Consider the following 576,716-nt stretch of genomic DNA (forward strand, 5'->3'; position numbering starts at 1 on the left):
AAAGGAACAATGAGGTGTAGAAAATATGGAGGAAATCACTCATGTGAGAACTGTGTAGAAGGAACAGAACCTGAATGCAGCAATTTCAGGGGAAAGCACAATGCAGCATATAAAGGATGTGCCATAGCAGAAAGAGCTACGGAAATACAACAGGTTAAAATCATTCAAAAAGTATCATGTGGAGGCTAGCAAAAAGGTACCCACTGCAGAAAATAGAAAAAGAAAAAGTCTGAAGTAAGGAAAAAGATGTATAGGGCAGCAGAACTCATCTCTGCTATGGTCAGGGCTGAGGATTTACTGCATCTTGAAGATGGAGAAAAAAACCCTGAAAGGATTAAAATCATAGCAAAAGCAGCAGGGAAATATCTAAAGATAGACACTCTCTTGATAGACTGCATTCATGTGATTTTAAAGGAAGGCAATAATACAGCTTAAATAACATGGTCTTAATGATCTTTAGCTGGAATGTGCATAGTGTGATAGTCATGGACAGGAATTTAAGAAAGCCAGCACTGAAAGGGCGGGGGGAGGGAGAAGCCTGATGCAATGTGTGTGCAAGAAATATGGCTAATAAATAAACTTGTGTTCAGTCTTCCGGGATATGATAGCCTCTTGATCCATCCAGAGTATGTCAGAAGAGGGTAGGTGGTCTGTATATTTATAGAAGAGGGACTCAGTTATGTCAAAATAGATGTGCAGAAACTCAATTTTGAATATAATGCTATTGATATTCCCATGCTGAACAAAATCACATATATGGCTTTATAATATTATAATTCATGTACAAAATTAGTTATTTTAGAATTGGAAAAACTAGGTAATTTAAAAAAGCATTAATAATTTGCACAGATTTTAATAGTCACAATGAGCTATGGAGAAGTAAGAAAACTGACCTATATGGTAAATGCTTAGAACAATTTATTGATATGCATAACCTAGAAATATTGAATACAGGGACACCTTCTGGATTTAATTCAGAGGATGGATCCTTTTCTCTTTTGCATATGGGAATTGCAACAAATAATATAGTTAGCAAATGCAGCTGGGAAATTCATAAAGATGACAAAATGTGAATGAACACTTCCCCACAAATATTGAGTACCAAGGCAAAGGAAATGTCAAAAACACAGAAAGAGTTCCTAGCTGGAATTTTCAAAAAGCTGATTGGGGCTTTTTCAAGATTAAATGTGACGAATATCTATGCACAAGTGAAAACCTAGGAGAATTTGATGACAACGTAATAAAAAGAATTACAGTAGCAGCTGATCTGGACATCTACAAAACATCAAATTGCCCCCAATTTATAAATCTGGTTCCCTGGTAGAATGAGGATTGCAAATTACCAATCAAGGAAAGAAATAAGGCATACAAGCAAGCAAAACACACAATGAATAGTAAAGACTTAGGGTACGTCTACACTACAAGACTATTTCGATTCATCTTAATTTGAATTTCTGGAATCGACCTAATGTAGTCGAAGTTGTGTATCCACAATAAAATACAGTAATTCGACTGTGTGAGTCCACAGTAACGGGCGAAGCGTCGACTTTTGAAGCGGTGCACTGTGGGAAGCTATCCCACAGTTCCCGCACTCCCCGCCGCCCATCGGAATGCTGGGATTTCCCACCAATGCATGCTGGGGGGGGGGGAAACTGTGTCGAGGGTGGTTTTGGGTAACTGTCATCATTCAACCGTCACTCCCGCCGGCGGGAAATCAGTTCGCGCACTTTTCCTGTTATAAGTGACAGCGCGGACGCCACAGCACTCCACTGCGACCATGGAGCCCGCTGCGATCATCGCTGCACTTATGGCCGTTGTCAACTCCTCGCACCTTATCGAACACCTCTTCCACAGTGAGATGTTGAGAACTCGGTCGAGAAGGCAACGGCAGCGTGGTGAGGACATGAAGTCTCAGAGTGGCACAGACCTCTCAGAAAGCACGGTACGCCGTGCCGTGGAGATCATGGTGGCAATGGGTCATGTTCATGCTATGGGACGTCGATTCTGGGCCCGGGAAACAAGCACGGACTGGTGGGACCGCATAGTGCTGCAGGTCTGGGATGAATCACAGTGGCTGCGAAACTTCAGGATGCGTAAGGGCACTTTCCTTGAACTGTGTGACTTGCTGTCCCCTGCTCTGACGCGCAAGGACACCCGGATGCGAGCAGCCCTGACTGTGCAGAAGCGAGTGGCCATAGCCCTCTGGAAACTTGCAACGCCAGACAGCTACTGCTCAGTAGCGAACCACTTTGGTGTGGGCAAATCTACCGTGGGGCTTGCTGTGATGCAAGTAGCCAACACAATCGTTGATCTCCTGCTCTCGAAGGTGGTGACCCTGGGAAACGTACAGGTTGTCATAGATGGCTTCGCCGCAATGGGATTCCCAAACTGCGGTGAGGCTATAGATGGGACTCACATTCCTATCCTGGGACCGGCCCACCAGGCCAGCCAGTATATAAACCGCAAGGGCTACTTTTCCATGGTGCTGCAAGCACTCGTGGACCATAGGGGACGGTTTACCAACATCAACGTCGGGTGGCCGGGCAAGGTTCATGACGCGCGTGTGTTCAAGAACTCTGGTCTGTTTAGACGCCTGCAGGAAGGTAGTTTCTTCCCAGACTACAAAATAAATGTTGGGGATGTGCAGATGCCTACAGTGATCCTCGGGGACCCAGCCTACCCGCTAATGCCCTGGCTCATGAAGCCCTGTACAGGCGCCTTGGACACTGACAAGGAACTCTTCAACTACCGGCTGAGCAAGTGCAGAATGGTGGTGGAGTGTGCTTTCGGACGTCTGAAGGGGAGATGGAGGAGCTTACTGACTCACTCGGATCTCAGCTAAAACAATATCCCCATTGTCATTGCAGCTTGCTGTGTGCTCCACAATCTGTGTGAGAGCAAGGGGGAGACGTTTATGGCGGGATGGGAGCTTGAGGCACATCGTCTGGCTGCTGATTACGCTCAGCCAGACACCCGTGCGATTAGAAGAGCACAGCGGGAAGCGCTGTGCATCCGGGAGGCTTTGAAAGCCAGGTTCCTCAGCGAGCAGGGTAACCTGTGACTATTGACTTTGTGTATAGAGAAGCGGAACCTGCCCCTGTTTCTTTACCCAGTTTGTGTTGACTCTCCTCTACAGTTTCATATCCCGTTCACCCCGTTTGCCCCCTTCCAACACACGTGTACAAATAAAGTTAATAGAGCATTGTTCAGCAACAACCTTCTCTGGACTACTGACTTCGCGTGAAAGGGTTGACACAGGGACGGTGACTGTGCTGGGTTGGGTGTGCAGTGATGTAGAGACCGCTTCTAGACTATAGGACTGATAGGCTCCTGCTCGTACAGCGGTCTCTGTGGTGAGGACTGATACAGGTGCGTGTGCAGGAATGGGTGAGGGGTGCAGGCTTTGCGACAGAGTTTGGGTGCAGGCTCTGGGCTGGGGGTTGGGGGCGTAGGAAGGTGTGAGTGGTGTGTGATAATGGGGAGGAGGTGTAGGGGGTTGCGGGCTGGGGGCTGATGGTTTGATGCATTGTAGAGGCTCAGGGCTACGATAGAAGGGCAGGGTGAGGGCAACCTGCCTTGCCACTTGTGGATGGCATGCTCAATGACCCTGGGGCAGCAGACAGCATTTCTGCAGGTAGCCTCTCTACTGTGAGACAGGGACGCGGCGCGGCGGGGGGGGGGTGAGACGACACACCGGGGGAGGGGTGGCAGGTGGGGGCTGGTACCTGCTCCAGGCAGGGAATTGACGGGGCTGGGGAGACCCGCGTGGGACAGGGCACGATCCAGGCATGGCCGGTGGAGAGACCCACCTGCAAATATACCTGGCGCAGGGCACCTTCCGCCTATGAGCAGAACATGAAAATCACCCCACAGACTGACCAGGGTGACTAGAGGCTGCACTCTGTGAGTGACCAGCTGTTGATCTTGCCCCCATATCTGTACCACTATTAACGGTGAAAGTCCTATGCAATTCCCAAACCATTCTCCTCCCTTCACGGAAAGTATTCTGCAAAGAAACCTGACGGGAAAAGAAATTACCAAAAAATAAAAACTTTTTATAATGAACAGCACATTAAGGGAAGGACTTCTCAAAAGTAAGGTACTGAGAGCGTTTTGTAAGTTTAGCACTCTGCTGTGGTGCATTAACATTTTTCACGGCCCCTGGTGCCCCTTCCTCTAGTCATTTTGGGTGATGGTGGGATTGGACTTTGCGGCGGGGGGTGGCGGTCGCAGATGCAGTGAAGGGGAGCTCCGTCCTCCTTCCTGCGGTGCTGCAGAACATCGACAAGGCGCCTGGATCAGGTAGGGATACAGTTGCACCTGTGTGACGGGAAACAGTGAGTGAATTCCATAGAGAGATATTTTTGGTCAAAAAAGAAACAAAGTCTACTCAGTGTGTGTGAACAAGAGCAAGCACAGCACCTCTCTCATGAGCACTCACTCGGGGAAAGTTCGATTTCTCTGGGTTCGCTTTCATTGCCTGTGCTATTGCACTGCAGACCAGAGAAGTGGGGCAGGAAAGAAGAATCCATGGAGCGGCCAGGCATGGTAAGCCTAGTTTTTTTTGCAGCTTTAAGTTGCATCTACAGCACTGTCCTCCTGCTGCAGGCAAACATGAAAGCAGAATCGGTGCCCCTGTTGCAGCCCCTCGCGGCCGTTCCCTGTTAGAGATCCCTGTATTCTCCCACTCTGCAGCCTCCTACACGTGGCTGTACAGTGACGCTTCTTGTTATGCAAAGGAACAGTTAAGCACAACCATTACTAATAGTACACAAATTACTCTAATTACATGCAGGAGTCTGCGCGCGACATCACACTGAGGAGAGTGTCACGGAGAGAGAGAGCGCGCATGCTGGAGGAAAGCCAACACAACCCTGGGGCCTATGCTGCCATGCTCGTGAAGGCGCTGGTCCCCGAGTTCCAGCTGAGCGTTGCGTGGAAAAGTATGCTTCCTCGGGGCACCCAATAAGCAAGCCCTGCCCAGGAACCTCATGCAGAGGCTTGGCGATTACCTCCTGGAGAGCTTCCTGGAGATGTCAGAGGAAGATGACAGTTCCATCCACCTGTACATAGACCTTGTGTTCGCCTAGTTGTTTTCCCAGTTTATTTAAAAAATAAATGTTAACATGTTTGAAGCAGTTACCGATTGATCCTTCTCCTGAATCAGGGTCCGTGGTAACGGGTGGGGAGTGTTGGTAGGGGATCTCATTGACGGTGACGAAGAGATCCTGGGTGTCGGGGAAATCTGTGTTGTAAGCGCTGTCGACTGCCTCGTCCTCTTAAACTTTTCCGTACGCGAACATCTCCGAGGAACAGTCCGTTGACAGTATCCCATCCTCTCAGTCCACGGTCACTGGTGGGGCAGTGGTGGCAGACCCACCGAGAATGGCATGCAGTGCCTCGTAGAAGCAGCATGTCTGGGGCTGGGCTCCGGAGCGTCCGTTTGCCGCTCTGAGTTTCTGGTAGCCTTCTCTCAGCTCCTTGACTTTCACGCGGCACTGCGTTGTATCCCGGCTGTATCCTCTGTCTGTCATGGCTTTGGAGACCTTCTCCAAGGTCTTTGCATTCCGTTTGCTGGAGCGCAGCTCCGAAAGCACAGACTCATCGCCCCACACAGCAATCAGATCCGAGACTTCCCGGTCAGTCCATGCTGGGGACCTCTTTGTAGTGTGAGATTGCCTGGACTCCTCTGGTGGAGAACTCTGCATCGTTGCCGGTGCTGCTGAGCTCGCCCCGATGAGCAACCAGGACATGGGATTCAAACTGTCCAGACAGGAAAAGGAATTCAAATTTTCCAGGGGCATTGACTGTGTGGCTGGTCAGAGCATCCAAGCTCGGACTGGCGTCTAGAGCGTCAGCAGAGTGTTGCACTCTGGGATAGCTCCCGGAGTTACTAAGATCGATTCGCATCCACACCTAGCCTAATTCGACATAGCCATGTCGAATTTAGTGCTACTCCCCTTGTCGAGGTGGAGTACCGAAGTCGAACTAAAGAGCCCTCTATGTCGAATTAAATGGCTTCCTGGTGTGGACGGGTGCACGCTTAATTCGATTTAACGCTGCTAAATTCGATTTAAAGTGCTAGTGTGGACCAGCCCTTAGTGAATTATAAAAGATGTAAGGCAGTGGCACAAAGATTATCATTAAGACGAAAAAAGAAAGTTGGAGAAATGTCTGTGGAAAATTGAGCAAAGATTCAAAGCTTTCAGAAATGTATAAGCAAAGAATGAATGGAATTTGAAGTAAAAGTAAGTGTATACCTGATCTTATTGTAAACAATGAAATGGAGGTCTCCAACTTAGGAAATACATCCATTTTAGCAAAAGAATTCCAAAAGTTCAGTAGTGACATGTATCAAAACAATCAGTGTCATGAGCAAAAAAGGAGATTAATTGAGGAAAAGTGTGAACTATTAAATGGCCGGGAAAAAATACTGATGATTTGTTTAACAAAAATTGTCGTATTCTGGAGCTTATTGCAGCCATTAGAAAAAGGAATGACCCATCTCCAGGTAAAGATAATATAAGTAATGAAATGCTTTAACACTTGTCAGAAGGGCATCTTAAGATTCTGCTGTGGTTATATAATGCTGTATGGGAAAAAGGACTGCTGCCAATAGAAAGGAAACAAGTATTGGTGATACCAATTAGGAAATCAGGTAAGGTACAAATGAGACCTGCTGCTTATAGTCCTACTGCCCTCACATTATGTAATAGAAAAATGAAAAGTTTAAGACTAGTGGAATACTTGGAGAAAAATTATGTTATAACTGAGGTACAAAGTGGTTTCAGAAAAGGAAGATGCACAGTTGACGATAAGGCAAGACTAGAAACAGAGGTACAAAAAACCAGAAAGACTAAGAATCTTATGATAACAGTCTTCCTGAACGCTGAAAAAGCACACGACATGCTACGGGGGGAAGGGTTCCTATATAAACTAGCCAAAATTGGAATAAAAGGGAGAATTTTTTGGTGGATAAGGGACTTTTTTAATGTGGCAGAACTATACAAGTCAAAGTGGGAACAGCTTTATCAAAAACCTACATGTTTACAAATGGAATTCCACAATGGAGTATTATCAGCCCTACTTTGTTTTCCATTATGATAAATGAACTCCCAGAGAGTGTGCAGACTGGAATAGGTATTTTCTTTTTTGCAGACAACTGTGCTATATGGACTAAGCATAAAAAGCAAAGTAGCCATGCAAAAGCTAAATGAGGCACTCTAGAGAATTTCCAAGTGGGGAAATGACTGGGGATTTAAATTCTTACTTGCAAAAACTAAGGTAATGTTTTTTATCAGGAAGAAGATCAGGAAAGACTGGGACTTATTTCTTTATGGTGAAAAAATTCAAGTAGATCAAAAGTTTATGTTCTGAGGAGTAGTGTTTGATTATAAATTAACTTGGAAAGGTCACAAATAGTGTAAAAATAGGGTGAATAACTTATAAGTGTACTTGGAAACAAATGGGGTGCAGATAAGAAGGTATTGATGATGTTTATAGAGCATTGATAGACCAGTTTTAGCCTATGGATGCCAAGCTTTTGGTTCAGCCTCAAAGACAACTCTTGGAACTGCTCCAGGCTCAAACTCTGAGATTGGCATGTAGTACAATGATAACAACACCAGTGCTGTGTTTGCTGCCACTGGAGAAGCACCTATAAATGTCAGGATGAAACTATTAGACCTAACCTTTCGGGCAAAGGTAAAAGGGAATAATGAAAATAGAAGTTTACAATAGTTTTATGAGCATTGGTGGTTGCTTAGTGGACAAAATTATATGGATTGCCACAAACTTCCTCATACTATCAAGGTAAAAAAATGGGTAAAGGACATATGTAAAAAAGAAAAATGGAGAAAACTAAAACTTTTAAGTAATGGGAAATTAAATTACAGTTGGGCAACTATTCCCTCAGTTGTGGATTTTGAGTTGTATGAAAAAAAACAAGGGGAAAAAACCACACACACACATTATGACTAAGCCTACATTTTAGTTACAGATATTTTTAATAAAAGTCATGGACAGGTAACGGGCAGTAAACAAAAAGTCATGGCCCATGACCTGTCCATGACTTGTACTATATACCCCTAACTAAAACTTGGGCTGGGGGCTGCGGGTGCTTAGGGAGGTGGGCGCTCTGGGGTTACCCTGGGTGCTGGGGGGCATGGCCTAGGCAGGGGCGGCTCTAGGCATTTTGCTGCCCCAAGCACGGCAGGCAGGCTGCCTTCAGCGGCTTTCCTGCGGAAGGTCTGCTGGTCCCGTGGCTTCGGCGGACCTCCCGCAGGCGTGCTGGGGCCTGGAGCCGCCCCTGGGCCTACGACCCCTGCTGGTGATGGGGGACGGGCTGGTGGTGGTGCATGGCCCAGGACTCCCACTGCTCGGGGGGGGGGGGCAGTGGCTCATAGACCAGGATCTCCACTGGTGCTGGGTGTGATACTACACAAGATAAAAGAGACAGTGGATACAATGCTTAGGGAAGAATGGGCTGACTTCCAGCTCAAGAGATCCTGTGCAGTTCAGATAGTCACACTAGCGCCATCATAGAAGAATGTATAGAATGGCAGGCTCCCCATAGTATCAGTTTCATTGATTTTCAAAATTCATTTGACGGTCTGCATAAGCATACATTGTGGAATATTCCTTAGTGTTACGGAATTCTAGTTAAAGTCATCAACATCATCAAGGCTATATACTGTGATGCAAGGAGTGCTATAAGGGAGAACAACCTGAGAAGTGAGTGGTTCACTATGGACACTGGCATGAAACAGGGCTGCATTCTATCTCCACTGTTTGGCATTGCCATAGACTGAATAATTAGCATCACAAACACTGATCTAGCATAGGGAGATTGCAAAATAAGACCTAGACTTTGCTGATGATATCACACTATTGAGTGACACCCCCAAAAAGCTTACAAACAAAGACAGCTTGGCAAAGACAGCAGGCCAAGCAGGGCTCAAAATCACTTATACCAATACAAACACCTTAGAAAACCAGACGTCAAGCAGTAATATATTAGAAGACAAAAACATCATAGAATCTCAGGGTTGGAAGGGACCTCAGGAGGTCATCTAGTCCAACCCCCTGCTCAAGAAAGTAGAACAGTTCATTTACTTGGGCAGCACCATACTAGCCAACGGAGACCTCTAGAAAGAAGTGACATCCAGGATAGGAAAGGTATCCGCAGCATGCACTAAACTAAATGTATGGAAATCGAAGATACACAGCACCAGAACAAAATTGAGAATTTTCAACTCAGATGTAATCTCAGTGCCAACCTACAGCTGTGAGAGCTGGAGATCTACTAAAATGTTAGATAGAAAACTAGATGCCTTGGAAAATAAGTGCCTATGAAAGACTCTGGACATTGGATGGAGAGATATTATCACTAACAAAGAGATCTGAGCAAAATCACCAACTAGCAGACTCCCATATGAATCTGTCAAGAGGAAACCAACTGGTGTGAAGAAATGAGGGTGCCTAAGAGAAGCCTTAAGAAGAACCCTTAGCAAGGGATGGCAGAACAGTTGATCAGAAATATGCTTTTAATATAAAATCTGTTTTATCCTAAACGAGGTGAAATCTCCAATAATAGGTCAATGCTTTTGTAAAGGCCTTCAGGGAATTTCCAACGAAAAGTTTCTGCCAATTCATAATAGCTATACTCCTAGCTGTAATCATTCACTAGCGTTAATGAAGAGCTAAATACAAAGTTAACAAGGGCCAGATTCTGATACCCTTATTCATATTGAATAGTATTTCATTCCACAAGTATGTACATTGATTTCAAGGGGACTACCTGACTAAGTCCCACTCAACGACTACTTGAGTTCTACTTAGGGTGACCAATTGTCCCGATTTTATAGGGACAGTCCCGATATTTGGGACTTTTTTTAATATGTGGTCCTATTACATCCCACCCCCTGTCCCAATTTTTCACACTTGCTATCTGGTCACCCTAGTTCTACTCAGTGTGAATATGGGTGGCATAAATTGCTCCCACCTGCTTAGTTCTAGTCTCAGAAGCATTAAACTCTCTTCCTTTCACAGCATTCCTTCCATTTCTTTCCATACTGATACTTGGGTGACCAGGTGTCTGGTTTTCAACTGGAACACCCGGTCGAAAAGCAACCCTGGTGGCTCTGGTCAGAACCGCCAACCAGGCTGTAAAAAGTCCGGTTGGCGGTGCTAAGGCAGGCTAGTCCCTACCCGTCCTGGCTCCGCGCTGCACCCCAAAATCATAGAATATCAGGGTTGGAAGGGACCTCGGGAGGTCATCTAGTCCAACCCCCTGCTCAAAGCAGGGCCAATCCCCAGACAGATTTTTGCCCCAGATCCCTAAATGGCCCCCTCAAGGATTGAACTCACAACCCTGGATTTAGCAGGTCAATGCTCAAACCACTGAGAAGCGGCCAGCAGGTCCGGCTTCTAGGTGGGGGGTGGGGCACTGGCTCCACACTCCCATTGGCCAGGAACCGCAGCCAATGGGAGCTGCGGGGGCGGTGCCTGCGGGTGAGAGCGGCATGCAAGGCCGCCTGCCTCACTTCCGCCTAGGAGCTGGACCTACTGGCTGCTTCCTGGGCCCATCGCGGAGTCAGGACAGGAGGAAGTCTGCCTTAGCCCCCCCTGCTGCCCTGCTGATGGGGAGCCGCCAGAGGTAAGACCATGCCCCAACCCCGAGCCCCAAAAACCTACCTCAGCACTGAGCCCCCCAAACCTGGAGCCCCCTTCTGCACCCCAAACACCTCACCCCTGGCCCCACTCCATAGCCCGCACCCCTAGCCTAGAGCCTGTACACCCACCCATGCCCTAACCCTATGCCCCAGCCCGGAGCCTCTTGCCATTCCTTGAACGGCCCCACCCCAGAGCCCACACCCCAGCCAGCGGCCTCCCCCCCGCCCACTTCCCAACCTCCTGCCCCACCTCAGAGCCCCCTTCCACACCCTCATAGAATCATAGACTTTAAGGTCAGAAAGGACCATTATGATTGTCTAGTCTGACCTCCTGCACAACACAGGTCACAGAATCTCACCCACCCACTCCTGTATCAAATCCCTAACCTATGTCTGAGGTATTGAAGTCCTCACATCATGGTTTAAAGATTTTAAGGTGCAGAGAATCTTCCAGCAAGTGACCCATGCCCCACCTGCAGAGGAAGGTGAAAACCCCCCAAGGCCTCTGCCAATCTGCCCTGGAGGAAAATTCCTTCCCGACCCCAATGATCAGCTAAACCGTGAGCATGTGGGAAAGACTCACCAGCCAGATACTCAGGAAAGGATTCTCTGTAGTAACTCAGATCCCACCCCATCTAACATCCCATCACAGACCATTGGGCCTATTTACTACTAATAGTCAAAGATCAATTAATTGCCAAAATTAGGCTATCCCATTATACCATCCCCTCCATAAACCTCCTGTACCCAAACGCCTCATCCCTGGCCCCACTCCAGAGCCCTCACCCCAGCCGGAACCCTCACCCCCTCCTGCACCCCAAATTCCTGTTCCAGCCCAGAGCCCCCTCCCACACCCTGAAACCCTCTGCTGTACCCCCTAGCCTGGATCCCTCCTGTACCCCAAACCCCTCATCCCTGGCCCCACCCCAGAGCCCACACCCCCAGCCAGAGCTCTCACCCCCTCCTGCACCCCAAGCCCCTGCCCAAGCCCAGAGCCCCCTCCCATACCTTGAACCCCTCTGCTCCACCCCCCCACCTGAAGCCCCCTTCTGCACCCCAAACCCCTCATCCCTGACCTCACCCCAGAGTCTGAAATGAAAGTGGCCAGAGCCCAGTGAAAGTGAGTGAGGTTGGGGAGAGTAAGCCACCGAGGGAGGGGGAATATAGTGAGCGGGGGGCGGGCAGGGCCTCAGGGAAGAGACGGGGCTAGGGTATTTGGCTTTGTGCAATTAGAAAGTTGGCAACCCTAATTGATGCTTGAAACTTCAGTAAGTTAGACTGTGAAGTTTTGTTCTTTTGAACTTACTAAACCTTGAATTTTTCTGCTGTATTGACTGTTGTTGTAGCTGACCATTTGTCACAGCAGAACTGTGTTTAAAATTCTCTAAGGTGGGGCTCTGCTCAAACTTTATTGACTATATTTTACTGTAGAGGGGCAGCTTATCTAGGCCTCATTCAGTTTATATGGGTATAGTCTCCTGTGCTTCCACACCCCCAGGACCTTTGGAGAAGGGGGAGTATGTCAGGGGCAGGCCCCCAGTCTCCTGGCCAAGCCTTACTCACAGTCCCGGTCTTCTCCTTGCAAATTGCTCTGCTTCAGCAGCCAGGCACCAGCAAACCAAGCAGGTTTGGGGCGGCACAATTCTAGGGGCTGCACAATTCTAGGGGCGGCACTTGCGGTCTCAGTTTGGGGGGTTTGGGGTTTTTTTTTGTTTTTTTTGCCTCTGCAGTTGTGCTCTCTGATTTTTTTTTTATTTTTTATTTTTTTGCTTGGGGCGGCAAAAAACCTAGAACTGGCCCTGTCAGCAGCTACTGCCTATCTGCCTTCTTGCAGCCAATCTATCCTTTTCTCTTTCTCCCTGCCTGACTGCCAGAGCTCCCTTTTAAACAGATCCTCCATAGGGAGCATTCCCGGCACCTGCTAAGGGCTGGGGCTTTCTTGGCCCAACACTCTTCCATCACTCCTTTAACCTTAGTGTGAGGTCTCTAAACCCTATCACAGCTATCTGCAGGATGGCTAGAGTAGTGGTTCCCAATCAGTAGTCCATGGGCATTTGCTGTGATGCACAAAGAGCTGTCTGGTCACATAATGCTGGATGTTCTTGTTTCCTGCTGCTAAAATTACACAAAAAGAAGCTCAAGTCACAATTCAGAGCTTGAGGATGATATAACTTATTAGACCTATAGACACAGAAGAATGAAATGAACCTGGACCAGATTGGCAACATTTGGGCCTAATTAAAGAAAGACTGAATTTCAAACACACTGAGCATAGAGACTCTTTATGTGGTTGTGGAATCAGAGGAAAGCAGGCAACTGGACAAAGGAAGGAGTCTCTGTCATTGGAGCATGCTTGTCCTCTGACAGTGGTCAAACTTGTCCCTACTATTACTCCAATGACGTCAGTGAAGTTACACCATGAATTTGGCCCACGATGTCTGGCTATCTAGCTATCTGTATCTATGGCACTTCCTGTATTAGGAGCCTTTGTCAAACCAGGCTGGAAGCAAACAGACTCTCTTCACTATATTTAAGTCCGACGATTATGGGCTAAATGCTACCCCCCGGTTAAGGTGGCCATTGTAGTAGGATAAGAAGGGAAGCTGACACAAAATATGTATCTTGATGAGGGGAATGCAGTGGGGGGTGGGTTGTGCTTTGGAGTAGATTTAAAAATGAATAGCTAATGTTTAAGAATAGGATGCCGCCATTGTGACTGGAGAGGCCAAAATGCTCATGGAGCATCTGTTGATAGGCAGCCTGCAAAGCTTATTTCCTGTTGGACTTTGTTCTCATTTACTCAATTTCTTGCTAGTTATCTCAAACCAGACCTTCCCTTTTTTTGCCTATCAGCACTATGCAAATACTTCTCTCAATGGATTCTTTAGATAGTCATGGTTCTCTCATTACGAGCTGCTCTTCTGCTCACCGCCCACATAGGACAATCACACAAAACAAGAGCTGCGGCCAAATTAAAGTCATAGGATGTAGTATCTTATGGGAGTGAATCCAAGCATACACACAGGTGCAGGGCTAGTGTTTTTTACTTGCAGCGCTCCAACACTCTACTCAACTTTTTCAAGTACATGCAGCAGACTAAGATATAGCAGTGCCGTGGTTTTCAGGATGGCAGACACTTCATTGCACAGGTCACCTGAAATTAATTATGTTTTATGATTCACTCTTACTACACTGAAAATCATTTCCTCTGTTATTTATGGACTCCTAAAGCCTAGGTTTCAACAGTTTTAGAGTGGAAATGGTGAAATCCACCCCAATGGCGAGGGCCTCCATGGGTATTCTACAAAACTATGCACCTGCAGTTGGCCCGTGCCAGTCGACTCAGGCTCATGGGGCTATTTCATTGCTGGGTAGACTTTCAGACTCAGGATGGAGCCTGAGCTCTGAGACTTTCCCACCTCACAAGGTCCTAGAGCCCAGGGTCCAGCCCAATCCCAGAAGGCTACACAGCAAAGAAACAGCCCTGCAACCCCAGCCGGAGTCAGCTGGCATGGGCCAGTTGCAGGTTTTTCTTTGTTGTGTAAACATACCCCATTATTCCCTCCACACACTAATTGAGTCACATGGCATGTCAGGGTTTTGATATCTGAGCAGCTGCATGAGATGGCCTCTTTGCCTCATGTGTGCTGAGGTTAGACATCTCTGTATTGGCAGTCCACAAACTGGTACAGAGGATGGCAATGGAAAAATAATGGCACTAGCTAAGGGAAAAGGGCCACAAAACCAATCTTTATAGACTTTAAGGTCAGAAGGGACCATTATGATCATCTAGTCTGACCTTCACAATGCAGGCCTCAGAATCTCACCCATCCACTTCTATAACAAACCCCTGGCCTATGTCTGAGTTATTGAAGTCCTCAAATTGTGGTTTGAAGACCTCAAGCTGCAGAGAATCCTCCAGCAAGTGACCCGTGCCCCATGCTGCAGAGGAAGGCGAAAAAGCTCCAGGGCCTCTGCCAATCTGCCCTGGAGGAAAATTCCTTCCTGAACCCAAATATGGCGATCAGTTAAACCCTGAGCATGTGTGTATGAAGTGCCATCAGTCCAAGCACTCCTTTCAATTGCCATGGAGGGGATATGGTTGCCATCCCAGCCCATAAACAGGAGCCTAGGCCTCAGATTGGGGGATGGATTTTTGTTTCCCCAATTCCTACACATTTCGCCCACCTGATCATTTAGATGCACATTCACCTGAGGCATGTAAAAGCACACACTTTCATGCATTTATGCACCTCCAATTTTTAAAAAACCCTAGTTCCTTATTTTTGTATGAAGGAGACAAATTTATCCTGCTTCTCTTAGGTAACTGTCTAGCAAAGTGTGGTACATAATCCTCAAAGGGATGGTGGGGTTGGGTGGTGATGGGGAACATGGCTAGACCTCTTAATTGTTCTCCAAAGTCTCTGTTTTATTTATTTATTTTTAAAGTGACTCTCTAGCTGTTATAGTTGTGAAGTATACATTCACAATGTGAAACGACTTAAATGCTGCACTTCCTAAGTTTGCAGAGTGCCTGAAACAATAGCTCTGAGGTACAAACTATCTCATTCATTTTAGTGGGTGCTAATGGGGATACCAGTTATGATACCTTAAAATCAGAATTGTTAAGTAAGGAGAAGTAATATCATATTGTGAAGGTGTACACCAGGGCTTCCCAAAGTGCATGTTTGTGGGGGGAAATGTGATGGGGTATGCACCCCACACAGGCCCTGAAGCGGTTAATGTGGACCCAAGAGTCTAATTAACATACCTGACAGCACCTGTAAGAGAAGGAAAGCCAGGCTTAATTGATAATAGAGCCCAGCTGAGGAAGGGATGGATGGTGATTATAAAGCCAGGAAGTTTATAGCAGAAAGGGGCTGATGACACTGAGAATTTCAATGCTAATGTTACAAAGGGACTGATAGCTTCAGCAGCTACTGTAGTCATACCTAGGATTTTCAAGTACCCCAAAACTATGGTGGAATGAGGAGTGCAAAGTGACAGTTAAATAAAGGAACAAAGCCTATAAAAAAGCAAATATATATATATAAACTGTAAAAATAGTAAGGCAATAGCACAAAGAATTATTTAAAAAATCAAAGAAAGAAAGTTGTAGGAAGTGCTGTGGCAGATAAACAAAGATACCAAAACATCAGAAATATACAGGCAAATTAGAAGAATGAATGGAATTCAGATTAAGAGCCACATCCCAGGTCTTATAGGGACTGACAACATTCTTAGAAGTTCTGATAATGAGAAAGCAGAAGTTTTAGCAGAAACTTTTCAAGGGCTGAGTAATGAAGAAACCAAAGTGAAGTTTTCCACTGATTAAAAGACAATTCATTGAAGAAAATCGTAATCAATGATGTAGTTAGGAGTAAAGATGAAGATACTATACTGAATGAATGGTTTTGTATGTAAGAACTTGAGAAAGCTATTGATATCATCAAGAATACATCCCCAGATTTAATACAAGGCCAGGCACTATGAATTGTGTGTGGTACATTTATTACAACACCTATTTGCACACTACAGGTAGCTTCTAGTGAAATGCCAGTTACACTACGAATGAAACTACTGGACTTAATTTTCTGAGCCAAAGTTAATAACAACTGCAATGACGAAAGTACCAAACTTATGAGGATTTGGTGGAATTTGATAGGCCAACTATAGCACACTATATTGGAACTGCACATGCCGTTTGACTTAAAGTGTGGATGTAGAAGTTGAACTACAAGGAAAAGCTGAATGAAGTCAAAACTTTCAGTCATGGGGAAATTAGTTATGGATGGAAAGTTGCATGTCCACATGTGAAATTAGATTTATTTTATAAATTTAAGGGGGGAAAAGAGACCGTAGGTATTAAAAAATGAAGTATACCAGTATATATATGAAAAGTGGAGTCAGTCTTGTCAAATATATACAGATGGGTCCAAAAAGAAAAACAGGCAGAATAGGGATGGCATATTGTATACCAAAATTAGGAATTAATATATCTAAAAGACATCTGCTTTTGTAGTGGTAATAATGACAGCCGAACTTGTAGCACTAATGCTGACATTAAATTGGATCTGGGATATACAGCCAGCAGCAGCGGTCATTTTTCAGATTCAGTCTCAGGCCTTAAGGTGACATAATAACAGTTAGTACAGATTGGGATACAAGGAGCAGTAGCTTGGATCCCAGCATATATCAGGATAATGGAATGAAATGGCAGACAAAGCAGCTAAAAACACTGTAAGAAATGGAAGGATTGACATAGAAATATTGTTGAGTGAACAGGAATTCAAATGCCTAATATAGAAAAACTTGAAAAGAGGAATAATAAAAAATTTGGATTAATGAAAAATATTTTTTTCTTTTTTGAAGTTGTGCCCTAGAGCTGAGGATAATGACACACTTCAGGGCCTGGAGAGGACTAAGGAAGTGGTTTTGTTTAGGCTACTTGGTGGCCATGGTGGCATAAACAAAAATCTTTATTGAATAAAAAAAGACACAAAGATGGACTATGTGCACTCTGTAAGGTGGAAGAAACACTTGATCCCTTTTTATGGGTATGCAAAGGCTTTGCTAAAGTAAAGGGAAAGTTTTCTGAGGAATTCAAATGTCTTGAATTATGTTATTTAGTAAAACTATCAGGAAGATGGGGTAGCATTACAAAGTCAGTGTTACATTACTTGAAGGACACAGTGGAGTGAAAGAGTATAAACCGTTAAATATTTAGGAATGATAATTGATGGTAGCTATAGATGTTCACTCAAGTCTGCTTCACTATTAAAAATAACAAAAGAAAAGACAGAAAGAAAGGGGCTGCAGGGAGAGAGTCTGCAGTCACTCTCTTGGGGATAGAAGAGGTAGGAAGTGGTCCAGGGAGGCTGCAAGGCATCTGAGGGAGTAAACCTTGGCTGTCAGCTGCAGTGGGCTGGAACCCCGAGGAAAGGGAAGGCCTGGGTTCCCCTACCAGCCACCAAGGAGGATAGAGTGAAGCCCCGTGAAGTAAGGGGTGTCAGGACAATCAAACCCAGAGACAGATGGAAGACCTGATGTAAGGTCATTGGACTATAGTTTGGTTGAACTCTGTGTTATCCTAGAAAGGGCGGACTAAAGTGCGATGTGGCAGAAGGCCAATTTGTGGGAAGAGACACCACCGCAGCGACTTAGCGACTGTTGGCGCTGGGCACCATACAGGAGGCTGCTGCTGCTATGCTATGCCTAGTCATGAGGAAGAGCTCCAACGGTGAGTGAACCACTTCATGGGGGCTGGTGGTTAAGGGCTAGCTGGGGTATGTGGAAGATGTATACATTTAGATGGGTAGGCCTTTAACATCACAGGGCAGGCTTACAGGGAGGAGTGCAGTTGGTTTAGTTTTTCTGAAGGGAGACTCAGCTTTTATAAGTTTGGGAAATGCTATCTCAGGTAATGAGCCCAAGATGAGGGAGAGAGAGAGAGAGAAAGAGAGAGAGAGCGAGAGCATGAATCAACTGAAGAAAACACCAGCTTTAATATTTATAAGTTAATAATGGTCTTTATGGAGCAGCCTTGAGTGCTGGCAAAGATGCTATGAATAATGTATAAAAAGATCAAGCAAGGAAGGTGCTCCCTTCACATTTTCTTTTTACACTAGTCCCTGACATTGTGGGTCCCTTCAGTAGATATTTTAATTATGGTTTGCTTTGCACACACACATAAACCATGCTGAACTCATTAATAGTCAAGGGCATTCGCCTCACATCTATATGTTTTGGAAGCATCTTTATTCTCCTTTGGGACCTGGAAAGCCAATATTTCAGCTTAACGATGACAGTGGACTGAACAGAAGGCTTGCCTTTCCAGGTCCCAAAAGAAAATGAGTGATTTCTGGAATATATGTATGAAGAGACTGTGCTTCCACACACAATGGCAGATTAGCGACTGGGCCAACAGGGCTGGTGCCCAGAGCCCCCCAAAAAGTGTAATCCACCTCTTGGAGCACAGTTTCTCCACTTCAATAAACAGCTGTAAATACATAAAACAAAACTGGGATTTTTAGTGTCATGCAATGTCCCAGTTATACTTTATAAAGTTATTCTAATGTCCTATTTATACTAATTTGCTTTTTACCATGCAATGTATGCAGTGTCTTGCTTCTCTGCTTGCGACGGTATCTCTCTCTGGTCCCACAATAGTATATGCCTAGTTATGACACTGCTAAGGTGCAGAAAGAAGAGATGCATTTCATGTTTATGGGACTGATCCAGCATCATGAAATCTAATGGGAGTTTTCAGTGAGAATAGGATCAAGCCATTGGTGCTGGAACTAGGGTGCTGGGGATGCTGCCTCACCCCCTGGCTTGACGTGGTTTCCATTATATACAGCAGTGGTCCCCAACCTTTTTGTTTAGTGGGTGCCAGACGAAGGACCGTGGCAGTGGTGGAGCACCCGCCGAAATGCCGCCCAATTTCGGCGGCATTTCGGCAGCGACGCCTCTTGATGATGTCACTTGTCGGCGACAAGCAGCGTCATCGAGAGGCATCGCTGCCAAAGTGCCGCAGAAATTCGTGAGCAACGCCTCTCGATGACGCCGCTTGTCAGCAGCAAGCGGTGTCATCAAGAGGCGTTGCTGCCGAAATGCCACAGAAATTTGGCGGCATTTCGGCGGGTGCTTCACCGCCGGCCAGGATGTGGGCGCATTTAGATGCCCCCACGGGCACCATGGCGCCCACGGGCACCGCATTGGGAACCCCTGATATACAGGGTTTACAGTTTGGTTCAATGGCTCTCAGCACCCCCACTAAAAATTGTTCCACCACCCGGGATCAAGCCAGGCAACAATACCTCACTTTTACTGGCACACCACATGTTATAGGCAAAAACACCTCTCTGTTTACTTACTGTTTTCCCTTTCCTGCCTTTTTTCCCTTAGGCTCTTAACTCTTAAACCCTTATCTTCATAAACACAACAGCCCAAATTAGTCTCTGATGTAACATCACTGAGCCTGATTCTCTGGCCCCTCCTCTGCACGTCTAGACTGGTTCATGGAGCTCAGAAACTGGCTAGATCTTGTCAGCTGAGAATTTCCCTGGGATTATGAGGGGCCCAGAATTCTGGTAGATCTGTGTCCCAGCTTGACTTAACCACTCCTATGTAAAGGCATCTTTGCATGTGTCCTGGCACCTATCCATATACCGGTGAGTTACTTCATTTTCTTTTTGAATCAGATGTGCCATATGTGTCCTGCCTCCAGCTGGAAGAATTCAGTGGAGAAATCATTTACTCCATTTATAAGTAATTGTTTGATTGAATTAAATCCTTGTATAAGTATAACTGGGTTTATAGAAGAATTAGAGAAGTTCATGGAGCATTGGTCCATCAATGGCCATTAGCCAGGATGGGCAGGGACACAATCCTTTGCTCTGGGGTCTCTAAACCAAGAACTGCTAGAAGCAGGGACCGGATGACAGGGGATGGTTCACTGGATAAATTGCGCTGTTCTGTTCACTCCCTCTGAAACAGACCACTGTTTGAAATCAGGATACTTGGCTAGATGGACCATTGGTCTGGCCACATATGGCCATTCTTGTGTCCTTGGGGGTAGTGGGAGAGAGACTGTGAGGAAGTTTTGGGGCTGGTTTCCCATTCATCGCCCTGACAGCACACACTGCCTGGGCGCCTCTGCGCACACAGCCTCAGGGAGGGCAGAAGCAAGGGCCAGAGAGCAGAGTGACTGCATACAGCGCTGCTCCTCTGCTGCAGGGAACTCTGGGATACATCTGGAGGACTTCTGGGACACAAGTCAAGCCATGGCTGCTTGCACACAGGAAAGTAATAGGGCTCAGAACTTAGGTCACAGCTCAACATGGACTCGGACCCTTTAGTCCTGCAGGGTTCTGGGACCCTGGTTCTGAGCCCTAGGTTAGCACAATTGGTGTGTGAATGCAAGGGAGGTTTGGCTTGAGCCTTACATTGCTGTGTAGACATACCCTAAGCCTCCTGAATCTCAGCCCAGGTACTGTCCTTGGCTGGGATATCTTGGTACACCCTTGGGGTGCAGATCCTATGTCTAGTACTCCCTTCTTAAAGCTGAGATCCCCACGTTCCAAGTGTCTAGCCCCCATGATTAGTGCTGACCTCTCAGACTTAAGCTTAGGCACATCCTCCCTCAGAACTCCATCCACATCCGCATGCTGTGGATTTAGCGTTTAACTTTTCAGGAGCACATGACAGTGAAAGCAAACAGACACACAGACTTTGCACAAGAGTCTTAACACAATTAAGAGAGAGATAGATCTAGACAAAATAATACACCACAGCAAGTTTCCCTGCCTCAGTTTCCTCTTCACTCTGGATAGCACTTTGGTCTTGGTCAGAGCCCTAGGTGGTATCCAGGATTCGTCTCCTACTGCTCATGGCTTCTCTTCAAATGCATGGAGCCTTGCTTCTCTCTCTAGGTCAGCTAGCTTTCTCTGACCTTGGCTGGTCCCACAGTTAAACAGGATATCCTGATACAAAGCATGCCCCTTTCTCTTTCCCAAAGCTTCTTGTGTGCCCCATGAGTTCCTAAGTTTACATGCCTTACTACCAACACCTTATTTCTTTGTTCTGCTGTTGGTGATTTTTCATTCTCCATCCCTGTCATAACTGTAAGGCTAGAGGGGGTTCCTAGGTGCTCTGTGAATCTGATTACCCTGTAAAGTTATTTTCCATCCTGATTTTACAGAGATGATTTTTACCTTTCTTTGATTAAAAGTCTTCTTTTTAAGAACCTGATTGATTTTTCCTTGTTTTAAGATCCAAGGGGGTTGGATCTGCACTCACCAGGAATTGGTGGGGGTGGGGGAAAGGAGGGTGAATGGTTAATTTCTCCTTGTTTTAAGATCCAGGGGTTTGGATCTGTGTTCACCAGGAACTTTGTGGAGAAGTCTCTTAAGGCTACTGGGAGGGAGATAGTCTGGGGGGTAAGGTAGACAGAGTTTCCCAAATAACTCTTAAAGGATTTGGGTGGTGGCAGTAAAACCAGATCTAAGCTGGTAATTAAGCGTAGAGGTTCTCATGCAGGTCCCTACATCTGTACCCTAGAATTCAGAGTGAGGAAGGAACCTTGACAATCCCTGCCAAGACATTGTAGGAATTAGCTTCTCCCCTCTTCAGTTACCCATTGTCCCAAGATATTTCCATCAGAATAGGTGACCATTAAGGATAACAATTGGCTCTTGTCCTTGGCAGGGCAGAGATGTTCTACAGCTTCTTTTAGCAAATGGTGGATTTTATACCCACGTAGTAGCATTCCATGATACAATAACTTCATAAGAACAATGTCATAACATCAACCAGCATTCACAATTGTATATGGACAGATTCCCCAAATTGTCACAACCTCTAATGTAGAGATAATGGCCAGCCAGAAATGTGGTTCCAGTTCAAACCTCTCACATTCCAGAGTTCTGAGAGCTGGACTTTGGTACAAGACCCACCTACTGTGACAGCCTATACTCTTATGGTCACCACTTTTACAAGACTAGGATAAATTTTGGACAAAGTATGCCCTGTGAAGTATCATTTGAAAACTCATAATCTGCTGAACATTGTTGTTCTGGTAAAATATTTGTAGTAACATTATATGAGACAGGAAAGTAATAAGTGTCTACTGTATAACATTGCTGTAACATGTTCCAGAGTTAGAAAGGCAGGCCCAAACTAGCTCTTCAGAGACAAAGACACACTAGCACCCCCAACCAGGTATCAGCATAATCAATTGGACAATCACCTAGTTAAATGGCTATTCCTTAGCAGGAAGGAAGATGTGAATAAGAAATTTACATTGCATCACAGGAATGTTTCATACCTCATGTGCACAAGAGACTACACCCTAGCTGGGGGTAATCCTTGAAGAAGAGAGAGGGATATAAAAATGATAGACAGTGACCTCCAACTCATCTCTCATCCTCCTGTCTCTCTGCTCATGACATCAACCCCCACCCTCAGAGAACTGAACTAAGGGGGAAGTGGTCCCAGGCTGAAAGGAGATGCAGCCTGTGAAATTTACTGCAGCGTACGGTGGGTAAAACCGTTGCTTTTAAGTTCACTTAGCTTGTTAAATTAGGTATTTGTTTGAGCATTACTCTTTTATTTTCTTTTTTAACCAATCCTGATTTTTATACATCATCATTGATCATCTCTTAAAATCTATCTTTCTGTAGTAAATAAACTTATCTTATTGTTTTATCCTAACCAATGTGTTTGGATTAGAGTGTGGGGAAACTCCATTTGGGATAACAAAGCTGGTGCATTACCATTTTCCTTTGATGAAGTGGTGGACTTTTTATGGGATTGCATTGTTCAGTAGTGTGCTGGACAGTACAAGATGCACATTTCTGGGGAGGGCTAGGGGGACTAGGAATTTGCAGGTGTCTCCCTATATGCAATTCATGAATGGCCAGAGTGCTCATGTAACTTAGCTGGGAGAGACTTTACAAGCTGAAGGCTGTATGAGCAGGTTAGGAGTGGATATTCTGACAGCAAAGCAGTTTAAGAGAGACCCCAGGCTAGAGAATTAAGAGGACACAGCTGTTCAACAGTCCAGATTGTACCCAGGGAATATCACACCTACCCATTGCTTTAGCAGCATCACCATATTTCCAAGAGCCTCAGATGGAAAAAATGAAGAAAATTCAGATGTGATCCTGTTCTTTCTATCTTTACGTATACATAATTCCACTAAGCACAATGGCAGCTTTGTGTGCACAGGGACAGTAGGATCAAGCATACAATGAAGCATGGGATCAATACTACAGACTCCAGCGTGGCATACTGAGATATTCTATAAAATTCTTCATACAGCTTTTCCGGTGTACCAATCATGATTATCCAGTCCTGAGCCTAAGTGTATCAATTATATTGAATTGTGAGGTCATTTTATCATGTAGAAAGACTTACTCTATGAGGTACAGAGAAACCAAGAAAATCACTTTGTTTGTGACTAAGCTAGATTTGAATATACTGTAGATGTCTGCCTGTGAAAGTTGTCAGTACATTGACACATAAGAATTACATAGACTTTCTTTTGAAATTTCCTTTTCCTCCAAATAATTTCTGCAGTTTGTCTTTTGCTGCTGCTGTTCTGACAGAAAAGATGCTTGTCTATTTTGAAGTGGATATAATCAAACTAGGTATCTGGTTTTCCGTGTTCATTTTTGTGCTGTATAGGATATTCACAAAATGCTTAAAGTGCGAACGTTGATGCGGAGAAGTTGTTAGGCAGTGTTATGCTCTTAATGTACGACTCATGAGGAATTTGGGCATAAAAAAATTAAAAATTCTGCACGCAATATTTTGCTCAGCGGGGTGGGGCTCAGTGGAGAGTGGTCTAGGTGAAGGGGGGAGGAGCTTGGTGGGGATCTGAATGCAGAAGGTGTTGGGCTTGGTCCGGGGGCGGGGGCAGGTGTGATCCGGGTGCAGGGGTTCCAGATGCAGGGGGTGAGGGTTGGTTGGGTAGGGATTCTAGATGGTGGGGGGGTGAGGCTCGGTGGGGGAGTGTGGGTATGGGAAGGTCCAGATACATGGGAGTTGGGCAGATGAGGGAGCAGTTCCTCATGCAGTGACCCCTCCCCCTGTGGCTGAGGAGCAATGGGGGAAGGGGATGCGGAGCTCCCTGCAGCTGGGGATTTATAGAGGTGGGTCTGACCCAGCCTGGGATGTTCCTTGCAGAGGAAGAGAAGCTGAGTCCAGCTCAGGATAGGAGCCACTGGCTGGGACATCCCTGCAGTGATTTACCTCTCAGCTGGCTGCTCCGGATGCCTGAATCAATGTGCCGGCACTGCTTGGGAGGGGTGCATGACCGCTCTTGAGGATTCCTTTGCTTCCCCTTCAGAAAGTCTTTTTTTTCCCTGTGGGGAAGCAAAAATATCTGTGGGGGACATGAATTCTGCATGCGCACAGTAGCACACAATTCCCCCAGGAGTAATGTATGACCAGTCAGTGAGAATTCATTTTGGTAATATGATGCTTGTCATTTAGGGCCAGAACTTGCACCACTTAAACAAAGAAAAAGAAAAAGAAAAAGAAAGAAAAAGTCAGATTCTCATTTGCATTCAGGCTCTCAGACTTCCAGAACGATGCAAAGTAGACTCAAACTGGGAGTACATTATATTTACACTACATTTAAGACCACTTTACATTACTAATATAATGTAAATTGGCCTTAGTTTAAGTGAGACTCCACCTGAATGGAGTCTTTTAGTTTTTCCATTTACTTCAATAGCAGGAGGGCTGGTCTTTTACCCTTTCTGAAAGTTTGGTTGGGATTAAGATTTTGTAGAACGGCTCTTAAAATGTTTCTAGTTTAACAGCCATTCCAGCTCTTCTGTTCATGCAGATTAATAAACTATCATTTTAATTTCTCCAACTTGCCTCCACACTTACTATTGCACAAGACACAGAAGTTTTAGGGAAGATCCAGCAGTCTTTGCTCCGTCAAAACTTGCTGAATTTAGAGGAAGCTTTGGCTGACTAGGGAACTGCAGGATTTGGCTGCTAGATATTAAGTTGGAGATGAAAGTATGGATCAGTGTCTGAGTTACACTCGTTTGGTTTTATAACTTTATGGCTTTAAAATATTGCCAACCAAATATGTGACAATTTCATACTACTGTGAATAGGGTAGTGGCAATGTGCACCATTACCCTCCGCTAGATGGAATCAGAACCTGTGGGTCATGGAGCCCAAACTGTCAACAGATAATGAAGATTCTCCTTTAGCTTAACTAGAAGGTGTCTGTTTTTGGAGTAGATGTTTCTGCATTATAACCATGCTGTCACCATGTGAGTTCGGAGTAGCCATGGTATGTATAGTAGTGACCATGGGCAGTGGGTGAAGCTTCCTCTTGGGGAGGCTAGCGCCCTGCCCCATCTCTTCCGTCTGAGGCCCTGCCTCTTCTAGCCGAAACCACACCCATACTCACTGCTTTCAGCCTCCCCGTGGCCCTGGCCAGGGCCGGCTCCAGAGCCCAGCGGGGCAAGCACCCGCCTGGGGCGGCCCTTTCCCGGGGGGGCGGCAGGCTGGGCCGGCGGACCTGCTGCAGTCATGCCTGCGGGAGGTCCACCGGAGCCTCGGGAGCAGCGGACCTGCCGCAGGCATGACTGTGGAGGGGGCGCTCGTCCCGCGGCTCCAGTGGACCTCCCGCAGGCATGACTGCGGCAGCTCAACCGGAGCCGCCGGACCAGCGAACCGCCCGCAGCTGCGGGAGGTCCAGCCGAGCCGTGCGACCAGCGGACCCTCCGCAGTCATGCCCGCGGGAGGTCCGCTGCTCCCGCGGCTCCGGGGCGCCTCCTGCGCATGACTGCTTGGGGCGGCCGAATTTGTAGAGCCGCCCCTGGCCCTGGCCAGGGCATGGTGAGAGCTTGGGGCTGAGAGCTTGGCTGGAGTTAAGAGACCCTTCCCCATTATGCCCCTTCGCCCATGACCCCACCCCATTTTGCCCCTTCCCCTGTGGCCCTGCTCCCATGCTACTCCCATGCCACCTCTTCCCTCCCTGAGACCCTGCCCACTGGAGAGCTCCTCCAGCCCCAGGGCCATGGCAGGGGGAGATTTTTCTGTGGGCCCCAAATCAGCCACTGCCCCACCCAGCGGCGTGAGGTTTGGGGTGGCTTACCCTCCCCCAGCCTCCATTACGTGCTGCCCATGATAGTAACAACCATGAAGTTGCTATGCCTTGTCATTCAACAAAGGACTGGTAATTGTTTTCCTTAACATGGTGTCAAACATGCAAGTTTATCCTGTATTTTTTGCATACACAACACTCCCACTAAAGTTAATCAGAATTTTTGAATGTAGATGAAGGATATCAATTTCATGAAAAATTAAGGCATCCATTCTGGGAAAAAAATCCACAATTATTCATACCATTAAAAATCCATTTCACTTCAGGTGTGTTTGTAGTGCTTCTGTGTTTACATTTTACCTATGTTCTAACAAACAGTGTTAGCAGCAGGAATGTAGGTTGACACAGGGAATTTTAAGCAAATATTCAGGGAAAGCTAATTCTGAATTCATAAACGTGAGTATTTGCATAAGAACATGAATCAATAATCATATAATGAAGGAACATAATTGTACTACGTAATCTATGTATGCAAGTCAAACCAAACAATACCACTCAAATTCTGAAGCTGGCACATCAAATCCTTGCAAAAATAAAAAACTGCTCATGAGAAATCCATAGCCCACAATTTTTTCACTGCTGGATCAGCCCACAGCATATATACTGTTTCATATACACCTCTACCCCAATATAACACTGTCCTCAGGAGCCAAAAAATCTTACCGCATTATAGGTGAAACCACGTTATATCGAACTTGCTTTGATCTGCTGGAGTGCACAGCTCCACCCCCCAGAGCACTGCTTTACCACGTTATATCCGAATTTGTGTTATATCGAGTGGCGTTATATCGGGGTAGAGGTGTATGTTAAAACTTCCCGTGTTCACAGTTTAAATGGGATAAGAATAATAGCTTTAGACTTGTTTTTACCTCCCTGATTCTATGAGTTAGCATTTCTGATTTTAACAAGAGAGGTGGATCTCAGGAGTTGGGTGTGGATTTAGACTACTTCCTCCTCTTCCGAAAAAGTCTGGGAGTGCTTGGGTTTGGACCCAGAGCTCAAGTGAATTTGCAATAATTAAAGATGATGTGTGGGATGGGGTTAATTTGGGGCTAAAATGAGAGTTAAAATCTAATGCTCCTACCTTGGGGCCTCTATCCTCATTCATTTTACACCATCTTCAGTGCTCTGAAGGGCTTAGTCCTCCCTCATCACATACTGTGGAAGCAGAAATATTTGAGTGAACTGTTGCCAATGGCTCAGAGCAGGGAAGGGGTATGTTTCAGATTACACTGCAATGGTATTGTTCTGATCTGATCTCCTTTCAAGGGAGAGGCTGAGAGAGGCAGCTTCAGGGGATTTAGCACTAGCAGCAGCACATGATCCATCAGTCGCGTGATCCTCACCACTGAAGGCTAATGGGAAGGATCAAGTAAAAGCTAAATCTCCCTTTTAGAAGCAACAGCAATTTTTTCTGCTCCTTCTCTTCTACCAGCAACCAGACCTCCCATGGCTTCTCCCAGGCTAGAGACCTACTGCTGTCCCAACCGGGATGCAGCCACGCAACTGGTGCTGACTTTCCAGCCTGAGGTTTTCTGTGGAGTTTGCATTGGCAGTGCCTCAGTCAGTCTGCTGCTCTGCATCCTGCAGCTCCTTCCCAAGCAGGGACAGAGTCCCCGGAAGATGCCAAAAGCTTCCTCCTCCACCACCATTCTTCTCCTCATCTCCGTTTGTGACATCCTTGGTGGCCTAGGTAAGGACCAGCTTGCTGTGCCATGCCCTAGAATGGATTCCCTCTGCCTGGAGGCAGTGTGGCTAAATGGATCCATTTAGCAGCCTAAAGAGCTCTGGGATGGAAGTGTGTTGTTTCTGTTTTGCTGGTGGATTTGGGTTAAGGGATGCTAGGAAATAATGGGTCTTAATGGAAGAGAGATTTTTTTTGAATGTTAGGCTTAACAGTTCAAATTTAAAATGAAGCAGTCTTCAAAATCTGCACCTAAAACTAACAAAATCCAATCACACAGATGTTGGAAGTTTTTTCAATGGCTGACAGATCCAAAACTTAACTGTTCCTAAAGACTAACTTTAAAAAACATTCTTCTGACCCATAAACACTCCAAACAAAGGCTGTAGCATTATGAAAATGCCAGCTACTCCACTGGGCAAATTGCATGAGCAACAAACCCAAGAGTGCTGGTTTAGATTGTGCTATAGATAGGGTATTGAAATCTATAAGAACCTTCCTCATCCAATACCCTGCCTGGTCACAAGGAGAGAGCAGGCTGAGGAAGTGGAAGAATGAGGCAACATGCATGGACACTCGTGTCAAAACTAAAGTGGTGTCTAATTCTAACCTGCCAGACTATGAAACGTGCTGCCAAAGTATAAATGAACACTAATTGCACCATGTCCGGAGCTAAATGCAGAACTTCCTCTTCATCCAGGCTTTGCTGTAATAATATCTGTACTCTCACGTTTTATAGAAAATGATGAAATAAATAAATAAATACAATAATAATAAAACATAATAAATAATAATAATAATATAATCTGAAGTCCTGTGGCTGGTATGAAGGGAGAGACACCTATAGGTATTGTTCTCTACCTTTGAGATTTGTTCTGATGATACAGTAAAGAGCACCTATATAAGAATCTGGATAGACATCCTGAAAAGTGTCCCTTTAATTTGATGAGGCCAAAAATGTGAGAGGTTTTTCTGTTTTAATTATATTGACAAATCAGAACCAATTGTCTTGTATCATCTTTGTCTGAGACCCTTTGTAATCTTTCCTAGGCAGGGGTCAATTCTCGTTAAATGGTATATAAAGCATCACGGGTAGTGCTATCACACTGTGATAAGAATAGACATCTTCACTGATTGGAAGCTGTGATGTCTTTTAAAGCAGTACTGAGAAGTGTTTCATTCATTTGAAAAACAGGAAAAGAGTTGTTTTAAAAAATGAGAATCTATTAAGGGTATAAAATACCTTTAATACTAAAATGTAAAGAGTTAAAGAAAAATGAATGTAAGAACATTGATATATGCAAATATAACAGTGAAAAGAAGTAAAAAGAAAATGCTTTAATTATGAGATTACTTTCATTTGATGACAGCCCATGAGATGCTATCTAGTTCATTTTAGAGAAATGTGTCAGTGTTAATGAAATGAAGGTTTTTTAAAAAATAGAATAGAACATTTTAGACCACAGCAACTTTAAACTTTGGTGCAGCATTCACTGATAGATTATAGTGAAACTTAAATAATCGAGCTGCCTTGTGCTCAATTCAAGCAGTCCTTGCTTTGTTCATATGTAAAAACCAGGCTACCATTTGAAAATCTAACTGTGCAAGTATGTGACTCAAAACATATTAACACATTCAGAACACTAATGAATGTTCCCATTAGGTATCATCTTCAGATCAACAGTATGGATAGGCTTCCCAGACTTCGTAGCAAACATCTCTGTGGTGAATGGAACTGACGTGTGGCCTTCTGCCTTCTGTGTGGGAAGTGCAGTAAGTACAAAACTCTTTTTCTTGCTAGGGACACTAATTTGATAAATATCATGTTAGTCTGGATCTGTAAAAGCAGCAAAGAGTCCTGTGGCACCTTATAGACTAACAGACGTATTGGAGCATGAGTTTTCGTGGGTGAATACCCACTTCGTCAGATGATAAAGGAAGCCTGAAGGACAAACTCTTCCTGCTCTAAAGAAAATTGAACTATCATTCAGATCTATAAGTATAATGGGTTTCTGTCTCTTTCAAAGCCCTACAAGTCTTGCAGGGTACAAGCGAAAAAACAAGCGAGAAATGTATTAATTGCTCACGAGGTACAAGTATTGGCACGCCCTGCTATGCAGCACCAGCTTAGAGTGGGAGGAGTGCAAGCTATTTCCTGAAAGCTGAGGCCAAAATTTTCACATGTGGGTGCTTAAAGCTAGGTACTTCAATCATATCTGGGCATCTAAATGGATGGCTTGATTTTCAGAGGTGCTAACCACGCACAAGCCCCAGTGAAGTCAATAAAGTGATTCAGATGCACAATGACTTAGGACAAAATCAAGCTCTCGGTTTGTATGGGACAAAGGTAACTGGGTCTCTGAGTGAGGTACTTTGTAATTACATACTGTATGCTGAAAATCAGACAGGAAATCTTGGGTGGGGAGTTTACCCCTTCTGCTAAATGAAAAATATGGTTGGCCTAAATAATTCTGCAGTGCTTGCAAATCTCAGGAATTTCAAAGTGACAAAACTGTTTGCAGGGGTTTATTAACCGGCCTTCATACTTTAACTGAATGGGGTTCAAATATGGGGTGATGTATAAACTTAAATGGCATATAAATGCTATATCTGACCAATACTCATTTCAATTCACAGTTTTTACAGTAAGATGGAGTCTGACAAACAGGACAGAACAAAGACTTATGAAAAGCCAGTGGGAAAATTGGGTACCCAAGGAATTTCTGATCAAGCATGTACAATACTATAATTACAATCTAAATGTTGCTAAAGGATCTTTTTCTACACTAAAACAAAAATCTGATTAGGTTTCAAAAGGCATAATATCACGGTGTTGTACAGAAACCTGTAACCAACTGCTACAAATCTGAATGACAATTTCCACATTAAACTATACGTGCCATACAGCCAAAAATCAATCATACTACAACCTTTTCTAATCCCTCTCTATTTCTCATCATGCACTTCTGAGGTCTTGCCAGGTACAAGTAGAAAAAACACGGGGAAAACATTATTCCTCGTTCACTGTGTACAAACTTGTATCATAGTCTAAGCTGGATTTTTTTCAAAAAAGAAAAAAAATGAAAACTTGCCAAGATAAAAATTTTGCAGCAGTAAAGTGCAATTCTGAAAACATCATCATTTCACTATGTTAACATTGACTGAATATTTTAAACGAAGTTTTTACCATTGATGCTGTTTATTTTTGTCTTGATCCCAGCATGGATGATGAAATATGACTGGCCAGCATCAGGGTTGGTTCAAAGATTCACTTTCTGGCTCTTTTGCACTAGCAAAATACTGCAATATTTGGGTCTGCAACAGTGCAAGGGAATGTTTACATTTCAGAAAACAAAATGACAAATAACCCTCTTCCTACTCCCCTCTCCCACCTTGTTCTTATTAGAATTCAGGAAACCACTTATAGTCATGTAAAATGTATTTTCTTGTTTTTGTTTAAAAAACAAAATGCCATGCATTCTGGCCTTAAACCAAATAGGCCTTGATTCATCGCTTTGGGAGACCCCCCTATACAAGCAGGGGAAACTGACTCCCAAGTAGATACACCCCCAAGAAAGAACAGATTGTGTTTACAATGCCACACTCCCAGAGGTTTCCACCAGGACTGGTGGTTCTACTTGGCAGCCAGCAGAGACTACTTAGGGGATGAGTGGAATGAGGATGTATCCACTTCCTGCTGACTTGTTTCCCCATAGATTTCAGGGCCAGAAGGGACCACCGTAGGGCAAATCTTTTAGAAGAACCACCACCAATCTTGATTTTAAAATTGCCAAGCATTGAGAATTTAACACAACCCTTAGTAACTTTTGCCAATGGTTAATTACTCTCATTGTTAAAGATTTATGCCTAATCTCCAATCTGAATTTGTCTATCTTCAGATTCCAGCCAGGGGCAGCAGAGCCTTTCCAAAGGTGTGGGGACCAGGGGCCCTCACCCTGCCTATTCTGTCCGAGTCCCCACCCCTGGCCAAGCCAGAAGCCAGAACAGGCTGCGAGCCTTGGACCCTTGGCCTCAGGGGGAAGAGGGGAGGCAGGGGTGGGGCCCATGGCAAAAAGTGGACAGGTGGAAAGTAGGAGGACCATGGATTCCTGCCCCCACCTTCCGGCACCCCTGAATCCAGCCATTAGATTGTGGTTTACCTTTCTCTGCTAGATTGAAGAGCCCATTTCAAATATATATTTCCCATGTATATACCTTTAATCTTCTCTTTTGTTAAGCTTAATAGATTGAACTCCTTGAGTCTGTCACTATAAAACAGGGCACTAAAGGCACTAATCCTTTAATTGTTCTCATTCTAAACCCTCTCCAATTTATCAACGTTCTTCTTAAATTGTGGACACTGTAACTGGACAGATTCCAGCAGTGGTCACACCAGTGCCAAATACAGATTCTCCTGTTTATGCATCCAAGGATCATGTTAACCCTTTTAGCCACGGCACCACACTGGGAGTTCATGTTCAGCTAGTTATCCACCCTCCCTCGACCAAATCTTTTTCAGAGTCACTGCTTTCCAGGATAGAGTCCACCATCCTGTAAGTATGGCCTACTTTTTTGTTCCTAGATGAATACATTTATAATTAGCTGTATTAAAACACATATAGTTTGCTTGTGCCCAGTTTTCCAAACAATCCAGATCTCTCTGAATCAGTGACCTGTCATTGTCATCATTTACCACTCCCCCAATTTTTGTGACATCTGGAAACTTTATCAGTGATGATATATCTTTCTTCCAGGTCATTGATAAAAATATTAAATAGAATAAGGTCAAGAACAGATCACAGTGGTCGATGCTTCCCCATTTTCAAATACATTGTGAGACCTATCAGTTAGCTAGTTTTTAATCCATTTAATGCATGCCATGTTGATGTTGTAGTTCTTTAATCAAAATGTTGTGTGGTACCAAGACAAATGCCTTACAGGAGTCTAAGTTTATTACGTCAACACTATTACCATTATCAACTAAACTTGTAATCTCATCAAAAAAGAAGATGAAATTAGTTTGACAGGATCTATTTTCCATAAATTGACATAGATTTGCATTAATTATATTACCCTCCTTTGATTCTTTACCAATTGAGTTCAGTATCAGCTGCCCCATTATCTTGCTCAGGATTGCTGTCAGACTGACCGACCTATAAGTACCCAGGTCATCTCATCTAAAAATTGGCACATTGGCTTTCTTCTAGTCTATGGAAACTTCCCCATGCTTTCAAGACCTATTTAAAATAAACATTACAGTCCACTTAGCTACTCAGGCAACTCTTTTAAAACTCTTAGACGCTAGTTATCTGGGCCTGCTGATTTAAAAATATCTAATTGTACTAGCGCTGTTCAACATCCTCCTGAGATACAAGTGGAATGGAAAGAGTATTATAAGATGATGACTACATCTGCTTTGTTCCTTAAATACAGAAAAAATATGTATTAAACACTTCTGCATTCTCTGTATTATTATTGATATTTCTACCATTGACATCTAGAAATGGACCAATACCATTGTTAGGATTTTTTGTGTTCCTAATATATTTTTTAAAATTCTTCTTTTTGTGCTCAACTCTGCTGGCCATAGATTTCTTCTTGAGTCCCTTTGATTCCATCATCAGTTTTCCACAATTCCTAACTTCTTATTTGTATTCATTCCTATCAACTTCCCTTTTCTTCTCTTTGTTTTACTATATAAAATGGCTGCCTTCACTTCCTTTCTAAACCAGGTCGGTTTCTCAACCAATATGGCCTTCTTCCTTAGTTGTGGGATTGTGGTTTTTTGGCCATCTAGTAAGGCATTCTTAAACAATTACAAATTATTATTAATCTTTTCCTGATTAAATTCTTCCTCCCAGCTTATTTGGATCATAATAGTTTTCTGCTTTGTGAAATTGATCCTTTTAAAGCACCTATTATAAATATAATTGGTCTAGACTTTATTCTGCTTGAACATAAAAATTAATGGTAACTTAGGTACAAGCCACGACGACTTGATCATCTTTATTAATTCTGTGATCAGTTCTTCTGTATCTGTCAAAATGAGGTCTAAAATAGAATTCTTCTATGTTGGATGCCACACTTTTTGCCATCTGTAGTATTTAGAAATCCTGAGGATGTTTTAGTTCTGGTAGCATGGACCTCCAGCATATGTCACTCTGATTGAATTCCCTCAGGATCACACAGCTTTTTCCCCCTACACATTATAGATAGGTGCATAAGAAGCCAGTCAGTCTCTTCCCAAGTGTGATTTGGTGGTCAGTAGCAAACCCTACTAATACCCCATCTTGGACAGATGAAGCACAAATCTGTTTGAGGCAGCATTGACTAGCTCCATCTTCCCTAATGAAGCAGAAAAAGCCAGTGCAGATCTTGAGTGAATCAAGCCCACAGATTCTTTTACATGGGATTTGTTAAATATTATTTTTCAAATGGACATCTTACAAAGAAAAAAATGTAAAACTAAGCTCAAGTTATACACTGAATGCTATCAATAAAGTGCATTCCAGTGATGAATGTATTGGAGCCTGAAGGTATATTGATGGCTTTAGTGATTGGGCCAAGGATCAACATCTCTGGGGAAAGGGAGTATTTTCAGATTGTGGAGGAGGGAATACCAGGGATTTGTTTTCAGACTTGTAGCCATCACTGATGTTTGGCTTAATAGCAAGCATGATGGGCTCTGCCTGGTAAAGAGATGCTACTATGGAACATGGCAAAGGATATTCTGATGAAAATGGAGCCAAAATGAAAGAGGGGCTCAGAGGAACATTAAATTGAATAGTAAAAATGTTTCAAACTAATGAAAAAGGGGGAGAAAGTATGCTGTAAAAGAACCAGCTCATCGGGGAAAGAATTTTGGAATTTGTAAACACAGAGGAAAAGGTCAGATATCTTTATGTATACCCGTGAGAAAAAAATGAGAATTCTCAACTGTCAAATACAGTGGAATGTAGCTTGACTTAAACCTATGCACAGCACTTTGGATCATTACTGAAAAAAAACATCAGAATTAAAGTGTGAACATTTCACTATCACCCATCTCTTTTTTTTGTTTTTCTTGGGAACAGAGATTGTTGACTACACATAATAATTTCCTTTTACATTCACTTCCCAGAATATGAAGGTACAATATAGCTAAATGATTAAGAGATACAAGTCCTTCTCATATGTCTCAGGGCTGGTCTACACTAAAGCTGTCAGTCAACCTAAGTTACACTACTTCAGTTACATGACTTATGTAACTGAAGTCAACGTAACTTAGGTCAACTTACAGTGGTGACTACATTGCGCTGTGTTGACAGGAGACATTCTCCCGCCGACGTACCTTCCACCTCTCAGGGGGGTGGAGTACAGACGTTGACAGGAGAGCACTCTGCTATCAACTTAGCTTGTCTGCACCAGACCAGCTAAATTGACACCACTGCATCAACAGCAGCAGTGCTAATTTAACTGTAAGTATAGACAAGCCCTCAGCTACAGGAGAGGCACTAATGTGAAAATACAGTAATTTCAAACATTTTCACTATAAATCTCTTTATGAACGTAGCCAAAAATGTTTTACTTTTGGATGCACATGTAAAATTCAGAGTTAAGCTTAGGCAGGGTTAATATCTCTTCTGGGCAGCAGTAAAGCAAGCTTATCAAAAGGGGGCAAATGCTGCTCAACCTATTCATGTGAATAGACCAGTTGGCTTCAGTGGGACTACTCCTGTGATTCTGAGCAAGATTGGGCCCCTCGTGGAGCTCTGTTACAAAACCACACACATTCCATGAAACATGCTTGACTGAAGTCTCATCAGGGCTAGAAGTAACAGGGAGTTTTATTTTGTCCTGGTCACTTAGGCCTGGTCTACACTGGGGGATCGATCTAAGTTACACAACTTCAGCTACGTGAATAACGTAGCTGAAGTCGACATACTTAGACCTACTCACTGCGGTGAGTCGACTGCTGCCGCTCCTCCATCGACTCCGCCTGCGCCTCTCACGGCGGTGGAGTACAGCAGTCGACAGGAGAGCGCTCGGGGATCGATTTATCGCTGGCCGCCAATCTGGCGGGTAGTGTAGACATACCCTTAGAGACTTTGTCAGTGGCTGTGACACAATGGAATCTTTTCCTTCTGCAGATGTGGATCCAGCTCTTGTACAGTGCTGGCTTCTGGTGGCTGTTTTGCTATGCTGTAGATTCCTACTTGGTGGTTAGAAGATCAGCAGGGCTAAGGTACCAAAGTGAAATTAACTAATTTTTAATTTTAACTAATTAAAGACCTACAGCTTTACTTTCTACATTAGGTGTGCATGTTTGTATGCATGTATTCAGGCACATAAATGAAGCATGCACAAACATCTGATGTGCATATGCAAACCACGTTTTAGTATGCTAGGTGCTTAAAGGGCCATGAATATGCTCCATTATTGATTACAAACTTGCATGCAGTTGCAACTTTGAAAATCTGGGGTGAAATCTTACCTCCATTGATTCCAGTGGAGCCAAGATTTCACCCCAGTCCCTAATCTACACCATGAATTGAACCTTGTAGCAATAAAATGTTATTCTGAAAAAAAAGTGTTGAAATACACCTACAATTTTTTCTTCAGGATTTGAGGTTTTATATTCTTTTCAATGCTGTTGTTAGTGTCCTGTTGATGTTTTCATTTTATAGAACATTTTTTTCAAGAAAAGAAAAAAATAACCTTATGTATTATATGTCTTCTATAGCACCCATCACTGGAGTATCTAAACTCTCTGGCACTAATAGAATCATAGAAATGTAGGGCTGAAAGTGACCTCAAGAAGTCATCGAGTCCAGCCCCTTGTGCTCTGGCAGTACCAAGTAAACCTAGACTATCCCTGACAGGTGTTTGTCCAACTTGTTTTCAAACGCTTCCAATTATGACCTCCTTTGGAAGCCTCTTCCAGAGCTTAACAACCCTTATAGTTAGAAAGTTTTTCCTAATACCAAACCTAAATCTCCCTTGTTGCAGATTAAGCCCATTGCTTCTGCCTTCAGTGGACATGGAGAACAGTTGGTCACCATCCTCTTTATAACAGCCCTAAACATATTGGAAAACATATCAGGTCACCCCCTCAGTCGTCTTTTCTCAAGAGTAAGCATGCCCGATTTTTTCAACGTTTCCTCATTGGTCAGGTTTTCTAAAAAATTTATCATTTTTGTTGTTCTCCTTTGGACTCTTTCCAATTTGTCCACATCCTTTCTAAATTATGGTACCTAGAATTGGACACAATACTCCAGCTGGTGCCTCAGCAGTGCTGAATACAGCAGAACAATTATCTCCTGTGTTATACGTACAACACTCCTTTTAATACACCCCAGCATATTGGTCTCTTTTTGTAGCTGCATCACCTTCACAACTCGTATTGAATTTGTGGTCCACTACAATCCCCAGATCCTTTTCAGAAGAAACACAACCTAGCCAGTTATTCCCCATATTGTAGTGGTGCCTTTGATTTTTTTCCTTCCTAAGTGAAATACTTTGCACTTGTCTTTATTGAATTTCATTTAGTTGAATTCAGATCAATTCTCCAATTTGTCAAGGTCATTTTGAATTTTAAACCAGGCCTCCAAAGTGCTTGCAACCCCTCCCAACTTTGTATCATCTGCAAATTTTTTAAGCATACTCTCTATTCCATTATTTAACTCATTAATGAAAACATTGAACAATACTGAGCCCAGGAGGAACCCTAGTAGATACACCCTCCCAGTTTAACAGCCAACCATTGATAACTACTCTTTGAGTACAATGCCCATGCTGTTATACTAGAGACAAAATATAAAGATTTTTCTAAATTGGCTGCCAGTTTTTGGAGTTAGAAGAACAAAAAGACCTTCAATTTGCCACCACTGAGCACAGAATTATGTGATATTATACCCAGACAATATTGAGCAATCAGATATTGGAGACACAGTGCAATTGGCAGATGTTATTATGTGCATCTCCAGAACAAGTACAAAAGTCCCTGATTTAAACTAGTATTAACCCTAGCCTGTATAGGACAAACTTGAATTTTACATGTATAGTGAAGCTTTGATGCCCAGGAATTATGGAACTGTTAAGCAGTAACAAGCTAGACTATGTGATTTCTAGTGTATATTATGAAAATTCTTCACATTTTTACCCTAATTATTTCCATCAAGGTTATCTAAATTCCCTGTGCCAGACAAGGCTATGCGCTGTAATGACATTCATATTATTTCCTATGGGCAGTGATTCAAGTGTTCAGAGACATGTATACGTAAGTCACACCATTCTAGCCTGAGGCAATATGGGCTTGATTCTGCTCCCACCAAAATCAGTCGCAAAACTTTCAGGTCCTGACTCGCAGCCTACTGAAGTCAATAGAAAAACTCCCATTGACTTCAGCGGGGTCTGGATCAGGCCCTTGTTGATGTAGATGAAGCAAAATGTGATCATAACTGTTAAAATTTGTGATTTCCAAATCCCCGAAAGGGCTGAAGTTTATGTGACTGTTCGCGCTGTTTGGGGAGCCCTTCTTCCTTCTCCTTATACCTTTTCCCACCCCAAGCTCCACCTAAAAGGTAATAATTGGAGATATACCAATCTCCTAGAACTGGAAGGGACCTTGAAAGGTCATCAAGTCCAGCCCCGTGCCTTCACTAGCAGGACCAATTTTTGTCCCAGATCCCTAAGTGGCCCCCTCAAGGATTGAACTCATAACCCTGGATTTAGCAGGCTAATACTCAAACCACTGAGCTAGCCCTCCTGTGGGTCACAGGAAGGGAGGGAGCCTGGGGGGGACTACCAGAGGCTTGTGTGTGGGCAAGAGTCACTTACAGCTCTGTTGACAGGAAGGGACAGAGGCAGGGCCACTTATCTCAACCTGAACAATTGCATTGACTTAGTCCAGCTCTTATTTTCCCCAAACTGCTTTACCTTTTCCTAGTTCCTGTACTGCCAGTGGGATGTTGTTCTACCTGCATACATGTACAATTCTTTTGAATGGTTACAATGTGAAATTCTAAAGCAATTCCAAATGCACACGATGAGTGACATTAACAGCTTCTTTTCCATTTCATGTGCTCCCAGTACAATTGTGTTGTACCACATGATGACATGGGGCCTGGCAATCCTGCTGTGTGTGGAGGGAATTGCCATGCTTTACTACCCTTCTGTTGCTAGGTAAGCAAGACATTAAAAAAAAATCTAGCTCTGTGATTACTTGAATGACTTTGTCCATTTTGGAGCTGGAGGGTCAAGTTTTTACCCCAATTACAAGAGTGTAAATGCTGAATATTGGAGTCAATGAAGATACTCCAGCTTTACAGTAAGGAACGTTAGAGCAAATTTGGCCCTGAGTGAATTAAGCTATGTCTACGCTGGAGACCTTACAGTGGCACAGCTGTACCGATGCAGCTGCACTGCTGTAAGATCTCTTGTGTAGCTGCTCTATGCCGACGGGAGAGAGCTCTCCCATCAACATAGTTACACCACCCCCAACTAATGGCTGTAGCTATGTTGGTGGGAGAAACTCTCCTGCCAACATAGCACTGTGCTCAATACCATTTATGCCAGGGAAACTTGTCACTGGGGGTGTGTGTGCATTTTTTCACACCCCCGAGCAATATAAGTTTTGCCGTCATAAGTGGTAGAGTAGGCATGGCCTTAAAAATATCATATCCTATTTCTCTCATGCCCTGTGCTCTGTCCATCCAACTCTTCTCCTACTCATGACTCTCCACTTTAGTATCAGGCTAACCCCTATGTTGAAACAGCCTCCCTTTGCTTGTGTGATCCCTTCTTCTTTTAAATTCCTCCTCAAAACTCACTTTTCCTTCAATCACTGATTATGCACCAGGACCATCTACTCCTACTCTGGGTCCCAACCACTGAAAAAAAACCAACAACTGGTGAAGTCCCATAGATGTTCTTATACTTGTGTATGGTTTGATCACTGAATATAAAATGATGGGGTCTAAATTTAGCTGTTGCCACTCAAGAAAGAGATCTTGGAGTCATTGTGGATAGTTCTCTGAAAACATCCACTCAATGTGCAGTAGCGGTCAAAAAAGTGAACAGAATGCTGGGAATAATTGAGAAAGAGATAGATCAGGGGTTGGCAACTTCTGGCACATGGCTTACCAGGGTAAGCACCCTGGCGGGCCGGGCCAGCTTGTTTACCTGCTGCGTAGGCAGGGTCGGCCGATCGTGGCTCCCACTGGCCACGGTTCTCTGTCCCAGCCCAATGGGGGCTGCAGAAAGTGGCGCGGGCTGAGGGATGTGCTGGCTGCGGCTTCCTGATGCCGCCATTGGCCTGGAGCGGCCTCTGTTTGCCAGAAGCTGAGAATGGGCAACAGGGGATGGATCACTTGATGATTACCTGCTCTGTTCATTCCCTCTGAGGCACCTGGCAGTGGCCGCTGTTGGAAGACAGGTTACTGGGCTGGATGGACCTTTGGTCTGACCCAGTATGGCCATTCGTATGTTCTTATATTATGTTCTTATGAATAACTTAACTTTGGTAAGTACCAAATAAAACAATTTATACACATAACACAGAGTCAATGGGAGGCATGATTCTCAGCATAGGTAGACAGACATGAGCTAGCATGCTAAAAATAGCGGTATAGACTGCAGTAGGGGCACACACCCTCATTGCTATTTTTAGCATGCTATCTCAAGCAGGGCTAGCACAAGTCTGTTCACAGTGCTGAAAAAAATCACATCTCCCAGCTGCACAGTGTAGACATAACCAATATGTCCCTTCAGTCATCTGCTTGGGTTTCTGCCAGTACCAGAGAGAAACATGCCACATAAAATGGGTGCTTACTTGCCCCATAGACCATCCCTGACATGACCATGGAAAGTGGGGGCATTAAAGCTTCTACAGGCTTCTAGAGAGGGAGATGATCATGTCAAAGGAGTTCTGTATCCTATTATCCCTTCTTCTTCCACCCTGTCTTAGCTTCATTTTTTTACCTTCCACCCAAATTGCTGCAAGGAAGCATTGAAACTTGACTGTATTTCAGTAGTCTACTTTGTGACTCACTTGAGCGGCCAGAATCAATGTGTCACAACATTTTTGGATCTGTTTATTTCATTCCATATTTTTAGCTAAATGTGATGTAAGTAGAATAGCTAAGACTACAAGGTGTGAAAAAGAATTAATCTTTTAATGGTCTCTTCTCAGTTGTGAAAATGGCCTGCAGCATGCAATTCCTCATTACATCACTACCTATGCCCCACTTCTACTAGTTTTGGTGGCCAATCCAATCCTCTTTAGAAGGACGGTAACAGGAGGTAAGTTCCTAAATGCCAACATTAATTAGTATATGTGATGTAAAAAAGTAATAGTAATCTAAAAGCCATGTCTGTATATCCTGTTTTGTGGGGGAGTCCCTTATGAACAAAACCATGTAAGGATGCAACTAGTCAACTATGGGCACTGGTGGCCAACAACACCATCAATGTAGCTGTGCTGGTACAAAACACTATTGTAGATGGAGAAAACTGCACTGCATCTTCTTGAAATTTAGCAAAGCTGTGCTGGTACTTATAGCAGTCTGAACTGTCTATGCTAGGGGCTTGAACTGGTGCAGCTATAGTTGGCCACTGAGAGTTGAAGTCAGGATTATTCTCTAGTATAGACAAGGTCTAAGACACTGAGATATTGTATTGAAATGCAGGCTACATTGGCTTCCCTGCAGCTCTCTCATTAATTGCACATGGAGTCAGATATTAGTTTTACATGTGGTCAAATATGATTGGAATTTGGTTACTCATGGCTTTGATGTTAGGAACAAAGGCCTGAAATTGAGCTTGTACACAACTCCATCAGGGGCCTGATGACCACATCTAACTTATTTTTCCATGTATTTGAGAGAGGAGCCTGAAATAAAACTTCAGAGCCAAACAATCCCAGACTTTGTATTTAATATTACACCCACCCAATGCTCAGTGTATTACATAATATAAATCCACAAGTTTGCATTAAAATATACACATACTAAAATATATAAAAAACCTCCTGAACCACCCCAATCCCATTACAAATGCAATCTCTGTCCCATCGTCCCTTCCTTCCCTCATTCCTTATTCCCCACTTCCAAGAAAAAGGCTGAGAAAACAGACAGATTTTTAATAACAATAAAATAAATAATAATTTGTATCGTTTATATCCTAGAGGCTCCAGCCAGAACAAAGACCTCATTGTGCCAGGCACTATACACACAGAACAAAAAGACTGTTCTGCCATATCCATCATACCAGGGTTCTAGTGAACCACAGTAGGAAGTTTATTGGAGGAGTACTTGTAGCACCTTAGAGACTAACAAATTTATTTGGGCATAAGCTTTCATGGGCTAAAACTCACTTCATCAGATGCATGGAGTGGAAAATACAGTAGGAAGATATATATACATATACAGTAGGAAGTTTGTGTCAGAGCCAAGAGCCCTCATCAAAAACACAATCAATTTAGACGAGGAGGGGATCTCAGCTCATTAGTAGATCATAGCTGCCATGGTACCATATGAAAAGAAAAGGAGTCTCTCTCTCTCTCTCTCTCCCCAACAGCCAAAACCTTTATAAGGTCAAAAACTCTTTAAACTTTACCCAGAAATCTGCTGGTAGTCAGAGCAGAGCACAGATGTAAACTGTTCTCTAATAATAAGCAAATAGAAAGAGACACAGCCTTTCCAAGCACTGACTTGGCAACTGCAGCTACCTGGGCATCCAGGAGCAGCTACATATTGATCAAGGTGATGAAGCACATTATCAAGGGCCAATAAGGAAGGCTCTTCTGATGTTGCCTTGGTACCTGCAGTCCTATAGGTATATAAATGCTACACTTCTTTATCTTCTCGTCAGTGAATAAGGGTTACTTCAGGCTGCACCCTAGCTTCCATGCTGTAAAGTGAACCAATATTGATGACTAGAGCAGCCATATCCTTTCAGTCTCCCTATTTTACATTATCAAAAGCAACAAACAAGACAAAAGTCTTCACAAGAGAGCGCAAAGTGTGCCTGCGTCCCCTATGAATGTCTGTATTGCACACAACCTAGCTGCCCATTTCTGCAGAGGGAGTCCTAAGTGACTTATAGGTGAAGAACTCAGAAAACAAAGGCATAACAATTGCATAGTTAAACACACTATCAAAACACTTGTTTCATTTTACGTTTTTAAGAGGTAAAACAGTTATGACCCCTCCTGTTACTTTCCGTTTTAGATTGGGTTGATAGAAAGCCAGTGGCAAGTTCTGATGTCACCACCCACTTTTGGATTGCACTGTTTTCTTTCATTGTTAAATGGATAAAGGCGACTATTTAATGAAGTTCCCTCCATCTTCTAAACTATACCACCTAGAATCATAGAAATGTAGGTCAGGAAGATCCCTGGAAGTCATCAAGTCCAGCCCCCTGCGCTGAGGCAGGACCAAGTAAAGCTAGAACATCCCTGGCAGGTGTTTGCCCAACTTATTTTTTTAAACTCCTCCATTGATGGGGATTCCACAACCCCCTTGTAAGCCTATATTAGAGCTTAACTAGCCTTTTAGTTAGAAAAATTTCCCCTGATATCTAACCTAAATCTTCCTTGCTGCAGATTAAGCCCATTGCCTTGTTCACCTACCTTCATTGGACATGGAGAACAATTATTCATCATCCTCTTTAAAACAGCGCTTAACAGACTTGAAAGTTGTTATAAAGACCTCCCCCACCCCCGACTTTCAAGACTAAACATACCCAGGTTTTTTTAACCTTTCCTCACAGGTTAGGATTTTTAAACCTTTTATCATTTTTATTGGTCTCCTCTGGAGTTTCTCCAATTTGTCCATATCGTTTCTAAAGGGCGGTGCCCAGAATTGGACACAATACTAATAGCTGGGGCCTCACTAGTGCCAAGTAGAGTGGAACAAGTACCTCCCGTGTCTTACATACAACACTCCTGTTAATACACCCCAGAATATTAGCCTTTTTTGCAACTGCATCCCATTGTTGATTCCATCAATTTGTGATCCACTATAACCCCCAGATCCTGTTACCATCTAGCCAGTTATTCCCCATTTTGTAGCTGTTCATTTGATTATTTTCTTCCTAAGTGAAGTACTTTGCACTGTCTTTATTGAATTTCATCTTGTTGAATTCAGACCAATTCTCCCATTTCTAAAGGTCATTTTTAATTCTAAGCCCGTCCTCCAAGTGCTCACAACCCCTCCCAGCTTGGTGTCATCTGCACATTTTATAAGCATATTCTCCACTTCATTATTCAAGTCATTAATGAAAATATTGAGTAGAACTGGAACAAGGTCCGACCCCAGAAAGACCCACCTAGATACACCCTAATGGTTTGACAGTCTAACAGCAAACCACTGATAGCTACTGTTTGAGTCTAGTCTTTCAACTAGTTTGCTTATGAGAATGTCCTGTGGGACTGCATCAAAAGCCTTACTAAAATCAAGATCTATCATGTCTGGTGCTTCCCTCCTTATCCACTTGGCCAGTAAATCCAGCAAAAAAGGAAATTAGGTTGGTTTGGCATGAATTGTTCTTTACAAATCCTGCTGCCTATTCCTTATAACCCCATTTTCCTCTAGGTGCTTACAAATTGATTGTTTAATTATTTGTTTCAGTATTTTTCCCGCTATAAAAGTTAAGCTGACTGGTCTATAGTTTCCCGGATCCTCTTTGTTCCCTCTTTTAAAGATAAGTGCTTTGCCTTTTTCCGGTCTTCTGGGACCTTACCTATGTCCTCCAAGAGTTGGCTAAGATAATTGCTAACATTTCCGAGATTGCTTCAGCTCGTTCCTTAAGTACCTAGGATGATTTTGATCAGGCCCTGCCAACCTGAATACATGTAATTTATCTAAATATTCTTTAACTTGTTCTTTCTCTATTTTGGCTTCTGTTCCTTCCCCCTTGTTGCTTTGTTTCGACTATCTGGTCACCATTAATCCTTTTAGTGAAGACTAAAGCAGAACAGGCATTAAACACCTCAGCCTTCTTCATGTAGTCAATTATTAGCACTCCTTTCCCACTAAGTAGAGGACCTATAGTTTCCTTCATCTTTCTCTTACTCCTAATGTATTTAAATAATTTGTTCTTACTGCCTTTTTGTGCCTTAGCCTCTCTGATTTTGTCCCTACATGCTCGTGCTATTCTTTTGTACTCCTCCTCAGCAATTTGTACATGTTTTCACTTTTGGTAGGATTCCTTTTTTGATATTCAGCTTATTAAAGAGTTCCTGACTGAGCCATATTGGTTTGTACCTATTCTTTCTCTCTCTCCTTTGCATCAGGATAGTTTGCAGTTGTGCCTTTAATATTGTCTCTTTGAGAAACTGCCAGCTCTCCTGAACTCCTTTTCCCTTAGATTTTCTTCCCATGGAACCTCACCTACCATTTCTCTGAGTTTGTTAAAGTCTGCCTTTTAAAAAGTCCATTGTCCTTATTCTGCTACTCTCACTCCTCCCTTTCCTTAGAATCATGAAATCTATCATTTCATGATCACTTTCACCCAAATTGCCTTCCACCTTCTGTTTGCTATCAGTTCTTCCCTGTTGGTTAAAATCAAGTCCCATCACAGCAGGAACCTGAGCTACAGTTTCTCCTCTTCCCTTTCCCACTCTCTGGATCCCTGTAAATAAAAAAATCCCATAGCCATGTACTCATTATACAGTTCTGTACTTTCCAGTTGCCTCATTGCTCAAAGGAAGACAAGGAATCTACACAGAGAATGAAAGACGCCTGGGGATGGAGATTCAGATCCGCTTTTTCAAAATTATGCTGGTGTTCATTATATGGTAGGAGGTGTATTTTTTAAAAAACTCTGAATACTTCCGAATTGTGGAAGAAGGGGGGGGTGTGAACGGCATTGGCGGGTTTGCTCTATTTGTTTGTCAACCTGACAGTTTCAAGGGGAGGAATGAATGGTCTAGAAAGGAAAATGTTCTAAATTATTTTACTTAGTAGCTGAAGCATTAAGCTGCCTCTTGCAGTTGTGACACAAGTTCCAGAATATACAGCTGGGGGTGGGGGAGTTTGAGCAACATGAAAACAAAAGACTCAAAGAAAAATGGGAAAAAAGATAAGTAGGCATTGACTGGGTAGGTAGCCGCCTAGAGCAATAGTCTGAAAAATACAAAGATTGCTATGGTCACTCTCCACAAGAGTAGCCTCAATATGGTCTGGCTGTGGAATTTCAGACCACTTTTTCCCGTCTCCAATATGGTATCCTTTGGCAGTTTTCTTTGGGACACAATTTTGCCTTTCTGCAGTGGCAGCTTCCTTTTAAAGAATGCTGCAGCTAGTACAAAAGATTCTGGAGTACACTGGGAGTGACAGGTGTTGACTGCTCAGCACAAACTGCTGAACAAACAGAGGATCCTTTCAGAGGAAGAAATTATTATTTGCTATTTATATTACACGAGCACATTTGAGATGAGATTGGGGGTCCATCATGCAAGGCACCATACAAACACATAGCAACAGATGGTCCCTGTCATGAAGAACTTGCTGTCTAAACAGACAAGCTGGAAATAAGGTAGGAAAGGAAAAAGTGTCAAAGAGGGGATGTGGCTTGCCTTAGGTCATGTGTGGGAGCAGCCTGTTAAAGTGGACAGGTTGGGGGGAATGGAGCAGGGAAGAAGTGTGAGGGGAGCAAGGTGGAGGGAGAAAAACATGAGGTTTTCACATAGAATGGGAATGACCCATTTGACTATGCAGGAGAAATACAGAGAAACTGCACTAAAGTCTGTTCACTAGGGCTAAAACCTGGGCTTTCTGACACACCCTCTCTTTGGCGCTGAAGATTATTGATTCATTTAACTTGATGTTTGCTATCTGACCATGAGCTGCCCTTATTGGTAAGAACTATTGATATGTTATGGCAATTTCAGAGTCATCTGCAATCCTCTTTTGATGTGATTTTTAAAGTCCATTTTAATGTAACTCTGAAGTTTGTGGTTGTTTAGGGAATGATGTGCAGCGATGTAGCAATGCTATATATATTTAGTGTATTGTGATAAAGTTCCTCCTCTACCTTGATGGGTCCTGCACTTATTGGCGAATTTTGCTTGCCTCAGAGATCTTCCTGTGTCTGATCAGGAGTTGGAAGGTTTGGGGGGAACCCGGGCCCGCCCTCTACCCTGGGTTCCAGCCCAGGGCCCTGTGGACTGCAGCTGGCTAAAGTGTCGTCTGGAACAGCTACACGACAGCTACAATTCCCTGGGCTACTTCCCCATGGCCTCCTCCCAACACCTTCTTTGTCCTCACCACAGGACCTTCCTCCTGATGTCTGTTAACTCTTGTACTCCTCAGTCCTCCAGCTGCACACCCTCTCACTCGCAGCTCCTTACGCACACATCACTAACTGGAGTGAGAGCCTTTTTATACCAGGTGTCCTGATTAGCCTTAATTAATTCTGGTAACTTCCCAATTGGCTACAGGTGTCCTAATTAGCCTGCCTGCCTTAATTAGTTCTAGAAAGTTCCTGAGTGTTCTGGAATAGTCCCTGTTATCTTACCCAGGGAAAAGAGACCTGCTTAACCTGGAGCTAATGTATCTACCTTGATCTACCTCTCTTGTAGCCATCTGGCCTGACCCTGTCACAGTATGTAGGAACATTGCAACTCTATTTATATGCCATATTATAATGTGCCCTCGATACCAGAGTGCCCCCTTGTGTCAGGACATAGTGTTGCAGAGACTCTTCCTCTCTAGCACCCCTTGTTGTCCCAGGTCTGCAATGGTCAGCTGCCTCCATGGCCCAGTGGCCAGCTCCTCTGGCCAGGTCAGGTTTCAGTCCAGTCTCCTTCCAGGGTTAACAGAACATAAATTAAATCTTAACTCAAAATAGCCACCTGGGCTTTAAAGCCCACAGTATAAACACTAACCCTTCATAGAGACCCAACATTGTCAAGGTTGGGGCTCTGACTGGGCCAGGTTACTTGGTTAGGGCAGGAAAAGCCTTCTTTCCCTTTCCTGGCTTCACCTAGAATTGGCCTGTAGTAGGTACAGCCACTGCTTTTTATCTGGCCCGCTAGGCCTTGATTGGCCTCTACCTGCTCCCGGTCCTGGTAGGTGCTGGATAACCAACTCTCTCTGGTTTTGCCTGCAGCTGATCATGGGAGACCTCTCTAGGCAATCCATAAATGTCTGAAATCAATGTCCTTCCCTTCTGGCAAGGCACCTTCTTCTGCAGGGTTTGCCAAGGCAGTGAGGCCTCTGGCAAGAAGCAGCAAATGCCTGGTACACCACATTACAGGCTGCAAATATAAGAAGGTGCTGATGATGGCATTCCCCATAGTGGACTGTAGTACATTCTAGTCTTGTATTTTCTAATCAACTTGATTTAATTCTGCATTTTATCAGCCTGCAGCAGGCTGGAATGCTAGGATTTCATTCCGTTTGGTTATGTCTATTTCTTTGTCTCAGGCTGGGTTAGGAAAAGGATTTTGTTTTCTCCCAGACCTGCTGCTCCTTCATATTGTTGGCTACAAGTTTTAGCATTTTTAAAAAAAAATAGACTTCTCCCTCTCCCTGCCAACAATCACCACAATTATGCTTTGGTAACGAAACCACTGTATATACAAACAAATCTGTCTTTTCCTTTTCCTCCTCTTTATCCCTGCAACAGCTGGTTTCCAAACATCATCAATGAGAGCCTGTTGTTCTACCTTGAAATGCAGCCAGATATCAATGGAAGCCCCTTGAAAAATGTTAGAAATGCTGCAATGATCACATGGATTATAATGGTAGGTCAACCATGATTTTTATTAGTCTTGGAAGTAGCTTCTGTATGACAGGCAGCAGCACCAATGTAATGAGTGTTAATTTTTTTCAAAATATAATCTCCCCTCGATACAAAAAAAAAGGGAGAACATTTTCAAAGTTACAGGAACTATTCTTCATATGAAACTCTGCAGGAAGAACTAAGGGATAAATTTTGCCCTGACTGACCCTGTGTGCATCCCTACTGAAGTCAAGGTGATTCATTCATTTTAAAGACCAGAAAGGACTGTTATGATCATCTACTGTGTCTTCCTGAATAACAGACTACAGGGTTTCCACCAGTGATTCCTGAATACAGGCTAACAACTTGGGTGCTTACTAACAATTTCAGCCTGTATTTGTAACTAAGATTATTTTCTTTGCTCTTTAAAGCTGCTATGTAGAAAACATCTGTAAATACAGAGAATAATTACTGGAGAGAAAAATATATTGGTCTTTCAGAGCAATGATCCAAAATACTGTAGGAACACTACTAAAGTATTTTGGACCATTACTGGACTGTAATTTCCCTATCGCCCCATAAGCGTAATGTTCCTGGAATAGTCAAAAGAGGATATTCTGGAGCTGATGATGCAGGTAGCTTCTTTGGGGAGATCTTAAACATCTGCAAAGCCTCTTAGTAAAAACACACTCTTTGTTTTTCTTTTTGAAATGACAGAAAAATTTTCTAGAGGAAGGCCAAGGGTATGTTTGGATGAGAGTTTTAATTAAGTGAACATTAAACACATGAAAGGCACTAAAACTCTTTTAGTTGGAGTTATGGCATAGCTCTAGCTGTGAATAATTCCCCCCCTTCCCACTTTCTGGGAATCGTATAGAGATTTATAGAATTTGAGGCCAGAAGGGCCCATTCAATCCTCTAGTCTGACCTCCTATATATCACAGACCATTACATTTCACCCAGTTATCCATGTACTGGGCCCAATAATTTGTTTGGCCAAAGCATATCTTCCAGAAAGGCATCCAGTCTTGATGTCAAGAGCTGGAGAATCCACTGCTTCTCTTGCAAGTTTAACCCATGTTACCACCAATTTTTCTTCTCTTAAAACTGTCTCCTTTTTGTATGTGCACCTTGGCTACAGCTCTCTGCCCACAGAGGACTAGCCAGGCCTCCTTTACAAGCATTGTTTCTAAATCTGCCAGTCAGTAGAGCATCAGTATTAACATTTCAATTTTTGCAGATGAGCCTGGCTAATCTGGACTGCAGTATTATGGATGAATGTACACCTCCTGTGCATGACACATTCCCCCACTCCCAGAACACGCACAATACCCTGACACCTCCAGCTCTGTGTACCTAATTCTCTCCTTCCAGATTTTATCCTACAGTAGTGTTACAAGGGATAAATTATTCCTCTTCCCAACCCCCCAGCACACCCTGCTACCCTCTGACAAGCAATCAGGCACCCCCAAGTCCCTACCTCTCCATTCCCAGGTTTCATCCTGTATAAAAGGGTTCAGGGATGCCACTCAAAATGGTGCCCCCTTCTCTCCCAAGGGCTGAACACACTCACATGACACAGCTCTCAGCTCTTGCTGGCCTGGAGGGCAAGAGGCCAAGTCTAGGAATTGAACTGTTTGTAGGCTGGCTTTGAAAATAAAGTGCTGATTTCCCACGAGAAAAATAGAAACATCCGAAGCATTTACTGGACAAATATCCAAGGAACTGGGGACAGAGGTGATTTTTGAGAGACTGTCTCAGCTGCCCAGTTTTTTAATCCAACAAAGATGGACTTGTTCATGAGTCAGCAGCAGTTATAAGCTGATTGATCACTGTTTAAGAACTTGGTTATCTGTGAGTAGCTGCTCTCAGTATGTTTGGCTCTGCTTTCACTGAAGTCTGATAATTGCTCATGCAAAATAAAATTCATAAGACACAGTGGAGACTGTTAAAGCACAGTGAGGGCCATATTTATCCCTGATACAACTCCATGGAGTAGCTGAAGTCAAACCAGACAAGCATTTGACCCCTTCTGTTCTAAGAGTTATTGTGTACCAGAACAAGGGCTCTGGTTTCTTCCCTGGATTTGCTTGTGGCTAGAAGACACATAACATATACTTTCATCTGGATGCAGATGGGTGAGTTTTACATCATCTCTCAAGGCAGTAATTGTTCACTGTGAAGAAAGTCTGTATGTCTACACTGTAATAAAAGACCCATGGCCAGCTGACTTGGGCTTGTGGGGTTTGGGCTACGGGGCTATACAATTGCAGGGTAGACATTTGGGCTCAGAACCCAGGCTCCGGCCTGGTCCCTAATGTCTATACTGCAGTTGTATGGCCCGCAGCCCTGCAAGCCCAAATCAGTTGACCCAGGCTTTGAGACTTGGTGTCATGAATTTTTTATTGCAGCGCAGATGTAGCCTTAATGCACAGGAATGGTTTCACTGTACTTGAAATTCACCACTCTGTTGATTTTAATTCCCATCGCAATTCTCCTTTCTTGTCTCTTCCAGGGAGTGCTGAATCCAATGCAAGGCTTTCTCTTCACACTCACTTTTTATGGCTGGACTGGGTGGAAAGTGAACCTGAAGTGGCAAAAGAGAGAAATACCGTGGGAATCAATGTCCACATCAGCTGTTGCTGACAATGGCTACCCTTCTGCCATTGGATCCTCTGTGAACTACCAAAGCAACATCCACGACTCGAAGAAGACAACAGCAGCCAGCAGCCAACAGACTGACGAGGCCTTAAGCATGCTGTCTGAAGGTAACACTACCAGTGATGACAGGTTATCCAGAAACTCTCCTATCTACCAGGGCTGGTAGTTTGCATCTGCATAAAGCTTAATGACAGGTTTCAGAGTAGCAGCTGGGTTAGTCTGTATCCGCAAAAAGTACAGGAGTACTTGTGGCACCTTAGAGACTAACACATTTATTTCAGCATAAGCTTTCGTGGGCTACAGCTCACTTCTTTGGATGCATAGAATGGAACACACAGACAGAAGATCTCTGTATGTATAAATATCTCCTGTCTGTGTGTTCCAGTCTATGCATCCGAAGAAGTGAGCTGTAGCCCATGAAAGCTTATGCTGAAATAAATTTGTTAGTCTCTAAGGTGCCACAAGTACTCCTGTTCATAAAGCTTAATGTTACCTCTCCCATTGCCATGACTCTTGATTAACCACTGCATCACTATTTGCTCCAGGGCTTGGTTGGGGCCTTGTCATCTGTCACATCCTATATATTTCCTGGAGGCATAAATGATAACTTATGTCTTTAGTCCTTTTGTAGGGAGTGTGGGAGGAGATGATACTGTTTGATGAATGCCTGATTGCTTTCCATTATGTTGGCAGCAGCTCTTTGAAGCTCAGTATTTCTTAATTAACCTCATTGATTTCTTTTTGTACATTTTTGTTTTAACCTCTCTTGTAACCTGTACTTCAGCAGACTATTCTTTTGTTTAATAAACAAATTACTATTGTGTTGGGTTTTTCTAACTCTGGCCCCTTGCCTGACTTTCCTGAGGTGCCGCTCTATATCTGGAATTCTATCGCTAGGATGCAAAATTGTCATCCTTAAAACAATGATCAAATGTTGGAAAGACAAAACTTTGACACAGATATGGATTTGCATTGTTTGCATATAGAACCCTGCTTAATAACTCTTCTTTTACCCTGCCCATTTGAATTTTAGTGGGATATTTAAGTGTGCTTTTATCTAAATGCAGTTGCAATTAATAGGAATATAGTCTTATAGTACAGTGCAGTCTGGTATTTATACCATTAAGGGATGCAGGGTATAATTTTCAGTCATCTAAATGACTTTGGTGCCTAAATCCCATCAAAAGACAGTGAAATGTAACCTGCACTCCTTTCTCTGAGGAGTGTTCTATTTTATATCCTGGTTTACTGAACTCAAGGGAATTCAAACAACAATATTTATTTCCTTCCCCAACTACTGTGCTCAGCACTGTGGCGTCTAAGCACCTGTGCCCAAATACTTGTTAAAACAGGTTGATGGTTAACTAGCAATCAGGGCTCAGTCTACAGTGCTTATGCATGGTTTAAACAAGGGTAACCTAGGTTACCGTGTGGTTTGACAAGCCTATACTGTCCAGCCCAAACTGATCACCAGTTTTAAAAAAAACATGCTAGTCCTGGCATAGGTTAGAACAAATCTTTAAGTCAATTCAAACAATTTTGTACTGGCTGTCCAAATGTGTTATAATTGGTTCTGGTACAACCGTGTTTAAGCATAAATAGATTGTCAAACCCCATGGAAACCCTGTGTAACTTTTTTTAAATTAAAGAGTAGAATGGTAACAGCCATACTGCTCAGAGTTCCAGGAAGGTCAGAGAACCAGGCGCAGCTGGAGCTAAGAAAACTACTTACTATAATCAATAAAAAGGTGATACAGTAAATTGATAAATGCTGGGACTGATCTTTAAAGGGCTGCAGTTGCTTGGTAGAAAACCTTTAAAATCACACTCTTTAAAAACAATCATGTCTAGCTTTTTTTCTCCCCACCCCCACACCTTTTTTTTTTTTTGGTTACTAGGGCCATTTGCATGTAACAGGATATTTTATTTTGTAAGAATTAATTTCTTCTGCTTCAGAAGCCCTTATCCTTGGTTTGCAAAACTGGTCATTTCCACTGACGCTAAGAGTGATGTCACAGGCAGAGGATGAAGATTTCTGGAGCAGATTTAAATGGATCCTTACAAAATAAAGATCCTGTTTTCATTTAGGTGCAAGTAATTTTTAGGAGCAGAAAGAAAACAAGACTATTACAGGTAGAGAGAATTGTTATTAATCTTCTCTCAGATGCTGCTGTCGTGGGCAGCAGCACAAACCCCTAAAATAAACAAACAGATCGTGCCTTGAAAGGCACAGCCATGTGCTGAAGATGGATTTGCAAGGTGGCAGTTTGTAGTGAGAAGCTCTAGAAGTCTAGTTAACTAACCCAGCATTCCTTCCTCTGCTCCAGCGCCTCAAAGTTGCCGAGCACATCTGAAAGGGGAAAACGACCACTTCACAGTCCCTTCCCCTTGTACTCCGCAGCCTGGCTGTACCCTATTTGGGGAGACTAGTGCCACTGCTGACCTTGAGCAAAGAACAATGGCTCTGCTCCCCACTTACAATGCGGTTTACACCTGTGCAAGATCCTGTTACTCTCTTGCCCTCCCGCTTCCTTCATCCACAGAAAGCTTGCCACAATCTGCCCCCAAAAGTTTTTCAAAATCAGGCTTGAAAACTGAGTGGTGCTTTAACACATTACCACTCTGTGGGGGATATTATCAGAAGACAACCAAACCCAAACCTTTCATGAAAGCCTCTTGCTGCTCTGACAACATTGGCTTCCATGACTAGGTTAATTTTGGTGCATTGTGACGTACATATACTGTATGCTAGGGGTAAAGCAACAGTGATTTTTAATTTTAAAAGAAACTTAATGGTGAGGAAAGTGTTACCACTCCCTCAGTTCCTGTGGCATGTATACTTGAGCTATTCCTCCTTTGTTCTAAAATGGAAGGGTAAATGTGTGTCCTGCACATTTGTACCCAGTCAGCATTCAATTCGGCATGTGTAATGCCGACAGACCCCGGTCATCGGCATTGAACTGGAGACCTCTGGAGCTTAGTGCATGAGCCTCTACTGCATGAGCTAAAAGCCAACTAGCTGTTAGCTAAGGCTATAGAGCAAACTCATTTAACTCTCTATAAGTGGTCTCGGTGCCACTGGACGGGACAGAGCACCACACCCAGAAGGTGTGTGGATTACATATGCAGACCATAAAAAAATAGCTCTCCTTCCCTTGCCATGCACCAGATCAGTTAGTTACAAGCAAAGTATTGCATTAACTTACCTTAGCCTTCTGCAGGTATTTGATTTATGTATTTAGAAGAGGAAAATCTTCAGTAAGATACACTTACGTTTGGAAAGGCATAACTATTCATGTAAAACAATAGATTGTTGTAGCTATTAAAATATGTAGTTAGAAGGAAATTCAAAGGTAACATTAACAACAAATGTTTGAGAGTCAGGAAGCTAGAATGTGGGACTGGTAGTGTAAAACACCTACCTCACAGCAAGTCAGGAAATACAGCTATGTTTCAACACCGACCTGAACTCTGCTTATCTACTCTCAGTGGGTAGGAGACCTCCTACTAGTTATCACACGATAAACAATTGTCTTCCCCATTTTGTAGATGAATTACAGTTGTATGATCTTGGCTTTTATTACGGTAAATCATACAGCCAGCCTGTATCGGGTAAGAGATTGTCTCAAGCTCCATTTGGGAGCATACTGGGAGTCTTTTCAGGTTGCATGTGGAAATATTTATTGCTAGCCTATGTCTAGAGTGGTCAGTCTCAAATTAGTATTGGGAAGGTGGCTCAGGGAGAGTGGAGACAGAATCCAATCCACAGTAGGACAGTAGACTGAGTCAGGGTCTTGTGGAGCACACATGAGATGTGGCTTCTGCCTTAGACCATGTCGGGGCAAGACAGTCTGGGCTCTAATTAATAGTCATATCTACAGTTTACTGGCCAGTCCACACTTTTCTCTGGGACAGTGAGGTGTCCGTGACTCACAGCTGAAAGGTAGATGTGAGATGGTGATCGGGTCATGGGCAGAATGACTGAGCCCTTATACATTTAAAACAATTGTCCAGCAAGTTACATTCAGCTCAGATAACATGGGTTAGGGACATACCCATGATTAATTGTACATGATCATATTTTGCACACACCAGCACATAACAAAGCCCAGCTAAATGAACACTTGAAGAAATAACACTGTAAAATATATAAATAATATAACAAAGCTAGAACATAATTTGGAATAAAACCATTAATGCAATGGAATCCTCAGGATATGAGAATTTGTGCATAGTGGTAGGTGAAGCTATATGACAATAAGAAGCTGGATTGTTAAACACAAACACACAATATATATTCTCTGCACAAACTCGACATTTGGTTTTAGGTTGTGTCAATTATAACAGTAAAATGAAAACTGTCAGGAACACAGTGTATCTTATCCCCAGCTACCATGGGATGCATTTTCCCAGACCAGCCTGAATTTATCCATCGGAGTAGAGTGGGGCTACATTTTGCCCAGCCAGTTTCATACATTTAATTAGTATTCAGTCTTGGCAGATGTTCATGCTAATTGCATGGCTGAAATGCGAACAGGTAAAGTTCTTGAACACCAAACACACATTTGAGGTTTCCCTAGCTGTCAAATGTTTAAGTGTTCTGTACATCTCTAACTAAATCCTTCCTCTGATCTCCCTGATTATATATACTGAAGAGGCATTAGAATCTAAAATGCTTAGCGCGGCTTTGGTCTAGGATACCTACTTCTTCTGCTATACTACAAGTACTCCTGAGGCAGTATAATATGTATGTGAGGAGAGGGGCGTCATCTTCCAAGATTCAGTTGACCTTGACAGAGAAGGGTTTATCAAGATCAGATATAAAGCAGTTACACATGGGAATGTCTAGGGCAAAGGGTGGATAAGGTAACCCCATGTTGGGAAAGTCCGGATGAATCCGGACGGTGGTTTGGTCACTCACCTGTTAAAGAGCATGTCTGTATACACATATATGTACAGGATGATTGTTGGGGAAGCTGTTGGGTATTGTCAAACCCCTGGATGCATTTGATTACTTTGTCTCCCAATTACTGCTCCGCTAGAATGTTGCCAGTTGTATAAACATATAACTCCCAAACTCTGTAGGTGTGGATCACACACATTTCTGTTTATACAGAAAGAAAGCTGCACTCATTCGAGTGTCTGTGGGTCACATTTTCAAAAGACTCCTCCAGCAGGAGCTCTGAGACATGAGAAAATTCACTGGTTGGCTGAGTTTACATTAAAAAACAAACAAACAATCTCCACTGTGAAACTAACTGATCCCCGGCCCTAGCCCCACCTGCCTGCATGCTGGTACTGTAGAGATTGGAAGGACTCCTAGAAAGATCAGACTCTTAACTACAAAGAAAAACACTGTAACATCATCAAGACCCACAGCAGTCACCTGGTAGAATGTTTTCCTAGCCTAAATCCTATCCATGCCCCCTGCCAGGCATGTTTAAACCTGTCATTGCGAGGAGACTTGCTGTTTGGTAAATTGACACAGAAGATCAACTACAAGTAGGGAGCAACAAGTGTTAAGACTTTTATCCTTTGTTGTTCAAATGAAGCCCCTTAGAGGACATTACACATCTGATAGCATCATTAGTGTTCAAAGGCAGATGGAATGCATGAGATCACCAAAACACAGATAGAGAGAGCCCTGTGGAAATTTGGTCAAACAAAATGCAATAGAAACTGCAGCCAGAACAAAAGTGTGGTAATTCAAGTGAAGAAAACCATGTGTTTCTAATTAATACTGCAGAAAATTAACATGAACACATTTAGAATTTGGAGGTAGAGATGGACCCAAGCTACAAAGCTCAGATCTGGATCCTGATCTGAACTTCTTCAGTGTTTGGAGTCCTAGAAGTTGGTCCAGGTCTCTGTACTCTGAGAAGATAGAAAATTTATTCTGTACTTCTCCATCATGAATGTGTCAATTGGTAATGAAACAAAACTGATTCGATTTGCATGTCACTGTGTGTCTTCAAGTTACTATGTGCTAAGCAACAGCTAAGACATTAAGGCCCAGTCTACACAGGCAAGTTTGTGTGCAGTAAAGCAGCTTTGAGTGCTGTAACTCCCAAGGTGTACACACTGCCAAGCCACTTAGTGCACAGAAATTGCGCAGATGCAGCGCTCTAAAAAACCCACCCCGACGAGAGGCGTAGAGCTTTCTGGGCTGGTGTAGACACCATGGTGATTATAGCGCTGTGATTGGCCTCCAGGAGGGGTCCCACAATGCCTGTTCTCACCTCTCTGGTTGGTTTGAACTCTACCACCCTGCCCTCAGGTGACCAACTGTCAGCCCCACACCATATATTCCTTTGAAAATTTGAAAGTCCCCTTCCTGTTTGCTCGGTGATGCGTGCAGTGGTCTCAGCGCATCTTTCCAGGTGACCAAGCCTGCTCCATGCACCAGGTGATTCCCCGCTTGGAGCAATGCTGAGCTGCTGGACCTCATCAGCATTTGGGGAGAGGAGGCTGTGCAGTCCCAGCTGCGCTCCAGCCGTCGGATTTATGATACCTACGGACAGATTTCTAGATGCATGACAGAAAGGGGCCATGACCGGGATACATTGCAGTGCAGGGTCAAAGTGAAGGAGCTGCGGAATGCCTACCACAAGACGCGGGAGGCAAACTGCTGCTCCGGAGCTGTGCCCATGAGCTGCCGGTTCCACAAAGAGCTGGACGTGATACTCGGTGGCGACCCCACCTCCACTGCTAAGGACCCTGTGGATATTTCATTGGCTTGCGTACCAGTCGAGAGTGGACTGAGTCAGGAGGAGGCAATCTTGGATGAAGAGGGGGAGGGGGACCCAGAGATAGAGGATGACTCAGAGGCCAGAGATGCCTGCAGTCAGGAACTCTTTTCTACCCAATGGTGCCTACGCAGTCACAGCAGTTGGAGCTTGGCGAAGCACAAACAGGAGAGGAGGTCCCTGGTAAGTGGATCTAATTTTGGGAATTGCTGAAGTGAGTTGTTCTTGCTTAAGCAAGTTGTTGGGAACAGGAAGGTTGCAGAAAGCAGGCTTGTCTCCCACCTCCTGCCTAGTTTGAGCGGTGGAACAGGCTGTTGATACACTCCCTCACTTCATGGGAATCTGCCTCAGAGATCTCCAGGAAACTCTCATGGAGACACTGGGCAATCCGCTGCCACAGGTTCTTCAGCAGAGCTGCTTTGTTTCTTGCCCCATTAATGGTAACTTTCCCACCCCACTTTGCCTTGACGGGTTGGGAGACCATTGCTTCACACAGGATAGCTGCATAAGCATCAGGGTGGAAGTTGCAGGCTTGGAGAAGACCCTCCCTTGATTCCCTGCTCACCCTCAGCAGCGAGATATCTTCCATAATGATCAACTCCTGTGGAAAGTGTGGGGACAGGAATGATTATTAGGACTCCCTACAGTGCTGCTCTCCCCAAGAGCCATGTGCCCAGTGTACAGCAGGGTCCGGGAAGAGTGATTCACCCTGCCCCTGTGGCTATTCACCATTTTGGGGGTCTTGTGTCTCATGTGTGCTTGCCTGGGGTCAGTCAGTTAGTGACAGGTGTGTGAGTACTGGCTGTGTTTTAAAGCATTGAAACAGTGTTGTCTTTGTTGCAAACAATACTGCTTCTGTAAAATGTTGCATTTAAACTTCACAGAGGTGACCTTGGGAGCAGAGCTCCCTCTTTGTTATCAGTGGCAGAACAGCTGTGCAGAATTAGAAAGCATCCAAGAACAACTAAGGAGGACTTTATGTGTGAGGTTATGATGCACTCTGCTGCTCAGAAAAAAGAATTGATGGAGTGGTGGGACAGCGAGAAGAGGGACTGAAAGGAGAATGCGGCACACCAGAAAGAAGCCATAGAGCGGCTCTTAACAGTTATGGAGCACCAAGCAGACATGCTCCAGATGATACTAGCTCTTCAAACCAAGCAGCTCCACACCTGCCCTCCCCTGCAGCCTCTGTCGCAAAACTCTTTCCCATGCACCCGCCCCCACACCGCCAACACACTGTTATCAACTTTCTGGCTCCACTCTTTACCCACAACATTCCACTCCTCCCTCCTCACAGTCCAGCAGTGTGGAGTCCCAGTACCCACTGCACTCAACACCCGTCCATCTGCAGTTTGGCTCTGCTGAAGTCCAGCACCCACCCAAAGGAGAAAGTTGGGTATGATCCCTGGACATATACAAGTCTGTAGCCATTCTGGGACCCCTCCTCCTCTTAAGACCTTCCCTTCCCCCATCCCCCTCCCTGCTGATGATCTTTTTCATTTGACTCTCTCCTCTGGTTGTTGTCCTTCAATAAAAGAATTGTGTTTGTTTGAAGCAATCTTTTTTCTATTAAGTGAAAACAAAAAGAGCACTGCAAAGCAACATACAATTATGTTAAGGTCCCTTCTTGCATTATGTGCATCAATCACCTCCTAGGCTTACAAGCACTGCAATCCTGAGCATAGCAACAAATATTAGTGGCTTTCAGCTTCAAATTGCTGCCTCAACGCATCCCTGATCTTTATGGCCCTGTGCTGTGCCCCTCTAATAGCCCTGGTCTCTGGCTGTTCAAACTCAGCCTCCAGGCGCTGAGCCTCTGTGGTCCATCCCTGAGTGAAGCTTTCACTCTTCCCTTCACAAATATTAAGGAGCGTACAGCATGTGGCTATAAGCATAGGAATATTGTCATTGGCCATGTCAAGCTTCCCATAAAGGCATCGCCAGCGGGCTTTTAAATGGCCAATGCGCACTCCACAGTCATTCTGCACTTGCTTAGCCTGTTGTTGAATCGCTCCTTGCTGCTGTCAAGTTGCCCTATGTATGGCTTCATGAGCCACAGCATTAAGAAGTAGGTGCAGTCTCCCAGGATCACAATGAACATTTTGACTTCCCCTACGGTGATCTTCTGGTCAGGGAAGAAAGTCTCTGCTTGCAGCTTCTTGAAGAGGCCTGTGTTCTGAAAGATGGGTGCGTCATGCACCTTTCCGGACCAGCCTGCATTAAAATCTGTGAAATGCCCACAGTGATCCACAAGTGCTTGGAGAACCATTAAGAAATACCCCTTGCAATTAATATACTTGGTGGCTTGATGGTCTGGTGCCAGAATTGGAATGTGTGTGCCATCGATCACCCCTCTGCAGTTAGGGAAGCCCATTTGTGCAAAGCCATCCACAATGTCACTCATATTGCCCAGAGTCATGGTCTTTCGGAGCAGGATGTGATTAATGGCCCTGCACACTTCCATCAACACGACTCCAACGGTCGACTTTCCCATTCCGAACTGCTTAGCGACCGATTGGTAGCAGTCTGGAGTAGCCAGCTTCCACAGTGCAATCGCCACGTGCTTCTCCAACAGCAGGGCAGCTCTCATTCTCGTGTCCTTGCACTGCAGGGCTGGGGCGAGCTCATCACACAGTCCCATGAATGTGGCTTTCCTCATGTGAAAGTTCTGCAGCCACTGCTCATCATCCCAGACATGCATCACGATGTGATCCTGCCACTCAGTGCTTGTTTCCCAAGCCCAAAAACGGCATTCCACTGTTGTCAGCACCTCCGTGAATGCCAAAAAGCAACCTCGTGTCATAACCACTACACGTGGCGAGATCAACGTTACACTCCTCTTAACTTTGTAGTTTAAGGAATAACTCCACTGTCACTCGTGACATGTTGGTCAGTGCAAGCAGCATACTGGTCAACAGCTCGGGATCCATTCCAGCAGCCCGAAAGAGGCAGGGCATTGAAAGATGGTGCCAAATGCATGCACAGGGATTTCTGGGATGCAAAGCAATGCATCATGGGGCATTGGGACAGGACTCAGGATGCCCCGCAACCCCTTCTGCCTTCCCACAAGTTGTAGCGACAAGAGAGAAAGAGGTGCTCTGTGGGATAGCTGCCCAGAGTGCACCGCTCTGAATAGTGCTGCAAGTGCCACAAGTGTGAATATGCTATTGCGTAGGCAGCTGTCAGTGTGAACACAGAACAGTGGTTTTTCTTCGGCACTCTCTGAGCGGCGCTGTAATTACCAGTGCTGTAACTTTGCAAGTGTAGATGTGCCCTAAAACTCAGTGAGTTGAGTCAGCTGATCACAGTGTGATCATAACACTCTGTTGGATGTATTTTCTTTTTCATCTGTGTGTAGCCAGTTTGTGATTTGGCTCAATTTTGGCTTGACTCTGCCTTCAGGAAGACCAAGTCTAACTCCCTGTTTAAGAGGCATAAGAAGACTAGAGTTAGAATAAGAGATGAAGATGCAGATGTATTGTGTTCAAGAGCTACTGGAAAAAGATGCCTGTCACTCTTCTATGCCACAATAGGTGCCTTCTCTACCCCTATGAAATAGTATGATTACTTTTAGGAGAAGGTACTGGAAATAGGACCAAAATTTAAGTGTGGAAAGTGACCTGCTTGTGAAAGTACTCTGGGTTGAGAGGAAGGAGAAAGGGCTACATAAAGGTCTCAAAGCTGAAGAATGAAATGAATGTGACAAATGTTTGAAAAACAAGAATGCTAACCATGAAAAGATATATATATGCATTCCCTTTTGGGGAAGATATGTGTTTAGAGTCAGGAAACAAATATTTTAGCATGAGGACTTTCCCTAAAGGTTTGTCTACATAACTAGTTAGTGCATGGCAAGCCAGGGTGTGAATGTAGAGCACATTAGCTTGCTGGCACTAACTGGCTGTGTGGGCCCTCCTAGTGTGCACTCAAGTGAATTTTAATGTCCTCCCTTCCTGATACAGTGGCTTCCACTAGGGTGAAATGACATTCCTGGTATCTAGGTGCAGATAGCAATAGAGTTAAGCAGACCACTACTGGAGTGTTGTGTTCAGTTCTGGTGTCAACAAATCAAGAAGGATGTTAAGAAATTGGAGAGGGTTCAGAGAAGAGCCACAAGAATGATTAAAGAATCAGAAAACATGCTTTATAGTGAGACTCAAGGAGTTTCATCTATTTAGTTCAACAAAGAGAAGGTTATAAGGTCATAGTTTATAAGTACCTACATGGGGAACAAAAATTTGATAGTGGGTTCTTCAGTCCAGCAGACAAAGGTGGAACAAGATCCACTGGCTGGAAGTTGAAGCTAGAGAAATTCAGACTGGAAATAAGGCACAAATGTATTTATTTTAAAGTAATTAACCATTGGAGCAATTTATCAAGGGTTGTGATAGATCTCCATCATGAGCAATTTTTAAATCAAGACCGATGTTTTGCTAAAATATGTAGTCTAATTCAAACAGAAATGAACTCAGGGAAGTTCTATGGCCTGTGTTGTAGAGGTCAGACCAGATGATCACAGTAGTCAAGCCTATCTTTATAATCTATTCATCTAAAATAACAATAAAAATAAACATGATTGTGTCTGTGAGGTTGTTGAGTCAGAATATTGAGTGGGTTATAGTACAACTGTGTGATCACATTGAATCATAAAGCACTGTAAAATGGAATGCTTAGTTGTAGATTGGTTGACATTACCTGATCTTTTGCAGTTCCTTAGCAAAAGTAGATTAAGTATCCAACCGTACATCAATGGCTTCTCTCCTGCAACCAGAGGCGATGTGTGTGTGGGGCGGGAAGGGGGCACATTCCCCCCGCCAATTTCTGCCAGGGTTTGCCAGGCAGGTGCCCCACTCTGTGAGGCAGCTCCTGGAGTTGTGCCCAGGGGAGAGGGATCAGCAAACAGCTGGGAGGTGCAGGGAAGGGCTGCGACTCAAGCTGTTTTGGGAAGAGACAAACCTTTAAATTGTGCCTCCCCCAATGTCAGGAGGTATCAGTTGTCTCTGCACAGATTCCAGCTTGCCATTAGGCTAGGAAGGAGCTCATCCTAACACTGCTCTTAAGGAAAAGTTTGAGAAAAGAATGCAGCTTTGCCAAGAGGCACTGCACAGGAGCATTCAGAATACATGTATCCAGTTGGTTTGGGTAAACAGGAAGAAGACTTTGCAGATAGGACAGAGGAGTGGAGGAATGGGTTCGTTCAAGAGAATGAATTATTGAGATCTTCAGCCCCTAAAAGGGTGGTATGAATCCAAATCCAGGTCAGTAGTAATCTAAGGCAATTGTCCTCCAATGGCATTTTGGTGACCTCTGTGAAATTAGTCTGTGGCCTTAGCCTGGTTCCCAGATCACAGGTATCAACTTCACAAAAATGACCACTGCAGAGGTAATCCATTTTCATCTTTACTGAAAGTTTCAGCAGAGGTCAAGAATTGAAAAGACATGGAGTGTGATCCATGCTCTAACCCTTGTGCAGTTAACCTTTTGGGTCAGGGATTAGGCCCACTAGAGGGGAAAAATTGGCTATACCTGCGCTGCAGATAATTAGAACAGTCTCCAAGATGTTAATTTGGGAACTTCATGAGCACTGAATTCATTTAAAGAAATAGGACATAAGGTTGCTTTGCTCTGGGTCACATGGGAGAAGCTGACTGACATAATCATTAGAATTAAGGGGAATTCCTAGTGGTTCCAACTGGAAGTATTTAATTGTTATGAAGTCTTGGAGGTTTGGATTCTGTTAACAAAGCTAATGTTCCTAACATCCATTTGTGTCTCTCTCTCATCTGAATGGAAATCACTCTCTTACTTACATTCCCAAGTTAAAGTATGGTATTCCGTTAGCGTGAGGAAAACCTCAAACCACAACAGACTTAGATACATAGGATGGATTACGCCAGGATGAATTTGGCCCAGAGAGAAAGGAAATGATTTAGCCTTTCATGGCTAATGGTAAAAACAATGATAAAAACAAAACTTGGTTTGATTTAGAAATTATGTCAATTAGCAGGTAACTGTCAAATAAAAATAAACCCAAGAGCTTGTTTTTCTATGGTATTCAGGCAACAAACAATACTGTTAAGTGCCACAGAAAGGTTTATTTCAAGTTTTGTGTATGAAAGGAGCCTCCATCTTCCATTTATAAATGTGAAGATCTAGTTAAACATGAACTAGAGAGTTAGTTTGCAAGATGCTGCTGCCCTCCTTTTTGGTAGCCAAAGAGAAAATGTTATCATGCTCTACACCCCACAAAACACGTTTGTTGCTAGGACTTTAGCAGTAGGAATATTGTTGCAACTCCAATGCCACAGTTAAGTTATCTAGTAGTAGGAAATGCAACAAAACAGAGCACTTTTACAGGGGGAATCTTCCAGTGGCTGGATTAATTGACTTCAGAACTACTTTGCACCACTCAGGTGGCATGTGCTGAATAATGGGGCTGATGGTATTTTCAGAGTGCAGGAGAACCTTTAATACTTACCTAAAGAGAGCATTTCCTTTAGGTAAAATTTACCTCACCTCAAAGCATGGATTAATGGGCTTTGAACAGGAGAAGTGTGAACATAAGAACAGCCATGCTGGGTCAGACCAATGGTCCATCTAGCTCAGTATCCTGTCTTCCAGATGTGGCCAATGACAGATATGTCAGAGGAAATGAGCAGAACATGGCAATTATCTAGTGATACCCTACTGTTCACTTCCAGTTTCTGCCAGTTAGAGGCTTAGGACACCCAGAGCATGGGGTTGAATCCTTATCATCTTAGGTAATAGCCATTGATGGACTTATCCTCCATGAACTTATCTAACTCTTTTCTGAACCAGTTATAGCGAGTGGGTTTGGAAAGGTAATGCCTCATCTCAGTTGGGGGCGGGGGGAAACTGTGGAGCTCTGGATCCATTATTCTAAATCCCAGGCTCCAGGCAGTAGAAACCATAACATCTATCCATCCCCTAAAGTTGGACATGTAGCCATTGGTTCCACAAACACAGTCAATCTCCAATCCCCCATCTCCAGACCAACCTCCTATTCTAGCTTCTCACTCCCTTTCTTGTCTTCCCTGGCCTATTTGAAGCTGGTGCAGAATCTTGCACTGATATGTACAGGGTGTGGACAAAGGCCCCTGTACACCTGTTCTGCAGCATCCTGAGAAACCATGGAAATGTGTAAAGAATCTCTTTCTCTCTCTCTAATAATAAGGTAGCATTTTAAAACCATTTAGATCTGAGAAGTTTTGTTCAAGAAGCATAAAGAATAAATTCCATCATACCTGCACTAGATGAAGTGTTCTTGTCCTACCTCTCACGCTCCCAAGTAGTACCAGAGCTAATAACAATATCTGAACTGAGGTGGACGTTAATTTCAGCTAGGGGAAGGTACAAACAACTGGCTGCAATGCTCAGCGGCCTACTACAGCAGATCTTGGGTGAACTCTCTTTTTAAAAGCCAACTATCTCCCTTCAGGCTACAGTGTTCAACAAAATACCACAATTTCTGTGGAAATATCATGAACTTTATTCCCCCATCCCCCCCAATCATGTGCTCCCATGTGACAGGGAGATCCGCATTTTTGTTGCTTTAACAAATATCTTTGCTCAAGGCACCAGAAATTATTGGCCAAAGCTCACAGACTCTCCCACAATCACATTAAGTACTCTGAGTTTAATAACTTAGCTCCCCAATAGCTCACTGGGTAACGCAATCAACCATTTCCCTAGGAATGCAATTACACGGACAGCAACAAGGCACAGGGTAGATAAAGATAACTTTTGTTGCCCTCACATACTGTCTGTCTGAATACATAAACCTTCTGGCCAAAGAGCTCAATGGTCTGAAAGCTTATGTACCGAGACTCCTACTGTATATGGTCAAACAGAACTAGCGCTTTGCCATCTTATTTTTTAAAATGACCCAATCAGTAATTATTTCCACCTATTTCTGAAAGTAACAGAGTCCTTTCTCTTTTGTTTTGCTAGGTTCTGATGCTAGCACAATTGAAATCCAGATCCCAAGTGAGCTACATGACTTAAAGGATAATGATGCTGATGCTGAATAACTGGAAAACTGTGAAAGGCATAAGATGGGTATCTGGAGACACAAAGATGTTCTCAAGGATTTGCCTGATTGTTTTCCTTCTTTTATAATGCACGTATCTTCCTCCCCTGCCCCCCAGCAACACCCTCAGTACAGGTCTGATTGCTGAGCTCACTTGCTCTTAACAATTTTCTAGCATTCAGATTGAAAGAGCACTTTTTTTTAAACATTTAAATGGCCTGAGCTGTGGACTAGACACAGAGGGCCAGATTCAGAGATAATGTTTAAGGTGGTGTGAGTTAGGCTCCTTTTACATTCACTCTTCCTTACACATTGCCAGGAAGTCTAGAAAATGTAAATTAAAGTATAGAAGAAGCACCTGCTTATGAGGTGCTTTCTCTGTTCAGCTCTCTCTTCTCACCCTTTAGAATGTAAATGTAAGAGAGTTGCCACTTACCACTGGTGTGCTTCCTTGCGTCTAGGTCTGGGAATGTAGCTCTCACTGCATCTGGTGCCTCCTTGCTGTGCATTGGTCTGCAAGTTGCTTCTGTAACTTGGCCCTCTGGGCAGGTCACCATTTCATAGACTCATAAAATATCAGGGTTAGAGGGGACCTCAGGGGGTCATCTAGTTCAACCCCCTGCTCAAAGCAGGACCAATCCCCAGACAGATTTTTATCCCAGTTCCCTAAATGGCCCCCTCAAGGACTGAACTCACAACCCTGGGTTTAGTAGGCCAATGCTCAAACCACTGAGCTATCCCTGCCACCCCACCACTTCCAAGGTTACAAAATCCAACAGGATAAACAATCCAAATGCCATCTCCAGAGGGTGTTCACCCCCAGCTTGGGGCTCTATGCCACTATACCAGTGGCTAGCAGGGGAACTCGGGCCTGCCCATTACACGGGGTTCCAGTCCAAGGATTCTTCAACCAGCAGTGATCTGCTCAGGCCGAGTCCCCGTTGCTGTTTCCCTGGACTCCTTCCTACCCAGCCTCTCTATCGTCTTGCCTGTTTCTGGGTTTACCACTGGAGCTTAGTCTATTTCCTGTGGCTACTACACCACTCCTACCCTCTTGCCAGACTTTTTACTCCAGAGTAGATCTCCAGGCTTACTCTCTGTCTGGACTTCTTCCTTGTCCCCGATGGTCTCCCTCCTCCAGGGAGTGACTGCAGACTCCCTTCTGCTTTCAGCCTCCTGGCTTTATAGTGCTGTCCCAATCCTTCCGCAGCAGGACTTCACTCTTAACTAACCTTGGCCCTGCATCTTGCCAGGTAACTAACTGGCCTCTCTGCCCCTTGATAACTCTATAAGGGCTGGTGTGGGCTGCACATCCCAGTACAGTGAATTATACAAATTAGACTCCCTTTGACTCAAATTCTAAGGTGATGTGCAAAGAGACCTGTAAATTACATGATAAGGTGGTGAAAGTCCAAGCAAGTAAATCAAGGGAGTCTAGATGGAATCTAACTTGGCGTAACATACACATTGAAGGGCTGGATGTAAATTATACTCACTTATACTCCCTCTTCATTTACTTAAACTCACCTCTGAATTTGGTCCACATGGTCCAAAGAGATGATTCATTTAACAAAAAAAAACAAAAAAAAAAGACATGTGGAGACTGATGGATGTAATTATGATTATGTACTCAAGGAAATTTAATGCAAATTCCTGTCAAGTCTAGATTAGCATGACCTAGGTTGTCTTAGGGTGACTGATTAATTCAGCATACTGGTTGATTGTAAAAAAAAAAATTGTTTCTGGCACAAGCTAGGTGTATTTTTAGCGGGAAAAGTCTGATCATTTTGAATTTGTACTGTATGTATGGTACCTCTCCTGCTGGCGGAAAATGCCATGCTTTTATTGATATAGCTTTGCTTCTTTTTGTTTTGTTAAAACGCCATGGGCCAGATCTTCATCTTGAAATCAGTTAAGCTATTCCAATTTACACCAACTGAAGATCTGGCTATGTGAGACATTCCTTCTGGTTAAGGTCCTTTTAACTGGTTGTTATAAAATGAACTGCAGCTTTTATGTATGTATCATCCTTTAATGTTCACACTAAGACTTTGAACCTTATAAAGATGAAGGAGCTGTAGGTCAAATTGTGTTGTCAGCTATACCAGTGTAACTCAGTAGAGTTGATGGAGTTGGTGGAGTTACTCTGGTGTAACAGAGACAGAATTTGGCCCTATGTATTGAGTGTGGACTCCTCTTTGAAGATAGTTTTATTTTCAGATGATGACAGGAACCATTCTTTTGGCTGAGTAGAAGGGACTTTTTTTTTTCCTTTCTGGACTCAGGAAGAAGTGAAAAAGCCAATAGGTGCTTTTTCATTTACCTCAAATGCAGTATATCCCTAACCAACCAAATGAGTATTTGAAATAACTGTAGGTGTTACTTTGTGATGCTAGAAAGAACTCTTTGGGGAAACATTTCTTGGTGTAGAGGCAGAGGAGATAATATACCTTTTCCCAAGATCTGGGTAGTGTATTCATTTTAGGAGTGTTCGCAGTGGGTTGGAAGAGGAGGTTAATCCCTAGCAATCTGTAATCTGCTCTGGAAATCACCACACTGATTTTAGCTCAGCGGTGCTTTATACAGATAAATATTGAACAGAACTGGAATAGTGACATTCTGCTCCTGGAATCTTACCAGAGGTTGATGTAGAGTGTCCTCAGATTCACAGTGCCTCAACAACAGTATTTCATCCACAAAAAATCCATCCACTACTGTTGATAAGATCAGAGAAAAAGTAATTCACTTCCACAGATTGAAAAACAATATACAGCTTCTCTTCAACAAATTGTACTTAAAATAGGCACCTAGCCACCACACAAGACAGCTTAAGGTCATCTACCAATGACATTGGTTGGAGAAAGCAAGTTAAAAAACTAATCTGAGGCATGCTGTAACACACTCCTGTCAGAATGGCTGACATTTGAAGCTTTCCAGGGCATGGACTGGGTATTGATCTGTGTTTGTACTGGGCTCCCATCCTGGTTTGGAACCTTTGGTGACTACCATAATACAAATGATTAATAGTGAGTTGTTTCACATTATCCATGTGTCTCTTTCTTTACTGAAAAGTAGTTTTTGAAATGGTCAAGAGGGAGAAAGCTGTATGACTGTGTGTTGCAGTAAACTTTGCAGCAAATGTGCAGAAACTTCTCACATATAACAAATTCCTATCACTTGATGATCTCTCAGTCACATGACAAGTTTGCCAAATGGAGATCAGCCTGCCACAGACCCTCAAAATGGAGTAAATACTAATTAATATCAAGATGTAAAGTATCTACAACAAAAACATTTTGAAATTGAAAATATTGACTGATGTTCTAAAGTATTCTTTCAAACTGTACAAGGTTTTAGCCTATGCGCAGCTGATATGCATTAAAGTACCAAATGTGAGTACCTAAATGGAAGGATGCTGATTTCCAGAAACACCTATAGCTCTCACTGAAGCCATGCTTCAAAACAAATGTATTTGCCAAAGTGTTCCTGCTACATAATCAAATTCAGGAAAGGACAAAAATAAACCCCCCACACACACAATGTCATAAAACCTGGATGTGATAAGATCTAAATTCTCTGCAAAAGCCATTGGGTCATCATACTGTAGATACATTTACCTGCACTTAGACACTATAGCAGAAAGAAAGATGATTTTCTAGGTAGGGCACTGGACTAATTAGGAGGCTTAATTCCAATTTGGGTGTCCTGGTTAACATGCCTCTTCAGTGTTACATGGAAGGTGGGTGCAGTACCTCTGGACTGGCAAACTGGGGTGGTGGTCCCAATCTTTAAGAAAGGAGACCAGAGGGTGTGTTCCAACTCTAGGGGGATCACACTCCTCAGCCTCCCCGGCAAAGCCTTTGCCAGGGTGCTGCAGAGGAGGTTATGCCCATTAGTTGAACCGCACATTCAGGAGGAACAGTGTGGATTCCGTCCCGGCTGTGGAACAGCGGACCAGCTCTTTGCTCTCTCACAGAAACTTGAAGGGTTGTGGGAGTTTGCTTATCTGGTCTACCTTTGTTTTGTACGCCTGGAGAAGGCATATGACTGCATTCGCAGATGCGTCTTGTGAGAAGTGCTGTGGGAGTATGAGGTGCCGGTGCTGCTTTTGAGTGCTATCCAGTCCCCCTATTCTCGGAGTGAGAGTTGCATTCCTATTCTCAGCATTCTTGAGTTTGTTCAAGGTGGGTGTTGGACTCCGCCAATGATATGTCTTGTCCCCACTCCTGTTTGTTATGTTCATGGACAGGATATCAGGGCACAGCCAAGCTGTGGGTGGAGACTTGGAGGTGGGATCTCTACTGTTTGCAGATGGTGTTGTCCTTGCTTCTTCAGACTGCGATCTCTGATGTGCACTCAAACGTTTCACTGCTGAGTGTGAAGCGGCTGGGATGAGAATCAGCACCTCCAAATCAGAGGCCATGGTCCTCTCCTGGAAGAAAATAGACTGCTCTCTCCAGGTGAGGGGGGAGCAGCGGTCCTTAGTAGATGAGTTTAAGTATCTAAGGGTCTTGTTCACAAGTGATGGCAAGTGGGAGCGGGAGCTAACCCCGCAGATGGGTGTGGCGGCGGTAGTGAGGTGGGCGCTGTACTGATCCATGGTGGTGAAGTGAGAACTCAGTTCTTGGATGAATCTCTGTGTTTACAGGTCACTCTATGTCCCCATCCTCACCTATGGTCATGAACTTTGGGTAATGACCGAAAGGTGGTGGAAATGACATTTCTCCTCAGGGTGGCTGGGCTTACTCTCTGATACAAGGTGAGGAGCTCGGCTATTCAGGAGAGCCTCAGAGTAGAGCTGCTATTCCTCTGGATTGAGAGGAGCTAGTTGAGGTGGTTCGGGCACCTGATAAGGCACATCCCATTGGGTGGAGGCCCCGAGGCTGACCCAGGACACGCTGGAGGGATTATATCTCCCAGATGGCCTGGGAATGCTGGGGAACCCCCCAGGAGGAGCTGGAACCTGTTGTGGAGGAAAAGGAGGTCTCATCCTCCCTACTCTACATGTTGCTGCCATGACCCTCACCAGGAAAGGTGACATAAAAGAAAAAGAAAGAAGAAGAATAATTTCCAATTTGATCCTAAATCTCTTTAGAATCAGTTGACAAGGGGGTGGGGTTAACTCAGGGACAATAGGGGTTTAAAAAGCCAGCTCCTAAGTGACGAAAGGAGCTAGCGAACAAGGGAGTTTTGTGAGGGAGTTCTCCAGGGAAAGGAGAAGCAAATATGTGACCGTTGGAATGAGTTTATTGTCTGTTTGTTTGTTGTTGTGTGCTTGTTTGCTTGCCCGCGTGTGCCTATTTGAAGTTTATAACATGCTCTGTTTGTGGGGGCTGTGTGCTGAGCAGCCTCCCTAGGCAAGGCTGAGAGCTTCTTAATGAGGCTCTAGCCTGCCATCCTTTGATCCCTAGTCCCTTTAGCATCCCTTGACAAGGGGGTGGGGCTAACTCAGGAAGAAAAGGGGTTTAAAAAGCCAGCTCCTAAGCGACTAGAAGAGCTAGTGAACAGGGCAGTTTTGTGAGGCAGTTTAGAGAGGAAATGTGAGCACGAAATACACCTAATAAACATTCTCTAAATGTGGATAAATAACACCCTTCCCGCCCCCACAAAAAACCCTCCTCACATACAAACACAACCTCTGCAAGAGTAAAAATAGTGCAGGCAGCAGCACAGTGGGGGCTATCCAGTTTATTGAACTGAATACAGCATATATGAATATCTTCCCTATGGGTGCGCACCCGGTGCAAGGAGCTCCTGGCCCTCAAAGACCCAATCCAGGCTCTTGAGACCAGAGAGGCTGAACTGGAGGAGCTCAGGGAGACAGAGGTACATAGACGAGACTTTCAGCTACTCAGCTACCCCCAGTCTGACAGCCTCTGTGCTGTTGAGGAGGATGAAAGTCTCAGGGAAGGAGAACATCCAACTGGAGCAGAAGGAAACAATACCATAGTTGGGACTCTCTCTCAAGATGATGTCACGGAAACCTCTCTCACTGAGAATACCTCTCTGGGGAAGAGGATCGCTGTTATTAAGCAAAGAGAGGTAATAGTAATGGGGGATTCAATTACACCTCTACCTTGATATAACGCTGTCCTTGGGAGCCAAAAAATCTTACCGCGTTATAGATGAAACCGTGTTATATTGAACTTGCTTTGATCCACCGGAGTGCGCAGCCCCCCCCCGGGCTATAACTGCTTTACCGCGTTATATCCAAATTCGTGTTATATTGGGTGGTGTTATATTGAGGTAGCGGTGTATTAGAAATATATATATTGGATTTGTGATGACTGGGAGAACTGCATGGTGAATTGCCTGTTGGATGCAAAGGTCATGGACCTCTCAAGACTTATGTGCAGTGCTAGGAGGGCCAACGGTCATGGTATATGTAGGTGCCAGTGATATAGGGAAAGGTAGGAGTGAGGTTCTGGAGGACAAATTTAGACGGTTACGTAAGAGATTAAAGCACAGGGTCAGTTAGACAGGCAGAACTGCAGGGTCTCAATGCCTGGATGAGATGATGATGGTCAGAGAAGGGATTTAGCTTCATTAGGAACAGGGGAACCTTTTGGGAAAGGCAGAGCCTTCACAGGAAGTATGGGCTCCATGTAAACCAAACCAGAACCAGATCACTGGCATGTAAAACTAAAAAGGCTGTAGAGAAGTTTTTAAATTAAGGACTGGGGTGGGGGGGGGGAGCCAACAGGTGTGGAGGAGCAGATGATTCTGACAGACATATCCCTTAGGGGAGCAGTTATTAAAGGGGATACTCCCAATAAGGAGGAGATGATAGAAGTTGATATAGTAAAGGTAGAAACTGAAGAGAAACAGTCAAATGAACAAGAGTCCAATTCAGTTGCATCACGTGATGGCAGACAACTAAATATTGACAAATTTTATAAGTATACAAATTGAAGAAGTCTATATTCTAAGGTGGGTGAACTTGAGTACCTGGAATTAAATGAAGATATTGATATAACAACAGTCATCACAGAAACTTGATGGAAGGATGATAATTGATGGGACATAGTAATACCAGGTACAAAATATATAGGAATGACAGAGTAGGTTGTGTTGGTGGGGTAGAAGCACTATATGTGAAAGAAAGCACAGAGTCAAATATAATAAAAATCTTAAATGAATCAAACAGTACCATAGAATCTCTATGAATAGAAATTCCTTGCTTGAATAATAAGAGTACGGCAGTAGGAATATACTACTCACCACCTGACCAGGATGGTGACAGTGATTGTGAAATGCTCAGGGAGATTAGCATGGCTACAAAACCAGAAAACCCAATAATAATGGGGGATCTCAAAGGGAACATGTCACCTTAGGATGGGATGCAGAGATAAAATTTCTAGACACCATTAATGAATGCTTCTTGAAGCAGCTAGTCCTGGTACCCACAAGGGAAGAAGCAATTCTTGATTTAGTTCTAAGTGGTGCACAGAATCGGTCCAAGAAGTAAATATAGCTGAACAGTTTGGTCATAGTGACCATAGTGTAATTAAATGTAACATCTTCATAGGGGGAAAATACCAAACAAACTCACCACAGTAGCATTTAATTTTAAAAAGGGGAACTACACAAAAATAAGGCCAGCTAAACAGAAATTAAAAGGAACACTCACAAACCTGAAATGTCTGCAAACTGCATGAAAACTTTTTAAAAAGACCACAATAAAGGATCAAATTAAATGTATTACCCCCACCTGAGCCATTCTTTGTAGCTGTCAAATCTGAGGAGCTGACCCAGATTGCGGTGTCGTTAGAGGAGGTTTTGAAACAAATTGATAAATTAAACAGCAACGAGTCACCAGGAACAGATGGGAGTCATCCAAGAATTCTGAAGGAACTCCAAATATGAAAATGCAGAACTACTAACTGTGGTGTAAACTATTGCTCAAATCAGTGTCTGTACCAAATGACTTCAGAGCGTTAATGTGATGCCAATTTCTTAAAAAGGGCTTCAGAGGCGATCCTGGAAATTACAGGCCAATAAGTCCAACTTCAGTACCAGGCAAACTGGGTCTTTTTCTTATATAGGCTCCTATTACGCCCCACCCCCATCCTGATTTTTCACATTTGCAGTCTGGTCACCCTAAGGTGTGCACTTGTGGGTCCCAGATGCTCCCTGCCCCCCTCATTGAAGCAGGTGTGCAGGGTTACTGCCCTGGGAACTGCAGGGGCACCAGTGGATGTGGGGCTAGCTGTAGACAAGGGCATTGGGCAGGGCTAGCTGGAGGCAGGGGGTGTGGGGCGGGCTGGCATTGGGCAGGGGGGTGCGGCAGGGGTTGGCAGGGCTGGAGATAGAGGAGTGTGGGACTGGCTGGCTGCGGGAAGGGGGTGCAGCAGGGGCTGTAGCTGTATTATCCATCTAAACAGTGCCATATATAAATTATTTTAAGGTCTTTAAAACAAACAAACAAAAAAAACCTTGCATTGGAGTTGCTTGCATAGTCACCACTGTGCTGTTTAATAATTGAATAAATATTTATACAAAGGGAGAGTATTTCCTCATTTGGGCCTTTGTTTCATGGAGTAGGGAGAAAACTTCTAGCTGATCTTGCACTGGATTTTTATAGCATTTACAACATTTTTATAAGCCAACAAAATAAATCAGTCCAGTAGTCATGGGCAGATGGTAAACCGGCTATTGGGGGAGACTAGTCCCCAGCCCCTCCCCTTCTGTCCAAAGCCTTGCCCCTCCCCCTCCCACTTCTCCCCTTCAGGAGCCCAGAGCACCCCCACTATGGCCCCCGGCCTCAGTGCACTGGGCAGCCGGGTGGTGCAGCCCAAGAACCAGCTGCCATGGGGGGGGGAGTGGGACTTCAGCAGCTCCTCTCCACCACAGCAAGGGGGGACCCCGGCAGCTCCCTTCCACCACAGGATGGAACAAGAGGACTCAGGCAGCTTCCCACTACAGTATCAGTAGGGGGATTCCCACAGCTCCCCACTGCTGGAGAGGGGGAAGGGGGACCCTGCTGCTCCCCTCCACCACTGGGGGCAGGGGGATCCTGGAGGTCTGAGTCTTCACGGGTGGTGGGGGTCCCAAAGCTCCTAGCCACTCTGCAGCTGCCCAGTCCCTTCCCATTTCATCATGGATATTTTTAGTAAAAGTCAGGTCACAGGCAATAAAGAAAAAGTCACAGAAGCCTGTGACCTGTCCCTGCCTTTTACTAAAAATATACATGACAAAACCTTAGCCTTACCAATGATTTCCTTTGTGCAACTGAGCTGTCTCCCACCAGAGGATATTTGGACTACGCCTCTTTTTGTGCAAAAACCAAGACACTTCAGACTTGTCCATGGTGCTGAAGAACCTGGGCTTCCCCCTTCTTCTCCCTTGCCAGATGAGTACTGCCAAACTTGAATGAACACACTACAATTTATTTTTGATTAACTTTACATTTCTTCACCATATCAACCTTACTCAACTGAGTTAGCAAGGGATGGTTAAAGTTTCCAAATTTCAAAGTTGATTTCATTTCAAAGTTGTTGTTGTTTTTTAAAATGTTTTGTGATTTTTTTCACAGATTAAATTTTTTAATAAAAAATATTGAGAATATTATAAAAATGTAATATTACCCAAAGCCTAATTTTTGATAAACAAAATACTGTAATAGCCTTTTTGATAATGTTAATCAAAATATTGAGAAAAAAGATTGAAATAATGGCACATTTTTATGCCATTTTCATTTTTGTGCCATTTCAATTTTGTACTCACCATTTTTATTGACAATTTGGTATCAAAATATCAAAATAGTTGCTCAAAGGAGAAGTAACAACTTATGCATCTTGTCCAATTATTTCTTTTAACAACCAATTTTTCAACAACAATTTTTTCCCCACATACCTCTCAATAAAACACAGGCCTTTCTCTTTGGTTTTGCTAGCTACTGATGCTAGCACCATTGAAATCCACAGCTCGAGTGAGCTACACGACTTACTGATGCTGAATCATGAAAATTCTCATTTTCCAAAGGCCATTGTTCAACAAAAAACACTTTCTACCAGCACTGTGATAATCTTATACATGCCCCCTGAAGAGGCTGTTGTAAAGATACCCAAAGAACTTGTATCAGGAGGAGTGGACTGAGAGAGATGTCAGCCCCAGAAAATAAATCAGATAAACTGTTCATTCTCGATCAGAACCTCTCCCCTAGCCCATGACAAATGAGGCATAGCAAGGAGGAAGAAAATATTAGTTGTGTGGGAGAGCTAAGTAGGACAGAAGGCAAAATGTTCATCCCTGTGTCAAATTAGTGGTAATCTATTTTGGGGGCACTGCTTTGAATACATCCCTGTTGAAGGATATTTCTGCATAAGAATAGGTTTCAGAGTAGCAGCCGTGTTAGTCTGTATCTGCAAAAAGAACAGGAGTACTTGTGGCACCTTAGAGACTAACAAATTTACAAGTACTCCTGTTCTTTCTGCATAAGAATGAATGTCAAGTATGTTTTGCTTTAGAAAATGTTGCTGGATGGCAGCTTTAAAGATTTCCTCTGTGGTGGCAGATGCCCTTTCTGCCAGGGATACTTCTGTGGGCTCTGGTTTCTTCTGGAATCAGCTACCAGTGGCTGGTATTCTTCATTTATAGAACAGCAGGCAGACAATCCTCTGAAGTGGATCAGGGGGTCTCTTCTTTTAAGTTTACCACATCCCCATGTGCCTGAAATGTGGAGAAATTCCTATGGGCAATTTCCTACGAAATCTCAGGGGACCATGCTCTGTGTAAGAATGGATACACAGGAGTCCCCTGGTTTTCTCAGCTGGGCTGTGGTCATCATCAGTACTATTGTGAACATCATAGGGCGCAAACCAGGCTAAAGGGTAAACTTTTGTACTGATAGTGACAATTTCCAAAGGTGAACCAAAGAAATTGCTGGTGACAGGGCTTGAATGGAATATGCAGCTAATCTTTTGTCAGCTCCATCAATGTGAGGTCTCATGAAGAGATTGTAGTGATAGCAGAAGATAGTTTCCCATCCTGAATTTTATTTTCTTCGTTCTCTGGCTCACCCTTTATTGGACTGAGATACCCTGGATCCTTCTTGGTCTTCTTCTGACTCTGAAGATGGACTCAAGCCCTATGTATTGTTTGTCTTGAGGGACAAGCTCTATTACCCCTCCCTTTAGCAGGTGTGAGATTTCCTTCACGAAAATCTGGTATTTCTCATCTGAGAAATGGGATATCTCACTTTCTTGATACAGGCCTACACTTGGATGGAAGCAGGCCTGGTTGCAGTTTAGAAAGCGGTGATTGGACCCATACCTAAGCTCTGTAACTCTTCTGTGTTGCCCTCTGGTGTAGCAGGTCCAGGTCATAACTGTGGAAAAAGAGGAGACCCTTCTCTGCTGCCTTTGTTGTGGGTAGGAACAAAAGCATCTTTTGTGTATGTAGGATTCGTAGTCCTTGGACTTTTGCTGGAATGGAGGTTGGATGATTTGGCCTGTCTGTGTTATTGAGCACCACTTTCTCGAATTTCTCCCCAAACAGGATCTAACTGAGAACTGAGGCATTGTTCAATTATCCACAGTCCAGAATTTCAAACAGAGCTGACACCTGGCCACTAAATTTTCTATCAGGGCTCTCACTGCCAGCCTCACGGAGTTCATGAATCAGTCCATGTCAAATGCAGTAGTTCAGAGTCTCTTTTTTCAAAGTGGTGACTTGAATTAGTCAGGCTTATTAGGTCTTTGTACCAGGACATTATGGCTTTAGAGGCTGCCCTTGAAGCCTCCAAGTCCCTTCTCTGGTTGAATTCTATCTTTCTGTCCCTGGGATCTTTGAGGGGGGAAATTGCCCTAGTCTACACTTTCAGGATGGAGAGAGAATCTTTGGTTTCCCAGATGCTAGGATTTCAGGGCTCATCAACTAAGCCTTCTCCCCTTTGTTGTGCATTTATACACTCGTCTCTAAAGACCTCTTTGAAGGAGTGGAATAGAGGGAGGGTGAATTCTGTCTCAGTTCTTGATAGGAGATTTTTGCCGTGGGCTTTAGCCACTTGTTCTCTCTGGCTAGATAGCAGTAGCACCCACCACTTTCTTCCCCATGGTTTCAAACACAGCTGTGTGTGTTTGTAAAAACCACTTCCTGTTCTTCTATCTCAGTGTTCTGCTTTCTGGAGAAAGGTGTTAGAGCTGATGGCAGGAAAACAGGACCTAGATGGATTGTTATTGTTTTCCTGTGGTTTTTAGATTTTGTTCTTTGCATTTTCATGAACATTTTTGTCATCTTTTGGAGAGATTTTAGTTGTTCACATGAAAGGCTGGTCTCTTTTCTTGTCTGGTGTTCCCTTTTTGGTAACAACCTATATAAAAAGAAATATCCCTGTTGGGAACAAGGGGTGGCAGTAAAGATGACAAATTCCTTGCCAAGTGACTCATTTACACATGTAAGAATCTGGGATGGAGCCTTAAAACTTTTAAAGATGCTTTTGGAGAGCTTAGGTCTTTATCCATGAAATTGCATGAGACCTTAATGGGTGAAGATGTTCTTGTCCTTTCATTGCTAGTGTTTACTGAACTATGAAAATGGATGTATATACAGGGCTGGGAAGAAAGCATGGGTGGCTCTGGAAAGGCCACTACATGGAATGAGACAGCTGCACTATTACATATTCATAGCCATAGGTATCATAAATTACACCTTTTATTCTTTCGCTTTAAAGATATGAGCATCTGCCAGAAGTACCTTTATGCAGGCTCGCTGTTGTAGGTGCTATTTGTAAATGGTATTTTTCTTGCTAAGTAAAAAAAAGCAGAAACAAATTACATTTTAGCTTAATATGTAATTAATTTCTTAAAATTTCTCTGAAATTGTTGCTCAAAAAAGTACTAATATAATACAGAGATGACTAAAGAACCAACTATAGTGCGAACAGGTATTGGTCAAACTTTCCATACCGCTGCAAATTACAGATTCAGACCAAACTTTCCACCCTGCCCAGATGTTACATTCCCAGTCCTCTCTTGAATCAAGAATGACAGCTAGGCCTAATTTTTGGAGGAGTGTTTGTTATGTAGACTACTGGCTGCTAACGAGACCTCTGTGAGACCCACTGAACTCATTTTCACTAGTAGTCCAATTTAATACATTTCTAGATTTAACTCACAGCATACTTCTTAGTGTGAGTTGAAACAAACTGCACGAAAAACAATATAACAAAAATGTTTGAGGACATTGCTTGCCTTTTCTTGAGTGTCTACTGATGGGATGAAGGGTAAATGGACACCAAAGAAAAGTGATTAATAGGTCATGCTTACTTCTTGGCATCTAGAGGGTCACTAAAAAAAAATTACAAAAAAAATCCGACTGTAAGAGTAGTTAAGCTCTGAAATAGGCTTCCAAGGGAGTTTGTGGAATCTCTGTTATTGGAAGTTTTAAAGAACAGGTTGGACAAACACCTGGTCAGGGATGTTCTAGGTTTATTTGGTCCTGCCTCAGTGCAGATGGCAGGACTTGATGAGTTCTCGAGGTCCCTTCCAGCCCTACATTTATGATTCTATGAAAATACACCATATCAAAACCAGAACCCAGGAAGAATGTAACTTGTGAAAGGAGATCATTGGGCATGATAGTTAGGGTAAGATGGAAGTCATGATGGACTATGACCAAGATGCATACCATGCCCACTAAGTGTAGCCTCCTCCAGTGACTAGACAATGTGTTGATAGAAAATATTAGGTAACCCAGGACAGGCCAGATGATAGAGCATGCTGCTAGAGATGGTTGAGAGTTGTTGGTGCTGGAGTTAATGAGTTAGGCAAGCTTCTGACAATCTCCTACTTTTTGCTTGAGTGAACAGACAGTGCAGTGAGGCTGTCACACAAATCTCTTATTATGTTCTCATATGTCATACAGGGGCATCTTATGTGCACTGCAGATACCAGCTTGCATGGTATAAAGCTTTTTACTATCCCAGAACTCTAGCTATGATATGTACATTTTAAGGCACTCCACATATTCGGAAAACCCAGATGGGTTAACATACAGGACCCCTCATAGGTTAGCCGCTAGGGGAACCATTAGAAGGAACTGATAGGAGGATCAGAACTATACTCTGCTTGAGCACCAAGTTCATAGGAGCACCAAGATCGCTTTTAACGTAGTGGGGTTAGGTAGATTAACAAATAGCTCTGCTAGCCACCTCTAGATATAGCTAACAGAAAAGAATTTACATGCTTACTGCATGACCTTAAGTACTGTGGTTAAATTTTTTTAAATCTAGGGGATTTATGCCCGTCGTCTCTTAAAATTAATGAGACACACAAGGTGAGTGAGATAATATATTCTAGTGGACCAACTTCTGTTGGTGAAAGAGACAAGCTTTCGAGAGCCACTGAGCTCTTCTTCAGGTCCATGGAGATCAAAAGCTGGTCTCTTTCACCTTGTCTCTCTTATATCCTGGGACCAACACGGCTACAACAACACTGTGGACATTAAAACTAATGTAAGATGTCTGTCTAAACGTTCTAGAGAACTGTGAAAACCTCAATTGGCACCTGCAGTCAAGGGCATATCCCATCTGCATTTATGACATCTATACTGGTTGTGGTGCCTTGTTTATGTGAGAAAATTACACAATTTAACCACATTGATTTAGACTCTTATTTAGTTAGCCCCTTTTTATGGACACTTATTTTGGTATAAAAGTGCTTTAGAAGTATTTCACTTACTTTGATTCTTTACCATCTGGACTGCTCAATATTTAGTTATGCCCCTTTTGAAACAGAGTGTTTTTTAAATAGAAGGGCCATTTGGGAAAAGCAAAATTCTACAATAAATATGCTGCATTCTGACACATTCTTCCCAGGTCCTGAATGTGGGAAGCAAAAAGTTAATGGCCAAGAAAGAAAAAGGAACAACATGCGCAGAGTTCTCTAATATCAAAATATAGCAATTTATTCAAGACACTGAATATGATCTGTTGATTCTCTCCTTGAAACAAATGAGCTACAATACACAAGGTGATTTCCGAGAGAGTGCAGGTGGAGGGGAAACAAAATAGGGCTTGATGTTGTTTCAACAGAATCTGGGAAATGCTGAAATGAGAACCAAGTCTGGCTGCAAGTCTGACACAGACAATAAAAACTGCAGAAGCCAGAATTCAAAATTTCAGTGAGTGGCTGAAAGAACATTTCTGCAATTGACAAAGAACCACAATTAAAAAAAAAAAGTTAAAAAAAAAAGAAAAGAAAAAGTAAACCCCAAAACCAAAGCAGACCCTTACATTTGACAAAGTGCACTTCACTTGGCTCTAAAATTACCTAGGTTTGTTTTTTCTTTCTTTTTAAAAACAAATCAAAAGGAAATTCCTAAGATGTAGCATGGGGTTAGTGCGTGTTTAACCCTGTAACTGTCAGGCCCTGTAATGCCCCACAAGGGACCCAGTGTTTTCTACATTAAAGATGCAGTAACCTACATTAAAGACGCAGAGCTTGGGCACGTATTCAAAGGTTGCCATTTTATGTCAAGGCCAGTTCCATGCAGCCAGTAAAGGTACAATTCCTGTAAGCCTCCGGGAAGGTTAATGGGCCAGTCTGCAGAAGGCTAACAACATGTATATGTATACAGAATTCTTCTTTGGGACAACAGTGTCTTTCACATGTGAAAGCAGCAAAGAGTCCTGTGGCACCTTATAGTCTAACAGACGTATTGGAGCATGAGCTTTCGTGGGTGAATACCACTTCGTCGGATGCATGTGAGAATTTGATACTTGCCAAATTCTGAAACTGTGCTTTACTTGCCTTCTTTCTTTTATGTAACTCAGCAGAGAGAAGATGGTGCTAATTCATATCATTTCAAAAACGAAACATGCTTTTTTGACACCCACAAAGTATCTCCCAGTTAAAATTCCTGGAACAGGCTCCATCAGATTTAGATACGTCTGTGTAGCAAGAAAGCCAGGCAACAAAAGCAACTGGACTAAAATCACCTATCTTGACATCACCACATCTGGATGTTTGGCCGGTTCAAGAGTCACGCAAACTGCAGACCCAAAAGAAGCACACTTCTGAGCATGTCTTCTGCAGCCCCCCAAAACAGATGCTGCTTTCCTGTTAGCCTTGAAAATTCAACCCAAGGCTCCCGGGCATCATAGGCACAGGCTTAAAATGCTAACCATAAACACTCACAATGACACTAGTGAGCAATTAAATCAGCAGTCCTTTATAAAACCCCACTGAACTTCTGTAATAAAGCTCAGTTCTTTCTTCTAACAAGTACTCTTTTCCCTATCTTGAGCTTAAACAGGTCAGCCTAGGCAGCTATTATAAAACAGTTCAAAAATGTCATCTGGACATCCTAAAGTCTAATTCTCTATGGATTTATTACTGCAAGGAAAAGAACTCTTGCCTTCTTCCCACCTTCCATTCTTTAGGGGGTAAAAAAGAGCAATTAATAACCAATATTCCTCATAAATGTTTCTACTTCAGGACTGAAAAATCTTAATACTTTAATTGTTTTAATTACTTTCTGATCTCCAATTATACATCACAGGGCTTGCGATGTGTGAGCAGTGGTTAGTTCCTGTGAAAAGGCCAAGACATTGTCAGCGTGTCATAGTAAAGAGAGAAAAACATCAGATGAAATAAAATATTAATTCCATATACTAAGTATCTTGGGCATTTTCACACCACTTTAAGCGTTATGGGTCAGGGTCTTACAAATTACTCCTGTTGGGCAGTCCCACTGAAAGAAACAGGTAAGATTCTGTGCAGCAACTCTGAGAGGCACAGCACTCAACTCGCTATGGAGGCTTTAAGCCACTTTTGCACTATTCTGATCTAGGGCTGCTCCATGCGATGGAGAGGGCCCTGGCACAGTTTAGCTCTTAGGGTCTATCTAAGTTATGACCAACTCCTTGAGCTGCTCCATGGTCTACAGCACTGCTGGGAATCTCCACAGCACTGGATGCTGCAACCCTGCCCACGGCACATCTTTTCTGCCCCCTAGCCCTGTGCCCTCTGTCATCATGATTTGCAAAGCATCCCAGAAGGCAATCTGATAGCTGTCTTCTGCAATGCCTAGGGAGAATCCAAAGGGGAAGGAGTGATCCTATTAAATATCTGGTAAAAGTCCCATTGACTTGATGGGAAGAGGATCAGCCCAATGTGATGACTAGTGGAGTGAGGTACTAGTCAGCATGGTCTAGATAATACTTAGTCCTCCCATGAGTGCAGGGGACTGGACTAGATGACCTCTCAAGGTCCCTTCCAGTCCTATGAACATGACTCAGAGTGACAGAATGCAGCCTTAACATGAATTTGGGACCATTTTGCCACGAAAGAGCATATACAATTGCTTTCCTTTAACTACTATTATTTAACTATTTGGGTATATGGACCCAAAGATATGATTTCTGTATATATAACCTCAAACTTCTGCATTCTTTTGATAAGTGTACATAATCATACAGCCACAAAAATAAAAATTAGCTCATGTAAACTTCTGGCTGCAGGAAGAGGTTATTGTTGTTTAAATCCTGATAGTTGTTGTATGAAATGACATTTTCTTACAGCACTTTATGAGACAAAGGAGAGGAAAACGATACTGCATCTTTAATGTACCTTGGATTCCACTTGAGTCATTCTTTTGCTTGAATTACACAAAGCAGTCTACGTTTGGTGGCTATTTTAGGCTTTTAAAATTATGTTTAACATAAAAAATATTTTTTTCCAAAAATACACTGGGTTCTTTCTCTTAAAAGTCATCTTTCGCCTGTAAAAATCTTCCCCAGCACTGCATTCTTATATAAAGCACTTATTACACAATTTGCTGAAAGTGCCCTTGAGATGCTAAGATCTGAAGCATGGAGGATTTAAAAAAAATAGGTGGGGCGGGAGGGAGGGCGGAGAAAGAGGAGAAGCAGACTGTCGAAAGTTTTTGTTGTCATGTCCAACTGCATCTGCATCTACTGTGGGCACACAGGAGGGGGAAGGAGGGAGAGAGAGAGAGAGAGAAACAAGAAGGAGAAGGGAAGGAAAAAGAAAAAGAAAAAAAAATCAGTTCCAACCTAAGCCCGGGATACTCCAGGACATAATAGTCCAGCTGATAGAAAAACCACTGAACAAAAAAGTAGTCTAGAAAATAGAAAGTGTTGTGATTACAAAGTTGCGCATTTCATCAGTACAAACTGGTCTTTGAATGTCCTTTGGGAGAGCAACTGTAGTGTCCAAATTGGAAGGAAAAAAATACAACACCACATGGAGGAGGATTTTTTTTTCCCTTTTGGTTTATCACAGCATTTTGCTTAGTTTGTTTCTTTATTATTATTTTTGGCACAGCTTTTTTTTTTTTCAGCCATCAAAGCAAGTTCTCAGATGCAAACCAAACAGTGCAGTCTCTAGTTGGTGGCTTCATGCTTCCAAGGCTGAATATTCCAGGTGAAAACCATCCTCTCCCCCTTTGAAGTGACTGTGTTTTTACTCCTTGATGAGGGTTACGGGCAAAATACTAGACTTCTGTGGCCAGGGAGAGTTGGTTTCATTGTACACACTAACTTTTTTCAAGTTTGTACAGTTCTGGAGCTGTTAAGAATAGTTTTGAAGAGTGCTTCTCCCCACACATTCACTGCTGGTCCATTTGAAATTTCTTCTAAAACACTTCACCTTTACTTCCGCAGATCTAGAACACAAACCTAGAGATGTAGAAAGAGAAGACCCAAGAGTTATAAACATTTCTGAAGGCGATTCTGGATTCTTAATGTGTGTGCGCTCAAGTTCTAATTTTGTAATAAAGCAATTTACCAATAACAGAGACAATGCATCATTGAATACTGACTGGGGGACAATTCTGCATTCACCGGCTAATGAGCTGGAAGATGTAAAAGTTGTTTCTCATCTCTGCTTGTTATGGTTCTACATGATAATCTGAAGGATTTACACTTCAAGTGTCATGGAGGAGAAAGAAACAGTAGTGTTTGTGTTTCTTTAATCATAAACATGTTTCAAATAAAGGGTGGCAATCAAGGAAATGTGCATTGAGGGGCCTGAAACAAAGCCCCTTCAAGTAAATGGAAAGACACCGTCTACTTTATGGAGCACTGAACTGGGCCCTAAATAAGGGAACACCCCCCCCCCCACCTCTGAGCTTTGTCCAGAGAAGGCAACAGTGCACAGAACTTGTGTTGGCCTCGGCACAGGATTTCCCCCAAAATATTTACAATGAATGAATACAAATGTTTACCGATCCGTCTGATGCACTTGCTCCCACTTTGTCTCCTCTCGCATTCCAACAGACTTCAAAGATTCCTCCAGTGCCTCTGTAGCTATGTACTAGAGTTCCACTCTAGAAAGAAAAACAGTTTGCAAGATTTGACTTTTAAGATATTTTATTTTTATGTGGGCACTTATGGTTGTGGGTTTGCTATGAGGTGCATTGGTTCCTACACTGTGAGGCACAAATACCAGGGGTGAAATCCTGGAACTCTTCAGGTCAAGGAGAGTTTTGCCATTGACTTCAATAGGACCAGGATTTCAACCAGTTGTCCTCTGAAGAGCTGGGATCCATAGTGTGCACATACTTGTCTGTAGCCCCATCCCAAATCCACCATCCCCACTGACTGGTGGGAACCACACCAGTTTCACTGCCAGGAGGGTCCCTGCGGTTTCTAATACAGGAAGAAATATTGAAAATTCATATCCTGAACATTTTTACTTCTTAGGGGAAAAAAGAATGCTGTGTACAAACAAGCATAGCTCAAATCATTCAGCTTGTTCCTGGAGAAAGCACTGCTAGGAAGTCACTATGAGCCCAAAAAGCTTTCTGGGCATTAGTCTGAAAAGAAGTAACTCCAAATATCCCAGGTTTTTGCAGAGCCCTGTTATCCTGTTCAACATCAGGTCCATGTAACTTTGTGATGATAATCTCTTCACAAATATGCAGTACTCTAAAAAATTAGTCCTGTGTATATCTGAATCTCAAATGAACCCAGCTTGCTGCTTAATAGGAGCAACAGTTATTTCTAAAGGCTGCTGCACTGGCAGCTTGACATGCCTCATGTGCCCAGTGCAGTTTCATCTACACACGAACATAAAATTGAGACAATTGATTTTCTTGGCACAGTTCCATGTTCAATGAACCTTTGGCAAAAAATGTGAAAGGACAGGCACCTCATCATCTCACACCATCAGCTCAAATGGTTTTCATGCCACTGTCAGGTTCACAAATTCAGTGCATACAGATACATACATTTTCCATTTATCATTTCTGTTAGTAACGTTTCAGCTAAACCACTTTTCATTAGTGTGTGTGAATCAAACGAGTACCTGAGTATTCCATATATGGACACATTTGTCAAAGGACCCACTGGCCAAGTATTTCCCATCAGGACTAAAAGCTACACTGTAGACAGGTTCTTGATGTTTGGTTAATGTATGAATGCAGACTCCTCGTTCAACGTCCCACAGCCGAACAGTAGAATCGAATGAAGCACTACAGGAAAGAGTCAAACACAAGTGGGTGCCGACCAGGGTACTAGTTTATCTGCAGTTTGCAAAGATACTGTAACTCGTGAGGACACATCTCACATACAAACAAATGTGCACCAATACTTCAAACAGGAGAGGTATAGAAGGGCTGAGATGTATCAAACCCTCTTAAGTGAAAGAAATTGATTATGGTGGATGTGCGTATTTGGAACCTTTGGCTTCATTGGGGGGTTTTGTGGGTAGCAGTAGGAATATAGGAATTGCCTTACTGGATCAGACCAGCTGTTCATCTAGTCCAGTATCTTGTCTCTGACAGTGGCCATTATCTGCTACTTTGGAGGAAGGTTGCGGTAACTCTGTAGTGGACAGGTATAGGATAACCTGCCCCAGGGAAAGTTTCTTCCTCAGAGGATTTGGTCTCTTATCTAACAAATGAATTTTGCTTCATATTCTCTAGCATAGTGGTCCTGTACCTTCTTTCACCCTCCACCCAGAATTTACTCATTGTTTCTTACAACAATCCACCTAAATCCAATGTTGTGGACGAAGAGAAGACAGGAGAAATCCCCTGCATTGTATTAAAAAAACCCAAACCCAACAACCTTCCTTCCAAACAAAACAAAACTACTTGACCAACAAAATAAATAAATAAATTTAAGAGGCAACGCCACTAGAATATCATACAGAAGATACAGTCATTACGTGCCAATTAGCTAATCAATCCAGTGGTCCAGGCATCTACTGACATTACGAAGAGTAAACAGATGTCTAAAACTGGATGAAGTTAAATCTTGAATGGATTTCTTGAGGTGAAAGTTTAACAGCCACCTGAGTTGTTCTACACCACTTAACAGAACTATACAAAATATCAATATCTATATAGTTTTGCTTGATGGCCCTCATTAGAGTACATCCAAGTGGTTTAATGGACTGCAAGATCCATACATTATAGGGCTTCAATTAAACACATTCATTTATATAACCAGATACCTGAGTGTTGGGTGCAGTGGCAACTGTAACATTTTTTTTACAAAAGTAGTTTAAAAATTAAGCACTATATGGCTTCATTTTCCATGTTTGTTAATATGGTTCCTCCCTGTTTGGTCAATCCCCTCTCATCTGCTAACAGAAATGATTTTCAGTTTTATTTGCCGATAGCCTAGTAAAAACCATCAGTAGGAGAGGAGGAGGTTTTGTTTTTACCTTGCTAACATGATGTTGGAGTTTGGGTTGCTGGTGCCTGGTCCTGTAGGACTCCATTTGATAGTATAAATCTCTTTGCTGTGAGCCTGAAGGTCATGTACACATGTATCTTGCTTCATACTCCAAATCTATGTCAGGTGAATCAGGAAAAAAAATCAGCCAGGTATCTAAACTTTGCAATCTTTTCTCAACTCCTGGTTTTCAATCCTTCCTATTCTGTTTGTATATGACAATTGTGTGTATATTGCAAAGGCCTTGCAAATTTAACCGTGTTTATTCGCTAGATCAAGAGAAGCTGACAATTGTTGCCTTGGTCATGGAATCTAACCTGAATTTATATCACATGTTTCAATCATAGTGTGAATTTATCAAAACCATTTTAAGTATGGCTTAAATAAATCTTGATTATTCCAAGCATCCTGCTGGTATTCTGATTTGTTTTATTGATGTCTTTAATAACATGTTTGATGGAATCAAATCAATAATTGATGCACCATTATGCAATGCAATATTTCAATATCAGAATAAGTTGAATGGAAATTACATGTTTTATAATGAAACTGCTCTGCAGCTGCACGACAAACCAAAAACCCTCAATTAATCTTTAGGGGGGCGGGAAATAATCCAAAATTACAGATATTCAGTGGTAGAGAGATACTGGAAAAGCAATAATGCTCAAACTCACTGGATACAAATTAGCAGCAGGAGAACAAGCCAATGTGTTTGTGAGCCACATATTCAGCAGTATCAGATGGGTAGCCGTGATAGTCTGGATCTGTAAAAAGCGGCACCTTATAGACGAACAGATGTATTGGAGCATAAGCTTTCGTGGGTGAATTCCCACTTCGTCAGATGCGGTACATCTGTTAGTCTATAAGGTGCCACAGGATTCCTTGTCGCTATATACAGCAGTGTAGAATCACTAATAAGGAATGTGAGAGCACAATCTGGAAATATCACATGCTTTGGGGCATCTAAGTAACAGAAAGCTGTGGAGAAATGGGGTGAAATTCAGAGAAGAGCAACAGAAGTGATTAAGGAACTGGAGGGATTGATTTCAGAAAAAATCATTAAGAGAAATGACTAAATATGGATAAGTAATTTATTAAAATTTATAGGGGTATGGGTGAACAGAAGAACCATCTAACAAATATCTGAGGTGTATAAAGCACCAAGGAGTTTGAGGGTGAAACTGAGCAAACTATTATTTAGGCTGAACATGATGATCATGATGGTCCCTTCTGGTCTTAAAGTTTCTCAGTCTATAATTTATAATTCTGAGATCCTTTTAGAGTTTGTTTGCACTTAAAAGTTTTGCCCCTTTAAATATACTGATGCTTATACTGGTACAGTTTATTCTGGTTTCGGAACCAAAATAAGCTACACTGGGTAAGGCATCTTTACTCTGGTATAACTTCACTTGCACTAGGGATTTTACCAGTATAACTACGTCAGCAAAAAAAAAAAATCAATCACACTCCTTACTGACAATTATATTTTTTAACTATTGAGTGTGGATGAGGCTTTAGACTGGAACACTCTTCCAGGTGAAATGGTGAAAACCTTGTTAGTGTATTCACTGTAAATTACGGTGGTTAAACACTTGTTAATGTACAGTGAGGATCAGTCTTGTGTTGGCAAGGAGACAGCATGACCTAAAATATGGTCTTCAGTTCAGACTGCTATAATTCCATGACAGTGACATATCAGACAGTAGATCCTAATTGAAATAGCATGCTTCAGTTTTCTGTCTGCTTCTCTTTGTTCATTCTTATTTCACTCAAAAATGGTAAGATGAAACCACCATTCATGCAGAGAGTTTTAATAGTATGGTAGCATCAGGCTGGGGAAAAAAATGTAAACATAGACAAAAATATTTTTTTTTTTTAACAACATGAATGGAAACCTTATAAAGTAAATTTCTACTGGGGAAAAATACTAAGCAGTCTGGAGGCAAGCCATCAAATTACATTACCTTTAATGTCATATCATCAGAGCAGGATGCTAGTAGCATACCAGAAGGGTCCCATTTAATTGCATTGACTTCATTCTGAAATAAAGATTCATTTTCTATGTGAACATTCCAAGTTGCCTGCATTGTGCCTGGCACCCAGCAGAGGGCACTCAAGTGTTATTACTCCAACAAGTGAAACTGTTGAAAATTACATTACATTCTTAATTACCTTACACGTGAACACATCCCTTTTCACATCCCACTATCCAAATACATATGAGGAAGGGAAACCAATTTTTTGTGTCAATGAATGATCCACACAATTGGCTACCATGCTCCTGACACAACTGGCAATCATCAGATTCTTCCCACATGACAAAATATTCAACAAACCCTAGTCCCAGACCATTTAATGGTGCAACAATTACAGTACAGATCCATTTACGCATGGATGTTGGGAGTCAAGCCGTCACAACCACGTGTTAATGGACCACGGGTTAAGAGGATCATGCTGAAAAAAGTGTCTATGATTCACTTAGAAAAAAACGCCGTTATTTTCTGCTCTTTTATGCTTGCATTTTTTTTCTTTCTTATGAAGTCTGTCATTCGCTGCAGATGAATGAGTTTAATATTTTCTGCATTTTGCTCCTCCATAAATCTTACAACAGTTTCTAAGGGCTTCTGTGGGTGAAATTTTGACCTTTTCAACGACATCCTCGTCGTCGTCGTCGTCACTGTCATTTAGGCCTGCATTATTAGAATTATCGCCATCACTTTCGTGGGCCGATGTAGCCTCGCAGCCTGTTAATATTTCTTCCTCGGACAGAAATTCTGAAGTCGGGTAATTTTCATCTATCTCCAGCCACTCGGTAATGACTTCCGGTGACATATCCAAACTAAAATCTTTTATCATTTGAAAGAGAAGTTTACCTTTATCCTCTTTTGTCTGTGTGCGTGTTTGTAGGACGTCTTCTTCCAAAAATCCTTCAAAGTCTGGCTCTGAATCAGTGCCGCTGCTGGAGTTTTCTGAGTCTGAGCCGTCTTTGACAGAAAAGGCATCACTGAGAGCCTTCATCCAGCTGTTTTCAATGGACTTTTGTTTTACTCCATCCCAATCTTTTTTAACTAAAGAAAAAATTTCCTTCATGTTTAACTGTTTCAGGAATTCGGAAATGTCTGAAGACGTGCATGACACGATCGCCAAAATCAGCTCCCATCAATAATTGTTTTTAAAATTCTGAATAATGCCCTGGTCTAAAGGTTGAATTTTTGATGTGTTGAACGGTAGGTATAGCACTCGAATTTTTCCCTCTCTCGATACCAGGAGAATGGGCTAGACAATTGACAAGTAGCAAAAGTGCTTTGGCTTTGAGTTTCTTCAACTGCAGATGCTTACGAACAGCTGGAACAAAGCTGTTGTGGAACCAGTTGTTGAAAATGTGTCTCGTCATCCAAACATTTTTGCTGTTAGCGTATATTACTGGCAGTTTGGCTCTATTGAGGTTATTAAAGCAGCGAGGGTTATGAAAGCGGCAAATGAGAAGAGGGGTAAGCTTATGGCTGCCTGTCTTATTACTACAAAAGAGAAGAGTCACACGATCTTTTACCTTTTAAATCCAGCTGTTTTCTGTGTCTCATAATTAAAAGCTAAAGTCTTATCAGGTAGCAGTTTTGCAAATAAAGCTTTTCATCACAACTATAAATTGTTCTTCGTGGTAGTCTTCATTATGTAAAACAGATTTTAACTCGGCGGGAAACGCATTCTTGGCCCATTCATCGGCTGATCGACTTTCTCCAGAAATCGATACCTGTGCTGTGCCATGACGCTTTTTAAAACAACTTATAAACCCCTTGCTGGCTTGGAATGATTCATCCCCCGTTAAATTTCCAAATTTTGTCGCTTGGGCTTGAAGAACTGGCCCACTTAGTGGCATTCCTTTCAGCCTTTCCTGAGCAAACCGCGTGCACATGGCTTTGTCTGTTGTGGGTTTTGCTGAATAGTGCACACGTTTTTGCTTAAGCCCCGCGGCAGAATCGATATTTTGTACAAAGCCATTCAGTTAAGATTCGTTTTTTAGCCATCCTCGGAGAGTTGATTCGGCAATCCCAATATCTTTTTAAACTTTGGATGGATTTCTCCGCTATTTACTCGATCTATTGCAGCTAGCTTTTCTTCTACATGTAGGAACGCTGACGCTTGCCCTCTGCCATTATATTAGGCCTACGGTTAACATTTTCTAACGTAGTACAGTATATATATATTACTATATAACTACAGTACTACTGTATATATTATATATCTCTCTAGCATGACAATGACTAAGCGTGCATGATACGTCTTTACCAATATCGGTAAAGACGTACAGTACAGCACGTTTCCGCTCCGCAGTTCCTGTCGATTTCTGTCAGTGAGTTAGTGAGCAAATCTGTAGCGCTACATTGCAAGTTCCTGTACTGCGTGTTAACAAATCTCACATGTTAAATAGTTAGCACTGGGAGGCATGGCTCTACCATGCGTTAAGCGGATTCGTGTGTAAACAGGTCACGTGTAAACGGGTCTATACTGTAGATAATTTAAAACAATTTCTGAGGTTGACATTCCATTCATCTAACAATTACTTTTTCTTAAGAATATATATGTATATACATATGCACACACACACACAAAGTTCTACGGACTATTCTCAAATAGTGCAACTCTCCAGAGGTGCTTTGTCTATACCAGTGTGTGCACTAATATACTAAAACAAAATGCAACTTGGAGCATTAGCTGGTTTGTGGTCTTTAAAACTGGATCAACTTCAAAACCACCTTTCAGTCTGAAAACTTTGTTATCCACTATTTGTACAAATAACACCTGCAGTGACGATAACTATATGAAATTATAGGACATTTTTTTTCTTTGTTTTTCTCCAGCTTACTTTGTGTATTTGACAACACTTTGTGTGTAGTCAGACCCACTGTTTCCCGTATCTAGTCAGCCAGTTCCTCTGTTTCCTATGGGCCTTGCACATAGTAACAGGAGAAAAAAGTACTTGTAAAAGAGAAAAATGTGTTGTAAGAACAGTAATTGGGTGGAGTACTCGGTGGCAGGGATAGTACCTGAAACTATTTTTAACTAATTTCTGCCTCAGATACAGACACACAATTTCAGCTGTAGTTAACAGGAGTTTCACACACATATCTGAGGGCAGGATTTGGCCCATGTGCACAATGGAGCAGTCAGTCCACTCAATAGAAAACATCAGCCTATGGATGAAGACCTATTGTGGAGGCAGCAGCGTCTTTTCAGAAAACACCAGCCATCGTGATTAGCAACAGGTCTCCATATTGACCAATTCTCCCTCAGGGGGAGGTGGCCAGTTGAGGGGAGTTACTAAGTGATTTTATACGGTAGAGTAGCTCAGCAGTGTTCTTGTGAAAGAAAGTCTGCAACATTAGCCTGTGGCTACCATTAAATAGTCACAAAGAGAGATAGTCAAGAACAGAAAAAAATGAGGAGTCTATTTCAGTATATAGGCAGGTGGGGAATGGGGAGAAGGATAAGGGAAGTATCTCTTAACGAATCTGATCCTACTCGACCCGATTAATTCTACAACTGAACGATGGTTAAAGTAAATTGTTCCCTTCGCCTTTGTAATTCACATCATGTTGTTAAAGAGATTACAAAAGCGGAAGATGAAATTTTACTGATGTATCTCTGAGTCGTTAGAGTCAGTTACATGTAAATACTCTCACTGTGTAAGCTGAGGGTTTTGCCTGCATGTTGTGATTTAGAACAGTGAGTCTCTTTGCAAAGAGAGTCATTTTTACAGAGTATGTCTTTGAGGAAGGAAAGGGATATAAACACAGAAGCTGTTTAACATCACCAGCTACCACATGCTAGTAATGACTCCTAAAATTTCAAACTCTTTAAACTTACTGTGTGTCCTTGAAAGGTTTTGACTGGGCGATCACAGCCAAGTCTGCATACGTGAATGCACATGTCAGTACTGCAGGAGGCAAAAGTAGTGTTGTTCTGCCAGTCTACATCCAGAGCAGGGGCTATGAAGCACAAACAAAGGAGAGAATGTTAGGGAATATGGCAAAGAAACAGCTACCCAAGTCATTCTCCCCATGCCACCAACCTGACCAAGGGCACCAATTAGTGATAGGCCTATGTTAGATCTGGAACAGTTCATTGCTATGTGGATGTCAGATATGAAAAAAATATACAGTAATTGTTCTAGGGACTCCGTTTATTAGCTACCTAGCAATGGGTACCATGTAAGCTTCATATGTTACCTTCCTGTGAGACTCCTTAGGGGATGACCAGATTTAAGACTATAGTTGTGTGCACTTTTGTTAATCTGGTTTTAACTTGTTTTATATATAGATGTAGTTTAATTTGGTAAGGAACCAACTTAAGATAAATTGTTTAAGTCAAATTAAAAATGTCCACAAAGGTTTTTGCAGTGCTTTAACTAAATTGTTTTTTAAACCAATTTAAAGTTAAACCAGTACAAACTTTGACTATAGACAAGGCCTACCACAGTTGCTTTCTTTTGTTGCCAAAGACAGATTTTAGCTGCCCTCTAAAGCAGTGTTTCCCAAACTTGGGATGCCGCTTGTGTAGGGAAAGCCCCTGGCGGGCCGGGCCAGTTTGTTTACCTGCCCCGTCTGCAGGTCCGGCTGATCGCGGCTCCCATTGGCCGCGGTTCGCTGCTCCAGGCCAATGGGAGCTGCAGGAAGGCAGCCAGTATGTCCCTCGGCCCACGCCGCTTCCAGCAGCTCCCATTGGCCTGGAGCAGCAAACCACAGTCAGTGGGAGCCGCGATCAGCCGAACCTGCAGACTTGGCAGGTAAACAAACCGGCCCGGCCCGCCAGCGGCTTTCCCTACACACGTGGCATCCCAAGTTTGGAAAACATTGCTCTAAAGGATGGAATGAGATCTGTTAACAGAGGTATTAGTTTTCATTCTCAAGACACTTATTACGTATGTGTCAGTAATAATGACAATCTAACAGGATTTAGAAAGGGGTTAAAGTTGAATTTATTTGGGGTGAGGATATAATGTAGGTTTATTGTTAAAATGGTGGCAAGACCTTTGAAATTTTTTATCCAAAGTTGTTCTGAGCAATGTTTTTTAAGTATAAAGATGGAAGTATGTCTCCTTTGGAAACCAAAAAATCTATTATGCTTAATATATTAGAGTAAATGTGTGTAATATCTAAAAACTGACAGGAGAGAACATGCCTCGTGAACCATCATGGGGCTTTCTTTAACCCTCTAAATTTAAAGAAATACTGCTAAACTGGCAAGGCAGAAATGCTTCACAGAAAAACATCATGTATAGAATTAATGATGAAACTGAGGAATTCTGTGAGAGAGGGGAGGAATTCTGTCTCAGAGAAAGGTGAGGAAAGCATGCATGTTTAAGAGAGATCACTGTAGAGATGTGGGCTCAGTATGGTTAGAGAGGGGATCACAAAGCAGCCCAGGATTCTGTTTTCACAGTTTCACTATTATTTTTCTGCTGCACAATTTTGCTTCATTGTTTTAAAGTCAATATAGATGTATCCTAATCAACATCAGTACCCTTTTTCTGGGGCTAATAGAAGGAATGAGAAATTGCGGCCCAAAAGTAATTTTCAGAAAGCTGCGTGCACTTAAAATTTTGGAATGACAAAGGAAGTGTCATTTGAATCATAAACGGGTTGCTGGAGTGACACCATAATATTGGTAAAATTTCATATTCACTGGTGTGGTTTACTTTATTGAATCATATATTTACTCAGAAAATAAGTAAATAAAATGTATTGGAAATAATAACCAAGTACGCTGTATGAAAATGAGTAACTTGACTATCAAAACAGATGTCTGTAATAACCACAGTGATTATTAGCCAACTGCTTAAAAAAAAAAAAGGTTACAACAGCATTTAATAAAAGCAACAACTACACATTTCAAGAATTGCAGTTAGAAAGCAACAACTTCCTCATAGTTCAAGGCATTTGGCTTCTGCCCTCATGCCTCATTGCACATGTAAGCCATATGGGTATTCAGAATAATCACACACCTAGCTATGCATTACTATTTACACAATGCTATCAAGGCATTTGGGGTTTTTTGCATGACACTGAAAATGACAAGACCAAAGCTTTTCCTTGTACTCCTAGCTACTCCTATAATACTGCGATATATATGTTGTGTTATGAATGATCTTTCTTAAATATGGTGCAGGCATTCACTGAAAATTTTCCATAAAATAAAAGTACATTTGCTATTATAAGGCTACCAGTGATATACTGTAAAAAAACAATTAGCTAAACTCTTCTCATTAGTGACCCAGTACTAATTTATGCTTGGATGGTGCTTTGTATGTGCGTCCAAACATCAATCCATCTGAAAACAGGATTCTCTCACTGAATTTTAATGAAATGAACATTGGGAACGTGTTCTAGTTGAAGTCTGCTCTGGTGTCTGGGAAGAATAGTAGTAAATATTTATAAAAGGGCTAATCAAATCCTGGATGCATGCAAGATACCTACGAGCCCATTGTGAAAGTTATGGGAGTTTTAGGTTTGGACCTACAAGACTTGACCAATCTGTCAGGGAACTTCAGAGCATGGAGGCCTCCAGGCCCAGGTAGAATAGGATTCTGACTCATCTAGATTAGGATAAAAATGTTGTTAGGATGTGTTGGCTAACATGCTCGCTCACATGTTCTAAAAGTCTAGTGCAGGCAAGGCAGGACAGATTTTAACACATGCTAAGCAGTCAAGTTAAAGTCTCGGCTCCCCCCAAGGTTTAAAATGGCGCTGATTAGCATATGTAAAATGCCTTGTCCACACTAGTCTTGTAAAATGTGTGTATTAGTAACATCACACCTTGAAATCCTAGTCTACACAAGGCCTGAGGTGATCTATGACCTTCCCTAGACAGGGCACAAGTTCCTGCCACAGAACAGTTTGCTTTGGGGAACGTGGGCTGCAAGGCCAGACCCAGGCCTCTCACAAGGATCTGATCCAAAGCCCACTGATGTCAATGGAAATACTCTCAGTGACTAAAATGGGCCTTGGATTAGACCTATGGGTTATTGGCCAGGCAATAGTGGAGATCCCAGGAACATCCAGTATTCATAATTGTTCTATTCCATTTTGAAAATTAACATAATCAATCTGAAATGAACAATAATATTAGTGTCCACACAACCATAATTCATTCACACTTCATGAGCCCACTGAAAAACATAGCACAGACGGTGGAAGATATGTCCTGAACTCTTTGTAATGCAGATGGAGATTATTACATTACATTGGAAGACCTAATCAAGTTACCAGCTAGTATTAAAGGAAACCACGAGGTGTGTGTATGATGCACATCATTTCTGAAGGATGACTTTGTTTCAAATGTACTCCTATCCAGTAAGGACACTATTCTAGGGAGCTAAGTGGGTGTAGGTTTTTCATCAGTACATCACTTTACAGTACAGAGGGTGAGTCTACAGAATACTCCTAACAAAAAATAAAATTCCACAATGAATAGCATGAGTACATTTGCAAACAGAGACTGCTTTCTCCATGCAGGCAGCTTAGTGCACAGTTTCATAAGAGTGGCAAAAAGCAGTGAAAATCTGATAGGAACATGGACCATCAGAATACTTTGTTTTTTTCTGATGAATAATAATTTCTACCTGCATTGGAGGTCAATAATGGTCATAGGTTTGTCCTCAATGGGAAAATGAGTGATGTTTTAAATATGTTAGCTGACTAAAAGTTAGTTATTTAGCAAACTAAACATGCTAAATAATATGTGTTTAAACATAAACTTAGCACCTAATTTAGATGAAGACAGTGATGTTTAAAAATGCATTAACTAGTTGTGGTTAAACCCCAGGGGAACTATAACACTTCTAAAACCAGAATTTGGATTTTGTTACTAATTATAATGCCAGCTTGATAACAAGATATATCACTTTATGACTATGCCTAATAAAATATTTAATTTTAAACATTTTTCCAATGTTAGGTTTTGAACTCAACTGTATCACCCTGTAGAACTGGTCACCTGCGGATCCAAGATTAGGTCATAGCTTGCTTGTTGCCCAAGACTGCTTGGTAGCATGTTCAATTGCTGTGGAAGAGGGAGCACCTTTTGCCACTATCTAGTAGAGACAGGGCCAAAACCCCAGACCTGAACACCATCACATTTTTTGGGGTGGCAGATTTCAGAATCTCAACCCAGACCTGGCTTTAGCAACTGACCTCTAAACATGGGCCAAACCAAAATCCCAGATCAGACTTCAGAGTGATCAAATTTCTCCCCTGGATCTGAGTTTTGTAGTTTGAGAATCCCCTTTGGCCAGTGCTTGGAAACTCTGGAGAGATCTATATTTAGTGGTTCGCAGCATGGGACTTTAGAAGCAGCAGGAGAAGAAATGCTGGAGGTCCCCACAAAAACAAAAAAAAAAGAACAAATGGCAATTCATAAAAGGCAGGGTCCCCATGTTAACCCTAATCCAGCTCAAGCATGTAGAAGCTAGATGAATAATTCCCATTAGGTAGCTATGGCTGGGAAATATTCCTCTACTAGAATTTCAGTGAGGCAAATTCACTCTAGACTATAGGATTGGTTCTCACAGAACCCCTTCTTCTCCCGATCAGAGGACAAGACCAGGGCATTGAAGCTCATGAAAAGTAAGGCACAAAGTATGGGTTAGATCAGGGGTCGGCAACCTTTCAGAAGTGGTGTGCCAAGTCTTCATTTATTCACTCTGATTTAAGGTTTTGTGTGCCAGTAATACATTTTAATGTTTTTAGAAGTCTCTTTCTATAAGTCTATAATATATAACTAAACTATTGTTGTATGTAAAGTTTTTTAAATGTTTAAGAAGTTTCATTTAAAATTAAATTAAAATGCAGAGCCCCCCAGACCGGTGGCCAGGACCCCGGGTAGTGTGAGTGCCACTGAAAATCAGCTCGCATGCCGCCTTCGGCACGCGTTCCAAGGTTGCCTACCCCTGGGTTAGAATTTATTAGACTTTGATGCATATCTTGTTGCAGTGGAGATATTTTCAGACTGCCAAAATTAAGGAAAAAAATATTTTGAAACAAAATATAAACGGTAATTACCTGAGTGGAAAGGAAACTGCTGCTTAGCTTCCCCTGTGTGAGCATCCCAAATTATTGTTGTCTGTGTTCAGAGGAAGAAATAAAGATTAGTTACCATTCCTCTTGGAAAGTAATAGGAAAAAAGAAAGCTCACCGCAGAGCAATTCTAGAAGACAACCTGATAGCATTATTGACTGCTGAGAGCCTTAGCTATTGCAAAGCTGTATACATATATATCTGTTCCAATACACCTGTTATGAGAAAATAATACAACTGTAGATATTGAACTGTCACTACTACAGAGGCAGCAAAGAACCCAATGAGCGTGGGTTCCCTCTTAAATGTATTAGCCAGAAGATGGCTGTGAGCAACTTTATGAGACTGATCTTTCTGAGTGTTTTGCTACAGTTATTTCAATTAGCATCTCTTTTAGATGAGACTCCCCCCTCCCCCTTCTGCATGATGCAATCTGAGTTGTATTATGAAAACCCAACAGCTACTGTACATATCATTACTAAGTCACCATGTGAGAAATTAATCTAACAGAAAAATATAAATGGGTGTATTGTCATCATGGTGGGCCGGATGAATATAGAACTTGCTTCCTATGGATCCATTGCATAGCAAATTTAAGCAAAATCCCCATAGAACTAAGCACTACCTTTTGAATGAATTGTAAATATATTAGAAAAATATACTTCCAGAACATAAACATGGGCTGCCTCATTTCACTGACAATGTGACCATCTAAAGAACTATTGCTCTTACAGAGAAAGTATGTCCACTGGAAGAATAGTACTGCTGTTGGGAGATAAAAGTTACTATATCACTAGAAGGAGTAAAACTCTAAGTTTCCATTTACAGGGATCTGTGGGAGGTTAATTTCCAGTTACAGTTCAAATGGGTTTCTGCTCCCCCCTCAGTAGTAATTTGAGTTCCCAATCTCTAACTCAAACGGGACACTCAGCTGAAGCTGTCACATTGTGCCTGATTTTGAAATGAAATCACCAGATTTTGCTTGATTTGCAAACAAAACCATAAATTCTTTACTCAGATTTCTTTGTCTGATTGTTGAAATAAACTAGAGGGCACAAGAGAACTTAAAACAGATTCCGTCTCCTGAGGTATTTATAAGTGCTAGACTAAATGTATATACATAAATTGGGGGATGAGATTTTCACTTCCTTTGTCTGAGCAATGCTTGGGATTCAATGTGACAGACAGCAAAGTGAGGATTGGTTAAAAACGTATGTCACATGGTACAAATTTATCCAGCCACAGGAGAGTTGTCAGTCACTTACTCTGATGAAATCAAGGCCCAACAAAACAAATTAGGCAAACTTTGCTGAATTCCCAAAGCAGGAGAAGGAGATGTTGAAATTCAAACAATATAAGCTGACAGCATCTGCATGTTCACACATCAAAATTACATATTTTTAATACTAACTTTATCAACACCAGCACTTAAAATGTAATTCCCCTTTTTGTTCCACTTCAAAGCAAATATGGGACCTTTATGTTGACCTAAGGTGCTTGCAAGGTTACCTGAAATGTAAAAACAAAAAATGTTAATGTTATGATTTGTCTGGGAGATGGAATACAGTACTATTAATCATTTGTAATCACTGGAAAATAATAACTGTTGAATGGCTCACCATCTTCTGTCCATATTCTTGCAAAACCATCATATGATCCTGTAGCCAATAGCGTTCCATCACTCTGTTGGATGTGGAAAAGCCAATATAAATGAAAGGTTACTACAGATTATACTGAATCAGCCCTGATTCACTCATCTATTCCTCAAGTCAGTGTTTTCTGAAGTAAGGGAAATTTGACAACCCACAAAGAGAGAAAGCAAGTATCATTACTCAGTTACATCCTAAATTAGAGGTTAGTACTGCTGACAACAACGAGAGAATGAAAACTTCAAATGAACCATTAAATATTGAGTTGCTCCGTCAGATAGACTAACATAGCCAAAAGGACCGAGACAAAACTGAGATATAATGATTTTTATGGGAATCTTTTAGTTGAGAAACAAGGATTTTAGAGCATTTAGCAAATAATTTCTAATTTGCATGTTTCTTTATAATGTTTCTAACCCATATGAAAACAGAATGCAATAACTACTGGCTTTTAGACATTAACCAGTGTGAAATTTTAACACTGGACAATGATGAATATTGTGGATTTAATTAAATAATGATGGCAGATCGCCATAATGTTTCTAACCCATATGAAAACAGAATGCAATAACTACTGGCTTTTAGACATTAACCAGTGTGAAACTTTAACACTGGACAATGATGAATATTGTGGATTTAATTAAATAATGATGGCAGATCGCTTTATTAACATCAGGGGCGGCTCTAGGTATTTTACCGCCCCAAGCACGGCAGGCAGGCTGCCTTCGGCGGCTTGCCTGCGGGAGGTCCCCGGTCCCGCGGATTCGGCGGCAAGCCTGCCGGAGGTCTGCAGAAGCTTCGGGACCAGCGGACCCTCCGCAGGCATGCCGCCGAAGGCAACCTGCCTGCCGCCCTCGTGGCGACTGGCAGAGTGCCCCCCCGTGGCTTGCTGCCCCAGGCACGCGCTTGGCGTGCTGGTGCCTGGAGCCACCCCTGATTAGCATCCAGAAAAAAAAGTTAAGAAAAGTATAAAAAAAATCATAAACAGATTTGTCCATTCCTATCCTCCAAAAAGAGTGAGAAAAAATAGCTGTGCACTTGAGTGAGAAAAAATAGCTGTGCACTTAACTCAAATATAGAAAGATGCAGAAAAAAAAATCAAAACCTAGGTTAGATTTATTGGGGTATACATTCAAGTTGCACGCTAGCTAATGCATAAGTGACAATTACAAAAGAGAACATGAGTGAGGGGAAAGAAAGGTCAGGTGGAAGATGCACAAATACTGTCCAAATTTGCATCTCATAAGATACCAGTTTCCTTTGTTTTGACTTGCCTTGGAAAACTATAACTATCTGGGATCACATCGAGTGTTTCATTAGAAAGGCTTGCTTACAGAAATACTAGAATAAACTTCAGGATAAATATTGGTATCACAATATTTCCAGAAATTAAATAAGATGATCGCCCATTGAAGGATGCCCCTTCCTATCCATTTCTCTTACTTCTCTCATAATTGTCTCTGTGCCTGTTTTCATGCTTCCCCCTATGCATTGATTTCTCTATTTCCTTATGCTGGTCTATCAAGTCACCAGCATCTCCTTATTTAAATTCTTCCTGAAAATTCCCCTTCACCACAGAGCCCACAGCAAATGAATCAAGAACACTCCCTATCTTTCATCTTCGTCTTCTTTCTTAATCCTGACCATCCTCTACTATGCATCATCTTCATTCATTATGTCAAGTCTCCAATTTAGATGGCAAGCTGTTTGGGGAAGGGCCTTACCCTTTTCTTCTGCAGAGCGCCTAGCTCACACTGGGGCACAGTAATAATAGTCATGATTAGCCAATGGATCCAGCTGGGATCTTTTGCTGATATGGACTCCCACTGACATTTCCTTTTTTATTCCCTCGTCCTTAAAAACAGTTGAGTCATTTTTACTCACAATCCCCAAAATAAATATATAAACACACTAATTATTAAGCCTAAGGAAAATCAACAACCTTAGAAAATGTCAGCCCAACTGATGAAAGTTTAGTTTATTATGAGTTTCTGAAAACAAGAAGGAAGTTAGTAGGGTAAAGAAGAAGTTCTGACCACCTTAACTATAAAGGCATGGTAACTATGATTGCATCTGAATTAAGTTCATTCAGTTAAAAACTGTGAATGGCCCTTGAAGTTAACTCACATTCCAGTCCAATGAAGTCACATCCTTATTGCTGGGGACATCGTGTCCTCCTTCTCTTATACAGTGCCTCAAAACTAGCTGAGTGGAACCACCGTTGCTATTTTCATTGAGATTCCATATTCTGGCAGTTGAGTCTCCAGATCTACAAAAACAAACACACTGAGATGAACACTTCATAATGAGATGATCTTACATAGCAGGTGGAAATCTTTGGTTACACTCAGAGAACATCGTAGGCTTAAAAAAAAAAAAAAGAAAAGAAAAGAGCAACAAATGGTGAGTTTCTCTGCTCTTCAACTCTCCCACCCTGCACCCAATTCACATATTTGTGATCTTTCATGTTTTTAATGAGAATAATCCCCAGTCAAGTTCTTAAACTAAAAGTAAAGAAAGATTTTTTTGAATCGGCTTCTCAGTTCACCAATATTTTTTCCAAAGCATTTTGCAAGCAAGACACTCTCTCGCCCTCAATATTTTGCAGCCCACATGCAGCTCACCTTTGTATCACCTTACATGTCACACAATCTTGCAAAAGTTATAAACAAACAAGTAACCATGTGTGAAACCCTGACTAAAAATTCTGTGACCTGCATTGTGCAGGAGGTCAGACTAGATGATCATAATGGTTCCTTTTGACCTTAAAGTCTATGAGTCGGTCAGCTCCTCAGTCCAGGCTAAGTCCAGGCTAAGCACCAAGTGGCAGAAAGAGGATTTAAAGCAGACTTAAAGCAGCATCTGGAAATTCCCTTGTCATACAGGGGAAATCTGGTGACATTAGAACCAGCACAGCTGACTCTATGCCACTCATTCCCCCCCCCCCCGCCCCCATAAGGGCATTCCAAGGTGTAGAATGGGGCAGGAGCCTGCTGTGTTCCAGTAATGCCTCGCTGGCATTTGCTCTAAATTAAGCCATGGACCAAGCAAGCCCCAAATCACTCCCAGAATTAGGGGAGCAAAAAGGTGGTTTAGCTCCACTTTTCCCTCTCCGCTGCCTGCAAGGTGCTGCGCTGAGTGCAACTTGGCCAGACCTGGTGCTCTGTTCCATAAATTGCAGCAGTAAAATAGCTATTGACACAATAATGTATTGTTCCTTGGTGAGAGATGGACGGCAAGCTAGGGACACTCATATTAGTATTTGCTAGAGATGAAAGTAAGGTGTAAAAGATCCATTGGATGCATTGAGTCTTATCTAATTTGGTCATTTTCCTGCAGTCTGAAGTCTTGACCCTCTATCTTGAGAAAAGCATGGAGAGGAAGTCAGACTCTATACTAATCCTCATATTTGCACGGATTTACATGAGACTATCTTCCAGTGGGAGAAAGTCTCTGAGGTTGGAAATCAATTTACAACAAGATGGTAGAGATTCCTCTTTCCAGTTTATTGGGACTTGTCCTTTTTGCAAACAGTTTGCACAAAGAATTGCTCGTATTTATCCACTGGGTTACTTTCTTTTATATGCAGAAAGTTGAATTTGATACAGAATTAGAATATTTCTTATACTTTCAGGAATTCAGACATGTAAAATAATTTTTATTGCATATATTTCCAGTCTGTACCTCATTTTTGAGGGCATCTTTTTAATAATGAAGTTTAGGAGATATATTGCTACAGGGAAAGAAAAGTGCGTCTCTTTTATGATCGAATTCTTGAGATAAAATTCTTCTCTCCAAAACCCATGCTTTTAAGTACATTGAAAAGAAAATCCCACCCAACTAACTGAATGCTTTCTTGGAGTTGATAACTAACATGTTTTCTATATCCTTTTTAAAAAAAAAAATGAAGTACCAAATTAAGTTCAAATGATGTTTCAAGTGACCAGTGTTGATCTAGCTAGTTTGAAATCTGAATGATGAAGGTCAATTGCTATATTAATCATTATTTCTTTTCATTATTCTTTGTCCCTGATTTCTAGATCAGAGTTTACAAATGCAATTACTCTATAGATTCACATTTTGTTTAAAATTTGATTTACATAGAAAGGTTATCTATGTTTCACTCCTTTTAATTCATCACATGCCCATGTTAGGGCCAGTTTAGGGACAGCTACCATTGGGGCCTATAAGACTGGAGCACTGATAGACCGAACAGAACATTTCCAGCTGTCATTCCTACATTTTTTGTTTCTATTAATGACTAGTAAAATTTTTGGGTCAGGAGTTTTGCCCCCAGGAAGAACTGAGATTGCTGTGGCAAGAACTTTTAATGTAACTTCTCAAGTCCGAGACACTGAAAATAGAGAATCGAGTTTAGGAAGACTGGCTAGATTACTTAATGAAGTTTAAAAGCTAAAAATCATTTTTAGCTCTGGTGCTTTTTAACTGCTTATAGGACATAAATCTTTTATTAAAAAGAGTGGGATAATGGCTTAACATGCAAACTAATTGGGGACTTACCTCAATGGTCCTGTTGGCTTCTCCATTATGTAAGATTCAGAGCTAATATTGTCCTAATTTTAATAACCCAGTTTGTACCAATGTTTGAAATCAATTTTTTAGCAATGTTCCTATCAAACTCAGTTTCCTATTTGCTAACTCTAGAAGAGCTTATTTTCACTTTCAGTGGTTTTATTTATTCAGTATTCAGGCTCAGCTTGGGCAATTATATTTTCCGGTATTTTAATTTTGTTTTTCTTTTCTGTTCCCCCACTATATAAGCTATTATATGTCCCTGCAGGGTAGCTCAATAGGCCTATTAGTGTGTGGCAGGGGTATCTGTGTTTCTTCCCTTTTGTTGTTGGGAAAAGTATTCTCTGCTCAAGAAAAGTATCCTGATTTCTGCTGAATGATTCAGTGAACCTTGGATTATTAGAGGACCATGGTTCAAGCATGATTTGGGAAGCTATTTAATCTTCTTACTCCTCTGAAGCATTCTATCTGCATGACAAAGAAATTGATTCCAGCATGCAAGTCCTGAACACTTGAGTAATAGGAGTACTGTACTGTTTTTCTCTTGGGTGGAGTATTGCCAGACTTTAGGGAAGCTTAGTTCTGAAAGATTGTCTTGTCTTATTCTTTTTTTTTGTAATTGCATGTTCTCCATCCCCAATTATAAATCAAGGAAGAGGATCTCTCCAGAATTGTACTTATAGGGCAAATAAAATCCCCATTCTATGGCTGTCAGGACTGTATTAAAATAGGCCTAGATGTATGAAGAAATTGGCTGGTTAATTGTCTTGCCCAGATTTTGTTATAGCTAATCTTCAGATATGAGTTTCGGGATCATTTTTGTTATATTGTAGCTGGGTTATCTGATTTAATCTGACTTGTGGTAATTGACAGGCTAGTCTATAACCACGCGCTACTCTCACTATTCTCCTTGTCCCCACTGTCATTTCCTCTCCAGTTGCCTGTTATAGACTTTGTTGTAGCTGATTATGCAATATCTGTCCTTGGGCCAACTCCTGCATCCACACGACTACAATATTGGGGCTTGGCCCTTTGACTGTAATTAGTATTAGGGCTGTCAAACGATTGAAAGAATGAATCACGATTAGTCATGTGATTAATCGCACTGTTAAACAATAATAGAATACCATTATTTAAATATTTTTGGATGTTTTCTACATTTTCAAATGTATTGATTTCAGTTACAACACAGAATACGAAATGTACAGTGCTCACTTTATAGTTATTTTTTATTATAAGTATTTGCACTGCAAAAAAACCAAAAAAATTGTATTTTTCAATTCACCTAATACAAAAACTATAGTGCAATCTCTTTATCATGAAAGTTGAACTTACAAATGTAGAATGATGTACAAAAACCTCTGCATTCATAAATAAAACTGTACAATTTTAGAGCCCTCAAGTCCACTCAGTCCTACTTCTTGTTCAGCCAATCGCTCAGACAAACTCATTTGTTTACATTTGCAGGAGATAATGCTGCCTGCTTCTTGTTTACAGTGTCACCTGAAAGTGAGAACAGGCATTCTCATGGCACTGTTGTGGCCGGCGTCCCATGATATTTAAGTTCCAGATGCGCTAAAGATTCATATGTTCCTTCATGCTTCAACCATTTCAGGGGAAATGTGTCTATGCTGATGACAGGTTCTACTCGGGAACCATCCAAAGCAAGTGCGGACTGCCACATGTTCATTTTCATTATCTGAGTCAGATGCCACCAGCATAAGGTTGGTTTTCTTTTTTGGTGGTTCGGGTTCTGTAGTTTCTGCATCAGTGTTGCTCTTTTAAGACTCCTGAAAGCATGCTCCACACCTTGTCTCTCTCAGATTCTTAAACCTTGGGTCGAGCACTTTATCTATCCTTAGAAATCTCACATTGGTACCTTCTTTGCATTTTGTGAAATTTGCTGTGAAAGTGTTCTTAAAACGAACATGTGCTGGGTCTAGGGTGACCAGATAGCAAGTGTAAAAAAATCAGGTAATAGGTAACTATATAAGAAAAAGGACTGTATAATAGGTAACTATATAATCAGGACTGTCCCTATAAAATCGGGACATCTGGTCACCCTAGCTGGGTCATCATCTGAGACTGCTATAATATGAAATACATGGCAGAATGTGGGTAAAACAGAGCAGGAGACATACTATTCTCAGTCAAAATTTAATTAATGCTTTTTTTTTTTCTTAAATGAGTGTCATCAGCATAGAAGCATGTCCTCTGGAATAGTGGTGGAAGCATGAAGGGGCATATGAATGTTTAGCATATCAAGCACATAAATACCTTGCAATGCTGGCTACAAAAGTGCCATGAGAATGCCTGTTCTCACTTTCAGGTGACACTGTAAACAAGAAGCAGGCAGCATTATCTCCCGCAAATGTAAACAAGTGAGTTTGTCTGAGCAATTGGCTGAACAAGAAGTAGGACTGAATGGATCTGCAGGCTCTAAAATTGTACATTGTTTTATTTTTGAATGCAGGTTTTTTTTGTACACGATTCTACATTTGTACATTCAACTTTCATGATAAAGAGATTGCACTACAGTATTTGTATTAGGTGTATTGAAAAATACTATTTCTTTAGTTTTTTTACAGTGCAAATACTTGTAATCAAAAATGAATATAAAGTGAGCAGCGTACACTTTGTATTCTGTGTTGTAATTGAAATCAATGTATTTGAAAATGTAGAAAACATCCAAAATATTTTTAAAAATGGTATTCTGTTATTGTTTAACAGTGCGATTAATCACAATTTTTTTAATCGCTTGACAGCCCTATTTTTTTTAGTACTGTCTTCTGCAAAATGCCCCCACCCTCTGTAAAAAGTTTAGTAGTAGTAGTATTGCTATAGTGTTTAGGAGCCCCAGGCATGGTCCAGGAGGTGCTGTACAACACAGAACAAGAGACGGTCCCTGGCCAAGTTTACCTCAGGAGTGCTTTACTAGTATAGGACTACTTGTATACTATGCTGGCAAAGCACTCCTAGTGTGGATGCAGCTATGCTGGCAAATTTCAACTACGTAGTGATAGAAAAATTACCCCTCATTAACAAAACAAGCTATACCAGAAAAAATGGGTTATTTTAGACCCCAACAGTTCACTATTGGCACATTGAATTACTTGAATGATCTTCTTTGGAAAGATGAACTTGTGAAAGTGAAAGTGCACTACCATTATACAGTAGTCTGGGGAAATGTCTTGCCTCATATTTAGTAGTACCCTATAGCATAGCTCTTATCCATTCATGACAAACTGCATCATTGTGGTGAGGACAGTGTATCCTAATTGCTGATCCATTCTTTTTGTGCAATAGCACATTGTCAGACTCAAACCATTGGGATATCTAGTTTTACAGCCTGGTATTATTATTTCCATGTGGTATATACCAGTTATCTCACCTAGATTTTTAATATTGCACTCATTGCTATAGTACCTGAATGCTGGCTGAACAGAGATGTACTATTTCTTGTGTGTAGGCTAAAATTGTATTTTTAAATTATGAATCTAAATTACTTGTATGCCCTTTATTATTGCTATTAGTAAGCAAGTCTCAGTATTATTTGATCGTATTTGCAAGTTATGTATGAATATGATTATGTGCTTCAAAAATCGATGACAACATTTATTTAAAAAAGGAATTGGTTTTATTAGTCTGAGGGGCAGATTGAGTAAAACACTATTTTTTCATTTCATCCCAATTGTATTACTAGCATGTATCTTCTAACTGAATTCCTTGTGATTTCAAATGGATGAAATGGGAATCTTTTATTTAAAAGGATGTCGTGTCTTCTGAGTTTAAGCCTCAAACATCTGTCCATCCACATTTTCCTTAATTTGCAAGTCCTGGAACTCAAAAGATGCTTTTCCTGTAGTATGCAACATTCTATATTATTTCAAAACTAGAAGTTTAGGAAAGTTTAGATCTTTTTATTGGGTGTCTAAAATCCTGACTATACCAAATTATATATTTAAAGCAGCCAGCCCTATGTATGAAGTTTAACTTTGATATCTTAAGTCCAGGAAACTATTCTCATGTTTCCCCATTTGAAGATACTTAATACCAACTGTAGGTTTCTATGTTACAACTATACTTAACACATATAGAACGTCTATACTTGGAATTAATCCATACTATCCTTACCCTGGACTGATTTCCTAAATGAATCAGTACAACTCTATTAACATCCAAAGATTGCCACAGAAATCAAATATATGACACTCTGGGTAAATTTACCAGTAAATAGAAAGAGAGCATTTCTTATGTTTGATAGATAGCCATCTACCAAAACAATAATTTACTAAGGTTAATTTAAATTCTAATAGTTGCACTTTAATCCTTGGTGTTTCCTCTTTCCAAACATGCACTGTTAGATCATGGTTTAACTTAATGTTAGTCATGGTTACCCACAGCATTTAGGCAAATATTGTGGTACTATCGCAATATTTCTGAAGAATTTTAGTTCAGGTTCATTTAATGTTGTGAGGTTGATAGCTTTAGGTAAGTAACATTCTATGTACTTCATTGCTTCATTGGCCTTAGTAAAACCAAACCAAATCAAAACAAAAAAGAAACTCTTGTTTCTAGAAAATATCCATTCCGCTTTGTCTGGGAATATTGTGGTTCCTTAATACCAATCAAATATTTTTGACATTGAGTAAGTACCTATGTTGATAACTGAAGTTTTGGAAGGTGAGTGTGTGGAGGAGGCAGGCTAGGGAGGGTGCTGCGAACACCTTATATGGGCACCCTCCCGTATTGCTATTACTATTACTATAGTGCATTATTTGTATTGTGGTAGTGCCTGTTATAAGTGCTGTACAAAAACATAACAAAAAGACAACCCTGGCCCCAAGGAGTTTACAATCTAAGTACCAAGAACTTTGTAGAATCTAAATATGAGGGGCTGGTCTACACACAGTGCTTGTACTTCTATAACTATATCAATTTAGAAACCAACATAGTTAAAGCACAATGGACACAGCTATACCAGCATACCAGTGCTTAGAGCAGTATAGCTTATTCCTATAAACTGTAAGTAGATAAGCTGTTAAGTATTGTTAAGATTGAGATCTTTAACTTTATGAAAGAAGGATTTTCAGCTGGTTTCTGTGAATTCCTCAAACTTCATACCTTCTGAACCTTGAAGAAGTCTCATAATAAAAATGTTTTTCTACCTGGATCTAGTCTCCCGTTCACCTGACTTTTCACAAAATAAATTTTTTTTTTTTTGTTTTTAAACACTCAGTTTGCTGTTAGCAACTTCTTATGGCTGGTTTCTATCTCCATGGCCATATGTTTTTTGTTCAGTTTCACCCAGCCTCATATTTAGTTTTCTGAAATCAAGTTAATGCAGGTATTTATTTCTTTCCCTTCTAGTTCCTTGTTCTCATGTTTTATGATTGCAAGGACTTAAAAGGGGAAAGTTCTGATCCTCCTGAAATTCTGCTTCCCGCAGATTACAGATTTCCTCTGTCTGAGTACAGAGGGGAAGAAGGCATCAATTCTGTTTTCTAATATTCTGGGATAGGAGTCTTTCATGAGGATTGGCCTCCAATGTCTTCTCTATGCCAATTTTCCAAAAGTGCGCAGGTTTCTTCAGTTTGGCATATATTATTGAGTACTGAGTGCGGATAAATAAGGATTTTGGCAACAGCTGCCAGGGTCTTATCAGCATATGGGTCTTACACAGAGTCTTACTTCAGAGGGTCTTGGTTCTTTTTTCCCACCTTAAAGCTTGGATGAACAAAGAGCTTTTCTGAGTAGTGAGAGTGCTCATGCTTGTGTAATAAAAGTGAACATGAGCCCACTGAGAATTTTCCAAAGACATCTTTAAAATGTACTACTATAAAGCAAGCCACATGCTATACATTAATGTAGAGTGGCCTCAAACCCAGCACATACCAACTCTGCAAGTGTTTGAAGTACTGGATCACCTCACAACTCTTTGAAACAATGTAGTGATACTGTTCTAGCGTGAGAAACTGTAGAAGTGGTCCAACAAACTCCAGTGGTCTCTCGTGTTTTTGCATCTCTAAATAAATCCTGATTGTAACAGATGGTATTTTATACATCTGGAAAGTGGTTTCGGTCATTGTCTTACCCAGACGCTAGTAGGTCACTGACAGGGTTCCAGGCACAGATGAACACCTCTGATTCATGGCCCCGAAGGACTGTTGCTTTGTTAGGAGGTATTTCAACATCCCCGTCGATTTCCATTGGCTTTGAATGATTATCTGTAGAAAAAAGAAATATCAGAACATAAGCGCTCTGTGAGTTTTTGTTAAAGACCACATAAAATATGGCTTGATAATGTAGGCTGCCCTGTAGCTTGAAGCTCTCAACATTTTACAAATCAAACATTCTATTGTGTGTCATTGACCACAGTGTTCTGTCTTTTTATTTGTGATTGAAACTTATATAGCTTTTCCTCCATAGATAACATTGCCACACTTAATGAAATCCTGATGCTTTTCATCAAATATTTTGATATTTTATTCAATCTGTTGTTTAAAGTTGGCGTTCTAAAAATAATTTTGCTGATTTATTTAAAAAAACAGTATATTACCACATTTATAGTAAAAAGCTGTATGCTGTTCCCTTAAGAGTAATATGTTGTACACTCCCTCTCTGGGATGGTGTACAGTATATAAGGCCTGAGGCCACAAACTGAAAAATGAGAATACAAAGAAATATTGACTAGCTGCCTCACTCTCTGAGCACTGTCCATGTTGTACATTGAGGCAGGGATCCAGTGGACAAAACAGTTTCAGATCATATAATTGAAGGGTGTACCATAATGCACATGGGGGCTGAATTAAGGTTGGAAGGGTGACGTTAAATCTGGCTTTCTAACTTTTGAGTGCTTGGCTTTGCATCTGAAAGAGCTTTCTTCTGTTTTTAAAAAACAAGCCACGCCCCAAAACCCAAATTATATTATGTGTAACTGTAACAGACATCATGTGTCATCAGCAGGATTTTAACCCCACATTTTCAGCATTGCAGCACAACCATCTACCACTTGAGCTAATAGACTAACTACTTTCGCTGGTAACAGGAGAAGCTGTTACTCCCTGTGCACCAGCCACTAACACTGAAATAATAGGTTAAAGATGTTGCATATGGAAGAGTAGCCCCTGTTTATAGAAAACAGAGCCAAGAGCAAATATTTGTCAGACTCTCTCTGAGAGACAGCATGGCTAACTGGCTGAGATCTGGTCTGTCATATTAGAGATTTGGGTTTTCTACGCTGTGTGTGGAACCCATAAGGTTCTAACTACTAAGGTCTGTGAAAGGCAAAGCACTACTAAAATCAATTAGTAGAAGAAATTAGCCTAGAAACCATTTTTTCCTGGCTGCCAATACAGCACATATTCATCTAGGCCAAAGGGTATTTTGCTGGTGGAAAGCAGCAGCGGTATGATGATGGTTCATTTTGTCAGTGTCCCATTCAGGGTTCAAACTGGGGTAAAAATAAGCAAAAAGCAGTGCTATTTTCCTGAACTCCGCCCACTTGGGAGGATAAAATGGAATGCCATTCTTAGGAAACTGTGCAGCTGTTCAAAGTGTGAACATATTCCACCCTGCTCCTGAGGCTTGCCTGCTTTTCAGTGTGGTTCAGGTACACCCATGAACAGAATGACATTAAGGCATAGACAAAATAACTATGTGCTTAGGGCCACAGCTTTGAGAGTCATATGCTGACACCAGAATCCCAGCTTTCATTTAAAAATATGATGTTTCTAGTGCTCATGATTGTGCAGAAAATCTTGAAAAAATGATTTAAGTATTATTAGTGAAGCAGTGTCTGCCTCATTCTAAACACAGACTGCAGCAGAGTTAAGAGCAGCAACTGCTGGGGAGGAAAGCAAGTGGCCTCACATTTACTGCCAAAGCAGAACATAGTCCTCCACCTGCCTTATATCCTGAGTGTCCCAATGGGATGAGGGGCCTGGCCATACTGAGGGCAAGGGCCCTGGCTGGGTGTACAGTTTGGCCTACCTAAGCAACAAAAATTGCGACCCTCTCATTATTTCACTTACAGAATTTGTTTTTTTGGTTACCGTTATCACTACAGAGACAAATACAGCGGTAGGAGCACTATTTAGCCTCTAATACAAAATTGCCAGCTAGAATCTCATTATAAAATCTTTATTTCTAGTGGTGGCCTGTAATTACAGTAACTTGGACACAGGAGTCCTGAGTTTTATTTCTGTTTTTGTAGTTTGAACAGGTCATGGATGACTGACAGGGACCAGTTCAACTAAACAGGGATCCTAAAGTTTTGCGTGCCTCTCCCCCATGTATTCTTACACCTTCAGATCTGAAGATGGCATATTGTGAATGACTTGGAAAGAGCAAGTTTGCAGCATCCCAAAGTGGTGCAAGCACTTGTTTCACAGAGCCAGCTGTCCCCAGGTTGCTCTGCAGCGTCTCCCCATAGCCTACGTCTTCTTAACTTTCAGGCCTCAGCTCTTCTCCCAGAATGAGCAGCTGGGAAATCTCCCCAGGGACCTTCTCCCCTTCCAAATCCCAAACTGCTGCTGTTCTTTTTACTGTCTGCCTAGCCGGCTGCTTATCCAAAGCTAAGCCCCCAAATTTACTGCATGCTAACCCATGCCCTGTTGGTTGATACAGCCCTAACTTGGCCTCCTCACTCCCTCTGTGAAATTTTATTGGTGAGCACAGTACCAAGTATTTCCACTCCCCCAAATAGAGAAAGCCAAAACAGCCATGTGACATGCTGTATGACTGCTTCCTGGGTGCCCCAAGAAAAGGCTACAAATGTTAGTGAAACTCCCTCAGTTTAAAATCACTGCAATGGTTATGCTGCGAGAAAGCTGAGAATGGACAAACTGTGGCTCAGAGACCAAACGCAGACTGCAGAGAAATATGATGCGACTTTTGTGGCTTGCCTCATTTCTAATACAATAATGTGCTCTCTTCTCAGACCAAGAGGGAGGTGGCATGAGAGGATCTGTAGTCTCTTCAGGCCACACCTCCATACTAAAGTTGGGGCTTGAGAGACTTACACCCGACTAAGGGATTTAGCCAATGGAAGCTGCTAAATCCCCTATATAGCTTTGGAAATCTAACCAGGGAAGCCACACTCTGTTTCATTGATCTTAACTGGGTGCAGCCTCAAGGCACCTGGCTAGCTGGTAATGTGGGCAAAGCTTTGGCACTCTGCTCAAAGCAGAAGGCGCACACCGCTTCATTTTCTGATGCCTTGCTGAGTTTGCAGTTCGGTAAAGCTTGTTTAGTCTTGTACAGGGAGACAACAAAACACTGACTATGCCAGCACTGTAGCACATACCTCTGATATGTAAGGTTTACATAGTAACCATTCTGACTATGCCCATGCTTTAATAGTTTTCTGGAACGACGCTGTCACAGTTGTGTCCTATTACAACTGTCGGGTGAACATCATGCTGCTGCAAGAGCATTATTCTAACCAAAGTCTACCTGAACACCAGACAACGGGCGCCGTGTTTCTGCTTACTTATTGCATGTGCCCCATTCTCCTCTCCGTTCACAGTGGCTTCTCCATTCTTTGGTGTGTTGTGCTGGGAAACAACTGTCGTGGTTGCTGCCGTCGTCGCTGTTGCGGCTGCTGCTGCTGCCGTTGCTGCCGCTGCCGCACTGGCTTGTTGCTGAGCTAGTTTCTCTCTGAACGCCTGTTGCCTGGTCTGTACCACATCAGGCATCACAGCGTCGATCAGAGACAGTGACTCTATGGGCCTGCCATCAAATACTGTACCATCCTGGGGAACAAAACAAACAGGGGGGAAATTTCAGGCTTAGTATCTCCCCAGTGGAGAAAGGTCTGTAGAGAGGGGAACATCAAAGAGAAACCAGACATACGGAACAGGTACAGAGAAGGGCTACTAGGATGATCCGAGGAAAGGAAAACCTGTCTTATGAAAGGAGACTCAAAGAGCTCGGCTTGTTTAGCCTAACCAAAAGAAGGCTGAGGGGAGATATGATTGCTCTCTATAAATATATTAGAGGGATAAATATCAGGGAGGGAGAGGAATTATTGAAGCTTAGTACCAATGTGGACACAAGAACAAATGGATATAAACTGGACACTAGGAAGTTTAGACTTGAAATTAGACGAAGGTTTCTAACCATTAGAGGAGTGAAGTTCTGGAACAGCCTTCCAAGGGGAGTAGTGGGGGCAAAAGACATATCTGGCTTCAAGACTAAGCTTGATAAGTTTATGGAGGGGATGGTATGATGGGATTGCCTAATTTTGGCAATTAATTGATCTTTGATTATTAGCAGACCATATGCCCAATGGTCTGTGATGGGATGTTAGATAGGATAGGATCTGAGTTACTACAGAGAATTCTTTCCTGGGTGCTGGCTGGTGAGTCTTGCCCACATGTTCAGGGTTTAACTGATCAACATATTTGGGGTCGGGAAGGAATTTTCCTCCAGGGAAGATGGGCAGAGGCCCTGGAGATTTTTCGCCTTTCTCTGCAGTGTGGGGCGTGGGTCACTTGCTGGAGGATTCTCTGTACCTGGACATCTTTAAACCATGATTTGAGGACTTCAATAACTCAAACATAGGTTAGGGGTTTGTTACAGGAGTGGGTGGGTGAGATTCTGTGGCCTGCATTGTGCAGGAGGTCAGACTACCAGGGGTCAGCAACCTTTCAGAAGTGCTGTGCCGAGTCTTTATTTATTCACTTTGATTTCAGGTTCTGCGTGCCAGTAATACATTTTAATGTTTTTAGAAGGTATCTTTCTATAAGTCTATAATATATAACTAAACTATTGTTGTATGTAAAGTAAATAAGGTTTTTAAAATGCTTAAGAAGCTTAATTTAAAATTAAATTAAAATGCAGAGCCCCCCGGCTGGTGGCCAGGACCTGGGCAGTGTGAGTGCCACTGAAAATCAGCTTGTGTGCCGCTTTCGGCACCCGTGCCATAGGTTGCCTATCCTCGGACTAGACAATCATAATGGTCCCTTCTGACCTTAAGTCTATGAGTCTTTGAGTACTGTGAGGTTACAGGACTTGGATATGACCAAAAAGTCAGAACACCGGAGCTCTCTCTCTTACGTAGAAATACCGAATGTGAATGGATAATTGGTTGAGAGGGTATGTAAATTCAGGCACATAAGTATTTGAATTTATAAAAGAAAACAGAGTTATGCAAAGCTTAATTATCTAAATCTTGCTAGAATTTTTTCCCTTGATTTTATATTCCAAAATAAAAGGATCAAGGGCTATGTAGAGACACAGACAAGGGTCAAATTGAGAGGGTGTGTAAATTCTCTGTGCATTTTGATAAATAGTGAAATAGTTAATGTTGGCAATTATATTTTCATAATTAGACTTCAGGGATAATGCACCACTGAGATTAATGGAAAAGTTCACACTTCTCTGAGCTATTGTTTTGGGCTCCCTGCAGACTCAGGGATAAACATCATTACATCAGTAAACATTTGGCTCCCATTTTGAAGGTTTATCTTCATGACCACAAGTGGTAGATTTAATTTTTTTAAATATGAAAGCAAGGGTGCAAGCTATCCCAGTTTGACTCTTGGAAATAGATGTGACCCAGCAGCAGCAGATTTCTAAAATGGCAATATACATGGTTAGAGATTGGGTGGGGAGGTGGTAAAATGAAGTAGCTGGGAAACAATTCTCACTTTATAATACCCCTTCTCCCACCTCCCAGTACCACAACAAATTAAAAATTGAAATCTAAAGATAAGCATTTGGCTGGCTAGTATGAACTTGTTGGAACTATCATTTTCAGCCTTTGTCATCCCCCTCGCTCTGCAAGACATGCATACTAGTTCAAACCAGATTTTCCAGAGACCAACAGACAAAGAAGAGACTTTTGGATAAATAACCTGAGTTTAAACTGACTCGGGGCCTTTTTCCTGATCCAGCAAAAGAACAAGATTTCTGGTCCACTGAAGGCCCCAATCCTTAGGGAAGGTTGGAAGGACTTGGCGTACTGAGGCCCAATAAGACAGGGTGCTTTTCCTGAGCTGAAGCTGTTATGAATTTGTAACCCCAAGGTAATGCCTAGGGTGGGAGGATTGAAGGACTTATCCTGCCAGAATCCATATGAAGGCGTAGGTTCCTGGTAAGCTCATTAGCATGCATGCAGGTTCTTTTACTGGTTTTAAAATGTTTTCTCTGAAGTGCTTTTTACCTTCAGAATAAAATAGGCTTGCTTAGCTATATCTTTTGTAGTACTTATATCTGCTCACAATCACTATCAGACTCTGAAGAGAAAAAGGTGGGTGTCCTTGGGTAACCTGTCCATGCTGGGACCGTGAAGGCAGGGAACTGTGCAGCCTGGAAATTCCTGTCAGAAGGGAGTGAGATTTGGGTCTCCAGCCACGAGAGGCAATAGCTGGGGAGCCGGAAGCCTGAGAATGGGTGCCCTTGCTGGACCACTGAGGGGAAATACAGGTGCAGCTTCTTTGAATTGTGACACGTGGCATATGAAACTTTTAACTGAAGGCACATAGGGTTTGATTCTATATTTATTGAAGGCAATGGCAAAGCTCCCATTGACGTTCATTGTGGAGGATCTGTGTTAAGTAGGGTTGCCAATTTTGTAGTTGCACAAAACCAAATACCCTAGCCCCACACTTTCCCTGAGGCCCCGCCCCCCCCCCACTCACTACATTCCTCCTCCCTCAGTGGCTCGCTTCCCCCCACCCTCACTCACTTTCACTGGGCTGGGGCAGAGGGTTGGGGTGTGGGAGCAGGAGAGAGCTCTAACTGGGTTGCAGGCTATGGGATGGCGTTAGAAATTAGGGGTTCAGGGTGCAGGAGGGGGCTCTGGGCTGGGAGTAGGGGTGCAGGAGAGGGTGAGGGCTCCGGGGGTGGGGCTGGGGATGAGGGATTCAAGGTGTGGGAGGGGGGCTCTGGGCTGGAGGTGCAGGCTCTGAGGTGGGGCTGGGGATGAGGGGTTTGTGGTGCAGGAGGGTGCTCTGGGTTTGGGGAGGGGGGCTCAGGGCTGACGCAGGGGGTTGGGGCATGGGCTTGCCTTGGGCAGCTCCCAGTCAGTGGTGCAGCGGGGGGCTAAGGCAGGCTGCCTTCCTGTCCTGGCACCGTGCTGCACGTGCCCTGGAAACAGCCAGCAGGTCCGGGTCCTAGGTGAGGGGGGCCAGGAGGCTCCACAAGCAGCTCTCAGCCCAAGCACCCTCCCCCCTCTCTCCCTGCTCCAATTGGCTAGGACCCCACAGTGCTAAGAGCACCACAGTCTTAACAAGGCCTCTGTTTCTGCACGCAGAATATTGTGGGCACAATAATGGTCATTACTGTAGATGTCTAAGAACGTACTAAATACTTGCTGATGTAGTTGGATACTTAGAAATATATGTCTAGCATAATTGCAGGCATAAAAAATGAAGTTGGAATATAAAACTCGGGCCAGTTACTGTACACAGAATTTTAGAATCAGATCCTTGTCCCTAATTTTGTGCCAGAATGGAGACAAGGGACTTGAAAGCTGTAACAGGCAAGGAGCTGAGGATTCACCATAGTGCACGGGTATCCTTGGCAGGCACAAAACGGTAGAGGAGGCATGCTGGCTTGGGAAGGAGACATTTCTTCCCACCACACATTAGAGAAGGTGCATATTGTTTGCTTTCTTATTACTTTTTGCTTGTGTTGCCTTTTTAGATTGTAAGCTCCCTCTCTGTAAAACAACCACCAGCAAAAATAGGTGATCATTGCTGGCTTGAAAGTAAATGCTGAGGCCTTTTAGGTCTAGCTCCAACCTTCTTTGAACAGCATAATTGGCAAAGAAATGCTTCCAATTCCCTCCAAGTTTTGTCTACTATTGATCATTTCAGAATTCGGTGTCTTTGTGTGAGTGTTTAAGTATGAAGTGCAAGAACAATTCATTAAAATAAAGGTGGAAAAATTATATTTGCAATTATAAAGCACAATTGTATTAAGGGACATGAAATTGGAGATAAAATTATTAAATAAATTAAATAGCACAATTGGACAAGTAAATTCATAATCAGCGTTTTCAGTCTGAGTAAGTTAAAACACAGTGAAGCATACAAAAATGTGATTATCAGTGTTTTAAAAAAAGTATAAAAGCGCCATAAATCTTGTGACAGTGTACATATTTTTAGAGCATTTTCCCTATTTGGGCTGTGATCCGGGATAAGATCCACTTGGAATGACTCTTGCATTAGCACAGAGGCCAAACTGTCAATGGTGATGCCCATAGGCGCCAGGGTCCACCTACCTAGATCCAACTGCAACATGTTTTGCAGCTGTTATTGCAAACAATTGCAAAATGTTAAGTGGCAGAAAACCAAAACAAATCCCTACGGGGGTTTCATTATTACAAATGCATCAATGTGTAATTTGGCATTAATCTCAAATACCATTGCCTTTTATATTAAAAAAAACCCAAAAAAGATAACTGCTAAATATTGCTGGTTCTGTTGAGAGAGTAAAATAAACATAACATTTGACCTCTAAAAATGAGTGAGCTACAACCATTATATTATAGAATCAGGGCCGGCTGCAGCTTTTTTGCCGCCCCAGGGGGGAAAAAAAAAAAAAAAAAAAAAAGGCGGCCGGACTGCCGGAGCAGCCGCCGAGAGCTCGTGGAGGGCGGTCAAGGCGGCTCGCAGGGGGGTGAAGGGCAGCCAGGCGCTGCAGCCCACTCGCAGCCGGGCGAAAGGGGCTCCCCGCTCCGGCCTTGGGGTCTCTCTCCCAGCCGGGCAGGCTCCGAGGGGGCCGACACAGGCAGCGCTGGCTGGGGTCTGCGACCTCCGCGCGGGGCTGGCATTGTAGCGGGGCTCGTCACGGTGCAAACGGCGCCAGGATCAGTGGGGCCCCCCCTCCGCTGCCCGCCGGGCCGCCGCAGAACCCTCCCTCCCTCTGCTGCCCGCCGGGCCGCCGCAGAACCCTCCCCCTCCTTCCGGTGCCCAGGGGCAGCAGGAGGTGGTAGCTCAGCCGCTCTTTTAAAGGTGGCTCGGCCAGGCCAGGCTCAGAGCAGCGCGGGAGGCGGAGGCCGGTGCAGGCGGCGGGGAGTGGTGCGTCCCGGGGAGCCCGGCGGCACAATGAGCGGCGGGAATCGCTAGTTACTGCTCCCTCCCGGGCCAGGGTCTGTGTCCCTGCAGGGCTGGGCTGGCCGCCCCAAGATTGGCCGGAATGCCGCCCCTTACAATGTGCCGCCCCAGGCACGTGCTTTCTCGTCTGGTGCCTGGAGCCGGCACTGTATAGAATACAAGCTCTTCCTCACCCTCTTTCCCCCTGTCCTTTTGTTCTCACCCCTGCTGCTCAGGCACAAATATTTTACAGTCAAAAGAAATGATAGCTTTCAAATGAATTAATATATATTATATATATGTTAAAGATTCCCACCACCCACGTATTACCTGACAGAGGTAAAAATGTTCCCATCCCTGTTTTTAAAATATATTTATTAGCTTGGATATTATAATGTATTTTTCCATGACTACTCAAGGTGCATGGGGTGGGAGAGTGAATGTGCACATGGGAAATCATTATTTATCTAGAATCAAGATCTTGTTTACTTAAAAGTATACGTGTGTATCGTGTAATATAGTAAGACCTGGCTTGTCTCATTTCCTTTTGCTGTGGCACCATGTTCTTAAGTTAGGCAGGGCAGAACTACTGGACTTTCCTGTGTAGTCCCTTTGCTTCTCTGAACAGTCCACCTTGTTGGGAGCTTGCAGCTTGATGGATTCAACAGCAGAGTCAGGATTAGAACTCAGGAATGTTTTGATTCTTTTGCCTTGCTCAGTCACACCATTTGGCCACATGTGTCTTTTCTAGGGCTTGATCCAAAAGCCCATTGAAATCAATGGGAATCTTTCCATTGACTTCAATGGGTTTTGGATCAGGCCCCTAGCACTTGCTGGTAGTCCTCTCTACTAACAGAGTATACAATCGAAGTTTTAAGATACAGTGCAGACTTTCCCCACTGAATGCTTGTGGTTTTGAAAACAGAAACATTTTTTTTAAAGGACATATATTTTCTTATGCACCATAAGGCTCCCTGTGTATTTAACTTCCTTACGTAGGCACCAGTACCATCAAAAAAATCCATCCGCCAAGCTATAATTGCAAATGGGAAGTATCTGAGAGCCTTTTCAGGTGCTTCTGTGGGGGGAAATGAAATGAAGCTAATCTCCAGACACCTCAGAAGCTGTCTCATGTTCATCTGACCTGTTAAGTTCAACCAAAAATGTGTGATTTCATATGCCACCTTCTAGCACGTTTGTAAATTGCAAAAGTGCACTTCCTGCTTGCGGCAATGAGTGTACTTACTTCATTGATGCTGATCTCAGCCTCCACATACTGCAGGCCTTTCTGAAGAATAGAGATGAGGGCAGCAGGTGGCACTAGTGTTCCATTGATGTTGGACTGACTAATGTGGCTTTCGATACCAAATGTAAAGGCCGAATGGGAAAAACCTGAAAGCAAGAAAGGAAGCCATGATATGAAATCTGAACTCATCAACATGACAGGCACCCTTTTCAATCTAAAAACATACTGTTTTAAACTGTGAAAGGCACTGAAACACAAATGGAAAAATACAGTTTGATTGCATTGGGTCAGTTAGGTTAACAGAGCCATCTTACTGTTTCTTCTTCCCCTCCTCTCCAACATTTAATTTGTAAACAAAATTTATACAGAAATGAAAAGTCTTCATGATCAGTGTTCAAGTAAAAAATATACCTATTAAAACAACTCATGCTGGTGGCAAGTGCAGCTACTAAAAACTTGACTCGAATTGTCTGTTGCCTCTCTAATTTAGTATCAAGCTTTTCCAAAGCCAAATACTTAAATCTTTATCATTGCACAGGTTGCATTTGGCCAAGGCATACTTGCAGCTCACACAGGGGAGCCCTTCTCTTGCAGAAGATAAGAAATACCCAATTCTCTGCCCACAGCTCTGATTACTGACTATAATCTGACACGCAGAGCTTAGTCACTATACTATGAAACAACAACAAAAAGACGGAGGCCACTCTCATGGATCTATTTTCTGGAAGTGAACAGTAATAGCAAAAATAATGAATTGGAATGTATCACATCACAGATGACAAGCCAATTCACTGGCACCACTCCTTGTTTAACCATAAGCCTTTCTTGTCCCCATTTCATTTTTGTCATCTTCCTAGGAAACCGCTGATAATAAAGCACTCTGCATCTCAAATTAAAGGATTTAGTGGATAAACTTTGAAAGAAGGAGCTGCAGTTTAATCACTAGGGGAAACTAGTCAGAACTGTTGCTTTGTGCAAGAACAAGCATTACAACTTGGAAAAGTATCTGGACTGTGCATGTGAGTGGACACGCGGGAGGGGGAAGGGAGAACAGGATGTAGATATAACTGTAGGAACCCATTTATCACTGCATTGTCTCCAGAGCATTAATCTAACATTAAAAGCCTTGAGGAAACCACGATTGCCATGTCTCAAACAGGAAAACCCTCACACTCTCTGCCGACTAGACGAGTGGGAGAAGAGAACAGCAGCTCTCAAATGAAAATACTTCCGTTATATATATCTACACCTCTTCCCCCTGTCAACAGTGGTTTAATTTACAGTTTTGTCCGTTAAGGGATTTCCCCCCATATCAATGTTCTGTCTAACTATGTGTGGGGAGCGGGAGGGGACTATGGAGTTATTCCAGAATTTCAGGAGGGATGCTCTTTCTCTCTCTCTTTGAAAGATTATTTTGGCAACCAATCCAAACAACTATGATCCCAGTTAGTTGGATCAGTAGCAAAAAGAAACTCAGAAATACAATCTCCCCAGCTCCCTCAGACACCCCCGCACTGAAATTGAAATATTTTCTTTTTAAAGTTCCTCGCCTTCCCCCCCACCCCCATTCTGTTACTTGTCTTCCCTTCCCCTTCATCTTGACATCTGCCACTGTCTCCACATGTTGCCCCATGCTCCCTGTCCCTTTTGGGTGTCAACGTGTATGCTGAAGAGGTTCAGCTCTGGCTACAAGCTTAGTTCTGAAAAAGAATAATGGGTGAAGTAAAGCACAGAACTGAGTGATCTTATTTATATCACCCTGGTCCTTTGCTACTCTGTCCTGCCTTCTTTTGTTTATTTGCTGCCTGACCACCTATCAGATTAGATTGTAAGCTCTGCAGGGCAAGGACTTTTTCTTATTTGTTCTGTCAACTGTGTAAAGCACATTTCTGGCTGGTGCAAAAATAAGTAAATAAATAATAATAAAGTGAACACAGTTAACCTGTGCTGGAGTGTGTCAGTTCAGAGCCCTGGTCTCAGAACAGAGTCACTTAACACTGAAATCTCCATATCTATGGTGTGTGACTATCCAATATTACCCAAATAGGTCCTACTTTATTTTAAATTTGTGCACATTATAACATTATTTTTTAATGTCTGCTCTTTTTAGAATGGTGTCATTGATTTCATGGCCAATCTACTCATGCACTCATAAATGGAGAGTAATCGGGTGACTAAACTGTGGGACAGAAAGCATTAAAGTTCACACCGAAGTTACTCTGTGATCCTGACAGGTAAGGATTTTGTAAGTGGTCTCCGGCTAAATCAAAGGACTGGTAGCATTAAAACTCCAAACCACCAACCACTGCAGCAACAGATGTAAAGCTACTAGTGTAGACGTACACTAGGTTTCATTTTAACTACACTTTTACACCTGTTATTGCATCCCCTTCTCCGTTGCCTGTTGGCAGGCTGAAGGGTATATCTTGGGCCAGCAGACTGTAGGCTATAATTTGGGCCTGCAGCTAATCACCTTGCTCAATACTGAGGGACATGACACATCACTGAAGGCTGCTAACTCATCATCACCTGCTCAAACATGAAAATGCACTTATTCAGCATGCAGAAGTCACATTAATACACACAGCTTCAAGGTTTTCATTTTACATCCTGAAAATATTAGGCAGGGGAAGGGACTTGAAACATGGATTTAAAAACAGATGTTTGGCTTCTAGCTTATATAAATGTATAGCATCTCTGCAGATGTTTAAATAACATATCATTACAAAAGCAACCGCCAGACAACAAAACAAAACAGTCATAGCTAGGGCATCATTGAAAAAGCAATATTCAATCTTTTGAGCATCAGCCATATTAAAGAATCAAGACAGCTTTCCTAACCTTTTAACAAATAAGACTGTAGTGTGAAAATCAAGGAGTTTATCAAACAAAGGTTGGCTGAATGGACAATATCTTATGTCATAATCCCTTTTAGAACAGTCTTGAAATTAAACCGTATGTTTTAAAAAAGAAGAAAAAAATTCTCTCCTAGTTTCCTGTACTTCTCCAGAAACATTTTATAAAATCAACAGGGAAATGGACATTTTATACAGTGTATGCTTTTGAAGTATAACTCTCACAACAGGAAAACTGAATGAAGCTGCACACACGTCAGGGTTCCAATGACACCGTAAATCACTTGAGCTTTGCTTTTATGGTTACCAGATGTCATCAGATCTCTTTGATGTCTGTGTACAGTATTACATAGTAGTCTTGTCTCTCTCTATATTTCAGACATACACAGAGAAGATCTCCATTAAACAAAGGCAAGTTTCAAAGGTTAGCTATTTAAATGGTCATGTTACGTCGAGTCAATTTGGCCCCTCTTCTAAGGTTCAGAAACCCACATTAAGGAGCTAAATGCCAAGAAACTGGAACACCACCCCCTCTGATGACTGTATGCAGACTGTTGAGGCAGTTGGGGAGGGGGAGAGCAGAGACAGAATGTGCTCTGCAAATGGTAGATATGATATGATGGGGACAATGTGAATTTGTAATCAACTGAAACCAGACACACTGTCACAGTACTGAATAAACTGGGAGAGAAAAGTTGTTGAATCTGCGTGCTTAGCTACATAGTGATACTCTGGAAAATCAATCCAAATTAACTAAAGGTGTGAATTTAAAGTGGATTAGTTAAACTGCATTAAACCCCTGTGGACATACTCATAAGTAGCCTTAATTTGGTTTAGCTTAATTGAAATAAAACTAAACCAAATTAAGGCCACTTAAATTCTGAATGAGGCCATGTCTACATTACAAAATTAAGCCGACCTAACTTGCATCAGCATACAGCTGCCACAGTAACTACATCGCATGTGCATGACTATAGTTTGCTCCTTGTATCAGTGGTGCACGTCCTCACTGCTCATGGAGGTGGAGTTCAGAAGTCGGCACAGCAGGACATTTATATCGTAAGGAGCAAAATTTAAGTGTAGACACTTCTATAGTTAGGTCGACATAAAGCTGCCTTGCACCAACCTAACTCTGTAGTGTAAACCAGACCTGAGAGTGTCCACACAGGGTTTAATGCACTTTAACTAAACCACTTAAAATTCACACTTTTCATTCATTTGATTAGTTTTCCTGAGTGTCCCTGTGTAGACAAGTGCTGGATTTAATTTTCATCATTGCAGTAATTCCACATTATTCCATAAATTATTATTAATTTGTTATCTTGTACCAACAAGGAATTGGGACCAAGTTGTGTTAATTACTACACAGACACATAGCAAGAGATTGTGGACCCTCTGAGGTAGTGACTATTCATAAAGAGGTAAGAATAATCAAATGGAGGGAGAGGGGGAATATAATGCCACACACTAGTTCCTTTCTGCCTCCTTCTCCCAGTTGAACTCGCTTGTCATCTGTGAGTGACACATTCCAATTAATTATTTTGCTATTATTGTTTGCTTCCAGAAAATGGACCCATGGGAGTGTTGTCCAACTCTTTTAATTTGTTTTTGCCATATTGTGGAAAGAGGAGAAAAGGTAAACAATCAAAATATGTGTAATTATACATACATTATATACCTTTTAAAAAACACAGCAGGTCTACATGGCAGCTCCTTAATATAGCCATTATTAGTTAGGTGATGTCTTGTAGGAATCATGGAAGAACTGGGCCTTGAAAAAGGATTTGATGGAGGACAAGATAATGGGCTTAGAATGAATGCAATGGAAACAGAATTTAAAAAAAACTCTAAAAATGTTAATTTAAGGGCTACTTTGAAACAATGCATATTGCCTAATTCACACCAAAAATATATCTGACAACTGCACAAAATTCATGTTTTAGGCATTTTGCTTCATTCGCAGAAAGTGAGATAAACACGAATTTTCCTCTCAATTGGTTATACATTTTCCCATTGAATATGGTACTTCTTAAAACAGTTTTTGTATGTGATATTAAAGGGATCGGGTATGTCAATTAGCTATTGCCTTTTTAATAAACACAATTCTGTTCTTCGTCTGTAATCTGTCCACGTTGCAAGCTTTTGGGGGAAAAGATCTTGTCATCTTAAATTGCCTGTAATACACCTCGCAAACTTTCCAAAACACAGACACAATTGTGGGAGAGAGTTATGCTGCCATGGCAATCTAAGTGAGAATTCCCTCTCTTCTGTGGATTTAGGTCTCAGCTGAAATGTGAGGTAAGATTTTTACTTATAAACATACAAATGAGGTGTTTTTGAGTATTATCTGTCCTAGCTGGTCTAGCAATCATAAATTCAAGTAGCTGACATATATTAAGAGCGCCTTTCTTTTTCTGACTCCTTTAACTCTGTAAATAGCGGTCTTGTGTGACTTACTATCTTACACTACAATAGCTATTATCAAGTATCAGAGGGGTAGCCGTGTTAATCTGGATCTGTAAAAGCAGCAAAGAGTCCCGTGGCACCTTATAGACTAACAGACGTATTGGAGCATGAGCTTTCGTGGGTTAATACCCACTTCGTCGAACTCTTTGCTGCTTTTACAACAGCTATTGTACATTCTGCTGCACTTGGATGGGTGTACAGGATGACAACTTCTCTTTGGAAGCAGTAGCTTCTGAAGCATCACAGGCCATTGTGGGGATCCTGGTTAGAACTGGCTGAATTATTTGCTTAGTTTAGTTCTTGTTTCTGTTTGTGAGCTCCTCCAGAGCAGGCTAAATTTATTTACCACAATTTTCAAATAGCTTATAAAAACAAGTTTTAGCCTCTAGGTTTTTTGCAAACTGTTCATTTTAATTATTCACGTGTGATTTGTCACCTCAGCACTGTTACTGCTCTCTGACTGAATGACATGGGGAACAAGGAATTATGACCACAAAACTGTGCATCATTTCTACTGAATATTTTTGTGACAGACCAAATCCCAGGTGTTTGGAGAATGACCGCTCTTCATACAAACATTTGGGAATAAAAACCCATTCTCACAAATGTTTATATAACTCATACTAACAAGGTGGTTCTTCATATGGAGATTTGTGTGGCTGTTCCTGCTTTTGCACAGTGATCCTAGTCCTTTAGCTGAAACAGTAAAGGCTGATGCTTTTAGATTCAGAAGTCCTGGGTTCATCCTATACAGACCACCTGGATTTGTTACATTTGTTAATAATGGGGATGGGAAAGGGGAAGAACGAACTCTGTCAAACTGAGCAGCCACTTGGAATATAAATGAATATTTGCCATGGTCTTTTAGTTGGGTTTAACCAGCTCTAATCATAGTAAAGATAACCAAGATTTAAAAAAATATTTATTTATTGAGACCATACTTTTTCACTGAACCCTCATCCCATTTCTTCATTCCTTTTCTCCCAGATAGCATATTTATTCCCTTAAAAGCTATTTGACAGGTAGGGGATACAAAAAAGAGCAAGGTTACAAAATGGTTTTAAAATAACTCTGGTTTTAAAATGACTCTGGTTTGCATGTTCCTGGCAATTTGGGGATTCTGAGTGCATGAATATTTTTTTAAAGCAGCATAAGCACTGGCACCAAGACTGTGAATTTAACTGTTGTAAAAAATTGTGCAAGAGTGGAATGTGTATTAGGAAGTTGGCTAGTACCACAGGCTGCAGAAAAAAAATATCTGGGTATGAGGGGGTAAAAGAGCCGTCTTTATGTCCATAAATAGGCCTATGTGCAAATCTCACGAAGGATTTAGATGTATCAAGTAGAGGCATTCTGTAGAATTACAAGTGAATCGAAAGAAAGTGGCATTCAGAAGGACAAGACATCCCACACAGTCCCATCTGCAGCTTAACCATGTCCCCAAACCCTGAGTAACTCCAAAGCTGCCAGCACAACCGCTTGCGGAGCCTGCCAAGGGCCCAGATGCAACTTCTGGAAAAATATCTTCCACAGTTTGACATCTGGGTCTTGGGAGTTACATCTCAGAGGAAGGAAGGGAAGGAAGAATGGTGTGATGTGGGATGCTTAGAAATAAATAAGAGTCTTGCTACCACAAATGGGGTCAGGGGGAGGCACTGAAAGAATAACTAATTAGAAGCATACACAAATGAGGATGAAAATAAGTATTTTGAAGGGTTACTGGGGCAGGGAGGTGAAAAGCAGGTATATCAACTACTTATTTGCAAAGTACAAGCCAGGGTTTGTAATCAGAGCTGGCCAAATAAGTGATTTTTCGGTTTGTTGGCAGTTCCGATTTTTATTTTTAAAAAGTCAGTTTAGTTTGAACTGGAAATTCCAAAAATGCCAGTGAATTGAAAAAGTCAATTTGGGGGTTAAACAAAACCTGTCCTTTGACCCAAGACATTTTGCTTCCAGGTATTTTTAAAGCACTAGATTCACAAAACAGCTGGAGAAGGCATGCCCAGTGGTTAGGACACTCACTTGGGATGGGAGAGACTAGGGTTGGAATTCCTGCTCTGGAGAAGGGACTTGAGGCCAGGTCTTCCCTCTCCCAAGGCAGTGCCCTCCCAGGCTATTGTGGGGCGAATCTCTCTTCATCTGCCCTGGTGAAGCTGTTCCACTGGAGCAGGTCTTTGAAGTCGGATGTTCCCCAGAAGAGTGACCGAACTGCCAGCCGATAGTTATTCGCTCTTTTTCCCTGACCCAGTCATATGTTGTATTATCAATGACATTTACAAGCAGAACTGTAGTTTTGATTTTGATTAAATCTCTATTTATCACAGTGCAATTATGGAGTCATTGAATATACTTTCCTTCAGAGCTGAGTATGAGTAAATTGGTGGCATCACAAGTGGAACCCTGGTATCTCTAAGAGATTATTTACATACGGTTAATATCATTCTGCTGCCTCGAGCCACTGCAGCCACTGTTTTAATGCAGACAGTTTAAAGGTGGGCACATATCCTAAACCGCATCTTGTTTATTATTCACAGCAGACTCCGATTTTTCTCCAAGTTGAGCTTTTTTCATTCTGGGTAATATGTCCTAGAGTGCCTCTCTCTTTTTCAGCAGCGCCTGCTTATTTTTGAAGACTTACCTTAGTGATTACATAAAGGACTTAACAAGGACACCCATTAGCAATTTAAAATAAGAACTGCAGTCAAAATATATTTTTAGAAAATCAGCTGAACAATAGGGCCTGCACATTTGTATTAAGATTAGGGTTACTGAACCATTAAAATGATTTCCAGAACCCTGGGAAATGGGTCCTGTATTACAAGTTCTTTCATAGTCCCTGGGAAATATAAAGAAAGGATCCTACGCTGTAGTTTATGTCAGCTGCCAAAATTACAGTGTGCATGGTTGCCTACTAAGTTTTGTAGAAGCAATTATTCACAAATATTAAAAGTTACACCCTTTTCCTTGGATATCTGACCTGCTCAGCATCTGCCAAGAATTCAGAGTGAAACTCTGCAACCCCAAATTATTTTATGATGTGCCAAAGAATGCTTTGGGCAGGGATTGTCTTTGTGAAGCAGGAAAATATGTTGGAAAAGATTAATAAAACTTGGAAATGATCTTTTGATGAGCAGTCTTTGGCTTTTACCATTTAAATCTATTTGAGAAATATGATACAGGGAGGAGGCAGGACAAGGAAAATGGAAAGAGATTTTTTTGTTTTGTTTTAAAAATAAAGCTTGAAATAATTCTATCTTTTAATCACGCTATATAAATTAGCCTGACAATCTGTAATTAAATGTCAACACTGATCTGGCATTTTAATGTAACTATTTATGCAAATCAGCAAGATTTCCAATCTTCTCCGACGGCCACTCCAAAGAAATCAACCACATTAATAATATCATCATCTTCCAGACCTGTCCTCTGAACCAAAGGTCAAAGGAGAGGATGTGTATCATTTCAAGACTCATTTTTAGGCAAGGGAGATCATATTTAGCAGGTTTTGCTCTAAGCTGTGTTCTTCCGTCAGTTACAATAACCACCTGCAAGCAGCAGTGAAAAGGACATTGCTGTTGACACTCACTAATGAGCAAGCAAGGCTTTCAATACTGAGATGGTTTCTACAGATGGTCACCATGGACTTTTCAGTTCCCAAGATAGCAAGGTCAGATCTACACTACAAACATTTGCTGGCATAGCAGAGGTGTGGTGAGGTGTGACTTGTGACCAACACAGTTGTGCCAGCAAAAGCCCCTACTATAGATGTAGTTATACTGGCAAAACTGTGCATTATTAAGATATACTGGAATAAGATATACTGGAATAAGATATACTGGCAAATGTGCATTATTGCAAGTGTGAGCTGCATCCACCTTGCTGGTATAATATACCTATGCTGGCAAAACCTTTCAAGCATAGGCCTGATCTAAAACTTTTTCCCAAAATTGATACTGCAATTCCCCCCACGCCTATGATATTCAGTAAACCCTTTTAGGCTGTGGCTACACTTAGCACTTCAAAGCGCTGCCGCGGTAGTGCTTTGAAGCGCTAAGTGTAGTCAAAGCACCAGCTCTGGGAGAGAGCTCTCCCAGCGCTGTCCGTACTCTACCTCCCTGTGGGGAATAACGGACAGCGCTGGGAGCCGCGCTCCCAGCGCTGGGGCTTTGACCACACTGGCGCTTTGCAGCGCCGCAATTTGCAGCGCTGGAGAGGGTGTGTTTTCACACCCTGCTGCAGCGCTGCAAATTTGTAAGTGTAGCCAAGCCCTCATTTATTCAGCAAGTCTTTCTAAAATGTCTCACGTCAATAATTTATTCAATACAGCACAATAGATACATCTTTATTACAGACTAATAATTTACAAAGTCTAATTTAAAAACGTCTATAAACTTGCTTGGAATTATGGGTCAAAAAGCACATCTGAAAAAAGAGTACAATCGTTTGTGTTCTTCTGTCTTAAAAATGACCACACATGCTCAGATCTGACACTGTATGCCAAGACACAGGCCAAAGAGAATTTAAAACAGCCAAGTTTGTAAATCTGTGAAATGATTCAGAAGGAAATACTGACTAAGTAGGGCTTTGCGAATGGCAGAAGAACAGGATACTCAGTGTATTTCTTTTCCTTTACCAGAACTTGCTAAATTCTGAATTGCTTTCCTTACACTACATTTTAATATGCCTTCCTGATGCAAAATGGATAAGAGTGAAAGACATGCAGTGGGACAAGTTTTCAAAATTTGCAAAACATGTATTTACTCATATGGGCATTTGTGCATAAGAAATAAATATTTGGGAACATATTTGGGGGGAGGGATAGCTCAGTGGTTTGAGCACTGGCCTGCTAAACCCAGGGTTGTGAGTTCAATCCTTGAGGAGGCCACTTAGGGATCTGGGGCAAAAATTGGTCCTGCTAGTGAAGGCAGGGGGCTGGACTCGATGACCTTTCAAGGTCCCTTCCAGTTCTAGGAGATTGGTATGTCTCCAATTATTACCATTACCATTTTAAGTAACACAGTTTACATACATAATGTTGATTATTTTTCACCCTAATGCATACAAAATACCATGGGCATACAGTTGATTAGTTTCCTTTGAAAACTTAACCAGAACAAGGAATGACCAAACTTCTGTATCTATAGACAAAAAAAATTGTCCTTTGTTTTGTTAAATGTGGGGTTTGGATTTCATAACAGGACTATTGATATACTGCCTCCCTATGTTGTCAGCCTATGAAAAAAGTGCACACTGTGATCATGATTCTCACATTATTTCATGTGACATAAAGGTGCTGTCAGCATAAAAGCCAAATTCCTTTTTATCTACAAGAGGTTGGCAAAATGCATTAGAGAAAAATTGCATGTTTAGACCAAACCCTTTCACATCTGGATCCAAACCTGACTTTAATCTGGATCCAAACCTGATTTTGATTTTGATCATAAGTGAAATGAGCTTGCACTTCTGGATCTTTTAAATGTATTTCATATTTTCAGAGTGAATAAAGACGGTGGCAAGCAGAGTGAGGAATTATGGATAGTAATGAAGTTCTAAACTGAGAAATAATGTTTATTTCCCATTAGTTAAATAAATAAGCTATAAGTTGGAATGAAAATACATCTGTAAGGGCTATGTGATGTGCTATGAGACACTAGAACATCAAAATTTATCAGGCAGTGTAATGATGAAGAACTCTTCATTTAAAAGGGCCATCAACTGAAAAAATCAAATTTCTGTCTGAAAAATTTGCACTGCTACTATTACAAGTAATGCCCAAGATTACTATATTTGAAGGGAAAAAAAAAGTTGAAAGTCTTTCATTTTTAACTATGTATTTTTGACAATACTTTGAATACAGCCAGTTTCACGGTCCCCAATGTACTATACAGCCAGTTTCCCTTAGTTATAAAAAAGATAATAGAAGCAAAGGAGCGGGAGAGGGGAAGGCTTCTCAATGTTTTCAGATGAGTTAAAAAAAGACTATATAAAGCATAATCTAACAGAAAATATTTCTTTTTAATTAGCCAATTTATAAAAATCCACTTGACAGTTTCTCTTTAAATAATCAGGTCAGTTATTGAGAGACGTACCTATTTGAACTAATGCTGATTTTGTTCAATTTCTCAAGCATTGTTTTCCAATATTACAGATATAACATCTGTACTAAGAACACTAAGGGCTCTGTGCATCTGAAATAACCCCTGGAAGTTCACAAATCTTGGCTCTACATCGAGCCGCCTATTCATCAGAAATTTGGCTCATCTGCAGAAGCAATTCTCTTTTCACTGAGTGGGTTGGGCCACTGGAAAATGAGACATCATGTAAATAAGCCTGTTCGCCCACAGACGAGCTCGCTGCTAAATCACAACTAAAAATTGACTTCACATTGCCATGAAGGCTAGTTTTAACACTTGAAAAGTTGGATTCACCATCTCATTCTTGTTGTCCAGATACTCAGAATTAGCAACTAACTCCTTGCCCACTCTCCACCTTTATCTAGTTCTGCACCCTTATCTCATGCTTTGATCAAATAAAATAGAAGCTATTCAACATTTTTGCAGTGCCTTCAACCAGAGGACTTCAGCGTGCTTTATAAATATTAATGAACGAAACCTCAACACCCCATGCGAGGCAGGGCAAGTATTATTACCCTCAGTTTACAGGTGGGGAAACTGAGGCACAGAGCAGTTTAGTTCTGGTCTAAACACAGTTTTTGTACTGATATAGCAGTCAGTTAGAGGTGTATTGTTTTACCAAAATAATAAACACAGCATAACCCCTAGTATGGGCACAGATATACTGGTTTATTTATTAATTATTATATAATTATCTATTTGCATTACTGCAGTGCCAAGGAGACCTAGTCAATGGACCATAAATAGGTTACGCATTGTACAACACAGAACAAAAAGATGGAATAAGCTATATAAGCACATTTATAATGATATAACTGAGCCCATGCTAGGGAGGTTGTACTGCTGTAACTATACTGGCATAGTTAAAATGGTATGACTTTTGTGTGTAGACAAGGCCTAAGTGACTGAAAACAATATGTTCTTTTCTACTGAGCTCTCTTGTCCTTTTCATTGTAACTTGGAGGCTTCAAAAGACGTGACTAGTACATGTTGAAATGTAGCAGCTGATGTGAGCTTTGTACATGCACCAGGTAAATTCAGCAGCACTTGAGTGACATTGTTTAAAAGCATATTTATAGAGAGGCTCTTTAAAAGGTCTTTGAAGATAATCATGATCATCAGACTTCATAAGTATGAGAACAGTGCACTATTTTTGTTGTCACAGTGGTCCAGTACCTTGACTGACTTATGCTTCTTATATAACAAATTATTCTTCAAGGTGTGGACTTTAATAATTTTGTCAAAACCCATACACTCAATATTTCCTGTTCAACTTGCAGCACAGTCTTCCTGATTTGCAAAGGATGAGGCAGGTAACCATGAAACAAATGTAGCTGACCTACATACACCAATATTTTTTATTATTATTCTATGCTATGCTTCATCTGAAGTATTTTGAGTAAATATGCACTTTTCATAAAAAATACAAACTCTGTGGTATACACAGCAGCTCACAGCACTCTAAATGCTATAAATATGTACCTAAGCATACAGAAAAAATGTATGTTCTTTTATTTGAGAAACTGTATGTGGTCATGTAATGTAAGATTGTGTCATATGATATAAACTCAAAGGGGACAGAGTATTAATCTACCTTTAAGTATTTCCTAACTTTCAAGGTCTTAGCTGTTCAACCATAACATTTAATTTTTGCATATAATGTCAAAGTTTAAAAAACAATTAAAAGAACATTTAAAAAAAAAAAAAGGTACTTCCCTCTCCAAGACTTTGAAGTTCTGCTGGCTTTCAAGAAATTGTAAGGAGCACAGAGATATACTATAATCTTGAACTATTTAAATTGACAACATTAGAACTCCCTGTTCCATTAACTTTATGAGATCTGTAAAGAAAATATTCTCATGCACCGTAGGAACTCCATAGGGGGAAGTGTGCCCCTCTAGTTCACCTTAGAAGGTTTACAGGAAGGAGCCTTTCTCCCACATATACAAGTTTAAACTAATAACAGGGCCTTGCAGTTTCTATGATTCTGCAAAATCCCCTTTTATTGCATAACTTTTGCCTCAGTCTAAGCTTTAAATAACAGAGAAATTCCTAGCCCTTAAAAAAAAAACCTCTCTCTAACATGAGCCAAACACACAACAGCACATTGCTGTTTTCTTGAGTTTCCGAACAGAAAATTTATAACAGCTATAAAACACAAGCTGCCCCATCCACCTTTGTTGAGGAGGAGCGAATAACTATTCTGAAGTTGAATGGTAAATATTCAAACATCAGCACCTAACAATTTCACTGCTGATCATTTTAGCAAAATCATTCAGTGAATGTTTCTATCCCGTCATCAAGTTGGATGCCGTGGTAGATACTGATTGCACTCTGAAGAGTCTGGTATCAACCTTTGGGCAGACAAAGCATGGAAAACTTCAAGGTGAAAGGGAAAAGTTTCAGAAAGCTATGAGTGTAAGAATGGAAACTGTTATGCAACCTTAACTATGACAGTCGCTGCCAGGCAGCTGCTATGATTTTTGTTTGTTTTTTAAGCAGTATAAGCCAGAGATAGATAGGGAGGTAATGTTAGGGCAGCAAAATCATATTCTGGAACAAACTGAAGTGAAGGAACATCAGAAAAGAGCATTAGAAGCCAGAAGAGGAACACAAATCAATAAATAAAAATTATTAATTTTGAAACAGTTTTAAGAAATTGTAAGTGACAAGTGACTGGGCTGTAGGGACAAAAAAAGTCTTATTTTGCTGCATTTGTGCCAAGTATGGATTTGTCGCTCATATCTGAAGGCTTGTTTCAGTTTAGAGTATTTAGATTAAACATGAGAGACAGAATTAAGGCAAGTCTCAGATATACCAATGCACCTGGATTTTCAATTTCTACTTCTCCTCACCATTCAGTTTGTCACTGGAATTCTTTTAATCACAACCCATGTCTCTCATTGCATTGTTCTGATGTCCTTTCTGAATGTAAATAATCATCTGTTCTGTTTTGGGCAGTCATGGCAGCATGTGGGAACTCTATATTCTGGATTCTAAGTGGTTGTGTGGTATTGTAACTCTTTCATTCTGGAAGAAACTAATAGCAAGTCTCTGTAACTTCAGTAAGCAAGGTCACCATTTTCACACACGGGCACATAAAGTGAAGCCCTTAAATTAGTATTTAGGAACCTAAACATAAAGTGACCAAATTTTCTGAGGTCCTGAGTACTCACAAATCCCAGTGAACTCAACCAGGTCTAGTGATGCCCAGACCCTTTGAAAATCAGGTGCCTAAGTATGGATTTAGAAGCTTGGAGTTCTGAAAATTTTGGCCTGAGCTTTTTATTCTCATGTGCAGTTCTCAGAAGTATTGTCTACTGGTTAGGGGGAGTATAATACACACACAGTGCTACACTTGGGGAAAAAAGTAATGGAGGAGTGTGGAAGCACTAGAAATCTACTGGGTACCTGGAGGGGAGCAGAGCTGTAGCTCAATATTTTTGGAATCTGTGTGACACAGAGCTTAAGCAGACACTGTCCATTCTGGGAAACAGGGGGTACCTATTAAACATTACAAAAAAACAGGGATTCCATGAAAAGCTTAAGACAAATATTTGAGGGTCCTATTAATAAATTTGTTTTCTGGTAAAGATAAGTAACATATAACAACACTATTATGCCACTGATGAACCATCTCACAGATTCAACATTGATAGGACAGCCCCTAGAGAAGCACTTTATATGTTTAGAACCCCTCCTTTCAAATAAGAAATGAAATGTCAAAATGTGATTTCCTGGGAAATTTTACAAGTCACAGAAGTTTATTTTTTAATTTTTGGTAAACCTACTATCAAATGCCTGTTAGATATTTAAGGCATCTATCTAGTGCAATGGTTCCCAAACTTGTTCTGCTGGTTTGTTTACCTGCTGCGTCCGCAGGTTCGGCCGATCGCGGCTCCTAGTGGCCGCGGTTCTCTGCTCCAGGCCAATGGGAGCTTCTGGAAGCAGCGCGGGCCGAGGGATGTACTGGCCACTACTTCCAGCACCTCCCATTGGCCTGAAGCAGCAAACCACGGCCACTGGGAGCCGCGATTGGCTGAACCTGCAGACGTGGCAGGTAAACATACTGGCCTGGCCCACCAGGGGCTTTCCCTGCACAAGTGGCGGAACAAGTTTGGGAACCACTGATCTAGTGAATTGGAGGGTTGACACTGTAATTGTAGGGTAAATAAGACCTATATGTTTTTCAGATTTATAAGAGAAGAAATAAATGGCATAGCATCTCTAAGATACAGCCTTTCATATCCATTCACACAGCCAAAGTTATTGTCCAGATTCTCATAATCTCATATCTCAATTACTAAAACGACCTTTTTTCTGGCCTTGCCCCACTCATATCTGTTCAGAATGCAGTTGCAAAGATCATTCTCCTAGAACATTGCTTTGACCATGGCTACCCCTTCTCTATAGAATCGAACAAAAGCTATTTGTCTTCACTGCCAAGACCCTACATGGCCTATCCCCACCTTATCTACTGTGATAGACCCAGGCCAGTTGGGTACAGCAGAATAGCAGAAGGCAGATATACTGGCCACTGGAATAACAGTTTTCTGTTCCCTGACTGACCAGAGCAGGGGCTGCTCCAGGCTAATGAGAACACCTGACTCTAATTAACCTGTAAAGAGTCAGGTGAGGCCATTCAGTTAATGTGACCAACTGACTCTAATTAAGGCCCTGCTGATACTATAAAAAGGGCTCACTCCAGTCAGGCAGGGGAGCCAGGGAGCCAGAGGAGAGGAAGTGCGGCTGAAGGGCTGGTTACTGAAGACACCCTCAAACATTGTTAAAGAAGCCCTAAGGTAAGGGTGAAGAAGGGAGAAGCAAGAGATCTGAGGGGAAGTGGCCCAGGGAAATGTAGCAACTCTGGCAGTGAAAGGTTGGCTGCCAACAACTGCTACCATTAGAGTCCCTGGGCCGGAACCCGGAGTAGAGGGCGGGCCCGGGTTCCCCCCAATCCACCACTACAGGAACATCTCCTGGGAGGGGAAGTCAGGCCCGTCAGGACAGGAGGCCAAACAGAGACTGTGGGAGTTCTCTCACCAACCTCCTTGCTGGCCTATGATGAAAAGGCCTCAGTAGACTGTAACCCTGGCCCTAGAGAGAGAAGGGCTACGTGGAGGGTCACAGTGAGCCACTGAGGCTAGCATAAACTGCCTAGAAGCGCAGGACCCACGGGAGCAAAGTCAGAGCTCCGCTACACTACCATCTCTCATTCACTATCACAACGTCGACTCCCACCTCTGATTGGCCAACAATGCCAGCCTACATCACCGACTTGTTAATATTCAAGCAAGCACCCCTTTGTGTTTTCTCTCATGCTGCCCCTCATGCTTGGAAGGTGCTCCCCATAAATATCTGCATAACTAACTCATTACCGTACTTCAAAATTCTCCTTTGCCATGATGCCTACAAAATCCTGATAATGGTTAGACCACTGGTGTGCTCATATTACTGCCAATCATGCTGACCAATATTGTCTCCTTTTATTCCCCCATCTGTCTAGGTCCATCTGTTGTCTCTTCTTTTTATACTAAGATAAGCTCTTTGGGGCAAGGACGGTCTTCCGTTCTGTGTTTGTACTGCACTTAACACAATGATATTATGGTCCTCGGGCTCCTCAGCAGTTTGATAATACAAAGTATAAATTATAAACAATAATAATCTACAAAATGGACTCATTTTGCATATATTTGCTAATCCACCAGGCCAAAGGATTGACTGTTGCAACTATTCTTCTTCTTCTTCTTCACTCCCTGTGGAGCATAAGGCGCCAACCACTCTCCTCCATTCATTTTGTTCTTGAGCGAGACAGCAGATTTCATCCCACTTCATTCCCATACCTTTCATTTCCTCTTCAATGGTCCTTCGCCACGTCCCCAATGGTCTACCTCTCCTCCTTCTTCCTTGTGGTGTCCATCGTAGGGCAATACGAGGGTGTCTGTCAGCATCCATTCTCAACACATGCCCCAGCCACCTCCATCTTCGTTGTTTGGCTTCATCCACTATATTGTTGATGCCCGTTAATCGGCTCACTTCAACACTGGTGATACGCTGCGGCCAATGTATGTTAAGAATTCGCCTAAGACACCTTCCTTCAAAGCCCCGAAGCCGACTTTCTATCTTCTTGTTGGTCCTCCATGTTTCTGCCGCATAGAGCAACACAGAGCGGATGTTCAACCTGTAGATCTCTACCTTGGTTTTCATTTGCAAGATGGTTGACCTCCAAATATTCTGAAGTCTATAAAATGCATTTGCTGCAAGACCGATTCTGGTAGATATCTCCTTCTGAATATTGCCATCAGCCGATGTGTAACTACCAAGATATTTGAAGTCGTTCACCTCCTCCAATTCTACGTCACATAACACTGTCTTCGTCGAGCTGGCTGTTTTTACTTTCATTGTTTTGCTCTTACCGGCATGGATATTAAGTCCTACGCACCTTGCTACTCTACCTACACTATCAGTCTTCTCTTGGAGGTCCGTCTGAGAGCTTGAAATCAGGGCGATGTCATCCGCAAAGTCACAGTCTTCAATATGACGAGAGGGTCCCCATGCGATCCCTCTTGGCCTATCTTCAGTGGCTTTCCGCATCACCCAATCTATGACCACAAGAAATAGAATGGGCGAAATAACGCACCCTTGTCTAACTCCCATTCTCACATGGAACCACTTGCTCTGCTGTCCTTCATGGCGAACACAACATTTATTGCCGGCATACATATCTTTGAAGATGTTAATCACTTTAGAAGGGAATCCATATATTTTTAAGATATTCCAGAGAGATGGATGGTGGACACTATCAAATGCCTTCTCGAAATCGAGATAATTAATGAACAGTGGCGAGTTCCATTCAAGAGATTGTTCCATTATCGTACGTAGTACAAATATCTGATCAACGCATCCTCTCCCACTCCTAAATCCTGTTTGTTCTTCCCTCAGGATCTCTTCTACTACTTGTCTTATTCTCTGCAACAGAACTCTGCAGAAAACCTTCCCGAGCACTGATAGTAAGTTTATACCTCTCCAATTACCACACAAAGACAAATCACCCTTCTTTGGTAATTTCACGATGATACCTTTCTTCCATGCTTCAGGTACCTTCTCTTCTTCCCACACCTTGTTGAATAGCTCCTTTAGAATCCTGGCACTCATATTCAGGTCGGCTTTTAGCATTTCTGCGGTTATTCTATCTTCACCTGGTGCCCTGTTTGCTTTTGTCTGTCTAATAGCCTCTTCTATCTCTCGCTCTGTGATAGGCCCACTATGCAACTATGGTTACTACAAATGGGAGGGTTATGGGAAAAAGAAGGAGTTTCAGGATTAATCACCCTACCTGGAATTCCATGGGGTGAGGTAGAGAAATAGATTCATAGATCTTATGGTCAGACGGGATCCATTATGATCATGTAGTCTAACCTGCTGCATAACACATGCCATAACCCTCACCCAATGATATTTGTACCAAGACCATAACTTCTGTTTGAGCTATTGCATATCTTTTAGAAAGATATCCAGTCTTGATTTAAAGATTTCAAGTGATACAGAATATACCACATCCCCAGGTAAATTGTTCCAATGGTTAATTATCCTCACTATTAAAAAATTGTACCTTATTTCTAGTCTGAATTTCTCTAGCTTCATTATGCCTGTTTCTGCTAGATCAGTGGTTCTCAAACTTTTGTACTGGTGACCCCTTTCACATAGCAAGCCTCTGAGTGTGACCCCCCCATATAAAAACATGTTTTTCATACATTTAACACAATTATAAATTCTGGAGGCAAAGTGGGGTTTGGGGTGGAGGCTGACAGCTCGCGACCCCCCATAATAACCTCCCGACCCCCTGAGGGGTCTCGATCCCCAGTTTGAGAACCCCTGTGCTAGATCAAAATGCTGTCTATTATCAGAAATCTCTTCCCCATGTAAATATTTGTAGGCAGTGACCACCCTTCTCTTGGATCAAGACTGAGCTTGGATCTTAAACTTCTCGCTATTAGGAATGTTTTCCAGATCTCATATTATTTTTGTAGCTCTTTTAAACCCTTTGTAATTTTTAATTTTTTTTTTGGAAGTCTGGACATCAGAACGGAACATAATATTCTAGTAATGCCACTATATGCCATATACAGTGGTAATATCCCCCCCTCACTCTTATTTGATCTTCCCCTGCTTATACATCCAATAATTGTGTTCTCTTTCTTAGCTACAGCATCACACTGGGAGCTCACATTCCATTAGTGATCTCCCTTGCCCCCGAAATTCTTTTCAGTGTCACTGTATTCCAGAATACAGTCCCCATCTTTGAAGCATGAACACCGACATTCTTTGTTTCAGACGTATAACCTTGAATTTGTCTGTATTAAAACTAAAACACCTTTTGTTTAAATGAGCCCACCTCACCAAGTGATCTAGATCAGTGTGTAAAACTGACCTGACCACATCCTTATTTATCACTTCACCAATTTTCAGGTCATCTGCAAATTTTATCTTTTCTTCCAGATCATTGATAAAGATCTTGAACAACATTGATCTAAGAACAGATCCCTATGGAACTTAAGCAGAAAAATCCCGATTGCATGAATATTCTATATTTACAACTACTTTTTGAACTTTAATTAGTTAATTAGTTTTTAAAATATCTAGCATGGGCTACACTGATTTTCTATAGTGCTAATTTTTTATCAGAATCTCATGTGGGAGTAAGTCAAATGCCTTACAGAAGTCAAAATATATTATGTCAACGTAGTTACTGTTGTCAACCAGATTTGTAATCATATCAAAAATTATATCAATTTTTTTTTTACAAGACCTGTTGTCCATAAAACCATGTTGACTGGCATTAGTTATGATTCCATGTCCCTTATCAGCCTTTCCATGAGTTTACCAGTATCAATTTGAGACTAAATAATCTATAGTTATCTGGATCATCCCATTTACCCTTTTAAAATACTGGAACAAGATTCACTTTTTTCCATTCCTTTGGAACCTTCCCAGTAATCTAAATTTGTTAAAAATTAACAATAATGGTTAAGAGAGATCTTCAATCAATTCTTTTAATTCTCTTGGGTACAAGCTTTCCGGTCTAGTAAGGTATTACGCGAGAGAAAGTAACCTTTGAGTTTATTGATGAATTTTTCAACTTTAAAAGGCTTGAACTTCCTCCATAATCATGTCATTAGAGTATTTTCATGAGGAAGTGCACAGTACCCACAGGTACCTTTGCCATGACAATGTTTGAATTAACCTCAAGCGACCTGCTGCCTCACAGCTGTGAAATATTTGTAACGATCTAGGAATATTCCTGCTTTGTATGGCTTTGCCTACTTGTCTTGTGCGTGTTTCCTTTTTGTCATCTCTCCCTACTCACGCAAATTTCAAGGGCAAAAGCTTAGAATTCTCACAAGAGAACATTAAAGGAGAAAAAAGGAACATTGAGCACCTGTTTTCTTTTTAAATGACTCTGATGTTGCTATTTGATCTATATTCTTGATGTTTTGTGAGCTCACATTCCAACATACAATATCATTGATGGAAATCTAGAAAATCCCTGGTTTTGCAGACTCCGTCAACTGTAGATGACAACTCAAACTATATTACAAAAACCCACAGGATATCAAATTTACAATCATTAGAAACTCTTGTTTAGACATTTTTAATTTACTATCTTGTCTTTCTATATGGTTTGTGTTAGAAGGTGGCACAGCATCTTACAAGCTGAGATGTCTTTATTTGTGTTACAAAAAATACAAATTTAAAACTCCATAAAGGAAAAGAGCATAAGCATGGCTCAGAAACAGGGCCGGCTCTAGGCACCAGCGTCCCAAGCATGTTCTTGGGGTGGCACTTTTCAAGAGGCGGCACTCCTGGGTTTTTTTTTGTTTTTTTTTTTTGCTTGAGGCGGCAAAAAACCTGGAGCCGGCACTGCTCAGAAAGTCAATACCAATTGTATAGTACATGCTTCTTAAAAAACCAGATCTTCTGGCACAGGATTACTTATAGTTCCCTTTTACCGTACAACATTGTACCTGTATACAACTGGATCAGATACTACTACTAGGACCACGCATAGTATCCAGGCTCAAATGTGTTTGGTTTGAGTTAGTTTTTCCTTTAAATTATTGGTGCCAACTTCTGTTCTCAATTTATATATGGAGTAAATCCAGTGATGTCAGTGGAGTTACTCTGTATTTACTCTCATGCATAATAAAGTTAAGGAAATATAGCTTTCTGTGTCAAATAAAAGCTGCATGTGAAGTAGAAACATGTTTTTCCCCTGCAAACGGCTAAAAAATACTGGAAAATAGTTGAGGAAAAACATCCAGAAGAGCCTTATTCCACCATCATTTCGATCTTGCCATTCATCGGGAGGTCCATAAAGTTTCCTTTTGAATCATTCCACAGCATCAGTGTGAGTGTTGATGGCGGGCAGGAATGCAAAGACTGCCATCTTTGTTTTTTGCTGTCCCGTAGGGGAAAACTATTGCACAACACTGTGATGTGGAATCATTTACATTAAAAAAAATATAACAATGCAAATATACAACAGAAAGTAATGTCAAGGATTCTAAGGTATGGCTGGTTTCAGAGTAGCAGCCGGGTTAGTCTGTATCCGCAAAAAGAACAGGAGTACTTGTGGCACCTTGGAGACTAACAAATGTATTTGACTGCATGCATTCAATGAAGTGGGCTGTAGCCCACGAAAGCTTATGGTCAAATAAATTTGTTAGTCTCTAAGGTGCCACAAGTACTCTTGTTCTTTTTAAGGTATGGCTGTATCCTCCATGCATCCTTTTTAGATGTTCAAAAGCTTAGTGAAACTCCAATCAGCTTGTTTTTCAAAATTAAGTTTTAGATCAAATTTTATTTTTCTCAGCCCTTGCTTTCCATCACCAGATCACAGACAGCAGCCATGCCCTGTTCTAATGAGCCAGATGATTAGAGGGGAAACAGACAGTGAGTGCTGTGCAGATGGGAGAAAGAAGGCTGGTGCTGGCCTCTCAGAGGGCCTATTATGTATAGAACTTCCAATAAGCTTCAATGGAATACACGCTGGGACAACTAGCAGGAGCACCCTGATCTCTCTGAAAAGTGATCCAGATTTGAGTTTCCATTCCAAATAGCTGCTGAGATTTTGATCTCATCTGCCTATTCTAATGGGGCCAGAAAGTTATTCCCTAGCGCTGGTTTAAAAAACAGGGACTTTTGCTAAAATTTATGTTCTTTTTAATTTTGAAATTCAAAAATTTTCAACTAGCTGTAGTTATCTCTAACCCGGTGCAGAGAGCAATTCTAGGCCCTGTTGGGACAGTGGGTGTCAGTTCCTGGACAAGGCACTTGCCCTACACATCAGCAAAGCAGCATTCCTATCAGCTGCTGTTAGCTAGGAAGTGGACGCAGGCTGGGAAAAAGAAAATGGATCCTCTAAAATTAAACATCAATTTGAAAGTATTTTTTAAAAGCACAGATTACAGTTTTACTCTAAAAGACCCTCCTATGTTTGGAAAGAGAGCGGTCAGAAGAGCAGAGGGAAGGGAAGACAAAGAGAATTCCACTTGCACCACAGTGACATTGATTACACACAAAAATCAGGTATTTACACATACAAATAATCATTTAGAAATGTACTTATCTGCAGCCCAATGAAAAGCTTATTTGCAGAAAATCTCACTTCATTTGACAAGTATCTGACTGATATATTCTTAAGTGGCTAAAAAACCCCAAGGGATTAAGTAATTGTGCTTTGTGCATATGCTGCCAAAAATAACTTTGGCTAGTATGACATAATTCTACTAGACATTTGTTAACATAATGCTATTTATTTTCTTGTTTTGCCTAATTACAATATTTATTTTTGCACCTTTGTATGTCTGCCCTATTATCATGGGGAATGGTTTCAAAGACATGTGGTTTTGTGCAGGGAGTATTTAGCCTGGGTTTTCCATTCTCTAACGCTCAATGCAATTTTGTTGACACAACACAATGCAATAAATTGGTTTTCTTCTCTCTCTCTCTCCATCTGTGACCCGTGTTCCGATGAAAGACAAGTAATTTACCTGACTCCTGGAGATAGCGATACACCAAGAAATTCACTTCGTCACTGGTTATGCTCATCTTAGCCCCACCTCAATTTGATGAGGTTTACAAGAAGTGTGATCCACGCTCTGTTCGAAGGGGGGAAGAAAACAAGAGAGTTTTTGTTCTATTTTGATTTACTATATTATTTGCTACCAGAACTGAGGCACATTATTTAACGGGACACAGTTAATATTGTAACGGCAAAAGTATTTACATTTATTACAGTTGTGATTCAACCTGTATGCGAGAGATGCAAAGAGAGTGTTGTAAATATTGAAAGCACTTTAGCTTCCCTACAGTTCTCTTGGATACCTCCTTCAGTGTACGAGTACACTCTGATCAGCACTACTGGCAATTACAGTCAATGCATGGTATGCCAGACCACACCTAATCTTTTCCAGCCCAAACTTTATAATCTGGTCTTCTGCCTAGTGGTTTATCCACATGAGAAACAGACAGTAACCTCAAAAAAACAGCACAATGTTCCTCAGAGAACTTAAATAAAATAGCAGTAAAATTACAAGCAACTCAAAAAAAAATAGCAAATGTATATTTATAGGGAATAATGCAGAACACTTTGTGCAGAACGATGTATATGCACACATCTCTGCATAATAAAAAGTTGTACTGTCTCAAGTATTCGGTGGTTCATAAAGCACAAGAGTCAAGCTTGGATGATTTACTAAAATAACCATAACCTTTAAAAAGAAAGACAGTTTTGCATGACTAGTTTGGGTATACTTTGTGATAAAAAAAATAAGTCAAATGCTATATAATAAGATGTTATTTTGTATTTGATGTTATCTCTCTAAATCTCGATGACAATTTTTTTTCTTCTGGTTTAGTTGGTTCAGAAAATTCACCATAACAGCTTTAAGTACTTTAAGTGAGCCATACAGCTCTGACATCCACACCGAACACATAACCACTATGTAAAGGTTTGGAAGTAAGAGCATGCTTACACATTATAAATGAAGAATTTTGTAGGAGTCTGCTGTTTGTTTTAATTTCTCAAATGTCTCTTCTTGGCAGGCAGGATGGTCTTTGTTCACTGAAAACCTCTTCAGTAATTCCTGTTGCCTAGAGTAGCACCTGCTACTGTAGGCAGTGCTGATCAACGACAAGTTTCCCCCACTGATGATCTAAACCAGCAGGTCGTTCATGGTTGTAACAGATGTCTTTGCATATTTATGTAAATAGAATTCTTCAGAACTTCATTATGCCTTTTATTCCCCTTCCCTGTTCTATTTCAGCAATGGCTCAGATGCTGTATTTCCACCACAACCAATACCTTGGATAATTTAGCAGAAGTTCGTCTCAAGAATTGGGTTCTATATTACAGGCGTTTGCATCTCATGCAAAAGAGAAAATACATAGCACGTTCTCCTCCACCTATGATTTTGTGATTAAAGCACTGGACTAGGATTCGGGACATCTAGGTTCAATTTCCGTTATGCTACAGTCTCTCTGTGTGTCCCTGGGAAAGTCACTTGGTGTCCTTGTACCTCAAGTTCTTCATCTATGAAGTAGGGGTAAAACTTCCCTATCCACAGCAATGTTGAGAGAATAAATTCATCACTATATGCGAGGTCAGATACTAAGGTGATGGAAATCAAAGCAGACAGATAAATCTACTTTTGTGAACTACAGCACTTTGCATTAAATGGCAAAAATGCACATTAAGAGAGCACTTTTTATAAATCCCTATAAAGAGCCTATTTAAAAAAGGAAACAGTTAAATACAACTTTACTGCTGTCTACTAGAGTAAATAGTATTTGAATAATTCTGAATAATTCACCAAGCATCCCTTTGTATAATACTCTCAAAACAATCAAAGCCCCCAAAGACATTAGTGATGCCTGTTAAAGCCATTTTTATCTCCATCTATTTGATTACATTTAAACATATATTCCTATCGCAGCTGTTCATTCCTACAGCAGTGATAACAATAGTGTAAGAAACTGTGACAGCGCTGGTTTTAAAAAAAAAATCAACCACCAACCCTTTTTTTTAGTATCTTAAAAATAGCACTTTCATTTCCTTGGTGGTAGGAAAGATGGTAATGTTAAAACCTCTTACAAAAATTCAGTTTCAGTGATGACGTACATTGTGCTGCTGTGAGCATTATTAATAATATCTCAAGAAATTACAAGTGCTGCTCCTGGGATGCATCTTATTAGGTTGAGTTATTAGTATCATAATCTTTCCTCATACAGAGGTTCTTTTTTTTTTTCCAGACAACACCTTTGTTAAATGAATTAAAAGCCAGAGGAAATCAGTCTGACTGCAAAATAAATAGTTTGGCAACTACAGAGAAAGCCTCCATAGCAGCTACCTTTCTCCCTTTTGTATTAGAATTCCAAACACACTAAGGAGCTGGATTTATAATGCATTTTCCCTGAAGTCAGTGAACAGGAATTACTTTGACATATGTGTCAGATCATATCTTTATACACATTGTTACCATCCCATAAATAACCAGATGATCCCCGCTCATGCATTTAAGTCCCCCCCTCCCCCCTGCAGATGCCAATGCAGCAATAAGATACACAAGCACAGGGCTCCATCCATCTGAAATGATCCAGAGATCTTGGCTCTGCCCCAGAGTAATCTACTCATTAGAAATTCAGCTGAGCCATGAAAGACTATACTAAATTTCATTAACCCTGCCTTTTGACTTTCCCCATCCCCACACAAAAATACTCCAAACCTGATATCAGACTATGGAAAAGACAGTCGGGAGGAGAGGAACATAATTGTCTCTTGTGTAGCTCTAAGTCTGATTCAGGAACAAAGAAACAAAACAAAACAAAAATCCCTCACGCACAATAAAACTCAGTCCATCTCTAAAATCCTGAGAAAATCTCCACTTGAAAGCTGGGGTGGTATGGGGTGTGTGTGTAGTAACCAAATGTTCTCCCCTCATTAATGGTGATCAATATTGTCTAGATTAATACTCCTTCTCTCTCCTTTTTTTAAGTAGTGCTCAGAGACAACATTAATGTGCTTATGGGGCTGTTTCACATTTAAACTAAAGTGATAACATTTGAGTTCGCTGTAACATAATTAAGTTCACAACACACAACAACAGGCAGATGGTCAAAACACATCCAAGCTCTTTTTTACCTGAAACACCTTTTCTCATAACCAGTTACATGTTATGGAGCTTCAACTATACGCAGAAAAAAATGAGTCCCGATCCTGCACATACACATGCGTGGGCTTAAAATTAAGCATATAAGGAGCACCAATAAAGTCAATGGGACTAGTCATATACTTAAAATTAACCCACAATATTGTTGACCCCACGTGTTTAAGAATAATGAGTGCATGTTTGTAAGATCAGGGACTTAAATGCCTGTTGATAATGCAAGGTAACTACCATCAGTTATTTTAATTATAGAACTTAAAAGGATGGTTATCATTTTTTTTTCTTTTAAAGTGAGAGTTGGGGTAAACAAAACTCAGGTTTCGGCCTTTTCTTTTCTCTCTTTTTCTCTCTGTGTTTTAATCCTTAATTTGTATTTTACTCTTTTGTGGGATGCTGGAGGGCTGCACCCTTGCTCAGGGATATGACCAGGAAGCTCCAGGGGGCAGCAGAGGCTGCCTGAAGAGAGGATTTGGGGATTTGCAATCTAGAAGCAGTCAGCAGCCTGTTAAGAAGGATGAACTAGGAGAAGCTAATCCTCCCTCCCTTTCAAAATATCCACAGTGATATTCACCTACATTGCCTCAAGCAGAAGAGAGTTGAGCCAGCAGGTGAGGAAGACTCACTAATACTGCCCCCTTCTATTTCCTTTCCCCTCCCTGCTGGTGGCTAATCAGAGAGCCAAAGGGCAAGGCTGAGGCAGTAGACAAGCTGGGCTAGCACCTGCATGACTCATTGAGGGAATATGGCAGCTCCCGGGTGCTTTGAATGCAAGCTGAACACGAGCTCTTCCTTCTCACTCAACACCCCTCTGTCTCTAATTAAAGTGAGGTTATACTATTTATCTAGTCACCTAGTAGAATTGGGTGGGAAATTGCAGTTTTCTGCATGAAAACTTTCAGTGATACAACATATTTTTTCATTTTCTAAATCTTCCAAGGAATATTTCAGATTTTCAACACAAATCTGAATACAAAAGAATTTCTGCCAAACATCAAAATACTTTGATTTGAAAACACTGCCTTAGTGCCTTATGAAGTCAAAGTTCAGGTGAATTCTGCTCCCATTCTCCTCTATAGGTTAGGTTCCCTGGTCAAGCTACACCTCCCACGATGCACCACTGCCAACACCACCCATGATGCTCCTATCAGGAGGGGAGGAAGTGCATCATGGGAAACATGGCCAGAAAGCCAATCCCACAGAAGAGAACAGGATCTGAAAAAAATAAAAATAAAATAAAACTCTGAGGCATCACATTTTACTAAAAATATTTTGGTTTTCTGGTGTTTGGTTTTTTTGATGAAAAGCAGCATTTCCTATGGAAAGCAGCCACTTTCCATGAAAAAATTAGTCAACCCCCCAAATTTTCTGTTGAAAAATAGTTTCAGCAGAAAATTTTCAACCAGGCCTACTATCTATTTCTAGGCTCTGTAACCAGAATGTCTAAACACAATAGTCATTGATTAAGAATCAGCATCTTCCTCACCGAGAGAATGGCAATTGTTTTTGTCTCGTACTCTGCGTTTTTGCTCCTTGTCTGTCTTTCATTCCAGATTTCTTCTCTTGAATTGGAAGCTTTATCCTGTTCCACTCCCGGGATGCCAGAAGCTTTGGAGGGCAGGTAGTCTCGCTTTTTCATATCCCCCTTGCCTTGTAAGCTGCTGCTGATTCAGGCAGATATAATTTAAGCCACCTTTTCTTTTTAAGTAGCTTCTGATAATAGACCAAGTCTGCTGATGACCAGGGGTCAAATTGGGAGAAGAAAAAAGACTGGTGATGTACTCTTTTCAAGCTACACTCAGGTGAGTTGCCAAAATGAGGTAAATTGTTTATAATATAGACCAGTGGTCCCCAACCTTTTCCTGGCGGTGGGCGCCGGATGACGAGCCACCAAGGACTGTGGCTGGCGGACAAGCATCCGCCGAAATGCCGCCGAGAAGTGGCAACGTCAAGAGGTGTCACCGCCGAAATGCCGCCGAAAATCAGCGGCATTTCAGTGGCGATGCCTCTTGGTGATGCTGCTTTTCGGCGGCATTTCGGCAGCGATGCCTCTTGATGCTGCTGCTTTTTGGTGGCATTTTGGCGGATGCTTGTCCACTGCCCAGTATGCAGGTGCACACAGATGCCCCAGCGGGCACCACGGCGCCCGCGGGTATTGCATTTGGGATCGCTGATATAGACCATGGATGCTCTCTGAACTCCATTGGACTCCCTTTATGAGGCTGAAATATGCCCATGGCCTCTGCTGAGCTTCTTGGACTTGGTTTCTTCTTGACTGGGAAAAAGGAATAAATGGTGGCATCTCCCACGTGAGATGAGATGTCATTCACAGTAAAATTTGGAGTTCTCTGACGCTCCCTTCTTTTTTCCCTCTGTGAGGAATTAAACAGATAACTACACTGATAATTAAATCATCATAGTTGGCCATGTAAGTTAACGCCTCAGTGATAGGAACGAAGGAGGTCAAACCTGTCAGAGCTATTGTTCCAGGCTCTCTATTGGTTACACTCAGTTCCTATTTTTGAGGCTTTCTTCACAACCATGTCACCTAGCAACTTCTTGTTTTTTGTTTTAAAATCAAAGTTGAGTTTCTGGAGAACAAGAGAAGAGCTTCAAATAAGTGCTGCTGTGGCATATGTGCTTATGTACTGGCTCAGTCAGGGTCCTTTGAGTGACATTTATAGCAGCTCAGCAGGGGCTTAGACCCCCAAGACAAAAGGCCTGGGGCTTTCAGGGATCCCAAATAGCCCAACATTAAGACTAGCTTTTTAAAAACACCAGGAATTATATTTACCTGAGTCTTCTGGTTTTTTGTTTTGTTTTTTAAATGAGGGCGAACAAAAATAAATGAATAAAAATCCAGATAGCAAGATTGAATTTACGTTCATAAAATTCTCACTGCTACCCACAATCGCACATTTTCATAACTGGAAGCAACAGCTATGTCTATAATCTATGCAATTATTCCTGAAAATCCCCGATGTAAACGAGGAATGGTCCAGCTCTGATATTGACACGTTGAAGTGTATCTTGTGCAATTAGTCACTGAATCTGGACTCTGTTTTTTGAAGGAAAAAGGAAGTGGAGGGAATGAGAGTGGGAATTAAATACTTAATGAAAATAAACCTCCACTTTGCCTTGAAGAGATCATTCCTGGTGGTAGGAATGAATGGGTCAGATCCTACAATCAATTTTGTGTGGGCAGACCACTACGCTCATGCAAAGTCCCAGCAACTAAAGGGGACTCCCTGTGGGACTAAGGATCCATCCATATGTATCTGAATGCAGGCGTAGAGTCACAGCACTCTGAAATATGACATGCTTTGGGGCAGACTAATCTCTGATGTGCAAGACACATTCACTGCATATCTTTACAAGTTTCTGCAACTGCACAAGGTCCCTATTAGAACCGGGCGGGAAAGGATTTTCCATTCTCAGAAATTTGTGTGAGATTTTTGAAACATTTTCCTGTCTCAAATCAGGGTGAAAAGTCAAAAATCTCAAAAAAAAATAAAAAAATAAAAATTGTGAACTGAAAGTTAAAAAAAATTAGTTTGAGTCAATTGAAATGTTTTGGTTTGATCATTTCAAGGTGTTTCATTTCCAATAAACTTGTAACTTTAAAAATATTTTAAAATATAAATTAATGTAAAATTCAAAATAAAATGTTGTTTCAAACTGAAAAAAGTGAATTTTTCGTTTTGAAAATGTCAAAATGGGATGTTTTGACCCTTTATTTTCCCTCCAAATTTTTGGAAATGGGAAATTCATCACAACTGACCCTTTCCTGCAAAAAAGTTTCCATTTCAGCAAACTGGCATTTTTCAATAGAAAAATGTTTCATTGAAAAATGCCCAGCCAGCTCTAGTCTTATATCAAAAGAGGCAAAGTTGTGCACCATCAAGATTAAAGCCCATCCCTATATTTAGGATGTTACTGATGTATAACTTCACGCCCCCCCCCCTCATTTTTACACTTAAAACCTATTAGTTTGCTTGGTTTATTTTTCAGTGCTCAGCTGGTTTTCTTAATGATATCAGCCTCCAGCATTGCAGTTCTGAGAGCTCAAGTGGATCTTTTCCAGCTCCCTCTGCTCTAAAGTGAAAAGGGTTTTTGCTGTATTGATCTTTCCTTCTTGGCACTTTGCTAAGAAAAAAACACCCTTCTTAATTAGTGCAATTGTGTTGTATTTCTTTCATGACCTACTTTGAAAAGAGGCAACTTCAATTAGGTTTTTTTTTTAAATAAACAAAAATAACTTTAGTGTTTACATGCATACACTATATGAGGAGCTGTAGGAAACCAAGATAAAAGAAGGCTGATGGTAGCTCTAGGGCTCACAGCTGAAATTAGTATCTGAAAATAAGGAGTACGGATTAGAGGCATTAGGAATTGACTATACTATTGGATTTGAGTTGAGAACAGAGATACTGGGTGAAATCCTGGCACCACTGACTGGAAAAACTCCCATTTGACTTCAGCGAAGACAGGATTTCACTCCTTATATGCACACAAAGGGCTAGATTCACAAAAGGATTTAAGCACCTAACTGCCACTTTAGACACCTAAATCCTGGAATCAGGCCCCACTGGGATTCCCAAAATCCCCATTCAACTGCTGCCAAAACATGAACTCGCTCAGCACCCTAATTTTTGCACTACAAGTTCCCTAAGCTCCTATGCTTCTGCCTCTGGACCAATGTTGCCTCTAATTTTTTATGTCCATGTGCAGAATGAAATTTGTTATGCGCATCAATATGGAGGTGATGAGTAGCAGGGGTGGGTTCGGAGTGTGGGAGGGGGCTCAGGGCTGAGGCAGAGGGTTCGGGTGCAGGGAGGGGGTGAGGGCTCTGGCTGGGGCCAAGGATGAGGGGCTTGGGGTGCAGGCTGCCCCGGGGCTGCGGTGAGGAGCGAGGACTCCCCCCGGCCCTCTCTCCCTGCAGCAGCACAGGGCCGGGAGAGGGGTGCCTCTCCCTGGCTGTAGCAGCTCCAGCTGGGCTGGGTGTGCCTCTCTGTGTGGGGCCGGGGAAACAGCACCACCGCCCCAGCCCACAGCCGCACATGGCCCCGCTCCATGCGGCCCCTCCAGCCTGGCAAAGTTCAGGGGGGAGGGGCCACCCATGGGGCACCCCCCGACACAGACTCCCCACACCTCCGTGGGCACCTCCAGCTTCACGGGCTGCCGGTCAAGTGGGCAACTTTGCACAGGGCGGGAGGCTCTGCCTTCTGCCCCTGCACCCACGGGGGAGGTGCTTGCGGCTGGGTTCGAACTACCCAGCCTCTACGGGATGGGTAAAACCACCCTCAGCTACATCAGCCACTGGAATTGCGCCCCTGGCCGAGCTCTGTGCCTGGATACACGCGCTCCATGGGCCACACGGGGAATCAGCCTTCGCTTCCCCAAGCCCACTGGCTGGCTCGCAAGGCTGGGCAAGCTCGGGGGTGGACCCAGTGATGAGCTGCCAAAATCTTAACAACGGGTTCCCTATAAAAAGTTCTGATTTAAGGGATGTGCGACAGCATGTATTTTTTGTACCAATAGGGTTGCCATACGTCCATATTTTCCCAGGAGGTGATTAAGAACCGAAAAGCCTGACATGTCCAGGAAAATACAGATGTATTTTAACCCTACCTAAAGTTCTTTTTTAAAAAGATGGGGCTGAACTAGAAATGAGCTCCGTTTCACATGTGTGGGTGGTGATCAGGGACAGTCTCAATTTTTGGGTCTTTTTCTTATATAGGCTCCTATTACCCCTCACCCCCGTCCCGATTTTTCACATTTGCTGTCTGGTCACTCTAGGGTGTGCACATGTGTGGGTCCCAGCTGCTCCCTGCCCCCCCCCCCCCTCATTAAAGCAGGTGTGCAGGGTTACTGCTCTGGGAACTGCCGGGCACCAGTGGATGTGGGGCTGGCTGCAGATAGGGGCGTGGGGCAGGGCTAGCTGGAGGCAGGGAGTGACACGGGCTGGCTGTGGGCAGGTGATGCAGACGGGCGGGCTGCGGGTGGCTGTGGGCAGGGGGTGGCTGCGGGCAGAGGCTGGCTGCAGGCAGGGGGTGGCTGTGGCAGGGGCTGCGGGCAGAGGGTGGCTGGGGGCAGGGGGTGGGGCAGGGGGTGGCTGTGGGCAGGGGGCTGGATGCGGGCAGAGGGCGGCTGGGGGCAGGGGGTGGGGCAGAGGGTGGCTGGGGGCAGGGGGCGGCTGTGGGCAGGGGGTGGGGCAGGGGGCGGCTGGGGGCTGGGAGTAGCTGGGGGCAGGGGGTGGGGCTGGGGGCAGGGGCTGGCTGGGGGCAGGGGGGTGGCTGGGGCTGGCTGGGGGCAGGGAAGGCGGGGGAGGGGCGCAGACACTCACGCGGGGGGGGGGGGGCTGGGAGCAGCAGGAGGCAGCCGGGCACCCACCAGGCAGCAGCAGGAGCCCCAGGGCCAGAGGTCCGAGGAGCAGGAGCAGCAACAGGGCCAGGAGGCAGCTCACATGGCTCTCGCAGCACAGCGCAGCGCCCCCTGGCGGCCGGGAGGAGGAATTACAGGCTTCCCAGGCAGAGCCCATCAAAGCTTCCCTCGCAGGGAAGCTAGTTAACAAGCAATTCTAAAACCGCTTCTAAATTTAACAACGGGTTCGCACGAACCCGTGCGAACCGGCTCCAGCTCACCCCTGGGTGGGCCCAGAGGGATGAGGGGCAGCGGCTGCGGGGGACAGGGGGAGCTTGGCACTCCATCCCAGGGAGCACAGTGGGGTCATGGGACGATGGCTCAGGCACCTCCTGCTAACTCGCAGTGGCTCTTTAAACCCACCAGACGAGTTGGCTGCAGCACAATGGGCTGGGGGCGCCGCTGCTTGGCTTGGGGGTTTTAATTCCTCTCCACTGCATGTGATCCCCTGCCAGGCTGAACCAGGGGAGGGGTGCCTCTCCCTGCCTGCACGGCCCTTGATAGCCTACTGCGCGGCTTAGAGGGAACTTAGCTCTGGACATGTGCACTGCAGCCTCACTCGAGGTGTCTGGATGCCTAAACTCCAGAGTGATGCATGAACCAGGGAAAGATAGGTGTTCTTCTGTCTATTTTAGTTCAGGGACAATATACCCTGAGTGTATAAGTAAATATTTAACTTTTAGGTAAATTTTTTCATCCCTATTGAAAAAGAACACATACCATTTAGGATTCAACTGCAAAAATTCCAATAGAAGCATGTTCCATGTGGTTTTTAGCACAACATTCTCAGAGCTTGCCTACCAGATCAAGCCCCTATACAAAACAGCCAGGGAAGGACCTCCCTCTAACTTTGAGCCCAGTGACTAGGATACTCATTGGCAACGAATGAGATCCTTGGTTCAAGTCCCCACTTTACCTGAGGGAGGGGGTGGGCAGGGGAAAAGGATTTGAGCGGGGATCTGTCGCCTCTCTGGTGAGTGACCTAATCACTAGGCTATTCTGATGTGGCGCTCCCTCAGTTTATCTTGTTGAAGCTGTTTCCTTGTGAATAAATAATAAAAGAATCATGGGTCCAGAGAGAACACACACAGGAATGATGCTGTAGCCTGTTGGTTAGAGCAGTCTCCTGGGGAGACCCAGGATCCAGTTCCCCTGCTCCAGTGCCTTTTGTATTTTACATTATTTACCCACAGTGTGATTGGATGTTTTTTTAAAGTATTATTTTATTGTTTATTATAATATTATTTTAATTTCATTATTATTATTATTACACCATGGTAAATATTTTTTTCTTCATTCTCCCATTGCGCAAAAATAACTGAAAGGATTGTGTTCTAAGTTAAAAATAAAAGTATAAAAACAAACAAAAGTAAAACCTTCAGGCAAACAACAAACATGGAAAATTTCAGTCCCCAAAATAAATATTTTGAAAAACGTGGAACGTGTGAAAGCACTAGTTTATAATGGAAACTATTTAAATATGGCAGACACCATTTGATACCTACTATTTTCAGAGAGATTGGGTATGAACATAAATAGATGAAGAGCTCTGTCTTCAAATATAACATTAGAAACATTTGGAGGGGGAGAAAGCATAAAAGATAAAAGCTCCCTATTTGTTATAATGGATAATGCTAAGGGATTATTAATTCTAACTGCCGCAAGGACAACCAGTGCGCAGAATAGGTGCCTATCAATGTAATAACATCAAACATAAATACATGTATCAAGATATATTACTATTGTTAAGCATTTCTAACCATTAATTCCATGTACTGGAGATGATCAGATCACACTTCTACTGGTTTTACTGGTTTGACTTCACTAGCATCACTCCTTATCTCACATTGGTGTGATATCAAAATTCAGCCCAGTGACAGGTTCGTACTCAGTTAGGCACAGCCTACTTGTTTATCTGTCCTTGTCAAGGCAGGCAAGAGTGACAGTCCCTCCTTGCCATTCTAATATTCCAAACAACTGCTTTTGAGGAGACTGTATTGGTGAAACAATAAAATTTATTTTCTGTTTCTCTTCAAGTCAGGAAAACAGATAATTCCCTTCCAAAAGGGGTCTCAGTAGAAGCTTCTAAGTAGTTACTGATCAGATACTGAATTTTGTTAATTAAGTTATATTTTCCATATGCAAATAGCTAGACATTTTCATACAATAACTTGGCCCAATGTACCCCTTTATATGGATTTTGCTTCAGACAGAAGAATGTGTGCACTGAATACACATTTGTCCCTTTGAAATGTTCTTGGTTCTTTGAAAATCCAGACTGTTAAGTAAACTGGTTTCTTTTCTCCATTTGTTAATCGTGTTCTGATTTTCTCTAAGTATTTAAATAAAAAAAGATAATTCCCTCACAAAAACCAGCATTAAAGTAGAGCTGAGATTGAGACTGTATTACCCATCTAGTGCTAAAGTTGGTAAACAAAACAAAAAACACCCTGTGCTTCAGTTTCACAAACTGAATAATTTTATAGTTAAGAGGGTGAAATCCTGGCTCCCCTGAAGTCAGTGAAAGTTTTACTGTTGACTTCAGGGGAGCCAGGATTTCACTCAGAGTTCCAACAACACACTTAACTTTACCTCTGTATCCCACCCTCCAGCTGGGACCCTCGCCAGATGTAAAACAAAAGTTAAGTCTGACCTTTTAAGTGTATTCATTCCAGTAGCATGACCTTTAGTTTTACGATACTAACACCCACATCCATGCTCCACTCATAGGCTAGTGGGGGGTGGGGGGAGGTGGAGAAGTTCTCTGTAAGATTAGACTTTTTGGCTAATAGTAGGGTGGTAAGTGAGAGAGAGCCTGGGCTGTATGTAAAAAGTCAGGTGATGTGTGTCTGTGACCTCTACAAGGAGGACAGACTGGAGTTTTGAGTCTGGCTCATTTACTGCAAGAGGTATACAGATCAGTGCAGACAATGTGGGGATAGCAGAGATCTGTGGCCCATACTGTAATCGTACCTTAGATGGTGTAGGGTGGAAAGGGTAAGACAGTTTACTCTGGCCTGTAGGTGAAAGATAAGCAGGCATATGGGGACAGATTTAAAGGGGGTTATGTTGTTTTCTTAGCTGCCATTCAGTATGACTTTCCTTTATTCCTTGGCTTTTTGGATAGCTGGACTGGGGAAGTAGGAGTTTTAAATTCTATTTTTTTTTAATTCTTTATAATCTTTGCTGCATAAATTGATGTTTTATTTTTATCTGATGTCTTTTAGTGGTGGTTTAACAATTATTGAAGGAAACTCTGCCAGTGACGATGTTCTTTGGACACTTTTTTAGGCCTTTATGTATGTGTGTGCGTGCGTGCGCACGGAGAGGAAAGAGACAAAACACTAGAGGTTTGATGGCATCATCATCATCACAGCTTCAGATATAAATTGGAAAATCTATGGTTAGGGAGCACCATTATGGAAAGTTGCTTTGAATCCTACTTTCTATACATTTGTTGCCCTAGAACAGGGGTCGGCAACCGGTGGCTCGCGGCTCGCCAGGGTAAGCACCCTGGCGGGCCGGCCTGGTTTGTTTATCTGCCGCGTCGGCAAGTTCGGCCGATCGCGGCTCCCACTGGCCGCGGTTCGCGGTCCCAGGCCAATGCGGGAGGCAGGAAGTGGCGCGAGCCGAGGGATGTTCTGGCCGCGGCTTCCTGCCTCCCGCATTGGCCTGGGACCGCGAACCGCGGCCAGTGGGAGCCGCGATCGGCCGAACTTGCCGACGCGGCAGATAAACAAACCGGGCCGGCCCGCCAGGGTGCTTACCCTGGCGAGCTGCGAGCCACCGGTTGCCGACCCCTGCCCTAGAAGCTAAATTAGACTCTCACTCCCCAAGAATTTCTAAGATAGATATAACAAGTTTGAGAAAATTTTCAAGCTGAATACTTCTCTGGAAGAACTTCATTATGTTATGATACCTATACATGTTATCATTAAGAACTAGCTTAATTAATAGGAAAATATTTTCCTATAAAACCAAAAACCTAGATGTTGAGAATAAAACTGAAGCTCTAAATATAGAAATATTGGGCTTGAGAGACATTATTAAAGTCTGGAAAGTAATGAGGCTTAGAATTGTTATTCTTTCCCTGCATATCGACAAGGTTTTAAGACTCTGACCTCCACTCTGGTTTCTGCACCAATTTTGTTGATTCTGGCAGAGCTAGAAGGCGGTATTCAGGGATTAGGAGAGGTACATGTATTGTTACAGATGAGATTTTCAAAGGAATCTATGGGAGTGAGACTCCAAATCTCATTGAATTTCAGTTGAATTTGGTTGTTGAGACTGTAGGCTGGAATTTTCAAAGGAGTTAGGGACCATAGTATTGTATGGGCAAAGAGTCTACTTATTCCCTAATCTGGATTGCAATTAGAGTTTGTTGGGAATTTTTTAACAAAACATTTTCATCAGAAAATGCCAATTAGCTGAACTGAAATTTTTTGTGGGAAAAAAATGGCTTTCAACAAAACTTTCTCCATTCCGGGGAGGGAAGAGAGAGTACCCTGCCTAATAGCCCACTGGCTAGAGCACTCACTAGAGGTTTGAGAAACTCATATTTAAGTTTCTCTTCTGAGTCAGGTACAGCAGGACCTGAAACTGCATCTTCCACATCCCAGTTGAATGCCCTAACCACCACACAACTGGCTATTTTAATGTGTCTGTTTTTCTCTCTGGTTGTTTGACAGACATTTTAAATGGTCTCCATTTCATTCCTGATGAGGAACGGAATAAATGGGTTTGAAATCTCAAATATCCAGTAACAAATGGTTATAGTAACTGAAGAATGACTTTCTGAATACTCGAGCACTTCCAGTTTACTACTAGAGTAGAGTTTTATTTGAAAGAGTGAAATGTTTTCAATAACAATACTTTGTATTTAGCCTTCCATTCAAATGTCTTAATGGACTTTACTAACAATAACTACACCTCTACCTCGATATAACACTGTCCTCGGGAGCCAAAAAATCTTACCGCATTATAGGTGAAACCGCGTTATATCAAACTTGATTTGATCCACCGAAGCGCACAGCCCCGCCCACCCGGAGCGCTGCTTTACCGCGTTATATCCAAATTCGTGTTATATCAGGTGGCGTTATATCGGGGTAGAGGTGTACTAATTAAGCTTGGCAGTCCTCTTATGAGGTAAGGTAAGTATTAAAATCCTCATTTTACACATGATGAGACTAAGTTAAAGCAAAGTTAAGTGATTTGCCCAAGGTCACATAGTAAGCGTGTGGCAGAACCAAGACTGGAACGTCAGGTCTTCTGACTCTCAGCCCTTAACCACAAACATATCCTTTATCAGTTCTTGATGAACTACGATGAGGCAAATGATTTTCTCGAGGCAGAGATTAATATTTTAATAGGGAAGAGAAATAGAGGCAAATTATTTCTTAGAAGAAGCTTTTACTCAGAACATGCTCCTACTAGAATATTTGCAGTTGAATACTAAATGGTATGTGTTGTTCTTTTTCAATATGAGTGAAGAAAATACATAAATGTTAAACATTATTATTCATCCATTGTTTGCTTACAGATGAATCTGCATGAATCATTCTCCTCATAGATAGATTTTATAATTCCTCAGTAGGGATAGATTGTTTACATCTCTTTTTTTCCCCCCATTGCTAACATAAACTGAAGATTTTTGTTATAGAGGAAGTTGGCATCAACACCTGTCATTAATGTTGACATACTTTTCATTATAAGACCCTATTTTTTCACTTGCTTATAACATGACCAACTTTACTATTCAGGCTGTAATGCTCCCTTCCAGGAGTCTGCCTTGGACTAAATGTTTCTGGATGGCTTAAGCAAAAACAGTTTGGTTATTTCAAAAAACCAGATCAGGAGAAAAGATACAGATTTACTGATGTTTATAAAAGTGTTTTGTTGAGACGCTCTAGCTCCTCCATGCTTTGGAGCAGGGGCGTAACATTTGTGAGAGGGTTCACTCTGATGGCAAAGTGCCTTTTGCATTGCAGTGAAAATTCACCCAGATTTGGCTGAGTTATATAACCCTTTGAAGATTACCATTTGCACTTGCTCACCAGAGGTCTACAAGAGGCTGGCAGCTAAATTTTCTGAATATCTTGTGTGCATTGAGCTTGCTCCACTCCAGAGTTGCGAGGTCTGGGGCTGAGCCAGACTTTTCATTGAGAAGAAAGAAGCAGTACTGTGAATTAAATGCAGAAGGGGGTCTTGGAAAGGAACATTCTGTGGTGAAAGCAGCAGAGGGGAATAGTTACACATTGTCCAGTTACCCATCCCAAAAGGACAATTTTTCATCAAATAAATGAAGACAAAATATTTCCAGAGAAAAACTGAAAATTTTATTTGGAAATGAAGCTATTATGCCTCAGGGGGTTTTTACTTCAGGTACCTTATGCCCCCTTTCTCTTCTATGGACAAGCCTCCATTGCAAGACTACATCTCCCATGATACACTGCAGCGGCATTTCCAAATCTTTTTTGTTGTTGTTGTTCATTTTTGGCTGAATTTTTTTGGTTACTCCATCAAAAAAAACAGAATATATATGTGTGTATATTAATGACTTTTTCTTGTCTGAGAAATTTAGTTTGAAAACACCACAAATTCTGAACCTTTCGCAATAGTGCATGCTGCTTGGAACAGCAGAAAAGAACACTAGCATATGATGATCCAAAGATGAACAAGTTTGGATTGCTAAATGTGTGATCATTTGAAAGGGTCACATTCGCAGTAGAAAGTGGAGAGGAGCCTTCCTCACTTATCATGCAGAAATTTTTACACCAATTTAAAAAAAAAAAGATATGATCTTCCATTTCAGTTAGCTAAACACTGAGAAATGTGTTTTCCCACTAGGAACTGGACTGAGACAACCAAGTCATTTCAAATACGCCACTGAAGAGCCATATAGAATCAAGTGAAGAGCAAATGGGTAATATTTTTCTTTAAATGTTGTGCTCATCCAAAATTATTTAAACTTGAGTTGCTGGTATTTCAGGAGGTGAGACTGCACGAAGGAGCTTCTTATACATCACTTAAACTTTCATCCATTACTGGTCAAAATGTGAACTGGTGACCTGTCCTAGAAGAGGGTCATTCTGTATCCTATCACTTAAGCCATTCAAGGCCACATATTATGTTCCATACAAGTAGAGATATTCGTGCAGTTTGGGATTTTCAAAAATGAGGCTCCTATATTCATAGACACCTAAACAAGCAGCCTGATTTTCACAAGTGCTGAGCACCTAGTAGCTCCCACTGACTTTTTGCCACCCTGCTTAGAGGTCCAATGTTACTCTTCATGACAAGATTACTGTCCTGGGAAACATCAGTGAAGGAGGGGAAAATAAGAGCACTTCTTTTGTGTTGGCTCTGGCTCAGCATTATTAAGATTTCTGTGACATCCAGAATGTAAAGGGGAAACCGGTGCAAGCATCATGCTTTAATAAATAACCAACCAACCAACATGGTGGTCCATGTTTTGGAATGGCCTTGGTCATCCAATGGAGAGTGTAAATAGATTGGAAAGTAATTATTAAAGGTCTCGTTCACAATTATTATTTCCTGTTTCAATTTCTATTTTGTGGAGTGAAAGCAATGATCTTTCATTTTAAGAAACTCTGGAGGTAAAAATAAAACTGTTCTGTAATGTCAATTTCATTTTTAGGCTAAGGATATTTTAAAAAGGCATCATTTCATAAAAATGTTTCTTTTTAATTTTTTTTAAGCTTTTGGGTTTGTCATGACACCCTGTCATCTTAGTGAATGCAGCCATGCAAATTTCATTTGACAAGTAACCAGAATAAAGCAGTTGAGACTTTTTCAGAGTAATTATTTCAGCATATCTCATTGAAAGAAAAAACACTCCATTCTACATCAATAATATTTTTTTTTTTTACTGGAATAAGCAAACCGTAAAACTTGGAAAAGGAAAGTTTGATGGAAGAATATATCCCTTTTACTAAAACAAAAAGGAAGTGTTCATGACCTCACTCAGTCAATAATAACGATCCAAGTGTAAGGGAAGTACAGCATATGCCCTATTTTTGGCTTTTTGTGTGTGTATGTAATGACAGACTTCCCCCTGAGGCAAGGGAAATGAGGGTTTATGAATTAATGAATATGACCCCCATTTAATAGTTTTATATTGCTTTATATCTTCAAAGTGTTCTACAAACATTAACTAATACGTCTGAGACATTTCTGTATAACTTTTTTGTTTTTATCATAGCAGAGTATGTCATGTTTATATTAAAATTCAATGCCGTGTTAACGGATACAGTTAAAAATGAATGAATCCCTTCTCCTCCAAAATAAGGAAACGCAATGCATCTGTGATTGACTAAAATGTAAAGCAAACATTTAGCAGATTTAGCTAACTTTTTGATTATTTCACGGTTAGTAACAAATACAATGTCACTCTGATACTCAATCAGCAAAGCCAGCTACGATCTTTATAATTTCATCTTATGCCAATAAGGTATACGATAATATAATTTACCAATAATGGTATTTTGTACATATGCCTTTTAGAAGATTTCTAGTAACCCATCTGTCACAAACTATTTAAAAGGATCAAAAACATTCACCAATGTGTCGGCACAGTTCCTTTTCCTCACCAGCCCTGTTTTCATCCTGACATTCAGCCCTGAGTGATTTTGCATGCCATTATAGCAGCTTAAGAACACTGAAGGGCACAGCTGCAGATATCTTCACCAATGAACTTCTTTGAGCCTCCTGATAATTAGCACACTGGGTGGTTGATGTGCTCTGAGCAGAGGCCTTGAGAATTAGATAATCTCTAGTTGATTGATCTCCGCACTGAGGTTTATACTGTTGAACACAAAAATCAGAGGAGGTGGAGGGGAGAAAGACTTGGGGAGGAGGAGCAGAACAAATTAGCCTAAAAATGGAACTAGAAACAAATTAACAAACATGTCACTAAATCCAAGTGAGTCAAATAGTCCTATGACAGGGTATTCTGTCCCCTGTAAGAGGTAGTGGGGACTCGGGCCAATCACCCCTGTTCCATGACTAAGCCCCTTCAAGGTTCCAGGAGTTCCAAAGCAGACAGAAGACGATGCTGGGACAGAGGAAGTTGTCCTAGGGTAATACTTAGTGTCGGTGGGAAAACTCCCCAGACTACTGTTTTGTTAAGGGCGAGAAGACTTGTAGTGTAGGGTGGGACAAGGCTCCCCTCTCTAGCAGAAGAGGCACTAGCAGAAGAGGGACAGCATACCTGCTGGACTCTCCCAGCCTATGGCAAAGGACTGAGGTGCACTGACCCGAGTCCAAGTTGTGAGAATAACAGGAAGACTAGACCCCAGCAGACACACCTGAGAGGAAAGGACTTTGTTATGAAGGTGTTATTTTGAGATCTGTTTGTCTGAAACACCTGCGTGTCCAGGTGTAACAAGGTGAGGATAGTTTAAACAGGCCTCTGGGGAGAAGCTGGCTTAGGGCCACAGCCTGCCTGAATCACAGCACAGCCCCCAAAAGGAGGGCTGTGAGGCCCTTGAACCAAAGGGAAGAGGGGCTATGGAATCCCTTAACCAAGAGGAAAGTCAAATCCAGAGACAACCGCAGGAGAAGACCAATGGGAAAAGAGTCTCCACTGGTATCCCTGGCCTTGTTGCGACTGGGAGAGCTCTATGGCCCAAAGGGAACTGAAGGGGATCTGGGAACCTGAAGCCCTTCTAGAACAAGCAGTGAGCTGGAAACCCCCAGAGGAAAGCATTGGGAAAGAGCTGGAATTTTGTTTTAAGTACTCTGCACTATGACTGAGTTATTGGGAGGTCCAGGATGGAACTGAGGATGGGCTGGTCGCAGAGCCATGTTGTGCCTTGAGGGGCATGCGCTGGGATGACACCCTGCCACAAGCCTGATGACTGGATGCTTTCACTTATTCCCCACATAGTTTTTTTTATTTATTCCACAGTACAGTACACTGTCCATCCTCTTATGATATTTAATTCTATAAAGCATTTTTATATAACCCAAAGTTATATAACTTGCAAAGAACGTGAATGTCTATTGTTATTAAAAGGCATGCTTCTCAAAGTTGCTCAGCCTAGACTAATCTAACCTTGCAAGTAGTAGTTTCACACTCTAGTCTCACATCAATTCTCATAACTATTTTTTTTAAAGACTTCACTGCAGCAGAATTTTTTTTAAAAGGGAACCCAGCCTATTTTCCCTTCCTCTTTGATGATGTACCAGATACTCCACTATTATCAACACAGTATGTGTGTGCTAGGATAAGAAAAGACAGGAGGCATGACATCGGTTGAATGAAACAGCAAATGGGTAATATTTTTCTTTAAATGTTGTGCTCATCCAAAATTATTTAAACTTGAGTTGCTGGTATTTCAGGAGGTGAGACTGCACGAGGGAGCTTCTTATACTTCACTTGATTCTATATGAACTAGAGGACACAAACACATTGACCAACAACATGATGTTTCCATAGCATCCTTCACATGGGCATCTCATGATGCTTTACAAGAGGGGACTATTACAAGAAACAAAGAAAAAAGCAAACATTATACTATTATGGGTCAGATTAAACCTCATTGGGTATAACAGCTTTTGTTCAGGATAAATTTAAAAAGCAGCTGAGTTCCTTTCAGATAGCTGAAACAATAGGAGCACCACCCAAAACACAGGTACATGTGGCCCAAGGGATTTCCCTAGTGACTGATATAACAAATGCTGGGGCTAGGGCATTGACTGATGGAGCGGTGTGTGAGAGAAGCAATAGAAAAACACCACAGAAACAGACAGAGAAGGAGCAGAAACCCAAGCAGGCAGCCAGAACAAGCACTGGGAACATGGCCCTGAGAAAAAGCCTAGAGAGATTATTGGGTACAGTGCTGGATGAAGAAGCTTGGAACAATAAGCAAAAAAAACGATCTCCTATTATTTAATTCCTACTGTGTTCAGGGAAACAGGACTTTGTACAGTCTTGTAAAGAAACAGGGTTGCATCAAAGAAATACTTTTCTCCATCATTATTTTCTCCTAATGGATACAATCCATAAGACCCTGAATTTTGACTAACTACTCAGGCCAAAAAGGGTAACAACATAATACACTCATTTATATTCTATAGGTAAGGTTGCAAAACTGCTTCCATTATAAGTCCCTGTTTTAAGAAATTTAGAACTTTCTGAAAGATTCATCTTTTTGGTTGTAATTCTCCCTGCTGGTAAAAGTTCCCCCCTCCACTCCTCAGGAAACCGGAAAAGAGGCTTTTCGACTCAGTCACCATCCGATTATTATGGTAAAATAGTAGGGCAGTCAAGTGATTTAAAAAAAAATCGATCGCGCAATTAAAAAAAATCAATTGCAATTAATCGCGTAATTAATCGCATTGTTAAACAATAACAGAATACCATTTTAAAAATATTTTTCGATGCTTTCTACATTTTCAAATATATTGATTTCAATTACAACCCAGAATACAAAGTGTACAAAGCTCACTTTATACTTATTTTTGATTACAGGTATTTGCACTGTAATAAAACTGAAGAAATGGTATTTTTCAATTCACCTCATACAAATTTAATTAATGCTTTTTTTTTTTTTTAAATGAGCATCATCAGCATGGAAACATGTCCTCTGGAATGGTGGCCGAAGCATGAAGGGGCATACAAATGTTTAGAATATCTGGCATGTAAATACCTTGCAATGCCAGCTACAAAAGTCCCATGCAAATGTCTGTTCTCACTTTCTGGTGACATTGTAAATAAGAAGTGGGCATTATCTCCTGTAAATGTAAACAAACTTGTTTGTCTTAGCAATTGGCTGAACAAGAAGTAGGACTGAGTGGATTTTCAGGCTATAGAGAGAGAGATAAAGAAATTGCACTACAGTACTTGTATGAGGTGAACTTGAAAAATACTGGTTCTTTTGTTTATCATTTTTACTGTGAAAATATTTGTAATAAAAAATAATAATATAGAGTGAGCAGTGTACACTTTGTATTCTGTGTTATAACTGAATATTCAATATATTTGAAAATGAAGAAAAACATCCAAAAATATTTAATAAATCTCAATTGGTATTCTATGTTGAACAATGCAATTAAAACTGCAATTAATCACAATTAATTTTTTTAATTGTGATTAATTTTTTGTGTTAATCGTGTGAATTAACTGCGATTAATCGACAGCCCTATAAAATAGTATCAGTATCGGCTAAACTGTCTACACTTGTACTTCCTGCTGGAAAAAGCCACCCATCCAAGAAAGGTACAACCACATGCTCTCCTGCCTTAAATGGTCTGCCCATTCCTTCCAGTTACATGAAAACTCAGGAACATAACATTTGAATGGAACAGGAGGGAATAATGTAGGTAAAAATACCCACAGCGGAATCTGAAATTTCACTGGTGATGGAGGTAATCATACTATAGGGTCCACAAATACAGTTACTGAGGCCTTGTGCTCACTACAAAAAAAAATGTGTTCTTACCACATATTAGGTACACATGGTAACTACATGAGGCAGAATGTCATTTTAATATGTATTAACAGGTCAAAGTAAACCCTAGGCTCCCTTCGCTATATAAGGTACATTGTAAATATCTCACTAAAAACACACACACCCTTTTTCCTAGGGAAGCCATTGCCAACACTAAAATTACAACCCTCAAGTAGACTCTTGAATTTCTTAGGAAATGAGATACTGTATTGATTTAACCATTTCAAGCCCAGGATGGAATGGTCTTATTCAGATCTTTTGGATACAATGAATTAACAGAGCAAATGCCTGTCAATTATTTGACCGACGACATTAGAATAACTGTTTGAATGCCTTGCAAATGGCTTACTAAAGCTACGAATTCCCGTTTTTTTTTCCTTGGGGAGTGAAACAAGAAATATTACGTGGAGCAAGAGCAAGTCAGTCTACAAATGATAGAACAAACCTGGGTCAGAGATGGAACCTCTAGCAGTCAAACCACTGTGGATTTACTTTCTAAACTCCCTGCAGGCAGAAAGTCAATGTCTTGAATGGGACTGTATGCCCTGACATCACCTGGTTAAAGTGCAATGGAATATTTTCTATAGCATCTGAACTACACCGTAACAGGAATACTAAAAACTTGGTTCAGACATACAGTACTACAGTCACAAGAGACATAAAAGGTCTTGGACCTTCTGACTGGCTAGCACAAGTACCTTTATCTCAGGGCTTTCTGAACAAGACACCTCCTGCTATATCAGGGATTCTCAAACTGGGGGTCGGGACCCCTCAGGGAGTCGCGAGACATGGGGGGTCATGAGCTGTCAACCTCCACTCCAAACCCCACTTTGCCTCCAGTGTTTATAATGGTGTTAAATATATAAAAAAGTGTTTTTAATTTATAAGGGGTGTTGCACTCAGAGACTTGCTATGTGAAAGGGTCACCAATAAAAAAAGTTTGTGCTATATGGAAGGGGTTTGAGCCTGGATTTAATAAACAATCCTTCTATCCAGGAAGGCAGACAGAAGGCTTCTCATTTAACCGTAATTCTAGAAAGAGATGAGATGCAAGGGGAATATGGTGCTATTGTTGTCAAACAACGTAAAACTAAGAATGCCCAGAGGATGGCCTGGCCTTTGTTATATTACATCCTGGACTGGTGCTGTATAAGCAAGTAGAGAAACATTTTACATCTTAGCTTTTCACCGGTTTTACACATTTTGTATAGCATTACTGCTGTGTACACATTAGAAACTTGTTGGCTGTCACCTTCTGCTCCAGACAGGGGTTTAATTCCTTTGTGGTTTATAAAGAGATTTAAGAGCTTTCAGGAGGAAAGGTGCTATATTATACCTTGCAGAATATTTGCTGTTGTTCTGCCAGTTAATACTATAATTTATTAACTTGTCAAGTTTCCAATGATCATACTTATTCGTGTAGGAAGACATTTTCATAGTCTTTATGCCTGAAAGACGACATAGCACTAAGAAAACTGCCTCTACCCAGAGCAAAGGTAAATAAAGGTCCCCTAATATGAATATATGCACACAGATATGCCCTACCTTTCTTTGAGAGGACTTTGGAGCTCATTAGTTTGAGAGATGAATACGTCTTATTCTTTGCATAATAATGTGAAGGAACCACATGGGCACAGTGGGGTCCAAATGTGCACAATATGCAAGGGCCGGTCTACACTAAAGCTGTAAATTGACCTAAGTTACGCTACTTCAGTTATGTAGCTGAAGTAGACGTAACTTAGGTCGACTTACAGTGATATCTACATCGGCTCTCCTGCCGACTTACCTTCTGCCTCTCAGGGAGGGGGAGTACAGATGGTGACGGGAGAGTGTTCTGCCATTGACTTAGCTTGTCTTTACCAGACCTACTAAATCGAATCCGCTGCATCAATCGCCGTAATATATCAATAGCCGTAAGTATAGACAAGCCCTTACCTATACCCACTGCTGCACAGGCAGGTATACAAAAAAAAGACAGAAGGCCACTAGTGGGCTCACAAACTAAAAAGATAATGCCCAGTCCCACTCATTACATATTCCTCTCCTTTAATGTAAAAGGATATTTTAAATTGTTATAAATGCATTACCATTAAATTCACAATATGCTACAAATGAAGTCTGAGAGGTAGATTATGACTTCTGCCTGGATAATGACTCATAGGCATCACAACAGCATCTAGAACAGTGTCTGTACTTTCTTGTGTAGCTGTCTCAGGAACAACTTCCTAATATGTAGTGTAGAGACACTTGTAGGAGGGACACAAGGTTCACTGGTATTACCACAAGTCACTGTCTGCAGCTGTACTGTAGGCTTGGTATTTTCAATGTGTCACTAGTATAGGAAACACATTGTGCCAAACTTGTGGTTACAAGCTAGTTTACGTGTCATCCTCATGACATGTTCCATGCCACTTTTATCTGATAAAATAGAGGAACAGTCTATGACAATCAATCCAGATTTCCATGAATTATTTAAGTAATCTCTTATTAATTCATTTTCTCTTATGTAAAAACTGTGCAGTCAGGTGTGGCCATTGATCACACGGTTTATTGAATGTCCCTTTGTAGACTGAAGTTTCAATCCCATAAACAACATCACTGGCTTCTAATTTGTAGTACAATATACTGCATATCTATACACCAACAGAAAATTAATAATCTTGTGTTGGAATCTACCTCTATCCAGAGTCGATCTTTTGCTTGCATGTCTAGATAAACCTTTCCATTAATCCATTCATGGCAGGATAGTTAGAATTGATGTGACATGTTTGATACCATTTTTTCTGGCAGACAGTTGGAACTTTGCAGATGTGAATGGAGTTTCACTGCTACTATCTTCAGGAACTTCTGTCCTTGAAAACAATAGTCTAATTGCTGGCGCCATTTGTGCTGAACTAGTGGAATTGAAACAGAATACTTCAGGCCATTTAGAATGGGCATCAACTGCAATCAAAAACATATGTCCTATAAATGGCCATGGGAATACTTGGCCACTTCCAAGGAATACTTGGCCACTTCCAAGAATGCAACAAAGAATGTTGAGCCATGTCTTGTATTTGTTGACAACCTTGACAATATTTTGCCATTCCCTCTATTTGAGTATCAATCCCTGCCCACACCACAACTCTGGGACAGGACTTCCATTTTTCACAATGCCCAAATGGCCTTCATATTGTTCGTGCCTGATGTGAGCTTCACAGCAATAATTGCTATCGTGCCACACATTAGGCAACCTTGACCTATACTAACTGTTCTTTTTGAGAAAGGAGAGCTGGAAACGTTTGTGTGTGCATAAATCCATAGTAATGTCATAATTTTAGCCAGCACAGGATCATTTTTTACTTTCACATTGTATCATGTTATTTGTCACTGGCAAGAATTCAGTTTGTGGCCTATATATCACACCGACTGACTGGTTCCACTTCAATATCCTTAACCGCCACTAAGAGTGACAGTCATCTGGATTCACATGTTGATGAATATGGTTGAATTCAATTTCTTAACAGTCAGTGTTCAAGAATATTGGCTATCTCTAATTACTGACATTACTGGTACTCAGAGTTACTTGGTCACTGGATCTAGTGATGAAGAGATCCTTGAGAACTCCCAAAAGGTACTTGTGAGGCTGTCTGAGCATGGTCTTAGAGCAAGCAAGGAAAAATGTTGAATTTTTCAGAGTGAAATATCATGGCCATGCCATTAATAAAGAGGGTGTACATAAATCACAGGACAAAGCTGAAGCTCCCATTAAGCAGTCCAACCACAAAATGTGCCACAATTATGTTTCTTTCTGGAGATGGTCAATTATTACCATAGATTCTTGCCTAACACCATTACATCTCTAAACAAACTGTTATACAATAAACAGAAATGGTGTTGGTCCACACAGCGTACCAAGGCTTTTGATAAGACCAAGAAATTCACAGCATCTGAAAGGGTCCTTTCACACTACAGAGACTCTAAAAGAGCAGAAAAGATTAAGGGAGGACTCAGGTTTGGAGACCAGAGAGGAGGTGGGTTGTTTACCCCCCAAAAATATTCACTATGGTGAGGGGTTTGAAAAGTCTCCCTTGTGCTACAACTGCTCTTAGCGTATTACTGTCTAGCTGCAGGCCATAATTGAAACCAAACTGCATATCAATGAATGATATTGACATATGACAGAAGATGCTTTACGGAGTTGGAGTCACAACAAAGAAAGCATATACCAGTCTCTATGCAAAACGCTATTCCAGATGCTTGTTATAACTATTATTGTAACCCAGTCCAGTTCTAAGATCTACAAGAATCTTAAAATAAGTAAAAAGAAGGCACGCTAGGTGGCATATCTGTATCAAATAGGTTTATATTTAGAAACTGAGAAGTATTTTATGTGAATGGCAACTGTGATTTGAGTTATAGCACATGTAAACCCAGATGACATAAACAAAACAATGGATGCAATGTGCCTTCTGCCTTTTATAGAACAATTTCTACAATTTTAACATTGTGTTATTTACAACATGTACCACGGGAACAAACCCTGTTCCCTCTTCATTCTAACTATAAATACGGCAAGAGGGTTTTTTTCCCCCAAATTATATTTTAAAGTGGCAAACAGTCTGTTTATATTTCAAGTGGTTATTTAGAAGGTGCCTTTGTGTGCTCAAAACTCACTACATTTTTAAAAGCAAGTCTGGTAACCAGTATAGTCACACGATAGCATCTGCCTCCCACCACTCCAATCAGAAAACCTTAAAATAAACCAAGACTATAAACACTAGTCATAGATATTTGAAAATCACCAAAGCACACAACAAAAATGTTCTTCATCAAAGGACTTCCGTTACAGATAGCACAAGATTTTGTTTGTTTTTAGTTTATAGTACATTGCAACGATTAAAATGAGTCATAAAGGTCTACCATTGCAACAATGGCACATCATAAGATTTTTGGGGCAGAGGCCATCTTTTCCTTCCATGTTTGTACAGTGCTTAGCACAATGGGGTCCTGCTCTATGACCAGGGCTACTAGATACTACCACAGTACAAACAGAACGAATAATAATAGTTGAGATAAATCACAGGAGCGGAAATTATGAGATTTGACGTCTAGTTCTGGCTCAGCCACAGAGCTGTTCTGTGACTTTGAGCAAGTTACTTGTGGCCTGTGATCTGGAGTTATGTCAGTTCCAGTCAATGGGAGTTGACATAGCCTCTCACAGGACTGGGCAAAGTAGCTCTCTGTGTGTCACAGTTCACCAGCTGTAAAACGGGAACAATAACAAGTGATGCCAGGCTAAATTCATTCATGTTTACAGAAGTGCTTTAAGATCACCTGATGAAGTTATTATAGAAGTGCACAATTTTATTATTATATTGACATGGTGGGATGTGTGTGTGTGGGGGGGGGGGATGGTGTGTGTGTGTGTGTGTGTGTGTGTGTGTGTGTGTGTGTATGTGTGTGTGTGTGTGTGTGTATTTTACACACAAAAAACAAAATAAAATAAATTTGCAAGCCCCTTAATTAAGAGTTAAATTGTTCGCAAGCATTTTCATATTATATGGCAATAACTCTAAAGAAGCTGTTATTTGTCTATCAGATCAGTCTGCTCAAGCTAAATTAATTCAGCTCCCATTAACTAATTGGTGGCAGTTCAAAGCACCACATTTCCAAGAAGATTGGTATAAGCTTATTTGCTTAAATGTATATATTGGCCATGGTAAAAGAGGGGGAAATAATAGTGAATCATCATGCACTATAATAGACTAGATTGGAAAATAAGCTTAATAGCTAAAATGATATGGTCCTCTTCTGTGATTCAAGATTGTCTCAGTGGACCAGCCCTACATGTTCAGGGTCATCTGTCTGCTTATGCAAAATCACATTGAACCCTTTGCGGTTTATGCTGAGTTTTAAGTATTTATACTTTCCACCATAGCTTTACTAGATGGGGAATGATCAGTTAGGACAGTTTGTTTTACAAGAATTTCAGCTTTAACTGAAAACATTTCCTCATAGCATCTCTTTATTGTAGCACCAATAGTGTCAAGCAGAAAATCCCTTTGAATAAATACTTTTGCATATCATTGAACTGTAACCCACATCTTCTGAATAAAAGGAAAACTTATACACACGACATTCAAAAGGTCCATGCGCAAATAATTTCATGTTCACTATTTTCTTTAAAAAAAATAATGCCACTGTGATCAGAATTTCATTGTAGTTCTACCATCTCTCTCTGCCAACCTGAATATCATCGTCTGACAATCCTTAGCAATCAAAGAGTGGTACATAGTGAATCCAAGGACAGCTAATGGCCCAATTGTTGGTTGTTAGTATTTGTTTATTTTCATGTATAAAACAAACATAAAAAGGCATCTGTGCCATGCTCTGGGTAACCTGCCATTCCTTAAAAACGCAGACCTTGAATAATACCCAGCTGCACACCTTTCCAAAACAGTTTTCAAGTAAGATGAACTCCTACCGCACAATGCTTCAAAGTATGCACTTTCCTGTATAAACTCTAATCCTTCCCAAATGCCAGAGAAAATAGATGGGCCATGTTAATATTGTTTTAAACCATAATATGCTAGGGAAAATAATCTCTTTTGGGTCTCCATTTTCCCTATCTGTAAAGTGGATAATAATAATATACAGGATTACCAACCTTGCTGGAGTGTTGCAATGATTACTTGGCTAATATTATAAACAATATTAAAAAGGAAGAGTTCTCTATAAATACAATGTTTTATTAGAGAATATACGTGCCCAACTATTTGTAATTAAAAACTCCATGAAAGAAATGTACTTTAAAAAGGCACTGATTTTGAATTCAAGGATAACTGAATTTTGCTGCATCCTTGACTTTCCAGATTGCTGCCAACACAAATCATTAATTGGCATGAACCTACAACATGGAGGGAAAATCTAATTTGTGTATGCAGTTGAAACTCTCTTTATAGTTTCTCCTCTTTCCTTCCTAGCCTTTTAGATCCCAGAAATAAAAAATAAACATACAGGAATATGAATAAATTTTATTTACTAACTACAGAGAACTGCATCTTCCCTTGCTTTCTCTCCCCCCACCCCTCTTCCCATTTCTTCATCACCATCACTATTACTATGTACTTTTTTCTGGGAGGTGCTTGCCACACTATAATTTAATCTTCCACTCAAAAAGTAAAGACCCACTTTTTACCCCTGTTACATTCATGGCATACACAGTTAGAAAAAACATGGATATTCTTCCTGGAAGGTTGAAACTATATTTCTCAAAATCCAGAAATCTAACACACAACAGCTCAATGTCTAGTTGGCAGCTAGTATCGAGCGGAGTGCCCCAGGGGTCAGTCCTGGGGCTGGCTTTGTTCAACATCTTCATTAATGATCTGGATGATGGGATGGATTGCACCCTCAGGAAGTTCACAGATGACACTAAGCTAGGGGGAGAGGTAGATTCGCTGGAGGGTAGGGATAGGGTCCAGAGTGACCTAGACAAATTGGAGGATTGGGCCAAAAGAAATCTGATGAGGTTCAACAAGGACAAGTGCAGAGTCCTGCACTTAGGAAGGAAGAATCCCATGCACTGCTACAGGCTGGGGACCGACTGGCTAAGCAGCAGTTCTGCAGAAAAGGACCTGGGGATTACAGCGGACAAGAAGTTGCATATGTGTCAACAGTGTGCCCTTGTAGCCAATAACGCTAACAACATATTGGGCTGCATTAGTAAGCGCATTGCCAGCAGAATGAGGGAAGTGATTATTCTCCTCTATTCAGCACTGGTGAGGCCACATCTGGAGTATGGTGTCCAGTTTTGGGTCCACTACAGAAAGGATGTGGACAAATAGGAGATAGTCCAACAGAGGGCAACGAAAATGATTTAGGGGGCTGGAGCACATGACTTATGAGGATAGGCTGAGGGAACTGGGCTTATTTAGTCTGCAGAAGAGAAGAGTGAGAGGGGATTTGATAGCAGTCTTCAACTACCTAAAGGGAGGTTCCAAATAAGATGGATCTAGGCTGTTCTCAGTGGTAGCAGATGACAGAACAAGGAGTAATGGTCTCCAGTTGCAGTGGGGAAGGTCTAGGTTGGATATTAGGAAAAACTATTTCACTACAACGGTGGTGAAGCACTGGAATGGGTTACCCAGGGAAGTGGTGGAATCTCCATCCTTAGGGGTTTTTAAGGCCCGGTTTGACAAAGCCTTGGCTGGGATGATTTAGTTGGAGTTGTCCTGCTTTGAGCAGGTGTTTGGACTAGATGACCTCCTGAGGTCTCTTCCAACCTTAATCATCTATGATTCTATGAATAGCCAAATATGGGTGTGGGGGGGGGTGGGAAATCCTACCTAAGGCAAAGTGGCACAACTCAACCCACCTTGCTCCTGACTGACTCTTTGGCAGACTCACTGCTGAAGACCCAGATTGCTCGCTTCCCCGCAGAACCCCCAACACAGTTTTCAATACAACACAATCTCAAAGACAGGTTTCAGAGTAGCAGCCATGTTAGTCTGTATCCGCAAAAAGAACAGGAGTACTTGTGGCACCTTAAAGACTAACAAATTTATTTTAGCATGAGCTTTCGTGAGCTGCAACTAAAGAGCTTACAATTTAAATTCCTGACCCTGAAATGAGTGCCACCTGGGCTAGCTGTGGTCTCGTGTGGCGCCATATTGAAGTTACGATCCATGTGAACGGATCCAACTACAGGACTGGGGCCAAAGTTCACACACTTTGACACAACAAGCGGGGGCCATAGATGAACAAAAGAAGTGAAACTATGAGAGTATATGGCTCCTCAGTAAGGCATGTATTACGTAATTCACCAAACTACAGTTGTCCAGTGATATTTACGGCATCAGTGGCAATGAGTGGCTGACTTCTACTACAACCGTAACTCTTTGTCCTAACCAGGTTACAGGATTTTTCTATTGCTGTCTCAGAAAGAGGTCTGTACTTTACAAATTAATGCAAGAACGGTTTTGTAACAAACAATCTGAACAAAAATAAGAATCGACAGTGCCAGACCATGCACAGATGTACAAGGGGGTGGGCTGGAATGGGAAGTATATATTCTCATCAATGAGCACAGCCACTCCCCTGATAGTGCCCTGGAAGAGGTGGACGGTTGAGACAGGGAGTGCACAGTATACAGGGTGGCAGAGCGTGAACTCCTGAAGGGGAATTCTGATGCAGAAAGCTACATTTCCTCCAAGAATCTCACTGCAGCTCAGTTTTTTTGCACCTCTTCCAGCACAAACTCTAAAAATTGCATTTGCTCAGTTCTGATAGGATTGTTTTTCATGATTTCTGTATCAAATGTGCTTTTCCCCCACCTAACTGCCAACCCTGCGAAGAAATTAGGAACTGAGAGTCAGTCTGGGTCCTTTCATTCTTGTGCATCATCACCAGTCAAAAGATTCTCTAGGCCAAATTATGCCCTCAGCATATACCTGCGCAACAGTATTGCCATCAGCAAGTCTGCATAGAAGTAGCTGACTGGAATTTAGCAAACAACTCCCTGATGAACAAGGAGGATTACGATCCAGCTCACTGTCTCTCGGCTGTGTTGGTTCTACATGGCTAATAGTCATAAAAAGGCAGTGACAAGTCACTTGTCACTAGTCATCAGTACTGGCTTTGAATAGATACAGGGAGCATGTCTGATGAAAGAGAATATGCCACTGATACAGTCACTTTTCAGAGGACAAAGCACATTAAAAACCATAATCTCACACTTACTTTTAACATAATAAAACCCCCTTTAAACATGACATGAAATAATAGTTTATTTAAATGGTTAAACACGCAATTCTAGCATTTACAAATAAAATATATTATTAAGTAAAGCACACAACTCATTTTTTAAAATTAGTAACATCTTTAAACATTTTAAAATAATTCATGCTAGTTATGGCAGCTAAAGAATTTCAAATCTAATTTAACTAACTAGGAAAAAGATGCACCTTCACGTCACTTTCCCAAGCCATAGGGTTCCACAAAGTCCACTCACATCTGCAGCATCTACAATGAGCAATCACATCTTGTTAAGTCTTGACCACGTCCCTTTAACCTCCTCTAAAGTTTGCCCTCTAGGTAGCCAAACCAAAGTAGTGGTTTGTCAATTAAAAGAGCAGGCAATAAGAACTCCATCATAAACAATTTGCAATCAAGTCCCCAATTTCCCTTCAACAGTCTAATTTCTTTAGTTGCAAGATCAAAGGCAACTATACAGCAGGGCACAAACAAAATTTGAACACTTGTAAATAGTTAATAAGCAAATTATGTCTAATGATTACGTCTATTATACAGTGTACAAAAATGAGAGGGTTCTTTATCAAAGCCATCCATAGCACAGTCTGTTTTCGTCACTAAAGTTCCACTTTCATATTTGACTACACTGGCTGGAATCAGGTTTACTGAGTACATATAGAAATTGATAAAAAAACTACCATCAAGAATATTTTAGAAAGTTTTTGCAATGGACTGAAAACCAGATACTGGGAAATCATGTTGGATTAGATAGCAAATATGATTTCTTGATGGAGGCTATCAATTGGTATTACTGTTAAATTGGAATACTGAGAACAAAATGTCACTGTAGCTTTAAAGTCATGACTAAAAGATTAGTAATCTATTGTCTATCACCCCAGGGAAACAGAAGAGACAGTCATCAACATGCAACTCCCACAGATTTGTAAATTCCAGTGTGAAATTTACATGGCTCCCTGGGGTCAATAGGACACTCAAAGAGCTGACTAAGAAATAGTCTATAAGGTTCATAAACAAAAGTATCCAGAATTTGGTTTTGCTCTTTTTAAATTAACATTTTAGGCCCTGTCAGTTTAGGTTTAGACTACACAAAATAGATCAGAGTGAAAACACTAATAGCTACATCAATTATTGGTGGCATTAGTTCAGCTCTACTGTACAGCAGTTCATTTATCAAAGATAACTTAAAGCCAATGGAAACAGATCAAATGGTGTAGGTGATTTGATTAGCTTTATGCTGACTTTCATGTATAGACCTAATGCAGAACTGAGTGAAAAACTTTTGACTGTTAAGTGGCTCAGCATCTTCCTTTCACAGTGAGGCCCTCGTATAAAAGAGATCTTTGATCCTTGCCAAGATTTAGTGAAATCCCCCAATTTTTAAAAACGTATTTCAAACTTTTGATATCTTCTCAAGAAAAACAAAAAGAACTATGTGAGTTTCTATAACATTAAGAAGCCACTTCATGAATACAACCCACTGATCACTTTCTCTCTAAATCGACTTAAAAGTATCATTGAAATTGTCTGAGCAAAGCCTGCGATCGAGCCTGTAATAGTCAGTTACAGCAATTGGGACAAAACCACAACAGAAACCCTGGACTTAAATACTGTCAGCAAATATTACATCAGCACTGGAACTGGGGTTGCCAACATTCTACTTGCACAAAACCGAACACCCTTGTCCCACCCCTGCCCCTCCCCTTCTCCGAGACCCTGCCCCTGCTCACTTCATTCCCCTCCCCTTGTTTGCTCTCTCCATCCTCCCTCACTCACTCATTTTTCACTCGGCTGGCTCAAGGGGTTGGGGTGCGGGAGGGGCTGAGGGCTCCGGGTGGGGGTGCAGACACTGGGGTGGGGCCAGAAATGAGGAGTGCAGAGTGCAGGAGGGGCTCCAGGCTAAGGCAGGAGTTATGGGCTCTGGACTGGGGATGCGGGCTCTGGGCTGGGGGCGGGGGGTATGAGGGCTCTGGAGTGGGGCCAGGGATGAGGGGTTTGGGGTACAGGAGGGGGCTCTGGGCTGGGGCAGGGGTGCAGGCTCTGGGTGGCGCTTACCCCAAGCAGCTCCCAGAACAGCGGCACGTCCCCGCTCCGACTCCTATTCGGAGGCACGGCCAGGCGACTGTGCGCGCTGCCCTGTCCGCAGGCACCACCCCCACAGTCCCAGCCTCACTGCACGGCACCGCCAACTGGACACTCAACAGCAGAGCTGCCAGGATCCCTTATTGACCAGTTGTTCCGGTCAAAAACCGGACACCTGATCACCCTAACTGGAACCCAAACAGTGCTAACTGCATAGGAGAATTAGGAATTCTGCTCTTAATCATCATAGAGGAAAGAGCATTCAACTTTCTGTACTGTTTCAACCAAAGCAGCATAAACTCCCTTCACTGCAAAGTCCTAGAGGCTGAAAATCTAAACACAAAACAAATACTTGCTTGACTCCAGCATAACACTAGTGTCAGACATCAGCCACACTAGCCACAATATACTGAAGTGGACATCGTCACTAAAAACCAAAGAATGCTCAAGCTACTAGCATTGTCTATACTAAACAACACTTTCCACACCAACTTATGAGTCACTGGGAACAACAAATTGAAAAATGAAGCTAGTCTTCTACAAATCCCTCAACAAAGCTATCACAACACTAGCAGAGTACTTCATCACAGTGTAATGTGCAAAGGCAAGGCAGACTCTTACTAAATACAATAACTCCTCACTTAACGTCCTCCCGCTTAACGTTGTTTTGAAGTCACGCTGCTGCTCCATTAGGGAACATACTCATTTAAAGTTGTGCAATGTTCCCTTATAACGTCGTTTGGCTGACTTTACAAGGGAGCATTGCGCAAGTTCCTCTTCTCCGCCTCCTCCCCCCCTCCCAGCACTTCCCCCGCCTCCGAACAGCTGTTTGGCAGCACTAGGACTTTTTGGGAAGGAGGGAGGGAGCGAGCGAGCGAGCAAGTGGGGAAGCTGCCCCCTTCCCCCAGCAGGCAGGGCCACCCGGAACGCAGGGGCTTTAGGGGCTGCAGGGCCTTGGGCTAAGGAGGCCCCGGGGCCCTGGCCTGCAGCCTTAAAGGTCCTTTCAGAATGCGGCCCTGCGACCATGGGCGGGAGCACACAGGAGGAGCAGTATGAGGGAGTACAAAAAAAATAGAATACATCCTCAAATTATCCAATAATCAAAGATTTAATACCAAAAAATAACAAAGAAAAACGGGCATAGTTCTTGGAGGAAACGAAGGGGTTGGCAGAAGTATCATCACACCTCTCAGAATATCAGGAAAGGTAACAACTGAAGACAGGGAATAAAACACTGTGAAGCCCGGGAATATCACTTAATCTTCCTCTGATAGATACTCACAGTCTTTCTCCTTTTTATACGTGGGCAGCACTTGCCAATAGAACATTAATTTATTGAAAAACTGATTTGAATTCAATTTGTCTTCCCCCATCTCTGCCTCCCATCCTTTTAACTGCAGCTCAGTCAGACCCTTCTCTCTTCCCCTTCCACTCAATGTCACTGACCTAATTGCTGCTACTGATCCTCTTCCTCATTCCCTCAGAGAACAATTGGCAAATCAGTGCAGCACAGACAGCTCTGACTGCCCTTGCTTTGCTACTTTGACCTTGAGCAAACCCTAGCTTTATTTTATTTAAAAAACAGTTTTCTTATCCATTATTCTTTTGAATAATTTATATATATATATATATATATATATATATATATATATATATATATATATATATATATATATACATACACACACACACATATATATATACACACACACACACAGCCACACAGGGATTCCACTTAAGCCTAGAGATCAGCTTGGGGAGATCCCTTTGTAGATTTGGGGCTTTGAATTACAGTATATCTATAGACAGTTTTTAAAATGTGTATTACACACTTAAGACTACAACAGATCCTTCAGAAATAATTGGGCCTATCACCAAGCAGGTAATTAGCAAAGGCATATTGATATGCAGAGTAAAAACAAAAAATCAATTGAAAGTAGCTATATACATGTGCAGAAGTACTAATAGCCAGTAGCCAGTTTGAAATGTTGATGTTTTTTTCCTACTACACCACCATATGTAGGCTAATCAGCTCCAAATCCTAGGTTTTAAATAAAAACTACTTCTAGTTTTCTGACCTTAAAAAAAGAGAATGGGGAGGGAATGGAAAAAATGGAAGAATAACAAAATTATGTGATATATGCTTGTATAACCGAGAAATGTGAAAAGCAATGTTTTATGAAAAGCAGGCTGAGGAAAGGCTTCACAGAATAGGACCTCGGATACTAAGTTTAGCTTAGAGCCATTACCATGGCTGAATTTTAAACTCAGAAAAGAAAGAACTCCCAAAACAATGTGATGCAACTTTCAATATAGCAGTGTAAACAAAAGCCACTAATACCTAAATTATAACTTTCTGGTTTTGCTTTCCTTGTTTTTCAATGAACCCCTTACAAACTAGAAGTAATTTACATTTGAGGTTCACAAATTTGTTGAAGGAAATAATTAAGTCTCAAATGGCTGGAGATCCCTGATTTTTCTATTCTTGGAGCAGAATGGTGCAAGTGAAATTGCCACAGTTTCTGTTTTGTGTTATCCAAAATTGCAGTGTTGATTCAGAATAAAGAGACCAGCCCCTTTTCTTAGCCATTGAGAAGATTAGTGTTTCATGATGCTTAGTCTGAAGTTGGACTTTTCCTGTATATTATAATGTCAATGCATTTCCTGTATATTATAATGTCAACTCTCTTTTGGAACAAGTTTCATAATTTGAAGGAACACACAACAAACAAGGGTTCTTCCCATTTCTTTAAATTTCATTTTTCTATACACAGAAATCCTAATGTTAAGAACATTTACAATTGCATAAGATTATTGGAATCATAGATTTCAAGGCCAGAAGGGACCATTATGATCAAGTCTGGCTCCTGTGGTTCCTTAATTAATTCCTGCGTCAAGTCCAATTGCCAAGGCTGAAGTAGAGAATTTATTTTAGAAAATCATCCGATCTTGATTTTAAGATGTCCAGTGAAAGAAAATCCACAAACCCTTAGTAAATTGTTCCAATGGTTAATTATTCTCACTGTTAAAATGTGCACCTTATCTCCAGCCTATATTTATCTAGCTTTACCTTTCAGCCATTGGATCTTGTTACACCTTTGTCGACTAAATTGAAGAGCCCTCTATTGTCAAATTTCTGTTCACCATGTATGTACATATAGACTGTGATCAAGTCACCCTTTAAATCTTCTCTTTGATATGATAAAAAGATCGAACTCCTTGCGTTTCTCACTATAAAGGCACATTTTTCAATCCTTTATTCATTCTTGTGGATCTTCACTGAACCCTCTCCAATTTTCAAGAAGAATATTAAAGTGCGAACAATAGAACTGGACACAGTATTCCAGTAGTGGTCACACCACTGCCAAATACAAAGGTAATATAAGATCCCTACTCCTCCTTAATATCCCCCCATCTACACATCCAAAGCTATATTAGCCCTTTTAGCCACGGTGTTGCATTGTGAGCTCACGTTCAGCTATTTAAGAGGAAACTATATATGCAAATTAGAATGTTGAATTCCTTAGTGAAACTACGTGCCAACTCCTGTGTTTCCAAGCGCTGTCAGGTCTTTGTTAGGTTTTGACTGAGTATGAAACAATTTGATACAGAACTTTCCTCCAGAAAGGAAAGCTAGTCACTCAGCAAATCCCAATTTCTCAATTCGACTCTCCTCTGGGCACACTGTGGCATGTAAATACTAAAGGGATTTTCAAAAACACTTATCATTGAACTAAGTCTGCTCCCACTTACATAAATTACAGTCTTACTACAGACTTCAAGGAGAGTAGTAAGTAGCATGTTTGAAAATCCTACCATAAAGTTACATGAGGGGAAGGGAAGGAGGGTATTTTAGTTTGATGCCATTTCTACACTAGCCTTGTTTCCCTCCTAAAAAGTCTCACTACTACTATCACCAATGTAGGAGGAGCTGTAGTGCAGATGAGGTGCCAGCTTTTTAATAGTCATTGTGTTATACAGACCTGCTCAAACCTGGATTAGATGACAGAGAAATTAAAACACTGGTAGGCTAGTCTGCATGAGCCCTACCACCATTACAACCACTGGTGAGTCACACAGGGGGTAGCAACAGTGACATGGGGCTGATGTAGACAGTGACACTGTCTCACAAACACTAAAATAACGTTATAAGCATATAGCAAGTTGGTTATATTTCATATATGGCATACACACAACATTTTAAAAATAATGACATACTTTGACAAATGTAGACACAAATAACTACTGTGATACAGCAGGGCTAGGGAGCAGTGGGAGAGTGGTAGAGAGGAGATATAAAAGCCCTAGGCCAAGGGTCAGCATCCTTCGGTATGCGGCCCATCAGGGTAATCCGCTGGTGGGCCGCAAGACATTTTGCTGACATTGACCGTCTGCAGGCATGGCCCCTCCACAGCTCCCAGTGGTCGCGGTTCACCATTCCCGGCCAACGGGAGCTGTGGGAAGCGGCGAGCTGGCAGCTCCCATTGGCCAGGAACAGCGAACCGTGGCCACTGGGAGCTGCAGGGGGTTGGGGGGAGAACTGTGCCTGCAGATGGTCAACGTCAGCAAAATGTCTCACGTCCTGCCAGCGGATCACCCTGATGGGCCGCGTGCCGAAAGTTGCCAACACCTGCCCAAGGCTAATTAAGGTGTGGTTCCCTGTAGACTAGGAAAAGTTACTACAGGTTAACTGGAGCACCTGTAACTAATTAAGGCTCTGTCAGGAACCTAATTAAAAAAACCCTACTTCAGGCAGACAGGGTGGAGTGAGGAAGGAGAGAGGACTGGAGTTTGGAGGTGTGTTGCTGAGAATTGAAAGACCAGAGAACCCCAGAAGAGCATGGAGATTCCCTCCTCCGGGGTCAAGCACCAAGGGTAACCCTACCCAAGGGGGAAGAGGGTAAGAAACCTGCAGGGGTTGAGAGGGGCTGGGGCTTAGAGTGATGAGCAAACCCAGATCCCTTCCCCGCTTCCTTCCTCTCCTACCTTCCCGGGCCACTAGCGCACCAAGAGCAGGGGCAAGGAGTGGCATCCTAGCCCCCTACCAAGAAAAGTGGGGGACCCGCCATACCAACATCGGCCATTTTGCCACACTACATAGGTTGATACAGATATATTAAAATATGCTAATTCATTATCTGAAGGTTAGAAAAGAGGCAGTTAATTAATACCATTTTCTACTACAAATATTTGAATGTAAAGGCCAATGTATTATTTCAATGGACAGCCAATTCCAATTTTGTTGAGAGAGAGAGAGAGAGAGAGACGTGTGTGTGTGTGTACGCATGAGTGTGTGCACATATGTACACTCTTGGTAACCAGTATGGTTAACCTGTTCAGGAGCTTCTTAAGGCATATCATTCTTTTAGTATTACCTGTAACAATAACCACCATTTCCTAAAAGGGCTTAGCACCACACTACAAGAATGGTAGAAAACTACTGAGTGGAATCCTCACCCCACTGAAGACAGTGGGAGACTTGCCATTGACTTCAGTGGAGTCAGGATTTCACCCATCATCTATAAATAATATATACTACAGTACAAGCTGTTCAGAGTGGATTTCTATGCTTCCTGCCCATGAACAAATCTATAAGTCAGACTGATATCAATTTTCCCCATCTCTTCTGTAAAGCCATAGGATACATTGCACATGCCTTTATTATTACAGTGGAAAACAGGATTTTCCTTTAAACATGTGAACCCTCAACTGAAATGCAAATTAGATAACCCTTCTCTCTAAAGTTCAGTAAGTGATTTTTTTAAAAAGATTGATTTGAATCATTCAATAAATCCAGACAGATGAGATTGTTAGAGGGGGGGAATAAAGACTGTTTTAAGTTTCCTTGATCAGAGAGGCACAGTCATGTTATAAAAGAGGGCTCATAAAATTGATTACTCTGTTTATTAGGTCTGCAAGGAGACTAGATAAAAAGGAAATTAATTTGAATTTGTGTATGCACCAGTTGAGCTGAGCTTACTTAAATTGATTTAAGTAGTCTGTAAATACAATTGATGTTTATAGAGCTTTGGCACATTTGCTAATTTACTCTGTACGCAATATAGTTACCACAACAAAACTTTAACCACACTAATATTTAAGGAGACAAAGAAAAAATGAAAGAAGGAACTGTTTTATTACAATGGCTACATTATTTGCATTCCATCCCCATGTTGTTTCTCATTAGATAACAGATACAGCACCTCAATCCTCTGCTTTTTAATCAGATATCAAGAAAATATAAGATTCTCGCATGGGGTAGAGGAAGTATTTCTCTTTCCAGAAGTTAGGTCTGAATGTAATGTCAGTCTTGTGATGGGAATCAGTTTGTCTTCGCCTAGCGAGTCCAAACCACAACCTACCACTAGCTATCCCAGCTTTCTTAGTACTATCCTGTACTACTCCACTTGGCCAAGTCACTGTAATCACTTTTATGAAGGAAACGACTTAGACTAAGATACTTCATTACGAAGTTCAGTGAATTTGGACAGCTAGATGTACGATTTCACCTGCAGATAGCAAGTAGCTTGTTAAATGTAAAACCTTTTTTTTAAAATGGCATATTTTTACAAGAACAGCTGGACGCTTGGATTGTAAAGATCCAGAAGCAGATTTTGGGTATGTAAGTGCAGGGGAGGAATTCAAAAAGTAGTAGGTTTGTTCAGAGATAAAAATCCAATTCTGGTGCTATCATTTATTGGCTTGTATTCAATAACTGCTATCTTCAACTATCCTGTGAGGATTTTCATCTGACATTTGATTTATGGTCTTTACCTTACCTCCAACGCAACTGAAAAGAAACCAAATAGTATTATTAGTATTATTATTATTTACAATGCCAATTAGTGAGACTTAAGATTAGGGATCAAATTCATGGTCCATTTTGGTCAATTTCACAGTCAGAGGATTTTTTAAATTGTAAATTTCATGATTGCAGATATTTAAATCTGAAATGTCATGATGTTGTAACTGTAGGAGTCCTGGCCCAAAAGGGAGTTTTAGGGGGGAATTGAAAGGTTATTGTGGGGGGCAGCCAGAGAGCAGTGAGGGCTGGCTGGGAGCCCAGCTTTGAAGGCAGTCCTGCCACCAGCAGCAGCACAGAAGTAAGGATGGCATGGTATGATATTGCCACCCTTACTTCTGTATTGCTGTCTTCACACCTGGGACCTCAGCCAGCAGCCTCCACTCTCCAGCCACCCAGTTCTGAAGGCAGCAGCACAGAAGTACGGGTAGTAATACCTCAACCCCACTACAACAACCTTGTGACCACCCTCAGGTCCCCCAGTTTGAGAAACGCTGGTCTCCCCCATGAAATCTGTATAGTAGAGGGTAGAAGTACACTAAAGACCAGATTTTGCAGTCCATGATGTGTTCTTCATGGCGTGAATTTGGTAAGGCCCTACTTGAGATACAATAATCTATATGAATGTGTGATCTATCTGTATAGGTATTGTACATTCATTCGCACACTCACACAGAGTATGTACGCATACTAGGACTGTGTAGCATCATGTTCTTCCACGAAAATAGGCAGCTGAGAAAGCCCAAGATACATATAATCCCACAAGCATTCATTCATAGGAAAGTGTGTTCCTGTGACCTGAGGTGAAAGTAAGCCGGTCTGGTCTGGTATGCCGGACTGGCTTCCCCAGGTGGCGATTTAAAGGCCCTAGGGCTCCCGGCAGTGGCTGGAGGCCCGGGCCCTTAAAATTGCTGCCAGAGCCCCACTGCCAGAGCCCCCGGGTAACGGAGGTGGCTGGGAGCCCCGGGCTCCGTCGACAATTTAAAGGGCCTGGGGCTCCGCTGCGGAAGTGGAGAACCCAGACCAGTCCTAATTATAAACTAAAAAAGACTTTAAAAATGTCAAAAGGAAAATCTCATTTCAACTGTGGTCTTAAAAAACCTCTGATCAAAATGTTTATTTTGCCATTGTCAAACTGTCAGTGCTTGTTTTCAATTCCCATCCCAATCCCTATTTAAAAGATAAACATTGCAATGCACTTACATGACATTTTCCTTTTCTAGCTTACATTTAGGAAGGAAAACATGTAACTAAGGCTACGTCTACATGGCCCCACAGTTCAGAATAAGGGGCATGAAATGAATGTGTACTTGTGTGCCGCGCTGTTGCTCCTCTCGCCCCCCGGTGATCACTGTGAGCAAACTAAAAGATACCTACTTCATGTTAATGCCATCCTCTTAAACAGGACTAAGTTAATGCAAACTAGGTATCTTTTTGTTTGTGCTCACAAAATCCACATGGGGGAGTTACAGTGTAGCACTCTGTAGTCCTAACTGCAAGGCTGTGTAGTCAGGTCCTAAGACATCCATGGAACACTGTATGGGGTCCCTGCTAGCAGACCCTGATTCAGGATCAGGGCCTAACAGAGAATAAAAGGAGCTTTCTTGATTTTTTTATCTGAAAAAACATATTATTCCAGCCATCTTCTGGGAGCCTAACATCTCCTTGCAGAAACCTCAAAGAGGTCATTTATTTTTTAAACAGAACTGGATTCGAAGTTCAGCGTGTGTCTGTATGGGGGGTTTGGGGAAGTTGGCTTTAAGATCAGCAATTTGGGGGTATATTTATTTAGCTGAATTATAGTAACTGCAGTTTTATATCCTAACACAGGGTTTCTCAAACTTCATTACTCCCCCTCCCCCAAAACAACCAAAATTACTACATGACCCCGGGAAGGGGGACCGAAGCCCGAGCCCCATCACCCTGGGCGGGGGCGGCGGGGGGGGGGAGAAAGAGAGATGGTAAAGCCAAAGTCCAAGCCCCGTTGTCCTGGGGGGCACCAAAGCTTGAGGGCTTCAGCCCTGGGCAGTAGGGCTCAGACTGGCTTCAGCCCTGAGCCCCAGCAAGTCTAACGCCAGCCCTGGAGACCCCATTAAAATGGGGTTGTAACACACTTTTGGGTCCTGACCCACAGTTTGGGAACTGCTGTCCAAATGTGTCCAGTTTTGGGCCCCACACTACAAGAAGGATGTGGATAAATTGGAGAGAGTCCAGCGGAGGGCAACGAAAATGATTAGGGGGCTGGAGCACATGACTTACGAGGAGAGGCTGAGGGAACTGGGATTGTTTAGTCTGCAGAAGAGAAGAATGGGGGGGGGGATTTGATAGCTGCTTTCAACTACCTGAAAGGGGGTTCCAAAGAGGATGGATCTAGACTGTTCTCAGTGGTACCTGATGACAGAAAAAGGAGTAATGGTCTCAAGTTGTAGTGGGGGAGGTTTAAGTTGGATATTAGGAAAAACTTTTTCACACCCTTCTTAGCACTGGAATGGGTTACCTAGGGAGGTGGTGGAATCTCCTTCCTTAGAGGTTTTTAAGGTCAGGCTTGAGAAAGCCCTGACTAGGATGATTTAGTTGGGAATTGGTCCTGCTTTGAGCAGGGGGTTGGACTAGATGACCTCCTGAGGTCCCTTCCAACCCAGATATTCTATGATTCTATAATATCAGGATGACAATCAATATAAAGCAAAAACACAGTGAACAAAACTTTGAAAAGCAATCATTCAGTCCTTGTTCTGAACAATTAAACAGGATCAAATTAGGGCTAACTAGGAACCTAGGCACACCCAACATGATACTCTCCAGTCCCTTACTCCCACACCGTGGCCACACCCCTCCTTTGGGCAGCAGCAGGTTTCAGAGTTCAGATACATGGAGCAATTCACACCTCTTGGAGCTACTGATGCACACTGTCTGCAGATTCAGGCAGGCATTAGTTACACAAGGCTCCTGTTTTTAAGATTTTTGTGTGTATCCACAGGAAGTTCTACACTGAACACTAATCCCAGGCTCTGAATTGGGATTGAGCCCAAGCCCCTCTCCCAGACGCACACAAATCAATTTGACTTGGGTCAGCAAGCACTCAGAATCCAGGTCCTAGGTCCTGCCACAGGTTGTGGGTAAGAACCCGAGTCCTGCTGTGACTCAGGTTCAAGCCCTATCATTTTGCAGTAGGGAGGTATCTAAAGTCAGAAAGTCTGTGTAGTACAGTATGGACGTGTTAGCACACCTGTGAGACCTGGGTCCAGCAATGCAGCGTGGATGCTCAAACAGGCTTGGAAAACACCAAGTCCACAAACTTGGGTCCCACTGACCCAGGTTGAGTGTGAAGTACAGACATATCCTACGAGGGCTAACAAGCAATTTTTTTTTTTAATGAAAAATTTATCCTGTGACTCCAGTATTGGGATCCTAGGCACAGGCTTACAGTACCCTATGCCTTAATTTCTTAACTGCAGAGCCAGATCATCATTTTATTAACTCTACCCTAGAGGTCAATTTATGGATTTGTTTTGCCCCACTGCTCTCTTCTCATCAAATTTCACAACTCGCAAATGATCGGTATGTTGAACTCTGACTCCTGATGAACCCTGCAAATCAAATAGAGTGTAGAGAACAGCATTGCTAAGTCACAGTGTTCAAAATCATGAGCCATGCCCCAAACAATCATGAGCTTCATTTTAAACATCATGAACTTTTAAAAATAATAGACTGTGGGATCTTTATATTTTCAAGTTTTTCTCAGCAACTCACTTTTAATTTTTTAATTTTTAATTAAAGCTGGAGAGATTGGTAATATCCTGATTCCATAGCTGGGGCTTTAAGAAAAACACCATAAATCACAGGACTCATGATAAAAATTCTGTAAGTTGTTAACAATGGGAATAGTAGGGTTTCTTTTTCTTTTCTTTTTTTCTTTTCCATCTCTTCAGTGCAATTCACAGGAATAAAAAAATGTTTCTCTAATGAAGATGTTCAAATTTTAACCAACTATATTTTTGCTAGAGGTAGTTGGGTGCTAAAAAAAAATGTTGATGCATTAATACTTCATGAATAAACAGCATTCACTAAGTTATGATTCATGGGGTTGCATGAGAAGTATTAATGATTGTACGGAGTGCCACAGCATATATTCCTGAAATACTTGAAAATGATGAAAGTTTAAACAGTGTTTATTTTTAATGTTTTAATGGGTTTTTTTCTCCAAAAGTTCCATGCATCATGAATAATGAATACTGAGTAGCCAAAGTGCATAGTTCATGAACTGTCCCATAGGCTTTAAATAATTTGTTGAACCTTGCTGACAAATACATTTTCAAAAATCAAAATCAGTTTATGAATAGTTCATTAACTAAAAAGGGACTACATTCATAATGAATATCATTACAAATGAGTAGTTTGACCATTTCTATTTCATCGTGTATATATAGACATGAATGACCAGAGTGCTAAATCAAGTTGTCTCTGATTTTGGAAGCTTCCCGAGCTGCCAATGCGATAGTACTACTAATTTTCCAAATAAATAAAACAAATAAGCCAACCACATACCCCAGTTACCCTTTGTTTAAAAAAAAAAAATGAGATTCCTGAGTAGTAGCAGTGCACTAACATATCACATAACTTACAAAACTCAAGCATTTAAAAACAAGACAATAGTTAATTGCATGGTAACTCTTACACTGCTTATAGAACATAAATCACATTTTTACCAAGTACAAGACATGTACATTCCATTAGAACAAACAACCTTAACTCTGACCCCAATGAAATATTTTCTTCATTAATCTCAAAACAAAGAGAAAAGCCATCTGAAAACGTACCAAAATATTTATATAACTATGATTCACATATATAGGTGACCTTAACGTAAGTCCATGCATGAACATAATTTTTTCATAAGTTAATAATGTTAGATGTTTTGCTATTAAATGTCATATGCAACATTCTAACAGTATTCAAGGAACGTCATTTCTAAGCAATTAACAACAACAAAAATATAGTATCAACTGACATAAGCATAAAAATCTTTATTACTTACTATCTCTAAAAAGAACCTAGATATCAAAATTAAAGTATCAAAATAATACATTAAAATTAAACAACAATCTAGACAGGTGACAATTTGTGAGTACTGTTTGACGAGCTAAGAATTAAGCACATCATCTTTTTTTTGTTACACCCCCTCCCCCAAGTCTCCAAGTCCCATTCCAGCCTACTTGTTTGGCTCATCCATCTGTTCTGTCTACACTTTTAGACCTCAAGCCCTTTGGAGCAGATACTCTCATTTCCTATATATTTATACAGCACTTAGCAAAATGAGGTTTCAACCTGGGGGAGCCTCTTGGCACTACTGCCATATCTATGATAAATATTGGCCAAGATTTTTCAAAAATGACAAGTGTTTTGGGGGACTTTAATTTTCAGAGCCCAACCTGAGACACTAGGAGTGGTTTGATGCTCAGCACTTGAAAATCAGGCCCCTTTTAAGATGTCTCAAGTTGGACACCTAAAATCACTAATCACTTTTTAAAATCTTCGCTAATGTGTCTGCCTGTTACATTGGCAGTGTAAAATTTATTCTCTCCCCATCACAGGTCAGATACCTACATAACTGGAACTAGAACTCTTACCCTACAGCTCCATCAGGGCCAGGATCATGAAATCCAGACTGAGAACCAGCCTCTGATACGGTTAGACATTTGTGGTGCAAGGAACCTTCTTTTAATAGATAGCTGGACCAAATCTAGTAACAGGGCTCTCTTGGCCATACAAGAACTACGAGGCTGACATTTGTCATAAATTCATAGATTCCAAGACCAGAGAGGACCCCTGTGATCATCTAGTCCAACCTCCTGTACAACACAAGCCAGAGCACTTCCCCAAAATAATTCCTAGAGCATAGCTTTTAGAAACAACATCCAATCATGATTTTAAAATGGTCAGCGATGGAGAATTCACCACAAGCCTTGGTAAATTTTTCCAAGGATTAATTGCTCTCACTGTTCATAATTTCTAGTCTGAATTTGTCTAGCTTTAACTTGCAGGCACTGCATTATATTATACCTTTCTCTGCTAGATTGAAGAGCCCATTATTAAATATTTGTTCCCCATATAGATACTTCTACACTGTAATCAAGCCATCCCTTGAACCTTGTCTTTTTTGGCCCAAATCTTTATCACCATGTTATGCACAGGATGATTTAGGGCAACCTTTGGCATGTGGCTCGCTGGGATAAGCCCCCTGGCGGGCTGGGCCCAGCCAGTTTGTTTACCTGCCGCATCCGCAGGTTCAGCTGATCGCAGCTCCCACTGGCCACGGTTCGCTGCTCCAGGCCAATGGGGGCGGCGGGAAGCTGCAGCCAGCACATCCCTCAGCCCGCGCTGCTTCCGTAGCCCCCATTGGCCTGGAGTGGTGAACCGCGGCCAGTGGGAGCTGCGATCAGCTGAACCTGCGGACGCGGCAGGTAAACAAACTGGCCTGGCCCACCAGGGTGCTGACCCTGGCAAGCAGCGTGCCAAAGATTGCCGATCCCTGATTTAGGGAAACAATCAGCACTGGCCTTTAAACAATATAATTAAGGAGATGCACACCTGACTGACTGGAACATAACGTGGGAAGATGAACTCTGCAATGGAACGTCTATCCTCACTAGTGCATGGGAGAGGCTCTCCAGAGGCAGAGAAAGGAGCTCATACTGTGAGCGGGTTGAACCCCATGACATGAGCTCAGTAACACTCACCAATGAGATTTTTCTCTGTCCCTTGAAACTGTCTGCTTGACTCAGACAGAAGCCTGTGGCTTCTGATTTCCCTCTTACTGGTTCAGGTAAGCCACTGGCATGGAATTTTCTGACCAAACTTGCACTGATTCACTTGTTTAAACCCACTGGAATGCATAAAGGGCTTTTTATAGATTTTGGCTCAAGAAAATTATGTGACGCTTTACTAGAACTGTTTTTTCTTGAGCCATTCTATCATTAAACTGTACAGACTCATTTGCCTTTAAGATAGGTCAATATAGATTGGGCAGACAGATTTCCTTTAGCAGATTAGAGTCCTGGTGCTACCAGAAAGTGGAAAAGTTCAGAGGAAAATATCAATGCAAGTTATGCTCTTGGCTAGTTCCGGTTAGTAAAAGAACAGCCACACATTTCAAGAAGAGAAAAGCCCAAGTGATGTTCTCATTTCCTTCCAGTCCCACAAGTGAGAGAAGGCAGAAAATGCTAGAGGTAAAATGTTGGCTGTTTGACTGGTGAGAAGCTGAAAAATTTGGTGTTATGAAAAATTGGGCCACATTCCACTAGAAGGGGGGACTGTATGAACAGGACAGCCTGCATCCCACAGGTGAGGGGGCGGAGGGTACTAATCTTCTGGGTTGTAGACTAGCTGGAGCAGCCAGGAGGGCATTTAACTAACAACAAAAGGAAAGCTTTCAAAGGAGGCAAATTCAGTACAACTCAAACACAGCTTACGGTGAACAAACTGAACTGGCGTGGCAAAGAATGTGATGAGAACCAATTGAAAATTTTCATATATACTAATGCTAGCTAATGCTGGGCAAAAAGCAAGAGGAACTCAAATTTCTCATTGATGAGAAGAAATTTGATATCATTGACATTACTGAAACCTGGCGAGATGATTCACATGATTGGCATGTTAAGGTCACGGTGTAGTAGGTTACACCTCCCCGGGGGCCCTGGGTGACAGGGTGGGTACCACTCTTCCCTCGGAGTTTGGAGAACCGTCCTCTTGTGCTATACTCAGAGCATTCACTCCCTTGTGGGGGAGATAAGAGGGGCAGGAATTAGTTCAGAGGAAAAGGTCAGGATGCTCTCAGAGCCCATAAGAGGCAGAATCGAGGCTCTTCAGAAAGCCAAAGAGAAAAGAAAATCCCTGCTTCCAGAGGCTCAGAGAGCTCTAAGGTACAAAACAGTCCTTCAGTGCCACCCCCAAACTAAGCAAGGATTCTCTCTTTTAAAGCCCCGCCCCCTCCAGGCTTGACAGACCTTGCATGTGTGACAGATGGGCTGATTGTGCTTTAACCCCATCTTGACTGAGGTGAAGATAATTTATTTAGGAAGGACAGAGGGGGTAAGACGGGACAGAGGGGGTAAGAGGTAGCGGGTAGCACAAGAGGACGGTTATCAGTGATAGCTTGCTTCTTTGCTCTTTTTCCTGGCAGTTTTTATAATTTGGTGAAGTTTATAAAAAGGAATTTCAGAAAAATGACTGATAATATTTATGGACCTTTTATCAAATGAGACTGAGGGAGTTGGGACTGTCTTAGCCTTGAATTATGGTGCAAGTGGAGACTTAACAACAGAACTCCTTCTAAAAATGCTGTGCTCCAGCTGTGACCAGGACTTAGGTCAGCAGAGAAAAATCTGAAAGTGGGGAGAATGAGAGAATAGCATTCTCAAGGTAAGTCCATGTTTGGAATTACTTTGGTTTACCTGGTCGTGAGACCTTTGAGCTGCTGAATGATGCTCCTCGCAGGCTGCTGTCGAGACTCTGGGGGGTTGAGTTACCATTGAGATCACGACATCCGACAGTTGATAAGTCTGGAATGACAGGCAGAGAGACCCAGTCAGACCGGGTTACATGGCCTCAAAAGAGGAGCACTTGTCAGTTTTTCCTCTTGGCCTTCTCCAGTTTATCAACCATTTTTAATATCCTTTGAGATGGGAGGCTTATCTGAACCATGGGAGAATAAAGCTGTGATAGAAAGAGCTATAGAAGCGAGACTCACAAGGACTTGTACTGCTCAATCGGTGCACATGTGGTTGTGAGGCAGGTTGTAGGAACTCAGGAAGCTAACAGGAGCCTCAAGACAACCTGGATCAGTGCTCAAAATTCTGCCATTTCAATGGGTACTTGTACGTGTTAAAGTCTGACAGACTTGTAGCTGAATAGAATGCACACAATTCACTTTGCCCTACTGCAAACAGAGCTTCCCCCTATACCAGGAATTTCCAGATGGTTTAAGTTCACTTTGTGCCAAGTAAGTGGAACAAAATGAGTTTGGTAGACCAAAGCATCCATTCCTTGGTCTTCTGGGAAGGTCAGAGTGGAAATCTTTATGGAATCAAACATGAAAGGTGTGCCAGAATATTTGTATCCACAGGAGCCTTTTTCCTACACTCTTCAAATACCAGACATTTCTGTGCCTTCCTTTGTGTCTTTCCAGTGGAGCCTTATTTCATACCCCCCCCCCTCACCCCCGAACAGCCTCTATGTGTCTAACTTACTTTTTGATTTTACCCCAAGATACATTTCAAGCTTCATCTGTTCTGCCCATCTTATGTCTTATGTTCTTACTAATAAAACAATAAAATGTATCAGGATGAAATGATTTATTGAATTTCTTAATGAGTTATATCCTTCTCCAAAGACTTTTGATAGCTCCTAAAACCACACATTAAATGTGTTTTTTAACTAAAACATTTAATTCCTCAATTGATTTATACAATTGGGTATTTGTAACATCATTACAGGTTAGCTTTCATGAATCCAGTCCTGATTTTCCATCTGTCTTGTACCACATACTCATTCTCGTTAGTACAAGGTGACTGTAAAACATAACAAATTCCAAATTCTATACCCACATGCATACTGTTTTACTACACCCATTTTGCACAAGTGTAAATGACTCTACAAGAGACAAGGCCATGGGGAAATCAGGCCTTCCATGTTGTTCCAATTAACTTTGGTACGAACAACAGATGAACTATTCTTGAATTGACAAAAGCAGGGCTACGATTGTCACAAAAATGTTGAATACATTTAATGGCAGAGGTGTGGGGGAAAAGACAAGTCATGGAAAGGGGGCAGGAGGACAGAGTATTAGAGAGTGAGCCCACACTGCACTCATCCCCTCAGCAGTGTCTCCTGTCCTCTGGGGCTGGAAACAGCTCCCTACTCTGGGTTCTGCAGCCTAATGCACACGATAGCAACACCACTGAGGTTAGGATGGAGGATAGAGGGAGGGACAGATGGGTCAAACCTGCATGCACCAGGTCACAACATCACTCAGTTTGGAAACATTTCACTCAGTTTGGGGTATTTCATGGAATTCCTTCAAATTCACAGTCTCTGTGACCACCATGACAAAACTATAGCACTAACTAAAAGTCAAAGCCATTACTATTGAGTTTGTCTAATGAATGTGTGCTCCCATATAGTTATAGAATAATGAGAAATTTATGCTATTTCATGCCATCTAGCCATGCTGACAGCTTGAGGTTAAGTTGTTTTTCTTTCATTTCTTCTCTTTGAGTGTTATGATCCCCTTCTATAAAACAACTCCAAAAACCGTGACTTTGTAAATATGGAATGCAGTACCCTAAATATGTTTGGAAGACTATACTGTTATAATCCCACTTTCCAGACTTAACTGAAAAACTCATAGCATATTAAATACTAACATTTTTAGCTCATATTCAATATCCTGATACTTGTGCATGCAACAAAAGACAAGTTATAATGGTACTGGTCTAGACAACAATTAACTGATCCATGTTCTAGCCCTTTGCAGGAATCATTGATTTTAACACATCTTGTAAAGCAGATAAAGGCTCCTACTAGAGCTCTGATTTATTTAAATATTGTGTCTGCATATTTAATGCTCTCCATTCTTACTATACTCATAAATTTGTCAGACTAAGGTTTCTTACAAATGTTGGTGCACTGTATCATTGCCTGCTTTTATCAATAGCTTTCTCAAAAATACTATTAGCAAAGCAACAGCACCATTTAAAGGCCATTCATCTTTTCCCTTTTGCTATATAGAACTAGGTATTAATTATTATTGTTGTTGTTGTTGTTTATTAATGGCAATAGATTTGATACAGGTGGCTCCCTAGCCCATGTAGTGTCTTGCAGACTTCAATGGGGGTCTGTCCACACTGGACTGATCTAACAGATCAACATTGTTGGCAACACATACTGATACATGAATCACCAAGCTTTTGCTGGAATAGAGGGGTTATTGGTGGAACTCTTCAGCCCTATTACTGACTACATTTGGGACCCAAATGTTGCCAGTTCATAATTCAAGGATATTAGCAGAAGGCCAGAGACTTTCATCTCTCTTTAGCTCTATAAATATTTCATGTATCCAAGTTACATTAACCCTTTTCTTGCATCTAATTTATGGATACATGAAAAAAATCAAAGAGCTAATCACAAGATAATGTTTTGGTTTTGTATTTTGATCATTGCAGTTATCAGAACAGTTACTGTCAAGTATTAACAGTGAATTGAAATTGGATATTTAGTGATGTATTATAGAAATCTTTTATGGAGAAGACCCAGTGGACTTCTGGAAGTAAAGCAAGAGACTGATCCTGCAGTGGTATCATTTTCATGGATGTCATTACTGCAGGATCAGGCACCATATCAAGGGATCAGAATTCAAGAGGTTAGTAGCACCGGAGGGGCAAAACACACAGCCCAGGGGGAGGGAGCATCCTGTGTTCTTGGTGGTAAGGACTCCAGCAGATTTATTTTAGTTGACAGACTGGAGGAAACTACGTACTGATAACTACTCGAGCACAGGATGATGATCTCCTCACAGGCAGAGCAAAGGAATAAAAATAGGTGGTGATAGTGAGGGTGGTGGTGTAGGTGTTAGTGGGGGAAAGCAGAATTTTACTATACACAGTTTACTTTCTGAAAAGCAGATTTTCTCTATCAAATTTGCTGTGTGGACTAGAACCCGGGACAGCTGACTTCCCACAGTGCCACCGGGAGGCTGTGCAGAGCTACAGCCAGGGAGCACTGTAGAGAATAGGTGTTGCAGGAAGTACACCCAAGGGAGATAGAGTGGCAGTACCCTGTGGCCCTCTATTGGCCAAGCACCCTATTTAACTCTGGGGGTTGCCCCAGGAAGTTGTCTGGCCAACCATACAGACTTTGACCGGCTGTGACTCCAGACTTTATCTTGTCTCCTGATCTCCAGTTTCAAATCCCAAGCCTGACTCTGACTCTTGCCTTCTGACTCCGACCACTAGGCCAGACTGCCTAAACCCTGGTCCCTTACATGCTGTGGCAAAAAGGGTTAATGTGATGCTTAGACGTAAAAACAGGGAAGCAACGAACAGGGAGATGATTTTACCTCTGTATACAGAATTCATGAGACTGATCCTGGAATATTACAGCCAGTTCTGGTGATTACATTTTAAAAGGGATGTTGAAAAACTGGAGAGGATGCAGAAAACAAAAGTTATTCAAGGCCTGGAGAAAATGCCTTGTAGTGTAAAATTTAAAGAGCTCAATCTCTTTAGCTTATCAAAAAGAAGACTGACAGGTGACATGATTACAGTGTATAAGTACCTTCATGGGGAGATAACACTGGATATAAAAGGGGGTCTTCAATCTAGTGGAGTAAGGCACAACAAGAACCACTGGGTGGAAGCGGAAGCCAGACATATTCAAATTAGAAATTAGGCACAACTTTGTAACAGCAAGTATGATTAATCACTTGAACAAGCTACTAAGGGAAGTGGTAGATTCTTCATCTCTTGATGTCTTCAGATCAAGACAGGACGCCTTTCTGAAAGACATGCTTTAGTCAAACACAAATTATTGGTCTCAATTAGGTGAAATTTAATAGCCTATGATATAGAGGAGGTCAGACTAGATGAGCTAATGATCCCTTCTGGCCTTAAACACTATGAATCTATGAACTGCCCCTGGACAGAGACTTGTGGTTAGGACACTGGATTGAGTAACAAGGTCCATGGGTTCAATTGCTGGCTCTGCCATAGACTTGCTGTGTGACCTTGGACAAGTCATTTAATCTCCATTCTATTCTGTATAGGTCCTTACACTGCACTCATCACCTTAGTATCTGAGCACCTTCCAGGAGCACATTAAGTAACATGACTAACAATGTGTTTGTTCTCTCATTCTCTCCAGAGGGGAAGTGTGTGTATGCAGTGGAGTGGTTTGTTTTGTAATATTTTTTATAATATACACAAACCTATGGTGCTATATTGTTTAGGTTCCAGAGGCACTTTCTTTCTCCAACACTCTCTGCGGCTTGACTGTGAAACGTCAGTTAATACTTCCTCTCTCTCTCTCTCTCTTTGTCAATTTTCTCTAACTAGACGGTAAACTCCTTGAGGCAGGGACCATTTACTAGGCCTTGGTCTGGTGCCTAGCACAATAGGGCCTAGTCTCAGCTGGCACCCAGCCATCTAGTAATACAGGTCAGTGGTTCACAAACTTTTTATACAGGCAACGCACCAACTGCATTTTGTCTTTTTTGGGGACCCACCATAATCCTTGCTCCCTGCACCCCACCCCCAAGCCAGCTCAGCCCTCCAGCCCCCTGTGCCCCAATCTCCCTTCCTCTTCTCAGCCCAAGCCCCCTGCCCGACTCTTGCAGCCCCAGCCAGCTCCTCTCTCCCTGTGGCTGGGCTACAAGCGCTGCCAAGCTGCTGACTGTCCACTTGCCAGCTTTGGCCGCTTCCTTATGCTCAGCAGAAGTGAGAAATTGGGGGGGAGGCAGGAGAAGAGGAGAGAGGGATGGGGCAGAGCGCACACAGCCCATCTAGACCCTCTTGCAACCCACTGTTTAGGGAACACTGATACAGGTAATAAAATAATCATACTTTCTATTTGCATACTAACTTACTGTGATATATTAAAAAAACCTCTGATTTCTGGCACCCAAAGTATCCTGGCATGTCCTTTTACAACAAAATTAAAAAAAGAAATGCTTGAGATGTTAGCTTTAACTGCCATATATGGCCACATAACAATAGCCTGAAGTTTTAATTTTTTTTTCTGCTTAAAAACAGACATCAGAGGGATGGCTTTAATTCTCTTTTGTGTCATTATTACAGCTTGTGCGGCTAGAACGCCAAAGAAGTTGACTGTATGTAAACAACAAACACCACCACCACCACAGGAGAGCGGTTCTAATACGCCTCCGATACTCTCTAATCATATTTCTGATGCTTGTGGTTTGGAATTCTATGGTGCACCATTCCTAAAAACATGAAAATCAGCCATGAGAATATGCTTGAGCATGTCTGTCAACCACCATCACTCTCAATCTTTAGTTGACGTTTATAAGACAACACTGTCGTGTCATGCAAAACAACAGGAGAAAAAAGTCAAGGGATGACAGCTTGGTCCTACTGAAATGTAAGACAAAATTACCACTGAGTCCAGTGACTCCAGGATTTCATCCAAGGACTCTAACCTTTTGCTGGAGAGAAGGACACAGATATTCAATGACTAGAAACCCTGTATGTAAAAGTTTGTGTGAAGACATTGGTTTTATTTCTCTGTTCTTTTCCCTGTGGACTTCATAGGCACAAAAGATAACTCATTTGGGGGAGGGATTTTTGGGGAGGGACCGGTTATTACCGGCTTAGATCTAGCATAGCACAGGCAACACTGCACATAGTTCTCTACAACTCAAAAATCATAATTATCTGGCCATATGTAAGTCTATTTACTTCTACCATTGTATCTACATCCAGATCAGATACTCACATCCCGGACATGACTGAGCAGAAGTCTCTACTTGGGCCAAACTGTGAGGTGGGCCTTTGATCTAGAAGTCGATGAAGTTAAATCCACTTACCCCAAGTCTGAATTTGGTCCTGTCTGTATTTATTCAGGAGTGAAAGGTGAGTACATCTATCTACTGCACCCTGGCTCCTAATCGAGTCTCCCTTTAAATCTTGCCTACATTCATTTGGGAACCACAGGCCAGGTTTACAAAGGTATTTAGGAATCCAAAGATGCAGACAGGTGCCTAATGAGGTTTACAAAAGCTCCTAAGCAAGTTAGGTGCCTACTCTCATTGAAAAATCAGTAAAAGTTAGGTGCCTAACCTACTTAGGTCCTTTTGTAAATCCCATTTTCTTACCTGGCTTGACCAGCCAGCATAGTCAGGGCAAACCAGGTGCCAATTTTACTGGCACAATGTTTAAATACATTTCCCTAGCACTGTTCCTTAAGCCATTATATTAGTGGGAGTCTAATTCATATTTTCCCCTTCCATCAATGGATTTTATTTTATTTTTTATATACAAGTTAGGCAAGCCATTTTCAGTAGTATGCAAAACCACAGAAGCCTCACAGGAGGGATTTAACTTTCAGCCTCTAGAAAAGACGTGCCGTCTATCTAATACATGAAATGAATGTTTTGTATCCTTTCAAAGTGATAAACAGCTTTAATACTTTCAAACAGTCCCTGAGGGGTAACCTTTAGTACTTGTATGAAAACCAGAATATAGGGCAAACTGCAGGATACCATCATTAAATATGTCACAATCCGGCAAAATAAAACCCAAGATATCTTGTCTGAAAGATGCTTTAAAAATATATGAAGTGATTCCTAAAAAGTATATAAATCAAAAAGACTAAAAGTGCTGCCACCTGCAAAGTTGCTGAAAGTGATTTGGGTTTTTAATTTCTTTTTTGGATTAATATTTTACATAGAACCGCACCAGCACCACTAAAATGCAGCCACTTCTGGGACACAGACAACAATCAATTTGTGCCCAGCACAGTATGAGTGGAGGTTTTGGCAACGACTACTCTTACAAAAGGGGCAATGTTTATACCCAGACTAGGCAAGAGCTAGGTTTTCAACATCTCAATAAAAATCTACCCCTAGTAAAATTACATGGTGTTCGTAAGAATATAAGAACAGCCATACTGAGTCAGACCAAAGGTCCATCTAGCCCAGTATCCTGTCTTCCAACAGTGGCCAATGCCAGGTGCCCCAGACAGAATGAACAGAACAGGTAATCATCATGTGATCCATTTCATTTTATTTTTCACTTTATTATTCACAGTTCAATTTATTTACCTGAAAAAGTTGAACAGCTAGCTCAACCATTCCTTAATGGTTTGATGTACTAGTCATGTGTGTGTCTAGGTTCTTATACTGCCCCATCACCATAGCATCTGTGTCTCTAAGTGCTAATCTATACAGAGACTTAGTGTTCAGAAAGCTGGGGTGTGAATGTATAGCACAGTAGCTTGCTGCACACAAAAACATCATGTGGACCCTGTTACCGCTCACTAGAAGTTCTGTAGCGTGCGTTGAAAGAGCAGGTCAAAGTGCACTACAGAACTTTTAGTGTGTGGTAGCAGGGTCCATATCACCTGTTAGTGTGCAGCATGCTAATATGCTATACATCTATACCCTGGCTTGCTAAATCTCCATGTAGCCAAGCCCTGAGCCATGCATTAACTGAGTTTGGAAGGGTGTTTTGACTCAGTTTAGCATTGAGGGGACATCTTCAAAGTCACATCCGGTGAAGAGGGCAACATAAAATAGGTATGAATCAGCTAGATAAAAACAAACTATGAAATCAACTTTGAGACAAATAATTACCGTACAGCATGACTGAATAAAAGCTTTCCCTCATAAACAGGTTAAAAGGAAAAACACCCTTAAAATGCCAGTCTTATTCTTGCGGACCAGAAGTGATGAATTGGTATCAAGGTCCAATCACACAGAAATAATTCAGTCTCTCTTTTCACCTATAAGCTGAGAGAATTATTATTCATGTTTCAATTATATGACAGATGTGGCAGAATTCTGTTCTGCATTGTTCAGCTAAAGGGTCAAAGGAGCCTTGCTGAGCTAGAGCTAATACAGAGAAAGTCAATAGCTGTAATTCCATTGCCAATGGAAGCCTTTCTCCCTTTCACCGGAACAGCCTCTCTCAAACGCAAGGGACACCTGGACAATTAAGAGGATCAACATCACAGCAATGCCATATCTTGAACCAGTGTGGGGATCCTAATCTGACCCCTCTTACACAGGAGCTCTACAGGAGCTAAAAGAGGTGTTCACCATCCAAACTCTTAAAGAGCAACACATGAAATTGCAAGCCCATTAGCAAGAATTTTTTAATGAATCTGTCAACTCAGGGGTTGTACCATATGACTGGAGAATTGCTAACATAGTTCCTATTTTTAAGAAAGGGGAAAAAAAGTGATCCGGGTAATTACAGGCCTGTTAGTTTGACATCTGTAGTATGCAAGGTCTTGGAAAAAAATTTGAAGGAGAAAGTAGTTAAGGAAATTGAGGTCAATGGTAATTGGGACAAAATACAACATGGTTTTACAAAAGGTAGATCGTGCCAAACCATCCTGATCTCCTTCTTTGAGAAGGTAACAGAGTTTTTAGACAAAGGAAATGCAGTGGATCTAATTTACCTCGATTTTAGTAAGACATTTGAAATGGTTCCACATAGGGAATTATTAGTTAAATTGGAAAAGATGGGGATCCATTTGAAAATTGAAAGGTGGATAAGGAACTGGTTAAAGGGGAGGCTACAACGGGTCATACTGAAAAGTGAACTGTCAGGCTGGAGGGAGGTTACTAGTGGAGTTCCTCAGGGATCGGTTTTGGGACCAATCTCATTTAATCTTTTTATTACTAACCTTGGCACAAAAAGTGGGAATGTGCTAATAAAGTTTGCGGATGACACAAAGCAGGGAGGTATTGCCAATACAGAGAAGGACCGAGATATCATACAGGAAGATCTGGATGACCTTGTAAACTGGAGTAATAGAAATAGGATGAAAACTCAGAGTGAGTTTGGTCTCCATTGGAGGAAGAGTATGAGAAAGGAAATGGAAGATGGAAATAAGGCTAATTTCAAAATATGAGACAGAAAGTCCATGAGGATTTTGAACTGCAGTTGCCTGTTGTTGATGCAATTAATTTAGGATTGGTTCAACAGGAAGATTAAAAATAAATAAATATAGGATACACAATTAAAAATTTTAAAAAAATTAAGAAACCATGGACAATGATTATATTCACATAACTTGAAAGTGGTGGGGAACTTTTTTTTTTAATTAGAAAGATATAAATATATACACTGACAAATATTCGTTTCATTCACAGTCTCAGGGTTAGTAAAATAAATGTTAATTTCTATGCTTAAAAAATCCAGCCCCAAAACCAGTTCTGTTTCTTGGTATTCATTCATAAGCAGGATTGCCACATTTCTAATTGCTATTAACTGTACCTCTGAGACCCTGCCCCAGCTCCCCACAAGACCTCGCCCCTTGCTCCTCTACCCCCACCACCGTCACTTCCTGGATCATCTCAAGGAGCTTGCCTGCAGGTAGGAGACAGCCCCGGCTTAGCTGGAGTTGTTATGGGTTAACGACCCGGCACCTCTCCCCACCCTGCAGTAACTGTACTTTTGGTTTGGGTACCATTTAGGGTTGCCAGGTCCCCTTTTTGACCAGACTTTCCAGTCGAAAACCCAAGCACCTGGCAACCCTAAATGGCACCTGGACACAGAAGCCAAAACCTGGGCAGGTGGCAACCCTATTCATGAGATTTATTTCTTAACTTATAAAATGGCCTGTTAAGAGTTACAGGCACATGTACAAAAGTTAATAAAAGAAAAGAAAAGGAAACAAAATGGTCATAAAAAGTCTGGTGGGGGAGGGAGGGACGCTCCCCTTTCAGAAATATCAAACCCCATTCTCCACTGAACCCCACCTCAAGTAAAAACCTGAGGAAAAAGATGAACCATGCACCATTCATTAAAAAGATTGGAAGACTTGGTCCCAGTCTACACACACAAATTGTATACATTTTATCAAATCCATTTCTAAATTGATGTAAAGGGCTGCAATCTCCTTTTGTGAACACTCTTAAATTGGTTCGTGTGCGTCTTAACGGCCATCCATTAAAACAATTTAAGAGAGTGTACACACAAGTAGGTTGCACTGATTTAACAAAATCAATGTGGAAAATGGGTTAATTAAATCCACGCAATTTCTGTGCATAGATAAGCCCTGGGACTGCCACCCACAGAAAGTGAAGTGAATTTCACACCTCAGAATGCTCCACCACTGAGAACTGTCTACTTTTGACAGAAGTTTGGATGTAGAGAGGGACTTTTAGAGCGCTCACCTCAGCTGCAACAAACCAGTGGGCGGTATTCGGCGAGAGTTTGTGTCCAGATACAATTCACATTATTGACACTGATCTATAAAGCTCCATACAGTTTCTGTCTTGACTGGGAAACAAAGAGGAAGCTAGCATAGTCATCTGATAACTGATGTAATATGCTCCCTGTAGCTAGCACTGCCAAGCAGGCAGGCAGCTGCATTCTGCACAAGCTGTAGTTTCCAAAAGGTCTTAAAGGGTAACGTAGCATTCATGACAGGATTTGAATCCAGAAATTGCAAGGGGATGGACAACTGTTGCAAGATCAGGCTTTGACAGAAACAGTTGCAATAAACTTACCAGACACAGAGAAGTTAGGCACTTTAGACAGTTGATGCCACTCAGGATTCTGGGTATGGACAGTCCCTTTATAACTTCGGCGTGGCTGGAGCTTAACTTGTTCTGTTTTGCTGCATGTCATTATAAACAGATTTGTATGGCCAATACCTGGTGAAATTAAGTAACATTTTCCCTCATATGTAGTTATTGTATAAAGCATTACAGACTAGCAGCTGCTGAATCAGGAAATGGATCAGAAGCAAATAAAATGTCTTTTCAGATACCCTGCTCTCTATTTCATGTCAGCTTCCTAAAATCCATCCAACACAAGCACAAAAGGGTAATGAGTTTCTGAACATACACTCAAATGGTGCACACAGCTTCAAAGCTTTCAGCGACTGCCTGGATGCTGTTTCCTAGCAGTACTAAACAACTTAAATATAATTAGCTGGAAGCCCTATGGGCTTCATTTCCCCACTGGAACTTATCAGGCTGACAGATGACTGAATCATTGGTACTGTGGGTCCTATTCTATTAATATTTCTCAAGTCAAAATGTCAGCTTGCTACTGCATATTTTTTAAAGAAAATTTGTATTATTTGGGGGGAGGAGAAAAAACACACAATACCATAGTCTCCTCAGCAGCCCTGAATAATTATATCTGATTAACTAGCCAGCTACACACAGATGTTGGAGATGCAATACAGAAAACACTTACTTAATGCACACATACTATGGAATTATGTGATGCTAAAAATAATGCGAAAATATATAAATAGTGATTAAGCTATTTTAACAAAATGAAACATCTCTAGTGGATCAAAATACGGTTCTCTTGGTTATCTCTCCTGAAGAGGATTCTACCATTGCTCTCAAGCAATACTTTCTGAATATTATTTTTTGTTATGCAATTTTGAGTATAATACACAGGAGTGAAAATCCAAAAATACTCAGACCATGAGCACAAATGCACTTCAGGAGGACAACAGTGTGCCACCAAAGAACTACTGGTTCTGAGAAATATCATGATATTTTGTTTGGGACTTTTGTTTGTTTGAAAATCCAGTCAGACTATCTCCAGATGTTTCAATCTTTGGCCAGATAGGTGCAATGGCATAAAATAGACTGTAGTTTCTTCGTACTCGCTGTGGCTTGATGCTGCAGTCAGATCCTTTCTGGTGGACCCCTGCACATACTTAAGTCAATGAGATTACGCGGGTTGCAAGTGTCTTCCTACATGGATCAGATTGCAAGATCAGTGCCTTTGTTTGGAAAAATATAAGCGCTGCTGAATGTAGCAAGAATATTTTTAAAATACATTTTAAAAAGAATTTTAAAACTATTTTTCCTGATTTAAAAGCAAAGCTGCTATAGAATAACGTATTTAGATCTTGTATAATTGGGGTGGGAGAAAGAGAATGAGATGGGATAGAACAGGGAATGGGCTACACAATTGTTTAAACAATTGCTTTTCTATTAGGCCCATTACACTTTAGGTCAATAACCCAACTTGTGCTTGAAATCATCATGATCCAGCTAATGTGCTAACATTGTTTTGTTTATTATTTTTTCCATGCCCCTGGCATGGAAAAATAGAGATGTTGCAATACAAGGAAACAAAAAGAAATAGCTTATTACACTATGATTGGTTCAGAGTATGTCATTTATTTTGAAGCTGAATTTCAACACTTAGGAGTTATTAAAAGACGCAGGTGAATGTGAACCTACAATTTTTTTTAATCACCTTGTCCAGTTATGTATTAAAGATTTTTTTTTTAAATGGGTAAAGTTTGAAAACGATCTTTGGATGTTTTAAATACTTGAATTATGGCTTTAGGTCAATACGAAAAAGGGAAGGCACTAGACCCACAAGGGAAGCCTGTGGCTGGTATGGAGTTCTGCTTCTCTCAGCAGGAAATGATATGGATCTTCACTTCAAGCTAAGCACTGGGATAGACTCAAAAGCTTAGTAAGAAATTTTACATAATCTGGGTCAATGCCAGCTGAATTCCTTGGTAAACGGGGACATGGCTAGCTGAGCTAGGATGCTAATAATAGGCAAAATGCACTACTTCACCCACAAAAAAACACTGGAATACAGCAAAAAAATCAGTTTTATACCTCTCCTCACACTTAGATACTGTTCATTTTTATGTGAAAGGGAAAGTATCAATTTAGATTCAATATATATATTTTTTAAATTAGTCACATAGACAGGTATATATTTAAATACTTAACCAAGGAAAAAGCCATTCAAATACGATTATTCAGAAGCAGTACATTTCAAGTGATCTGGTTTGTGAATCTAAAACAAAAAGGCAAGAAAAACATACCTAGTCATAGAAGCAAGTTCCAAGTAATGTGTGCACTGCCTACCAGTAGTTTGGAATGCAGCTAACAAGTGGCGACTATTATGACAGTACTGGATTTGGTTTTATGCCAGGGTGTGACAAGGAATTTCTCCCTCTCTTCCCTCAACAATAACAATAATAAAGTATCAGAGGGGTAACCATGTTAGTCTGGATCGGTAAAAAGCAACAAAGGGTCCCATGGCACCTTATAGACTAACAGGTGTATTGGAGCATAAGCTTTCGTGGGTGACATGTGTCTGACAAAGTTGGTATTCACCCACGAAAGCTTATGCTCCGATACGTCTGTTAAACAATAATAAAAACGTTCATAGGTATTTAGCTGGTGAGGTAAAGTACAATCTAGGGCATTAAATACTATGAGATTTCCTTGTGTAAATACAGTAGCAGAAATCTCAGTTTCAGGTGCTTTCATGTGAAACTCTTTGTTCCAACCCCTCCCCCAACCACTTCTTAAGAGACAGTGAGATTAATTTAGACTAAATGGCATGACCCAATTTGAGATACAGCTTGAAATTTCAAAGATGACAAAGTTGCTTCCACATACAATCCTTGTGAACAAAACAATTCATGGTTATCTGCTTACAGATGTGGAATGCTGTCTTGGGCAATACATTCTAACACTACCTTCATTCTAACACAGTAGGAGGAATCTGAATACATTGTGTTTCTGTGTCCTACTTCTGAATGGAATTCATTAATTTCTTCCTGAGATCAATGAAATATCTTTCGAGTATTTGTACATAATTCCTAACTCAACAGATTCCCCCCACGCCCTTTATTTTAAACCAACAACAAAATATAGGGCCGCTTTATTGCTAGAGCTCCACTCAAAATCCTTTAAAAACCAGAAATAAATGGAGCACAAAAGTAAGGAAAGAAGAGGAACTATCTATGCAATGAAGCCTGCTGTCTGGATCACACATCAAATTTATAGTAGCTACTGTACAGTTGCTAAGTAGATGCATATTGCAAAATTGAAAAAGGTGTTCATAACCACAAATGAATAGACTGGTGGTACCTCAAAGCTTTTATCGGAAATGGTCTGCCTTATGCATGCAACCAGAATACTTTTTCAGTAACGTTTACTTCAAAACCTAACTTTTACATTGAGAGAAGAAAATTTCCCAACATTAGTGTGGGATTGAACCTATATGTTTATAGAAAAAGTTATATTCCTACCGATTGTAGTGACAACACAGAAAATATGCAGCTTATTAGAGTGTTATAAACCACCTCAATATAGGTCAGAATTCTTGGGATAACTGAGGCCTAAATCTTTAAAACATCAAACAGCGGATGCCGTTCTGTGTTTCACACACAAATGTGGGTTGAGTAACTGTTACAGCAGCTACCTAGCTAGGCTTAACCACAAATTCTTGCTAAGTTTTGAATTAACCTACTTGCAGCTTTTTCTTTTCTATTTTATAAGCTTTTGCCTATATATTTGGAATAAAGATACGGGAGTGATAACTTGGTTAAGTTAAATGCTTTTCAGTAAGTACATACCTGAGTTAAAACACACAACGTCGAAAATGTATGGTACGTACTTGCATTTCACTAAAAAATTAGTCTTAGTTGCCAAGATATAGAAATTATGCTGAATCACTAACTCTGTCAAGAGTACTGAGGCTGGAGAAACTCATTACACTTAGGGTATGTCTATACTACCCGCTGGATCTGCGGGTAGTGTTCGATGAATCGGGAATCGATTTATCGCGTCTCGTCTGGACGCGATAAATCGATCTGCTAATTGATGCCTGTTCTCCACCTCGGCAGGAGGAGGAAGCCAAGTCGACGGGAGAGCTGTGGCAGTCGACTCGCTGCCGTGAGGACGGCCAGGTAAGTCGAATTAAGATACTTCGACTTCAGCTATGTGAATAGTGTAGCTGAAGTTGTGTATCTTAGTTCGAACCCCCCTGCTAGTGTAGCCCAGGCCTAAGTCTCATACCATTCTTGACAGGAATCTGTGTTTACCTGTAGCAAATGTCGGCTGCAAGAAACCTTGAATGTTTCAAAGAGTTCAACCTACAATCACACCAATTTTATGGTCAAGAGAATTTACAGCTTCTTAGACAAAGAGGAAGAAATTCTGAACTGGCTTGTAAGCTAAAGATTTTACCACTATTGAACCTTTGCTTAAAGTGGCATAAGAGTTTACAGTACTGGTGAAATTCTAGAGAAATTAGAATAGCTCCAAGATTATTACCACATGTTATATATTGGGTTTAATCTGGGATAGTCTTGTGCATGGATAAATGGAAATACTTTGGCTGCAATTATCATCTGGGCACAGTAACTTTGAGCTGAACTGACATTTTTGATAATTAAGTAACTTTTTCTAAATTCTGGCCAACTGTTTGGTTGAACTGACTTGGGCAAGCCCTTAACTCTACTGGCAGATACGCCTGACTTGAGATAAATAAGGATCTATATTTAAGGATCCTTACTTTCATGTGGATACCAAAATCACCTGTCTAGACTAGTAGATAACCGGGGAAATTTGCCTTTATAACAAGACTGGAATAAGCCTTAGACTTAATTGAACTGATTATCTCTGGGTAATTGTGTAACTTCCAAGGTTGAGTTCAATTTTGACATTGTAAATACTATCCTCTAACCATCTTTATTTTGTTTTCTGTAGTTTCTTATCTGCTTTGAGTGTTATTTTGGCTAACAAAACTCAAATTTACAATAACTCTCCAGTCTCTACTTTAGCTAAGGAACACAGATCCAAAGAACAGTGAGAAACCAAGTAGAGGTAACTGGTTATTTAAATTATTTAACCCAGGTATATTTTATAAACTCTCTTTTGAAACACTATGATTGGGTGTAGTTAAGACTGTAAAACGTGTATCAATAGGGGAAAAACCTATTAAACCTATTAAAGGTCTATTAAAAATGTTAGAGCTTAATTTAAAAAAAAAAAAAAAAGAACACCAAAGATGAAGAGCGAGGAAATTCAACATTAAAGTTACAAAACCCAACAAACATTAGAAATTGTGGAAATGAAGAATTAAGCTACTATCAACTTCACTTGTTGCTACTCCAGGATGAAACATAGAGATCTCCTGTGGATCGCTAATTCTGTTTCTCTGTACAAATGGCAGCATTCCAGCAAAGAGATAAGTAATATGGGTTTAGGAGCAGGAAAGGAAGGAATGCTTGTTGTCCTTTGTATGTTGCTTTTCTCTGCTCCTCCAACACTTTTATGGCACCTAATTATAATACTTTGATATAGATTTACCTTTTCATTATGCTGCACCAACCTTAATTAATGTTCACTAAGTATTATGCCTATTTTACAGATGGAGAAGTAAAATTCAGAAATTAAGCAATTTACCTAGACTGTCAGGATCAGTATCAGAACCTAGGTCTCTCAGTTCCTACTTTACTATCTTAAGGCCTAGTGGATAAGAGAGAAGCAGTAAACATGATGTATCTTGATTTTAGTATGGCTTTTAACACAATCTTGCATGACATTCTAATAAGCAAACTGGGGAAATGTGGTCTAGATTAAAATACTATTAAATGGGGGGCACACCTGGTTCACTATCAAATTGGAAGGGCACATCTAATGGGGTTGCACAGGGGGCCAGTCCTGGGTCCGGTACTATTTATTATTTTCATTAATTCCTTGCATAATGGAGTGGAGAGCACACTTCTAAAATGTGTGGATAGGACCAAGCTTGGAGGGGTTGCAAGCACTTTGGAGGCAGGATTAGATTTCAAAACAACTGTGACAAATTGGAGAATTAGGATGAATTCAGCAAGATGAAATTCAGTAAAGATAAATGCAAAGTACTTCATTTAGGAAGGAAAAAATCAAACACACAACTACAATCTGGGGGTTAGAGTGGATCACAAATTGAATATAAGTCAATAATATGAGGCAGGTACAGACAAGGTTATTATCAGGTTGGGGTGTATTAACAGAAGTGTTGTATGTAAGACACTGGAGGTAATTATCTGGATCTATGTGGCACTGGTGGGCCTCAGCTGGAGTACTGTGTCCAATTCTGGATCCCACACTTTAGGAAAGATATGGACGAATTGGAGAGAGTCCAGAAGAGAACAACAATAATGATAAAAGGTTTAGAAAACCTGACCTATAATGAAAGGTTAAAAAACACTGGGCAAGTTTAGTGTTGGGAAAAGAAGACTGAGGGGGGAACCTGATAACTGTCCTCATATGTATTAAGGGCTGTTTATAAAGAGGATGGTGATCAATTGTTCTCCACGTCCACTGAAGGTAGGACAAAAGGTAATTGACTTAATCTGCAGCAAGGGAGATTTAGGTTCAGTGTTAGGAAAAACTTTCTAACTATAAGGCTAGCTAAGCTCTGGAACAGGCTTCCAAGGGAGCTTGTGGAATCCCCATCATTGGAGGTTTTTAAGAACTGGTTGGACAAACAGCTGTCAAGGATGGTCTAGGTTTACTTGGCCCTGCTTCAGAACAGGCGGGCTAGACTTGATGACTTCTCATGGTCCCCTCCAGACCTACATTTTTATGATTCTCTGGTTTATCAGACCGCAGCACCCTTATGCAAGTTACTTAATCCTAAATTTTCAAAACTCTCCAGTCATTTGTGGATCTCAACTTGACACTTAAAGCCTGATTTATGCAGGGGCTGGGCACTCACAGCTACTGTTCACTTTAGCAGAAGCTGTGGGTTCTCTGAAACACGGCTTTGGTGTCTCCAGGGGGGCAGCCATGCCGTATCTCCGAAAATTCAGAAAGTAAAACAAGTCAGAACTGATTTTTCATGAAGAAAGCGATCTGTCTCTGTATTTTTCTTTATTACAGGAAGTAGCATCTTTCTCTCATACTGGAACATTTTGGCTTTTTGTTACAAAGGAGTGGCTTCCATTACATTAACAGGAGATATTGCCACTGGTGGCAACGGGTCATTAATGTCAGAATGGGAATCACACCAATAGGCTCTGTCTACACTAGGGGTGTAATACCCCAGCTTGCATACAAGTACTCGCACCCAGATTTCATTGAGCTAGCACAAGTATAAATAGCAGTGCAGTGGCACGGGGAGCAGCAGTGGCGGCTAGTACATACTGGTTTCAGGGAGGTTTGTACTCAACACAGCTCAGCCAGCCACATCTCCATGCACACTGGGAGAGGAATCATACCCCTATCTTGTAGTGTAGCGTCAGTGACATAGCGTCAGTGACAACTAAGAGAACAGTTGGGAGCTCTGTTTTTGTCTCTGCTTTGGTTTGTTTTTGTCATGCGGCTTTTTGGTTGAGGGTGAGATGATACTGTTTTATTGCTCCAGCTCTTGAACTTATTTGGGCAAGTTACCCATTTACGAGTGATTATGTTCAGTGTTTTCTTATTAAGCCAGGTAGAGGCCTTGTAGCACAGGCATCAAAAATTAAAATTTATCACCGGGGCAGTAGTGGGAAGTTTAACTGAGACCTGCATTGTATCTTGTCTTGTTTGTAAACTCATTGGGGCCGGGCCTGTCTTTTTGCTCTGTTTGTACAATGCCTAGCACAATGGGGCCCTGGTCCAAATTGAGGGTTCCTAGGCACTACTGCAGAATAGATAGCAGCAGCAGCAGCAATAATAAATAATAATATGAATAAGCAGTTATAATGCCCCCCATAATGTCATATTTTAATGCTTTAATGTCTACAAAGAGAGGAGTTGAGGAGAAGATACAGACGGACACTGCAGCCACCAACAAATTTGAATGACGGTCGCATGGCTGTCCTCAGTTCACCTTTTCATCCCACCGTCACTTATTGCAGGACATATGGTACGCAAGGTATCTCAGTGGCTGGAGACTCCCCCTAAGGTGAACCATATGTTTTGCACTACCTAGACACGGCAGGGTGAGATAAGGAAACCTCTGCAGCCTCAAGGCAAAACTGCTTTGTGGCCCAACCTTATTTATTTTAATGAAGGATTTTGTAATTAAATTTATATGGGATAGGCCTAGACAAAGAAAAATACAAATATTGGTATCTAAACGGGTAATAATAAGGAAATCTTTTCTATTAGCTGTCTTCAGAACATTAACAGCTTAGAATCAAAATAACATTCCCAGGATTCAAGACATTCTATCATCACTGACCATTTGCTGCCCTCCAGGTTGCTCTCAGCCGGCAAATTTCCCGTTCCCAATATCTCAAGATGGAGGAGAGCACTTCAGAACATAGGCCAGAAACGAAGACAAGCAAAGTGCAGTGTCAGATCTGACAACATGGATCAGGGTATAATGATTTGAAAACACATGTACTGAAGACATGTAGCAGCCCTACACATTTCAGATACTGGTACATTCTTCAGTTATGCCACAGATGTTGCCTATTAGCTGGATTACTGTGCTACCACCCTGGGGGTGGACACCCGCAGGATCATAATAAGCGATAATACATCCAGATACAATCTCGATTGTCTCTGAGTAAAGACTCAGGACCCCATGGATCTATTTGCAAAGGAAAAGAAGAGCCTAGATAACTTCCTAAATTGCTTGGTCCTATTTAAGTAGAAGGCTTATGCTCTTCTAATATCCAGGCTATGTAAACTGAACTCCTACAGAGAACTCCTGTAGGGTTCAGGCAAAACACTGGTAGAGGGATGAATTGATTAAGGTGGAACTCAGAACCTTAGGTAAGAATTTAGGGTATGGAAATGAAGAGACCTTGTCCTTAAAGAACTCCATAAATGGGGGAATTTGCCATCTCCCCAACTCTATGGGCTAATAAGATGGCTACTAAAAAAAAGGCCACCTTCATAGATAAATGCAACAGAGAACAGTTTGCCACTGGTTCGAATAAAGTTTCATGAAGTAACTGAGTAACAGGTTTAGATCCCAGTTCAGGGGAGGGTTCCTAATTTGGATACAGTTCCCCCAAGCCCTTAATAAACCTAGACCAGAGGTGGGCAAACTACGGCCTGTGGGCCAAATCCAGCCTGCACAGCCCCTGACCTCCTGGCCTGGGAGGCTAGCCCCCGGCCCCTCCCTTGCTGTCTCCCCATCCCCACAGCCTCAGCTCACTGTGCCACCAGTGCAATGCTCTGGGTGGTGGGGTGTGAGCTCTTGCCGGGCAGTGCAGCTGCAGAGCCATGGCCTGACACAGTGCTCTGTGCTGCGCGGTGGGGTGGCTGGCTCCAGCCGGGGGCATGGCTGCCTGTCCCAGTGCTCTGGGAGGCATGGCTGTAGCACTGCCAGATCTGACAACATGGATCAGGGTATAATGATTTGAAAACACATGTACTGAAGCCATGTAGCAGCCCTACACATTTCAGATACTGGTACATTCTTCAGTTATGCCACAGATGTTGCCTATTAGCTGGATTACTGTGCTACCACCCTGGGGTACACCCACTGGTGTACCAGGCAGAGCGGTAAGGGGGCAGCGAGCAAGGCGGGGGGGAGGGGGTTGGATAGAGGGCAAGGGAGTTTGGGGGGGTGGTCAGGGGCAGGAGGTGGATAGGGGTCAGGGTGGTCAAAGGGTGGGAAAGTAGCCTCTGGCTGTCAACGAGTCCAAATTTGCCTCTATGAACTGTATTCTCTGTACAGGGGTTAGTGTGAACTGGTTTACATTCAGGTGTCGACCCAACTCCTGGAACAGAACAAGGGCCGTCTGGGTGGAAGATGGCACTGCTTCGTAAGAACAGTCCTTGAGTAGCCAGTCATTGAGATATATAAAGACTAGGATTGCTTCTTCTTATAGAGGTCAGCACCCACTATTGTCAGGACTTTTGAGAACACCCTTGGAGCTGGGGAAAGGCTGAAGGGAAGCACTCAGTATTGGAAATGATCCTGGCATATAGTGAAGCATATGTATGTCTTGCGTGATAGGTGTATGGTTATATGGAAATGGCATCTTGTTGGTTGAGGGTTGAGAACCAATCCCCATTATCTAGTGAAGGAATTATAGCTGCCAGAGTCACCATTCTGAACTTATGAGACTTTACAAACTTGTTTAGAAGTCTTAGATCTAAGATTGCTCTCCACCCCTCTGTCCCTCTTTGGAACAAGGAAATACTTTGAGTAAAATTCCTTGCCCTTGTGAGGAGGAGGAACTGGCTCTATTGCTCCTAGTCAAAGGAGAGAGTTCACTTCTTGTCTCTAAAGAAACTCATGAGAGGAGTCCTTTAAGAGGGACAGGAAAGGGGAGTGGAAGGGAGGGAGACAGGTAAAATGTATGGTGTAGTCTAATGTTATGACCTCTATGACCCATCTGTCTGTAGTGATCTGCCTCTAAGCATGCTGGAAATTGACAAGTCAGTCTTCAAAGATGGTCTAATGGGTGCAGCCGTAAATCCACAGGGGGCAGGAAGATTCAACCCCCCATCAGAACTGTTGCTTTGAGAATGGCTGGGTGGTCATGGAGGGCAGTTGGGCAGCTCTCTTTCTCTGAAATCGGTCTCTCTTTCTGGGGGTTTTGTGTTTCTATGAAATCCAGAAAACTGAGCAGGACACAATCTCTGGGCAGTCTGTGACCTACTAAACATTTTCTTATTTGTAAGTGTAGATATGCCCAGGGAATGCCCCTAGATCCTTTAAAGCATGTGAGCACTCAACCCTGTTTTTTGAGAACAGTTTACAACCATGCAAGGAAAGATTTTCCACAGTGTTCCGTATTTCTCTCAGAAACCCTGAGAGGTGCAGCCATGGTGCCCTGTGCATAACCACCACTATCGAGATGGATCTGACAGCAGTGTCCCCGGCATCTAAGGAAGCTTGAAGAGCAGTTCTGGCCACCAATTGTCCCTCTGAGATGATGGACTGGAATTCCTCCCTATGTTTTTGTGGCCACTGGTCAACAACAGTTGTGAATCTGCTATAATCGGTAAAATAGTATTTGACAGTGACTGCCGGATAATTTGTGATCCTGAACTGTAGGGTTACTGATGAACAGGCCTTTCTCCCAAAGAGATCCAGTCTTTCTGGTCCTTTTCATATGCAGTTCACTTAGAGCAGGGGTTCTCACACTGGGGGTCAGGGCCCCTCGGGGGTCATAAGGTTATTACATGGGGGGTCGTGAGCTGTCAGTCTCCACCCCAAACCCCACTTTGCCTCCAGCATTTATAATGGTGTTAAATATGTAAAAATGTGTTTTTAATTTATACGGGAGGCGTCGCACACAGAGGCTTGCTGTGTGAAAGGGGTCACCAGTACAAAAGTTTGAGAACCGCTGACTTAGAGAAATGCTGCCTACCTCATTCATTTATCGATCCACCACCAGGGAGTTAGGTGGGAGAACAAAAAGTCAGACTCTTTAGAGGAACATAATACTTATCTGCACATTTACACAAATGGAATAGTGGCAGGTGTTTGGCACACAGGGTAACGCCACCCTGACTGCAAGATATCCAGCAGTTTGTGTTGTGAATCCTTGACCTCTTTGAAAGGAATCTGAAGAGTGTGCGCTACCCTCTTTATTAGGTCTTGAAATTGCTGAAACTCATCGGCCATAGCTTGTGGTGGAGGCATAACTACCTTTTCTGGAGATGAGGATGAAATAGGTGTTTATGGGGTGGCCTCCTTATCTACCTTAGCTTCTTGTTCCTCAAACATCTCCTCCTGTAGGGTGAGGGTGAGGACGGGAGATTGGTTGGGGAGGGAAGAAGAGGGCTGTACAACTCTGGCCTCCCTATGCTGTGAGAGTAAATTGTTGTTGGTCGGCAGCCCAGTGTGACCATTGTGAGGCCCATAGGGAAGTCAAAGTGGCATGCAGGGTTGGTTCCACCAACCTTAATAACGGAGCCCCATCTTTCCTTTGCCCTTCAGAGAATGGGTTCCTGAAGGGATATGCTGGAGAACCCTGAACAAAAATAGAGGAGACTGACTGGAAGTCTCCTTCTCTCTCCTCCATCTAATCCAGAGGAGGAACCCACACAGAAAATGGTGGAGAGGCCTGTGGTAGTCCAGAGACTGGGGTCTTGATACTGAGAGATGCTCGGTTCCCATGAGGAGCAAGGACTTCAGTTAATTTTTTATTGAGAGGTCCTTAATATATCTAAATGCCTGTGCTATCAAATAGGGGATTGGTACAGACACAGTAGCCGAGGCTACAATCACCGAAGATACCACTGATGGTGGGTGTATCAAAGTAGATGTCGGTGGTGTCTGCTGCTGTTGCTTGCTTGGTGCCGAATGGATGGGTACCACAGCTGGGCTAAACTTGACATTACCAGTGCCAAGTATCTATGCTTGCCCTCCTTGCTGGTAGAAGGTACCCAAGGCCTTATCAGAGCTGTGTCTGGGAGAGGAGCAAACCAATCCTCTCACTACTTCACTAACGAACTATAGCTATAACTATACTAGCAACTAACTGTAAGAACTATCTTAACCACTATGAAATATTAGAAAAGCTGAGGCACGCTCAGCCTAGACAAGCTAGAGCTCCATCTCAGGCCAAGGCAATTGAGAAGGAAACAGAGGGCAGTTTGCCTGTGCTTCCCTATACAGCCTCAGTATCCCACACAAGGAGGCACAGGGTGCATACGTAGGCTGAGTGGACACTGTTAACTGAAGTTCTCCAATCAAGAGCTCAAGAGGTGAACGCGCTCCTGAAATGCAGCACCCATGAGACACTACTCGAAGAAGAATTATTTCCTTTCCATGCTGCCATTTCCCCTCCAGCCCATTTTTCACAGAGCACTGCAAGCCAGTAAATAAATAACAGTGAAAATGATAAATAACAAAAATGAATAAAGCAACACTCTTCTATGCCAGCGCATTTCACATGCCAGCATTTGACCTAATGTCAAAAAAATAAATTGACTAAGTCATCCATATCATGGGGGAACATTGTGGATGCTTTATCAATAATACATAGTACTTATCTATCACTTTAATAATGCTATTGTGAAACCAGAGTTAGTCGTGGTATTCACAGTTTGTAGCTGGAGATATTGAGTCGTATGGTATGTCTTCACTGATGAGTTAACTTGGGTGATCAATCCCCAGGTTAGCCTAGCTTGGGTGCAAGCAGCCAAACTGCAAAGCCATATTCAAGTTACTGGGTCCACATTGGAGCTGCATTCACTTGTGCAAGATGTTAAGATTTCTGGGGTCATATCCCAGAGTGCTTAGTGTTTCAGTCAGCTGAGCTAGTGAGCCCTAGTGAATTGTGGGATAACTTGTTTGTCTCTCTGGACACAGGAGAAAGAGGGGGGGAATTATTATAAGAAGGTGCTGGAGAACTATCAGGATGCAAGTGGATTAGCCTGCAAAGTGGAGAGGTAAAGCAGCACTTAGGCTTTACCCGAAACAATAGGTCTGTGTGTGTGGATGGAAACTACGTTACGGGACAACAACCACATAAGAGCACAGGTTAACTCTGCAGTAAAGACATACCCGTAATGACCTTACCCAAAGCCACAGAGCAAGTCAATGGCAGAGCTAAGACTCACACTCAGGATGCCCTGACACCCAGAATTGTGCTCAGTTCCTTGTCAGAAATTGCCTCTCATACTAGAAATATACTCCTAGGTGTTCTGGTCTTATAACACTCTGGACCTGTCAGTTTCTTTTTAGCGCTTCCTTTTACAGCTTAAAATGCATTGGTTTGGTTTGGTTTTGCTTTAATATTTTGCAAGGCTTCTATTTTTATTTTGAAGGTGTGAATAAACTTACTTGGTCTATAGTGGCTACAAATATGGGATATTAAAGATACCCGTGTAAGATCCTACAAATAAAATACACTAGTTCAGAGCCATCTGATTGCTATTCCTAAAGAAGAGGGAAATGAACCCCCAAATACACTGCAAACTGGCAATTTTGTCCACTTATTTTGAAGCAAGTTGATATGACCATAATATGTGTGCCAAAGACAAAAAGGCTGAGTACACAAACAGAGGTTAAGGTGCAAACAGGATGTAATATTAGATTCACAACACTGCAAAAACTTAAAATTTTGCCATATGCTTTTCTGCCTCTGGTCCTACTAACCTTTTAGAAGAATCAAAACTTTTACGAGTTGATGTTATAAAATGAGAACAACCAAAAAGCGTGCTGAGTTCAGAGTTCTGAAGTGTGATCAGTGCTAGCGCTCAATTTAAGTAGCTACTAACCTCTGCTCCTACTTTCTTAATAGCATCTTGTTCATTCATAGTTCAAGTTCTATTAGTACAAGTCTGGACACCAACAGATGCTAAGTACTATATTTTGCTATTCTGACAATAAAGAAAGGTAACACAAATTTCCTGTCTTAGTAAGAGTGAATCTATCATGAACAGAAATCACAAGAGATGCAAGACTTACAAATACATTTCAATGTTATTGAACACAGCAAGATATATTAGTGTACTTTCTCATTAAAGATCCTACCACCCTCTGGGCCATAAATAATATAATTCTATCCCATCAGAAACTGTAGCTTTATTCATTCTACAATACAGCACCAGATAACATAGTGTAATATATTGTAATGTAATACAAAACATTATAAGAAGAATAATCTATTAAGGTTTCTGTCATATGGCTGGGTAATTTTATTAAGAGGTTCTATCAACATAAACTGGGGTGACTGAGTAATTTCTTTGCCACTTGAAGCTAGAGATAAAATTGTTGTAATAAATACTTTGGATGTATAAAGTTATGGAGAAGTTAAATGAAGAAAGACTTGCTTCTTCCTGTGCCTTTGCTGGTCCGCTCAGCTATACAAAATGACATTACTGAATGTACTGAACTACTTCTGGATGGGGAGGAGGGGAATCTTGGTTACAAGAGAGGAACTAGCATAATTTTTTGTAAATATCACAGATTAAAAATAGACCATCATAAAAAATTATACTGTAATAACAGATGCCAAGGGAAAATGCACTGTCTGCTGGCACTACCATTAAGGGTGACGAGTAAGTTCCCATTTCACTGGTGTTTTTCATGATGTGCACATCTGTCCACCAACTGTCCTACACCTATTCCTCACAATTAACATATGCAACCGTGCAGTCATCAGATGACAATGTCTTTCAATGCACTAGCAACTTAGGCCACATGCAAACCCCTGACCCGGCAGTAAAGGAATCTGTATCGTAATAACAATCCATTGAGACAGCCAATCATTCTGCAAAGTTCTTCAGAGCAAAAGCATACCATAGTTTCAGTGGATATTAATTTGGGTATTTATTACTTTCTGTGAGAGGTGAATGACTCAGCATTGGAAATGGCTTTGCAAGGCTGGGATTCTGTCCCTGTATAATGCTTATTCACTGCATGGTGTATATTACTATGATAGTATATTTACCCTAGGGTGACCAGACAGCAAGTGTGAAAAATCGGGGTGGGGGTGGGGAGTAATAGGAGCCTTTATTAAAAAAAAAAAGACCCAAAAATCAGGACTGTCCCTATAAAACCGGGACATCTGGTCATCCTAATTTACCCCATTGAACAAATTAAGCAATAAGACATGACAGCCAGTTCATTTGTAGGCAATTTACTCACCACCTATGGCATGCCACAAAGGCATAAGGCCAAAGGCTGAGTAACTTTAATTATTCAAAAAAGGCAATAATCATCACACTAAAATACACAGCTTTGAGTATCTTATTATTATCATGAGATCAAATTTATACATAGAAGAAACCAGGTCTGTGCATTTAGAGAGCATTATCATGAACATGACATTACTTACAGGCAACAACAACAAAAAATACAATATAGTTCTGAAGCTATTTTGTTTAAAAAAAAAAAGAATAAATAAAGATTTTATCTTGCACCTTTCCATTCCCACCCATTGCTTGTGAAACCACAAATCTGCTCACAGAGGTGTGGGCCAGTGTCAGTTTCTTGTAAAAAAAAGTCAGTCAGTCTGTTGGGGATTTAGTGACTGACCTGCATTGTTATGTTTAATCATTTTAGGGAGAGATGGTGGTTACATCTTTGTCATCCTAACCAAATACCTATTAATCAATACTGATGTGTGAAAGCAACAAAGAATTAAGTTTACAGCAGCAACTCATCCTATTCTAACAAACCTGAGTGAGGACACAGATGCCTTGCAATTGGTACATCTTATTTACTTAGCTGCTTTAAGTATAATGAGAAAAACAATTACATTGGGTAATAGGTCACTGAACCTAAACAAAAAGTCAAAATAAAGTTCACCTCTTCAATAACAAATGTGGCAGACAGCCTTTAATTGGCATTCAGTACACTAACATTTGACTCTCCCCATAAGGCTCACTGTGACTCTTTCTGCTATGACTTGTCACCCGTCAACACTGAATAATCCAACTGTAGACTCTTGTCCCACTATGAATAAATTGTTACACATGGAAACGTGGGCCAGGTAAGGCAGTATGTCATTATTAAGCACTGTCTATAATGACCTGCACGCCCTAAGTGAGTGATCCAACAGGTACCCACTCCCATGGGAAACACTGGTTTGTGTTAGCAGGTTTGAATACAGGAAAATCATACATACAAGATGCAAACACAAACATGTGTAATACAACAGATTCAGCATATTAATCACAAGATTGTATGCGTTACTATAAAACACCTAGTGGAGCTTTCGGTGTCCCACAAAATCAGCTTCTCCATTTAATGAGCTAGTTGAAATATCCACCATTTACTCCAGGTATGAAACACTTTGCTGCCTTGCTTAACCAAGCCATAGGAACCCCCTAGCCAGCTACCTGAGCTCAACTACATTCTCTCAGGCCTGGTCTACACTACGCGTTTAAACCGGTTTTAGGAGCATAAAACCGATTTAACGCTGCACCCGTCCACACCAAGAGGCCCTTTATATCGATATAAAGGGCTCTTTAAACCGGTTTCTGTACTCCTCCCTAACGAGAGGAGTAGCGCTAGTATCGGAATTGCCATATCGGATTAGGGTTAGTGTGGCCGCAAATCGACGGTATTGGCCTCCGGGAGCTATCCCACAGTGCACCACTGACCACTCTGGACAGCAATCTGAATTCGGATGCAGTGGTCAGGTAGACAGGAAAAGCCCCGCGAACTTTTGAATATTTCCTGTTTGCCCAGCATGGACCATGCGGATGTGATCGCAGTAAGGGCAGGCAAATCCGTTCTATCAGCGCTCCGTTATAGAAGACGAAATTCAGAATCATTTTTAAAAATTCTCCAGACAGATGCCATAGCAGGGACTCAGCGCACTGCAGCGTGACAAGCGTAACGGAAAGCCAAAGAATCAAATGGACGCTCATGGACTGGAGGACTCAAGCTATCCCACAGTTCCTGCAGTCTCCGAAAAGCATTTGCATTCTTGGCTGAGCTCCAAGTGCCTCTAGGGTCAAACAAACAGTGTCCATGGTGGTTCAGGGCATAGCTCGGCAATGTACCCCCCCCCACCCACCCCAGAAGTAAAAGGGAAAAAATCCTCTCGTGACTATTTAACATGTCATCCTATCTTTACTGAATGCTGCAGATAGACGCGATGCTGCTGCAGCACTCAACACCAACATCCTTGCTCCCCCCTGCCATGGGTGGCTGATGGTGCAAAACGGGACTGGTACCCGTCCTCATCATCATGAGCTTTTTGGCACGTGGTGCAGTGCAAAAGGACTGGTAACCATGCCGACTAGCATCTGTCAGGTCCCCCCAATGTCAAGTGCACCTAATTTTTCATGGTAGATGGTGCAGTTGCAGTATGGTTGATAACCGTCTTCATCATAGCAACAGGGGGCTGAGCTTCATCAGCCCCCACCCTTCATGTGTAAAGAAAGATTCAATTGCCCCTGGACTAGCAGAGGGATGTTGGGCTCCTCTCTCCACACTTCTTACTGTCCTGTCTGGACTATCATAGCAGCTGGAGGCTGCCTTCCACTCATTTCTCACTAACAAGTCACTGTGTCTTATTCCTGCATTCTTTATTACTTCATCACACAAGTGGGGGGACACTGCTATGGTAGCCCAGGAAGGCTGTGGGAAGAAGAACGGAATCAACAGGTGGAGTTGTTGCAAGGAGCACCCCTGTGAATAGCATACAGCTCATCATTCCTGCAGGATCTGACACAGAGCAGCTGTGCTCTCTGGTTCTATGATACAGTGGTTCTTAGTACACTTGCCCATATTCTAGGCAGGACTGATGATTCTGTTTATGATACCATAAAGGAGGGATTGACTCAGGGAGTCATTCCCAATTTTGGCTTTTGCGCCCCTGGCTAAGAGCAGCCAGGGGCACTTATGACAGCAAACAGATGGCGCAGTGCAAAAGGACTGGTAACCATGATCATCTTTTTACCAATTTATGGATTGGTAGATGGTACAGTATGGTTGGTAACCATCTCTGCTGTCATGCAAAAGCAAAAGCATGCTGCTGTGTAGCGCTGCTGAATCGCTCTCTGTCAGCGGCATCTAGCACACATACGGTGACAGTCACAAAAAGGCAAAACAGGCTCCATGATTGCCATGCTATGGCATCTGCCAGGGCAATCCAGGGAAAAAAAGCCCGCGAAATGCTTGTCTGCCGTTGCTTTCCCGGAGGAAGGAGTGACTGACGACATTTACCCAGAACCACCCGCGACAATGATTTTTGCCCCATCAGGCACTGGGATCTCAACCCGGAAATTGCAAGGGGCGGGGGAGGCTGCGGGAACTATGGGATAGCTAGGGAATAGCTACCCACAGTGCAACGCTCCAGAAATCGACGCTAGCCTCGGACCGCGGACGCACACCACCGAATTAATGTGCTTAGTGTGGCCGCGCGCACTCGATTTTATAAAATCTGTTTTACAAAACCAGTTTATACAAATTCGGAATAGTCCCGTAGTGTAGATGTACCCTCAGAGAAGCCAATGTGGCTGAAAATAAAGGATGAACAGAGGCACTCAGCAGTAGGAGAGATGGCCGGATCTAGTGAACTGCCCCACAAGCAAGACATTCCTGCATTCTAATCCCAGTGTTAACACCAATTCATTCTATGGCTTTTGCCAAAGACACTGAACTGTTCTAATGTGATGCTTCCCCATCTGTAAAATGGTATGAATATCACTTGCCTAACTCATAAGCAGGTTGAGAGAGGCAGTTTTTGTAAAATGCTAAGCTTTTTAAGTGCTAAAATTCACACAAAACCCTGAGTTGCATGGGGGCACAGCAGGCTTATTTTATATTTGAACAACAGAAGAACATTTCTCCTGCAACATGAGGCTGGTGGCAACCCAAAGTTGTTCCCAACTTTTTATAGTGAATGAGCTTTAAAAACAAACAAACTTTCTTGCTGGAACCTATCTGCACTAGATTCCACAACTTAAAAAATGTGCAAAAAAGAGATAGAAGCACCACTGAGCACAGTGTATGAACTCATGTGCAAACCACAAAGAAACAAAACCCACATCTAGGTATATGTCAGCAGCCTGGCCTCTGGCACTTTCATTATATGTTAGAATGGCATTGCACCAAGCCCATAACAATAAGGAGAGTAAAGATGGATTCTCTGATGTGGCTGCCATTTTTATCTTGTGCTAAACTAAAACACATTAGCAAAAAACAAACCCCACACCAAAATACATTTGCTTTTCACAGCTTGTTTTAGAAAACAGATGATTCCTACCGTATATTCACGATGTCTCTACAATTGATATTCCTGTGTTGAAAAGCGAGCTACTTGTGTTCTCAGTTTAAAAGAAAAAATGCTTACCCTCTGTTCTAGCATTTTCAAATTCTTCACTGTGAATCGTTTTCCTTAAGGCCACACTCTGTTTACTCTAATTTTAATAACATGTTAATGAAAAAATTAAATTAAAAGACGTGAATCACAACAGCTGAGAGACACACCAGGATATGTTTTATAGGGCTATCAATGCACACCTTCAGCAGCTGAAACAATTCCTGGTAACATATTTTGGTTAGTTTTGTGATGCAATATTTTGTTTGAGTGTCTGTGATTTTGCCTGTCTAAATGACATTAGCTAAACATGTACCAATTTCCCTTCATTTCTGATTATTCTTTTCAGAACATTAATAAGGCACTAGGGCACAAGCCCTGCAACTAGGGTTGCCAAGCCTCCAGGATTGTCCTGGAGTCTCCAGAAATTAAAGATTAATCTTTAATTAAATATTACATTATGTGATAGAACCTCCAGGCAGATGTCCAGTCAAAATTGGCAACCCAACCTGCAAGTGGATTCATATAGTTTTCAAAACGACATAAGCCCCAGGATAGTACAAACATGTTTACACAATTCCATACTTAAATTGCAGAGGTAATTACCAAATTATCTGAAAACTGGAAATTTTGCCAGATATTTACTAGTTAGATGTTCAAATGGTTATTTGGATGTGCAAATATCCAATTTACATGTGAGGTAGTGGTACCTATCTATGAAAATTAGGTGTATGATTGCATATGTAAACTTCTGCCCCTTTGAAAATCTGGCCTTGGAGCCTTGCATTTCTGGGGGACCACTGCTTTATTTATATGATTGTGGTCACTTGACTTTTTGCCTTAGAACATACCCAAAGCATGCAATGATCTCTGAGGTACAACCTGACTGATTACCTATATATTCTCAATGCACTGATGTCTAAAACTATGCCATTTAAAGAAAAGGCCAGCTGACAGAATCCATTTAAATTATTATTTAACAATCCTTACATTTTACACTTAAATGGCTACAGTTCCTTAGATTTCAGTTGCTGACTCTGTAAATTCTACTTCATTCCAGTGAAATATTTTTAAAAACCCACAGTTGTTCCTACAGTCCCAGCCTTAGCATGGCCATTAACCAGCATCACATAGAAAGGAAGTTATGCTCAGACAACTGTAGCACAAACCAGACTGTGTCAAGCAGGTGTAAAAGGGAATCTCAGAGTACAAGGCTGATTTTTTTTATTGTATTTTCCTATGTATCTGAAAGTGCATGCTCACATGCAAGGAGACAGAGAGAGAGTGAAAGTCAAGTTCAATTCAAAGACTTAAATCTTTCATTTCATTGTAATGGCAACCAACAGCCACTTCTCATTCCATTATTTCCTAACTTCCAGTTCTTCACATGTTCCAGTATCTGAGGCAAACACTCAGCATGGAAGTATTTAGAGCATTCAGGATATTCAGGTAAATTATACTGGCTTGCAGCCTTACTAAGCCTTTAACCTGTGGTCACAATAAGGGAACACCAACAAGACAGCAATAAATACGCATTACTTTGAATCTGGCTTGAATCAGAGATGTGGGGGGGGGGAGAAGATTAGAATAAAACCTTCTGCAATAATTTGAAACTAGTTCCTAGCTTTTCTAACTTGACCATGAGATGTGAATTCTTCTATAAAAAAAACGAGGAGTCCTTGTGGCACCTTAGAGACTAACAAATTTATTTGGGCATAAGCTTTCGTGGGCTAAAACCCACTTCATCAGATGTATGAAGTAAAAAATACAGGAGCAGGTGTAAATACATGAAAGGATGGGGGTGCTTTACCAAGTATTAGGTCAGTCTAACCTGCACCTGTATTTTTTACTTCATGCATCTGATGAAGTGGGTTCTAGCCCACGAAAGCTTATGCCCAAATAAATTTGTTAGTCTCTAAGGTTCCACAAGGACTCCTCGCTGTTTTTGCTGATACAGACTAACACGGCTACCAATGAAACCTGAACTCTTTTATGTTTCCTTCCTTATTACTGAGGGAATTAGTGCTGATAGCAGAAGATTAGAGGTTTGTGGGGTCCTGGGTCACAGCAAGTGGGAGCCCCTCCCCATTCCTTCTGCCTGGAGTCCCCTGCCCCCTCTGTGCTCCTGCCAGGGAGTGGGGTCAGAGCGCGGGGGCTTGCCCTGCCCCGCCTGCCCAGCACTACTGCCAGGAAATGGGGTTAGGGTGTGGGGGCTTCTCCCACTCCCTGGCAGGAGCACCGGGCAGGTGGGACAGGTTGGGGCACCCATTTTTCCAGGGGGCCTGCAATTGGCCAAGGCCCCTGGGCATGGGCCTCACTGGCCCAGTGGCTAATCTACCACTGCTGCTACCAGATACAAGATGGACAGCCCTGGAGAATGAAGTACAGGAACTCCTCACTTAAAGTCGTCCCGGTTAACATTGTTTCATTGTTACATTGCTGAACATTCTCGTTTAAAATTGTGTAATGCTCCCTTCTAACGTTGTTTGGCAGCCGCCTGTTTTGTCCGCTGCTTGCAAGAAGAGCAGCCAGTTGCAACTAGCTGATGGGTGGTTGGAACCAGGGTGGACCAGTAGCCCCCCCTATCAGCTCCCCACTCCCCTAAATTCCCTGTCCCTCCCCGCACTGCCATGTGTTGCTCCTGCCCTCTGCCTTGGAGCTGCTAACAGAGACTCCTGCTTGCTGTGCAGAGGAAGACGGGGGCTAATGTCAGGTGTCTCCCCCTTCCCTCCTGCTCCTGCACCCTGCTTACCCCATCTTCCATAGAGCAGGGGTGACACGCGATGGAGGGAGGGAGCTTCTAGGCAGTAGCTGCCCTCTCAGGGCTCAGCAAGCTGATTTTATTAACAAGGCAGTGTACTTATTCCTGGCGTCAACTACTTAAAGGAGAAATGCACATTTTTTATCTCACACACAGGGTGTGTGTCTCTGTCTGCTCTCCCTCCTTTCCTGCTGCCTTGTAGAGTGTTGTGAGAGTTAACCCTTGAGGGCTCAGTCAATTGCTAGTTCATTTACCAGTAAGGCATTCTGACTCCTCCACCTCAACCAAGCTTCACAATCATCATCACTGTGTACCAGTATTAAATTGTTTGTTTAAAACTTATATTGCGTGTGTGTGTATGCGCGCGCGTGTGTGTATAGTCTTTTGTCTGGTGAAAAAAATTTCCCTGGAACCTAACCCCCTCATTTACATTAATTCTTATGGGGAAATTGGATTCGCTTAACATTGTTTCACTTAAAGTCGCATTTTTCAGGAACATAACTACAACGTTAAGTGAGGAGTTCCTGTACTCAGAACAGAAAGTACCTGAGAGGACGATGCAACTATCCTTACTCTGCTCTATGAATATGTTTTTTTCCCTGATGTATAAGTAGCATACAGACCTAAGAGGTTATAGGTGAAACCGTGTTATATTGAACTTGCTTTGATCCACCGGAGTGTGCAGCCCTGCCCCCCCGGAGCACTGCTTTACCGCATTATATCCAAATTTGTGTTATATCGAGAGGCATTATATCGAGGTAGCGGTGTACTTGATATTTAAGAAATTCACGCATTCTTAATATTGTGCTTTCTGATGAGTTATTTAGTTGACATTCAGTGTTGCTATAAAGTGCGTTAACTGTATCTGGCATTTCCCCCCTCCATCATATTTCCTGTCACATGGCAAGCTCCCTGTCTTCCAGTTGTGTATATAACTTGTATTATAGTTCAATTATTTTTTTCACAAGTCAAAAAGATTTTCAGCAAGCTCCAAAATGTGTGTCAAGCTAGCACCTTTCCCAATCTCCTATAAAACACCTTCCACATGCTATGTAAAGTCCAAACTCACATTTACTAACCAACAGTCAGACAACAACTTAGCTCAAGCTTTCACCACAAGCTTGGCTGCTCCTGGGATCCCTTCCTCAGGTCTACTCAGGCCACACCTTGGATCTTTTCCTCAGAAAAAAAAAAATCACACCTACATTATTATATTCTTGTGGGTTAACAACGCACCTGCCTCAAGGATTCTGAACCCTCTAACCCCTTTACGGTAGGATCAAATGGGTTTGCTGTTCCAGGCAAACAATGCCAGCCTCCTACGGTGTGTTTATTTAAAAGCATGTCCAAAGAACTAGAAATGGTGGGTGCAACGCTAACACAAGTGCACTGGGAAATAATAATATGAGACTAAAGACAGAGCTCCATAAATAAATGCACAGCTCAGCTCCCAAAATAGCTTGCATGACCGAACTAATCTCTCCCTCAGGAGGGTCACAGCCCAATGGCAATGCATTTGGAATCTAAACTGAAGCCAAAAAAAGAAAAAAAAAAGACTGGAAGCAGTATTTAAAGGGACACATTTCAAATCTCCGTTTCCTACCAGTATTCCAACTGTAGCCTGGATAGGGAGGCATAATAATCATGCTCAATAGGAACATTAATTACTTCTTAAAAAGGGATCCTCTCTGAATTCTTCCCATAAACCCAATGCATAATGAAGGGGAATGAGATAGCTCCGTATGGAAACAAAGACATAATTTCTTTCCCACCCCAATGTGGGATGTCGCTTACATGACAGACTGCTCTGCACATCTCTCCCCATTCCCAGACTATTTTTCCTTTTGGCATCTACCACTGCTCCAACTTATTGTACTGCTGACTGGGAGAGCAAGCTACAGTAAACAGACCTTTCTTTAACCAACATAGAATGCTATGCTATGAATCAACAAAGACACATTGCCAAAGCTATTACTATAGTCTTCTTTGTCTCAAAGTCCCACTTGTTTGCCTCCAGTATGCACGGGACCTCAGCTGCCTTAATCCTCCATATGCCCCTCACCCCATTACATTGCAAGATGCCAATTCTTCATGCAAAAAGGCTGCCTGTGCGTGTATGGCATTTTTTTAAATTATGTATCCAATCTACCAGCTGTCAAACTCTACTTGACATTTGCAGTAGTGTCTTCAGTATAATCTATATCTATTTAAGTTCTTTCACTCTCTGCTATGCTTGCTTATTTTACATTTTGTGAATGCACTTTCACTGTATACTCCTAACATAAAGCACTGTCCCTTTTTGTATATATCTATGGTATGCTTGGATAAGAAATAGAAAATATGGTAGCAGTCCATTCTCAATTACATGAGGAGGATAAATTACATACAATGTATTGACCCTCTTATAAATTATATAAATGTATTGAATCTCTAATCTGGGAGGCAGAGAATTAAGATAGTTTCCCATCTCCACAGGTATTTTAGTCTCATTTTGGACAGATCCCACTATAAAAAAGACTAAGGCCATGGCTACACTAGCGAGCTTACAGCAGAACAACTGTACCAATGCAACTGCACCACTGTAAGATCGCTCATGTAGCCGTTGCATGCCGACGAAAACTCTCCCATCGGCATAATAAAACCACCTCAACGAGCGGCAGTAGCTCTATCGGAAGCTACCTCGGCAGGAAACAAAAGACAACTGTTTCTTAGGGTACATCCACACTACCCAAATGTGAAGCAAGATGGCTGAAACTAGTCATGATGGAAGGCATAACAAGCGAGGCTCTCAGTTTAGTTAAACAGAACACTGGTGAAATTAACACAAGATCTTACATTTTACAGAATAGCAGGAAGGCAGAGGGGGTGGGGATGCAGAAAGACAGGCTCCCCCTTTCCCTAACCAGCATAGTTCCAGTATGTCTCTCTGGAAGTCAGAACATAATTCTCACAATGTTGTTTTTCCTCCTTTTGGAAATATGGATAAATCTCATTCGTCTTACTCAGGCTAAATCTACACTACGGAACCTATGATGGCAGAGCTATGCCAGCATAGCCCCTATTTAAGGCACCGAGTATGCTGACAGAAGGGGTTTTTCTGCTGGTGTGAGATCCCGCCTCCCCAAACAACATAAGTTGTGTTCATGCGGGAGGGACAGCTCAGTGGTTTGAGCGTTGGCCCGCTAAACCCAGGGTTGTGAGTTCAATCCTTGAGGGGGCCATTTAGGGATCTGGGACAAAAATCTGTCAGGGGATTGGACTAGATAACCTCCTGAGGTCCCTTCCCATCCTGATATTCTAAGATAGCAGTGACATCCCTGGGGTTTTTGTCAACAAAGCTATGTCAGTCAGGTGTGTGTTTCTCAAGTTTTAAGTGTCAACCAAGCCTCAATTGGGTTCAACTGGACTAAAGTACACTGAGCAAGAATTAACCCTTCCTCTTAAGAGAAAATTTCCCCAGTTTTTCACCATTATTTGAGTCAATGACTCAATATACAGTAAAACAATGTATTTCTTCCTAAACAACAGCTGTAAGAAGTGGCTCATACTGAGGTTAGCTTCTCCCCCGTTCCTCCTCACCACTGTTCTAGTGTTACCGGAATACTGATTTGCATTTAATAAGAGGTTTTCTTTTCACTGCCTAAATTTGAAACTTGAATATTATACGTATCAACTCATTATTATCATTTTCCTTCACACATTTTGAAAGACGTCATCACATCCTTATTACCCTGTCACAGGACTCATTTTTTACAAACATCCAATACCAGATTCAAATAATAACTTATTGGACACTAAATATTAACACTATTATAGAACAAAAAAAATCATTTAATGGTAACCATTAAACTAACTACACCTTTTAAAAAAAAACCTAACAAACAAGCAGGTAAACATGTGCAACGGGTAAAAAACAGAACAAACACTGTTGGCATTTCAACTAGTCATTTAACTGAAAAAGTAGCAGATGTGGTATTGAACAGCAACAAGCATTTTACTGTTTTCAGTCCTATAGGTTTCCTCCTTGTCTTTTCTTCCTTTTCTCCTCATTTTGCGCCCCCCCCTGCCCGCCCCCACTGGAAAAGGGAGGGCAAAAGGGAGAGAGATCGAGCATACACGAACAGGAAAAACAAACCTCAATTTTTGGCTTTTTTTTTTTTAAACTGAAACAAAAATGTTATTTTATGTGAAACTAAATGGGTTTTTCTTGTTCAATTTTGTCTCAGAAATGGGACAATTTAAAAAAGAACTGAAAATTTCCCTTGAAAATGTGTGCTTTGGTACAGAAACCAAAATTTTTACCTGTTCCATATAATATAAACCACCTAAGAGATTTACATGTTTAATTAATCAAAATGTTAAGCCACATCATTCTTTGAAATGTGGTTCTGTTTCAAACAATGACTTTATTAGGGATCAACATTTAGTCTCAATGGCTTTCCACCAAATTTGGGCAGCTTACAAGCTACCAGCCTGCAAACTCAAATCTGAAAGTCCAGCTGGCTTTTTTTCCTATCATGCATCACCCCTAATAATAAAGATTCTGTAGGTGAAATTTTACTCTCACCACACTTGTTGAAACTCCACTGACAATGCACAGACACACAGTGTAGTGTCAGTCCCAGGATATTAGCTAGACAAGGTGGGTGAGGTAATATCTTCTATTGGACTAACTTCTGTTCGTGAGAGAGAAAAGCTTTTGAACTATATGTGGCTTAAAAACTTTTCTCTCTCACCAACAGAAGTTGGTCCAATAAATGGTATTACCTCATCCACCTTGTCTCTCTAATGCACAGATATGGCACAGCAAAATTTGGCTCTGTACTTGGAACTCAGTTAATAATTTAGTTGATTTGTGAGCCAGAACAGAATCTAGCTCACACATCACATACACACACATATAGGTGTAAACACTAAATTGACAGGAAAGTCACCAAATTTGATTCAGTGTACAGAGGGAACTGACCCACTATTAATCTAAATAGTTTAGGTTTTCATAGTCATGAAACAGGATGTTTCTACCAATTAAATGTTTTGTACTTCATGCTGTCCTCAGAGCTGCTTGAATCCTTGCTTGTTCGTATTTTCATTATCTCTGATTTAATTTCACACAGGGATAAAGGCTGGAATTATTATACTGCCACTGTTTCCAAGTTGCCAAGAATTGCACCTGCAAGTTGGTACTCTAGCATCCTCCCATTCTCTGCAAATGTCTGCTGATATAACACCCAGGCTATTTCATGTTTACTATACATAACCACTGTCACCAAGGGAGGAAATTCCAAGGCCAAGGTTTAACCTACCACAGTTGCAAGAACCCTCCAAAGAAAGAATATTTTTTTAAGCAGATGTTTTACATTGAACGTTTCCCTGAAAAGAGTTGCAATAGTCTTGAAAAATGTTTAACTCGAAGACCTATAACCCCTTGAGGGAATTTCTGTAAGTGTAAGCCATGCAAGGCTTCACGAGAAAGCCTTTTGATCGTAAGCATCGGAAACCCCAGTTTAAAAACAACAGTCTGCTAAATGCTTCTTATCCTGCAGTGCCCACAAACCCCCAACAAAACTTGGGCTGACGCTCAGAAAAAAGTGCCACTCCTCAGTAGTAGAATACCAAACTTCATGCAACATCTACAGTAGGTTCTGAACAAAAAGAACATTTCAGAAAAACAAAATGACCTTTTAAAATAGGCAGCACATTTCTCCAAAAACTCTCATTCGCCTCTCTCTCAAAATGCACTGCCTCTATAATAAAGCAATGGACAAAAAAGAGAGAAACAAAAGTTGATATAGCACATCAATATAAATGGTCAGTCTGAAATGCTTGTGATAAATAGGAAATGTCCCTGCATTTCTTAGGGGTAGTGAAGTAAACTGTCACATCCATGGATCTTTATTTTGCTCTCTTTCCTTTAAAATTCAGGTTTTTTCCAAGGGCTTGTCTACACTTAAAATGCTACAGCGGCACCACTGTAGCGCTTCACTGTAGACAATACCTATAGTGACGGAAGGGGTTCTCCCTTCAGCATAGGTAATCCACTTCCCCAAGAGGCGGTAGCTAAATCGATGGAAGAATTCTTCCATCAACCTAACCCTGTCTATGCTGGGAGGGTAGTTCGGCTTAACTACATTGCTCAGAGATGTAGATTTTTCATATCCTGGAGCAATGTACTTGGGTTGACCTAACTTTTTTGTGTGGACCAGATCCATGACTCAACTGTCCTGGATTCAAACATCAAAATTATTAATTTAACCATAAAAAAACAGCTCATTTTTCCTCACATACTTTTACAGAAAATAAATTGCATAATTGGACTATTTCCTTCCTAAAACGCAATGAACAAGACTGAGAGGAATCCTCTCCAGTGACTGACAATAAATTAACCCCTAACTAAACCCTATGGATTTTACTGAACTAAATAAAACAGCACCCAGTATTATTACTTTGCTGTCATAAATTGTGCTTTAAAATATCCTATACTTTAGAAAAGATTAATCTTGAATTTGAGACTGAGGTTCTCTCTTATAACCAAGTTATTTTCTGTATTCAATTTAAAGCAACTATACTACCCTACCATTTTATTATCAGAGAGAACTCCAGCCCTTTCCTTTCCCTTTTAAAGGAGACAGGCCAGATTCCCAGTTCTTATAAATCAAGGTAGCCTCCTGGAAGTTATGCTGATGTATGCCTCCTGAGAATCTGGAGAGTGGGAGGGGGAGATTAGGCTCTATGGCACACTTCATACTATATGACATATATTCGCACAAAATATAAGAATATGCAGAAAATATATTTTATAAAAATACAAACAGAGTATCTTGTGATTATATTTTGTGCTTTAAATCAGATGGTTTCTTTGGGGTGTGATGGGGAGGAATGAAGTGTTAAATGCATCACAAAATGATGAAAAGCCACCACTATCTTTCATGAAAAATTGTTTACAAAGACAAAGGAAAGGTGAACATTGTCAACTGATATCTTCTTCCTCCTCCCGCCTCTCAGACCCACATCAATATCTTGATCCTTTTGTCCTTGATAGACAGCCAATAGTACCATAGAAATGAGAGAATGTCTCCTATATAGGCACTATCAATGAACTCAATTGGGCAGCTGTATGTGGAGGTCAGCATCACAAATTCACTCTTGGAAATAAATTAAGAAAAAAAAGCATGTTTCCAGATTACAGGGGTTTTTGAGATTTGAAGTAATCCAAGTTTATTTGGGGCCAGTATCATATCCTGCAAGTTCCCCATTTATAATGAAGACCTTTTCCATAACAGAATTGAAGTTGTTCTAGCTGCAATTACATTATAAACAACACTGTTTAAACACGATAGCAACAAACATGCTTTCAACTTTACAACTGGCCAGAGACTTGCAAGCAGTTTGAAGCCACACTATTTTATTTATTTTGATTTCTAACACTAAAAAGGACCCATCCAAAAGCTCTGGGTGTCCTGACATCACTCTAAAATCAGTTACAAATTTCACAATACAGTAAAACATCAATTAGCCTCATCCCTGAACAAAACCAAGCTATAATCAAACAACAACAAAGCAAACCAATCTCTCATTATGCCTTAGATTCTCCCCTGTCCTTTCTATCCCCCACCCTCCAAAAGCCTGGAAAAACAGATGGCCCTTCCAGTGTGCTCTGAAGGTCAACAGACTCACCATGTCTCTGAATAAAGAAAAGGTATACAATTTCTTCTATAGCGTTCCCAGATTAGGGAATAGGAGAACACCAGAAAAGCAGTATGAAGAATACTACAGCTAGGAGATATATAAGCATTTTTACTGTGTTAAATAACCAAGATACCCAAGGAAAGAAGAATAAAGCAGTGAGCTTTTATTAATGCTATGAATTACAAATGAGTGAAAAGGAAATTAATTTAAAATCTTACATTAAGATCCATAAAATGAGGAGGCGGCTTGATAACTCAGGGGATTGGTAATGGATAAGACTGTTTATTTGTCACGGCTGTCATAATTTATGAATTCATGATTTTCCTGCTTTGTAAAATGTGCCTATGTCTTTTGCGGGCAAGTAAGTGAGCGATTGTACAGGTGAACGATTTTCTCCTCAGTCTGTTGGCTGGGTTCTGAACTCAGTTAGAACAGTGTAAATCTGGAGAGTACACTGATCACAGATGAAGCTATTCCAGCTGTTCACTGGTATACCTGAGGTCCAAATTCATCTCTGCAAATAGTAAAGTGCAGAATCTTATGCTGAAAAGTGACTAATAATGACATTATGGAGCATCTCACTGATTCCAAAGCAAATTTGTTCAATTTACATGTAAAAACATATTCTTCCCATTTGATGACCCTGTCAATTAAACTTGGAATCTGACTATCAAGTGTGCAGTTTCTTTCTCCTGCATTAGCACCTATAGTTTTTTTTGGGGGGGGGGTTGTTTTTTTGTTTTGGGGGGGGGGTTTGCAGGACTTATTCTTGCCCTCAGCTGCATCTGTTAAATACCATCATCTTCATTTTATATCATCAATTACACCTGTATAATCCCATTATATTTCATAGAGTCGCATAGGTGTAACTGAGGGCAGAATTTGGCCCAGTACTGAATTTTGGTTAAGAATTCTTTTTATGATGAAATTGAACGAACAGAACCCAGCTCACTATTCCACAGCAGCAGTGCTAACAGGAGTAAAATGTAGGTGTTAGTCACTAAATTAAGCAGATACACACACGGAATAGATCTGCTGAGTAAAAACGCACCCTTTTTACTTAGTCACTCAGAGTACAACACACTTTAAGAGAACGGCTAACCGAACTGCACAATAAGTGAAAGCCATGCAGGGGCAAAAAAGTCAAGGGCAGTGTATTGTCCATCGGTTTCGAACCCTGGATTAACAAGGCAGTACAGAACCACCAGGCTAAGGAAAGGAAATGGCAACAAAAAGTACCTATAGCTATAAGATAACAGCCTTTTTTTTTTTTTTTTTTTTTAAATAACGGTAGGTAAAACTTGACTACAACCCATTGCCAGGGCTCTCAATCCAGAACCTTTCATAAATAAGTAACAAAAGAACTTCATCTAAAAGAATGTCCATTCACACACTGTTCGGCGCTTAAGTAATGCTCCCTGAGCATTACTGGTAAAATTAGTGGCTGCGCTGAAGCTATGAACCACAGTGCGTCTGGGTCATTCAGTCCATTCAGTCTCCCCCCAACCCACCGATCCCAGCATTAACTGCAGCTCCCAAGGAGTCGTGGTGAATAGGAGTGTGGAGAGGAGTGAGATGAGATACAGTCTTTCTCCTGATGAATAAGTCCTATCCAATTTAAAAAGCATAAGGTTTTAATGTTTGTTTTTTTAAATACATCCTGTATAAGTTAGTAGAGAATTATATCCAAGTGATACATTCAAATGAGTGGTCATCACCAAGGGGGATCATGATACAGAATTCTATAACAAGGTATTAAAAACAAACAAACAGAGAGGTTGTCATTCTCTATTAAATTAATGAGGTTAAGAAAAATTGCTACCAAATCCTACCATATTCTACAGGGTTTTTCCATAAGGGTCAGAATGTGCACAGAACACTGCAACTGCAGGGGTCCAATCCTGGCCAACCTGATATACCCCAGTCAGGACCACTGTAGTATAGTATGGCTAGTTTACTGTTCAGCTTTATGAAAAATCAAAAGGAAGTAGACAGAAACTTGAAGCTACTGGGCCAAATCCTGCTCATCTTACTCATTCAGGTAGCCGCAGCATGTAAAGTGTGTGGGATTCTGGAACCTGCTAGGTGGTTTTAATACATTTTCGGGTGTAAATCAGGAGTAATACCATTGCTGTCAATAGAGGAACACGAGTGTACAGGAAAGCAGCATCTGGTCTACAGTTTGTAATACCATCTTTGCCTTGAGAATGATTTTATTGAACTAGTTTGGTAGTGAAACATTTATTTCCTGGATTTTGAATGAAACTGAACCTAAAAAAAGATTCTCCACTGGCTTTTTCAGGCCTCAGACTGTTTGGCCATCACTTTCAGTGATATCACCACCACTCTGGGGAAGGGTGGTATACCTACTGGTACAGAGTTCTCAGTGGAACAAGACAGCATGGTGGTTGGCCCAGAAAACCAAGTGGCTGGTTTCTGGTTTTGATGGTGAGAGATTTGCTTTTGGTTAATTTCTTAGTAATGGAAAGGCAGACTATGAGAAAACTAGACTACTAAAACTGCACAATATTTTGAATACAGAGCCTACCGTACTGTAACATTTTTACAGTAGGTCAAAATTGGGCCTAAAACATTCACCGTCTGTCTTTAACATTTATACGGTGTTATAAAAATACCAAAGATCTCTCAGAAAGCAGCTTGACATGAAATCATTTCAATGGTTTAATGCTTTTGATTAAATAGCACATCAGCATAATAATATCATAAATGTATATTGTTAAATCAACCTTAGATTTAATTTAGGCTAGACAGATTCTATGTGCATTATGGTAACATCACAAAGTGCTTTTTTCAGTAAATATGATAAAAATGAGACCGAGATGGGAATTTTTCTTTCACAGTTCTAATAATTTTTTCATCTTTCATTTTTTCATGGAATTGACAGCTGGTGCATTGACGAGGAGACGTCTTACTCATCTTAAAGCACATGTGGCACCCAACCCATCAATTTGTTTTTAACATACAAAAAGATACGAAGATGTGATCAATAATCAATTATTATTATTGGTATAACCACTGTGCCTAGGAGTCCTAGTCACAGACCGGGACCCCATTGTGCTAGGCACTGTACAAACACAGCACAAAATGCCAGTCCTGCCCCAAAGAGCATCTTACAATTTAAATATAAGACCAGAGACAGCAGAGGGTTATAGACAGATGGGGAAATGCAAGGTAGCAAGAAGACAATATCAGTTAGCATGGGGGGCAATGATCTGAGTGCACTAGCAGCCTAACCACTGTTAAGTTTATTGTAGGCATCATGGCAGAGGAGAGTTTTAAGGAGGGATTTGAAGGAAGACAATGAAGTAGCTTTGTGGATGTTTAAGGGGGAGTTCCTCGGTTCTACTGAAAAAATGACTTTGTAAACATGGCTCCTGCTTACACAACTTGTCTTAGGGCTTGTCTACACTACCAAGTTTTGTTGACAAAACTTATGTCGACACCCAAAAGTCAACAAAACAAAAATTGCCAAAGGGTGTTCACACACTTGCTCCCTCTGTCCACAGATCATGTCCACATTGGGGGACACCATCACTGACAGGTGAGCACTGCACCGTGGGTATGTATCCCACAGTGCAGTGTTGTGGGAAGGAAGAGCTGATCGTTGCACATCTTGGGATTCTCTCCAAGTTCTCCCACAGCCCCCTCAGCTGCCGAGAGCAGCAGCATGAGTAGCTCTCCATGCTGAGGAACGGCAAAGCAGCACAGCAGTCTGTCCCCCTCCCCTTGCAGCAGCAGTCTGCCTGCTGCTGTGTTCCTAGTGCAGGGCAGATCAGGAGCAGTCCAATGATTTGCTCTTTGTTTGTTCCCCAAACGGAGCAGCACACAGATACTTCCCGGAGCTTTGAAAGGGGACAGGCGCATGCCTGCAGGGCAGCAGAGATCAAAACACTGAGCAGAGCAATCAGGGCAGGCATTGTGGGATGCTGGCGGAAGCCAGTTCCATCGACAAAACAATCAGCAGTGTCTATACTGGCTCTCTGTCGACAATAAAGGGAGGGGAAAAGACAAAAGTCTCTCTTAGGGGTGGAAGTTTTGTGTCGCCAAAACTGGGTGTTTTTCACGACAAAAAGTCCCATAGTAGTGTGTACGCTCTTGCTGTTTTGTCGCCAAAAGGCAGTTTTTGGCGACAAAACTTGCCAGTGTAGACAAACCTTTAGAGTCACATCAGGTGACCCTACTGACAAAAAGTCTTTCTACTACCTTTCACGCTTTTTACCACTGGAGTAAAAGAATTTTTCTGGAGGAAACGCATCATATTAGAAAACATATTAATTGGCACAATGTCAAACATAAGTTTGAGTCAGTATTGACGAGGACAGGTGTGTTGAAAAATGCCTACGGTTAATGAGGAATAGCTTCTTTGTTTTTACACCCAACTGTCTTTGTCTACACTAATGGCAAAATTATGCTGAACACTGTGTCAGTTACAACATATTCTAACACTGATTAATTGCAAACTGAATATATTGGATCAGGAAATCACCCACAGGAAAAATCACCCACACGGCCCACTCTGCCATTTTTCAGAGTAGAAATGAGATTTTAAGTATTTGTTTTATATTTTTTTAATTGTGTTAAAGTGAGTTTTCAGGAAACTTCCAAGATTCCATCTTATGAGAAAAGAACCCTGCTTACTGGCACATTACCAAAGCTGGCCCTAGGTTTTGGCCCTATCCAAACTGAGGCTTTGGCTACACTTACACTTCAAAGCGCTGCCGCGGTAGCGCTGCCGCGGCAGCGCTTTGAAGCGCTAAGTGTAGTCAAAGCGCCAGCGCTGGGAGAAAGCTCTCCCAGCGCTGTCCGTACTCCACCTCACTGTGGGGAATAACGGACAGCGCTGGGAGCCGCGCTCCCAGCGCTGGGGCTTTGACCACACTGGCGCTTTGCAGCGCCGCAATTTGCAGCGCTGGAGAGGGTGTGTTTTCACACCCTGCTGCAGCGCTGCAAATTTGTAAGTGTAGCCAAGCCCTAAAAGAGTAGGGCTCTGAACAGATTTCTGTGACAGTCCTATCTAGTGGTATGAGGGAGGGCATTGCATCGGTTTCCACTGGAAGAAGGAACGTGAGCCCCATGTAGCCAGCTCCTGTGTCCACAATGCAAATTATTAGAGCTGGTTGAAAAATGTTAGCTATTTCCCCACAAAAAGATTTCAACATGAAAATTTTAGTTTTGTTTTTAAATCTCTTTTTTCCTACTTCCCCTCCCACTCTCTTTTTCAATGGAAAAAGGGGAGGAGAGGTAAAAAAAAACCAACCACACAAAAATAAAATATTTTATTCCAGATGACATGAAAATGTGTTCATTTTGCTAAAAAAAGTTAAATGAAATTTTAATTCCTTTAAAAGAAACCATTTTTCCATTTAAAAGAGTTTTTGACTCTCTCCAAAATATATTTAGGGTTTGAGTGTTTCTCCTGTCTGACACTGGTACAAGTCCGTTGAGCTCCACTGACAGCAGTTTTCAAAACTCAGTCCCTAGGCTGCTATCCAGATTGGCAGTGGCAGCAACAGCAGCACACTTCATCCCTGGGTAACGGAAGCAGCCATATTCACGCTCTAGTGCAGTGGTCCCTAACGTGGTGCCCGCCTGAGCATTTGTGTGTGCCCGCCTAGTGCCCAGCAGGGGACCTGCCAGGGACAGAGAACTCTGGGGCTGCAGGCTGCGGGCACCGGTGTTCTTGGTCCCTGGCAGGTGTGGGGCCGCGGCTTAAGCCGGAGAGAAGCCGCGGCCCCGCACCTGCAGGGGACACAGAACCCTGGGGCTGCAGGCGCTGGTGTTCTCGGTCCCCGGCAGGTGCAAGGCTCACCTAGTGCCCAGCAGAGAAGAGAATCTGGGGCCCCGCACCTGCTGGGGACAGAGTACTCCAGGGCTGTCCTCGTGGCTTTTCTCCGGCTTCTCTCTTCTCTCTGGATTCATATATTATGTAATATTAAATATGGTTTTTTGTATTATTTAATGTATTATTTAATGTACAAATACAAAATAAGCCTTGAAAAATTGTTGGCGCCCGCCACGCTCTTCTGAAAACATGAATGTGCTACTGGTCACAAAAAGGTTGGGGAACACTGGTCTAGTGTGTTCCCAGTTGATCCACAGAGTAGCATAGATGGAGTCACAGGAATTTTAATGTAGACATCTCCTGTAACAGCTCGACTTGCAGTAACGTTCAACAGTACGTGTAATCAAAAAAGAGGGGGCCACAGTCTCTCTCTCTAAAGCTTCCCATTACAAAATAAAATAGGGGACACACTGCCTTCCATTTTCAACTCATCCAGATTACACACCCTGTGATGATGCTTGAAGATAATGGCCGGGCTCCCAGAAAAGATTACTGAATGACTAAATTCAAGAGGTGGTGAGGAGGAGGGGGGGAACGCTCACATGAGGGAAGAAATGAACTCTTACACCAATATGTTGAAATAATCTCTTAGAAACCTATGTACGTCAATGTCGCAGTATTGATATTGCCAGTGGCAACTCTAAAGACAAAATCTACTCTGATTTTTAACCTAAGACTTTAAAAATGGTAGAGGATGGTTGGTCTTGTGATTAAGTTAAAGGACTAAGAGTTAGGAGTTCTGGGTTCTGTTCCTGCTCTGATTAAAAAGTTCTTCTGGGACACTGCATAAATGATAGCCCCCCCTCTGTGCCTCAGTTTCCCCAGCAAAAAAACTAGAATAAGGACCCTCCTTCATGGGGATAGTTCAAAGAATGGCAAAGCAATAGTGCAACCTGTTAACTATTTTCTTTGTGTTATCCCATTATTGTGTGAGACTGTACAGAGTTAGAGTTTCTCAGCTGTTTATTCAGAGAGAACTAGGAATGCTCTCTTTTACAGATCACATGTGCACTAATATGTAAAACTTCTTGGCTTAGACAGAGTTCATTGTACCTGTAGTATGTAGTTCTATATTATGTCATCTGGTTAGAATGTGATGCTACATTGTTCATGTTTGTTTCACACTGAGTAAAGTAAGGCACAATATAAGAAGGCACAATATATTTTTATAAAATATTTAATCACTATAATGGTTGAATTCATTTGTTATGCTACTAGCATTTTAGATTAAAATACAAAATTCAGAGTCTCAATCTATTTATGAAACAGAGGTTTCCAAAGAGTATTTATGACATCTTTGGAATTGCTCCCTTCCGCCTACATTCACAACAAGCCATCCTTCAAACAGCTCGGCTGGAATCATTGTGCTGAATGGTAAATCTTAGAGGACTAGGTCATGCAGCTACCTGGAAAGAAAAAGAATCCTTCATATTGTATTTATAAATGCTAAATGGCCCGGGAAACTACTCTGAGATTTCTCATGCTCAGATCCTCATTTTCTCTTGCATGGTCATCTGTAGGACAGCTCTGGAAAACAAGGCAGCCATTTTCTCTTAAGCTGTTACACTCAGCAAACCAGATTGAAGTGCTTGATAAGCCGCTGTTCTCTTCCGAGCCTGCAGCAATCGGAGGGGAAAAACAACCAATCAACCACAAACAGGTAGCAACCACATCCATTTTTGTTCTTGCCTGATATGACTCAGACTCCACAGATGGGGACCAGGAGGGGGAGGGGTGAGGAAAGGGAGGCCTGGATACAAACAAATCAATATGCATGTCACTCTAGCATTATGTGATTTACTGATTTTACAGTTTATCCCCATAATGCCTTAGCAATTGAGCTTCCTTTTAACACTATGTTAGTCTCACTTTCCTGTCTTTTGAAAAAAACGTAACACTGTATAAATCGTCCAACAAAGGCTCTCACAATGCTTTACAAACATTACTTAAAGAAGCGTCAACAAAACCCTGGGGTAAAGGTAAGGAAGGAAAATTATTAAGATGTGCTCTAGACACATACATATATGAATACATGTGGGTGACATTTTCAAAAGTGCCTAGGAGTTTTCAGTGCCCAACTTGACACACCTTAAAGAGGCCTAATTTTCAAAAACCAGGGTGCACTCTGGCTCCTTTAAGAGAGCCCAAATTGGGCATCCAAAACCACTTGTCACTTTTGGACATTTAAGCAGTGTGTGTGTTTTTACATACACCCATGTTCTCTAACTAGAGGGTGAGAAGCAGCAACCCCGTTATTTAGATTGCCTAACACTTTCCTTTATAAAAAAAATTACTGACCATTTTTAAGAGCTGTAACATCTCCCTAGTTTGCAGCAGGACCTTGAAATTTGGCAATGAGAAGACCTGAAGTCAAGAAGGTGTCCTTTGCAGTCCCCACAGTAAATCTATTCAGATGTAACCACATTGTAAACTGCTGAAAAAGATGCCATTGCCCACTAGTGTTTGGCTTAGTAGAGATTATGAGAAGCTGGCTGCTAAATCCCCTCAACATTCCATCAGCACCATGCATCTACTGCCCTGGTTTCTTACTTCAGCGTGCAAAGCACATAAAACTGCTCCAGAAAGTTCACAGACAAAATGGATCCTCCTCCTCCTCCTCCTCAAAATGGACCCTTCTCATCCTCCTCTCCCTGCTACTTTCCCTCTTTGGTCTAAGGAAAACACACTGGGTTTGGATCCAGCAGACAGTTAGTGCAAATCTCATTTCTTCTGTTGACTAGTAATCATTGTGGGCCCTACACAACCCCTCATTAATGAGCAAGGCACCGTACTCCACTGAGAGGTTACACAAATGGGAATAAAACCCTAAGCAAATCTCACATACCCCCACACACCAGTCCTCAATCACCTAGCCACACTACCTCTCAGAAAGAATCTGCCAAATCTATGCACATGGCTCTTGGGTTTGCAAAATGCATGTACATAACTCTGGCTTTGGCTACACTTGCATTTCAAAGCGCTGCCGCGGCAGCGCTTTGAAGCGCTAAGTGTAATCAAAGCGCCAGCGCTGGGAGAAAACTCTCCCAGCGCTGTCCGTACTCCACTTCCCTGTGGGGAATAACGGACAGCGCTGGGAGCCGCGCTCCCAGCGCTGGGGCTTTGACTACACTGGCGCTTTGTAGCTCCGCAATTTGCAGCGCTGCAGAGGGTGTGTTTTCACACCCTGCTGCAGCGCTGCAAATTTGTAAGTGTAGCCAAGCCCTCAGTCTTTCAGAGTTATGCATTTTTTTCTAGTGGCTGGTCCACAGGAGATAGTCTAATCCTACTGCCAGCTACTGTGGTTAACCTTTTAATTCAAGTTTTAGAGGTCTGTGATACAGTGCTGAAGGTGTAGGGTTTCCATCCTGCTGACAGCACATGGTGAGTAGGGATGCGGTATAGCTGCACATAATAAAAATTGCTTTTTCCCTTTTTCTTTATATAAAAAGACCATTTAGGAGATTAGATACAAACATCCAAATGATGTTATTAAAATTGTAAAGCACTCAAATATTAGGAAATTCAAGAATTAAGTTTGCCTTAATTTTGTGCCCTTTTGTGTATGCATTCACAGTCTTCAATTGCATGACCATACGCTGGCATTATGCCAAGGATGAAGCCTGCTAGTTAAGGATTTCCAGTATGTCTTATTTTCTGTACCTGAAGAAGAGTTCTCAGTAGCTCAAAAACTTGTATCTTCCGCCTATAGAAGTTAGTCCAATAACCTCACCCACCTTGTCTCTCTCTTTAAAATGGAAAGTCAGAGTAAAAGAAAGTGGGGTGTCTGTATTTCAAACACACAAATTCCATCACCCATTCTAAAAGTTATTGAAACATAGCGGCCTGCTCCAATTAGTGAATGAAGACCGTTTTCACTATTGTGACCATGGCTTTTTTTCCCCATTGGGGTAAATGCATAAGTCTTCTCTATGACACAAATACACCTGCATCATGACACTTTTGGAGGGAAATACAGGAAGTAGAGGTCTGGGCAGTGCAAAGTATCCTCACTCCACTAAAATTCAAAATATGTAAATCCACAGTTCTATCAATCATGTCATCCATGCTGGGAATGCCATTCTTTTTTTTTTTCCACAGAGCTACTGCATCACATGAAGGTGGCAAAAAAAAAATAAAAAAATAATGCAGATAAAATCACCCACTTGTTTTTTATTCACCCTAATAACACAAACTGCCAAAAATCAATATAGCTTGTGCATTTTGACACCATGATCCTAATACATGAAATCCTTGTGGCATGATCCCATTTTCACAAGTAAGACTATGGGTAGGATCCTCACCTATGATCCAGAAAAGCCTTTACACTGGGTAAAAAGTCTGGAGCAGCATGAGAGGGCATTAATAGCCTGGATATCTCCAGGGGAGGATTCTTCCAGTGCAGAAACTGTGGAGACAGCCGTAAGGCTGCCTTCCAAGGACTCCTTTGCAGGCCCTAGTGTAGGGAGTGTTCTTGCAGACAGGATTTGGGGCACGGGGGGAGGAGTGGGTCTGCAGCATGCAACACTGCAGGCAGTGCTGCACTATGAGGCAGGCTGGAGACGATCCTACAGTTTAGACAGGCCCCCACAGCTGTCTGTTACATCAAGATCCATGAAACAGTCCAAGATGGGAAGGACACAAAGGTAGCGTCTTAAAGCCACCATAGCCCACCTCCCTTAATCTGTAAATTCTGTACCACGGCTCTGGAAGGTGCATCTCAGAATCTCACCCAATGAAGAGCAATAAAGAACCACTACTCTACCATGCACCAGTTTCAAAGCTGTTATAATCACATACCCTGCAATAGTAAGTGTAACAAAGGCATTCCCAAGTGGGAGGGGAGAATAAGAAGGAAGAATAAGAAAGCAGCATGAAGGGGGAGGGGCGGGCAAGGGGGATCAATACAAAACAAAGCAGTTATGGGATTCTGAGCACATCTGTATTTAGGGGTATTCCACTATAGCTTCTTTAGTTACTCAGTATAAGCAACCATGCATTTCCCCCAGGCATATGTACGCACCCCCAGATGCTTTGTTATTTTATATAACACTATAGGAGCATTCCCGTTTTACTAGAACGTTTCAGGTTTACAATTCACAATTTTTGACATTCGAGAAGAAAGAGGCTATCTGCAATTGTTCTAATCTTTACCCTGCCAAAGGTAAGGGAAGACTGAAGTATTAACAGAATAGGGAAAATACGATTCCAGTAACATTTCACTGGGGGGGGAGGGGACGCAGTGCATTTTACTGTTACTGCTCTGTGCTGCACCAGAGTCCATTAAAACAATATTAAATTTGTAGAAACTAATTTTAAGACTGCACGTTCTATTTGTCAAATTATGGAGTTTAATTGGGCTACTGGCAGTGCCTATTTGTTGCAGCTAAATTAGCAACCTTTACTTCATGTTTCATTGCCATTTCCCGTTTAGATTTTTGTTGTGGCTGTTACAGTTTATGAGGTATTATTGATCTAAGCAGCTTACACTAGGTGTTATTCATGCAAAATGATGTACTTACTTGAGGTATAAAAATAAATGTGTTATTATCTTTGAGTGCAAGATACTGTAAAGGTATCATCTGCTCTGACCCTTTCACACATGAGGCCCCCTTTTGCAGGATCAGAGCCAGAGAGAGTTACACCTACCATACCAGGATAGTTCACCATGGCCCTGGGGTAGATTAACCCACTAACTAAATATATAACTAAAGATAAGGCAGATTCCCTAAATCATATTCAGAAGAGACAGGAGAAAGAGAGGAGAGAAAAAAAAACAGTCCTTACTCCCACACCTGCAATCTATACAGCACACAAATCAGACTCGAAGTTAAGATGCAAACACAAAATGCTTTCGGTCTTGCCGGGAAGAATGACAGGAATGCATAACAACTGCTTGGGATACCCATATGTAATAATAAAGCACCACCACCACCACCTCCTCCTCCCCTCATATGGCCCAACTCCCCTTTGCATCAGGTTGATTCTGGGAGAGGAACTGTGCCTTTCTATAGTGCTTCTTGCTCGATGTTTAAGGGGCAGCCACCTGGGCACAATTCCCCATTCTACTTCTTTCGTGACCAACCAGCAACCCAGTTTTCCCCAAACCCATCTTTTAGGCCATTGCAAACCATCTGCTTGACCCCCTAACCCCTTCCCACAGAGAGAACCAGGAAATCCCTGCTGGATGCTACTTCTTTTCCTTTAAACCTTGCTCAGACTGAGATGCCCCCACTCACGGTGGATTTGATTTAAATCAAATTGATTTAAATCATGCTTTAAATCACTAGTCAGGAAGACTTGATTCAATCATGGATTTCTACATAAAAGTGCATTGTTGTTGGTTGTTATAACCTTAATACATATTCTTCACAACTCAGAGATAGATGTAGGTTTCATTTTTAGAAGGTACACACTATACATTTTTAAACAGTGATTTATTTTGAAAACTTTTCAGATTAGTTTTACAGCTATATCAGAACATGAATGATTGTTTGGTTATTTCATTTACCAAAGATAATTGAAGCAGATATTTATGAAGTCATTGAGAGGTGAACTATTTCCAATTCAACAGCATTAATATTTGGAGGATTTTCTTGCCATGCTGTATTAGGAGGAGAACATCACCAGACAGACGTTTAAATTATTTTATTTAACTAAAACAATGTTAAGTATTCTGGATTTTTTTCTTCAACAGCAAACATATAATATCGCTTCGCACATTTACCTCCAGACTTCTTCTCCTTATCCAGATCTATTCCGCCCCAACAATCTTCTATTCATTGAACATTTTGAAACTTTGCACTTTTAGAGAGAGGTAAGGGATTGACTCTGTGTACACAAATTTGCAGAGGGACAACAGAGCTGAGGTCTGTTATTTCTCACCTCTATATATTATTTATTTAAAAACATTTTTGCTGTTAACAAGCATGTTACTTCATGTTACCACAAATCCACAGTTTGAGATCTGCAAAACTAAGCATCTCTGATGGTATTGTCTAAGCTGAGCACTGAGTCCCACTGGGTAGACAGAAAGATTAACTTAAATAAGCTATACAGAAGCCTATGGAACCCCATAAAATAGGGTCCCTAAATCCATGAACTATTGGAACTCATTTACAAAACTTTTCTTAAACATTACATGAATATATCATCTCATACTACAGAATTAGAATTTATAATCCCTATTCTATTGAGCTATAATATATCTTAATTAAAACTATATTTAGATATTTTTCCCCTCAAAAAGCATTTTATCAAAAAAATCTGATTTAAATAAAAAAATAAATCATTGATGTTTACCCTGCCACCACTTCAGTGGGGTTTTCCACAATACACTATTGCATTTTAGGATATCTCAGGATCAGAGCAAGGTTTCAAGAACTAGCAGTAGTGCTACCTAGCAGGAAATTCCCAGGTTCTTCTGCAAAATACGTTACCCAAATTTTACCAGCATTCTGAATTTTGAGAAAGGGGAAAGTAGGCCCCTTCAAACAAACAAACCAAACCAGACTGGATAAACAGAACTGCAGTCTGCTTCTCCACACCTCCAGAGAGCTAAAAATGGAGCAGACCAGCCAAGGTACTCCTGAAGATGTTAGTGGTTTGGGTGGGTGGAAAGACAAAGGTCCTCTCTTCAGAAGACACTATAAGGTGTGGTAAAATTCCTCCTCTGCCTTGGTGGGTCCTGCACAGAGATTCACGGCAGCCTTCAGTCTGGCCACTTTTGCTAGTGGCTCAAACCTGCCATTCACTCAGCTAACCTCATCACTGGCCAGCATGGGGAAAAGGAAGGAGAACAATCCCCGCAGTTTCTGCTGATCCACCTAGTGGGTCGGGGAACAAGCCAGGGACCTTGACCCACAGTCCAGGTCAACTCCTCTTGTATCCAATGGGGGTGATGGGGGGAACCCGGGCCCACCTTCTACTCCGGGTTGCAGCCCAGGGCCCTGTGGATCACAGCTATCTACAGTGTTTCCTGTAACAGCTGTGTGACAGCTACAACTCCCTGGGCTACTTCTCCGTGGTCTCCTCCCAACACCTTCTTTATCCTCACCACAGGACCTTCCTCAGATGGAAGAGTACAAATTCTGTCCTCCAGCAGCACGCCCTCTCACTTCCCACTCCTTGCATGCCCCTCAGTGACTGAAGTGAGGTCCTTTTTAAACCAGCTGCCCTGATTAGCCTGCTTGCCTTATTGGTTCCAGCAAGTTCCTGATTGTTTCCTTACCCAGGGAAAAGGGACCTGCTTAATCTGGGGCTAATATATCTGCCTTCTATCACTTTCCTGTAGCCATCGGGCCCGACCCTGTCACAGAGGTAAGTGTGGAACTTGAGCCTGTTGGAAACTGTACAGCAGCAGGGCCTGGTCTTGGCCCAAGCTTCTCCAAGGTCACCAAAACAAAGACTCACACAACAATTGAAACTCACCATCTTTTTTGAGGGTTCAGATTTTGTGGCGAAAGTTCAGCACAGCTCTAGTCAGAACCTGCAATACTGGCAAGAGCTTGAGGTCTTGTAAGCAGGTGTGAGGAATCAGGAAATAAGATTGAGAAGAGAGCATTACTGGTAGTCTGTTGTAGGGTGTCTTTCCTCTGAATTATTGCTGGAGCCAAAACATTTTTTATTCAGCACAATACATTGAATTGAGATAAATCTACATACATTGTACTATCAACAACAGTGTGGTGAAGCAGCCAAAGTAAAAATATGCTTGCACTAACAATTTTGTCATATCCATGTCACAGCAGATCAGCCATTTGAGAATATGCAACAGACAGAGAAGACAAGTGCTCCCTCTCGCAATTATTTCAATGCAGTTATTTCAATGCAAACTCCCGCCCCGCCCCTGGTGGAAAGAGAATGTAGTGTTCAAGAAATAATACCGACACCCCTTCCTGTACTGATAATACAGCTTAGTGTTCTAAAATATTTAATTCTAGACTATTATTTGCAATTCACCGTTAAGGGTTAAAACAGAAACAAAAAATAGGGCAGAGCAGATACGGTAATAAAAGGGTGACATTTTTAAGGTGTTTGAAAGTACATGCCCTTTGCTGAGATTTCACCAGGACAGTTTAGCTAGGGTAAAATGCAATGAGGCTTCGCAAGAAAAAAGCTTCACCATCATGAAAACTAAATATTATGGAAAATAGGGTGTATTAATTCCATGATTCAGCTGCCACAAAATCCACCCCCACTGCAGAACTGTGCTCTGAAGTCTGAACTTGCATTAAAAAAATTATATTATCTTATGTTTGGGAAGTTTATATTCAGTTTGCATTTGGAAGAGTTAATATATGCAGCGCTGTCTTCCAGAATCTGCAGGTTCAGAAAAAATAGCTCTAAGAGACGGCTCAAGTCCGATGAACCTCATGGGGTATTATTGCTGCCACTGAATATATCATCAGAATTCTGACTCAAATATTCTGAGTTAACTAAGACTGCATCTAACTGCCATATATAAACATATGTGTTTGTAAGGAAAAACAAACGTTCCACAATAATAGCATCATACAGTCTATTTCTTATGGTACATGAACAGGTATCACTTGTTGGCCAAGTTCATTAGCAATGGAAACCTGGAGTTAATCAGCTTAGTTTTCACTCTGCAGTTACAGGGAATAATAATTAAAGATTATTTTAGAAGATGAAAACTTTATTTACTTTTATATATTTATAACTCTTCTTAGGTTGCCACACTAACAAAAACAAAGGCATTCAGAGAGCTGTTAAGATAATAACAACAAAATTGGGCTCTGATAATCTGTTAGATGTTGGTTTAGGTAGTGATTTTAAGATCTGGCAAAAAAAGAAGGGGAAATGTCTATAGACCACCTATCCAAAGTGTTAGATATAAGAGAAATCAGAAATCTTTGTGAAAATATTCCTTCGAGTGGTAATTCACAAATATCCTGATTCTGATAGATTGTAATGCCACAAGGAACCACGATGATCATTTCATCTGGCCTGGTATCCTTCCACTGCCTGTATAAGTAATATAGAATCAGCCCCTACATGATCATAAAATGCATTCTATGCCTAATATTTAAATAGGGCACCTGAGTCTCTATTGCTTTGTATTTTGTATAGTCATTTACAAGTGCCATGCAAAATGAGCACAAGAGTGAGTATAAAATGCTGATTCCGGAGCGTTTTAACACCACTTTATACTGGTTTTGCAAGGCAGCAGAGAATCAGGCCCCAGATACATAAGCCCAGAGCAATTCTTACATTTGTTTTGGTTAAAATGGAAAACGAGATATAGTGAGAAATAGAAATAGTGACCATAATCTGATTAGGTGTGTAATTAAGACTAAATTGTGAGATCAATAAAGGGAAAGATGAGGAAGTTATTTTTCAGCACAGTATGTTGAGGGGAATATAGGAAATCTGGTGGAAATCTAATGGCATAAAGTAACAGATGGCAGACACCCACGGGACATGAAATATGTTTGAAGATGATTGGCTGAATAACATTATTAAGAGTATATGCTATCTAGCAATATACTATGAGTCAAATTATGATGTACAGAGTTAGGTCTTAAAAATACTATCTTCCAATTTAGATAACACAATTTAAAAACAAAAACAAAAAGAGGCAAGCTCAAACAAATGGGAGAAATTTAAAAGAAAAGCAACACAAATGACTAAGCTTTGGGAAGTAAAGAAAAGGGAAATTTAAGAGAACAGAGCATGTTTTGGCTAAAGAAAAGACTAAGGGGAAACAACTGTCTACAAATATGCCACAGGGGCCAATTAGATACATTAGTCAGCAAAGATGGAACAAGAAATAATGGGCTCAGTACAGAGAAGAAAATTTGGGTTATATATTAGGAAACACGTTGTAAGAACAGTTAGCCAACAGAACAAGCTACCAAGGGAGGTGTTAGAAACACCATCACCTTGGGTACCTAAAGCCTGCCAGGAATGATTTAGAGATGGTTAGATCAATCCCGCCATGAAGAAAGGGGACAGATTAGATGATCCATGATATATCTTTTCCAATCCAAATGATACTATGGTGAATACATTTCAGCAGAAACTCTTCTGGAAGCTACTCCTTCCTATACAGTTTTAACTACACTAGGTTAAGGCCCACCAACTTAAGGCGGTCCCTCACATTCAAGCAGTACATTTGCCACACCCAATTGGATAATACCAGGCTTGCTGTACCAGTCTTTGCTGAGCCACTGGGGGTGATCTTGTGTCCCCTATCTGCCAACAATTAACAAATGATAATTGTTCATATATCCAATCCATGTGTGGAACCACCTCAGTAAAATAAAACACTAAAAAAAAATAATCCAGAAACTTTATGCAGACTTTACCAATCCCAAAGGAGATGGGAACTGGTAATACACAGTTAATTGGAGTAGACATAAGAACAGGTTATCAATGTGGAATGACCATTAGCTGTTTATTTGTTTAGACTTATTTAAAACGTCTCCTCTTGTTGCACACACAACATGCATTAAGAACACACTATATAGACCGACCAATATTTAAATTAAAATCCTTCTTTTAAAAAAAAATCCTTCAATTAAAGTTCACCACCACTCCTTTTCTTCCACTTTGCCCTCCAACCCAGGAATAGAGAACAGCAAAACTTTGCAGTGTAACCTGAAGGTCAGCAAATTCTGGCTCTGATACACCAACAAGATAAATTATTTCCAAAGGAAGGGGCATCTCATTGACAAAGCCCTGCCTCAGTCCCCCACCAATGTAAACTAGGGGACTGGTAGCCTGAGCACCTCAGCTGCTATCAGTTACCACGGTATCACACAAAGTAGTCTCTGAAGTAATCAAGAACCAGACTGCTTAGGGCCATAGATTAAAAACACCACCTTAGATTGCACCAGAAATGAAATGGAAGCCACTACAGAGCACAGATGTCTCATGCTCCCTGTAAGAAACACCGCTTAAGTGAGAAGCTGCATTCTGAGTGATCTTAAGGTGAAGCCCCATGGAGAAGTAATTGTCATCTCCAGATTGGATTACTGCAAAGGCAGGGGTAATAACTACAGTTACGAAACAAGTGGATGCCAGGCCATCATAAAACAGCTCAGAAACTGAAGAAGAGTAAGCCAAAATGATGCTGACTTCAAAGCAGCTTTGGAAAGGGGATTGCTCTTTGACTGGCTAAGAAAGCAAGCAAGCAAGAACCCCTGTTGTACCCTATATCAGGAGAGGGAAAAGAGTTCTTGGATTTAGGCCAAGTTAATATGAAATAGGAACTGATGGTAAAGCTACCTTCTATCACGAGGCCTGGACTGATTGTACCCACTTGTGTATTTGAAAACTTGTTCTGTGTTTTCCTCCTTGGAGCTCCACTAAATTCCCTTTGTTCATGTACAAAACATCTTGATTTAAGGACTCTTAAACCAACACCCTCAATCCGTCAGAGAGAGCAGAAGCTCCCTCAATTAAGGAAGCCAGCTATGGTCAGACAGAGATCACCCCATACTTACTCAAAGGATGGAGCAGACGTCAGTAGACTTCTTGGCATCCATCCATAGCACAATTTCCTACAGCTATTACACTGATGATTCAAATCTAATTTTAAGCAAGCAAGCAAGCCTCCTGCTGTCAGCAACCATTGTTCCAAGCCAGAAGAAAAATACTTTAAACACATTTTCATGCCTTTCCACACCTATATTTTTATATTGTTTTATATTCTTGGGGAGGGGCACAGGAAGGGGAAGAAAGAGAATTCTTCCTATTGTGGAGAGAAGCTAGCCATTTTAGCACTAACCAATACATAAATCATTTTAAATTCATCCCCGAATCTTTGTATAAGAGGTGGTGCTGCCTAATTCCAGAATTAAATCTTTAAAGCACTATGCTATCCTGAAATTTTCACTGAAGGAAGTACAGAGAAAGCAACAGGTTGCTACGCCAAGGGATCAGGTTCCAGAAATGTTTCCCTATCCGAGGAATTAAGAGTCTTTTAATTAAAGCATACAAAGCCAACATGTTCTTAACATCCGTTAGTCAAATTTAGTTCTAAATGGGAGACTCTCATCCAGCTTTCAAACAAACAAAAACAGAATGTGCACATCTTCTCTTTCCTGTTGAGTTTGTGCACATCAGGGCAAACAGAATGGGCCATGATGCTAAGCTGCAAAGAAACAAACAATCGACATGACCACACATTGTCCCATGAGATGGGTTTGTCAGACATGTTTCTGAGCCCAGATATGAGAGAGGCCAATAGATTCTTTTCTTTTTTTCTTTTGACCATAGAAGAGAATAGCCTAGGTTTTTATGCCAACAAAAAAAAGTTTATATGCAGTATTTATGGACAAAATAGGAACTGCATGATCATATGGCAAAAGTCAAAGTCTAGTCTATTGTACACCAACCTGATCATAAAGAACTAATAGGCATGGAGTGGTCACTAATCATCATCAGTTTTGAAGATTACTCAACAAAAATACTATACACATGGCCTGCAATTCTGTCTATACCCAGGGATAGTAAGATGATGTGGGTGGACAAGCCTTTCTGACGTCTATATGATTAGCCAAATTTGCTCTCAGTTGCAACACAAATCAAGTCAGTCATGTGGCATTTCCTGTTTATCTGTGGCATTTTTTTAAAAAAGATGAAACTAAATAGAGATGTCATTAAAACAATTGACATCCTGTGTTATTGATGTGATGAATTCCTATATTTAGAATGCATACTGCAGTGAGGTATTTATACCATGCCATGGCAAATGTTTACTTTTTAGTGAAATCCACTGTACATTTAACTGTAAAACAGGTATAGAAAATACTACTTCTGTCAACATTGCCTAGTTAATAACATCTAAAAAACATAACATTCTCCAAAGCTAAGCAACGTCCACATTTCTGAATGGCAGCTATCAAAACATGAAAAATCAAGTGCTGTGTGTCCTCTCAGATAGACATTGTAGAACATCTGAGAGGTATTTCATCTGATCTCTTTTGTAAACTTGCATAGGTTCATATTCAACAGATTTTCCATCTAAAAAAACCCTCAATTTTTTTCACTCTCTCCTCCCCTTAAGCGCCAAAGGATTTTTTGTTTTTTTCAAAAGCAGTAGCATTAATTAAACTTTGTATTAGAAGTGCCTGCAACATTACCAGACAACTTTCACAGTAAATAAAGACTGAGAGAACAATTCTGTAAATCTGGAAACAATAACATGTAATTGGTCTGGTTTGTATTTCCAAATTCTCTCTATAAAGTAATAGCACCAAGCATTCAAATAGTTATTTACATGGGCATATACTAAGAGGGGGACTCTCACCTAACAAGACATATACAAATGTCATATCTGCCATGGGATGCTTCAAAAGAAGCACTTGATAAATCCTGCGTTCCAAGAGGTAGCTCTGCAATGCTCCTTGCCGTGTTACCAAACTTGGTTCTCAGCTTACATATAGTACTTACAACACTGTAGTTCTCACATATCCTGTTACCAAAATAAGCCATCGCCCCAGCTGAAGAATATATATTATACACATACATTTACCCTGAATCAGAGACCTTTGCATATTTTAAGGCCAGAAGGGACCATTGTAATTTGACCTCCTGCATAACACAGGCCATAGAATTCCACCCAGTGATTCCTGCATTTAGCCCATAGCTTCTGGTTGAATAAAGTATAACTTTTAGAAAAACATCAAAACTTGATCTAAAGGCTTAAAGTGATGTAGAAACCATCACACCCCCTTGATAAATTGTTCCAATAGTTAATTAACCTCCATGGAAAAATTTGCCCTTCATTTCCAGTCTGAATTTGTCTAGCTTCAATTTCCAGCCATGAGGTCTTGTTGTATCTTTGCCTTCAAGATTAAATAACCCTCTACTATCAGAAATACTAACATAGGTAACCACAGATTGAGAGGTGAGTTGATCACAAATTTCTCTTAGATAAGGTAACTAGATTGAGCTTCATTGGTCATTCACTCAAAGACAGATTTTCCAGAATAGTTTCTCAGTCCCTCTTGAACTATATTCTGAACACTTTCCAATTTTTTTTTTTTAAAAACATCCTTGTTAAAGTATGGACACCAGACCTGGATACAGTATTCTGGCAGTAGAATCGCCAGTGCTGTATACACAGTCAATACTACCTCCCCACACCTTATTCAATAGTCCCTGTTTATAAAACTGAAGATTGTATTAGCTCTTTTAGCCACAGCTTTGCACTGGGAGCTTATGTTCAGGTGGTTATCCACCATGACCTTGATTGTACCTTTATTATGCACAAATGACATAAACACAACAAAAATTAGTAATGAAGATTGGAAAAAAGGATGCTTTCGTGGATTTTAACTAGAGCTGTCAATTTATCGCAGTTAACTCATGCGATTAACTCAAAAAATTCATCACGATTAAAAAAATTAATATCAGTTTTAATCGCACTATTAAGAAATAGAATACCAATGGAAATGTATTAAATATTTTGGATGCTTTTCTACATTTTCTTATATATTGTATTCTGTGTAGTAACTGAAATCAAAGTCTATATTATTTTTATTACAAATATTTGCACTGTAAAAATGATAAACAAAAGAAACAGTATTTTTCAATTCGCCTCATATAAGTACTGTAGTGCAATTTCTTTGTCATGAAAGTGCAACTTACAAATGTAGATTTTTTTTTGGTTGCATAACTGCACTTAAAAACAAAACAACGTAAAACTTCAGAGCCTACAAGTCCACTCAGTCCTACTTCTTGTTCAGCCAATTGTTAAGACAAACAAGTTTGTTACATGTACAGGAGATAATGCTGCCCTCTTCTTATTTACAACATCACCAGAAAGTGAGAACAGGCATTTGCATGGCACTATTGTAGCCGGCATTGCAAGGTATTTATGTGCCAGATATGCTAGACATTCATGAATGCCCAACTTTCATGCGTCAGCTACCCTTCCAAGGGACATGCTTCCATGCTAATCACGCTTGTTAAAAAAATAATGCATTAATGAAATTTGTGATTGAACTCCTTGGGGGAGAACTGTATGTCCGCTGTTCTGTTTTACTCGCATTCTGCCATATATTTCATGTTATAGCAGTCTTGGATGATGACCCACCACATGTAGTTCATTTTAAGAACACTTTCACTGCAGATTTCACAAAACGCAAAGAAGGTACCAATGTGAGATTTCTAAAGATAGCTACAGTACTCGACCCAAGGTTTAAGAATCTGAAGTTCCTACCAAAATCTGAGAGGGACGAGGTATGGAACATGCTTTTAGAAGTCTTAAAAGAGCAACACTCTGATGTGGAAACTAAAGAACCCGAACCACCAAAAAAGAAAATCAACCTTCCGCTGGTGGCATCAGACTCAGATAATGAAAATGAACATGCATCCGTCCGCACTGCTTTGGATTGTTATCGAGCAGAACCCGTCATCAGCATGGACGCATGTCCCCTGGAATGGTGGTTGAAGCATGAAGGGACATATGAATCTTTAGTGCATCTGGCATGTAAATATCTTGCCACACTGGCTACAACAGTGTCATGAGTGCGCCTGTTCTCACTTTCAGGTGACACCATAAACAAGTGGGCAGCATTATCTTCTGCAAACGTAAACAGACTTGTTTGTCTGAGCGATTGGCTGAATGAGAAGTAGGACTGAGTGGACTTGCAGGCTCTAAAATTTTTACATTGTTTTATTTTTGAATGACTTTTTTTTGTATATAATTCTACATTTGTAAGTTCAAATTTCATGATAAAGAGATTCCACTATAATATTTGTATTAGGTGAATTGAAAAATACTATTTATTTTGTTTTTTTGCAGTGCAAATACTTGTAATCAAAAATAAACAAAGTGAGCACTGTACACTTTGTATTCTGTGTTGTAATTGAAATCAATATATTTGAAAATGTAGAAAAATCCAAAAATATTTAAATAAATGGTATTCCATTTTTGTTTAACGGTGCGATTCATCACGCGATTAATCGTAATTAATTTTTTTAATCACTTGACAGCCCACTTTTAACTATAATGGGGCTGAAAATATCAGGACAGAGAAATGCAGTTCTGCTATTCTTTGCTATTATCTTTATAATTCAACATAACTGATGTGAAGTAATTTGAGTTGGAGGTCGTCCCTTCAGTGTGTCTTCTGGACAACCCTCCTCATTTGCCTTCCAACTTTCTGTGGGGGTTTCACAGGGCTCTGCCATTGGTCCCTTTCTCTTCTCCCTCTATATCTGATCTCTGGGTAATCTCATCTTCAAAAACAAATGTAACTACCATTTCTATGCTAATAACTCAGATTTACTTCTCTACTCCAGACCCATCTCCCTCTGCACAAACTAAAATTTCAGCTAGTCTCTGACATCTCCTCATGGCTCAAGATGTTGACTCAAGATAAACATGGCAAAAACAGAGCACTTAATCACCACCCTCATGAGCCGTCTCTCAATCATTGTGGACACCACCACCATTCTGTCATTCAGGCCTGTAAAATGGCTGTCATCTTCAACTCCGACCTTTCTCCACATCCTCACATCCCAGGTTATGTCTAAACCTTGCCAATTCTTTTTCAATAAACATCTAAGTTATGGCCTTTCTTATCCATCCACACAGCTAAAACTCTCGACCAAGCTCTCAATCTCAAATCTCGATTACTGAAACATCCTTCTCTCCGGCCTTGACAAACACAATCTTCCCTCGTTGATATACATTCAGAATACCACTCTCCTAGCCCTTCTTTGTGTTACCCCTCTCCTTACATCGATCTGCTGGCTCCGCCTCCTCTGGCGAATAAAACATAATCTACTTGCCTTCAAAGCCAAAGCCCTTTATGGCCTAGCCCCTAACTTATCGCATAACACTATCAAGATGGTCTCCAATCACCCACTTAAGTTTTTAAATGTAAGCAGAGCTCTACCCTGACATCTGGTGGTAAATTATGGGGAGTGCAGAAAGAAGTTTCATGTATTCGCATTGGTATTTCAATTATTTGCACTGGCACTCCCACTCCCATTAGCATAGCGCACAGCAGCCTGGGATGGCTATTTTCACCGCTGTGGGATCCCCAATTTCTTTGTTATTGGGGCAGGAGGAATGAAATGTTGTCACCCTGATTGGGTAAATGGGGAACTACAAAATTGTCTTGTGATGGGGGGTTTCATTGTCAGCTGGATAGCGCTTGCTAGATGGGGCACATGGGTTCCAAAACCCATTGAAAAGAGAGCGGCTGGGGACAGATGTCTGTACTTGGTGGTGCAGGCTCCTTGTGTGAGCCAGAAGCACCAGTTCCACCTATGCCTCTCTCCACTGTGGAATGTCAGAGTTAATTTTTTGATTCCTTTAAGAATCGAGATACCGGTTACTGAGCTGAACTCATGGGCACTGGGTTTCCCTACTATGAGCTGGAATCACTAAGAGCTGAAATCACTGAAGAGCTGGACTTGCTGAGCTGAGAGCACTGAGTACTGTGCTAATGAGTGGGGGAGCCTGAAGCCATACTGTGGAGCAGAGTAGCTGGCAGAGCGGAGTGGAGCAGTTTGTGCAGCCACTGGGTGAGTGGAGCCAAGCAGCTCGCGAGGACGGCTGGAGTGGCTCACAGGACAGCTGGTGGACCAGAGCAGCTGGCAGAGCGGAGCAGCCCACAGAGCCAACAGAGCTGAGCATTTGCGGGGGACGGCTGGTGGAAGCAGAACCCCACGAAGAGGCAGGGCAGTTGGCCCCGAAACCACATAAGGTGCCCCTTTCTACCCAGGCTGAGGAGGGGGACCTCTGCAGAGAGACTCTTGAGCTCTGGGGCTGCACTGACCCGGGACAGAGACTTTTGGATTGTGGGACTTTTGGGACTGTGGGTGATTTGGGGGTTGCTGGACTCAAGGGCCCCGAGAGAAGGACATGGCCCAATTTGCTGGAGTGGGTCTTTGCTCACGGTTTGACCTATGAACTCTAGCTGAGGTATTTTCCCAATTTAATGCTTGTTGTTTGTCATGTAATTAAACCTTTTCTGCTACACCAAGACTCTGTGCTTGCGAGAGAGGAAGTATTGCCTCTTCGAGGCGCCCAGGGGTGTGTGTAAGATTTTCCCAGGTCACTGGGTGGGGGCTCGAGCTGGTTTTGTATTATGTTGTGGGGAAGGGACCCCTATGTATTGAACCCGGCCCTTGCTGCTATCGTTTCGGCCCGGCAGAAGGGTTACATAAATAAGCACCTTCATGCTGTCTCTCATGCTGTCCCTTATGCTTGGGAGAAGCTCCCCATAAATATTTACAAGACTGGCTCATTATCCTCCTTTAAAATCCTTCTTAAAACTCTCCTTTTCCATTATGCCTACAAAAATCTGACAACTGTTAGACTGCTGGTGTGCTGAGATCATTGCCTATAATGCTGGCCAATACTGTCTCATTATTTCCTAGTATTATCCATTTGTCTGTAACCCATCTGTTGTCTCTTGTCTTATACTTAGATTGGAAGGTCTTTGGGGCAGGGATCATCTTTTAGTCCTGTGTATGTACAGCACCCAGCACTACGGGGTCATGCTGCTTGACTAGAGCCCCCAGGCGCTACCACAGTAAAAATAATAAACAACAGAAATATAAGCATTTAGCATATTTAATTACTGTAAAAATATTTTGCTGATAATCTAGTAATAATCCTAGGACCAGACTTTCAAAGAAGCTTAACACCCAGCTGCTTCTATTGTCAACCAATGCAGCTGTAGGCTGCTGAACTCTTCTTTGAAAATCTGGTCATCAATATTTGGGGACCAGAATATGGTCAGGCTTTTGAGAAATCCTAGATACCCTAAAAATACCTTAAAGATAATTTCACAACCAAATCTTTAAACTTTATTAAAATGGAACATATTATACACGCTATCTTGTTTGAAAATATAAATGCTGTCTGAAGCTGAGGTTATGGGTAGGTGCCTAGGCTGGCTACCACAGAGGAGTGACGTTCTGGAGCAGCCTTCCAAGGGGAGCAGTGGGTCCAAAAACCCTAGTTTCAAGACTGAGCTTGGTAAGTTTATTGAGGTGATGGTATGATGAGGTTGCGTACAATGGCATGTGACCTTTCTCCTATTAACAAATATCTCCAATGGCCGGAGATGGCACACTGGAAGAGGAGGGTTCTGAGTTACTACAGAAAATTCTTTCCCAGGTGTCTGGCTGGTAGGTCTCGCCCACATGCTCAGAGTCTAATTGATCACCATATTTGGGGTCGGGAAGGAATTTCCCCCCACGTTAGACATGGGGCAGAGGAATTGCCTTCCTCTGCAGCATGGGGCACAGGTCACTTGCTGGTTAGTAAGAGCATGTAATAAAATCTGTAGATTATACTAAACTGGAAGAAGTCACAAATACAAGTGAGGACAGAAAAATAATTCACAGGGATCTAGACAGATAAAAATGTACAAAAAATAAAAAATGATATTTGATTTTAAAAAATGAAAGATACTACACATTTGGAACAAATATAATTCACGACATACTGAATGGAAGGGAGAAATTTGGCAGAGATATAGAAGAGATTCTGGACAGCAAACTATACTGGAGCTTGCAGTGGAATCTGGCAACAGAAAAAAAGCAAATTCATTTTTTGGGCAGCATATGCAAAGAGATCACATCATGGGGCGAGAAAGTAATAGTCACCTTTATATTTACATATGTCTATAGTATGATCAGACCTAGAATTTTGGACCTATTATCAGAAAAACTTTGGCAAGTTGGAGGAAGTTCTGTGACTGGCAACAGAATGGGAGCTAGAGGGAGCTAGAGGAAAATAGGACCTGGTATGGGAGCTAGAGGAACTATCTTATAAGGAAAGATTACGAGAGCTAAATATGTATAGTTTGGCTAAGTGACAACTAGGGGAGAGAACAGAACATGATAACAGTTCACATGTATCTGAGGTTACACTCACCAGGGAGGAAGACAAATAATTTTTCATACATCAAAATGCAAGTACGAGTAATAGAATAAAATTAAGAAATGGCAGATCTGGACTAAATATCTGGAAAGGCTTTCTGGACAGATAGGTCTACTGCCCTGTGGAATAATATCCTAATGGGAACAGAGGAACGCCATTCCTGGACAAAATACTAGAAAGCATACTGTAAGGAACAATCCTGCACTGGCAGAGAGGAGTAGAGTATGTAATCTAGTGGGTATTTTCCATCCCTTGCTTCTATCAGATGTGCATATTTTAAGCAAATGTTTACCACCACCACTCCAAATATGCACTTCTATATATTCTGCTGAAAATAATAATTAAAAGTATGTATTTTATTATTTTAATATAGCAGCTCTCGTACAGCTTTTAACATGAAGAAATGTTCCTATAATTATTTAATTTATATGGCTTGAATGTTAACAATAGACATTTATGTTCTAGTTTACCTCCCCTCCTTCACCTTCTCATCAAAATTAATAATAAAAAGAGCAAGATATGCTTTAGGATTCAAAGCATTGCTTCCTCCCCTGACTTCATAGCCTGGCTTGTTGGGATCTGTATATCCAATTTCCAACCCTATCAGTGGTGCAAGAAATCAGAATGCTAGTCTCCTGAACGCATTAGGGTCTGAAAGCTAACCACTCCTCATTTCTGAGGCACCACTGTGTAGCCCAAAGCTCCCGTCACAATACAATTTATGTTCACTGTTCTGGATATGACTTGAGAGGGTTTTCCCAACGTCCTGATATTGAACATTTCATAGATTTCAAATATGCTGCAGCTTGTTGCAGCATTTGGCTCTGTCACACTATAGCCAATTTTAACAAGAAGCAGCAATGCTTTGTTAAAAAATGAACTGGTTTTTTTAAGTCCCTTTCCCATCTTGTAAGTGTTTTTTTGTTGTGTTTTTTTAAATAGAAAAAAATTGGGATTACCTTCTGTAAAGCATTTTAAAAGCAACAGTAAGCAGCATCACTGGCAAAATACCTGCAATGTCTGCAAGTTAGGGGATCCCTATGTTGAACACTAGCTAAATTCCTTGAAGTCTGTTTTCACTGACTAATACTCTCTCCACCTCTCAAATTACAATCTTACTAGATTTCTGATGCCTCAACTCAAAAAAAAAAATCTTATTCATTTCTACAGCTTTTACAAATATAATAAATGATTTGTGTTTAAGTGTGAGTCACTGTTTTATTTTTTATTATGAATATCATATGTTTGGCAAGCTGTCTGACCTTCCTTATGATGATGAACGCTGCAACAAACAATTTGCTGTATCTTTAAAGAAATGGCCAATTCAATTACATAATGCCAGAAGCTCTCAAATCCCTCTCTGCCAAACGTCTTCCCTGTATCCTGCCACAGACAGGCCATTTGTATTCCAGCACAGTAGGACACTTGTTTTATTGAAGCGTACAGTTCTACTTAGGTACTATCAACAAAACACCATTTCAGTTTTCCAGTTCTGTGTTCCTTTTCTGCCCGCTCTAGCCATGGTTATATTAAGATTTTCAATTTTACTGACCAAACGTGTGTACATTGCTAATTATGTGTCTGAAATCTAGTAGCTTTTGACTACTACAACAAAATACATTAGTGACCAATTACAGGAGTTTTTGGCAGCATTGGTTACCATTTTAAAGGATTTAATCATTGCACTTAAAGTGAAGTTTGAGATTCCCTTTGAGACTTCACCACTAATTGCTTCTGTTTTGCCAGTTATTGCATGAGACGGTTTGCAAAAAGGATCAGTAAAGATGCTTTCTAAATATCAGAGATTAACAAAATAAAAACAAAACAAGTCAGGTCTGTAATGAGTCTTTTTTCATCCACCTAAAGAAGAGTCAGAAATGTTCATTCATATCAGAGAGCATCCTCCACATAACCATCTCCCCCTTCATTTCCTCCAAAACCTCCCATCATTTGGAGAGACAACAGTATAACGGTACTGCTGTTCATGGGTACTGCACATTAACTGCATTCGCATTTCTATTCACGGTTAGTGTGAAAACTGCACCTGCTCTAAACAGAGCCATTTTTTCCTGTGTGATAGGTGAACAATATGTGGGAATTCATATGGCAATATTTAAAAGGAGTTAGGCTCTCAAAAAAACAATCTAGACAAATATTGAACTATATCATCATAATGTAGCCTCCTGCTCTCCAGGAATCATTAATAAAAAAAAACATTCATCCCCTAAAGGAACTTGTAATATAATGTATTGTTCTTTAAAAGCCAACATCCACCTGCAAGTCCCCTACGAGTGATCAGTTCTCATTTACAGCCTCGTAATGTACAGCAGCAATATCTATATATTTTAATAAGGGACTTTTGTGCCTTTCAAATTTAGTGATATATTGTTTTCCAAACCCCAAGGAAAGGCTGTAACACTTTGCTTCAGGCTGTGAAATAAAATGGAGATTTAATTTCATTAACATTTTCGGCTTGATCAAAATAAGGGATTGTATGCTGAAGATCAAAAGGAGCCTTCCTAGCAACTATGCAGTTCTACTACTTCCCCGAAAAGCAATAATTTCAATAGATGCAACCGTTTAAATAAACTAATTTGTTTCATTTTCATGATGTTTTGGGTTAATTAAACTTCAAATGAGTCAACCCTTAACCTGACCCCCATCCACATAAAACACCCTATGAAACAAGTTTCTTCATAATATAAAAAGAGAAGAAAACCTTCTAGAAATAACTTATAAAATGTCAGTTTCATTAAGAATTTCTGTAGATAAATTGATATAAATATAATTGTAAATACTTAATTCATCTTCATGAGAAAGAAAGAGCCCTATGTCCCCAGATAATGAAAGATTATCCATCATAGTCATTGAACAGTAGTAACAGTATCTTAAAAAATTACTGTCATAAACCATTGACTGTAGTTCACAATAGTAATAATCCCTCTGAATTTAGCTGTTAAACACAGCTAAAGTGCTACATGCTACAGCATCAACAGGCTTTGCTTGGTTTCATCTTGCCTATTAGCTAAAAAAATCAGACAATAAATTCTGCTAAATTATTTCTCAGGGACTACAGTATAATTTAATACCACACACACAAAGTTGCACGAATGTATTTTTATGTTGTGGCAAACCAAGGGCCAGATTTTCAAAAGAGCTCAGAACACTACAGCTTTCATTCAGAACAACGTTCCCACCAGGAGCAGCTGGGTACAGCATATGTACAAAAAAATTCACCCTTCATTTATTTGCTAAAAAGGGGAAATTTGGCCCCAGTGCACTCACTTTCAATTTTAAAAAGGAAATGCATGGGTTCACAATGATCACAAGTGAGTAGCAAATATATGAGTAGGCCGGATAAAGCACTTGATAAATCACTGTAGGGAAGACTCCTGTACCAATAAGGGGATAAACTACGTAACTTAACTAGAGTGCCTTCATCTTCTAATTCTGTGGTGGACTTTTTGCCTTCTTCATACAAACCAAGGACACATATGGCCTTCCTGGACTACTGTTCCAGTAAAAAGAATCAGAACACCTACTTATCTCTGTTCCCAATGCAGCACAAATACCACATGCTCTTTGAAAAGCACAGAATGACAACCTTCCTTTCCACCAACAAGCTCCTTTGTCATGTACACGATTGAAACTTTTAAACTATAACTCTAGAGAGACCTTGCTGCTGCCCTTAAAAATGACCAACAAAAGTAAACAATGCAGAGGAAGAAAATAATCTTAAAATGAATGCTTGAATTTATACAGAGTCCAAGATACAAAAGGCCAGGAAATATCTTGTCAGTCGTCACTATCAATAGCAACAGACCAAGTACAAAGAGATGGACAGATAACAGAGTTTATACATGAAAACTTTTAATGTGTATTATAAAAGTTAAAAGAAACAAGAAAACATCTCTGAATGGTCTAACGTTTCTGTTTTAAATCTGATATAAACTAATTTTTATTTTAAAATATGCAACTACTATTTAACAATACAGTATTTCTCGCCATTAAAAAACATTACACCTGCACACTGGGTCTTTAGGGTAGATCCTGGATATTCATTGGTTCAGGGGTGTGCCTGGGCATACCCATTTGCAGGAACCAGCCCTTAAACATGAAAACAACCAGCCAGTTTTAAAGGTGCAAGTGACAAACAATGTGAGATTACTTGAATTACAAAACAAAAACTGACCCTAAGTGGGGGTCTTACTGTATTTCACAGCAAAGATAAGAATAGATTCTTATGCTATGTACATGTGGGTGTATAATGAGTTTAAAATCTTACATGGTGTTGTAGGTTATGAAACTTAGTGAATTGTTATAAGAGGTGGCATGTTTAATTCTCTCTTTATACCACAAGTGATTAAAAAGGCAAAAAAGTTTATACTTGCACTATAAAGAAATAAACAGTTAATACTGCAAACTAAAGTACGCTTGCCTACTCAGCTATCATACATTTATCAACTTCTTATTATTTCATTCATTGAGAACTGGAATATGATTAAGCCATGGCAATGTTTTAGAATCAAACACACTGATATCAGTCTAGGTCAGACATGAACCAAAAGCAATGGACTTTGTAAGAGGCAGTTTCTCTCAAAACGTAACATAGTTAGAAATAAAGAATCTTTGCCTTACATAAACAACGATAAACCTTCCCAAACTAAAAATAACTTTTATGGCAATGATAAATTCCCAGCATGGAGAAGTGCTACAATTTTGGTATTCATTTCAGAAAACTCAATGAACTTTGCCTCCATATTAAGAATACATACTGGGTAAGAAAGGGGGAAAAAATGGTCAATGCTACAGTTTGCTTATCTGATCATTCAAAATACCCCAGTTTACAAGGGATCCGTTTGTATTTTAAGGAGTATCTATTATGAACCACCTTCCCTAGCAAAATGAAAAGTCTTGGGGCTGGCCCCAGGTTTTAGTGGCAATTTTTTGTGCTGCCATGAGGGAAACATAAATTTGGTTCTTGGATTCTCACTTCCTAGGAAACTGCCAGCACCTTCAGTCCTGTTATGGAAGGAAGTATCCTTGCATTCCTTTTAATTGACTCCGTAGCAGATTTTCCCTCAATTAACATGGCAAAGAGCAACAATGGTCTGCAACTTAGGCTTTGGCTACACTTACACTTCAAAGCGCTGCCGCGGCAGCGCTTTGAAGCGCTAAGTGTAGTCGAAGCACCAGTGCTGGGAGAGAGCTCTCCCAGCGCTGTCCGTACTCCACCTCCCTGTGGGGAATAACGGACAGCGCTGGGAGCCGCGCTCCCAGCGCTGGGGCTTTGACTACACTGGCGCTTTGCAGCGCCGCAATTTGCAGCGCTGGAGAGGGTGTGTTTTCACACCCTGCTGCAGCGCTGCAAATTTGTAAGTGTAGCCAAGCCCTTAGGGCTTATCGTCACATACACTGGTGCAGTTGCATCGCTGTAGCGCTTTAGTGAAGACACTATTACACCGATGGGAGAGCTTCTTCCATTGGTGTAGTTAATCCACCTCCGCGAGGGGCGGTAGCTATGTCAACGGGAGAAGCTCTCCCATTAATATAGTGCTGTTTACATGCAAGGTTAGGTCGTTGCTCAGGGGTGGGGATGTGAATCCAGAGTCCTCTCTCATGGGCTCTTTTCTACCTATGTCTGCTCCCTGGTGCTTGACTGCTTCTGTGCTCAAACCTTCCTCTATAAGGCCTTGAGCCTACAAAGAGCCATGCAACCAGACCCCAATCCAGCAAAGCGTGTGCTTAACTTTAAGTCAGTGATAGTTCCATTGCACTCGACAGTAATTCTCAGAAAACTAAACCAGCAAAAATAAAAGGCCAACAACAACAAAACTTGTTTTAGTTATAAATCTTTTTCTTCACTTAACTTGATACAGGCTTTGAGGGTAGAAACAAAAAACAAGGCCTTTTATGAAGTATTGAAGGTAATATACAAGCTCTTAAAAAAGCAAGCCCAAATATTCTTGCCCTGTTTCATTCCAAGAAACCTTGAGTCATCTGCATAGTTTCCAGGGACTAAAGCCAGTACAGTTAATATTTATTTTTCAGGCACTGAAAAGCTAAAAAAAGCTGACAGTATTGTAATTATTTAAACATTTACTTACTCAGGGGCAAATGTAGCCAAATACCCAGTCTCCCCCAGATTTTCCCTTCAGGCCAGTTTCCTATCCTTGGGTACCTGTCAATGACAAAAAAAAAAAAAAAAAAAAAGGAAATGCCAAGTTCACACAAATCCTCTTCAAGAGTTCATGACTTTACCCTAATGCTCCATGACCCAAAAACGTCAACTAAAAGTGCTAGATATCTGGACTGATAACAGGATTCTCTCCCATCAATTTACTCCACCAGAGAAAGGCTAAATGGACTTTTCTGTGCAGGGAGACTGCTTTCACTTTGACCAGTTCTGCAAATCATTCTGTCTGTAGAATCAACAGAATGTCAAAGATTTTTTTCTGAGTGAAAACTAGTGTAAATGCAGGCTACTGAAAGGCAAGTTTGATGACACAGGCATCCTTTATCCTTTTTTTTAAAAAGGGTATTAATTGAATGTGGCATGATCAAGGTTTTATTGGCCACAGATTTAATTTACCTTAAAATTGTTATTGCCTGAAGCGGAAATTCTATAGATTCAATTACCTTTTTACAAATCGTGAGAGGTTTCGTGCCTTTATTTACTTAATTAAGGTACGGCCCAATAAAAAATATTGACAATTATGATGGCATGACATAACAGTTGAAATTATTATCATTAAGCAATAACCACCATGTTACTTTCAACTCTATTCAGAGCACAGGGGGCCAAATACTGATAGCCACATGGAAAAAAAGAACAAAGTTAGTTTAAGTCTGAATTTCTCCCATGAATATGGTAGAAAAAATGATACATGAAAACGAAGGGGGGGGGGCTGATTAATTAATTAATTAATGTCTTGTATTTCTATGATAAAAGCAATTAAAGAAAATTCAAAACAGTGGCAAGTTGAATATACATCTAAAAATTTTAATGGGATTAAATAACATTTTAACTATATTCTCTCCATTCTTATTTTCTTTCATCCTGTCCATCTAGGCTTTTCCAGAAGAAATATACAGAAGGCACGGCAGTATCAACCCTCCTCTCCCTCCCTCCAGTCATCATTAGAAAAAAAGTGATTTAAGTTACAAAATCAAGCACTTGAAAGCTAGGAAGTCCCAGATTCATGGTTGCCTGTGCAACCAATCTGTGCACTGAAAGGCCTTGGCTACACTGGCGCTTTGCAGCGCTGCAACTTTCTCGCTCAGGGGGTGTGAAAAAACACCCCCCTGAGCGCAGCAAGTTACAGCGCTGTAAAGCGCCACTGTGAACACTGCCCCAGCGCTGGGAGTGCGGCTCCCAGCGCTGTAAGCTAATCCTCTCTCCCAGCGCTGGCGCCGCAACCACACTCGCACTTCAAAGCGCTGCCGTGGGAGCGCTCCCGCGGCAGCGCTTTGGCGTTTCGAGTGTAGCCAAGCCCAAAGTAAGGCGGGAGTCCTATGGAAAAAATAGCAAGTAAACATGTCATTAAAGAATGTATCACAAAGCAGATGCACATCAATATAAGCCCCAATTTAAGCATTCCTAAAACAACTGTTCCTAAAAATTCTTTACTAGCAGTTATAAAATGTAACTTCATCAAAAGGATGCATTTTAAATTTCTTTTTTTATTATTATTAATTGTAGAATAGTTTTAGGATAAGCAGCAATCAGCAAAAGACAAGAGGAGAGTAAATTAGTTTTTTATTTTTTTTTAACCACTAGGGTTACAGTATTTTATATATAAACTCTAATTGCATAAAGGCCTATTGAATAAAACATGACAAATATACAACTGTCCACGGACTGGTCAAATTCTGACCCTGGTATAATATGGTGAAAAGGGGCACAAAGAGTTTATTTCCACCCTCAGGCCACAAGTGCTCCAGAGAGAATGAGAGAGAACTCTTCTTCCAGTACTGCCTGTCTTACAGTGCAGGAAGGGATCTTAAAGCTAATGGTCCCCCATATCAGCTCCCTGACATGTAAGTCCATTACAGAAATTCAAGAGACAAGGTGGATGAGGTAATATCTTTTATTGGACCAACTTCTGTTGGTGATAGGTATAAGCTTATGAGCCACACAGAGCTATTCTTCAGGCTTGGGAAAAATAGTCCAAGCATCACAGCTAAATGTAAGGTGGAACAGATTATTTAGTATAAATTATTGTTTGTCTCCCCGCCATCCATAGAGTGACATCATTCTTCGACTACGAGAAAGGAACTAAAAGACTTTCTCCGTTGGATCATATGACCTGGAACCATAAACTCCCTGAACATTAAATCTCACCAAATGAGGGTCAATCCATCCTCATCATCATATCCACTCATTATACTCCACATCCAAACATAGCCACTTTATGAACTTCATACCCTCATATCTCAATGTCTGTACTTTGACCCATCAACCCTTTACCCCCAATCAGGGATATTGCAAATTATGTATTCCTTATGCCACCCAATCTTAAACCAGACAAACAATAATTTATACTAAATAATCTGTTCCACCTTACATTTAGCTGTGATGCTTGGACTATTTTTCCCAAGCCTGAAGAATAGCTCTGTGTGGCTCAGAAGCTTGTACCTATCACCAACAGAAGTTGGTCCAATAAAAGATATTACCTCATCCACCTTGTCTCTTGAATTTCTGTAATGGAATTACACGTCAGGGAGCTGATATGGGGGACCATTAATCTATATGGTTATTCCCTGATAACCAGAAACGTCTATGCTTAAACTCTGTACCGTTCACTTTTTTATCATCATCTTAATAAATTATTGTTCATCTCCCCACCCTCCATAATTTCCTGCAACTGTGAAAAATTTTAATCAATAAAAAAATTAAAATGCTTAAAAATAAAACACCTATTTGTCAAAATGTTAAAAAATAATTGAATTCTTCGAAGTCTAGTCATCCATAGTATAGTACAGGGATCGGCAACCTTTGGCACACAGCTTGCCAGGGTGCTTACCCTGGCAGGCCGGGCCAGTTTGTTTACCTGCCGTGTCCGCAGGTTCGGCCGATTGCGGCTCCCACTGGCCGCAGTTCACTGCTCCAGGCCAATGGGGGCTGTGGGAAACAGCAGACAGCACATTCCTCGGCCCGTGCCGCTTTCCGCAGCCCCCATTGGCCTGGAGCAGCGAACCGCAGCCAGTGGGAGCCATGATCGGCCGAACCTGCAGACACGGCAGGTAAACAAATCAGCCCGGCCCGCCAGGGTAGGCATACTGGCGGGTCGCGTGCCAAAGCTTACCAATCCCTGGTATAGTACGTGCTGTAAGGGACTATTCAAGGCAGAGTGGCCTGTTGACGCTACATTGCATCACAAAATGTCAGCCATTCCAGGATCTCTATGTAATACAACCCACTGAGCGTCTACTCAGCTCAGTGTTCACCAATTTGGTAGACCCACTACCTCCATCTGGGACATCATGGAAGCAGCATGCATGCTCATTGCCCCCTCTGCTAATACCCACTATGCTTTCTCAATTACCTAATGGTCATAAATGGGAGCCAAGCTGGGCAGAGTCCAGTAAGAGTTTGGTTATCATGTAAACCAGGGGTCAGCAACCTTTCAGAAGTGGTGGGCCAAGTCTTCATTTATTCACTCTACTTTAAGGTTTCGCGTGCTAGTAATACATTTTAATGTTTTTCTAAGGTCTCTTTCTATATGTCTATAATATATAACGAAACTACTGTTGTATATAAAGTAAATAAGGTCTTTAAAATGTTTAAGAGGCTTCATTTAAAATTAAATTAAAACGTAGAGTCCCCCGGACCGGTGGCCAAGACCCAGGAAGTGAGAGTGCCACTGAAAATGAGCTCAAGTGCCGCCTTTGGCACGCATGCCATAGGTTGCCTACCCCCGATGTAAGCATGACGTAGTCACCTCATGGGCCCTAAAACAATCAGGATGTGCTTACATAGCAGGACTGAAGAGAAGAACGATGGTCTAAGTGGTGTTCAGTTCCCTGCCACAGACTTCCTCTCTGACCTTGGACAAATCACCTAGTCTCTGTGCTTAGCTCCCTATCTGCAAAATGGGAAAAATAGAGCTTTGCTACCCCACAGGGATCTTGTGTTTATCTTTGCATTAAAGATTGTGAAGCATTCAGATACTACAATAAATGGGAGCCGTGTAAATACCATAGATAGAGACAGGTGCACCTCCTGTGGATTCAATGTTGCTGACCCCAGAATTTGGCCCTCTGCACATAAAAACCAGATAACGAAAATAAATGCTCCCAATTAATTTCAGCTGCTCTTTTCAATCAACGCTAAAAAGGGCTTTTCAATCAAAGCTAATTCAGTGACAACCAGGGCTGTTGACTTCCTAAAGGCATATAGTAAAAACAAGCTCCCACTCCTGACATTTTCTGGACCCCTGAACACAACATTGCCCTTGATTCTGTCCTTACATTTTACATTTGAGTAAATACAGTTTCTTTCTTGAACTTTTCATTTGGAATTTTTGCTTTCTGCCCTGTCCTCTAGGGAAAAGCCTGGATCACCCAGCCCCCCCCCCCCCCCCCCGGAGAAGGGAAGCAGCTGATAGTCCAACTTCACATGTTCTTAGGCAGAAAACACAAACCAACCAAAGAAATGTTCCAGTCTCTTCCTGAACTGTATTTATTGTGTGTGTATTTATGGTTGAATTTTGATCCTGAGATGATCTCACACAATGTGATGGGGGGAGGGGGAGGAGAGAAAGACGTCAGTGTTTTCCCCCGAAAAGTGTGTGTATGGGAGGGAACCAAAAAGGCAGTCAAAAAAGCAACATGATTTATTGCTTTTGGGGTTTTTTAATACTATTTTTTAAACCAATCCAAGTTTTAAACATCTGGGATTGGCAATAGTGGAGTTCACATTAACAGAGCTTGGCTTTCAACAAACCAAACCAGAACTGAGAAGTTTGTAATGAAACTCAAATCCCATGAGAGCTTCATGATGAAAGTTTTGCCCACCTCTAATTCAAGTTGCACACAAAAATAGCTTGGGAGCAATCACCACTACATGCAGCTGACCTTAGATCAGTGTTTCTCAAATGCGGCCACCAGGGGCTTTTCTTGTGGCTACAGCCTCCTGGTTGGTGGGGGCACACAGCAGAGGCCCCTCCCCTGGGGCCACCAGCAGTGGTTGAGCCCTGCTCCTCTCTGGAGACACAAACACTGGAGGAGCAGGCAGCCAGTGAGTTCCCCACCTTCCCGAGGATGGTGCGGTCGGGCTTCAGCCCTGGAGTGGTGGGAGGCAGGCTCCAGCTGTGGGGCTTTGGGCTCCATCTCTGGGTCCCAGGGTCCGTCTCTGGGCCCATCCCCTGGGGCAGGACTTTGGGCTTTGTCCCCTAGCTGCACAGCAGCGGGCTCCAGCCCTGGCCATGTGTAAGTGGGCTCTGGCCCCCTCCCCTCCTCAAGTCGCCCCTGGCCCTTGCTGCCTCCCTCAGCCCCCTCATCCATTCCCCCTATCGCCCCTGGCCCTGGTGCCTCCCTACCCACCTGCCTGTCCAGGGCTTAATTTGCCCCCTGGCATGCCAGGGCCAAGTAAGTCTGCCATGAAAAGTGATATTTGTATGTGTGTTAATATCACTTTTCACAGCAGATTTAGTAGCTAGCTGGGAGGCTGTGAAAAGTGATATTAACATACAAATATCACTTTTCACAGCAACAGACTTACTAGCCGGCAAGCAACCAAAAAAACAACAAAAACGACAAGAATGTACAAAGCACCAAAAATGTGTTGTGAGAACCCCTGCCTTAGATCATTGTATATAGAGGGTACATTGCCTATTTGAAAAAGATACTTTAGGAGTGTGATGAATTTACAAGAGGTCATTGTTGCTTTATATCTGGGCCCAAAACTTAGGTTTTCAAGGCGGGGTCTTTCCAAGGTAGGTGAGGAGGTTTAAAATGTAAGTCTTTATAAACCCTAATATAGAATAAGCAACCTCAGCTTTCTCGTATCAACACCCAATGTTATTACAGGCTTTTCTGATTAAGCACTTACAAATCTACTTCCATGACACTATATACCAGCCTCCCCCACAAATCTGCTTTTCTACCTCTATTTCCCATGGCTCGCATTTTACACATTACCCCCTCTGTCCTCGCTGCTCCTCCACCACGCCTGTCAATTTGTTCCCCACGTTTTTGCTTCTTCCTCTTAATTGTCATCTATCCACACTTTCCTCACCTAACCACCAAAATTTCAGCTGATGCAGAACGCAGCTGCTTTCTTGCCTAGTGTAATCAGTACTTCTTCAGGGAATACATTACACATGTGCTCCACACACTGCATGAGCTTCCAATTAGCTTCAGGGTGCAATTCAAGACCTGTGTATTTTAGACTGTAGGTCAAAGGCAGAGATGAATCTAACGGAGGAGTCTAAATTGGTGTAAATTAAAACAATTTAGAATCTCTTAGGATTCCCTTAAACTAACAGGACCTTCCAACATCACCTCTGCAATTGGCTCCCTGAGTCTAATCTGATATAACTTGTGTGCTGAGGGAGCAGAAGACAGGATTGCAGCAAGACTATAAATCTGTAAGATAATGTTTGATACGCAAACAGGTATTTTATTATTGCTATGTAGAGTTTGTTGTTGGAGCATTTAATTATTTTCTGCTGTATTTGGAACAAAGAATTATTTTTAAACAAATATTATTTTTAAATAGACTCCGCACACCAATTTTGCTTTATGCACCAGGGATGAAATTCATCCTTAAGCATAAGCGTCCCTCTCCTCACAAGGTCGAATTTTTAACTGTGCTCCAAATTCCGACTCACTCCAAGCGAGTGGGTTTGTCGATCCTTTGCTCCTATACTATATAATACAAAGTATTATGATATTCAGAATGTTGAGCAATGGGGAAAAATGCCAGCCAAAAATCTAAGTGACTTCAAGAAGAGATTTTCAAAGCCAGCTACAGGATTTAGCCATACAACTCCCATTGCAAGTAGTGGGAATTATGAAATGTGGCTAAATCCCCTCGTTAGCTTTGAAACTCTCAACCTCAGTCTAATAAAATTGATTCAGTAGGGTAAGCACGCATCTTTCATGTTCTGCTACTTCATCAATGAACTGCCCTTTAGTAACACTGCACTTTGCTCACATGTACAAACAACTGCTTCAGCATTAAGAGATGTGCTGAAGGTGGACTTCCATTGCACCTACACATTCTTTCAATGGTAAAACCAGCCCCAAAACAGTGAAGCTATCTTAAATAACGAAAACAGTCCACTGATGGTTAATCACTTTTATATTTAAATATTGAATTATAAATCATTAAAGTTTACATATATCTGAACAAGACAGGAGTTCAACGCATATATTTAATGCTTGATATAACTGCAACCCTCCCCCAATGTACATACAGCATCACCAATGTACATAGTGCCTTCAGATCACTTCAGATTTCTTTGTGCAGTTAGTTAGTGGTGAGCTATATGTTAAATACTGGCAGTGACGTATAATTACATAATATCTTTTTCACTTGAGCTCCATGATTCCACAGGAGAAGAAAGTGAAGTTTAGACCTATCAGGATGACCAAAATCATCCGAAAGATAAAAGTGAGAAAAGATGGCTTTAATGATTCAACAGCATCCATAATATATGATGTTTAGCTTTTTGTCTCAAATATATATGGCAGTATCACAAGCTTGTCTTGTCTCTTTCTTCTCTGATTTAGCTTAGTTGCAACGGGTGGAGAGTATAAGTGATTAAAATATGTCCCAAATATTCTGTGTCCTCCTGCTAAATCAAAGTCAAGGGCCTGAACCTGCAAGTAAGGATTTGAGGCCCAGTCCTGAAAATGCTACGGTCTTGTCCCACACAGTGGGGTGACGCATGCTGTGGGGGAGTGATCTCTAAAGCGCACTAATGTGTTGCACAATAATTAACCTGTGCAGACCCTGCTTGTTGGCACTAAAGTTTTCCTAGTGCGCTTTAACATAGTACAGTTTCAAACAGCACTATGTTGAAGCTCTGCAGAAGGGTCCACCCGGACTTACTAATGCAGACCACATGAGTGTACTTTAGAAATCACACCTCTGTTGAGTGCATTACCCCACTGTATAGACAAGTCCTAAGAGGTGCTGAGCGCTTGCAACCACCACTGAACTCAGCATTACCAGTTGCTCAGCACACGTCAGAAATTGGTGCTGTTAGCCCCCAGGATCTTAATGCTATTATTCCATTTTTTTCACTAGTTTCTGATGACTTAGTAGAATCACACATTTTGTAGGATACTGATAGGGTTGCCAACCTTCCAGGATTGTCCTGGGGTCTCCAGGAAGTAAAGATTAATCTTTAATAAAAGTTTGTCATGTGATGAAACCTCCAGTAATATGTCCAGCCAAAATTGGCAACCCTAGCTACTGATGTTGTGAAGACACTTGACAGTCTGGAATAAGAGTGGCTTTTTTCAGGTTAGTTTAAACCTCTTCTAAAGTGACATAAGCTAAAGCAGGGATCAGCAGCCTTTGGCTGGCCGGGCTGGTTTGTTTACCTGCCGTGTCCGCAGGTTCGGCTGATTGCGGCTCCCACTGGCCGCGGTTTGCCGTCCCAGGCCAATGGGAGCTGTGGGAAGCGGCACGGGCCGAGAGATGTGCTGGCCACGGCTTCCCGCAGCCCCCATTGGCCTGGAGCAGCGAACTGCGGCCAGTGGGAGCTGCAATCGGCCAAACCTGCGGACGCAGCAGGTAAACTAAGCAGCCCGGCCCACCAGGGTGCTTACCCTGGCGTGCCGTGTGCCAAAGATTGCCAATCCCTCAGCTAAAGCATTAACAGGCACTCATATTGGGGTAAGACTGTCCATGTGGGGAGTTATATTGGTATAAATAGAGCAATTTAAATTCACTCTCTCTTGTATTGGTATCTTTCCCATGTAAACAAACAAACCCTAGAATTTCTCAGCAGACCTTTAAACACAACTTATATATTTATACTTGCCTGCAGCCAATGCATTTAACATTTCTTTGATCTATGAACTTCACAGTTCATGGAGGAAGTGGGGGGAGGGGCAGTGAGAGAGAAGAGGAAGCACTAGACACCTGCTAGTTTCAGTAACCACTCATCACAGCAACACTTCATGCAGGGCAGTCCCAGAATTACATTTCCAACCATCCAAAAGTATTAAAGACAATCTGATTCCTTACATATTGGAAACAAAATCCACAACATGAAACACTAGTTACTGGTGCAGTTTTGTTCTGCTTTACTCTATGTGATATGTTAGTTAAACAAGGGAGAAAAAAAACTGCCACAAAGGGCGTGCCAACAATTTAATAAATACTTATATAGCATTTTTCATCCTTTTTTGGCTCCCAAGTGCAGCATTATATCGGGGTAGAAGTGTATATTACAAAAGAGGTAACAATAACATCCATTTTACAGTTGGGAAACTAAAGCCAAATTAACATCTCTGGCCAAAAACTTCAAAAAAGGCTACTGATTTTGGGTGAGAAACATGACACACCTTTGCCTAATTTTCTAAAGTGCTCAGTATCTACATCTCAAATTGACTTCAGCAAGAGTCTTAGGTATTGCGCATCTCTGAAAAAAAAAATCAGGTTCAAGTCATGTAGAATTGAGGAAAAAAACAAAAGCCATCCAAAATCACTGGCCTCTTTTTAAAATTGGACTTTTTCAAATAATTTGTGTCAGATGAAACAGCACTTAATTGGCAAAGCTGGGAATAGAAGCCAGGTCTCTTAACTCACGCTCTCCACTAGACATCATAAATATAATCATTTATATTACTGTAATGCCCATGAGGCCCCAATCAGGATCCAGGCCATATAATGGTAGTTGCCAAACATCACATATAAAAGACAGAGAGTCCTCCCTTAGTCCAATAAAAGGATAATGAACAAAATGTTATTGAACAAAATGAACGTAATGTGTTCCCGATGTTAGAAAGTACTAATTTAAGGATTTAACTTCTTTTTAATCAGGATCACTAATTTAAGGTTGAAAGGTGTTGTCTCTTTAAACCCTGTACTGTATAAAGTCTAGAAAGCTTTACACTATCCATTACCAGCTGCTTTCCTTGTGACCTTAACCTACTAATTTAGGAACCACGTTTCTTCCTGTTGTACACTTAAACAGGAAGCAGCTATGTCAAAAATGTGCTGTAAACAAACCAAGAAGTATATAAGCTGCTGTGGTTTTTCAACGACCAGACAAGCTAATGGCAATGCTGCTCTTTTTCATTCTCCACTGCTCCACACACACCACTTCCTGCCTACCTTCTAATGACTTACTTCAATACCAAGAATAAGTCCAGGTCTATGTTAAAAAGTTAGGTTGACCCAGCTATGTTGCTCAGTAATGTGAAAAATCCACACCCTTAAGTGGCGTAGTTCAGCCAACATAACCCCCAGAGTAGACAGCACTAAATTGATGGAAGAATTCTTCCATCGACCTAGATACCACCACTGAGGGAGGTGGATTACCTACACGGACGGGAGAATCCCGCCCATTGGCATAGGTAGTGTCTACACTGAAGTGCTTTGAAAGAATTTCATATCTCATTTCCTTTCCACACTTTCCCCTTTTAACTTGGGGTCTTAGTGGATCCGCTGCAGTCCCTGAAAGTTCACTTTCTCATAGAGATGCTGGGAGGGGAAGATGGGAGAAGAACAGAAAGGGCCATAAGACATCTATATACTAACTTAATTCCTTCCTGAGTTATATGTGAAGAGAATGTATTTCTCCTGTTAACTGAGGAATAGAGGGAGGGAGACATCTTGCATAGAATAGCAAAACCATTCAGAGCAGAAGGAATGTGGCACTGCACCTGGATCACTAAATGATCGCATTGCAACTTCTTGTATTGAAACAGAGTTTAAAGGAATCGGAACATTTACATAGCATTTTTCACATTCAAAGTGTTTTATTATCATTAAATAATTCACACAACATTCCTATGAGGTTGCTGGAGATGTATTACTATACCCATTTTACAGATGAAGAAACTGAAGCTAGGATTAGCGTGACATGATCAAGGCCACATAATGAGAGTGGGATTAGAAATCGGGATTTTCTGACTCCTGATCCTATGCATATTCCTTCAAAATGATAGAAACTTGAACTAGCTTTAGGCTACCTCTTCCACATATTTGTTCAGGGTAGTCAGAGCAGGAAATATTCACCTCAGAAATGTTTCCAGATATAGCTTCTTGCTCCACTATCTGTCTGTAACAAAGGCACTGTTTAACATTCCTGTACAATTTGTTTCAAGAATCACATTTTTAAACTAACCATTTGGGTTTCCATGGACTGTTTGGATATCTCCTTTTTTAAGCATCTTGTTGAAACTAAAATAATAGGTCCCACCAAAAATCAGACTTCACGGTGAATGACTGTAAACTTGCAGAGTACAAACGATAATCATGATGGATAGAGTAGATGACTGATAGTCAAGCAAAACAGCTTTGTTTATGGCTCCTCTGGAACTGAAAAATGTAACATAGGATAGTGCAATTCTAAATACATTATGCATCTATTGCCAAAATATTCTAGTTTACAAAACATATTATATCAGTGGGAGACTTTGGACCATGGTTTAAAACCGAACATAATCTAAATTTCCCTCAATATGTCATAGCTCTTAATTCCCTCAAAATTTTGTCTGTTTTGTATTCCTGATATCACAATCCAGAAATATTTTTTCTTCTAAGCAATATATGGAACCATCATTTTCTTCTGAGCTAGTGAAGGGACTCGTATTTAAATCATGCAAGCATTAAAGCCAAACATGACACAGCTACTTCTACTAAGAAAATAAAAATCATGATTTTTTTTTTAAACACAAACTATTGTATACACATCCTTTAAATCTGCTGTTGAGCTCTGTTACGATTTTCCCTCCACGAGTGAGAGGAATACTAGTAAGGATGAGGCAAACAAGATGTGGCTGCATACACTGCTAGAGACAGAGGTGGGAAAAGCCAGCATGTTAGCAATGCTGCATAAAACAGAAGCAGCATGTCTGGGCAAGATATGAGCATGGCTCTAGCTCAGGAGTTCTCAAACTGGGGTTTGGGACCCCTAAGGGGGTCGCGAGGTTATTACATGGGGGGTCGTGAGCTGTCAGCCTCCACCCCAAACCCTGCTTTGCCTCAAGCATTTATAATGGTGTTAAATATATAAAAGAGTGTTAGTATGTGAAAAAGGTCACCAGTACAAAAGTCTTAGAACCCCTGCTCTAGCTTTACCCTTCAGCTAGCAATGTTAGAGCAGTGTTGAGAGAAAAGTACACACTACACCTTCTATACAGATGCAGCAAGTGCCAACTTCCAGAAGAGTCCAGACACTGATGCAGCATTTTGCCTTATGTTGTCATAATATTTCCACCCATTACTCAGGAACTCAAGATGGTTCTCCAGTACCTGCACCCTGCATAATCATCCTCTCAGAGCTACAGTTTGGCCCTTGTACCTTCATTGATATTTTCCCTTGTCAACGATTACATTAAGTGAAATTGCAGACAAGTTCTAGGTACAATTTAAATTAGTTTCTGGCAAGTGTTTGTACAAAAACAAACTAGATCTCGTACAGTTTGAATGCTCTTCTGAAGTAAAACTGTAAATAAGTATGGTGAGACTAACCACTTACACAAATGATTACTTTGACAGTCAAGGCAAAATTATTCCATTGACTTTTGCACTTGTGATCTAGATTGGAGTGAGAGAGAAAAGCTTTTTACACTGCAGATTACACAGGTATTATAAAATAGAACTAGATTTTGTGTCTATAAATCTGAAACTTTCATGCAGAGGTAATCTGATTTTCAAGAAGACTTTAGGAATATATTTTGCCTGAATGCAAATGCACGCTTATTAGCACATGCACCACCAGCTGGTTGCATTAAAATTCCTAGTTTGCATGTACACATGAGCCAACAGACATGCAAGCTAGGCATGCATTTTGTCCATTCACAAACTTAAAAATCAGGCCCTATACACTAACCAAATGTGGAGTGTTTGGAGCAAAAATGAATAGGCAGGTGTTTCACAATTGACATTTTGTTGGCAGTGGTATCAAGAAGGAGAAGATTAAAGGTATTTGCAGTAAACTACACCCACAAGTCAGGGTTGATACACAATTGTGAGACAGGGTGAGGAAACTTTCATTACCACTGCCTTGCTATAGTTGAGCTCTGGATTAGTTTTCCAAAGGTACCAAGTTATCCTCTCTCTCAGCACTAAATTCACTTAATTTTTTTGGATGAGAGCAATAAAGGGACTGGAGATCATTTAAAAAATGGACACCACACCTGCATAGTTTCCACATCAATAACTATACATGTCATAATTTGAACAGGAGTACTTGTGGCACCTTACAGACTAACAGATTTATTTATTTATTTGCCACAAGTACTCCTGTTCTTTTTGTGGATACAGACTAACACGGCTGCTACTCTGAAACCTATACATGTAGGGAGCATGCCTTACCCATCCTCACTGACTAACCCTCACTTCACCTCTTTAAATTTTAAATTTAGGTCTTTTTTGGACTCCAAATATATTATAACATTTCTAAAGCAGAAAAGAAAAAGACATACTCTTTCCAACAAATGCACAAGGGCATCTTGTGATGGAATATATTTTGTTAGTAAGACAATGTGTCCACATGTGTAAGAAATAAAGTGTATGGGGATATATAAGGCTGTCTCAGTAAGTGATAACTGACAATCTATTTACAAAGAAAAAAAATACAAAAAGGAGAAAAGAAACCTAGACTAAGGCTGTTTGAATAGCATTACAGCTAGATTTTATCTGTTTTGCTGGGGACACAAGTTTCAGTGATATTTTTGGCTCATATAGCAAAACCTAGATAACTGACTGTAAATTGAAATTTGTTTAGATGTTCAAAAAAAGTGCAAAACCACAATCATTCCCTTTAGTTTACTGCAGGGATTGGAAACCTTTGGCACGTGGCCCACCAGGGTAAGCCCCCAGGCGGGCCGGGCTGATTTGTTTACCTGCCGTGTCCGCAGGTTTGGCAGATCGCAACTCCCACTGGCTGCAGTTCTCCGCTCCAGGCCAAGGGGGGTGGCAGGAAGCAGTGGCCAGCACATCCCTCAGCCCACGCTGCTTCCCGCTGCCCCCATTGGCCTGGAGTGGTGAACCACGGCCAGTGGGAGCCATGATCGGCCGAACCTGTGGACGCGGAAGATAAACAAACCAGCCTGGCCCACCAGGGGGCTTACCCTGGCGGGCCAAAGGTTGCCAATCTCTGGTTTACTGTCTTGGATTTTGCATCAACGTGTAAGCTTACATAATTCCATGACCAAAACAGGGCCGCCCAGAGTTGCAGGCAAGTGGGGCAATTTGCCCCAGGCCCCAGATCTCTTGTGGGGGACCCCTGCGGCTTTTTCGGGGCCCCTGGAACGGGGTCCTTCACTCGCTCCAGGGGGCCCAGAAAACTCTCGTGGGGCCCAGGCCTCCGAGCTTCTTCCGCTCCGGGGCTTTGGCGGCAATTCGGCAGCGGGGGGTCCTTCTGCTCCAGGACCCACCGCCGAAGTGCCCTGAAGACCCGCGGCGGGGGGTCCTTCCGCCCCGGGACCTGCCGCCGAAGTGCCGGCTCTTTGGCGGCAATTCAGCGGCGGAAGACCCCAACCCCCCTAAATCCTCTGGGCGGCCCTGGACCACATTCAAGATTTCCCCAAAACTGGCCATGCCAAACTTCCACACATAGTAAATCTATGTACAAAATAAAAATGTGGCCAATCAGATACTGAGTAACAGCAGTGGATAATAAAATATAGGTAATACAATATATCTTTATTAGAACACCCATGAGATCCCAGTGGGCGTATTCACATTACAGGAATCATCACTACCACCAAATGGCAGTCAGCCTGGCCAAAGACTGGAACAAAACAGCATACCTCACCCTTATAGATAGGCCTTGCTGGTCATGGATGACTAGATTTGGAAGAATTCAATTCTTTTTTAACATTTTGACAAATAGGTGTTCATTTTTAAGCATTTTTCTTTTTGTCACTGATTTAAATTTTTCACAGTTGCAGGAAATTACGGGGGTGGAGAGAAAAACAATTATTTCAAGTAACATTGATATTCAAAAAGTTAAAGCTTTATGAATCTTAAAACACAAGTTGTAACATCTCATCAAAATATATAAAGCAAATATCTTAAACTCAAACTCTAATATGTTCTCATGCAACATTTTTCTTACTTTGCCTATCTGTACATTCAATTATTATGCATGGAAATATTTTTTCATTGGTTTATGAGTGTATGGTGAAATCACCATTTACTGATAAAAATCTAATCCTTCCAAGCCAATGGATGAGGTACAGCAGTGGGACCCGTGCAGGGAAGCTTACATTGAATAGAATATCAGATATTTTTAATGGATACTGTCAGGTCAATTTAGACACAAAATTTGCAGAGAGAGCAACTGAAATGCTTCCATGATTTAAAATATATATGCCACTACATGCATCCGACGAAGTGGGTATTCACCCACGAAAGCTCATGCTCCAAAACGTCTGTTAGTCTATAAGGTGCCCCAAGACTCTTTGCTGCTTTTATATATATATCCTAATGTGAACAATCTGTTTGGAACTAAATATTTGCTGAAGTGTTTGCCACCCAAACAAAGCAATATTTGTTTAGTTTCACTCTCTGGTTCTCATGCACTAACAAATCTATCCATTTTCATTGTCTAAATAAAAAGCAAAAAACATCAGTGTGGAAGAACTAAAGCTTTTTTAAAAATCTAATTTCATTTTAATAATCTAAGGTGTTATTGGTCCCAAAGGCAATTATTTTCAAATAAATTTTAACTCTTGTAGTTGTAGCACGTGTTTGACTAAACAGAGCAGTTGAGGCCTCACAACATTTGTCTAGACACCAGAAGTGTCTCATTCTGTATGATGAGAGTGACTTTTAAAAGGCTTTTGGAAGGGAATACTCTGAAGAATTTTTATTGCTTCAAATAGTGTTCCTATGCCATTTTTCTCCAGATGGAAATCTGGATATAAAAAGAAAGAAAGTTTAATGCATAATTTTAAGAAGTCTTTATGCTGAGAGCTCATGTCTCTCTTCACAGATTTCTTAATATATAGCTACTGCATTCAAGCCTGAATCCACAAACACTTCAGCAAGAGAGTAACTTTATTCACTTTGGCAGTCCTATGTCAGTGGAACTGCTTACCTGAGCAACTGACTTACATGCTGTGGTATTTGCAGGGGCAAGCCCTTAGTTTGTGGTTAAATGAAATATACCTGGACAAGACTTTGGGGAATGGTCTGATCTTAGGTACCACAACCACCTAACCCAAAACAAATCAGACCTGGGATTGCTAGTCCTTAATTCACAACTTCTTTCCCGAACTATTTGTTATTTACATCAGGGCCTCTCTGCCTTCCTGGCAAATTGCAATGGTAACGATAATTTAGATCTGCTGGATACTGAACACAAAATAAAACAAACCAAACAACCACACCACGCCTCCTGAAATGGCTACAAATCACAGGGCAGGAACCCATCATAATGTCAAACTACAACCTTTAAAGCTTAAAAATTTCAAATGCTCAATATTTAGAGTTAAAAAAAAAGATTTTCTTCTCTCTGAAATGATACATGCACTGATTATTAATCTGCATAGACACTGGAAAGAAATCAAATACCATCAGTCATGGACACTGAGTCAGATCCTAGAGTGATAGGGGCTCAGACAGTCAGTAAGTCTCATCTTCACCCTTCCAGTTTTCTTCCACAATGCGTTACTTCTATTCAAAATGGAATGGCTAACATAATAGTAAAAAGGAACACAAGGAGCCAAAGCTCAGAGATCTGACTAGTTCTGTGATGGATTTTTGCAGTTTGTTGAGCTCATTTCTCAACAGGAAGGCCTTGCCTGTCCTGGACCTGGATCATACCCTCCCTGGGTAACCACAATACTAGGGGACTCTAGGGAAGGAAAAACCTTGATGATTCTTTCATGGCGACACCACCGCATACACAGTGCCCAGGATCTGTGGGAAACAGTCTATATCCCTCTGACTGTATTTCTCTTTTTCAGCTTAAGCTCTGTGAGGTCAAGGATGAGATGAAGAAAAGAGAAGAGGAGAGGCAGGGCCGAAAAACTATATTCCAAAAAGGTGGCTGGATCCCTTCAAGCAGGAGTTTCACACACATTTCAAATATCTGAACTGGTAAAAAAAACATTTCCAATGAAAAACGGCATGCCAAAGGAAAGGAAATTGTTCAAGAGAAATTCCTTTGACGTTTTTCAGTGAAAAGAATATTTTGGTTTAGTTTGGAAATGTTTCATTTTGTTTTGATTCAAATAGAAAATTTAATTTCAGATTTTGACTTTTTGGCTCCCTCCTCTGTTTCTCCCCCCCCCCCCATTGAAAAAAAGAGGAAGAAAGTGGGGGGGAGGGAGAGGCTAAAAACGGAACGAAAACACAAACATTTCAAAGTGACAGTTTCCATTCTGACTCCATTCCATTAGCTGAAAAATAAAAATCTCCCTAAAACCGTTTTGTTCTCCATTTTCCTCTGATTTTTTCCCCCAGAACATATTTACACCATTTGTCAAACAGTTCTGTTCAGAACATGTGCCTTTTAACCATCAGTCATTCTGCCCTTGTTCATGCTGCAGGGTAAGTCTGTGTCATTTTATTTGAATGAAAGAATGAGAAACACCTGACTACCATCCCCCTCCAATTACATTATTTTTGAAACTGCATTTGGACTTCTCCAGGCAGAAAAAGATTTTGGGTTACATTTCACTGAGCGGGTAGGGAGTGAACATTTCTGATTCTTTTTGATGGTCAGAGTTGCACAAGGTTTACAAGCAGTATATAATCCAGGCCTCATCAGTCAAACTGTTCTACTGTAGATCTACTACACTGCTACATCAACCGGAGCTTCCATCTTTTCCTGACGTGGCCAGGATTTACGGAGGTCACGGTTACAGAAAGGGGGCTCTTGTGTTGACCCACTCTCTCAGCAAGTGCTAGACCCCTGCACAAAGCTGCTGAAGTGTGACTCAGTGAGGAAGGCTGTGTCTACACGGGCGTTTTCGTTGCTGAAACTTTTGTCGCTCGGGGGTGTGAAAAAACACCCCTCTGAACAACAAAAGTTTTAACGCCAAAATGTGCCTGTGTCTGTGGGAGCCGTGCTCCCGGGAACGAAGCTACCGCCCCTCATTGGTGGTAGTTTTATTTTGTCGCCGGGAGAGCCAGGGCCGGCTCCAGGCACCAGCCAAGCAAGCTCTTCCTTGGGGTGGCAGACTCTATGGCGCGGCATTCCGCCCAAAGCTAGGGCGGCACATTGTTTCCTGCTCTGGCCGCCCTGTAGGGGGCGGCAGTGCGGAGGAGGAGAGCGCCCTGCAGCAAACTCGGCAGGGCTTCCCGGGTCCTTCCCTCCCCACCGACCGGAGCAGCGCGGAGCCCTCCCGGCAGGTGGCGCAGTGATCGGGGCTGCGGGGTGAGCGCCCCGCTGAAGCCCTGGCTGCCCCCTTCTCTCTCTGCCCCCCGCTCCCTCCCCATTAGACCAGGCGCACACTGCAGCACAGGGAGTCCCCTGGCTCCGGCCGCCCTGCAGGGTTTTGTTTTGTTTCGTTTTTTCCCCTGCTTTGCCGGCCGCGCCGTTCCCCCCCCACACCCCGCTTTGCCACTCCAGCCGCGCCACAGGTTGTTTTTTTCACCTGCTTTGCGGCTCCAGCCGGGCAGTGTTTTTTGTTTTCCCCCACCCTGCTTTACCGCTCCGGCTGTGCTGCAGATTTCTTTTTTTTCCCCTGCTTTGCCGTTTCAGCCGCGCCCTTTTTTGTTCTTTTTTCCCCCCTGCCTTACAGCTCCGGCTGCACCGTGGTTTTTTGTTGTTTTTTTTTTCCCCTGCTTTGCTGCTCCGGCTTTGCTGCATTTTTTGCCCCTCCCCCCGCCACTTTGCCGTTCCAGACGCGCTGGTTTTTGTCCCACCCCACCCCGCTTTGCCGCTCTGGCCGCGCTGTGTTTTTTTTTTTCCGTGCTTTGCCGCTCCAGTGGACTCCCCCCCCCTTTTTTTTTTTTTGCTTGGGGCGGCAAAAAAGCCAGAGCCGGCCCTGGGGAGAGCTCTCTCCCAGCCACACAGTGCAACTTACAATAGCGTGGCTGCAGCGGCACCGTCGCACCATTTTAAGGTGCGCTGTGTAGACACAGCCACAGTTGCAGCTAATTAGTTATTGGGCGTTGGGTCTCTAAAACTATAGAGCTAGGTGGAGGTTGGTCCTGTATGGAAGGAAGATTAGGCTGAAGTGCTGTGTTTGTTATCAGTAAAGCCAATATCTCAAGGAAGGAGGTGAGAGTTTGATCATTAAGGCCTTGTCCGCACACAAAGGTTGTGCTGCTTTAAACATATACCTAATATAGTTAAAGCAGCAAACCCATCTTTTGTGGATGCAGTTGTACCAGTATAAAATGTGCTTATACTGTTAAAACTTAGTGTCATGTGAGAATGGGAATCAGCTGTACCAATACAACTGTTCACATTAAGCGCTGTACCAATGTAAGTATACCATTAAAAAAAAAATCACATCCCTAACTGAAATAGTTACACTGATAGAATAACTGTGTGCAGATCAGGACTAACTCAGGCCTTGTGTGCTCTCACAGGAACAGAAATATTACAGTGACATTGCTATTTTTAGTCTTCCTATAGACACGAAATTAAAAAGGGCAGCTGGAAATGAAACTGGTATAAAAGCAATTTTCTTGACTGGTGGACTTAAAAAAAAAAACAAAAAACCCCAAAAAAACCCAAGCCCTCTTGTATCTATTTGACCCTTTGTTCCCTCTGATCCTTGTTCCAGGCTTGATGCAGAAGTCTATTTTTGTCCCATGACTTTAAGTGGAGCATTTCTAGATATCAATCGTTTTGGCAATAAACTGTATATGCCAGAAGCTCAGGGACATTTGGAAAGTGGAACACAAAACGCATACATGGGCTTTTTCACTGATTCTCCCTCATTAGCAGCTCTTGCTGGATCAACTTGTTATACTATTTCAGTACTGGAGGAGCCTAGAACAGATATACATCATTAATTTCCTGCAGCAATTTCAGGTATTTCTAGTGCAGTGACTGATACTTCATGCCAAAATCTCAACTGTGATGTCACCCTTTGGTACCACTCAAGCAATAAAAGAGGGGCATGTTCTTGCTATAACTGGCCAGCTGAGAACTCCCCTGATTGGGGGGGGGGGGGCAGCTGGCATAAAATCAGGGACTCTCAGATGGTGTAAAATTGGTGGACTAGCTCCTGTACCAACTGTCCCCGGCCTCCACTCCTCTACAGGGCATGTCAGACAAAGGAGGCGTGTATTGGAGGTAGGGCAGAGATCTGCTCTGTCACTGATCTTTCCGTAGCATAGGATTATTTAGAGAAAATATACTAGTGGCATATTTAGAGTAATCTTTAGGCTGCTCTGATTTACGCCTGGGCTGGAGTCAGTGCATAGCAGGGAGCTATAAAACTAGCTCCCCCTCTACATATGTTAACTATCTATAAAGTATGTATCTTATTATGTACTAGTACAATTTTGGAGAATCTGGACCAAAAATAGTCACTAAACTTTCAAAGAAATAGGAATGAATTAATAATATCACATCTAGAGCACCCGAAATATACAGTACACATATATATCAGTTACATTTTCCTCATAAAAATCCATAACGTCCAAGTAACATAGTGTGTCTGCCAATTTAATCCCCATAATTTTAAAGCTCTAATTTAGTGCTTGCAAACGTACTTGCCAGTTCTTGTTTCAGGGACTTTTGGTAACTTGCTCAATAGACGGGGAAACCTGTCTTCATTGACCACTCAAGGGACCAACAAAAATATTTCCCTTTATTGAAACTCTCTCTCTCTCTTTCTGATTTACAGTTTGCCAGGAAAGAAACAAAACAAAACAAAAAAGTGAACGTAGGAAGGTCATGGCCAGTAAGTTTCCCCATATGGCACTGTTTGTTTATTTTGGGAAGAAGGCTCCATTCACAAACCATGAACAACCCCCAGCCCTGCTATAACATCTTAGGGCATGTCTACACTGGCACTTTACAGCACTGCAACTTTCTCGCTCACGGGGTGTGAAAAAACACCCCCTGAGCGCAGCAAGTTTCAGTGCTGGAAAGCACCAGTGTAGACAGTAGCTACACCCCTCATGGAGGTGAGTTCTTTAGAGAGCTCTCCCAGCGCTCCACCATGACTACACAAGCCACGTTAAAGTGCTGTCGCAGCAGCGCATTAGCATTGCCAGTGTAGACTAGCCCTCAGATCTCCCTCCTGGTAGCAGCTGGGGCAGGCAGCTGAACAGCTACCACTATGAGATAGAGGAAGCCTTGTCAGGGACGACACTACAACTCAGAAGGAGTAAGAGGAGGGTAGCATCTAGCGCTCCCGGCATCTGCAAAAAGCTGCTGCATTAGCGAGGAGCAAGACATGCACATTGGCTTCCATTCCCCACATCAGATATCTATTATTGTGGCAAAAGGGTGGGTGGGGTCGCTGGCTGAGGTGGCGTTCTAATAAAGATGGAGCAGAATATGAGCCCACACTCTGTGTCCAAAACAGTTAATGTGATTCTGGGATGCATAAACAGGGGAAATCTCTAGTAGGAATAAACAGGTTATTTTACCTCTGTGTTTGGCACTGGTGCGACCGCTGCTGGAATACTGTGTCCAGTTCTGGTGCCCATAATTCAAGAAGGATGATGATAAATTGGAGAGTGTTCAGAGAAGATCCTTGAGAATAATTAAAGAAAGAGGAGGCTAATGGGTGACCTGATCATAGTCTGTAAGTACTTCTATGAGCAACAGATATTTGATGATGGGCTCTTCAATCCAGCAGAGAATGGTATAACACAATCCAATGGCTAGAAATAGAAGCTATACAACTGCAAACTGAAAATAAGGTGTGAATTTTTGACAGTGAGGTAATTAACCACTAGAACAATTTACCAAGGGTCATAGTGGATTCTCCACTATTGGCAATTTTTAAATCAATACTGGATTTTTTTTTCCCTAAAAGATATGGTCTAGGAATTATTTTGGGGAAATTTTATGCCCTGCGTTATATAGGATGATCACAGTGGTCCCTTCTGGCCTTGGAATCTACATCTACTAATGTCAGCATGCACCATTTAGTTATGCCAGCCTACTGTTAGTCCTGAAATACACACCTGTTTGTTTCTAAATTTCCAAATTGTTAGAGTCTGTCCTCTTGATTTCCTGTTTTTTGTTAAGAGGAATAATTCTTGCAACTCAATATTCTAAATTTTGTTCAGAATTATGAATTCTAAGTAGACATTACTGAAATACTTTGCCAATGAAATAGTCTCACTGTTTAATCTTAGGCTATAGGTTCATGTATTCTGACTGCACCAGTTTCAGTTACATAATCAAAGCCAAATTCTATAACGGAAGTAGTATACTTTAAAAGCTTTATTCTCAAAGATTTACTTCCAAAGATGATGGAACAGGTTTCATGTTTGGTGGTATCTGTAGTCAGGTCAATAACTTATTTACAATGGCCATTTCTCCCATAAAGTTTCTTACTCTAAGAAGAGCTGCACCAATAGTAACAATAGTGAAACACTTTAAGGAATATGTTAGTGTAGATCAGGGGTAGGCAGCCTATGGCACACATGCCGAAGACGACACGCAAGCTTATTTTCAGTGGCACTCACACTGCCCGGGTCCTGGCCACCAGTCCAGGGGGCTCTGCATTTTAATTTAATTTTAAATGAAGCTTCTTAAACATTTTAAAAACCTTATTTACTTTACATACAACAATAGCTTAGTTATATATTATAGATTTATAGAAAGAGACCTTCTAAAAATGTTAAAATGTATGGCATGCAAAACCTTAAATTAGAGTGAATAAATGAAGACTCAGCACACCACTTCTGAAAGGTTGCTGACCCCTAGTGTAGATACAGTCGATGGAACTATAAGACATTCAAGACCATTTCTACACTACAAAATTATGTCAGCTTAATTTATGTCGGCATACAGCCACCACAGTTATTAAATCGCTTGTGTGCATGCACACCTGACTCCTTGTGTCAGTGATGCAAGTCCTCACCAGAAGCATTTGGCTCAACAATACAGTTGTGGAGCTTTGTGGGATAGCTTCTGAAAGCCAGTAACAGTTGATGTAAGCAACACAGTGTCTACACTCACACTACTCCTAATTACATTGACCGGGACTCTATGCCGCTCAGGGAGGTGGTATTATTAAGTCAACGTAGAAAAGGACTTATGTCAGTGGGAGCCAAATTTAAGTGAAGACATTTCCACTGGTAGGTTGACATAAGCTAGCTTAAGTCTAGCCAACCATGTAGTACAAACCAGGCTTCAGAGATCAGATAATATGGAAAACGATTTGCCTATTCAAATCACCTCTCTACTATTGCTATTACTTATTGTAAATAATCCATTAATTAAAACAGATCTCTCTTCAAGAGACTAACTCTTCAAAACGGCGTGTTATTGGCAAGCTGATTGCTTTTCAATAGCATCAAAATACATATTTGTATTTTATACAGTTAAAATGTGTAAAATAGAAATATGAATGATATAGCATAATACAAGAATCAAGATCACTAAGTGGCTATATTGAAAGATAATTGAAAAATAAAACACTGCTTGCATAAACAGGGCTTTAATTTTATCTCATCTGGAAGAATCTCCTGCTCACCCTCTTTCAAATGGCCATGTTGGAATGCCTCAAGTACTTAAGGGAGTTCCTCCCAGTGTTTCTTTCAGATACTCTCCTAATTAAGAGTGAGAGGTAGTTGGACTCGTATTAAAAAGTTCAGATATAATCCACATTTTAAACATAAAATGAAGCTAACCCTCACCCCACATCTGCAACAGACCATGATGCAATGACAGAGCTTCCCACACTCAACACAGATCAGAACAGGATAATTCTGCCAGAGTAAGATACTAGAAGTAGAATAAAATTTAAAAAAATTTAAAGCACATCAGAAGCAGGAAGCCTGCCAAACAATAAGTGGGGCCACTGGATGATCAAGATGTTAGAGGAGCACTCAAGGAAGACAAGGCCACTGAAGAGAAGCTAAATGAATTTTCTAAAGTGGCCTTCACTGTGGAGAATGTGAAGGAGCTTCTCACACCTGAGCCATTCTTTTTAAGTGACAAATCTGAGGAACTGTCCCAATTTGAGGAGTCAATAGAGGAGGTTTTTGAGCAAATTGATAAATTAAATGGTAATAATTCACCAGGACCACATGGTATTTACCCAAGAGTTCTGAAGGAACTCAAATATGAAATTGGAGAACTACTAACTGTGAGATATAATCTATCACTTAAATCAGCTTGTGTACCAGATGACTGGAGGACAGCTAGTTGGATGCCAATTTTTAAAAAAGGATCCAGAGACGAACCGGCAACTACAAGTTGGTAGGCCTAACTTCGGTACCAAGCTAACTGGTTGAAACTATTATAAAGAACAGAATTATCAGACACACAAGTGAACATGATTTGTTGGGGAAGAGTCAACACAGCTTTTGTAAAGAGAAATTGTGCATCACCAATCTATCATAATTCTTTGAGGGGTCAACAAACATGTGGATAAGGGTAATCCAGCACATACAGTGTACTCAGACTTTAAGAAAGCCATTGACAAGGTCCCTCATCAGAGGCTCTTAAGTAAAGTAACAGTCAAGGGATAATAAGGAAGGTCCTCTCATAGATCAGTAACTGGTTAAAAGCAAGGAAACAAAGAATAGGAATAAATGGTCAGTTTCACAATGGAGAGTGGTAAATAGTGGGGGTCCCCCAAGGAGCTATCCTGGGACCAATTCGGTTCAATGTATAATGATGAAAAAAAGGAGTAAACAGTGCAGTGGCAAAGTTTGGAGATGATACAAAATTACTGATGAAAGCTAAGTCCATAGCTGACTGTGAAGAGTTATGAAGGGATTTCACAAAACTGGGTGACTGGGCAACAAAATGGCAGATGAAATTCAATGTTGATAAATAAATAGTAATGCATGTTGGAAAACATAGTCCCAACTATACATACAAAATGATGGGATCTAAATTAGTTGTTACCACTCAAGAAAGAGATCATAGAGTCATTGTGAAAACATCTGCTTAATGTGCAACAGCAGACAAAAAAACTAACAATATTAGGAACCATTAGGAAAGAGATAGATTACAACACAATAAATATAGCTATGCCACTACATAAATCCATGGTATGCCCTCACCTTAAATACTGTGTGCAGTTCTGGTCACCCCATCTCAAAAAAGATATATTAGAAATGGAAAAGGTACAGAGAAGGGCAACAAAAGTGATTAGAGGTATGGAACACCTTCCATATGAGGAGAGATTTAAAAGATTGGGACTTTTTAGCTTGGAAAAGAGATGACTGGGGGTGGGGAGGATATGATCAAGATCTGTAAAATCATGAATGGTGTGAAGTGAACAGGGAAGTGTTAATTACTCCTTTACATAACACAAGAACAAGGAGTCACCCAATAAAATTAATAGGCAGCCGGTTTAAAACAGAAAAAAGGAAGTACTTCTTCACACAACACACAATCAGCCTGTGGAACTCATTGCCAGGGGACGTTGTGAAGGCCAAAAGTATAACAGGGTTAACAAAAAATTACATAAATTATTGGAGGACAGATCCATCAATAGCCATTAGCCAAGATGGCCAGGGATGCAACAGCATGCTCCAGGTGTCCCTAAGCCTCTGCCATTTGTATGGCCATTTTTAGATTCTTAATCATGGGGTATTTAATAATCTGTATGATCCCCACCATACGCATGTTCCTCAAACCTGCAAAAAACTTAATCAGTTTACCAAAGGAAAGATGTTAAAGAGTAATAAAGGATCTAGGTTTGAATCCAAAGGAACATCTTCCATTTAAACATAAGAACAAACAAAATAGTTTTCCCAAAAATGAAACGATGGAATAGGCAGATAGGAAACAAATCAGTGAAGAACAGATATGTGAAACCAAGGAACGAGATGGCACACAGATATAGTTGATGGAGATAAATCTGACAAATAAATCCTGAAGAATTAGGGTTGATGATAAACCTTGGGTTTCAGCAACAACTCATATCAATGTTCAATAGGAAAAGTCAAGGACAGAGTGTCTCTGCTTTGAAAGTCCTCCATTTTACTGGTTTGTGTCACCACTTTATCACTACTTTCAAATAGCTTAACATGTTGAAATGTGGCCTTCTGATAAACTGAATCTTTGAGAACTGATAATATTTGCATTGCCTTTCAGTACTTTTCTAACAAAAACAATGATAGGTTTTCCAGCGCTCTACAGAATACACTAAGTCCAAATAACACCTTAAATAAAACAGTCAGCACATGGAGCATCTGCTGCCAACACAAACGTTCTTTGTGACCCTGGATGAACAACTTAACTTCCCTGTGTCTCAGTTTCTTCACACTTGAAAGGAGGATAATACTCTTCTACTTAAAGAGGTGTTGTGAGAATTCGTTCATTAATGTTTACAAATACTGTGAATTTCTGAGTGACATTCCTTGCTGCATCTGCTCTCCTCTGGATGTGTAGAGAATAGGGAGTAGGGCAGGCAAACTATCAGGGAGCTGGCTACAGCATCCTAATTCTCTGCCCAGCCCTGGGCAAAAATTTAGAGGAGAGCACCGACGCTGCTCTAAGCTGTATCAACTGGCAGTGGCCACCAAGGGACCATCCACTGTCTGAACCCATCCTGCTCCAGCCACTCCCCTTCACAAAACCCTTCCCACAGGATCTGCAGAGTGGGCAGCTTGGACATCAGCAGAGGAGTTGCAGCCAGTCTCCATTCACGGACACAAAGGAAAATCTGCTCCTCTATGTCTGAATGTACTTTAGGAGTACAACGAATCAATGAAGCAGGCAGGTTACCAGCCACTTAGGCCATGTCAAAACTACGGAGCCTGTGTTGGCATAGCTAAGCTGATAGAGCTCCCTAATAAAGATCTGCATATGCCAGCAGAAGGAGTTCATCTCCCCATACTACATTGGCTATGCTGAGAAAAGCGCTGATTTTTCAGCTTAATTGTGTCCACACATGTCCTGCCAGCATAGCTATGTCTGCTAGGAGTATGTGGAGGGGGGAGAGGAGCGGGAGGGGGGAAGGGGATATCACACATTCTCCCCCCCCCCCCCCCAGCTGACATAGCTATAGCAGCAAAAACTTTGTAGGTTAGACCAGGCCTTACATAAATATGGTGCATATTCAACAAAATGTTTATTTTATTTAAAATATGAACAGTTGCATAGAATATATGTAGTCTCTGATTGGCATGAATACTAATTATTAGCTCATTGGGTCATCAGACACCACCCACAATACAGGATGCAAGAACCAAGTAACACAAGTCTGATCATCTGAACTATAGCTCTTAATAATTATGCAAAAGTTGGATATCAGGGGAAAGAGTTCAAAAAGGTTTTACAATTAATATAGCGTATGAAGGAGACAAAGATTTATAAAGTAGATTTATAAACCAAATAGAGAAGTAGTATTTCAGATAAAACCTAAGGAAAAGCTAGACACTCAGGCGAGCACATCACATAGTGTAGTAAACAATCTCAATATCAAGTGCACATGCACATGTCTTTCCTGTCTTGCTCACTACAGACCAAATCCTGTTCCCATTAAGTCAGTGGCAAAATTCCCCTTGATATCAAATCATTCCAGGGTGTAGCTTTACAGACTCATTCCCTGGATAAAAATATCACTTCATTAATATCATCGAAAATAAAATATCTCCCCTTCTCTTTCCGTAATTCCACTGCTTCATCTTATGAATGTGGTATCACCTACCTAACTAAACCCAGCAGTGATTAATAGGAGGGAATCATTAGAAAATCAACTTTAACTTATCAAAATATTTAAGAAAGCGAAAAAAAAAGCCACAGCATTATTCTGTATACTAGAAAATGTATGTGTTGCATACGAGTTAGTGAACTGCTAACCTGACTTTCATTCCTTGCTTTGCTCCCCTACTATCTCAGCTGGAGAATTTGAAGCATTAGGCCTCTGCTTATTACAATACTTAATCAATCCCAAAAGAATGAAACAACAAACAAAAACCCTACACTCAACACATTCACCACAATCAGAGCAATTTGGCATGGAATTTTTTATCAGAGGGCTATCTTTTAATTCAATTCTCAATCCAGTTTCTTCTACATCAAGTTGCAAATTATTTCCAGCACAATCATAACATGGTAAGATTAAGTTAAATCACATACGCAGCTGAATGACTGTGTTTTTTCTGGAGACAATCTACATCATGATTTTCTCAAAATAATGTAGCTATCCTAATACACGTTTTTCCACTTTAATTAAAAAAAGAGAAACACTGCAAATGAAAGTCTTTAGAAATATGTTTAAATATTCATGCGGCAAAGACTTGTCTTTTTTTTTTTTAAATCTACTTTTAGTTTTGCTCCAATCTTCTCTGGGATGAAAAAGAGAAGACTGTAGCATTAGAGTGAGGAGAAATAGGAAGGGGGTTGATCCATAAACCCTGAATTGTGAATCATATGTTTGATGAAAAGAAGAGACACATTGGAGTTAAAATCTATTCTAAGGTTTTTTGTTTCTAGAAAACTTCTAAAGTGGTCCGTAAATAGAAGGTCAAAGTAAATATAGAACAGAGGGAAAACAAAAGAAAAGAACTTTGCAACTGTTTCTTACAGAGTTACTGGGTTCAACCTAGTTTATACTAAAGAAACCACAAAACACTGATGGATAGCAATTTAAAAGTAACTCATAAGAAATAAAATAGCATCACTTGCTATAAAGTATGTACTTAGAACAATAAGATGAGTAATAACAGCTGCTCAAAAATTTTATGCAAAAGCATGAGATTGTCCTCCCACTCCCTCCAGCAAAACAAAAACAAAACAAAAACCCTAAAGCATTCACAATACATTCTGTAGGAATATAAAAACTTCCTTACAAGAAGCACTTCATGATCCATCCAACCCAATACTCCAATAGCCACAATAGCTTACATCAGTGGTTCTCAAACTAGGACTGCCGCTTCTTTAGAGAAAGCCCCTGGCAGGTCGGGCCAGTTTATTTACCTGCCCCGTCCTCAGGTTCAGCCAATTGCAGCTCCCAGTGGCCGTGGTTCACCGCTCCAGTCCAATGGGGGCTGTGGGAAGCAGTGGCCAGTAAGTCCCTCAGCCCACGCCGCTTCCTGCAGCTCCCATTGGCCTGGAGTGGCAAACTGTGGCCACTCGGAACTGCAATCGGCCAAACCTGCGGACGCGGCAGGTAAACAAACCAGCCCAACCCACCAGGGGCTTTCCCTGAACAAGCGGCAGCCCTAGTTTGAGAACCACTGGCTTACCTCACACTCACAAAGTGATAAAAACAATACGACTAATGCACCTGAAACTTCATTATTAGTTGGTAGGAGATACCAGACATGCAACCCAGTCTTTCCATTGGTTTCAGTGGAAAAAGAATTGGGCTTTTCCTGTGTGAGGGCAAGTTGCATCTCTCCCATCAATATTTCTTCTGTGCAGGATAGGAAGAGGCAAACACAACTGCAGCATGTGGGAGAGTCCCTGCAGGGAGACTTCACATGCGGGGGAATTGTGAAGAGAGACTTCCCATCACCTGGGTACCACCACAAAGCACTACTATGAGGAGACTTTTTACCCACGAGAGTGAGTATAGCAGGGGAGTTTGAGAACTACAATCAATCCACTATGGCCAGAATAGGGAGGTTTGGTGAGGATAAAAAAGCCTAGTGATTATTTCAGTGGTTAGGATGGCCCCTAAGTAGCCTCCCAATGGCCTGAAGGGGAGAGGGGACTAAATGATCCTAAAGGCTTTTGGGGGACTGATACCACAACAAGCTACCTAAGGCTTTGAGGGGGAATCAATGATCTCCTTACAGTTTGCTTGGGGTTCTTCCCTCCTGCAGATCTCAGTGGATCCATGGAACAGGATGGGAGATGGTCCACCAAACATCCCAGCCTTCCTGTTGTCCCCTCAGATCTTAGGCTCACCTCTCCACAGATCGGAGGTTAGTCAGAGCCAGGGATCCTTTCCAGTTGACATGAGGAAGGGACTATAAGAGAGGAGGCATTTTAGTTCTTCTGTGCATCTCCCAGGGTTGCAGAAGGGGAGAACCCTTTTGTGAGCTTTTTGACTGGGGATGGGAAGGAAGTATTTATTCCATTGACACATCTATCCAATGATCGGATTACCCTTTGAGCTCTATCTCTGCAAGTTCAAGGGTTAAGTTGATTTCTATTTAAAAAGAAAATGTCATCCAGACCACTCTTTGACTAACTAGGCCGGTGTTTCTCAAACTGGGGGGTCACCGTTTGTGTAGGGAAAGCCCCTGGCGGGCCAGGCTGGTTTGTTTACCTGCCCCGTCTGCAGGTCAGGCCGATCGCGGCTCCCATTGGCCGCAGTTCGCCGCTGCAGGCCAATGGGGGCTGCTGGAAGAGGCGGCCAGTAAGTCCCTCGGCCCGCGCCGCTTCCAGCAGCTCCCATTGGCCTGGAGCAGCAAACCGCAGCCAGTGGGAGCTGCGATCAGCCGGACCTGCAGACAAGGCAGGTAAACAAATCGGCCTGGCCCGCCAGGGGCTTTCCCTGCACAAGCGGTGACCCCAGTTTGAGAAACACTGAGCTAGGCTAAGATCACAGCAGCTGACATTCCTTGGCAATATGACTACATTAAAATTTACACACTCTTAAAATCAGACTTTAATCAATTAAATTACGGTCCTGGTCAGGAGGTCTCTTCTAGGGGACTCCTTTCTCAGTTTATATTTTTTATTTTTACTACACATTGACAAAAATAGAAGAACTGTGGGATGGCGTTTATCATCTCTAATGTGAGGGTGACTTAATTCAAGAATCTCTTCTTGGATTTACTTCAAAATTTTGCAGATAACGTTGCTTGGACTAACATCTATCCTACCAATTAAGAAATTGATAGTGCATTTTGATTTTAGACAAGGAACCCAAATTAGGCTAGAAATGGAAATTGAGTTGCAACCTTAACTAAGAAGTGACTGCCATTGCAGCAGAATGCAGAAGAAAAAAGCTTTGTATGTGTGCTTTGTATATGCTGCTCCAGACCTGTAAAACTATTCTACCTACATCATGCAGAAAACTTTACTGCAGGAAATAAAGCTTTGAGACAGCCATTAGAGTAAGTCTACACTTTGATCTTATTAAAATAGGCACAGAGCTCCAGTGTCGTTGAAGGGACACTGCCCTGATCTAATGACATCTCACTCTAATTGAAAGGGAGATTTAAAACAAAACAAAACAAAAAAACATTGTTAGAAAAATTATCAACAGAGTTGAATAATAGAGAAATTACTCTGAGGTCAAAGACCTTCTTTCTGCATTTCCATAGGAAAGAAAAGTAATTTTATAATGTAGATTTTCAGTTTTGTGAGGTTAAAACTGAGGATAAAGTCATTTGGGTGATTTTAGATTTGAAGAGGAAGTTGTTTTGATGAGTTTTGTTGTTTTAAACTATTTTCACTGATTTAACCCAAAATCTAAATTTCAAATATAGTGAATATTTTATACCTAGATCTAACCACTGAACATAATGTTTTAATTGATGTTTGAGTAATAATGAATGGGATTTTTGCTTAACTATATGGGGCATTTTCTATAACCGATTAAGACTAGATCACAAAACTGTTGAAAGCTAGACTTTGGAAAGGGAAAGGTAAGGAATATTTATATTAATACATTTCTTTAAACTTAGTAGAATTGTCTTAATACCACTGGCTGTTTTTTCATTTTTTTCCTAAAGGAATTTCCAAGTTTAAACTGTCTGATAATAAAAAATACTATACTTAGAGCCCTGCAAATCTGCAGATATCCGCTTTATAACCATGGACAATTTTTGCAGATCGTGGATCGGATGCGAATACAAATTTTGTATCTAGAATCCTGCAAATCCACAGATATCCACTTTATATCTGTGGACCAGATGTGGATACAAATTTTGTATGTGCACAGGGCTCTAACTATACTGTTCAAGAGAACACTTCTCCAGGTGTTCTGGTCTGCTTAACTTAAAAATCTAACAACCCCTTGCCCTAGCTACATACTGAAAATTCTGGAAAGAACCTGATTATGAAGTCATATTTATGACTTTAGCGGACATCATCGGGTTTAGCAAGAGCCTCCATAGGTGCAGAACTCTGTTGCAGCTTCTAGTCATTACAGTTACACAAACAAATAATAAGCATACAAGGAAAATGGAGGAGGAAATGAAAGAGAAATCAACAATACATAACCAGAGCCCAAGATGGGCAACTAGCCTCCAGCAGGGGGCGGGAGCTGGCTGTTGGAGATTTTGGTCCTGTCTACTTAAGTAAAATGATACAGATACCAGTATATATGGATATAGAAGATGGTTAAAACAAACTACTGTACTATTTTTGATGAAAAACAGATTCCTCCATTGAAATGTTGAAGGGGGCATTTTCCCTCCATCTCTCCTTTGAAACTGGGAGGTCAAGTTTAGCTCCTAAGAGGGCCATTGTTCTAGATTCATAGGGTAATGCGGAGAGTCAAGCAAGCAGAGGAGTTGGGGATTTTACTGATTCACCCTGTGTTCTAAACAGTATAGATTTTTGTTAATTTGTTTAACTCTTAATTCTTAGGGAAATATCGAAGCCCCTTTAGATTGTAACAACTGTGATACCGTAAGATAAGAAACTGTACAGTTTATAACTTCAGTGAAGGCTGAAACGTGGGACTTAGTACAGTTAAAAGCTCTGTAGGTTATATTGGCGAAGTCTGTAACTTCTTTGAGGTCATCTATGTGGTTCTGCTCACTCTAGAATCAAATTTGTGAATTTCTTGATAACCGGGCCAGAGGCTTTGTGGAAGTTACAACATACCCTCTGCCAGCACAGTCCCTGACCCTGCACATGTTTACACACAACTGGTCTCATTCAGTTCAATAGCATGCATTAGAGTTTGTTGGATAAGGGCCACAGAAAGTACAGCTACTAACTCCCATAAGCATGACTGATGAAACACTGGTCTTGCTAATTTTGCAAGCAAAATCAATTTGACCATATTATTATTTAGTACTATGAACATGAGCATCTCTCACACAGATACACACACGCACATATACATTCTGGGGCAACAGTAATAGCTCCACCATTGTAAATTATACTAATTAGTTCATGTTTGTAAAGGGCTTTCAGTATAAAAGCTGCTTTAGCCACACACACGAAGGGCTTACCTACACTGCCTTGCAGTGGACTACACGGGTGTGAATAATAGTGCGCACCAAAGTGCTGCATTGTCACTCCCCCACATAGATGCTGCAGGCTCAAAATAAAAGGGTCCTAGTTTGCGTTAATGTGGTCCTGTTTGAACTACGTTATTGCAAACTAGGAACCTTTTCGTTTGACCCTGCAGCATCCACATGGGGGAGTTACTTTGGTGTGCAGTGCTACTCATGCCCCCGTAGTCCAAACTGTGGAGCAGTGTAGACGTAGCTTACGTACTATTGTCCGTAATTAAGAACGTCACTTCCTTTCCATTGTAAGACAGATTTTCACCATCACTAAAAATATATTTTCTTTCTTCCTGAAATTTTGCATGTGTAGTCTCTAGCCACAGGGATTTTTTTTTCTTTTTAAATCTGGAAGTTAATTAGACAACATATTTCATTAGGAAAAGTTGGTCCATCAAAAAAAGTTATAAAGCCAGCTTGGACTAGAAACTTCATGTTTGTTTTATTGAATAATCCTACTTGCGGTCTAGTGCACAGGGCTAACAGGGCCAGGTGATAGACATTCTGAAACAGACACCAAATCACTCCTGACAGCTTCATTGGATCCCAATGGACTTTATAAGCTTTGCCAATGGTCTACAGAGTTTATAAATTCCACTAGTTGAAAGGAATTTAGTCTGGTTAGATGCAACACCCAAAATTTTCAAAACTCCCTAGTGATTTTTGGGTGTCAAATGTGAGACTTTAAAGCATGTTGATTTTCAAGAAAAATGTCAAGCTCCTGTAATACACAGTGTTGTTGTAGCCATGTTGGTCACAGGATATTAGAGAGACAAGGTGAGTGAGGTAATATCTTTTATTGGACCAACTTTTGTTGGTCTTACAGAGCGGCAAGCTCCTGTGTAAGCTCAAAACCTTGTCTCTCTCACCAACAGAAGTTGGTCCAATTAAAGGTATCACCTCCCCCATCTTGTCTCTCTAGTATCAGAGGGGTAGCCGTGTTAGTCTGGTTCTGTAGAAGCAGCAAAGAATCCTGTGGCACCTTATAGACTAACAGACGTTTTGCAGCATGAGCTTTCGTGGGTGAATACCCACTTCTTCGTACTGCTTGCATCCGAAGAAGTGGGTATTCACCCACGAAAGCTCATGCTGCAAAACGTCTGTTAGTCTATAAGGTGCCACAGGATTCTTTGCTGCTTCTTGTCTCTCTAGGCTCCTATAAGGTATTTCATAAGCACCAATATTACTAGTCATTTTTTAAAATCTTCACCCTATTCTTATAAAGAATAAACTCATATAATAGAGAGAGAGTTTATCTACATTACTCAAGAGTTTGCTAGATTGAAACCCTACTTCAATTGTGGGGGGGGGGGGAGGAAATGCCTCATTGTTAAAAATAAAACAGAGTCGGTCACATTAAAGTCACAAAACACCCGCCAAAGGTGACTGTAAGATGGTAGAACCATCAAAGCAAAAGTTATTAGGTCTGTTAGGCTAGAGAAAATTTATATAACCGTACACCCGGTAACAAACACACACCCCACCTCTCACACACACTAAAATGCAACTCCACAAATCCTGGGTGTTAAACCAGATAGACCTCACTATTTGATTACTGAATCCTGCCCATCCAAAGGAATGCCTCTCTTTCTTACCCATCCCTGACAGAAGCCCTTCCCCCAAAGCACCAATAAAGGAAGAGGGAAAAGTGAATCCAGAGTTAATCTCTTGTGTATTCGGAAGCAGATAGCACCCCTAGCCACTGACCCAGTGACTTTACAGATACTAACCCCAGAGACTCCGTAAAGAGAGGCAAAATATAGAATGAAATGCAAGTTGGCGAGTGCAGAAGAGTTTAATTGATTCTTTAATAATTAAGAGAGCAGCTTTCCAAGTTTTAAGTCAAGAAGATATGGGGGAAAAAATCATGTACAATTAATTTAGCCCCAGATTTATTAAAAAACACTCAAGCACGTACAAGTCCATCTCTCAGTAATGCCAAGCCTAGAAATTCAAAAATCACAAGCCAGACACCAGGAAGATACTGCACGGCTGAAGGTGCTGTCATTCTGTTAAGCCTTTAATCCTATGTGGAGCAGATATTACTGTGGGTCTTGCTTCAGAAACCAAAGGTCATCCTCCATTTTGGAAGGTGGGGTTCTGAACTTCAGAGAGCTACAGGAATCTGTTAGCAGCAGGCTCTGGTTGTGGTTTTGTTCAAGTTACATAATGTTTAAATAATAATAATAATGCCAGTGTTCAATACAAGCTGTGCCTTAGTAATGCTACCTTCTAGCAGAAGCAGACAGATCAGAGTAACTAATGACTGTATCTAATGAATTCCTAAACATGTCACGATGTGACGCAATAAATATCATTTTGGTACGATGATGTGGGGTGTGCTGTGGACATCAAAGGTCATCCTCTATTTTGGACTGCAGAGGACAAAACAGACTGTAGCTGACAAACTTAGAGCAAGCTCTCATTGTCATATTATGTCATGTTTAAATAAAAATAATGTAGTTGTTACATATCAGATCAGTAACAGAAGTGGACAAATTTGAGAGCAAGCAGGAACAATTTTGCCAGTGATTCCAAATGCCCAAACTGCATGTAGACATCCATTAAGCCACCTCCAGAATTAAGACGGTTCATTGTTCAGTTCTGCGTACACAGATAATAGTGGGCCTGGGACTCTGAGCAAAATTAGAACCTACGTTTTAAGTATTGCCCAGAGCAATAACATCCACAGCTCTGTGAAAGCTAAGTGCATACTACAATTTATTTTTTATGCAATGCCTTTCTGTAACACATTCTGAAATGCCGAGTATAAGAGTATCATAGATAATGCTCATTACATGTGGCACTCATCAACATAGTATCCAAGGGCCTCCGTAGTATCTGAGCTCCGAATATGAACTAGTAGGTTTTAGGGAAAGATAGAGAGGAATGATCTACTGCAGTTTCCATTGCCAGGAAAATTTGATTTTTGTTCTTAACATAATAAAAATAAAACAAAGAAGTAGTTTCTCAATGTCCATTTGAATGAGAGTTCTAGGTATTTTACTAGCAAAATACCTAATAGATCAGTTAAAAAAAATCTTTTGACAGAACTATTTTCCACCAAAAAATGCAGTTTAATTGAAATCAAAACATTTAATGGGGAACATGTCAATTTCAATGAAATTGGATGAGGAAAGTCTAAACCAGGGTTTCTCAAACAGGGGTCGCCGCTTGTGTAGGGAAAGCCCCTGGTGGGCCGGGCCGGTTTGTTTACCTGCCCCATCCGCAGGTCCAGCCGATCGCGGCTCCCACTGGCCGCAGATCACTGCTCCGAGCCAATGGGAGCTGCTGAAACCCTGGCTGCAGTGAGTGAGGGGGGACCCAAAACTGCAAGGAGCTTTGATAAGTGCTTCCTGGCGCAGCATAAGAAGTGGGAGGATATGGATAGCTTCCTGACGGCCTTTGAGAATGCCTGCAAGATGCACAGGGTTGACCCTGCAGACAGGCTCCAGTTTCGTTCCAGCTTCTCCCATTGGCCCGGAGCAGCAATCCGCAGCCAGTGGGAGCTGCAATCGGCTCGACCTGCGGACGGGACAGGTAAACAAACTGGCCCGGCCCGCCAGGGGCTTTCCCTACACATGCAGCGACCCCTGTTTGAGAAACACCGGTCTAAACAAATCTGAATTTCACATCTCATTTTGCTGACAAAAGGTTCTTTCAACTTTATCATTCTAATTCATAATTTTGACTATTTACATTATATTAAAATATCAGATACCACAAGGCAAAATAAAATGAATCAAAGTGTTAACTCAAAATTAAACAATTTGACATTATGAAAATGAAACACTGATCTCAAATTGAAATTTCTGTTCAGTCGGAAATTCCAACATTTTGAATCATTTTCATTTCTAGTGAAACAAAAAATTCAATTTCTGAATAGCTCTTCCTAGAAAGTAGCTAGAGGAGCTGGAATTTTCAATTGGATTCTGAGATGGCCAGAAAGTCAATAAATGTCAACGAGGGTTTTTGGGAAGAGGGTGAAATCATACAACTTTCCAGATATCAAAGCAACGGTCTGCAGTATTCTCGACCCTTGGATATTTATAGAGTATAGGGCTTTAGGTAAACCATACAAGGGAAAAGACGACAAGACCAAGGATGACTACAGTTTCTAGCTTGAGAAGCACAGTGGAAGGATGAGTTGAACACAGTAAAAAGAATCAGAATTTATATAGGAGAGAGGACGTTTCACCCAGAACTTCAGTCTGAAGTTTTCCTACAGCAGGAATAGGTATAGGTAGGTATAGCTAACAAAGCCAATACAGGCCTGTGGCACTGCGCCCTATATACTTCACGGTAATATTATGATATGATTATGGCATAATTCTGATATGTTTTATGTAAGATAGGTTATACGAGATATCATTGAAAAGATTATGATTTACTGAATATGATTATCCTATTTGTATGCATGTATCACTTTTGTATCTGAAGTTAGGAGTATTGACTATATATCTGTATTACAAATGTGATTACATATGAGGAACGCCCACTAGACAAAAGGCTCTCCAGATGGTTGGCTGGGAAGGGCCCATTCAGGTTAATGGGCCATTAGGAGAAAACACATACAGTCCTCAGCTAAAACCCCTCCAGCGCATCATCAGGGATCTACAACCCATCCTGGACAATGACCCCACACTTTCACAGGCCTTGGGTGGCAGGCCAGTCCTCGCCCACAGACAACCTGCCAACCTGAAGCATATTCTCACCAGTAACTGCACACCGCACCATAGTAACTCTAGCTCAGGAACCAATCCATGCAACAAACCTCGATGCCAACTCTGCCCACATATCTACACCAGCTACACCATCACAGGACCTAACCAGATCAGCCACCCCATCACCGGCTCATTCACCTGTGAAATATATGCCATCATATGCCAGCAATGCCCCTCTGCTATGTACATCGGCCAAACTGGACAGTCTCTAAGGAAAAGGATAAATGGACACAAATCAGATATTAGGAATGGCAATATACAAAAACCTGTAGGAGAACACTTCAACCTCCCTGGCCACACAATAGCAGATCTTAAGGTGGCCATCTAAGGTGGCCATCTTAAGGTTGGACTAGATGACCTCCTGAGGTCCCTTCCAACCCTGAGATTCTATGATTCTATGATTCTATGATCCTGCAGCAAAAAAACTTCAGGACCAGACTTCAAAGAGAAACTGCTGAGCTCCAGTTCATCTGCAAATTTGACACCATCAGCTCAGGATTAAACAAAGACTGTGAATGGCTTGCCAACTACAGAACTAGTTTCTCCTCCCTTGGTTTTCACACAACTGCTAGAACAGGGCCTCATCCTTCCTGATTGAACTAACCTCGTTATCTCTAGCTTGCTTCTTACTTGCCTATATAAACCTGCCCCTGGAAATTTCCACTACTTGCATCTGAAGAAGTGGGTATTCACCCACGAAAGCTCATGCTGCAAAACGTCTGTTAGTCTATAAGGTGCCACAGGATTCTTTGCTGCTAGGAGAAAACAATAGGCTTTGGAAAAGAGGTGGGCAAACTACCACCCGGCCCGCAGGCCACACCCGGTCCACGGGACCCCTCCTGCTTGGCCCCTGAGCTCCTAGCCTGGGAGGCTAGCCCCCGGCCCCTCCCCTGCAGTGCCCCCTCCCCTGCAGCCTCAGCTCAGTGCACTGCCGGCGCAATGCTCTGGGTGGCGGGGCTGCGAGCTCTTGCCGGGTAGCACAACTGCAGAGCCTGGCATGACCTGGTGCTCTGTGCTGCTCAGTGGCATGGCTGCCTCCAACCCAGCAGCACGACCACCTGTCTTGGTACTCTGGGCGGCACGGCTGTAGCGCCGCCAGCCGCAGGTGCTCCAGGCAGCGCAGTAAGGGTGCAGGGAGCAGGAGGGTTGGATAGAGGGCAGGGGAGTTCGGAGTGGTGGTCAGGGGGCAGGGGTGTGGATGGGGTCAGGGCAGTCAGAGGGTGGAGAACAGGGGGGATGAATGTGGGCAGGGGTCCCGGGGGGCAGTCAAGAAGGAGGGGGGGGTTGGATGGGGCGGCAGGGGGCGGTCAGGGAGAAGGGGTGGTTGGATGGGGTAGGAGTTCCAGGGGGGCAGTCAGGAATGAGAGGAAGGGTTGGATAAGGCGAGGGGTCTGGGGGCAGTCAGAAGACAGAGAGGGAGGGATGGATAGGGCTGGGGTCCGGGGTGTAGGGGCTGTCAGGAGACAGAGAACAGGGATGGTTGGATGGGGCAGGAGTCCTGGGGGAGCTGTCAGGGGGCGAGAAGCGGGGGGGGGGGGGTCAGATGGGGGCAGGGACTGGGCCACGTCTGGCTGTTTGGGAGGCACAGCCTTCCCTAACTAGCACTCCATACAAGTTCGGAAACCCGATGTTAGCCCGACCCTGCTTTAGAAGAATCTTTTTTTTCTGCCTGGGAGCCTTCCTGAGGACACTACAAACAGCCTCCGAGTGATGGCGGCTGTGACACTACAGGGACATGTGACCAGGTCACCTGGTGCTGGACTCCATTTTGGAATATCTGTGTTTTTCCACTGACTGGCGTGGGAACCAAGCTTTGAAAGAAAGGGTTCCCGCCATATGAAAAAGCAATTTAAGGCAGGGAAGTGACATCATCGTGGTTCTTCACTGACTTCCCAACCCAGAGTGACTCCTGGAAACACCTGAGGAACAAAGACTGAACTGGCGGAACTGCTGGACCCAGGCTAAAGGGACTTTTAACCTGTGAATGGAACACCTGGGGATTCCAAGCTGTAAGCTAGTGCAGCTTGCCCCTTAAGAATCTGCAGCCTGCTTGTATCATCACTTAGGGTAAGGATTTACTATTCATATCGGATCTATGTAGTTCATCAAGCTTAGTTTGCGTGTTTTGTTTATTTGCCAGGTAATCTGCTTTGATCTATTTGTTATCTCTTATAATCACTTAAAATCAATCTTTTCGAGTTAATAAACTTGTTTTTGCTTTATCTAAAATGTGTGTAAGAGTCATAACTTGGGGCAGAAAGCTGTTGTATATTTCTTCTCCACATTGAGGGAGGGAACGAATTTCATGAGCTTACGCTGTACAGTTCAAGACGGTATAATTTGGGTTTACACTCCAGAGGGAGGTGCATGCATGAGTAGCTGGGAAGTTCCTTAGCTGTAGCCTTCCCATGCAGGGGCTGGTCACAGCGTCTACATGTAACTGCAGCTGGGTGCCCCTACCTGTATGTATGCTGGTGAAAATGCAGGCTGGTCACAGCAGCACAGTGTAAAGAGAGCCATAGCTGGTGGGTCAGGGGGCTCAGTGGTACCCCAGTTCCAGGTGGAACCCTGGGGGGAACCCATCACAAGGCCAATGCAAATGAAAAGTAATCTGAATGTGTCAACTGAGATGCCCTATGCTGACTCTACACAGTAAATACACTACCTGTGTTTTATTCCATGCACTGAAAAGGGCTTTATATAAACATTTTCTAGTCTGCTTCACTAAGTTTGAAAAAAAAATATATAAAAATATGTCAGATTCAGTAAACTGATCTAAGGTTCTGAAAGACGGTAGCAATTGGATGAAGACAAAGGATAGAGAAAATGGGGCATTTTTCACTTAAATCAGTACCTGAACAGACTTCACCAGTGATAATTCACTTTGAGAACACAAGTATTATTTTTAAATATTTAAACTGCAGTAGTATCCAGAGGCCTACCAGACTGAGATCTCATTGTGCTAGGTGCTGTAAAAATATAATAAATGACAGTTCCTCCATCAAAAAATCTACAGAATAAAGAGAAAAGACAACAGTGGGATGAGACAAACCAGTGGGCCAGAAAAGAAAGAAGAGGAGATAGAGTAACACAAATAACTAGAACTAAGAATATAAAAGTTCTAAACACCGCTAGAAAAAGTTAAATTGAACTACAAGAACCCCATCTTGTGTAACGCCTTGCTTGACAGCAGTAGAATTCTGATTCCATGAACAACAGGAAGGGTTACAAGATAATGTATCATTGCTCAGTAGCAAGAAAGAATGGGGCAGGAATATTACAAGATAAGGTAGTGGACATCTAAAGGAAGAGTGACTGGCAGATGAAAGCTAGAATAGCACTGAGTGGAGAACAAATATTTAACGTTTTATGAGGATATGCGCTGCAGGCTGATTGTATGACTGAGGAGGAAGGAGAGGGAATTCCATGTAGCACTGGACCAAGTGATGTGTGAAGTACCACAAGCTGAGTACTTGATTATCACAGCAGATCTCAATGGGAGAACATGGAGAGGACTACAATAATTGTCATGGAGGACAATACTTTGGAAACCAGAAATTAAGTCAATGAAGATATCTTAGAGTTAGCCACAGTTCAGTCCTGCTTCTTGTCAGTTCATACTTTGTAGAGATGGAGGAACACTTAGTTATATACAAAAGCAAGGCCAACAAGTCCCAGATGAACTATTTCCTGCCCAAAAGAAACATGAGGGACTGTAAAGTGATCCTGGGAGAGTAGAAAGCAGAGCAGCAGATTGCTTGCAATAGACTCCTGGGTGAAAAGTCTAGTGTGAGGAGAAAAGATGTGAGTAGAGAAGTCTGGGATTTAAGGATGAGGTCCAATGAAGGTTGGACAGTGACCAAACCGAACACAATGATATCAATATGGTTTGAGAGAAAATATCCACTATACTACAGAAACTTTATATGCTGCCTGTGGCCAAAAGAAAGTAGGGGAATTTCATGGGAAGGAGTTCCAACGATATGCAGGAGGCAGTGAAAGTGTAAGCAATGGCAGAAAGTACGAAAAGTAGAAAGTTATGAGGAATACAAGCTGGGAGAGAGAAACTGTGAAAAGAACAGTTGTGGAAGCTAAAGTTCAGACTTTTAAAGCCTTACATTCAGGATTACTAAAGAAGAAAGGGGGGAAGGGACTATATAGATTAACCAAGACTAGGCAAAGAAGCACAGAGGATTTCAGAGTTGTGAAATGTGTAACAGATGAAAATGGGAGAGTAGTGGTGGAAGATGATGAAATTAAGAGGTAGCAGTGGTTTTATAAGAAACTGCTTAATGAAGAGATGCAAAGAAACTACTGAAGGAAATACGTGCAAGCAACAACCTCGCAAAACCTACCACCATGCTGGAGATTCAGACAGTGCTAAAGATGATGAAACAAGGGAAAGCAATGGTGCCAAACAGTATATCAATTGAGGAATTTCACCCATTAGGCTATTAGGGAGTGGTGATGACAAAGTTATTCAACTTATTTTTCCGTACTGGAAAAATGCCTGATGAGTGGAGGAAGAGCATAAAGGAGATCTAAAAGAATGCACTAATTACCAACCCATCGAGTTAATGAGTCACACAATGAAATGGCTGAAAAGAATTATCGAGAAAAGACTTTGGAAAGGACTGGAGCATCCAAGTAAGTGACAACCAATTTGGTTTTATGCCAGCAAAGTCAACAATGGATGCAGTGTTTCCAGGCCAAATATTGCAGGAGAAGTACAGTGAGAAATGCAAGGAACTGTACAGTGTTTATGGATTTAAAGAAGGTTTATGACACAGTCCCTAGAGAATTTTTATGGTGATGCAATTGCCAGATTCATATGTTCAGACTATGATGGACATGTACAAGGGTAGCACAACAGTAACGAAAAGCAGCTGTGGATACAGGTAGTCATTCACTGTAAGGACAGGTCTTCATCAAATGATCAGCCGTAAGCTCATTCCTATTTGTAATTGTAATGGACACCTTGATGCAAGAGATTAGGGGAGCGGCTACATAGAGAATACTTTTTGCCAATGACATTATGTTGCACAGTGAAGATAAATACAAAATAGAAAATGGACCTAGAACTATGGAGAAGTTTCTTCTGCCTTAGAAGAAAATGGCTTATGAATCAGCTGACAAGAAATGGAATATATGTAATGCTTCATTGAGAGGGTCAATGAAAAGCCCATAAAACTTAATGGCACACAGAGTTTAAATTGTTGTACAGACTTTAATACCTCAGTCCAATATTGAGCTGTATGGGAATGTGGATGCAGATGCTGGGAGCTGCATGAAGACTTCTTGGTGTAAATGGAGGGAGCTGATGGGAATTCTCTGTGATAAGATATGCCAAGTAAACTAAAGAGTAAAGTGGGTAAGTTCATGATTAGGCCAGCTATGACATACAGGTCGGGTTGGAATGCTGCCAAAGAGAACATAAGAACGTCCGTACCAGGTCAGACCAAAGGTCCATCTAGCCCAGTAACCTGTCTACCAACAGTGGCCAATGCCAGGTGCCCCAGAGGGAGTGAACCTAACAGGCAATGATCAAGTGATCCATCTCCTGCCATCCATCTCCATCCTCCATCTCCATCCTCCAAGGAAGAGAGAACAACTACTTCACACTGCTGAAACGAACATACTAAGATGGACGCTAGGTAAGACGAGAGCTGATAGGCTACACAATAAAACAGTATGAGCCATGATTCAGGGTAGTATCAGGAATCAGGGCCCACAATAGAGCTAGTCTTCAGGCAGCCTCATCAGTACAACTGGCCTGCAGCAGCTGCCTGATTAGCCATGCAATCTGATAGCAAGAAGAAGAGCCATCAACCCCAACTGATGGGACACAGTGATGAAGAAGTAAAAGAGTTCAGATGCCACGTATTGTACATCATCATGAGACCCCACCACTTTTTCTATGCACCTTTCTGCTAAGAATGGGAGGGGAAAACATTCTTTCTGAACCCTGGTTCCTTCTCTATACCCCTTCACGGATGATAGAAAACCAGGCAGAACTTCCTACAAACTCTCCTAGCAAACACAACTGTGGTGTTAACATAACTGATACAACATTAGTAGTAGATTGTATTGAAAAATATATCACTGCACATGAGTAACGCATGGTTTTAAACCTCTCTAGATAACTTCAAATTATAACTGGATTGTCACTAAACCAGCAAAAGGCAAAACTATGACCTAGAAACTATTTCAAGTTCAGGATGCTTATGACTGGGGCACTAGATTGTTTTTGTTTTTTTTTAAAGTTTTTCTAATTTTAAGTAATGGTGCAAATTATACTCAATCCTTACTACATCATACTCTTCATTTTCAAAGATAGATTTATCATTTTTCCTCAGTGTCCACAAAAAACTTTGCTCCAGGACTGAGAACAATCCTGCCGAAGTTCATTCCAAAAGGACATGCAACTGAACATGGAATGGAAATACTTGTGCAACCATAACTATAGGCATCACTATATGTTCCACCTACAATAACTAATGAGCATTTACTGTACATAGTGATGTAGAATGCATAGCACTTATCACAAAATGCAGTTAAGTTCAGTCCCAAACATTTTTCATACACAGAGCCATGTATTAACTATACATGGGTAATTTTCTAATTTATTCATATCAGAGAGAGATCTCAGGAAGACAGATTGTGGTGGATTTCATGTTGTTCTGGGGTTGTTGTTTTTTTAAAATCTACTACTAAGCAAAAGAGGTGGGGCCTTATTTCAATCATTTATTACAACTAGAACTTGCTACAAAGGCATGTACCAGTGAACAGGATTCTGACCCCTTATCAAATTTAGTTCAAGTTTAAACAGGTGCAGCTCATATGGTAGCCAGTAGGGTTGCATCAGCTAGCACCAAAGCTGAATTTGGACCTCTCTCGTTCTTTAGATACATATCAGCCAAATGTAATTCAAATCACCATCAACATCTCATAAGTTCCTCTAGACTTATTACCTTATTGTTAAGAATTCTCAAGGGGGTAACAGGACTCACACTATTCTGTTATCTGTGTGCTTATATAAATACTGACTTCCACATTTACAAGTTGCAGTCTACTCTTCAAGTACTAAAACTCTGTGAATATGTACATACGTATTAAGGGGTGTAACTTCTGCCTCAGCCCCCTCATGCATTCACTGGGACTCTGGAAGGCTTGAGCATCAAAAGAAAGATCTAATTAAAGCTGATTCACCATTCCCAGGTGCACAGTAGCCAAGTTTTGAAATACCACACCCCACCACACCATGAGGGTGGAAGCAGACCCGAGATCCTTGGGACATCTGCTGACAAGTTTACACATGAAAATTAATTGGTATAACATGGTATGGCAAGTATTCTGACTTCCTTGAGAAAATTCAAATGAGGAATAATTAGCTAAGTTGTGGGTGTGTATAAAAACAGATCTACATATTGATAGTATATATACATTTCTTATTCTTCTACCTTGTCCTTTTAATTCATGTTTAATTTTTTTAATTATACAGTGTTATGTAAGTGTAAACATAAGCTTTGAGAAGTATCTATCCATATGTTGTTACCTTTATTATTTACCCACGGCAATTAACTTAAAAAAATTGTCAGTGCATGATGAATATGTAGTACTTACAGTATTGTTGATGATTTGGGGCCTGAATCACTTTTTAAAATATTACAATTAAGGCTACGATTATGTCACAGAGGTCACGGAATCCATGACTTCCACTGACTTCCATGACATTTTCTGCCCCAGGGCTGGAGCTTCCAGCTAGCTCCGCCCCCATCCTGGTGGGGGGACCCTGCAGCTGCCCAGCCTCCACAGGGGGTGGGGGACTCCCTGCAGCTGCCCAAACGCTGTTGGGTAGCCAGCAGACCCCACAGCTGCTCAGCCCGTGGGCAGGGGGACCTGGGAGCTCCCAGCTGCCCCAGGTGTGAGGGGGACAGCCCCATGGATGGGGGACAGCCTTGGCGCTCCTACACACCACAGCAGTGGGGGATCAGGGAGCCCCAGCAGCAGTGAATGCTGAACCCACCTACCTCTTTTGTCAGGGATATTTTTGGTAAAAGTCAGGGACAGGTCACATGGGCTTCCGTGAAATTTTGTTCATTGCCCACGACCTGTCCCTGACTTTTACTAAAAATATCCATGACAAAAACTTAGCCTTAACTATAATTATATATATTTCAATGGTGAAGGAACATTGCCTTATGTAACTCCTGGGACTTAGGTTACTTATATGATGATATGGCCTCTTCCTCAGTAGAAAATCATCTCATCCATCAAAAAGGTGGAAATTACCTCACAGTTCATTAAAACTAAATATTCACTTCTTACTAAGTTGGGGGGGGGGTTAAAAAAAACCCTCCAAAATAATGGAAGGCCAATTGCTAAGATATGGATAGTCAAACTTAAAAAAAAAAAATCAGTGGCAACACAACTTTTCTCAAACTTCAGTATTAGAGAAACAAGTGTAATGCTATTTTCTAATCTCCAGTTGAGGATGACAAATACATCTAGATGTAATGAACTGGTGATATTTTCACATCATTATAAATAAGAGGATGTATTTTTAAGAGCTAACTGGAAGCATTACATGCCTCCTTGGGCATCCTTCCAATACGCTTTTACTCTCCTGCAAACTTCTTTTCCTTGACTTGCTCTTTCAGCTCCCCCTTGTATTATCTACTGTAATCCTTACGGACACCACCTTCTTTAAATTTCTGATTCTCTACGTAACCTACATACAAATCTCCATGTATCTACCCACTTCATTTCACACAAGAGCCTACTGTGGTCTCTTTAATAAGACATAACTTGCACTGAATTGGGCTTATTAACTATTTGTTGTTATTGACAAATTCTGTCAGGTTAAAATAATATTTAAAAAAAACATTCTTACTGTGTAACACACAAGAGTTTGGATTATTAAAGGATTTTAACAGTCAAATCCACTGTACTATCCACTGTACATGCTATTTATCATAACAAATAATCATAAGCTTCTGAGTTTCACTTCTGTTTATATCAGTTTTTAATGAATTTCACTTTTAGGCTCTCATGTATAAACACAATTCTGCAATATTTGGGTTACAAATACTGTTGGCAAATCCTTGTTTAAAGAACCCGTATTTAGTGGAATTTTGAAAGACCATGGAAACATTTTGATTGGTCTTTGGTTTTGTAAATGCTTGTTTATGCAAAACCTAAATTATAGGCAAAATTAGACTTGACAGCATCCCAAGTTACATATTTAACAGTAGGAGACTGTATCAGTTTCCCTATATGTAAAATTGGATAACTATATTCATCTACTTCATAGAAGAAACGTAAGGCCTGCTATATGAAATTCATTAAGTGTTTTTATATGCATAAAAATTAGCAAAGCGTAGCACAATTAGGAACAGAGCTAAGGGACTCCATTATCCTATCAGGTAGGATTAACACCAGGAGTTCCTGGCTTCCAGCTACGCACTCATTTTCCTAAGCTAAGTGCCTCTTGGAGAGGGCAGCACCATTCTCTCTGCCTCTTATTTTATACATCCTAAAAATCTACATAGTGCACACTTCCTCCATCCCAACTTTCAAACCCATGCCTAAGCAGAGAAGATCAACAAGTCTATTGTGTATGTCTGTCCCACTTGCCCCGATGTTTTAAAGTCTATATGAGCAAAGGGTATGTCTACACTACGAAATTAGGTCAATTTAATATGTTGATTTTTTAGAAATCGATTTGATACAGTCGATTGTGTGTGTCCCCACTTAAGACCACTAAGTTGGCAGAGTGCATCCACAGTACCAAGGTTAGCGTCAACTTTCAGCGCGCTGCACTGTGGGTAGCTATCCCACAGTTCCCGCAGTCTCTGCCGCCCACTGGAATTCTGGGTTGAGCTCCCAATGCCTGATGGGGCAAAAACATTGTTGCGGGTGGTTCTGGGTACATATCGTCAGGCCCCCCGCCCTTCCATGAAAGCAACGGCAAAAAATCGTTTCTCGCCTTTTTTCCTGGGTTACCATGCAGATGCCATACTCAAGCATGGAGCCCGCTCAGCTCACTGTCACTGTACGTCTCCTGGGTGCTGGTGGCAGACACGGTACTGCAGTGCAGCACAGCAGCAGCTCCTTGCCTTTGCAAGTTAGCAAAGATGGTTAGCAGCCGCATTGTACCGTCTGCTGCTGTCTCCTGGTTCCTCCTGGCCGGCCTCAGTGAGGTCGGTCGGGGGCACCTGGGCAGACATGGGTGCTCCTGGCCAGCCTTGGTGAGGTCAGTCAGGGGCGCCTGGACATAAATGGGAGTGACTCCAGATCATTTCCTTCTTTAAGTTTCATCAAATGGAGATTCAGTCCTGCCTTGATAACTGCCAGCTACCTTGGCAGTTATCCCCCCATTTGTGTGATGAATTGATAAAGAATGCATGAATTTGAAACAATGACTTTATTGCCTCTGCAAGCGGAAATCAAAGTGGGGATGGGAGGGCGGTTGCCTTACAGGGAAGTAGAGTGAACCAAGGGGGCTGGTTTTCATCAAACAGAAACAAACAGAACTTTGACACTGTAGCCTGGCCAGTCATGAAACTGGTTTTCAACGTTTCTCTGATGTGCAGCACACCCAGCTGCGCTCTTCTAACCGTCCTGGTGTCTGGCTGCGCTTAATCATTTTGTTTTTTAGAATGGAGTTCTGATAGCCCAGATTCATCTCCCCATACAGCGATCAGATCCAGTACCTCCCGTTCAGTCCATGCTGGAGCTCTTTTGCGATTCTGGGACTCCATGGTCATCTGTGCTGATCAGCTTGCCACGGTGGCCAAACAGGAAATGAAATTCAAAAGTTTGCGGGGCTTTTCCTGTCTACTTGGCCAGTGCATCTGAGTTGAGAGTGCTGTCCAGAGCGGTCACAATGGAGCACTCTGAGATAGCTCCCGGAGGCCAATACCGTCAAATTGCATCCATACTACCCCAAATTCGACCCAGCAAGGTCGATTACAGCGCTAATCCCCTCGTCGGGGAGGAGTACAGAAATCGATTTTAAGAGCCCTTTAAGTCGACAAAAATGGCTTTGTCATGTGGACGGGTGCAGGGTTAATTCGATCTAACACCGCTACATTCGACCTAAACTCACAGTGTTTACTCAGGGCAAAGATTCCTAATAGAAAATCCTATCATATATGCAAGGAAAATATTTTAAACACTCAAAACTTCTGAACCCATTTGCTCCCCTCTTTGCTTGTTCTTTATATCTGACTGTGAGCTGCAAGATGAGGCAAATTTGATCAAAACCACTTCAGGTGTGAGAGTGAGAGAGTAAAATCCTGATTGAACATATGGGACAAGGGTTTGTTTCAAAAATGTTTTTTAAAACTGAAGAAATAAAAAGCAGCACACAATTCAAAAAGTCATTTCTGGTTATGGATTATGTATGCATGGGCAATTTCAGCCCCAAAAGTTTATGAGTAACTGGAAAAAAGGGAAAGGGTGCATATGTTGTTGTATTTCAATCTTAACTATAATGGTTGCTACTGCAATAACCACCTAATCCAGTATGAATATTTGATCTTCCTTCTCTACTGTATACAACTTATCAGAGAAATAAAGCTTCAAATGGATTCAACTTTAGGGTTCAGAATAACTCATTCATCTTGTGTGTTGGCAAACACAAAAACTACAAAGGAGGAGGGGAAAAATCAGATGTAAAAACAAATATTGACCAGTCACCTTACCAGACTGATGTTATGTCAAATATCCATTTCATTCTAGAAAAGATCATGTTGGCATTTTGTGCATGTGAGGGTTTTGTTTGTTTGTGTTGCACATATTCTGGACATTTTTTGCAACATGCCCATAAAAGAGCAATAGAAGATTAGACTAAAGTCCATTTACCAAATCTTCCAGTAAGAAAGTAGGATCAAAGCTTAAAAAAAAACACACAGTGAAAAAAGTAGCTTCATCTTGAACTTTGGGAGCAGCTGTGTTCTCATTCCTCCCCCCCAACACAGGAAACAGACCTAGAAACAAAAATAAAACAGGAATGCTCCTGTGCAAGCTTATGTTGTTGGCTGCTTAAACAGCCACTCCTCTTGTGCCAAAAAATGAAACCCTAGGAGGATTTAACACTTCAAAGAGAATTGGGGAGACTGCTTTAAACAGAAAATCTGTCTCTGGTAAGAAAATTCTTTCATTTTGTAAACAAGCAGGAAAAATGTTATCATGTGTGCATGTCAAGACAGATTTCATTTATATCTCTACACCTACTATACGCACTTACACATGTACACACATACTGCGTATTATATTTTTACCTATTTATACCTACACTGCTGCTATAGTGAGACTTGTTACCCTAAATCAAAAGAAATTAAATTGCAAGAGTTGATTCTCCTAAGATCTTCAGAAATGATCCATTAAAATCTGGAGTTAACTCTGCAGTTTAGTGGTTGACAAAAAATTCTCTTTATAAGCAATGATATAATAATTATATGCTAAAGGGGAACTCAAATAACATCTTGCCAAAGGAATGTGTGGCCACATACACTGCACACAGTATTCTCAACTACAAATTATAGCTATGTTTTCACTTGCCTTATTAGGAACTTGGCCCTTATTCATAAACATTTCATTTTCTGGAAAAGGGTGGAGAATGGGAGGGGAAGGAAAGGGGACGTTATAACAGCCAAGTTCTCTATTTGTTCTAAAGAACCTTTTCTGCTTTGGGTGAGGACAAAACCATATGAATGGCTTGCTCTGCTTAGCTCAGCCAAGAAACCGAGCTCATGTTTTCAACGCTTATTAAATACCTTATAGACTAATGGAAACTTTACAGACTGCATTTTCCCTCTCAAAGCTAAAATGTCAACACAGATGAGATCAAGATCTCGATATGGGGAGAAAGAAAAATGTTATCTTTTTGAAATCTGCAGCTTAAAGAGCATGAGGTAGGGGGATGGGATGAATAATGGTGAGAGGTGAAGGAAGAGGGGAAAATAACCTTTGGGCTTGTCTACACTTAAAAGGCTGCAGCTGCGCAGCTCTAGTGCTTCAGTGAAGACACTTCTTACGCCGACGGGAGTGGTTCTCCTCTCGGCACAGGTAATCCACCTCCCCGAGAGGCAGTTGTGAGCTCAGTGGGAGAATTCTCCTGTCAACATACTGTGGGTTAGGTCGGTTTAACTGCATCGTCTAAGGGGGTGGATTTTTCACACCCCTGAGTGACATAGTAACACTGACCTAATTTACAAGTGTAGACCAGGCCTTACGTAGATGAGAGGAGTGTCTATGTCCCTCCCTCAGTGCAGCAACCCTGGCAGTTGTGCTTAACATTTCATAAAATAGTCTCATGGGTCTGCCTCATTCTGTTAATGTCTTTTCTTTAGTGGTAGGACATGGAAAACAGATGGAAAAAATCACAAATAGGTTGATGTGATTGTAACAATTATGGTTATTTTTTCACCTCCAAACTCAGACTAGAGACAGTCAATGCTATTCCTTTACAACAAGTAGCCCCAACTTTGGGGGTGGGGTTGTTTTTTTTTAATTCTTTGATCTTTTATTTCCACTCTGAGATTTCAGTGGCATGCAACACTTATGCCCTTAGCACCTGTTAATAATTCTTCAGGGAAAGTGGAAAGAAAGAGGGGAGAGAAGAAGAGGAGCAGGCGAAAGAAAGTTTGAGAGTTTTAATCACTTAATCTGTGGATATGGATGAGATTTCAGACAAACCTGTGTGCAGCGTCATCAACTGAAAGCACTGTGCTTCTCTACAATGCCTAGCAAGACGAAAGTACCTGCAGTGAGAGTATACTTGGGAAAGGATCCTAAGAAATTGCTTTTCCAGTTAAGGAAGTTGCATTCCCAAACACAGACAATTAAATCTGAGAGCACAGTGTAGCTATCAGGTATACCTGAAGTAGGCACCGGTTACACTCTGGGTGTGGGATCGAAGGAAGAACACCAACAGAGGGGACAATTTTGACCCCCAACATCCATTTGTCTCCCAAGGGTTTGTTCCATTCCCCAAACTAATTATGATCTTTGTCTCAAGAACAGTTGTGCCATGTTTGTCATTTTCTGTATTCACTTGCAATCTTTGCCACTTGCCTTAAAGCCTGGAAAATATTTTACATAAGGCACTGCTCTGTATCAATGGATAAAAATCAATTTTTTAAAATATAAACTTTTAAAAATCAGATATTTAAAATTAAATTTTAAATTACTAATCTTAAACCTTAACCAAGGTTATTATAATCTATTAAAATCATTTAAATTAAAACACAAAAAATAATATTAAGCAGTATATGTTTTCTGCTGAAGATTTAAACAAAGTCAGACCACTGAACAGGCTGAGAACCTGTATCAGAGTTTGCTGAACTGCTAAACTAGCTTTTGACAGCAGTAGCCTGTTCTGAAAGTGTAGAGAGAATATTTTCTTCATTTCAGTTCATTCAGATAGTTCAGTTCAATGACTATTTCATTCAAAGTTAAGGAACCAACTGGAATTTGAAAAAGCAGAAAAGCTTGTTTTCTTCTTCCATTCTATAAATTAAAATGAGACATGAGGATGAGATCTACTAGTTCTAAAATCCTGAAGTACCTAGTGAACAGAAACAATCAGTTCAATTCACCCACTACAGATAACACTTCCTTTAAAATATGTTAGTTTTAAATGCAAAAAACATATTTGATTAACTTGATAAACTTGTTTTACTTATATATCCAGGATATTTAAAGATTGTTTTATTTAATTAAAAAATATAAATGTTTTGTATCTTTTAACTGAAATTGAATTTCCATGCAAATAGCTTGATACAAATCACAAGTAAAAATTAATTTGATACATAAATGCCTCATTCACCATTTTAGATAACTGCTTAAATAAATGTGTATAGATATAATTTATCTTCCTGGTTAGCAAAAGCAAGCACCAAATGTAGTATCTAGTTGCCAAACAACATGTTTTAAAAAGTTATCAACCAGGGAGAATCAACCTTTCTTAGGAAAATAACTAAAAACTACAAATACATAACAATCTTTATGTTTAATTGATTAATTAAATCTAGGTTGTCTGCTTGCTGATTTAAATCATGATTAAAATCAGCTATTTAAAATCACTGATTTAAAATCAATCCACCTTTCTCCTTATACTGCAAATGGAAAGGAAATAGCTGTTCCACTCTAGTTGCTAAATTGAGCACTGTATCCTCACCTGACAAATCTTTCCCCTAGGGTGACCAGATGTCCCAATTTTATAGGGACAGTCCCGATATTTGGGGTTTTGTCTTATATAGGCGCCTATTACCCCACACCCCGTCCTGATTTTTCACACTTGCTGTCTGGGTCATCCTACTTTACCCCCTGGTCCTGGTTAAAGAGTCATGTTTTCTCCCCATATCAACTCCTAAAAAAAGGAATAATCACTGCTCATAAAAGACTCCTACTTACTGGAAAAGATTTACAGTAAGAATGCAACTCTAGTTAAACCACTTCATGCTGTCTGACTCTCAGTCAACAGTACAGATAAATATACCATGTCTTAAGCACAAGCTAACAGAGTGAAAAAAACAGAACCCATCGCTGACCAGTATAGATCTGCATTAGTGAGTTTAAGGGCTAACACTAGGATACGGTGTGTACTGTTCCAACTGGGCCATCACAGAACTGTTCTTTACATTAGCAGTATTATCACTAAAGTAGTAGCAATTGTCATGAGGTACAAGGTTTTTTGTGTCTGTAAAAACTTTGAATTTACTGCCAAGTATAGAAATTAGAAAGTGCCTTTACTGTTTCATCCCAATGATAAAAGCAGCAGACACAGGTCCACAGAATTTCCAATCCAAAAGGAACTCCTGTTTTCTTAATTCCAGAAAACAATTACACGGCAATAGGTACACTTTCAACTTGATTTGTGAGGCAGTCAACAGTGCAACCTACACTATAATTAACAGACGTTTTTGGGCTAAAGCCCCATATTATATGGGAATCATACCTCAATTAGTACTTGGAAAGGCTGTATATATTCATCAGGCTCATGAGATATAGGCACTTTGGTTGTACAAATGTATTTTCTAATGCTTCTGAGGCCATGTAAACGGAACAAACAAAATCAAAGAATACAATATAAGCCTGTATTTTTATCATGAGCTATGAGCTAAGAAAATCCTTTAATGATTTGTATAGGTCACCAAAACCTCAATATGAAAGTATGGCCTTCTACACGGTTTTAATAATATAGGAAAAACTCCCAATATAAGTTTTGCATAAAGTAAATGAAGTAAGAAGTGCTAATGATTGATAGTGCTAATTTTTTTAGTAATCTGAAACAGTAAATAAAGGTAACTTGGAAGACATTTCATTTCAGCCTATAATGGATTATTTTTGAAACATTTGGAGTTGTATGACTTTTCTGTAATGATACACTATTGCAAGTACACTAGATCACATTGCAAACATAGGGCTTTCTAAAGCTTGCAACTTTAAGCTGTTTCATATCCTGTATTATATAAGCTAATTAACATCCCCATCTATTATATAAGCTAATTCTCATGTATTTAAAAATGCTTTCATGCATCTAAAATGGAAGTGACAACTGTTGAAGTGCTATTAATATCAGCTTTAAAAAAAATAAAAAAAGCTTTCTTTGTTTTTTACATTGCACCTGAGTTTGGCCTGAATTTCTAGAAAGGAAGATCACTTCAGGGTGCTGAAGACAATTTTTTTAAAAAAATATATGTTATTCCTTGCAATGTACTGCCTTATGAAATCAGATGAAGTTGTATGCAAAACAATATTTTTCTGTGTGCAGAGCATCCATAAATCTAATTGTTTTCCTAAATAATAAAAAAAAAGGAATGTGATGCATTTATGTTGAGAGAGATAACTAAGTAAATTTAATTTGTTATGTGTGTATTGGGGCAGCTGCTTCGTGGATTTCTTTCCTACTTTTGATAAAGGCAAAAACAGCTACTGTGTAAAAAGCAGTTCCAAAATCAGGGGCCATAATTGTGCCATGGGTTTTTTAAGTGAAATTCCCTATTCTTTTGTAAAGAGTTCCACTTAAACATCCATGGCACTCAGAGTTTATGAACAGATGATAATCCGTTTAAAATGGTGTGGTGGAGGAGGGGGAAGGGAGACAGGCTTAAGAGACAGTCAGTTTGCTGATTGTGCGTGTTACTGTCTCATCTATGTGTATTTCACAATTAGTTTCAAAGCATATTGCGAAGGAAATCAACTCATTCCCCTTCTCTGACTAGTCATCTGCACTTAAGTCAGTGAGTCTAGTCTCTACCAGACTGCAGTCCACATAAAAACACCCAAAACAATAAAGAACAAAACACATTTACATGCCAACTCATGCCAATCAATTTTTAGATTGTGCTGCTTTGCCCTAGGGAGGTTTCTGGACTGACCTACCATTAGCCCTCACCCTAGAAACCCGGGCTTCTACTGGTGAAGATTGAAACCATTCAGCAAAGGTCACCCTGCAGCTGTCTATCCCATGCATGTCTGGTGCACATGGAGAAAACTTCAATTTCTAGTTTCTCTCATCCTTTTAATCGTCTTAAGTACCAACAGCCAAAGATAAGAGTTGTTAAATAAAAAGGGCCACACTAGAACCCTTTGTCATCTGACCTGTCATATAGCATATCTAGGAACTTCAGGTTTCCATTTCTGTAACCGTTTGGGACATTTCACGCTGGAAACAATATAGTGTTTTATATCCAATTCCTCACTGAAAGGTAAAGTATTAGGATCTCAACAGTACATCTTGGACTATTTATGAGCTCCTTCAGCCAGTTAACTATATAGAGGTTAGGTAAAATGACTAGGTGCTAATCAAATGGATAGGAACTGACAAGTTGTAGAGAACACAGTTGCTGATAGTGTCTCATTCAGTCCTGTTTATGACCTTTGGTTCACGTTTTAAAGAATGCTAAAAATAAAAATGAACTCATGCTTTATAACTCAGCACAATTCCAACCGGTTATTTCAACTGGATGCCATATTTTTCTCCCTCACCCCCAATACAGATTTCTCTACAAATATGGACATTTTTGCTGTATGACCTGTGATGAGCTATATAACTGACTAGGATGACATGAAGGAGAGAAGACCATCTACAGCAAAGTGAAATGCATGGGGAGAGGGATCCCATCCTGTGACAGGTTACAATGAAGAATGTCTAGTAAACATTGGCCTGCATCAGGAGCCAGCTTTGTTTGCAATTGTCATGGATGTGATAAGTGAGAACATACAAAGGGAGCCACCTTGGAACATGCTGTTTGCTGATGACTTAGTGATATGTGCAGAGGATTGTGAGACCCAGCAAGCCAACTTGGAACAGTGGCAACATAGTTTTGAGCAGGCTGGACTTGGAGTGAAAGTTGGTAAGACCAAGACTCTGATAACTGAGGGAGGAGGACTCACCATAAAAAACGTCATAGATGGAAAGATTAATAGAGTGAAAGAATTTAAATACCTAGGATTAATGGCTGCTGCTGATGGCATCGTACTAAAGGTGTGTGGTGCAAATGTGGCAGCTGACCCCTGTTCTCTGAGACACAAAGATGCCAATAAAGTTAAAAGATAGTGAGTATAAAACTGTAATTCAACCCATCCTAATGTACAGAACAGAAACTTGGCCAGCCATAGGAAAGGAAACCAGTATGCTCTCCGCCACAGAACTGAAGATGCTGAGATGGTCAAATGGTTGAATACTTCATATTAGGAAACCAAACCAGGTTTCAAGGGGCCAAATGTGAGCTGCGCCACTTGAAGAGAAGCTGAGGGAGGCTAGACTACATTGGTATGGGCATATGCAGCGGAGACCAGAGCACTCTACCGATAGGATGGCTCTTGCAATGATTGTGGATGGAAAATGACCGCAGGGGGAGAGCAAAGACTAGATACATAGACCAGATATCAGTGGACCTCAGAGAGACCGATCTTCATGACAGCCTGGCATATGATCACAAGTTTTGAAACAAGGCCCCAAATAGGCAGCAGTAAGAACGATGACAATGACGCAGCACCAGAGCACACAACAATTAAGTGCCTCCCTGTTGCTCTGTGAAACAGTCAAATGGAGAGGGGAGGTGGAGGCACCAAGGAAAACAGTGACTCTGACTGTACACACAGGTCTGCTATTAGCAAATATCTCCAATTGCCAAAGATGGGACAGTAGAGGAGGAGGGCTCTGCATTACTACAGAGAATTCTTACCCAGGTGTCTAGCTGGTGGTTCTCGCCCACAAACTCAGGATCTAAATGATCGCCATATTTAGAATTGGAAAGGAATTCCCCCCAACCCCCAGACAGATTGGTAGAGACCCTGCGGGAGGGAGGTTGCCATCCTCTGCAATGTAGGCAAGGTCACTTGCTGGTTTGTACTAGAGCAGTGGTTCTCAAAGCCGGTCTGCCACTTGTTCAGGGAAAGCCGCTGGCGGGCGAAGCCTGTTTGTTTACCTGCCGCGTCCACAGGTTCAGCCAATCGCGGCTTCCACTGGCTGCGGTTCGCTGCTCCAGGCCAATGGGGGCTGCAGGAAGGGCGGCCAGCACATCCCTCGGCCCGCACCGCTTCCTGCAGCTCCCATTGGCCTGGAGCAGTGAACCGTGGCCAGTGGGAGCCATAAGCGGCCAAACCTGCAGACGCAGCAGGTAAACAAACTGGCCCGGCCTGCCAGGAGCTTTCCCTGAACAAGCGGTGGACCAGCTTTGAGAACCACTGTTCTAGAGTAAATGGTGGATTCTTTGTAACTTGAAGTCTTTAAATCATGATTTGAGAACTTCAGCAACTCAGCCAGAGGTTAGGGGTCTATTACAGGAGAGGGTGGGCAATGTGCAGGAGGCCAGACTAGATGGTCTCCTCTGACCTTAAAGTCTATGAGTCCATGAAATCCACAGAACAAAGAGAACTATGTCTATTCCTACTCTCTTATAGTAATCTTAGCTATTACTTGTAAACACATTTTTAGCTGCGTGGTGACTCTGAGTTTGCTGCTATTCCTTTAAACCCTTTTTTTTCTTTTTCTAATAAACACAAAAAGTATTGTTACAAAGTTCACATTCCTTTCAGCCTCTAACTGTGATGGTATCTCCAGCTGTGCGCATGTTACTCAAGGTGCATACCACTGGCAGTGGCGAGGAGGAGCAGTGCTGGCCACCCCGCTGCCCACTTCGGTTTGGCCCCTCCATTGTGACAGCGGGGTTGCGGGAACAACAGGTCCTCCTCGCTGCTGCTTAGGGGTCAGGATTCCTGCACCAAAGCCCTGCCCAGCCTCACCCTACTTCCAGCAACCCTCATCCCCTCTGAGGGATGAGGAATGTCACTTTACCTGGATGGGCCAGGCTGCAAGACGGAGGCTGAGCATGGCCCGGACTTGGTGGGTGAGGCGCTGCCCTGAGGATGACTCTGCAGGGACAGACAATGTGTACCATGGGGAAAAGTTCTGGGGGAACCCCTGATTAATAGAACCTTTGTTATTGCAGCAGCCTTCTAGGCATTTAGAGAGCTTAATTGCAATAAACTTAAGGTACATAAATGAAACCTATTAAGGTGGTCTTAGTCAATAAAACCTAATTGCATCAAACAATAGCAGTGAACCAGGGATAACCTTTGCTTACGAACTGTAGAAGAGGAGGTCACAAAGTGATGTCCCAACCATTCAGTAAACTTTAAAAATCACTTAGGAAGTGTAATAGCTTAACAACCCCTCCTCTTTTCTTTCCCCTCCCCCAGAACACACACACCTGGTTTCTTGCCTCAGTGACAGGAAGCAATTTGACAATATTTCGACAGCCGTGTGGTGGTGAAGCCAAAGTTTGGCCTTGATGCCTATTACTGTTGCTATTAACCTTTTCACTGGCTTCCCAAAACATCCCCAGACTGACTGATTTGGCCACAGTAAACATACTCACAAAAGTTTCTCCTCCACACTCCACATACAAACAAAGGCATGACATACCACTCAGGCAGACATACCACTTCTGCCCTAAAATATGCTTGCTCCATATTATAGAAGATGTGCATGTACACAAATAGCTATTTTTAAAGGCTGGGTGGCATAAAGTCCCTATCAAAACTACAAAATGTGCTGTGTATCAAATAGTTGTTTTGGGCGGGGGGGGGGGCGGTTAAACGGTTTCACTTAAGACAGTTTTGCCACACATACGTACATGGCATAATTCTGTTGAAAGGTTTTGGAAAACATGTCAAGACTAGACAGATCTGTTTTGAGAACAGTTTTCAAAAAATCATCATGTTCCAGCCACATGTGGCAAAGGATCTGAAGCATTTTAAGAACAATTTGGTAATAGTATATTTTGTAGCGTAGATGGGGTCTAAAAATGAAAGCAAGCCGATCTATTTAAAGATTCATTTGAGTTATGTTATTTGTATTACTGTCTTTTTTATATGCCCTGTGCGTAGGCCCCCAATATCAGTCCTTAAAGACATCGGTATTTTGCTTCTATTCTGAAGACAGACTGTCTAAGCTAAAGACACTTAAATGCTACCCTGACTGCAGTGTTTGCAGTGACTGTTTCTTGCTATTAGCTGTGGAATGTATGTTAGTGGAAATTGGAATTCAAGGAAAGAGGGAGGGACAGGGATGAACTGATGAATAATTTCATACTTTAAGTATAATTTTAGACTGGTCTTTCTTGTGCACAACTGACAAAGCTACTTTCTCCCATGTGGTATTTCCATAACCCATTTACACAAAAGGAGCACTTGGTGAGCTCCCCTCCTCCACACACAGACAGACATTGCAGACTACAGCCAAATTTATCCTTCACGCAAGCTTCTTTTCTAGAAAGATTAAGAGGCGTATGTCATGATAAAACATGCAATTTATTCCCGACTAAAGTCAATGGTACTGAAGGTCCAGCAACAATTTTTCCCTATCCCCATTTAAAGCTTTTAATAACTGATTTTTCCTATTTAATAGTATCTGAGAGTGATACAATTATGTTGATGTTATTATAAAATATCTATATCCTATGTAAAGACCCCATCCACTAAACTGTGAAAGATTATAGCTAGCAATTAAAGCCCCAATCCTGAAAACACGTTTAACTTCACGTGCCTGGGTAATATTATTGAATTCCATTGGACTACGCTTGTGCATAAAGGTAAGAATATCCATAAGTGTTTACAGGATGCTGCCGTAAAGTATCTGGTGTATTCCTATAATAAGATACATTCTTATAATAATCTAAAACAGATAAAGTATAGCAAATACATACTTTTTGAGGGGGAGGAGAGGGAAATCAAGACAGAAGCTTTGTCAAACAGACTTTCTAATATTTAACTCAAATGCATTCATCAGTGTACAACTAGCAGTGCTCTGCTTTCATACTTAAAAACATAGAAGGATATATGCAATGAATATGTGGTGGTTTTGTTTGTTGTTTGGGTTTTTGGCGGCTGGTTTGTTTTTGGTTAATATTTATAAATTAAAAGGTGGAAAATCAGCCATTTTAGAATGGTGAAGAGAAATGTGTCCATCCTTTGATCTAAGCCAGGGGTTCGGCACGCGAGCTGATTTTAAGTGGCACTCACACTGCCTGGGTCCTGGCCACCGGTCTGGGGGGGCGGGAGGCTCTGCATTTTAATTTAATTTTAAATGAAGCTTCTTAAACATTTTAAAAACCTTATTTACTTTACATACAACAATAGTTTAGTTATATATTATAGACTTATAGAAAGAGACCTTCTAAAAACGTTAAAATGTATTACTGGCACAAGAAACCTTAAATCAGACTGAATAAATGAAGATTCGGCATGCCACTTCTGAAAGGTTGCCAACACCTGATCTAAGCACAGCCATTCTCGATAGCACACAGCATCCTATTTACCTTCCCTCAGATACAACAGTCACTGTATCAGAGCAACTGTCAATAGCAAATGTTCTCAACTTCATTAACAGGTATGTTTTTCATGCTGAGTTCACTTTGCTTCCTAGCCACATCAAGCTGACAATTTATGATCAATTCTAAATGCAAGCACCTGTGTCCTGAGATAACCTTCCGTGGACATTAACAAATCTGTCATCTGTTTAATTTTAGTTTAGAGCAGAGTTGTATTATAAAGATGTGTCACTCCACAAATTATTTGTAGCAGTTTACTAACACTGATAGAACCAATTTCCTCTTTTAAAAAAAGATCACATAGCAATTAAATCCTTAAAATGGTCACTCCAGTATGTGGCCATAGTAAAAAACGGTAACAGGCCCTTCAAGCTAGTGGGAAAGGCCTAGAGATACGTAAGACACTATTTAGGTACAAAACTCTTTTCAGATTGCAGTCGACAGAACACACTCTGAGAAGAATTAAGATAGCCAAAAGCTGGCATAGCCCAAAGCTGGCATTTCCTACAAAACACCATTGCATTATCATTATCCCTCACTGCTTTGAAGATATATTACATAAAACGGTACACAATCTTCAGTATCAGAAACCTTTGCAATTTAGTTCATACCAGCCTGATGTGGGAAATATTAACATCTCACGAAACATAACTCTTCACAGGAAGCACACTGGCTGAGAATAAAGCTTGCCATTGCCATGTGTTCAGGTTAGAGTGCTGTGAAACCCCTGTCTTAAGCAACAACGCAAACGACTGACAAAAATCTGTCTATCTTATAAGGGGAAACAGAACTGTATTCGTTTAGTTTGGGGTTACTTTGTGGTGGAAAGATCTCATAAAACAGGAGTTTGCCTAACAGCGGTTGGGACAATTGTACAGAATTTGCAGTGTGTAACTTTCTACTCTTGTTGGTCTGGGTGTGTGGAGGCGGGAGTGGTTCGGGGCGGGGGGGAGGAATGGCATGAAGAAACATGGGACTGAAAAGTGCATAGCTATTAAATGTACATTAAAATGGTTTGGGTAATAATAATAATAATTTTAGGTGCTAAAATGCCCTCTCTCTTTACTGTAGGTTGCAAGATGATTAGAGCAGAGACCATCTTTTTGTTTTGTGTTCGTACAGTACCTAGCGTATTGGAGTTCTGATGCATGGCTATGACACCTAGCTGCTACCGTAACATAAATTATATTTTAATGAATTAGTATCTTTATTTTTATACAATTAAGTCAAAACCCTGGCTTTTAGCTCTAGTATGTAAATGTGTTACATTTTGGTCTGCTGACTCTTATTGCTAGAAAGAAATTTCAATATTTAACATTTTAAACATGGTACAATTAAGTTAGAGCAATGTAAGTTGTGAATTGAGATTTCGGACATACATGTAAACAGTCCAGTCTCATACACATACTTTCATAAACAAAAGGAATAAAGAAATAAGGAGAGAGCCCAAGCTCAAGTCTTATATGACAGAAGGTACAGAATAAAGTCCTCTCCCCACAGCAACCATTCATCACATTCTCTTTTCCTCTATTTAATTCTCTTTACTAGCATTCACTGAACCAATGTTTTCTTTCAAGACAACAGCCCAGGAAATTCCTAACCAAAGTACTGTTTGGGTTTTTTTGGAACAGAACATTAATTTATATAGCCAACTTGCAATGCCCCAAGTTTTTTGTAATTTCCCGGACCCTTTAATCAGGGGCAGCTCTAGACATTTCGCTGCCCCAAGCAGGGCGGCATGCCGCGGGAGGCGCTCTGCCAGTCGCTGGTCCCGCGGCTCCACCGAAGCCGCGCGGGACCAGCAGAACCTCCGCAGGGATGCCTGCGGAAGGTCCACCGGAGCCGCCTGCCGCCCTCCCAGCAACCGGCAGAGCGCCCCCCGCGGCATGCCGCCCCAAGCACGCGCTTGGAGTGCTGGGGCCTGGAGCCGCCCCTGCCTTTAATACTTCAGAACTGCACATTCTTATCATTCAAATGTGTTTAATTCTGGCATACACAAAATATGTTCTTGCATCCAGTCACTTTCATGTGTATTTTATTTTGTTTGTTTTTAATTACAAAAAGGTTCCTAGGCACTACAAGAATACAAATACTAACAAATGCAAAACATTTCAAGATCCTCATTAAGAAAATCTTTGTAACAACTAGTAAACCAAAGGAACACCACAACAGTAATACACCTTACTGCAGCTTCAGCAAACAATACCAAACAAAATCATTGCACACATTAACACGGTCATATTGCTTGTTTTCAGCAAAGAGCCTAATTGCTTCAAGCTGATCCACTAGTGGTCCTCTTCACCTACACATAATTGGACAGCATGCGGAGAGCAGCTTGCATGGCTAGGAGCAAATTTTGCATCCAATTTTACAATTTTTGTAACCATACTTTTCACTGATTATCATGGGGGGGGGTTGCTTTTGTTTTCCCTTTTGTTTTTGGTTTGCTTTTGTTTTCTGACTTTATTTAACTGGCCAAAGCAACACGGGACTGAACTTATCTGGCTAGTTTTCAAATGTATTTGCCTGATATTGGGCTCCTAACAAAGAGTTATTCTGAAAGGGGCTGAGCGCCCAGCACTCATTCATTTCGACTGGCGTTGTGAGTGCTCAGCACTTCTGAAAATAACCAGGCCACTTAGACACCTACACCTGAAAATGTTGGCCTTCAGGTTTTAAGCTTTCAGGTTATGATAAATACACGTGCTAGGGACACAAATTATTAGCAACATATCCGGTCAATGCACAAACTGTCCTATTGTCATAAAAGAACAGCAATAATGAGGTGCAGGTAACCTTACCCTTTAATTACATTTAGACTAAGGGGAAAAACCTGATCCTGTCTGACAGCAGCACAAAATAACCTTTGACTCCAAGCTCTGTCTTTAGATTCAGGTCACTACATGACAGAGTAATATTCTGTTCCTAGAGATGAAATGAAGACAAATACCACCATGTGTTTATCCAAGTTGCTGGTGGTCTGGCTGATACAACCACATACTTCTGAGAACTTGGTCAAATGCCTCTAACTGCTGGTTAAATGGAACTCATAACAACGTGGCAAGTTCCAAGCAATTAACTTCCTTTAGAGAAACAGTAAGGCCTGAATTACATTTCACATCACATGTAGAAGTCTTAAGAATTAAGGGAACAGCTGTGAGCCCAATGGGATTGTCCAAATTCTTGTGCATAATTTTATGTTAATATTTCTGGAGGACAACAAATTCCTTCTAGAAAGCAGAAATACTAGCAAATTGAGGTATGTCCTTTCAGGGGGACAGAACAAGTTGCTGTAGCAACAAAGTGGCATTACTATTTCATTGAGAAAGTTTAATACCAATAACAGCATACATAGCCCATAGCTTTAAAAGATCTGAGTAAGTGACATCAGACAAGGAAATAGGTGGGTATAAAATGCTTATAATAAATAATATACAGAAGCTCCGTTCATTACATTATACAGACCCTGAAAGAATTCACGCTCTTTTAGTGCTGCATGCAGAAAATTCCTCCCAGGCTACAGAATAAAATAAATAGGCCACTACAGCTTTATACATTTCATTCTACATAGGACATCAGCATTCTGAAGTCCAAGTGCTTGAAAATATATTAATCTGATGAAAAGACTGCATAATAGATTAAAAACACACCCAAAGCAAACAAAAAAAATTACACATGTACACGAACAGTACATTAAGAACGAGTTGGCATCAGCTATTTGAACTAAATGGTTATCATGCTGAAAAGAGAAAATCTAGTTAGCAACAATATTTTGGCTACGTGGCTTTCTTTCAGGAATAATCTGGTATGAAGAAAAGAATCAAATGTGGCTATCTCCTTTTATAGGCAATTCCTGAAAAAGGTAACCTAGTTAGAGCATTGCTAATAACTCTATGGTATTCTATTTTCCATGTGAATTTAACCTTTTTGTCATGTGTACAGGCAGAAAGAGATATGGTTTATTACATTTTAGTCTAAGTGATTACCAGATTATTATTTATTTGTATTGGAGTGGTGCCCAAATGCCCGGAATCTACAAGATTGATAGTCAAAAGGAAAATATTTGGGGCCTCAAAGAGACCAGGAGCATTGCTGATTGGAATGCATAAACACCATGGGCCTGTTTCTCACATACATAGTGCATACTCATATCCCCTGGGTAACTCCCATTAACATTAAATAGTGTAACACTTAACATGTAGGGAAGAACGGGGACTTCAAAAACTTTTTTAAAAAAACAAAAAACCCTAAAAATTTCAAGATGCAGGCCCATGGGGTTATGGAAATAAGATGGCTACAGCACAGAATCATAGAAATGTAGGATTGGAAGGGACCTTGAGAGGTCATCTAGTCCATTTCCCCCCTCCCAACCTCCACCCACCCCCCAGTCCACCCTAGCAGAGGCAGGACCATATATATCTAGACTATCCCTGACAGGTGTTTTTCCAACCTGATGCTAAAAACCTCCAATAACGGGGTACCACCGCTTCTCTTGGTAACCTATTTCAATACACAGCTACCCTTATAATTAGAATATTTTTCATAATATCCAACCTACCGTATTTTCCGGCGTATAAGACGACTGGGCGTATAAGACGACCCCCTAATTTTCCACTTAAAATATAGGTTTTGGCCTATACTCGCCGTATAAGACTACCCCCCCTTCCGAGGCTGAAGGACCCACCACCGAAAACCCGGTAGGGAACCGTCCAGTGAGTACACCCCCCACCCACGTCCTGCCCCCCCTCAGAAACCACAACCCATAACCCCCCCTGCCCTGCTCCTTGTCCCCTGACCACTCCTTCCCAAGACCCCCAACCCTAACTCCCCCCCAGGACCCCACCCCCTGCCAAACTTGCTCTGCTCCCTGTCCCCTGACTGCCCCAACTCCATCCACCACCATCCCAACAGACCCCAGGAATTCCCACGCGGCGCCTACCCAACCCCCCCTTCCCCATCCCCTGTCTGCCTCCCCAGAACCTCTGCCCGATCCAACCCCTCCTCCCCCGCCCCAGTCCCAGCCCTGGCCCTGGCCTCTTACCCCTGCCGGGGGCCAGGGTTGGAGCCGCAGCCGCGGGGCCCGACTCCCCGGGCCCGGCCGACACTGGAGCCGCAGCCGCGGGGCCTGGCTCCCCGGGCCCGGCCGACACCGGAGCCGGAGCTGCAGCCGCAGCCGCGGGGCCCGACTCCCCGGGCCCAGCCGACACCGGAGCCGGAGCTGCCGCCGCGGGGCCCGGCACCCCGGGCCCGGCCGACACCGGAGCCGGCGCCGCAGCCGCGGGGCCCGGCTCCCCGGGCCGACACCGGGACCGGCGCCGCAGCCGCGGGGCCCGGCTCCCTGGGCCGACACCGGGACGGCGCCGCAGCCGCGGGGCCCGGCTCCCCGGGCTGACACTGGGACCGGCGCCGCAGGTAAGCCGTCCTGCCCCCTCCCCCACACGCCCGGCTTACCTGCCTGCTCCTTTTTTCAGGCTTCCCGCAAACATTTGATTCGCGGGAAGCCGGGGAAGGGGAGGAGAAGGAGGGCGGAGCGTTCAGGGGAGCGGTGTCATCTATTAAACCTGCTCGGATTGGCTGAGTCAGAGAGGCAGGCTATTACAACCTTTGCCAATCCGAGCAGGCTTTGTATGCATTAATGGCATACACCAGAGAGACGCCTCCCAGGATTGGCTCAGCCGAAGCCTGTTTATACCCGGCGTATAAGACGACCCCCGATTTTGGGGGGTTGTTTTTTAGTTTAAAAAGTCGTCTTATACACCGGAAAATACGGTAAATCTCCCTTGCTGCAGATTAAGCCAACTATTTCTTATCCTGCCTTCAGTGGGCATGGGGAACAATTGATCACCGTCCTTGGTATAACAGCACTTAACATATTTGAAGACTGTTATCAGGTCTCCCCTCAGTTTTCTTTTCTCAAGACTCAACATGCCCAGTTTTTTTAACCTTTCCTCGTAGGTCAGGTTTTCTAAACCTTTGATCATGTTTTTTGCTGTCCTCTGGACTCTCTCCAGTTTAGAAGGTTTCAACCTAACAAGATATTAGGGCTGGTACAGAGGCAAAAGAGGATCACTTGAGTAGGCTGGTGAAGTGAGTGTCCTCCTGATAAGCACAGGATAAAGGATTCCAAATGATCATCTCTACATTATTTTCTGTACACCTTGATACAGGTCAGTCAGAAGGATTGTGTTAATAGGCTCTGCTTCAACTATGCAGACAGAAAACCATCCCACGAAAGAGAAAGGATATTTCTGTGAAAATCTACAAAATTTAATAATACCGATGTCATGTAAGTTTTGGTATAAATTGCACTACGTAAAACCAGAGTTTATGTCTTACACAGTGCCATGTGTGTGCACAGCAGACAAGGTCCTCGAGGAGCTTATGATATAATTAGATAATAGGTATTATTGTTACTGTTATTTACATTGGCCTACAAGTGTACAAAGCAAGGAAAACATAACCTGTATTCCAAGAAGTTGATACAAGAATAGAACATGGCAATGAAACAATACTTGAACAACTGGTTAAACTGTGTGATGGCCAGAAAATCCAAAAGAAAAAGCAGCAAAAGAACATTGAAGAACTTAAAAAACAAAACTAAACTAAAAATAAAAAACCTCACAGACTTGAAGGGAAGATCATCATGTGGTTTACAGACAGTAGTTTACAAGCTAAAAAAACAGATCTAATCAAAATCAAGTTACAATGGTTGTCTGAAGGCTATTTTCACTTTGCTGACCTCATGAATGCAGCAGGTCACCACCCAAAAAGCATCCACAGATTATTGCAGGTTAAGTTCTGGTTCTAATGAGAGACGGTTAAGTTTTGTCAGTGCAATGCTTCCAAAAAAGCTGAAAGGGTCAATGACTTCAGCCTAATATGCAATACATTTGAGCAGAAGTGAGAAGGATAAAAGAAGGTACCAATATAGAAGAGGTGTTTTAGGTCACAGAGCACATATTCTTATACAGTTAAGTGTGTTAAACAGACTGGAAAAGACACCATTGACCTGGGATTCCAAACAATAGGAGAACAAGTAAGCAATTATACATATATTCATGGACAAAAACATTTATTAAGACAGAGTTACAGACGTAAATAATTATACATCCATTTAGTACAACTATCAGAAGAACATTCAGATTACCAAAATAAATGTTTTAAAGTCAGAAAATTCACTGTTAAGATTAGACAAACAACTTTAACTCTCTCTTTGTATCACTGCACACAGCCTACCAAACAGTGATATTGGTTGAGTAACTATTCCAGGAAAGTTAGTAAATTATATCCTTCAAATGAAAACTCCATATAGCCCATAGACTCTCTGACCTTCTTCTCTCCTGCATGTGGAATTGGTGAGATCTCAGCATTTATCACCAAGAACTGCGTCTTCTATGGCAGAGTGATTAGGAAAAAGCTACATCCTGAAAAGGGCACTGCAGAATCAGACTTCTGTGTCCACGTGGAGTCTCCCTGATTTCCGTGGAGTTTCACCCATGCTGAATCAATTACAGAATTGGGTCCATAGTTTAATATTACAGTTGCTCTGTGTTGATTATATTCTATATGTTAATTATATTGGGTGGGTGAATAAGGGAGACTTAGTATAGTAGCTTGTACAAAGTGATGAGGTAGAGGCTGATCAGACTTACAGTGAAATGTATCTGAGAGAAAAATGTAGTTTTTTTACTTCCTACAGAAGCAAGATGTGCAGGATTTATATATTACTGCATGCAAATGGGATGGTTGATATGTGGCCTATATATAGTATAGAATACTCATAACCCTAAACAATATGGCTGGCACCAGACAGTGCACTAGGAGAGTGTAGCTACTTCTATATTAGGTCATGGTTCGCAGAACAGTGTATAGATCATACAGCATGTAAAGTGCAGGAGGACAGTGATGGTAGGATCTTGACAATGACTGCAAGAGTAGTGATGTATTCTGAGTGGCTATAGGAGTTTCTTTCTCAGCCTATTGGCATTGGTTGGACATGAGTTAGTGGCAGAAGAATTAAGGTGGATGGTCTGATCTTAGCTAAAAATATTTTTAGTAACTTTTGCATTCTAGTTTTTTGTTTAAACAAATTTAATTCTCTTAAGGAAGATTTTTATCCCTGAATGTTCTCTATTGACGTTTAGTGCAAAATATTAAGCCTGTACAAGGTCAGTAATGGCAAACTTGCTGTTTGTATAAACTTTAAATACAGTGGAGCACAGATCTTGTGTTGTCTACTGTATAAATCTCAAAGTACATTGTTGGCACTCAAATAAATAAGAACAGCCTGCAAAACAGTTAATGTAGATTATATATGAACTTCATGCTCCCTTCATGAAAGGGAACTTATGCAAGGGGGTGGGGGCAAAAACACCTAATTTGCTATGTCCCGTAACTCAGAAAACAGCTTGCCTGATTAACCTCTAACAGTCAAAATAAAAGTCTTCTCTAGCTCATGATAAAGGATGTGAATTTTCAGGACAAAAGGAGCTGTTTTTGTTAGAGACAGGGGAAGAAGAGACAGTGGGGTTTGGCACAGACACTTCTACAGCCTTACATATAGTTTAGTTACTTACCATGACTCCATAATGCAATACACTGTATGTAAATACACCTGCAAGAACATCTATATGGGAAAAGAAAGGACAGATATACAAAAATGGAGACCTGGCTAAGATTTCTACTTTTAGTTTTTCTTTTCATTTACAAAGTAAGAAAGGAAAATCATTAAAGTGTATATATAATCATACATTTCCAGGGAAGTCTACTACCTGAGACCAGAAGAGGTTGTGATATATACATATCTAGAAGAGATAAGTTTTTCAAGCAATAGCTGAAAACTGAAATGAAACATTAGGAATAGAGGGTTTATAGAATTAAAGCAAGAAATCAGGAGTCTTTAGCTAGTTAATAAATAAATAGAAAAAAGTGTTAGATAATCAACCGAGAGCCTGTACCACAAACCCTTGGCCACATGGGCCTTGAACCTGCAAAGATTTCCATGTGAAGCCAATGGAACTATTCACATCAACAGCGTGAAAAATACACACAAGTTTTTGCGGCCTGGGGCCATCACTACAATGGGATCACTTGCATACAACAGAACTACCTGGTTGATAAGGGTTTGCAGGATTGGAACACAAATTCACACGTTATATATTGGGTTCTCCTTCATTTGGTATCAGTCACACCTTGGGGAAGTGGCAGAAAAAAGACTGTGGAGCAGAGATGAAGCCTGCTAAACTGGATTCTCCCCTTTACGACCTCCGTTGGGTCATGATGGAGTGCCAGCTCTCATGTCCTAGCAGAAGGAAGGCTGTCTCTTAGCCAAGGAAAGAGTTAAGATGTCATCTTGATGGAGTTTAACAAAATAAAGCAACAGGAGCTATTCAAAACCCCATAAAGGAGATAGAAATGGCTTTATTTATTTTTGACATCTTTCTAAAATAGTTTACAACTTGACAGGGGAGGATGTGGAGTGTGTTTGCATATAAAATTTTACGTTTTTAATAAACTGGTAGTAACAATTAACATTTTTTGTTTTCAATCTTAAAAAACGCTTTACAAACATTAACTAATCCTCCTAGCGCTTCTGTGAGACAAATTAAGTCATTTAAAGTCCACTATAAATTATCAAATTGTGAAAGTGAGTGCCCTACCTACTGTCTCGTAAAGGTTATTTGGAACACTTTTCCTTTTTTTTTTTTAAATTGTTATTTCATTAGAAATTCAACACAAAAAAAATGCAGCTCTGTTATTCACACAAAAAAGAAGGTTTTTAAGAAACACCTTAATCTAAAAGAAGAAGAAAAAGAAAGATGAGCAAACTTGGAAGCATATAAAGTCAACCAGTTGTGAATATCACAAAGAATTTGGTGTGATTGAATAGGCCCATGTTTCTAGCAGTTTAACCAACAAAGGGCTTTCTTATTGGTCTATTTCATGTGTGCACATGGGCGGGGGCAGCAGGGGTTAAGTGATTTTTGTTCGGTACCAGATAGATATCCTTGGAAACTAATCTCTACGATGTGGATACAGCATAGGCACCGTCTGAGCTAGGCTTCTCCACCCTACCCTTGCCAGTGAGCTTCATCCATCATTGAGAGGATAATTCAGCATCTGTACCTATTCAGACCTTGGCCTCTATTGAGACTGCCAGCAAGAACGTTAATCATGATGGGAGGGAGGGGTCCTGTGCATGCTCTGTCCACTAGAATTGGATTGAAACCAATTGGTGTACACCTGTAAACCAAATTATAACTGCTGAAATTTGTTTTTATCAAACCTTTAATTCATACTGCCTTCCACTGAGTCCATGATTTTACTTAATGTTACAAAAAACAAAAACAAAAACCACCTGTGTGTGTGTACATTTCACTTGTACACTATAAAGATTAGTACTTTTGGCAGGACTTTTTGAATCATTCTGCTGTAGGTGACTGAAATATGTTGAAATCAGTATAAACTCAGTGCACTTTTTCAAGCATAAAATTTATGTAATAAAAATTGCACATGTGCTAATCATGATAATATGATAGTGTCCTTTCATCAGTGCTATCATACCTCATGACTATTCATTTTTGAAGTATTAAGTTGTAAATGGTTGGCTTTTCCTATTGAACTACACAGACTCCTCTCCAGAGTGCCTCTTCTCTGGTCTAGGATTAATGAATAGTTGATAATACTGCATTGAAAAATACAGCAGAAGCCAAAGTTAAGCGTCCAGTGCAGTTTGCTGAGTTCCAAAAACGAGCTTTAAAAAATTTGTTATTCTGCAGTATGACAAAGAGAATCCCCCATTAAAAGCAAACCCTCTTCCTGTTTGTTTTCCTAAAGAAAACTTTAAATGGTATTTTCAAATGTTATTTAAATGCTTGAGCTTCATTGAATTAATAATGTATCTGCCAGTGGGGGAAATCGTGCTTCACTAAAAAGACAGAATTCAAAGTTCAATGTTACCATATTTTCCAACAGAAGAAATTTCTGTGTGTAAAATTATATGTTACAAAACATATTTGAAGCCTTGTAGGATGTGAAGAAAAGATACAAGGTACATTACAACTAAAACCAGGAGCCAGAGAAAGAAATGTAGGTCAGAAAATGAAATCTAATTTAGATTAATATTGCTCTGGCTATTAGTAAAGAATGCTGCTTCAAAACAAAAACAAACAAACCACATCATTCTACTCTCCAATGGAAGATGAAAAAGGTAACCACACATTAACATAGTAAAACTCATAACCTGATGAGGCTTAAGGATTTTGACAATTACACGGCTAAGTATTGTAAAGTATTAGTACTACTAATCTATTCATAAACAGGCCATAGGTCTTATCAATTAACACAACTAGTGCACCTTGTACTTTTAGATAATACATTACAGTAGTTAGCTTCAACACCCAAGTGAATATATATTTATTCAATGCACCTTCGAAAGGTATTAAAATAACTACTCTTCCATTATACTTTCCTAGATACACACATTTTAAATTACATGAATGCCATACTTGTTTGAAATAAGATTGCATTATGTCCTAAGAACTGCACACAACTTAGCCATTATTAAGAAATTCTAAATACTTACATCCCAGTCTCAATTTAAATAGGACAAACCAGACATATTGATTGTTTAACCACATTACTGGACCTGCTCTACTTCCAATACTGACATTGTGATGCACCCTTCTACTGAGACCTGTGCAAAGTCAACAGAAAATAAAAATAATCTGAGTCTATCATGCGCCTAAAACCAAATCTCTTACTCAGCCTATGTTATTTTAGCAACATAATTAATCTGAACAAGGGAACTGGGGTGGGAAAGTAAGGTACCCACAGCCATATATTCCTCTATCTTGCCTTCATTTGCTGGATCACCAAATACTAATGCAATGCAATATTTATTAAGGCCATGACATCACTGAAACCAAGGACAAAGCAGATACATGAGTGAAAAGTAATATGAGGGACAAAATGATCTCTGGGCTGTCTTACATATATGTAGGCATAGCATAATTAGATTATAATTTTTAGGGTTGTCAATTAATCGCAGTTAACTCACATGATTAACTCAAAAAAATGAACTGTGATTAAAAAAATTAATCGTGATTAATCACACTGTTAAACAGTAGAATACCAACTGAAATTTATTAAATATTTTGGATGTTTTTCTACTTTTCAAATATATTGATTTCTATTACAACACAGAATACAAAGTGTACAGTGCTCACTTTATATTATTATTTTTATTACAAATATTTGCACTGTAAAAAGAAACAGTATTTTTCAATTCACCTCCTACAAGTATTGTAGTGCAATCTCTTTATCGTGAAAGTGTAACTTACAACTATAGATTTTTTTTGTTACATAACTGCGCTCAAAAACAAAACAATGTAAAATTTTAGAGTCTTCAAGTCTACTCAGTCCTACTTCTTGTTCAGCCAATTGCTAAGACAAACAAGTTGTTTACATTTACGGGAGATACTGCTGACTGCTTCTTATTTACAGTGTTGCCTGAAAGCGAGAACAGGCATGTGCATGGCACTTTTGTAGCCGGCGTTGAACGGTATAGTAACTCCTCACTTAAAGTCATCCTGCTTAACATTGTTTCGTTGTTACGTTGCTGATCAATTAGGGAGCATACTCATTTAAAGTTGTGCAATGCTCCACTCTTACATTGTTTGGCTGCCTGCTTTCTCCATAGCTGGCAGCCTCCCTACAGTCCCCCTGCCCCCAGCGCCTCCCGCCCACCAGCAGACTCTGCGGGTCAGCGCCTTCCCCCTCCTCCCTCCGCCTCCTGCCCATGGCAATCAGCTGGTTTGCAGCATTTTGGAGGCAGAAGGGAGAGGGGAGGAGTGAGGACTCGGCGTACAGGCTCCCCCTCCCTCCTGCTGGCGGCAATCAGCTGGCTTGCGGCATTTTGGACAGGAGAGAGGGGGGAGGAGGGAGGACTTGGCACACAGGCTCCCCCTCCTTCCCCTGCCTCCCAAACGCCGCAAGCCAGCTGATTGCCCCGGGCAGAAGGGAGGGGGGGAGGAGCGAGGACACGGCGCACCTCCACTCCCTCTCCAGCCGGCGGCAATCAGCTGGCTTGCGGCGTTTAGAAGGGAGGGGGGAGAGAGAGGGGAGGAGCCAGGACGCAGCAAGCGAAGTAAAGGGGGAGGAGGTGGGGGGGGAGAAGAGGTGGGTCAAGGGTGGGGGCTTAGAGGAAGGAGTGGAGTGGGTGGGCTGAAGGTTGAACCCCCTGCCCCTGGTGCAGAGTCGGGGAAGCTGCCCTGGAACCTAACCCCCCACCACCACCAATTACATTAATTCTTATGGGGAAATTGGATCCGCTTAACATCGTTTCACATAAAGTCGCATTTTTCAGGAACATAACTATAACGTTAAGTGAGGAGTTACTGTATTTACGTGCCAGATATGCTAAACATTCACATGTCCCTTCATGCTTCGGCCACCATTCCAGGGGAAATGCTTCCACGCTGATGATCCTCATTAAAAAAATAATGCATTAATTAAATGTGTGACTGAACTCCTTGGAGGAGAATTGTTATGTCTCCTGTTCTGTTTTACCTGCATTCTGCCATATATTTCATGTTATAGCAGTCTTGGATGATGACCCAGCACATGTTCGTTTTAAGAACACTTTCACAGCAGATTTGACAAAATGCAAAGAAGGTACCAATGTGAGATTTCTAAGGATAGATACAGCAATAGACCCACGGTTTAAGAATCTGAAGTTCCTTCCAAAATCCGAGAGGGACCAGGTGTGGAGAATGCTTTCAGATCTAGCACATAAATATCTTGCGATGCCGGTTACAACAGTGTCATGCGAATGCCTGTTCTCACTTTCAGGTGATATTGAAAACAAGACATGGGCAGCATTATCTCCTGCAAATTGTAACCGAACTTGTTTGTCTGAACAACTGGCTGAAGTAGGACTGAGTGGACTTGTAGGTTCTAAAGTTTTACATTGTTTTATTTTTGAATGCAGTTATTATTTGTACATAATTCTACATTTGTAAGTTCAACTTTCATTATAAGGAGATTGCACTACACTATGTGTATTAGGTAAATTGAAATACTATTTCTTTTGTTCCTTTTTTACAGTGCAAATATTTGTAACTGAAATAGTTATAAAGTGAGCACTGTACACTTTGTATTGTGTGTGTAACTGAAATCAATATATTTGAAAATGTAGAAAACATCCAAAACCATTTAAATAAATGGTATTCTATTATTAACAGTGCAAATAATGAGATTTTTTTTAAATCGTGTGATTAATCACGGTAAATGTTTTTAATCGTTTAACAGCCCTAATAATTTTGTATATGGATAGTTTATTTTTAATTTTTTTAGATGTTTATAAATTTAAATTTTTACTGTTGTCATAACTCACTGGGGAGTTAGACAATTATTTAATGACAGTAGGCACTGAGATTCAAAAAGATGAGGTTTCATAACCATTAAAACACAAATTGGCAACATTACGATGTCAAAACATACAAAGTTGAGTAAACTCTACTAAGTTCTCAGGAAAAGTAAAAAACACTTATCTGTAAATTTCTGCCATCATCTGTGGTAATATTTTTTCATCTCTGTGTGTGTACAGTGAAATCTACATTTACCAACGAAAATCTAATCCTTCCAAGCCTACATATAAGTTTAGACCTGAAACTATAAGAGCCAACACAGTTTGCAAAATCAGGTTTCACACAGCTGTGTAACTACCATGTTTTAATAGGTACAACTCTGAAATCTCTGTTAGGGTACGTTCTGTTTGATGTGAGAGACGGTGAAGGGAAATATTATCCTTCCCTGTGAAAACAGATATCCTTCTTTACTTCCACATAAGTACAGTGCAAGTGGGACTCCTAGCATTCTTAACACTGTATATAAATTACATAAATCAAATTTAAATGAAATCCCACAATATTAACTTTCAGATTGCCACAAATACCCTACAATGCTGACTCATCTACTGAAGGGGAGAAGAATGCCCCAAAGCCACATTTTCACCTTCAGATATTTCTCTCAGATTTACTCAAGTTAAAATTATGTATATTCAGAAGAGGCTGTTATTCCTAGGCTGGGCTGTAGTTCTAGTGTTTTTGTTTAATTTCAACCAACTGGTCCAAGTAGGCCATTTGGTAAAAACCTATAAATGGTACCCAAGGGCTCTGTGTTCTTGCTGCAAAGAGGTCAGCTATTTCCTTCTAACTAAAAATAGTCAGGGGGGGAGGGGAAGCGGGCGGGAGGAGACTGAAGTTTAATTTAGCACCTGAAAAACAGTTTACAAAACAATTTTCATCATGAGGCAAGATGGAAGTAATGAAAAAAAAAATGAGCCTGCTCATGAGAGTTAAAAATTCTTTGTGATTTTACAAGGTTGGCTGGAGTATAACCAGCTAGTATTAAAATAGTACTACAAATTAAAATAATAAACAATAATGAAAACTCAAGGCAGGCAAAATGCACAGCAGAGATGCAGGGAAATCTACTCCTTCCCCAGACTGAATGGACTTATTTATCATAAAACCATCACAGAGTGCCACAGTTCAACATCACACCCACAAAGAGATGTAGAGACAATGGTTTTACAATGGACAGAGCACTGCACAGGGAGTCAGGAGCTCCAGCTGGGTTCTTTTCCGACTCTGCCACTGACCTCTATGACCTTGGGCAAGTTACTTCACCTCTCTCTGTGTCTCTGTTTTCTTGTCCACCCTTTGTCTGTCTTGTCTATTTTGACTATAAACTCTTCAAGGTGGAAACTAACTCTTAGTATGTGTTCACTTGGGGCCAAACATACATACATACATACATACATGCACAATCATCCACAGTGTAAATTCTATCACCTGATTTGAAAACAGTAGGAAATAACAGAAAATATTAAAAGTGCACTGACCCAGGGACTAAGCACTACCATACAGAATTGCAGGGTCAATTTTCCCAGTCTGGTGCCTGGCTCTCCAGATGGCCAGAGCTCAGAATACTGCTGAGTATTCCTGCATACCTCACTGCTGACCAAACTGTACCATTAAAGAACAATACTATTTAACTCCAAAGGATGTCTCATCCAGTCCTGTTCAGCTTCAAGGATGCTGGCCTTTGAGAATTGCTGCAGCCTAAGGAGCCACCGCTCTTCCAAAGAGGCAGGCCATATTATGACCCTTTGAAGGATAGGTCTGGTTCTGGCCCTGTAACTACAGAAATGGGGAAAAACTCATTTATAAATAAGTGGGAGAATGGAAAACAGGAAAAACTGGCAGAGAGGACATCTCAGGGCTCTGAAAGAGAGAAAAGTTCTTCTCCCCGCCATCCTCAAAACTAAGGGTATAAAAAGCCAGCCTTATAAAAGGCTTCAGAGGGATTTATGACCCATGCAATGGAAGAGCAAGAAGGTGAAGTCCCAATATCATTATGATAAATGTAGGATACATAAGTAACTTGGGGGGTGGGGGGGAGATACAGAAGACAACTTACTGCCAGAGATTTCTTCTTCTAAGACACTTGGACTATTATGCAGCTGCAAATGTTTATATGCATGTATAATTATTAGCCTCTTTAGTACTAAGACAGACTTTTTAATCTTAAAAATGGCCTGTTTGTTCTTTAGCTCTCTGAAACACTTATATTGAGATGCAGTAGCTGTTTAAATATCTGCCAGTTTTACTATTACTGCATGTAGCCCAAGAAAGGTTTAATACGTTTTTAATATGTGAGAGTCTATTTCTCTGTCCACCCCACCCCCACTGCCAGATCTACAGGGGAAAGGTTCCCTATTTGAATATGACTGTATTTGTGATGTTGCAATTATTAACTGTCGTTTACCCAAAAAAAAAAAGAAAAAGAAAATTAAGAAATCTGAAATGGTGCTCTTGCTCCCATCCTGTTTGATATCACAGAAAAAGGAGTTATTTGATTTGAAAACTGTGAGATGTCTCCAGGTTTGGTAACACATTGTCCATATAGTTCTAGGCCAACCAAGAGGCCTAAATCCACCATGTGCTGTTATGTGGTAAGCAAGGTTTACTGCAGTTAATCTTGTACATGCTGTGTGAGCAGTCTCAGTTAAAGGTTCACTAATAAATGGGTCAAGGAGAAAGATGTGACATTACAAGCCTTCTTGTGTAATATGCTAACCCGTTTTCTTTTCATTTCAGGTGGCCCTACAAAATAGATTGCTTTTCCCCCTGCCTCCTATTTTAAACATGAATTGTACATAGAGGGGGTAAACATACCAATAATACAAAATCCTCATGCAGGAAAGTGAAAAATCTTTTAAGACAACATGAAGAGGCCAGACTTTGTGAAAAAAATTGTATCTACTATAAATCTAACTTTTTAGGGTGTGGTTTTGTGTGCAATATGCCTATTTGAGAATTGAACAACATGTAATTAAATAGGCCAAGGGTCATTAGCATGACATACTGCAATACTGCTTGACCTCACACCCATTTAAAACAAAATAAACTGCTGCGATTAAAACAGCAACACAAAATAGGGAACAGAATCATAAAAGGATTATAGTTGGGAGGAACGTGTCCACTAGCCTGTGCTGCTAAGTATCTATGCTGGGCACACTAACTTTGAAGAAGTGTCCTGTTGTCCTAATGTGTTAATGATAAATAATCAAGCACGTATTATTTTTGCCTCAATATATATGCAACAGGTCTGCAATTTTATTTTCTTGCAAACACTGCAGTAGTACTCTGCTTGTAATACAAGTCACACTGAATATTTTTCCCATAACACCAGCACTGGTCCATCACTTTGAAAGGATTGCTTTTCAGTTAATGACAGTATTACAAATCATAAACAAAAATTAACTTGTTTACCTACTTGGAGCTAAACTTCGATTTACCAGAGAGTGATCAACTCCTGTGCTTGCTGATTCAAACACTAGATGAATGGGATTCCCCTCCCCCACCCTGGGTTGTGCAAACTCCACACTCTCTACAGTGTGAATACCTTTTATTTTGCTAGTGAAATACTAAGGGGAAATGTGAGTATCTTAAGGCTAAGTTATCATTTAAAAAACTCCTCTCCAAACTCACTAACCCTTCCCCTGCACAAATTAAAAAACAAACCTCCAAACAAACAAGTCTCCTTTCCTCATTCAGAGGAACATTTCTAAAGCCACCACATTGTGTTACTACTCTCTGCCTTAACCAGGGTTTAGAAACTCCAGCAGAATTAACATTCATAATAAACCTTCCAACGATGCAAGACTTTCTAGCCTTTTCCAGTCACTTTAGGGTAAAACACATACACACACAAAATCATGACACACTTGAGAGAAACACACACAGCAAAAATGTGGGAAATCCTAAAAAAACAGTCATAAATCCAGCAGAATCAGATACAAAAGAAACAAATAATAAGAAGAGGGGAACATGAGGAAATTGATTCCATGCACTGAAAAATATGGCAAAGGCAAGCCGTTTTAATCACTAAACTGCATGTCACAGCCGCACACAAAAAAGGTCCAAATGATGAATAATCAGTCCTCCAAACTCACCTCACTCAACGTGTATTAAAGGCACAGCTTTCACTTCTGGAAGCAGCAGAGAAAAGCCTCAACTTCTGCAAGAAACACACACAGAGACTTTTTCACTTGCAGTACATGGTGTAACTCTTCTTTTCCTAGGTCCCAGCAAGCGTTAAAGGAGACTGTAAATCCCACCACCACACACACACTCCTCCTCCTCCTCCACACAGCAGAATCAAAAGGAAGTCCCAGAGAGTGGGAAGAGGAAAATGGAAAGTTTTTGGTGCGGAATGGCGGTCAGGAGGTGCTGCTGCTCACTACTTCATTAGCAGAGTTAATGTGTTTGGTGTGAGTGTGTGTCTAAGGCTTCCAAGAGACAAGCAGCAGCAACAGCAGCAGAACTGAGAGAAAGACACACAGAGATAGTCTGTGACCTGGACTGGGGGGGGAACCAACCAGCCACATTGACCTGAACTAGGGGAAGGTAGACACACACAAACCCTCTCTACAATACCTCTCTCTTCCTCCAAAATCAGTCCCCACACTCCCCCCAGAAAACTTCAAACAGCAAAAGCACGCCTACCGAAAAAATGCTTTGTTTTTTCTTCCAAGTACCTAAGGTAACTTGTTTAATCACTTAAGGCTTATTTTTGTCATTATTTTGAATCCCAGGGATTTTTTTAATCAACCCTCCCCCATCTACTAGGAAAACGAAATATTAACCCTGTGGACTCAGCAATAAAAAATGTCAAAGATGCGTGAACACTGCTCTCCCTCCCCTCCTCCCCACATACAAACACATACAGTTTGTCTGTGATAGTGTGTACATAGATATGAGTATATACTATATTCCCATTATGGTCTGGGGATAGCTTAGTTTACATTAATTGTATTAAATTATGTATTAGTGTATACTGTTATTATTTTGCAAGTTTCAGACTGCTGAAAGTGTCTTTGGATTTCAAATCTGAAAATATTCACAAAAATCAGTTTTGAAAAAGTCAATTTAAAATAAATCTAATTTACATTTCCACAACCCTCCCAGGAAGTAGATCTGGTAATAATGTATATTTATTAAACATCAAACCATTCATGTGTTAAGCCAATTGGAAAAATACTCCAGAACCACCTTCTGTTTTTCTACCTATTCCAATTTTTTAAGTGTTTTCCTCTATAATATTCCAGACAGCAAGAGCCTAATTCTCAATAATCTGAAACATAACAATCTGATCAAAAGACAATGGGTGTTTTTCAAAATTGAAAATAGCTGGGAGCTCAGCAATCAAAAGAGTACATCAGCAAAAATAAATTCTTATATATCTTATTATAAAACATGAGTGATGTAAAACTAATGTTTCTATAACATTATTAGAGCACATTAAATATGGACTTACACAGTCTCCATAATTGTGAATCAGCAGAATGGATTTTATTATATACCAGTTGAAATTCAACACCCCCAAAAATGTTGTTTTTTTGCCTTGAACATGCCCTTCTTATTTTTCTCTGGATTTGTACAGCTTGATACTGAGATATTACATTCAATCGAGAAAAGAAGGGAGCAATATAAAAACCAATGCAAGTAAATGATGCAACATTGCCCTGGTTACATGTGCTTCCCTTCCCCCAACCTCTTACTGGTGAGAGTGCTGTGTTTTTTCCGCCTGTAGAGTCACATCGTGGTTGATTGATTCTCCTTTCGCCTTGCTCAGTCATTCAGCTTTGGAAAGTAAATAACAAGTTGACATCATTACAGCTCTCTGCATTACTGTGACACATTCCTCTACTACCACACACTGTCTATTAGCTGCGCAGTAAAACCCACTCTTTTAAAGCTGGGATTCCAGTGTTGTGTTGCTTGCTCTGGCACAGCATAGAACTTTGTAAATAGCCTACTGCTATGTTTGAAACATAAAATGCTTAACCAGTGTCAATATTTTAAATTATAAAATGGTTTATATAGATATAGATATACAGATATGCAAAAACAGTTTTCTGACTCCCAGTCAGTGATGCAAGGTCAGTGTCAATAATATTCAGTTAATGCCCTGGCCGTGGCCTATAGCCTTATTTTACTCTTATGAAACAAACTGTCTATAATCAGACTATAAGGCCCTGAAAGTATACATGATTAATTGCACTTTTCTGGTGGTTAAATTGTGTCAATGTTTTGGTCTGGTACCTTATCCCGCACAAATGTGAAAATCATGCAAATACATTGCTTCCTGGAGTGTCTGTTTAGATACGCTAATCCCTTTGGTGGTGATATTTATTTTACATTGTAATTCATATTTTTTCAAGTGGCCAGTCTTTTTGTTCTTTTGACTTATTTTTAGATTACAGAGGCTGTTATGCTAGTTATATTTTCAATTCCTGTTGCAGATTTAGATAAATTCTCCATGTGCTGTCACTGAGAATTCTCATAGTAAAGGATTATGATGTTGTGAACAGAAGCTGCATAGAGATCATCTCCATGCACATTAAAACACGATACTGAAATGGCAAAAAAAATTAAAAAAGCACACACACCAACAAATTCTGAAACATTACAGCCTAAATGTAATGCGAGTCATATTCAGCATCTAGATATATGGTGCAAAATCATTATTACTAACAGAGACAGATTAGCAAAAGTCTTCCTATTTTAATGAGTCCCTGTTTGGGATTTTTTTTGGTGTTTGTTTTTTTAAGTAAAGTTATATCAGTGAAACTCTTGATACCAATGTAGTTTTGGTCCCATCAAAGCTAATCTATTGAGACTAAATGTAAATCAACCATACAAAATATAAACCCCAATGTATCAGATGTCCAGTCAACCTCCTGCACTTCTGGTTTTGAGGGCCTAAGAGCAGGGACAGAAACGGTGTAAATTGATCAGAAAATGGGTGTAAGTGTGTGTACTCCTTTTGTATTCTGGTGAGTTACAATTCAGCACTGGTAGGAGCAGGTGAAATTCTCATTGATGTCATTGGGACCTATGGTCCATTACCATTCAACTTTGTTATACTGTTCCAACAGTGGGAACTTTATGGCAGTAAAGAAGGTGAATCATGTCACTAGGGAATACTGCAGCACAAAGGGATTTTCTTGGTAGAATAGAACCAGTTTAGTGGCTCTACTCAATATCACTTTTAGCACACAGGTGTGGGGAATGGCCAGAAAGGAGAGAGCAAGGGTAAAGTGCTGGAGTCCCAGCTAATCCTAGCTGCTAACATGGTTCATTTGGACCTTATCCTAAGTTATTGTTTCAGCAGCAGAGTCTATACAGAGCAGTTTCAGGGCTGCTTTAACTTACACTGGGGGCCAACAGGCCATCAGTTAGTCCCTGAATAGAGGAGGTTCCAGGTAGATTCAAAACCAACTTTTCCATGCCAACGTTTCAGTTCTTGTGCGAAGTATAACATGGCTATAACGGGTCCACTGAGAATTGTGTCTGCCCACTGCAAGCTGCATTTGGTGGAGAGGAACAGCACAAAACCAGTATAAAGGATTTAGTCTCAACTATACTGGACACTGCAAACAAGAGTGAAGATGAGGGGTGGGCAGAGAAGAGGATATGAACAGTGGACATAGAATACTTTTGGAGACCACTTGTCAGGGGAGGATCTACGTCTCAACCAGAGCACAGTTTGGCTTGCTTCCCTTCTCTGGCACACATGGTGTCCTTCCCCAGTCAGGGTATACCAGAGTCTCTCCAAACAAGCCAGGTACTTTCCCCCTCCCTGAGTACAGGGAGGATCAAGTAAAGAAAGAAAGAAAACAAATGCTCAGTGTTTTGGGCAGCCACTCAGTCACCCCTTTAGGACTCAGCTTGTCTGTAGGCTTTTTAGTGTCCTGATCAGGGTTAGAGTCTGTCCTTAGATACCTCCCCTTTCTGTAAGACCAGTTCTGTTCCTGGCCCAGGCAGTCTTGGTCTTCGCTGGTCTAATCCTATAACCAGCTGTTTGAGGCACAGCAGTCTTCCCCTTGTTACCACCCCTTGGGCAAGGCTTTCCCTTTTTTTTAAAGCTCTCTCCCTACAGGCAGAGCAAGCCCTGCAGTTGTATCTGGTTAGTGCTGGTTAGGCCCAGGAGAGTTCCTTAGCCTCCTCCTTAATAGGATGAGGGCATTCACCCTCACACACCCAGCCCCTCAAGTTGGAAAGACAGTCTTGGGGTGGGATCACCTCCATCTCAGATTTCCTGGGGAAGGGGGAAAAACAGTGTTAGCTTGGTCCTTTCCTGCCCAGTGTTGCACACTGAAGCTATAGGGCTCAAGTATGAAGTACCACCACAAAATACATGGGTTTGAGTCTTTCATAGTATGAAGCCAGAGTAGAGGAACATGATCCTTGATCAGGGAAAAGGGGTTGCCCAGCAGGTGACACCAGAGGGAATCCACAGCTTACTTAACCACTAGTGCCTCCTTTTCAATAATCAAGTAGGCCTTTTCTCTAAGGAATAGCTTCCTGCTCAGGTGTAGAATCAGATGTTCTTGCTCCTCAAAGTCCTGTGAGAGCCAGGTGCCAAGAACAAAGTCTGCAGAGTCTTCGTGTAGTATCAGAGGGGTAGCTGTGTTAGTCTGGATCTGTAAAAGCAGCAAAGAGTCCTGTGGCACCTTATAGACTAGCAGACATTTTGGAGCATGAGTTTTCGTGGATGAATACTCACGTCGTCGGATGCATGTAGTATGAATTCGCAGAAAAAGTCGAGGCTGAAAAGCATAGGTCGCCGGCCGTCCTGCTTTCAGGTCATTACAAACTTCTTTGCAGTTCCCATCCCATCAGATCTTTGAGTTATTACCTTTTATGAGGTCTGTAAAGGTGTGTGTGTGTCGAGAGTGGGGGTGGAGGTGGTGTAAAGGAGGGAAAACGAGGGATAAACTTCCAGTAATACCCTGTCAGGCCTAGTAACTGCCTCACTTGCCTTTTCTTCTGGGGAATCGGGCATGCTGCTAGGGCTTGTACTCTATCAGTTACAGGTTTCAGTAGGCTGCCCCTACACAATATCCTAAACAGGCTACCTCTTTCATGGCTAGTCTACATTTCACAGGCTGTGGCTGGGAGGCCTGCATCTTGAAGTGCTCTTAAGTGCTGCAGGTGGTCTCCCAAAGTAGGGCTGTAAATGGTGTTATCTGTGTATGCAGCAGCAGACTGATGAAGACTGAGGATCTTATTCATAAGCTGCTTGGGTGTTGCTGCAGCTCCATGGAGTCCAAATGGCATGGTCTCACATTGGAAATGCTGAAGGGGGTTGCGAAAGCAGTTCTCTTGTAAGGATGGGAGTAAAGGTATTTTCCAGTAACCCTTTGTCAAATCAATAACCCTTTGTCAGATCAGGTACTTTGCCGATCCCTGGGCATTGAATAGGGACTGAATTTCAAGATGGCATTATCTTTCCTGAAATTAATGCAAAACCAGACCGTCTGGTTTGGGAAGCATAACTATAGGCTCCTCCATTCACTTCTGGAATCCTTATTTACCACCTTCCCCATCTCCATCATTGCTCAGACTTCTTCTCGGACTGTGTCCCACATCCTCCAGGGTAAGGGCCAAAGGTTTTCCCTATCTGTTGGGCCAGGGGATTGCTTTGTGGTGTTGGGTTAACTGTGTTTTTCATGGGCTGGGGGAAAATACAGTAGCAAAGTCCTCAGTCAATTGGAGGAGTTGCTTCTTCTGTACAGGGGTAAGTCCCTGTGGGTACTTGGGTCCTAATTCAAGCACCGTAGGGAAGGGAGTTCAGCAGAGCTTCTCATGTCTGCAAAGGTTTAAGAAGATTCACATGGTAAATTTTGGTTTCTTCCCTTCTGCCTAGACTTTTATGTTGTAGTCCACCAGCCCTACTTTCCTAACGACTTCATATGGACTCTGCCACCGAGCCATTAATTTGACTCATCCAAAGAATTCAGTAAAAGGACATGCTCACCCAGGTGAAAGGTCCATAGTCATGCCCCATGATTATAATTTTGCTCCCAAGTATGTTAGGCCTTTATTAAGTTTTCTCTTGTGAACACCTCTATGTCCCTGAGTCGTTTCCTTAATTGTAAGATGTGCTGGGTCACACTTAAGACACCTACATCTTGTTCCTCTCAGGCTTTTTGCAGCAAGTCCAAAATTCCCCATATTTGGTGCCGTAAAGTAATCTCAAAGGGAGGGAACCCCATAGAGGCCTGAAGGACATCCTCTATGACAAACAGGAGCAGAAGGAGTAGCTGATCCCAGTGCTGGTGGTCGTCACTAAAAAAAACCATTCCCTTTAGTGTTTTATTAAATCACTCCACTAGCCTGGCTGGCTGTGTGGCGTACACCAAGGTTTTCAGGGACTTGACCTTCAGAAGTGTGCATAACTTGTGCATCACCTGGAAATGAAGTAAGTCTATTGATCCAGTAGTATTTCTTTGGAAAATTCCACATCTGAGAAGAGTTTTAGGAGCTCTGATGCTATTGCTGTGGCTTTTGCTGAGAGATGTGGAAGAGTCTCCAGGTACGTGATTGCATAGTTGACAATTAGTAATATATACTGGTACCCATATGTGGTCCTTTCCAGGGGCCCGATGATGTCTAACCCCATTCTTTCAAAGGGTGTCTCAATCCATGGCAGAGGGACCAAGAATCCCTTTGTCACCAGACAGCTGGCATGGTGAGCAGGAGGAATAGTATTCTCTCACCTCCAGGTGCATGCTCAGCCAATAGAATCAGGCTAGTACCTGTGACAGTGTCTTCTCTTCCCAGGTGTCCAGTCCATGGTTGTCACGTGAGAGCTGCAACACTGTCCCGGTGATACTTGCACTGCACCAGCAGTTGTCTTTGCGGCCCTGGTTTGTGGATCTCTTTCAATTTAGCACAGGTTCCCTTCCTCGAGCATGAAGCATGGATACTGCTTGACTTGCCAAGGCTCCATTACTTTCCCATTTACAGAGGCCTATTGGTCATACACAATACTCAGTGAAGGCGCTCCTCTGTCTCTGCACAATACTCCCACCCTGTAGGAGAGCTTCCAGGTCTAGGTTGATTATCTCTTCCTTCCCTGTGGGGGAGGATGATCATGTTGCTCATGATGTTCTCTCCTCAGGGTCTCCAAAACCAGGCTTTGGGGTTCATTCTGCAATGGTGGGCCTGGACCCCATTCACTGGGTGGGCCTGTTTGTTACTGTCTTGTCAAAAAAAGCAAACAGCCAGTCTTGGCCTATGATAAGGGGTAGGCCAATTTTTCAACCAGAGCTACAGTTGTCGTGTTGGTTTGTGTCTCCATGGTCAATTGCAAATGTTGCCTGAGGTCTGTTTTCATATAACCATTTATGCATTGTAGGTGAATTGACCTTTAAGGAGCATCCTTGTCTCCTACTAAGGAGGTATGGACCCTATCTGACTACAGCCAGGGTAAACGGGTCCTTGAACTCTCTTCCTTTTGCCTCTCACTGGCACCGTCAACTTGGTTGTGTGGGAGCCATTTTCCTGGCATGAGTTTCTGCAGTCCAATCCTCTGTGTATTTGCCGTCTCCCATTGTGCATTCTTTCTTCATATGTCCTGTCTGTCATCCGAAGTAGCAAATCACCAGGATGGCATTGATGGCAACTTTCCTACCTGGGGATGAACTTGGATCTTAAGTAATGTCCGGACCCAGTTCTGCAGGTCCTAATTCGGTTGCTTGCGCTGCCTGGTTGTCCCACTGGCAGCGTTGTTTCCAAGCCTGACAGCCCTACTTATCCCACCTGCATTTATCACAATCTAACACCTAGTCTGATTGTCCTGGAACCACAGAGCTGGACCCCTCAGAATGATTGTTACCAGTTTGAGGTCATCCACTCTTTCAGATCTGGCCTGCATGGCGTTGAGGCCTTGGGGAATCCTGAAACTAGTGACCCTTCAGCCTCTGGAAAGCTCTAGATTAATCACAATGCATCTGACAAGATACCCAGGCAGTGCAGTAATATCCACCTTCTGCCTTTTGTGGTAATATCCTTCTAAATCATTCAGTCACAATCAGCTTGGCCACCTGGGCCAGACCGTTCTTTCACATGGATCCACTTCCAACAGTGTTCCTTCAAATGGTGCCCTACTAACCAGGGTCTGGTCCCTGTGAGTTAGATTTTGGATCTGAAACATTGGTGGAGAGTTTCCTCAGAAATGTCCAAGGAGTCCAAAATGGTGGATTTTTGTTTGTAGTCCTTAGCCTGCTCCAAGTCCAGGTTACAGGAGGCCACTTGTTCCAGACCCATCAAGTATGGAGCCCAAAACTCAAGCCCATGGGACCACAAGAATGCTAGTGCTACCCTCTCAAAGGTAATTTAAAAAAACTTAGAATCATAGTCCAGTCCCATCTTTGTTAGCTTCCCAAGTTTTGGTGAGGGACCCACTTCAGAGGAAGCTTGTCCTGCTGGGACTCCTGGGGAGCATAGGATGGCACTATCTTTTGTACCATTTCCTGGTAGAGCTCCTGCTCCTGGCTCATCAGCTCCCTCAGCAGCTGTTGCATCACTTGGACTTGGTTCTGCGTAGCAACCGCTTGCTGATTGTGCATCTCAGCTCACCATTTACACCTCTGCTCAGGTTCCATTGTGCTCAGAACTACTGAGCTCCATCTCCCTCTGTGACTTTTTTGTTTGACTGTTTTTCTTTTCTTTCACACTTGTGTCAGGTATATGCTACCCACATTCTTCACCACTTTTTGTTGGGTAGGAGTTCTCTGAGTCCCCACCAGACCATGGTGGTGGGAGGGCTCAGCTGCTTCCCTTCTCTGACACTCACAGAGGGCTTCTCCAGCTCTAGGTATACCAGAGTCTCTCCAAACAAACAAGGTTCTTTCCCCCTCCCAGAGGAGAGGGAGGATCAAGTAAAGAAAGAAAGGAAAATAAAGTGCTCGGCTTTGGGGCCCAGCTAGTCTGTAGGCTTTTTAGTGTCCTGGTCAGGGTGAAAGTCCATTCTTAGACACCTCCTTTTTGTAACACTCATTCTGTACTGGCTTCAATCGGTCTCAGGGGCAGCAGGGTCCGCCATTATCTCCCTCTTTGCTGATCTAATCCTGTAACCAGCTATCCAAGGCACAAGTGTCTCCCCCTAGTTGCTGCCCCTTCTTGGGGCAGGCTTTCCCTTTTTAAAGCTTCCTCCCTCCAAGCAGAGCAAGCCCCGAAGTTGTTTCTGGTTAGTGCTGACTGAGCCCAGGAAGGGTCATTAGCTTCCTCCTTAATAGGGTGTGGGCGTGCTCCTCATTCCACTGCATAGATATTTGCACAGGGCCATTTGGGTAACTAGAAGAGTTGTGCTCCAATTTTCAGAAAACAACCCAAATTTCAAAGTCTTATTGCTGGAGCTTGATTCTTAGAAGTGCTGAGCACCTGCAACTCCGAAGGAAGGTAATGGGAACGGCAAGTGCTCAGTACTGCTGAAAGTCAGGCCCAAGGTGTCACCCAAAGCCAAAGCAAAGCAATCAATGCTTTGGAAAAGGTTGGGACTCACTTTGTACATAGAAGGAGCTCTGAACAAGTGCTTCATTACCCTCCTGTGTTGTTTATATGCTAAGGGCTTCAAGCTATAGCCTCCCCCACATCATATTTTCCTGTATTCTCTCTCTCTCCAAAGGAAATGAAATTGCTTTGCATAAATGCTATGAGTCATTTTTAAATAAATTCTATTATTTAAAAAAAAATCTTGGTGTTTTCCCTCACAAAAACGTCAGTGTTTCTAACAGAATGAACGCAATACATTTAATGTTAACGGTGAAAAATAAAATCAAGCCAAAGCCCAAGTAATTTGGCCATAATTCATATCCCCATAACTGTTTGGACATAGCTGTGAAAATACATATAACTCTGATCTTATGATGTGAAGAAAATCTATATTCTGAAGCCAGGACATATTAGGTCCCGATTCTTTTACACTTATGTATATACTTAACTTTCCTGTTATGAATAGTTCAATTGACTTCAGTGAGAATACTTGATAATGTCAAGGATATGCATTAGCATTTATAGGACTGGGGCCTTATTTTGCTTTTTATAGGGCCAGATTATAAACACCTTTCATATACCTGTTTGTAGCTAGTTGCAGGTGTATTCAATGGGACAACTCATGGTATTTTGCTCATCCAGATTTTAAAATGTGAAGATCTGTTTTGTAGGAGTTTTGATGCTTTTACATTTTAAATGAGGTTACAAGCAGAGGTACAATGCTATAATCTTGCTTTCCTTGAATACTGCATGCAGATGTGGTTGCCCCATCTCAAAAAAGACACATTTGACTTGGGAAAGGTTCAGAAAAGGGCAACAAAAATTATTAGGGGCATGGAACGGCAGCCGTATGAGGAGAGATTAATAAGACTGGGACTTTTCAGCTTGGAAAAGAGACGACTAAGGGGGGATATGATAAAGGTCTATAAAATCATGACTGGTGTGGAGAAAGTAAATAAGGAAGTGTTATTTACTCCTTTTCATAACACAAGAACTAGGGGGTCACCAAATGAAATTAATAGGCGGCAGGTTTAAAACAAACAAAAGGAACTATTGTTTCCATACAACACAGTCAACCCGTGGAACTCCTTGACATAGGATGTTGTGAAGGCCAAGACCATAGCAAGGTTCAAAAAAGAACTATTACGTTCATGGCGGATAGGTCCATCAATGGCTATTAGCCAGGATGGGCAGGGATGGTGTCCCTAGCCTCTGTTTGCCAGAAGCTGGGAATGAGCAACAGGGATGGATCACTTGATGATTACCTGTTCTGCTCATTCCCTCTGGGGCACCTGGCATTGGTCACTGTTGGAAGTGACCAATGGACTAGATGGACCTTTGGTCTGACCCAGTATGGCCGTTCTTATGTTCTTATGTTCCTTTACCGTTACAGCAAAACCTCAGAGTTATGGACACCTCGGGAATGGAGGTTGCTTGTAACTCTGAAATGTTCATAACTCTGAACAAAAAGTTATGGTTGTTCTTTCAAAAGTTTACAGTTGAAGATTGATTTAATGCAGCTTTGAAACTTTACTATACAGAAGAAAATACTGTTTTTACCCATTTTAATTTAAATTAAACAAGCATGGAAACAGTTTCCTTACCTTGATTTTTTTTTTAAACTCTCCCTTTATTGTACTGTACCAGTGGCATAGTTAGGATAGGAAAACTGGGTAGGCCCCAGCTTTTCAGTGGGTGGGCGGGCAATGATGGGGGGGTGCCGGGGCAGGAAGGGGAGGGGGCAAAGGAGGGATCCGATGCCCTGGGGAGGGAGCAGGAGGAAGGGGAGACCCTGGGATGAGGGGGAGGGAAGAGAGGGGGCGCAGGAGGGATCTGGTGCCCTGAGGGGGGGAGGGAGCAATGAGGGGCCTGTCTCACTCCACCTTCCTTACCGCTCAGGAGGCACCCAGGGCACACAGGCTGCATTGTGCAACCAAGGGGCTGAGGGGGGCCACCCCGGGACTCCAGCTCCGCCAGCCATTCCCGACCCTGGCTCGGTGTCCATCAGCCCGGCCATGTCTCCCTCCTGCCAGCGCTGTGCACTGCTGCCCCAGTCTCTGGCTCCTGCACTAGCCCCACCCAGACCCATCCCCATGAGGCACACCCCCTGCAAGGCTCGTGCTGGGGCTGGAGACTGGGCCAGCAGTGCACGGTGCTTGCAGGTGTGGAATGCGGCCAGGCTGAAGGACAGTGATCTGGAGTCGGGAGTCCCAGCCTGTGGATTCGGGGAGCTCCATCTCCGATTTGGGTGGCCCTGGTTGCTAAGTGGGTGGGCCACGGCCCACCCATGGCAACACCCTTGTACTGTACTTGCTTTTTTTTTTATGTTTGCTGCTGCCGCCTGATTGTGTACTTCTGGTTCCAAATAAGGTGTGTGGTTGACTGTTCAGTTCGTAACTCTGGTTTTCGTAATGCTGAGGTTCTACAGTATCTAATCAAAGTATAGCTCCCACTGCTGACTCAAGGACACTTGTGTATCAAATGAGTGTTAAGGCAAGGCCATTCTTGTTTTCTCAATGGAAAAAGAGGTGAGCCCACATTGACTAATTCTCCCAAACTGAATGCAAAAATCTCATACTTAAATGATTTAGGAAAATACTCCCAGGTAATATAATATATGCACATGTATATATTTCTCTTTTAATTAAGGTAAAATAGATCATATTCTTTCATGTGTATAATGCTACATCACCTACTTCCCGGATCTACGTAGGGGGCTTCAGAGATTGTGGTGAAGCTAACTCCTCCATAGGCATACTGGATCCTATGGGCCCCTTTGGATCCTTACCTGGTGCAGTGGTCTCTAGGTTGCTTTAATATACTTCCAGAGTCATTTTGGCCCCAGGCTGTCCAGGATTTGGGGCGGAACAGAGAGGTGGCCACTTCTTTCACTTCCCTCCTCCAACCTTGCTCTATGTGGACTCAGCTGTGTTAATATTCAGCACAACAGAGGATACCTGGACCACTTTCTTTTCCCCAGTGCAATATATTTGCCTTAAAACAGAGTATCTCTAACTAGGGACCAAGTGAGAAACCTGAAGAGCCATGGAAATAAAAGTACTATTTTGAGGATATCATTCTGCTTCCCATGTAGAAGCCCCTCCATGTGTGCTCCACGGGGGTATGAGTTTATGGCTAAGGATGTCTGTCTCCCTTAATCTTTCACATTTTGTAGGTATGTTAATTCTGACCCTCTGAAAAGTTACCCTTTTGTTTCCCTTCTTGTTGTGAAGCCCCCCCACCCCCCACATCCCTTTCCAAAGGGGTGTTTTCTGGGAAGCAACCAGCTGGAATGGCCCTAGTAACACTGGTCCAGGAGCTGGACATGACTAACATGAGCCAGCAGGGAGCACCCACAGATCCAGGAATCCACCAATATTGGGGGAGAAGGGTTTCAAACCGCCTGATGATTCCTAGGTGATACAAACTCTGTATATTTCAGGGAATGATCCAGTGGAAAAGAATCTGTCAGGAGACCCTCAGTTTCCAGTCCCTTACATAGGAACAGCATATGTAAAGGATGTACTGACCTGGAAGCTTTCTTATAAGTCAACCTCTATTACCATAGGCCCCAGTTCTGTTGCCATTACCCTGTTGAATAATAGCTTGAGCCCAGATCCCCAGTGGTATTTAGGTGCCTAGTTCCCAATACCTTTGAGGATCTGGGCCTTACTCTATGACAAGTCCCATTAAAGACAATGGGATTGCTCATGGTGTAAGGTGTTACTCAGCATGAGTAAGGGTGACAAAAGTGGGCCCATAGTGATATAATTATATGGCCTTTTCCCTTGTATCACATGCTGAATTTATAGTTCAAGACTTGCATGATGGATATTTGATATCTTGTCCAAACGTACTCATGCATACAAATTAAGTTATCTGAACTCTGCAAATGATAGAAGTTACAAATAGATGTTTGGCATAGAAATTGGCATATTTTAGACATTATTTACTATTATTTGTATTACCAGAGCACCTAGGAGCCCTAGTTATGGATCAGGAGTCAGGACCCCATTGTGCTTGGTGCTGTACAGACACAGAACTGATGCAAACTTTCATGAAGGCTTAATGTTGGCACCAGTGATTAGTAGTGCTGATTCCTACACAAAATACTTTTACAAATTGCTAAAGCTTTTTTCCCCATTGTGTCACATAGATATTCAGACATTAATTTTCCACAGTTCTTCTTCTGTTGCAAAATTCCATCTCCACATCAAATCTGTGAAGATTATCCTACATTAGGTTTCCAATCTTAATTCCACTTCGTTCCAAGACTCATCAGGACTACCATCTCTCCAGATGAATTGTACTAGAAGGAACAATTCCAGAGCCGGCTAGTGATATTCTTCAATTGTTTGGGCAGCCTCACAGTTGAGCATCATGAACAACTCCGTTCTTAGGCAAGGCCTTCCTCAGCCTTCCAAGTTCTGCACAGCCCAAGGAGACACAGGCTAGGGGCAGAAATTGAGCCCAAGTCTTCTGCATAGCAGCAAGAAGCACTACTCTTAGGCCACTGGGTCTGTCTTGCTTTGCAATTTTAAACTTCATAGTTGTAGTCGATGGCCAAATTCTATTTTCAACAGCACCTGTGCGTCTCCCTTGATGTCAATAAGGAGACTGTGAGAAGAGATTCACCTTATTTTTATGGTCAGTCTTATATATATGTACAGTATTAGCAAATATTTAAATATTTGCTAATACTATACATATGGTACTTTCTTAATACTGTGCTACCATTAATTATGTTTAATGATGTGTCTTATTTTAAATAGACACGTTCAGGGTCAAAGAAATTAATTAAATAGTTCTGGTTACAAATGAAGATATTTTAAAGCCCAGTCCTGATTCCATAAATCCATAGGAGTTTTGACTTAAATAGGAACAGAATAGAACCCTTGAACTAAGTAAAACCCAACTGTCAGAAAAAATGAATATACATTACACAGCAGGGATGAATTTTTGCTTGATTCTATTACAGACCTTTTTGCTAAACAGTGTAATTAGTAATATGCAGGGGTGGGTGGTGGAGGAGAAACTAGCTCCAGTAACCCAGTTTAAATCTCCCATACAACAAAGGTGACTCTCTAAGTCTCCACTGTCCCTGGATTTTAGTTTAGCATTCTCTGGGTCCTCCTTGTAGCTGTCAGTGTTAATCAATGAGACGGGAATATGAAAAGGAGAGATTTTCAGATTTGAGAGTAAAATCATGTTTTTGTATATATATATAAAGAAGGAGAATCCTATGCATGTGAAATTGGGGATTGTTTTGAATGATAAAGGTGAAAACCTGGTGCATACAGCTCGTAACATCCCCTACCCCCCAAGATTCTGTCCTTTCCCCTTTTTAATCAAATTCCATGATTCTGGTCTTTTGACACACATTTTTGAATATTTGCTTTAATTTATATATTTGAAACAAAAGTAAAGGAAGATAATAGGAGGTAAGGGAATTCCCATGTGCCTCTTAGCCATCTTCCTCGAATGCCTCCCCAATGTGTCTGCTAGTTTAACCATACAGTTACAGAACCTTCCAAAACAACAAGACTTGTTAGTCTGAAGCCAAAATTATCACTACTGCATTACGTCATGACAAATTTGTGATTGGCAGTATGTTTACAAGCTGCAGTTACTTAAGAGTCCCCTATGCAATTTGTTCTGTATAAATGTGTATTGTTTTAATACTGAAGAGGAGTAATATTAAGGAGATGCACGTGATTCCATGATTTGTTGCTTATGATGTCCTACACTAAATACAGTGTTCAAGTGAAAGTGTTGTGAGTTTCTGCAAATGGCAGAGGTTTCATTTAAATTAAATTATAATTAAACACTCTCTACTTAAGGACACAAATGAAGCATTTTTAGATTTATGAATGATCCAATTTTAAATTATGCGGGTAATTTTAAATAGAATTCCTGATTTTAAAATGTAACATGCTTCAACTTCCTCTCCATATATCAGTGAAAGCAGAAAAGACTCAAACTAACAAGAATGCATCCAGTATTTTTAAAATGTTTCCTATTGTGTGTTGGGTCTTTATCTACTCACATCCTATTAAACGTTAGAAACCTCTCTCATAAGGGGCCCGATACTGGCAAAACTACCTGTTTAAATAAAAACACTGAAAAATAATATTTAATATATGCATGATTTATGTAATTGTTAAAGCGTTTAAAATAAATTCCTCATACCTATATTCAGCACTACACTCCCTAATAAGCATACAAGGAGTTAGGCTCAACAGGGCTGCCCAGAGGGGGGGGGGCAAGTGGGGCAATTTGCCCCAGGCCCAGGGCCTGCAGGGGCCCCCATGAGAATATAGTATTCTATAGTATTGCAACTTTTTCTTATGGAAGGGGCCCCCGAAATTGCTATGCCCCAGGCCCCCTGAATCCTCTGAGCAGCCCTGAGGCTCAAAACTTGGGCCTGATCATGTTCTTGTTGAAATGGGGGCTAAAACTTCTATTGCCTTTCATGGGAGCGAGATCAGGCACAAGATTTACAAATGTCTCAGCAACTTAACAGTAATGGTCTATATTCCACTGGCGAGCGTTTATTTCTGCGATAGCACTAGCAGCCAGTAGCCCAATAGATCTTTTGCTCTGTTCTTAAACCTAGCTGCCAGCTGGAATCATTAGAAGCCATTTGAACATTTTCAGTTGGAATTTCCAATAGTTTGTTCACACTACTCACTGAAGAGGACACAGGTTGTGAGATCAATGCTGTATTTAGCTATGTCGCTGTTATGTTTTTCTTTTCTGCGTGAAACACCTTTATATTTCTAAGGAACCTGCTGTCTGCAGAGACAAGCAGCAGTTGTGCTCCCTGCTGACTGTTGCAGACATACACTGTGTGCTTTTCCACTGATACTTTATTTTAGAGTGAGACGAGAACAAACAAACACCTAAAGGCCATTCTGACTGAAAAGATCTTAGTATACTGAAAAACTTGATATCATCAGTAAACAACTGCACAATTTTTGCAACATTGTTAAGGAAGATGGTTAGAAAAAAATATGTACTATTGGAAAGCGCTTCTTGTTCAAGAAAATTTAGGGCCCAATCCTACAGCTCTTACTCATACAGTAGAACCTCAGCGTTACGAACACCAGAGTTATGAACTGACCAGTCAACCACACACCTCGTTTGGAACCAGAAGTATGCAATCAGGCAGCAGCAGAGACAAAACAAAAACAAAAAAATGCAAATACAGTACTGTGTTAAATGTAAACTACTAAAAGAAAAAGGGAAAGCAGCATTTTTCTTCTTCATAGTAAAAGTTTCAAAGCAGTATTAGTTCAATGTTCAATTGTAAACTTTTGAAAGAACAACCATAACGTTTTGTTCAAAGTTATGAACAACCTCATTCCCAAGGTTTTCATAACTCTGAGGTTCTACTGTATGGAGAATCCAGTTGATGTCAATGGGACTAATGTGCAGGCAGGACTTGTCCTCTATTGTATCTTAATAGTTCAAACAGAAATACTCTATTGTTTCAGTTGCATTGCAGCATTTGTATTGTTTAGCTTTACTCAATCTCAGGCCATTGTATACACCCATAAAGTGCTCTTTACATTTTGGTACTAGTCAAGCCTTGCAGTCCCAGACTTAACCTGAAAGTAGGAAACAGAGCAACAATCATTTCCTTATGTGTCCTCTAATGCTCATTTTGAAGGAAGCAATAGAAGCTTCCCCAGCGTCATGTCTCAAAATGATGAAGTAATGTGAAGAAGTTTACCTCTAGTTCTAACTTTTTTTAAGAAAAAGTGCGTGTTCAGATTGTAATCAACTAATTTTGCTTTTAACAAATTTTAACAAAATTTTAAACTTTAAATTTATGCTCACCCACGAAAGCTCATGCTCCAAAACGTCTGTTAGTCTATAAGGTGGCACAGGACTCTTTGCTGCTTTTACAGATCCAGACTAACATGGCTACCCCTCTGATACTTAAATATCATCTCATGCACATACGGGGATTTCCTTGCAGAAGTCCTCTCAGACTACACAGCAGGGCCCACCTCCATGCCTTGCAGATCCACAGGCAACTATGAGAAAGGAGGGGGGTTCATAGGGGTTAAGACCAACTGTGAGGAAGTCCTGCATTACTGCACATGGTTAACAACAACGTCTCTATTTGTCTTAGTTCATCAACCAGCACAACAGAGAGACTTTGCACTTGTACAGCACCTTTATACAAGGATCTCAAAAGCAGTTTACAAACATTAGTTAACAAATTACTGTAACAACTATGGGAAGTACAGTAGCAGCATGCTCATTTTTCAAAGAGGTAAACCAAGGCACAGATCATCTAAGGGCCTGTCCATGCTAGAAAATGTTGACACTTTAACTCTAGTGGGATAAAGGACAAAACCTCCCAGTGTTGATGCAGTTATACCAGTATAGCTTACTCTGATTCAGAAAGCAAAATAAGCTATAACAGTAAAATTGCATCCACACACAAAACCATCACACCCCTAACCAATATAGTAAGTTTTTCTAGTTTAAACCAACCCTAAGTGATTTATTCAGAGTTACCTATCAAGTCAGTAGCATCCAGGAGCAGAACAATACATCTGAGTTTCAAATCTTTGTCTCTAACCACTAGACAACACCCTTCCTCCCCCAACAGGTTTTTCAAAATGGAGTGAGGAGACCCAGGGCCAGACACTCAAGGCGTGTAAATTGCCAGAGCTCCATTAAAGACAATGGGCTTCTGTCAGTTTTCACCAGCTGAGGATCTGGGGCCCAGTTTCTTTCTGAGGATGAATGGGTGAAGCAGAATGTTTCAAGTGCATTTTAAAAAAATGGCAGGCATGCTTTAAGATTACCATATACCATTGCACAACGACCAGTCTATGGACTGGCACTGGTCCCCGAGATCTCCCTGTCACAGTTTAGGAAGATAGCAAGCTGATTGCTGGTATCAAAAAGGTTGCCGAACACTGCTCCAGGGGAGAGTAAAAAGACTAGGACTGCCCGGAAGACAAGATTTCTGTTTCATGAAAATTGTGATGGTTTGACATTTGTTTCTATTCTGAAGCAGAACAAAAATCAAGACCTACTAAAATGGAGAGAGAGACTATCCCACAGTAGCCAACTGTCCCATGTCTAAAACACTCACCCGGGCTGTGGAGAGCCAGGTTCAAGTCATAGAAACTCCTGGGTTTCCACACACAAAAAACCTCTGCTTCAACAAAGGGCTTTTGACCAAAAAAAAGTCTAGTAAAAAAGTTCTTGAGGCACTCTAAAAGAACCACAGTGAAAGAGAGACAAATCTGGGAAGGGAAGTTAGATATAGCAGTTGCCTTCCTAGGGAATCCTGGTAAGTAATCTCTCATTTGCATTTTCTTCAACTTGAAATTTTATATTCCTTCCAGTGAACATGACTATTGTGTATGAGTGGCAGGGGTCATTTGTTCCAAAAATAGGTTGCTAATATTTGAGAAGTGCTGCCAATGAAAAATAGAGGACTGGACTGGAAAGAATGCCCCATGCACTGGGCCTGAAGTGCCTCTAGTGGACTGTTCCCCAAGGGCCCAAATAAGAACTGCTACAAAGTTGTAATTATATAAGCCAGGGGTGGCCAACGTGTGTCTCTGGAGCCACATGCGGTTCTTCAGAAGTTAATATGCAGCTCCTTGTATAGGCACTGAGTCCGGGGCTGGAGCTACAGGTGCCAACTTTCCAATGTGCCAGGGGGTGCTCACTGCTCAACCCCTGGCTTTGCCACGGGCCTGCCCCCACTCCACCCCTTCCTGCCCCCTCCCCTGAGCCTGCCATGCCCTTCCCCCTGCACCCCCTGAGCCTCCTGCACACCACGAAACAGCTGATCAGGAGGTGCGGGGAGGGAAGGGGCGGGGAGGTGCTGATCGGCCGAGCTGCCGGTGGGCGAGAGGTGCTGGGAACCGGGGGGGGGGGGGAGGGGGGAGGGGAAAGCTGATGGGAGGCTGCTGATGTATTATTGTGGCTCTTTGGCAATGTACATTGGTAAATAATTCTGGCTCCTTCTCAGGCTCAGATTGGCCACCCCTGGTGTAAGCCATTGTACCTACAGTATTTGCAACCTTTCCCTGTCTTGTCAACACTAGTAAAATACCTCTTCACTCTAGCCATATCTCTGAATGGTTACCGGGACCCACCAAGGCTAGAGCCTAAATGGCTTAGCAGCTGAAGCACTTTCGCACTTGCCTCTGAGCCATGGGACACCTGGGGAACTACTAGTACCATAGAGGTTTGGTGTACCACAGCACTAGCAGCTAGGGCGACCAGACAGCAAGTGTGAAAAATTGGGTCAGAGGGTGGGGGGTAATAGGAGCCTATAGAAGAAAAAGCCCCTAATATCAGGACTGTCCCTACAAAATTGGGACATCTGGTCACTCTACTAGCAGCTGAAATAATTACGAAGTTAATGCACATGAGCAAAAGATAAATGACTTTACACCATGGGCAAGGTGCTACTGTATTACACTATTAACTGAGTGCATGCTGCTGTTTGGTGGGTTACTCAAGTGGGTACCTGAAGACAGGGCTGCCGGAAGAGAGGAGGGAGCGCCAAGGGGCCATGGCGCCATCACTTTTAAAATTAAGAGGGCTCTGCCATAGTTCTAACTAATCCCCATTCTTCCTAGCCCCATCCCATTCCTTTCCTGACTCCTAATGTGTGAGCATCAGACACTCAGCTCCTGCTCCTGCTTACCTCCTACGTGGATTCAAGATATGGGTAGGTCCTGCACAGAGGAATGGGAAAGTCTTGCACCCCACAGTTGCACAGGCCTCTGTCACAGCCTGTTGTGCAGAATTTTAAAAATAGGCGATATTAGAATTAGCAGAAGATATTTCAGTTTACATATATGTATTTTATTTGTGTGACCCAAAAGAAGCCTTTCCAGCATTAGCACATTTAGTATGAGATTCAGGAGCTACAGATTCCATATGAAATTGAATAGACATGTAAAACCAGAATAACTTGTCAGCAGTGTTGCTGACCTGGGGCTATGGTAAATATTGTACCCTCCTTTTGGAAATGCTTTCAGCAACTTTTGGTGGGTGTGAATTTAAAAAGTGTTTATTTTGTTTGGTTTGGGTTGGGGGGTGGGGGGGAGGTTGCATCAAGAAAAAGTGTGAGTGAGATCAAGCCAATCTTACTCAATTCATTAAATGTAAGCAAGGACACACCTGAAACGGTGTAAAACAAGGTACTGTTTTTAATGATGGCCTGCAAAAGAAAGCAAGCTCTCTTTTGCTTCTATTTGATTTATAAGTGTAAAAGGTTTCTGTTTCTCAGGAAACAGGACTTGCTGTTTGTTTTTTTAACATTAGAAATATTGGTCATGTCTACCCTGTCTCTGATGGAATTCTCTATGGACAAAGGAAGAACTGGTAGGATTATGATCTCAGAGAAACCATGCAAATGAACCTGGATTAACTGAGAGGAAGAGTGAGTTTTATTCCTAGTGGGTGGTTTTAATTTTGTTAACGCCCGTTTAACTCTAGTGCTGAGAAACATTCATGAGAAAATATGTCACTCCCCTGCTCCTCCAGGGCAGAAAAAATTCAAAGTGCACATTCGAGACTTCCAAGGCAGTCTCCAGAAGAAGCAGGGAAGGCCAGTTTTAAGCTATGTCTACACTACCACTTGTGTTGGTATAATGTATGTCATTCAGGGGTGTGAATAAACTACCCCCTAGAGCGATGAAAGTTATACTGACTTAAGTGTCGGTCTGGACAGTGCTATGTAGGCAGGGGAGCTTCTCCCACCGACATAAGTACCGCTGCTTGTTGGGGGTGGATTAATTATGTCAACAGGAGAGCTCTCCCACACCGGCATAGAGCAGTTACACCACAGATCTTATAGCGGCGCAGCTAAATTGGTACAGGTGTGCCGCTGTAAGCTCTCTACTGTAACCATAGCCTTACCATTCCTGATAGTTTTAAGGTAAAAAACAAACAAAACACCTGTTAACCCTCTTTATACATTATCAAGAAACAAAAAGGCTGCACACCTAGGTTCTGTTTTTTAAACATCCTTATTTGTATCTTTGAACCAATGCAGTGCGGGATGGGGCCATTAACTCACCTCTATTCTATCCTTTCCGACCCATTTTGGGGCACTGTGCACTCCCAGGAGCCTCAGCAAATGAGACCAAGAATAAGGCCACAATCTCGTTTCCTGTCTTCACTGCCAGACTTTTTGGGTTTTTTTTAAATAGTGAGATAGCTGCAGGAGCATTAGTTATCTCGCTATCAAATCCTAATGGAGACAAGGCTCATGATGTAACTAGGCAAGGTCAACACTACAGCTCCCCCACTCACAGTGAACCTCACCTAGCTACATTGTGATAAAAACTGTGGCACCTTGCCATACTATAATATCTGGAGATACACCTATCTCCTAGAACTGGAAGGGACCCTGAAAAGTCATTGAGTCCAGTCCCCTGCCTTCACTAGCAGGACCAAGTACTGATTTTGCCCCAGATCCCTAAGTGGCCCCCTCAAGGATTGAACTCCCAATTCTGGGTTTAGCAAGCCAATGCTCAAACCACTGAGCTATCCCTCCCCTTTCACAGACACATAGGTAAAATGCATTATTAGTTTAACACCGATTTTTTTTTTTGGCAGTGGACAGAACCTGTGGCTGATCTTTTTAAGTGGGCTAAACAAGGAAGTAGACCCTTCCCTTCATGGTAGCTGCAACATGGTTCTAGCAAAGCCATTGGTTAGATTCTAGATTTTTTTAGTTATGGCCAGATCCTCAACCAGTGTAAATCAATGGAGAGCCATTGAAGTCAGTAGTGTAACGCCAGTTTATACCAGCTGAGGATCTGCTCCTTGCCCCTTTAATTTCTGCCTTAGCAAAATTGCATCACTGCATCTTCTCTAGTTTTCTGTGCAAACACAGTAAAAGGAAAGAGTTTTAAAGTAGCTAAAAGATTTCAATATTTTCAATGGAGCTGAAAGAAAACCTGAAAATTTAGGATTACGGAGTGATTGTTTCAACAGTGGAGAACTACTTAGGCTCAGTCTGAGCCTCTTAATTTCAAACAAGAAAATCTGTTTTTCTTCAGGAGTATTTTACCTTCACTTAGCCTGTTCGCTGGTCATCATAGCCAACACCAAGCTACATCACAGCACAGAATACCTTTAAATAATTCATAATACTCTGTTAGTAGCAAAAATGCTGTTGCCAGAGTCCTGAATCAGCTTTGAGGAATAGCATCAAGAAACCTACATAAAACAGGCTTGAATAACAGAGAAAGGAAATATCATTGATATTCAAGTTTGCTATTTTTTTTAAATGTGAAGCAATTAAAAAGCGGAGATGTAACTGTGGTTCAGATGTAACTGTGGTGCTCTAATCTAAAGAGCCGACAACGATAATTATTGTTCATAAATGGATTTGTGTGGGAGATTCATTCCCAGCTTGTCTTGAAGAAATTTTTTTTGTGGTCCCTTTTCAAAATTAACTAAATATAAACACTTCTGGGTTAACAAAGAGCACTACTGATCAGAGCAAATATTAAGTAAGGGCTCAATTCAACACCTATTGAAGTAAATGTGGATCACTCCATTTACTTCAGTGGAATATAGGTCAAGTCTCCACAGTCAATATCCTTACATTTGATATTACAACCCCAGTGTACTAAAGGCCTGATCCAAAGCCCTGGAAGTCAGTGGAAGCCTTTTCCAATGATTTAGCTGAGCTTTCAGTCAGACTCTAATACAGAGGTCCCCAAATTTTTGAGGGTCACATCCCCGCTTGCCCCCGTCCTGGAGCTGGGACTGGGAGCGGAGCCACAGCTCTGGGAGGCAGGGGTGGATGTGGACAGGGGTAAGGGGGCTGAGGCTGGGGCCGCGGCTAGTGGTGGGTCTGGGGCCAGGAGTGGGGCTGTGGCCAGGGGCCAAAGCTGGGGATGGGAGTGGAGCTGCGGCCTGGCTGCGATAGGGGCTGGCAGCTGTCCCAGGGCCAGGTGCGGCTCTGCTCCCAGCCTTGTTCCCAGTGTCAGCCACGGGCCGTGAATGGAGCTGCAGCCAGCGGCTGAGGCTGTGAGCTGGCACGGGGCCAGGATCAGAGCCATGCTGAGGCTGGGAACGGAGCCAAGAGCCAGAGATGGGGCTGGGGGTGGGACCAGAGCAGAGCTGGGGGTGGGGAGGGGCTGCGTGGTGCTTCCTCCCTGCCCAATGTGGGGGCTGGCCCAGACCCCGCCATGCCCCGCAGCCCGCAGACATTCCTCCATGCTCTCCTAGGGGGGCATGCCCCACAGTTTGGGGACCTCTGCCATAATACTTTAGGGCACCAAACCACTACTGCAGTTTTGTGTACCCCATGTCACCTTCACAGTGCCACAGGTCAGTGTAATAATACTTGGGATGATCACCTGTGGTTCAGTGAAATAGATCAGCTACTTCATGAAAAATGCAGGACAAACATTTTGTTTTAAGGGATAGTATCTCAATTTGTTCTGTGGTACCAAACCATATATTTATAATACAGATGTTTTGCATGACTAATATGAAATATTGGACAAAGATATTGGACTTGAACTAGTACATGAAACATCAGGCACGGAATGAAGGATGTTCCTTCTTTTAAGGGACAGACGAGCTCCCCACTAATATCATAAGGCACTTCACAGTTGCCCTAGCCAGATGTGCTAATACCTCAGAGCAGCTCCTCATTCCTACAGCCCAGTGTGTAAGTCTGCAAATTAAAGGTGAAAAGGCATCAACTATGAACTTTCCCGCTTTGCTGCTGGTTTAAGACAGACCCAATCTATATTATAAAAAGCTTTTGAGTCAGGGGTCCTGGTTACATGGTTAAAAAATGTAACTTGGACAGCATTAAATAAAACACATAATTGAGGTAATGCCTTGGACGTAGTTATGGCTGTAGCCGAGTAGGGTGACCAGACATCAAGTGTGAAAAATCGGGACGGGGGTTGGGTGGTAATAGGAGCCTATATAAGAAAAAGATCCAAAAATATATAAAATCGGGACATCTGGTCACTTTATAGCCCAGTTACACAATCTGTTTACATATCTAACTAGGACTTAAGTATAATTATTGGGTCCCATCCACAGTGCAAAGTTAACCATTTTATAACTATTTTATAACTCGCACAAGGGATAGCCACGCTGTGATCTCCTGATGTGGTTGTGAGCTCTGCATTCTAAAGAAAAGTTACTAGCAGTGGTCAGTTAAATCACACGTCCCAAGTTTCCATGTACGACAGCACTCACAAATCAAACTGGTGTACATCAAGGCAACCGTATATGTGGGTATCTGCCTATACCATTGCCCATTTTCTAGGTTAATGTGATTTTAAATTTAATGCTGACAAATTTAGGTAAGTTTTACGAAAAATGGTTTAAAAAGTTAAAATGTTGCAGTTGCAATTGACAGAGGTCATTTCACTGCAGAACACCTCTTTGTGGCCAGGCATGGCATAGCAGATGTCTCCCCATATGGCACCCCCTGCAGTGGTTTCTTTACCTGCACCTTGAGCCTCTGGCCAGGTCACTCTTTAGTCCATCCCTTCCAGGGTAACTTGAAAAGAAGCTGCAGAACACAGCAGCTTTCTCTGAAAGAAAGCAGACTAAATAATGCAGAGATGACAAGTGGGATGTGTCAGTGGTGAAAACAATAAATATGAAAAGGTTTGAAGGCTATTAGTTGGCAAAACATTCTGTGAAGATTTTTTGATTTGCACACATCCTTTCACTGGTGGGGAATTTCCCGCAGCTTTCTTGATGTGATAGTGAAACTCACAAGGTCTTGTGACGTTCAGGGAGGATGCACTCATATGAAGTCAATTTCAGTCTGTTATAAAGCATGGGTGTACACATGCACAAGTCATAACGTGCCAAATCCTGAGCTGGTGTAAACTGACACAGCTCCAGTGAAGTCAAGTGAGCTGCATTCATTTATACCAGCAGAGGATTTGGCACATTTCTAGTGATGCAGTGGCAGGGCTTTTTGTTCTTCATTAGGACTTTTATTAGCACTCTGCTAGCAGTTTTCCATGTTGAATGACACCTGCTTTGCTGAGGCCAGATCCTGAGAGGTTCTCAATATCCTTAGCTGCCATTGAATACAATATGTGCACTCCTCACCTTCCAGGAGATACTCTTCAACTTATAATATCAGTTCCTTTGTGTACATATTAAGTAATGTCAGTGATTTGCATTATGTATTATAGTAGTGTGTGTAATGACCTTGTGAGGTTATGGGTTTAGAGCCCAATGTGCTGTTTTATGAGAGGCACTACAAAAAGCTGAGGGTGCATATAATACCGACCGGCCAGTAGCAACGGATTGGCTACTTAGGCCATATCTACTCTACCATTTATGTTGGCAAAACTTATATTGCTTACGGATGTGAAAAAAACCCCCTCCCTGAACAACATAAGTTTCGCCAGCATAAGTGGTAGTGGGCACAGCACTATGTCAGCAGGAGAGCTTCTCCCGCTGACATAGCTACTGCCGCTCGTTGCGGGTGGTTTAATTATGTTGATGGGAGAGAGCTCTCCCATCGGCACAGAGCTGCTACATGAAAGATCTTACAGAGGCGCCGCTGCATTGGTACAGCTGTGCCGCTGTAAGGTCTCTAGTGTAGACAGAGCCTAAGACTGTAAATTCTTTGGGGCAGGAACTGTCTTTTTGTTCCGTGTTTGTACAGCACCTAGCACAACAGGGTCCTAGCCCATGATTGGGGCTTCTCAGCACTATGGTGATTCAAGGATTTAATAATAAAAGCATGTGCATTTATTTGGAACAAACTTGTTACAAAGGCTCACATTCAGCAAGGTACTGAAACAGGTACATAAATTGAAGTAAAAGAATAGCTCTACTGAACTCAATGGGACTAGCCACTTGCTTAGGGACCTTACTGAATAGGGCCAAAATGCAGAATTGTCTGAGGAAACAGGGAAGAAATAGAGGCTGAACCCTTTAGACATATTTAGGGTCAGATCTTCATCCGCAGATATGATCCTTTGTGATGTGCCCTGGCCAAAGCCAGGGCTAGCCTATTGGGGGACATAAGCAGGAATATTCCTACCCCCCAGTACTAAAACAGGCAGATTCTTATAATAAAAAGTGAATGGGGGCCCCCTTGACCTCCTCGGGACCCTAAGAAATTGTTTAGTCTGCTCAGGCCCAGCCCTGGCTGTGGCACAAAGCAACCATGAAACTGATTCAGCAGGGGAAATCCCTAGCTGTTGTAGAACCAGCATAGCCGGTTGTATGCAAACTCCTCCTGACCCACACTAGCACAGGTGTAGTGCAGGAGGTAGGAAGGCCAGAGTGCACTAAACTCTCGCAATCCCTGGCTGACTAACATTGATGGGAAACTAAGGTGGTTCCTTAGCAGAAGACAAGGCTTTAACCTGAGATTGCAGCCTCAGTCTGGAGCTATTAGTGTTAAGATTTTGCATCATGTTTTGTGCCTCCACAATGATTTTGTCCCTCAAGGAATTGTGGGTAATACCTGTCTTAGTATGATTTCAAACTTGACCTCAACATATAGAAGAAATGCTTTGTGTTTCCACTGAACAAGAAAAAGCAAAAGTGAAGATGCCAGCAAAAAACATACGATAAATACATAGTTTAGTCCCTGATAAAGAGTATTGTTTGTTATCCAGTGTTTTACTTTTGTTCAGGATCATGCTAGGGAACTAACACAAGGTGACACAGAGTATAAAAATCAAAGCATTAGTGTCTAAATCTGTTTTTCCTTTCCTTTAAAACCAAAAGCCTAGAACACTATTCATGTAAGCTCCTGATAAAAATGCACTTCTAAATTGTCATCCAAGCCTATTTTTCCTTTAGTAAACTGACCTGGCTAATGTAATGGCATTTGATGTTTGTACACACTTTGGCTTGCCTTGTGTTAAAGTAGCGTCCACAGCTCAAACTAATCCATTAACTGTTTACTGGAGAGTGCCAAGCTTACTACATCTGCAGTTTCTTTTCCAGCCTTTGAACTGTGTTCAACCTTTACGTTTCAGTGAAGTAGACATAAAATGTGTTTCACAAACTCTGGATAAGACATGAAGCCAAGATTATCAAAACTGACTAGTGATTTTTAGCTGCCTCAGTTTTTGGATGCTCAATTTGAGATACCTTAAAAGGGCTTGATTTTCAGAGGACAGGTGCTCAGAAATTCCTGAAAATCCTTTATGGTGAAAATCCTTTTAGGATGCCTCAAGTTGAGGAATCAAAAACTGAGGCATCCAAAATCATTAGCAATCTTTGAAAATTTTGATCTTAAGGACTGTGATACATGAAGCGGGGGTGTGGGGAGTAGCTCCCTTTGATGGACACCCAGTCTGCCTGTTAGCTGTAAAATCCCTCTTGGTCTGTTCTCTGCTTGCCCACAGGTAAAAGAAAAGGAGTGGGCACCTGACCAAAAGAGCCAATGGGAAGGTAGAACTTTTTAAAATTGGGAAAGAAACTTTCCCTTTGTCTGTTGTTGTGCTCTCTGGGCTGCAGGGAAACGGAGCAGCAATGCTGTGACCAGCTTTAAACCAGGTATGGTTATAGATTATCAATTCATACCTCCAACCTACTTATTTGGAGCCTCAGATATGTAAGTAAAATTAGGGAATGTTTAAAAAGACACAATTAGGTTTATTTCATTTATTTCTTATTGGCTTGCAGATTCCTCTGTGCTAAACCCAGATGCTTTTGTTTGCTTGTAACTTTTAAGCTGAACCCCCAAGAAAGCTATTTTGGGTGCTTAATTTTTGGAATTGCTCTTTTAAAATCTAGCAAAAGCCTAAGTTGCAGATGTATTTTCTTCCTTTTTGTTTTAATAAAATTTACCTTTTTTAAGAACAGGATTGGATTTTTGGTGTCCTAAGAGGTTTGTGCATATGTTGTTTGATTAGCTTTGTTTTCTTTCTCAGCTCTTCCCTGGATGGGGGGAGGGGTGAAAGGGTTTGAGAGTACCTCACAGGGAGGAATTCCCAAGTGCTCCTTCCTGGGTTCAAAGGGTTTTTTTTGCATTTGTGTGGTGGCAGCGTTTACCAAGCCAAGGTTAGAGAAAAGCTGTAACCTTGGGAGTATAATAAAAGCCTGGAGTGGCCAGTATTAAGTTTTAGAATCCTTGCAGGCCTCCACCTTCTGCACTCAGAGTGACAGAGTGGGGAATCAGCCTTGACAGGACTATCAACAGATATCAGTCCATTTCTGCCTTCAGTTACCTGGGTAGGATTCCCAGGAATCCTCCTGGTAAATTGCTTAATACCCATATAACTGAGGCTATGCCACTGTAGCACAGTAGAGATGCTTCCTAAAGTGACAGAAGGTGTTCTTCTATCACTGTAGCTAATCCACTTCTCTGAGAGGCAGTAGCTAGATTGACAGAAGTATTCTTCCATCAATCTAATAGTGTCTACAGCAGGGATTAGGTTGGGTTAACTACATTGCTCAGAGGTGTGATTTTTTTCACACCCCCTGAACAATATAGTGAGGTCGACCTAAATTTTAAGTATAGACCAGGCCTAAGGACTATATCTCTCAAGTGTACCTTGTTTTGAGGGACAATATTTATTTTAGTCCAAAGTTATCTGTGTTCTACACAAGTTTGGTGTCCTCTCATTTTTATTGTTGAAAATTATTTCCATCAGAAATAAAAATGATGCCATGGAAGTTATGGAAAGAGTTATTTAAATAAATCCCACCACATTTTAGTTTTCCTGTATTATTCATTTTATTGGGTTCCTCATTTTGGACTTTTGTCACATATTTGGATCTTGGGAGACTGAGGAGAATGCTATAAAAATACGCCCTGGGGTTATTTTAAACAGCAATCAGCCTTTCTTCTAGATTAAGGAGATGGTAAAAGATATGTGTGTGAGAATGTAGCAGAAGTTAGTTATAAGAAATGATCTGGGTATTATGCCATTTAACTGTTATAGCCGAATGGTCGTTATACATGAGTTGAGTCAGCGTGGCAGACATCAGTTAACGAACATCATTCTAAATTATTTTTCAATGTCACACTTTAATACTTTCACATATGGTTTAAATAACAGGATAATAAAAGTGTAATGTCAATTTGATGCTTTATTGTAATATGCAGCCAATTGTTCTGGGCCAAACCCTGCAATACTCGCTCGGGTCATAGAATCATAGGACTGGAAGGGACCTCGAGAGATCATCTAGTCCAGTTCCCTGCACTCATGGCAGGAATAAATATTATCTAGACCAGTGGTTCTCAACCAGGAGTCTGGGGCCCACTAGGGGGCCTCAAGCGGGTCCTAATCCTATTCTTGTTGAATTTAACAGGAAATCTTCTGCTGACTTCACTGGAGTATAACTGCATCTTCTGCCCTTTCTTTGGCAAAGCAAAGTGCTTGCTGAAGTTATCTGGGCATTAGCCTGACTGAAAAAGGAAGAGTCAGTGCTGTGGGATTTGTTCCTGTAAGTGTGAAGAACAAGGGAAGTTAAAAATGAGATTTAAAACAAAAAGTACTGTGTGAGAGCTCTATATGTCGCTACTGTTCTTAGCTACTTTACATTATAGTAAGCAATTAAAATCCCCAAGATAATTCAGTATAGCAGAAATAAATTAAAATGACCCTCAAAGTCTACAAGTTACTAATCTCTCTTATGGAAATATAGTTTAAAGATATGGTTAAAAAGATAAGTTGATCACAGTATATAGTTACCAGCATGGAGAAAATATTTCTGATAGTAGAGGGCTCTTTAATCTAGCAGATAAATGCATAAAAAAATCCAGTGACTGGAAGCTGAAGCTAAACAAATTCAACTTATTCAGAAATAAGGTGCACATTTTTTTACAGCGAGGGTGGTTAGCTACGCAGGGGTTCTCAAACTTCATTGCACCGCGACCACCTTCTGACACCAAATATTACTACATGACCCCAGAAGGGAGGACCAAAGCCTGAGCCCACTCAAGTCCCACTGCCCTGGGCTGGGGGCCAATGCCTGAGCCCCACAGCCCTGGGCAGGAGGGCCAAAGCCCAAGGATTTCAGCCCTTGGGCTTTGGCCCAAGGCCCCAGTAAGTCTAACACCAGCTCTGGTGACCCCATTAAAATGGGGTCATGACCCACTTTGGGGTCCCAACTTACAGCTTGAGAACCACTGAGCTATCAGAACAATTTACTTAGGGGTGCAGTAAATTCTTCAGCACTTCAAGTCTTTAATCAAAACCTGGATAATTTTCTAATGGATATGCTCTAGTTCAAACAGAGATTATAGGCTTGAAGCAGATATTACAGAGGGAGGTTCTTTGGCCTATGTTACACATGAGGTCAGACTGGATGAACATAATGGTATCTTCTCGCTTTACGAAAAAAAATCTATGAAAAAATTAACTATGCATGACTGTGAAATAGCACTCCCAGTACTGGCAAGCATGTGGACCATACCCAGAAAATATGTTGAGCCACAGCTGAAACAATCCTCCAAACCTTGCAGCTTAAGTCCTTTTCTATAGCAAAGGGAAGTTCTGTGTTGTGCTCAGCAAATATATCCATGATGAGGGTAGTTTTTTGCTATTGCTGGTTCAGCTACATGTTCTGTTTTTTTTCAAGCCAATCAGTAATTTGACTTCAGTCATCAAGGCATTTCTGTTGCTTCTGTGGGTAGGTGTAAACCCCATAATCACATAATATATTTACAAGTCAAAAAAATGTCAGATTTGGGTACCTAATCTTTAGGTACCTAAACAACATATTTAGGGACCTAAAAAGAGTCCCCATTTTCAGAAGTGCCAAAAATCCCCAGATACCTCTGAAGTCAGTAGAAGATATGAGCTTTCACTGCTTTTGGAAATCAGGACACTTTATTTCTGCAACTAAGTCTGGATTCAGGTGCCTAATCTTAGGTACCCAAGTTTTAAAAATGTTTGCCTTAGTATGTAATGCATGGCAGATTTTAGCTTATGAAAAAATATCTTGTAGCATCCTTTATAAGTGGCGAGCACTAATTCTGATTTTCTTGTCTATTTAGGGAGCTTTAGAAATATTCAAAGTTAAATTATACTATAAAACTGTTAAACTGGAATTTGATCTTTGCATTCTGTGACTGGTAGGTCTTTCAAGAAGTGCAGACAAATTAGTTTATGTGTGTCATCCAGTGCATAAAGAGCCATACTATAGTAATTAAAGATGGAAAACACCTTTCAGATAATTGAAGACCAGGCAGGACATAGCCCCACAATCGAGAACCCTTCAGATTTTAAATTGATCTTCTGCTTTTATAAAGTTTCAGTTACAAAAAGTCTTGGCAGGGCCGCCCAGAGGATTCCGGGGGCCCGGGGTCTTGGGCGGCGGGGGGCCACGCTTCGGCGGTAAGTCGGCGGTGGGGGGGTCCTTCCGTTCCGGGACCCGCCGCCAAAGTGCCCCAAAGACCCATGGCGGGGACCCCCTGCCGCCGACTTACCGCCGAAGCGGGACCCACTGCCGAAGTGCAGCCCCCACCGCGGGTCTTCGGGGCACTTCGGCGGTGGGTCCCGGAATGGAAGGACCCCCCCCGCCGCCAAATTACCGCCGAAGACCTGGCTGCACTCTGGCGGCGGGTCCCGCTTTGGCTGTAATTCGGCGGCGGGGGGGTCCTTCTGTCCTGGAGAGGAAGGACCCCCTGCCAGCGAAGAAGCTCTGGGGGCCCGGGCCGGGCCCCGTGAGAGTTTTCCGGGGCCCCCAGAGCAAGTGAAGGACCCTGCTCCAGGGGCCTCGAAAAACTCTCGTGGGGGCTCCTGCTGGGCCCGGGGCCTGGGGCAAATTGCCCCTCTTGCCCCCCCCCCCTCTGGGCGGCCCTGAGTCTTGGTAGTTTTAAAGTCCAATCAATAAAAGTCCCACCCCTTCGATACCCATAGGAGAACTAGAGGTGTGTCTGGGGAAATAAATTATATAAAGATTTGACTACTGGCTGCTGCCTACCGCAGAGGAGATTTGGACAATGCTTTGGAAAAGGAGAGTGTTGTGGAAAATATTACAATGTTGTGGAAGAAGCAATAGTTTATTAAACATACGGCCTGCACAAATGAAATTATGTGTGGTCTGGCAAAGGTTTTCTTTTTTAAAAACTACGCATCCCACTCATCCAAAAATATGTTAGAGGAACCCAGAGCTAGCGGAGGACCAGCAGCTGTATGTGCCCTGCTGAGCACAGCAGTCATGGAGAGTTAACGCAGAGCTGCTTTCAGTGACTTTCTAATGAAAACTATAGCCATCTTCATCTACAAGTAGAATAATATTGATGATAAAAATGCCATCTTCAGAGAACTGCTATGTTCATTATTGGATTTATTTTAGCAGGAGTGTGTGCCAAGCTTGTATATCAGCTACAATTGTTTACTGCTATTGGAAGAACAAAAATAATGTTCTTTAACTGCAGATAGTTACGTTATCAATGTTTTGCCACACGGGACTGTCTCAGGGTAACGAGCCAGAGCCGCACATATGTACACATACCACAGCTGTCAGCTGACCACATACATGCAGCATTGGGAATAGAACTCATGACCTGCAATTCTACAATGAAAACAAAAACTGAAGGTGTTTTCTAAAGGCTGCTGACTCAGTTAGTGCCTTCTATGACAAGTCTGTAGTCCTGTATGGGCATAGTAGTGTTACTATTGGTGACAGCTACTGGAAATTCTTCTTTAGTTCAACTAGTATAAACACTTTAGTATACTAAAGTGCTCCACTCAAATTCCATATTAGACAAATGGTGGTTACCATGAACTAGAGCTTGTTGAGTAACTGAAATGTTTTGCGCCAAACTTTCTCCCATTGTTATTGACATTATTTTTCCTGAAATTATTAATATTCATTTTCATCTTTAAAAATGTCAGAAAAATTGTTTCTGATTATCTCTTCTAAGAATCTTTACCTGAGTTTTGTGTAAGTCTTCAGGAAGTATAAGTAAAACCGCAGAGTATGCCACATACACACTGTGCTGGAACAGCTTGATAGATTTTGTACACTTCATTAAATGGGTAGGAATTACAAAATCTGTTGTGCAAACACACCTTGGAGAGGCTAATCTTCAGAGCTAGACTATGCAGGGTGTCTCTCTCTCAGCAACTTTCTAAGCTGTCTTCCCCCCAAGTGCTGCTGATTGTAGTGAGAGGTTGAGATGTGAATCTGGAAGAAATGAATGAGGACAGAAGGGGATTCTGAAGAGAAACAACTGCTCTCTAAAGCCTCAATGGGCTTTATATGCACCTGAAGCCAGCAGACATTGATAGGGCTATATATAGTGTTCCCCAAAACATATGCCAATAAGTAAGACCAGACTACCTGCCTGAAAGCATAGTCTTTTCCTTTGCATGACAAAAAGCCATCCAGATTTCTTTCTGATCCCTCAAAAAGTTGGTAAACAAATTTTTTGTCTTAAAAAACCCTTTAAGACAGACAGCACCCACATTCTTTATCTCTGCCTAATAAAAATGATTGTTTCAAAGCTGCACAGAGAAAGGCTGGGCCTGTTATTTCAGCCAAGTCACTTGGTCAGATTTAACAAATGCCATACCTCTTTTGCGAGTCTCAGATCTTATGCCAGGGATGGAGAATTTGGAAAAGAAATATAAAAGGCTCTTTGGATGTTTGTCGGCATTTGTTGGTGATGCCAGGTTAGTGCCAGCATTGTCGATGAGTTTAACATAACATTGTGATACTTTACAGGTGACCTTGAAAATAGTTTGTACCAGGGTGAAGCCAAAAGTGTGAAATCTCATGTTCCTTTCTAGACTTCATTTGCCCGCTATAATAGTGAATGATTAAAACAGATATTAAAACAAAATAACCTCCAGTTGGCTTTTGTAAAAGTGAAGACAGAAATTGCAGCGTCCAAGTCCAAGTTTCTTGAGCAAACTAATAGCATTATCATTCAGTATCTATTTATAAATGGCTTTTGATTTAGTAATGCTTAAATAATGTCACAGTGGGATTCTGTAGTTGATAGCATTTGTTTGTCTGCATCCTAAACAGGGTTATCTTGAAGAAGCAGCAAAGAATCCTGTGGCACCTTATAGACTAACAGACGTTTTGCAGCATGAGCTTTCGTGGGTGAATACCCACTTCTTCGGATGCAAGGGTTAGCTTGTGGTCTTTCTAACCAATGCTGTGGTAGAGGAGGTGCATAAGAGGCAGCTGCTGCAGGCATTTTGCCTGTGCTGGAGAGGTAGTCAAAGTGTCTTCAGCGTGCTGGGGAAATGCATGCAGCAGCAGCAGCAACCGCTTCACAGCCTGTACACAGACGCTGCAGCATGGACTTCCTCAAGTGCCAGCTTTGGTCTTCACATAACCCTGGTGTGGAGTGTTGGTGTAGACCATGGATCGGCAACCTATGGCACGCGGCACCTATGATCACGAGGGTAAGCACCCTGGCAGGATGGGCCGGTTTGTTTACCTGCTGCCTCCACAGGTTCAGCTGATTGCGATTCCCACTGGCCGCAGTTCGCCGCTTCAGGCCAATGGGGGCTGCGGGAAGCGGTGCGGGCCGAGTGATATGCTGGCTGCCGCTTCCCGCCACCCCCATTGGCCTGGAGTGGAGAACTGTGGCCAGTGGGAGCTGCGATCAACTAAAACTGCAGATGCGGCAGGTAAACAAACTGGCCCAGCCCGCCAGGGGGCTTACCCTGGTGGGCCGTGTGCCAAAGGTTGCCGATCCTTAGTGTAGAGCCTTGGCCTACCCCTTTTGTCTAGCACCAATGGGACTACTCCTCTGGGTATGTACTACTCAACATGAATAAGGGTTGCGGAATCTGACCTCAGAGAAGGGAGATATTTAAAGAAATTTCATCTTTCCAAAACAAATGCATCCTTCAAGTATAAGACCCACCAAGGATGGACCCAGAGGGTGAAGCTTGTTGTGATCCTGGATGCACTGCTGCACTCTGCTCTGCCTTGTCACTTTCAGCACTCTCCCTGCTTACTGAACTAGAAGTATAGTGGCATTGGTGTAGACGTATGATACTTGCCTTGGGTGCCAGACATTTCAGAATTGATCACAGAAAGAGAAAACTTTTCCATACCTTTACTTCTGAGTCATTTAAAACTAGACTGGACAACATATTCAAGAAGATAGTGCAGGATTGTTGATTGAACTGATATTGGGATGGATTAGATGACTTAATAAGTTGCTTTCCATAGCTACATTTCTATAATTTTGTAAAAAATGGACAGGCAGAGAAAAGAGGAAACTCAACATATGTATGTAAATCCAGGGTCACAGCAAATCTAGTGCTTTGTGTTTATTGCCAATTAATTCATTCAGCTGAAATTTTAACAGTGTTGCAGTCCATTTTCTAGGACTCATTTCCAGTAACAGAGAAACATTCAAAAAGACATTAATTTTTAAGGTAGGTTATCACTGTCATTGGTTTGTCCTCTGTTCATATGGTAATAACCCTCCCCTCATAGAAAAGAGAATATCTAGATATAACTATGATTTATAATTTCCTCTTATATTTCCTGATGTAGGTCTATACATTGTGCAAAGGACTAGCACACTAGATACTATATCATCTCTATCTCATCCTATTTTGCATCTTTTTTCTCTGTTTTCCATGTATTGTGATTTCCTATGTAGCAGCTGTGAGTTTGTGCCATCTTTTAGCTCCGATTACCATTCCCTAGAGCAAAAAGAGCACATTTATATATTAATACAAAGGAAGAAAGAAGAACCGATCATACTTCAGGTGTTAAGTGAGGGAAATAACATGAAACTATGAGTTTCATGAAACATGAAACTATATATACTCTAATATATGACATTTTATTTGAGCCCTTACAATTACAAAAAGTCCTCAGAAGAGTTTACAATTTAATTTCAGACATGAAACAACTAAGAACTTGTCTCTATTAAGAAATCTTATTGTGTTTAGTCAGGAAGGTGAGGAGTTGAGTTAGCCAACATGTGGCTGACCACAACTGAATGGTCTGTGTAGACAGTCATGTTCAACAGTGTGTAAACTAGATGTGGTTAAACCCTGCTGGGATGATAGATTTTTGGGTGTGCTGTACTGCAGGTAGCCTCAGTTGAATCACAACTGGGCAGCACTGCCAGAGATGAAATGTTTTAACTACAGTGGCAGAAGTAACAAAGGCGTACAAATGAGGAGACAGTTTTACAGAGCAGGAGCTGCACCCTAAAAAAATGATTATGGAGCGATTTGAGGGAAAAACTGTGTTGACCAATGTTAGTCTCTCCGATCTCTGAAGCACCTCTCCTGTTTAGGAGGAGTGGCTTTGTTATAAAATAGATGTCAAAGGTTTACGTTGTGTTGTCCAGCCTATAAACAGAGTGGTTATCTGACACACACACAGTTGGTGACAGTATACTGCCAAGCTACAAAAGTAAAGAGTAAAATTTACTGGCCAAACCCAACAGTGTTTACTCAGTCAAAATGTCTGCTGATCACAAAGAGGAGTTTTGCTTGGGTGAGGACATTCAGGACTTAGTCCAATGGTTTTCAGAAAGAATTATATATCTGATGTCAGATTCCACTCGCACTTATTCAGCAGTAAGTCCAGAGTAACTCCATTCAGTATCTTCAGTGGAGTAACTGTAGATTTACAGAAATTTAAATGAGCACTGAAAATGGCCCACAGAGAAGATTAACTTTATGCTAAAATTTACAGGGGGTGAGAATTGGCTGAGCTATGCTGAAACTAGGACAGAAAGCTTGTCCAAAGACAACATTGGAAGTAACCTTTTGCTGTTACTCTTACTGTGTTTCTTTCCCTATTAAGTTCCATTTCTGTTCCCAGCATATTGGTAGGAATGCCGCACCTGTAAATAAAAGCAGATTAGGAATGACTTAGTATTCCTGTGTCTGCTGTCTACTCATGACAGTACTCTAAGGCTCATATTTAACACTATGCCGGGCAATGAATTAGTAGGGAATAATCCTGCACAGGCAGGGGATGCAGAGGCGGATTAGGGGTTTGTGAGGCCCTGGACTAGAGTAAGTAAGGGCCCCTCCCAGCCCCTTCTGGCTGCAGTTCCCTCCTCTCCCCCACCGGCACTCCTGCTGCAGAGTGGGGTCAGGGCACAGGATACCCATTTTTCTGGGGGTCCCCCCATTGGCTGGGGCCCCTGAGCACAGGCCCTGTTGTCCCAGTGGCTAATCCACCACTGAGGGGATGGTCTAGGTGACCAAATAGGTCATTCAAATCTCTAATTTCTATTATTCATTCCTACAGCCTGAGTGGATGTCAAGGACCTCCTTTAATGTATTAGATTTTTGTAATAATAGTTTAGCTTGCTATATGAATTGCAAAGTTCCTTGTAAACTCTCATTTTATAATTAATCAATTTTTGTTTTAAATAATTCACCGGTTCTCCATAATTGCTAGGGATCCCAGGTTAATTTTTTTGGACAGCTTTCAAAGCAAGAGCCCACGGAAACCAGAATCATTTCCACCTATATCACTGGGCCAGATTTCAGTGGAGTTGAGGGTGCAAGGAATTCAGGATCAAATCATGTTCACTACATGCATCCCAAGAGGTTTGAGCCAAGCAGAACAATTTGATGAACATAGCCTTGTGAGATAAGGCAGCTCTAAAGAATAGGCTTAGTATAACTACAACGCTAGTCTTTTCTTTTCATAACTCTGCTTTGTATTTTACAGTCATCTCTAATATGTAGTGGCAGCTTTAAATGATGAAAGTAGGAATGCGCACAGAGTGAAGGGTTTTTTTCAGATAATCCTGCTCTTCCTACATCAGAAAACCCTTTGCTTTTAATTTTTGTTTTGATAATGGATGACTGTAGGAACACAGATAAATTTATTCCCACAGCATAACTAACCCTGGGCCAGGGTCGGTGCCTAACCTTCTTGAGTGCTTTTCTCAATCCTACTAGGCCCCATCTGCATTTTTGGCACAAAAGTACCTTTGTACCTTTTGTAAGTGGGGGAATAGTCCCACTATTGTGGGGAACTTTCCTGGCTTATACACTACCCCAGTGAAGTAGGCTAGCGAAAGGATCTCAGTCCTCACTCCCCCTTCCTTTACCCAGAGGCCTGCCTAACCTTGAGGGGTCCCTTCCACTCTCCTGTGTGGCAGAGTCCTTGGAACCCTGATAAGGTTGGGCTCAGGATTCCTGGGGGGCTTGACCCCCAACCTTGTCATGGTCACTTAAGGCAGAGGCTAGGGTGTCCCTACTCCAGGGTGCTCTCTCTGCACTGGATGCTTCCCTGAGCCACTGATCATTACATACAGTTCAAAGCAAATACAATTTATTAAACAGCAATCAATTAAAAAAAAGAAGAAAAACAGGGAAAGGTTAAAGGAAAGCACCTAACCCTGCTCTGTGGCATGGGGACATCACACCCAGCCTCTCTGGAATGTAAGAGAAGTTCAGTCTGTTCCTCACGAGTTCCAGGCCTCCAGCCCAGGCTGTGGCTGTGCTGCAGGGATGCTGCGGATTGGACATTTGCTCTGGCAGTGGCCACATGCTCTCAGGCTCTAGGTGGCAGGACCCTTCTTCCCGGAGTCACCCTTGCCCTGTTGGAGGTTAGGATCCCCCTTCAAGTCTGGCCTGCAAGGCCTCTTGGCTGGGGGCGACTCCCTGCACTGGGCCCCCTGCCCAGGGTCCCCCTTTGCTTTCCCCAGCTGCTCACTGCATCCGGCTCTGGACTGCTCCAGCCCCAGCTTCAGCTCCACACTGCCTCAGCACTGCTGCTGCTGCTCTGCCTCTGGATCCCTGGGCTGCTTCTCTGGCCCCTCAGGCTCTGGTTGCTGCAGCTCTGCTCCCAGCACAGGTCTGCTCTGTGGGCTGCTTCTGTGACTCTGCTCGCAACACTGACTTGCTTCCTAGGCTGCTTTTCTGGACCCTCTGGATGTGGCACGGCTCTGCTCCCCAGCTCACCTTGGGCCCCTGCTTTCTCCTTAGCTCAGCCCCACTCTGTCTGACTCACGCAATTCCAGCTCACATACAGGATGGGACCCCTTGGCCTCCTGATTCCCTGATTAGCGGGCCCCCCCCACCCCATCAATCAGGCTGACCTGAAGCATTGGCCTCTCCCCATTGTTCCTGGGGACTGTCAGTCTCAGGGTCCTGATTTCCCATCGATCCTTCCTCTTACTTTTGATACTGGGAGCTAGCCAACTAAAACACCCCCACTGAGTTTTAATAAGGGGACAACAGTCCTCTTACACTTTGTAAAGCTGGCTGCCATGTGCCTAACTGAATGGAGATAGGAAGTGCTGCCTGCCTACCCCTTAAAGGCTGGGGGTGGAGTCTGCTATTCCCTCATGAAGATATAGAAGACTGCTGAAATGGTCCAACTAAAATGAAGCATGGCCTATTGTGGGATGGGGGAATCCGGGAGAGTTCCATTAAGTTTTGAAACAAAACCATTAGATTTGTCCACCATGTGAATGTCATAGACCTATTTCCTTGTCCTTAGGTAATACAACCACTGTTCTTCTCCATCTCAGGTGATCTGGTCCAGGTTTGCTTTATTTTAAGAAATAAAGTTCTTTTCAGAAGACAACTCTTGGCCTATGTTCCAGCCCTTTGTGATTTGAAACATCTGAAAGATTGTGTTTCCACTACAAATTGCTAGCAGTTCCAGCTCTTAAAGAGTAGTGTGATAAAGATACATAAAAAAATTCTTTGAAAACTGTGAATTGCTATCCAGTCTGCATCTATAAGATAGCTGGGAGAATGTGGGGTATGTACAATCCTTGCACTTCTTCCAAGTCAGAAAATATTGATGTTTGTCAGCTACCTGAATTTCCTTTTCAGACTTTTGCAGTATTACAGTGCTTCGGATGTTGTTGCTATTCAGTACTGTTGACAATATTTTCGATAATTTACAGTACATAAGTGTTAATTTTTCTTGCTTCCTCCCATCTACTGTGTGGTTGTTTGACATCGCTTTCATTATGCTCCAGATGTAAACAGATTCTAACACTGCTTTTCCCTCCCCTCCTTTTTGGTTCTGCTTCTTTATAACAGGAGTGAGAGTCTTTTTTGTTTTTTCTTATTTTTTTCTTTTTTGGCTTTTGCTTCAACATGTGGTCTCCATTTGCCTGTACGTTCAAGAACTCACACTAGATCAAAAACTAATCCAGTTGACTAAAACAGCATTTCCCAGCAAAAGGCATTGGTGCATATCTGGCAACTTTTCAATGCAAAATGAGTCATCAAAACATACAGATTGTAAGAATCCTATTTCGCCTAATCCAATAATGGGTAGGCAGAGGATATAGCTTCATCTTCAATATGCATGCAGAATATATAGGAAAACAACAGACAAATACCTGATTGCAATGATTTGAATCAGACCAGGCTGAGATATAAATTGCAGCAAGCTATTTGCCAGAGATTCAACCTCTGGGGAGCAAGTTTGTTCCCTCTTCAAACATACATTCACATTCACTTCCTCTCATATATTTTGGTGTATGAGTCCCTGTAACAAGGTCAGCACCCACCTCTTGTACGTGCCCCCTTTTCTCTGGCCGATAGTGCCTGCAAACACAGTTTTTTCATGGGGGACAGGGGGCACCCACCTCTCATGGATGGCCGCCTTTGGGTAGTTGGGTGTGAGCCTGCTTTTGGTTTTAGTTCTTAGACCAGGGTGGCACCCACCTCTTGCGAGCAACCCCCTGGCTGATGGTTCTCTCAGCGAACTTCGGCAGCTCGGCCCTCTGGCTGAGCCTTCCGGGGTCTACAGTCCAGAGTTCTTATCACAGCCCTGGTATGGGGCCAGAGCTCTTAAGGTTCTTCCCAGAGGCACTGCCGCCTTCAGACACCTAGCTGGGACCCATCTTGGTATCCTCAACTGGTCTCCTTTTCAGCAGTCCCCTCCTCCCGGCTCTGTCGGCTGTCAGACCAGCACTGCCCATCTTGGTACCCTAGTCTGCCCACACTGACTTTTCAATGGCTCTGCTGCTATTCTATCCAGCTAGTCAGGCACCCAGTCTTTGGCAGCCTTTGCTGGGTTGTTTCCCCCAGTGGTCTATTTTATTGATCTTCTTGTTCTAGTGAATGTGGGCCAGGAGAAGTGTTCATAAGGAAGCATGGGTTATAGCATCTTTAGCATGCAATGACACATGGATTTATAATTAACTCTTTAGACCTAGCCATGTCACTAGAACAATGTACTAAAATCTAATAAAGATGGGGAATAAGGTAAGGCTAACTGGGTGACAGTGGGCTAGATCTTCAGATGGGGTCAACAATGGTATAATTCCATTGAAGTCAACTGGCAATTTACATAAACGGAGGCTCTGGTCATGTGTTTTTAATATATATAATGTGCTTAGAGTATGGGATAGTAGGGAATCATCAACTAAACAGAAGTACTAAATAGAGTTAAAAGAATCAGGGGTACAGAAAGTATCCCCCCTCACACCCACCATTGCCTTTTTTCTTGATTTCTCTTTTCCCTGTGATAACTTTTCCCCCCTTGACCTCTGGATACATATGCGTTTGCAATTTATATATTTTGTACTTTAATTTTTAACTTTCCCCATGAGATTTTCTTGGTTTGCTTTTTAAAAGAACATTGTTTTCCCTATAGTTGGACCCTGTAATCCACGGTTTTTGCTTCAGGGGGTGGACTGGCTTTTCATGTTCTCTCTTGTTGTTGCTCACACCCAGTATAAAAACTATCAAAGCTGCCACTGTTAATTCACAGTTTGAGAAATCAACAGACAAAAGAAGCTCACTGTAACCCATGCACTTGGAATACGAGGTGAGAACGGTATCTTTTTGCAGCCTGCACATGCCAGGTGGCATTCCTCTGCTACAGCGCAAGTTAGAAAAGTTTGTGTAAATGTCATAGTGTTTGATATATTATTATGGCAAGTGTTTGAAAGGGATGATCTTGTTTTATGTTGATTGCATGTTTCATTTTTAGATTTAACTAATATTTTGAATGATTTAAACATCTATCAACAATGCAACAACAGCAGCTTCAGCTTGCTGCAGAATTTTCCACCCGTGTCCTACACATATTTGGAAAATTTTAGTCCAAAATGCTGTCAAACAGAGTTCTAATGGGAATATAGGAAAACAAAAAGGCATCTTTCACCTTAAACCAGTAAAGTAGAAAAGGAATAGAATAACAGTACATTTACCTTTTATATTGTAAATACGCTACAGTTACTAGTTCCCTACTAAAAAAAAAAAAAAATTTAACAATTCAACTTTGCAAGAATTTTATATTGCCCACCTGTCACTTAGGGCTTGTCTAGTGGCAAGTTTCTGCACAGTAAAGCAGATTTTTGTGCTCAAACTGCAGATGTGTACACACTGCCAAGCCACTTTGTGCACAGAAACTCCTCAGTTGCAGTGCTGCAAAAAACCCACCTCCATGACTGTTGTAAGGCTATTTGCACAGAGGCTCCAGCACTCTCTTGTCAGTGTGGACACTTGATTGCTTTCTGTGCTATAATTGGCCTCTGGAGCTGTCCCATAATTATAGAAGATTAGGGTTGGAAGGGACCTCAGAAGGTCATCTAGTCCAAGTCCCTGCTCAAAGCAGGACCAATTCCCAGACAGATTTTTACCCCAGTTCCCTAAATGGCTCCCTCAAGGATTGAACTCACAACCCTGGGTTTAGTAGGCCAATGCTCAAACCACTGAGTGATGCCTCCCCTCCATAATGCCTCAGTGCACAGTAGACACACAACAGCAGTTTAATTCCAGCGTTTTAACAGAAGTGTTATAACTTGTGGTGCAGAAACTTGCCAGTGTAGACATACCCTTAGAAGATGCTCACAAACCATTACATATAGAAATCTATATAGATTCCAAAAACCCTAAAAGTTATTTCAAAGTTAAGGCCCTGAGCCTGCAAATATTTGCACATAATCTTATTTTTACTTACATGATTCTACCCCTACTGAAGTTCTGTTGGTTTGAACCTATAGCTTTGCACTAGGAAATTTATTTTTTTAAGCTAGGATTCCCTCTTATCTGGTATCAAAAACAATGTATGTGTTAAGACAGACCAGATAAAACTATTTTCTATACTGTTTAAACAGGCATCTTTGAGAATTGGTGGAAACAAAGAGCCAAGGGAGATCCTATGAATTACAGAGCAATGATTTTTACCTTTGTTTTATGGAGACTAATGGGGGGCAGATGGGTTAAAGTAGAGAAACATTTGGATAAATATAACCCCAGTAATGCTCTGTCCTTGGGCTCCATATCAGTTTCCAGGAATGAAACTCAAATTCATCTGTTTGGAATTCCCAGGAACTCTTTTACCTGCTATTTAAAACTACAGCAGCAAGGGAGTGCCATGCTAGGGACTTTTCAAGATCATTTCTTGTTTTTAAAGATATAGGGCCAAATCCTGGTCACTTTTAAGACCATGACAAAACTCCCTGTGACTTCAGTGGGACCAGGATTATCCCCATATTGCATATATCTCATCAGTACCTCTTACTTTATTTCCTTCAGATTCCTCAGATAAGTACTATCCAGTCCTGGTTATTTACTGCCCTTGAATATCTCTACTTGCTTCACAATTTCCTCCTTAGAGACCTCCGTTTCTCTCAAGGCCACATTCTGATTGCCTTTTAAAGATGGCTTTAAAGTTTCCTCATTGTCCATCATAAAGGAGGCAAATGTGCAGTACTGAGTCTGCTAGTTTGCCAAACCTTTTAACCTTCAGGTCATGCTGTAAGGCCTATCTTTTTTCCTCAAGTCTCTTTTTTTCCCCCAGCTTCTCTTATTTACACCTGGGCTGAAACAGTCCCCAAGGGATGGTTTGGTAGCCCAGCATAGCTGGAGTGCAGTGGAGACACATATTCATGCCCATAGGACCATCTCCAGCAGGAGCTCTGTTGGTGGATAAGGTGGTCAGGGGGCATTCCACTAGCCCAGTGTCAGTGGGGAATCTCTGTTATTCTGTGGAATTTCCTGTTGGGGAGATCTGGCGGTCTTCTAACCTCTTTACAGCACAGAAGGAGAGTAAAGGATCTGAAATCGAGCCCAGAACCAGGATTACTGTCTTTATTATCTTCAGTTTTTATCAGTCTGTTCCACTTGTAGTTGCTATTAAAGTGATTTGCAAAACTTTCTTTACAGACAATTTATTCTCTTCTTCTTCCTTCCTCCCACTCGAGTCTTCAACTTTAGCTATTAAGTTTTGTTTTCTCAGCATTTGGTAAAGCCTGTGATGTTTAGATCCTCTCTGGGTTCATATACTTTTATTTCCTCTATTTTTCTGGTCCCGCTTCATGTATTTATAGTATATTTAACCTCCCCCCAGTGACCTTATTACTTTCTTTTGCATGATTTTTTAAAGCATTCTTCTCTATTTACTTCTCTTTTGATCTTATTTTATCTGTTTCAGTGCTCAATATTATTTCCTCGTTGTCTGCTAATTTTAGCAGCTTCTTCCTTCCTTCTCTCTGCTCAATATAAAGTGCTTCATAGTCTATAATCACTATTTTTATCTTTTTCTACAGTAGGTAAAGCTCTCTGGCATAGCTTGGTCTGTTCTTTCAGCTAGAGTACCGACACCCCTTCTGTTCATTCGTAATCTATCCCCACCCTCCATATGGTTCTTCAAAGAGCCACAGCACCATTGGAAAGTCAGGGGATTCTGGGAAAAGCTCTCAACAGAGGCGAAAGACTGGTTCTCCTGTAACCCCTTTAACAATGTCACTCCTTGAGAGCTCCTGGGTGGACTAAAAAAGCTTTGTTGCAGTTCACTTCACTTAATACCCAGGGCTTCAGGCTTCACTACAGCTTTATGAATCTCTTTTCGCTTGTTTCAAGTCACTTGATTTTTATTGTCACCAGGTTGATTTTACACTACTGCATTGTCTCACCATGCTTCCTGCCTTCCTCCTTCAACTCGTTGTCTCTTCCATTTCCCATCTTGCATCCATCTCCTTGTCCCATCAATCTCCCTGAAAAAGTTCTACATTTAGAAATGTAGTTGAACCTTCAAGGCATGGTCATAACAAATCTAAGTAATCACCTAATCTCATCCTTCTCCTTCCCTGCCCCATCCTTCCAATTTGTTACACTAGTTATGTCTATAACACTGGTCTACAATTTTTGAGAAGTCGTCTGCTTCAGAGATAAAATGTGCTATTTATTATGTATTTTGATGTGCTGAATTCAAATATGACAATTAAAACAACTGATTGGCTACTGTTTCTAAGATATTTAAGTTTTTACATTTTATGTCTATGTATATTGTGTAGATAGTAGAGTTTTAATCATAAATTGTAAACCTAGGTCTTTCCATGTGTTTATGGTTGCTTTACATGATAATATTTTACCTGTCCTGTTTATGTAACACTTTAAAAATCAGCAAAAGGGTTATATAAATAAAATGTATTATGAAACAAAAGGCAAAAAACTATTATGTACATAGTTTAGTCCTATTCAGTGTCTACTCGGCGCTTCTTGGCTTGCCTCTTGTATTCATTAAATGGAGCATCTCTTGTCACTGTCCAGCAATAGTCTGCAAGCATTGATGGGCTCCATTTGCCTTGATAACGTTTCTCCATTGTTGCAATGTCCTGGTGAAATCGCTCGCCGTGCTCGTCGCTCACTGCTCCGCAGTTCGGTGGAAAAAAATCTAGATGAGAGTGCAAAAAATGTATCTTTAGTGACATGTTGCAACCAAGGCTTTTGTATGCCTTGAGGAGGTTTTCCACCAACAACCTGTAGTTGTCTGCCTTGTTGTTTCCGAGAAAATTTATTGCCACTAACTGGAAGGCTTTCCATGCCGTCTTTTCCTTGCCATGCAGTGCATGGTCAAATACATCATCTCAAAGAAGTTCATGAATCTGAGGACCAACAAAGACACCTTCCTTTATCTTAGCTTCACTTAACCTTGGAAATTTTCCATGGAGGTATTTGAAAGCTGCTTGTGTTTTGTCAATGGCCTTGACAAAGTTCTTCATCAGACCCAGCTTGATGTGTAAGGGTGGTAACAAAATCTTCCTTGATTCAACAAGTGGTGGATGCTGAACACTTTTCCTCCCAGGCTCCAATGACTGTTGGAGTGGCCAATCTTTCTTGAAGTAGTGGGAATCTCTTGCACAACTATCCCATTCGCAGAGAAAACAGCAGTACTTTGTGTATCCAGTCTGCAGACCAAGCAAGAGAGCAACAACTTTCAAATTGCCACAAAGCTGCCACTGATGTTGGTCATAGTTTATGCACCTCAAAAGTTGTTTCATGTTGTCATAGGTTTCCTTCATATGGACTGCATGACCAACTGGAATTGATGGCAAAACATTGCCATTATGCAGTAAAACAGCTTTAAGACTCGTCTTCGATGAATCAATGAACAGTCTCCACTCATCTGGATCGTGAACGATGTTGAGGGCTGCCATCACACCATCGATGTTGTTGCAGGCTACAAGATCACCTTCCATGAAGAAGAATGGGACAAGATCCTTTTGATGGTCACGGAACATGGAAACCCTAACATCACCTGCCAGGAGATTCCACTGCTGTAGTCTGGAGCCCAACAGCTCTGCCTTACTCTTGGGTAGTTCCAAATCCCTGACAAGGTCATTCAGTTCACCTTGTGTTATGAGGTGTGGTTCAGAGGAGGAGGATGGGAGAAAATGTGGGTCCTGTGACATTGATGGTTCAGGACCAGAAGTTTCATCCTCTTCCTCTTCCTCATCTGACTCAAGTGAGAATGATTCTGGTGCATCAGGAACCGGCAGTCCTTCTCCGTGGGGTACTGGGCGTATAGCTGATGGAATGTTTGGATTATGCACAGTCCACTTTTTCTTCTTTGACACACCTTTCCCAACTGGAGGTACCATGCAGAAGTAACAATTGCTGGTATGATCTGTTGGCTCTCTCCAAATCATTGGCACTGCAAAAGGCATAGATTTCCTTTTCCTGTTCAACTACTGGCCAAGATTTGTTGCACAAGTATTGCAGCATATGTGTGGGGCCCACCTCTTGTCCTGATCTCCAATTTTGCAGCCAAAATAAAGGTGATAGGCTTTCTTAACCAGAGTGGTTATACTGCGCTTTTGTGATGCAAAAGTCACTTCACCACAAACATAGCAGAAGTTATCTGCACTGTTCACACAAGTACGAGGCATCTCTGCTCACTTTGGCTAAACAGAAATGTGTCCCTTTGCAAAATCAAACACTGACAAATAAGAGAGCACGACACTGTATGATTTCTAGAGCTGATATAGGGCAATTTGTTCAGCAGAGTGATGTAAGCTTCGTTATGATTGCATCATCCATGACTTCTAGGAATAACATGATGCAATTCATATCATGTATGACGCAATACCAGCTTCAGATTGCATCATTCATTGTTTTGCCTAAAAAGCAAGTACTGTCCAAACCCAGTCATAGATTTATTTATAGATCCAGTCAAAGATGTATTTTAGTCATTTCTGGTTTAAATTGAGATCCCTTCCCTTTATAACTCACTTATCCTCCGCTATTCACAAGTCAAGGGTCGTATATACTGACCCAATCGCATATCTTGAAAACTAGAGCCAATCAACAATTTTAAGCATCATTTTCGTTCTCAGTGACCCAGAATTAGTAAAGTTTGACATTTATTTCAGAAGCATTTTGGCTGTAGAGCAGTGTAATTAGTCTGTACACTCTGTGGCGAATTATCTGTAAAGTGCCTAGTACATTTCTGGATTCTCTATAATTAACAAATAAGAGTAACTGAGGACAGGATTAACTGTTTCATCTTGCTGTTTTCCACCCTTCCTGGGTGACTACACCATCCTATTTTCCCTCTGTCATCAACAGGCCATCTGCCTTCTATAGTATACATAGCAGAGACTCTCCTGCTTTGTGTGTGATTAGTCTCTAAGTGGTAAAAGACACAGACTGCCTCAGTAATGAACGTTTCATTCTCCTCTGCCATTTTACAGCCTTGCTTTCCCAATTCTACACTACCCAGCAACCCCACCCCTGCCTGCACACACACATTATGGACAGATAGAGAGGGAAGCCAGAAGCCTCACCTGACACTGTCTGGAAATCACAGATTCCCACTCTGTTTTAATCTACAATATCTTAGAACTTTAAGTTGTACAAACAAAAACCTCAAAGAATAAGAGGCAAGGAATCTTGATGTAAAGAGAGCAAATTAGACCATAATGCTTTACCCCATAATTTCCACACAGTCAGAGCCGTCTATAGTGCAATGGAAGCCAGTCATCTAACAGATTAGAAGAACACAAATACAGTTTATCCAGAGTATTCCAGTTCCACCAAAATAAATAAATAATTAGAATTTGAGCAGAGAACTACATTTCCCTGACTGTCAGACATATTAAATCCCATAATGATCATCTGTTGTAATTGTTAATGTTAATGATTTATGCTACTCTTGAAAATAAAAACCAGGAATGTTAATACACAGAAAATGTATTAAAATTCCTCATCTTTGTTTTCAAAACCAGCATAAATCATTATGTTTAAATATATGGCTATGTAATGCTTTTAGGGCTAACCCCATAGAAAGCAGTGTCAGCACTAGCTAGAGCATTTGTTAAATTCAGTAGAATATAGAACATATACTGGCATAGTTATTTAGAACATGTAGAATATACGGTAGCTCTGGCAGTATAAATTTTAAGTCTAGACCAGGCCTGAGTGTCTTCTGATTCTCTCAACAGAATTTAGGGAGTTTGTTTTCCCCTGAGATCAACCTTAGATACATACAATTCCACTACTGTCCCACACACAGTCCCACTCCTACTGAAATTAAAAGGAATTTTGACATTGACTTCAATTGTTCTCAAAGAACTTTGGATCCTTTAAGTTGAAAAGTACTATATAAATGTAAGATATTCTTAGCACTATAATCTAGTCATGCTTAACATCTCTGAACTGCCTCACAAAGAGGATACTGACTAAAAGACCAGGATTAATTTAAATGCCAGAATAGTATACTAAACGATCTCTTCAGCTGAGCACCTCAGAGCACTCTACAGACGCCAACATGAACTTCACAGAGATGCTGGGAGGTGGTGCAGTGGGACAGGCTAGATGTTGTATTCCTAGGAGACCTTCTAGATAATTGGTACAGTCCTAAGAGGTCTATAGGCTACAAAACTAGACTGGTAAGGGTTAAACGACTGAAGAGCTGATGCAACTGGGGCTCATTTAAGCTGCAGGTCTCAACTGTTTTATATAAAAATGAAGAAGACTGAAAGGTGTAGCTGGTGATGGGGGATGTAGTGGTTCTCAAGGCACGCAGGACTCTGACTTACCTTGTTACCCCCTACCTCTAGTGAGAGGGATTGTTGCCCATAGTAGCTGCATGTTGGCTCCCTAACACCACTAGCTTTTCAGTTACTCAAGCACTCTTCTCTGGCCCTGCCATTTCTGCCTTCACCTTGCAGATTAAGCATAGGTGCAGCCCAATCCCCGAGTCCCTTTGAATTGTTCCCCTGTGATGTTGTTTGCAATTGTCTTTGATAGTTTTCCATCAATAGTCTTGAGATCGAGCAAGGTTAGACCACTGAACCTTGCATTACATCACTGGCTAACCAGGAAGGGATGACAACTCCCAGGTTGAATGGTTGAGTGGACCGTCACTGAGACATATTATCCCCTGGTGACTAACGTTTACATTAAGACTATACAGCATACTTTTAATATAGTTCCATTATTCCTTAAATACTACCCACACATACATTTCATAATAATTATGAGTCTTGATAAGTTACAAGCTTTCTGTATATACCTTACATTATCTCTTATGGATAAATATTCTGCAAGACACATGTTTGATGTAGTGAGTTTGTCTGGCCTGAAACAAGAGTTGTTCGCAAAGAACAGGAGACCCTTTGCCAAAGGGCCTGTATGTCATAGTCATGGGGGAGTACTGCTGTTAAACTGGAAGGTCCAGTTATTACTTTGGAGAGCTCTATTTTGCTTTTTTTTGCTTGAACCCCAAAGGAGGAAATGTGGTTGTTGTTGGGTTTTTTCTGTTTGTACCCCAAAGAACAGAAGGGAGGGCCTTCTTTAAAAACAAACAAATATCCCAAGATGAAATGGGGGAAAAGGGGAAAAATACAACTTTATTATGTTTGCTTCTTTGTTTACTTGGGTAACTGCCCTTGCAGTGAGTCAGAGGAAGCCCAAACACTGCCAGGTAATTAAATATCCTTACACTGGTTTTAGAGAATTGTAAACTGAGACACCAACAGGTGAAATGAGTTGTTCAAGTGTACACGTAATGCCCAGATCCTCAAAGATATTTAGGCTCCTAATGTCCATTGATTTAAGTGGAAGTTAGGAGTCTAAATACCTTTGAGGATATTGAGCCTAGATCAATAACAGAGCTGGGAAGAGAACCCAGCAGTCTTAACTCCCATTCCCCTGCAAGTCAAAAAATGGAAAAAAAACAAAAAAAACCCCTCTGTCCTTTATTGTTATTAATTATTTGCACTGTGGTAGGGCCTAGAAGCTCTAGTCATGGGCCAGGACCCTATTGTGCTAGGAGCTGTACAAACACAGAACAAAAACACAGTCCCTGCCCCAAATTGCTTACAATCTACATGGTTAGGTACACTTGCAAAACACACTAATACTGGGTAGAGGGAGTAATTGTTGTTATGGATTTAATTTTTGGTTTCTGGTGACCAGATTTGCAACTAGATTATATTAACGCTCTCCTGGGTTTGTAAATCTGGACTTTAGTTTTTAAAAAAAGTGATTTTGTTTGCCAGGTGTGTTTTTTTCCAAGTTTTCACAGCTCTTATTTCAGATGTCAGGAAATTTCTCTATTTCCCCCCCATTTCTTAATTCCATGCTAAATATTAGGTTACATCTGAAAATCCAAGTGTTCATTTTGACTCCCACCTTCTGTGATTCCCTTGCGCATGCCCCCTCCCCTCATTCAGACTCTCCATTTGGGAACAAAAACATAAGTGCTATTATGAGAGTTATCCTTAGGAGTTTGGCTCAGTTGGTAAGTGCTATTTCCGCAGGATGAGGCAGTCTTACACAAGAACAAAACACAGTGCTGCAGTGTTGGAGCTGCCTTCTTCCAAATGAAATGTTACAGTGAGATCTCGGCAGGAATTAAAGATCCTTGTGGAACTTTTTGAAAAGAGCGGAGGATAAACGTGATGTTCTTGCCAATATGCCCTCCCTTTCTATAAAACAAGCTGTAGGCTTAAAGTTCCAAAGGGGTTTCAATATAGACTTCTTTTGTATGCTTGAAAATCTCTTTTGTACCTAGCTTTTGCACACTCTCACTTACACATTGTATTATTCGTGTGTGTATTCAGAACCCTCTTTTGTACTTGAGTCATGTGCTTAGATGGGTTTTGATTGTGTACATTCTAAAATATACAAATGAAAAGCTATAAATAGTTTGCAGGTAAGTGATTTCTGCACAAATTATGTGCGCACACATAACTTAATTTTGAAAATTTGGCCTCTAATGTCCAAGTCTAATCAAGTGCTATTTGTGGTGGGGTTCTTATTACATCCCAGAAAGCCTACGTTAAAAGAACATTACAGTTACAAAGTCAAGCATGCAAAAATTAGAAAATGCCTGAATTAAGATGGCTTGTGCAGCTTTAATTTGGTCCCTTTGTGCATACGCATTATGAGAAGTCTTTAATTATGATCAAATGCTATTTTTTCTAAGGGACCCCTGCCTCATTCAGAGCATAGGACAGACATTGATCACTGAATGGGAAGCTATTTAATGTGTTTTTATCCTCACCATACTGTGTCATCCCATTCATTATGTATTCCACACCATCCTGCATGGAATACAGAATTATTAATTTAATCATGGGCTCTTCTCTGCCTCTCATATCGTAGTGTCTTACTGCTTTACAAACATTAATGAATTTATCTTCACAACACCCAGGTAAGCTGAGGTGGTTTTTATGATCCCTGTTTTACACATGGGGAATTGAGGCACGGAGATTAAAGTCAGAAGTGTCAACTAATTTTGGATGCCCAATTTGAGAAGTCTACGATCTGATTTTTAAGATTTTTAGCATTTTATAACACTTTATATATTCAAGCACAGCCCCCGCTGATGTCAGTTGCACAGCTGTGAGTACTCAGCACTTCTGAAAATCAGACCCCAGATGTCTCAAGTTGGGTATCCAGAAAGAGAGAAATACACAATGACCACCTGTGAAATTTTTGGTATATGTGACTTGCCTAGTGTCACATAGGAACTCTGTGGCAGAGACAGGGATAACATCTAATTCTCCAGGGTAGCAATTAACTGTCTTTACCACAAGACCATGCTTTCTCCTCTGCAGTCCCTTGCCTCATTCATTACACACTTTTGAATAGTAGGCTCTGCCGGGGGTTTTCTGTTCAGTGTCCCGCTCCGGATCCCTCGTTATTACCCTTTAATCCCACTGCCATCCCTGCTTTTTCATCTGTTGTTCCCTGTCATTGCTTACCCCATCCCCCACCCTCCATCTCCTCCCCTCCCCTGACTTTGTTCCTCACCCCTCTATCTTTGAGTCAGGCAACCTCCTTCTTTTTCCTTCATGCTGTTGGGGGCCAGCAAGGGAGGCACTTGAAAGCACAGGAGAGGCTGTTTCCTGGCACTCATTTACAGTGTCTGTCATCACAGCAGCCACTGGCAGCTGGATGAGTATTGTTGGGCAAGTCCTTCTCCACCCCTGCAGCCCTGGGCTAAAGCATACTCAAACGCTCTGTGGGGATGGTGCGTGCATAGTCGGGCCATATATAGGAACTGTAAAGGGGTGGAACCATGCCCAGTACAGACAAAATATCTGGAAAATTTAGCTGCCAAACTGTAAAAAGAGTCTCTTCTGAACATGCGTGGGGTGTGATTTTTCCAGAGGTTTATAACTTGGTGTTGACAGCAGCAAAAAGGACCAGGTTCAATTTTCTTAGGGTTTCCTTAAAGATTGAACTAACACTGGCTCGAGTCTCCGTCCAGAAACCTGGGAACCTAGCGTATATCTACCACCCTAGGCACCCTGATGGGCAATACTTCCCGACTCACAAACATTAAGCCCAGAAGCTTATAACAATGAGAACTTGATTAAGTGGGGGAAAGAAAGGGACAATAACATACATTTTGGAAAACCAGCAATTAATAAATCCACCAATTCTATGATATAAGATGCCCATCCCGCCCCTCAGTGGGTCTTAACAACAGTCCCAACCTCAGTCCTTCTGGCATTGTGGTACATTCTGGCCACTTCCTTCCTCCCCAGCCCCCTTACTCACAGTTAGCTGTCCTGGATTGGAGAAATCCAAGGATGCTGGCAGGCCAGTGCTACCTGGGAAGCTTTGGGGTCCTCTACCACCTGACCCAGCTGGGGAGATTTCAGCTTTAATTGAGGGGTAGGGAAGTTATCCCCACCACAGTCCCTTAAGTACACTGCTGGGGCTGGAATCAAAGCTACGTCAGATCTGTTCCAGTCACCGCTACTCTGGGCTGTCCATTGCCTTGAAGTGTCTGCTCTGTGCCAGCCATTACTGCAAAGCTACCACTCTACACGATCCATTGCCTCAAAGCCATTCTCAGATCTGTACTATCCACGGTTCTACAGCACTCTCAGCTCCTCTCTTTAGAGAGGAATCAGAGCTATATAAGACTCTTTACAGAGTTCTTATCACCACAAAAGCACTATCAGCCAAAAGCAGCTCCCTAACCCAACTATGCCTGACATCATTCTTGGTTAGGATGACACCAGGCACACTTGATGTCAATGTCTTGTCCTGGTACTTCCCAAGAAGGCGTCTGGTACGTCATTTCCCCCAAATGTAAAATTTAACCAAAATGTCCCAAACTGTCACATAAAACTGAAATGCAAATGACGCCTGGCCCATTCAGTCAATTCCCTTTGCTCTCCAACAGACACCAGCAAAGAGCTCCCTCCCCAGTGCAGCGCCTGCCCATCTGCAGTTCTTACGCTGCTCTGGGCCGCTCTTTTCCCATTTCACCAACAGGTGACAATAAAGAGCTCTTTAGTCTCTCTAAGGCAGGGGTCAGCAACCTTTCAGAAGTGCTGTGCCAAGTCTTCATTTATTCACTCTAATTTAAGGTTTCGCGTGCCAGGAATACATTTTAATGTTTTTTAGAAGGTCTCTTTCTATGAGTTTATAATATATAACTAAACTATTGTTGTATGTAAAGTAAATAAGGTTTTAAAAATGTTTAAGAAGCTTCATTTAAAATTAAATTAAAATGCAGACCACCCCCCCCGGACTGGTGGCCAGGACCCGGACAGTGTGAGTGCCACTGAAAATCAGCTCGCGTGCCGCCTTTGGCACCCGTGCCATAGGTTGCCTACCCCTGCTCTAAGGCTTCAGGGCACAGGGCTTACACAAGTCATTGCCCCAAAGCATGGAGGTGCTAGAGCTTCTCAATGAAACAGTTGTAAGAATGTTTTTTAACATGGACAAAACAATATTTTTTTCCTAACTTCATTTTCAGATATGGCTGAGTGCTTTAGCTGAAACTTTTTAAATGGCAGACACCCAGTGTGGAAAATTTCAGCTCAAACAATTAATGCGTGGCAAAGTTATTAGTAAATGAAAACAGAGTCTTATAAAGGGAAGTGTTGGGCAATGTTAACTACAGGCGGCACTATATGCTCTGGCTATAAGTAAGGCAGAACTAAATTATTTTTGTTTAAACATTACATAACACAGCAATGAGAGCCTGTTGTAAGCTGCAGCTGGCTACACTGTTCTGTTTGCTGCAGTGCAGAACCCTGCCTTCCAAAATGAAAGATGGCCTTTGGTCCCTGCAGCCACACTCATGTTCTTAAACCATAATGACACACATTTGCTTAGCACATGCCAGGCCATGGTTAGCGACAACTTTAGGCACTCATACCACATGGACATGGTGTAAGAACCTATAGAATAGTGTTACTGCCCTGTCATTACTCCACTTGCTTTATACAATGCTTTGGCATACTGCATTTTGAATATGAAAAGCACTTCATAAAAACAAAATGTATTCTTATTCTATTTTGTTAGCATTCATGCTAATGCATGCTCACTGATTCTAGTAACAAGGTTCTCATGTGGGCAGTAGGCAGATGCAGGAAATTTGCTCTCCCTATGAATCAAACAGAGCCGGCATTAATGATACAGCACAGGAAAAAAAAGAAATGTTTAACACTCAACACTTGAGGAGAGTGAAAACAGAACACACTTTGAAGAATTTCCGTATTGCTACATGGCCCTGCATAGGAGAGGAGCTCCAGTCAGACTCAGAATGTTCTGAAGTTTCTCCATTTGTTTAATCTTTGGTTCTTGGCACTGCTTTGATTGACACAATATAAAAAAGTAAAGGCCCAAACAAGGCAAAGGAGGAAAAAAAGTCCTTGGGAAAATAAGTGACACAGTAAATCAAATTAAAAAGTAGGCCACCACAAAGGCTGGTGCAAAGATTGTACAGTTTAGCTCCGTAAGCAGGGAACCAGAGATGGTTTTCCTTATCACAACTGAATGCAGGTGTTGGGGTTAAGGGTGTGAGTTAAGGAAGGATTTCCCTAGAATCAAACAGATGCAGGGCTAGTGGAAAGTAGGAAAAAGCTTATGAGCACTAAATGTTTTGCCCAAATTAAGCATTTTCCCCAAAAGTGTTTAAAAAACAGAGCAGAAAAATGAGATGCTCTCTAAAATATTTGAAAAACGTGTTTTTTAAAAAACTCTAACTTTACAACTACATAGATTAAACAGCCAAAACTGCACGAGAAAATTCACACATGCTCAGATTTATATTTGTCATTATTTTTCATCAAAAACATTTGTCAGAACAGAACCCAAATGTTACAAAAATCTCATTAAAAGGAAAAGGTAGCATTGCCTTAAATAGAGTGCAGAAAATGTGCCATCAGAATAACCAGCTCATTAGTGTAACTATAGCTACTTACACCTGTTGACGTGGTCAGACAACTCAACTGTCTTTCCCTCTAAACCTGACCCTCTGGGAAAGGATGTATAACAGCAAAGTAGGATCACAGGGATTCAGAATCCCTTGTCTCAGTTTCCTGATAGCGGAGACAGGGCTGACTTATTAAGCAGGTGCTTGGGGCGGTAACTCTGGAGCAGGGTGGCACTTTCAGGTATTCGGCAGCAATTCGGCGGAGGGTCCCTCACTCCCACTCGGAGCGAAGGACCTCCTGCTGAATTGCCGCAGATCGCGATCACAGCTTTTTTTTTTTTTTTGGCTGCTTGGGGCGGCAAAACCCCTGGAGCCGGCCCTGAGCAGAGAACAGCTTCCTTTGTTTTCCCTAGCAGACTGACTACCTGTTTGGACACTTTGGGTACATCTAAACAGGGATAAAAGCCCCATGGCTCAGCCTGGGTTAGATGACTCAGGCTCTTAGGGCACAGGCTGTGGAGCTAAAAATTGGCATGTAGACATGTGGGTTGGAGTCTGAGTTCTGGGACCCTCCCCCACTCATGGGATCCCAGAACTCAGGCTCCAGTCCGAGGCCAAACATCCACCCAGCAGTTTTTCAGCTCCAAAGCCTGACCCCGCCCATGTCAGATGACTGAGGCCAGCTGAAGGTTTCTTATCCCTATATAGACATATCCATAGTGAGCTCATGCTAGCTAGCTTCCATGCTGTATAGAGAGGACTAGCTCAGCGTTTCTCAAATGCACCCACCGTGGCTGCATGTGGCCACCATGGGGTTTTCCTGTTGCCATGACAGCCTCCTAGGCAGAGACGGGGGAGGAGGCAAAGGAGCAGCCCCTCCCTGCAGCACCCAGGGGCTCCGGGGACAGGCTTCAGCCCTCCCACCCAACCCATCTTCAGCTGTGAGACTCCAGGGGTGGGTCAGCCCCCTTCTCTTGGTTCAGTCAGAGGCTCAGGCGGGCTTCACCCTCCCCCCACCCAGCTTCAGCCGGATGCTCCAACAGTGGGCTTGAGCCCCACCCCTGGCTTTAGCCGCAAGGCTCTGGGGGTGGGCTTCAGCCTTCCCCACCCAGCTTCAGCCACGGGGATCCAGGGGCAGGCTCAACCCCCTTTTCCCCCTTCAGCCTTGGGGCTCTGGCGGCAGGCTCCGTACTTCAGGGCCCCCTTACCGCCCAGCTTCAGCTGCGGGGCTCTGGGGGTGGGCTTCAGCTCCCCACCCCTGGTTCAGCTAAAACCTGTGGCTCTGGGTTTCAGCCCAGGGTGGCGGGGCCTCAGCAGTGCCGGGCTTACCCAGTACTGTGGTCAAGAGGCAAGGAGTGTGAGGCAGGGGTGTGAGGCTGCAGAAGGGAGCTCAAGGCAATGGAGATGAAGGGGAGGAAGCAGTGGTGCCCAGGGGAGCGATGCGGGGCCCAGGAAGGTGATGGGGGCCCTAGGGGGATCTGTCGGGGGCCCAGGGGGAGGCAGTGAGGGTCAGAGGTAATGGGTGAGGGGTCTGGGAAGGCAGCAGAGGGCCAGGGGCACCAAAATACAAGTGTACATTATTTTTATTATTGAGTCTGCAAAAAAAAACCCTACATAAACAAATTACAATGATTTGGACATGTATGTGTGCATATTTATTTGTTTTTCCTAAAGTTAATTAAGTATTTTAGGAAAATTTGTCAGAGGGGCCAACAGCAAGAGTTGGTGGCTGCACTCTGAGGCCACCAACATTTTTGTTGTGAGAACCCCTGGACTAGGTTGTCTCTGTCTCAAAGGGCATCATAGGAGATTAAACACATTGCATGCAAATCTCAACCCTGTTTGATCCCCTTTACACCAGCTAAAAGGGCTCAAGCAGCATGAAGGTGCCCTAAAAACCCTGATTCTGATTTAAGGAGAAACCATATGGTTGCCTTCCAAGGACTCTGTCACAAGCACTGGTATAGCGGCTGATCGAGGAGCAGCAGAGTTTCAGGCTCTATACACTGAACTGCAGAGATTCCATGCAGAGCTGTGACTGATAGGGCAGCCCAGGGAGACTGATGTAGCTTAGACAGGACCTGGGCTGTCTATATTATGCCAGGGCCTGCTTCAGGTCCCGGAGTAGTCCAGGATGGGGAAGGTGCAAAGTTCTATGTTGTGTCATCAAGGCACTCAGCGGAGACTCTCATTGATGGTGTGCAGCTCTATGTAAGCAGCAGGCTAGTTTATATTCCTGATGTCACATATCAGAGATCAAGGTTCTAATCTTAGTCTTATCAAAATTAATGGCAAAAATCCTATCAACTTTAGTGGGAATGGGACTTGTTCCCAACCCCTAAATAATAATAATAATAATTTTTTTTTAAATCCCACAATTAAAAAAGTCTATCTCCTTTAAAGCACTTGATATGTCTTGGTTCACTGGCAAAAAGAATGTTGGCTTTTGCTAAAGGCAACCATCTTACTAATGATTCTTTTTGGCTAGCGCAGTATCCCATTAAATTTAGGCAACACATTTGAAAAATGCATTATAAAGACACTGCAGCAGATAAAATATAGGGGAGAAATGTTCTAAAACATATACCAAAACTATTATTTTACCAGAAAATGGAAGCACTTTGAAATAAATGTCCATGGAGTTTTTTGATGCACACTATTTAATTGTTTTTTTAAATGTGTAAAACAAAAGAGTGTCAAAAGTTGAGGTAAAATGGGAGCATTTTAGCTTGGATTGTATCCAGTATATTTTAAAATGTTAGCAAGACTGGTGTGTGTTTTATTTAAGCCCATCATATATCTTTGTTCTTGCCACATACTTCTGGCTTAGACACCTTACAGTTCAATAGCTTGTTCTAATTATTATTGTACAATATCAGCATATAAAGTATATGAAAGCCAGCGTGCCAAATTTTAATCTGAGATACACTGGAGTAACTACCGAATTTACTTTGCATTTACATCAGTGTGACAGATCAGAATTTGGTCCAGTGTCCATATAGCTGTCAGGAGCCTTTTTTCATAATATAGTCACTGAAGGGTCAATACATTGTAAAACTCAGATTTTTGACTTCCAGATTGGAAATATTCAAATGAATAATAATTCTGTTGGAACACTAAAACCTTATTAGGATGGCCCAGAGCACTAGTTAAATCCTTTACTCAGTCAATTATAGAGCGACCCTGATCTTTTTATGGCTGAGCTGTAAACCCAGCTAGGGATTTGAAAACATGATGATGACTTTCCAAGTTGCCTATGTGTTGATCTGGATGGGCTCATCTGGGTGCTAGATCCATAAATCTACCCTAAGCCTGAGTGTTGCTACCCTAAGCCTAACTTTAGGTGCCTTGGTGGGGTTTGAAGGAGTGGTCACTGGCCAGAGCCCTTGTTGGAGTTGGGGTGATCTTTGGTAAAGTTATTAGCATGTATATAGGGTATATAGGTTTTTTAAAAATTGTTTTAATATGTTTTCTCTGTAACCTTAAGAATAAATGGGCTTGCTTAGAAAGAGCTCTGTGGCATCTTACACTAATGGGCAAGTATGATGTTTATAGCCTCTGAGAAGAAAAGCAAAGTGTGCCTGCTTAGAAGTTGGGAATTCACAATGTAGGCAGGGGCCTGTGCAGCCTGAAAATACCCTGGTCAGGAAGGAGAGAGATGAGGATCTCTGCCCAAGAGAGATGATGGAGTCAGAAGTCTGAGAGGGAGTGCCCATGGTGGACCGTAGAGGGAAAATATTGGCGCAGATGCCTGAACTGTGACACTCTCCCCCAGAACAGCTGAGTTATTTGAGCACAGAGAGAAAAATTGTTCTTATAAACAATAATTTATGAAATGCCCACTAAGTCAAAAGTCACTGAATGGATTTTGTTGAAACTTTCTGCAAAAGGTCATCCATCAGCTGACACCACGCCTGAGGAATTTCACCCCAAAAGGAGGTGTTTTATAGAGTACATGATTAATGTCTGCAGGGAGGGATTTTAGATGGAGATGCCATCTCAGTCTTGGCTGGAGCGGTGCTTCAGTGTTATAGGAAGAATTGCATTATGGCGGCTGGGTTGGTTACAGAGGATAAGCTGTGAAGCTTAGTTGTGGCAGCGTAAAAAAAATTCTGTTGATAATCAGCTCTTTTAAAAAAAAAAATAAACAAAACCTATGGTCTGCTTGGCACTCTCCCAAATTACTAGACCGATAGACATTTCTATTTAATAATCACACTTCAAAACTTAAGTAGTACCCCCTCTTCAGCTTTGTTAACAGGGAATCATTAACACTGAACAAATAAAATATATATGCTTAATTGTTTGTATTGAAATAAACACTCTGGGCATCCCCTGCTGTTTAATGAACATGCACTGGGTTAACTAAAAGAGCTGCTGCCACTGACATCTTTGATTACTTGCTAGCGGCAGATGAAAGCTTAAAACTTGCTTGTTTCTATGACAATAAATATAAGTTCACCTTTTGGGCTCCCACCCCAACTCTCCTGTTTCCCTAGTCAAAGTGGGCCCAGACAGCAAAGACCTTCAGACTCAGGCTAACAAGTAAGCACAGTAACGGCTCTCTTCAGAGTTTGCTTATTCTTCTGGGGGAAAGTCTGTAAACAAAACCTTTAGGCTTCTGTCTACTAAACTGTGCTTGGGAACATTTCCAGGCCACAATTTTAAGAAGTGGATCCAATGACATCAATGGGGTCTGTGAATGCTCAACATTTTTGAGAATCAGGCCACTTATTTATGTACCTAAATATGGTCTGAGGAACCTAATACTAGACATCCAGTTTTTAAAATGTTCATCTGTATATCTTACAAGCATACCCCAGCCATTTGAATTAAGTCTTTCCTTTACCCCAATCCAAATGTCGTAGAGTGTATTTCAATGCAAGAATCAGCTTCCTGAAGTTCAGACACCAATTTTGGCTCAGGACATTGGGTAAGATCTCACTAAAGTCATTTATCTAGGTCTGACTTCCAATGTCCATGCTTCCTCCTCTAAAGCCATGATTCCTTTGCTTCTGCTGTGGTGACTCTTGGAAACCTGCTGGTTTATCTACCCTTGTTATGAAGAGTGTCCTCTTGTCCTAGGAGCAGGCACAAACATTTCATTGCTTTTTCCCTTAAGACTCTTTTTTTTCCAAAGCTGATTGCACTCAACACAGACTGCCCTCATTCTCATGAGGAAAAAATAGATGAGTACCTTAGCCAATGCTTTTAGCTAGATGAGATTGTAACAGGATGGCTTGCCCTGTAAGGGCTGCAGGGCTTGGGGCTAGCCAAACCTGGTCACTGAAAGATCCACATCTGCTAGGAATCAGGTGATTGCCCTAGAAAGAGCAGCAGGCGGCTGCAGTTAGTGGGGATTTTTAGAATGGGTTAGGTTTCAGCAGAGTCTAGTCATTTGGGACCAAGACTCTAGATAGGAAGGGCTGGGGTAGTTTGCTAAGGCAGGAGAGACCCTGAGCAAGTGAGAGAAAGACTGCAAAAGGTCTCCTGTCAGGGATGCCTGGGAAGAGGAGGAGAAAATATTTGGCTGACTTTACCTTGGGACTTTGAGTTTATTCTCTGTGAATAAACCCAGATTCCAAGGAGGGATATGTTGACCACAGGAAAAAGTGTGTGGAGTCTGTAAGCAGCCCTGAGAGGGGGAAACAGAGGCTGGGGATTGTAGAGTGGCCATCAGGGAGTGCTAAGAGTGCAGCTGACCCTATTAGAGAGAGAGTCATTTTTTCTTTCTATGTGACATCTCCTCATACAAGTGAGTGTTTCTCCAAAGAGGAGGAAAGGCTAGCTCCTCTCTTCAACAGTCATAGAGGGAGGAAAAAATGATGCTTCACTCTCCCATCTTTAGCAGCCAATGGGCCACATGCCATCTTAGACAGTCCCATCATACCATCACCTCCATTAACTTACCAAGTCAGTCTTGATGCCCGTTATGTTTTTCGCTCCCACTGCTCACCCTGAATGGCTGTTCCAGAACTTCACTCCTCTGATGGTTAGAAACCGTCATCTAATTTCAAGCTTAACCTTGTCGATGGCCAGTTTATAGCCATTTGTTCTTGTGTCCACATTGGTGCTTAACTTAAATAACTCTTCACCTTCCCTGGTATTTATCCCTCTGATGTATTTTATAGAGAGAAATCATATCTCCCCTCAGCCTTCTTTTGGTTAGGCTAAACAAACCAAGTTCTTTGAGTCTCCTCTCATAATGTACCATATATACTCATTCATTAGGCCATTTGTTTATAAGCCGACCCCCCAAGATGGTTAGGTAAAAATAGCAAAAACTGTATGACCCTTTCATAAGCCGACCCTATATATCAGGGGTTGGCAAACTTTGGCTCTTGGCCCATTAGGGTAAGCCGCTAGCGGGCCTGGATGTTTTGATTGCCTGGAGCGTTCACAGGCACGGAGCCCCACAGCTTCCAGTGTTCGCAGTTTGCCATTCCCAGCCAATGGGAGCTGCGGGAAGTGGTGCGCCACTTCCCGCAAATCCGATTGGCTGGGAATGGCGAACCACGGCCACAGGGAGCTGAGGAGCTCCATGCCTGCAGATGCTCCAGGTAAACAAAATTACAATGTATTAGATACTCAAATTAAATGATTCCATAGAGTTTAAAATCATCAAATTTTGGTGTAGACCCATTTATAAACTAACCCCTGCTCTTTGATGCGTCACTTTTTTACCAAAAATATTTGGCTTATGAACGAGTATATACGGTAGGTTTTCCATTCCTTGGATCATCCTGGTAGCCCTTCTCTGCACTTGTTGCAGTTTGAATTCATCTCTCTTAAACATGGGAGACCAGAACTGCACACAGTATTCCAGATGAGGTTTCACCAGTGCCTTATATAATAGTGCTAACACTTCCCTGTCTCTACTGGAAATACTTTGCCTGATGCATTCGAGGACTGCATTAGCCTATTTCATGGCTGCCTCACATCGACAGTTCATAGTCATCTTGTGATCAGCCAGTACACCCAGGTCTGTCTCCTCCTCCGTCATTTTCAACTGATAAGTCTACAGCTTATAGCAAAAATCCTTGTTGTTAGTCCCTAAATGCATGACCTTGCACTTTGCACTATTAAATTTCATCCCATTTCTATTACTCCAGTTTACAAGGTCATCCAGATCTTCTTGTATGATATTTCGGTCTTCCTCTGTATTGGCTTTACCTCCCAACTTTGTGTAATCCATAAATTTTATTAGCACGCTCTCACTTTTTATGCGAAGGTTGGCAATAAAAATGTTAAATAAAATTGTCCCAAGATCGCTCCCTGAGGAACTCCATTAGTAACCTTCCTCCAGCCTGAGAGTTCACCTTTCAGTATAACCCATTGTAATCACCACTTTAACCAGTTCCTTATCCACCTTTCAATTCTCATATTAATCCACATCTTCTGCAATTTAACTAATAATTTCCTATGCGGAACTGTATCAAATGCCTTAATGAAATCCAAGCAGATTACCTCTACTACATTTCCTTTGTCTAAAAAAATAACTTTTATTTTATTTTATTTTTCTCTTCTCAAAGAAGAAGATCAGGTTACTCTGGCATGATAGACCTTTTGTAAAACCATGTTGTATTTTATCTCAGTTACTGTTCACCTCTGTCCTTAACCACTCTCTCTTTCAAAATTTGTCCCATTCTTTCTGACCATTTACTGAATTACCAGCACCAATGCTCACCTGGATTTTCCTCTGGGAGCTCCCATTCATATGGGAGATACAGAATGACCCTGTTTAGACTGTGAAATGAGGTAAGGCCCATGGTTGTATATGGCTGCTATATGTGTTGCTGTCAGAGATGGCTGGGAATTTTCCATTTTGACAGAAAATGCAGTATGTGTAAAATTTAAATGTCATCAAAAGGTTTTGATTTTTCAAAATATTTTGGTTTGGGTTGCTTCAACACACTTGGAATATTTTCGTTTGTTGAACTGACATGAAACATTTCCTTTCAAATCAGTTTAACATTGAAGTTAATTTTCCTATGAGGCCCATTGTCTCATGGAAGTTGTAGTTCTGGTCCCCATTCTCTCCTTCTGGCTGACTTCCTGGCTGAACAACATCTCTTACGATGCAATGTGGTCTTCCCTCTGACCAAACTTCATGGTGCATTGTGGGAGTCACATGACTGCAGATGCCTCTTCAGAGATAGTGTCCAGACAGGGAGCCCAGTCCAGGGGCTATTATTCCAATGACAAACCATGGCACCATAAGAAAATGTAGACTAGCTCCTTTCCTGGGTGTACTTGGTACAAACTGACGTAGCTCTTTTCCTGGAAAAAGCTCAGGCCTGCTTCCCCCTTAATAATTTGTGTCCCTTTTCATGAAGAGGGAATTTATTTTGGAGAGACCTTTGGGCATATATTAAGAAAACTCAATTGTCATTTGAAATTTATTATATTTGCTCTGTGTTGCTACAATAGAACATATTGTGAAATTTAATGTGCAGGTTATAATTCACATTATTTAGATTAGTCTTCTTTGCGTTGCTTGAATGTATTCAATCTGTTGTTTTGAAATGAGTCTAACCATTAATCTTTTTATTCTATGTCCATTTTATTTGTATTACTTGGACCAAATTGGTTGGTGTTCCTGGCTGTAGCCAGACTAAGGGTTGCAAGGAGAATTTTTTTTTTAAATTTATATCTTTCAACTGGAGGTCTCTGTTACATGATCCTACACACAAACCTTCAGTGTAACTTTTGTCTGAATTGATTAAATGGGTTGTTTGGAGTACCATCATAGAATTGAGCTAATTAAATATTGTTCAAATTCTTCACTGGGGAGTTAAGCAGCCACTGAACCACAAACCAAAGTACTGCAGCTCAGAAGCTATATAATTAGAAGTTTAGGAGAATAAGTGCCCCTTTCTTTCTTAGAGAACTGTGGTAATCACCTCCTAGCATTTTGTCGACACATGGGAATGACAATGTAACCAACTGGAGCTTTTGTTGCAAAATAGACATGTTTTCAAAGAAGTAGGTGAACTCTGGTAGAAATGACACTTTTATCACATTGACTGTCAATGAGAGACTTTTGAAGGGGTGTCCATTTAGGGCTCCTTGCTCTTTAAGAAGTACAATTGTACTCATATAGCCCCTATCATCATGACATCTGAGCACCTCAAAATCTTTACTGAATTTGTCCTCACAACACCTTGGTAAGGCAGGGCAGTGCTATTATCCCCACTTTTCAGATGGGGAACTGAGACAGAGCTACTAAAGGATATTGTGACACAAAATAGCTTAGGCCTGGTCTACACTATGCATTTATACCGAATTTAGCAGCATTAAACCGATTTAACCCTGCACCCGTCCACACAATGAAGCCCTTTATATCGATATAAAGCGCTCTTAAAACCGATTTCTGTACTCCTCCCCAACGAGGGGAGTAGCGCTAAAATTGGTATTGCCATGTCGGATTAGGGTTAGTATGGCCGCAATTCGACGGTATTGGCCTCCGGGGGGTATCCCACAGTGCACCATTGTGACCACTCTGGAAAGCCATCTGAACTCGGATGCACTGGCCAGGTAGACAGGAAAAGCCCTGTGAACTTTTGAATTTAATTTCCTGTTTGGCCAGCTTGGAGAGCTCACCAGCACAGGTGACCACGCAGAGCTCATCAGCACAGGTAACAATGCAGTCTCCTGAGAATCAAAAAAGAGCTCCAGCATGGACTGCACAGGAGGTACTGGATCTGATCGCTATATGGGGAGAGGATTCCGTGCTAACAGAACTCCATTCCAAACGACGAAATGAAAAAACATTTGAAAAAATTTCCAAGGCCATGATGCAGAGAGGCCACACCAGGGACTCAGTACAGTGCCATGTGAAAGTTAAGGAGCTCAGACAAGCCTACCAGAAAACCAAAGAAGCAAACGGAAGGTCCGGGGCAGGGCCAAAAACATGCCACTTCTACGCTGAGCTGCATGCAATTCTAGGGGGGTTCGCCACCACTACCCCACCCCGTCCGTGGATTCCAAGGTGGGGGTGGTAATCTCAGCCATGCCTGAGGATTCTGCGGACGGGGAAGATTGAGGAGGAGGAGGAAGAGGAGGATGAGCTTGCAGAGAGCACACAGCACTCCATTCTCTCCAACAGCCAGGAGCTTTTTCTCGCCCTGATGGAATTACCCTCCCAGCCCTCCTAAGCAACTATCCCAGACAATGAAGCCATGGAAGGGACCTCTGGTGAGTGTACCTTTGTAAATATAAAACATGGTTTAAAAGCAAGCGTTTTTTAATGATTAATTTGCCCTGAGGACTTGGGATGCATTTGCGGCCAGTAAAGTTACTGGAAAAGTCTGTTAACATGTCTGGGGATGGAGCGGAAATCCTCCAGGGATATCTCCATGAAGCTCTCCTGGAGGTGCTCCAAAAGCCTTTGCAGAAGGTTTCTGGGCAGGGCAGCCTTATTCCGTCCTCCACAGTAGGACACTTGACCACGCCATGCATGTAGCAAGTAATCTGGTATCATTGCATGACAAAGCTTAGCTGCGTATGGTCCTGGTGTTTGCTGGCATTCAAGCAGGGGCAGCTCCAGGCCCCAGCACGCCAAGCGCGAGCTTGGAGCGGCATGCTGCGGGGGGTGCTCTGCTGGTCGCCGAGAGGGCGGCAGGCAGGGTGCCTTTGGCGGCATGCCTGCGGAGGGTTCGCTGGTCCCGTGGCTCCGGGAAGCCGCGGGACCAGAGGACCCTCCACAGGCATGCCTGCGGGAGGTCCACCGGAGCCGCAGGACCGGCGAGCGGCAGAGCACCCCCCGCGGCATGATGCCGTGCTTGGGGCGGCAAAATGTCTAGAGCCGCCCCTGCATTCAAGCAACATCCGTTCTTTATCTCACGGTGTTATCCTCAGGAGAGTGATATTGTTCATGGTAACCTGGTTGAAATTCAGGAATTTAATTAAGGGGACAGATGGTTAGGCTGTTTGCCTGGAACCTAAAAGAAATCCTTCCCTGCATTTAGCCAAGCGGGGGTGGGAGGTGATTGGCGCTGAGCTTTTTTGCATTTGGCTAGCTGGGATCTCCCCTGCTACCAGCCATGCGGTGGGGGGGAGGATGGCTAGCAGCGATCTTCCATGATACGAACCACGCGGTGGGGGGAGGGGTAAAGCGATCATCCCAGAGAATTGGATGGGCAGTTCTGGTGCTGCACGTTAACAGGAAAGAAGCAGCACTCAACGGGCTTTGCTTGCTATTTGGGAAAGGAGGGCGCTGGATATATGAGGGCTTCAGAAGCCGAAAGACAATGGCTTACCATGGCCGCATGCAAGCCGAATTCTGATGCCCGGACCTGCGTCTGTGATCATAGAATCATAGAATCTCAGGGTTGGAAGGGACCTCAGGAGGTCATCTAGTCCAACCCCCTGCTCAAAGCAGGACCAAACCCAACTAAATCATCCCAGCCAGGGCTTTGTCAAGCCTGACCTTAAAAACCTCTAAGGAAGGAGATTCCACTACCTTCCTAGGTAACCCATTCCAGTGCTTCACCACCCTACTAGTGAAAAAGTTTTTCCTAATATCCAACCTAAACCTCCCCCTCTGCAACTTGAGACCATTACTCCTTGTTCTGTCATCTTCTACCACTGAGAACAGTCTAGATCCATCCTCTTTGGAACCCCCTTTCAGGTAGTTGAAAGCAGCTATCAAATCCCCCCTCATTCTTCTCTTCTGCAGACTAAACAATCTCTAACACCAAAGCCGCAGGCACTCAATATTAAGATGCAAAATGTGACCTTGTAGTGAGATCACATGTGCTATGTAAGGTGAATAGTGTCGTTCACCATGAAAAAGTATAACCATTGTTCTGTAAAATGTATCTTCTCTCCCTTGTTTCCCTCCCTCCTGCAGCTGCAAATTTTTCAAGTCTCCCTCCTCCATCCCGAAGGCTATCTCAGATAAGGCGGCGGAAAAAAAAGACGCGAGACGAAATGTTCTCGGAAATCATGGAAGTGACCCGCAATGAAAGAGCTCATCTGAATGAGTGGAAGGACGTGGTATCAAAGTACAGGAAAGATGCCAGTGACCGTGAGGACAGGAGGGACGAATGTGAGGAGAGGAGAGACGCTCGAGATGAGAGGTGGCGGCATGAAGATCAGCGGTGGCGGGATGCAACTCTGGGGCTGCTGCGTGATCAAAATGACAGGCTCCGGCGTCTGATGGAGCTTCAGGAACGGCAGCAGGATCACAGAGTGCCACTGCAGCCCCTGTATAACTGCCCTCCCCACTCACCATGTTCCTTAGCCTCCTCACCCACCAGACGACTAAGAACGCGTGAGGGGTGGCTCCGTGCACCTGCCCATTCCACCCCAGTGGACAACCCAACCAAAAAGCTGTCATTATTTTGAAATTTTTTTAGTGGCCTTTTCCTTCCCTCCTATCCTCCTCCCAAACCCCACCCGGGCTACCTTGTCAGTTCTCGCCCTCTTTTTATAATTAATTAATAAAGAATACATGATTTTTAAATGAGAGTGATTTTATTTCCTTAGGAAGCAAGCGGTAATCGAAGTGGGAGGGTGGGTGGCTTACAGGGAATGAGTCAATCAAGGGGCAGGGAGGTTTCATCAAGGAGAAACAAACACAACAGTCACACCGTACCCTGGCCCATGACGAAACTGGTTTTCAAAGCTTCTCACATGCGCACTGCTTCCTGGTGTGCTCTTTTAATCGCCTTGGTGTCTGGCTGTGCGTAATCAGCAGCCAGGTGATTTGCCTCAGCCTCCCACCCTGCCATAAAGGTCTCAGAGATTGTGGAGCACACATCAAGCAGCAATAACAATGGGGACATTGGTTTGGCTGAGGTCTGAGTGAGTCAGTAATGTGCACCAGCGCGCCTTTAAATGGCCAAATGCACATTCTACCACCATTCTGCACTTGCTCAGCCTGTAGTTGAACAACTCCTGACTACTGTCCAGGCTGCCTATGTATGGCTTCATGAGCCATGACAGGCTGGGTCCCCCAGGATAACTACAGGCATTTCAACATCCCACACTGTTAATTTCTGGTCTGGGAAGTAATTCCCTTGCTGCAGCCATTTAAACAGAGTAGTGTTCTTGAAGACGCGAGCGTCATGAACCCTTCCCGGCCATCCCACGTGGATGTTGGTGAAACATCCCTTGTGATCCACCAGTGCTTGCAGCACCATGGAAAAGTACCCCTTTCGGTTTATGTACTCGGTGCCTTGGTGCTCCGGTGCCAAGATAGGGATATGGGTTCCATCTATCGCCTCACCACAGTTAAGGAATCCCATTGCAGCAAAGCCATCCACTATGACCTGCACATTTCCCAGAGTCACAACCTTTCGTAGCAGCAGCTTAATGATTGCTTTGTCTACTTGCATCACAGCAGCCGCAGCCCCCACAGTAGATTTGCCCACTCCAAATTGATTCCCGACTGACCAGTAGCTGTCTGGCGTTGCAAGCTTCCAGAGGGCTATCACCACTCGTTTCTCAACTGTGAGGGCTGCTCTCATCTTGGTATTCTGGCGTTTCAGGGCAGGGGAAAGCAAGTCACAAAGTTCCATGAAAGTGCCCTTACGCATGCGAAAGTTTCGCAGCCACTGGGAATTGTCCCACACCTGCAACACTATGCGGTCCCACCAGTCTGTGCTTGTTTCCCGGGCCCAAAATCGGCGTTCAATGGCTAGAATCTGCCCCATTAACAGCATGATCTCCAAAGCGCAGGGGCCCGCGGTTTGAGAGATTTCTCTGTCCATGTCCTCATCACTCTCGTCGCCGCGCTGCCGTAGCCGCCGCCTCCTTGACTGGTTTTGCAGGTCCTGGTTCAGCATTGACTGCACGAGAATGCGCGAAGTGTTTACAACGTCCATGATTGCTGTCTTGATCTGAGCAGGGTCCATGCTTGCCGTGCTATGGCGTCTGCACAGTTCACCCAGGGAAAAAGGCGTGAAACGGTTGTCTGCTGCTTTCATGGAGGGAGGGGTGAGGTTGTACCCAGAACCACCCGCGACAATGTTTTTTGCCCCATCAGGCACTGGGATCTCAACCCAGAATTCCAATGGGCAGGGGAGACTGCGGGAACTATGGGATAGCTATCCACAATGCAACGCTCCGGAAATCGACGCTAGCCTCGGTACATGGATGCACACCGCCGAATTAATGTGCTTAGTGTGGCCTCGTGCACTCGACTTTATACAATCTGTTTTAAAAACCGGTTTCTGTAAAATCAGAATAATCCCATAGTGTAGACATACCCTCAGTCTCCTGTGGGTTGTAACACTGGTCTAATTTCAGTTTGCGATGGGTTTCCTGAGGTGCAACCTAAACTGTGGAACTGCTGAGCCCTCTGTCTCACCAACCTGGGATCCCTCTCACACTGTGATGCTGTTGCTAAGCCACAAGCCTCTATCAGGTACTGCAGTTACACAGACATCCATAGACAGGGACAAAGCCAACTGAGTTACATGACTGCTTCTCCCAGTCACTCATGAACCAACAATAGAGCGGCTTCAGCTAATTACCTCCAGCTCCCCAGCTTTGCACCCCAGAACTGTACTGTCTTGCACTGGTCAGAAGCTTGACCAGTGTAAGTTCATTAAGGTCACCTTTCTAAAAACTGGATGTGCAGCAGCCTTTGTAACTTAAGTAGACTTCCCAAGCACTTCAACCAAAACAGTTTTAGGTAAAATATAAAACAGATGTATTAACTACAGAAAGATAGATTTTAAGTGATCATAAGTAGTGAGCATAGAGATCAAAGTTGGTTACCTAAGAAATAAAACAAATTTGCAGTCTTAGTTCTATAAACTAAACAGGATTTGAATTAAGGAGTGTCTCACCCTGATAGATGGTACAAACAGGTCACGGATCTTCAATACACAGGCTGGGACTCTCCTCCAGCCCGGGACCACCTCCCCAGTTCAAAATCTTTGTCCTCTAAATGTGTTTCCAGGTGTTGAGTTGTGGGGGGAGTGAGGCCAAGAGATGATGTCACTCCTCTTTTATAGTTTCTTCCAGCTTGCTGGAAAGATCTCTGCTTGTGACATGGGGGTCTGCCCCCATTGGTCAAGCATTCTCCATTGTATACAGTTCCTGGGACACTGGCTTCTCTTTAATGGGCCATCAGCACGTCTGGCTGCTCCACTGTTGTACCTGAAAGACTGGTTGTGGATGTTCCCAACCTCAAAACATATTTCAGTAACACACAAATAGCAAAACTGCATAACTTTACATACAATGATAGCACTTACAATACAACAGGATATGAATGTTCAACAGATCAAGACTTTTAAAATGATACCTGACAAGGCATACTTTGTACAAAACATATCATAACTGTATGACAGTGGTGAATATGGGGGGTTCCAGGGTGTTGCTTTGAGGCACAGAGTCCCACACAGTTATTGGGTTTAGTGTACAGGTGCTATTGGTGGCCTGTGAAATAAAGGAGGTCAGACTAGATGATCTGGTGATCCCTTCTGGCCTTAAACTCAATGACTTGCCCAAGAAGTCAAAAGCATAGAATTATACCTGGGTCTCCTGAGTTGCAACCTAGCACCCTAAGCAAGCTGGGAACATTTAATCACCACTCCTGGAAATCTGGTGCTGGGGGCTGTATGGGATGGGGAACTGCTAAAGCCCAGTGTCCCTAAGTGGGTTCCTCATGGTTCAGACAATGCAGACCTGAGAAGTCCCCACTTCACCTGCCCCGCTCTCCTGCTATTACCACATCCTGAACATTTTAAAATGAAAAAAGTAATAGGTCACTTTGTCTATAAGTACCTCAAGGCTTTCAGGGATCAGTGTTATGACTACAGCACTGGGAACACCTGAGAACAAGAGAGTGCATCTTGCAGTGACTCTGTTCTTAGCGTGGAAAGCACAGGAAAACAGACCCCTAAATGACAATAAAACCAAACCCATAGGATATAAATTATGGCCTTTCAACAAAGGAAGAGCTCATGGTTCTAAACCCCAAGGGGGGTTACAGTGAGCAAGACCCCTTTCAAACCTTGTCCCAAGGAAGTGCTGGCTGTTCCGAGGTAGCGTGACAGGGTGTGTGTGTCTGGAGGGACAGAGCAGCTGTCTGGGGATGCCCCGGGACATGAATCAGGAGGTGCACTGTGCCAGGGGGGAATCATTCAAAAAGGACAAACCAGAGCTAGACCCAGTATCTCTGTTGCCCAGAGCTGTATGGGGCCATGAGTAGTGGGACTTGTGACCTTGGATTGGGAATAAGGAGGGAGGCTGTAGGTAGGTATCCCTCTGTAAATAAATATTTCCCTTTCCTATGTTCATTGTATTAATCCAGTGTGTGTTTATGTGTTTACTCTGGGGGGGTTGGAACAGGTGCCCCTGGGTGGAAGGGAGTTTCCCTGCTGCATTTCTGTATGCGCCTTTTCTTGGCTGGAACTGTCTGCAGAGTGGACTCCAGAGTGGGCTATGATGGTGCTATAGTTACAGTACTTTTAAAATTATCAATAAAAAATGTTCAGGAAACACTGAATACAGACATTAAAATAAGCATTTATTTTTTTACATGTTTTAAAAAAAATCCTCATGAGCTCACTCTTCAAAAATTTGTGTTCAGATCAATCCAGATATTACTACTCCCATAAATACAGAGCTGGGCCAAAAATTGTGTCAGATGCAGACTAAGGCGAGGCTGAAACAACAGTGAGGACAAGTGATTGATGGAAGAGAACTGATACTGTTTATTTTAGTGAAATTACATTCAGGTTCAAACTTGTGACTTCATCAGTTAATCTGCGTGACTGTGAATTTTTGAAAACTTATTTGAACACACTGAAATTCTGCCCTGAACAAAATATTATTATTAATAATAATTCTTATTCAAAAGAATTTAAAAAAACCATTGCTGGGCTAAGCATGAGACTACAAGCCAAATTCTGATCTCAGTCCAGTGTAAATCTGCGGTAAATGACTTCAGGGGAAATTCTACAGATCTACCTTGTTGTAACTGATACCAGAACCTGGCTTATGGTTTAAACTCTTTGACAATGGTCTCTTTCCAGTAGATTGGCAGTTCCTGTAATCACAGAATCCAGCCATGCCTGGCAACCCTACCTTGGCTGATTTTTCCCCTTTATATGTTCAGCTCTTTATAAAAAGTTACTATATGCAAACAGACAATCTAGTTAATGCTTAGTCTAGTAGCTAAAGGAAGAATTCCCTGTGTGTATTTTACTTTTGAAAACATCTGTCTGCCCTTGAATTAGTTTGTTCTTTGAACTGCAATCACTCTCTTATCTGGAGAATCTCTGACACGTCCTTCATTTCTTACAGTGCATCCTGAATCCAGCAGACATTTCTTAATATATAGAATAGATGCAAATTTGTTTTCACCCATTTATTACATCGGGAGTATTCCTCAAGAGCCCCTGGACATTTCCCATTTTGCTGAGTCAAAGTAATAGCAGGGAGTTGCAAAAGCAATGCAAGTAATCTGAGCTATTCTGAGGCAAGAGTGAAGGCCTGTCAGCTGTAAACAATAGCTTCCTCCCCCTTTGTTCAAGTGTGAATTTTGCCGGCTCCTTTTGGGGGCAGGGTGAAGGTGGAAAGAGTGAGAGGTGACTTAAGTACATAAGAATGGCCATACAGGGGCAGACCATTGGTCTATCTAGCCCAGAATCCTGTCTTCTGACAATGGCCGGAGCCAGATGCTTCAGATGGAATGAAAAAAACCAGGGCTATTATCAAGTAAGTCAACCCCTATCATCCGGTCCCAGCTTCTGGCAGTCAGAGGTTTAAGGACACCCGAAGCATGGGGTTGAGTCCCTGGCTATCTTGGCTCATAGCTATTGATCTGTCCTCCATGAGCTTAGCTAATTATTTTTTGAACCCAGTTATACTTTTTGGCCTTCACAACAACCCCCGGAAATGGGTTCCACAGGTTGACTGTGCATTGTGTGAAGAAGTATTTCCTTGTATTCATTTTAAGCCTGCTGCCTATTCATTCTTGTGTTATGTGAAGGGGTAAATAACACTTCCTTATTCACTTTCTCCACACCATTTGTGATTTTATAGACCTCTACCATATCCACCCTTAGTTGTCTCTTTTCTAAGATGAATAGTCCCATCTTTTAAATTTATCCTCATATGGAAGTTGTTCCATAATCCATGGATGATTCCATAATCATTTTTGTTGCCCATCTCTGTACTTTTTTCAATTATAATATATCTTTTTTGAGATTGGGCAACAAGAACTGCATGCAGTAGTCAAGGTGTGGGCCTACCATGGATTTATATAGTGGCATTATGATATTTTCTGTCTTATTAGACAGCTAATTTAGAACCCATCATTTTGTGTGTATAATTGGGATGATGTTTTCCAATGTGTATTACTTTGAACTTATTAACATTGAATTTCACCTGCCATTTTGTTGCCCAGTCACCCAGTTTTGTGAAATAACCCTTTGTAACTCTTTGTAATCAGCCTTGGACTTAACTTTCATGACTAATTTTGTATCATCTGCAAACTTTGCCAGCTCACTCTTTACTCCTTTTTCTACATAATTTATGAATGTGTTGAACAGCACTGGTCCCAGTATAGATCCTTGGAGACCCCTGCGATTTACCTCTCTCCATTGTGAAAACTGACCATTTATTCCTACTATTTGTTTTCTGTCTTTTAACCAGTTACTGATTCATAAGAGGACCTTCTCTCTTATCCCGTGACTGCTTACTTTCCTTTAGAGCCTTTGGTGTGGGACCCCGTGTTACTGTAGTAATGTAATGCACATGATCAATATAAAGAGATTAAGAAATAGTTTATCATTCCACTATATTTACTGTTGAATTCAATTGTGAAAAATTGCTTGGTTTCATTTTCTGTTATATTTGTGTGACATCTACGTATTTTCTTCACTTTCCTAGAATTTGATTTTTTTTTACCAGTTTTTAAAAATGCCATTAAAAAAACAATACCGTGCAGAACACACTTTACATTATATGACTTCTAGAATCGGTGTCTGGATAAATGAATGAAAACTACCACAAAACCCCAACACTAATGAACTCTCAAGAAACTATGATGAGCTTGCATAGGCAGAGTCTTGTACCAACTGCAGCAAGGGCAAGGTTTGTGAGGGGGATTCTCTTATTCAAGGTACAATTGGCACCTACTGGGAACAAGCAACCATTTTAAACTAAAAAATAAACACTCAAGAAATTGCTGTCAAGATTGACAGACTTAAACTTATGCCTAGGGTGGGATTTTCAAAAGTGCTTAGCGTTGGCCTAACTCTGTTGACAGGAGTTTTACTGCTGGCTCCAGTGGGAACTGAATACTTTTGAAAATCCCACCCTAAAAATCACCATTGTTTATACTATCCCTCATGCCTAGACTAAAGATTCCAAGATGGATAATATTCAAGTTACTTTGTTGGGAGACCCTACAATAACAATCAGAACCCAATGAAGGTGTTTTTAGGACTGGTCTACACAAGCCTTCCAGCCATTGTCTCATCTATAGATGGTTTTAACTTAGTTACAAATAAAACTCTGTGAGTGTGGCCAACCGGTTTAAATTCTAACTTAGAACATGGTTTTAGAACTTTGACAGAACAAGTTTTTTCTGGAACTGAGTTTAAACTGGTGCTCATGAGAGATGTCATCTCTTTTCTCTACCTTTTTGGGCCAGTTTCAGCCTGACAGTGACACTCAGGTGTGAGTGTGTAGGGGAAGGACGAGGCCCAAGGAACCTTCCACAGACCATGTAAGGGCCAGGCAAATATGCAGCCTGTGGATGGAGTAGACTGCTCCCTCCCAAGTTTCTTGGGGCATCTAGTTCTCCAACAGAAGAGAGGGGAGGCAGACAATAGGAGAAAGCATACCTTCATTCACTCTATGCACTGACCTGCAAAACTGTCCAACTACAGTGGAGGGATAGTAATCTGAACCCCATTAAGGGTTGTAGCAGTGGGCACACGGACACTGCATCTTAGTACCTGGGAACTCCAAAAGGCATTTTGCCTTCCTGAAGCAGAATGCTGCCAGATGCAGCTCCACCTCACCCAGGGAAGAGCAGCTCCTCACTTCATCCACCCCAGGACTGTGCCTACCAGATCCAATCAATCCCTTTGTTCCATGCTTGTGAGTGACTTGTCAGCAGACTGATATAGAAGGGATAAGAAGTCTTTTCTCTGAAACAACAGGAGGTAAGTATATTTCATTATCTGCCTGCATTTAAGAATGGCAAAAAGCACAGTAATAATATGATGTGAGCACCTTTGCAAACCACCCCGGGTGGGTCTAATTTTCTAATCTTCACAGCATCCCTTCATACAAGCTCAGACCTAAAAAACCTAGCTCAGCAGTAGGCCACAATAGTTTTTCAAGTCTCCACTGACATAAAAGCATGTACTGTACATTTAAGTAGAATCTTTCCAAAATTTGCATTAATATAAAGCTTCCATTTTCACTCATTAAAAAATGCATATACATTTTGATTCTGGCAGTGTGAAAAATTTTTTCACACCTGTGTCCATTACATTATTGTTAGCAACACCATGAGTTTCACATTCAATCTCTCTCCGTACCTGCTTCTTTCTTATCTTCTATAACACAAGGCAGTCAGAAAGCTTTTGCCAGGAGAATAAATGAAGAAATGTATTTTTCTTAAAGGAAGAGCCCAAAAGTAAAAACACAAACACCTCCCTTTCTCCTCCCTATCACTGAAAGAAACAGTAAAACTTTAATTATATGTTTTAGTAGTACAGGTCAGTATGTGGGTGAAAATACTTAGTATAGATCAGTATGTAGGTGAAAATATGGTACTGTAGAGTCAAACTATGAGCACAGTTAAGTACCAATTCCAACCTTAAGAAAAATGAGTGGTATAGATCTGATAGTTTTGCCATAAGGAGGTATGAAAAAATGGTTAAGATAGATTTCAATTTCTCCTTCAGCAAACTTCAGAAATTCTCAGTCTGATTTGAATCTGTGACTGACTCATACAAGGCAAAGCTGCAGCTCTTGTCCATATTGATATCATGAGTTTTGTATTCCAAGATGTGCAGGCCCAAGAAGGACGAAACCTCCCTTCTTGAAAGTATCTGATTCATGAAGAAGAGCTCTGTGTAATCTCAAAAGCTTGTCTCTTTCACAACAGAAGTTGGTTTGGGAGAAGATGTTACCTCACCCACTTTGTTTAATTGGACAGAGGGAATTCAGGCCAAATTCTCACCTCAGGCTTTTTGCATAGCTTCAAAAAGTCCACTAGTTCTATTCTACATGTGTGCAAATATCTAAAATAGGGGCAGTAACCTCTGGCATGCGGCTTGCCAGGGTAAGCACCCTGGCAGGCCGGGCCAGTTTGTTTATCTGTCGTGTTGGCAGGTTCAGCCAATTGCGGCTCCCACTGGCCGCGGTTCGCTGTCCCAGGCCAATGGGGGAGGTGGGAAGTGGCGCAGGTGAGGGATGTGCTGGCCACGGCTTCCTGCCTCCCCCATTGGCCTGGGATGGCGAACCGCGGCCAGTGGGAGCCGCGATTGGCCAAACCTGCCGACGTGGCAGATAAACAAACTGGCCCGGCCCGCCAGGGTGCTTACCCTGGCGAGCCATGTGCCAGAGGTTGCTGACCCCTGATCTAAAACCTAAGTGCCTTTTGGCTTACATATTAAAGCTCTGAGAATTAGGGGTGAAACCAAATAAGTTGAATAGTATCAAGTTTAATGATGAAGCTTAAAGCAACAAATTGACTGTGACTTGTTTATCTAATTCCTACCATCTGCCTTTCTATTCTAATGTTTCAGCATACTGATTTAGTAAATAAATTAATTCCACAATCTTGAGAAAACATACATTGAATTTGCCTTAGTACAAGACAGAATGTAACTTGGTAGGTGACCCAAATGTATGAGCAGCAGAACTATGGGGAACTTCAGCAAAATTCTTGGAAAGCTACCATATTCAGTGCAACAGTAATTAGGCAAGAGCTAATGGTTCTGCACTTTTAAATAAAACATGATATTGATTAAAATGCCTCGGCTACAGATTAACTTTCTTTGCCTAATACTTCCTTTGTTCCAACAGCCTTGACATGACAACTGCCAGAACTTTGAAAACGCTCCCTTAGTAACAGTGGAGAGTCATAAAGGGACTTAGGCACCTAACTGCCACTTTAGCACCTAAATCCCAGAATCAGGCTCCATTGGGACACACAAAACCCTGCCCAGCTGCCACCAAATTCTGTACACTCTTGGTGCCGAAGTTTGTATAGTAAGAGTTGCTTAGGTGCCTGCGTTTCTGTTTCTGGGCATGCGTGCTGCTTCCTTTTTCTAGGTATCTGGATGCCTAAACCCCAGTGCGCTACATGAACTAGTGGAAGACAGGCATTCCTTTAACTCACCTATGGGACCCAGTCTGTTAGGTATGCTCCGAGATCAGGTTTACAACCACCTCCCTTGTAACTCTTACCCCAGTGCTTAGGGCACTCATCTGAGATGCAGGAGAACGCCTGCTCAAGTCTTCCCTCGGCTTGAGGGGGAGAAGGGGTTAGAAAAGGGATCTGCAATCTCAGGAAAGTACCCTAGCCACTGAACTATGGGATATTCTAATATGGACCTTCCTCGGTCTCTTCTGTTGAACATGTTTCTGTGCGTAAATACGCAGAGTCGCTGGGTGAGCATGGGGAGACAGAGAGACTCTCCCTAACCTGGTGGTTACAGCAGTCACCCAGGATCCAGTCCCCTTGCTCCACTGACTTTTTATTTTTAATTATTTATCCAAAGTGGAATAGCTTCAACAGGAAAGATTGAGGGAGCCCTCCCCCTTTTCAGTCACCTGTCCAATCCCTTCTCCTCCTTAGGCATAGGGGGACACTTAAACTAGGTGTTTCCTGTATCCCAGGTGAGTGTCCTAATCGCTGGGCTAAAAGTTGCAAGGGGCCTGCTTCCTTTCCCCCTGCCATTGACTAAGTAGTCTTTTAGTTATTGCTGCCTTCAGGTTTTGCAGCCCTCCCCAATATTCTCTTGACTGCTAGCAGGAGACATGTTGTCATTATTTTGGGGATCTTGATAGGCTGATCTTAAAAAAAGCTCATGTAGAGGCTTAGTTTTAGAAATGTCTCATACTCAGTAATGCTGACGATATAACTCCCTGCACTGCTGCCTTATCAAGCTTTGTGATCTGAAGAAATAAATTAAAATATATAGCAGACATATCAGTCAGAGCTCAGAAAGTTTTCTCTTCTCTTCTGCGTACCTCCAGTTTAGGGACATTTTGGCATCCATTCTTCTCTTCTGATGGAGACAAGGAGCCTAATTCTGCCTTCAGTTACATTAGTATTAATCCAGATAATTGTACTGGTGTCAGTAGAGTTAATCCAGCTTTAAAAAGGCTTAAGTGGGAACTGAATTTGGCCCAAGGTCTGCAAAGTGAGGATGCTTAAAAATGTGAAGGTGTTTGTGAAACCTGGCCCTATGAGGAAACCATGCTTGCATTTTTTAATATGAGAACCAATAAAATAAAAAATAAAGTTCTGGGTTTGAGAGGAACAGCAATGTTGTGGACCTAAGGGCTTGTCTACATGACAAGGTAGTGCACAGCAAACTGGGTATACACCCAGAGCACTACAGTGTGCTGCCCACTAACTGTCTATGTGGTCCCTGCTGCCACATAGTCCACGTGAAGCTTTCAGTGTGCAGCAGCAGGTTTTACACGGGCAGCTAGTGAGGCAGCACACTGGAGCACTCTAGATTTACACCCCAGCTTGCCATGCATGACCTCATAGTATAGACGTGCCCTTAGACTCTGAGGCCTTGTCTGCACTACAGTTTTTTCCCCTAAAATTTCCATCTATTGTTAACATATACTAGTGCTAGTGCAGACAATACCCTGGTGGCCACTGGTGTTTTTAACATCATGTACTCTAGACCTGAGTCTTGTTTACACTTAAAAAGGTTTATTGGTATAGCTATACATGTGGAGGTATACCAGCAAACCCACCTAGCAGAGAACCAGCTTATATCAGCAAAGAAGTTCTTTCGGCAGTATAGCCTAAACCAGTTCCCTAAAAGAAGTAAGCTATACCAGCAAAAGGACTATATTGCTGGTATAACTATTGTGACAAAGCTCTGTCCTTATCTCCATGGGTCCTGTGCTTCCTGGCAGATTTCGCTAGTCTCAGAGGCTCACTGTGACCCTCCACATAGCCCTTCTCTCTCTAGAGGCAAGAGTCACAGCCTACTGAGACATTTTCATCATAAGTCAGCAAAGGAGATGAGGAGAAGCTACTCTCCCTTGCACAGTCTCTGTTGTCTCCTAGTCTCAGTGATTAATTTGGGGTGGAAGCGGGGGGAAGAGAAAGGGGGAGCCCAGGCCCGCCCTCTACTCCGGGCTCCAGCCCAGGGACCCTAATAGTATCTGCTATGGTAGCTGACCTTTTGGAACCAGGACACGTACAATTTCCTGGGCCACTTCCCCACAGCACCCCCCACTTCCTCAATATGTACTTCACCCTTACCTCAGGGCCTCCTTCCTTGTGCCTGATATGGTTTGTACTGCTTAGTTTCTCCAACAGCACAACTTCCTCCTACAGCCAGCCCCTGATTGGCTTCAGGTGTCCCAATCAACCTACCTGTCTTCCCTGCCTTCTGGAAAGATCTTAATTGGCCCCAGGTTTCTCAACTGACCTGGAACAGCTGCCATTTGCTTATACTGGTAACAGGGATTTGTTTATCCTGTGACTAATATCTCTGTCTCCCACTACTTTACTATAGCCATCTGGCATTGCCCTGTCACCAGGGCCGGCTCCAGGCACCAGCTCAGCAAGCGGCTGCTTGGGGCGGCCAACGATGAAGCGTGGCACATCCGGCTCTTCGGTGGCAATTCGGTGGTGGGTCTCTCACTCCCTCTCGAAGCAAAAGACCAGCTGCCGAATTGCTGCCAAAGACTGAAGCGGGGACGGTAGAGCTGCAGATCACGATTGTGGCTTTTTTTTTTTTTCCTTTTTGCTGCTTGGGATGGCAAAAACCCTGGAGCCGGCCCTCCTGTCACACTATCTACACTAGGGCTCTTGCCAGCATAACTATGATTTCCCCCCCGTCCCCCACTCCTAACTGCCAGAGCTATGTCAATAAAACTTCTTAGTGTAGACCAGGCTCTGCTCTGAGCAAATTGAAATGGCACAGCAATAAAAACAGAGAGTGTCAACAACTTGTTTTTCACTGGCATGCCCACAGTTGTTACCACTGGCACAGCTGCACCAGTGTTAACAGTGGGGGGACATTTCAGTGTAAAAAAGACTAGTATTGACTAGATATGGTTAGACACTGCCAAATATTTTTCAGAGGAAATTTCAAAAATGTTTTTCCAAAGCTTCCCACAAAATTGCAGTATTCTGGATTTTCAATGAAAAACCTAAATCAAAATCTAGAAAATATTCAGTTTTAAAAACCAAAAATGCTTTCTAAAAAATCAATTTTTTCCCTGCCTTTCATTGAGAAACAGGAAAAATCTGAGTGAAGCAAAAATGTGCTGTGAAATTTTTCATTAAAAAATTAAGTTTATTTTCTGTAAATAAATTTTAAAAAAAGTGTCGATGGAAATTTTTCAGTCAACTCTAATGTATACATGGCCTCATAGCTTGAAGAGACTTTACTCCTTACGGTAATCTTGATTTGTTAGCTTGCACTATAGTGGAAATTGGAACAGTTCAGCATCAACAAAAAACATTTATATAGAATCCTTCATAAGAAAGTTGGAGGAAAGAGTGCAATTAACTACTACACTATTATTATTTAAAACTGCATAGATAGGCCTAAATCTGCTGCCATATACATCTGTGTAAACCAGCCATAACGCCATTGACGTTGATGTAGACACATTGGTGTGAGAAGAGAATCAGATCCATATTTCTTCAGTCTGATTTTAAATCTCAAGACGACTAGACATTCCCAATAGCAATAGGAAATGAATTCTATAATGAAGCTAAAATCTTTACAGTAAATGCCCAAAAAAACAAACAAAAAAAAAGCCCAAAGAAGGTACCTTGTGTTGAGGATCCCTTTATTTATTTATTTTTAATGTTATTGTTTCTTCCAGCTAGACAGATAAAAAGAGCTCAAGTATTCCCTGTGCCACTCCAAATAAATTTAGAACTGTCCTCAGCTCCCATAAAGTCAGCATGTGCAATCCTGAGGGAGGTAGAAATTCCCATAAAAGGATCATTCTAAATCCCCTGGATAAGTTTATTTGGCATGCTATTCAAGCAAAAGAAGCATTTCAATTGTTTTCCTTGACCTTTTAACCCACTCTTCTATCTAAACTGAGGTCAAAGGACAAGAATTAGCTTCTATTTTAGCATCCCCTCCTCCTCCCTTCCACAACATTTTCTACTTCAAGCCCAGAACATACCAAACAGAAAAAGGAAAGAGTTTAACTGATGCAGTGAGAAACAGATGTCTGTACAGCTTACAATGAGAGGGCTGGGGGAGGGGAGAAAGAGGAAGTGGAAGAAAGGTGTCTTAAAGTTAGTATTTACTTAATTGATCATTAAACCTGGAATAGGAGAGAAAAATCGAAGAAAATGTTCTTGTTGGCAAAGAAAGTAACAGGGATTACAGTACTTTATGTAGTGATATTGATATAAAAGTATTTTTCTCTGCTATTTTCAAAAGGTCAAATCCTGCAATACACAGGGTGATTGTGTCTGTCCCTGTGCTGCTATATAAGAGGTGGGGATAGGAAAGAGTGCAAGCAGATTTCTCCACACTTGCATTCCTGTATAGGGCCCAGACATAATCCCAGGCCTTGTTTACATTTTGAATTAGCCTCAATTTCAGCCATCAGCCTAGCTCCAAACCCTGCAGTGAAGACAAGGAAAATCTGCTTGAAACTGGGGTAAGCCCCACTAATGCAAATCACAGCTTTCCCTCTCTACAGTAGGCTGATGGCTGAAATCAGGGCTAATTGCATGTACTGACAAGGCCAAAGTCTTTGTGTCTGACCGGGATGTAACCCCATGCATGTAACCCTGCTCAGAGATTAATTGACATGGTGGAAGCAGCAGCCGGTGGCCCACGTTTCCAACATTAAGCTGAGCTAGTGGGACATTTATGAAAATGTCCCAGCTGTAGACAGGACCACAGTGTTCAAGGATTGCTCCAGGCCCGTGCTGACTACAGCGCAAGCTTTCCCAAAGGAGCTGGGAGAGAGACAGGGCCATGGCACCAAAGCTGTGGCCACTCCTTCCCACGCTGTCCCAGAGTCCTTCAAGGCATTGTAAACCTTACAGAGGCGTACAGAGTGCTTCTGACAGGTCCCATTGGGAAAGTGCATCTACTGATTCCCAATACTAGTGGTTCTGCCCTACCTCCCCATTCACTTCAATGCGAGCGTTGACTGAGTAAGGACATGCCATGTGCTAAGGTCACAACAACAAGGGCCCTTAAATGCCCATTTGTAAGGACAAGGTGGGTGAGGTAATAGCTTTTATGGGGACCCATAGGGCTGCAGCTACACTGGATACAACATTTGTAAGGAGTCAGTCAGAGCTATTCAGCCCTGAATGGTTTTTTTTTTTTTTTTTTTTTTTTTAAACCAAGATTCTCTCTGCCTCTGAAGCAGCATTCCCCAAGGGCCAGCTACTGTAAATCTCAGACGTATGAGGTGCCCTGCTGCAAAAGTGCATTGCCAAGACTCTGAATTTGCTGGTTCCTTCCTTGCAGTTTTAATTGCAGGTCTTTTTAGGTTAGACATGTATCATCAGGAGGATCACATTAAAGAGAGCAGAGGATTTAATCCTCCTCCAGCCAAGAAAGATATTTGCTTGCAGGCAGCAGCGAGTGCCCGGCTTTTCGAGAGTTGCTGGTAATTCCTCCCCTGCTCTGGGAGCTGACGTTGACCTCTTAACAAAGAACAGGTTCAATCTGCTTCCCCTCCTCCACCCCAGGAGACTGATGAGGGTCACATGACCTTTCTAGACAGCACAGAATTTGGATGGTAATATGTGATGGTGGGGGAGGGGAGCAGGCAGCTCACACACTGCCCTGCTGTACTGAAAGCTTAGTGGGGGAAGGGACCAGACCAGACCAGCTTCATTCCACAGATTCATTAAGATGCAAATGCCAAATATGTTTACCAGACTGTATAAATTTACAGTTTCCTTTTCAGCTCAGGCAGACAATGTTAAAACACATTAGGTTTTCTGACTGCAAATCAAACACGGGCTATCTCTGCTGAGGCCTAATTAAGGGCTTATAGACAAACGTTGGGAGGGAAAAAAAGATTTAAAAGGGGAAAAAAGAGAGAGAGAGAGAGCGATCTCCTCTACTGAAGGATCCTTCTTGGAATACAGATTATTTGAAAAATAAAAAAAGATGTGGAGAAATAACCAATGTTTAAGGGTTTTAAAAATAAACCTGGATTTATTCATGACCTAATATTTATCCATGGGGCCACTATTTTTCCCCCCAGGAGTGTATTCACCCTGCACTACTGTAGTTAAGGTGTCATCACTACTATAAATGTTTATGAGCCCTGGTTTCAGGGTGCCATGGCGTGATCATGAAAATTCACTGTGAAGTACAAATTTACATCAAAAGTAGCAGCTTGGAGGTATCCAGGCAGCCCCCTTCACTTGCAACCGCAAATAGGAAACAACATTGATTCTTCTAGCCAATTATTTAGTTGTTTAAGACTTTAAAATGCTATTTTATGCTCATATGATGTCAAAATATCTCTGACATTTAAAAACAAAAAGGCAAAGGGTTAGTCCATAATCTGCTTCGATCATTTAAAGCCAAGTTCAATAAAAGCTCACGCTGCTGTGCCAGGTTAAGCATGCACCCTCTCAAATTGAGTTTGTTTTCTCGTTCTTGTGTGGGCTTCCACGCTGCAGGAGCTGAGTGGGATTTGTATTCACCCTGGCCCTTAATTATTTCCTGTTAATGGTTAAGATAGTCATGTTTCAAAGTGAAATAACCATATGCTGTACCCTCATTTTAATTCTCTATGCTTGCATGTGTTTTTTAAAACATTGTAAATACATATTCCTACAATTGGCTGTAATAGCTCTTCTAGTGCCCCTACCATCTATCATATAAATAAGAGGTACTGTAAAAATGCTCTGAATAAAGTATGTCTTTATACGATAGGCACAGCCATTGGGTCAATGCTTTGCCTATATTTGTGTCCATAAATATGTATTTTTATGTGGTAGACTCTCCATGGTCCTCAGAAGATTCTAAACTCCAGTTAAGAGGTAGAAAAAAAAAAAGAGGGAAAATTACCATGGAAAACTTGGTTTAAGTAATGGGACACAATCCAACAATACCACATAAATTCAAGCTGACAATTATTTAACTCGTATTCTATGCTTATATATCATAGGGCTCTCATGTCATGGAGAACTTAGTGGGCCTGTGCTATCCTCTGCACTTGGGTGAATAAAAAGAGGACTTAATTTCCCAATAATGTCATCCCGTCACCTTTTGTGTACCCTCAAATTCACTTAAATGTACACTAAATTAAAATAAAGATATTGGACTAAGTTCTTCCAAATACAGTAGTAAATGGGTGCAAATCCCATGGAAGGTCCTGGCCAAATTGTGTGGTGAATTAAACAGTGTATAACGTCACACTACAGAAGTATGCTATTTGGCATTTGGTGGATGTGGAAAATAAACCTCTGAGATCCGGAGCATCAGTTTCTCTGCTGATATACATTGATGCAGCTCCACTGACTTCAAAGGAACTGCATTGATTGACACCAGAGAAAATTTGGCCCTGAGGTGATAAGAGAGGAATAGTAGGAAAAGCAAGTAAAGGATGGTGTAAGATAAAGAAGCCATCTAAATACTTATGCAGATGTCCTGCCATCCCCAACAGCACTTGGGCCAAATTCTAGACCTGGTGTTAGTAGATCATGATGGTCCCTTCTGGCCTTAAAGTGTATGAGTCTATGAGATACAACTTGTATTCCCTTCAATTGTAGTTGCATCTATGTATACCAGGGGCTAAGTTTGGCATGTACAGAATATCAAACCTGTGTATGTTATGCTCATTTTGTACATTCATTGAATGCCATACTGGCACAAAATAAAATACTTTACCATTTACACCAGTTTATGCTGCTTTTCTGCCCAATTTAAACTTGATGTGTAACTTAAACTCCAATTTATGTCACTGCTGAATTTGGCCTGTTACTTTTTGTTGACCTAGTTCACAAACTTAATAGCACTAGATATAACTCTTTCTAGGATGGAAGATTTCTCTAAGTAATGTATGTTGGAGGAGACCCCATTTGATGCAGTAACAATTTGAAAACTTGAACAGTCATAACAGAATCTAACCCTTAGGGTGGCAAGATGCCTGGCTTTCAACTGGAAAGTCTGTCCCAAAAGGGGACATGATAGTGTCCGGTCAGATCTACTGACTGGACATCAAAGTCCAGTTACTAGAGGCGCAGAGGCGCTGGGTCATCACCCGCTCTAGCCCCTACTCAGCCGGGGTCAGCTCCAAGCCCCAGCTCAGCAGATGAATCCCTCCTGACTCAGGGGTGGGGTTGGTGGTGGGAGGGGAAAAGCAGCAAGTGACAGGAGGTGGGGGGGGGGAAGAGGAGTGGATGGGGGCAGGGCCTTGCGGGAAGAGGCAGAGCAGGAGCAGGGGTCTCGGGGGGGAAGAGGCCGGGCAGGAGAGCTTCCGTCACTCCTACTGGAGGGTCCGTTTTTTAAATATTGCCCAGTTGGCAACCTTGGTAAAAAATCTTATAAACCATATTTTGTGGAAAGTAAGAGCTATTAATACATATTTTGAAGATTTTTATTTGTACAGTATGTTTGATCTCTTGCTGCTTCAGCCACTTGACTCAGTCTGTCATCTAAAAAAACCCCTCATTATAAAATGGGCACATTGGCAGGAAAATAAGACCTAAGAATGGAGCAGATCCAAATGAAAAGCCTGCTTCCAGTTTGCTGAGTATCCATCAGAAATACTGGCCACATTACAAACACCACTAATGCTCATATTTGTAATGAAAGTAATAAAATAAAATATTAATAAAAAGCCATTGAAAATTCCTTGTGTATTTAGACTGAGTGCAATTATTCTATGCCACATAACTGAGTTTTAGTATTCAGTTGAACTCACTAATCCATATACAATTTTTGTAACTAAGCTAAAAAAATATAAACCTCAGTTCCAACCAATACCTATTCTAACAAGTTACTGTATAATAGAATGATGCTAATGTCTCACAAAAACTGAGATCTAAAAGTATGTTAACTTGAAGAAAGATGGCAGTGGAAAAGGTTCTCTGTCTCTCTCTCTCTCTCTTTGGTGAAATAAAGTTTCTTTCAGCAAATTATCAAGAAGGGTTTTAAAAAGTGCACAACTGCAGCTGCCATTAAATTGATCAGATTTTTCTTTGTGTGTGCATGTCTGCTCTTATTCATTCATGTTCTGTAGAGAACTTTCACACCATGCTACAACTGATAAAGTGATTAGCTCTCTTATTGAAAATTCCCTGACCCTGACAATCAAACCGAAACCTTCTCCTAACTAGTCATCACAGTCTTTTGAAGCATATCTTTCTGTTTTGCTTTTGTTATTAATTTTATTTAGTAGCAAGGAAATATATATATTCCTTTGGATTCACTAGTGTTGGTGCAGTGAGATGCATTGTGCTTGAGAAGGCATCTGACTGTGACTCTCCTTTTGGGGTTCTGCTAGAATGGAGTGGGAATGCATAGCCAGCTTAAGACCAGATGCTGTAGCATCCTCGCCAGTTGACGTTTGTAGGGGGATGTGCGGAATCAGCAAATTCTCTGGCTACCCTCCTCACACATCCTTCTCAACTAATACCTGTCCTGGCTTCATTCCTCCAGTGCAAAGAAAGCTGGGACTTCACGTCACTTCCAATTTCCTCTGGCATATGTTCCATGGGAATGGTTTTCTACCTGGTTATATTGACATAAACCCAGTGAAAATCCAGGGTGTATGTGGGATCCAGCCAGTGATGTGATCAATACATATACTACAGTATAACCTGACTTCTAACTTTATTTCTAACTACTGTACTATGAAAACATTTTAGGGGTGAAACTGTTTACAACTAAAATTAAAACCTGCTCATTTTCTTCCGAAAGCTAGGAAAATTGTTGACCTACTTTTTAGGTGGCAAGAAAAAGAGACACAGAGACAGCAAGCTGTTTTGTAATACACGATAAAAATGATTTTTCTTCACAAGGGCATAAACAGTTATTTGTATTCAAATGGTTTTGGCCTCCCCTACTTGAGTTTCTCCTTCAATTTCTAAGATGTTGCTTTTGGAAGCGAATGGCCACAGATTGAGGGAGTGCAACATTTGTTCTAATTCCTTTAAAGAAAAGCTTAGCATGTGTGTTTTTCTGTGTCTTTGAAGGCTGATTTGTCGTTGTTGTTGTTGCAGACTCATATTTTGAGGGGATCAGGCAAGGGCTCAGTTATGTGATCCTTCAGCCCTCGAGCCAAGATGAATGTAACTGTAAAGCATTTATGAGACCTATGGGTGTGCTCAAACAAGCAGGTTTTCAGAATCAATTAAATGATGACTTGGTGTGCAGGAGAGGGAGGCAGAGGATCAGAGCTGAGTCTGAGTCCCTCAGCTGCTATATAGCCAGGGAGGGGTCCTTGCCAGAGACAGCAGTTTGTCATTTAATGCCTTCCACTTCAGTTTTACCTAATCAATGGAAAACTCTGAGGCTGGAGCACAAAAGCTACTCTCTCCAATTTCCCTCTGGGTCATTTAATACTGTGCAGAGCTTCAGCTTCTTAACTGACAATTTCAACACTTTTCCTTATCTCACTCCTCCATCCCCCCTTAGTTACCTAAGAAAAACACAAAGAAAATAAGCACATGAAAAATAATTTAACTAAATGGCCCCCAACCCAGGGGGCTGAGATGTTCAAAACAGACAATTACTCAGCGAGATTATGCAGCTATGCAATAGGAATACCATAGCTGGGGCTCTAGGGAATTACATCAGCTTTTTTTTTTTTTTTTTTTTTTAAGGAGGAAGAAAAATCCTGACTAGGGTTACGAGCTGTCTGGGTCTAATCTGCACTGTCCTCACTGATGTGAAAGCATCCTGAATGAAATAACAGGGAAATGTACAGGGCTGTTGTAACCCACTGTTTTGGTGCAGAGAAAATCCCAGGCACATACTTTCATATTAAACCCTATAGAACCGAAAGGAAGATTTGAAGCACAGGTTCTTTCTAAATAATCCTGTTTAAATGTAATCTATTTCACCTTCATGCCCTCTTTGTCTGTCTCTCTCACTCATGACTTGGCAATGCCTTTCATGTCTCTTCATATGCCTCCCTCCTCCAGTGCTCTGAGAGACCTTATTCTCCTGCAAATCCCTCCTCAGAATCTACTTCTTTTGCCTGCCTGCTGTCACTAATCTCTACTTGGTTGCTGCTCTTTGCCACTTTCCTCCTTAGGCCACAAAATAGAATAGCATTTCAGGGGGGGAAATACCAAGCCTCCCCCTCCTCTAAGATTTAACATTACAAGATAACTCAGCTGATTGCAAATCAAATTAGGAACCACATTGAGTCAACTCTGGGATCAGATATGTCTTGGAAGGGGGTGGGACCATGCTTCCCAGGGACTGTCAGAATGGAGGGTCAATCTGCCCAGTCCCCAGTGAGACTTCAGAGAGGAGCTGTACCTCAGTAAGACTCAGTCCCTCGTGGTTCTTTGCTTGATATAGCCTGGATCCTCTGCAGGGTTGTGTCAAACCACACAGTCTAGTCTAGGGGTCGGAAACCTTTCAGAAGTGGTGTGCTGAGTCTTCATTTATTCACTCTAATTTAAGGTTTTGCGTGCCAGTAATAGATTTTAACATTTTTATAAGGTCTCTTTCTATAAGTCTATAATATATAACTAAACTATTGTTGTATGTAAAGTAAATAAGGTTTTAAAAATGTTTAAGAAGCTTCATTTAAAATTAAATTAACATGCAGAGCCCCCCGGACTGGTGGCCAGGACCCGGGCAGTGTGAGTGCCACTGAAAATCAGCTCGCGTACCACCTTCGGCATGTGTGCCATAGGTTGCCTGCTCCTGGTCTAGTCCAAAGAACAAATAAACTTTTTCACCTCTCCCACCCTACACTGGCAACACCTTGCTTCCCTTTTTTGTGTCTGATGTTGTCATTTGTTTTCACATCAATTGGAGTGCAAGCACCTCAGGGTGGGAGGCTCTTGTTTGACTTTATATCAATATAGCACCATGCACACATATGGCTCTAAATAATAATCATAACTAAGGCTATGATTTAGTCATGGGTATTTTTAGTAAAAGTCATGGACATGTCATGGACAATGAACAAAAATTCATGGCCCGTGACCTATCCATGACCTTTACTATAAATACCCCCTGACTAAATCTTAGCTGGGGGGAGAGGGGGGCTGCTGCTCTGGGTGGCCTGGCACCAGCCTCATCCGCCACTGCTCAGTACCCCAACCCTGTGCTTTCACTCCGTCAATGGAGTAGGATGCAACACGGAAACGGGTTTTGGGGATGAGGAAGATGATGATGATGAGGTTGAAGATAGCTCACAGCAAGGAAGCGGAGAAACCAGTTTCCCCAACAGCCAGGATCTGTTTCTCACCCTGGACCTGGAGCCAGTAACCCCCGAACTCACTCAAGGCGGGCTCCCAGACCCTGTAGGTGGAGAAGGGACCTCTGGTGAGTGTACCTTTGTAAATATTAGACATGGTTTAAAAGCAAGCGTGTTTAATAATTAATTTGCCCTGGCATTCGCGGCCAGTACGGCTACTGGAAAAGTCTGTTAACGTGTCTAGGGATGGAGTGGAAATCCCCCAGGGAATCTCCATAAAGCTCTCCTGGATGTACTCCCAAAGCCTTTGCAAAAGGTTTCTGGGGAGGGCAGCCTTATTCCGTCCTCCATGGTAGGACACTTTACTGCGCTAGGCCAGTAGCATGTAGTTGGGAATCATTGCATAACAAAGCCTGGCAGCGTATGGTCCCGGTATTTGCTGGCATTCAAACAACATCCGTTCTTTATCTCTCTTTGTTATCCTCAGGAGAGTTACATCATTCATGGTCATCTGGTTGAAATAGGGTGGTTTTATTAAGTGGATATTCAGAGGTGCCCATTCCTGTTGGGCTGTTTGCCTGTGGCTGAACAGAAATGTTCCTCACTGTTAGCCACGTGGTGGGGGGAGGGGTGAAGCCATCAAAATGCAACCTTGTAATGAAACTACATGTGCTATGTAATGTTAACAGCAAGGTTTACGTGAAAGAATGTACCCATTGTTCTATAAAATGTATCTTTTTAACTACCACTCTCCCTTTTTTTCCTCCATCAGCTGCATATGTTTCTCCTTCCCAGAGGCTAGCGAAGATTAGACGGCGAAAAAAACGCACTTGGGATGAAATGTTCTCTGAGCTCATGCTGTCCTCCCACGCTAACAGAGCCCAGCAGAATGCGTGGAGGCAGACAATGTCAGAGTGCAGGAAAGCACAATATGAATGCGAGGAGAGGTGGTGGGCTGAAGAGAGTAAGTGGCGGGCTGAAGAGAGTAAGTGGCGGGCTGAAGATGATAGGTGGCATCAGCTTGCAGACAGAAGGCAGGAGTCAATGCTCAGGCTGCTGGAGCATCAAACTCATATGCTCCAGCGTATGGTTGAGCTGCAGGAAAGGCAGCAGGAGCACAGACCTCCGCTACAGCCCCGGTGTAACCAAGCGCCATCTTCCCCAAGTTCCATAGCCTTCTCACCCAGACGTCCAAGAACGTGGTGGGGGGGCCTCTGGCCACCCAGCCACTCCACCCCAGAGGATTGCCCAAGCAACAGAAGGCTGGCTTTCAATAAGTTTTAAAGTTTTTAAGTGCAGTGTGGCCTTGTCCTTCCCTCCTCCCCCACCCCACCCAGTGTTTCCCTCCTCCGCCACCCCTCCCGGGCTACCTTGGCAGTTATCCCTCTATTTGTGTGATGAATTAATAAAGAATGCATGAATGTGAAGCAACAATGACTTTATTGCCTCTGCAAGCGGTGATCAAGGGGAGAGGGGAGGTCTCGGTTGGCTTACAGGGAAGTAGAGTGAACCAAGGGTGGGGGCCGGGGGTTCATCAAGGAGAAACAAACAGTCACACCGTAGCCTGGCCAGTCATGAAACTGGTTTTCAAAGCTTTTCTGATGCGCACCACGCCCTCCTGTACTCTGCTAACCGCTCTGGTGTCTGGCTGCACGTAATCAGCTGCCAGGCGATTTGCCTCAGCCTCCCACTCTTCCATAAATGTCTCCCCCTTACTCTCACAGATATTGTGGAGCACACAGCAAGCAGTAATAACAATGGGAATATTGGTTTTGCTGAGGTCTATCCAAATCAGTAAACTGCCCCAGCATGCTTTTAAACATTCAAATGCACATTCTACCACTATTCTGCACTTGCTCAGCCTATAGTTGAACAGCTCCTGACTATTGTCCAGGCTGTCTGTGTATGGCTCCGTGAGCCATGGCATTAAGGGGTAGGCTGAGTCCCCAAGGATAACTATAGGCATTTCAATGTCCCCAACGGTTATTTTCTGGTCTGGGAAGAAAGCCCCTTCCTGCAGCTTTTAAAACAGACCAGAGTTCCTGAAGATGCGAGTGTTATGTACCTTACCCATGTTGATGTTGGTGAAACGTCCCTTGTGATTCACCAGTGCTTGCAGCACCATTGAAAAGTACCCCTTTCAGTTTATGTACTCGCTGGCCTGGTGCTCCGGTGCCAAGATAGGGATATGGGTTCTGTCTATCGCCCCACCCCAATTAAGGAATCCCATTGCAGCAAAGCCATCCACTATGGCATGCACATTTCCCAGAGTCACTACCCTCGATAGCAGCAGCAGTTTGATTGAGCTGGCTACTTGGATCACAGCAGCCCCCACAGTAGATTTGCCCACTCCAAATTAATGCCCGACTGACCGGTAGCTGTCTGGCGTTGCAAGCTTCCACAGGGCTATCGTCACTCGCTTCTCAACTGTGAAGGCTGCTCTCATCTTGGTATTGTGGCACTTCAGGGCAGGGGAAAGCAAGTCACAGAGTTCCATGAAAGTGCCCTTATGCATGCAAAAGTTTTGCAGCCACTGGGAATTGTCCCAGACCTGCAACACTATGCGGTTCCACCAATCTGTGCTTGTTTCCCGGGCCCAGAATCGGCGTTCCATGGCATGCACCTACCCCATTAACACAATGATGTGCACATTGCCGGGGCCTGTACTTTATTAGAAGTCTTTGTCCATGTCTATGTCCTCATCACTCTCGTCACCACGCTGCCGTCGCCTCCTTGCCTGGTTTTGCTTTTGCAGGTTCTGGTTCTGCATATACTGCAGGATAATGCGCATGGTGTTTACAGAGCTCATAATTGCCGTGGTGATCTGAGTGGGCTCCATGTTCCCAGTGCTATGGCGTTTGTGCTGAAAAAAGCTGTGAAACGATTGTCTGCTGTTGCTCTGATGGAGGGAGGGGCAACTGACGACATGGCTTACAGGGAATAAAAATCAACAAAGGGGGTGGCTTTGCATCAAGGAGAAACACAAACTGTCACACAGAATGGCCCCCTCAAGGATTGAACTCAAAACCCTGGGTTTAGCAGGCTGTTGATGTCACGGCGGGAGGGGGGAGCAAATGAATACAAAACAAATCTGGTCTATTTCTTGTTTTGATCCACTCCATCTATCTTATACATCTTAGGCTGGCAGCAGATGGTGCAGCCATGGTCATCTCCTGGGTGCTTGCCAGAATACGGTGCAGTATGACTGGGGAATGACCTGGCTGAGTCACTCCCATGTCTGCCCAGGTGCCTCTGACCGACCTCACCGAGGTCGGCTAAAAGAGCACTCAGAGTATGATGACGATGGCTGCCAATCATAATGCACCGTCTACTGCCAAAAGGCAATGAGCTGCTGCTGTGTAGCAATACAGTACCACGTCTGCCAGCACCCAGGACACATACGGTGACGGTGAGCTGAGCGGGCTCCATGCTTGCCGTGGTATGGCGTCTGCACAGGTAACCCAGGAAAAAAGGCACAAAACGATTGTCTGCCATTGCTGTCATGGAGGGAGGGAGGGAGGGAGAGGGGGGCCTGACGACATGTACCCAGAACCTCCCGCAACACTGTTTTTGCCCCATCAGGCATTGGGATCTCAACCCAGAATTCCAATGGGTGGCGGAGACTGCAGGAACTGTGGGATAGCTACTCACAGTTACCCACAGTGCAATGCTCTGGAAGTTGACACTAGCCTTGGTACTGTGGACCAAGTTAATGCACTTAGAGCATTTTGTATGGGGACACACACAATCGACTGTATAAAAACGATTTCTAAAAAACCGACTTCTATAAATTTGACCTAATTTCATAATGTAGACATACCCTTAGAGTATGTCTTCAACAGAGCTGAAAGATGTAAATTCCAGGTCCAGGAGGCATATCCATGCTAGCTCTAATCAAGTTAGCATGCTAAAAATAGAAGTGGCCACAGCAGCATGAGTGACAGGAGAGGCTAGCCTATAGTCTCAGAAGGGCCAGCAATCAGGGCAGCTAGACCATCCTGCTTCCATGTTCTATTTTCAGTGCCCCCTTACTGCGCTGCCTGGAGCACCGGTGGCTGGTGGCGCTACAGACATGCACCGCGCAGCACAGAGCACTGGGTCAGGCCAGGCTCTGCAGCTGCGCTGCCCCAGGAGCTCACAGCCCCGCTGCCCAGAGCATTGCGCCGGCAGCAAGGTGAGCTGAGGCTGTGGGGGAGGGGGAACAGCAGGGGAGAGGTTGGGGGCTACCCTCCCAGGCCAGGAGCTCAGGGGCCGGGCAGGAGAGTCTCATGGGCCGGATGTGGCCCACGGGCTGTAGTTTGCCCACCTCTGCCCTAATTGCTAGGAGATCCTCAGAAGGCAGCCTTACAGCTGTCCTCCAAAATGCCTGTATAATCGGAATCCTCCCCAGCCATAACCAGGGCTTTTAGAGCCTTTAATCCTTCTCAAGATCTGTTATCTGGCATAAAAAGACCTGAGGAATAGGGTTGCCAGGTATCCGGTTTTCAACCAGAATGCCCAGCCAAAAAGGGACCCTGGTGGCTCTGACTGGCACTGCCGACTGGGCCATTAAAAGGCTGGTCAGTGGCACAGCAGGGGCCTGGGGCTAAGGCAGGCTCCTTGCCTGCACTGGCTCCATACAGCTCCCAGAAGTGGCTACCAGGTCCATGCAGCCCCTAGGTGCATGGGTGGCCAGGGAGGCTCTGTGCAAAGCCTCCTTCCCGAGAGCCAGCTCAGCAGCTCCCATTGGTCAGGAACAGCAACCAATGGGAGCTGCTGGGTCATAGCCTGTGGGCACGAGGGCAGCATGCAGAGCCTCCCTGGCTGCTCATGTGCCTAGGGGCTGCTGGGACCTAGCGGCCGCTTCCTGGGAGCTGCAGTAAGCACAGCTGGGATCTTGTCCTCCAACCTTGTACACCATCCCTGAGCCCCCTCCTGCCCCCCAAACCTCTCATCCCCAGCCCTGCCCCCAAGCTCACACTCCCAGCTGCAGCACTCACCCTCCTCCTGCACTCCAACTCTCTACCCCAGACCCCACTCCCGCACCCCAAAGCCCTCATCCCTAGCCCCACCCCAGAGCCCGCACCTCCAACCGGAGCCCTCACTCCCCTCCCACACTCCAACCCCATGTCCTAGCCTGGTGAAAATGAGTGAGGGTGGGGGAAAGCAAGCGACAGAGGGAGGGGGGATGGAGTGAGCGGGGGGCGGGGCCTGGACAAGGGACAGGGTAGGGCCCCAGGGGAGGGGCGGGGCAGAGGTTTTCAGTTTGTGCGATTAGAAAGTTGGCAACTCTACTGAGGAATGGAGTGAGGATCTAGCTGGGAGTCCCTTTTTTGAAGGCTGTATAATTTAGTTACGGGGAATCACAAATTAAGCATTAATTTATCTTTATTTTTTCCAAGCGTGGGGTAAACTGCCATAATAATTTACCAATGTCACTATGTCAGTAGTTATGTGTGTCACTGCCCATAGCAGACTAGGTGGTCAGCATGTAATGGGGTGAGGGGGAAAATCGGCAAAAGAGAAAAAAGGGTAAGAATATGCATAAAAGGAAGCACTTGTACCAAATGTGAAGGGCCAAATTCTGCTTTCAGATACACTAATGCAAAAAAGCAGAGGTTCATAAATATTAATCCAAATAATCTGAAACATCAGGAAAGACTTTCACACTCGACTAGCTAGGCATGGGCAGTTTCAGCCTGCACAAATGGCACTCCCCCCACCCTCCAGTTGCATTGTGGGCATCATTACTACAATCAGGAGCTGCTGAACAATTTTTAACTTTGGTTTTGTAATGGAAAGTTCCTTCCCAGATGACTCTGGTCCAGACAGGCTCTTCCCTATTCCCCCCGCATGCCCCCACCTTGCTTTTTCCTTCTTGGACAATAGTAGGGAAGGTGAGTACCCCTTCAAGAGATTATGCCAATAAAGCTCGATTAGATTAGCTGTTATCACCATCCTTCCATGTGTGACTCAACTATATCATCTCTGCAGTGTGCCTGAATTTTTCTATCCAGGCAAGAGAGTAGCCCCATGCTGGGACCTCAACTTGTAGTTTCCTGCATCGGGGATGAGGCCTTCAAATCTTCCAGCTGGTCAAAATATTTCTATTCTGTATGGCAGAAGCTTTGTTTTTCCACATCGAGCATGCAAGTCATTTAACAAGAAACATAGAAGGTTCTGATGGCTAATGCAAAGGATTTAGCATTCTCCACCCATGTTCGAAATCCCCCTAAAAAGTCACACTATTCATAATGTTAATCATTCCTGTCAGCTTTTTCGAGCTGGTTGTTTTTAAGAAAGGTTAATCTTTCAACTGCTCATTGTTACCTTAGATGGTTAAAGAGGGGATTCCCTCTGTAAATCTAGGTCGGTGAATGTCATTCTTTTTTCTACCTATTTTAAATGTTTGGTCAGACCAGCAATTTTTGTATTGTCTTATAAGAGAGAGATAAAGAGGTTTTGGTTTTGTATTTTAGTCAATAATTTCGTTTTCTAATGTAGAATGAGTTTTGAATAAAATGCTGAGCTAAACTTCACAGGAAGAACATGCTTGGGTCTACGCAGCTAATCAGAACTACCAGTACATACCAGACACAGCAAAGATTACTAAACACTGCTTGTGTGGCACACTTGAGTTCTTCTACATATCTAAAAGTCAGGAAATAAGATAGGAGCCAGAAAGTTTTACAGAAATATTACCCTGTTTATATTTTATTATGCTCATAATGACGTAATTCAATATAACTTTAATCACAGTAATAGTCAGTATAATAAAACAAAGTGCATGACAGATGAGATATTGCTTCAGCTCCCCTATTAATAACTCTGGAAGCCCCATGGAACCTTATGGTTAGCTGATAGACTATAAAAATAGCAGAATAGTACAGTAGGTCTAACACAAACTATGTTTAGTAACTCTTGCCATCTTTGTTTTTTCTCATCATCTAGATTTCCTGCTGGCATTGTTTCTTATTTTCCTGCTGACAGCCCAAGTGTAGCCAGTTGCACTTTAAGTTAAGGTACCAAATATAAATGTCATAATTAGTCATGCAATGACCACCACCACAAACAGCAACGTTCTTAAATGAAGAATGAAGCAGCATTTTTGGCAAATACAAATAACAAATGTCTAGCATAACTATGATAACATACATATTCCATCAAAAAAAAACAAAACCATAAAAGAACAAGCAATCATGTTGAACTGAAAAACTCTCCCCTTCCCCATGTCATTACAGTTAACATACAAAATCCATGATGGGTTCTATGTTTACCTTGCAATTGTTTACATTGAATTTGATCTCCCTAGTTGCCTGGATTAATTGTGCTTACTTGAAAAGCCATATCATGGTCAAAGAGGGCTGGAGTTTTGCCTTGCTTTCTCTCATCTTTTACATCATCCCGGGAGCCTCCTGTGGGATTTCTGTCTTTTTAAAAATAAAGAATTTGGGGTTTAATTAAAGCCTTTTTCCAACTGGAGCTGAGCTCACGTAATCAATGGATTCTCCCCCTATCCTGTCCTGAATGGAGAGCAGTAATGGGATATCTGATTTAGATTGTGTAGTACTACCAGATATATGCCAAAACTAGGCCCTCTGAACACATTAGAGTTTTGGAGGGAGAGGTGAAGGGTCCCATTCAAATATCTCAACCCATATTACCTTGATATGGCAGGATTGGGGCCTGAGTTCCATGCAGCTAGGCTAGTATTGACTCTACTGGTGATCCATCTGGTCAGAGAGCCTGTAGGATGGGTTGACTGTTCTCATGCTGTCCATCCTCACTGAAGAAAAAGCCTTTACAACTTTAAGCAGCTATGAAAGAATGTAATTTAAAAAAAGATACTCATTGTATACCCATTGCTCATTACCAGAGTACTTGTGTGGGGAAAAAAGGAACTATTTGATAACTAGTCTGTAGTGGTTTCTCAACCCAGTCCTTGTAATATCACTATCATTTCCATGTTTCTTTCAGGCTAAACATTTTAGTTTTCCTTTGCCTAAAATTTCTCAATTCCTCCTACCCCCAATCATAGCACACAAACAACCACTCCCCCTCAAAAAATCCCTCTCCCAAAACCTGAGGTTTCATGCTTTTGTGAAAGTGTCAAAAAGATTTTATTATTTTTATTCTCTGAAATTTCTCATTCAGATCTAATTGTGTGATTATTGCCACCAACAAAGGATAGTGGCAGTGTGAAAGGAATGAGGCAAGAGGGGGAGAGAAAGAAGAGGAGGTGGCTGATTATCAGTGTGAATACACACATACATCAGCAGTCAGCAGCTATGAGAAAAGAAAAATAGAAAGAGCACATGGCTATGTTTTTAACATTTCCTTATGCATAATGCAGCTCTTAAAGAATCAACCTATTTGGCAATTTTGTGCCACAAAAATCTTTGTTACACTTCTAGAAAATTTGTATTTTGAATGGAGCAAACTTTTATATGTAGTGCTGATATTAATAGGTAGATTAAATAAGGATGGTTTTTAATGTACATTTGTACAACACTCAGCATGATGGGATGCCATAGAGCATGCCTACCCTACCCTACCCTGTAGTACCTCTTCCTGAGTTAGTGGGGTGTTGTACAAGCTCCCTGCCCAGGAAGCCAAACATTTCACTTCAGGCAATCTTGACACAATAATACACCTCCTTGGGTATGTTTGTTACAACCCACGTGCAAAAGGGGACATAACAAAGAATTCCCAAATAAGCAAAAGGTGCTTCTGGCTTTCAGGGTTCCTCTGAAGCCCTCTAAGCCATTCCCAGTCCCCTCAGGGTTTTCGCTCAGTCTTTGTGTGCCTGCTTATGGCAGAGTCCCATCTCTCCTCCTGGAGCTTGGAGAGTTCAAACAATTATTATACCTTTCCTACCAGGAGTCCTCAGTTCTCCTCCTGGAGCTGGGTTGCAATTTATCTCCTTCAGCTGGTCCCATTTAGTCCTTAGGTTCAGAGGGCTCAGTAGCCGTCTTCTGCTGGTGCCTGCTAACTCGGAGCCCTGCAAGAGCCTTCTTATTCTCTTTAGTATCTGCAGATAGCTGCTCTACTGTGAACAAGGAGGCCATCATTTATGGTGGCCCCATCTCCCATCTCATTCCTCATTGGCTGGTTGAGACAGGAGCCCTGCCTCACCCTGTCTGAAAGGCTCCAGGTCCCAGGTCCTTAAAGATACAATACCAGGATTCCTTCTAAATGCTACTTCTTCCTGGGACTCTTTTCCTCTCTTCCCATATCTTCTTAGGCTTTGTGTATCAGAGCACCCCAAACTTTTAAAGGGCCATGCCATGTGATGGGGAGGACTGACCAGTAGGCTGTACTGCCCTTAAGGGGAAGAGTATCCTATCACAGGGAGGTTGGTCCTGATTGGGCTCAGTGGCCACTACTCTAATGCAAATAATAAATAGACTAACTTTATATTGAAATGGATTAGATTTGTCACTTTTCTTCTAGATTGTCTCCATCATATAACAAGGAATTCTAGAGGGTTATTGTCTTTCTATATCCTACTGTACCAGTGCTGTATTTTCTTACAACATGATCTCTGATTCTTCAGCTTATTCTCATACACTAGCACAGGGGTTCTCAAATTGGGGGTTGGGATCCCTCGGGGGTCGTAAGGTTATTACATGGGGGGTTGCAAGCTCCACCCTAAACCCCGCTTTGCCTCCAGCATTTATAATGGTGCTAAATATATTAAAAAGTGTTTTTAAGTTATAAGGGAGGGGTCGCACTCAGAGGCTTGCTATGTGAAAGGGGTCACCAGTACAAAAGTTTGAGAATCACCGTACTAGCATATGCAAAGACCTGATACAAAATAGCAGGAAATAAAGAAGATGCAGGCTGTGACTATGCTAGACTTCTCCCCTTAAAGTTCCCTGCCATTGCTACTATTGATGCAGCTTCACCAATGGCCGTGAAACAGCCAGTGTAGGCTGGCCACTGGCATTTTTATCACTGTGTGGTCTAGACAGGCAGCCTGTCTGTGTTGGTACACACATCACGTACCACAGGTGGAGCATCACTGGTGGTAACAATGGTGAGAACATTTTAAAAGAAAGCTGGTGTGGCATAGTCTCAATTGTATACATCTGCAGTGTACAACCTTTTCAGTTTGGGGGAGGGGGAGGGGCTGAACATACTTTCAAAGGATCATGGCTCCACAATCCACCCTTTGGGACAGATTCCCTGCCCTGTTCTGCACTTTTCCACTGCTTGGGTGCTTCAATGGAAGATGAAGCCACCCACAAGTCTCCTACTGATGATTCCTCCAGTATGGGGTAATTCTTGGTGGGTGTGTAGCCAGAATAGTCAGCAGAAGGAATGTTGGGGGCAAAGAGGGGGAATAGATGGAACATACTCCTCCTTTTTCCCATTCTCCTGGTCTGCCCTGGATGACTGTGGCCGGGGAGGGAGCCTTTCTTTGATAGGTATCCCCCTGGGCTCATTCAAATCTAGTCAAGTGCCTATCCTACTCTTCCTGGGGCTCCCACCGCTGGGCAACAAAACAGGCAATAGAGCAGCAACAGCTACCATCTCCTCTTTGGGATGCCACAGATGACCACTAAGGGAGCTGCTGCAGCAGGAATGGACAGCAAGCCATCAGAGCTGCTTCTGAGATTTGCATTATGTTGTCTACAATTGTGCTAGCTGCAGATATGATAGTAGCCCCTATTGGTTAATGATCAAGCTGTAAAAAAGACCTATCAGAGAAGTGGTGTTTGTCTATTGTGAAGAAGCCAAGAAAGGACAACTAGCAACCATGATAAATATTTTGCCCAGTTAATGCTTGTAACTATAGTTGAAAAAGTTGTAGTTCTTTGTCACCAGCTTATGGTTCATTAGATTTGGTGTCTTCTGCTAACCTGGAGAACTCCGTAATAACAGTAGAGAGCTCTTCTAGAGAGCTTTCCATCAGTAGATAGCAAAGTACTTTACAAAAGAGGTCAGTATATTAATTCCTGTTTTACAGATGGGGAAACTGAGGTACAGAGAGGTGAAGTGAATTGCCCAAGTCACCCACCAAAGCAGTGGCAGAGCCTGAAACTGAAACCAATTCCTCCAAGTCCCTGTTTAATACCTTATTCACTATGCCACGGTGTCTCCCAGAAGAAATAGTGTTTGTTTACTATGAGTGAGGCCAGCATGAGCTGTCCTTATTTCAGTGGATCTCTAACTATATTACTTTACGCTTTGAGTTGCAAGGGTTTATCAAATATACAGTATTATACAGTATGTATAAATATATATATTTGTGTATTATGCAGCCATATACTGCAAACATCTGATCGTTGCAGCAGTATTAATAAGAACATAATTAAAATATTAGGCCAAATTGTGCCCTCAGATGTCTATGCCGAGCTCTTATTGGGAGTCAATGTGAATTGCGTGTATCTCAAGGTAGAATCTGGCCTACTGTATTTAAAAATATTATATACACTTAATATTGTTTTCTTAGCCTTTACCTCCCTCTCCATTCTAGTTTGTCACACTTAGAAACAAAACAAGTGACTATACAGTGCTGCAGAGGAAAGATATGATGAAATTCTTTAATATACAATCCCTTATACAACAATGATAACTCTATAGTCCAATACTCTACAGGATAGAGAAGTGACAGACAGGAAGCATATTATCATGGCAACAGAAAACATGTACACTGTGCAAAATACAGTGTAAAATAATGGACACAAAGAATTCTCTGTTTATTTCTTCCCCTTCATGGCTGAACGTCACTCCTCCTGACTACTGAACTTTCTAACCCTTGTCCTTTCTACTGTCACTCATTCTTTAACTCAAGTTAAAGAACCTCTTAGTTCTTTAACTTTCTTCCATAACTAATGTCTTCTCTTTCCCTATTGCATAATTGCCACCACTCTTCCCTAGCACCATTGACATGCTCTTTCCATATATCTTTCATTGCCTGGCAAGGCTGGAGAAAACATTGCGGGGGGAAAGGAGGCACATTACCATTGATTTGTTTAGGCCCTGCCTAACGTTCAAAAGCTTTGGGTTTTTAGATGCTCTCTGATGCAAACAGAGCAATTTCTTGGAATATTCCCTCCTTTATTAATCGTATCAAGGAAGCTGGGATGGTGCCTTCTGTAATGCCAGAGGTCCACTGCAAAGGCAGCAGTTGAAATATATGATGCTAACTATTTCTTGGCATCTCCTGGACCCCTTTCCTACTCCATTCCATCATTAAATATGTGCCATTAGGGAAGTCTGTTACTATGACATATGGCAGCATTCCTAGCTGTTTGAGCTGATTATAGAAGTCAGATTTTGGAGGTGCTGAAAGTACTGTACTTCATTTCTACTCAGTGGTTATAAATATTATAGCTAAATGGCTTGTCAGCCTGAGTACAGTTCTGCTGCACATCCTCCACACAGCTGTACTGTGGAGCAGAGCAATTTTGCAATCAAAAACAGTTTATGTAGAGCAGAGGTCAGAGCTGTAAGCAAATCCACAATGTAATAGGGATCTACTTATCACTGGGTGTCATGAATTATTTTACACTCCTTCTTGCAGATTGGTGCGATGTATTGTTGAACAGTGCAGCATATCTAAACAAAACGGTCTTAGTTGGCAACCTTTTATTCCAGGTCAGAAGGGAAACAATGAGAAGATGCTTGGAAGGAGGGGAGATGTCCCTCCATACACGAATTAAACCCTGTAGGACATGATTTAGAACAAGTTAATTATATGAAGTTTCTGGGCCAGCTCCTCAGCGGGGGGAGGAGGGGAAAACCAGTCTAGCTTCAGTGATTTCAGTAGAACACTGCTGATTTACACCAGCTGAGGATCTGATCTCCTGTGAGAGATGAACTTGAACTAAAACCTCAGATCCAAAACCCTTTTATTTTTGGGTGAGTTCAAAATTCAGAGATCTAGAACAGAATTTGATAATTAGCCACTAATGGGCTAAATCATAATATCATAGAATCATAGAATCATAGAATCTCAGGGTTGGAAGGGACCTCAGGAGGTCATCTAGTCCAACCCCCTGCTCAAAGCAGGACCAAACCCAACTAAATCATCCCAGCCAGGGCTTTGTCAAGCCTGACCTTAAAAACCTCTAAGGAAGGAGATTCCACTACCTCCCTAGGTAACCCATTCCAGTGCTTCACCACCCTACTAGTGAAAAAGTTTTTCCTAATATCCAACCTAAACCTCCCCCTCTGCAACTTGAGACCATTACTCCTTGTTCTGTCATCTTCTACCACTGAGAACAGTCTAGATCCATCCTCTTTGGAACCCCCTTTCAGGTAGTTGAAAGCAGCTATCAAATCCCCCCTCATTCTTCTCTTCTGCAGACTAAACAATCCCAGTTCCCTCAGCCTCTCCTCATAAGTCATGTGCTCCAGCCCCCTAATCATTTTTGTTGCCCTCCGCTGGACTCTCTCCAATTTATCCACATCCTTCTTGTAGTGTGGGGCCCAAAACTGGACACAGTACTCCAAATGAGGCCTCACCAGTGCTGAGTAGAGGGGGATGATCACATCCCTTGATCTGCTGGAAATGCCCCTACTTATACAACCCAAAATGCCATTAGCCTTCTTGGCAACAAGGGCACACTGTTGACTCATATTCAGCTTTTCGTCCACCGTAACCCCTAGGTCCTTTTCTGCAGAACTGCTACCCAGCCATTCGGTCCCTAGTCTGTAGCAGTGCATGGGATTCTTCCGTCCTAAGTGCAGGACTCTGCACTTGTCCTTGTTGAACCTCATCCTATTTCTTTTGGCCCAATCCTCTAATTTGTCTAGGTCCCTCTGTATCCTATCCCTACCCTCCAGCGTATCAACCACTCCTCCCAGTTTAGTGTCATCTGCAAACTTGCTAAGGGTGCAGTCCACACCATCCTCCAGATCGTTAATGAAGATATTGAACAAAACCGGCCCCAGCACCGACCCTTGGGGCACTCCACTTGATACCGGCTGCCATCTAGACATGGAACCATTGATCACTACCCGTTGAGCCCGACCATCTAGCCAGTTTTCTATCCACCTTACCGTCCATTCATCCAGCCCAGACTTCTTTAACTTGCTGGCAAGAATACTGTGGGAGACTGTATCAAAAGCTTTGCTAAAATCCAGAAATAGTACATCCACTGCTTTCCCCTCATCCACAGAGCCGGATGTTCAGAACTGAACAATCCTGAATTTTGGGGTGTTCAAAATCTAGATCTGAATTTTGTGGCTTCACATCTGCCTTAGGCCTGGTCTACACTAAAAAGTTAGGTCGAAGGAAGCCTGTTAATGTATGAGTCTACATTACTGAGTCCTTTACACCGACCTAAGTTGCCTCTAATATCGACTTCTGTAATCCACCTCTGCGAGAGGTGTAGTGCTTAATTTGATTTTCATGGGTCAACTGTGAGGTACTGCAGACACAGTGTTGTGTAATTCCACTAAATTGGCCTCCAGGTGGTGTCCCACAATGCTTATCTGTGACCGCTCTGGAGATCATTCTCAACTCTGCTGCACTGCAGCCAGATACACAGGAAACAGCTCCTCCCCTGTTAAAGCCCCAGGAATTTTGAGTTCCCGTTTCCTGTTTGATCAGCATTGGGAGCATGCCAGCTTGAGCACAGCTGATCATGGAGACCACACACCCCAAACGCGCTCCAGCTTGGTCTGCACAGGAGGTGGTGGATCTCATTGCTGTGTGGGGAGAAAAGCCTGTGCAGACAGAGCTCCGATCCAGCAGAAGAAACGCTGACATCTATGCAGGACTGGTGCAAGGATGTTTCGCGCCCTAGGTGAAATTTCCACCTTGCACTCCACCCCCCCTCCGCCCTGAGGCGCCCCCCCGCCCCAGCTCACCCCTGCCCCACCTCCTCCCCGAGCACGCCATGGCTGCTTCACTTCTCCCGCCTCCCAGGCTTGCGGCGCCAATCAGCTTAGGTGCTGCAAGCCTGGGAGGCGGGAGAAGTGAAGCAGCCACAGCATGCTTGGGGAGGAGGTGGAGCAGGGGTGAGCTGGGACGGGGAGTTCCCCTGCATGCCACCTCCCCCTTACTTGCTGCAGGCGGCCCTCCCCGCGCTCCCCTGCCCCAGCTCCCTCCGCCTAAATGCCGGCGGCGACCGGGGCGGCCGAAGATCCGGCTGCCGCGGTCGCTGCTGAAGAAAATGGTGCCCCCCAAATCCTAGCACCCTAGGCGACCGCCTAGATCGCCTAAATGGTTGCACCGGCCCTGCATCTATGCAAAGATTGCTCATGGAATGGGGGAGAAGGGCTACACAAGAGACACACAGCAGTGTGAAAATAAAAGAACTTCGCCAAGCGTATCAGAAGGCCAGGGAGGCAAACAGTCGTTCTGGTGCTGAACCCCACACATGCAAGTTCTACAATGAGCTGCATGTGATTCTCGGGGGTGATCCTACTAGTACCCTGAAAAGCAACATGGGCACCTCACAGGTGTGTGAGTCTAAGGACAACAAGAAGGACAATATAGTGGATGAAGAAGAGGAGGAGGAGGAGAATGGGAGACAGGTGAGCGGTGAATCCATTCTCCCTGAGAGCCAGGAATTATTTTTAACCCTGGTGCCCTGTGGGTCACAGGTCATCACAGTGGCCGACCATGATGCTGGGGAAGACACCTCTGGTGAGTATACAGTTACAATCAAAGACCAGTTAAACTGTAGTGGGCACACACATTCGGTGGTATTGCATGTTTACTATGAAGAAAAAGTGAGGTGCTGTGGTTCTCTGCTTACAAGAGGCTGCTCCAGCTATGCAGAGGGTAGCCCCCAGAAAAGACTGTTTGTGTGGACTGGGATAGCCTGGGAAATCTCCATGGATATCTCTAGGAAACTTTCATGGAGGTACTCTGCAATCCTTTGCAGAAAGTTTCTGGGCAGGGCAGTCTTATTTCTTCCACCATGATAGAACACTTTTCCACACAACTCCTGAATTAATTCTGCTGGCATCATTGCGGTACACAGCATAGCAGCATAAGGACTGGGTCTATACCCAGACGCTTGCAGCATCTCCTTCCTTTCCGCCTCTGTTACCCTCAGGAGATTGATATCACATAGGGTCCCCTAGGGGAAACAGGGGAAGTTCTCATTAAAAGTGCTCTTATAAGAAAAAAAGAGCATGTAGACCCACCCCACATTCCAGATCGCCAAACCATGCAGCCACTAATGTGCTCGGCATGGGTCGGCAAGTAGTTTAAAGTGGCTGATGGGGGACTGGAGCCCCACATGAGAGATTCCCCAATTTGGGAGTGAAAACATTCCCACCCACGCCCCCACGCTGTTCGTAAACAGCTTCCCGTGGTGCTATGGGGAAATGCCATTATTTAACTAGCTACCTGTGCTCCCAACATGAGCCTGCTATAAACTTCATTAAAAGTGTGGTCACCCATTATCTGGGAAGGCCTACTCTCCATGGCTGGAACAGCAAAACAACATAGTGAATGGTTACGGATTCTGGTTATGTTATGGCTTGCAGCCAGTGTAATGGTTTCTTTTTTATGAAAAGGGCCTTGCTATGGAAACATTTTATTGATGTACAATGGCTCCTTTATTTTTTTCCATGACTGACAGCTGGAAATGTGTCCTTTGGCAGGTCATCCACACCTGAGAGCAGACTTTCGCTAATTAGAAGGAGGAGAAAGAGAACACGGGAGGACATGCTCACTGAGATAATGAACTCCTCCGGGACAGCTGACACAAAGCTGAGAGCGTGGAGGATTTCACTGTCCGAAAAGTTAGCATGGACATGGAGAGCAGGAAAGCTTCCAATGAGCAAGAGTGTGCAGCACAGGATGAGATGCTTTGGATTTTGCTGGACCAAGCAGACATGTTGAGGCATCTGGTTGAACTGCAGGAACAGAAGCAGGAGGGTAGAGTCCCTGTGCAGACCCTGGTGGACAGCCAGCCAGCATCGTCTGGCACAGAATTACCCTCATGGGCAAAAAGTCCATTATCCCTTTCACTTAACTCAGGGGGAGGGTACAAGGAACAGAAGGCGCCCATGCACAAACCTTTGATGGTCTGGAATGTGGTATTATGTTACACATCTGAAAATGTTTCTCCCCTTCCAACTTTACAACCCTTTTTCCCCAAGGTTACCTTTTTTTCTTCTGTTGTCCCTCTTTACTTATGTTTGTTAAATAAAGTAAATGGATTTGAGAAATACATGTTCTTTATTGAGCAGAAGCAGTGGGCTTGGGTGGGAGGTTGGCTTTACAGGGACAGTGATACAAGCCAGGTGAAGGTTTGGGAAAGCACAATGCAGACAAGTAGCTCACATTACCATGACTCATTATTGAAATGGCTTTTCAAAGCCTCGCAGATATGCAGCGCCTCTTGCTGTGTTCTTCTTATTGCCCTGGTGTCTGGCTGCTCAAAAATGGCTGTCATGTGATCTGTCTCGACTGCCTACCCCTGCAGAAAATTTCACCCCTTTTTTTCCCAGATATTATGGAGCACACAGCAGGCAGGTATAACCATGGGGATGTTCTCTTCACTAGGGTCCAACCTTGTTAGTAAACTTCTTCAGCACCCTTTCAAATGACCAAAGGCACATTCAACCGCCATTCTGCATTTGCTGAGCCTATAGTTGAACTGTTCCTTACTGCTGTACAGAAGGCCGGTGTATGGCTTCATAAGCCATGGGAGCAAGGGGTAGGCTGGGTCCCCCAGGATAACTATAGGCATCTCAACATCGTCAATGTTAATTTTGTGGTCTGGAAAGAAAGTCCCGGATTGCAGCTTTTTGAACAGATCCAAGTTCCTTTCTCGACCATCCCATGTTGATATCAGTGAAACGCCCCCTGTGATCCACCAGCACTTGTAACACCATTGAAAAGTATCCCTTTTGGTTTATGTACTCTTTGGCAAGGTGGTCTGGTGCCAAGATGGGGATATGCGTGCCATCTGTCGCCCCACTGCAATTAGGAAACCCCATCGTGGCAAAACCATCCACTATATCCTGCACATTTCCCAGATTCACTACTCTTCATAGTAGAAGTTGATTAATGGCCTTGCACATTTGGAGCACAGCAGCGCCCATGGTTGATTTACTTACTCCAAATTGATTCCCCACTGACCAGTAACTGTCTGGCATTGCAAGTTTCCAAATAGTGATCACCACTCGCTTCTCCACTGTCAGAGCAGCTCTCATTTTTGTGTTGCTGAACTGCAGGGCAGGGGAAAGCTCTACACAAAGTTCCTGGAGGTGACCTTCTGCATTCAAAAGTTCTGCAGCCGCTGCTCATCATCCCATACCTGCAAAATGATGCTGTCCCACCAGTGAGTGCTTGTTTCACGGGACCAGAAATGGTGTTCAGCAGAGTGCAGCTGCTCTGTGACTGCTAGCAGCAACTGTGAATTGTTTTTTTTCAGTGTCTTGCAGCAGGGCTGCTTGGAGGATATCGCTATGTTCTGCATGGCGGACCCTCCGTTGGCTCTAGAAATACTGCAGGAGAAGACGTGAGGTGTTTGAGATGCTCACAGCAAGAGTGCACAACTGAGTAGGCTCTGTGCTTCTGGGTTATGGCATACACACGGCAGTTTTAAGGCACAAAAACCACTGGGTTGTTTGCCGTTGAGCACAGTGCATCATGGGATGCTGACGCAGTGTTCCCATTCTCCCCTGTGACAATGTTTTGGTCCCATGAGGCATTGCACAAACTTCCCAAAACACACTGCGGCAAGTTTCACTTTGGGATAGCTACACACAGTGCACTGCTAGTGAGGATGCACTCCATCGAGACAATGAGCATGGTGTGGCCACGCAGAGTCGACTTAAATAATTCAGAGGCTCAAGGGTGAATTAGATAAAGTTGACTTAATTTTGTAGTGTAGACAAGCTCTTAGTTTCCTATTTCTTAGCAGATGGCTTAGTAGGGAATGCCCTAAATCTGAAAGTCACTAGCTTTTGGCCTTGTGCTTTTGTTTCTAACTCCATCATCCTAATTCATGAGGAAAGAACTGGGGGTGAGGTGAAAATGGGTGGCACTCAGATATATGATCACAAAGTACTAGAGGGGGCTTCACATTCCATACTGTAGGGAGGCGGTGTGGTTCCCCAGTGCCCCGGAGAGGGACGAGCTCCGCCGGACACAAGAGTGGGCGGAGCCAGAGCATGCCAAGCCCAGCCCCCAGAGGGTCAGAGGCTGGACAGGAAGTATAAGAACTCAACCCCAGAGCTCACTCAGGAGGCAGCCGCTGGAGAAGCCAGACACCTCTGGGCCAGCTCCCGCTGGGGAGACTTCAGCAACCAGCGGTGGACCTGGAGACTGGCCTGACTGTCCAACACTCGATGCAGACCCATGTGTGGGAGAGTCACTGACCCTACCCATTGCCAGCTACCCCGAGGATCCAATGGTGATCGACCCCCCTGAGGACATCACCTTGACCCAGGTACCTCCAGAGGGGGAGTTGGGAAGTAGCCCAGGGGCAGCCGACCTGGCTGCAAAACAGCTGGAAGCCATGTCAGTGTGTTGGGGCCAGGATCCCCAACTGACACAGCAGTAGGCCTTTGTCTGTTGCTGGGGCTCCAGGCTGGGACACAGTGGAGTGGGAGGGCCTGCGTCTCCCCCTGCCACTCAACGTGTGGGTGGCAGTCTCCCCCTCTCCCAGGCCACTCGGAGCCTGAAGCCTGGGTGTGCTATTTGCCTGTGTTTGCTCAGCCCCTGCCTCAGGGCCTGAGCCTTGGACTCTTTACTGCCCCGCCCGGACCCAGGGCCTGGGCTAGTTATCTGTTAATTATTACCTGTGTGTGCTCAGCCCCCTGCCGGACGGCTTGAGCCAGGACTCCTGTGGCCCGACCGATTCCCCAAGGGGCCGTGCCAGAACTAAGGGAGACGGTGTGATTCCCCGCCGCCCCGGAGAGGGACGAACCCCGATGAACCCTCTCTACACATACCCTTTATTTTTTTTCTTCCAGTGGTTTTAGATTTGGTTGTCTAGATTACGTCAGTGGGTTTTATATCTTCTTTAAACACTGTGTCTTAGATGTGCAGCTCCTACTTTACTGTGCTGACTCCTCAAGTCCTCTTCCGGGTCTTCTAAGTGATCATAGCATTGAGCTTGCATTCCAGAACTGGAAATTTCATCTCAGTAACAGCATCAAGGACTTGTTTAAATTACAGCAGTAAACTATGGTAGCCACAAGCTTGTAATGAAAACAGTTGTCAGACATAGTTCTGCTTAACATGGATTGCAGTATCCATACTGCTGATCCCTGCTAAATAGAACTATTCTGGAATGGTGCAGTGTCCTCACCAAACGTGTCTAGTGTAGACAGTTTGGGTATAGGAGCAGTGAAAACACAAACCACCACCTGGGTTTCCAGAGATGGAGCATAGAGGTGGCTCTTCTCCTCTGCTTAGGGACAGAATTAATTCTTCTGCCCAGATGGACATGGGCATGGGCATTAATGTAACGATGGTTCTTCCTATCCTAAATAGGGAGCAGCTGAGTTACATGAAAAAGATTCTTCCAGAATCATACTATGACTTGATTATGGATTTATAACAGCGGTTCTCAAACTGGGTTTGGGACCCCAAAGTGGGTTGTGACCCTATTTTAGTGGGGTCACCAAGCCTGGCTTAGACTTGTTGGGTTCCAGGGTCAAAGCCCAAGCGCAAGCCGGGGCTGAAGCTGAAGCCCGAGGTCTTCAGCCCTGGGTGGCAGGGCTCAGGTTACAGGCCCCTGCCTGGGGCTGAAGCCCTTGGGCTTTGGCTTTTGCTCCCCACCCCATCCAGGGTGGTGGGGCTTGAGCTTTGGCTTTGGCCTCACCCTGGGCAGCAGGGCTCGGGCGGGCTCAGGCTTCAGTCCCCCTCCTGGGGTCATGTAGTAATATTTGTTGTCAGAAGGGGGTCAATGACATTTGAGAACCACTTAACACATGGTCATTACACGGTTTGGAAAGAAGTTATGTGTAGCCAATGCTGAGTCATCATAGCTTTTCCCTCTGACCTGATCCCTGCACTGGAGCTTAGGATGGGATAGCATAAAAAGCAGCTATGTCACTTCTACACCACTGGAGAATTTCCTCAGGCAAATCCTGGTTTTATGGCTGCTTTGTGCCACCAGAGCAAGGCAGAGCAGCTGGATCAGACCAGAGCATCTGGCCTTTGTATTTGTCACGACTCCTACCAGAAGTAGCTGTCATAATAGTTAAAAAGCCAGTGGTTGTCTGGGACCCTGTCTCTATGCTAGCACTCCCATTACCGCTACCACTGGTTGTACTGCAGAGAGTCTTCTCCTGCAAACCCAGCTGGGAGGTTACTTATAACTATCTGAGGGTAGGTTTACACTTACCTTCCGGGTCAACGCGGTGAGTTCGACTTTTCGGAGTTCGAACTATCGCGTCTGATCTAGACGCGATAGTTCGAACTCCGGAAGCGCTGCGGTCGACTCCGGTACTCCACCACTGCAAACGGCGGTGGCGGAGTCGACGGGGGAGCCGCGGAGTTCGACCCCGCTGCGTCTGGACGGGTGAGTAGGTCGAACTAGGGTACTTCGAATTCAGCTACGCTATTCACGTAGCTGAATTTGCGTACCCTAGTTCGACCCCCCTTCTTAGTGTAGACCAGGCCTAAGATAATACAAGAGGTTGTTTTAGCAGTAAAACATAGGGTACGTCCATACTTACGGCCGGGTCGACGGGTAGCGTTCGACTTCTCAGAGTTCGGACTATCGCGTCTAATCTAGACGCGATAGTTCAAACTCCGAACGCGCTCCCGTCGACTCCGGAACTCCACCACCGCGAACGGTGGTGGCGGAGTCGACAGGGGAGCCGCAGACTTCGATCCCGCGGCGTCTGGACAGGTAAGAAGTTTGAACTAAGGTAGTTCGACTTCAGCTACGCTATTCGCGTAGCTGAAGTCGCGTACCTTAGTTCGACCCCCCACCCTAGTGTAGACCAGGCCATAACGAAACAGTAGCAAATATAGAAATCAGGAGATCACTTCATATCCTCATGTGGCGTAGATGAGCTCCTCTAGCTACAATGAAGCTATACCAATTTACATAAACTGAGGATGTAGCCCTCTGAGGGCAATGTATGGCTCTAGCAGGGTTCCCTGTAAAGTGCAGCTGGCCACCAAAACAGAGCTGCTTATATTCAGAAATACTCTAGCTTTCTCGAGGTTCTTTCTTAGCTACCTTTGTTTACATGGTCTGCATTTTTTCTTCCTCATTCCTTACAGTGAAATGGAAACCCTGTGCTTAGGCATTTCTCACAAACAAAAACTCTCTGCCACTTCCAAGTGTTGAATGCTGATTTACTGTTCATGTGTGAACAAATACATTCCCCAGAAATCTGTTTGTTTCAAGCAGAGCGTACACAGATTGTCTCTGCAGTTGTGTGGTGTGCAGATGAGGTCATCCGCATTACAGAGCCAGCCATGTCTGTAGGCCTGCTGCCGAAAACCTCCAGACAGCCTGGAACAGGAAGGGGAAGTATGCATGGAAGATAGAACAAGGCGTTTTTGATTATGATAAAATTCTGATGATTGCAAGCCATGGGGATTTGTAATGTGTTCTTGGACAACAGTGACACAGCGAATTCACGAGACTTCATATACACAACAAAACAAAATTTCTAAAACCAGGGGAAACATCGCATTCATTTAACTTCCACTGTAAAGCCAGTGCACTTTCACAGGCATGCTCGCTGTTTGTAAATAGATTACCCCCCTCTGGGTACTTCATATTCTGCAGCAGTGCTTTCAAACCACTTCCTCACCTGCCACAAGAGAAACTGTGCAGGGATATAAATATACTTGCTTGTGTATATACTGCACAGCAAAGAGAAATATACCAAAGAAAGCAATTCTTATATCTTGTACACATCAGAAAAATGCATGTGAAAAACACTCATCACGCAGATAATGTTGACATTAATCCTACATTAAACTACCCCTCAAAAAAGCAGAATAGCTTTTGTAATATGCCCTGACTTCAGACCCATTACATTTGAGAGGACAGAGGTTTGTTATATGGGGGCTGTATTACAGATGGAACTGAGTTTGATTTGGCAGGATATTAATAAAGCTTGGATCAGTAACTGTGAAGTCTGGGACCCTTGCTGGGTAAAGGGTTATTTCAGGCACAGCCAGTCTGCCTCTCCATCATGCAGAACAGTAAATTATTGCTGCATCATGCTGAATGAGAAGCAGTTTACAGAACATCCTGCTTCTTTACATTTTAAATAGCTACTAAGCTTATTATTACACAAATTGTCAGTGCATACTCTGTAAGGGAAACTGGTAGCTCCCTCTTTAAAATAATTTTGTTCAGTTCCTATTGCAAGTGTGAAACAGGGATGATTAATTCTACTTAAAAACAATGGCCTTATTCCCAAGGCGGCATGGCCTTGCTTTTCAGAGAGCAGGGAGGCTGAAACCCAGAAGTGGACAAGTCTGTCAGATTCATTTTCCTCTCAGCTGTGTGGCTGTGTTTTGTTTTGTTTTCCAGAGTCTGAAGGAAGTGGACCGGCCACACTTCCTTGCATCTGAGCCTTACTGCCAGTCACACAAGCTTGGGAATTCATTTGCTACCTCAGGAATGTGCAGCATTTCAATTTCCAGAAAAGTAGCAAACATCTATGTGTGCCCAGTACTTTACTGGAAAGTGAAATGTATGTATATTGCTGAGTCTTAAGCTATTCAAGAAGAGTAATCAAATCAGCTATTTCTGTGCCTTCAAAGCAAGATGAGGGGAAAAAATGTCAGGTGCCTGACTAGTCCCTGGATATTGTATTTGAGTCAGCCAATAAAATGTTATTCCCTCAGGTTTTTTGTTTACTTTCTAATTGAAATGAGCTATTTTTAAAAATTAAGTCATACTGTATCTATATTGCACTGTAGATGTGTATCTTGTGTGTGTGTGTAGCTATGTTTTTATGACTAGGTTTGTTAATCGTTATCATTTGTCCCTTTTCATACCTAGCCATTTGAACTCCTCCCATCATGCAATAGGATGCAACAGGCCAAAGGAGGAAGTGAGTAAGTTAATAACTCAGTTGCTGGTTGCAAATGAGAAGAAAAGGGGAAATCATCCATTTTTTACATGGAAACAGACTTGAGGCCAGTTTTCATTTTCAACTTCAGGTTAGCTGTAATGAGGATTTTAAGTGCACATCAAGGCCGCCTTTGGCGGGCTGGAAGAAATGCAACTTGACTTTTCCACTCCGTATTTTTGGTAGCCCTCTGCTGCCAACAATATGATTTTCCTAGTTTGTACAAGTTTGTGCCACTTTGCATTTTGGTGCCATATGGTAGCACTATGTCAGAAGTCAATGCCCAATAGCTAGAGCAACTGTGGCAATTGATGAATGCCTGGGTTCAGGATCCTATGGGACTGCTTAAACTCTCCAAGCCAATAGCTGCTAGGAATGTTGCGGAATGGCAATCTTGGTTTCTGATATTCTGTATATATTGCTACAACCCAGGTGTCTCTTTATTTCTACAATATTACAGGCAGAAAAGAGACTGAACCAGACAGTCATCACTGAACACCTCTGAAATTTGGAGGTGAGGGGGGGAAAGTTCTGCCGTTTGCAAGTGAATCCTCTTTTTACAATTGGCCAAACCAAAGCAATGCCCCATATTTCAACACCCAAAGATCAGAAATCCAGACTTGGATCCACTTTTTGGGGGGGCTGAGCCTGCTTATAATTACAGTACTGGAAATATTTCAAGGATATGGGCCCATTTGCAACTGTAACAAGAAACAACACAGCTTTGATGCACCCCTGAAAAAACTGTATGCCCTGGGAAGACATAGATATTCAAATATTTGTTTTCTCTGCAACAAATGCATTACAGTATGTGAGTTAATAACTTTCAATTATTTTTGCCTATTTGAGTTTATTCTGGAATGCCTAAGGCCTTCTGGGTATAGAAATAATATAAACATTTTTCATGCTGGAATTCTTGGAACTGTTCCAACTACTGTATAAGGCATTTTGTATATAAGCAGAGAAGCATTTCAATTGTAAAGCTCTCCTAGTGAGTCATGCAGACCACATTCCTGAGGTGTGGTGGAGCTGAATAACTGTTCTTAATGGGTCACATATGTGCCTGTATTTGCAGGTACATTTACCATGATTATACATGTATTTACCACAGTTGTGCATGGAGTTATGGTATCTGCACATGCAGTCAAGGTAAATGTTTATGTAAACATAGACACACAAATATGCTGCAATTTGAGCATGTAAGTGAATCTCTAGCCCCTGAAACAATGGCTCGATATGTCCAATGCATTATCTTTATCCACTAAAGGCCCATTTCTGCAACCTTGACTCATGCTATTAAGAAAGTACTTAGGCAAGTAGTCCTATTGCATTCAGTAGAACTACTAATATATCTAAATACACATATAGCTTCCACCACATTACTACCTAAGTGCATGGGAAAGAACTAATCAATGTGAGTACAGAAACAGGGCCTACCTCTATTCTCCTCTTAAAGAAACCAGTTCCGTTATTCTGGAATCACTCCTTTTGACAAATTCATGTTGACTTCCATTTATCATCACCTTGTGTAAGCAGCTGGGTGCTTGCAAATTGACAGTCTCATTAACAGTTTACCATTTGTAAGGTGGGTGAGGTAATATCTTTTATTGGACCAATTTCTGTGGGTGAGAGAGACAAGCTTTCCAACCGTTCACAGAGCTCCGTGTAAGCGCGAAAGCTTGTCTCTCACATCAGTTGCCACCGAAGAGCTGGATGTGCCACCCCTCTCCGTTGGCCGCCCCAAACACCTGCAATAGGACATAGAGGCAGGTCCTGTAAGGGTATGTCTACACTACAAGACTATTTCGAATCAACTTAAGTCGAATTTGTGGAATCGACCTTATGAAGTCGAATTTGTGTATCCACACTAAAAACACTAATTCGACTGTGTGAGTCCACAGTAACGGGGCCAGCATCGAATTTGGAAGCGGTGCACTGTGGGAAGCTATCCCACAGTTCCCGCACTCCCCGCTGCCCATTGGAATTCTGGGATTTCCCCCCAATGCCTGCTGGGGGAAAAAATGTGTCGAGGGTGGTTTTGGGTAACTGTCATCATTGAACCGTCAATCACGCCCTCCCTCCCTCCCTCCCTCCCAGAAAGCGCCTGCGGGCAATCTGTTCGTGCACTTTTCTGCTCAGTGACAGCACGGGCACCACAGCACTGCGAGCACGGAGCCCGCGGCAGTTATGGCCGTTGTCAACTCCTCGCACTTTATCGTCCACCTCTTCCACAGTCAGCTGCTGAGAAATCGGGCTACTTTTCAATGGTGCTGCGAGCACTGGTGGACCATGGGGGACATTTTACCAACATCAACGTCGGGTGGCCAGGCAAAGTTCATGACGCGCGTGTTTTCAGGAACTCTGCTCTGTTTAGACGCCTGCAGGAAGGTAGTTTCTTCCTGGACCACAAAATAACTCTTGGGGATGTGCAGATGCCTATAGTGATCCTCGGGGACCCAGCCTACCCGCTAATGCCCTGCCTCGTGAAGCCCTATGCAGGCACCTTGCACAGCGACAAGGAACTCTTCAAGTACCAGCGAGCAGCGAGCAGCGTGACCTGTGACTGTTCAGTTTCTTTACAGAGAAGCTGAACCTGCCCCTGTTTCTTTACCAAGTTACTGTTGACCAGCATCTGCAGTTACATACCCCGTCCACCCCGCTTCCCCCACTTCCAACACACGTTTAAAAATAAAATACATGTTCCACTGTAACTTTACAAAGGTTTCTTTATTGATGACTTTGCATTAAAGGGTTGAAACTGGGACGCAGACTGTGCTGGGTAGGGTGTGCGGTGATGTAAAGACCACCTCTAAACTCGAGGAATGACAGGCTCCTGCTCCCAGAGCGGTCTGCAGTGCCGGACTGGTTGTTTCAACGGAGCCTGTCATCCCTCCTTTTTGGGACTCTGTGTGCGGGGGCTATGTGGCCTTGTGGCGGGGGAGGACGGATACAGATTCCTCTGCTGCGTGGCTCTGTGGTCCAGGACAGGGACCATTGCATGAGATCTGTAACCCCCCTCCCCCGCTACAAAGTCACGTACCCCTCCACCCACACAGAACCTGCAAACCACCTCCCATACTGACCAGGGTGCCTACTGACTGCACTGTGTGTGTGACCTGCTGCTGATCCTGCCCCCGTCTCTGTACCCTGCTAAAGGTGACTGTCCTATGCAATACCCTACCCCCTTCCCCACCCACCCCTTCAAACGCAGCGTTGTGTAAAAAAGCATGACGGAAACAGTAATTAACAGCAAAGTATTTTTAATAATTAACCAGACAGTCAGGGGATGAAACTGGGATTGGGGCTAGCGTGAGTCAGGAAGGGAAGGAATTCTCAAAAATTACGGTATGAGAGCTTTTGGGTACTTGAGCACTCTGCTGGGGTGCAATGACAATTTTCACGGCCCCTGGCGCCACTCCTTCTGGTTACGTTGGGTGACGGGAGGTATGGGACTTTGTCGCAGGGGAGGGCGGTTGCAGATACACTGCGGGGGGGGCTCTGTCCTCCTGGCTGCGGTCCTGCAGAACATCCACAAGGTGCCGGAGCGTGTCCGTTTGCTCCCTCATTAGTCCAAGCAGCGTTTGAGTCGCCTGCTTGTCTTCCTCACGCCACCTCTCCTCCCGTTCGCTGTGTGAGCGCTGCTGCTGAGAGAGGGTCTCCCTCCACTGGCTCTGCTGGTCCGCCTCGGCTTGGGAGCACCCCATAACTTCAGCGATCATCTCGTCCCGTGTCTTTCTCTTTCGCCGCCTAATCTTTGCCAGCCTCTGTGAGGGGGATGCTGTGGCAGGTCTGGAGACAGTCGAAGCTGTGTGATGGGAAAGAGGGAGTGAATTCCTTGCAAAGATACATTTCTGCAAACAATGAACACAGTCTAGTCTGTGTCTGTGAACAACACCATGCACAGCACCTATCTCGTCCGCACTCCTGCAGCAGGCAATCCGGAAAGCATAAACTCTGCCCTGTTCTACCCCATCGCAGTGTCCCCCAACCCTTGCACTTCTGGGTTGAGATCCCAGTGCGTGATGGTGCAAATTTCATTGTCGTGGGTGGTTCTGGGTAAATGTAGTCAGTCATTCCTTCCTCCGGGAAAGCAATGCCAGACAATCATTTCGAGCCCGTTTTCCCTGGATTGCCCTGGCATACGCCATAGCGTGGCAACCATGGAGCCTGTTTTGCCTTTTGTCACTGTCACCGTATGTGTACTAGATGCCGCGGACAGAGGCGATTCAGCAGCGCTACACAGCAGCATTCATTTGCTTTTGCATGACAGCAGAGATGGTTATCAGCCATATTGCACCATCAACCACGCCAATGTAAATTGGCAAGGTGATGACGGGTAGCTGTCCTATTGCCCTACACCTTCTGCTGTTGTCATAGGTGCCCCTGGCCGAGATCGGCCGGGGGCGCAAAAGACAAAACTGGGAATGACTCCCCGAGTCAATCCCTCCTTTATGGTATCTAAAAATAGAAACAGTCCCGCCTAGAATATGGGGCAACTGTACTAGGGTTTTAGTGTATCAGAGAACTACAGAGCACAGCCGCTCTGTGTCAGATCCCACAGGAATGACGAGCTGCGTGCCATTCACAGGGGGTGCCCCTGCAACAACCCTACCTGTTGCTTCCCTCCTCCTCCAGCCTTCCCGGGCTACCATTGTAGTGTCTCCCCATTTGTATGCTGAAGTAATAAGGAATGCAGGAATAAGAAACAGTGACTTGTTAGGGAAATGAAATGAGGGTAAGGCAGCCTCCAGCTCCTATGATAGTCCAGGCATTACAGAATCTTTTCTTTACACATGAAGGGCGGGGGCTGATGGAGCTCAGCCCCCTGTTGCTATGATGAAGACGGTTAGCAGGCCGTCTACTTATGGGCTGATGATGAGGACAGGTAGCAGTCCTATTGCACTACATCATCTACCGCAAGGCTGATGATGAGGACGGGTACCAGTCGTTTTGCACCATCAGTCACCCATGAGGCGGGGGAGGGGGAGCGAGGATGCTACCGTAGTGTGCCGCAGCATGGCGTCTACCAGCAGCATTCAGTACACATAGGGTGACATTTACAAGAGTCAAGAGACGATTTCTTTCCCTTTTCCTTCTGGGGGTGGGGGGTGGCTGTACATTGATGAGCTATGCCCTGAACCACCGCGGACCCTGTGTTTGATCCTAGAAGCATTTGGAGCTCAGCCAAGAATGCAAATGATTTTCGGACACAGCGGGAACTGTGGGATAGCTTGCGTCCTCAGCCCCCCCCTCCCTCCTTCCCTCCATGAGCGTCCATTTGATTCTTTGGCTTCCCGTTACGCTTGTCACGCAGCAGCGTGCTGACTCTCTGCTACGCCGTCTGTCCGGAGATTTTTTTAAAATACTTTGGACCAGGCGTAACATTATGGTAATTTTCCTAATTAGATGCAGGAGTCACCAAGCGAGATCGCCCTGAGGAGGGTCACTGAAGGAGATAGAGAGCGCATGCTGCGTGAAAGCCAGCACAAACCAGGGGCCTATGCAGCCGTGCTCGGGGAGGCAATGCTCCCTGAGTACCTCATGAAAGCCTGGCGCGGAAAAGTGTGCTACCACGGAGTACCCAATAAGGCATCTCTCCCCAGGAACCTCCTGCGGAGGCTTTTCGATTACCTCCAGGAGAGCTTCGTGGAGATCTCCCAGGAGGATTTCTGATTTATCCCCATATATATAGAGACCTCCTTTTCACATACTTCAGATTCCTGTTATATTAAGAATAAAAGTTTACATGTTTAAAGCACTTACCGAGTGATCCTTCCCCTGATTCAGGGTCCGGGTTAACGGCCGGGGAGGGTTGGTAGGGGATCTCCGTGAGGGTGATGAAGAGATCCTGGCTGTCAGGGAAACCAGCGTTGTAAGCGCTGTCACCTGCCTCGTCCTCCACAAACCCTTCCTCATCTTCCCCGTCCGCGAACATCGCCGAGGAACTGGCCGTCGACACTGTCCCATCGTCAGAGTCCATGGTCACTGGTGGGGCAGTGGTGGCAGGCTCCATAGCGTCCGTTTGCCGCTTTGATTTTTTGGTAGCCTTGTCTGGGGTCCTTGATTTTCACGCGGCGCTGCGTTGCATCCCGCCTGTATCCTCTGTCTCTCATGGCTTTGGAGACCTTCTCGTAGGTCTTTGCATTCCGTTTTTTGGAGCGCAGCTCCGAAAGCATAGACTCATCGCCCCACACAGCGATCAGATCCAAGACTTCCCGGTTAGTCTATGCTGGGTCCCTCTTTCTATTTAGAGATTACATGAACTCCTCTGCTGGAGAGCTCTGCATTGCTGCCGGTGCTGCTGAGCTCGCCCCGATGTCCAACCACGAAATGAGATTCAAACTGTCCAGACAGGAAAAGGAATTCAAATTTTCCCGGGGCTTTTCCTGTGTGGCTGGTCAGAACATCGAAGCTCGGACTGCTGTCCAGAGCGTCAACAGAGTGGTGCACTGTGGGATAGCTCCTGGAGCTACTAAGTTCGATTTGCATCCACACCTAGCCTAATTCGACATAGCCATGTCGAATTTAGCGCTACTCCCCTCGTCGGGGAGGAGTACAGAATTCGAACTAAAGAGCCCTCTATGTCGAATTAAATGGCTTCCTGGTGTGGACGGGTGCACGGTTAATTCGAATTAACGCTGCTAAATTCTAATTAAAGTCCTAGTGTAGACCAGGCCTAAGAGAAAGCAGGAGAACAAATCTTACAGAAGGAGAAATGGAAATGAGAATGTGACACATATGCTAAATCATGAACTCAAAAGCTTATGAAATAAAATCAGGCAAACAAAGTGAATCTATCTTGGTTGGCATTCATTTTCATGGCCAGCACTTATGTGGCAAGTACCTCAAGGACTTGCTGACCTTGGCAGCATCACAGAGATAATGTTTGCATAAGGATGAACTGTTTTTAGAGAGGCAACCACAGTTACTCACATGTGTCCTCAGACACTGTACAGAAAATATTTGGCTTCTCCTGATTTACTTGAGCCTTCACATAGCTGAAATGGCAGGCTGGATGAGGCTCCCCTCTCGAAGATAAACTAGGTCTCCCCCATGTGGTAAAGGATTCAGAATGCCAGCAGTGATCATTTCCTAATATCCCATTGAAACTGCACCTCAGAAAAGAAAATGTTTATTGCAAATATAGCTCAAGCAGAGAACGGGTTTTGGATGATATTCAAACTTGGAGAGTAAATGTTCAGAGACTGATTAATCTTCTGACACTGGAGAGCATTAAATGGCCCTATGAATTAATAGTTTCTTTGAGCTGAGACTGTTTATTGCTTAGGGGGAAAAAACGTTGTATATATCAGCGGCAGGGGACTCCACTATAAAGTTTTGAGTTCTGTTGCTTTCTTTCTTTGTTGGAATGTTTGTTTTTGACGGCGACTGTTCCTGTCTGAACTGACTCATTTGGAAATTGAATTGTGACTTTGTTTTGTCCCTTGGAGGTTTTGTTGTGAAAGAATAACTTTCCCTTGCAAAAAGAAAGTGTGGTGAGATAGGGACATGCAATAAGGTTCTTCTAAGAATTCTTTTGGTGGATTTAATTATAATTTTTCTTTAGGAAACTATACAATAAGAGAGTCTCTGTGTATACACACTGCTAACTTTATTAGTATTAATTAATTAATTAATTATTATTATTATTATTTTAACTTAGATTATTTTGAGTTGATTAATTTTGGATGAATGCCCTATTGCTGGCGGCTTCTATATTGTTTAGGCTCTTGTTTTTCAAAAAAAGGTATTTTCCCCAGGATATGGTAAATTCAGTGTGTGTATGGTGTACAATTGGGCTTTTTTCTTTCAGTATATTTGCCTTCTCTTCCTGTTGTTCTTCCCTCAACTCTTAGACTAACATAGAATGACCAATCCCAAGATTTTTGTTGATGTGGATCCTGGTCACTTGGGATGTCCGAGTGCCTTGTGTTGTGCAGCTGCTTCTGGGAGCGCCCCCCGCAGCCTAAAAGGGATGCATTCATAATGATCGTCCTGTCTGGTGAGAGGGAAAGAAATGGAGAGAGGATTCCTCCATCTTAGTAGAGGGGATGTTACTTTGGAGGGCACAGTTACTATGGCATTCATGGACTTTGTTTGGTGTGTATAGTGTTTGAAGCCACTCTTGCAGGCAACAAAGATGGAGTCTGGCGAATGGCGTGAGTGATACAAGTACATGAAGCCGTATGACCCAGGACAGAGAGAGAAATTCTTCTGATGAGCATTCAAGGGTTGCTCATGATCTTATCTGTGAGGTTGTTCATCATTTGGAATCTGACCCTTGGAAGATAAGCCCTTGCCATGACTGAATTTAGAGACACTCTGATGAAGTCTAAAGTCTGTGTGATAGCATTTCCAGAGCCCACACTAAGGTTAAAGGAGTGGTGGAGCAGTATTAGCCAGGAAGGCCTTGTTCCTCAGCAGCTGCCGGGCATACTCCTGGAGGACCTACTTAAAAGGGAGCTCTGGCAACCAGACATGCAGGGGAGTGTAGAGGATAGATTGGCTGTAAGAAGACAGGTAGGCTGCAGCTGCGGAGGCAGAGCAATCTACAGGAGAAGGACTGGGACTGTGAGTAAGACACAGCCAGGATCACCCTTCTCCCTGATTAAGGGTGGGGGACAACTGGACTTTGAGGGTGAGCTGAGAAGCATTCTGCCCCCACCAGCTGAAGCCCTAAACTATGGGCTGGTCCACACTAAGAAGCGGGGTCGAACTAGGGTATGCAATTCAGCTACGTGAATAGCGTAGCTGAATTCGAAGTACCCTAGTTCGAACTACTTACCCGTCCAGACGCCGCGGAATCGAAGTCCGCGGCTCCAAGGTCGACTCCGCCACCGCCGTTTGCAGTGGTGGAGTACCGGAGTTGACCGCGGCGCTTCCGGAGTTCGAACTATCGCGTCCAGATTAGACGCGATAGTTCGAACTCCGAGAAGTCGAACTCACCACGTCGACCGGGCTGGTAAGTGTAGACTAGCCCTATGATGACTCTGCAAGAAGGCTGGGGCCATGCCCTAAACTGAAGGGAAAACAGGGAAGGTAGGAAGCAAGCTAGCGAGGCTGATCTGGAGTGGCAGCTAGAAGGGACTGAGCCACCCATTGCCTCTACCCCCTGAGCTCTGAGCTGGGACCCGGTAGAGAGGTAGGGTCTAGATTCCCCTATCATTCCCTCTTCCCTGGGCCTCCTGACAGATCCCGGAGGTCTCTGTGGAGGCAACAAACTGTTGCTTGGCCACTAAGCCCCCGGACTGCCAGAAGAGCTATCTCTAGGCTGCAGCCTGACCACTATGCCTAATGGGCCCAGAGGAAAGGTGGATGTCCTGGAATTTGTGTTGAGGATTCTGAACTTCCTCAAGAGAGATCTGTAGCTCCTTTGCAACTCTATATGACAGTTCCTATAATTGCTTATAGTTGTCGGGGAGATGGAGACATTGGGGAAACTGCTTCATCCGAGATAATGAGGACAATCTCACTGGTACCAGTGGAACCACCAGATCTGGCTCATGCTTTCCCTCTTCCATGGGGTCAGGAGGAAGTTTTGGCTTTCCTCTTGTAGAGGAAGAGTGGACTGACCTCATAGCAGATCATGTTGACTCCACAGAGTACTACTGGTCCCACGGTCCTCTGCATGGCCAGTAAGATGGGTCACAAGGTGGTTATGAAGACACCATGGCATGGGGTTCCAAGGCAGATAATGAGATGGAGGTTGGTTCAAGACTTCTGTGGGTCCACTGTGTGGGAAGGTGTGCCTCAGAGGTGGACACGTCATTTCATTGGGTAGTTAAGAGTATCCCAAGAAAGAAAATGCCTATTCTGGATCCATTGGCAGTACCAATGGTTCCGCTGGAGGGAAACCAAGGCTAGATGATGGAATAAGAGACAGATTCCTTCCACAGATTGCATCTCTTGGAGTCAGGACCGCTCTTGTAAGGGAAGGAGCTGATGGAGATGGAGATTGGGGATCCAGGAGAGCAAAAATGTCTGTGGATGGAGCATAAGGCTGTACTTTCTCTGGAGTGTGGTGGGTCTTGTCCGCCCAAACTGAAGGGACCACATAGGTGCTGACTCCATCGGTGATCTGGGGCTGGAGCACCCATGGGGAAAAAATGGTGGGTTCTGAGCACCCACTGGCAGCCCCCCATCAGCTCTCCCCACCCCCCAGCACCTCCCACCTGACGGCAGTCCCTGTGGATCAGCACTACCCCCTCCTTTCCCTCGCACCTGCCATTATTAGCTGTTTTGCGGTGTGAGGAGGCTCTGGCAGGGAGGAGGGAAGAGTGAGGGGGAGAGGGCAAAACGGGGCTGGAAGAGGCAGGGCAGGGGTGGGGCCTTGGGGGAAGGAGTGGTGAGGGGTGATGCCTGGCACACAGCCAGTGGTCGAGCACCCCCTGGCACTTTGGAAAGTCAGCGCCTATGAGGGACCAGATCATTTACTGTTTGTGTTGCAATTTGGCAAGGCACAGCTGATACTTTCAGTGGCTGAGGGTCTTGATTGTCTTTCGTCGGTGCCGTCGATTCGCAAGTTTAGGCTTCATTGGTGCTGGAGGTACCGCTGCTAATGGAGGGTACGTCTACACTACGGGATTATTCCGAATTTACATAAACCGGTTTAACAAAACAGATTGTATAAAATCGAGTGTGCGCGGCCACACTAAACACATTAAATCGGTGGTGTGCGTCCACAGTCCGAGGCTAGCGTCGATTTCTGGAGCATTGCACTGTGGGTAGCTATTCCGTAGCTATCCCATAGTTCCCGCAGCCTCCCCCGCCCCTTTGAATTTCCGGGTTGAGATCCCAGTGCCTGACGCGGCAAAAATCATTGTCGCGGGTGGTTCTGGGTAAATGTCGTCAGTCACTTCTTCCTCTGGGAAAGCAACGGCAGACAAGCATTTCATGCCTTTTTTCCCTGGATTGCCCTGGAAGATGCCATAGCATGGCAATCATGGAGCCTGTTTCGCCTTTTGTGACTGTCACCGTATGTGTACTAGATGCCGCTCACAGAGGCGATTCAGCAGCACTACACAGCAGCATGCTTTTGCTTTTGCATGATAGCAGAGATGGTTATCAGCCATATTGTACCATCTACCATACCATAAATTGGTAATAAGATGATCGTGGCTACCAGTCCTTTTGCACTGTTCCATTTGCTGCTGTCATAAGTGCCCCTGGCTGCTCTTAGCCAGGGGCGCAAAAGCCAAAATTGGGAATGACTCCCTGAGTCAATCCCTCCTTTTTGGTATCTAAAAATAGAATCAGTCCTGCCTAGAATATGGGCAAGTGTACTAGAGAACCACTGTATCAGAGAACCAGAGAGCACAGCTGCTCTGTGTCAGATCCTGCAGAAATTATGAGCTGTATTATATTCACAGGGGGTGCTCCTGCAACAACCCCACCTGTTGATTCCATTCTTCCCTCAGCCTTCCTGGGCTACCGTAGCATTGTCCCCCCACTTGTGTGATGAAGTAATAAAGAATGCAGGAATAAGACACAGTGACTTGTTAGTGAGATATGAGTGGAAGGCAGCCTCCAGCTGCTATGATAGTCCAGACAGGACAGTAAGGAGTGTGTAGGAGAGGAGCCCAGCATCCCTCTGCTAGTTCAGGGGCAATTGAATCTTTTCTTTACACATGAAGGGTGGGGGCTGATGGAGCTCAGCCCCCTGTTGCTATGATGACGATGGTTATCAGCCATACTGTACCATCTACCAGGAAAAATTAGGACCAGGCGCCCTTGATCGACCTAACAGATGCTAGTCAGCATGGTTACCAGTCCTTTTGCACTGCCCCATGTGCCAATAGGCTGATGATGAGGATGGGTACCAGTCATTTTGTACCATCAGCCATCCATAGCGTGGGGGGAGCAAGGATGTTGGTGTTGAGTGCTGCACCATCGCGTCTATCTGCAGCATTCAGTAAAGATAGGGTGACATGTAAAAGAGTCAAGAGAGGATTGTTTTCCCTTTCACTTCTGGGGGTGGGTGGGGGGGTGCGTAAATTGCCTAGCTATGCCCTGACCCACCGCGGACACTGTTTTTGACCCTAGAAGCATTTGGAGCTCAGCCAAGAATGCAAATGCTTTTCAGAGACTGCAGGAACTGTGGGATAGCTTGAGTCCTCCAGTCCATGAGCATCCATTTGATTCTTTGGCTTTCCGTTACGCTTGTCACGCAGCAGTGCGCTGAGTCCCTGCTATGGCATCTGTCTGGAGATATTTAAAAAATGATTTTGAATTTCGTCTTCTGTAACGGAGTGCTGATAGAACAGATTTGCCTGCCCTTACAGCGATCACGTCCGCATCGTCCATGCGGGAGCTCTTTCTTTCTTTTGATTTTTAACTGCATCACCACCCGTGCTGATCGAAGCTCCATGCTGGGCAAACAGGAAATATTCAAGAGTTCGCGGGGCTTTTCCTGTCTACCTGGCCACTGCATCCGAGTTCAGATTGCTGTCCAGAGCGGTCAGTGGTGCACTGTGGGATACCGCCCGGAGGCCAATATCGTCGATCTGCGGCCACACTAACCCCAATCCGATATGGTAATACCGATATTAGCGCTACTCCTCTCGTTAGGGAGGAGTACAGAAACCGGTTTAAAGAGCCCTTTATACCGATATAAAGGGCCTCTTAGTGTGGACGGGTGTGGCGTTAAATCGGTTTTACGCTCCTAAAACCGGTTTAAACGCGTAGTGTAGACCAGGCTGAAGTGTGGTCTGATACCAACACTGCTTTCAAGAAGTCTCCAACTCACGGTGCATGTGGTGTATGTGACCCACAGTGGAACACACAGGGGCTAGCACTCGATGAATAGTTATTTCTTCAACATTTATGCCTGGAAAGCATAAGGGATATGGAAAGGGATGTGCCACCCTCACGGCATGCTTCACCCTGCAAAAGACCCCCTCTGGCTTTTTTCAGCTCTGTGTTTTTGAAATGGGCAAAACAGGACTATGCAGGCTAACAGATGTCTGCCTGATGTTGTTCTAGACTGGGGGGGAAAACAGCGAAGTTATTGCAGAGTCTGCAGTAAATTTTGCTGCTTCTTCCCTCCAGACAGTGGAATATTGCGCCTAGTGAATATTTGGCAAACCTTGTTTTTGCTTGCATAATACTGCAAATGTTACTAATGGTCACCACATTATCCAGATCTTTTAAAACCCGGCCACATTACTGAGGCTGACAAACTAGTTTACTTGATTTGTGAAAAACAATTTCCCTTTAATTATTCTAAACACCTGCTATAAATTTCATTGAGTGATCCCTTATTTCCTATTTTGTCACAATGTAAAAAGGAAAAATGGATCAAGCTGCTATATCCTGTGCAATTATGAATGTCAGTCAAGTTTCCTCTAACTCTTCTCCTTTCCAATCTGAATATTTCCAGTTTTTGAACTATCCCTCTCTCTATATGCCCCTCTATACCACGATCTATCTTCATTGCCCTTGTTACTTATACTGCACCAACCGTGTACGTACTACCTGCTTTATAAACAAAAGACACAGCTTGCCACGAAGAATGTATTATTTACATTTTAGGCAAGAAGCAGTGAAAACAACAAACAGTGGAATAGGAAGATGGAAAGGAAGAGACGGATTGCAAAAGAAAGTAAAGAAAAGGTACTAAGGTTTATTATGAGTTAAAAGAGATGCCTGTATACATGTAAATGGTTATTTAATAGCTCAAGTGCCAGTAGATGGTGCACAAGAATATGTAGCAGTGTTCCTGGATTTTGCAGGATCAATAAAATTCCTTCTTGTGTGCACTGCTAATGGCTTCTTTAATGGAGCTCTTAACAGGTGTCCATTTTGGAGGCTCTTTTCTATTCTTTTTCAGTCTCAACTGCATTTTCCTTAAGGGGAGGTGACCAAAACTGGACACAGCACTAAATGAGTAGCGGGAGGGACTGGATGAGGACAGGGGAGTAGAACCATGGTTTTCTGTTCCATTTTTAATGCATCCAAGCATTCTGGTTGTTTTTATAACTGTTGCTGCAAACTGGAAAGATGCCTGAAATGAAGTACTGACAATAGCCATCCTTTCCCCTTAGCATCTCTGCTTGGAAAATACCAAGATACAACATTTAGTGTGATATATTAAACCTCATCCCCTCCCCCTCATTTGATGAAATTACAAAATTTCCAATCAACTCTCAGGAGGTTACCAGAGTCCATCTGTGTAAATGAGTCATATTGGGTAGAAAATCTATGGTAGCACAAAGTGGATGGAGACTGGCTACAGATGTCCTGATGGGGATTTCCCTGGTATGAGGCCGGGAACCCCTAGAATACATACAGTTGATGCAGGGAGTATGTCAGGAAGGGGAGAAGGAGTTGCCAGAGAACAGTGTGCTTCAGCTATCCCCAGCTGGTGTATAGTCCATGAAACACCATGGTCAGATGAAAGCCATCTCCAGGGTGCTCTAACCTGCCCAGTTAATCAAGAAGCTGTAACTGGTTGACAGCGATAATAACATATGTCCTTCTGCTACACCAAATGGAAATCTGATGCTACTCTTTCTATGTTTGGTACTCATCTAGCCTCCATCATCATATTATCTGAGAGCCTCATAATCTTTTGTGGCTTTATCTTTGCAATAGCCCTGTGAGGTGGGGAAGTGCTATTATCCCATATATTACATGCAGGGAACAGAGGCATTAAGTGACCTACCCAAAGTCACACAGGTAGTAGAGAACTGAACCTGGGTCTCCCAAGTCCCACACTAACACCCTAACCAAGGGACCATCCTCCTCTTCTTAGGCTGTTTTTCCCAATACATATTACCAAACACTTTTACAAGATGGATTTGTATCTGCCATTGCATGGCCTGAAATGCATTTAAATCCATTTGGAATTGTACACAGTCCTCTATAGCTTTTCTAGCTACGTGAAACAATTTAAACTCCTCAGCAGATGGGACTGCAGGGATGTGACCAAAAACTTTCACATTTTATGAAAATTCTCAAACAGCATAATGCAAAATGTTACTGGCCAGACTTGGAAATGTATATGTTTAATTGAACAAGAAAAACCCCAAGAATAATGGATGCATGTAGGATTTATGCTATTCTTTTTCTTTTATGGCTATTTAGAGTCAGTGCTTCTCTGAGGAGTTATGAACAACATGGATGGAGGAAGAGAACTCCTCTCGTCATTCCAGCTATAAAAACAGCCAAGGAACTAAGAAGAAGAGATAATAATCTTGTCAGTAATTCTGTCATTGCTTACCCCCATCCTCCGGCAATGTCATTGGACCTTTTTGCATACTGTATAGTGAGAGGATAGATGGGGATTTTTTTTTCTCCTAACCCCCTCTGCAGATGACATGGGGACTTAGTGGTCTAACACTAGACAGAGTGAAGCTTAACACTAGCACTGACATGGCCTTACCTTGGTGTTTCTACCTTCCACAAGCAATATTGTAAAGCTGCATACACCACTTTCAATCTAAAATTAAAAGCTCTAGCGATATGCTTAACTGTGCCAGCACAGCTGCTGCCTCTTCTTGATAATCTTATCACGAAAGGCAAAAAATCTGATCTATAAAATATGCCCAGCACAAACCACTGCAATTTCAAATTACAGATGTCTGAGTATTGACCCATGGATCATTTCAGGTTATCTGCTTTTATAGGGACACATGATCCACTACCAGTCTACCACAATTTGGTTCAGATATCGGAAGTGCAAGCTGAGAGAAATGCATCCTCTAAAACTGCTGACATGCTGCCTCAGTGATAACTAAATTTTAAATAATGTCACGTTAGCTTGCTGTGATGTGGTGAAAAGTTACAATATATATTACAAAAAGAAAAAAAAGAACATTTTCCTGTGTTGCTGTATATATCATATCAGTCCGGACAATTCAGACCTGGTATGAAACAAGTCTGAGTCATTTGTACTGTAGTTCACACATCAACATTTTGAAAGCTGAAAGGGGATCTCAACCATTATAATTATGAATATTTATTTGATCACATATATTCCAGGAGACAATAGACCAGGGATAATCAATTATTTTTGTCAAGGTCCAAATTTCTTGGTCAAGGTATACTCAAGGTCCAGACTCCAGGAAAATAATACCAACCCCCCCAATAATGATAATAAAAAGATTTTGCAGTCTGTTCAAAAGTACCCGGCCGTCTGAATTTGGCCCCCAGTTCACCTGTTCACTGCCCCTGCAGTAGATGAATTAAATACAAAAGAAGAGAATAACTGTAAGTATAAATATTTAAACTGACAGTTTTCATATAGTGCAAGATAAGGATTAAGTAGCAGCTTTCTTTTGAATTTCCAGGATCACGCCTGTCTGAGTGACTGATCCAAATATTTTGGTGCATTTGTTTTCAAATTCCTTGTTCTTATATGTACAGGCCTTGTTTACACTTGGAAGGAGCGCTGTTTCAGCAGTCAGTTGCCAGTAATCAACTAACTGGACTGGTACTAAACCACAATTAAGCTGTAAGTGTAGATAATGAAAACCATTGTCAGCCCTGGTTCAGCAGACTGGGGTTAACTCTGGTTAGCTGAACCAGGACTGACAATGTTTCACCCTTGTCTACATTTACAGCTAGACTGTGACCAGTACCAGTTCAGCTAATCTGACTGCTGCAAAGATGCTCTTTCCAAGTGCAGACAAGGCCACAAAATATATTAATGACTTGAAAAACTCCATTCTGGTCTCCTGGGGAATACTGAATAGCATTTGGTCATATAAGCATTTCCAAGCCTTTCATAATAACAGATCCTGATCTTGTGCTGCAGAGCAGCTGGCTATGGAAGCATGGGCAGTGTGTGAACCGCTGGCTGGGGGAGGCTAGCCTCCAGCCCTGCCCTTTCCACCTGAGGCCCCACCCATTCCACCCCCCGCCAGAGCCCAGGGCCTCCCCACCGCAGCCACCGGCCCAGTGCCGCCCCAGGCTAGCCCCTCAGCTCCAGAGCTCCGGGAAGGCGGGCGGTGCGCGGACCCAGCCTTCCTAGCTCTGCAGCTCCGAGAAGGTGGGTGGTGCACGGCTGCAGCCTCCCCAGCCGAAGCCCTGGGGGGCTGGAGCAGGACTGGAGCTGGTGGTAAGCAGGGGGTGGGACCAATCCTGGCTGTTTGGGGAGGCACAGCCTCCCCCAGCCTATGCGAACTGCTGCCCATACACGGACAATCTCACCAGCTTCTGTGGCTTAACCCCCACTGCTGGTGTAAGGGGTACGGCCTGAACTTCCTTACACACCGGCATACAACTGACCTTGAATCAGAGAGCACAAAGCTTGACATCTCCATCTAGACCTGTGTTCTGTGCTCCTCAGCCATAACCAAGGATCTAACCCAAGGTATCCCACAGCACCTCCGTGTGTAATTTCAGCTCACACAAATAATAACTAAATATCTAATGTACTTGCTTAGATTTACTGTTGAGTTCTAATCCCTGAAAACTGGGGTTTATAATGGAAGCAATGAAAAAGCAATAACTGTAGCCCCTCACATGATTCTGCTACAGTACTGACCTCTTTCTCTAGAGCTAGCTTACATTTTAATGGCAGTGCTAAAGATGTATGTCAGGCACTGTGACAACAGGGAGAATTCTGGCAGCTTTACTGTGTCATTTTGCTGAAAATACACTGGAGCTGCTTCTGGAATAAATTTACATGAGAGCAAAGAGGAATTAAGTAGAGATGAAAGCAAAGAGTAGCTTGTGATGAGAATCAGTGTGGGAACTGCACAGAAGATTTAACTGTATATATTCCTTCTGTTATTGTTCCTTCTGAGTGATCTGCAGATGCCACTGGTGATGAGTTAGATGAGGTGGGTGAGCTAATATCTTTTATTGGATCAACTTCTGTTGGTGAGAGACACAAGCTTTTGAGCTTCCCCAGAGCTCCCCCTCCCACCTCACAGGGTGCTAGAGCCTGGGCTCCAGCCTGAACCCAAATGTCTATACTGCAATTAAACAGCCTCTTAGCCTGATCTCCGAGAGCCCATGTCAGCTGCATGGGCCAGCTGTGGGTTTTTAATGGCCATGTAGACATACCCAGAGTGTCACAGTTAAATAAAGGAGGGAGGAGATTGTTTAGCATAAATAGTTAACATATATTTCAAGAGACCATTCAAGGTGAAGTGGCCCGCTAACACCCCTTCACTCTTAGAGTGGAAAGGAAGGGAAGGAGGTTGTTAGTGGGTTATAGATTGTTGTAATAAGCATTAATCCAGTGTCAGTCCATGATTTTTAGTGTCTAGCGAAGTTATGAATTTAAGCTCTCAGGCTTGCCTTTGAAAGCCAAGAGAACCTAGTTCAATACAGAAATAAAGTTCCATCTGATCACACATCCATAGTTGTCACCTACCACCCAACACGGGAACCCATATGGGGTATCAACAAACAACTACAACCCATAGTTGATAGGGACCCCACCCTGAAATAAATCTTTCCTGAACCCCTTCTTCTGGCCTTTAAACCCCACAACCTCTCCAAGCTCATCATCAGAAGCAAGCTCTTCACAGACCAGGACACACAACTCAAAGCAGCACCAGACTCTGCCAGAACGATAGGTGCAAAACCTGCAGACATATCTCCACTGCTACAATGAACAACAACCCACACAACACACCTTTCAAGATCCATTGGTTTTACACATGCCTCTCACAACATGTGGTGTACCTCATCCAGTGCACTAAATGCCCCAATAATAACTATGTGGGTGAAACAAGACAATCACTATGCTCTTGAATGATCTCAGACAGGAAAATGGTAAAAGAGAAACCTATGTGTGAACACTTTTCACAAAGCTATTAGTCCTCATCCTCAATGGAAACTTGCACAACACTTTCAAAAGAAGAGCCTGAGAACTTACATTCATAACTTTGCTAGACCCTAAAAATCATGGAGTGAATAGAGACACTGGATTTATGGCTTATTACAACAATCTATAACCCACTAAGACCCCCTCACCTGCCTTCCCACCCCTTACTTACTTCTCCCCCTATAATTGGAGAGGTGTTAACAAGCCACATCACCTTGAATGGTCCCTTGAAATATGTGTTAACTACTTATGCTAAACAATCTGTTCCATCTTGTGTTTAGTCGTGACATGCTGAGTATGTTTCCCAGACCTGAAGAAGAGCTCTGTGTGAGCTCAAAAGCTTGTCTCTCACACCAAAAGAAGTTGGTCCAATAAAATATATTACCTTGCCCACCTTGTCTCTCTCATATCATGAGACCTACACTGCTACAACTCTGCATACAACTGGTGATGAGTTGCATGAAACCTGCATTTCATTCTCAGGAGCAGAAAGAACAGCATTTAATTCCTTGCTGGCTTGAGAGGGAGACATCCAAATGGCAATGGCTTAGCTACTGATGGCCAAACTGGGCCAGTTAATACAGTATCAAGTATCAGAGGGGTAGCCATGTTAGTCTGGATCTGTAAAAGCAGCAAAGAGTCTTGTGGCACCTTATAGACTAACAGACGTTTTGGAGCATGAGCTTTTGTGGGTGAACACTGAACAGCCCACTGATACACAGTTACCCTCCCACCAACAGCACAAGAAGAAAAACTCCACATGGACTCCTCCTGAGGGTCGAAATGACAGTCTGGACCTATACATAGAATGCTTCCGCCGACGTGCACAGGCAGAAATTGTGGAAAAACAACATCGCTTGCCTCATAACCTAAGTCATGCAGAACGCAATGCCACCCACAGCCTCAGAAACCACCCGGACATTATAATCAAAGAGGCTGATAAAGGAGTTGCTGTTGTCATCATGAACAGGTCTGACTACCAAAAGGAGGCCGCCAGACAACTCTCCAATACCAAATTCTACAGGCCACTTCCCTCAGATCCCACTGAGGAATACACCAAGAAACTGCACCATCTACTCAGGACACTCCCTACACTAACACCGGAACAAATCAACATAACCTTAGAGCCCCATCAGGGTTATTCTATCTACTACCCAAGATCCACAAACCTGGAAATCCTGGACGCCCCATCATCTCGGGCATTGGCACGCTCACTGAAGGACTGTCTGGATATGTGGACTCTTTACTCAGACCCTATGCCACCGGCACTCCCAGCTATCTCTGTGACACCACTGATTTCCTGAGGAAACTACAATGCAATGACCTTCCAGAAAACACCATCCTAGCCACCATGGATGTAGAGGCTCTCTACACAAACATCCCACACACTGACGGAGTACAAGCTGTCAGGAACAGTCTCCCTGATGATGCCACAGCACAACTGGTTGCTGAGCTCTGTGCCTTTATCCTCACACACAACTATTTCAAATTTGATGACAATATATATCTCCAGATCAGTGGCACCGCTATGGGCACCCGCATGGCCCCACAATATGCCAACATTTTTATGGCTGACCTGGAACAATGCTTCCTCAGCTCTCGTCCACTCACACCCCTTCTCTACCTGCGCTACATTGATGACATCTTCATCATCTGGACCCATGAGAAGGAGACTCTGGAAAAATTCCACCACGATTTCAACAGCTTCCACCCCACCATCAACCTCAGCCTGGACCAATCTACATGGGAGGTCCACTTCCTAGACACCACGGTGCAAATAAGTGATGGTCACATTAACACCACTCTATACCGAAAACCTACCGACCGCTATGCCTACCTTCATGCCTCCAGCTTCCATCCTGGGCACACCACACGATCCATTGTCTACAACCAAGCACTGAGGTACAACCGTATCTGCTCTAACCCCTCAGACAGAGACCAACACCTACAAAATCTCCATCAAGCATTCTCAAAACTACAATACCCACACGAGGAAATAAGGAAACAGATCAACAGAGCCAGACATGTACCCAGAAGCCTCCTACTGCAAGACAAACCCAAGAAAGAAACCAACAGGACTCCACTGGCCATCAGTGTTCACCCACAAAAGCTCATGCTCCAAAACGTCTGTTAGTCTATAAGGTGCCACAAGACTCTTTGCTTCTTTTACAGATCCAGACTAACATGGCTACCCCTCTGATACTTGATACTGTATTAACTGGCCCAGTTTGGCCATCAGTAGCTAAGCCATTGCAATTTGGATGTCTCCCTCTCAAGCCAGCAAGGAATTAAATGCTGTTCTTTCTGCTCCTGAGAATGAAATGCAGGTTTCATGCAACTCATACAGTCCCCAGCTAAAACCCTTCCAACGCATCATCAGGGATCTACAACCCATCCTGGACAATGATCCCACACTTTCACAGGCCTTGGGTGGCAGGCCAGTCCTCGCCCACAGACAACCTGCCAACCTGAAGCATATTCTCACCAGTAACTGCACACTGGACCATAGTAACTCTAACTCAGGAACCAATCCATGCAGCAAATCTCGATGCCAACTCTGCCCACATATCTACACCAGCGACACCATCACAGGACCTAACCAGATCAGCCATACCGTCACCGGTTCATTCACCTGCACGTCCACCAATGTAATATATGCCATCATATGCCAGCAATGCCCCTCTGCTATGTACATCGGCCAAACTGGACCGTCTCTACGGAAAAGGATAAATGGACACAAATCAGATATTAGGAATGGCAATATACAAAAACCTGTAGGAGAACACTTCAACCTCCCTGGCCACACCATAGCAGATCTTAAGGTGGCCATCCTGCAGCAAAAAAACGTCAGGACCAGACTTCAAAGAGAAACTGCTGAGCTTCAGTTCATCTGCAAATTTGACACCATCATCTCAGGATTAAACAAAGACTGTGAATGGCTTGCCAACTACAAAACCAGTTTCTCCTCCCTTGGTTTTCACACCTCAGCTGCTAGAAGAGGGCCTCATCCTCCCTGATTGAACTAACCTCATTATCTCTAGCCTGCTTCTTGCTTGCTTATATATACCTGCCCCTGGAGATTTCCACTACATGCATCCGACGAAGTGGGTATTCACCCATGAAAGCTCATGCTCCAAAACGTCTGTTAGTCTATAAGGTGCCACAAGACTCTTTGCTGCTTTTAATACAGTATAGCTGTGTAGCCAATACTTCAGAAGACAGATACCTGATGATTAAATCTTCCTGCACATTCAAGCACTCGTAACAACAATTCTAATTTAACAAAAAAAATGGCACTTCACTGCCACTTACTATTTTTTCCCATGTTAATTTAAATCTTGAAATGTACCACATTAACAGCTGTGGAGATCTCTAGCCACAGGCAGGCTAGGAAAAAAACACCCTATTTCCTAGAAGCCTATGGGGCAAGCAGAAGTGCTATCTAGAAAAGTAAAAGCATTTCCTGCCTGATGATAAGGACACATTTGTATTAAGAACTATTTACACACAGACTTGGTTGATTTAAATTATTTTTGCAGTACTCTAAAATCTGCAGACCAAAAATCTTGACTCAAACTATATTAACACCCACAGAATGAAAGACTGTATAGAGGCAATTGCAAAATCTCTTAGAGAAATGATTCAGAAATGTATAGAAACCTAGGCTTATTGCTGTGTTTATTTATTGATGGATCCCCTAACAGATCTGTAACTGACAAGAATTGATGTACATCAAATTCAGGCTGGGAAACCTGGTACTATTTGCTGATGTAGCTACTGTTTTTTGGAATCTGGGATGACTGATGGTATTCAGACAAAGAATGAAAAACAATTAGGAGTTATGAAGGATCAAGGCAGAAGCACTCAAATTGAAGGGGAGAGGCTTGCTATTCAATAGTATAGCAGTGCACATGGGTTGTTTGAGTGGGGTGCAGGTCAGCCTCATGCTACTGTTGTGCACTGGCTCAACCACAGCCTTGAGTCTGCAATTATGGATTTTAAAAAAAAATCAAAAATCAAGAATTTGAATTTACTTTGAAATGTTACTGTTTAAATACTAAAAAGCAATAGTAACTTTAAATTCTTGCTGATACCTTTGAGGCAACTGAAGACTACATCTGAAAGCATCCACCATGTTGATAGGGTTGCTATTCAGGCCAGTTCACTGAAGGCAATAATCGGAAATCATCATTTTGTTGTCAGCCATTTGTACATAGTACAGAAAACCAGGCGGGGCTGATATAGCACAACATGGGGCATTCTTAAAGAGTTCAAGACGGGTAAATGTTGTGGGCACTTGACAGACTTTTCAAGGAGAGGATCTCCTTTTGTCTGAGGCGTTGCAACGGCTAGAAATTGCTAGGATGGAACTCACAGCAATTAAATACAATCCTGGCAGTTATATCCCAAAAAATGGCGGATTTGAAGAGAATAAACACTTCTATAGGCAAGTCTACACTACTGCTCTACATTGGCGCAGTTGCACCGATGCAGTTGAGCTGCTGTAGTGCGTCTTGTGAAGACACGCTGTGCCAATGGGAGAATGCTCTCCCATCGGCATAATTACTTCACCTCCATGACAGGCGGAAACTATGTCAGCGGGATACGCTCTCTTGCCGACATAGTATGCTGTGGACACTGCTTTAAGTCGATGTAACTTATGTCGCTTGGGGGGGTGTGTTGTTTTCACACCCCTATGCGACGTAATTTACATAGACTTAAATGTTAGTGTAGGCTAGCCCTGAGTCTTTAAAGGCAAAGCTGCAGAAAATATATTCTCAAAGTTGCCATTTAATGTTTGGATGTCAGACTTATTAGGATACTTCAACCATCATTCACATGGCATCAGTGCTTTGACTCGCGGTAGCCTAATGATAAATAAGAATTGTCCCACTATGGCAATGTAAAAATTGACAATCTGCTTGACCACTTTGCACTAGTATTAAGTGAAGAGGTAAGGACAGTGCTCTGAATCCATATTTAATCCTCATGTAGGTACTTATAGACTGTGATCAAGTCACCCCATAACTGTCTCCGGGGCTGTCCCTAGCTAGTGGGGGTGGGGTGGGGCCCCAGGCCGCTGTGTGGGGAGGGTGGGCCCCAGGCTCCCTGGGGGGGGGAGCTGGCTTGGTGGGCAAGGAACTGCCCCCCCAGCACTCACCAGTGGCGCTGCTGGGGCCGGGTCGCTGCACTTCCTGCCGCCGATGAGTGCAGGCCTGGTCCTGCTGCAGTCCTCAGGGGCAGGAAGGGGTGCGGCATGGCAGACCAGGGTGGGGACTTTGGGGGAGGGGTGGAGAAGGGTTGGAGGCCCTGGGGAAGTGGCGGGACAGGGGCTGGAGCAGCACGCAGCTGCGCAGGGCACCAGAAAATTTGGTGCCCCAAATTTCCTGGTGCCCTATGCAACTGTGTACTTTGTATATGGGTAAGGACGGCCCTGACTGTCTGTTTGTTACACTAACTAGGTTAAGCTCCTTGAGACTATCACTATAAGCCATGCTCTTTCCTCATTCCTGTGGCTTTTTTCTGAACCCTCTCCAATTTATCAGCATCCTTCTTGAATTCAGGGCACCAGAACCGGACATGGTATTCCAGCGTGGTCACACCACTGCCAAATACAGAGGTAAAATAATCTCTATACAACACTGTTTATGCATCCAAGGATTACATTAGTCCTTTTAGCTACAATATTGCACTGGGAGCTCATGTCAGCTAATTATCCACCCCCACACACACACTTTCCCAAATCTTTTTCAGAATCGCTGCTTCCCAGGATAGAGTCCCTCATCCTGTAAGTATGGCCCACATTCTTTGTTCCTAGATATATATACATCAATATTTAGCTGCATTAAAACTTATATTGTTTGCTTGTGACCAGGTTACCAAGTGTTCCAGATAACTATGTATATTAGTGACCAGTCCTCTTCATTTTTTTACCACTTCTCCAATTTTTGTATCATTTGCAGACTCTATCAGTGATGATTTTATGTTTTCTTCCAGGCCATTGATAAAAACGTTAAATAGCTTAGGGCCGAGAACCGATGCCCGTGGAACCCCACTAGAAGCACAACCACTCAGTGACAATTCCCCATTTACAATTACATTCTGAGACCTATTAGTTAGTCAGCTTTTAATCCATTTAGTGAGTGACATGTACATTTTATATTTTTATATATTTTAATCAAAATATTGTGCAGCACCCAGCCAAACACCTTTCAGAAGTGTAAGTATTTTATATCAACACTATTACTGTTAGCAGCCAAACTTGTAATCTCATTAAAAAATATCAAGTTAGTTTGATAGGATCTGTTTTTCATAAACTCATGTTAATTTGCATTAATTACATTACCCTCCTTTAATTCTTTATTTATCAAATCCATATCAGCCACTCCACTATTTTGCCGGGTCGGTGTCAGCCTATAATCACCTGGGTCATATCATTTATCCTTTTTTAAATATTGTCAGAACATTAGCTCTCTTCCAGTCTTTCCCTAGTATTTCAAGATTTATTGAAAAGCAACATTAACAGTACAGAAAGCTCCTCAGGCAGCTCTTTAAAAACTCTTGTGCAAGTTATCTAGATATGCTGATTAAAAAATGTCTAACTTTAGTAGCTTCTGTTTAACATCCTCCAGTGATACTGGTAGAATGAAAAAGAGTATTATCATCTGCATCTGATGAGACTATATCATCTGTTTTCTTTCCCAAATACAGAACAGGAATATTTATTGAACACTTCTGCCTTTTCTGCATTATGACTGATAATTCTACCATTTTCATCAAGTAATGTACCAATACCATTGTTAGGATTCTTTCTGTTTCTAATATATTTAAAACCTCTTTGTTGTCCTTAACTTGATTGGCCATAGATTTCTCCTTGCCCCATTGAAATCAAGGGGAGTTTTGTCATTGACATCAACTGGGACCAGAATTTCACTCTGTGTGAGGCAAACCTTCCTCTTATTTCTGATCCCTTTAGGTTAACTGTGGAAGAATCCAGTGTGGTCCGAAGTTCTTATTACCCAAAGCATCCTAATGAATATTATGTTATGCTGGGAGAACTCATTTCTGCTGTTGCTGTCACTTCACAGCCAAGACTTAAAAATAACTGTGAATTGATAATATGAATGTATACATTTTTTATTTTTTCCTCTGTGAGTTCTATCTCCTTATATTTTGAACTGAATTAACTTCCATTGATACTATTGCCTTTATTTGTACAAGGCACTTTGCTGCACAAACCACTACCAATTATTTCACGTTTGCTTTGATCACAAATCTTGCTAGACAGTTTAACTACTATGTATATTCAAATGTGGTTTGCTTTAAAAGAGAATGAAAGATCTTCAAAATTCTTAACAAAATGCCATGAAGCCCATTTACTGTTTGAAGCTTATGAGCTGGTGTTGCTGTGCTAAATATAAATATTCTATAATATTAGATGCTTTTAGTATTTTCAGGTAAAGATTATTTGCTAATAAATTAGGTACAATCATAGGCAATATGATATTGTCTAGGTTAAGGAATCCTCTGGTTCCTGAATCCTGAATCCAGGTCTGACCCTTGGATCCCACTCTGGTTCCTGGCCCTCCTCAGCCTGGTTCTACCCATTGTGTCAGGCTCCTGGTGCCTAACTCTGAGAGTCTGAACTATCTGCAAAACCTTGTCCAGCTGTTAGGATGGATCCCACTACAGCCAACCTCTCCTTGATGGAGCTATTGGGCATCTTGAAAAGTCTACAGACCCAGCTTAATACATTGCTGGTGCAAAATGCCATTCTGCATGTGCAAGCTGCACTGCCCACCACCCAGACCTATCCACTGCCAGAGGATTCAGTAGTGCAAGTTCAGTGTTGACTGGGGGTTTAGAGGGTTTCTCAACGAGTGCCTTGTCTTGTTTCTGCTGCACTCACAGATATTTCCCACCAACAAGACTAAGGTAAGGCTTATCATCAGCTTGCTGACAGGAGAAATGTTGGCCCTGGTCGCCTACTCCTTAAAAAAATCTAGCCTTCTCTTGAACCGGTTTAAAAAATTTGTCTAAGCCATGCGACCCATGCTGTGTACACACAGCGAGGCCAGGGTCCAGACTCTAAGGGATGTTGGTTGGCTGCTAACTATGCTGCTGACTTCTGGTGCTTAGTGGTGGACATGGAATGGAATGAGGCTACTCAGTACCATCATTTTTGGGACAGCCTTAATGATGGCATTAAGGACAAGCTGTCTTGGGTAGAGCTTCTGGCCAGCCTGGATGTCTTCATGAATCTGTGCATCAGAATTGACAACCTCCTATCCAAATACTGCCAGGAAAGGAGGATGACGCTCAAATCTCCACCAGTTTTGATGGTTCTGCCCTGTCAGTCTCCTGTGTTCATCCTGCAGCCTAAACCAATGCAGCTCAATACAGCCTGGACCTGCCTCTTCAAAGGGGAGAAGTCTTGATGCTGGGTGGGGTATCTCAGTTTTGTGGACAAGCTGGGCACTTTGCTTTGTCCCTCCCATGGAAGGCCTGACTCACACCTTGGTCAGGAAATGCCACACCACAGCCCCAGTAGAGGGGTCTGGGCTGGCCCAGTTCCCTTCCCCTCATTTTAGCCCTTGCAGTGCCTTGCTGGCAACCTATACTTCTCCAGCTTCCACTTTGTCTGAAGCATCGTGCCATGCAGAGGGTCAGTCTAGAAGTGCTGATCAATTCTGGTGCCTCTGGTAACTTCATGGACCTGAAGTTAGCCTGGGCACATGGATCCCGACACAGCACAAGGCCGTCCCAGACCTTGTGGAGTCTGTTGACAGATTCCCCCCTCTCATTGGGCCCAGTCATACAAGAGACATTGCAAAACTCTGCAGTTTCTCCTGGTTTTCTCCCTGAATTTCTCAGTTGTTCTTGGCAACTCCTGGCTCACTATGCATAATTCCCATACTTGCCTCGGGGGCAGGCATGGTCCATTTTTGCTTGCCATTTTGCTGGCAGACTCGTCTTCCCAAACCCAATTCTATGCCAGAGGCCATCCATAGTTTAAACCTGATAAACCTGGCACACTTTGGGGATCCCAGAACAGAGGGGATCAGGTCAGCAGAACCGCCATCAGTGCCTGCTTTTTCCACTGTAGCCCCAGCTGTACTGGCAAACTACGGGACTCCGGCAAATGAATGTATTCAATAAGAAGAAGGCTGATATACTACAATTGCCCCATTAACTTTTAGCCAGAAGCCAAGGTTACTTTTGGGTGCATCTATTCACTCTCAGAGCCTGAGCTGCAGATGAGCTGAGAATATCTCCAAGAGAATCTGGAAGAGGGGTCCATATGTACATCCATGTCCCCAGTAGGAACTCTGGTTTTCTTTAAAAGCAGCAAAGAGTCCTATGGCACCTTATAGACTAACAGACGTATTGGAGCATGAGCTTTCATGGGTGAATACCCACTTCGTCGGATGCATGTTCGTCTACATGCATCCGACGAAGTGGGTATTCACCCACGAAAGCTCATGCTCCAATACGTCTGTTTGTCTGTAGGGTGCCACAGGACTCTTTGCTGCTTTTACAGATCCAGACTAACACGGCTACCCCTCTGATACCTGGTTTTCTTTGTGGCCAAAAAAATGGTTACCTGCACCCCTGCATAGGACTATCAATCCTTGAATAAGGTAACCACCCAGAATTGATACCCTCTACTGCTCGTCAGTGAGCTCTTCAAGACACTTCTCTCTGCTAAGATCTTTACCACAGTTCCTCCATGGAATTTATAACCTGGTCCATATTTGGGAAGGGGATGAATGGAAGATTACTTTGTGCTTCCAATATGGGCACTTTGAGTACTTAATAATGCCCTTCAGACTGTGCAATGCCTCTGCAATGTTCCAACATTTAATCAATTATATTTTTAGAGATATGTTGCATCAGTTCGTTGTGATCTTCATGGATGATAGCCTCATCTTTTTAAAAAAACTGTTCCTCCATGATCAATGTGTGTACCATGTCTTGGAAAAATTCCACCAGAACCACCTGTATGCTGAGTTAGAGAAGTGTGAATTCAACTAGAGCACAATCAAGTTCTATGGGTACATTATTTCCCCTTAAGGGCTGACTATGGATCCATATAAGATATCTGCCATTGCCGAGTGGGCCACTCTGAGGGACGTGATTCCTCAGTTTTGCCAACTTTTACTGGCATTTTATCAAGGGTTTTTTCCCCCCTACTGGTAGTCCCAGTGATGGCACTCCTCTGTAAGGGAGTCTAATTTGACTGGTGTCCTGAGGCTCAATATGCCTTTGACCAATTAAATAGAGCCTACATCACAGCTCACATCCTCATCCATCCAGACACTATCAAGCCATTCACTGTAGAGACTGATGCATCAGTTTTTGGCATTAGAGCTGTACTGTTGCAACTAATGGATCCACATAATCAACTTCACCTATGTACCTTTTGTTCTTGAAAGTTAATCCCAGCAGAAAGGAAGTATGACATTTGGGATAAGGAGCTACTGGTGATTGAGGCAGCCTTCAATGAGTGGTGCCAACTCTTGGAAGGAGTCCGGTTCCCAATTCAGGTCCTTACTGATCACAAGAACTTAGAATATCTCTGCATGACCCAAAACTTAAAACAGCACCAGATACACTGGGCATTATTTTTCACCCAATTCGAGTTTGTCATGACTTACTGCCTGGGTACTTAAAACAGAAAAGCAGACGCCTTATCCCACAAGGATGAGTACACCAAATCTGGCACAGAACCTCTTTAATATACCTCATTTTCTCAATGGAATGGTGGACAAGAACCCAATATCCATCATTTGGTCCCTGCTGCCTCATGACTCATTCGCTACATGGATCTGCCGGGACTTAGATAATGCAGATACCCTGCCTGGTTCAATTGTGGGATAAGATCCTCTATCATGGGGAATGCATTTATGTTCCAAATGGTCTGCTTCAGCTCAAAGTTCTGAAACTTTTCCATGACTAAAACATGGAACTTGGTTTCACTGAACTTCTGTTGGTTGGGTGGGCATTCCTTCACCAAGAAATATGGTAGCTTTTGTGACCTTTGCTCCTGAACCAAAGACCATGTGTGAAGCCACTCAGTGCCCTCCCCATCCCAGTTTTGGTCCACTGTGTCTCTGGACTTCATTGTGGATTTGCCTTGTTCCCAAAGTTGCACCACAGTGGTAGTTAGGGTTGATCTTTTGACCAAAATGGCACATTTTGTCCCTTCCTGGACCATCCCTACTGCTCTGGTGACAGCTCACCTCTTTTTAGAACAGATTTTCTAGCTCCATGGATTTCCAGCCAGAACTGTGTCAGATTGAGGCTTACAATTTATTGCTCGCTTCTGGTATGAATTTGTTAAGCTCCCAGTTGCAGACAGAGTGGATAAATCAGATCCTGGAGCAGTACCTCCATTGCTTTCTGAATTATCATCAGGACAACTGGGTCTCCTTGCAGCTTTATGAAGAATTTGCCTACAATAGTTTGGTCTATGCCTCTACTATGCCTAGTGTTTCCTAGGTCACTGAAGTGGTTACCTACCTGTACCATGTAAAGCGAGAACTCATGGTACACCTGGAAGCTGCCAAAGAGGCCTAAAAGTGCTATGCTAATTGGGACCACCAGTCTGTACCCTTACCATGGTGGCAAGGTCTGGTTGTAAATCCGAAACCTCAGGTCAAGGCAAACATTAGCCAAGTTAGACCACCAATATATAGGTCCATTCAAGATAATTGAGCAAATCAATCTATTGATAGTCACACTGCTGTTACTGGAGTCAATTAAGATCCACATCTATCTCCTAAAACCCTATGTGGAAAACCTACTCCCAAATCAGTCTAACCCATTGTTACTACCCATAATGGTCCAAGGATAAGAGGAATACCTAATCTGACAGACTCTAGACTCCAAATGAGTGTGTGGTACGCTTCATTACCTAATAGGTTGGGAAGGCTATGGTCCTGATGACCAGTCATGGGAGCCAATAGAGAATGTCCATGCACCAGATCTACTCTGGGAATTCCACTGAGTTCATCCCAAGAAGCCTGGGATGAGCGCCCCTAGAAGGTGCCCCTGAGAGAAGGGATACTCTTAGGAAGGAGCACCCTCAGCTGACCCTGAGGACCAGTCAGGCCAGCCTCCAGGTTGATTCATGAGCTCAGAGGGTTTATGGTAGGATTACATGATTGGTTGGCCTACTTGGTTGGCTGAAGTGATCAAGCATGTCTACTTTTAAGCTCAGCAGCAGCAGCCAGCCACTGGATGCTCAACACTTCTGCCTGCAGCTGTGATTGCTCTTGTTCTTGCCTTGTTCCTGTCCTGCTCCAGCCACAGTCCAGTCCTGCCTGTGCCTTGTTCCTGTCCTTTTCCTGCCCCCACTCCAGTCCTGCCCCTGCCTTGTTCCTGTCCTGCTTCAGCCCCGCCTTCCCTTCCTAGTTTCTGGCCCTGCCTCTGCCCTCTGGCTCTGGCTCCTGGCTCTTGACTTTGGCTTCACGCCCTGGCTCTGGTTGGTGGCGCCTAACTCCGTTTCTGACTCTTGGCCCCTGGCTCCAGTTCCTGGCCCCTTCAGCCCAGTTCTAACCATTCATATGGAAAGTTGGTGCTTGCCCCTGACACACAGGAAAGATGTGCAGGGAGCTGGCAGTGCTCCTGCCTGTGCTGTACCTGCCTTGGGGATAAATAAAGAAACCAAGTTTCCAGTACTATCTATGTGTAAAACAACAACAACAACTAGCGCATGAACTATCTACTGGCAAGACAAATCTGAAGGATCATATATAAACTATGCCAAATTCAGTGGCACAACTGAAACTCAGAAACATATTTCTAATCATTATTATAGGCAAAGTATATACATGTGTAGCATTTCTAGGGGCCCTTAGTTACATCTGTCCAATTCCATTGAAGTCAATGAGGTTGGATGACTGTAATTGAGAGCAGAATTTGGCTCTTGAAATGTGTGTTTGTCTGCTCTAGTGACTTATTGCACTGGTTTAGATTTTAGACTTTGGCAAAAAAACCTACAACTGCTGTCAGGAAAGAGGCTGATGTGCATCTTATAGAGATTTAACAATTGCTATGATGTCTGTAGTATTTAATTCAAAACAGATACAGAATGAAATCTTTGCTAACAATAAACTTTAAGACCATTCCAAGTTATCAAAAAACTCAAAGATCACAGTTTATGCATCTCTGATATTGCATAAATTAATCAATGCAATATGTAAGTGACAATATTTGGTAAACTGTTACCAAATCTTCCACTAGCCAACATTGAGCTACTGGAGAGGGATCAGTCGATACCTCTTTTCAGCCCCAATAGCAATCACAACTGCAGCTGTGAGCATTGTCCAAAGAGATCTGTGGTGAACCTGGAGGATTTTTTTAGACATTTCTGTTTCCTTTCTTCATGGTTAACCTACCTATTTGTTTGATAAGGATATAATTATAAGTCCCCACTCATCTCCCCCCAGCAATGTGGAGATGTGACAATGTGAAAGACATGGAAAACAAAACAATTAGAGCAGGGGTAGGCAACCTATGGCACGCATGCTGAAGGCGGCACGCGAGCTGATTTTCAGTGGCACTCACACTGCCCGGGTCCTGGCCACCGGTCCGGGGGGCTCTGCATTTTAATTTAATTTTAAATGAAGCTTCTTAAACATTTTAAAAACCTTATTTACTTTACATACAACAATAGTTTAGTTATAGATTTATAGAAAGAGACCTTCTAAAAACGTTCAAATGTATTACTGGCACGCGAAACCTTAAATTAGAGTGAACAAATGAAGGCTCGGCACACCACTTCTGAAAGGTTGCCAACCCCTGAATTAGAGCAACAAAAATCAAATAAGGAGCATAAAGCTAAGTCAAGGATGTAGGAGTGCATCTTCCAAATGCTCTGGCTAGAATTTTCAGAAGGGCTCAGCAGCCAGATTTTCAGAACAGCAGGACACATGGTACTCAAGCTTTTTGGAAAATCTGGTCCTTATTTTAGTGCCTAAATGGGAGCTGAACTCTTCCGAGAATCTGGCCTCAACTCTGGGATCTGCTATCAGATAGACCCACCTCTGAAGAAGAGGCAAGTTGAGGGGTGTCTATCAGATGGTTCCTTTATGAAAGTTTCGATGTGGATGAATTCCTTGAGTGGCCTAACAATGGGAGGCGTTCTCTGCTGTACTTACCTTGGAGCAGTATTATCAAAAGGCAAACATTGAGATAAACCAGCAAAAATTATCAGAAGTAAAAAGCAAATACTGTACTAAACTTTGTATTAAGCGTTATTGTGTAAGATTTGGTGGGAAAACAGCCCCTTTGCACCTAGAAGTGGCTTTAGCTTTTGTTTTTGACTCACACATCATAAACAGCACTAGGCATGCCCCTTGTCTTGCTTGATCTCTTCTGTTGTCTTTCTTAGAAATCAAGAGGCTCCACGAGACAGGAAACATTAAAAAAGCATGTGACATAACTTTGTGCAGATACAGATTTTCAGAAGAGCTAATGACAGCTAAGGGAAGAATGTGAATTTGCCTCATCTTTGGCATTTATTCATCCCTGTAGCTATATTTTAAATCTGTGGATGCTAGTTCCATGCTCTGAGCACACACAGAAAGCTATGGCTTTGATTGACCTCATGGACCTCTGTGAACTGGAAGAATGGAAGATGACTTCCAGCTGACCTTGAAACATTTATTGAAATCAGAATAGGATCATTTAGAGTTTGCTGTGGAGAAATCTGGTGAAACGTCTCCCCGCATGCTCCCTTTAGACTACACGGGGCCACAGGAAAAAATGAAGTGGCAAAGCAAGGAACATAAAAAAGAAAATGCAGTAGCTGCAATTAAATAGACAACATTTACTTCAACGTGCATGTGTATATACCCAGAATATCCTCTACTTAGCTTAGAAATAACTGTGGGCAACTCTAGTTAGTGGTTTTTCTATTATTTTTTTTTAATGAAACCATCATGGGCACATGTAACACTGATGTATATCAGGAGTAATTCCAGTTTAGTCAATGAAATTACAGTGGTAAAAGTCTGGTGTCAATCAATGGAAAATTGGGCTCTGTGGATGCTAAAAGTACTGTTAAAAGTAGCTCATCGATTAGTTACAATCAGTCAGAACAGACAGAGCAGTAAAAGCCACAGAAAGGAATCTGTGCTTCATATTTATTCCTTTCAAACACAAGATGGTTTTATGGAGGAACTTTGCTGCAGCAATGTTTGCTGAGGTGATAGTTTGTGCCCTTCCAGAATGATGAGTTCAGCAAAACTCAAACTTGTGGAAACCAGGAAGTATGGAGTTAAGGTACGCACCCATGATCTGGAAGGGAATGAGCTATCACCTGGCAACTTTAACTGTGCACTAACAACGTTCTTTGTCATTTAATTTCCTTGTTTTTTAAACAAAAATATTTTTTGGGGATGGGTGTTAATGGCTATTTAGGCAGCTGTAGTTCTCAACTAGTTTTGCAGTTAATATCCTACCGTGATGCAGTAATAATCAAAAGCCCTAGCTTTTATTTAATGCTTTTCATCAACAAGGACAAGTGCAGAGTCCTGCACTTAGGACGGAAGAATCCCATTCACTGTTACAGACTAGGAACTGAATGGCTAGGAAGCAGTTCTGCAGAAAAGGACCTAGGGGTCACAGTGGACGAAAAGCTGGATATGAGTCAACAGTGTGCCCTTGTTGCCAAGAAGGCTAACGGCATTTTGGGCTGTATAAGTAGGGTCACTGCCAGTCGATCGAGGGATGTGATCATTCCCCTCTATTTGACATTGGTGAGGCCTCATCTGGAGTACTGTGTCCAGTTTTGGGCCCCACACTACAAGAAGGATGTGGAAAAATTGGAAAGAGTCCAGCAGAGGGCAACAAAAATGATTAGGGGGCTGGAGCACATGACTTATGAGGAGAGGCTGAGGGAACTGGGATTGTTTAGTCTGCAGAAGAGAAGAATGAGGTGGGATTTGATAGCTGCTTTCAACTACCTGAAAGGGGGTTCCAAAGAGGATGGATCTAGACTGTCTCAGTGGTACCAGATGTCAGAACAAGGAGTAATGGTCTCAAGTTGCAGTGGGGGAGATTTAGGTTGGATATTAGAAAAAACTTTTTCACTAGGAGGGTGGTGAAGCACTGGAATGGGTTACCTAGGGAGGTGGTGGAATCTCCTTCCTTAGAGGTTTTTAAGGCCAGGCTTGACAAAGCCCTGGTTGGGATGATTTAGTTGGGAATTGGTCCTGCTTTGAGCAGGGTGTTGGACTAGATGATCTCCTGAGGTCCCTTCCAACCCTGATATTCTATGATTCTATGATCAGTAAGTCTTAAAGAACTTTACATCATTATCCCTATTTTACAGATCAGAAACTGAGGCACAGAGAGGTGAAAGTGACTTGTTCAAGGTCACCAGGTAAGCCAGTGGCAGAACTAGGAATAGTATCAGTCCAGTGGGCTTTCCACTAGTCCATATGGTTGATACGTTATTCCTAAATGCTTCTCCTCTCTCCTGCTCAGATGTCTTCAGATACATATGCTCCACTTCTGTTGGTTCCAATAAGAGATGAGCGTGCAGACCAGGGGGCAGTCAATTTGGTCTAGACTTTGGAGAATTATCTCCAAGCAATTTTGAATTTGATTACTTGTTCATGATCATACTGAATATCCCTATTTTTGTTTTGAATAAAATTTTCTTTTTTGATACAGATGTGAATAAACTGGTTTACACTGGGATGAACACACTGGCAAATCTACACATTATTATTTTTTTGCTTGAAAGACAAGAAAGTGTGTGAGAATATAGTCTGGGTTCCTAAGTTTATATGACTACGGCTATATCTAGAGTAAGAGCTAGAGATGTGATTCCCAGCTTGCATAGAGATACTTATTGTAGGTACCATCTGAGCTAGCACGTTATAAACAGTAGTATAGCAAGGGTAGCATGGACAGTGGCAGTGGTGGCACAGGGCTAGATGTGTGGAGTACAAACCCGCCTGACCCCCCTGGGTACATTCTAGTCTGAGTTGCTGCTGCCTGTGCCACTCTGGCTACACTACTGTTTTTAGCACGCTAGCTTGATGAGAGCTAATGTGACTATCTCTACACGAGCTGGGAATCACACCCCAGCTCATAGTCTAGCCATAATTCTGACACAGAGGCCCATTTGTGGTTCACTAATCTGTGTCAGCAACTCTTATGGGGCCTCATATATTCACTACACCTAATACACTGTTGTCATGATATATACCCAAAAGATGGCATGTAACGTATCATCGGACAACTCCCTGATCATTAATATTCTTGTGTGAGGTATGTACAGGGTGTGTACAAAGAGTTACAGAATGTGCTAGAAAATGTGTTTGACAAGCAACGCATAAGCCCAGTCTACCCTAGACAAAGGAATGTGTATTTGGTTGTCTGACAAGCCTGGTCCTCAGGCAGAGACAATGAAGGCATATTTACATAAAAAGTAAACAAAGCCATCAATCTAGTGAGTGGGGGAAATTGTCTTTGGACTGCAAAGACAGGGGGTCTGAACCTCAAATGATAAGTAATTAAATCAAGCAAAGGTATACAAATTACTGTATTATAAAAGTGTATCAAGTAAGATCTTTATTGAAAGCTAATGATACAATGGTGATTAATATTATTGTAAAATGTATGTATTAACATTAGCTGAGGAATTATAAATATTCACTGATATTATGCTTTAAAGTCTGTAACTAAACAAAGAGAGAAACAGATTTTCTCTCAGACAGGAGGGAAGGCAGCTATCTCCCTGTGTCCAAGAAAATTCAGTAAGGTGTGACCAAAGAAAGTGGAAGTCTCATTTGCATATGAATCAGCCGGGGGTGGGGGGAAGTCCAAGGGCAGAGAAGAACAGCATGAGGTACTCGTGAGTTGGGGGGGACAAAACAGTGAGTTTGAGAAGATTTAAGGAATGAGAAGAAGCCATCTTGGCATCTATCACTGGATAGACACAAGGGGCCAGAGCTCTCACAAGCTGAGAAAAATGGGTCCTTCAACCAAGGCGGTTGAAGTTTCTGGAAACGGAATATAACTGAGAAATCTGCTTATGCAAAGATCTTTCACCCAGGAAGACAAGGAAAACTGGCACCTTGTCCTTCTGAAGAAGGTCCTGACTGAGACAAAGTCAGCCATGGTTGGAAAGAAAAAGACTGGTGAGAAATCTACCTTGAACAAAGGCTGTAGTTTATTGAGTTAAGTCTGAGCCACTGGGAAGTGTATTTTATTTGTATTTGCTTGTAACCATTCTGTCTTTATCCCTTGCTCTTGAACTCACTTAAAACCACTGTCTTTTTGATTAAATAAACTTGTTTTTCTTTTATTCTACCTCAACCCAATGCTGTATTTGACATGAAGTGATTATTAACTCCAGTTAAAGTAACAAATTGCTGTGCTTTTGTCACTTTAAAGGAGAAACAGACATCATTATGCCTCTAAATGTTCCAGGAGGGGACTGGGCATTTCCGAGCAGATGTTTTTGAGGAAATTCAGGATTGGGGGTGTGTTGGGGTGACCTGGCAAGTAGTAACCAAGACTATCAGAGACCCAGGTGGGGATGCTGTGTTGTGCACAGGCTGTTGGGTTCAGAGTGCTGAACCAGGGCTGCACAGCACATAGATTTTATGGAGCTGCATGCTTGTCTGGTGGCTATTGGTGTCTGGGCTGTGAAGCACAGCAGCAGAGCATTTAAGGCACACGGGGTTACAAAGGAGGGGGTGACACAATCTCTCACTGCTCTGGGTTGTGCCCCAAACTAACAGGATATTTTATAATCCCCCATCCCTTTCTCTCAATTAGATTAATGGCAAAATTCTCATAGACTTCACTAGACAAACTAAGGCATATGAGATGGATATGTTCCTTCACATGAAGGGTGTAGTCACATCCAGTGAGTTGAGCAGATGCCCTCTGGCTCCTTATGATGCAGTCAGCAGCCATGAGGCAAAACCAGATATTTTCCCAAGACAGAAAGCAGTAAAGATCTACAAGAAACCTTTTTTCTGGTTTTCCATGGCGGAATTTTGGTGTTGATTCTATGAAATACAGCAAATCCAGTAGACAAAGAGGAATGGGGAAGAACAAATAGAAAATGGGCTGAGTTAATATTCATGCAAAAATACATAACTCAATGAAATAAAAAAGGGAAAAAAGTTTTGCAATTTTTAAAAATCCAACCCTGATATTTAAGCCATTGGCTATTATTGTTATAAATTTAACACATATATAGGAGCTTAATATTAAATGAAAAATAGTACAATGGGGACAGAGCCAGAGAGAAATCACTCTATGTGGCACAATCCCCTGGGCTCTGTCTAGTAGCTCGGCAGAGGTTAATTCTTCTCCTTGCAACATGAATGTTGCATGGTGCCAGCACCCTGCTCAAAGAGGGTGTTTTAGGAGGCACAGATGGGGTTAATTGCAGCACAACTTCTGACTTTGTCATTCTACTATCAGGGGCGGCTCTAGGCATTCTACAGCACTTTTTCTCTTGGCGTGCTGGGGCCTGGAGCTGCTCCTGTCTACTATAGGGGGAGGAGTAGGCCAGGCAACACTGCAGAATGGCAGACACTGCGAGATTGGAATCTTTCTCTCTTTCTAACACACTGTTCACTCTAGTATCTATGCACCAAGTCTGCTGGATCTTTTGTCTCCCTGCTCTGGGATTTGTACGAGGGAGGTTGATAAATACACCTTATATTCAAATGACATTGAATAAATATGGAAGAAAATGTAGTAGGAGAAATAAATTGAAGAGACGGAGCCTAAGATTGCAGTTCCAGGTGGCCTTCCAGAGCAATAATGGTTCAGTGTTTTGTACGTGGTCTCCTTAAATTGACTTTCTTTCTTTTCCACTCTAACAAATGGAAAAGAAACCTAATGATCCGAAGTATTTTGTTCCTTATTGTGAAATACAGAGGTTTTTTTCCTGAAAGGCTACTTCAAATTCAAACTACTAACCCCCAACAAACTCATATCCCAGTGACAAAGCATCCTTAGCTCAGCACAGAACCCAAGAGAAAAAGTGCTGTAGAAATTTTTGGTGTAAAAAGACTATATTATGAAAAGAATCACAGAATTTGGTTTCTACACTGTGGCTAGAATTTCCCCCCCTTCGTAAGCAGTCAGTTTTATTGTACAGCTGCCCCTATTTACATGGTTTCTTGGAACTGTTAAAAATTCTTTGCCTAGATTAATAGGTTGGCCTGTGTACAGTGGCTTGGCCTTTCCTAACATTTTCTCCCTGAACAAACCCAGCTCCTATTAGTATACGAAACGCCCAGGGCAGGAGTGTTTCAATCTGTGTTTTGTAGTCTCACCAACACACCAGCATTTCTCCCCCTCCCACCAGCTGAAAGCTGTTGATGTGAACATAAACAGGTGATAAATCACTGCATTGTTTTCTCAGTTACAGGTTATTAGTCTTGTTCTTTTTGATGCAAGAATGCTAGCAATAGCATTCTCCATGAATGCTTCATTATATAGCAGTAAGCCTGCCTCTAGACGAAATATCATTTACATGTGATTTGGTTTCAAGAACTGTGTGGGGGAGCAAGGAGGAAAAAGAAACAGGATGTTTTTCAAATCCCTATTTTTAAAATGTCAGCTATAACAAGGTTTATAGCAACATTAGATATCAAAGGGGCATTGGCAAAGGGCACATGATTTTGGGATGTGTACTCTTTAAAGCTACAGCAAGAAGCTGGCAGGGGAAAGGAAGTACTGGGTAAGGCTCCAGGCAGAAGCTCTGCTCTGAAACAAAGATAGGGTCGAAGTATTTTCTTTATTGTAAAGAAGTTCCTTGTTCTGTGTTACAAGAGAGTAACACTTTCTGTGACTGTTTTTCCATGATCACATAAGTGTTTTTTAAATAACTGTTCAGTATTGCCAACCCCAACCATTCAAAAATCATGAGTTAGGCCCCTCCAAAATCATACCATTGTCTTAAAAATCATAAGCTTAATATAAGGATGTGCGGGACTAGAACCCATGCCTAAAACAGCTGACATTCCCACGTTGCTACCAGGAGGCCATGCAGAGCTACCTTCAAGGAACACTGTGGAGATTAGGAGCTGCAGGAAGTACCGCCCAAAGGGTCCAGCATGACAGCACCCTGAAATCTTCTGATTGGCCCATGCTCCCTATTTAACCCTGGAGGGTATCCCGGGAAGTTGTCTGCACAACCACCCAGACTTCAGGCCAGCTGTGACTCCAGACATCACTTTGCTTTCTGTTTGCCTGTCTCCAACGCCAGCTTAACTCTGAACCTGACTCTTGCTTATTGATTCTGGCTTTAATGATTACTCTGATCCCTGCTTGTTGATTGTCACCTTGTGGACATACTTGGTATCCTGTGGCTACCAGCCCAGCTGTGACCACTAGGCAAGACTGCCTATGCTCTAGTCCAGTGGTCACCAACCGGTCGATCGCGATTGACTGGTCAATCCTAGAGGATCTCCCAGTTGATCACAATCTCCGGTGGTGCAGCGGGGCTGCCACTAAGGCAGGCTCTTGAATCATTTCAAGACAGCTCAATTAGAGAAATAATACTTAGGTCTCATCACCAATATGCTCTCTGCACTGCCTGCTCTGGCCCCACGTCGCTCCCGGAATTGGCCAGCACGGCCCTACAGCCCTGGGGAAAGGGGGTCAGGGGCCAAGCTCCCCTTGGCTGGGAATGGGGAGCTGTGGCCAATGAGAGCTGCGGGGGTGGTGCTTGCAGAGAGGTGCAGCGTGTGGAGCCACATGCCCCCCCCAGGGGCCGCAGGGGCATGTTGGCCGCTTTTGGGAGCGGCGTGGGGCTGGGGCAAGCAGGGAGCCTGCCTTAGCCTTGCTGTGCTGCTGACCGGGAGCCACCCAAAGTAAGTGCTGCCTGGTGGGAGGCTGCACACCAGCTCCCTCCCAGAGCCAGCACCCCATACTCCCTCCTGCACCCTGACCCCCCTCCTGCACCCCAGCCCTGAGCCACCTCCTGGAGCCAGCACCCCATGCCCCCTCCTGCACCCCAAACCCCAGCCCTGAGCCCCTTCCCAGAGCCAGCACCCTCTACCCCCTCTTGCAGCCCAACACTCTGCCCCAGCCTGGAGCCTCCTCCTGCACCCAAACTCCCTCCCAGACCTTGCATCCCTCACCCCTTCTGCACCCCAACCCCCTGCCCCAGGCTCAGCCCAGAGCTCCTTCCCACACTGCGAACCCTTCGGCCCCAGCCCAGAGCCTGCACCCCCTCCCAAATCCCTACCCCAGCCCGGTGAAAGTGAGTGAGGGTGGGGGAAAGCAAGCGATGAAGAGAGGGGGGATGGAGTGAACAAGGCGGGGCTTTGAGGAGGGGGTGGGGCTTTGGGGAAGGGGCGGGGGAGATCCTGGGCTGCCCTTAAATTCAAAAAGTGATCTTGGGCGTAAAAAGGTTGGAGACCACTGCCCTAGTCCCTTACAGTTTGCCCAGATCCACTTTTGACTCCTTCTGCAGAAGCCCTTTTCCAGGGATATGGAAGGGGTGAATCTACCACTATCCACGGTACCTCATGGGATACCAGATCTTCAGGAATGAGTCACTTAACTGTAAACAGAGAACCATGTGCTGTGGTCCCAAGTGGTGCAACTCCTAGCAGAAAGTCAGACACTCTGCAAGCAGCTAGCATGTTTCCAGGAAGCTAAGTCCATGCTCCAGGCTTGGGCTGGAGCACTGCTGCTGTACAGCTACCCAAACGTAGTTCAGGGGGCTCCTGAACCCATGTCATCACCTTTTCTTGCTCCACCCTCGAATGTATCCCACCAACCAGGTCAGGGTGGGACTAGTGATTCGTTTACTAGATGGAGAAGTGCTGGATTGGGCCTCTCCATTGCTGGAGTAGGACAGCCTGGTGTTAATGGACTGGAATGTTTTCCTGTGAATGTTTTCTGCAAATTTTGATTACTCCTTATCAGTGGAAGCCGCACTACAAAGGCTCCAGCAAGGGTGAGGGCCAGCTGCCTTGTACACTACCCAGTTCTGGTGACTCGCGGATGACGTTGTGTGGAACAAGGTGGCCCAACTGCACCAATTTTGGTGTAGACTTAGTGAGGAGGTAAAAGTTGAGCTAGCCAACATTGAGACCATGACCAGCTCAGATACCGTTATTGACCTCTTTCTCCATATCAACAACTGGCTGAGTGAGAGAAAGGAAGAGCGGAAGGGAATCATGCTGCTGCCTCACCAACACTCCATGCTGAAAACCCCAGGGCCCAACTATGAACTGATGCAGGTTTACCTGGTCTGCCAGTGCTTGACCCTGGAAAAAAAGGAATAGAGATGGTGCAAGAACGTATGCTTTTATTGTGGAGCACGAGGACATGACCTTGCCTCTTGCCCTTCGTGGATCTTGACCAGCAAGGAACTGGGAAACAAGTGAACCCAGGCTATATCAAGGGGGCCCGACTTGGCATCATCAGGGCACTGTGCTCTGGAACTGGACCCCTGCCCCAGCCCTCAAGGGAAACCCAATCCAGGACATGAGTGCTTAAATATTTGACTACCTGATCAGAAAGATCTTTGGAGGACGTGATTTGTACTTTTAAAAGACACATTGTGGAAGAAAGATTTTTTTTTAGCAAAACTTTCTCAACACTACAAATGCTCTGCCGATACAGCTATACCACAAGTGTATTAACAGTAGGAGTTTTTCTGTCAGTATAGTAACACCATTTCCCTGAATGACATTAGCTATGCCAATAGAAGCACTGTGCTGTCGACATAGCTGCTTCTACATAGGGGTTTTGCTGGCATAGATATGTCCGCTGGTGTGGGGTTTTTTTGGTTTTTTTTTTGCATCCCTTACTGACATAGTTATGCCAACAAAAGTTTGTATTGTAGACCTGGCTGGAACGTGCTTTCCAACCAATGTTCAGAAACAAAAAGCAGAGAGATGCCATCATCCTGCAAACAATGACGCATGACCTTAACTATAAACACATGAATGGTCCCAAAATTCTGTATGTGCATAAATCTTTGTAGGATTGGGATCTTAGTTAATGGAGAGCTGTCTTTGCCATCCTCATCGCCAATTGATAGACTCCAGATTAGGGAAAGGCTAACCATTTAGAAACAATGGGCCAAATTTGCAGAGGATGTTAGTCAGCAAAGAATTTGGCCCTGTGTTTAGATCTCTCAGAATAAAATTGGTCTGAGAACTGCATTACTTTTCTGTTTCTGAGGGTTCTTTTAGAAGCTTACAAATGTAACTGTTTATGACACTGGCAACATTTTGAACTTGTAAAATTATTGCAAGATAAATTATTTTTATAATTTACAACAGCTCACTTTCAGATGGAATAAATCAAGTAAAATTATAGCTCTACTTTGAATACACAAATAAAAAATCCATATTCTTCTTTGTGCCAAACTCTAAGAGCTGAATTTGAGCCCAAGCAACCCTGCCCTAGCACTCAGTTGTGAACAGTTATCAGATGGTCTTGAAATGATCCCAATCCTATTTCCTTTTACTTGGGTATAATGATTTGTCCTAATGGATTAAAGGAGTCTTGTTTCCTAACTGGTCTGACCTTCACACATCATGTGAATTTCTTGAGCTTCTTGCACCAAAGTAAAGCAAAATGTCAAACTGTATTAAAAAATGTCTTTATGAGAAACAAATGATGCATCTTAGTTAAGCTAATTGAGGAAAATAAAACATCTGCCAAAATTGTTGCTTTGATGAAGAAAATGAGTATGGCTGGAATAACACTAACAAGTGTTCAATGACGTTTGGGAAAAAGAGACTGCCTGACCGGTGAAAATATGGAACCATTGTCAGTATACCTCAAATGGGTGATGTTGCTGACCATAGGTGCCGACTTCTCAGTTTCTGGGGGATACTTGACCCCTGTTCCACTGCAGGCCCTGCCCCCACTCCACCCCTTCCCAAGCTCCCACTCCTGCCCCACCTCTTCCTGCCCCGCCCCACCTTTTTCTCCCCCCCCCACCTCTTCCTGCCCCCGCTCCTCATCCTGCTCTCCAGTGCCTCCTGAACACTGCTGAACAGCCGATTGTGGCAGGCGGGAGGCATTTGGGGGGGGAGGGAGGAGCTGATCTGTGGGGCTGTGGGTGGGTGCTGAGCACCCACTATTTTTTTCCTGTGTTACTGACTATAACAGCTGGAGAGGAGTTACATTATTCTCTGTTGTAGAGAAAGCCTTCTGCAGTGTGATATATTACACAGGATGAAAGAGGCAGTAGATGTGAAGCTTAGAGGAGAACATGCTTAGTTCAGGTTCAAGAGATCCTGTGTACATCAGATATTCACTCTAAGGACCATCATAGAAGAATGTATAGAATGGTAAGCTCCCCTAACCATCAGTTACTTTGATTTTCAAAAGGCATTTGTCAGCCTGCACAGACATACATTGTGGAATATTTTCAGTCCTACAGCATCCCAGGTAAAGCTGTCAACATCATCAAGGCCACATACAGAGATATAAAGTGATCTATAAGGATGAACCACCAGACAAAAGAGTAGTTCAGTTTGGACACTGATGTGAAACAAGGCTGCATTTTATTTCCACTGTTTGGCATTGCCATAGACTGGCTATTGAAGAAGTGTACTAGCAACACAAACATCGGTGTAGTATGGGTAGATGGCAAATGTCGAAAAGATGGCCTGGTGTACCTAAAAATTTGATCAACCTAGCTACATCTCTCGTGGGTGTGAAAAATTCCACACCGAGTGTGACATAGTTCGGTTGACATAACCTTTGTTGTAGATGCAGCTAGATCAATGGAAGAATTCTTCCATTAAACTAGCTACCACCTCTCAGAGACATGGACTTACTACATCAAAAGAAAACCCTCTTTCATTAATGTAGGAAGCATCTACACTACAATACCGCTGCAGCCCTGCACTGTAGCATAGATGTGGTGTTAGACTTTGTTGATGATATTATGCTATTGAGCATAGTTACAAACAAAGACGGACAAATTGACAAAAATAGCAGGTCAAGCAGGGCTCAAAATTAGTTTGCTAAAACAAACAGCCTTGAAAACCAGATGTCAAGCAGTAAAATCACATTAGAAGGCAAAAATATCAAGAAAGTAGAATGGTTCAACTACCTGGGGAGCATCATATTAGCCAACGGAGACCTCAAGAAGGAAGTGACATCAGGGATAGGAAAGGCATCCACTGCATTTACTAAACTGAACAACGTATGGAAGTCAAAGATATAAAAAACTGAGAATTTGCAATTCAAAGGTAATCTTTATGCTAACATACAGCTGTGAGAGCTGGAGAGCTACGCAAAACTAGATGCCTTTGAAAATAAGTGCCTATGAAGGATTCTGGGCATTGGTTGGAAAAACTTTATCACCAACATAAAGATCAGAGAAATCATCTACCAGCAGCTTGTTTCCAGCAGAATCAGAAATAAGCTCTGGACACATTTGGTGCAGGTACTTTGGGTGCCAACACAGAGTCTCACATGACGCTATCAAGTGGACACCAATGGAGTTCCCAAGAGAAACCTTAAAAACTCCTCGCAGGGACAGAAGAACAGTTAATCCCAATATGATGGAGCATCTGGAAGCAGCAGCAGTTATGATGGAGAGAGGCGGAAGACTGGTTTCTGCCCTTTGCACCAACATTGGAGTAGGAAGGATGTAAAAAAAACTAACAAAGTGATCTTTTAAAATAGTGTAATACATTAACAAGGGCACATTTACAAAGAAATGGTTGCGTTACTAAAAAAGGACCCCAAGAGTTTAATCAAGCCGCTAGGTGAAATTGAAATAAAAAAATCTTTATCTGTTTTTAAAATATAAGAAGTAGATCTGCCTCTGTAAGTCACCGACCTTGCTGAGCAGAGGAGTTAAATTACTGGAAACTCACTTAAAGGTCAATCACAAGTTTCATGGAATTCTGTCCATATGGAATTGGAAATTGGAATTAGTAGATGAACAAATCTAGCAGCTCTTTGCTGAGCTGTGTGTGGACTAGAAGCACAAAACTCTCAAGTTGCAAAGTATTATTATTATTATTAAACATTTACACTGCAGTAGTGCCTACACGACACAACCATTAGGCTAGGTGCCCCAATGTGCTTGTTGTCCAAATAGAAATATAAATGACAGTCCCTGCTCCAAAGAGTTTATGGTTTAAAAAAATTAATAGTATAAACTTAACTAAAACAGCGTATAACTTTTACCCCTTTAAAGCATTTATTAGTACTGGCTGATCTTGAGCAGTGATTAAACTCCTCTCATGTTATCATTTCAAACTACCTTCCTGGAAGGGCCAGCCCTAGACCGAATGGCACCCCAGCTGAGTAGCATCTTTGGTGCCTCCCCCCCATTTGTTAAACGTTTGAATATCTTATTTTTTATTGCAGTGGTAGCCCATTTCATGACTTCGATGCACGATTTGCATGCATGATTTATCCCTGTTATATAAGATGATACATTTGCACGCTAGGATTTGTAAATTTGCAAGCCTGGCGCCCCCCGAGTCTAGCATCCCAGGCAGTTGCCTGCCTCTAAATCTGGCCCTGTTTCCTTGTAAAACATGTCTGTTTATCTGTATAGGTTTGTTTTATTTATTGTCTCTCTTTTTGGTACTATTAACTTTGTGTTTCGGAATCTTGCTCATGTTCTTCATTTGGGGTATTTCCGATCAAACTGAAGTTGTACACATGGCGACAGGAGTTGCTGTGTGATAGTTGTGGGAAGCAATGTACTTATTCTGTAACACAGAACAAACCCAAAGAGTGGTGTGATTTGTAATAGAACAATATTATGCTGTTAACTATATATTTTGTCTTTCATATGCTCTGTAATCTATTCTAAAAAACATAAGGGATTTTTAAAAAGACTGAAATGATTTCTCTGTTGGCCTGAAAGCAGATATAACCTTGACATTATGACTACATTGCTTAGTTCTTATGCATTTGCCCCTGATTTACTGTATCTGGGACTTGCAAACAGAGATAATGGTGGACAAGAGATATGATGATGACAGTACATTCTAAATGGTTGGGGGCCTCTCTGGGGGAACATTGCAAAGCCCAGGATGGAGCAAGAAGAGAAGAAAATTCCCTCCAAGCTTCAGTTTGAAAATAAAATCAGCCTCTCTGATTAGGATTTTAAAGGGTTAATCTAAACGGATACCATTCTGGCAAAAGTCTCTGGCTGGATTCCATCTATTACAAGCAGTAAACTCAAACACACAGAACAAAAGTTCTACCTATACAAAATAACTCTCATGCTTTCCTGCCTTAGCTTCTGGTCAGCACAACCCAGTTAATTGTCTGCCTGTATCTTTCCCCTTCTCTGGGCATAAAACAACCTTATTTTAAGGTGTTGAGCCCAAATAGGCACAACTGCACCTAATCACCTCCCAGTTGGGAGTGTTTCCCTGAGCTGCCTCTGATCCCTGCTGGGAATTTATCCCTGAAACCATAGTTTCCCCTGGGGGTGCTCAACCCCTGCTCTACCCCGAGGCCCTTCCCCAACTCCTTCCCTTCCCTCAAGGCCCTGCCCTCACTCTGCCTCCCTCCCCCAAGGCCCCAGCCTCACTCCGCCTCTTCCTGCCCCTACTCTGCCCTCTTCCTGAGTCTCCCGCCTGTCTGCTGCTCACTGCTCTCCACCCTTCCCCACGCCCTTCCTTGAGCTGCCAAACAGCTGTTTGGCTGCACCACCGATCCGCTGTTTGGTGGTGTCTCTGATCAGCTGTTTGGCGGTGCCCTGGATTAGCTAATCGGGGTGCTGCCAAACAGCAGATCAGCAGCGCCGCCAAACAGCTGCGGCTGGTGGGTGCTGAGTGCCCATGGAGTCGGCGCCTATGCTTGAAACACAAGACTTCTGTTTGGTTTAGGGTGGGAGGAGGAGAAAGTGGGAGAGCACTTCCTAGACACAACTAGAATGAGATGCAGCAGGATTTTGGGGGTCCTATTCAGGGGGAATCAAAAATCCAATAAAGCCTGTTGGAGGGAGAAATACTGTGGCCTATTTTCAGAGGCTAATATACTGGTAGTCGGTGTTTCCATTTTCTTGTTGCTCTTTGCTAAAATGCTGATCTGTTAGCAGCCGTCTAATGTTTCTCACATAGCAGATGGAAGGCTGCAGAAACTCTGCAAGGTAGGTTTTGTTGGAAGCTAGAGGGATGTATTTAAACAGGTGGGAGCCTGGCCTTACTTTTTATAAGCTTTGGAGCCCACCATAGAACTCCAGCAGAATCCGTGTGACATCTGACTCCAGCCTTGTATTAAGATGGAGCTACAAGAAGCCATTGTTTGAAACTTGGCAGGGTAACCAGGAAGATATGAGTACAAGTTGTTTTTTGTCATTTGCTTTGAACAATACATTTTAGCAACAAATGTAGTTTATTGCTTGATCCTTTGATAGATCATACAAGGCGGCAAAGGTTGACCTTGCTCCGTAGGGAGCTGGAGATTGGTTTGGCACCTAATATAAATGCAACCTCAGGGCTGCTCTAATTTACATTGGTTTGTAACGGCAGCCTCCTGAGATGTGCTCCTGGCACACTATGATGGGGAGAGTTGAGAAGGAATGAAAAAGAACCAACTACAACAGCTCTGTGCCAGCTGAGATCCTCTAACATCGGCTCTAGGATCTCTTTGCGCTGTCATAGCACAAAAGGGCTATAGGAGTCCTATGATAGGACAGCAATGAAAGAGGCCCACAGATTTCTAATAACTGATACCTGTACCTATTTCATATCATTCTGTCTTGGAAAGTCAGGTTTGCAGCCCTGATGCATTTTTCTTTTACATAGTCATTCCCAGTCATTGAAAACCTGAAAATTCAGTAATTGCAGGACAATTGTTCAGGGGTATTCTACTTAATTAACTGTCCCCCCGCATAGTAAGTTGGCAGAACCATCATGTAGAGCAGAGTGTCTCAAACTTGTGTGGCCCATGGAGTTATTTCCTACAGCCCTCCATAGGCACCGACTCTATGGGTGCTCCGGGGCTGGAGCACCCACGGGGAAAAATTAGTGGGTGTTCTGCACCCACCGGCAGCCAAGCTCCCCTCACCTCGCCATCCCCTCCTTTCCCCCATCTCAAGTGCGCTGTGTCTCTGCTCCTCCACCTACCTCCCGGCGCTGCCCAATGCCAAACAGCTGTTTGGTGGCACTTAAGACTTTCCAGGAGGCAGGGGGGAGAAGAGGGGATGCGGCGCGCTTCAGGAGGAGGCAGAGAAGAGGCAGGGCCAGGGCGGGGATTTGAGGAAGGGGTTGGAATAGGGGCAGGGAGGGGGCAGAGTTGGGGTGGGGACTTTGGAGAAGGGGTCGGAATGGGGGCTAGGAAAAGGTGGGAAGAGGCTGGGCAGGGGTGGGGCCTCATGGAAGAGGAGGAGTGGGGGCAGGGCCGGGGGCACGGGGGGACATTTATGCTCTTATTATAATAGGAAAAGGCACTTGTTTGACAGCAGAGTTAGGTGAACTATTCAGTCATTATAGCCTTCTTCCTATTTGTGAATTGTCTGCAAGCATACTAAGATTTTTATTAATTGAACTTAAATTTATGCATTGGCTTAACTTCAACATCTTAAAATAAGATACGTTTAAATTCAGGTACTCTATTGTACGTACTTAAATAGAAATCCTATAGGCTATAAAGGTCTTCCAGTTGTTGTTTTATTATGTTTTTTTTTTAAATACTGACCATATATCAAATCCTAAGGCCTGGTCCACACTAGGACTTTAATTCGAATTTAGCAGCGTTAATTCGAATTAACCGCGCACCCGTCCACACCAGGAAGCCATTTAATTCGACCTAGAGGGCTCTTTAGTTCGAATTCGGTACTCCACCCCGACGAGGGGAGTAGCGCTAAATTCGACATGGCTATGTCGAATTAGGCTAGGTGTGGATGCAAATCGAACTTACTAGCTCCGGGAGCTATCCCACACTGCACCACTGTGTTGACGCTCTGGACAGCAGTCCGAGCTCAGATGTTCTGATCAGCCGTACAGGAAAAGCCCCGGGAAAATTTGAATTCCTTTTCCTGTCTGGCCAATTGGAATCTCAATTCCTGGTTGGACATCGTGGCGAGCTCAGCAGCACTGGCAGCGATGCAGAGCTCTCCAGGAGAGGAGTCCATGCAATCTCAGAGTAGAAAGAGGGCCCCAGCATGGACTGACCGGGAAGTCTTGGATCTGATCGGTGTGTGGGGCGATGAGTCTGTGCTTTCGGAGCTGCGCTCCAAAAAACGGAAAGCAAAGACCTACGAGAAGGTCTCCAAAGCCACGGCACTCAGAGGATATAGCCGGGATGCAACGCAGTGCCGCGTGAAAATCAAGGACCTGAGACAAGGCTACCAAAAAATCAAAGCAGCAAACGGACGCTCCGGAGCCCAGCCCCAGACATGCCGCTTCTACGAGGCACTGCATGCCATTCTCGGTGGGTCTGCCACCACTGCCCCACCAGTGACCGTGGACTCAGAGGATGGGATAGTGTCGATGGGCAGTTCCTCGGCAATGTTCGCCGATGGGGAAGATGAGGAAGGGTTTGTGGAGGACGAGGCAGGCGACAGCGCTTACAATACTGCTTTCCCCGACAGCCAGGATCTCTTCATCACCCTCACAGAGATCCCCTACCAACCCTCCCCGGCTGTTAACCCGGACTCTGAATCAGGGGAAGGATCAGTCGGTAAGTGCTATAAACATGTAAACATTTATTTTTTAAAAAACAGGAATAAAAACTATATGAAAAGAAGGTCAATGCATATAGGGATCAAACAGAAATCCTCTTGGGACAGTTCCACGAAGCTCTCGTAGAGGTACTTGAAAAGCCTCCGCAGGAGGTTCCTGGGGAGAGGTGCCTTATTGGGTGCTCCGTGGAAGCACACTCTTCTGCGCCAGGCCATCCTGAGGTATAGTGGGAGCATTGCCTCGACCAGCATGGCAGCATAGGGCCCTGGTCTGTGCAGGGATTCACGCAGCATGCGCTCTCTGTTTCTCCTGGTGACCCGCCTCAGGGTGATCTCGCTCGGCGACTGCTGCATCTAATTAGGGGAATTACTTTAATGTTACTATTGTGAATGCTTCACTTTTCCTTTGCATAACAATGACCGTCGTTTAACACCCACGTGGTGGAGGCTGCAGAGGGAAAGCATACAGGGATCTTTCCCGGGGACAGCCGCGAGGGGCTGGAACAGGGTCAGACTTTATGCTTTCCAGATTGCCTGCAGCAGGAGGGCACTGCTATCCATTAACTGTTAAGCAGCCTAAAGTTTACGGCTTACCAGGCCTGGCTGCTACACGGATTCTGCTGTCCTGCCCCGCTTGTCCGATCTCCAGTGCAAGACCCCAGGCAATGAAAGCGAATGCCGAAAATTCGAACTTGTCCTGAGAGCACATGAGATTAGGTGCCCTGTATGGTCTTGTTCACAGAAACTGAGTAGACTGTGTTCAGTGTTCGCAAACATGTATCTTTGGAAGGAAATCACTTCCTTTTTCCCATCACATAGCTGCGGCTCTTTCCCGAACTGCCCCGGCATCCCCCTCACAGAGGCTGGCGCAGATTAGGCGGCGAAAGAAAAAGACTCGGGACGAGATGTTCACTGAACTGATGGCCTGCTCCAGAGCCGAAGCGGCCCAGCAGAGCCATTGGAGGGAGACCCTCTCTCAGCAGCAGCGCTCACACAGCGAACGGGAGGACAGGTGGCGGCAGGAAGACCAGCAGGCGACTCAAACGCTGCTTGGACTAATGAGGGAGCAAACGGACACGCTCCGGCGCCTTGTGGACGTTCTGCAGGACCACAGGCAGGAGCAGAGAGCCCCCCTGAACTGTATCTGCAACCGCCCTCCCCCGCCACAAAGTCCTGTCCCCCCCTCACCCAAAATCACAAGAAGGAGGGGCGCCAGGGGCCGTGAAAACTGTCACTCCACCCCAGCAGAGCGCTCATGTACCAAACAGCTCTCATTCCCTAAAGTATGAGAATTGCTTGCCTTCCTGGCTCACCCGATCCCAAATCCCAGTTTCATCCCTCAACTGTGTAGCTGAGTATTAAAAATAGTTTGCTGTTCATTACTGTTTCCGTCATGTTTCTTTGCAGAAGACTTTGTGTGAAGGGGGGGGAGGGGTTTGTTAATTGCATAGGACAGCCACCATTAACAGGGTACAGACATGGGGGCAGGATCAACAGCAGGTCACACACAGAGTGCAGTCACTAGGCACCCGGGTCACTCTGCGAGGTGTCTGCTGCCCCAGGTCAGTCTGGGAGGTGTATGCTGCCCCAGGGTCCGAGCGTCTGGCATCCACAAATGGCAAGGCAGGCTGCCCGTACCATGCCCTTCCACCCTAGCCATGAACCTCTCCGATGCCCTGAGCCCCAGCCAGAGCCATCATCCCCTTACACCTACTCACCCTTCCCACACACCCCTCACCCCTTCCTGCAAACCCACCCCTTCCTGCACACCCTCCTGTAACCGTCCTCCCGCCAGAGACCGCTGTAGGAGCAGGAGCCTGTCAGTCCTCGAGTGTAGAAGCGGTCTGTACATCACTGCACACCGTACCCACCACAGTCTGCGTCCCTGTTTGAACCCTTTAACGCGAATTCGTTAGTAAAGAAAACTTTGTGAATTAAAGATGTTCCAATAAATTTATTTTTAAACGTCTGTTGGAAGCGGGGAAACCTGGGGAACGGGGTATGTAACCGCTGAAAAAAGTCAATAGTAACTGAAACAGGGGCAGGTTCAGCTTCTCTGTAAAGAGACTGGACAGTCATAGGTTACCCTGCTCTCTGAGGAACCTAGCTTTCAAAGCCTCCCGGATGCACAGCGCTTCCCGCTGGGCTCTTCTAATCGCACGGGTGTCTGGCTGAGCGTAATCAGCAGCCAGGCGATTTGCCTCAACCTCCCATCCCGCCATAAAGGTCTCCCCCTTGCTCTCACAGAGATTGTGGAGCACACAGCAAGCTGCAATAACAATGGGGATATTGGTTTCGCTGAGATCCGAGCGAGTCAGTAAGCTCCTCCATTTCCCCTTGAGACGTCCGAAAGCACACTCCACCACCATTCTGCACTTGCTCAGCCGGTAGTTGAAGAGCTCCTTGTCACTGTCCAGGGCGCCTGTATAGGGCTTCATGAGCCAGGGCATTAGCGGGTAGGCTGGGTCCCCGAGGATCACTGTAGGCATCTCCACATCCCCAACACTTACTTTGTGGTCCGGGAAGAAACTACCTTCCTGCAGGCGTCTAAACAGACCAGAGTTCCTGAACACACGCGCGTCATGAACCTTGCCCAGCCACCCGACGTAGATGTTGGTAAAACGTCCCCTATGGTCCACCAGTGCTTGCAGCACCATTGAAAAGTAGCCCTTTCGGTTAATATACTGGCTGGCCTGGTGGGCCGGTCCCAGGATAGGGATGTGAGTGGCATCTATAGCCCCACCGCAGTTTGGGAATCCCATCGCGGCGAAGCCATCTATGACGACCTGGATGTTTCCCAGGGTCACTACCTTTGAGAGCAGTAGGTCAACGATTGCGTGGGCTACTTGCATCACAGCAACCCCCACGGTAGATTTGCCCACGCCAAAGTGGTTCGCTACTGACCGGTAGCTGTCTGGCGTGGCAAGTTTCCAGAGGGCTATGGCCACTCGCTTCTGCACAGTCAGGGCTGCTCGCATCCGGGTGTCCTGGCGCTTCAGGGCAGGGGCCAGCAAGTCACACAGTTCAAGGAAAGTGCCCTTACGCATCCTGAAGTTTCGCAGCCACTGTGATTCATCCCAGACCTGCAGCACTATGCGGTCCCACCAGTCCGTGCTTGTTTCCCGGGCCCAGAATCGCTGTCCCATAGCATGAACGTGACCCATTGCCACCATGATCTCCGCGGCGCGGGATCCCGTGCTTTGTGAGAGGTCTGTGCCACTCTGACACTTCATGTCCTCACCGCGCTGCCGGAGCCTCCTCACCCGATTTCTCAGCAGCTGACTGTGGAAGAGGTGGACGATAAGGTGCGAGGAGTTGACAACGGCCATAAGTGCAGCGATGATCGCAGCGGGCTCCATGCTCGCAGTGCTGTGGCGTCCGCGCTGTCACTGACCAGAAAAGTGCGGTAACAGATTTCCCGCCGGCGCTTTCAGGGAGGGAGGGCGGGAGTGACGGTTGAATGACAACAGTTACCCAAAACCACCCTCGACACATTTTTCCCCCAGCAGGCATTGGGGGCTCTACCCAGCATTCCAATGGGAAGCGGGGACTGTGGGAACTGTGGGATAGCTGCCCAGAATGCACCACTTCCAATGTCGACGCTTGCCCCGTTAGTGTGGACTCACAAAGTCGAATTAGTGTCCTTAGTGTGGATACACAAATTCGAATTCATAAGGTCGAATCCACAAATTCAACCTAAGTTAAATCGAACTACTCTTGTAGTGTAGACATACCCTAAGATTCAGGATTTTCACTCAGAAAAAACTTCACTTTCTGCAATATACCAAGTACCAGCAGAACATTCTAAATTCCAGTTGGGCATGCTCAGCTCCTCAAAGGATCTGTCTCAATAGGAGTTTGCCAGATTTGTCCCTAATTATTTAGAGTGAAATCCTGGCTCCACTGAAGTCAATGGACGGAGAGCGAATATCTGGAACTTCTGTATCACACTGAAGTTAGATGGCTGAGTAGTGGAAATGTTTTGAAGCGTTTTTTGCACTTAGAGAGGAGATTGATTCCTTCATGAAAATGAAAAACAAGGCGGTTCCACAGCTTGCTGATTCCACTTTTATCTGCAACCTTGCTTTTCTAACAGATGTGACTGATCACCTGAATGCACTGCACTTGAAGCTTCAGGGTAGAAAACAGGTGATAATACAGATGTATGACAGTGTTAAGTCATTCAAAGTCAAGCTTACTTTGTGGGGGAAACAGCTGACTGCTGGCAACTTGGTCCATTTCTCGACTCTGAATTCCTTAGGAAAAATTGAACCTAAATCCTTGAAAGAATATGCAGCTATTCTTTCTAACTTACACAAACAGTTTGATGTGCGGTTTAAAGTTTTCAAGGCACTTGAACCACATTTTCAACTTTTTTCCACACAATTTGCTGTGGAAATTGACAATGTTGCAGAGGAAATGCAGATGGAGTTAGTGGAGCTTCATTGTGATACCATTTTGAAGCAGAAGTCTACAGATGTTGGAATTCCAGAATTCTACTGGTTTCTTTTGCAAGATTTCCTATGTTATTCTCTGCTTCCGCAAGAGTAATGGCAATGTTTGGAAGTACATATATATATATATATATATATATATATATGCGAACAGTTTTTCTCTTCCGTGAAGATTAACAAATCTGTGTTAAGGTCAAGGCTCACTGATCAACATTTGCAAGCAACACTGAGATTGCTTTCGTCTCAGGATATCAAACCTAATATTGATGCTCTGGTTGATGCAAAACGCTGACAGCCAAAGTGGCCAAAAATGAAATGACTGTCAAAATTAGCACTGACTTTTCGCATTACAGTTTTTAAAAAGTTAATACATTGACTTTCAATAGCATACTATATTACTTTTCATTTTTAACATTTTTTACTTTACTTTTGTATCGTTGTATGAAAAGGTTTCAGGTGATGCGGTCCTCAGGCCAATGTCCTAGTCCTCATGTGGCCCTCGTGGTGATTTGAGTTTGAGATCCCTGATGTAAAGTCATATAGCACCCTATTGGAAGCTATTATTTCAGAACTATGTTGGTTTATTTGGGATGTGTCAGGGTTAGCAAGAGAAATTGGAAGAATGGCGGCAAGTCTGAGACTAATTATTTTTTCTCTTCCTTTTTATTTATTTATTTATGGTTCTGTGGCATCAAACAAAAAACCTGTCATGCATCAAAAGAAATTAAATTATGGTGCCAACCTGTGTTTATTATTATTGTTCTTTAATATATTATTTCTGGCTCTTAAGTAGCAATTTTCAGTTTTTGGAGTATATTGCCATAATCTACAGATTTTGCACAAACACAATGTGACAAGTTATAGAGTTTACATATTTTGAAAAAAAAAAAGAGTTATATGCTAGCATCTTTCTTTTAGTTTGGCATGAGCTTCTAAAATGTCTTTGGTTCTAAATTTGCTTTACATAAGATTTGGAGTCTATGTGAGGATAGGCTTGGTTCCAATCTAATTTGCCTCTGGCCACTTCCAGGTAGGGACTGAGATTGTGAGCAGGGATATTGAAAGGAACTGGCTAGTAAATAAACACAAAACATTATGTTTTCCCCTTGCTCACTGGCAGTGAACCTTGAATGTAAACAAATATTCCACCAAAAAATAAACTTAAATAACAAGGAACAATGAACTCTAGCTGTCATAGACGTATTTATTGGACAGCCGTGCTTTTGCCAAACATAGCAAAACTGGTGAACGCTCCCATAGCACTGTTACCTGGACCTCATAAACCAACTGGTCCTTTAGATAATAGTGTAGGCTAGATGCCAGCATATACATGAAAGCTATTGACTACTCCAGCTAACCACAATGGCCATTCATATAACAGATGTCTGTTTACAGCACAGGTATAGCCTATCTGGTTTAGTTTGAAAATTGTGTCCTATCAATTATATTTTCTCTTCATCATCCTCTCCTATTAGTAAATATGTGTGTCTGTGCTAATGGATGGCATGCATGTCTGGCCGCATTCTTGAACCTCTACAGACTGCATCTCTCTCCTTACTAACAATTTAAGTTCTCAGTTAGGTTCAAAGTAGCTGTCTGGGTAAAGGGGACAATGACCTATTTGGGAACAGGAATAGCTAGGAGGTTGAGGTTGTAGTGGCCTCTAGTGGAAATTCCGATGTCATCACCATTGCCAGACAACAGGATTGGTTCTCAACATGAAAGAATCTGAATATTGTTGTGAACATTCTGTATAATGAATGGAAAACTGCAGAGAATTTTTAAGGGGATAAAAAGCTCCTGTGATACTTTTAAGTTTTCAGTTAACATTCCTGAAAATTCACTTTTCAGTCTGATTTTCAAAATTACATCTCCGTTAGCTAAATTTGAGTGATAATAGGTGTTATAAAATTCTACCTAGAAAATGCACAACCCAGTTGTATTGGGTTTCCATATGTACCTGGCTTTCATAAATGGATTTTAACATACTTTACAAACACTAATTAATGAAGCTCAACAGCACCTCTGTAAAGTAGATACAGAAAGTATTAGTAACACCCAGGAAAATAAATCTACCTTAACAATATTGCCATTCATTCCCTAAAAAGAATCAGTCCTTTCAAGTAATATGATGCTTAATTTTTGTCCTAAGCACTTGCCGTCTATTTTTCCTTGGAGGATGCAGGTGACTTAGTCCTGCTGATGCAGAAGTGTCCAAAGATGTGGAAAACTATGTAATTTAAAAAAAAAATTGTGTGATTTGTAGCTCACTGAGTGCATGTACAGAGGAGGCAGTTGTTTTTCTTGTTATTTTAAACTCTCCTCTCTGGTGGCTGGAATTACAAGCTGAAGGAAATTCCTTAGCTCAGTAGTGATAATCTCCTACAGGCAATTCTAACTAATTAGGGGAGAAATGTCTTAATTTACAAGGGAAAAGATGGTTATCTTGAGAATAATTAATTGCTGCTATGAAAAATACATTTATTAGTATGGGTACCTTCACACATTAATTATTTCATTTAAAATATTTGTCTTTTCTGGGATACAGCATACTTCACAATGTAATTAAAACACATAGCACGTAGCATGTTGAAAGTCATTGAAATGCTGGTTGCAAGCCAAGGTATGGAACAGAAAAGAAAGAAAAAAGATAGTTTTTGAAAAAGCAAAAAATCTCTTAATTTGTTTTCCCCTTGGGGTATGAAATATTAGTCACTGGGCACAACACTTTCTCAGATGTGAACTGTGCAAAGTTCTTGATGATTCCTAAAGTCATTTTGTAGTCTATGGGGGTTTTGGAAAGATTTCTTATGAGAATAAATTAAGTTCTATTAAAAGAAAAACATTGAGAAGAGCAGTTCAGACTTTCCAGCAACTTGAGTCCAGGCATCTGTATTTTTAAAATGTATTATTGTTCTACTTTTCTCATTCCCAATCCAGCCAGCAGCCCTTATGACACAGATATTGCCCTAAATACTATGTTGGAGTTCTTCCTGTTGATTATCTCACTTTGGAGCTTCATATCAAGAGGCATAGTTCAACTGTGACCAGTCAGAGCCTGTAAGATTCCTCTTTTTCTGTAAGAGCCTGATTTAATGCCTATCTAAATAAAAGAAAAGGTTCTGATTAACTTCATTAGGCACTGGATCAGATCCTATATTCCTAGTAAAGCATCATACAGTTTCTAAAAAAATCATAACTGGAAAATTGACTCAAATTGGTTTGGTTGCTAACTCAGTCATATAAGGCAGACACCCACTAAAACACTAGACGGTGCAGATAAACGGCAGTATTTAGGGATGATAATAGGGATAGCACAGTGATCACCATTAGAACCCATCTTATTTATATCCTCACTAATGCAGTTTGCAGATTATACCTAGTTGGGAAGAATCACAAACATCAGTGAGAACAACTGGTATATAGAGGGCCTAAAGAAACACAAAAACATAGTCAGAAAATAGATCAAGATTCATCTTGAAAAAAAGCAAATACATGTAATCGGAACCATGTTTACTCCATGAGAGTGAACCACCTGGGGTGCTGATTTGGAACAGACCTAGAGGTGACAGTGGATAACAAATTAGACATGACTTCAGGTGTCATGTGATGTGGCTGCTGTGTGATAGGACGGTAACAGAGGATGATGTAGTTCTGGGCTGCATATACATAGGTATAGCACAAAGAGGTAAGACTTCCTCTCTCTGTGTAACAATATCTGGAACATTTCATAAAGTTTAGTGCATCTTATTACCAGAAAGACTCTGACAAACTGGATGATGGGAAGGGTTAGAGAAAAACAAAGAAATTCATCGGGAGATGGACAGAAAGCGGGGGAGGGGGCTAGAAAGTTTGATTTATGAGGAAAGATAAATATAAAAAAATTAGTTATGTCACAACTAAATGGGGTCCACAGTAATAGTCTATATCTGAAGGGTTCAAATGCCAAGGAGGGAGACGTGATTAAGAGTAATGGCATGAAAGTAAGGAAAGAAAAAGTTAGGTCAAATACCATGACTAACCTGCAACTTGAATTGGCGTCAGACTGCACAACAGTGGGGAAAGGGGAAATTTTGACCAAAGGACACCAGAGCAAACCTTCACTCTTACATATTTGTAATGTTCACCAAACAGACAAGAGCTGCTTTTTAATGGCTCATGTGAATGATACATACAGATGGTGTTTTTTTCATGCATTTGAAAGATGAATTTTCTGCATTTTGATTATGTTGTCATTAGCAATAGCCTTACTCAGTAATTAAGAAGCTAGCATGTGTGTGAGAAAGATATATTGAGGAAGAAGGATGTTATCTCCTTTGTTTCCATAGGGATATAATTAAATTCAAATAAAAAAATCATAAACAGTAGAAAAAATTAAAATAGCAACTATGCTAACTGGAAATGGTTTATTGTTAATTGAAAAACAGCTGATCTTCATCAGAAGAGACCATAATATCTGCCAATGCACTTGCTGGCCAAGAAAGAAAAGGATTTTCCCTGTAATAAATCCTACGCCTTTGTAACTTTGAATTAATATTGGGTTTAGAAAGAAAGCTCTATATAATACAAAATTCCAAGCACATTTGTTTCGTCCTTCGGTAACTTTTCCAAACAGGGCAGGAAAGCCAAACACCATGAACCTGGCTGTGTAGTACTGAAGGAGGAAGGAGAGAAAGGATGTGCTGGGAATACCGCTCTATGGAAAGCAATGCTGTTTCAGGAACATAGTGTTCCAACTAAGTGCAAGGGGACTGTTGGCCCTTTACTAAAACTTAGTGGGGTTTTTTGGTTGGCCATCTCCCAGTACCAAAATAAAGGGGAAGGGTTGATGGGAAACCAGGACCCTAAGACTGACAATGGGGAGAGGCCAACACTCTAGGTCAGCCTGATTGACAGGGCAGGCAGGCTAATGAGGGAGTCAGGAGACCAGGGGTCCCGTCCTCCATATGAGCTGGAGCTGCCTGAGCCAAAGACAGGCTGAGCTAAGGAGAGAGCAGAGTCCGAGCTGAGCTGGAGAGCAGAGCCATGCCAGCCAGAGCCAGAGGGCCAGATTCAAGGAGCTGCACTGGAGGCAGAGCAGCAGCAAGCAGAGGAGTAGCCCAGAGAGCTTTGCTGGGAGCAGAGCTGCAACAATCAGAACCAGATGGGCCAGAGAAGCAGCCCAGGGAGCTGCACTAGAGGCAGAGCAGCAGCAGCAGCTCTGAGGCAGAGTGGGGTTGGGGCTGGAGATGGGGCAGAGGGCCCAGCCCAGGGAAGAGGTCTTGCAGGCCAGACTTGGAGGGGGATCATAACCCCGACTGGGGGAAAGGGGGCACCACTGGGAAGAAGGTTCCTTGCACCTGGAGTGTGTGGCCACACAGATCTCTGCCATGTGAGCTAATGGAGTAACTGACAGCAGTAGTAGATTGTCATCCTCTATATGGAGCAGGACCAGAGTGGGGATGAAATACAGGAGACGTTGCTGGTTATTTTCACAGATTTTTCTTCTGTTGGGTTCCATTCCAGGCTCTTGAGGGGAGTCTGTTCTTGTGGGCCTTTCCCCTCCCCTCTCAAGTTTGACCTCTTCTGCCCTATCCCCTCCAACCTGTTCCTGTCCCAGTCCTGTCTCTTTCTCACCTCTGACTCCTTGCCCAGACAGTCACAGTTCTTGTCCCACACCTCAGTTCCTTTTCAGATCTGCCTCCCCTGCCCCCATGCCCATTCTCTTCCACACTGGTCGATAGTCCCAGTCTCCCACACCCCACTGCTCCTTGTATGATCTCAGCGTCCCCGCACCCCTCCCAATTTTCCTTACCAACTCCCAGCACTCTTGTCCAATCAAGTTCCAGCTTCCTCCTGGCTCCCAGTCTCCTTGCCCAATGAGTCCCAGTCTCCCTGACTGCTTGTCCCTATTGATTCCTTTCTGTCCTTTCTGGTTCAGGTTTTTGTCCTTCTCTGCATTCAGTTCAGATGTTTTTCTCCTCCTTGCTGCCTGGGTGCCAGCAGGGGGTCACTGAGAGAGACAGGTTCCCTGCTTTCAGATCTAGTGTCAGGTCCCACCACTGAGCAGCTGCTGGCAGCAGCTGCAGGGATAGTCTGGCTTCACCATTATAGCCCTGTTCTGTGGGGATGGCGAATGTGCGGTTTGGCAACACATTCGAGCGGTGAGTGACTTGGGATAGTCAATCCATGGAAATTTCCCTCAGGACTACATAAAAACTGATTAATATCCTCCATTATTTGGGCCAATATAAATACAGTATATATTACACACACACACAAAACTATGTTAAAATAACATTATTAAGGTTGCCAAGTCAAACAATCAAAAGATAGAAAAGGCCAGAATTAAGGTTGTCTGTGGAACTTTAATTCATCCTCCTTATGCATTATGATAAATCTTTAATTACCTGATCATTACAATTTTTTCCACAGCTCCCAGTCTCCTTGCCTAGCTAGTCCCATTCTATCCCCCAAACCTCTAGTCACAGATACCCTTCCCCCTTCTAGTCACAGTTTCACCAGATGCCTTGACCCAATCTCCACCTTTCCCACTACCCTGCTCTGGCTTTTCTCTCCTCTGCATTCAGATCAGATGGCTTTCTCCTTTCCGCTGCCTGGGTGAGACCAATGAACTGTTTTGGCTGAAATTTTCCAAAAATAATCAAACTGAGGCAGAGGCTCGGTACATTTCAGCTCATGTGGTTCAAGTTTGGAAAAGGTATAAGCAACTACAAAAACATCTTATAATTGGAAGTTATGGGTGTACCTTAATAATAGGTGGTGTTGCCAGCTCCACTTCTAATATGTAAGAGACTGTCCCTTCCTCAAGGAACGTAGGCTGAAAAGCTGGACTCATTGCAGTCAATGGCAAAACTCCCTATGACTTCAAAGAGGCTGGGAGTTCACCCTTAAAATCGAAATGGACAAGGCAGCCAGAGTTAAAGGATGCAACATACAAGCAGCTTGAACAGAGTGATGGTGGTGGACAAATAGCTAGTTCGACAATTCTTTTTGAAGGGGGAGGAGGTTTCACTTTTGTTTATATATGCGCCTGTGCACACACTACATGTGTAATGCAACAGATGTGGGGTAAGGAGAGAAGGCAGAAGGGAATTAGTTAATAGGACACGCAAAGGAGGGAACTGGCTATTGAAGAGGGAACTGGCTATTAAATAAGGGGTATAGAGAGATGACAAAAGCAATGGAGAGGAGCACAGAGGGCAGGGATAGTATGAATGTAGATGAATGACCTATGAGGGAGACAAAGAAATGGTTCAGGTCAAGATACCTACACAAATCAGATTTAAGGGGGGGGAAATCATAGGCATAGAAACTAGAGGTGATAAGAGATCAGTTAGATTGTTTCGTTCATCCATGATCCAGTGTAGGGTTATTCTGTAGTTTCTCTCTTTCTATACAATGTTAGCAACCTCTGAGCTGCTCATACAAAACTCATCCCCTCATTGTTCTCATTGCTAAAACAAGTGTCCATGTCTTGGTGATCTCTCACAGGATTACTGTAATTTTCCATCTATCTTCACTGCTTTTTAAAAATTTACCCCACCTTCATTCTGTCCAAAATTCTGCTGCCAAAGACCTCTTTACTTCCTGTTCTAGCCTTTTCATTTTTTTTTCAGTTCACTGAATCCCTCTAATTACTTCCAACCTCTTTCTGCATAACTTCAAGCACTTTGACCTTACTTAGAAGGATGGACATAATTTTGTTTCCCCTACTCCTCTGCTTTAATTTGTTTTCATTACCCTCTATTCATCCTCCTATTTTCTATGCTCTTCCCAGTTCTTCACTCGTTTCTCCCTTCATCTCCTTCTCTAGCTCCATGTTCATGCCTTCTTTCATTTTGCTCCCTCTGTCTGAAACTCTTTTTCTCTTTATCGTAGGCCATGGGAAGCTAAGCCTCCCCTAACCCAGGCCTGCGACCCTGCCCACTCTCTGCCCCACCCTCGCTCTCCCTCTCCCCTGCTGTTGTGGCTGGGGCTCCTCTGGTCACAGGGGGGTCCCTCAGGGTTCCTCCAGCTGCATGCGAGAGGCTTGGGGCTCCTCCAGCCTCAGGGCGCCAGGGGGCAGGGCCTTGGGGTTCCAGTAGGTGGGGCCAGGGACTAGCCTCCCCAAAGGGGGGGTTCACCCACCGCCCATGCTTCCTCTTCTCGTCTGCTAGCCTTCATTTCTCTTTCTTCATATATTTCTTTCCTTCTTATCATTAATAATTCTCCTCCTGTTCCTGGGCTGCTATCCCATGACTCCTTTTGTGTTTGTCTGTCTTGTGTTATTTAGACTGTAAACTCTTTTGAGCAGAGACAATATCTTTTTTATGCTTTAAAATACAATTGTAAATCTGCTTTAGGAATGTAAAGTACCAGGTAATTTAAAAATATTTATAGCACCTTTAAATAACTGCCCTCAAAATGCTCATAACACTTGCTGCTCTGCATTAACACAATGGCTATAATCAATTCTCATGCTTCAGAGTTTTGGCTGATTGTCTATAGGGATCAGGGAGAACTTTTTTTTTCCTTGGAGCACAGTTGGCCACATGTATTCTAGATTTTGTTTCTGTCTTCCTCTGAAGCACCAGAGATTGGCCACAGCTTAGAGACAGGACATCAGATGGGGTGGACCTGTGCTCTGAAGTGGCACAGAGAATCCTCTTAGATTCTTGGCTCATGTGTCTTATTCACATACTCACCATCAAACTGGGGTCAGGAAGGAATTTTCCCCTAGATCAGATGGACGGAGATCTTGGATTCCCCCGCCCCCACCCTCACCTTCCTTTGCAGCATGGGACATGGATTGCCTGCCAGGATCACTTAGCATATTTCACCTAAGCAATTCTGTGCCATTGCAGGGGCCTCAAGCATTGGTAGAACCTTTGTCTCTTTTGTTCTCTGCCTGTGGCATACAACAGTTCAGTCTTCTGAGGACTGAAATGCTTTGGTCTAACCATGGGCAGCGGGTGAATGCACTGTTGGGGTAGGCTAGCCCCCATCCCCTCCCCCGCTGCCTGAGGCGCCACCCCTCCTATCCCCCTCCCCTGCCGGAGCCTGGAGCACAACCCCCCTGCAGCTGCTCTCCCCCTGCATGTCCCCAGATCCAGCGTGTTGGACGGGTGGCATGGCCAGAGTGCCCCCAGCCCTAGACCTGGAGCGTCGGGCAGGTGGCGTGATCACAGCTCCCCCAACCCCAGTGCTGGGAGGATGGGAAGGGCAGCTGCAGTGGCCCCAGCCCTGGAGTGTCCCCAATCCTGGTGGCGTGGTGTTGTGCTGGACAGATGGGTGGCACAGCATGGCCTCAGCCCCAGCGCTATGAGCTCTGGGCCTTGTGTGCATTGGCCCCAGCCTGCCTGCCACAGCATCTCAGCCAGAGAGGATGGGAATGAAATAGGCAGATGGGTTTCTGGGGGTGGAGCATGGGCAGGGCCATACAAGGCTGTTTGGGGAGGCACAGCCTTCCCCTGCCTATGCTACCCACTGCCTATGGGTCTAACTAAAGTCATTAGGCTTAGTAGAGGGTTATATGGGTTTGTAGTATACAGGAGGTCAGACTAGATGATTTAATGGTCCTTTCTCTTCCTAATCTCTATGAAATTAAATCACAGAATTAATGCCTCAAAATCATGGATTATTTTAAGAATTATACACAATTGTTTTCCATTTTTTAGGACAGGTTTTGCATAATGCCTCTGCTCTAGAAGTTACTTAGTTAATGGAGAGTCCTTTTTTTCTGTATTTTACTAACTGCAACCATTTGTGTTGCAAATACTATGCTCTGGGGAAAGAACAGGATTCTCTCCATTGTTCTGTTCAGTACTGATTTTCAAGCAACATGCTCAGGGGGAAAGAGAGAATTCAGTCTTCATATTGGCAAGCTGTAGTTGGACTTCTTGAGATGTGGCAAAGTATAAATGGAGTGGTGGAAATTCCCAGCATTTTTTCCACAGAAGGGCTACTGGTTGGCCTGAGAGCTGTTTGAAGTATGTGCTGTAATGCATTCCAATCACCAAAGCAACATGATACACTTTGGTTCTTCCTTTGAAAGTTCTCCAGTTACTGAGCTTTTAAAGGGCCTCGTTTGAGGCTGATCTTCTAACATTGGTGGTGCTGATGGAGGTGGTGGTGCGGAAAGCAGGCATCATACTTTACAGAACTGTCTCATTGCTTTCCTTCACTGAGGAAATCAATGCTATTTTTAAAGTAAACTGCACTCCAAGCATAGGTAGTTCAGCACCAATTTTTTTAAGAGTTGCCACAGCAACACAGATACCTGTCCCTCCTCAAGTTCTCTAAAACCTGCTTCACAAGTTCTCTTTGAAAAAATACTGAACTGATAAAAGTCAGTGTACCATTATCTTATTATAAGACCAGCCTCTACACCAGCTCCAAAGAGCACAGATTTTAGGAATCAGATGTTTAGAAAAGGATGAGAATGATCAGTTGAATTCAGTTCTACACAAACAACAGTCTCCTTTTTGGCTTTTGAGAGCCAGTGGTGTGCTGCAGCAATCAGTGTGAGGGCTGCTGTGTCGCATTCTACCTAGAGAGGACAGAGGAAGGCAGGGGTGTATAGAGAATACACTCAAAAGCTCAACTATTACAGCATTGAAAATGTTGTAAGTGCTATCCCCAATGCTACCCTCCAGCTGTCAGTAGATGTTCAGGGACCTGACCATGCCTCTGACCACAGTTGCTAACGTTCACGCGGTAAATAAGCACCCCGACTCACAATAAGCCAAAAATCAAGCTAATCCCATTTTAAAACAAGGCCAAAACAAGCCAATCCCTAAGAACCCCAACACTCTATGTGACTAGATCCCCCTGGTGTGCAGTCTGGGACTGTGGTGGGCCCACTGTGCACCCCTGACTCTTTCCCCCTTGACCCCCCTTTCCCCCTCTTGCTGGGAGCCAATCAAAAAAAGAAGCAACAAGCTACAACAAGATACAAGCCAAACAAGCTACAAGCCAAAAACTAGCCAACAAGCAACTCACAAGCCAAATAAGCCAAAAACAAGCCCAATTTCTGTGTTTTTTCCCCATGGGTTTGGCATATCTGCCTCTGACCTGCCCTGCCTGGCAATATCTTGGAATACTCCTTACATTCCAAATACCCTTTGGAGTGTGGAGTAACTCTGGCCTAGCAAAGCATTCCCACCCATATCTTATGCGCGGAGAGTACAAGCAGTCTCAGAGGGCACTTAGGGGTGGAGGAAAAGCTTCTTTCATCCTTTTCTTCCAGACCTGTGCAAGATCCGTTGCAATTTAGTCCAACATGTTTTAAAATCAGATTAATTGCACAGGTTTCAGTGGTAGTAGCCGTGTTAGTCTGTATCAGCAAAAAAACCCAAGGAGTCCTTGTAGCACCTTAGAGACTAACAAATTTATTTGAGCATAAGCTTTCGTGGGCTAGAACCCACTTCATCAGATGTATGAAGTAAAAAATACAGGAGCAGGTATAAATACATGAACGGACAGGGGTGAGTAACTGTAGAGAGAAATTAATTCCAGTTCTGCAGCTTCATGTTGGAATTAATTTGCAAACTAGATACCATCAGATTAGGCCTGAATAAAGACTGGGAGTGTCTGGGTCATTACAAAACCTAAACTTAATTTCCCCAGTACTAATTTCTCCCTACTCTTACTCACATCTTCTTGTCAACTGTCTGTAATGGGCCACTCTCTAACCACTTCAAAAGTTATTTTTCTCCCTTGGTATCCTGCTATTAATTGATTTATCTTGTTAGACTGACCTAACACTTGGTAAAGCAACCCCCATCCTTTCATGTATTTATACTTGCTCCTGTATTTTTTACTTCATACATCTGATGAAGCGGGTTCTAGCCCACAAAAGCTTATGCCCAAATAAATTTATTAATCTCTAAGGTGCCACAAGGACTCCTCTTCTTTTTTTATTAATTACACAGTCGTTATTCTGTGGAGGGGGACACTATTAAAGAGCATTGCAGAACAATGCTGCCAGGTCTCCATGTGGTACTACAGGTGAAATTAATTAGGTCTAGGAATTTGGCTGATTGGAAAATGAAAAACTAGTTTCACAACAAATTTTGAAGCTGTTAATTTCAAAAGGTTTGATGCTGACCCACTTCCAAAAAAGTTCACGCTTTTTCATTTTTTAAACATTGAAAACATCATAATGGATATCATTATTGTTTGTTTCCGAAATACTGGGTGCCATGGTGGGGGAGCACTGGAAAGGAGGGGAGGTGAGAGTACAGAATAAACCAGGATTGCATCTTGCCAGCTGACGTGCAGGGGTTTAGCAGCAGTGGTTGTGTTGCTGCCCAGTTTTAGGGAGGAGCTGCCACCATGGACTGCTTGAACAGAACAGTGTGTTTAGTGTGCAATAGGTGGCCAGGACTATTCTGAATCCCCAGCCTCAGTGGGCCTCTCAGACCATCCCTTTGTCAAAAGTATTTTGCTAAGGATCTTCTTCATGTTTTCCTTGGCTCTGATGCTCGCTCTTACCAAGGGATCACACCACTGTGAATACAGAGAAAGGTGGATGCCCTAATGGCTGTCTCATGAAAGCAACAATTTTAATCCATGCTAAAGCTTGGTGAAGCCTGTGGTTGTATCTATTTTTCAGTCATACAAGCGGTAAATAAAAAATAGCTCAGTCTTGAAAAAAGCTCAGAGGAGAAATCTTCAGCAACAAAAAAACAAAACAAAACAAATCACCTCTCCAGAAAACTCAGCAAATAGAATAAACTCTCCCCCACTAGGCTCATCCTGTCTGCCTTGCTCCCAGCCCCGGTACATGAACATCTTAGGAGCGGGGAAGGTAGGGGAGGGAAGGTTGATTCTCTTCTCTCTGGTGATAAATAGAGCACTTAGTAGTGGACAAATTGGGGAATACTGAATCTCCGGAGACCTAATCAAATGTGAATCAAGTCACTGAGTGTGGGATAAAATGTCAGTTGGTGTGTGGCCTTTCCATGCCAGCTAGCATTTTCTCCTTTGTGAAATGGATTGTGAGCAGCTTTATGTAGCTGATACTTGTTTTTTTTTAATGTGGGGTTCAGTGTAACAAATTCTGTCCCTTGTGGAATTGCATAGGAGTGTGTGATGGGGTTTACAGACTAAAGGAGTGATGGAGCGGTACTGGGCCAAGAAGGTCCCACTCCTCAGCAGCTGCAGAGCATGCTCCAAATGGAGAAGATGCTTAAAATGGGACTCTGGCACTCAAGCAGGGGGAAAATGAAGGAGAGGCTGCATGGAAACTTTTTAAAGATACTATAATAGAGGCTCAACTTAAATGTATACCCCAAATTAAAAAATGTAGTAAGAGAATCAAAAAAGTGCCACTGTGGTTAAACAACAAAGTAAAAGAAGTAGTGAGAGGCAAAAAGGCATCCTTTAAAAAGTGGAAGATAAATCCTAATGAGGAAAATAGAAAAGAGCATATACTCTGGCAAATGAAGTGTAAAAATATAATTAGAAAGACGAAAAAAGAATTTGAAGAACAGCTAGCCAAAGACTCCAAAAGTAATAGCAATTTTTTTTTAAATACATCAGAAGCAGGAAGCCTGCTAAACAATCAGTGGGGCCACTGGACGATTGAGATGCTAAAGAAGCACTCAAATACGATAAGGCCATTGCAGAGAAACTAAATGAATTCTTTGCATCGGTCTTCATGGCTGAAGATGTGAGGGAGATTCCCAAACCTGAGCCATTCTTTTTGCATGACAGATCTGAGGAACTGTCCCAAATTGAGGTGTCATTAGAGGAGGTTTTGGAACAAATTGATAAATGAAAACAGTAATAAGTCTTCAGGACCTGATGGTATTCATCCAAGAGTTCTGAAGGAACTCAAATGTGAAATTGCAGGACTACTAACTGTCATCTGTAACCTATCATTTAAATCAGCTTCTGTACCAAATGACTGGAGGATAGCTAATGCAACACCAATTTTTAAAAAGTGCTCCAGAGGTGACCCTGGCAACTACAGGCCAGTAAGCCTCACTTCAGTACCGGGCAAATTGGTTGAAACTATCATCAAGAACAAAATTGTCAGAGAATAGATGAACATAATTTGTTGAGAAATAGTTGACATGGTTTTTGTAAAGGGAAATCATGCCTCAACAATCTACTAGAACTCTTTGAGGGGGTCAGCAAGCATGCGGACAAAGGAGATCCAGTGAATATAGTGTATTTAGATTTTCAGAAAGCCTTTGACAAGGTCCCTCACCAAAGGCTCTTAAGCAAAATAAGCTGTCATGGAATAAGAGGGAAGGTTCTCTTATGGATTGGTAACTGGTTAAAAGATAGGAAACAAAGGATAGAAATAAATGGTCAGTTTTCAGAATGGAGAGAGGTAAATAGTGGTGTTCCCCAGGGATCTGTACTGGGACCAGTCCTATTTAACATATTCATAAACAATCTGGAAAAAGGGGTAAGCAGTGAGGTGGCAAAATTTGCAGATGATACAAAACTACTCAAGATAGTTAAGTCCCAGGCAGACTGTGAAGAGCTACAAAAGGTTCTCACAAAACTGGGTGACTGGGCAACAAAATGGCAGATGAAATTTAATGTTGATAATTGCAAAGTAATGCACATTGGAAAACATGATCCCAACTATACATATACAATGATGGGGTCTAAATGAGCTCTTACCACTCAAGAAAGAGATCTTGGAGTCATTGTGGATACTTCTCTGAAAACATCCACTCAGTGTGCAGCAGCAGTCAAAAAAGCAAATAGAATGTTGGGAATCATCAAAAAAGGGATAGATAATAAGACAGAAAATATCTTATTGCCTCAACATAAATCCATGGTACGCCCACACTTTGAATACTGCGTGCTGATGTGGTTGCCCCATCTCAAAAAAGATATATTGGAATTGGAAAAGGTTCAGAAAAGGGCAACAAAAATGATTAGGGGTATAGAACGGTTCCATATGAGGAGAGATTAATAAGACTGGGACTTTTCAGCTTGGAAAAGAGGCGACTAAGGGGGGATATGATAGAGGTCTATAAAATCATGAGTGGTATAGAAAAAGTAAAGAAGGAAGTGTTATTTACTCCTCATAATACAAGAACAAGGAGCCACCAAATGAAATTAATAGGTAGCAGGTTTAAAACAAACACAATAAAGTATTTTTTCATGCAACGCTCTGTCAATCTCTGGAACTCCTTGCCAGAGGGTGTTGTGAAGGCCAATTCTATAACAGGGTTCAAAAGGGAGCTAGATAGATTCATGGAAAATAGGTCCATCAATGGCTATTAGCCAGGATGGGCAGGAATGGTGTCCCTAGCCTCTGTTTGCCAGAAGCAGGGATTGGGTGACAGGGCATGGATCACTTGATGATAACCTGTCTGTTCATTCCCTTTGGGGCACCTGGTATTGGCACAGTCAGAGGACAGGATACTGGGCTTGATGGACTTTTGGTCTGACCCGGTATGGATGTTCTTGTGTTCTTAGTAAGGAAGCCAATTAGTACCTTTTGGGACAGAGGAATCCATGGAGGAAGGACCTAGACTCTGGGTAAAACCCAACTGGGCAACCAGGGGCCTGATCCTTTTTTCCCTCCCCTTGTCCCTGACAAGGGGCAATCATTGGATGCTGAGAAGGGAAATGAGAAGCCCCTACTGACCATCTGAATCATCGAGACTGCTTGAGCAACTCTTTGCAGGGAGGAAAGCAGAGTGCTGTGACTGTGCCCCAAACTGAGAAAAGCACAAGGAAATTAGGAAGTGGTCTTGGGTATCAGCTAGAGGGACTGAAACACTCTTCATCCCTTCCGCCTTGTGCCCTGGGCTTGGCCAGTGGAGAAGGAGGGCTTAGGTCCTCCCTACCCTCTGCCCGTTGTCTAGCGGGGGGAACCCAGATAAGGACAGACTGTAATTTGGCTGCCAGGTCCCCAGATTGCCCAACAAGGCCTCTGGTGACTGTTGAACCCCGCCGTGCCTACTAGGCATGCTGGCCCCTAAGTGAACCCTGCTACAGGGTGGAACTGATATGTTTCTAGGGAAAGTATCCGAAAGATCCATGTAATTTTACAGAATTATGGCTCTAGTCCTGCAACTGGAACTGCATGGACAGACCTCTGTGCCCAGGCCAAGTCACATTGACTTTGGTAGGAGTCTGCATGGCTGAAAGGATCCACTTGCAAGGATCTGATTGCAGGGTCAGGGTTTACATGTCTATTGTAGAATTCTCTCGGTTGGTTAAATTCTATAACAGATATTCTCTATTAAATTATGTGGTGCTTTTCCATAAGGGGAATAAAGTCAATAGATCTATTGTTTCCTTATAGCCTTCTACCATTATTGTGGCTCAGTTAATGTTACAAAACAAAACAAAACAAAAATCATGTGAGATAATGGATTTTAGGTGGAAAATAAATACCTCCCGCCCCCCGTCCTCACAATCTCCTGGAATAGCAATATTCCTGTATTACAATAATTTTCCCCTGGGGTTTTTACTGCAGATTGTAAAAATAAATGTTTTTTTCTTTTTTTTTTGATGCTTGCACAACATTTGAGAGGAATAAAAACTATTACAGTTAAACCCTGTTATCTCGACGGCCTAGGGGTTTGCCAAAAGCCATCGAGATAACCAATGATCGAGATAAACCCCTATCCACCCCCCCACCCCCACCCAGCCCCCATACCGCGCTGCCTGCACGTGGCTGGATCCGGCAAAGCGGAGCCGGGCGGACGGACGAACGGACGGACGGGCGGGCGGGGAAGCGGAGCCGGGCGGGGAAGCGGAGCCGGGCGGGGAAGCGGACGGCGAAGCGGGGAACCGCGGGGCTGGGGAGCCGGGGAGCGGGCGGCTGGGGACACGGTGGGTCGGGGACGCGGGGAGCCGGGCGGCTGGGGACGCGGGAAGCGGGCGGCTGGGGAACCGCGCGGCTGGAGAGCCGGGGAGCCGGCGGCTGGGGACGCGGGAAGCGGGCGGCTGGGGAACCGCGCGGCTGGAGAGCCGGGGAGCCGGCGGCTGGGGACACGGTGGGTCGGGGATGGGCTCGAGATATTAGGGTTCGGCAAATCGACATAAGGGATGAGAAACTCATAAGCCAAAGAGGGAGTCTGGCGGTTCCACTTGTAAACCGTCGACTTAACAGGATTGGCAAGTTAACCGAGGTCGACATAAATGGGTTCGACTGTATTTAACAAGAACAGATGAACAGTCTGGGGTGGGGTTGGGGAGAGGGCGAATGTTGTGCTACTTGCAGGCACTTCTGAACAACAAGCATGAAAAAAATATTTGAAATTTTTTTAAAGGCATTGTTAGCCCTAAATAAGACACATCTTCCTAGTTCTTTTAAATTCTAATTAACAAGTTTATACATGGCCCACCTGTCCTCTAAGAAAAGTGAGTCCCTGAAGAAATCCTTCCAGTTTTCACTCTGACTCATCATGAGAGAATGTCATGAAATAATATCTTAATTAGGAGGTGGGTACTTATTTGCCTTATTCTGAAAATATTTTACATCTAAGGTACCAATTTTGCAATGATCTCTAGGGTTTGCAGAGGCACAAGGGTGCAGAGCCTATCACAGAATCAGGGCCCCCAAAGGGAAAATAATAGTCATTAGTAACATTTGAAAAAAATTGAACATTTTTGAATGTTTTTCCTTTTTCAGGTTTTCCTTTTTCAGGTTTCTAAATGGATAGCTTTCATTTTTTCATGATTTTTTTTAAAACTGCAATGTTGTTTTGTTTATGGATTTTTTTTTAAATTCACTGCGTGATTTTTTTAAAGTATTTTTTTCAGAGATTTTCATGAAAAAAAAAAGAGAGTGTTTGGATAAAAAAACCCTCTTCATTTGAAAAGTATTGACCAGATGCATATTTCTTATTTATTTAGCACTAACAATGTGTTTGGTGCTGCACAAGACATAGAACACACAAGGTAAAATACTTGCCCTCAAAGTCAGTGGTAAAAAAGTCCCATTGACTTCAATGGGGCCACAATCTCTGTCCCAGGGGCTTACAATCTAAATAGAACAGAGGTTTTCTATCGGAGGGCCATTCAAATGAATGGAACATTTGTATGGTATAATAGTACACTTTGCACTATTACAGTGCCTCCAGCTAAGGATCCCAAAGTGCTTTTACAAACAATTCTTCTTCACAAACCCCATGTGGGCTTATTGGCAAAGGTAGCTTTGTCTAACCACGCGGAAGGGACACCTTTCATGAATGTACCATTCAAATAGGTGAAATTATACTATAAAAACAAACTTATGTCAGACCTCAAAAATAATATTGGCTAACACAGCTAAGGTGCCCTCTAATGTGAGTATTTCTGACAGAACAAGTTCATGTCTTTCAGAGTCACAAAGATGTTATGTGGAAACATTGCATCAAGAAGTTACACTGAAATGTCAGCATCAAAGTAGAAGCATATTGTTATATACCAGTAGTTTCTGACTCTCATTCTTGACTTTCATAAGTGAAATGTACTAATTTCTACACTCTGTGGTACTTGGGGCTTTCCAGGGCTTTAAAATGTGCAGCTCAACTTTCTGAAGCGATTCTTGGAAGATACCTGCAGGAGAAGCTGAAGCAAGAAGTGTGGTCTGTGTGGTCCCTGGCCTATTCTGTTTCTTTAGTCCCCACATTAAAGTGATGCAATGATGCTCTGTTGGAGATAGTTTCCTGTCCTGTGATGTCATCCCCAAACTTCTGTACACATAAATAAAGACAACTGCGTGTATTTACAGCACAGTATCCATTACGATAGCAGTCACTCAGCCACAATCGCAATTTGCTAACAAACTCATTTTCAGTTTTTTCTTTTCAAGGCCCTGACCCTACAAACACTTATTGCACATGCACAGCTATTCACCTGAATAGTCACATTGACTTCAGTAGGGACTACTCACATGCATAAAGTTAAGCATGTGAACAAAGTGGTTACATGACTGCAGCCTAAAATCGTATGTCTGTGATGGGAAAATGAGCAGTAACACTGTAAGCTACACATTCAAATACAAAAACATGAATGCAAAATACAATATTCATTACTTCAGGCGCTTCAACTTTGGCAGTTCCTGACTCTTTCATTTTCATTTAAAAATGCTGATTTTTAAAAATTCTCAAATACATATCTACATAATTCTTCAAGGTTTCTCATGTTTGGTGCCATTGTGTTTGTTGGAGAAAGGGCTCAAACCATTTCCAACAACACTGTATTATCAAAATTTCCACCAACTAGAGGGAGGACCTGGAGTTGGGATGGGGGTGGGGGAGTGAGTCACCCCTGCCAGTCCATAGAGGATGACACTATTGTAATCAGAACAGGAGTACTTGTGGCACCTTAGAGACTAACAAATTTATTTTAGCATAAGCTTTCGTGGGCTACAGCCCACTTCTTCAGATGCATATAATGGAACATATAGTAAGAAGATATATATACATACAGAGAACATGAAACATGAAGTAGCCATACCAACTGTAATAGGCTAATTAATGAAGATAAGCTATTATCAGCAAGAGAAAAAAAGTTTTGTAGTGATAATCAAGATGGCCCATTTTAGACAGTTGACAAGAAGGTGTGAGGATACTTAACATGGGGAAATAGATTCAATATGTGTAATGACCCAGCCACTACCAGTCTCTATTCAAACCCAAGTTAATGGTATCTAGTTTGCATATTAATTCAAGCTCAGCAGTTTCTCACTGGAGTCTGTTTTTGAAGTTTTTCTCTTGCAAAATTGCCACCTTTAAGTCTGTTATTGACTGACCAGAGAGGTTGAAGTGTTCTCCTACTGGTTTTTGAATGTTATGATTCCTGATGTCAGATTTGTGTCCATTTATTCTTTTGCATAGAGACTGTCCGGTTTGGCCAATGTACATGGCAGAGGGGCATTGCCGGCACATGATGGCATATATCACATTGGTAGATGTGCAGGTGAACAAGCCCCTGATGGTGACTAATGTGATTAGGTCCTATGATGGTGTCATTTGAATAAATATGTGAACAGAGTTGGCATCGGACTTTGTTGCAAGGATAGGTTCCTGGGTTACTGTTTTTGTTGTGTGGTGTGTGGTTGCTGGTGAGTATTTGCTTCAGGTTGGGGGGCTGTCTGTAAGCAAGGACAGGTCTGTCTCCCAAGATCTGGGAGAGTGAGGGATCATCTTTCAGGATAGGTTGTAGATCTTTGATGATGCACTGGAGAGGTTTTAGTTGGGGGCTGAAAGTGACGGCTAGAGGCATTCTGTTATTTTCTTTGTTGGGCCTGTCCTGTAGTAGGTGACTTCTGGGTACTCTTCTGGCTCTGTCAATCTGTTTTTTCATGTCAGCAGGTGGGTATTGTAATTTTAAGAATGCTTGATAGAGATCTTGTAGGTGTTTGTCTCTGTCTGAGGGATTGGAGCAAATGTGTTTGTATCTTAGAGCTTGGCTGTAGACAATGGATCGTATGGTGTGTCCTGGATGGAAGCTGGAGGCATGTAGGTAAGTATAGCGGTCAGTAGGTTTCTGGTATAGGGTGGTGTTTATGTGACCATCGCTTATTAGCACAGTAGTGTCCAGGAAATGGACTGCTTGTGTGGATTGGTCTAGGCTGAGGTTGATGGTGGGATGGAAATTGTTGAAATCATGGTGGAATTCCTCAAGAGCATCTTTTTTCCTGGGTCCAGATGATGAAGATGTCATCAATGTAGCGCAAGTAGAGTAGGGGCGTTAGGGGACGAGAGCTAAGGAAGCGTTGTTCTAAGTCAGCCATAAAAATGTTGGCATACTGTGGGGCCATGCTGGTACCCATAGCAGTGCCGCTGACTTGAAGGTATATATTGTCCCCAAATGTGAAATAGTTGTGGGTGAACACAAAGTCACAAAGTTCATCATCTGGAAAGCCCATGAAAGCTTATGCTCAAATAAATTTGTTAGTCTCTAAGGTGCCACAAGTACTCCTGTTCTCTTTGTGGATACAGACTAACATGGCTGCTACTCTGAAACCTGTCACTATTGTAATCATGATTCTGTAGATTTTTATGAATCAAATGACACCTTCCTTACCTTTCTATCATTAACTTGCCCACAGAATTACACATGTTATCAAACTAAGCTAGCCAGCCAGGCCATCTCAGATAATGCTCCTGTACTGACTGTTCAGTTGTTTGGCAGTTAGACCCATTCAGCCTTAATGTCTTGCAATCACAGGTCTCATGGAAGAGTGAGTTGACGTGATCTTCTCCCTCTGACATTCCAACACACCACATGAGGAATTATATGCATAACGCACTTTGAGGTCCTGATCACTGTTCATTACCAAGCATCCCACATCCATCACAAACCCAAATCAAGAAAGTACATAAGAACATGCCTAACTTTAAATATATGAGTAGCCTCACTGAAGTCCTATGGGCTGGTGGGTAGGTCTTCACTAAAGCTGGGTGAAGAACTGAGTTTTATCTTCATTGGCAGTATAAAAAAGGAATAAAAAAGAAAGAAAAAAAATCAGTTAGTGCTGAACTGAATCCAAAAATTCATAGATTCATAGACTCTAGGACTGGAAGGGACCTCGAGAGATCATCGAGTACAGTCCCCTGCCCTCATGGCAGGACCAAATACTGTCTAGACCATCCCTGATAGACATTTATCTAACCTACTCTTAAATATCTCCAGAGATGGAGATTCCACAACCTCCCTAGGCAATTTATTCCAGTGTTTAACCACCCTGACAGTTAGGAACTTTTTCCTAATGTCCAACCTAAATCTCTCTTGCTGCAGTTTAAGCCCATTGCTTCTTGTTCTATCATTAGAGGCTAAGGTGAACAAGTTTTCTCATTCCTCCTGATGACACCCTTTTAGATACCTGAAAACTGCTATCATGTCCCCTCTCAGTCTTCTCTTTTCCAAACTCAACAAACCCAATTCTTTCAGCCTTCCTTCGTAGGTCATGTTCTCAAGACCTTTAATCATTCTTGTTGCTCTTCTCTGGACTCTCTCCAATTTCTCCACATCTTTCTTGAAATGCGGTGCCCAGAACTGGACACAATACTCCAGTTGAGGCCTAACCAGCGCAGAGTAGAGCGGAAGAATGACTTCTCGAGTCTTGCTCACAACACACCTGTTAATGCATCCCAGAATCACGTTTGCTTTTTTTGCAACAGCATCACACTGTTGACTCATATTTAGCTTGTGGTCCACTATAACCCCTAAATCCCTTTCTGCCGTACTCCTTCCTAGACAGTCTCTTCCCATTCTGTATGTGTGAAACTGATTGTTCCTTCCTAAGTGGAGCACTTTGCACTTGTCTTTATTAAACTTCATCCGGTTTACCTCAGACCATTTCTCCAATTTGTCCAGATCATTTTGAATTATGACCCTGTCCTCCAAAGCAGTTGTAATCCCTCCCAGTTTGGTATCATCTGCAAACTTAATAAGCGTACTTTCTATGCCAACATCTAAGTCGTTGATGAAGATACTGAACAGAGCCAGTCCCAAAACAGACCCCTATGGAACCCCACTTGTTATATCTTTCCAGCAGGATTGGGAACCATTAACAACTACTCTCTGAGTACGGTTATCCAGCCAGTTATGCACCCACCTTATAGTAGCCCCATCTAAATTGTATTTGCCTAGTTTATTGATAAGAATATCATGAGAGACCGTACCAAATGCCTTACTAAAGTCTAGATATACCACATCCACCACTTCTCCCTTATCCACAAGACTCGTTATCCTATCAAAGAAAGCTATCAGATTGGTTTGACACGATTTGTTCTTTACAAATCCATGCTGGCTAATCCCTATCACCTTCCAAGTGTTTGCAAATGATTTCCTTAATTACTTGCTCCATTATCTTCCCTGGCACAGAAGTTAAACTAACTAGTCTGTAGTTTCCTGGGTTGTTTTTATTTCCCTTTTTATAGATGGGCACTATATTTGCCCTTTTCCAGTCTTCTGGAATCTCTCCTGTCTCCCAGGATTTTCCAAAGATAATAGCTAGAGGCTCAGATACCTCCTCTGTTAGCTCCTTGAGTATTCTAGGATGCATTTCATCAGGCCCTGGTGACTTGCAGGCATCTAACTTTTCTAAGTGATTTTTAACTTGTTCTTTTTTTATTTTATCTTCTAAACCTACCCCCTTCCCATTAGCATTCACTGTGCTAGGCATTCCTTCAGACTTCTCGGTGAAGACCGAAACAAAGACGTCATTAAGCATCTCTGCCATTTCCAAGTTTCCTGTTACTGTTTCTCCCTCCTCACTGAGCAGTGGGCCTACCCTGTCCTTGGTCTTCCTCTTGCTTCTAATGTATTGATAAAAAGTCTTCTTGTTTCCCTTTATTCCCATAGCTAGTTTGAGCTCATCTTGTGTCTTTGCCTTTTTAATCTTGCCCCTGCATTCCTGTGTTGTTTGCCTATATTCAGCCTTTGTAATCTGACCTAGTTTCCATTTTTATATGACTCTTTTTTATTTTTTAAATCATGCAAGATCTCGTGGTTAAGCCAAAAAACTGTCAGTGACTTCAAAAAATCTGTTTCAGGTTGAATGGAACATGTCCTTCAACTCAAATGTTTTTTTTTCTATGTATTTTTAAAGGGCTAGATTCACAAATTGGCCAGAGGACGAGATGTCTGGTGGTCAATCTCCTTTTAACTTTTAGCCCAATGGTTAGAGAATACTAACCTGGGATGCTGGAAATTCAGAATCAAACCCCCCACTCTGAAGGAGAGATTTTAACTAGGGTCTTCCCCATAGGTGAATACCCAAACCAACTCTGGGGCTATTAACTGTGGGGTGAGGGGGTGGGCTCTCAATCTCTCCTGTTGAAGCTATTCTGCTTTTTATAATTGAGGCCCTGTGAAAAGTTGCTGAAATCATTCAATTAGCCCAGTACTGCAATCTCCCCAATATTCTTTAAAAATTAAAATGAAATGAAGAGGAGACCAGGGTCACATGACCTTGTCGCCTTCCTTCCATCTGCAGTTTTAGGCTGGGTCTGCATTTGCACCATTTAAGTGGGAGAAAGAGGCACAGTAGCCAGCGCCACCATCACTTGGAACACAAGCAGCCTCAGTGGGGAGGCGGAAGCAGGCAACTGTATGCACCAGTCTCGTGCTTGGGGTGGCTCATAGTGGGCAGCAGTGCCCTGTTAGAGCAGGAGTTTGGGGCGGGATGGGGGACTTGGCGACTGGTTTGATATGAAGGAATGCAGCAGTGACCTTGTAGTGACAGCATTCCAGGCATAGTCTATGAAATTCAATACTTAACCCAGGACAATGTTGAATTTTTTTAAAAAAAGAAAAGTCTGAATTTCACAAGGTCTTATTTATAACCACTGTGATGTGAATGTGGGTCTTTCATATCCCCAGTGGGTGCCCTCATCACCAGGCTACAGAGACATTCTCAGTGTCTCTCTGGAAAACTTACTATTCAAGTATTTTACACACAATGGAATAGCTTTAATAGGAGAGAGACCTGCCCCAGAATAGCCTATAATGTAGGAGAACTAGTTTCAAACCTCAGTTGTGGAGCAGGGATTTGAACTCAGGTTTTCCTTGCCTCCTAACAGAATGCCTTAACCACTGGGCTGAAATGGAGCACCGTCACTACTGCTTCCCCCCGTTAGTCTGTCAAAAAAACTTTTTCTGGCCAAAACTATTTGGAAAATTTGTGTCAGATTTGCAAATAGGTTTGGCTCAACAAAAACTGCATTGTTTGGTGAATAAACTGTTCACCTGAAAAATCTCACCCAGCTCTAGTATTCACAGCAGAGTAAACTCAGGCTCTTGGGTGTAGCCCCTAAATTTCTTCCCGTCCTTACATAAAGCTCTCTGTCCCAAGTTTAGTGATGCTTTCAACCCAGGCTTGCGCTGTTTTGTAGTTAAGATGTAGGCTAAAAAAAAATCACAAATCTTCATAATCCTCCAGTGCCTTCCCATAATTCCCCCTGTGGGCACAGGACAGACAAGTTCTCCCACAATTCACTGAGGAAGAAGAGCAGCTCAGCTTACTGCATTAAGAATCATGAGATATGCTCACAGAAATCTGACCCACACCTGGGTGAGTGCAGCACCAGTGAGGACACAATTTGGGTAGGGCTTTTGCCATGTGGCTGCCCACACCTGGGCTAGTCTAATCCAGGTACTGATATCCAGGTGCTGATCACTTTCAAGTTAACTCTGCAGTGAAGACAAACCCTGTAAGTGACATGACTCTAAGTAAAGCCTGAGACTGATGCTCATTGATATGGAAGATGAGAGATGAATCTGGCCAATCCCTCCTTTACTGAGTTCCGTTTCTTCAAAAAACAAGATTTGTGATCACCTTTTATATACTTCCTATTACATAAAGGTCTAATAAAATGCTCTGAACATGACATTCTGTTTGCTAGTTAAACTGCATTCACCAGCTCTAGTTGGTAGGGTGCGGGAAGTGGGATGTAATCAGTTTGGATGTTAAAAATAAATAAATAGCACTACGAATAGATGGTTTTGTTAAGAATATTCCTGGCACTTAATGGTGTCTTTCTTGAGCATTGGATAGAGAAGAGGGGAGGAGAGGGAGAGTGTGACTAAAACCTACATTTTTCACGGTCATTGGTAAATCTAAAATACAGACACTTTCATGGTGATTTGCCTGTTTAATCAACTACACTGTTAATTAGGACTCAGCAGTGAAAGTTGTAAGGGAATACCAATTAATAAGACAAGACAAGACAGAATCAGAGTCAATGACAAGACACAACAATGAAATGATGATTGTTTTCATGCCTGAAGCTTGCCCATATAGCCTTCCAATTTTTTTTCTTGCCTGAAATATAGACTCCAATCCCAAAGCCTGAACACTATGTTCTGTTTCACAGAGCATCTCTATGTCTGCAGCTTCTTTTTGGTAAATCTTTCAAAAGTGGAGGGGAAAGAGCATATTTTATTTTATAATGCTCTGGGAAGATTTTCAATCAGTTTCTTTTTTTTCCCTCCTGATGAGTCACTTATGCAGTGTGGCTGTTTAAGATGGAACTATAATAAATAGTACAGAGCTAAGCTACACTAGAATGGTGTGGAAACAGAGTGGTGTTTGCCCTCTGCATCAGTTGTTACTGTTTTTACCCTCAGGGACCTTTGTTCGACAGTTGATTATATCATCACAAAAATCTAGTGCAAAGAAAGGAGCTGTGTTTTTTATGCCACTGTAGTTGCTAGTGATTGCAAGTGATATCAGCTATACCAGAGGAGACGAAATGTTGATGGGCCAACTGAACTGGAACTGCAGTCTTGGCAGGTAAGTAAGGAGGAAATGATTATCAACAGTATGTTTTCAAGTATGAAACCTAAATGGAGACAAGGTGTCAAAAATCAAGGAGTTTTTAATACTTTCTGAAAAGAGCTAGGTGTGCAAATTGCTGGTAGACCAAAACCACCACCAAGAAACTCATAGTCTTAGGGTATGTCTACACTACAGCAGCACGGCTGCAGCTATGCTGCTGTAGTGTAGACACTTACTACAGTGATGTAAGAGGTTTTTCCATCATTGTAGTAACCCACCACCTTGAGTCAAGGGCAGAATTCTTCTGTCACCCTAGCTGCTCCTAATGTGGGGGTTAAGTCACAGCTCTGAGCAATGTAGCTAGGGCAACCTAAGCTTTAATTGTAGACCAGGGCCCAGTGTCCAAGCTCAAACAACTTGAGATGGATTTGCTGAGGTCACCAAGTGGTGTTAGTTCTAAAGCAAATGTTATACGACTTTTAGAAATGGAAAGGAGGACTGCAAAGGTATAACACAACAGCATTTGTGTGTACACTAGCCAGTGGACTGAGAAACCAGAAGCAGCCAGAGCCTTAACATTGCTACACACAGCAGGAGAGGAAACACTAAACCTATCCAGTGGGATCAGGAAGGTGCAGAGTTAAAAAGTGACAGAATATTGAAATGCAGCTATTTCAATTCCATGAAATATCAGACGTGGGAAAGGCAGAAGTTCTCTAGCAGAAATCGTAAGGGTGAAACAACTGATCAACTTGCAGCTGTGCTAAGAAGCAAATCAGCCTCCTGAGAATTTGAGCAACTCAGACAGTTTAATTAGAGGCAGAATTGTTGTAAAAAAAAGTAAGAGCAAGGCTATTTGGAGAACCTAATTTAACTTTAGCACAAGCAAATGACAACAGTAAGGCTGAAGTAGTAAAGCACTTTGCATTTCTGTTCAGTTGTTGAAACATGGACGCATACTGTGCTGGGCACGGTGTGCACTGCAGTGTGTGTGTGCCCTGCAGTTGATCAGTGGTGCAGTGACAGGGAAAGAGCCGAAGCTGTGTGATGGGAAAAGTAACTGATTTCCTTGAACAGATACATGTTTGCGAACAGTGAACACAGTCTAGTCAGTTACAACACGTGGCTGTTAAGCGAGGGTCATTGTTATGCAAAGTAAAAGTCAACCATTCACAACAGTAACAGCGTTACTCCACCTGTCGGGGTGGAGTACCAAATTCGAACTAAAGAGCCCTCTAGTTCGAATTAAATGGCTTCCTGGTGTGGACGGTTGAGCGGTTAGTTCGAATTAACGCTGCTAAATTCGAATTAAAGTCCTAGTGTAGACCAGGCCTTAGTGTGCAGTTCTAAAGGTATGTCTACACTGCATGCTTCTTTCAGTGGTGTGTAGAGTACACACCTGCATAGCCCCCTCAGCCTGGGTATAAATAGCAGTGTAGCTGGCTTAGGCAAGTAGAGTAGAGAGACGCCTAGGGTTGAGTATGTATGCATACTGCACATCACTGGCGCTGACTTTCTTCTTTCTGGGTGGGTGCTCCACCCCTGCTCTGCCCTGAGCCCCACCACCACTCTGCCTCTTCCCCCAAAGCCCCACCCTTGCTCCACCTCTTCCCTCTCCCCCGAGGCCCTGCCCCCGTCCTGCCTCTTCCCGCCCCCATTCTGCCCCCCTGCATGTACCTCCCTTGTTCCACCTCTTCCTGCCTTCTCCCTCCAGCGCCTGCTGCCAAACAGCTGATCAGCAGGTGGCTAGTTTGTGCTGAGCACCCAGTATTTTTATTTTCTCCATGGGTGCTTCGGGGCTGGAGCACCCACAGATTCGGTGCCTCTGCTGCACATGCTCTCTACTCACCCAAGCCATACCTCCCCGTCTGTACTGCTAGTTTGAGTGTCCCAATGCTTCCCACTGCTGGACCCTTTCTCCTCCCCAGTAAAAGACTCCCCCAGTGGGAAAGGTTTGGGCAGCTCTCCACTGCAGAGCCCTTTCCCGCCACAGGAAAAGGCCCTGCTCTTCCCCCGCCACAGGGAAAGGCTCTGGCAGTGGGAGGTGTGGAAGGGTGCAGTGGGAAATGGCTCCATCATCTCCACACTGCTGGAGCCTTCCCCTTCTGTGGGGAAAGACTCTGAAGGGGGGAAGGCAAAAGGCTCTTCCAGCTCCCCAATGCTGGAGTCCTTCCCTGTCATGGGAAAGACTCCAGTGTTGCGGAAAGGCTCCAGCAGGGGGTAGCCAGTGGGGAAAGGCTCAGCCTTTGCTCCCCTTCCCTCCTTCTGCCAGATCCTTTTCACTGACGTGTAGCTACACCCCACAGTGTAGACATGGCATGCTTTTCACTGCAGGGTGTAGCTGTATGTACAACTACAGGCTGTCACCAGTGGTGTGTAGTGTAGATATGTAGTGTAAGGGAAAAAGGGCTATATCGTGCTTAGTACAATGGTACCCAATCTTTAGGCACTACCACACTATAATAATGTAATCATAATAATTTGGTGTCACTGGTAAGAGAAAAATGACTGTAAAGGCTGCTAGACTCCTAATAAACCAGACACCTGAGATTCTTTCCCTCTCAGCCAGGAAGGAACGTGCTAATGTTTAAATTTGGGGTCCATGAGCATAGCCAAATAAAATGCAGTTTCTTGTGCAAAAGGGTACAGGAAAAGATTGAAAATGTTATCCTAAAATTCCCTGCATCTGCCCTCTCCTGGACATGACACATTCAAAGGTGATTATAAATTTAGTTGAGGAATGGAAACAGTTGAGGAATGGAAACAATACCACATACATTACATCACCAATTACATATAACAAATAAGGATAATCAATAAAGAATCAGTAATAAATCATTAGTAAAGCAGACAGATAATCATAGCACTCAATTCACAGACTTTCTAATGGCTGCAATTTGTTCACACAAATGATTCAATGAACAGTAATGAATAAAGAACAGTTTTTTTAAGCTACCCCTGTTCGTGGGCTATTCATGAACAGCAAAAAATGGCTACATTTGTCATTAATAATTCAATCAGATCCAGTTGGAAAGGTCTCCTATAAAGGCATGTCAATTACAGCTTCTACAAATCAGAAGCTACAACTGTAGCTTAGGGTGCCATAAACACAATGATTTGGGAAAGCAACACTGGCTTGGCAAGAGAAAGGGCAGTATTGGTTTGTAGAGTCTGAGATCAAAATAATCACTCACTGCCAGGATTCAACAGGTTGAGAATTTATCATATTTAAGAGGTTGAAGGCACACGGTGAAAGTTGAAGATAATTCACATGAACATTCCTCTCAAGGGATATTAACATTATTTTTGCCCCAATGCCTACATTGCATAAAAAGAGTAGTCAGTCATATTTACATGGATCCTAAAAATTCCACCATATAAAACAACAAGAAAACTTCTAAGAGCTTTAAGGCAAATTATTAAGAAACAACTTGACTGCATCTAGTGAGAGTACAGCTGAATTTAACAAACCTTACTGATTAGGTTGATAGTATGGTGACAGTGAAGAATCCTAATAAAATGTCACTCTATGCGAATCTGAAGGGCCAAATTCTACTGTCAGTTATGCTAGTGCATAATCATTGAATTCAATGGGATTGCATCAGTGTAAGAGAGAGGAGAATTTGGCTTTAAGAATTTAAACACTAATTTGAAGTAAAGAGTATCCCTTGAGCACTACTCAGATGTTGCTTCCATATTTCCCAAATCAATACAGTTCTTGGGTATAGATGCCAGTCATGGTTCTTAGCGAGTGCCACTGAACTGTGAAAGTGCTGTTTTGTATACGTTTACCACCTTGTATGGAAGTTATATGCTTAAAAACTACCATTTGGCATTGCATCATCACCAGAAATATATCAGATTATGTCAGAATTGTGGCGTGTCTGGATGAGGCAGGAGCAGATGCAGACTGGAGCGGGGGCTGGCTAGCATGGAAGGGAGCATGAGCAATCTGTCAGAACTACTAGGTAACAGAAGTGTTTCCAGCGAGGTAGTGACATTGAGCAGCCTGGGGAGACTGTTTCCCTTAGGTGCTTATATATCTGCTTTGGGATAACCTGTGGATTGGCTGAACCCTGGTTGCATGGTGTGGGACCTATCACAAGTCCTGCAGGTAATTGCCTCTGATGATGCATCACACTCTTTGGCTCATGGATGACTCCTCAGGCTTAAGTAGGCTCAGGTTCAGAGATAACTCAGGAATGACTCATTACAGATTATGACTCAGATTACTTCTGATGATTTAGAGGGAGTAGAAATCATTGCAGAATACCTGTGACGATGCACAGAATGAAGGGCTATGCAAAAATCTACAGGGAACACAAGAAATAAAACTGAATAAAGCATAGCAAAAAGCTGACCCAAAGGAAGACTCCTTTGTCAGCTATAAGGAAGGGATGAGATTCTGTGCTCTGCCTCTAAGATGTGCAGCACAGAATTCACAGCCCAGGTAGAAGAAGGGCTATGTTGGTTTTAAGGCACAGTTATGCCCTCCCAATCCGGCGCTGCTCTCAGATCTGGAGAGACCCTGGCATAATTTAGACAGTCCTGGGAACTGCCTAAGTTACAGCAGCCACCCTGGGCTGCCTTATAGGCCACAGAACTTCCCCGAATCTCTGCATTGCTGTATACTATGGCCCCACCCGATATGGCTCCCTTGCCCATACCAGGGCTTGTGAAGGGGAGTCAGATTCGAATGTTTCTTCTTTTTTCTCTGCATTCCGTCAACATACTCGGCTGCCTCTTTTTTCTGCTTTTTGTGTTTTTTCTTATATGGTTTCTTTTGCTTTGCCTCGGAGTCTTCTTCACCAAGCCCGATAATAAATCCAGAGTGGTGTAAAGAAGCCATAAAGGCCCCAGTTCCCGCTAGGGGAGGATTTTCTTGGCACAGACTCTGTGGAGACTGCCATAAAGCTATCCGCCAAAGGCCCTTCCCATGTGAATTTTTGAGATGGGAACACTACAAGAGAATAGAGAACTTCAAATTTTCATGATCACATACACTTCTACCTCGATATAATGCTGTCCTTGAGAGCCAAAAAATCTTACCGCGTTATAGTTGAAACCACTTTATATTGAACTTGCTTTGATCCACTGGAGTGCAAACCCTCCCCCCTCCCCGAGAACTGCTTTACCGTGTTATATCCGAATTTGTGTTATATCGGGTTGCGTTATATCGAGGTAGAGGTGTATCTTCATACATTTATTCTAACTCTGTCACGGAGAAGAATACTATTAAAAATGCTTCTTGGTATTGGGGTAAACTGGAAAAAACAAGTTTCCAGGAATTTGTAAACAGCAGTGAGTACAATTACACATGGTCTAGAAGCAGGCTGAAAGTCACTGATTTCTGTGCTAACAAGTTCTGTTCTACGCTGTGTTCCTGTCGACTAATAAACCTTCTGTTTTACCAGCAAAAAAAAAAAAAAAGTTACAGTAGCACACCAACCCACTAGCATATGCTTCAAAAAGTATTAACAAGGTCAAGATGGAACCACGGCAAGAGTGAAAAAGAATTATTTGTGATTGTCTGGTTGATAAATTCTGCCAATATATTTATGGCCAAGAAAGAACTGAAGTGGAAACAGATCATAGGCTACCATAGAGGGTCTCACTAGGGTCGTGGAGGTTATAAAGAATGCTTCAGAGACTGCAGTAATAAACCCTGAATTGTTGGCTTGGAGAGGAACTAATGTTTATAGCAATTATATTATCAAGACCTGTTTTGCCTAACACCACTTCTGTACAGGATGACACTGATACAGACTGTGAGGTTAATATGACAAAGATTCTATCCCTGCCTATCAAAACACATAACAAACTTAAGCATGAAACTCTTTCCCACATGGTCTTGCAATAGCTGAAAGATATTGTTGTACATGTTTGGTTGAAATCAGATTTTCTGACTAGTGCAACTTCCTTTTTGGTTTTCCATGATGAAATAATTATGTACATCTGTGCAGTCATGAAACTAGAAACGAAGACTTCCAGTTGTATAGATATTCCTGGGGAAAAATTAATAGGGAGTTAGGTGACGATGAAACAAAATGAGGGTTCCAATTCACCTGAAATGCTTTTGGTTAATGTTGGCTAGAAAATAGAAATCACTCCTTGATTTTTTTTTCTTCTTCATTTTTCACTGGAAGGAATTTCCAGAAAAATTCCATATGGGGAAAACCAAAATGGAATTTTTCAGCTTTCTGGCTGCCTACCTGGGAGACTTGTCAATTTTGCTTTCTCAGCCTCCTTGCCTTGCCTTGGGCCCCTGCGTCTCTGGAAGCCAGGCTGGGGAGGGAGGTGGGGAGGCTGAGCGCCCTTAGCTCTCTTCCTCTCCAGCAGCCAGAACTGGTAAGAAGACACAGCTGGAGAGGCAAAGAACTGGAGTAATCAGTATTGGCCTGTAGGGGTGGCAGGGAGGCTGAGCCAGGAGAAAGTGAAATTGACAAGAGTCTTCCAGGTGGACAGCCATCATTTTGATTCCCCCAATGGAAAATGTACATTTTTCTTTTTTTTGGCAAAAGAGCAATTTTTCAGTGGAAAATTTCATTTTTGCCAAAAGGGCATTTTCCATTGAAAATCGTTCCAGTTCCTCACCAGCTCTACATTTGGTATCCTTTTCCCTTGACGGTGCACCTGACAGCTGTGCCACTTGGACACACACTCAGTTTGTTTTCATAATCTGAAGAACAGTTTTGCTGGGGTTGTGGGGAGGGAGAAGCAGTGGCAAAAGCTTGGAAAACCGAACAGGTGAATAGTGTTCTTTTAAAAAAATGAAATAAAATAAGTGGAAATATTAGTTTGCGTTACAGGTTCATCTTTTTGAACAGCCCAACTGGGCACAGGTTGGTGGCAGAAGTGAATACCAGGAGTGTGAGCCTGAATATTCTTAGACCGTTCTGGAATCGAATATAATGCCATTGTAAATGAATAGGGGAGTTGGAAAGGAAACTCTCCAGGGAATAACACAAGTTATATTACAACTTAGGCATTGTAGAGTAGCCTTTTACATAAAGCGCTCAAAACACTTTGAGAATACAAATTAAATCCCAACAAACCACTATAATATAAGTTCTATTAACTCTATTTTACAGCTGTGGAAACAGTTAAAGAGGGTTAAGGGCTCAGTTTTTCCTGTCTGTCTCCATAAATATGCGAGCCTGAGGAGAAGGGAAAGGAAGTCCTTTACCACTAGCACACCTATGCAGGACTGCAGGCATAATCCTCGCCTTAGCCCAGGGAGATGGACCAGCTAGCACAGCCTGCATCACTGACCAGCTCCAGGGAGTGGCATGGGAAGTTATATCAGGATCTGCTATGCCCTGTGTTGCCTTGCTCTGTGTTCAGGAGACGTTATACTGCTGACATTGCTTCTCAAATTGTGCAACTCTTCCTTCCCAAATGTTCTAGCATGGCTCAGACTCACAGGAACCCTAATTGAGCTGCCCAAGGTCCCTCAGTGGGTCAGTGGCAAAGCTGGGAAAAGAACAATGCATTTTGACTCCCAAATCCTCCATACTAACCGCTAAACCAACATCAAAATAGAATACATTTTACTTCATTTGCAGTGGAAAGGGAGCATGACAAGTGCCTTTGCAGATTATAGAAACACACTTTTAAAGATTGGTTTCTCTAGCAACAAGAATGAGGAGAAGGCTCATGAGTTTCTTCCACCTTCTCATTTTTTATGCAGTGAAGCAGATGGTTTGGATAATGCAGGTATTACAGTTTCTAATTTACTGAGTGTGGAAAGAAATATAAATACTGGAGTGTATGTGCTTTGCAGCATTCAGTATCACAATATAACAATAACTTCAGCATTCATGCTTCTCCAAAGTTCTGGAAGTCTGTGTTGATACTCATAATATTTATACAACGGCGAAAAAAACCCCTAAATACTATGTTAATGCAGAGTTAAGATTGCTTGGCAATATGTCATCCCCTTACTGAACAGTGAATTGAGAAAAAACCTCAAACTTCTGAAAACCAAGAAATGCACTCTTAAGGATGCCCATGCAACCTTCAAATCTGCCTTCTTTCAGCAATGCCCCAGTAACAGTCTCTCACACACACACGTACACCTATACATACGTACTGAGATCCAGCAGGAAGTGAGGGGCAGACCAGTTGAAAGTATCTGGGTAAAGCTACGAGGGCTAAAAAATAGGGGTGACATCAGAGTGGGACTCTACTATAGGCTACCACATCAGTAAGAGGAGGTGGATAAAGCACTTTTAGAACAGGCAACAGAAATATCCAAACTACAAGACCTAGTAGTAATCAGTAGACTTCTGCTGGAAAAGTAATATTGGACATTTTGTGTTTTGCCTTAAGTTCTTGGAATGTATTGGGAACAACTTCTTATTTCAGAAAGTGGAGGAAGTAACCAGAGAGAGAGAGCCATTTAAACTTGATTCTCACCAACAGAGAGGAACTGGTGAGTGAATCTGAAGGTGGAAGGCAATTTGGGTGAAAGTGATCATGAAATAATAGATTTCATGATTCTACAGAAAGGAATCTATAGAGAAGCAGAATAAGGACAGTGGACTTCAAAAAGCAGACTTTAACAAATTTACAGAACTGATAGATTTTCTTCCCATGGGACATTACCTAAGGGAAAAAAGGAGTTCAGGACAGATGGCAGTTTTTTTAATATTGTCTCAAGGAGACATATTAAAGACACAACTACAAACTATTCTGATGGAAAGGAAAGATAGTGTTATGGAAGATTTTAAGACAACTCCACTCTATCCTTTCAGCATGGCACTAAAAGCATCATTTTACCACCATTAGCTGAACATAGAGGAAAAAAGTAAATTAAATTGGCAGCAAAAAGGGTGACAACAGCATACCATAACATTAAGATAAAAAAACTAACAATTGAAATGTAGATAATTGCACTGAAGGGATGAGTAATTGTTTACAGTTTGGTATATGTGGAACGTTGGTATGCATCCAAGTAAAAGTGGCACATGCTCAGAACCGAAATAGGCTAAAGGTCACTCAGATACTCAGAAGTGGTCAGTCAAGCATGCTCAGTGTAAATATAGGACAAAAGTTACAGACTATAATACTAAACAGACCATAATATTCAAATATGGTAAACAGTGACTCAGTAGTTATGTTCCAACAGTTGTGATTGGAGAATAAGAGAAGGATTAAGAAGTAGCCAATAGAATAATTAGAATGATCAGAATGCGAGCATGCTCAGAATGGGTGTGATGGCTGGCAAAGCTGTATAAAAGGGAGTGCACTAGAAGGGATTTTTAGATCTTTAGAAAAAGAGAAGTCAAGGGCAGGATGAGGAGCAGGAGGAGGATTTAGAAGAAGGAGAAATCAGAGGCAACAGCAGAAGAAGCCGCCTCAGAGTGAGCAGCAGCAGTGCGAGCTGCTGGGACAGAGCAGAAAGGACTGACAGAGCAGAGGGAAAGAAGCCACCAGAGAGAGTAAGCTTGTGATAGATTGTTATAAATTGGTGTGTACACATGTGTAAATCTGAGTTAATAAAGGTGTCTATGTATGTATGTGTTACATTAATTGACATGTAGAGTTTCAGTTATAAGGATTGCTGTCAGTGAACTGCAAGTGACTGATCCACGCATTCAGAACACAGTGATTTAGTAATGCTCTAACTGTACGTTATTGCGGTTTGGGTGCTTTTAGCCTGTGCCCAAGGATTGTGTTAATAAAAGGGATTTATGTTTGGATTATTACATCAGAAATTACTATTTACACCAAAATAAAGAGGAGCCTTGTTTTGGAAAATATTGCTGGGTGTCAATCATTTCTATTGGAGGGCTGTATCTGTGACCTCTCAGATGCTGTTTAACCCAAGATTCCTTACCAACCCTGGGAACCCATACCTGACAGAAACAGATTAGCGGACAGGTGGGCTGTTTTAGAGAAGACCCTTGGCAAACCTTGGAGGGGGCAACAGGTGAGCTATTCTGGGGGTACCATAAATCTGTTTTGGGGGTAACAATAGGAAGATTAGTAAGAGGTCAATTTGGCTGCAGTGACGTGAAAAAATCAGAAATCCTACACAAAATAAAAAAATGGATGAATTGCTACGATGGAGTACAAAAGAATAGCACAAGCATGGAGGGACAAAACATAAAGCAAGGAACATAAAAGGCAATTAGAAGAGAGTCTATAAATACATTAGGAGTAAGAGAAAGAGGAAGGAAAGTGTAGGTCTTCTACTTAGTGGGGAAGGAGAGCTAATAACTGACTACATCAAGAAGGCTGAGGTTTTTAATGCCTATTTTACTTCAGTTTTCACTAAAAAGGTTAATAGTGACCAGATACTCACACAGTTAATCTTAACAAGAGGAAAGAAATGCAAGCCAAAATAGGGAAGGAATATTTAGATAAATTAGATGCATTCAAGTCAGCAAGATTTGATTAAATGCATCCAAGAGTACTTAAGAAATTAGCTAAACCAATCTTGGAACTGTTAGCAGTTATCTTTGAGAACACATGGAGGATGGGTGATGTCCCAAAGGATTGGAGAACGGCAAACATAGTACCTATCTTTAAAAAGGGGAACAAAGAGGATCCAGAGACTTATAGACCAATCATCTTAGCTTTGATACCTGGAAAGATACTGCAACAAATTATTAAAAAATCAATTGTATGCACCTAGAGGATAATAGGGTTATATGGAATAGCCATTGTGGGTTTGTCAAGATCAAATTATGTCAAACCAATCTAATTTCCTTCTTTGACAGGGTTACTGGTGAGGTGGATTGGGGTGGGGAAAGGAGTAGACATGATCTATCTTGATTTTCATAAGGTTTTTGATATAGTCCCACACAACATTCTCATAAGCAAACTATGGAAATGTGGTCCAGATGAAATTACTAGACGGTGGGAGAACAACTGGTTGAAAGACCATACTCAAGGAATAGTTATCAATGGCTTACTATACAACTGAGAGGGTGTATCTAGTAGGATCTTGCAGGGGTCAGTCCTGGGTCTGGCACTATTCAATAATTTAATTAATGACTTGGATAATGGAATGGAGAGTATGCTTATAATTTGTGGATGACACCAAGCTAGGAGAGGGGTTGCAAGCACTTTGGAGAACAGGATTAGAATTCAAAATGACCTAGACAAATTGGAGAATGGGTCTGAAATCAACAAGATGAAATTCAATGGAGACAAGTGCAAAGTACTTCACTTAGGAAAGAAAAATCAAATTCAGAACTACAGAATGGGGAATAAGTGGTGAGGTGATAGTACTGCTGAAAAGAATCTGAGAGTTATAGTAGATTACAAATGGAATATGAGTCAACAATGCGATGCAGTTGTGAGAAAAGCTAGCATCATTCTGGGTTGTATTAAGAGAAGTGTTGTGTGTAAGACAGGAGGTAATTATCCTGCTCTACTCAGCACTTGTGAGACCTCCGCTGGAGTGCTGTGTCCAATTTTGGGTGCCACACTTTATGAAGATGTGGACAAATTAAAGGCTGCTATAAGGAGGATGGTGATCAATTGTTCTCTTTGCCCACTGAAGGTATGACAAAAGTAATAGTCTTAATTTACAGAAAGGGAGATTTAGGTTAAGTATTAGGAAAAGATATCTAACAATAAGCTCTGGAGTAGGCTTCCAAAGGAGATTGTGAAAATCCCCATCGTTAGACAAGAATCAGAGGGGTAGCCGTATTAGTCTGGATCTGCAAAAAGCGACAAAGAGTCCTGTGGCACCTTATAGACTAATAGACATATTGGAGCATAAGCTTTCGTGGGTGAATACCCACTTCGTCAGATGCATGTCATCATTAGAGGTTTTTACGAACAGGTTGGTCAAACACCTATCAGGGATGCTCGAGGTTTACCTAATCATGGCTCAGTGCAGGGGTCTGGACTCAATGACCTCTTGAGGTCTCTTCTAGCAATACATTTCTATGATTCTATATATTTACTTTGTCAATCCCACAGTTACTGAAATGTAAAGCTCTTCACTTCCTTTTACAACCCATTAACTTCATGTCACCCTCCCTCTACCCTCTTCAAGCAATGCACCTACTCACACTGTCCCCTGGCACTGTAACATTCAAGAGGTTCCAGATCCTGGCATACACTAATACACTTAGCCAACTCCCCAGAAAGAATACCACATGAATGATAAAATTTTACTTAAAAGTGGTTGAAAATACATCTGCCATTGGCAATTTTTGTGATTCTATGATCTCCTACTCCGGTATATTTAATTTTTTCCTCTTCCCTGTCACTGTGCGAGAGACTCGCCAACACAACTAATTAATTATACAGAGGAAGCAGCAAAACTCACCATGCACACAGTATTGTAAAATGCACGAAGTAACCAGATTAGGAATAAATGGGAACATTTTCATTTCAATCACATTAAGCGTAAGGTATGTCTATACCTATGGCAGCATGTAGACTTACAGACATGGCATGCCCAGCTAGCATGGGTATAAATAGCAGTGTAGACAGTGAGGCACAGCTTAGGTGAATAGAGTTGAGTGTCCTACAGACCTGAATCCTAGTGTATATATACCTAAGCAGAGCCTCCCACATCTACACTGCTATTTTTTAGCAGTGTAGTGTCCCACTGTATCCCTGCTGCCTGAGCCTTTCCTCATCTCATTGAAAGGCTCTGACAACAAGGAAAGGCTCTGGCATAGTGGAGGCAGTGGAGAAAGGCTCCAGCAGCAGGGAAAGGCTCTATCATGTCTCTGCTGCTGGACCCTTTCACCACTGCTGATAACTTTTGCTGACCTGTAGCTACACACCACAGTGACAAGTGTGGACCCAGACTGCTCTCACTGCTGCAGGTAGCTACACTTGTAGTGCCTGTACTATACTCTGGTGTAGACAAGTCACTAGGTATTAAAATTTACTGTACTAGGTACAACATGTTCAGACAGAATGTGATTTTTAAATGGACAGTAGCCCTTTAATCACAGTCTTCATCAGTAGAAATTAAGATCAGACCTGACCCTGTTCTTTAGATCAGTGGTTTATTACATGTAGTGTTTACATTCCTGCAAACCTATCTCCCAAAGAAGGACAGATAGGAAAATGATGGGAAGAGAGAACTCAACAGGAAAAGTCAGTGATGTGGTTGTTGTTTGGCACACATTCTGTTAAACATGAGTTATATCTGACGGTCACGAGGCTACTTGTCAGACAGTGCCTCTTTTGCCACAGTACTTAAGTGTCTGATTCTGCACATTGCTGAGTATGCTCAACTCCCATCAACTGAAATGGGAGACAGAGGTGCTCACATTTGGCAGGAGGTAATCAGGATCCCGATCTTATGTGATCTTCCCTTGTAGAAGCAAAAAAACCTCGCATTGTTCCAATAATAAGTGGTCATAAAAAAACATCTGATAGCATAAATATGGAAAATGCCCAGTTCAGAGATGTCACATTGCCTAGGGTAATTGATGCCTTCACATTCTAAGCTGTCCCTATGCATCTAACCAGAAATGTGTTATTACACTTATAAATACCAGTTATATTTATGACCTGAGCCACATTTTTAAATGCGAACGCACAAGTTATTGAAGATGCTTGCATCCTTCATGAAAAAAAAAGAACTAACAGATCATTTGAAAATCAGCAAAATAAATAGATTCTGGAATATTTCAGCTTTCACCTCTGCCAGCCAGGAAAACAATTTTTGTAATTTATAACAAACTGCAAATCAGGGTGAGGGTACACTTACACCGATGTTGCAGGAATCCCTGCAAATAGGAATGTTTTCATGCAAATGCTAAGTGACAAATAATGCCTTTAAAATTTCCAACAACTTTATAAATAGTTATTTTCATCTCTTTGTGTTAGGAACTGAATTGTTCAATTCACTTTCCAGTACCAAATAAGAATAACAAAAAACCTTATGATCAATAACATATTGCCTAATTTGTGGAAATATTCTGATGCAGTTAGGCATCACAGCATGTTCCCATTAATCATAGTTGTCTCTCAAGTTTTCTAAGCAAGACACAGTCTGTAATTTCCTTCTGATTTTACGTATTTATTACAGGTAAGATGCTGAAACTGTATGAAGGAGATGGGAGGATCAAGTCCATAAATTAGGTTAGATTGCACACTCTACAGATTATACCTGTGTGAGCTTTTCTGAAGTCAAGTTCCTTCTAAGGGATCAATTAATTTTCTTCTAGTTACAGTAGTGAGACCCAAGATTGAAGACAAACTAATTTAAAGCTGCTCTTAACAGCAACTTCTGTAGAAAAAAAATGTTGCTGGAATAATATGGATGAGGATTCTCGGATTGCTTCCTGGAGACTCTTAACAAGCGATGGATGGCTATTTCTTTTCCCATTAATAAAAAATAATGCATAAGAGAATGTGATTTCTTTGTTTAGCAGGTGTTCTCTAGATACCTGTACAACTTGCCTAAAGGGTCTCTCTACAAATGGGAATCACATCAGCCTGATTTATGTACTTGTACAAGTTCTTTACATCCTCCTAACAGAGTATTTTTAGATATATTAAAAACTGCAAGAAGGAGGATATAAATACAACTCTATTCATGTTATATATGTCTAAAATGGAAAGAAGATGATGTACACATATAGAATGGCTGCAAAAAACCCAAGATCAGTTCTAATAATATTTCTGCACATAGTAAGGAGAAGATCTAATAATAGGACACAGTTTCCCACCTTATTTTCAGCAGAATGACATACAGCTAGTAAAGTCTTGGAAAGATATTTTTGGTCAATTGTCCAAGTGGCAGTGTATCTGCTCTGTATAACCACTATGTAAAATATTTATACAGAAAACTGATTATTAATTTTGTGTCTGAGATTACTATGGAAACATTCACAAATTATTGATAGATAAGGGATTGTTCAGCTTGATGTTTCTTAAATATACAAGTATCAGAGAGACTATAACCTCACCCAGACCTATAAATTGGTTTCCAAATTTAAAACAAACAGTCTCCTTACACTAAAACTCTTACTGCTGGGATACCATCCTGTTAAAGCAGCAAAGAATCCTGTGGCACCTTATAGACTAACAGACGTTTTGCAGCATGAGCTTTCGTGGGTGAATACCCACTTCTTCGGTATTCACCCACGAAAGCTCATGCTGCAAAACGTCTGTTAGTCTATAAGGTGCCACAGGATTCTTTGCTGCTTTTACAGAACCAGACTAACACGGCTACCCCTCTGATACTTGACATCCTGTTAAGTGAAGGTTGTGAATGCCTTAGCAAAATCCATATGCAGTGTAGTTGTAGCTGAGTTGGTCCTAAGATATTAGAGAGGCAAGGTGGGTGAGGTAATATCTTTTTATTGGACCAACATATTTTTGGTGAGAGACAAGCTTTTGATATCTGCAGAAGAGCTGTGTGTGGCTCAAAAGCTTGCCTCTCTCACCGACAGAAGGTGGTACAATAAAAGATATTACTTCACCCACCTTGTTCCTCAACAAAAGTTGACAGTTTTAGTGCTTAGAGCAAAATGACTTTTGTTTATTGACATGTCAACATTTTCTAAGATGGCCTCTGATTTTCAGTTCCTCTGGTTTTTATACCCAAATTGAGACATATTAGACTAGGTTTTCCAGATGTGCTGAGCAACCTCAGCTGCGATTATCTTTAAGTGGAATTATAAGCACAACATGTCCAAAAAACAACATTCTATTTGGACACTCAAAAATGGAGACACCCAAAATGTGATGTCATGCTGCAAAATTTTGACCTATGTGACCTTGTGGATAGGACTCAAGAGTGGGAGTCTGGAGACCTCATTTCTATTTCTGGTTCTGCCTACTGTGTGACCTTGAACAAATCACTTTCTCCTCCCACCCATTGTCTGTTTTGTCTACTTAGTTAGGCCTTATCTTTTATTCTTAACTTGAGTTAACCAACTTGAGACAAAGTCCTAATGAAGACAAGGCAGTTTGTAGTTTTCATATGAATTAGTGGGTCAAGATAAGCCCCAGGCTTGCCCAAGGTTTTTAAACTTGATCTACAAACTCGTGTGAAAATTGAAAATAGCCTTGTCTTCACTAGGGTTTTATCATGAGTTAGTTAACTTATCAAACTCATGTTACGAACACATGTTCTTTTCTCTAGAGAAGATACAGTCTTAAGCTATCAGTTTTCCAGGACAGCAACTGTCTCCTATTATGTGTTCTACGGTCCCTAATACAAAGAGAGTTTCTCTCAGCTGGGACCTCTTGGTGCTACTGCAATACAAGCAGTATGTCCAAAGTTGCAGAGGACTTCTGAGGTAGAGCTGGAGCAAAACCCAGATCTCTTCACTCCAGTTCATTAACCACAAGATGATACTCTCACACGTAGTAATGAGATCAAAGGACAACAACATTTTCAAACCTGGTTGCCTAAAACTTTGCCTCCTTAATCCATTCTTAGGTATTTAAGATGGAATTATGCACCTAAGTCACTTAGATCATTTTGAAAGTTCTACCATGGATGCATGGATTTAGGAGGCTAATTTTTAGACACTCACATCTAAAAATTCTGGCCAAAAGATTCATGACAGTGTATTATGCTATGAGCTGTAACCTGAGAGGATATCTCATAAAAGATATTTAGTACCTATTCTTTTATACACGCAGACTAATGATACAAACAAACTTCAATGCATCCCTTCTCCATTTTAAATTCCTGTGATTTATTTTTTAATTTTAAAAGTTTCTTATAAAAGCCATTAGTAAAAATGGTCCCTTGAAGCACAGAAAAGAATTGGAGCTTCAGAATTCGACCTGCTGCAATTTGTATAGTTAGTCATTATGAAATGTATCTGAGTAACCGTGCAAAGTGCATTTCTCAGCATCAGAAATCTGAGTGTGTGATTGGAGTCACAAAAGAGGGTATGGTAATGGAGAGATAGTACAACTGACATAAATGAAATTACTGCTAAGAGCTACACTGATACAAGTATTCTTTTTGCTCATCCAGTCCCGTGAAGAGAATGAATTTAGAATCTTGCATTGTTAGGTTGTGCAACTCTACAGCTATAATGTGTCAGTTTTGACCTGGAAACATTAAACAATAAAACTATGCCAGTTGAACAAAATGTATGTTTCTGCAGACCAAAAATAGCACTCTGATTAGGCTGGTTTTAAAATGTTTCATTTAGCCTTGGGATGTGTTTTGCATTCTAATATAATACCACTAGGCCTTTTAAAATGCCTCAGCCTTGAAATTTGTTACAGATCAATTAACACAAAATTGGGGGAGAGGAGTGTCAGCCTTAACCTTTTTATCAAAGATAACATGGGTGAAATCTTTATTGAAGTCAGTGGGAGTTTTGCCATTGACTTCGGAGACAGGATTTCATCCCTAGTCTTTTCACTTATTTGTTAGTTGCAAAACAGGATACTTGCCAACTCTCCAGGGATTTTCTCAGAACCCCCTTTTTGGTGCTTGTAGCCCACACTTCCACATGAATTCCAGGAACACTGGTCTCTGCACTAAAAGACCCAAATAAAATCTCTTTAGATGCAGCAATTTAATTTATATATATATATAATGTTTTTATAAAATGTTTAAACTCTAATGTATCTTTATAGGGTGCAGGAGAAAATGCTCTCTTCAGAAAGTTTTTATGCAGATCTACAGCTTTTCAAACTAACTGACATCTATTGCTTCTACGTGTCATGTATTTTTGACAAAGTAATATCTACAGAACTGGATATTGGCATGATACACGATGGAACAATGTGTCAGCAGGGAAGTATGAGGAAATATCTGTAGAAACATAATATTGTTCCAAAACAAAACAAACAACAGCCTGTATTTTTAATGTATTTTAAAATTTACTCAGAATAGTTTAGTCCCATGGCTTCTTCAGAGTGTTACTATGTGTGAACTGAGTTTAGGTGCATGGTGTTTGTTACTCACGAGGTCAAAGAAGCTCACTAGGATCATAGAATCATAGAATATCAGGGTTGGAAGGGACCTCAGGAGGTCATCTAGTCCAACCCCCTGATCAAAGCAGGACCAATTCCCAACTAAATCATCCCAGCCAGGGCTTTCTCAAGCCTGACCTTAAAAACATCTAAGGAAGGAGATTCCATCACCTCCCTAGGTAACCCATTCCAGTGTTTCACCACTCTCTGAGTGAAAAAGTTTTTCCTAATATCCAACCTAAACCTCCCCCACTGCAACTTGAGACCATTACTCCTTTTTCTGTCATCAGGTACCACTGAGAACAGTCTAGATCCATCCTCTTTGGAACCCCCTTTCAGGTAGTTGAAAGCAGCTATCAAATCCCCCCTCATTCTTCTCTTCTGCAGACTAAACAATCCCAGTTCCCTCAGCCTCTCCTCATAAGTCATGTGCTCCAGTCCCCTAATCATTTTTATTGCCCTCCACTGGACTCTTTCCAATTTTTCCACATCCTTCTTGTAGTGTGGGGCCCAAAACTGGACACAGTACTCCAGATGAGGCCTCACCAAGGTTGAATAGAGGGGAATGATCACACACCTCGATCTACTGGCAATGCTCCTACTTATACAGCCCAAAATGTCGTTAGCCTTCTTGGCAACAAGGGCACACTGTTGACTCATATCCAGCACTGTAACCCCTAGGTCCTTTTCTGCAGAACTGCTTCCTAGGCATTCGGTCCCTAGTCTGTAACAGTGAATGGGATTCTTTTGTCCTAAGTGCAGGACCCTGCACTTGTCCTTGTTGAACCTCATCAGGTTTCTTTTGGCCCAGTCCTCTAATTTGTCTAGGTCCCTCTGTATCCTATCTCTACCCTGCAGCGTATCTACCACTCCTCCAAGTTTCGTGTCATCCGCAAACTTGCTGAGAGTGCAGTCCACGCCATCCTAGAGATCATTAATGAAGACATTGAACAAAACCAGCCTCAGGACTGACCCTTGGGGCACTCCACTTGAAACCGGCTGCCAACTAGACATGAAGCCGTTGATCACTACCCGTTGAGCCCGACGATCTAGCCAGCATTCTATCCACCTTATAGTCCAATCATCCAGCCCATACTTCTTTAACTTGCTGGCAAGAATACTGTGGGAGACCGTATCAAAAGCTTTGCTAAAGTCAAGGAATAACACATCCACTGTTTTCCCCTTATCCACAGACCAGTTATCTCCTCATAGAAGGCAATTAGGTTAGTCAGGCATGACTTGCCCTTGGTGAATCCATTCTGACTGTTCCTGATCACTTTCCTCTCCTCTAAGTGCTTCAGAATTGATTCCTTGAGGACCTGCTCCATGATTTTTCCAGAGACTGAGGTGAGGCTGATGGGCCTGTAGTTCCCTGGATCCTCCTTCTTCCCTTTTTAAAAGATAGGCACTACAGTAGCCTTTTTCCAGTCATCCGGGACCTCCCCCGTTTGATGGATGCGTGAGCTTTAGGGTAGGACAGGTAGGCAAGAGGCTGACTCCTGTTGATCAATAGAAGAGTCCTAATGGTTTGGGTGTAATGGGGAATGATACAGCCTTGCCCAGGTTAGCTATGTAACATTGTTCATGTTAAAAATCAATCATTTAAACTTGCTGCATATTTAGTTCTACTGAAAATAGACCAAGTTTGCATTTGAAATGTCATATCACCATAGCATCTGCTTTACACGTTTAAATATAGAATCATAGAATCAAAGAAGTTTAGGGTTGGAAGAGACCTCAGGAGGTCATCTAGTCAGGACCAACCCCAGCTAAATCACGCCAGCCAAGGCTTTGTCAAGCCTGGCCTTACAAACCTCTAAGGTTAGAGATTCCACCACCTCCCTAGGTAACCCATTCCAGTGCTTCACCACCCTCCTAGTGAAAAAGTTTTTCCTAATATCCAACCTAGACCTCCCCCACTGCAATTTGAGACCATTGCTTCTTGTTCTGTCATCTGCTACCACTGAGAACAGCCTAGCTCCATTCTCTAAGGAACTTCCCCTTCAGGTAGTTGAAGACTGGTATCAAATCCCCCCTCACTCTTCTCTTCTGCAGACTCAATAACCCCAGTTCCCTTAGCCTCTCCTCGTAAAAGTCATGTGTCCCAGCCCCCTAATCATTTTCATTGCCTTCCGTTGGACTTTCTCCAATTTGTTCACATCCTTTCTGTAGTGGGGGGCCCAAAAGTAGTTGTAATACTCCAGATGTGGCCACACCAGTGCCAAATTGAGGGGAATAATCACTTCCCTCAATCTGCTGGCAATGCTCCAACTAATGCAGCTCAATATGCCATTAGCCTTCTGGGCAACAAGGGCACACTGTTGACTCATATCCAGCTTCTTGTCCACTGTAATCCCCAGGTCCTTTTCTGCAGAACTGCTGGTTAGCCAGTTGGTCCCCAGCCTGTAGAAATGCATGGGATTCTTCCATCCTAAATTCAGGACTCTGCACTTATCCTTGTTGAATCTCATCAGATTTCTTTTGGCCCAATCCTCCAATATGTCTAGGTCACTCTGGACCCTATCCCTACCCTCCAGCGTATCTACCTCTTCCTCACCAGCTTAGTGTCATCTGCAAACTTACTGAGGGTGCAATCATCCCATCATCCAGATCATTAATGAGGATGTTGAACAAAACTTGCCCCAGGACCCACTCCTGGGGCACTCCGCTTGATACGAGCTGCCAACTAGACATCGAGCTGTTGATCACTACTCATTGAGCCCGATGATCTAGCCAGATTTCTATTCACCTTATAGTCTATTCATCCAATCCATACTTCTTTAATTTGCTGGCAAGAATACTGTGGGAGACCATATCAAAAGCTTTGCTAAAAATCAAGGTACATCACATCCACCACTTTCCCCATATCCATAGAGCCAGTTATCTCCTCATAGAAGGCAATCAGGTTAGTCAGGCATGACTTGCCCTTGGTGAATCCATGTTGACTGTTCCTGATCACCTTCCTCTCCTCCAAGTGCTTCAAAATGGATTCCTTGAGGACCTCTCCATGATTTTTCTGGGGACTGAGGTGAGGCTCACCTATCTGTAGTTCCCCAAGTTCTCTTTCTTCCCATCTTTAAAGATTTACATTTGCCTTTTCCAATCGGGACACGAGTTTTCAAAGATAATGGCCAATGGCTCTGTAATCACATCAGCCAACTCCCTCAGCACCCTCAGATGCATTTGATCTGGCCCCATGGGCTTGTACATGTCCAGCTTTTCTAAATTGTCCTTAGCTTGTTCTTTCACCACTGAGGGCTACTAACCACCCATACTGTGCTGCCCAGTGCAGCAGTCTGGGAGCTGCCTTTGTCTGTGAAGACTGAGACAAAAAAAGCATTGGGTACTTCAACTTTTTCCACATCATCTGTCACTAGGTTGCTTCCCCCATTCAGTAAGGGTCCCACTCTTTCCCTGACCACCTTCTTGTTGTTAACATGTTGGTAGAAACCCTTATTGTTACCCTTCACATCCCTTGCTAGCCGAAACTCCAATTATGCTTCTATTATCATTAGAAATGTTAAATCTAACCTCATTAGGATGGACATGGTTGGCAATGGATCAATTGTCTGGGTTAGTGAGGCACATGAAAGTATCTTGGTTGCTTATCTGGCCTTACTGTGCTTGTTGGCATTCTTACCTGCTCCTTGGACTGTAATGGATACGTCCCGTTTTTTACTGACAAACCAAAAGTTACCCCCTTTCAATCAGGTGCATGCAGTCATTTTAATAATGTAAATATACGTGCTGTAGTGTCTTCTCTGACTTCAAATCTGTGACACAGAGAAATTTAAACAACCCCAAGAAAATGCTGTTTTAACCAGCTCTTACAGTTTAAATGTACTTTTCATGTTAGCACTATTTTCTTTTGGCACTCTGCTCAGACTGTTTTTCATGTCTCAGGGTCACCCTCTACTAAATCATAACATGCAGCATATTACTAATTATGGCATCTTTTGTGGGAGCAGCAAATCCTTGTGACCCCAGTGGTATCCGATTGGTGCTTTGATTTAGTCTGATTTTTTCTTAGGCTTTTTCCAGGAAAAAAAAGTTAGGGTGGAGTAATTCCCTTAACTCTGCATTTCTCACATTTTTAGCTTTTAACCACAGCCCTGAATGTATTTTGAACTTAGCCCTGTTTGTTTAGATTTATAACTCTATGGCAATGCGTAATTTTGAAATCATTCATATTGTGGCATTTATCCCAGAACATGTATCCTCTGCCCACAAGAATCTATATACAGTAGTGGACTATCCTGCAGGGTCACTACTCCTCTTGAAGTTACAGGACAGGCCTAGATACTGAATATCAGTTCTCCCCCTCATTCTATTTTTTTGCTGGGGAGAGAGAGTAAGAGGGTAGTTAAAGAGACAAATCCCCAGCTGCTGTAAATCAGCATAATTCCATTGATTTCAAAGGAGCTACACTGATTTACACAAGCTTAGAATCTGGCTCAAAGAACGTTGTTTGTAACTAATGCAACTGATATATGGACATAGTTTTGGAGGATTACTGCTAGAGTTACGTGTTCTATAATGAATCTCTCTTTTTTGGTTGGGGAAGGGAAAGGATTTTCTAAAATTGCCTCTCTCAGTTACTAAATTACTAGAAAGTAAGAAGATTGAGTGAATTGTTCAGATTGCACTTGATAGACGGTACAATTACAGTAACCCAAGAGCCATCTCTATACAAAATTGGCTATAAAACTAATATTTGATTAAATATTTTCAAGACTGCATCCACAAACTCCAGACTTCTTGCAGCCCTTGAAAAGTTTCTATCAGAAGTATTGGAATCTGGCTGAAAAAGATGGAAATAATAGAAAGCTCACCCTCCCCCACAAAATGCATAGTACACTGGAACTACTAAAGGGGCAGAATTAAGATTTTAGGGAGTTAATGATAAGAATTTGCATAAAATTCCAGCAGATATAAAGTCTTGGAATTTTATGCACTAAGGCATATTTTTAAGTTACATAAATTAATCATGATGAGTTATGCTGTGTGACATCAAGAGAGCATAAAATCTAATTCAGCAGTATACTTTATGGCTCACCATCACAACATAGCTAAACATAACAATTGTCTACAAGTATCAAGGCCAAGTCATGGGCAGCTTGCCTAGTGGCTACACCCGCGGTCAGATGTCAGGAATCTGAATCATTTGTCAATCCACGATCAGAAACCAGAAGTGGAAACAAGCCAAGTCAGAACCCAGGTATCAAAGCCAGGAGACAAATGCAGGGCTAGGGGATCAGAAGCAAAGCAAGAAAATAGGGCCCGTAGCAGCAAGTAGCTGAGGTTCTGCCCAGTTGCACAGACAAACTTCCTGCAGCCTCCAAAGATTTAAATAGGATGTATGGACCAATCAGGAATCCAGAATGTCCTGTCAATCAGAGCTCCTATGAATGGCACATCTTGTGGGCGGTGGTACCCTAGGGCTCATGACTCCCTGAATATAACTGCTACTAAAGCACGACTGTGGTGTCATGGATGTGATTGATGCATAGGGACTCTGCAAGTCCAGGATCTAGACATCTCCCCCACGTGCCTTTTAACAAGTGTCTGATGGGTGTATTACTGAGAAAGGAAAATTGTTTTAGGTGGTAAAAGAGAGCATGACTAGGACTAACAGGTCTTCAGCAGGGACTTTGGTAGAGTTTGCAATGATAAGGCATTTAGTTCCTGAGAGCAAACTACTGGGGAGAAGGGGCTTTTCTTACATGACTCTCTGCACCAAGCTGTGTTTGGGGTCAGAGCTGACTGGCAGCCCCACAGCAGCTGTGAAGATAAAAGGGGCTGTAAGGTAGGCAGGCAGAGTGGCTACTAGAGAGGCAGAAGGCTTCCAGAAAGTAGCTTCTGCCAACAAACTGATGAGAAGAAAGTAAACAGAGAGAGAAAACAGAATAGGAGGCTAGAAAGTCCACAGAGGTAAGAAGCAACTCAGGGAACAGCAAGGAACTTGAGATGGGTTAACTCTGACTGCTTTGAACCAGGGCCCTGAGCTGGAACCCAGTGGCACGGGGGGACCTGGTTTCCCTTACCTCTTTCTCAGGCTAAGAAGGGAAAGGGAAAATAGTCAAAGACTATAAGTATTATACAGAGGCCAGAGGAGAGATTCTGAGATGGTTGGGCTTTGAGTTCCTTATTTTTGGACTCTTCTGTGCCTGTGAAAGGGGATAGACTGAGCAGGGACTTAACCAGTGACAGATTGTCTTGATGCCAGAAGGGCTGGAAGATGTGTTGGACTGAATGGACCACTAGGGTACTATGCCCAGAAACAGAAAGGTGCTTTAGAGGTGAGTGTATGTTCCTACACCATGTGAAAGTGACCTAAGCCCAGAGGTAAGTGGGGGAGTGGGATACCAGGAGGAAACACAAGAAGGAGGGTACAAGACGGGAAGCCTCCTGATTCATATTGAGAAAGTAGGGCAATCGGCTAGTTTTATTAGTTTCGTGTATATGAGTACAAGAAGCCTGGGAAAGAAGCAGGAAGAATTGGAAGTCATGGCACAATCAAGGAACTACGACATGATTGGAATAACAGAAACTTGGTGAGGCAGTTCACATGACTGGAGCACTGTCACGGATGGGTGTAAACTGTTCAGGAAGGACAGGTCTGAGAGGAAAGGTGGAGGAATTCTCAGTGGTGGCAGATGACAGAATAAGGAGTAATGGTCTCAAGTTCCAATATGGGAGGTCTAGGCTGGATATTAGGAAACACTATTTCACTAGGAGGGTGGGGAGGGGGGAGGGTTAGCTAGGGAGGTGGTGGATCTCCATTCTTAGAGGTTTTTAAGGCCTGGCTTGACAAAGCCCTGGGCTGGGATGATTTAGTTGGTGTCCGTCCTGCTTTGAGCAGGGTCTTGGACTAGATGACCTCCTGAGGTCTCTTCCAACCCTAATAGTCTATGAATCTATGAACTCCCTGAGAGGACTCCTACCAAATAATCTGTAACTATCTCTTGCCAGACCCACCTGGACAACTCACCCCAGCTAGATTGCTCAGACTGCCCATAAAGACAGCTCAACTCTATTTCTACTCTCCCAACAGAGAAGCTCAGCCTACAAACTTATCTGTTCCTGCACTTCAGGGCAATGCATACCTTATTAAGTATGAGTGTACTTCTTAATACATTAGGAGTGAAATCCTGGCTCCATTAAAGTCAATGGGAGCTGTCCCATTGACTTCAAAGGGGCCAGGATTTCTCCAGTTACGCTCTAAGTATTTGACAATATAATTAAATAAGTAATGTACTCCAGTCCAAAAAACTCATCAACAGTACCAGTGTTAACCTGGGACAATTGTAATGAGGCAAAGTGGCCTCATTCCAGCACAGAGGGAGTTAACTCACCTTGTTGGGCTCAGCTAACCCTGCCAGAAACCAGTAGGTAGTAGTCCAGGGAAGTGCGTCAATGACTTGGCTATGTTGCTGGGAGGTGAGGTATCAACCCCACATTTCTCCATGATGGGACCACCTGTTGCTTCTAGGCCCATGGGCTGGGACCCAGTGGAGCAGGGTGGGCTCAGATCCCTTTTCCCCTCCCTGTACTTGGAGCTGGATGAGTACTAACCCCCATGCCTGAAGACCTGAGCCATTGGCTGTTTATTTGCTCAGCCCTCAGGCAGGGGGCCTGAGCCACAGATGGCTTGAGTACTTAATGCAGAAGGCCTGAGTCACTTACTGTTTGTCTCCTCCGCCCTCATCCAGGAGGCCTGAGCTAATACTTGCTCAGTGGCTCAGTTGTAGGACAGGATGCCTGATTGACCAACCTGGCATGAGCACTGATTCCCTATTACCTTCAAAGGGGAGAGCCACTGGCCCTGAGACCCAGGAACCTTACATACCACAGTAAAACAAATTGGGGGATCCTTATTCCAAAATTAATAAATAGTTTAGGAAATCATGCTAAAAGGGAAAAACACCCATATCTTCCAAATACCTTTTCCAGTTTTTCTGTAGCTTCCCAGGAAATGTTTACCTCAGACTAATTTCCCCCATTTAAAGTTCCAAGCAGATCAGTTTTGGTCTGGCAAAGTTAGGAATGTGGTAAAAATCAGGGTCATAATGGAAGACTTACCTCTACACTAACTGTGGGAGAAGCCTTCCCCTAATGAATCTAGGATACATGTTGAAATGTCTCTCCAAATCAGCAAAGGCCCAGAGATCATTGCTATTTCCATGATTATTTTAAGAAGTTTTTAGCTCTAGATGTTAGAAATAAAATAGCCTCAGACTAAGAGACTCAACAACAGGACACCCCTCCCTCAGTTCTCATTGTGGCATTTGGAAAGGCCAGTTTACCAGCAAAACCTCTGCTGCATCAAGTGCAATTGACAAGATCAGCAAAGTTTAGGAGGTTTTAAATGGTGTGTAGCGAGATTCTTCTAGGGATTTGCAAATCTGGCATCTCTGTCCAGTACATAACAAACATTGTTATTAATTTTACTTTCCCTGTTTTTCCTGGCATTTCCCCGAAGCCCTAATTTAGCATCCCTGATTCAGACTGCTGAACTCAACTGACCTTGGAAGGGTCAGGTTATTGTTTACATAAGGCAGGGTGGAATTGTATATACAAGCCAAGATGATTTACAGAAAACAAAGTCTTCTTTCAGCATAGAACAAGATGTATGTTTTGGTGATTTGAGTAATTTGTTGACTACACTGGCCCAGTCACAAATTAAGCAATCTTACCTTCATTCTCAAAAATGTTTTGAGACGTCTTAGTTTATCATGACTTGGTACGCAAACCACCCAGTTCGCACAGAACCCAGAGAACTCACTAGCACATCAGCATCGCCCCTGCTCCATTACTAATCTATTAAAGTATGCCTTGCCCCAGCTGGTGTTGTAAACCTCTTCCCCCTCCCAAACCCCAAAGAAGATGAAACCTGCATGTGGCTGTTTTACCTTTGTAAACCAGCCTTAGGCAGTAAATATTCAGCATGGTGCAGAGTGATTTAGAAATTGAACTCCTTTTAATTGAACTCCTATTTAATTAAATCCCTAGGCAGTAAATTGAAAATGCCTCCCTAGGTTTTTTGATGCAACATGTAAATCTCAGACACTAGGGGACACATTTTCAGGCGATTGCAAGTTAGATCATGTGGGTATCCAATTTGCCATAAATGACTTCAAGCTTTGGTTACCCTTCTCTTTCTTGGGTCATATTTAGGGCTGCCGATTAATCACTGTTAACTCACGCGATTAACTCAAAAAAATTAATCTCGATTTAAAAATGTATTGCGATTAATCACAGTTTTAATTACACTGTTAAACAGTAGAATACCAATTGAAATTTATTAAATATTTTGGATGTTTTTCTACATTTTCATATGTATTGTAGTCTGTGCTGTGAGTGAAATCAAAGTGTATATTAGTTTTTATTATAAATATTTGCACTGTAAAAATGATAAAAGAAATAGTGTTTTTCAATTCAGTTCATACAAATACTGTAATACAATCGCTTTGTTGTGGAGGTGCAACTTTTTTTTGTCACATAACTGCACTAAAAACAAAAAATGTAAAACTTCAGAACCTACAAGTCCACTGAGTCCTATTTGTTGTTCAGCCAACTGCTAAGACAAACAAGTTTGTTTACATTTACAGGAGATAATGCTGCCCTCTTCTTATTTACAATGTCACCAGAAAGTGAGAACAGGCATTCACCCGGCACTTTTGTAGCTGGCATTGCAAGGTATTTACATGCCAGATATGCTAAACATTCATACACCCCTTCATGCTTTGGCCACCATTCCAGAGGACATGCTTCCATGCTGTTAAAAAAATTATGTGTTAATTAAATTTGTGCCTGAACTCCTTGGGGGAGAATTGTATGTCTCCAGCTCTATTTTACCTGCATTCTACCATATATTTCATGTTATAGCAGTCTCAGATGATGACCCAGCACATGTTGTTCATTTTAAGAACATTTTCGCTGCAGATTTGCCAAAACCTAAGAAAGTGCCGATGTGAGATTTCTAAAGATAGCTACAGCACTCAACCCAAGGTTTAAGAATCTGAAGTTGCTTCCAAAATCTGAGAAGGATGAGGTGTGGAGCATGCTTTCAGAAGTCTTAAAAGAGCCACTCTCCAATGCAGAAACTACAGAAAATCAACCTTCTGCTGGTGGCATCTGACTCAGATAATGAAAATGAACATGCATCGGTCTGCACTGCTTTGAGCAGAACTTGTTATCTGCATGGACACGTCCTCTGGAATGGTGGGTGAAGCATGAAGGGACATATGAATCTTTAGCACATCTGGCACGTAAATATCTTGTGATGCCAGCTACAACAGTGCCATGAGAATGCCTGTTCTCATTTTCAAGTGACATTCTAAACAAGAAGCAGGCAACAAATTATCTTCTGCAAATGTAAACAAACTTGTTTGTCTGAGCGATTTGCTGAACAAGGAGTAGGACTGAGTGGACTTGCAGGCGCTAAAATTTTACATTGTTTTATTTTTGAATGCAGTTTTTTTGTACATAATTCTACGTTTGTAAGTTCAACTTTCATGATAAAGAGATTGCACTACAGTAATTGTACAAGGTGAATTGAAAAATAGTATTTCTTTTGTTTTTTTTACAGTGCAAATACTTGTAATAAAAATAAATATAAAGTGAGCACTGTACACTTTGTATTCTGTGTTGTAATTGAAATATATTTGAAAATCTAGAAAACATCCAAAAATATTAAAATAAATGGTATTCTATTATTTTTAACTGTGCAATTAATAGCATGATTAATCATATTTAATTTTTTTAATTGAGTGATTATTTTTTTTAATTGCTTGATAGACCTAGTCATATTGATATCAGACAGAGAAGGAAAGACTGATGTAGAGATGGACTTGGACAGATATATCTGATGCATATGGTGTCCTTCAAACAATTCGTATACACATGCCTAATTACTGGGTTCTGTCTTGTTTTCTGTTGTTGCAAAAAAGAAGAGAACTGCTGCCAGTCTATAATATTTAGCCAACTTTTGTGGTTAAGACTGTAGTATTTTAGAACACCTAATGCTTAGATGCACTCTATTTTCTTTCTCTTATAGGAAAAAACCTCTAGATGAGATAGGTGCAATAAATAGTGTTTAGAGAGATTTTTATTTGAAATGGTTTTAGAGAAGCTAACAAGAGAAGTATTCTATGTAGAAGTATGCAAGGCAGAACTAATCACAATAGATAGTAGTGCAATTTGCATACCCAACATTCTGTTTATCCCAGTGGACACCCATCATATTTCAAGATTGATGTGCTGGAAAATTTGGGTTAGCTAATACCTAGGAGTTTATTCCCTGATTAAGAAATTGCCCTCCCTCACACTTAAATAGCACTTTCTCTCAGTCATATTATAATAGCACAACAGACTAAATTAAGTGACAATAAACCTTTTCAAAATAAACAGTGTTAAGAAAAGTAGCAATTAATTTAGTTAGTAGCTTTCAAGCAAATTATCTTCTGAATTTCTTAGAACAGTTTGTGAAAAGAACATAGAGTGCAATGTTATTAATTATACGTAAAGTAATTGTATAATAATCCCTTACATTTATGTTGCACATGATCCTAAAGTGCTTTACCAACTTACACTGAAATACAAACGATACGCAAGGATCCTCTCATTAGCCACTTCTGGAGTGGAATAGAGTAACATTTTGCACACAAGGTGAGAGAGGTAATATCTTTTATTGGACCCACTTTTGTTGGTGAAATACAAGCTTTCAAGCTACAGAGTGCTCTTCTTCAGCTCTGGGAAAGGTACTCAGTATCACAACTAAATACAAGCTGGAACAGATTGTTTAGCATGTTTAAAGAAGCTGGTCTAATAAAAGATATTACCTTGCCCACTTTGTCCTCTAATATCCTGGGACCAACATGTCTACAACACTGCAAACAATTTCCAGGCAGAACATCTGCCAGTTCTAAGGGACTTTGATCAGTCCCCTAGGACAGAAAGAATAGTATCCAGTTGTAAGGGTGTGGAGAGCTTATATAGGCAGAATGTAATTACTTGACTTGACTAGGAAAGAATCCTGGTTCACTGAAGTGAATAGGAACTTTGCCACTGACTGCCATTGGGCCAGGATTTCATGCATAATTTGCCTAGGAAACCAGGGTTGATATTTTTATTTATTTTAAAAGTGCCATTGGATTTTTAATGACAGCAAGTGGAAAGGGCTTGTTTTATAATACACAAAATGAATACATCCATCTTGGGGGGCTATATTAAGGCTACAGCAATGTTTGCATTCTGCACTTGGCCAATAGGTAGGTCCTGAAATGATGGGAGTTGTTAAAGTCTAGGGAATGTTGTTTTATCCAATAGTTGTAGAATATTGCAGCACTCTTCAGAGACGGGCAATATTAGGGTTGTCACCTGGCGGAGGACCTCTCTATTGCTTCTGGGTACAGAAACCTCTGGCCAAGATTTTTTTTAAATGGGTGTGTAAAGTCTCCTAAATCCATATTTAGGCCCTGATTCAATGAAGTACTTGAACATGTGTCTAACATTCAGCATGTGAGCATTCATATTGACTTCAGTGGAACTACTCCTGTGCTTAAATATAAGCATGTGCTTAAATGTCTTTCTTCACTGGAGACAGCCTCTAAAAATATGTTGTCATCTTCAGAAGTAGGGAGCACCCAGCAGCTCTCACTGAAGTCAAAGAAAAAAGAAATAAAATGGGAGTAGGAAGGAGAACCTTGGAGGATGCCTGCTCCCATTGTGGAAATGTAATTGAAACATGTACTGGTTAAAGTATAAAATAAAAGGTTAACCATAAAAATTAAACCCAGACTTCTATCCTCTATAAATATTTGTATGTATTTTAGCACTTAGAATTGTGGGAGAAAATAAATTCAGCACAAGATGGACCATCAGGAGAAGCAAATTAAGCCATATCTTTCACTTCAGTTCATTTTTCTGCCTTATTCCCTCCCCCACAGAGTCCTAATAATCTTCTTCAGAACCTCAAATCCTCCTCCTTTCACCTCCCCATTTAAGGCAGTATGCCACTTTCTTATGATAAAGAAATGGAGGGCTGGAGGACACTCACTCCAGAGTCTGTGAATGACACTCCTTCTTGAAACTTAGCAGTCATTGTTAAATGCTGCTGGGAATCTCCTCTTTAGGGCTTAGCATGTTGACTGTAATATTTCTTGCCAGCTCTGGGAGTGAGCCACAAGGGTAAGGTATTAAAACTCAGTTTCCAAATTTGTCTCTTTCTCCTTCCTTCTTTTACAAGAGAGCATGCATTTGATATTATCTATTGTCCATCATAATTAGGCATGGCATAGAAAAGAATACACTCAGTGGAGATGTTCAGCAGCAGACGGAAGGAAGTCCTGTACAAAGCCTTTGGGTCTCTCTGCAGCTAGTGCTGTGGAAAAGGCACAATATACATTTTTCTGTAGAAATGTTTAAATGTCATTATTAGCTATCACCTTTTTGAACCTCACTTATTCCTAGCCATCAAAGTATTCTCTCTGACAGCATGTTTAGCTCTAAGAAGCTGTGCATGAAATCTCTTTATGTTGCATTGAAAGTAATTACCAGGCATATAATGAATTCTCCTTTATGTCTCCAAGCAGATGGGTTCCTATTATCAGGGTCTCAGAACAAACTGATTGTGTTAAGGTGTTGTGTCATATCTAATTCCAGGAGCCACAGGGGAAAATAACCTCATTTATTAATGAATTTCTCATACTTTTCCAAATCATTATCTCACACTTATTTCCTGTAATTGAACTTTTTTTTCCACTTTCACTAGTATTAAGGGGGAGCTCACACAGTACAGAAAGGTGGTTTGAAATCACATTAACTTAAAATGAATTTGTGTTTGCTTTGTGATCTGCTCCAGAATTCATGGCGAGTGTGGTCTAGGGAAACGAAGGAATTTAAACATTTGAATGACCACAAAGATTTATTTGTCTACACCTTTAACATAAAAAGCATACATTTACATAGGATCTGTGAACAACATGGTCCAAATTTATCCCTGGTGTAAGTCAACTGAATCCAACAGAATTACACTACTGAGTTTAGCCTAGTGGGTTTTCCCTGCGGAAGATTCAGGTAATTTTATATCAATCAGCTTAGCACCAACTGATTTGAGGGTAGACTGATACCCACATTATTGACAGGAAGGATGGTCTGATAAATTTACTGTGCTTCCCATCCCTGTAAGTGTTTCAGAACGGTATCCCAAACAGCATTTTTAAGACTTTGCCTGTACTAGCAAATAGCACCACTTTAGACTAAATAATTTAAACATTAATCTAGTTAAACTGGTGCAAACCTCTAATGAAGATATACTTAAATTAGCTAAATTGACTTAAGCAAGGTTTAACTCATTTAAGCGCATCTCTATCAGCACCAGTTTAAGTCATAGATTTTATATGCATTTTATTAAAATGTTGCAACCTTCTTGTGTGGACAAGGCCTATTTTTTCCCCCTAAAGTTGACACAGATCTTAATAAACCTGAGGCAGCTTAAAAAATAAAGAGCTTGCTCACAATAAATTCCTTTGAATTTATCTAGCTCTAATTTTAAAGGTTATTTGTATGATTGACTTGCTGGGGGCCTGATTTCTCAAAAATAGGAACCTAAAGGTAGGTTTTTAGATCTGTACTTAGGAAGCTAAATAAGCGGTCAGTTTTTCAAACCAACTGAGCACCCACTGAGTAGGTCTACACTGCAAAAAACAAAACAAACAAACAAAAAAACCACACACAGCAGTAAGTCTCAGAGCCTGGATCAACTGACTCAGGCTTGTGCCATGGAATTAAAAATAGCAGGATAGACATTCAGGCTCAGGCTGGAACCTGGGCTCTGAAACCTGGCAGAAGTGGGTGGGAGAGGATTAATATAAAAGCCTGGGTTCCACCCCATTATACAACATCTACACTGCTGTAGCTGCCACGGGTCTCTTTTTGCAGCATAGACATACCCAATAACTTCTCATTGACTTCAGTAGAAGCAGCTGATGCTCAGCACTTTTGAAAACTGACCACTTCTTTAGATGCCTTAATATGGAGCCTATCTTATGATTATTTTTGAAAATCTTGAACTCAAGAATAATTCTTTGTATAGTTTCTGCATTATAATTCCGTTGGAAACCTATGATCACCTCTTCATTCTACTAAAAAAACACAAGTTCTAAAAATATTTTTCTTTCAAGCTTCATTTTATACACAGAAGCTAAACAATACACAGTTCAGAAAGCTGTATATTTTTGTAAACCTATTCTCAGCTGCAGTCATCACTTCGCTGACAACCATCTGTGTCAACCTGTTTCTTCCTTCCCATTCTCCTCAGATGAAATGAAAATAAATTGACAGAAATAACTTCTTCAGGGAAAGTGAAAAAAGAAAGTTAATAGAGCAGTGGAAGTTGCACTGGAAGCCTGTGTGTATTTTTGAATGTTAAATCTTACTTGTATTCACAATAAAAAAAAATCTATTTCTTAAAAATCAAAGCAGTAATGCAACCCCAACATTTTTACTTACAAAAGGGGAAAAGCTATAGAAAACCTAACAGGCCCAGCATCATGTGGCCACTTCATTATGAAATGGCATTTCTTGTTGAGAACACATGACACCAGTGTTCTATGATCTTCATTGCCTAACTGATGGCTTGCAGGTGGACTTTTGATTTTGCCATGTAAAATCTTAATTTGGTTTGA

The 576,716-nt window shown here is 42.4% G+C and overlaps 2 protein-coding genes across 8 annotated transcripts; one reads left to right on the plus strand and one right to left on the minus strand.

Annotated features, from left to right (window-relative positions):
- Positions 1-27,762: 27,762 nt before the first annotated feature.
- On the plus strand, positions 27,763-66,164 carry GPR143 (G protein-coupled receptor 143). The gene is made up of 9 exons (XM_045002092.1): positions 27,763-28,006; positions 29,661-29,770; positions 36,127-36,221; positions 39,068-39,160; positions 41,169-41,278; positions 45,668-45,776; positions 48,611-48,728; positions 51,222-51,474; positions 66,085-66,164. The coding sequence occupies exons 1-9, from the start codon at positions 27,763-27,765 to the stop codon at positions 66,162-66,164; spliced, it is 1,212 nt and encodes a 403-aa protein (XP_044858027.1).
- An 18,081-nt stretch (positions 66,165-84,245) lies between these two features.
- Positions 84,246-423,706, minus strand: TBL1X (transducin beta like 1 X-linked). Of its 7 annotated transcripts, XM_044993606.1 has the most exons (19): positions 423,637-423,706; positions 349,027-349,108; positions 347,419-347,483; positions 268,026-268,099; positions 194,025-194,132; positions 144,868-144,975; positions 121,360-121,505; positions 114,560-114,821; positions 111,161-111,293; positions 102,661-102,802; positions 100,504-100,567; positions 100,296-100,393; positions 98,870-98,930; positions 93,678-93,799; positions 89,777-89,851; positions 87,802-87,929; positions 86,437-86,602; positions 85,355-85,456; positions 84,246-84,806 (listed from the first exon to the last, which is right to left on the minus strand). In XM_044993606.1, exons 6-19 carry the CDS (start codon positions 144,923-144,925, stop codon positions 84,780-84,782), a joined length of 1,584 nt encoding a protein of 527 aa, XP_044849541.1. In that variant the 5' UTR covers positions 144,926-144,975; positions 194,025-194,132; positions 268,026-268,099; positions 347,419-347,483; positions 349,027-349,108; positions 423,637-423,706; the 3' UTR covers positions 84,246-84,779. The 7 variants fall into 7 exon arrangements, with proteins under 7 accessions (XP_044849541.1, XP_044849714.1, XP_044849628.1 ...); XM_044993779.1 differs by lacking the exon at positions 268,026-268,099; XM_044993693.1 differs by lacking the exons at positions 347,419-347,483; positions 349,027-349,108; positions 423,637-423,706 and adding an exon at positions 313,669-313,687.
- Between the last annotated feature and the right edge of the window lie 153,010 nt (positions 423,707-576,716).

Source organism: Mauremys mutica, chromosome 1 (assembly GCF_020497125.1).
Source record: "Mauremys mutica isolate MM-2020 ecotype Southern chromosome 1, ASM2049712v1, whole genome shotgun sequence".
Taxonomy (NCBI): domain Eukaryota; kingdom Metazoa; phylum Chordata; order Testudines; family Geoemydidae; genus Mauremys; species Mauremys mutica.

Bases quoted from the DNA above. Each gene is read 5' to 3' on its own strand.
- TBL1X (XM_044993779.1), bottom strand. From the start codon at position 144,925: ATGAGCATAACCAGTGACGAAGTGAATTTCTTGGTGTATCGCTATCTC. The intron at 111,294-114,559 runs GTAAGCAGAAAC...TTTTTTCTACAG, and splicing joins GAATGGGGCACATGCAATAA to ATAATCATTCAAAGCCAATG. The intron at 93,800-98,869 runs GTAATTACCGTT...TGTGCTTCATAG, and splicing joins GCAGTTTCCTTTCCACTCAG to CCCCTGCTCTGGATGTAGAC.
- GPR143 (XM_045002092.1), top strand. From the start codon at position 27,763: ATGGCTTCTCCCAGGCTAGAGACCTACTGCTGTCCCAACCGGGATGCA. The intron at 29,771-36,126 runs GTAAGTACAAAA...TTCCTTCTGCAG, and splicing joins CCTTCTGTGTGGGAAGTGCA to ATGTGGATCCAGCTCTTGTA. The intron at 51,475-66,084 runs GTAACACTACCA...TTGTTTTGCTAG, and splicing joins CTTAAGCATGCTGTCTGAAG to GTTCTGATGCTAGCACAATT.